The 576,716-nt window shown below is 43.2% G+C and overlaps 5 protein-coding genes and 1 long non-coding RNA gene across 14 annotated transcripts; 4 read left to right on the plus strand and 2 right to left on the minus strand.

Annotated features, from left to right (window-relative positions):
* The first annotated feature begins 25,816 nt into the window (after nt 1-25,816).
* SLC22A18 (solute carrier family 22 member 18) lies at nt 25,817-226,185 on the plus strand. Of its 4 annotated transcripts, none has more exons than XM_033928513.1 (11): nt 25,817-25,835; nt 92,716-92,876; nt 98,854-98,951; nt 101,906-102,051; nt 106,981-107,113; nt 179,883-179,998; nt 181,553-181,663; nt 185,001-185,101; nt 206,974-207,075; nt 217,985-218,105; nt 225,852-226,185. In XM_033928513.1, exons 2-11 carry the CDS (start codon nt 92,748-92,750, stop codon nt 226,037-226,039), a joined length of 1,245 nt encoding a protein of 414 aa, XP_033784404.1. In that variant the 5' UTR covers nt 25,817-25,835; nt 92,716-92,747; the 3' UTR covers nt 226,040-226,185. The 4 variants fall into 4 exon arrangements, with proteins under 4 accessions (XP_033784404.1, XP_033784402.1, XP_033784403.1 ...); XM_033928511.1 differs by lacking the exon at nt 25,817-25,835 and adding an exon at nt 85,731-86,027; XM_033928512.1 differs by lacking the exon at nt 25,817-25,835 and adding an exon at nt 86,654-86,798.
* CDKN1C (cyclin dependent kinase inhibitor 1C) lies at nt 68,725-72,099 on the minus strand. Its single transcript, XM_033928515.1, has 3 exons — nt 71,598-72,099; nt 70,284-70,399; nt 68,725-69,389 (listed from the first exon to the last, which is right to left on the minus strand). The coding sequence occupies exons 1-2, from the start codon at nt 72,001-72,003 to the stop codon at nt 70,287-70,289; spliced, it is 519 nt and encodes a 172-aa protein (XP_033784406.1). The 5' UTR covers nt 72,004-72,099; the 3' UTR covers nt 68,725-69,389; nt 70,284-70,286.
* A 10,278-nt stretch (nt 226,186-236,463) lies between the features above and the next one.
* PHLDA2 (pleckstrin homology like domain family A member 2) lies at nt 236,464-238,613 on the minus strand. Its single transcript, XM_033928488.1, has 2 exons — nt 238,064-238,613; nt 236,464-236,807 (listed from the first exon to the last, which is right to left on the minus strand). The coding sequence occupies exon 1, from the start codon at nt 238,456-238,458 to the stop codon at nt 238,075-238,077; it is 384 nt and encodes a 127-aa protein (XP_033784379.1). The 5' UTR covers nt 238,459-238,613; the 3' UTR covers nt 236,464-236,807; nt 238,064-238,074.
* Nucleotides 238,614-238,799: 186 nt separating this feature from the next.
* Nucleotides 238,800-385,071, plus strand: CARS1 (cysteinyl-tRNA synthetase 1). Of its 4 annotated transcripts, XM_033928481.1 has the most exons (23): nt 268,652-268,794; nt 277,211-277,456; nt 288,702-288,793; nt 292,161-292,249; nt 299,780-299,876; nt 308,723-308,821; nt 310,671-310,820; nt 312,347-312,487; nt 314,199-314,287; nt 315,090-315,211; nt 315,561-315,673; nt 321,523-321,651; nt 326,040-326,169; nt 328,684-328,787; nt 341,659-341,756; nt 342,358-342,547; nt 351,739-351,807; nt 363,018-363,099; nt 366,565-366,645; nt 368,536-368,603; nt 375,492-375,551; nt 377,008-377,091; nt 384,906-385,071. In XM_033928481.1, the coding sequence occupies exons 1-23, from the start codon at nt 268,773-268,775 to the stop codon at nt 385,050-385,052; spliced, it is 2,502 nt and encodes an 833-aa protein (XP_033784372.1). In that variant the 5' UTR covers nt 268,652-268,772; the 3' UTR covers nt 385,053-385,071. The 4 variants fall into 4 exon arrangements, with proteins under 4 accessions (XP_033784375.1, XP_033784374.1, XP_033784372.1 ...); XM_033928484.1 differs by lacking the exons at nt 268,652-268,794; nt 277,211-277,456 and adding an exon at nt 238,800-238,818; XM_033928483.1 differs by lacking the exons at nt 268,652-268,794; nt 277,211-277,456 and adding an exon at nt 244,242-244,381.
* A 5,478-nt stretch (nt 385,072-390,549) lies between these two features.
* On the plus strand, nt 390,550-522,265 carry NAP1L4 (nucleosome assembly protein 1 like 4). Of its 3 annotated transcripts, XM_033928486.1 has the most exons (16): nt 390,551-390,683; nt 397,705-397,731; nt 405,953-406,002; nt 442,179-442,278; nt 458,832-458,973; nt 463,261-463,347; nt 465,436-465,561; nt 469,503-469,574; nt 482,489-482,628; nt 490,092-490,237; nt 491,064-491,086; nt 492,138-492,257; nt 501,662-501,691; nt 501,843-501,899; nt 502,774-502,811; nt 517,860-522,265. In XM_033928486.1, exons 2-15 carry the CDS (start codon nt 397,718-397,720, stop codon nt 502,777-502,779), a joined length of 1,113 nt encoding a protein of 370 aa, XP_033784377.1. In that variant the 5' UTR covers nt 390,551-390,683; nt 397,705-397,717; the 3' UTR covers nt 502,780-502,811; nt 517,860-522,265. The 3 variants fall into 3 exon arrangements, with proteins under 3 accessions (XP_033784376.1, XP_033784377.1, XP_033784378.1); XM_033928485.1 differs by lacking the exon at nt 502,774-502,811 and having other exon boundaries at nt 390,550-390,683; XM_033928487.1 differs by lacking the exons at nt 405,953-406,002; nt 442,179-442,278; nt 502,774-502,811 and having other exon boundaries at nt 390,575-390,683.
* Nucleotides 522,266-530,703: 8,438 nt separating this feature from the next.
* LOC117352218 lies at nt 530,704-536,188 on the plus strand. The gene is made up of 3 exons (XR_004537627.1): nt 530,704-533,922; nt 534,296-534,431; nt 534,635-536,188. It is a non-coding gene; the product is annotated as an uncharacterized LOC117352218 (long non-coding RNA).
* Nucleotides 536,189-576,716: the final 40,528 nt, after the last annotated feature.

The raw sequence follows: 576,716 nt of genomic DNA on the forward strand, positions 1-576,716 counted from the left end.
CTGCCCGTATTGTCATGGCTCTGATTGTCTCTGACATCACTTCCTAGGTGTAGGGCCCAGAAGTGACATCAGAGAGAAGTGAAACCGATGTGGGCAGCAAGTTCATAACGCTGCTCAGCAGGGAAAATTAAAGAGGTACAAGGGAAGGGATGCATGCAAGTGGCGGGGGGGGGGGTTGGAAAGGAGCAGTAGGCTGAGAGAAGGATGGTTGCCAGTGCCCCTACCAAGACTACACCCGGGGCACACCGCCCCCCCCCAACACCTCCCTTACTACATCACTGTACAGACATTTTCCTATTCCTTTGGTTTTACATTGTTGATTTATGCAAAATAGTCTTAAAAATAATAACAGTTTATATACCGCAAGGCCGTAAAGTTCTATGTGGTTTACAATGGTTAAAAGTAGAACAAAATTTAATAAAACTAAAAAGTTAAAACCCAATAACTAAAAACCCTAAAAACATTTGATTATTGCATGATAAAATTTTAATGTGTTAATAAATTATACGAGGATGCACAACATATAATATGCTCGTATAATGAGTCAAAATGTTGTGTGATCATGGCACCGAGGTACCCCTCCCCCTCTTCAAACCCAGCATGCACCTAAAAAGAGGGAGAGAAAGTCTCAGACTAATGTAGCAGTATAGAACCAAAATGTACAAATCAAAACTGCTTTAAATACTTCACTGGCAAAAAAACTCCCTCACAGAACAGCTCAGGTTTAGAAAAGGGCAAAGTCACCCGGAGGCACGTTCAAGGACTTAGCTGACAAAAGACGACTTGAGCTCCAACGCTGTCACATCTTCTCCAATCTGCCCAACAAGTGACCTTGTTTCACCAATGTTTTGGCTCATCAGGGGAACAAACAATGCAGCCTTGAAAAGTGACACCGACGCAGGCAGCAAGTTTGTAATGCTGCTCACGCAGAAAAAATTAAAAAGGTAGGAGGGAAGTGCAGGGGGAGGTGGGAAGGATGGGTGGCTGCAACCTTTACAAAAACCATGCCTGTGCCCCATACCCCTTACTATGCCAGTGATCGTATAACTGGGGGCAACAAGTTAGGTACCCAGATGCAACATGCTAAGCTCTAATTCTATTATCAATCTAATATAATAAAAGCCTAAGTGCGTATGCGCACTCCCACCTGCGTGTTCCATTTTCTGTGCGCTGTAGGACCCCGCAGGTAGGAGTGCGCATGCGCTCTTCTATTCCCTCCCTCCCTAACTGTAACTTTCTGCCATCGTTTGCCACCGTCGTGGCCCCCTCCCCCCCCCGTGCACCCTTTCCCGGTGCACACGAGAATGCAAAGGAAATGGTGAAAGGTGAGGTGGTGAGACTGGGATCAGTGGGAGGCAGGGTCCGGGCATGATAGAGGCGGGGCATGGGTGGGGTCAGAGTCAGGGTCAGGGTATAGGTAGGGCTATACTAGCACCCGTTACTGTAACGAATGTAATGGGCTAAAACACTAGTTCATTTATATTCCCCAAGTATTCTTACTCTGAAGACACAGCAAGTCAGATGATATTAGGGGGTCTGGGGAGGATCCTTGCAAAAGCATATGCGAAACATGTTGGATCCAGCCCTCCCAGGCTGAACCAAATTAATGAATGGAAGAATTATCTAAGATAAGTGATTCATAAAGAAATATATGGTGACATGAAAAGCTTTTTTAAATAATCGTATCAGAACAGATTTATACAGTATATTTTTGCAAAATCTTAAGTAAATATAAATAAATAAAAAGTTTAAAACAAAATACGTAAATCTTGGGCCAGTGACGATCTGACACATAAGGCTTAGCTGCAATGAGCATTTGTTGAGCGGTGGAGTGGTGTTGCTGAGGCCCAGAAGAGAAGATAAAACAATATAGAATGATGGAGGAATTTACCACTAGGGCCATCTGACTTGGATCCTGATATACATCCAGAATTTCTATACCGTTTATAACTAAACGGTTCACAAAGTTACATACATAATTTTTCTTCCATTCCTATCTGTTTTTACCTTAAGACTTTGTTCCCTATCTGTGTCATGTCTTTCTTAACCTGTCTCTTTTTATGCCTTGTTGTTTGATTGGATTTTTAATTATTTCCCATTGTTTTTATATATTATGTAAACTGCTTTGATTTGACTTTTCTGTCAGTAAAGTGCGGTATATCAAATAGAATAACTGTAACTGTGCTGTAAATGTGCCCACATTCAGCACCAAAGTGCATAACTTATAGTATTCTGTAAGTTCCATGTGCAAATGCTGGTTCCACTCAAGCTCCTCCCCTGTGAGTGACCCCTTGCCTTTGCACACTAAGGGGGAAATTTATCAAAGGGCGCTAACTGATTTTACTAAAGCGTGCTAGCCGTTATAGCACGCGCCTATGGACGTGTTAGCATTTAGCGTGCGTTAAAAGGGCTAGGGCCCCTAAATTAGTTAGCTCCCTTTGATGAATTCCCCCCCCCCCCAAGCAAGTTGCACATGCGTAGCTGCTCCAAGCTATAGAATGAAGGGTAAGTTCATAGCCGAAAATGGAATAAGAAATGGATGGTGAATTGCTCTGGACTGTATTTTGCAATTATCACACTGAGGTCCGGTTGCCATATCTCAAAAAAGATAGAGTGGAATTAGAAAAGGTCCAAAGAAAGGCGACCAGAATGATTAAGGGGACAGAACTCATATGAGAAAAGGCTAAAGAGGTTAGGGCACTTTAGCTTGGAAATGAGACGGCTGAGGGGGGATATAATTGAGGTTTACAAAATCCTGAGTGGTGCAGAACGGGTAAAAGTGGACATGCGGACTCATACACCAGCACTTGGATGTCCAAGCGGGCAGTCTCTAAACAGACTTTCCAGATGTCTTTCTGGTCTATTTCTATCCCGTGCATCTAAATCTTAAAGGGTGGGGGTGTTAGAGGCTTAAGACTTGGATGTGACAAAACAGCAAATTTCTGCTACACAGTGGCCACGGACTTGGAGAATGAGATGTACAGCGTCGGCATCTATGAGACAAACTTGGTTTTTCCTATTATATAAAAGTCATCTTGAAGTAGGGACACTGGACCATTTGTTGTTTTATTGTCCCTTGATACTCAAGTTTTGGAAGTAGGTTACTTGATACAACCTTATACACTGTACAGTAAATGTTTTTTCTTTGCATCAAGTGTAAAGGAGGATGCTGGACATACCTCCAGCAGATGACACAGATATGTTGCCTTCTTTTAGTTTTTGCAGCTTTAGTCTAGTACAAAATGCAATCCAGCAGAAATAAAACCTTATCAGAAAGTTAGCTCATAAAATCTAAATAGTTCACCCTATGGGCCATGGTAGCTAATTTTGATTTTGCTCCCCTCTTTTCTTAAAAAGTGCCTTCAGTCTGAAAGAACAGATGGTGTCCCACTCAGCCTTCTGAAGAGATTTGCAGGATGCATTCCTTTACTCTGTCCTGTCAGATAACTGAGTTATACAGCACGCGACCATCTGGTGTATGACACATCTTGTGTCCCCCGAACAATACCCCATCAAACCTCTTCAGGGGAGAGGTTAGTTTCTACGGTAACAGCAGCATGTGCAGCTCTGGGCCTTATTCACACCGAGGCCTCCTGACTTGTCCCCATTCTTCTCCTTCCTATTGTTGTCACTGGAACTTTTTGCTGCTTGGCTACTCAAGGACTGACAATATCCGTGATCATTTTGTCCTCAGACTCAAAGCCTTTGTCTCTAAATTTTGTTTCATTATTTATGTTTTCAATATCCAATGGTTGACTGAAGCATCTGCTGTAGATTGATAAGGCCAGCGCTTTTCAGAAGAAGCCTTTTTTTTTTCACTGCTGCCCAGTGTCGTTCCTTTGAATTATCTAGGTTGTGGTTGGACAGCTCCTTCTGATAGCGGGAGATTTGATGAAATGTGTTTAGTTTTGTCTTATCAGAAACAATGGCATGAAAATCACAAAGGCAAATTGGCCTACCATGTATGCTTTCGCTTCCCAATCGTACGAGTGCAGGCACTGTCAAGAAAGGTACAGATTTCAAAGCAATTTGTATTTTTGGATTCTTTCTCTTTCCCTCTGTTTTTGACAAGTCCCATTTTCAGAACAGGGAGGGTGTTTATACGAGGAATCTTCAAAACGTTTCTGCACTTTCTTTTTTTAAACATTATTAGATATCTCAAAAACAAATTACATCACTTTTCCACATGATCACCCTGTTTCGCGATATATTTTTCCCAGCATTTTACTCATACCACTTCTCCTGCCCCAACTATTTCTCATGAAAATATGAAAACATTATGAAGAACCCTCGTATTTGGGGAGTTTCTTTTTCTTTTGCTTATACACCTTGGGGGGAATTTTTATAAATGATGCCCAAAAGAATAGTATTGTAAAACTTAGGCACTAAGGCCCGAATCTCTACAGGGCGCCGATATCGGCGGCCACCTAAAAAGCGGCTGCTGATCATGTGCCAATCACACAACGGCGTCCTATAGAGAATCGCGCCTCCACGAAAGATAGGCACCGGAAACGTAGGCCAGGATTATCCTATCTTTATCATGAATCGCACCTATGTAGGCACTTTAGTGATTGGCTGGCCCAGAACTTCCTCTCCGACGTCAGAATTGACGTCTGGTGGTGAAGGTTGGTCGGCCCGGCACTTCAGCGTCCTCTTTACGGGGAAGAGAAGCAGGTTGGGCACCCCTGCTCTAGACGAGCTACGAGCCACACTCAAGTGGCTAAAGAGCTGCATGTGGCTCGCAAGCCGCAGTTTGCCAACCACTGCTCTAGGGTATACATATTCGCCCTGAATATGTATACCCTAGAGCAGTGGTCGGCAAACCGCTCTCCAGTCTTCTGGCACAAACCTCCTATAATTTTTGTCACCCTCCTCTAGACCGCTTCAAGTCTTCTTATGTCCTTCACCAGATACAGTCTCCAAAATTGAACACAAAACTCCAAGTGGGGCCTCACCAACAACCTGTACAGGGGCATCAACACCTTCTTTCTTCTCTTTATACAACCCAGCATCCTTCTGGCAGCAGCCACAACCTTGTCGCACTGTCTTTTTTTGCCTTTAGATCTTCCGACACTATCACCCCAAGGTCCCTCTCCTCCTCCGTGCATATCAACCTCTCACCTCCCAGCATATACAGTTCTAATAGGTGCCTAACTTGATAGAACCCTGGCCTAAACAGGGGGGTGCCTAAGGATCAGGCGTGTACCAGTTCCTGTCATTCTTCAGTTAGGCGCCATGTGCCACGTTCCTTGGCACCTATGTGCCATTGTGGCCAAACAGGTTGAAAAGGTGACGGCAAAAGCTATAAGGATGTTAAGGTACATAGGGAGAGGTATGGCCAGTAGGAAAAAGGAAGAATTGATGCCCCAGTGAGAACTTTGGTGAGAGTTCATTTAGAATATTGTGTACAATTGCGGAGGCTACACCTTCAGAAAGATATAAAAAGGATGGAGTAGGTCCAGAGGAAGGCTACTAAAATGGTGCATGATCTTAAAGATCTCAATCTGTATCCTTTGGAGGAAAGGCGGGAGAGGGAAGATATGATAGAGATGTTTAAATACCTACGTGGCATAAATGTGCAAGAGTTGAGTCTAATTCAATTGAAAGGAAGCTCTGGAATGAGAGGGCATAGGATGAAGTTAAGAGGCGATAGGCTCTGGAGTAATCTTAGGAGATACTTTTTTACAGAAAGGGTGGTAGATGCGTGGAACAGAAAGAAAGGGGGGGACAGAGAAAGACAGACATACAGAAAGAAAGGGGGCATGGAGAGAGAAAGAAAGAAGGGGCAGGGTAAAAGAAAGAAAAAATTGGAGGAGAGGAAGCATACAGGAGGCTGAAAGAAGGGAAGAAATATTGGATGCACAGTCAGAAGAATAAAGTGCAACCAGAGACTCATTAAATTATCAGACAACAAAGGTAGGAAAAATGATTTTATTTTCAATTTAGTGATCAAAATATGTCCGTTTTGAGAATTTATTTCTGCTGTCTATATTTTGCACTATGGCCCCCTTTTACTAAACCGTAATAGCAGTTTTTAGCCTATGAGCATTGAGAGCAGCACAGGACATTCAGCGCAGCTCCCTGTGCTAAAAACCGCTATTGTGGTTTAGTAAAAAGGGAAGGGGTATATTTGTCTATTTTTGTATAGTTGTTACTGAGGTGACATTGCATAAAGTCATCTGCCTTGACCTCTTTGAAAACCCGCGGAATATAAATGATAATTAACATTTTCTTTGCATACAGTGTGCTTTGTTTTATTGTTGGTAGATCATTTTGACTTGGCCACGAAGGTAAGGGGGAGGGAGGGGAGCTGCTGAAAGACATCTAGTAATCTTTGCAGGATTATTTTTGTAAAATCATGTTTTGTTATGTGACTGGCATTATTTAGACTTTAATTTCTATGAATGAATAGAATGAAAATGATATAAAATTGCTTGCTTGTTTTTATGTGCATGCGCTCAAGGGAAGTGGAGAGAGAGTGGGGCTGAGGACGCTGAAGGGAAATGAATGCATGAATGGGAGTATGGACATTGGACATGATAAATGTGGACATTGCTCTGTCTGTGATATTATGGAGGTGTGCACATCCTTTGTGAATCCAGCAGATCGTAAAGTGTATTATCTACATCATTTCTCTGATTGTGCCACTAGTGGAGTTATATATATTATCAAGTGCCCGTGTCAGCAATTGTATGTGGGTCAGACTTCAAGGGCTTTGAAAACACGCCTTATTGAACATCGCTCGTGCCTTGCACGAGAAAGGCTTGAGGCTCCCATGGTACAGCACTGTATGGACTGTAAACATGTTTTTGAAGATTTGCGCTGCTGGGTTTTGGAGAGAGTGTCACCGTCTGCACGGGGTGGTGATTTTAAACAAGTTTTATTGAAAAGGGAACAACGCTGGATATTTTCTTTGCAAACTTTTACCCCTATGGGTTTGAATAGTGGGGTGGATTGGAAAGCCTGGTTTTGATAGTCTGCAATGAGAATAATAAGAATTGCAGTAATATGATGTCACCACGTTTTTTGCATGATTTGCATAAAGATGATGTCATCACATTTTGACATGGTGTCACTGGGAGGTGCCTATTTAAGGAGAACGCTGAGGGGCCATTTTTATGACAGGAGTGGAAGCGGGTGTGTGATCGCTGTGGGTATAGCTATCCTTTTTCTGCTTGTTTTCTCAAGTTCTTTGAAAACTTTCTACAATGTGTCTTATGTTTTACAGCAAATCCCTGACGAAGCATTTTGTTGGATATTTTGGAAGAATGTTTTGACTGATAGCTTTTTTCCATAGAGCAGTTTTTCCTGCTTGCTTTACTCCAGGACTACACCTGAATATCGAAGGGCTCAGATAAGTGACTTCTATTTTTGACAATTGTTGTTTGTGGAAAAGTTTTAAAAAATATATAAAACTATTAGAAAATTAGAATAGAGGTTCACTTACTAATTGGGAGTTTTTCTGACCAAGGATGTGTCTGCTAGGATTAAATTCTGTTTAAAACTAGCCTGTCTATATGGGAAGCTTAAAGAGCCCCTATTAGACACTGAGGTCTTTTCTCCCTTTTTGTAAAGAAAGGTGACTTTTCTGTCCTGTATTTTGGAGGGTGCAATTTTTTGTGAATAATTTATAGTTACCCATATCCTTCTATGCCTCTCGTAAGGAGATATAACACTTAGTAACAGTAAGAAGTGATCCCACTGCTATTACAGCACTTCTTTCATGAATGACTTCGTTATTATGTTTAAGGTCCTCAGAGGGCCACCACACACTCAAATAATTTCATAGTGTGGGGCTTTATGCTCCCATTCGTCACTGGACCAGTTGAAATAACTATAATTTTTATTGAAAAAATTTTTTGCAAATACTAAAAGTACTTAGCTTATGGTTTTGACGCTAGCCGGGAGGGTTCAGAAACATCAGCCACCAACATGTTTCGCCCGTATAACTCAAGGGCTTTATCAAGGCTCCCTCTCCCGTTTGTAATCAGTTTACTCCCACCATCGGATTTTCGTATATGACGCGATGGTGGGAGTAAACTGATTACAAACGGGAGAGGGAGCCTTGATAAAGCCCTTGAGTTATACGGGCGAAACATGTTGGTGGCTGATGTTTCTGAACCCTCCCGGCTAGCGTCAAAACCATAAGCTAAGTACTTTTAGTATTTGCAAAAAATTTTTTCAATAAAAATTATAGTTATTTCAACTGGTCCAGTGACGAATGGGAGCATAAAGCCCCACACTATGAAATTATTTGAGTGTGTGGTGGCCCTCTGAGGACCTTAAACATAATAACGAAGTCATTCATGAAAGAAGTGCTGTAATAGCAGTGGGATCACTTCTTACTGTTACTAAGTGTTATATGTATATATTCTTCTTTCAAAAAAGTGGTGATTTGAGTGCCCAGAGTTTCATCTCGTAAGGAGATATGCATCTAGCTTGCTTTTGAAACCTAGGTCAGTCGATTCTGCAATAACCTCCTCTGGGAGAGCATTCCAGGTGTCAACTACTCTTCCTATTCTCTACTCTATCAAAGCACATGCGCCCAGTTCATCACTACCCATGCAGTCACTCACAGTCACCTTCCAACACCCACCCACAGGAACACAGTAAGCGCTGGCAGATAAAGACCTTTTCTCTTTCTCCCCCTTCCCTCCCCCTATGCCCCAAGACACCCTTTTCCCACTGCAGGTCACCTTGAGCCTGTTTAGGTTTGTGCAATGCACAAATATTAAATTAGATCTAGTCTGCCCAACAAGGTAGCCAGAGTCGCACCTGCCACTCTGTGTAGGTTATAATCATTCACAATGGCAAGTCCATGGTTTGCTAATCTAAAGAGCACTAGCCGTAGTTTTTTTTTTTTAAGTGGTTTACATTCAGGTACTCAAGTATTTTTCCCTATCTGTCCTGGTAGGCTCACACTCTTATCTAATGTACCTGGGGCAATGAGGGATTTGAACCCACAACCTCAGGGTGCTGAGGTGGTGGCTCTAACCACTGCTCCACACGGTGCAGCACAATCTGAATGTTATGTCTTGAATTATTCGTTTCTATGTCTATTCTACGTTAATGGAACAGACTGTCTTGCATATCTGCGGCAACTACAGACATACCTTTTCCCCTTGTAACTACTAAATGCTATCCAAGGACTTCACCCCCATCCCATCTATCGTTACCTCTAAACCTGAGCTAGCAGTATTAAATTTGCTTATCTCTAACCTTGAGCCACTAATGTAAAGCTTTCTTGCTGTGAGCTGCATTGATTTCATGTAGAAAGTTGTAGAATACAAAAAGTTGTTGTTGCTTTCCTAAATATATTTTAGAGTTCCTTTCTTTTACATGATTTTAGGTTGCTAACCGCTTTGATCTGCATCGTTGCAGTTAAAGGTGGTATAGGAAGTACTGAAAATAAAACGAAATGCCAACCACATCCAGGCAGTTAAATGTGATGGAGTCTTGGGATAATATATAACTAGGATTACCCAGATTTTTACTGGGCAAAAAGTGGACGCATGGCCCCACCTCATTCTGCCCACAGCCCTGCCTCGTTCTGTTTCCCAACCCGGCCCCACCAAAAAAAAAAACTCACCTCTGTGGGCCACGTCTGGAGGGCATCAGATGTGATGTGGAGTCACACGCATGCATGTGAAGTCACTGTGTTGCATCCGTGCATGTGCCGATGCCCTCCAGACGTGGCTCCGAGCTCAAAGCTTTTCAAAACCCGGACAAAAAGCCATTTTTGATGCCTGGACAGTTCTCTAAAAAGAGGACATGTTATGGGTAAATATAACCAAACTATTGCTAATAGTATTTTACTTCCTAATGAAGATGTCTTCCCCTCTCCAATGAGTTGCACAGCACCCTCACTTATAGCTTACTCATAGCACACACATTTTCTTGCTCTTCCACAGCTTGCAATAATAACCGCACTTGTAGAAATTCCCAACTCACTGAAATCACAATACTCATTCATTCACTGTACATGCAGTCTTGCACGCGCACACTCAACTTCCTCTCACACCACTGTTAAGTAAGCATAAGAGACGTCAAGTGTATACTTGTAGACCCTTTCTTCCCCTACCCGTCACCCTTGCCTCGAGTTTGTAAGCCTTTGTGAGTACAAATCAGATAACAAATTATTACATAAATTTATACATCCACATGCATACAGTATACGATTCACAGACTCAGTCATTCGCGGAGTTTTCTGACTGCCTCTTCCAGGACCCGGAACCCTGCCGTATATCACTGTCACTCAGGCACTTTCCAAAGTCGAACCAGGGCAGACTGGATTCAGCCAGTGCCAGGTGATGCCACAGAGTTTCCGTGAGCTTAACTGCTCTGCCTACTCTCCTCCTCCCACACCAAATCCAGCCCTGGACCCCCACTTTCCTACGGCAGCATGGGAATTTTTACCAGTAGCTGCTCAGTTCCCATCACCACAAAAAAAAAAAAAAAAATCCAACCTTCCCAGCAGCCTTTCTGATGAAGGTAGCAGAACAGGAATTTGTCTTTACCAGTAACTGCTGTGGATTGAGCGGCATAATCAGTTTCTGGGCCCACATCAGCACTAGCAGCACCCACAGCCCTCTCCCTCCTCCGATCCATGCTCCTAAACTGCATGCAATATTCACAGGTGCTCCGGGAACACAACCCCTGCAAACTTCGGGGAGTACTGTATTTCTAAAATAGAAACATAGAAAAAGCGGCAGAAAAGGGCTATAGCCCACCAAGTCTGCCCATTCCAAGTATCCCCCCCCCCTGAATTTACTCCCTTAAAGATCCCATTTGAGTATCCCATTTTTTCTTAAAATCCATTACGCTACTGGCCTTTATCACCTGGGGTGGGAGTCTGTTCCAATGATCCACCACTCTTTCGGTGAAGAAGTACTTCCTGGGATCGCCATGAAACTTCCCTCCCCTGATTTTCAGCGGATGCCCTCTGGTGGTTGAGGGTCCCATGAGCCAGAAGATATCATCTTCTGACTCGATGCGTCCCGTGATGTACTTATACGTTTCAATCATATCTCCCTGCCACCTGTCCCTGTCATTTGTCACCTGCCACCTGTCCCCTCCCTACATACTGGCAAGGGCACATTTAGAAAACACTGGAACTGAGCAGATCCTGACCTTGGCATCTCAATTTCAACACTATCTCTCACTGAGGAGAGCAATAACTTATTACATATATTGATTCTCATTGCAACTAAAATTATTCTCTCCAATTGGAAGAACTTAGCCGCAGCTGATTACGCTGCCTGGTGGAACACGGTCTGTTTGCTGGCCAAGTATGAACGCATTGCGGAAGAGAACATAAGAATCGCCACTGCTGTGTCAGACCAGTGGTCCATCGAGCCCAGTAGTCAATGACCATTTCCCTAACAGACTAGCCTTACCTGCGTACATTTCGGTTTAGCAGGAACTTGTCCAACTTTGTCTTGAAATCCCTGGAGAGTGTTTTCCCCTATAACAGACTCCAGAAGAGCATTCCAGTTTTCCACCACTCTTTGGGTGAAGAACTTCCTTACGTTTGTTCGGAATCTATCCCCTTTTAACTTTAGAGATTGCACTCTCGTTCTCCCTACCTTGGAGAGGGTGAACTAAGTCTACTCTACCTTGGAGAGGGTGAACTAAGTCTACTCTACCTTGGAGAGGGTGAACTAAGTCTATTCCCTTCATTATCTTGAATGTTTCGATCATGTCCCCTCTCAGTCTCCTCTTTTCAAGGGAGAACAGGCCCAGTTTCTCTAATCTCTCACTGTACGGCAACTCCTCCAGCCCCTTAACCAGCTTAGTCGCTCTTCTCTGGACCCTTTTGGGTAGTACTAAACCATTGACTCTTGGCTACGTTCAGTGAGAAAATTTGAAAAACTCTGGGCCCCTCTTTTGGAATGGGTAGCCAGTGGGCTGATGACAGTGGAAGCTTCACCTCATCAGTCTCCAGATTGACTCCTTGGTCTATCCATTTGGGTTGATTGGAAATCATATACAATGTGAGTATCATATTCTTGAACCGCTATAATATACTGGTATTGAGTACTATTCTTTTTATTTTTGACTGACATCCAGATATTGCCATTTATTTTTATTGGTCATATCAGATTATGTTTTTGTCATCTATTTTACTTTCACCACTGTTATTATTTCATTTTATTTATTTTGTCATTGGAGCTATTTTCTGAAAAGTACATTGAGCGTGTGTATTTGATGGACTGCACCATTTGTTTTGTTTTGCATGTGGTTTTGTACAATTTAATAAAACATTTCTGAACTTTAAAAAAAACCCTCTAGGTTCTATATAAAATCCTTTAAATATCTTTTTTTTTTGGGGGGGAAGACGCATGACTTGTTTTAAGGATGTATGCAGTTCACTTATTCTCTGCATTCTGGGAAAAATGAATGGATCAATAATCAAAAGTATTACCTGGACACAGTGGCATAATAAGGGTAAGAGGCTCCAGGGGCGGTGGTGCCCTCCTCTCCGTGCTCCAACTCCTTCTGCGATACCCCTCTCCCCGCTCAACACCTTTCCCCCCCCCCCCTCTAAATCTTCACCAGTGCGAGTGGCTTCTTCAAGATGCTTCTCGCACCAGCGTTGGATTTCCCTCTGATGTCACTTCCTGTCCCCGTGAACCAGAAGTGATTCAGAGGGGAACCAGGCTCACGTGAGCAACAGGTAGGAGAACTTGCTCGTTCTAGCAAAGATCTACAGAGGGATGGCACAAGCGTGATGTGGTAGGGCAGGGTAGAGAGGTGCCAGTGCCCCCACCGGCACAGCACCTGGAGCAGTACACCCTACCCCCACTGCCTGGACAACAGCCCCTGCTCTCAAGACAAGTGCTGCTGACTGGGACATTCAGAAACAGTATCCGAATAGTGCATCTGAAAATCCGTACAGGCTGCCTCTGCATTACGTGGACTGTACCAGGGCAGTCCCATAGCTTCTCTGGATAGTGGTGATATTCAGTCTGCAATCTGATTCACATAGGACAGATATCCAGATGGCAAACTGAATATCACCACTATCCAGAGAAGCTCTGGCACTGTCTACCTTACGATTTGGATTTAGCTCACACATTTTTTTAGTAGATGTTTTCCTGTCCCAGGAGGGCTTATGATTTAAATTTGTACCTAAGGCAATGGGGGGTTAATTGAGGGTCAACAAGCCAGCTGAAGGCTATTCCTTTTTATTGGACTAATTCAATGCATCTGTGACTAGCTGTTGAAGGTTCTCCTTCTTCAAGAAGATAGTCACAGATGAGTTCAGTCTGTTAAGATAAATGCCATTTCTACATAGCCAACCACTATACTTTCCTTGAAAATTAGTTTGAAAATTTTATTTTTTTTACTATCTTTATTCATTTTTAAGCCACTATACATTCACATTACATTATAAAAACACTTAAAATCAATCCAATCCTAATCTATGACAAATAGATATCACCCCCTATACTCATAGTCACAAATTGCACTCAAATTAAAAAAATTTAAAAAATATTTTCCAACCTTCCCTCCCACCCTGGACGTGCATGACCAAAGGGCAAAATCAAAAGCACCTGAGTCGGATGACAGCGGCAACCTCGGGGGACCCTCGATACAGCTCTTGCGAGCAAAACATGTCTGAATATGAAGCTAATTTCAAGCTAAGCACTACGCACTTTATATTTATGCTGGATATTTATTCCATATTTACTAAATAATATTACAAATTATATAAAAACCACTTTAACTATAATATTATGGACGGCCAATGATGAGGCACCACGTAATGCTTCCCGCGGTTGTGAGATAAAACAGCGGAGGAGTGGTGGGGCTGAGGTTCCTTGAGATATAAAATATAATTGATCCATGACCTAATTATTTGGGAAATTGTAAAGATTTTTTAGAGGCATGCGGGTGGGAAGGGAGGGTACGAGTGTGGTACGGAAGGAGTGAGGAGGTCCGCATGGAAGGTGGGGGTGGGTGAAGAGGAGGACACAGGGGACAAACCTGGGAGCACTAGAAAGAACCTGGGAGTACTAGAAAGGCTTCCTTGAGATATAAAATATAATCGATCCATGACCTAATTGTTTGGGAAATTTTAATGAATAGAGGCTGAATAAAGAAAACGTTTAATTCACTGCCAATGTTGACTATGCTACAAGTCTAAAAAATCTTTGCCAGTGCAAGCAGATTCTCCAGTCTACTGCTTGCGCAGGCTTTCCCTCTGACGTCAATTCCTGGCCCTGCAACCCAGCACTTTGTCTGGATTTTGAAAAGCTTTCCAGCTAGCAGCGACATCGGGACGGCATCTGCGCATGCGTGGGTGTAACACGGTGACATCACATGCATGCACGCATTGATGCATTGGGTCACGCCAGCGCATGCGTAAATGCCCTCCCGACAAGCGACCAGGTTGAGGGGCAGGGCTGGGGTGGAACAGAGCACTACTCGGCAGAATGGGGTGGGCCTAGGGGTGGGGCCAAGGGTCCATATTTTCATTCCCGAAAATCTGGTAACCCTACTCCCGCTCAACTTAGAGGGAACAGTGCTTGCTACCAACATCTTCTCTCTTTGAAGGCTTTTAATCTGGTATACCATGGAGCCAGGCAGCAGCGGTGTGTAGAAATAAGCTTCTGCATCTCCTAGACTTTGCTTTTTGGATCAAGCCATCCAAAAAGGGTTCATGCCACTATGTTGTTACTGCTACTGGTAGCTGCTGGTCAGCAGTGGCCACAATTCAGAGCTTCTGTCAGGCTCTCAGCTTGCCAAATTAAGTGTCTCCCAAACTACAGAGCAAGGGAATAGGGAAAGGCATCTCATCTGCATCACAGCCTATCTGAGTGTTCAATGCTCCCTAACCCCAAAAGCACAGTAACACTGTCCTACATTGTGCTTTTAGTGTGGTATTATTTAAGCATATTTGTCTGCACAGAGTACTTGCCGCCCCCACCTCCTTTCTTCTGGCAAAGTACAGTGCAGCCAACACATGTTGAGATGTTTCCTTCCTCCAAAGAAGAGAAACAGATGTGATAACAGGAGAAAGATAAGTCCTGATGTTCCCTTACTAGACATTATTTCAATGTAACTATTATTTCCAGAGCTCTATTCTATGGGGATATGATTAAACATGTATTGTTCCAGCTGAAATGATGTTAAGCTATATTATTATCGGTCATTATAATTGTGGCGTGGTTGCATCGCTCTACACTGCCATGCAGGAGAATTTGGTCCAATTCCTGGTTCAGTTTTTCTGCACTTGATAGTGGTGGTGGAGGCACAGAGGAGAGGGGTAGAGGGAGTCCCAGTGAACATGCAACAGAAACACCTAGTGATCAAATTAAGCAGTGGGTCAAACGTAAGTAAAAGTAAAAGCATATTTTGATACTTATATGATGAAAAACAAATTAAAAATTTACTCAAGTACAGTAAAACCTTGGTTTGCGAGCATAATTTGTTCTGAAAACATGCTTGTAATCCAAAGCACTCGTATATCAAAGCAAATTTCCCCAAAAGAAATAATGGAAACTCAGACGATTCGTTCCACAACCCAAAAACAAAATACTGTACTGTACTCATTTAAAACAGTCACTACACTCCCGCAGTGTCAGAACCATCGGTTCAGTTGGGATGACACGTGGATACTGTAATTTTAACTTGTTTATCAAGTTAAAATTTAATAAAATGTTTTGCTTGCATACCAAGTTACTTGCAATCCAAGGTTTTACTGGAAAAGTAAAAACCTAAGTGCCTAAAATAATACTTTTTTGAATAAAAAGTTCAACCACAATGTCAGTTCATCAGCTTCCCTTTAAAGTGACCCAAATTATCTAACCAGTTCAAAGACAGGCAACTCCACTGTTCTTAAAGGCTATATTCACTGAGCAGCAAAATTTAAGATGAAATGAAAGTTAAATCTCTTAATCTTCCTTGCTTTCATCTTGATTTGACAAGGTTTGCAATAGCAAAATCCTGTTCCCAGTTTTTCTGTTTCATCTGGTTCTACTTTCACTTTTAACTGCAAGTATCAAATGTAACTAGGTAAAAATAGTAAAAATTGGCAAAATTATTACTTTAGTAAAAGTAACAAATGTTATCCTGTACTTCTATACAAGCAAAGGAAAAATTATGTTCTTACCTGTTAATTTTCTTTCCTTTAGATGCAGCAGATGAATCCAGAGACCAATGGGATAGCACACATCTACCAGCAGGCGGAGATAGAGAAACTCATTAACAGGTGGTCTTATTGGCTGGCACTTCTCCTGTGTCTTCAGTATAGCTCCTTGCCCAAGCATCCGTAACCATCAATAGGCATAGCATGTAAAAAAAACTTATTTCCCATAACAAATCTCAAAAGGCAATAATACAGACTACAACCATCAATAACAACAAACTTTGAAAGTTGCAAAAGAAAAAAAACAACAGACAATATCCAGAAAGGATGGGGCTCTGGATTCATCTGCTGCGTCTAAAGGAAAGAAAATTAAGGTAAGAACATAATTTTTCCTTCCTTAGCAACAGCAGTAGATGAATCCAGAGACCAATGGGATGTAGCAAAGCAATCTTCAATCTGGGTGGGAAGCAAACGCCGCCTCTGCAACAACCGAAGCACTAAACGCATCCACCGCATGCCCCCCCCCCCCCCCCACATCCATCCGGTAATACTAAGATAAAGCACTCTCGGAAGACCAAGTAGCCGCGAGACAAAACTCCTCCAAGGAAAAAACTTCTGGACCGAGTCCAAGAAGTAGCCATCGCTCTGGCGGAATGGTCATGAATTTCTTTCGCAAACCACCTCCCTGCCATCAAGCAAGCGTAAATAATGTCCTCCTGGACCCATCGAGCGATGGAGGCTTTGGACGCCGCCATACATTTGAGGTGTCCCTTGAAGAATACAAAGAGGTGATCTAAACAACTAAAAGTCGTTAGAAACCTAGCTCGCGGAGAATGCTACGCACTTTCAAAAAATGCAGTGAAGAAAAGCACATCTCCCCATTTCTCCTCCCAGGAAGAAGGAAGGAAAAGTGAGTGTCATAGAAGAAAGGATGACCCTCCTTAGAAAGAAATTGTGGTACCGTCCAAACTGAAACCCCAGTTTTTATAAATCAGAAATAGGAATCCCTGCCGAACAAGGCCTTCAACTCAGAAAACTGCCGAGCTGAAGCCATGGCCACAAGAAACCACGTGTTCAACGGCACAGCCCTTTAGAGTCTCAAAATATGAAGCCTTTGGTAAACTGCGAAGTACCTTAAGATAGGGGCTTTCTAAGAGGTGTACGAATATACCGTACTCCGTTTAGGAACTGAACTGAGCTGAGAAGTAAGCAAAGAGCAATATACCTAGCCCTTGTAACAAGCTAAGAATGGCACTTGAAGCTGAAGGGAATTGAACGTTAAGCCCTTGGCAATATACTTGTGCCAAAAAAGAACTCTGGAAGGGTGCAAATGTTGAGAACTACCCAAGAAAGGAAAAACCTCCAAAAGGAAGCAGAAGCCACAGGTGAAGACGTCTGTATCGCCTGGATAAGAGAAGAAACAACCTGCTTCGCATAACCCTTACACGTCAGCCATGACTTTTCAAAAGCTAGGTACGAACATCCATGTTGATCGGACCCTAAGTGAGCAAATCTAGAGATACCAGGAAACTCAACAGTCCAGCTGTCGAAAGACTCGTCAGATCTGCATAACAAGGATGGTGCAGGCAATCCAGAGATTCTACCTGCCCTGAAAGCGAGCTTGAGATGGCAAATCCAAGCCATCATCAGCCAGGGAAAAACACTGATAAAAGAGAAACCAAAGGCAAGAAAGAAGCCACGCTGCTACCCCCTCTGACTCCCACTCCCTGTGCCCGCCGAAGAAGCTGGGAAGCTTAGAACAAGGCCATGAGGTCTAGTTCCAGGAGATCTCACTTCCATAAAAAGAGCTGGAACGCCTGAGCCAAAATTCTCAATATCCAGGATGTAGAAGATTTCACTATTACACTTTCTAGAGTGTACACAGTGCTGTACACTGTAACAAACATCTCCCTTCTACTTTCACTTTAACTGCAAGTATCAAATGTAAAAGAAGTAAAAATTTGCAAAATTATTACTTTAGTAAAAGTAACGAATGTTATCCTGTACTTCTATACTTAAAGTACTTAAAGTACAGTAATTACATAGTTACATTTACTTAGGTCCTGTTTAGCTAAGCCACAATAGATTTCTACCATGACCCAGAGCACTAAATGCTCCAAAACTCATAGGACTTCTATGAGTGTCGGAGCATTTAGCGCTTCAGGCCACGGTAGAAACCTCTACCGCATCTTAATAAAAATGGGGGGGGAGGGTTGTTAGTATACAACACTGAAATTAAGGGTACATGATGGCCAAGTTCTAGTGCCCAATTTATGACTGTATCACTACAGTGACTAGAATTGAGTTTGGAGGAGAAATGAATAACTGTTCATAAACGTTGACAGGTCCATGATCCTGGTCTTAATTGCAGATGATCTGGAAGTTCAAAAGAGCAGAAGGAAACCAAATGGAAGAGCATTTTGTGGGTGGGAAGTTGGAGAGAGGTAGCAGGAAGGAGAAGAATTGGGGAGGGACCCTCCTTAATTTCTGCCCTGGGCCCTGCCCTGAGGCTAGGATTGTCAGATGTCTAGAATTTTTTCAGGATTCCAAAAAGCTGTAAATGACCTGTTTCAAAGCCAGAAGGGCGAACAGAATGCTAGGAATGATTAAGAAGGGGATCACGAACAGATCGGAGAAGGTTATCATGCTGCTGTACCGGGCCATGGTACACCCTCACCTGGAATATTGCGTCCAGCACTGGTCGCCGTACATGAAGAAGGACACTGTACTACTCAAGAGTCCAGAGGAGAGCGACTAAAATGGTTAAGGGGCTGGAGGAGTTGCCGTACAGCGAGAGATTAGAGAAACTGGGCCTCTTCTCCCTTGAAAAGAGGAGACTGAGAGGGGACATGATCAAAACATTCAAGATAATGAAGGGAATAGACTTAGTAGATAAAGACAGGTTGTTCACCCTCTCCAAGGTACGGAGAACAAGAGGGCAATCTCTAAAGTTAAAAGGGGATAGATTCCGTACAAACTTAAGCAAGTTCTTCGTCACCCAGAGAGTGGTGGAAAACTGGAATGTTCTTCCGGAGGCTGTTATAGGGGATTCAAGACAAAGTTAGACAAGTTCCTGCTGAACTGGAACGTGCGCAGGTAAGGCTAATTTCAGTTAGGGCACCGGTCTTTGTCCTAAGGGCCGCCGTGTGAGCGGACTGCTGGGCACGATGGACCACTGGTCTGACCCAGAAGCGGCAGTTCTTAGTTCTTATGAGTGTGTGTATACTTTTCAGAGTTTAGCCCACTACTGCTCTCCATGCTCCTCCCCTTCCACTGCAGAGGCTGTGGTAGGCGCTAGGCAATAGAAAGGCTGCTGTAGTCATAGGAAGGAGGGGCTGAGCTACAAGGGCTATGGGGGAAGCAGATGCCTGCACATGGTATTTGGAGAGAATCAGTGGAACTAGTGAGTGGTGTTGGAATAGGGATTGTTGAAAAGGGGGTGGGGGGTAATTTGAAGGGTTAATTGTCAGCTGAGAAAAATAACTGGCAGCTAATGCCATAATTTAAATGATGGTGGGCAGACCTAGTTGGGGGGGTGGCACTGCATGAAGGAGCATACCTCTGCTGTTAAACTTCTCTACCATGCAAAAAAATACAATCATGTTACGCCCCTTCTCCATAAAGCTCATTGGCTGCCCATCACTCACCGTTTTACCTATAAAATATTACTTCTTGCTCATCATCATCAAGGTGGTTTGGAGGTGTCTTAGGGGAGAGGGGAGGGGGGAGTTCATGATCATGTTACACCACTTCTACAAGCAGCACATTGGTTACCAATTACACATAGAATAACTTAAAATTATACTGTTAACCTTTAAAATTCAACAATCTAATGCTCCGATATTTTGGGATCGTCTCTTGATACGGTATTCTCCACTCAGGGCACTTAGATCAACAGAACAACATTCACTGACCATCCCTTATTTAAAAGTAATAGGGACCAAGAGATCTACTATTTTCTCGGTTATAGCACCCCAGCTCTGGAACAATTTACCACTATATTTATGTAATGAATCCGCTTTAGAAAAATTCAAGCATTCTTTAAAAAGTTTCTTGTATAAGGATGCATTTGAAATATAGCTAGTGTAACCTATCAGTCATTGGGAGCTGGTTCTGTTCTGGAGCCCCACCCGTTTCTTGATTGTACATCATGTAACCTTTATGCCAGTGTTATGTTCTCTGCTGGTGCGGCTGCTTGTTTTGTTATGTATTGTTTTTTGTATTATTCCCAGCCGCTTGTACTTATTTGCCTTTGTATTTCCCGGTTGCATTTGTATTTCTTGTATGCCCTTTGTTACTTTGGTTGACCTCAATAAACATGATATAAAAAAAAAAAGAACTACTATTTTTCTTTCCTTCAATGATTATTTCTGCCTTATATCTCTCTTTTCTTTTGTGTTACTCACCATGTGTTTTCCCCTAAATGTTTCTTCTCTTTCTTTAAAGATTGTAGTTCATCCCCCTCACCTTCTGTACCAGTTACTTATTAGTACGTATATATTTTGTATTTAATTATATAAAACTGTTATGTTTTGTCCTCTATTTTTAAAATGTTCCACGCATTGAAGTATTAGACATTGCGTGTACAACAAATCTTAATAAAACTTGAAACTTTTTTATTCATTAGTTTTAATGCTTGTATTAGTTTCCTAGAATTTTATTATTATATTGTATGCTGAGTACCTACTGTGTAAACCGCTATGAACTGCTGGTTGGGCGGTACATAAAAAGAAATTATTATTACTAGTGTTTAAGCCCGTTAGATTAACAGGTGCTAGAATAGATGTGCAGACTTAACAGTTAAAAAATTTACTGACAACTTACCGTGAGAGCTTTAATATCCATTGTACGGTTGATTTCTTGTAAGTTTTTCTATTTTTCTTATTTAGGGAAAGTGCCACACGCACACCGCCACAGGCTCCTTAGTGAGCTGGAGGAAACAGCCACACACAAACAGCTGTGGATGCTAGAGTAGACGTGTAGACTTAGACATTTCTAAATTTATTTCTTTCTTTCTCTCTCCCTGCCCCCTTTCTTTCTGTATGTCTGGCTCCCTGTCTGTCTGTATTTTTTTTCTGTCTGTCTCCTTGGCCGCTGTCTGTCTGTCTTTTTTTGCTGACTGTCTCCTTGGCCGCTGTATGTCTGTGTGTCTTTTTTTTGCTAACTGTCTCCTTGGCCACTGTATGTCTGTGTGTCTTTTTTTGCTGACTGTCTCCTTGGACGCTGTATGTATCGTTTTGTCTGTCTCTTTTTGCTGACTGTCTCCTTGGCCACTGTATGTCTGTCTGTCTTTTTTTTTGCTGACTGTCTCCTTGGCCGCTGTTTGTCTGTCTTTTTTTCTGTGTATCTCCTTGGCTGCTGTCTGTCTGTCTGTATGTATCGTTTTGTCTGTCTTTTTTTGCTGTCTCCTTGGCCACTGTATGTCTGTCTGTCTCTTTTTTTGCTGAGTGTCTCCTTAGCCTTTGTATTTTTTTTTTTTTTTTGCTGTCTCCTTGGCCACTGTCTGTCTGTCTTTCCTTGTCCGCTGTCTGTTTTTTTTTTCCTTTCAATCTCTCTCCTTGGTTCCCTGTCCTTCTGTGAGTGTCTTTCACTGCCACCTTTTCTGTCAGTCTGTCAGTCCCATCTGTTTGGCCCCGTCTGTGTGTGTGGAGATGTCGGTGGCATGTCGGTGGAGGTCCGGGATGTTGGGGGAATATTGGGGATCTTAGGGAGGATGTAAATTATTGTGCCCCTTTTCCCACCTACCTTTTTTTTTTCTAATCAATCAGCAAATGGCACAGAATAACCGCTGCTGGGAGAAGTAACCCGCCACTCATACCGCCGCGCACGCTTTACCAACTTCTCTGCTACAATTTCTCTGCCGGCCACAGAGCTACGGATGCACAGAGCCACCAGGCCAGAAGTGTGCATGCGCGCTAAGGGAATTATTATAGCTTGGAGGGATGGAGCTGCTGAGCTGTAGCTTTTCCTATGATTTTGTTTGTTGTATATTTCCTGTTATGCTTCTGTGATATAAAAAAAGAATTATAAAAATTAAAAAAAATAAAAATATTACTTCTTGCTTTCAAAACAAAAAACAACACTCTTCATCCATATGCATCTTACAGGACTCTCCGACCTAGTAATCAAAACCTGCTCACCATTCCTCCAATAAGAGAACTCTTTTATGACACTAGACGCAAATCCATCTTCTGTCACAGCTCCCACACTGTGGAAAACTCTTTAGATAAATTCAAATACAAACTTAAAACGTTCCCCTTTAAAGACACCTTTACCCTGTAAACACTATTTCCCTTGAAATTCGAATATCCTTTACAGAAATCTTAAGGCAACCAAAACGCTTTTTTTTAGAAACGACCTCCCTAGCCTAATTGTATCTCCCTCTCCCATTTTCCTTTTTTATTTTTATTTTCACCTCGATGTATTTATTAATCTTTTCTTCCCATCCTCTCCTAATGTATCATGTACGTTCATGCGTACATGTTTCCCCCTTTTTTTTTTTTTAGTTTAGATAAGTTTTTATTCTTTTTATTACTTTTACTACATATTATTGTAAACCGTTTAGATACCTATATGATAAACGGTATATCAAAAATAAAGAAACTTGAAGTGACATCAGAAGGGAGCCATGGCTAGCACGAACAGCAGGTGGAAGATGCTGCTGGCACCAGCACATATTTCAAGGGATGAAGGAGGAGGAGGAGGAGAGGCACCGGCACCCCCGAGGGCCCCGACAGCACCCAGGGCGGTCCACTCCCTGCCCTCCCCTTGCTCTAAATACTGTATGTATTAGTATGTTTTAATGATGTGTTTTATTGTAATCCGCTTTGGAAAAAAAAGTATACTCTGGAGGAGAGGAAGGACAGGGGAGATATGATACAGATGTTTAAATACTTGAAAAGGTATTGAAAAACCAATCTACTCCAGAGAAGAGAAAATGGTAAAACTAGCGGGCATAATTTGAGATTGCGGGGAGGAAGACTCAGGAGCAATGTTAGGAAATTCTTCTTCTTTTTCACAGAGAGGGTGGTAGATGCCTGAAATGCCTTCCCGAGAGAAGTGGAGGAGAGGAAAACGGTGATGGAATTCAAAAAGTGTGGGATAAACATAGAGGTTCTCTAATTAGAAAATGAAGAGCTAAGGCCAGTAGTGGACAGACTTGCACAGTCTGTGTCCCATATGTGATGATTTGGTGTAGGACTAGGCTGGAGAGGGCATCGATGGGAACTCCACTAACTTGGAACATGAGAATGTTACTGGCCAGACTTCATGGTAGATATCCTGCAAACAGGATGGTTGGATTGGGTGGAATGAGCTTGGATGGCAACTTCAGCATTGGGAACCTAGAACAATCCCAGGTGGACTTTACAGTCTATGACCCAGAAATATAAAAGAAGAGACACGTTAATTTAATCATGCATTTATAATGGGTAGACTGGATGGACCATTCAGGTCTTTATCTGCCGTCATTTACTATGTTACTATGTTAAGTGGAATAAAAATACAGTAATAAACTAATGGTAGTAAATCACACAAGCAGCTGACATGGGCAACTCCGGTCCTCGAGGGCCAGAATCCAATCAGGTTTTCAGGATTTTCCCAATGAATATGCATTGAAAGCAGTGCATGCAAATATTCCTTGGGGAAATCCTGAAAGCCCGATTGGATTCCAGCCCTCGAGGACCGGAGTTGCCCATGTCTGAGCTAGGCTCTGCACTTTTCCCTGCTACTTCTGGAGAGGTGAAATAATGGTGGGAGAGAGGGGGACTCGGGGGAGGGGGGTGCTCACAAATATATTTGCCTCGGGCCCAATACAGTGTTAATCCAACTCTGGGTAAATAACTTATGTGCACTGGTTACAGAATAATGTTTGGCTCTTAGGTGTTCCCTCTAAGCCAGTGGTCTCAAACTCAAACCCTTTGCAGGGCCACATTTTGGATTTGTAGGTACTTGGAGGACCTCAGAAAAAAATAGTTAATGTCTTCTTAAAGAAATGACAATTTTGCATGAGGTAAAACTCTTTATAGTTTATAAATCTTTCCTTTCGGCTAAGTCTTAATAATAATATTGTAATTTATAGCTAAAGAGATATATGATCAAGAAACTTTTATTTTACTTTTGTGATTATGATAAACATACCGAGGGCCTCAAAATAGTACCTGGCGGGCCGCATGTGGCCCCCGGGCCTCGAGTTTGAGACCACTGCTCTAAGCAGAGCTTGTGGGCAATTGCTGATACATTTTATATGGTCGTTACACGGTCGCTCACAAAAATATTGACCTGACCCGACTTTCTGACAAAATAAAACTATTAAAAAATTCAACTAAGTCAATTATCATATGTGTAATTTTTTTTTGTGCTATATTCAGAAATGCATTGCTAATACTGGGATCAAAACCTGTTGCTCACACACACACACAAAAGGTTTTGCATGCAGCGGCCTACTCCATAGAAGGAGCGTTGTGCGTAACTTCCAATTACTGGCTCTGATAATGCTGGTATTCTGTTATATAGGCATTCTATTGACACCAGGATATAGAACTGCCTTTACAGGCCTCAGATAAGGTACTGGGGAAGTAACCAAGAAACGAGGGCTTCCACCCACTTTGCAGAGTCAACATTCCAGTTGTGATTTTCCAGAATTATTTTCGTAGTATGTCAAAGTAAATCATGACAGAAAATGTGAACACAATGGTTATGAAGCTGAGGAAAAGCTATGCCCAACAGCAGTAATTCCAAAGTGCTGCTACTGTTTACAGCTAAATTAAACACAGATATGAACTTGCTCGGAGGAAGGCTTTGCCGTCGCCAGTTACTGCCTATAGAGTCATATTTTTCCGCTATCAATGTGGGAACAGAATGACTTACAAAACATCTGGAAGGCCCAAAAGACTGTTGTGCTTTTCCATACACAGAGAAAATGTCCCCGATTGACTCATTCATTTGACATGGTCAAGACCAGATTTTAATGCACTGTATGGCCATTAAACAAAGCCCTTGTCAAGCAGAGATGGATCAGTTTGTCACAGATGGAGCTGCTTAAGCAGTTCACAGTATGTCTGTGGTGGTGAGCTGCTTTGTCCTGTCCTGTCCTTTGTATGTGACATGGTGGGCTGATGCTTGCTAAAGATCGGTATCAAACCTAGCATACCCCTGCATGCAGCAAGACTGTAAGATGAGTGAAAGTCTCACTCCCAATATATAAAATATTGGAAAGAATTATACAACAGGACTTGACATCTATTGGGAGATACAATACGTCTTCAAAAGAAGGGACAACACTTCATCAAATTTGGCACGCAGGAAGAAAATCTGAATATCCTGGATGAGTCTGAGATCAGTATTTTTAGAGCCCCAATAGCTTTCCTATGTGCTCCTTGTCAAAAGTCCGCCTCCTCACCCTGGCTTCTTATCAACAAAGAGCAGAAACAGAAAATACTTGCTCACGTCCCTACATCACACACACAACTCCCACATATACTGTTTGCTTGTTAGGTGCCCTCAACCCATGTTTGAGTCCTATCGACTAGATGCCCCCGGTGTTATCTTGTGTGCACGAGGTTCCTCGCGCCTCATTCCCTCTGACATTGCGACGTCAGAGAGCAGGCGGGCTGCACGCAGCTTCCGGCTCAGGTGCACTACGCCCGAGGAGCCACTGCACTCGACTTCCGGTTCACGCGCAGGACGCGGCTTCGTGCACACTGCGGGCTGGGAGGAGGAGGGAGCCGCATAAATCAGCCAGGTAGGAGCCAGCCAAATGATTTTATTTTCAATTAAGTGGTTGAATTGTGTCAATTGTGAGAATTTTCATCGGCTGTCTATATTTTGTACTGTTGAGGAAGAAATGCATTTGTTTCTTTTTCTCTGGGGTTGTACTGCATGCAGAATCTTGAATGTTAGGGTTTCCTTTATAGATATTAGTACTTTTAGGTTTTGGTCCCGTATTTGCATGAGGTTATCTGTGTTCTGGTAGGAATGAATGTTGAGAAGCATACAGTCTGCTTTGTGTAGTTTAATTTTGTGGTTAACCATTATGTGTTGTTAATAAGATTATATTGTGTGCGTATATATGAAAAATGAATGGGAAAAATGGTTACAATTAGTACTATTATGGGGGTGGGGTCTGGAGTGGAGATTGGGCGGGGTCTGGCCCACAACTTAGCCTGTGTTTTGGATTTCGGCCCCTTAATGTGACTGAGTTTGACACCCCTGGACTAGATGAACAACAGTGGCCAACCCAGGTCGCAAGTACCTGGCAAAAACCCAAAGAGCAGCAACATTCCCGAGCTCATATTATGATGTCATAATGCCTCATTCCACCAGTGCCTAAGAGCCAGCCTCATCAGTGATGTCACAATGGCTTGATTGCCCTATACTTGACTCACATAAGAACTGCCATATTGGGAAAGACCAAAGGTCCATCAAGCGCAGTATCCTGTTTCCAACAGTGGCCAACCCAGGTCCCAAGTACCTAGTTAGATCCCAAATAGTAAAACAGATTCTATGCTGCTTTTCCCCAAAATTTCTTGGTTATTACAGCTATAACTTTTGTTTTCATACTCAACAACGATACATTGATAAAAAGACATTTTATGTAAAAAATAAAAATAAAAAACTAGCAGTATTTTATTAAATGCACTTTATTGTAGGTGGCCAAAGTATATGTCTCACATGCTAGGCTTGTATATTTGTAAACTGTTTATTAGACAGTCTCCTTTTACCACTCACTTAACTTTAACTTCCACTTGATTCTATGCTTAACTTTTCTATGCTTAACTTGATTCTATGCTTAACTTTAACTTCCACTTGAAACCCCTTGCTGTTAAGCTGTACCTTATGTAATGGTACATTGTTTCACTTTGAATGTAAAGCTGTAACTGATTTTTGGGGAGAACGGGATATAAAACCAAATATAATATATAAGTCTAAAAAGAAATTGGTTTTGTGCAAGTCCAGCGTCATCCCCATGGTTGATTTCAACGTGTTCAACGTGTATAACTGTAGGCCACCTACCCATACCCCACACACTCACAAATGCAACTCCAGTGACTCCAGTTCTGACCTTGGGGTTGCCTGCGCTGCTGAATCCAGTGACTCCAGCTCCAGTGCTATTTGCATCCATGATTCAGCTCTATTCACTCCATCTCCTGTGACTCTCTTTCTGGCAGCTTTGGCTCTTGTTTTAAATCTTAAAGAATGGTGGGGGTGCAAGAAGACGTCAAATGGGGTGCAGAGATTGGTCTTGAAATCTAAGGCGATTGATTTGGAACTTTCTAGACAAAGTGAAGGCGATGGTATTACAGTCGTGTTCTACTGTTAGTATTTTGTTTACACCTCTGTTATTGGCTCACTGTGACATCTGTCACTAGTTGATATCTGGTTTAGGAAGAGGGTGTGAGGGTTTCATCGATCAGCTAAAGGGATTTAGGAACCAAAAAAAGTTAAGAACCCCTGCTTCAGAGGCTTTGCTCTGAGCCAGTCCAACGATCCCAGAGGGAAAGGAAATGGAATTTGAAATACTGCCCTTCTGTGATTATAAGTAGTTTAGATATTTTTTTATTCATTTATTCAGATTTATGTCCTGTCCTCCTAGAAGAGGTCAGAACTGGTTACAAGTTTACATACATAATAAAGCATAACAGGGGCTGCATAGGAAAGTCGAATAGGGTAGAGCATGACAGTACATTTTTAGGTCATGACCTGATAGGGGAACATGACTTTAGTCAAAAAGAATAGCAATGCTTAACAGAATATGAAGGACAAGACCTCATACAGCATGGGGTATTGATGTCATGAATTTGGTAGTCAAAACAAAAAAAGTGCACAAAATCTCGTATCAATGAACAAACTTAACTTAAAATGAAAAAATGTGCTGTAATGGCCTACCAAATTCATAACTTAAATTAGCCACCATTCTTATCGCATAAAGTTCTTCAGAATGCCACACGATTTTAGCGTATGGTAGCTGTCCTCATAAGAACCTTTGTGTTATGCGTTTTTTCATTCAATATATGATTTTATGGTTTTCTTTATAATGATAGCAAAAGTACCCTGATGAAATAATGAAACGCGTCGGTGGGGATTGAGCCAGACCCAGTCTATTAAGAAAAAGAAAAAGATAAGTAAAAGCTACTTTTGCTATCATTATAATATTAAGCACAAGCACTTTATAACTTATAAAGAAAACTTATAAAGAAAACCATAAAATCATATATTGAATGAAAAAACGCATAACACAAAGGTTCTTATGAGGACAGCTACCATACGCTAAAATCGTGTGGCATTCTGAAGAACTTTATGCGATAAGAATGGTGGCTAATTTAAGTTATGAATTTGGTAGGCCATTACAGCACATTTTTTCATTTTAGTTAGGAGTGAATAGAAGTCCATTCCATGTTTATAATTATGTTTGTACTTTTATGGAAACCACATAGATCATAGGCAGTATATACATTTTTAAATAAATAAATTATAGCGCCTGACAGTACGAAGCAGGTGAGGCAGTATATAAGAGAGCATGGCATTGTATTAGGATGCTTGGCAGTACATGGTATGGAGTACATACAGGAGCCGTGCTCTGGAGCTGCTGGTAACTGTTGTACCTTTGTTGTGCGTACACAACTCAGGCACATTTTTTAAAATGCAGCCCTACTGGCAGGGAGGCCCAAAACCAGGACCCCCCTCTTCCGATCTCCCCGACCACTCCCACCACCCCAAAACAAAATCCTGGTGGTTTAAGTGGGCTGGGGAGGATCGGGTCATTCTCCCCCCCAGTCTGAAATCCTCCACCAATGACAACACCCTCCGTATCTTTTGTCAAAAATCAAGGAGAAGGGATGCCCACTCCCTCCTGTCTTGAAGATCCGCTTCTTCAAAATGGTGGCCCTTTCCCATCCTGATGCATCCTGGGATGTACTGGAAGTGGCCTAAAACCCCTCCCCTGAATCAATCAAAGTCTTAGGCCCCTCCAGTGCCAATGATGCACCGGAAGGGGAAAGGGCCACCATTTTGAAGAAGCCGGCGGGTGCACTGGGAGGGGTCTAAGGCCCAGTTTGGCTCAGGCACCTAAGGCCAGGCACCTTAAGCACCTGAACCAATCAGGACCTTAGACCCCCCCTCCCAGTACATCCCAGGATGCCCCACCTGACCTAGCCCACTAGACTACCAGGAGTTTGTTTTGAAGTGGTGGGAGGGGGGATCAGGTAGAGGAGGGGCCTAGTGTCTGGAGAGGTGTCGGAGAATCCCGGTTTTGGGCTCATACGACTTCTTTATTTTTTTTAATGGGTGCAGCTGTGTGAGCGCCACAGCTGCGCCCATTAAAAAAATTAAAAAGCAGCCTCTGCCTGCCTGCTAGTTGAGCTGATCAAGGAAGGGGAATCCCCTGATCAGCTGAGCCAGCAGGTCTTCCCCCAGCTCAAATGATGGAAGATTCCCCTGCCCCCATCAGCTGTACCATCAGGCAGGGAGAGCAGGGTCTGCTTTTTCAGACGGGTTAGGCAGGAGGAGGAGCAAGCGCCAGGTATTTGTTACCTCAGTTGGGAGCTTTGTGTATCCCCACAGACTATCTGATCCCATTCATAAAAGTCTTGAATAGCTATTTTACATTGAAATCATTTTATTAAAGTATAAAAAGGAATAATATGCAGTACAACTGTCATTTTATAAATCACAAATACAGAAAAAGGATCAACAAAACCCATCTCCCCTCACATTATCCCCTACACTATCAGGAAACCTGAATGCTACATAGAAAATTCATCCTAACAGAATACCTCGGTCACACACAGAACACAAATGCCAAATACATAATAATTGACCAAAAATGCTAAATATAAATTAAACCAAAATCTCAAGAAGCCACATCTTCCATATAGTATAACACCAAAGAAATAAAAAGATTCATTTCCTCCTATACTTTACCCTGGATCCTACCCATGTCTAACACCAGCACCGGCAGGATAAACATTTTAGTTCATATATATTCTAATCACAAAATAGAAAATAAAATTGGCTGGTCATTATTCAAATCATGTTGGTCCCAGGCTCTGGTTTCTGTTTGCCATTTGATGTTTTCTTTCCCTGGGCTCACCATCCATCTCTGTACTCCCCTTCTCTTTCCCTTCCCTCCCCCCGGAGGTCTGGCAACCTTCCCTTTTTTTTTCCATCTCCATCACCACAGTCCAGCATTTCTCTAATGACCATTGTAAAGTATTCACATACATATCCATAGCAGAAAGACAGTAAGATGAGTGAAAGTGCTCACACCCAAAGTTAGGTGTGAGAAGCATGCCAAACTAGTATTCTGTAAGGCACACTCTGTGCAGAGTGCCATTTATAGAATACTATCTTAGTGCAGATTAGAGAATGACACAGTGGCAGTTACCCGTGGGTAGCCGCAGGTAACCCACCAAAATGGTGGTGGGGGGGGGGGAGAAGTGCTCACTGTGGGCACGGGGACAAGGCCATCCACCGCCCCGTGGAGTGGTGAATGGCCTTGTCCCCTCAGTTAAGGGAGGGAAGACGTGCGGTCACCGATCACCTACCTATGGCCAAATCTATCTCCCTCTCTCCCTCCCCCTTACCTTCGAGGCACTTTAGTAAAGAAACTTACTGAAGCCGGCGAAACCTGCCTGTCTGTGTGTGGGCGGAAGCTTCTCCTCTGACGCAACTTCCGGTTGCCCACTCCCTCCTGCCTTGAAGGGCCGCTTCTTCAAAATGGTGGCCCTTTCCCATCCTGGTGCATCCTGGGATGTACTGGAAGCGGTCTAAAGTCCTGACTGGTTCAGATGCCTAAAACCCCTACCCTTCCTGTTGCGTCAGAGGAGAAGCTTCCGCCCAAACACACGTGACTGCAGGCACAGGCAGGCAGTCTCCGCCGGCTTCAGTAAGATTCTTTACTAAAGCATGCGCATATAACACTCTCTCTCTCCTCCCCCGAGGCGGATGTCGGACGTGGCGGTCTGCCCTGCCCAGAGTACCAATATACAATTCTTTGTAGTCCATTGGTCAAGGTCAGGTGTTTAGCTAGTAAGTTTTTATTGCTTTTCTAAAGTTGAGGAATCCTTGAAGGGATCTGATCTGTGGGAGGCAGTCAATTCCAGTGGCTCGGTTTACAATCGAAGGGCAGAGGGCCCGCTTTGGCACATTTGGGGGAAGTTTAGCCATCCCATAGTCCAGTGCTATGTCGTGCAAGGATTTCAACGCTAGCATCTGGCCCTTGCAGACACAACATTTGGCTAAGGGCAGCCAGTGAGCCGACGTTAGAGCCTGGGAGACAGGGTTGAGGGCACGGAGGATTTTTTAGAAGCCTGATTGCCGCGTGTTGAACATGCTGAAGACGTCTTTCCCCTTATCTGTTCAACTGTCCATCCTGTGTTCATATTTGATATGCTAGTGTCATGCCTGTTGCGGGTAGGGCAGGGAAAGAGAGCTTAGCTGCATCTTGATATATGCAAAGAAAGGGCTGCTGTGGCTCACCGGTTTAACTGCTGCCTCAAATCCCGGTGCTGCTCCTTGTGACCCTGAGCAAGTCACTTAATCCTCCAGTGCCCACCGCTTTGAATGTCAACTTTGAAATGCCAAAGTGACAAACAGGTGGTTTGCAAGTCCCCATTCCCTTTCATCAAGTCCAGTTTACAAGTAACTGGCATAAACCCACAGAGTAGCAACATTCCAGAGCTGAGATTGTGATGTCATAAAGCCTCATCAGTGATGTCACAATGGCTTCACTGTCCTATACTTGACTCGCATAAGAAGAGACAGACTGAAGGTGTGGCTCACTGGTTGAGCTACTGCCTCTGCACCCAGAGCTTGCGAGATCAAATCCCGGTGCTGCTCCTTGTGACCCTGAGCAAGTCACTTAATCCTCCAGTGCCCACCGCTTTGAATGTCAACTTTGAAATGCCAAAGTGACAAACAGGTGGTTTGCAAGTCCCCATTCCCTTTCATCAAGTCCAGTTTACAAGTAACTGGCATAAACCCACAGAGTAGCAACATTCCAGAGCTGAGATTGTGATGTCATAAAGCCTCATCAGTGATGTCACAATGGCTTCACTGTCCTATACTTGACTCGCATAAGAAGAGACAGACTGAAGGTGTGGCTCACTGGTTGAGCTACTGCCTCTGCACCCAGAGCTTGCGAGATCAAATCCCGGTGCTGCTCCTTGTGACCCTGGGCAAGTCACTTAATCCTCCAGTGCCCACCGCTTTGAATGTCAGCTTTGAAATATCAAAGCCACAAAAAGGTGGTATACAAGTCCCAGATCCCTTTCCCCTCCCCAAATTCATAATGTAAGCAGCAGGAGGAGATTTCACTGTTATGCAAATTTGCTTTTTTTTTGCTGATGCTACAGCTTTAAAGAACATTGTAAAATAAACAGAAGCAGTTAAGAAAACAAGTCTCCTTATATATTAACTGAAAATTAAAGCTACCAAGAGAAATCCTATGTTCTGTTTAACATACAGCATTTGGTTTCCTAACTGATGAATTGGCTTGCAAGCAGGCACCTCAGAGGCAGAGATTGTTCAACATTTTTTAATGAAACTTCAGGAAATATTTGTTCACGGAAAGGGTGGTGGACGCTTGGAATGCCCTCCTGGTGGAGGTGGTAGGAATAAAAACAGTGATGGAATTCAAAAAGGCACGGGATAAACACAGAGGAGACTTATTTAGCAAAAGGATGGAATCAACGTATGGAGCATTTCTACTGTAAATGACTTTTCATGCTTCAAATAGCAGAGGAGCAACCTATGTTGAATGGCTGAAACAACCCTTACTGGGCAGACCAGATGGGACATGCTGGTCTCTATCTTCCAAAACATTGTACAAGTGGGGATGGAACTGTATGCATCAACCAGGGATAGATTACATGAGTATTTCTTTATTAAAATATAAGAACATAAGAAATGCCTCCGCTGGGTCAGACCGAGGTCCATCGCGCCCAGCAGTCCGCTCACGCGGCGGCCCCAGAGGTCCAGGACCTGTGCAGTAAACCTCTATCTATATCCCTCTATCCCTTTTTCAGCAGGAATTTGTCCAATCCATTCTTAAACCCCAGGCTTTCGGGGCAGGAGCGATCTTCCTATGCTCCTGCCCCGTGTAGATCGCCAATAGGAAATGGCTCTGGGGAGTTCCCGTAGTCTCTACATATATACTTGTTATTACTCTTTTTATTTATTACAGTTTTGGTTCCTTGTTATATTGATACTTTTAAAATTCATCCCTCAGATACTGATTAGAGAATGACACGGGGAAAAAAATCTGTCCCAGTCACCACCCCGTCCCCGGTCCACCATCCTCTGCACCTCCCCGTCACCGTCACCGCCTCGTCACCGTCACTGCCATCCCATTTACTGCCCTGTCACCGTCCCCGCAGCATCCATAAAAGCCTCAAACAGGTATGATTTTATATACTTATCTTTATTAACGTATAAAGGAAACATTCTTTTCAACTTACTTAACTAAACAAAAACAAAACACAACCTGTACTATCCAGGGAGCAGGGAAGGATACAACAATTTCTCCCAGGATCAGAGATCCACCACGCCATGTGTTGAAACTGGAAAGCAGTGTGTGTATCCATTCCCATGGGTTACTGAACACGTGCTGGATTCCTCCAGTCTTGCAGCACATGTTCAGTATTCAGTAACCCATGGGAATGGATACACTAGTAGATTTTTAAAAAAACCACACAAAAAAAAACCCTGCTCCGTGCTGCAAGAGCAGCTCAACCAGTCTCCGACCGGTCACTGGAGCAAAGAATGACACCCTCCCCCCCCCCCCCCCGGGAACCTTGGGCAGGCAAGCAGTAGGAAAGTGTGCACCTTACCTCTTACAACTAGTTGTAGCGCCGAGCCAATGAAGTTTTCAACTCCAAGTCCGCAGTGACTCCAGTCCAGGCAGCGACTCCAGTCCTCTCAGCTCCCCAATCCCAATGGCTACTGCTGCGCCACTACAACCCATTAAATATCATGTGTGGCAGTAGCGATTGGTCCCCTGCTTGAGCAGTAAGAACTGACTAATCAGGAGCCAGTATATTGAAGGGGGCGGAGTCAATGCGGCAACGTGCAAATCGGCGGTGGAGAGTTGGGGGAGATAGACAGCATGGCCGCCGGAAGAATCAGACACGGTGAAGACACGGTAAATCTCGGTCACATAGAGGGGGGTACATTTGCCTGCAGGGACAAATCTTTTCACCGTTCTTGCGGGCGGTGAAAACTTTTGTTCCCATGTCTGCGGTGATTTGGCTATGGAGTCTCCATAGCCCACGGCCAAACCATAGCACGCCATGGCTTCCCGCGGGGATTGCTCACCATGTCCTTCTCTAATACTGATTACACCCCTGAGGCAGGCTCAAATGCCAAAACATGGACTGTGTTGGATCCATGACACACAGTGAATATATGATGGAGACTATTATATTGTAATAAATATTTACTCATTCAATCTACCCCTGGTTGATGTGTACAGTTTCACCCCACCTGTACGATTTTGTATCATCTTCTCATGGGGTTTATTTCCTTGGTCTTCATCTACCTTCATTTACTATGTTACTGTATCTACCTTGTTTCATTCTCCCATCTAGAGCAGGATATTTATGATTGTGGCAATGGATTCTGGGGTCCGGAATATACTTGATCTTCTGTGCAGAAAACATTTTGCTTCTCTTGCTTATGTTCATAACCTTGCAACAGAATACAGGGCATAGTAAAGTGAAGGTGAAAATGAGTCAATACATCCAGCCGGCATAACCTGGAACAGAGAGATTCCCAGAACGATACCTGCTGGAAATGAAATGGTTTGAGAGCACCTGAGGGCTGAGACTGAGGAAGGAAAAGAGGGGAGAGGCTGCTGGAAGATCCCTCATCCTGACTTACACTTCCAAGCTGCCCTAGTGGAAACCTGTAAAGATTAATGTTTAAAGAAAGGGAGGCGGCACTGTGTCAGCCCCAGATCAAAGGCAAATCTGGAAAGGAAAAGGATCTGTGGGAAACTGAAGATAATGTATAGTCTTCAGTCTCCGAGACGTTGATAGGGCATCCCAAGAGTCAGTATGTTTAATTAACCAAAGATAATTAAAAAAAAAAAAAAGAGACCATGCCTCACCAATTTGTTTCATTTTTTTTAAAGTGTGAATAAACATTTGGATAAAGGTGAGGCAGTTGATGTAGTGCAGTGGGACCAGACTATCCCTAATGAATATGCATGAGAGATTTGCATTCCTTTCTCCTCCATTATATGCAAATCTCTCTCATGCATATTCATTAGGGATATCCTGAAAACCCGACTGGCTGGTGGTCTCCTGGGACAGGGTTGGGAACCACTGATGTAGTGTATGTAGCTTTTCAGAAAGCTTTTGACAAAGTCCCTCATGAGAGATTCCTGAGAATTTTTTTTTTTTAAAGTCACGGGAAAGGAGACAATGTTCTATTGTGAATTGGGAACAGCCTAAAAGAAAACAGAGAGTAGGTTTAAATGGCCAGTTCTTTCAATGGAAGAAGGTGAACAGTGGCATGCCCCAGGGCTTTGTACTAGAAATGGTGCTAATTAACATATTTATAAATAATTTGGGGACAAGTGCCCATAGTACTGCCCGATTCGTCTATTTGTTGTCTGGAAAAAAAAAATAAAAATAATCAGACTCACCAATTCAGTGAAAAACATCCTAACTCCCCCATTCCACTACTCCCCCCCCCCCTCCCCGACATACCTCCGGCCTCCAAAAGCAGCGATGGCCGGTCAGCAACAGCCAAATCGAATCGAAAAAAATTTCCCTGAATCAGGCAGTTCTAGTTTACAGTGTTACACATTCAGAAGAATCCAAATCACAGTTCCCTGATGCTGGGTTCCACATTAGGAATCACCTCTGACCGAAAAAGCAAACAGAATGCTAGGAATTATTAGAAAAAGAATAGTAAATAAGTCAAACAACATTGCCACAATAGTATAGCAGATGAAAATCTGCATAGTCCATCCAGTCTGCCCAATAAGATAAACTCATAGCATATGATGTAATATAACGTGTGTGTAATTGATCTTGCCATAGAAATCTGCCCTGCACTGTCCTGGATTTGCCATCTAAGCACCACTAAGTTTTCTTTAGATTCCATTCTTGTTGTTATATAGGATTCCTTTGTGTTAAGAAGCATAAAAACATGATAGCAGATAAAGGCCAAATGGCCCATCCAGTCTGCCCAACCGCAGCATCAGCTATATCCTCCTCTCCCTATTGGCTAACGCTCTTTACACTTGCATTGTGATGTCATAGAGCATTATTGCTATAGACTAAGACTCTTAACACTTGCATTATGAAGCTATAGAAACATGATGGCAGATAAAGGTCAAATGGCCCATCTATTCTGCCCATCCACAGTAACCATTATCTCTTTCTCTCTCCGAGAGATCCCACGTGCCTATCCCCAGGCCCTCTTGAATTTAGACACAGTCTCCGTCTCCACCACCTCTTCCGGGAGACTGTTCCACGCATCTACCACCCTTTCTGTGAAAAAATATTTCCTCGGATTACTCCGGAGCCTATCACCTCAACTCATGCACATTTACACCGTGCAGGTATTTAAAAATCTCTCAAGAATACTAATAATAATATCAAAACATAAATTCAAAAGTTATAAAGAAATGTTATTATCCAAGTGGTTTGGATACCCCCTGAAAAATCATTTAAATTAAGTGGAGAAACAGCCTCAACTTTATGCAGACGGCAACCCAATTAGCTGTTCTAATTCTGTATCATGGGCAAAAAACTCCACAGACTTTCAAAATGTAATGTTTTAAAATAGGAAATCATCCGACCGCTGTGCACAGGGAACAAGGAAAAACAACCAGAGGCACAATCCACTTATCTTCATAGATGTCAGCAATCAGCACATAGTGCTCAATACAGTGTATCGATCTTCATGCTATAGCAAACTAAACGCTGGAATGAAGATAAGGAACTAGCCAACCAGTGGCTGCGTCAGGGAAGCTCCCATTCTCTCCTACTCACAAGGAGCAGTGTTGGATTTGAATCCACACCCCCAGGGTGCTGGGGCCACTGCACCACACAATCCCCTGGCCTGATCCTCTGCTCCGCTGCCTTGGTTTTGTTTTTTCTTCACAGTAAAGCTGGATCTGGAGTTCTTCTCTGGATCCAACTTTGTTAAGAATCAGTCTAGCTGGGATTATTCAGAGGCAGGCCAAGAAAAGATCAGGAGGACACGTCCAGATCCAGCTTTTACTGTATATGAAGAAAAAAAAAAATCCCAACATTTTAAAATAAACAGAAAGTAGAGGAATAAATAAATGGAGGAGGGCAGGGATGAGCAGGGCAAGGGGTGGGGCCACTGACGAATTAATCCTGCCCTGGGTAAAAGCATTTCATGGAGATGCTGCAGCTGTAGGAGTGAACCTGTTGTCTCAAGTGACTGGTTCAGTCCTAGAAGACACTTCTCTCCAGTTCTTCAGGAAGAATCATCCCTGTGGGCATTTGATAAAGTACGAGGGGCCACTGAAAAGTTCCCAGCCCAACCAACAAAGCTGGGGCAGCCTCCATGGATGGCTATATATTTACCCCCTCTTCTATTAAACTGTGCTAGCAGTTTGTAGCGCAGAGGGCCGCGTTGAATGGCCCTCGCTGCTCCTGACGCTCATAGAACATAAGAATCACTGCTGCTGGGTCAGACCAATGGTCCATCGTGCGGCGGCCCTTAGGTCAAAGACAAGGGCTCTAAATGAGTCCAGCCTCATCTGCGTTCATTCCAGTTTACCATGAACTTTGTCTTGAATCCCTGGAGGGTGTTTTCACCTGTAAGAGACTCTGGAAGAGCATTCCAGTTTTCCACCACTCTCTGCGTGAAGAACTTCCTTACATTTGTACAGAATCAACTTTAGAGAGTGCCCTCTCGTTCTCCCTACCTTGGAGAGGGTGAACAACCTGTCTTTATCTACTAAGTCTATTCCCTTCAGTATCTTGAATGTTTCGATCATGTCCCCTCTCAGTCTCCTCTTTTCAAGGGAGAAGAGGCCCAGTTTTTCTAATCTCTCGCTGTACGGCAACTCCTCCAGCCCCTTAACCATTTTAGTCACTCTTCTCTGGACCCTTTTGAGTAGCACCGTGTCCTTCTTCATGTACGGCGACCAGTGCTGGATGCAATACTCCAGGTGAGGGCGCACCTTGGCCCAGTACAGCAGCATGATAACCTTCTCCAATCTGTTTGTGATCCCCTTCTTTATAATTCCTAGCATTTTGTTCATCCTTTTTGCCGCCGTCGCACATTGCGTGGACGGCTTCATCGACTTGTCAATCAGAACTCCCAAGTGTCTTTCCTGTATTCGTGCATGAGACTTTTGTTGCCGACATGCATCACTTTACACTTATCCACGCTGAACCTCATCTGTCATGTCAATGCCCATTCCTCGAGCCTGATTATGTCACGTTGCAGATCTTCGCAATCCCCCTGTGTCTTCACTACTCTGAATAACTTTGTATCATCTGCAAATTTAATTGCCTCACTCGTCGAACCAATGTCCAGATGGTTTATAAAGATGTTGAAGAGCACGGGTCCAAACACTGAGCCCTGCGGCACCCCACTGGTGACGCCCTTCCAGTCCAAGTATTGTCCATTTACTCCCATTCTCTGTTTCCTATGCTCCAGCCAGTTTTTAATCCACGTGAGTATTTCACCCTCGATTCCATGGCTTGCAATTTTCCGAAGTATCTATGAGCGTCGGGAGCTGCGCAGGCCATTCAGAGCGGCTCACTGCGTTAAAAACTGCTAGCGCAATGTAATAGAAGAGGCCCTTAGTCCAGTGATTTTCTGGGGTTTTTTTCATTCTGTCAGAAAAATACAGAACAAAAAAGTGGAAAATTGCTGGACTATATAGCCCTCGAAGGAGACTGGGCTGAGAACTTTCCAGTGGCCCCTCCTTGTGCTCAAACACCTGTTAACATAAATACCCAGTGGCGCTTGGGGGGAGCCCCTCCCCCACCCCCCCTGCTGCATACCTTTTTAACTTCTCCAACATGAGCAGTATGCTCGCCTCAGTGTTGGCACACCCTCTGATGTTACTTCCTAGGTGCGGGTCCCGGAAGTGATATCAGAGAGAGCGCCAATGCCAACGTGAGCAGCAATCTCGTGCCGGAGAAGTATAAAGGTATGAGGAAGGCAATGGCCCACGCACGTGGCAAGGAGAGGAGCGGGAGGTGGGCAGAGGGAAGGGGTGCCACGCCCTTAGGAAGACCACGCCCAAGGTTGGCCACCCCTTCCCCCTTACTACACCACTGTAGTAAGCCTTGAGGAACAGTTGTCAAAAACCGTTTCTTTCTCTTGCAAGATAAGAACGACAGACTAGTATTTGGTAAATACGAAAGAATTGTTCTTTAGGACAGGCCTGCACAACTCCGGTCCTCGAGGGCCGGATCCAGTCGGGTTTTCAGGATTTCCCCAATGAATATGCATTGAAAGCAGTGCATGCAAATAAATCTCATGCAAATTCATTGGGGAAATCCTGAAAACCTGGCCTGGCGAAGGCCGAAGTTGTGCAGGCCTGCTTTATGAGAAGGCCGATATAGCTGTCCTAATGACCAGGTGCTAAACAAGACCTTGAATTTTATTTGCAACAAGTCATGTGTTTTGCAACACATGATAATTTGCCTTGTACAGTATAATAAGGATTCTGCCCCTCTGCCAGGACATTAAACACCCTCCCCCCCTTTATAAAACCATAGCACGGTTTTTTGCACCGGCCGCGGCACTGACAGCTCTGACACTCATGGAAATTCTACAAGCGTCAAAGGTGCTAAAAACCATGCTACAGTTTTGTAAAAAAAGGAGGGGGGCAATTTTGGTAGCTGAGCACCTGATAACCACTACAGTATATGAGCATCTGTCTCTTTTCCTTGTCCTTGAGCTGAATGCAACAGCAAGCATCGAACTGGGAAGGGGTAAAACGCGGACCTGACGGACCTCGCAGCTCTAAACCCGCACGTCCTTAAAAATCCGAGGTCCGTACAACTTGTGTTAGTTTCTGGCTCTGACAGACCTCGGTGACATTTTAGCACAGACGGATCCTAATACTTTTCCCTCCCTAAGCTAAGACGGATCCGTCAGCGCTAAATTGTCATCGAGGTCTGTCAGAGCCAGAAACTAACTACAAGTGGCACGGACCTCAGATTTTTAAGAACGTGTGGGTTTAGATCCGCGAGGCCCGTCAGGCATTTTACCCCTTCCCCATCAAACTCATGCTTCACAGAAAAGTCTGTGCCCCAGTAGTTAAGACTGTGGCGCTCCACTGGATTGTTCTGCAGAGAAATATGGAAAAGACCACTCAACCTTCAACTCCCCTCCCCCCTTCTTAATGGATCCATTTTAGATAATGATGGTCCTATTATTCATGCCCACCAGATTTTAGAGTAGCCATATTCCCTTCTGCCCAGTATCGATGTCATTTAGGCAGCCAAGAAATTATGAAGGTTTCGTTTTGGAATATGAAGATGTATTTTCTGTGCTCAGGCTAATTATGCATTAGAAATAAAGACTGCAGCTGGACCATTTGTGACAAACAGATGTTTCTTCAATCCTGAAAGTTATTTTTAGCAAGGAGGCAAAATCACACTTAAAAGAAAATATATTAAAAAGCAGCAACTACGTATGTGCAAATATATAGACATACAGTGGTGCCTCACACAACGAACTTAATTCGTTCCAGGAGCAAGTTTGTTATGCGAAAAGTTCGTTATGTGAAACACGTTTTCCCATAACAATACATGTAAAAAAAAATAATTCGTTCTGTAGCATAAAATATGCTAAGATGACATAAAAAAAGATAAATTTACCTTGTTAGAGCTGTTAGCATGATATAGAGGGGATATATGTGAAGGGGAGGGGAGACAGGGGTTTTGTTGATCCTTGCTGTGTATTATAATCACCCCCCACATACTCCCCAGTACCTTTTTTAATTCCTCCCATCTTTCCCAGCCAGTGGCGTACAAGCCAGAAGCGCAGAGATCAGGAGCAATTCCTCTGCACGCCTGTGTGGGCCCATGCCGATCTCCGAATGGCTGCAGTTAGTTCTTGTGAGTCCCGCGAGAGCTGACTGCAGCCATTCAGAGATCAGCGCAGGCCCAGGCGGCGGGGGGGAGGTTTAAACATATGCGGTGGCGGCGGGGGGAGGTTTAAACATATGCGGTGGCGGCGGGGGGAGGTTTAAACATATGCGGTGGCGGCGGGGGGAGGTTTAAAATATGTAGCGCCAGTTAAGCGATGCAGCTCGGGCGACTTCGTTGTGTGAAACGAAGTCCGTTGTACGGATCAAGACAAGAAGTTCGTTGTGCGCAGCGTTCGCTGTGCGAGGCGGCCGTTATGCGAGGCACCACTGTATATAATTTCCCAAGCAACTTGAAATAAAATGTTTTCCTAAAAGAAGGACATGCGGCGTCTCCTACTGAAAGTGGCAGTCTTTTACTGAGAATTAAGTCAGACCTCTGGGGTTTTCTTCTCCTTCTGATAAAAGGCTTTGAAACTTTAAATCTTCAAAACTATAGGGGAAAAGAGGCCCCCAGACTAGTGTTTCTTAATCAGCATCTGAAATTGGGAGGGGGGGGAGAGAGAGAGAGGAAAAAAAAGCCCCTTGAAAAGGCCTTGCCACGAGTATGCTGTCACTCAGCCTTCTGCCCGGCTAATCACAAAGAAAGGTTGTGGAGGTGGGGGTCCCCCTGTTACAGAAACCCATGAATATGAATGAAAACCGTAGAAGTGAAAACACCTGGGAGCCAGAACACAGGCTTGGGGCCCAAGACAAGAAAAGGAGAAGAGGGGAGGGGCTGCAGGAAAACCCTTCATCCTGAGCAGCGCTTCCCATCTGCGCTATAGCCCCAGAGAAAAGGAAACCTGTACAGATTAATCTTTAAAGACAGGGAGGAGGCCCAAAGGCGGATCCGAAGAAGGAAACAGCAGTGTATATCTAAAAGAACACAAAGCACACAGTGCATGTACAGTAACTGTTTTGGAAGTAGACATATTTCACTTTCCATTGTCTTAAACATTTTTCTTAGCTTGCATTTGTTGGGGGCAGTCAGGGCCCAAGTGTGTGTGTGTGGGGGGGGGGGGGAGGATATGCAGGACATGGAAAGCTAGAGGATCAGGATTATTTAGGAAAATATGTTACCCTTTTCACAAAACTCGCTCTCATTGTCTGTGCACACTCCAGAGTTCAAGAAAGGGCTGGAAATGGCAGAAGTGTCTGGAAACAGCCGTGACCCAGGGAGTCCAGCTGAAAAAGGATTTCGAAATCTTTTAAACATGTATTTTCTGCTCCAGAAATAATAATAATAAAAAAAGTAGATTGGACAAGGGTGGATACTAATGGTTTTGCTTCTCCTGCTGTCAGAGATGCGATCATGCAGCTTTCACATGAACAATCGACAGAAATAAAGCTTAACCGTACTTTTCAGGCATTTTCAAAAACCCAACGTTGACGTCTATATTGACAATTATTCTGTATCTTTTTTTTTTGTCTTATGTGTTAAAATTATCTTTGCTAGCATCTCAGCAGAATGCATTTTGTACATGGCTTATACTTGGTCATCTAAGCAAAATGTGTCTGAGCTTGCATTTTCTTATGAACGATTCTGTCTTCTCTACATAATGGATTAGAGGCACTGATGACGGCCGCAGCCTATATGGAGAGAATGAAACCGTGAGCTCTCACTTAAATTGTTTTTGCGACTGCGGCTACTTTAATTAAAGTGACTGTGAGTGATTGATGATTTCTATGGACGATCTTGATTGTTTCTCTTTGAATTGATGCAGTAGTAAATTTTCTTTCCCCCTCCTTCTTGGATCAGCCCCCTCCCAGTATCCACCAAATCCCCCCTTGTCCTGCCTACTTTATGAGAGTAAAATACCCTCCTTCCTTACTTTAAGATATTTTCCTCTCTACTTTTTTGGGTCTTTATGGATTTCAGTTGCATCACCTTTAAATGCTGGGATAAATGCTCGAGTGCCTGAGTACATTCATGCAAACCGTTCTGAGCTCCCCCTGGGAGAACGGTATAAAAAAAAGGAATAAATAAATAAATATGAAATCTTATCTTTTTTTTGCAGCCCTCGGGTCTCTCTTTCTCTCTGTATAAATTGGATTGAAGAACAAAGCATAGGCCAAACAGTGTATGAAGCATCCTTAGAAAAGGAGAGAAAGAATATTAAATCGAGGATTATTTTCTTTTCAGCCCTTGTAGTTTAAAAAGAATCTTTTACTATTATTTTTACCATAAGCTTAAGCCTTGGCCTTTTAAGTATCACCCTTCCTCGTTCTCAGTTTAAAACTATCTTTTGGGGGTTTGAAGATACTGTTATGTGCCCAGTTGAGAGAAGAAATCGTCCTTGGACTTCAGAATGTAGCTAAACCCTCCAATCTTGAAACACGAGGAAAATACAGGTAAAAAATTAGCAGGCCTGGGAGAATTTGGGTACTTCCCCCCCCCCCCTGAAAACAAAGAGGAGCAGAAAAGATATCCACAAAATTCAAAACAAAGCAAAAAAGTATACGTGGAAAGAAGATAATCTGGCTTCAGCGAGCTTTGGAAAAAAAAGAAGATAAGAGGTAGTTCAGAGATGCAGTCAAAAATCTAGCAGGATCTATGGTGGGACATATTTCTCTGGAAAGCGAACAGTATTTTGCCAGCCCAGTGTGCCGGTAGTTTTTGTGCGTATTTAAGTTTTGGTTTTCCTAGCAGACAGTTTTGATTAGTGGCTTTTTGTTCAGCTGCTTTTAATGGTGCAGGTTTTGGGGGGTCCCGGGGGGTCGGGGAAGCTTTAATTTGCTGACAAAGGCCCCTTTGCAGGTCAATGCGATGGCACACTCGTCTCTCTCCTTATCCAAAGTCGCTTTTGTTACCCATCGCCTGCTACTCATGCCAGATGGCCACGGAAAATGCTAATTTCTCTCTCTCTCTTTTTTTTTTTTTTGCATTTAATTGTGGTCTTTGCAGATGGAGCCGGGGGGTGTGCGCTTCATTCAAATGCTTTTTAGTTTCTAGGCACGTTTCTAAAGTCCAGTTCAAACCGTGCAGGGATTATTTTGACAGGGAAGTGATCAGATTAAAATCTGCTCCCGGATTTGCCTGAAAGACGCACGTAGACAACCTCGGGACGCCTATTATTTTCAGATACACCCACAAATTATAAATAGAAACATGATGATCAAATGTACTAGGAAGTTTGAAGTAGACTAAACCAATCGTGTGTTTCCGTTTATTGCAGAAGTTCCTTTTATCAAGTTCTACTGAAACATGAGTTTGTTTACTTGGTAGAGATGGGATCAGGCACTTTCACTTATAGAATTTTTTTCTAGCTGTAAACAAATTTACCCCATATACTGTGTGTAGTTTATATATATATATATGTAATAGTATAAACTTTTTGGAGGGTTTGGGGGGACGCCCAAAGATAGATGTGTTTGGAGAAGTTAGAACATAAGAATGGCCATTTTGGGTCAGACCAATATCCTGTTTCCACAGTGGCCAAACACAAGTACCTGAAAGAAACTCAAATAGTAGCAACATTCCAGATACACTTTCTCTGGCATAAAAAGTTCCAAAATGTAACTATTCATTAATACTCCACCCCACCCTTTTTTTTACAAAACCGTAGCATGGTTTTTAGTGCTAGCTGTGGCAGTAACAGTGCATTGGAGCTAATACCCCTGTGGCTAGTTCTAAAAACTGTGCTACGATTTTGTAAAAGGGGGAGTGACCAAGTACCAAAAAAAAATCATCCTGTTTTAAAAGTCTTTATACTTTTTTGAAAGAGTAAAACATTGATTCATTGATTTTGTAGACCTCAATCCTATCTCCCCTCAGCCGTCTCTTTTCCAAGCTGAAGAGCCTTTCCTCGGATTTGAGGAGTTCCATTACCTTATCATTTTGGTTGCTCTTTTTTGATCCTTTTCTAATCCCACTGTATCTTTAAGATACAGTGACCGGAACTGAACGCAACAAGGTGAGCTAGTGCAGTGGAGTGATACAGAGACATTGTATTATTCGTAGTGTTATTTGCCATCCTTTTCCTAATAATGCCTAGCATCCTATTTGCTTTTTCCGCCTCTGCTGCACACTGGGCAGACGATTTCAAAATATTGTCTACAATGACATCTGGATCTTTTTCTTGGGGGCTTACTCCCAAGATGGACTCTTATGAGAGACCCCCTAAAGTCATGGGCTAGAAGGCAAGAAGACAAAGTAGGACAAAATGTTTAATTTTTTTAACGGAGAACAGTAGATAGTGGATCTGTTCTGGGACCAGCGCTTTTAACATATTTATAAATAAAATGGAATTGCGTGAGGTGAACAAAATTGCAAAACACACAAACATTTCTGGAGTTATTAAATCTCAAATACATTTTGAAACATTTCAAAAATGCCTTACAACAGTGGAAAGTGATGTATATAGGGAAAGAATAACCCAAATTATAGCTACACAATGCCAGATTCCTCGTTAGAGTTGCCACCCAGGAAAAAGATCTGGACGTCATCAAGGAAAATGTGCCAAAATCTTCTGCTCAATGGGTGGAAGTAGCTCATAGCAAGAGCATCGGAACAGCGTCAGAGCATTTGGCGCTCCAGGCCATGGTAGAAACCTTTACCGAGGCTTAATAAAGGCGAGGCTTAGTAAAGGGGGAGGGGTGGGGAAGCAAACACAATATTAGGAATTATTAGGAAATGAATAGAAAATAAAACAGACTATATAATGCCTGTATAGATTGTAAGCTCTTTCGAGCAGGGACCGTTTTCTTCTTCTTTCTGACTCTGTACAGCGCTACATGCGTCTGGTAGTGTTATAGAAATAATTAATAGTAGTAGTATTGCTCTAGGATGTAAGCAATGGCCAAACCATAGGCAAAAGAATGCTTTTTTGTTTGGGGGGAGGTTGCAATATCCGCCCCAGACCCCGCCTCCATAATAGTACTAATTGTAATAGCATTTTTTCCATTCATTTTTCATATATACATTAATACATAATGGTTAATCACAAAATTAAACTACACAAAGCACACTGTACGTATGCTTCTCAACATTCATTCCTACCAGAACACAGATAACCCCCATGACAAAGTGTCAAAACTTATCTGTACAACCTGAGTCGTTTAACAATTTTATGTCAAAACACAAGCAAGGCTCTTGTTAATAAATCTGCTCAATCGTGAGGCGTATTGAACATTCAGAAGTGGGTCTCCTGAAGCAGGTTTCGAAACGGGGCCACATCAGGACTCAAGATAAGTAACTTGAGGTTACTCTACTTGTTAATGTATTGCCATACTTTAAGTTTGAGTTAAGCTATAAAATATTAAAAAATTAAACATATAAGGAAAACAAAAAAAAAAGTAACATTGCAACAAGATTCACAATAATGAAAATTTGAAAAGCAGAGATTAATTGACATTCAGTACCAACTATGCAATGACTGGACGGACAAGTTCCACAAGGGGGCAAACACTCCCCATTAGAGCTTCATATTTCTGAGCATATGGAAAACATATCAATTAATGGCTGGTTTTCAGTTTTTTCAAAATAAAAGAGGAGATATGCTGAGAGATTTTCATACATCCATCTTTAGCATTAACTTTCTTCCATTTTTCTGCTTTCTTCTCAAAATCTACTTTTCCATGCCTTCCCTTCCCATCTATCCATGTGTACCATCTCCTCCCTTTTTCTTCTCCCCTACTCCCATCTATCCATAAGAAGCATTTCTTCTTAACTCTTCCCTGCCGCACCCATTGCTGTGCACCATCTCCTCCCTCTGTCTCCCCTTCCCCTCCATCCCTATGCACCATCTCATCCCTCTCCCATGGTCAGACATATCTGTTTTCCCCCCTTCCCCCCTCATATGGTCTGGCATCTCTCTCTCTCCCCTTCCCATTCCAGTAGTCTGACATCTCTCCCACCTTTGAGTCATCTCTCCTCCCTCCCAGTGTAACATTTCTCCCTCCCTCCTCTCTACCACTATCATGTCCAACAATTCTTTTTTCTTCCTTTCCCCATATACATCATCTTTCTTTCCCTCTCATGCCACCCACCTACGTCCAACAATTCTCCATTCCTTTGCCAGATATGGTCTCCAAAATTGAACACAATACTCCCCTTCACTTTTAAGTCTCACAATGACATTCTTGCACTTCTTCTTATCATCGATATATCTAAAAATGTCTTGCCACCCCATTTTACCATGTCAGCTATTTTTTCTTCCATTTGTATCTTTGCTTTCCTGACTAGAATGGATTAATGTAATTCATTTACTAAAATATGTAAACATTGCATGAATATAGAGCTTCATGTTATATAAGTAAAACCTAATTCTTATTTCATGATGAATAACTTTTGGAATATAATGTACCTTAAATAGAAAACTATCTTTAAATAGATTTTCTGCCCCAAGCCAATTTAAATAATAAAAAAGTCACTGAATTTTTATCCACCATGATATAGTTATTAGAGAATGACACGGTGACATAATTCATCACCGTTCCCGGGAAACAATCCTGTGTCATTCTTACGTGTCTATCTCAACCTCAGTCCTTCTACACCAACATTCTTCAATGCAAGGCTTAAGGGTCTGTGGTTGAGCCCATTCATACTCTTGATTCTTCCCTCTCTCTTTGAATAATGACATCGAGATGGTTTCCCACGGTTATCCACGGGGACGGTGATAAATTTTGTCACCGTGTCATTCTCTAATAGTCATCAAAAAGGTAAGTTTTCAACATTTTATTAAAGAAATAGTGAGTCACGCTGACTTAATTCATAAGATGTTATTCCAGATCAAAAGCAAACAGAAATAACAGTTCCTCTAAACCAGTGTGTTCAACCTTGGCACTCATCAGGTCTATGACTATGCATGAGATCTATTTGTAGGTAAATAGATCTTACACATATTTATGAAAGTCATGCAAATAGATCTCATGAAAATCGGACTGGATACTTCTGCTCTAAACTCCTGATGGTCATCAGAGGCCCCTGGTCTTGAGAGATGATAACAGGACAGGAGCTCAGGAAGACCCAGATGCCATCCAGCGGAGGGATACAGCCCCGAAAGCTTCATCACTGGTCCATTGCAAGCTCGAGCATGAATCCCAATTCAGTTTTCAGTTACATCAGCCCTTCGTTTGAGCCCAAATTTTTATCTCGCCCACGCTACATACCACGATCAAAGACTAAGACCAGTTAAATCAGCAAGGAATCCCCATTTCTGCCAAACACAACCACCCCCGCGCCCTCCTCACCTGTTATTCTTGATATATACTGTGTTTTAGGTGGTATAGAGCCTATATTTCTGGTGCCTGTGGCTCAGGGTGACTAAAGTAGGGAAAATCCTGTTATAAATCCTGTGTTTTAGGGTAGCACTGATAGAACCTGCAGTTTTGTTTAAAATACTGTGTTTTAGGTGGTATAGAGCCTATATTTCTGGTGCCTGTGGCTCAGGGTGACTAAAGTAGGGAAAATCCTGTTATAAATCCTGTGTTTTAGGGTAGCACTGATAGAACCTGCATTTTTGTTTAAAATACTGTGTTTTAGGTGGTATAGAGCCTATATTTCTGGTGCCTGTGGCTCAGGGTGATTAAAGTAGGGAAAATCTGTTATAAATCCTGTGTTTTAGGGTAGCACTGATAGAACCTGCAGTTTTGTTTAAAATACTGTGTTTTAGGTGGTATAGAGCCTATATTTCTGGTGCCTGTGGCTCAGGGTGACTAAAGTAGGGAAAATCCTGTTATAAATCCTGTGTTTTAGGGTAGCACTGATAGAACCTGCAGTTTTGTTTAAAATACTGTGTTTTAGGTGGTATAGAGCCTATATTTCTGGTGCCTGTGGCTCAGAGTGACTAAAGTAGGGAAAATCTGTTATAAATCCTGTGTTTTAGGGTAGCACTGATAGAACCTGCATTTTTGTTTAAAATACTGTGTTTTAGGTGGTATAGAGCCTATATTTCTGGTGCCTGTGGCTCAGGGTGACTAAAGTAGGGAAAATCCTGTTATAAATCCTGTGTTTTAGGGTAGCACTGATAGAACCTGCAGTTTTGTTTAAAATACTGTGTTTTAGGTGGTATAGAGCCTATATTTCTGGTGCCTGTGGCTCAGAGTGACTAAAGTAGGGAAAATCTGTTATAAATCCTGTGTTTTAGGGTAGCACTGATAGAACCTGCATTTTTGTTTAAAATACTGTGTTTTAGGTGGTATAGAGCCTATATTTCTGGTGCCTGTGGCTCAGGGTGACTAAAGTAGGGAAAATCCTGTTATAAATCCTGTGTTTTAGGGTAGCACTGATAGAACCTGCATTTTTGTTTAAAATACTGTGTTTTAGGTGGTATAGAGCCTATATTTCTGGTGCCTGTGGCTCAGGGTGACTAAAGTAGGGAAAATCTGTTATAAATCCTGTGTTTTAGGGTAGCACTGATAGAACCTGCAGTTTTGTTTAAAATACTGTGTTTTAGGTGGTATAGAGCCTATATTTCTGGTGCCTGTGGCTCAGGGTGACTAAAGTAGGGAAAATCTGTTATAAATCCTGTGTTTTAGGGTAGCACTGATAGAACCTGCAGTTTTGTTTAAAATACTGTGTTTTAGGTGGTATAGAGCCTATATTTCTGGTGCCTGTGGCTCAGGGTGACTAAAGTAGGGAAAATCCTGTTATAAATCCTGTGTTTTAGGGTAGCACTGATAGAACCTGCAGTTTTGTTTAAAATACTGTGTTTTAGGTGGTATAGAGCCTATATTTCTGGTGCCTGTGGCTCAGGGTGACTAAAGTAGGGAAAATCTGTTATAAATCCTGTGTTTTAGGGTAGCACTGATAGAACCTGCAGTTTTGTTTAAAATACTGTGTTTTAGGTGGTATAGAGCCTATATTTCTGGTGCCTGTGGCTCAGGGTGACTAAAGTAGGGAAAATCCTGTTATAAATCCTGTGTTTTAGGGTAGCACTGATAGAACCTGCAGTTTTGTTTAAAATACTGTGTTTTAGGTGGTATAGAGCCTATATTTCTGATGCCTGTGGCTCAGGGTGACTAAAGTAGGGAAAATCCTGTTATAAATCCTGTGTTTTAGGGTAGCACTGATAGAACCTGCAGTTTTGTTTAAAATACTGTGTTTTAGGTGGTATAGAGCCTATATTTCTGGTGCCTGTGGCTCAGGGTGACTAAAGTAGGGAAAATCTGTTATAAATCCTGTGTTTTAGGGTAGCACTGATAGAACCTGCAGTTTTGTTTAAAATACTGTGTTTTAGGTGGTATAGAGCCTATATTTCTGGTGCCTGTGGCTCAGGGTGACTAAAGTAGGGAAAATCCTGTTATAAATCCTGTGTTTTAGGGTAGCACTGATAGAACCTGCATTTTTGTTTAAAATACTGTGTTTTAGGTGGTATAGAGCCTATATTTCTGGTGCCTGTGGCTCAGGGTGACTAAAGTAGGGAAAATCCTGTTATAAATCCTGTGTTTTAGGGTAGCACTGATAGAACCTGCAGTTTTGTTTAAAATACTGTGTTTTAGGTGGTATAGAGCCTATATTTCTGACTCACTAGTTTTAGCCATTGTGTCTGATTTTACGTGGGGTTTCTGTTCTGTGATAGCTGGAGGGACATGTGGGGGGGTCTAATGAGGGTGCCTATTAAGATGCTATAAGATTAAGAAGGGGATCATGAACAGATCGGAGAAGGTTATCATGCGGCTGTACCGGGCCATGATACGCCCTCACCTGGAATACTGCATCCAGCACTGGTCATCGTACACAAAGAAGGACATGGTACTACTCGAAAGGGTCCACAGAAGAGCGAGAGGGGTCCAGAGAAGAGGGGCTGGAGGAGTTGCCGTACAGTGAGAGATTAGAAAAACTGGGCCTCTTCTCCCTTGAAAAGAGGAGACTGAGTGAGGACATGATCAAAACATTCAAGATAATGAAGGGAATAGACTTAGTAGATAAAGACTGGTTGTTCACACTCTCCAAGGTAGAGAGAACGAGAGGGCACACTCTAAAGTTAAAAGGGGATAGATTCCGTACAAATGTAAGGAAGTTCTTCTTCACCCAGAGAGTGGTAGAGAACTGGAACGCTCTTATAGGGGAAAACACCCTCCAGGGATTCAAGACAGGGTTGGACATGTTCCCGCTGAACCAGAACGAATGCAGGTAGGGCTGGTCTCGGTTAGGGCACTGGTCCTTGACCTGGAGGCCTCTGCGTGAGCGGACTGCGGGGCACAATGGACCACTGGTCTGACCCAGCAGTGGCAAATTCTTATGTTCTTATGTTATTTGAATGTTCTAATGTCTGGCTATTAAGGTGTTTCATTTGTATTGTGCCGACCTTGTGAATATCATATCTATGTTATGTGAATGTGTTTTCTAGGCTGCATTTGTACTCTGCTATCACTTATCCTAGTTTGATATATGATTGTTCTACTGTGTTACTTGATTGTGTGTATTTCTAATACTATATCATGCTACTCCCGTTTCTGGAATTCAATTTGTAATCTCCTCACTGATTGTTTTATGTTTATTTTTATTCATTTGACTAATGGTCTTGTTACTATGTTACCTGCTGTTTGATGCTGTTCACAAAAATGTCAATTTTATGTCGAGTTGCACCTGTTGTGCATCACTTTGGGGGAATCCCTTCATAAAGATGATTAATACATTTCAATAATGGAATGAATGTTGTTATTGTCTTTTGACCTTTATTTCCCACAAGTCAGAGAGCTAAACCAACCTGAAAACAGTCTACACATTGGGCTAGATTCACTAACATCCTTTCTGTGTCCAATCCGTGCCCAATTGCATGCAGACTGACCAGTTCACTAAAGACCTGCATGCAAATGGGGACAATTGTTGGCACGCCTCCCAGCCACTGCATGGATTGCTAAAGGCATCTTCCTTGCCTGTAGATGGTCTGTGCATGCTCTCAGTAGGAAACTTTTTTTTTTTTTTTGCAAGCCTGTGGTTTTAGCCTGCTTTAAGTCTGCGGGGATGGGCAGCAGGAGAGATTCGGGGCTGAGAGCAGGAGATTGTGGCATGCAAGCAGATCGGAGCTGAGAGCAGAGAAGCAGGGCAGAGAGCACGGTGGCAGGCAGGAGAATCTGGAGTTCTCACCAGTCACTAGTTTTTTATCAGCCAGCCAGTCAATAAGTTTAGTGAATTGCTTCTTTCCTGCTTTGCATGCCAATTCCCCTCATTTGCATGCATGGATCAGGATTGGATCAGAGGAGATGTTAGTGAATCGGATTGGAGGGAAATCGGGCCACAAAGGGCTCGCAAACCGATCGGTACACAATCGCTTTGCTTAGTGAATCTAGCCCATTGTCCTTTTGTCTCTCGGTTCCAATGGAATTACACTTAAGTTGTGTTTTTATATCATCAGGGAGTAGAAAAGTCAGCCTACAGTTGATCTCAGCTACAAAACAAGACACTCCACATTGTGCAGGAAGGCAAAAAGGCAAATATTAACAAAAATAAAAATTAGTTGCCCAAAGTGTGACATTATAATTTCTATATGACGTAGTTATCTTATTCTTTGCTTGTGGTTAGGCTACATGGGGCTGTGTAGTATAGAGTTTAGGGACTCTTATCTGTGTTTCATTCAGAACAATGAGTGAATTAGTCCAGTTAGTGTGTTAAACTCACTAAAATATGTAGTAATAATGCTCAACAAAAAAGTTGCAGATGGTTTCTTTCTATGGGATTGCATTGGTCCACGTCCAACTTTGTGTTGGTCTTCTGCTCCTAGAAGATCAAGAGTAAGCTGGAACGATTTGACCGTATTTACGTTAACCACCATACTGGGTTATAGTTGTTTTTGGGTTTGGTCACATTGTTCTTGTTTCTAGTCCACTATTTTCGCAACTTTGCGCGTATCTTCAGTAATGTGGTGTGATGCACATTCATATAATATTTCACCTGCCAGTACATAATATACCCATGGGATTAGGTGTAAATTACTGAATAGCATATTCCATATCATACTCGTTATTTTAAATTAAAAAGTATCGCCTTTAGGTAACAATGTCATACTAAAGCTTTTCTCAAAAAAAAACCAAAAACCATTGTGAAGAGAGTATTTTGTCAAATTAAATTTTATATACAGGCTAAGAAAATACACATTTAACAAAGAAATATCTACAGCTGCTTGAATTTAATTGGGTTAGTATTAAATTAATCAAAATTGTTAGGTCGCTTTCCCTTCCAAATATCCTGTCGGAGTTTTACCCCTTCTCTTCAAGTTGATGGCTAAAGAAACCGAATTGCTGTGGCAAATAACATAGCTTTCGATCTCTTCATAGTTGCCCTTTTATCCTCCGAGCCTGCAAAACGGAATATTTCCAGAACTTCATTAAAGAAATGTCTTTCCTGTACGGTCTATTGGGACATCTGTCTTCTGTATTGAATAAAGTAGCCTGGATTTGAAATGAACTTCATCGGATCGCTTGGAAACTAAAAGCACATATGGCTCATAATTAGCTGGATATCTTTTATAGTTAAATGATTTTTTTTTTTCCACCTCCCATTCGCACCAATAATAGAAGCAAACAAAGTTTCAATTGTTCCCTGTTGCGGGACATTATGTGCCTGAATAAATGGATGTTGGCTGTGTCTACATGGATTTGCCATATGGCTACAAAGACCAGAAGAATGGGGGCTGTGTGCTTTGTGATGGGAATGTGAAGAAGGCAGTGCCAAGAAGGGGTTAAAAAAGGATCAAATGCGAAACCATCTTATAGGTGGGAAAAGAATGAAACGTATTCTTGCAGGGAAATGGACTTTGGATGCCCCTCCAGTGCTTTCTCTCAACGGAGACCTTGCAGGACTTGACAGCAAAGAATTATAACGGCAGATTTCAAACATGGGCTGTGGAAATGGTTTCCCCCATTCTTGTTTGTGCTACAAATGGGGGTTACCTTGCTGTATTTTAAGCAACGTTCACAAAATGGGGAAAAGTGACATACGGATTTGTCACCATTTGTCACGTTGGAATGGTGTCTTGTCACTGGGAAGCCTGAAGTCATTTAGGAATTTGGGCTAAAAATGCAGCTCTTTTTTACTTCTCGTTGATGAAGACTATTTTTACAGGCGTTTTTTCTAAACGTGGAAAAGTAGAGAGTTAATTATGCAAACACAGACCTTTTGAAAACCTGCAGCTCTTCGAATGTCCTAAGCTTTGTCAGAGCCCAGACAATGGAAGTCCCAAAGGCACCTGCTACCATGAAAAAGCAGAAACCCCAGAGGATCCAGCTGCCTCCCTGAATCTATTGTGAGCTTTTAATCAACAAGCCAAGAACAGCCAATTCTTTTACAAGGAAAAGTGATTTGAACCAGTGAACTGATGTAGGCATATGAAATAATCAAGTTCTGATGAAGTGACCTCCCAAAACCCTTAGAAGGACTCTCCTTAGACCAGAAAATGGTGCTTTTCATCATATTGCTCTAACGACTCCAAAGGAAAATCAAAATTTTTTCTGTGCAGGGATTGACGGAAACTTTGTTTTGTCACTGCAGCTGCTATAATCAAAAAGTACTAATACATATTTCATGTTTGAGTTATTTTGGGGTTTGTAGAAGGCATTTTTTGAGTGTGCAACAAATCAGTAGCAGCTGAGACTCTGTACTAGGCTTTTCACAGTTTGGGCTGACAACAGAATTCGTCGAGGCCCAGTTCACCAAAAGATGATGCCATGAACACTCCAAATCCGGTTTAAGGACACTTGGAGAATTTTGAGATCCATTCTTGCTGTCCTGATGCTTATTATGTCTCCAATCCACTGGTATTGCTATAACCCAAATGTAAACTCCATTCAAAGATACTAATCTTTTTTTCTAAGTTCAACATTTTTATTGAAATTAAAGAATACAAAAGCAGAAAGCAAGGTATCTTATATCCATTTTACACAAGCATACAAAACTGTATACAAATGTGATCTACAACAGTCCTATTCCCTAAAACCCTCCCACCCACCCCATGCTCTCACATAGGCATAAGAGGAGAGTGTAGCACAGTGGTTGTGGGTTCAAATCCACCCTGGGCAAGTCACCTGATCTCCCCATTGCCCCAGGTACATTAGACAGGACAGACAGGAAAAAATGCTTGAGTACATGAATACATTCGTGTAAATCGTTCTGAGCTCCCCTGGAAGAATGGTATAGAAAATTGAATGAATGAATGAATGAATGAGAGAATAGCATTCAGTAAATTGAGCAATCAGGCAGTTACATAGTGTTTGATGGGTTCCCAGATTTTACCAAAGCCAGACTTACTTTGAGTTAATATTGTCTTCATATTTATAAATGGTACAAACTGATTGTTACCAAAATTGGAAGTTGAGCATTTAAAAGTTTTTCCAGTGTTGTAAGGCAATAAGAGTAAGTATTGAGATCAGGTCTCTCAAGTACTTCTGTATCAAACCTGTTCAAAATAATGGTGGAATATATCAGGTTTGTTTTTTTAATGCACCCTTCTCTCGGACAGGTTGGAATCGGCCCCTGTGTATCTAGAAATGGGCTTGTTTTTGGAATCTTTACTAGATACATATCTGCAGAGTTCCAATTCCAATAGTGTGGCAAATTGACTCTTTTCTTAAAGGTGCTTATGTTTACCATATCTTTAAAGAATGAAATTGTTTCACTATGGCATATTAAAGCTACTGTTTATGCCACTAGTTTGTAGCAGGTATCTTTGAATGTGGAGCAGGCATTTCCAAATGTTTCCCTTAAACTGGGGGAGGGGGGGGGCGAGGGTGCTTTGTACAAAATGTCCAAACTCATCCTGGTTTTAGGACGAAAGTACATTAAAATGTCTCTGAAGACTGTTTGAACTTCAGGAGAGCAGCAGTCAGATCTACAAAGGATCATCAAAGACTGGCTTTAAAGTGGACTTTTCTGAGAGACTGTGATTAACCAGGGATCAAAGGAAGGCGTGCTCAATGGAGCAGTTGTGACTGAACCAACAGCTCTAAAGGCTAGAATGGACATACACATTCTAGTGTCTGTACTGTATATAATATGCTCCTCTAACACACTAACTGCATGTCATCGACTGGGGGGGGCTCTTGGGATTCTCTTCTTAATTTTTGTATAAACCAGAGGAAATAATTTAGCACTTGGAAAGAGAGGTCGACGGAGCCTCTTGTTAAGAAACCAGCAGCTGTAAAATTACGAGTTTGGCAAATAGAAATGTCTCCCATGGTGCATCATATGAGCTGCTTGTGGCAGTGACTGGCACAGGCTTCTTTCATTACTGCAAAGACTGCTTTCAAAGAGAAAGAACAAAGACCGGCTCATCAGACCGCAGTCAGCTTTGCTTTTTGCATGTTGAATGGATAGTAAAAGTCGAATCGTTCAAATGTAACAAATCACTAGAAGTGCAGCGATATGATTTCTCTGTTTTCCTTATTTTTTGTTATTAATTAAATTGTGCACCAAAAGAAATCAAGGCTTCGTTTCCATGCTGAGTTCTTAAGAGCAACCACAAAAGTAGTCTATAAAAATAAAAGACAAAGGCCTGACCGTTTCTTGAACCATTTGGATCCCAAGTCCTTTGACAAACTGAACAACGGTACCAGGGACACTACAGAAGCAGCATTTATAGCTCTTGGGGAGGGAGAGTGTCTCTCTATGGGCCAAACTAAGGGCCAGATTCACTAACCTTGTGGCCGATCAATCTCCCACCCGATCCGATCCACCTATGCAAATGAGGGGAAATGACTTGCATAAATAGGAAGGCAGCGATTCACTGAGCAGAAGAAACATCGATTGGGGTTGCCGATCCGAAACTAAGCGACTGCTGAGGACCAGTTGCTTTATTGTCCTTGCCGACTCTCCTGCTCTCTGCCTCCAAATTTCTGCAAAAAGCACACACTCACAGAAATATGGAAAAGCATCAATGAACAAATTAATCATAAAGTAACAAATTCAACAAGCTCCTCCCAAGCTACCAGGTGTACATTGCAAGATATTGCCCTTGACCCCGCAACATACAGCAAGAGTCTGAGGGGTGGCATGACCACTTGCCCCTTTAACTGTGTCACCTGAACCCAAGGCATGGCGCCCAGCCGGCCCACTGCTCATCGCCGGAAGAGCCCCAGCACCCAGTAGCTCGGGAGACCTGCCCTCCCGAGCTACCGCCACAAGCCCAAAACACGGGCGGGCGGGTGGGGGAAAAGCCGCCTTGCAGGACCCTGGAAGGAGCCGAGTCCTCCAAGGTTCCGGCTTTATAAACTCGCCCCCACGCCATCTATCACTCTCCTGCACCAATCACCTTGCAGCTTCTTGGTGTGAAGATTCCCCTGTCCTATCCTACCTACTACTCCCCCCAACTTGTCCCAATGGGTGGCACACGGGCCTCCCAGCCCCGTGTTACCCTACGCCAGGGATGTCCAACCTTTTGGCTTCCCTGGGCCGCATTGGCCGAAAAAAATGTTTCTGGGGCCGCACAAATGCGCAAACCTTGCAGCAAGACAGAGGAGGGAGCCGGCAAGATGGTAAACACCCAGGAGCAGCAGAGGAAAACACCGCATCGCCCTCGACCGGGGCCACACAAAATACTTCACAGGGCCGCAGGTTGAACACCCCTGCCCTACGCCCATCAAGACAAGCTCTCGGGCTCTCATGCATATTATTAAAATACAGAAAGCGATGAGCAAAGCTGTTAGAAAAGGCATCAGCACAACAGGTCAACTTTTGCCAATAACTTGATCAGGTGACTTTGTTAGTTCATTACGGGTCTCATTTTTTGCAAACTTAAAAAACATAAAGTTTTCCATAAAGGGCATTATATTTTTGAGTCCATTATATTTATAAATCTGTTATTCATTGAAGCTTGATATTCATACTGCATTGTGATTCCTGCAAATATCTGTTGTAGTAACAAAACCTAACCTCTCCCTTTTATGAAGGTGTGTTAGTGTTTTTTATCGCCGGCTGTGGTGAAAAAAGCTCTGATTAGCATAGAATTAGCATAGCATCAGAACTTTTACCACCGTGGTCAGTGTTAAAAATGCTAAGGCAGGTGAGGTAAGATAAGTAAATTTGTTTTTAATGAGCAGACCATTGCTTCTTAAATAATGATCTGCTTAAGATGGTACTTTTAAAAAATTATAGCAGAGTTATACTATATGGATTTGACACAATGTAAATGGCACAAAATATATCTGTTCTAAACTAGTATTCTGCAGAAAATGAGCGAAGCACGGATCGTGACTAACGCTGAGCAATGGATTTATGCCTATTGAAAGCTGCTGTAAAGCTGGAGTCCAACTTAGGTCTGGAACATTGGGCCTAGTTTCTGGGAACTCCTCCTGATCTGCTCATGCTCCTCCCCTTTTAATTTTCACACCATGAAATTTAGGCACGATAGTTAAAGAATAGTGAGTAGGTCGCTAAGGTCCTTCCAATGTAAGAGTGTGGTAGGTAGAGATGTGGATAAGATATTAGTAAACAAAGCCCTAGCATTTTTAGAAAGATTTTTAATTCCATACACTCCTGTAAGATCTCTTAGATCAGAAGAAAAATCCCTGCTGGTAACTCCCTCACTAAAAATTATTTATTCAAAGAGGGATTCGATCTTTTCTGTTACAGCTCCCCAAATTTGGAACTCTCTTCCTCTCAATATAAGAGAAGAAAAATTACTTACTAATTTCAAAGGCCTACTAAAAAGCTGGCTGTTTAAGGACGCCTTTAACTGACCCTTTTCAGAATCACATTATCTCATTCCCTGGAACTTATCTGGACAAGAAACACTGTTAAGTAGAAATTAAGTGGGTACCTTTCCCCAACCTTTTGTTTCCTTACCCATCCTTTTTATTTATTTTCAAATTGTATTTAATCCATTTTTCCCCTCCTCTTCATCAGTGTTTTTACGTCATAATTGTTTTAATGTCCTGTTTGTTTGAAATTTTTTATTTTTTCTATTTTTAATTTTGTAAATCGCATTGGATTTGGATACTGCGATTATATCAAATATTTTAAATAAACTTGAAACTTATGCATTCTGGAATAATGATAAAGACCATATCTATTCACTGACCAAGTTCTAGCCCACTGTATGTACACTGATAAACTGTAAAAACACATGTAACTTAACTTTTCTTTTACAAAATCATGAAAGTGTTTTTTAGTGCAGGTCAGCGTGCTGAATTCTTTGCGCTGTTCCTGATGCTCATAGAACTCTATGAGCGTTGGGAGGACCCAAGCCTATAAGCCACTCTAACCACTACATTTACGGTGGAACATGTGCCTTCACTCTACTGCCATATAGGTGCCACCTGCACCATCAGGGCTATTGGGGTTGTAGATAAGTGGGTATAGTGGTTTTGGGGGGGCTCACTATAACCTTTAAGGGAATTCTGGTGAGATGTTTATCTGGATACTTTTACTGAAGTTCGCAACAGTGCCCTGTGAGGTGCCCCACTGCTCTGTTACCATGTCTGGGTGGCCAGTTCATTATAAGACTGGCCCCTCCCACTTCCAAATGGTCTTCTTCTGGGCGTTTGGGACTTGGATGAACAATAGCCTGGACATTCAAATAGATGATTTTTTGGGGGAAAAAATATTCTAGACGTATTTTTCAAAAAGGACATTTTCCCACCGCTGACTTTGGCCGACTAACACCCAAATCGGACTTAGATGTATGCTTTGATTATGCCCCTCCATGGATATACACAGTAAACAGTATCAAACCAAAATACATCTAAAAACCCGCCCAAGTTGGCACTTGGGCAACCTAAAGTGCCGATAATTGAAACGGGTTTTTACACATATTCAGAGACTTTTTAGGCCTCTGGATCCTGCTGTGCGCCCAGAGCTCAAAGGGGTGTTTTTAGAGCAGTGGTGGGGGCGGGATGAGAGCTGACCTACACTTAGTCATACTGCAGGGATAATCAAAAGTTTTACCAGGCTGTTCTGACTTAGGTGATCTAAAAACAGGTCTAAGGGCCGGATTTTGTATAGGACACCCGGCCTTAGACGCCGCCTAAGTGGCTTTTGAGATTCTCACACGGGCGTCCTATATAGAATTGCCGAACACTACAATTCTCTAACCGACGTCTGTGTCATAAAGGCTGGTTAGAGAATCGGGCTTCCGCTGAGCTGATCTCCCTGCCGTAATCAGTTTAGGGGTAGTGGCTGCAACAGGGAACCCGGCACCCCCCTTCCGCGAAGACTACTGGCAGGAAGGATGCCCAGTCTCTTCTGCCAGAACCCCAAAGCCACCCCACCCCCACCCCTGAATGTCAACGGCAGGATATCCCCCAGAAAGATCATTGGCAGGAGGGATGCCCAGTCCCTCCTGCTGGATCCCGCACACAAAGATTGTCAGAAGGAGAAATATCTTGGGAGTGGTGGCAGGAGGAATTGGGAACTTCTGCCGTGGACATTTGGGGGTTCCAGCACGAAGAACTGGCCCCTCCCATGTCTAAAAAGTCTCGTTCTGGGCGTTTGTGACTTGAACAAATTTTTGGTTGGGAATGTGGCAGTCTGAGCGATTAAACGCCTGGATATACAATTTTCAAAAAGAAATTCATTTTGAATGTACTTTTCTAGAATAGTCATTTTCCTGCTGCCGACTTATATATCTACTGTATTTGCATGAATGATTGCAGCCAAGGATAGATATTTCGTGAGGCATGCGTATTTTTGGTTTTCAAAACATAAAGAAACATTTCCAATCTATAGTCTTTTTTCTCCTTACGAGAGTGACAGTCTTTCATGTCCCATTTACCAGCACTAGAAACCCAAAAACCTTTCCTACATTAACATCGTAGTAGAAAGATAGAAATAACAGGAGGTCCAGCTTGTCTCCAGCTATCCTGGAGGACTTTGCACACAGCACCTCCAGGGAAAATGCTGCTGTTAGCAAACCATCGTATAGTTGTGCATCATATCAAGTTTATTTAAAATGTGATACAAATTTCTAAGGGGTGTACATATTAAAATAGGGGAAAACAAGAATGTTTAAAATACAAACAAGGACAATATATGAACCTGAGACAAGGGGAGAGGCAGTAGAACTACATTGTTTTATGAAAAGAAAATAATCTATCCAAAGTACCTGGGCAATAGGGAGATTAAGTGATTTGCCAAGGTTCACAAGGAGCAGTGTGGCCTTGAGCCCACAACCTAAGGGTACTGAGGCTGCACCACTCTAGAAATCAAAATGTAGTAGAAGTGAGCTAAGTACAGGACAGTGAAGCCATTGTGACATCACTGATGCGGTCGGCTCTTAGGCATTGGTGGAATGAGGCCTTATGATGTCACAATATCAGCTCTGGTGATCAGAGGCTGAAACATTTTACACTATTTATTGATTCATTCAGTTTTCTATATACTATTCTCCCAGGAGAGCTCAGAACAGGTTTTCTGAATGTATTCTGGTACTCGAGCATTTTTCTCTATCGGTCCTGAGACTGCAGCCACTGGTTGTTTGACGGGTTGAGCTGGGATGGTGCTTTAACCACTGCATCACACTCTCATTTTTCAGTGTCCAGCGTAGCATATAGAAGGCATACTGCACAGTCAAATGTTGTAGTAAGGATAGGAGGCGCTCCTAACCCCTCCTTCCCACCCCACACTTGTGCTCATCCCCCCCCCCATACCTCTAAATCTTCATCAGCACAAGTGGCTTTTCTCCAGCATGCTCCTCGCGCCAGCGTTGGATTTCCCTCTGACATCACTTCCTGGCCCCATGGCCCAGAAGTGATTCAGAAGGGAATCAGGCTGGCATAAGCAACAGGCAGGAGAAGTTACTCATGCTAGTGAAGATTTACAGAGGGGCGGGCCGGAGGGTTGATGTGAGCGTAGTGGGGTATGGTGGGACACAGTGGAGAGGTGCCAGCGTCCCAACTGACACAGCACCCAGGGCGGTCCACCCCCCACACTATGCCACTGCATACAGCATATGGTTAGGCCACACCTCCAGGAGACACAATGATACTTTGGTTTAAAGCAGTGGAAATATTTCCCTCAGTGGGATGCTTGTAATCTCTTTCCTGACAGTTCTTTCATGGACCAGGTGCACTGGGATTTGAGCAAGTGAAAGGAAAGAAAACAGCATGGCTCTGCTCCCATGGTTTTCCATAAGAGGAAAAATGAAGAAATATTCACATTTTCCCACACAGAGGATAATGGGAGTATACAGAAAAAAAAAGAGAGGGAAACCCCAAAATGTAACTCCTGCCTGTGGGTGATGCAGAGATCCTTAAGAAGCTCTGGGGTGACCTCATGCTCATAAGCCTGTGAAAACTGAAAAGTGCACTATGAGTGGAAAAAAAAAGCACTTGCTCATTGGCTGAGTCCGTCCTGCAGCTGAGCACATCAGTAGCTGGTGGAGAGTATTACACAAGCGTAAGCCGATCAATATTCTGGGCAACCTCAAAATGGCATTTGAACTGGCTGGAGGGTGGCATCAGGGCACGGGTGATGTAGGAACTGCAGGAGACGGTTTTAGACATAAGGTGCAATGCATGGAATGAGACGATAGAGAAGAAATGCTGGGTAAGGTGAGGGAAAAAAAGAATACCTACTACAGTGGCCATTGCTAATGTTTAAGCGAGGGCTGTTTTGGGTCCAATAGCGCTTCTCACTATTCATTCTTACTAGAACACCTGGCCTTGGTCACACAAATAGAGGGCCACAAATTAAGTCCTAATTTATACAACTGAGACCCATGATGACAAACTCTGCATGCAGTACACTACCAGAGAAATCGAGAGAAATGCATTTCTTCCTGAACAGTGCAAAATAGACAACAGATGTAAATTCTCAAAACTTGCATATTTCAATCACTGCATTGAAAATGAAAACATTTTTCCTTGCTTTGTTGTCTGGTGATTTTGTCTAATCATCTTTTCCCAGGCTCTGGCTGCACTTCCTTCTGTCTGTGTTTCCAAGACCTTCTTATCCATTTGCTGTTTTTCTCTCCTTCACTTTCTGCCCTACATCCATCTTTGGTATTAACCTTTAACATAGTAACATAGTAGATGACGGCAGATAAAGACCCGAATGGTCCATCCAGTCTGCCCAACCTGATTCAATTTAAATTTTTTTTTTTTTTTTTCTTCTTAGCTATTTCTGGGCGAGAATCCAAAGCTTTACCCGGTACTGTGCTTGGGTTCCAACTGCCGAAATCTCTGCTAAGACTTACTCCAGCCCATCTACACCCTCCCAGCCATTGAAGCCCTCCCCTGCCCATCCTCCTCCAAACGGCCATACACAGACGCAGACTGTACAAGTCTGCCCAGTAACTGGCCTAGTTCAATCTTTAATATTATTTTCTGATTCTAAATCTTCTGTGTTCATCCCACGCTTCTTTGAACTCAGTCACCGTTTTACTCTCCACCACCTCTCTCGGGAGCGCATTCCAGGCATCCACCACCCTCTCCGTAAAGTAGAATTTCCTAACATTGCCCCTGAATCTACCACCCCTCAACCTCAAATTATGTCCTCTGGTTTTACCATTTTCCTTTCTCTGGAAAAGATTTTGTTCTACGTTAATACCCTTTAAGTATTTGAACGTCTGAATCATATCTCCCCTGTCTCTCCTTTCCGCTAGGGTATACATATTCAGGGCTTCCAGTCTCTCCTCATACGTCTTCTGGCGCAAGCCTCCTATCATTTTCGTCGCCCTCCTCTGGACCACCTCAAGTCTTCTTACATCTTTCGCCAGATACGGTCTCCAAAACTGAACACAATACTCCAAGTGGGGCCTCACCAATGACCTGTACAGGGGCATCAACACCTTCTTCCTTCTACTGACTACGCCTCTCTTTATACAGCCCAGAATCCTTCTGGCAGCAGCCACTGCCTTGTCACACTGTTTTTTCGCCTTTAGATCTTCGGACACTATCACCCCAAGGTCCCTCTCCCCGTCCGTGCATATCAGCTTCTCTCCTCCCAGCATATACAGTTCCTTCCTATTATTAATCCCCAAATGCATTACTCTGCATTTCTTTGCATTGAATTTTAGTTGCCAGGCATTAGACCATTCCTCTAACTTTTGCAGATCCTTTTTCATATTTTCCACTCCCTCTTCAGTGTCTACTCTGTTACAAATCTTGGTATCATCTGCAAAAAGGCACACTTTTCCTTCTAACCCTTCAGCAATGTCACTTACATACATATTGAACAGGATTGGCCCCAGCACCGAACCCTAAGGGACTCCACTAGTCACCTTTCCTTCCTTCGAGCGACTTCCATTAACCACCACCCTCTGGCGTCTGTCCGAAAGCCAGTTTCTGACCCAGTTCACCACTTTGGGTCCTAACTTCAGCCCTTCAAGTTTGTTCAACAGCCTCCTATGAGGAACTGTTTCAAAGGGTTTGCTGAAATCCAAGTAAATTACATCTAGCATATGTCCTCGATCCAGCTCTCTGGTCACCCAATCAAAAAATTCAATCAGGTTCGTTTGGCACGATTTACCTTTTGTAAAGCCATGTTGCCTCGGATCCTGTAACTCATTAGATTCAAGGAAATACACTATCCTTTCTTTCAGCAACACTTCCATTATTTTTCCAACAACTGAAGTGAGGCTCACCGGACTGTAGTTCTCTTTTCAGAGCAATCCATATCGCTTCTTCCTCTCCCCAGGTCCCTTGCATTTCGGTCGCTTGGATATTGATCTTTACATAGAGAGCTACTCCTCCACCTTTATGACCATCTCTGTCCTTCCTAAAAAGATTATATCCCGGTATGTTTGCATCCCATCCATGTGATTCACTGAACCATGTCTCTGTGATAGCAACAATATCTAGATCTGCCTCTAATATCAGGGCTTGCAGATCATGAACTTTGTTGCTTAGACTGCGAGCATTTGTGGTCATCGCTTTCCAGCTCTTTTTCAGCGATAATCTCCTTTTTCGTATGGATTTTTGTGTCGTTTCACTTTCCGTTGCAATACTAAGAAATGAGTTGCTGATATTGCTTATGTTGCAGCCTTTACTACTATCACATCTTTTCTTTTGCCGGGGGTGGTCTCTATAATTGTCCTTCGTACATACACCACCCCCACCTTCTAGTTTAAATGCCTAGAAAAATATTGTCTAAATTTCTCTGCAAGGTTTCTTTTTCCTGCTGTAGTAATATGTAGCCCATCAGTGCAATATAGCTTCTTGTCCTTCCATGTATTTCCCCATCCTCCTATGTACCTGAAGCCTTCTTGATGACACCAGGCTCTGAGCCATCTATTAAAGTCCTCTGTGTTTTTCACTCTTTGCTCTCCCTTTCCATATGCAGGCAGTATTTCAGAAAAAGCTAAAGTCTTTACAAAAGGTTTCACATCCTCACCAAGCTCCTGAAAAACTTTCTGTGCTGCAAGTGTGGAGTTGTTGGCCAGGTCATTTGTTCCCAGATGGATAACAACATCAATGTTAAAATCCTTAGTTTCTTCCTTAATTATAGTCAGTATTTGCCTGGAACTCCTGGTAGCTGAGGATCCTGGAAGACATTTCACTATTTTGGTCTCCTCGCCCTGTGTTCCAAGGTTAATGCCTCTGATGATGGAATCCCCCAACAGTAATAGTTTTCTGTTTTTGGCTTTTTTATTTGTGCTTAGGGTGTGCTTGCTCTCTTGAGTATCGCAGTGCACTAGTGGAGCGAAGGAATTCTGTAGAGGTAATATTAGTGAAGGTGGATGTTTCTGTGTTACATGTCGCAGTCTTCCTGAGCCTACTGTGACCCATTTATTCCTGGGCTGTTTTATTCTTTGAGGTAGAGGTGGTAAGTTGGTATGATTTTGTGGAGTGATGGAAGCTGCTTTAATTGTATTCAATTCCTGTTTAAGTTTGCAGAGCTCCTCCTTAATACTGGCAAGTTGAAGACAGATAGGGCAAGCCTTAAACCTCCAAATATTGTGTCTTGGAATTAAAGCACCACAGTGATTGCATAGAATAAACATTCCACTTTCTTCTATTTTTCTGCTTCCTTCTCAATCTGTCTACTTTTCCATGTCTTCTTCTGCTCCTCCCTCTGTCTGCCCTTCCCACAGAGGTCTGATATATTATCTCCCCCCCCTCCCTATTAGGATCTGGCACTTGTTTCCAGTACTGCAATCCTGTACTCTTTGGGCCATGGGCAGCATGAATGAAGTAAAATACACTACCTTCAGCGTCCCTGAAAGCTATACTTTCCTGTCCCCGCAGTAGGAAGCTATAGCAGGCAGAAGGCTTCATTCATACAACCCATGGTCATTGGCTCACAGGCCTTGAAGTGAAGAACACTGAAATTATATATAATGTATGTGTGCATATATACATACTGTATATGTATGTGTGTGTATGTATATATACACACACACAGTCATGTGAAAAAATTAGGACACCCCGTGAAATATTCAGTTCTTTCTTAAGAAATGTTCACATATCAATGTCAAATCTTTTTTTATCTTTGGAAAAGGAAGTGATGTAATTACAGGCAAACAAAAGTTTTGCTTGATTTACTCATGAAACAAGATATCCAAAAAAATGTGTATTCTAACTGAGAAATAAAATTAGGACACCCCCACATAGCCTCCCACTTAAAGTGGCTCAAATCACTCACAGGTGTATCACATCAGGTGTACATGATTAGAACATTGTTACTCAGCATTTTTAAGGTTTGCCCTACTTAAACCTCAGACATTTAGTTTGGTGTGCTCATGACTGCTGCGATTATAATTTACACCATGGTGAGATCAAAAGAGCTGTCTGAGGCCTTCAGAAAGAAGACTGTAGCAGCTTATAAGTCTGGTAAGGGATTTATAGAGATCTCAAAAAGAATTTGACATTAGCCATTCCATGATTCCTGAAATAGTGCACAAGTGGAGGACTTTCTAAACAACTGCCAACATGCCCAGCTCTGGCCAACCAAGCAAGTTGCTAAAAGAAGTCTCCAAAAACCCTAAAATGGAATCTACAGCAGGCTCTTGCTACTGTTGATGTGAAAGTGCATACCTTTACAATCAGAAAGAGACTGCACAAGAAAGAAACATTTGCTCTCTAAGACACATCAAGGCCAGACTGAAGTTTGCCAGAGAGAACTTAGACAAACACCAGGACTTCTGGAATAGTGTTCTATGAACAGATGAGTCTAAAATTGAATGACATGTTTGGTGTACACCAAATATAGCATTCCAGGAAAAGAACCTCATACCAACTGTGAAGCATGGAGGTGAAGTGTCATGGTTTAGGGACGCTTTGATGCAGCTGGACCTGGCCAGTTCACCATCATAGAATCCATCATGAATTCTACTGTGTATCAGGGTGCTTGAGGAACATGCGAGACCATCTGTAAGAAAATTAAAACTGAAGCAGAACTGGACCCTGCAACACAATGACCCAAAACATACCAGTAAATCCACCAAGGACTGGCTAAAAACTAAGAAATGGAGAGTCCTGGAGTGGCCAAGTCAAAGCCCCGATCTTAATACCATTGAGATGCTATGGGGGTGATTACATAGCAAGAAACTCAAAACCCCTCAAACATCTCACAGCTCAAAGAATTCTGCATTGAGGAGTGGGCCGAACTTTCTTCAGACCAATGTCAGAGACTGGTAAATGGCTATAAGAAGCATCTCACTGCAATTATTTCAGCCAAAGACACTAGCTATTAATAGTGTAGGGTGTCTTAATTTATTCCTCAGTTAGAATACACATTTTTGTGGATATCTTTGGTTTCATGAGTAAATCACAGAAAAGTTTTGTTGTTTACCTGCAATTACATCACTTTCTTTTCCAGAGATAAGAACATAAGAAGTTGCCTCCGCTGAGGCAGACCATAGGTCCATCCTGCTCAGCGGTCCGCTCCCGCAGCGGCCCATCAGGCCCATTGCCTGAGCAATGGTCTATACCTATCTGTACCCCCCAATCCCTTTTTCTTCTAGGAATCTATCCAAACCTTCTTTGAATCCATTTAGTGTTTTCTTGTCCACAACAGCCTCTGGAAGCGCGTTCCATGTATCTACCACCCTCTGAGTGAAAAAGTACTTCCTAGCGTTTGTTCTAAACCTGTCCCCTTTCAATTTCCCCCAATGCCCCCTTGTACTTGTGGTGCCCCTTAATTTGAAAAATCTGTCTCTGTCTACTTTTTCTATGCCCTTCAGGATCTTGAAGGTTTCTATCATGTCTCCTCTAAGTCTTCGCTTCTCCAGATAAATTTAAAAAAAAGATATGTGAACATTTCTTAAGAAAGAACTGAATATTTCATGAGGTGTCCTAATTTTTTCACATTTGTATATGCCCTCAAAGGAATTTTATGAGCACTTAGCACTCCGGGCCACAGTAGAAAACTCTACCATGGCTTAGTAAAAGGGGTAGGGAAGGGCGAGAATAATGAATTGTAAGAAATTGGAGATAACTTATTACAATTGGTGACTTTTTCTTAGAACATAGATATATCAGTTTAGACCAAAAGTCCACGGAATCCAGCTTTCTGTCCCAGACTATGGACAAGATAAATGATAAGTAACCAGTATGCTCCCAAAGGAGACCAATTCCTTTATACCCTCATGGCCAATCAGTAGCTTGTATCAAATTTGCCTGGTTTAAAGAGTCTCTTTTCTTCAGATCTTGTTTGCTTACTTCTATGTTTGAAAAGCATAACTGAATGATTTTAGAACATGCTGCAGCAAAAAACAAAACAAAACAACCCAAGAACTCAAAGGGTACAATAGTTTTTTTTATTTCAAAATTGGTGACAGTATTGTAATGGCAGTGGTAACAAAAAAGGCTCAAACCATTGAATCAAAATTTGTTTTCAAGTAAACTAACACAATACTTGTAACTACCCCTTGTGATCAAGAATACTTCCACAAGCTATAAAAATAAAAATGTACAAAATTTGTAAAAACAGAAGCAAAAATATAGTGCCCTTTGGCTTAACCAAAAAAAACCAAAACAAAACACAACAACTATTGGATTTCACCAAAGTTATCAACATTTCTCACATAAATATAAAATATAAGTTAGTATACTCTGAAAAAAATACCCTTTTGTACAAAATTTACACTTTTTGCACAGAGAGCTCAGCAGAGATTAAGCATTTATTTTAATATATAAAAAGAACTTTAAAGCTTTTACACATTTTAACCAGTGTACTCCTAAGGCATATACATTTCTATATGTATAAAATAAAACATTGTACATTGCACATTTGTAAATTAACACTGCTCCATGGCTGTATTCAGAGCCACTGGTTTGCTACATTGATGTAAAGACAGTTCAGGGTTTTTTTTTCCTCGTTGTCGCTTCTCTTGCGTGCAGATGTTGCTGTATTTGGAGAGCACGCCTCTGTGCCTCTGTCAGTCACGTGTTAGTGCAAATCTGCAAATACAAAGACAAAGAATACGGGGGAGTGATTATGCCCCAGGCAGCCAAGAAAGTGAAAGGACGCCTCCACCCCAGAATCTGTCTGGCTGAGACATCACTTGCAGTTTCTCCCACCTCCCATTAAAAACGGCACTAGGCTTCCACGCCCTTCCCCTACACAAAAGCCAGTGCATGAACTTAACCCTTTATTTGCCATTGTTGCTCAGAAGCAATACGTGCTGCTTTGGCTCTTACGGGAGATCTGCATCTCCAAATGCCTGTGACCTGGCACCGTTGCTCTCGTTCAAAATCAAGACACGTAAAGCCGCCATTTCACCATCTGCCAATTAAAGGGTTAAAATGGAAAACTGTGGTTTGTAAGCTTCCCTGAGGCTTTTCGAATTAGGACACATGGTATTAAAAAAAACACAAAAAAAAAACTGTCCACTCATGACAAAACAGTTCAAATTAAATTTTGAGCGCTTGCACACAGCCCTCGCCTAATAGCCCATCCACCCTGCAATCTCAGGAAACAGGGAGTATATGGGGTAAACACGTTGGACGAGGGTTACAGCAGAGATCATTACCCCTCCCCCCCAAGATCTAAGCAACCTCTTCAAAAGATGAACCCCTGTTGGTACTGAATATGAACTGCCACGGTAGATCTTATTTCGGACTGGTCTATGTCCCCCATCTCTGCGCCCACTCTGTTCTTTAGCAATGCGGTGAAACCAAAGCTTCTGAATAGCTTAAGCCAGTACAGGTCTGGTCACTCGTGCGTTCATTAGCAAACCTCATCCCTTTTCATCTGGGGACACCCCACCCCCCACCTTCCAGCTCAGAAAAAAGCGAGCAAGAGATGCAAGCCAGGGGTTTCCTATGCCACACCTCCAATAATACCGCTCTTACCTGTTATCGCAGTCTCTTGCGGGGGGTCCTTTCAGGGGAAATGGGAGACACAGAAGGCAGTCCTGTACCACAAGTCAATTTTGACTCCGTTGTCCTTTTTCGCTTTGCAAATAAATCTAAAAAGCAAAAAAAAAAAAAAAAAGTGAGACAGTAAAGAAAGGGGTCTCAGACTAATTCAAAACTACATCACTCCCTACGGATACATTTTTTTTTTTTTTAAATACATGTTAAACAATGTGCCTTACTTGTCCCTCACCTTTACTATCAATTCTTATTTCCCATGCTCCAGCAAATGACTAGTTTATACTAAAGTTTGTTGGGGGGGGGGGGGGGGTTGCATTGCAGAGTCAGATTAGGTGCAAGACTGCTCATCTGCGACTTCCAATAGTCCCTAGCATAATGCAAACTGCAAAGCACTTTTTTTTTGTATATTCCTTTACAACAGAGAAAAATAAAAAAAAGACTGGGATCCTGCCACTTATCAGCCAATCAGCCCACATCAGCTTATTGTCTGATGACAAGGGCTGCAGAAAGAACGCACCCCTTTCTGGACCTTTAGCTCTGTGCATTTAAAGTGAGAACTAAGCCCATCTGAAGTTGTAGTTTAGACATAGCACCAGAGGTTGGAGAAGGGGGTTTGTTACAAGCCAAGCTCTTGTCTGTCCAGCCAAACTATGGATATAGCATTTCTTCTGCTGCAGGAGGGGAGGGTTTTTTGTTAAGATTAAACATAAGGATTGCCAGACTGAAGGTCCATCAACCCAGGTCCTAAGTAGTAAATCAGATTTTATGCTGCTTATCCTAGGAATAAGCAGCGATTTCCCTTACAGGAAATTAGCCAAACCTTTTTAAACCCTGCTAAGCTAACCGATTAAAAACCGCACAACAAACAAACGTGTCAGCAGAATTAAAAATAAAAATGAGTGGCGGAACAAGAACTTAAATTCCCTTCTGTCCTATTGGTCTTGAAAACAAAAAGAAATAAAGTAGCCGCGGATAACGAAACGTCCAGGTTTAAAAGCCAATCCGATTTCGGAGCCAGCTTTCGTGTCAAGTTTGTTTACGTTGAAACCTGAGCAGCCCGAGCTGAAATGTGCTGTGTAAGCACTTGCATTGTACCGCAGCCAGAAAGAGCCCCTCCCCCCAACAAAGCAAAAGCAGCTCTTCCCCCCCCCCCCCCCTCCTAGGATTTGACGATCAGTTGCAAGCTTTTCCCGCTCCCCCTTTAAGAGCCTTCGTGCAACTTGTTCTGAATTACGATGAATTTCCTTCCATTAAAAAAAGCCAACAATCCGGCTGCCAAGCGCCCATTACCTGTAATCTGGGCCGCCCCTTTGGGAGCCGTTTTGGTTGTAAGTCCTGAGTTGGGCTGATGCCGGCAGTTCTCCTGCCCGCCCTCCTCGCCCGCTCTGTCCCGGTGCCAGGGTTCCCCGGGGCGCAGGGTCTCCCGGTAAAAAGCGGGCACCGCCTCCCCGGGCACCGCCTCCCACTGCAGCCTCCCCCCGGCCAACGGGCTGTCCGTCTCGAAGTCGTAGTCCCAGCGCTCGCGATCCGCCTCGCTCATCTCCCGCAATTTGCTCTTTAACTCCCGCCGGAGCTCTTCGTGGTCCACCCGGCCGAAGAGGTTCTTGCAGACGCCGGGGCGGGGGTGGAGGGGGCCGGTCCTGCGGGCCGGCTGCCGCTCCCAGGCGGCGGCGTCGGGCAGCTGCACGTGAGCCATGGGTGAGTCGCGGGCTCCGGCCGCCTCCCTCCTGCCGTTTAAAGCCCAGCAACGCGCGCGCAGCGAAATCCCGCTGCAGGACCAGCGGCGCGCTCGGAAGCGCCGCATTCATAGTCTTTAGCCCGGGCTGGGGCCCGCCTCCGCCTCGGTGCCATTGGCTCTTCGAACAGCGTGGGACTCGTCCGATTGGCGCCCGCCGCTGTCCGTCCTCCCTGCCCTCCTCGCTGTAACCTGACACCCCGCTCGCCTTTTAACAGCGACAGCGGCGAAAGTGCTAAAGCGAAGAAGCAGAAGCACGCCTCGCTTTGTGAGCGCACACTTTTGGGTGACCCCTTTTGAACCCCGTTTTCTCTCCTTGGCTGGACCCTCAGAAATAGCAAAGAAGAGACAAGTTGGTTGGATCATGTATTTTTGGGATGGACCGGGCGGACCTCGCACGTCCTTAAAAATCTGAGCTCCGTCTCGATGACATTTTAGCGCTGACAACAGCAAGAGCGATATTCGTAAATGACGTACAAGCGGCACGGAGCTCGGATTTTTAAGGACGACCGTCATTTACGAATTTCGTTCTTCGAGTCACAAACCGAACAGATTTCACCTTCTTTAGAAATGCCACAAAGCAGTGGGGGCTGGGCATCACCGAGTCCGGGAAGGAATGATGTCTGATGGTTTTTAGCACGCCCAGTTATTTTGGAAAAAAAGTTGGCATCCTTGCTCTTTGAGCTGCTGCCTGAAGTAACCCTTCTTGGGATATAAATGGAATAAATAAATACATCCATACACACATGCAATATCAAAAGCAGCCACAAGTCAGCCTTTTATTCTAGGACAAACATCCGATGCAAGAATGTTGTTAACCCTCTGAGTTGAATCTGCGGCCTCCTTTAGTCGTGTCATCCTGCTGTGATATGATCACAAGGTATTATGTCTGAAGAAATGTGCATAAAATGCAGTAAAGCCTTTGACCTTCCAAACATTAAAAAGCAGCAGAGAGGTGAAATTGCTAAGACCGATCTACTACTACATCTGAGATACCACATTTTAATGAGCCTCAGTGCATTTCTTATGTTCTTATGTCAGTGCGTGGCAAAAGTAATAATAATAATAATAATTTTATTTCTTATATACCGCTGTACCCTGAGGTTCTAAGCGGTTTACAGTATAAACAGAAGAAATGCAATAAGTAAGATTAATTAAGATGAAGAGAGAGTACTTAGAGTTCCCTGACTGTCCCAAAGGCTCACATTCTTGCTAAAGTACTTGAGAAAAATAAATTAGTTAGGTTATAAACATAGAGTAGAAGAAGGTAGGAAAACAGTTCATAGGAAAATTAATTTTGAATACATTATATATTGTTCAAGGCGGAATACAAATAATAGGAGATTTGGACATTACCAAAAGAATTGCGTAATAAAGATTATCTAGATAAATTACATAACAGTGATTCGTGTACATTACATGGTGTGGTAGAGGATTCAATTATGAAAATTACATATCAGGGAATCAAGTGATAAGAGAATATAGTGGAGAATATCAGTATATACGGTTTACAGATTGGAAGTTACCTAATAATGACATAAGAAGTTTATTGGATAGTGTGGAAAATGTTTATATAGGAATCAGAGTATGTATGATAGGAAAGGTTCTAAGAATTGATTAATGTGTTATTCTATAGAGGGAGAGCTTGTGCATAAAGGGAGGATATTAGTTGGTAATAACATGTTTTCTGAATAGAAATGTTTTGATTTCTTTTCGAAACACTTTGATGTCTGTTGTATTGATCATTAGTTTGGTGATTGTGGGGTCAATTTTTGCTGCCTGTGTCGCTAGAAGGCTGTCGTATAGTTTCTTAAGACGGGTTCCATTATTAGGTGGGAAGGTGAATAGGTTTTGAGTTCTTCTTGATCTGGATGAGTGGTAGTGGTATAGGCGGTTGTTTAGGTAACAGGGGGCAGTTCCATGGGTTATCTTAAACAGCAGACAATAGAACTTGAATTGAGTTCTTGCTTTTATCGGAAGCCAGTGAGAGTGATGTGGTCAAATTTGCTGAGACAGTAGATGAGTCTGATGGCCGTGTTCTGAACTGTCTGTAGTTGTTTTATCATATTGTTAGGACATGTTAGGTAGAGGCTGTTGCAGTAATCCAAGTTACTGAGTGTGAGGGATTGTACAATGATCTTGTAGTGTTCTTTGGTAAAGAAATTTCTTATTTTTCTTAGGTTTCGCATGGTGAAGAATGCCTTCTGTATGACTTTGTGTATCTGTGTCTGCATAGTGCAGCGTCTATCTAATTGTATTCCTAGAATTTTTAGAGTGCTCTGTATGGGATATTTGATTGTATTTACTTCCAGTTCTGTTATAGATTGCTTTTGTTCCTTCTCTAGTAGTAGGAATTTGATTTTCTCTGCATTCAGTTTCAATTTATGGTTCTTCATCCATTTTTCTACAGTATCTAGTGTTGTTATCAGGTGTTCATTGGAGCTGGGGTCTTGTATGTCAAATGGGAGAATGATGGTTATGTCATCTGCGTAACTGAAAGAAGTTATATTTAGGGCGTCTAGGGCAGTGCCTAAGGAAGCTATGAAGAGTATGAATAGTATGGGCGATAGTGGGGATCCTTGTGGTACTCCGCAGGGGTTTGTCCAGGGTTCAGATAAAATATCTTTTGACTTAACTCTATATGATCTTGTTTGAAGGAAGCCTTGGAACCAGTTGTGAACTTTACCAGTTATTCCTATGGCATCTAGTGTCTGAAGAAGTATTAGATGATCTACTAAGTCAAAAGTAGGAGGTGCCCCCCGTGCTCTCCTCTCTGCCCTCCTCTCCACTCTCTCCCACTCCTTCTCTGCCCTCCCTTCCTATCCCTGTACCTCTTTAAATCTTCATCAGCACGAGCAGCTTCTCCAGCCTGCTGCTCACACTGGTATTGGCTGTTCCTGTGACATCACTTCCTGGCCCCATGACCCAGAAGTGAATTCAGAGGGAGCCAGGCCTGCATGAACAGCAGGCTAGAGTAGTTGCTCTCGCTGGCGAAGATTTTAAAGAGGTACAGGGGGTGGGGAAGGGAAGGCGCGAGCGTGGTGGGTGTGGGTGTGTGGGGGGGGGCAGAGGGGTGCCAGTACCCCCACCAAGATGGCGCCCGGGAAGGTCCGCTTTCCCACCCTCCCCTTACTACACCACTGGTTGTAGTAGCACCAAAGAAACGTCTAATTCCTTTTAAGAGAAAGAAAAGGCAAAAGGAAAAGAGAAAACTAATCAGAGAAACAGTTTTAAAGAAAAACACCATTAATTGGTTTCTTTTCTTTTATAAACTGAAGCTATTTTGCACATGCTGATCAAGACTTAGGGCAGGAAAGTAAAAGGGAAAACATTTAGGAAAAGCTTTCTCCTGGATTTTGTGTCAAGTGTGTTTACATTGAAACCTGAGCAGCCCCAGTTGAAATTTGCTGTGTAAGCACTTTCATTGTACCACGGCCAAGTCCCAGCTTTGGTCAAGAAACCCTTCCCCCAGCCCAGCTTGGATTTTATCAGGCTCGTTTTTATTTTCTGGCAAAAATTCAGATGTAAACTAAAATATTTGGTTTGGAGCATGCAGTTATTATACCCGCCTTGCCTCTTAAGAGAACCAGAGTTCCTGAGAATGGGGCTGTGGGTTTTTCTGCACCATTACGATGATAAAGAGGGTTGTTTTTTAAAAGCGCAGTTCCTTTTCATGCTTTCTACCCCTACAGAAGTTGGAATTATAAAAAAGAGATCCAGAATGTCTGACCATCTGGGAGCTAAATAAATCCCCCCCAAATGTAAAACAATAGAACAGTTTGACACAAGAGAAAACAAAACAACCAGTAAAAAGGCATCAATTCAAAATGGACAAAATCGGACCACTTTCTCCCCCCCCCCCCCAAAAAAAAAAAATAAATAAAAATTGCCCAATGCATTTCTATGGGATGAAAACCTGAGGCAGCAGATTTGTGAAACGCTGGACACCGTTGGTGTACCGATCAGCTGAAGATAAGCGGAAACGTTTTCCTTCTATCGTGTTTTTCGCTAGCAAAGCACAGCATAAAGCTTTTACTTTATTGAAGGTTTTTTGCCAATGAGGTGACCGCTCTACCACTTTTTTCCTTCAGGCTTAATCATTTAATAGCTTATGCTGTTCTCATACTTTACCATTGGACATTTCAGCATCAATTGCAATTGAAAGTGTTTACTATTATATTATGGGTTGAATTCCAGCTTCTGTAGCATAGAAATTAGCATACAATTAAACATAGCAGTTAGGGAAAGCCTCCTTTCAAAATGCCTCTCCCAATCTCTCACCCTCACCACAAAAAATAGTTACTTTACAAACTTCCCATCTCTTTAAATTACCTCCCATAACTCCCCTAATCCTCACAACCTGCCCCATCCCCAAGAATTATCTGTCCCAACTGCATCAGCAATCTACAACACCCCAAAATACCTCCTGCAACTTTCTCACCTACAAACTGTCTCATCTCCCCAAAATAGCGAAGCCCAAAACCCTGTAAACTTCTCCTTTAAACTTCACAACTTTCCTGCAGATGGTTCCCACTCCGAGAAACTACCTCACTAATACTGAATCGTTTCACAACCTGCCCCACATACAAGGGCCTCAAAATAGTACCTGGCGGGCCACATATGGCCCCGGGCCGTGAGTTTGAGACCACTGAGCTTAGAGAATCCAGCCCTCAGTTCTCAAAGCTAAGCTCCAGATTCCCTCCAGTGGCAAAGACAGAAAGTGCAGGGCCATGTACAAACAATATTAGGGATCACTCCTGTCCCAATTTCTGTGTTGAAAAGTTTTTAATGATAAGTATCTGTGTCAGGTGTGCATCTGCACAGTTCACTTTTGGCAAAGGGCAAACGCTGACAGTACTCTGTTGCAGATCCTTGGTTTTGTTTCAGCTGGATGATTCTACTTGATTTATTACATCATTGACTGACCCCTGACGCAGGCGAGTACGCTGAAACACGGGCCCGTGTCATGTCCATCAATAAACTAAGGTCGGCCTGCCTGGAACCTGAAGGCCCTTTGCGCTTTTTTGCTTTGCTCAGTGCATGGAATATATCGTCGATGTTTCCTGTTGCAAATGACACCCCGTCCCTACTGTAATGAAATGTTTGCTTACTGGATGAAAGTGCTCAGGTTTTACTCGAGCATTCTCAAGTTGTTGTAGTGGAATATCTGGAGATCAGGTTTAACCATTAGACACATAAATCTGTAGGCAGGGAGGGAATAAAAACAATAAACTGTTCTGCAATACGTCTTCAGTAGACTGACAGTAAGGAGAAAATCTTGGAAATGGACCATAAAAACCAGGCATATATTCGTAGAAAGGAAACATGGATTAAGGTTGTCTTGTTATGGTTGTTAGACAGAACCGTGAGACAAAATGTTCTTTGGTTTCATGAGAAACGCAGTAAAATTACTGTGTCCCTACCGAATAATTAAGAATTAATTTCCACAAGTCAGAAATACCAGACAAATGAAAAGCACTGCAGGAACTGACCAGAGAAAATGACCAACTTAAACAATATTCAAAGAGTTAGGGTGGATTCTTGTCTTCACACCCCGATGCAGCTGGAATTGCCAAACGCTGGCCACCATCAGTGCGACGGAATTCCCTGCAACAGATAAGCACTAAGGGCTAGATTCACAAACCAATCCGGGCAGGTCCGATGAATTCACGAAGCCCCAATATGCAGATGGGGGCAATCGGAGGAATGCCCCCATCTGTCCTATTGAGGACATGTGCGGGGATCATCTGGGTTTTGAAAAGCCTCCTCCAATTGCGTCGGGCAGGGAGGAAGTCCAAGCATGCGTGGATTTCCTCCTTGCCCAACAAGAGCAGGCAGTGGGGGGCGGGGCTAGGACGGGACTGGGGTGGGATTAGAGCGCTACAGGACAGGGATGGGTGGGCCTGGGGGCGGGTCTAGGGAGGGCCCGGATTTTCCAATTGGAAAATCTGGCAACCCTAAGTTGGAAATGATAGATGCTGACAATATTCAGTACTACTGAAGTACGCAAGGTTGCCACTAGAGGTCGCAGCAGCCATTTAGCCACACAAGGGGCAGAAGTAGAAGGGGCTTACTTGTCCTTCATCACCCTGCTGGACCTGTTAGTATCCAACCTGCATCTGATAACACCCACAGTGTTCTAAAGAGAAAGGCAAGAAAACCAAAGCATCAGTCTCAAAGCCGGTACTGATTGGATGCAGACTCTGCTCTTTGATATCTTTTGACCTATTGCATCCACCCAAGTATTGGTAACCCCTGAAGCAAGCAGTTATCTGCTGAAACACGGCCCTGTGTCGATTCTTGTTATTTGTTGGCACTTTGCTAATAAAAGAATCCTGTGCATTTTACCCTCATGTGCAGGAAAGAGGTGCAAGAGGTCCACCCTACTTCTGTGCATGCTTCGGTTCTTTACAGAGGAGTGGCCTCATGGAAAAGCTACTGCCTCAGCAACCTGAGGTTGTGGGTTCTGTCCCATCACTGCTCCTTGTGACCCTGGGCAAGTCATTTACCCCCCTTTTACAAACCAGTAGCGCAGTTCTTAGCGCCAGCCATGGCGGTAAACAGCTCCAACGCTCCAACGTTTTCCTGAAAATAAGAGCTATCCCAAAAATAAGCCCTAGTTAACATTGATCCCCTGAATGTCCCTGAAACTCCCTGACTCCATCCCTGACACTAGTGCTGCCTGATTTCCTGAAAATCTCAGACTCGTCAATTCAGCAACCCCCACCCCCGCTGCTTTAGGAGGCCTCGGAGCGTCAGTCTCACGGTGAGAGGGTCGGTGGGGTTCTGCTACACAGGGGGATGTGAGGAAGGGATAGAAATATGTTGCACAAGGGGATGGGTGAGAGGGGAGGAATGATGCTGTACATGGGGGGTGGGGTGTGGAGGAGAAGAAGGGAGAGATGATGATTGTACATGAAATATCCCCCAAATAAGCCCTAGTGTGTTTTTTGGACACTGTCTTATTTTCGGGGAAACATGGTAGGAATTCTATGAGCGTTGGAGCTGTTACCGCCATGGCTGGCGCTAAAAATCACGCTATGGTTTTGTAAAAGGGGGGAGGGAGGTTAACCCTGCATTGCCTCAGGTACAAAATAAATACCCAAATATATGTAAACTTCTTTGAATGTGTAACCACTAAAAAGGCAGTATATAAGTCCCTTTCCTTTTTTCTCTTTCCTTCGTTTTTTTCATTTTTTGTGTGTGTTATTTAAATACAGACTTCTGCCATATTCTGAAAATGCTATGAAATAAATGTTTTCTGTAAATTCTGGGACAAGGCATATACCCCCCCCCCCTTTTTTTTTTTTAACAAAACTGTAGTGCGGTTTTAGCACCAGCTATGGAGGTAACATGATTAATTTGTTGAGGTACTCAAGTACCAAAGAACATTTTGTCTCTCATTTTAATCACCTTGTATCGCCTGACTCCCTGCCCATTCTGTCTGAGCAGCAAGAAGCTTTGTATATGCTCGGCTCAGTGGCTGATCTGAGCATGTGTGGAAGTACCAGTGTCGGTGCTGCTGGCTTCTGCATTGCTCAGGCAGGATGGGCAGGGAGTTGGGCAGCAGACCTCTTGAGCTGGGCATTCCCATCAGCAAAAGTACAATTGAAATACAGCAGAGGGTGGGGGGAAGAGCTGAGAGGAAATGCACGCCCTAATTGGACTTTAGGCTATGCCCCTGGGGCAAATTTTGGGATGTGCCACCCTCTAGCAATGCCTATACCCCACCTCACCCCTTTCTGGTCATTAAATCTGCCATTAAATACCATATTAGGCCTTTAATCCAGAATTTAGGGTGCATTCCCCATGCCTTCTAACCTCATTTTTCCTTTGTTCTGTGGTTTTTAAGGAGTTCCTTTTCCTTCATTGGATTTGATTATAAACCACTTTGATTGTTTTAAAAGGTGTATATCAAATACCAAATAAATGAAATTAAATAAACTAAACTTTGTTTTTAATGCACCTTAAAACCCACATTAAACATCCTGCATTGAGAAAAGAAGGTACTAAAGCATTCTGACCTCATGGAATCTAAGAGGTTGTTCTATGTAGTCTACTGTGAAGGGTATAGGGTCATATAGGCAGGGACTTTCATAAGAACATAACAATTGCCGCTGCTGGGTCAGACCAGTGGTCCATCGTGCCTAGCAGTCCACTTGCGCGGCGGCGCTATTTGAGTCTAGCCTTACCTGCGTACGTTCTGATTCAGCAGGAACTTGTCTAACTTTGTCTTGAATCCCTGGAGGGTGTTTTCTCCTATAATAGCCTCCGGAAGAGTGTTCCAGTTTTCTACCATTCTATGGGTGAAGAAGAACTTTCTTACATTTGTACGGAATCTATCCCCTTTTAACTTTAGAGATTGCCCTCTCGTTCTCTCTATCTTGGAGAGGGTGAACAACCTGTCCTTATCTACTAAGTCTATTCCTTTCATTATCTTGAATGTTTCGATCATGTCTCCTCTCAGTCTCCTGTGTTTGAGGGAGAAAAGGCCCAGTTTCTCTAATCTCTCACTGTACGGCAACTCCTCCAGCCCCTTAACCATTTTAGTCGCTCTCCTCTGGACCCTTTTGAGTAGTACCGTGTCCTTCTTCATGTATGGTGATCAGTGCTGAACGCAGTATTCCAGGTGAGGGCGTACCATGTCCCGGTACAGCGGCATGATAACCTTCTCCAATCTGTTCGTGATCCCCTTCTTAATCATTCCTAACATTCTGTTTGCCCTTTTCGCCACCGCCATGCATTGTGCGGACAGCTTCATCGACTTGTCAACCAGTACTCCCAAGTCTCTTTCTCAGTCCCAAACGGGCTCCAAATCTAAATTTTGTACCTGGGACAATGGAGGGTTACGTGACTTGCTAAGGGTCACTGAGCAGCTGCAGTCTCTCCTCTGCACTGACCATTAAGTTACTCTTTAAGTCTTTGCTGTGTTTTGCTCTGGCAGCTTCATGGTTTATGGTTTATTAATCTTGTTATACCGCTCGTTCATTTCACTGGTTGAAGCGGTTTACAGAATACAATCACTAATAATCTTAAAACAAATCGAACTATGGATGGCCAATTTCAAATTGAAACTCAATGCAGAAAAAACCAAATTCTTCCTGGCGAGTCCGAACGACAAAATCTAAGATTCATCAATTTCCTTGAATGGTCAAGTCTTTCCTATCACAGATTCCATAAAAATTCTGGGAGTGACACTAGACCGCAGCCTTACCCTCGAAGCACACACCGACCTACTGGTCAGAAAAGGCTTCTCCGCATTATGGAAACTAAGAACCATCAGAAAGTACTTTGATACTTCCTCATTCTGCTTACTGGTGCAATCCTCCATTCTAAGCTTACTCGACTACTGTAACATCATTTACCTGGGGTCTTTCAGAAAAACCATTCAAAGACTCCGAATCATCCAAAATTTGCCAATCCGACTGATCTTTGGGCTAAAAAAAATGGGAACACATAATTCCCTATTACCAAAAACTCCACTGGCTGCCCATGGAAGCAAGAGTGCAGTTCAAGTTTGCCTGTCTCTGTTTCAAATCCATTCTTGGCTTGGCCCCCATATACTTGGTTCCCCATTTTATCTTAGTTTGTTCATCCAGACCCACACGCAGAGTTCATCTGTTTAACCATCCGACACTAAAGGCCTGAACAGGCCAACTAAATGATTGGCTGGGCAATATTATCTTGCGCTCCTCATCCTACCTAAATTTCAGGATATTGTTAAAAACAAACCTGTTTAACCGATTTGTATCCTAAGACCTCTTGTTTCCCAAGATCTCTTATGCCTTTCTCTGTTATCCTGCTTACCTATATAAATTGTATCTATATTCACTGATTGTACCTATTTGCTGATTGTCCAGCCCTTCTTTGTTGTAAACCGCCTCGAACTACTACAGCTTTGGCGGTATATAAGAATAAAATTATTATTATTACTAGTTTTTTAGCCCGTTACATTAATGGGTGCTAGAATAGATGTGTAGACTTAGGCATTTCTTTCTTTCTTTCGGTCTCTCTCCCTGCCCCCTTTCTTTCTTTCGGTCTCTCTCCCTGGCCCCTTTCTTTCTTTCGGTCTCTCTCCCTGCCCCCTTTCTTTCTTTCGGTCTCTCTCCCTGCCTCCTTTCTTTCTTTCTGTCTCTTTCCCTGGCCCCCTGTCTGTCTTTCTTTCTGTCGCTCTCCCTTCACCCTGTCTGTCTTTCTTTAAGAAGTGCTGTGTTGGCGGGAACTTGCTGTTAGGAACAGGATGTCACTCTTACCTCGTGCGCCACACTCATCTGCGTCCTCGCCTTCCTGGCCATTGCTCGAGCAGCCCCTTTGCATGCGCACAACTGCCACGGCATACGTTCCCGCCGTCATAAGAACATAAGAAGTTGCCTCCGCTGAGGCAGACCAAGGTCTATCTTGCCCAGCGGTCCGCTCCTGCGACGGCCCATCAGGCCTAATTGCCTGAACAGTGTCCCTGACTAATTTTGTAATTGCCTCTAATCCTCTCCCTATAACCTACCTCTACTCCTATTTGTACCCCTCTACTCCTATCTGTACCCCGTCACCCCGTCTGTCCTTCGGAACCGCGCTCTGGGGCGGATGCCAGGGGTCGCTGGTGCGGGCGGCGGTTTTGATGTGTTTCCCGCCTGATTTTGGGCGCACCGACAGGGCTGTGGCCAGAGGGGAGGGGGGTCCTGAGCGCGCGCGTCAAAGAATGCCCGTTAAAGCGCGCTTCAGAAGCCAGGCAAGGCCGTTAAGGTCCAACTCCGGTGGGAACTAACAGCCGCACTCGCTTTCTCTGCGCCGTCTTTCCACACCAAAGGCGCTTCCCCCCATCTCCAGGCTTCACAGTCCTCGGCCCAGAAGCGCCAACAATCAAAGAACAGCCTGACTGGGTCAGACCATCCAGCCTAGTAGCCCAATCTAACGGTGGCCAAGCCAGGAAGGGGTAGCCCTTCCTGCCCCATGGGGCCAGCATTTCCTCTCTTTTTTTCCTCACCTCCCCCCCCTCTCAGTTCCAGCATTTCTCCTTCTCTCCCCTCCCTTACCCCCCCCCCCCCCACATTGTCGTTGTTGCTGCTGCTGCAGGAGTTCTCCTCTTTCCTTCTGGAGGTACAATGTTTCTCCCTTCTGTGTCTCTTTGCCTCCTCCCCCCCTCTAAGTCCAGCTTTTTCCCTTCTGCATCATCTTCAAAAAACAAAAAACAAAACTCCATTGTTGGGTATCATTGTAGACAATGCGATGAAACCTTCTGCCCAATGTGTGGCGGTGGTGGCAAAAAAAGCAAACAGGATGCTGGGAATTATTTAAAAAGGGATGGTTAACAAGACTAAGAATGACATTATGCCCTGCCATAATGCTACAGAGGCCAATGGCAGCCTGCTACGTTTGCTCTGCAGGCTGCCGTAATTAACTTTCAACTGTGATCGGTCCAGAGGGAAGAACAGAGGACGCTGATGGGGAAGCGTGTCATCTCAGTGCAGAGCGCCCAGCTAAAAGATGCTAAAGACACTATGTAGCTTGAAACGTATTAGATATGGGAGGGAGAGGTTATATACCCATAACTGATTATTTTCTCTTTCTCTATACTCGACAGGGAGACCCTTGATAAAACACATTCGTGTGAAACATGTCGGGTCTGACTCCCTGGGTGGACACGGAGATGAGTATAAAGTTCACACTATGAGCTTAAAGATGAGTATATAAATAACTCTTAAAGTTCACACTATGAGCTTAAACTGAAGGTTTAAAACACTGATTCTTTATAAACGTATAGTAAAATAAACGAACAGCAAAAAACAAAAATAGCAAGTAAAACTATAGCAAACCAGACAGCCGATGATGAAGCTCCCACATTAAAACTTCCCGCTTTTTTGAATCAAACAACGCGGAGGAGTGGTGGGGCTGAGGCGTCAGGTTTTTAGGAAACTTAACATTCTAACACATCTGGACATATTCTGGCGACAAAGACACTATGTAGAACACTGGCTCAGCGATCTACCAGCTTTGCCTTTGCGATCGACCGGTAGATCGTGATTGACATTTTGGGCACCAACAGTCCATTAAGCCCAGTAGCCTGTTCTCACAGTGGCCAAGCCAGGTCACTAGTACCTGGCCAAAACCCAAGGAGTAGCAATATTCCATGCTACCAATACAGGGCAAGCAGTGGCTTCCCCCAGGTCCTGCCCCTGACCTTAGAGGAGGTGCGGGACCGCAGCAGAGAGAAAGTGCTACAGAGGCTGACGGCAGCCTGCTACGTTTGCTCTGCAGTCTGCCGTAATTAACTTTCAACTGTGATAGGCCCAGAGGGAAGAATGGAGATGAGGACAGTTGCAATCAAGAGGTCTGAGGTCCTGACAGTGTGTGGGGAAGCAGCGGAGGTAAGGCTGTGCCCATTGCGAGGGTCCCGGTGGGATGGGGGTTGCTTTAGAGATGCTGGATTGGGGGGGTAGACAAAAGGACAAAAGGGAGGGGGGAAAGCAGCCTTGAACCAAAAGGGAGGGGGGAAGACAGGGCAGATCCTGGACTACTAGAGGGGTTAGAGAGGGGAAACATCCTGAACCGAGGAAAGAGAGATGACAGACCCTGGGGAGGGGGAAGACAGAGTGAGAGAGACAAAGACCTGAAACAAAGGTGGGAGGACTCAAAATGTTAGCAGAAGAAAGAGAGAGAGAGGGAGAAACCTGAAACAAAGGGGAGGCAGAAAAGAGGGGGGCAGATGTTGGACTATGGAAGGTGCAGACAGAGGGGGAAAGACCTTGAGGAAGAACAGAGAGATGCACAATCATAACAGAGGAGGGAGACATGTTGCCAATAGAGGTGAAGGAGACAGAAAGAAAAGTTGGACTCCTGGATGTCAGAGAGAGATGTTGGTTGGGGAATGGAACAAGGTCTGGAGGACAGAAGAGGTACACACAGTATATATAATAAATAAATATGGGGGGTCTTTTACTAAGGCGTGCTAAATGCTAATGAGTCCATAGAATATAATGGGCGCATTAGCACTTAGCGAGCGCTAAATCGGCTAGCGCACCGTCGTAAAAGAGGGGGTATATGTTTAGTAATTTTATTGTTGGTAGATCATTTTGACTTGGTCATTTTAAAAGTAGCTCGCAAGCCCAAAAAGTGTGGGCATCCCTGCAGTAAGGCTATTCTTATGTTCTTAGGATAAATCTAACCATACAAACAATAACCATCCCCAAAAGCTTTCACTCCTAAATAAAATCATTAAAATACCATTGAGCTTTAAAATTTCACCTGGAACCTGAGACAGGCTGTGATAAATATTGTTGTACCAAATGATGCTTTACAAGAGGGTTGGAGAATGCAGAGGTTGCCTAAGTTATAAAACACCTGAAACGAGACATATGTGCTCTCAAGAGCTTCTGCAGGGAAAATTGCTATGCTGGTTTAATAAGAATGATTTAATCTCTGATCTGAAGAAGAGAATTGAAAACTAATCTAACCATGTAGTTAGTCCAATAAAAAAGGTGTCACTTGGATTCTTTTTGTTTTCTTTTATTTCTACATATTATCTATAAGAATGATCAAATTCCACACAAAAAAAGCACTGTAATTCTGAAGTTTGTGCTGAGTCATCAGATGCACTAATGCTATAAATACAAGCTCTCTCCTGACCAGAGGCCAAAGAATTAGACTCATTTCCAGGCTTTTTCTAGTTCTGCCATTGCTGCCTGCGTCCCATTTTGTCCATGAGTGGGGAGCGCCATCTACTGTTATAAATTGCTCATGAAAAATCAATCCCCTCGGCATAAAATGCGAGGGAGTGCTAAGAAGTCCTTGGCTTTGTAAAGAAAACAAGTTATGGGATTGGAAAAAAAAATTATTCACTCTGCATATTCACCGCTGAACTCCACCACTTATGACTTCATTGCTTTGGTTGTTTTGCAAACCACTCGTGGCATCCTCAGTGCTTGAAAATGTTCTTCCCTTGGAGTGCCTCTTGAGGTTAGGAAAGAGATAGTCCAAAGGGGTCAAATCAGGTGAGTAGGCCAGAGATTTAAGGAGTTGAAAGTATTAGTATGTTCCAGCTTGAGTTGGGGGAAGGGAAAAGCAGAATTAGGGAGAAGCTATGGGAGTTTCAAGTACCTGGCGGTCTGATAGCATTCTCCTCAGCCTGCACATACACACTGTTAAGGAAAACATGGTCTTTCTATGTCAAATTTTTGGTGACACACTGGTTGAGATCCACTGCCTTAGATATCATAAAGCAGTGACCCCCGACTCACAAAGTAGTCATTTCCATCTGGGCCGGATGCACAAAACTCTCTGACCATCTAACAATCGTCACTAAACCAGTTTGACTGGTCAAGCGACGGACCAAATTTGTCAACCCGATGTACATAATGACCCACCGCGTGCTTTTCTGTGCGCTTATTCATTCTCCGATTCTACCATGCAAATGACCTCATTAGTATTTAAATGAAGTCATTAATATTAAAATAAGCTCTCTGATCGATGCGGCATCTAGTGATGGCTGCTAAGGGCTCAAAATTACTGATAAGGAGGTGCATTATGTATTTGGGCCAATCAGGGCCTTAGGCTCCTTCCAGTGCATCCCAGGATGCACCAGGAAGGGGAAGGCCTGCCAGTACAAATCGTAACTTGTAACCTATAACCCATTCTGAGCTCTTTGGGACAATGGGATAGAAAATGAATTTAAAAAATAAATAAATTTTGCACAGTTGGGGCCTTCCGGCAGGAAGGAGTACACATCCCTTCCGCTGGATTGCAATGATAACGATGCCTACAAGGTACGGGATGTGGGGGGGGGGGGTATCCTTGAGCTGGGGGGATCTGATCTGACCCACCCTCCAGCCCATTAGGGCCTTCTTTTGAGCACTTTGGTGGGGTGGTGAGACCTTTGTTTTAGCAGTGTGTGGTGGTAGGAGCTGGATGAACTAAAATGTGTTGAGGCAGGAGGGAGTGGGCATCCCTTTTTCCAAGGATCCTTGTAGGGGGACCACAGTCTTTGGGGGGAGGGTGAGGAATGTGGGGGAGGGTCCAGAGGGGGAGCCAGCACAGGTTGTTGTTTTATTTTTTTAAAGGGGACAGGTATTGTGCGTGTGTAACACGCACATCTGTGCTATTAAAAAGAAAAAAAATCACCGAACAGCTGAGTGGCAGGTGGCTGATTTGAGGCTTCCCCTGCTGCTCAGCTGCTCCAGCTTCATTGGCTCTTCGCATGTGTGAAAGTCACTTTCAAAATGAGCGAGCAATCAGATGGGATTATAGCTGCTCTCCACAATACTTATTTGCAAGGGAAGTTGTTTGAACATCGATCGCTGTTTTGAGATTGACAAAAAAATCGGCCCACAGCCACCTGCACGGTCTTAATGACAGTTTTCAGTGTATCCAGCCCTCAGTCGACTGATTTGTAAGTTCCACAAGATAGGACTGTCTCTTATGCATCTCATGCAGGGTAGTGTTACATTAAAACTTAAGAGTAATAACTTCCTGGAAGGGAGGCTAAAAGCTTAGGGCTTTTTATAAACATAAAATGGAAGGTTATGTCTTCTGAAGCGTTGTAAGGAGGGGGGGGGGGGGGCTGTACACCTCGGGCTCCATGTTGGTGGGGGTGCCGGCACCCCACCTCTTCTCTGCCCATACCTCTTCCCACTCCTTCCTTCTCCATGCACACACCCCGCCTTCTCTTACCCCATACCTCGAGTTGTTCACCTTGCTATCTGACATTTAAAGTTAAACAAAATGGTTCCTCAGGATCTATAGATCGATTACTCATCCCATACATTCCTACTAGGACACTTCGTTCCAATCGACAAAATCTATTAACTATTCCGTCTCCAACACATATAAGGGAAGGGGTAAAACGCGGACCTTGCAGATCTAAAACCACACGTCCTTAAAAATCTGAGGTCCGTGCCACTTATAGCTCTATGCCAATTTAGCTCTGATGGATCCTAACCTATGCTGAGACTAAAAGTGGCACGGACCTTAGATTTTTATGGATGTGCAGTTCAGATTTGTGAGGTCCGCAAGGTCAGATGCACTGCAGACCTTTGCACACATTTTTAACCCCATCTCCAAACCCAGCTGTTTGCCATCCAGTGTCATATCGCGGGGGCTCTCTGAATCAGCGTGGAGGGAGAGATCTGGAGGAAGAGACGATCGGGCTAATTAGCAAAAGCCATAGTGCGCCTCCTCCCTTCTTAGCCATTAGGGAAGGCAGAGCTGGGGGCCTGAGCTGAACGTGCAGGGAAAGCAGTGGAATAAGCTAAAAGGCGGACTTGTCAATGCACGGACCTCAGATTTTTAAGGACGTGCGGTTTTAGATCCGTGAGGTCTGCGTTTTACTGCTGATTCGCTCAGGCACTGACTGGAAAGTAAGGCTTGACAGCTCAGAACCCGCCCCCCACCATGCAAATTAAATTTTTTTTAAAAACCCAAATCGAAGATCAACAGGAGAGATGCCCACTCTCTCCTGCCGCATCGCACAATTATCCGACACTGCTAACTCCCCCCCCCCATGGCAGCAGGAGAGATGCTCACTCCCTTCCACCCCTAAGCAACCCCCTCCCCCACCCTGACACCCCTGTGCCTCTGACAACCCCCTGCTCCCTCCCCCTTACGCTGGCCAGAGGGATGCTTACTTCCTCTGGCTAGCGGATCCACCTCTTCAAAATGGCGAGCCCTCCCCTACCTGGTGCATCCTGGGATGTGCCAAGGAGGGGCCTAAGGCTCTGATTGGCCCAGGTTGTTTAAGGCACCTCCTAAAGATTAGCGCATACTAAATGCTAAGATGCCCATAAGATTTAATGGATACCTTAGCATATAGCACACCTTAATAAAACAACCCCTAAATGCCTTCATTTCAGTCCTGTTTCAAATGTCTCAAAGATGGATAGAATTTAAGCAGTGTTCGAATAGATCAGTCCGAAATATGACCTTGCATGCGGTTCACAGGTGTCTGGAGCTATTTCACATGTGAGGGGGATACACATGCAGTTGTAACAAGTAATTTTCCAGAAGTTTTGTCCTCCTCCAAGTTACAATTCCTTTACAGCTCTCTGACAAGACCCAGTGGAAACTCAGCATCTCAAGTGCAGGAGGACCATAAGGTAGACAAATTATTCTTTTTTTTTTCCAGTGGAGGCTAATAAAGCACAACAATTATGTTGATATGCCAGTGGTTGATTGTTCATAACAGTCAAACTATGCTCCTAGTTACATATCACCTGTGTACACCCTACTGAATGAAAGAGCAGAATAGACATTGTTTTGTTTTAAAATAAAATTGAAATTGCTATTAGCCATACACAGCTCGGCTATGGAATTGTAAAAAAAAAAAAAAAAAGTCACATATGGACATGGTTGGACTCCTGTCAAACCAGCTCAGTCAATATTTTCAAGCCACTGGGAAAGAATTCCCAGTGGTAAATGTTTTGCAAAACCAACAAATAAGGGTCATTGATAGCTTGTTCACCAACCTTTTTTTTTCTATAGCATAGCTTCTCAAGCTTTTGGCTACGCTCCAAGCACAGGGTTTGACCCACAAGCTGAGAGCTGTCCCTTGGGAAAGGAAAGGGCTCTTGGATTAGGTATTGTAAGCATCCTTGAATAAGAAGGTTTTGGGTTTTGTCCTGAATAATGTGAGAAAGGACTCGTGTTTTATATGTAGGGGAAGAGTGTTCCAGAGTAAGGGCACTATGACTGAGAAGATGGACTTTCTGGTGGTATCATAAAAATTTTCTCAGATGGAAGGTCTTCTAGGTTGGGCTGAGAACTTTTCAGCGGCCCCTTGAATTGTGACGTCATAATGCCTCATTCCATCAATGCCTAAGAGCCAACCTCATCGGTGAGGTCACAATGGCTTGGTTTCCCTATGCTAAGTTGTGTCCATTTACGACGTGCATTTGCCACATTGAAACAAAAAGTGTCAAGAAAAGTGTGGAAATAAGCTGTGAGTTTCACGGCTGCACATCATTCTCTTCTTGGTTGGGCTGAGAACTTTTCAGCGGCACCTTATCATCTCTATTTCTGTGCAACTAAGAGGATTAACATGAAACCTGAGTATTTAGGAAGTAGAGAGGTAATCTCACAGTGCTGCATAATTCTACCGGGAAATCAGAGTCTACGGTGGTTTTCGGATGGTATCATCGTTGTGTAAGTATACAGCAAGCGTTGTGTAGGGACAGCAAACCTATCCGTATTAAAAATAAAGCTTCTCACCTGTATTTTGCTCCAGAGAGTAGCTACCGTAATTTTCCTACAGAGCCTACCTGGGCAGTGTCCAGGACTCTGCTCAAACAATGCAGGATGAGAAATGACCTTTTCTTTGCTGCGATTTTGAGACGATGGGGAAAGTTTAACCTTTAATGTTAGTGAGCATATTTTCTGTGAGTACAAACTGATTTCTTACAGTAATGGGATGGTTTCATGTATGCACGGTGCATGAGTACTCACATTGTTTTTATAGGTGTTGGATTCAGATCCTCTGGAGACCTCAGGCACCATCATATTGGAGAGTCTGTGTCTGTCTAGGCCAGACATGGGCATCTCTGGTCCTCGAGGGCCGGAATCCAGTCGGGTTTCAGGATTTCCTCAATGAATATGCATGAGGTCTATTAGCATGCACTGCTTTCAATGTATATTCATTGGGGAAATCCTGAAAACCCGATTGGATTCTGGCCCTCGAGGACCGGAGTTGCCCATGTCTTTTCTAGGCTGAAAACCCTATAGTTCATGCTACAGTACAGCTAAGTGGAGGGTTTTGTTTTGTTTTTTTAAGACCTTTGAAGCTGTAACAGGTCTTTTTTTCTCCACAGCAATGCGTTTTCAGTATTTCCTGGATTAGCTGCTCCTGCAGTGGTTTCCAACCCTGTCCTGGAGGACCATCAGGCCAATCGGGTTTTCAGGCTAGCCCTAATGAATATGCATGAGAGAGATTTGCATATAATGGAAGTGACAGGCATGCAAATTGGCTCCATGCATATTCATTAGGGCTAGCCTGAAAACCCGATTGGCCTGGTGGTCCTCCAGGACAGGGTTGGGAACCACTGGTATAGAGTTCTGGTTTGTTTAGGGCTGGTGGCTTCTCTTTATCAGTGTCCAGCATAATTTTTCTTTACTTTTTGATGGTTTGTATTATGCTGCTCATTTGAATATAGTAGAATTACAGTAATTGAAATCACCCATTATTATACTGTTGCCCAATTCTCCAGCTTTCTTCATCTGTCTGTTCTTTTTGCCCTGGGGGACAGTAGTATAACCCTATCTTTATATTCCTTCCCTTCACACATGGAATTTCTATCCATATGGATTCCACATCTCAAATGTTTATTTGATTTGATTTGATTCAATTCCCTCTTTAACATATAGTGCAACCCCCACCCCTCCAATGTGATCTACTCTATCCTTGCGATATAATTTGTACCCAGGTAATACAGTGTCCCATTGATTGTTCTCCTTCCACCAGGTCTCTGAGATGTCGCATCATTCAGTGCTATATACTCTAACTCTCCTATTTTATTTTTTAGGATTCTAGCATTTGTATACAGACATTGCAAATTGTGTTTTTTCCTTATAACTATAGGCTGCTGAGAAAATGACAGGGATAATTTGAGTCTTTTACTCTGTCTTCCTCTTAAACCCTCCTGACTTTCTTTCACTATTATTGAAACCTCTCTACTGGGACTCCCTAAATATCCTGTTTCAATAGTATCCTTCAAGGATACCTCAATCCTGGGTGACTATCAGCTCACGGTTATTACAGAGGAAAGGGTGTTGAAAAGTTCTCAGTCCAACCAACCAACTTCTTAAATTCTGAGCATTATTTTGCCACTGTAGCTGAAGAGAGTGTTATCTTATTTAGTTAAGTGCCAGTTTGCAGAAATGAAATTCTATGTTTTTGACATTGTTTCAGATCATTGATTGGACCATATCCACCTCATTCTCTTCTTGGTTGGGCTGAGAACTTTTCAGCACCCCCCTCGTAGTGTGAAGAGTTTCAGTCTGTGGTAACTAGAGCTGAGATTGTGATGTCATAATGCCTCATTCCACCAATAAGAGCCAACCTCATCCGTGATGTCACAAGGGCTTGAATGAAAAGTTCTCAGTCCAACCAACCAACTTCCTAAATTCTGAGCATTATTTTGCCACTGTAGCTGAAAAGAGTGTTATCTTATTTTGTTAAGTGCCAATTTGCAGAAATGAAATTCTGTGTTTTTTGACATTGTTTCAGATCATTGATTGAACCATATCCACCTCATTCTTTTCTTGGTTGGGCTGAGAACTTTTCAGTACCTCTTGTAAGTGCCAGCCATCTGCATATTTATTTATTTTAGTATTTATACACCACTTATAACCAAAGTTCTGGACTTGAACCTACAACCTTAGGGTGCAGAGGCTGCAGGTTCAATACTGGCAGTAGTCAAAAAATCACTGGCCACAGCTTGCTAAATATATTAGTAACCCCATTGATTTTAAGTTCAGTGGGAACCTTAATGCCTGACTGTTATTTAAGACTTGTTTTCTATAGGCTTTTATATTTGAGATTCAATAAACAAAATTGAACAGCTAAAAAATAAAAAAATCCTGAACAGGCAACATGACTAAGCAATAACTAGCAGACCATAAAAATGACTTTTGCTCTTTTTCAAGACAAAACGTTCTTGGGAACTAGTTAAAAATTATCTCTCTCACACATTTTAGTGCATCCAGATAACTAAAGAAGGCAAGGCAACATGGATGAACAGATTATAGAAGACAGTACTGATGATTCAAAAAGGACGAGGAGTTTTGTAATCCGTATTACCTACCTGCTCTTAGCTATTGATGTTTCTTGTTTGTTCACGTTGTTTGCAACGTTTCCTGTAAGTATATTCTTTCTGGAGAAAATAAGAATTATTTTTAGTTGCAAACAGAAAGAAAACTGGTCAGATTTTCACTGCCTAGTGTAAACAAAACCCAGCGATCGAGTTTCACTCTGTAAATTCTGTTCCTGCATGTTACAAAAGTGAAATTTCTTGCAGGATGCGAGATAGTAAATCTGAGTTTTTCCAGGCTCGGCTTTCCTGTCCTGGAACGACGAAGGTACTGTGGGGGGCAGCGTTCTCAGTGGGGAAGGAAGAGAGCATCATAAATCGTGGCACAGAGGTGACAGCTGCTGAGTGAAATGAGTGTGCTTGCTTGGATTGCAGAAGGAATTACACTCTGTGGCTCTTGGCCAAGGACCATCAGGAAAATGGCAAAAATGAAAAACTGAAGAGTGAGAAATCACCAAGACTTTATGATACTTCCTCTAGAACAGGGGTGTCAAACTCAAATACACAGTGGGCCGAAATTAAAAACTTGGACAAAGTTGCGGGCCATCCTTGATATTTATTGAAAAAAATGTGTACAACTCCAAAAGGAAACTGTAGACAATGTGTTTAAGAAACAATATATTTTTAAAAAATTGATACGTTTAAAAAACAATGATGCCCATTATTGATGCAAAATAGCTGAGCCAAACTTAAAATGGAAAAACTACAAAGGGATTAAAACCAAAAAGGGACGAAATAAAATGCCATGTGAATTAGCAACATATGTTTGAAAAAGCGTAAAAATATAATCATAATAGAAACCATTATGTGAAGCAGAGGAAACGAATAGGAATTTGGAAAAACACTAGCACCGGAAAAGAATGAGTACCAAAACGCCAAAATTAGAACATGATCATAAGAACATAAGAAGTGCCTCTGCTGGGTCAGACCTGAGGTCCATCATGCCCAGCAGTCTGCTCACGCGGCGGCCCATCAGGTCCAAGACCTGTATAGTAATCCTCTATCTATACCCTTCTATCCCCTTTTCCTTCAGGAAATCATCTAATCCCTTCTTGAACCCCAAAACTGTACTCTGTCCTATCACACCTTCTGGAAGCGCATTCAAGGTGTCCACCACCCTTTGGGTGAAGAAGAACGTCCTAGCATTGGTTCTGAATCTGTCACCTTTTAATTTTTCCAAACGCCCTCTTGTTCTTGTAGTTTTCAAAAGTTTGAAGAATCTGTCCCTCTCCACTTTCTCCATGCCCTTCATAATCATGTCTCCGCTTTTCTAGGGAAAAGAGCCCCAGTTTCTTTAACCTTCAGCATATGTAAGGTTTTCCATACCTTTTATCAATCGTGTCGCTCTTTTCTGAACCCTCTCGCGTATCGCCATATCCTTCTTAAGGTACAGCAACCAATATTGGATGCAGTACTCCAGATGCGGGCGCACCATCGCCCGATACAACGGCAGGATAACTTCTTTTGTTCTGGTTGTAATACCTTCTTAGAGGCCGCTGCGCACTGTGCCGACAGCTTCATTGTCTTGTCCATTTCTTGGGTACTTTCACCCATTACCAGCCCTCCCATCATAACTTCGGGTTTCTGTTTTCTACATGCAAAACTTCATCTACCATCTCGTCGCCCACTCTTTTAGTTTGTTCAGGTCCCTTTGTAAGTCTTCACAGTCCTTTTTTGTCCCAACTCCACTAAATAGTTTGGTGTTGTCTGCGGATTTTATTACTTCGCCCTTCGTCCCTGTTTCAAGATCGTTTATAAATACATTGAACAGCAGCTTACCAAAAAAAGCAATTGCAGAAAAGTTCAGGGCTACTGCGACGCAGTGTGAGACTGTGAAGAGAGCCGGAAAACGCCACGGGAACTTGTAAAAATGGTCAAATGTGATGATTTGCCTAATGGGGATGTGAGCTGATTGGGTCCAAAAACTGTCTACCGGTGGGCCAACTCTAATCGACATTTGGTATTTTCTTGCAGGCCAAATACGTATAATTACACTGCGGGCCAGATTTGGCCCATGAGCCTGAGTTTGACACCCCTGCTCTGAAAGAACTCGAAATATGAAATAACTCACCAGTTACTATGATTTAAAACAGCCATAGGATTGGAGGGTGATCATTATTACTGTACTGTGTTCAGGCTTAATATACCACCTTTTGAGCTAAGCAGATCAAAGTGAGTTACTATAATAAATGAAAGTGAAGGAATGGAACTCCAGCAGTGCAATGGGACAGGAAGACAGCAAATAAGAGAGAGCAGGACCAATTTGAGGCCACCACTGTGCATGAGATCTAAGGAACCGCAAATGCTCGTTTTCAAGGCAACTTTAATAAATGTACTGTAAAATGTATACAACTGAAGAGGGAAGATACAGAAAATAGTGTCTGTTCAAATCCAAATGAGTGTGTGCAGTGGCATACCTAAGGTATGTGACACTCGGGGCTGATCATTTTTTTAACAAACCCTCCCCCCAATGTAAAAAGGGATTGGAGAAGCACCACTGCCTGAGGAAGGGGATTTTGGTCTTCAAATGTTAGTAAAAAATGTTTTAAAATTAGTCCAATATAAAGATGACCTTATTTCCATTTTCTATTTATAAATGTTTATCAATTCAGCTACAATACTACTTTATTCTAAAGCAACAAAAGTTAAAAATCATTTTTCTAACTTTTTTCATCTCTGGTTTCTGCTTTCCTCATCTCTTCACTCTCCATTCCACTCATCCAGGGCCCAGCCTCTTTCTGTCCCTTCCATTTTTCTCTTTCTGTCCCCACTGCCACACCCATGCTCTGGCATCTCTCCCTTCTCCTTTCTTTCCCTCCTTCTCACCCCAACTCACCCCATGGTCTGATATCTGCTTCCCTTCCCTCCCCCCTTGCCCTGAGAACTTTCTCTTCTCTCCTACTTCCATCTCTCCCTCTTCCTCCGTGTTCTGGCATTTCCTTTCCTTCTTTTTCCTCCCTTCCTTCCTTCCTGATGGTCTGGCATCTCAGTCTCCTTCTCTTCCCTCCCTCCCCCAATGCCCTGGCATCTCTCTCCTCTCCTTCCCTTCCATCTCTCCCTCCCCTCCATGCTCTGGCTTCTCCTCTCCTTTCTTTCAGCACTTTCAGTGATTAGTAGTAGTAATCTATCCCTGTAGAAATTTGAAGGTTGACCAGGCTGGGATTTTGGTGCCCTTTATTACCGGTTCCCTGAGCCAGGGCCTCACCTGGTCCCTAGGTTGAGCCGGCCCTGGATAAAAGTTTATAAAATCAGAAGTGGAGTGAAACAGTTGAATAGTGGACAGCTGTTTAATCTTTCAAAGAACACAAAGACAATGAAACCAACAACAAGCAAACTGACAACAAATCATAGACATTTGTTTTTAAACATACTACTACTACTATTAATTATTTCTGCAGCGCTGCACAGAGTCACATAGAAGAAGAAAACAGTCCCTGCTCAAAAGAGCTTACAATCTAAACAGCCAAGACTGACAAACAAGATGTCATGGATACAGTTAAGGGGAACGGTTAATCAGCTGGCTGGGTTGGAGGGCAGAGGAATAGGGTTAAGAGTTGAATAAATTAGCTGTGGAATCTGTTGCCAAATGATGTGGTCAAAATGTCTAACAACGTGGGATTCAAAAGAGGTTTAAAAAAGTTCCTGTAAAAAATGACCATAAAAAATCATTAGCCTTTACTCATCCCTGGAAACGAGCTGTGAGAAATAGATGTACTTTATAGGATCTACCAGTTCCTCAAGAGCCAGACTGGCTGCTGTCAGAATCAGGATACTGGGCTTAATGGATCTTTGTCTTACTTGCAGTGGTATAGTAAGAAGGGGGCGATGGGGGGGTGATGGACCACCCTGGGCGCTGACGCCTCTTCTACACTCTGCCCCCCACGTATCTCTTTAAATGTCCGCCAGCATGAGTAGCATCTTCCACTTGCTGCTCACGCCGGGCTCGGCACCCTTCTGACATCACTTCCTGGTCGCGGGACCAGGACATGACATCAGAAGGGAAATGAAGCTGATGCTGCTCGCACTGGCGAATGTTTCAAGAGGGAAACAGGGGGCAGGGTGGGTGCTCAAGTGGCGTGTGCGAGCAGGGAGTCGCACGGCACAGTGATGCAGGGCACCACTGCCCCCGAGCGCCCACCTCCCTAGCTACCCCATTGCTTATTTGGCATGGTTTTTGCTATGTTCTATCTAGAAATTTGTGTTTTTAGATATACAGTGATGCTGCATTTTAATATTACATTTCTATACATAACGGACATGGTCTTACTTCATTATATATACTCATCAGTTCACTTATTATGACAAGGATAGGTATGCTGTATGAACATTGGATGTGGGTTTAGTTCATTCATGTTGTATGATTTATTACATAATTTTATACAATTCATAATACTTGCAATATTTCTTTGCACAAAAAGGGTCTTTATGGCATATAGATATCATTCTTACTTACTTTTAAGTCCAGTTTTTTTACCCTTTTTTTCACATTTAAACTATTTCAGACATTGTTTTATTGTTTACACCATTTTAGATGTTTTTATTGATTTTTTTAAATATTTATGAGAGTATTAATAATTTTTCTTCATTGTTTTATTATCATACTAGTATTTAAGCCCTAGAGTAGATGTCTGTCTGTCTGGGTTTTTTTTTCTTTGTCTCTCTCTCTCCTTGGATGCTGTCTGTCTGTCATTCTTTCTGTCTGTGTCTCTCCCTGGCCCCCGTCTGTCTGTCTTTCTTTCTGTCTCTGTCTCCCTGGCCCCCTGCCTGCCTGTATTTCTCTGTTGCACCATGCCTGCCTGTCTCTCCGTGGCCCCCTTTCTATGTCCATAGTGTCCCATCCTATGTCCTTAGTGCCCTCAGTGCTTCCTTCCTATGTCCATAGTGCCCCTTCCTATGTCCTTAGTGCCCCCAGTGCCTCCTTCCCATGTCCTTAGTATCCCTTCCTACGCCCTTAGTGCCCCCAGTGCCTCTTTCCCATGTCCTTAGTGCCCCTAGTGCCTCCATCCTGTGTCCATAGTACCCCAGAGCCTCATTGCCGTGTCCTTAGTGCCCCCAGTGCCTCTGTCCTGTGTCCTTAGTGCCCTCAGTGCCTCCTATGTCCTTAGTGCCCTCAGTGCCCCTTCCTATGTCCTTAGTGCCCCCAGTGCCTCCTTCCTATGTCCCCCTCACTGCCTTCCAGAGTTTGTTCCACCCCCAGCCCACCCCGAAGCCAGCCTGCCTGCCTCCCTCCCATCCCCCGTTGAGCAGCATGTTTCCATCTCCCCCCACCACTACTGCCACCGTGCAGCCAACCCCACTGACCCTCCCATCTGACCCTTCCACCGCGAGATGACTTACAAACCTCCCAGCTCCAGCAGCGTCTGCAGCACTCTAAACATGCTGCTTTGCGGCCTTCTACTGCTCTGATTTCCTCTGCCGCATCCCTGATGACATCATCAGAGACGCGGCAGAGGAAATCAGGGCAGTAGAAGGCCACAAAGCAGCGTGTTTAGAGTGCTGCGGATACTGCTGGAGCCGGGAGGTTTGTGGTCATCTCGTGGTGGGAGGGTCGGATGGGAGGGTCAACGGGGGTTCGGGTGCACTGAAGGGGGGGGCGACGACGATGAACTGCCTTACAGTGAGTGAGGGGGGGAGTCGAAGCGCGCATGCGCACTCCTACCTGCCATGGACATATGGATCACGGAACACGCAGATAGGAGTGCGCATGCGCACTTACTGTTTTATTATAGGAGATGTTTATATGTATTTTCTCTCTATGTTTTTTAGATGTATTATTTTTATTTGTATCTGTTCAGACTCCTGAGGCAGGCCCATTTGGGACCGAAACACGATCGTGTCGAGTCATGACATATTAATAAAAGACATTTGAGCACCAGGGTCTTCCTTCGCTGTTTGTTCGTCAATGTATTGATTGCCATTTTCACCCCTCCCTAAAGTATTTTCACCCACACCTATAGTATTGTTTCTTATGGAGTGTATGTAAGGGTTTCCCCCCAAAAACTGTGCTTGCATTTTTCTCTTTCAGTATTTGGTAAGGAAACTGGGCTTGGATACCGTTGGGTTTGGTTACCTGCAGACAATTTTTGGTATTCTTCAGCTTCTGGGAAGTCCCATCTTTGGCAGGTAATTGGTGAAATTATCCATAATATTAAGCAAATTAGCAGCTAAAATCAAAGCCGCCTGGGGAAGAGAGGAGGAATCGGGGCATGAAGATATTGATTTGGATCCTAGATAGGGAGGAACCCCAAGAAGAACCATGAGTTCCCAACTCATACTGGGTTGGGGCTCCCATGGACCTGCATGAGTTGAGCTAGGTAGAGGTAATTCCTGAAATCACTGGATCCAATATTCACAATAGTATTTTGCATCTAATTAATAGCGGTAGTAGTGTATCCAGTGGCGCAGTAAGGTGGAGGTGGGGGGTGGTCTGCCCTGGGAACTGTCTTGTTTTAGATGCCAGCATCCCCCCCTCTCTTCCCACTCCTTCCCCCACCGCGTGTATGCCCCTTCCTGTTCTCCATACCTCTAGTGGTTCAGCGCTGTGAGCAACTTCAACGTGCTCCTCGTGACTGCACGATTCTATAGAATCACGCTGCACACCAGTGCACATCACAACTTTTAAGTGCATTCATTTAGGCCAAGGGAAACCTGCGCCTAATTTGTGCTTGCATCGGGCTATTCTATAACAGGCCATAGAATTTCTAGGAATGCCCATGATCTGGCCATGCTCCACCCCTGACCACGCCCCCTTTTCAGATTCATGCACTAGAACAGGCATGCAGCACGTTATAGAATATGCCTACCAAGTTGCATGCGTTACTTTTAGTTAGTGTCAATTAGCTTCAATTACGAGGTATTAATTCCCAATTATTGGTACCAATTAGGCTTATTAAACAATTAACGATGTGCACGCACAATGTAAAGTGCCATTCAGAGAATTTGAAAGTCAGTGAGCTTATTCTATAAGTACGCTCATGTGTCTAACTGTTCTTTGTAGAATCTTCCACACAGTTATACCAGGTCTGTGTAAATGTTGGCCCCGCCTATGCCTCTCCCCTGTGAATGTCCCCTAACAATTAGGCACTAAGCCATTTTATCACATTATTATAGAATTGAAGATTTTTGCCTCATTGTGCGGTGGCGCAGCGAGGGTGAGGGATGCCGGGCAGGTGGTGCCTCTCCCCTCCCCTCCACCCCTGCCGCTCCTTCCCCACCCTCCTTGCTGTGCATGCATGCCCCTTTCCTTCCTCCGTGCCTCTTTAACTTTCCCAATGTGAGCAGCATATCCAACTTGCTGCCTGCGTTGACGTTGGCTCTCCCTCTGATGTCACTTTCTAGGTGTGGGACCCGGAAGTGATGTCAGAGGGAGAGCCGCGGCTGGCGCGAGCAGCAGGTTGGAGTTTCTGCTTGTACTGACGAAGAGCTAGTGGCACAGTGGGAGTGAAGGTGAGTGTGTGGCGGAAAGCAGAGTGGGGGGGGGGGGCTGTAGAAGAGGACAGGTGCCAGCATTCCCACCAAGATGGCGCCTGGGGCTTTCTGCTCCCCCACTTACTAAGCCACTGTCATTGTGTATTACACATCCAAACTAGCTCCTGACATCTGTGGCGCAGCGGTTAAAGCTACAGCCTTAGCACCCTGGGGTTGTGGGTTCAAACCCATGCTGCTCCTTGTGACCCTGGGCAAGTCACTTAATTTCCCCATTGCCCCAGGTACAGTAGATAGATTGTGAGCCCGCTAGGACAGACAGGGAAACCCTTCTGAGCTTTCCTGGGAGAACGGTATAGAAAGTTGAATAAATAAGTAGTGTGAAAAGTTTCAGCCTCTGATCACCAGAGCTGGTATTGTGACATCATAATGCCTCATTCCACCAATTCCACCAAGAGCCAACCTCATCAGTGATGTCACAATGGCTTCATTGTCCTATACTTGGCTCACTTCTGCTACATTTTGATTTCTAGAGTGGCGCAATGGTTAAAGCTACAGCCTCAGCACCCTGAGGTGGTGGGCTCAAACCCACACTACTCCTTGTGACCCTAGACAAGTCACTTGGGGCCAGATTCGCTAAACGTACCGATTATGTCCTGACCAGTTTGCGATCGTTCTCCGACCCAATTCACTAACCTTGTGCCCGATCAGTCTCCCACCCAATTCGATCCACCCATGAAAAGTAGGAAGCCAAAATCCATAAACAGGAAGCCAAAATGAAGCAAATGCTGAGGACCAGTCACTTACTGTCCTTTCCGACTCTCCTGCTCTCTGCCGCCCTGAAATCCCAGTATCGAGGTTACAAAACAACCATCAAAATAAAAAATAAAACTGTATATTACTCCCTTTTTATATATATTCTTCAAAAAGCGCAGTGTGAGCCGGTGGTTTTAACCCGCAGGTTTAAAGCATGTTCTGTTCCACAATCTGGATGCACAAAAAGTGTGTTCTGGCTTCCGTGTCCCTGCAGTAGATGGCGCACAGCTCTGAAGTGCTGCGGGGTACTTAATAGCTCTGTTTTCTACATTTTAATGTGCTGTGTGCTAATGCCACATAGGTATAATATCAGTGCAAAACCCCTTTTTGCCTATAGCGGCCATTAACAATCAGGTATGTGCTTCAGCCTATGGTAGTGTAGGGCTGGCAAGTAAACTGCAGCCCCCCCCCCCCCCTCTTTATTTTGAGCTCATGTGTGCGAAGAGCAAGTGCTTACACAAATGGCATCTACAACCCATAAGGATAATCTGTGCATGTGTCTCGATCACTCTACAGCAATCCATGGGGTCGCTGTAGAGCGTGCGTCCGATGAGATCATTTGCATGCTGAATCTGTAGTGAATCGGTCACTCGACAGAACTCATCCACGAATCACCCAACGATCCAGATTGGTGGGTTTAGTGAATCTGGGCCTTAATTCCCCCATTGCCCCAGGACAGACAGGGAAAAATGTTTGAGTACCTGAATAAATTCATGTAACCTATTCTAAGCTCCCTTGGGAGAATGGTATAGAAAATGGAATAAATAAATCTGCACTGAATGAGGGGAAGAAGGGAGAGTAAATTGTTTTGAAAGGCTTTTCTTTTTCTAACCCAGGTTTTCTGACCGGTTTGGTGCCCGGGCTGCTTTAACCCTCTCTTTCCTTTCCGGATCTTTGTTCTATCTGCTGCTGTCCATCTCCACCAGTGTCCCGCTTCTTTTCTTGTCCAGGATCCCATCTGTATTCATGCATGGCCTGCCAGGTATGGTAGTGAGCATGGTTATTAATTTATTTCTAGGGACCAGTGGTGTGGTAACGGTTGCGGTCCTCCTAAGGTCTTCCTAAGGGCACAGCAGCACCCCTCCACCTCTCTGCCCCCCCCCCCCCGCTCAACTGCTCGCTCCCCCCCACCCGCTCACTTGCTTGCCTGCCCGATCCCCACCCGTTTGCTCGTTCCCCGCTCCTCTCCTTGCCACGCGCTCCTTGCCTTCCCCGTACCTTTTTGGCGCTCTCTCTGACATCACTTCTGGGACCTATACCTAGGAAGTGACATCAAAGGGAGGGGGGTATGGAGAAAGTGAAGGGGGTGTGTACAGTGTGGAAGAGGTGCCACCACCTCAGGTGCCTCTCACCCTTTCTATGCCATTGCTAGGAATGAAAGGCATTAGATCAGCTCTTCATTTCCTCTCTTTGGTGGACTGGTGTTGCCTAAAAGTTGCATAGTATTATGGCACTTAGACACTTGTTCCAAAATCCATGGGTTGTTTTCACCTGTGACTTTTGCAGCATCTTTCAAAGTGAAGCTATGCCTGTGCTTTCATTTGGAAAATTGCCACAGGAAAAAGTACTCAACACACAAAAGAGTCGCATACTTTATTTGACCAGGTTTGAAAATCCAAAAATATGTACTTTGGCCCTGTTTCTATAGATAGCGTCTAAAACAAGGGTGTCAAAGTTCCTCTTCGAAGGCCACAATCCAGTTGGGTTTTCAGGATTTCCCCCAATGAATATGCATGAGATCTATTAACATACAATGAAAGCAGTCAATGCAAATAGATCTCTTACATATTCATTGGGGAAATCCTGAAAACCCGACTGGATTGCGGCTCTCGAGGAGGGACTTTGACACCCCTGGTCTAAAACATAAACACAGAGGAACACGGCACATAGCGCTTGTCAATCTTAAGTTAAGTGCCGTTTATAGAATCGCCTAATGCGCAATTAGGTGCTGGTAGGTGTCCGAACTTTAGACACACCCTATTTATGCCAGGATCTTCTTGATCTCAATACCAGCGCCTAAGCCCAAATTAGGCGCCTATATGAAAAACATGCCTACGATCCACCTCCTTTCTGGTAGGTGCCTTGGACTAAGCGCCTACCGATCTAGGCACCCACCATCTAATTAATTTAAGCCGATTAAGGTGTGTTAATTGCTTGTTATCAGCACTGACTAAGCTTTTTAAATAATTAAACCCTCCCCCCTTTTACATAACTGTAGCGCATTTTTTAACTCCGGCTGCGATGGTTACAACTCTGATGCTCATAGGAATTCTATGAGCGTTGGAGCTGTTACCGCTGGGGCCGGTGCTAAAAACCACACTACAGTAAGGTAAAAGGTGGGGTAGGGAGGGGGGTAAGTTAGGCGCCTAGATCAGCTAGGAGTGCCAATCTTGGGCCTTTCTTTCAGTCCTTTCCTTAGCTCCACCTAGCAACACCTCTGCTACATGAGAATAAAATAGGCACATAGTCATACCCATATATGGAATGTATTCGTGTGGTTTGTGCAAAGCTATCAGAATAGAACTGTGCAATCAGGTTTGAAATGTGCTCTGTGTTAAATGAATGTAACACTTCAGAATCCAATCCAGTTCAAATGAAGAGAGCCATGATTGTTACCTTGTGATGTCATCAATGATATCCCCTCCTCCCAGTTATGACATGTATTCACTGTTCTGCTTATGTAGCACAAAACAGCAAAATAAAGGGGACACTTTTCTAACAAGACGCCTCCATTTAGGTGTACCAATGCCACCAGGACAATGCCCGCTCTATAATAACAACAGAACAGCCCAGTTCTGATGCAGGATATTACTGTGTTTTCCTGAAAATAAGACAGGTCCATAAAACGCACTAGGTCTTATTTCCGGGTTATGTACATGATCATCTCTCCTGTCCTCTCCTTCACCCCAATTCTTCCTCTTTCCTTTCTCTCCCCTACATGTGCAGCATCTTTCCTCCCTTCCCTCCCTCCTTCTAAACAAGCTGCATCGGCCTTGTCCACCCATGATTTTACTCTGCCACGTTACTGATCCAGTAACGCGGCTGAGTGAATTCTCAAGCGGAAGGCCGAAGCAGCCTGTTTAGAGTGCTGCTGGCCCGACGCTTCTTAGGGAGTTATGTAGGGCTCGTAGTGGGGTTCCGATGGGAGGGAGGGAAGGGTGGAGATTTGGCTACGTGGCGGGTGCAGGGGCTTGGGAGGGAGGGGATGCTCACCCAAGGGGTCATATTTTTGGGGAAATATGGTAGTATAAGTAGAAAGTCTAAATTTAGTCAACAACATTTATGCCAGGACAATGGCATATGTAAATCAGCACACTTAAACGTGCCATGCCATGCACATAACCTGTGGAGAGGCTTTTTTTATATGACGCTCAAATCTGAGTGGACTTTTGCAGAAAACACACAAAAATCCTATAACGAAACAGAAAAACATCTATCTTTATGTTTTGGAAATGGCCATTTCTCAGATATGCTTTGTCCTTAGTGTGTATATCTTTCTGAACCATTTTCGAAAAAACAAACAAACAACACGTCCAAAAGAAAACCACACAAAACAAACCATTGGGCTGTAGGAGGGGCCAACATTTTTAGTAGACCGCCCAAGCAGACATCCTAACAAAGCAGTGGGGCACCCTAGGGGGCACTGCAGTGAATTTCACATAAAAAGGACAAGTACACATCTTATCATAACCCCTTATACTGTATGGTGAGCCCTCCAAAACCTACTGGATCCAACTGTACAACACACCATTATTATTTCACTGTATTGTTCACTATCTCGAGTGGCAAGAAGAAGATATATAAAGCTTTTTAAACAAATTCTGAAAGTTGTGGAATGTTAATATTTGCAATTGCAGAGATATGAATTTTCAGAATGTGCATTGATGTTGTCACCGGCAGCCTCAGGGCAATGGGTCCTAGGGCACTAGTGACAAGAGAAAACTCTTGTGAGTCGCTGCAGGCTGCACAAGGAAAAGAAAAGGCAACTGAAGAAAAACACCACAGCACCATTGCCAGAATGTTCCAAGCACATAAAGTCCGAGCTCCACTAAATAGTTTGGTGTCCGCAAATTTTATTATCTCACACTTCGTCCCTGTTTCTAGATCATTTATAAATATATTAAATAGCAGCGGCCCGAGCACCGAGCCCTGTGGGACACCACTCATGACCCTCCTCCAGTCCGAGTAGTGGCCCTTCACTCCTACCCTCTGTTTCCTACCCGCCAACCAGTTTCTGATCCATCTATATACGTCTCCTTCCACCCCATGGTTCTTCAGTTTCCGAAGTAGGCGTTCATGGGGCTTTTTGGAAATCTAGATATATGATGTCTATGGGGTCTCCTTTGTCCATCCGTTTGTTAATTCCTTCGAAGAAGTGCAATGAGTTCATTAGGCATGATCTCCCCTTGCAGAAACCATGTTGGCTGGTTATCAGAATTTTGTTTCTTTCAAAATGTTCATCGATGTTGTCTTTTATCAGTGCTTCTGCCATTTTTCCCAGCTCCATGGCTAGAAAATCCTAGTGCACTAGATTTGGTTGCTCTGATCCAGCCTCTACCAGCTCCATACATTCTGGCTGCTCACTGCCATCCAGAACTCTCAGCCCTGAGCATTCTTGTCTTCCTTGCTGCTCTTTGTTTTTCCTCTGCCTCTCTAGCTGTTCTGCTCTCTGGAGTCTCTGGGCCTGTAGCCATGCCCCAAACCCTCAGGTGCAAAGATTTTCCTATTAGTTCTAGTTTCAAACTGCACATGACTGCTGGGAACCAACCTAGAGCTATGTGTGTGTTGTGGAACAGGCAAATCTACTTTCCTGCTCCCTCTAGAAGCCACAGAAGAAAACTCAAAATTATCGCACTTTGAAGGAATTAACAAACGGATGGACAAAGGAGACCCCATAAACATCATATATCTAGATTTCCAAAAAGCCTCATGAACGCCTACTCCAGAAACTGAAGAACCATGGAGTGGAAGGAGACGTACATAGATGGATCAGAAACTGGTTGGCGGGTAGGAAACAGAGGGTAGGAGTGAAGGGCCACTACTCGGACTGGAGGAGGGTCACAAGTGGTGTCCCGCAGGGCTCGGTGCTCAGGCCGCTGCTATTTAATATATTTATAAATGATCTAGAAACAGGGATGAAGTGTGAGATAATAAAATTTGCGGACGACACCATTGTATTGGGCGATGGTGCGTCCGCATCTGGAGTACTGCATCCAATATTGGTCGCCGTACCTTAAGAAGGACTGGAGAGGGTTCAGAGGAGAGCGACGCATCTGATAAAGGGGATGGAAAACCTTTCATACGCTGAGAGACTGGAGAAACTGGGTCTCTTTTCCCTGGAGAAGAGGAGACTTAGAGGGGATATGATAGAGACTTACAAGATCATGAAGGGCTTAGAGAGAGTAGAGAGGGACAGATTCTTCACACTTTCAAAAAATAAAAGAACAAGAGGGCATTCAGAAAAGTTGAAATTCAAAACGAATGCTAGGAAGTTCTTCTTTACCCAACGTGTGGTGGACACCTGGAATGCGCTTCCAGAGAGCGTAATAGGGCAGAGTACGGTACTGGGGTTCAAGAAAGGATTGAACAATTTCCTGCTGGAAAAGGGGATAGAGGGTTATAGATAGAGGATTACTGCACAGGTCCTGGACCTGTTGGGCCGCCGCGTGAGCGGACTACTGGGCACGATGGACCTTAGGTCTGACCCAGCAGAGGCATTGCTTATGTTCTTATGTTCTTATCAGTTTAAGGTTTAAAGTGTACTGTTTCTAGTGCATCTGATTTTGATTTATGCACTGCTCTGGGGACAGACCTAGCAGGCATAGGCTGAATACCACAAAGTACATCTGAAGTCCCGATTTCAAAGTAGCTTCTCCAAACACTAAAAGATGTATTTTCTGCTCCTCTGCAGGAGCTCAAATGGTGATAACAGACTTAACAACACCAACAGAACGTGGGGAAGCTTTGGGGAAGCTTGGACTTTGCTTTGGGTTAGGAATGATTGCTGGACCTTTCTTCGGCGGCATCCTTGCCACAAAATTTGGGTGAGTACATTACTGGATTGCTATTTCTCAGTTGTATGCTACATTATACAGTAAGATGATAAAGATTATTATCATTATTATTAGCTTGGACCTGGCAGTTTCCATCTGCTCTGTTTTACTTCCAGCTTAATTAGAACCAGGGCTCGAATCAGGAACATGAAAGTTAATTTGCAACTACTGGGGGGATTTTAATCCTATGTATTCTCTTTCTTCTGTTCCCAACATACCTGATCCAATCCTTGCGTTGACAAACTTGGACCAGGAAGCCATGCATCAGGGCTCCCTCTGAATACTTGCAATCCTGAGCTGAAAGCTCTGTATCTGGTTACCTCATGGGTCTGTGAAAGTGGAAGACATGACTTGGAGGTCAAACTAGGGTCAGTGGGGAAAATTCTATAACCTGGTTTCTTAATTCAAGCGCAGGGAAAACATGAAAAGATGCCTACAAATCATTCAGAATATTGCGAAAAAACTTATCTCAAAAGGGAGGAAATTCGATCATTTAATGCCGTTTCTGATTAATGCTCACTGGCTTCCGATATCTCAGAGTTACCTATACAATATTACTTCTAACTTTCAAAGTACAAGCCACCAACTCCCTAGAATTTATAGATAAGACTTCTAATTCTTCAAGATCCCTCTGATCCAACACTCAACATCTGCTATCGATTCCCTCACTATACCACATCAGCTGTTGAACTATTTTTTCATTAGCTCCTCCCCTGCTTTGGAATTCTAATCTGATCCATTTCTGTGAAGAAATATCACTTGACAGGTTTAAATCAAAATTAAAAACCTTCCAAATTAAGAATGCTTTTCCTTTTTTTCTCTCTTTTCTTCTTCCGAACCTCCTTACAGATGGGACCTTCCCTCATGTATTAACCCTATTTGTTTTTTTATTGTTTGTCTGACTTATTTTATGTCTAATCCCGATTTTAAATTTATGTACTCCGCTTAGAAATTTGATAAGTGGATAAACTTGGAAACTCTAACAGCGTCTCAATGCGTCTAAACCATGTGCTAAGCTGCATTAGTGTATTGAACTTAAGGTACAATTCCTTATGCTAGGTCAATGGGTGGCATAAGTTGGGGTCCCTAAGTATCCCATGCAACACGCTTAACTAATAGTATTCTGTAAGTTGCAATGCACACATCACTTGGTGACACACCCATGGCCTGCCCTTGCTCCACTGCAGAGCATAGCTACCATTGAGTGAACCCAGAAAATGCCCAGGGCTTCCCAATTGTAGGGGCCACCTGCAACTGAACCCTGTTGACTCTCCTCCATTGAGAAAAAAGACCATTTAACCCCACCCTCTGTTTTCTATCTGATAACCAATTCGTAATCCACAATTGAACTTTGCCACCTATCCATGACTCTTTAATTTTCTCAGGAGCCTCTCGTGAAGAACTTTGTCAAAAGTTTTCTGAAAATCTAGATACACTATATCAACCTGTTCACCTTTATCCACATGTTTATACACACCTTCAAAGAAGTCAAGCAAATTGGTGAGGCAAGATCTCCCTCGACTGAACTCACGCTGACTCTCAATAAATCATGTTAATCTATGTGTTCCACAATTTTATTTTTTTATAATTGTTTCCACCATTTTGCCTGGCACTGAAGTCAGGCTTACCAGTCTGTAATTTCCCAGATCTCCCCTGGAACTCTTTTTAAAAATCAGCGTAACATTGGCCACCCTCCAATCTTTAGGTACTACAGACAATTTTAGCGACAGGTTACAGGTCACTAACAACAGGTCAGCAATTTAATATTTGAGTTCTTTAAGTCCCATGGATACTAGGGCTTGATGGACCTTTGGTCTGTCCCAGTATGGCAATTCTTATGTTCTTAGTACCGCTATAGAAATGATAAGTAGTAGAATGTATTTTTAGTTTTATTTACTTTGGTTTTTATTTGGACTGGTTAGTTATGACAACGTATGTTTATGTCACAGCCATTAGAGGGCAGCATTGGGCAAGCAATTCCCCTCTGGAAATGATCTTATTTCCTACAGAATCTGGCATTCCCTGTTCAGTAGTATTTGTCACAGAGTTCTTCCTGTCACTCTTAAAGCACAAAAGAGTGAATTTTCACCCAGCCCATATCTACATGAAGATATACAGATAAGTTATCTGCATGTTCTTGTGGGGACATTCTAAAAGTTGTTTAGAGAATGACACGGGGACAAATTTGTCCCTGTCCCCACGGGATTTGTCTCTGTGAGGTTTGTCCCTGTCCCTGCCCCATCGCTGCAAGCTCTGTCCTCATCTGCGTAAGCCTCAAACCCTTTAAAATCCTAAGTAGCAACATTTTAGAGCTCAGATTGTGATGTCATAATGCCTCATTCCACCAATGCCTAAGCTCTGTCCTCATCTGCACAAGCCTCAAACACTTTAGAATCCTAAGTAGCAACATTCTAGAGCTCAGATTGTGATGTCATAATGCCTCATTCCACTAATGCCTAAGCTCCGTCCTCATCTGCATAAGCCTCAAACCCTTTAAAATCCTAAGTAGCAACATTTTAGAGCTCAGATTGTGATGTCATAATGCCTCATTCCACCAATGCCTAAGCTCTGTCCTCATCTGCACAAGCCTCAAACACTTTAGAATCCTAAGTAGCAACATTCTAGAGCTCAGATTGTGATGTCATAATGCCTCATTCCACTAATGCCTAAGCTCCGTCCTCATCTGCATAAGCCTCAAACCCTTTAAAATCCTAAGTAGCAACATTCTAGAGCTCAGATTGTGATGTCATAATGCCTCATTCCACCAATGCCTAAGCTGCGTCCTCATCTGCACAAGCCTCAAACACTTATGATTTTAAAGAGTTTGAGGCTTGTGCAGATAATGATGTTTATATTTACTCATTTAGATGTTTATCTTTCTTTTTCTTTTCTTTTTTTAAATGTGACTCATATAATTACCTTTCTATCGATGTACACTGCTTAGAAGTCTGATTAGGCAGTATAATAAATTTGAAATAAACTTGATGAGGACAGCACTTGCAAGGATGGGGCAGGAACAGAGACAGAACTCACGGGGATGGAGATAGATCCTGTGGGGAGGGGGGACAAATTTGTCCCCCTGTCATTCTCTAGTTCTGTATATCTCTATCTAAGAGCAGTGATTAAAGCTACAGCTTCGGCACCCTGAGGTTGTGGGTTCGAATCCCGCACTTCTCTTTGTGACTCTGGGCAAGTCACTTAATCCCCAGTGCCCCAGGTACATTAGATAGAGTGGGAGCCCACCGGGACAGTTAGGGAAAAATGCTTGAGTACCTGAATAATTTGTAATCTGCATAGAATTGTAGGATATGTGGAATATAAATTATAACCCCCCCCCCCCCCCCCAACTTTGGGTTATTCATATACAGCAGTGATTCCCAACCCTGCCCTGGAGGAACACCAGGCCAATCGGGTTTTCAGGCTAGCCCTAATGAATATGCATGAGAGAGATTTGCATATGATGGAAGTGATAGGCATGCAAATTTGCTTCATGCATATTCATTAGGGCTAGCCTGAAAACCCAATTGGCCTGGTGTTCCTCCAGGACAGGGTTGGGAACCACTGCTATACAGTACTTGAATTTTACCTGTTTATTTTTATGTGTAGTTTTATCTGTTTGTATGTGTTGGAGGTATACAAAGATCTCTTTGCTCGTCCACTGAAAGATACCTGCATACCTTAGCCATAGGTCTTTATGTGGATACAGGCTTGCTTAATATTCACCCCAAAGTACTTATGAAAAGTCCTTATTTTTTTAAAGAAATTTTGCCCGTCCCACTTTAAAGCCAATTGGGTTCTATTAGTTGACAAAGCAAAGTTGCCAGAGTATGTGGTAAGAGCGGATAGAGTAGCTGGTTTAAGAAAGGTTTGGACAAGTTCCTGGAGGAAAAGTCCATAGTTTGTTATTGACAAAGACAGGGGGGAAGCCACTGCTTGCCCTGGATCGGTAGCATGCAATGTTGCTACTCCTTGGAGTTCCGGAATCTTTTGTTACTCTTTGGGATTCCAGAATCTTGCTATTCTTTAGGATTCTAAATGGAATGTTGCCACCCCTTGAGTTTTGGCCTGGATTGGCCACTGTGAGAACGGGCTATTCTTATGTACTTGTACATAATATATGCCTACATGTTTACAGGGGCAGAGAATAGGTGGAATTTGACATTTATTCCTACTACAACGTTACTTCTGCCTGTGAGCAGAGACTAGAAGGAATGGGAATGCAGTTGACCCTTCCTCCTACCAGGACATACAGATATTCAATTAGACCTGTCTGGGAGCAGATGTAATTGTGTCTGCACAATTTGCATTAGGGCAGGGACAGCCACATGCAGCTCTCCAGGCCCTGACAAGTTTCAAGTTTGTTTGTATTTTGATATACCGCCAGTCTAATTATCGAGGGGCAGCATAAATACAGACTTTGGGCAGAGACTAGGTCCAAGAGGTGGGAAGGAGATACTAGTTACAATAGTTGCCTAATAAAATGAAACCAAAAAAAGGAGGTAGTGATACGATAGGATGGGAGAATGAATTCGAATAGTCAGTGACTGGGGTTCAAGAAGAGTGACAACAGAACGTATCATCTTTAACGCCAAGAAGTTTGATCTTGCGACATTTCCTGTAGTACCGCGAAGGCTTTGCAGTCACAGCGGCCATTTTGGAAGGCAGCCGCGAGGAGGCAGGAGCGAAAGGGCCCCGCTCCTGCCATAAAGACCACCAGGTACCTCGATAGGCCCTGGGTGGGGGATTAAAGGGTCGGAGCCCGGAGAGAGAACCTTGGCTACAGATTGGGGGGAAGGGAGGGATGAAAGGTGCAGAGACCTGTGGGGGGCTGGAAGGGAGAGAAGCTACACCTTGCAGGGTTTGTAAATATCGGGTCACATATTTTTGATCAATTGACGTTATACTGCTCTAGGGTAATGTTTAAAAGGCACAAAAACTCATCTGTTGCCTTTCTAAAATAGGTGGGATATAGGCACCCATGATCTTTTAAAGTTCACCTGAAAGTGAACCCAGAAGCACTTTTTCTTATAGCTAGAAAAGTAATATTATGTAAGAAGATCATTTCCTGGGCATGTTAGCCAGTGCTTTCTCCAGGTCCAGTTGCTACAAGGATCATTCTTAACGTTCTCTGTAATAGAAGGCTTCTTTTGTGATGTCATTTAAGAAGAATGCAAATAGTGTTTTCCACCCCACTGCATTTTTCCCAGGAAACTCAAGTGCTCATTCATTTTCTGAGATTGCTATTCAGATTTCTATGATGTTATGGCTTATGCATTTTTTTGTCTATGAAATAAGAGTGAGAGAGAGGGAGGTAGGACTAACAACATTGAGACAATTTTCATAGAGAGAAAAGAAACAGAAGTTGATTTATTTCTGAAAAGCTCTATTGTGACAAAAATGTAAAAAAGTGAAGAAAGAAATATGTTTTGCTAACATGTTTTAGTTATGCCTGGTCCCTTCCCTCTTACTAACTCCAGTTTCAACTCTTTCTATTTCTCCTTCAATCCCAGATGCTGATCTCTTATTTCTCTAACTAGTCTTATAGCCCGTTAAATTAACGGGTGTTAGAATATATATATATATATAGAATATATATATGTGTGTGTGTATATATATATATATGACAGTACTTGAGGGAGTCCAGAGAAGAGCAACAAAGCTAATAAAGGGTATGGAAAACCTCTCATATACTGACAGGCTGAAAGAGCTGGGGCTGTTCTCCCTGGAGAAGCGGAGACTTAGAGGAGACATGATAGAAACCTTCAAGATCATGAAGGGCATAGAAAACGTAGACAGGGACAGATTTTTCAAATTATGGGGAACCACAAGTACAAGGGGGCACTCGGAGAAGTTGAAAGGGGACAGGTTTAGAACAAACGCTAGGAAGTTCTTTTTCACTCAGAGAGTGGTGGATACATGGAACGCGCTTCCGGAGGCTGTGATAGGCAGGAACACGCTACAGAGCTTCAAAGAAGGTTTGGATAGGTTCCTAGAGGACAAAGGGATTGAGAGTATAGGTAGGTACAGGGATAGGAGTGAAAGGCAAGTTATAGGAATAGCCAGGGACCACTGATCAGGCAATGGGCCTGATGGGCCGCCGCAGGAGCGGACCGCTGGCCGAGATGGACCTCTGGTCTGCCTCAGCGGAGGCAACTTCTTATGTTCTTATGTGTCTGTCTTTATTTCTTTCTCTCTCTCCTTAGCCGCTTTCTGTATTTCTGTCTTTCTTTTTCCTCGGCTGTCCACCACCACCCCTTGCCTGCTCCCCTTATCCAGCAGCAGCCCTTCTCCCTTTGTTTTACCTCCCCCCTGTCCATCAGCACCTCTTTCCTGCTCCCCCTGTCCAGCAGTAGGCCTCCCTTCCTTTTTCTGCCCCCCCCTGTCCATCAGCACCTCTTCCCCTGTCCAGCAGCACCCCTTACCTCCGTTCGCGTCCGCCTTCCACCACAGCCGCCTCAAGTTGTGGCGGCCTGCAGATGCTGACAGCTGCCGTGGCCTGCAGGCGCCGACAGCTGCCACGGCCTGTAGGCACCGACAACTGTCACGCGTGCCTGAAGCCGACAGCTGCCTCGGTAATGTTACCGCCATCCCTGCCACCGCCGCTACATGAGAGGCTCGCGGGACCGAAGGCGGTCAGTGTGTCTGGGGCTCAGGAGGAGGAGTCCTGGTGTCGCGCATGCGCACTCCTGCCGACCACTGACCTACAGATCAGGGATCAGGGAACACGCGGTAAGAGTGCGCATGTGCGCTTAGCATTTTATTATTATAGATATAAATGAATCTAAATTGTGCATCAGTGTGTGTGATAAGGGATATCTATTTTCATGGTTGATTTCAGCAGCTCTAATGCACCAATCCTCTCTGTTCATTTTACTCATGTTTCCAGATCATGAATGCATTTTAATGTCGTCAGGCCCTTTGTATCTTATATTTATTTACAGTAAAATCTTGGATTGTGAGTAACTTGGTGTGCAAGTGTTTTGCAAGATGAGCAAAATGTTTTATTAAATTTTAACTTGATAAATGAGTGAGGTCTTGCAATACGTGCGTCACGTCATAGTGAAAGTCGTCCTACACAATAACTCTCATCCTCTCCCCTCTCTCGACTCCCTCACACCATAAAATTGCCACTGCTGGGTCAGACCCGGGGTCCATCATGCCCAGCAGTCTGCTCACGCGGCGGCCCTCTTGTCAAAGACCAGCGCCCTAACCGAGACCAGCCACGATTCTTTTCAAAAGTAAAGTGCAAGTTAATATATTTTTCCTTTATACAGTACAGTATTTGTATGAAAGTTTTTGGGTTGTTTCCATTATTTCTTATGGGGAAATTCGCTTTGATATACAAGTGTTTTGCATGTTTCCAGAACAAATTATGCTTGCTAACCAAGGTTTTACTGTATTTGTTTTTATATCCCATCCTTCCCATAGAGCTCACAACAAGTTACAATTTTACAGACATAGGGTTACAATATACCGTTACATAAAAGTACTCTTAGAACATTGCATGGCGTTACAGCTTTTCCTGCATGGGTATACGATTTTACAAAGTTACATAAAGATACTGTTTAAGTGATGCACAGAGTACAGATTCTCCTGTATGGGGCTGACTTTACAATCAAGTGGATGAAGTGCAAAGCAAGGGAAGTCTGTATAACAATACATGCTCCGTCGAAGATACTTGAGCCTAGCATATAAATGACATATAATTTGGTTGTCCTGTTCGGTGTATGAGCATCGTTTGTACATGAGTGATCAAACATCTAGTATCAAGTAAGAACATAAGAATAGTCTTACTGGGTCAAGCTCAATAGCCCGTTCTCATGGGTGGCAGGGCAGGATTAATTCTTCAAGGGACCCTAGGCACACAAGTACACTGGGCCCCCTGGCCCTGCCCCATCCCCATTTATTTACCTGTTTTCTTATTTGCTTTTATGCTTTTTATTAAATGATTATATATCCCCTTTTCCTCATTTTCTTCCTTCCATCTACTATCTGCCCCTTCCAGAAACTCTGTCTCCCCTTGCCATCTCTCTTCCTGCCCCCCTCCTCTTGGTCTGGCATCTATCATCTTCCCTCTGTTCCCCTCATGGTCTGGCATCTCTCTCCTTCCATCTTTACTTTCCTCCCCCCTGTGGTTTTTAGCATCTCTTTCTTCTCATTTCCTCCACTCAGATCTGATATCTCTGTCTCCTTCCCCGTTCTTTGGCATCTCTCTCTTCCCTTCCCTTCTCTTGTCTTCCTTCTCTGTTTTCTGCCTCTGTCTAAATACATTTATTTCTTACTGTTCAGTCCTCAGTTTCCCTCTTTTCACTGTGTCTACTCACCCCTCCACTATCTCATTAACTCTGTCTTCTTCCTCCCCATCCAGCATGTGGGAAAACAGCAGCAGTGGTGAGGAGGTGAGGGCCCCTCACTGCTGCTGCTTTCCAATATGTGCCTGATGCTGATGGCACAAGTTCTCCCCATTTCCATCATCTGCCCCTTCTCCCCACTTCAATCATCATAACCAAACCCCCTGCCCCCCTATAGCAAAGAAATATAGCAGGAAAAATCACAACCCACACAGTCATTCAAACTACACCCTTACAGACATCCACACGCACACTCTGGCCAGCATAAATCCCTACAATAGTATGATGTCAGAGTTACCCAATTATCAGGTGCACAGACTATCAAAGTCTGCTTTCCTGGTGACTCTCCACACTCTTCCCCCAGCATACCCTGAAAAACAGCATAACACAAAAAGAGAACTGTCTATATATTTTCAAGGCGAAAGGAGTCCCAAAAATCAAAGTAGTGTGTCCATTCTGATAATGTTCGTCCAGAGTATGTGCAAAGTTCTAATTTAGCATAATACTGTATCTGTTGGAGCCAGCAACCAAACTGAGGGGAGTGAGATGATGTCCAGCTCAGCAGAAAAGTATGTAGCACTCACCTTTCTTTCTGATTTTTTTTTTTTTTTTTCAAACCGTAACAGGCCCCGGCATTGACAGCAAGTAAGAAGATTGGCAACGGGCCTCCCAGCATCAATAACAAATAAGATCGTCAACGCGGTGCTCAGCCCCAAAGCTTCTCTCTGATGCAGCTTCCTGTTTCCGCCCTGGCAGTTTGTGTCAGAGGAGAAGCATTACCGATCTTACATGTTGATGCCAGTGGGCCTGTTGCCGATCTTTTAAGTGCCGTTGATGCTGGGAGGGGAGGGGCCATAGCTGGTCTTAGCTGCCTGGGGGGCCCATAGCCGTATATAAAAAAAAAAAGGTGAGGTGAAGGGAGATGGTAGGACAGCTGCTCTCTGTTTGTCCTCCATCAGAGGGCCCCCCCTGAAATTTCGGGCCCTAGGCACGTGCCTCCTGGGCTATTCATTAATCCGGCCCTGCATGGTTCTTTTCCAGCTGAAGAGCCCTAACCATTTTAGTTTTTCCGCATACGAGAGGCATTTCATCCCCTTTATTATCTTGGTCGCTCTTCTTTGAACCTTTTCTAGTGCCACTTCTTGAGATAAGGAGACCAAAATTGAATGCAATACTCCAGATGAGGTCGTACCATGGAGTGATACAGGGGCATTATAACATTCTTAGTCTTGTTAATCATCCTTTTTTTAATAATTCTTAGCATCCTGTTTGCTTTTTTGGCTGCCATTGCACATTGGGCAGAAGGTTTCATCGTATTGTCTACGATGATACCCAGATACTTCAGTGGCGGTCCATGGAGTATTCCGTAGAAGCAAATGCAGGGGGATGTGGTAGGCGTAGCTTGAGGTTGAGAGGATGGGGTTAGACAAAGATGTAGGTTTTTATGGCTTTCCTGAAGCTTTTAAGTCCCACATGGGATCTGATGTGTGGAGGTAGGTTGTTCCATAGGTTTAACCATTTTAGTTTTTCCGCATACGAGAGGCATTTCATCCCCTTTATTATCTTGGTCGCTCTTCTTTGAACCTTTTCTAGTGCCACTTCTTGAGATAAGGAGACCAAAATTGAATGCAATACTCCAGATGAGGTCGTACCATGGAGTGATACAGGGGCATTATAACATTCTTAGTCTTGTTAATCATCCCTTTTTTTAATAATTCTTAGCATCCTGTTTGCTTTTTTGGCTGCCATTGCACATTGGGCAGAAGGTTTCATCGTATTGTCTACAATGATACCCAGATACTTCAGTGGCGGTCCATGGAGTATTCCGTAGAAGCAAATGCAGGGGGATGTGGTAGGCGTAGCTTGAGGTTGAGAGGATGGGGTTAGACAAAGATGTAGGTTTTTATGGCTTTCCTGAAGCTTTTAAGTCCCACATGGGATCTGATGTGTGGAGGTAGGTTGTTCCATAGGTTTAACCATTTTAGTTTTTCCGCATACGAGAGGCATTTCATCCCCTTTATTATCTTGGTCGCTCTTCTTTGAACCTTTTCTAGTGCCACTTCTTGAGATAAGGAGACCAAAATTGAATGCAATACTCCAGATGAGGTCGTACCATGGAGTGATACAGGGGCATTATAACATTCTTAGTCTTGTTAATCATCCCTTTTTTTAATAATTCTTAGCATCCTGTTTGCTTTTTTGGCTGCCATTGCACATTGGGCAGAAGGTTTCATCGTATTGTCTACGATGATACCCAGATACTTCAGTGGCGGTCCATGGAGTATTCCGTAGAAGCAAATGCAGGGGGATGTGGTAGGCGTAGCTTGAGGTTGAGAGGATGGGGTTAGACAAAGATGTAGGTTTTTATGGCTTTCCTGAAGCTTTTAAGTCCCACATGGGATCTGATGTGTGGAGGTAGGTTGTTCCATAGGTTTAACCATTTTAGTTTTTCCGCATACGAGAGGCATTTCATCCCCTTTATTATCTTGGTCGCTCTTCTTTGAACCTTTTCTAGTGCCACTTCTTGAGATAAGGAGACCAAAATTGAATGCAATACTCCAGATGAGGTCGTACCATGGAGTGATACAGGGGCATTATAACATTCTTAGTCTTGTTAATCATCCCTTTTTTAATAATTCTTAGCATCCTGTTTGCTTTTTTGGCTGCCATTGCACATTGGGCAGAAGGTTTCATCGTATTGTCTACAATGATACCCAGATACTTCAGTGGCGGTCCATGGAGTATTCCGTAGAAGCAAATGCAGGGGGATGTGGTAGGCGTAGCTTGAGGTTGAGAGGATGGGGTTAGACAAAGATGTAGGTTTTTATGGCTTTCCTGAAGCTTTTAAGTCCCACATGGGATCTGATGTGTGGAGGTAGGTTGTTCCATAGGTTTAACCATTTTAGTTTTTCCGCATACGAGAGGCATTTCATCCCCTTTATTATCTTGGTCGCTCTTCTTTGAACCTTTTCTAGTGCCACTTCTTGAGATAAGGAGACCAAAATTGAATGCAATACTCCAGATGAGGTCGTACCATGGAGTGATACAGGGGCATTATAACATTCTTAGTCTTGTTAATCATCCCTTTTTTAATAATTCTTAGCATCCTGTTTGCTTTTTTGGCTGCCATTGCACATTGGGCAGAAGGTTTCATCGTATTGTCTACAATGATACCCAGATACTTCAGTGGCGGTCCATGGAGTATTCCGTAGAAGCAAATGCAGGGGGATGTGGTAGGCGTAGCTTGAGGTTGAGAGGATGGGGTTAGACAAAGATGTAGGTTTTTATGGCTTTCCTGAAGCTTTTAAGTCCCACATGGGATCTGATGTGTGGAGGTAGGTTGTTCCATAGGTTTAACCATTTTAGTTTTTCCGCATACGAGAGGCATTTCATCCCCTTTATTATCTTGGTCGCTCTTCTTTGAACCTTTTCTAGTTCCACTTCTTGAGATAAGGAGACCAAAATTGAATGCAATACTCCAGATGAGGTCGTACCATGGAGTGATACAGGGGCATTATAACATTCTTAGTCTTGTTAATCATCCCTTTTTTAATAATTCTTAGCATCCTGTTTGCTTTTTTGGCTGCCATTGCACATTGGGCAGAAGGTTTCATCGTATTGTCTACAATGATACCCAGATACTTCAGTGGCGGTCCATGGAGTATTCCGTAGAAGCAAATGCAGGGGGATGTGGTAGGCGTAGCTTGAGGTTGAGAGGATGGGGTTAGACAAAGATGTAGGTTTTTATGGCTTTCCTGAAGCTTTTAAGTCCCACATGGGATCTGATGTGTGGAGGTAGGTTGTTCCATAGGTTTAACCATTTTAGTTTTTCCGCATACGAGAGGCATTTCATCCCCTTTATTATCTTGGTCGCTCTTCTTTGAACCTTTTCTAGTGCCACTTCTTGAGATAAGGAGACCAAAATTGAATGCAATACTCCAGATGAGGTCGTACCATGGAGTGATACAGGGGCATTATAACATTCTTAGTCTTGTTAATCATCCCTTTTTTTAATAATTCTTAGCATCCTGTTTGCTTTTTTGGCTGCCATTGCACATTGGGCAGAAGGTTTCATCGTATTGTCTACAATGATACCCAGATACTTCAGTGGCGGTCCATGGAGTATTCCGTAGAAGCAAATGCAGGGGGATGTGGTAGGCGTAGCTTGAGGTTGAGAGGATGGGGTTAGACAAAGATGTAGGTTTTTATGGCTTTCCTGAAGCTTTTAAGTCCCACATGGGATCTGATGTGTGGAGGTAGGTTGTTCCATAGGTTTAACCATTTTAGTTTTTCCGCATACGAGAGGCATTTCATCCCCTTTATTATCTTGGTCGCTCTTCTTTGAACCTTTTCTAGTGCCACTTCTTGAGATAAGGAGACCAAAATTGAATGCAATACTCCAGATGAGGTCGTACCATGGAGTGATACAGGGGCATTATAACATTCTTAGTCTTGTTAATCATCCCTTTTTTTAATAATTCTTAGCATCCTGTTTGCTTTTTTGGCTGCCATTGCACATTGGGCAGAAGGTTTCATCGTATTGTCTACGATGATACCCAGATACTTCAGTGGCGGTCCATGGAGTATTCCGTAGAAGCAAATGCAGGGGGATGTGGTAGGCGTAGCTTGAGGTTGAGAGGATGGGGTTAGACAAAGATGTAGGTTTTTATGGCTTTCCTGAAGCTTTTAAGTCCCACATGGGATCTGATGTGTGGAGGTAGGTTGTTCCATAGGTTTAACCATTTTAGTTTTTCCGCATACGAGAGGCATTTCATCCCCTTTATTATCTTGGTCGCTCTTCTTTGAACCTTTTCTAGTGCCACTTCTTGAGATAAGGAGACCAAAATTGAATGCAATACTCCAGATGAGGTCGTACCATGGAGTGATACAGGGGCATTATAACATTCTTAGTCTTGTTAATCATCCCTTTTTTAATAATTCTTAGCATCCTGTTTGCTTTTTTGGCTGCCATTGCACATTGGGCAGAAGGTTTCATCGTATTGTCTACAATGATACCCAGATACTTCAGTGGCGGTCCATGGAGTATTCCGTAGAAGCAAATGCAGGGGGATGTGGTAGGCGTAGCTTGAGGTTGAGAGGATGGGGTTAGACAAAGATGTAGGTTTTTATGGCTTTCCTGAAGCTTTTAAGTCCCACATGGGATCTGATGTGTGGAGGTAGGTTGTTCCATAGGTTTAACCATTTTAGTTTTTCCGCATACGAGAGGCATTTCATCCCCTTTATTATCTTGGTCGCTCTTCTTTGAACCTTTTCTAGTGCCACTTCTTGAGATAAGGAGACCAAAATTGAATGCAATACTCCAGATGAGGTCGTACCATGGAGTGATACAGGGGCATTATAACATTCTTAGTCTTGTTAATCATCCCTTTTTTTAATAATTCTTAGCATCCTGTTTGCTTTTTTGGCTGCCATTGCACATTGGGCAGAAGGTTTCATCGTATTGTCTACGATGATACCCAGATACTTCAGTGGCGGTCCATGGAGTATTCCGTAGAAGCAAATGCAGGGGGATGTGGTAGGCGTAGCTTGAGGTTGAGAGGATGGGGTTAGACAAAGATGTAGGTTTTTATGGCTTTCCTGAAGCTTTTAAGTCCCACATGGGATCTGATGTGTGGAGGTAGGTTGTTCCATAGGTTTAACCATTTTAGTTTTTCCGCATACGAGAGGCATTTCATCCCCTTTATTATCTTGGTCGCTCTTCTTTGAACCTTTTCTAGTGCCACTTCTTGAGATAAGGAGACCAAAATTGAATGCAATACTCCAGATGAGGTCGTACCATGGAGTGATACAGGGGCATTATAACATTCTTAGTCTTGTTAATCATCCCTTTTTTAATAATTCTTAGCATCCTGTTTGCTTTTTTGGCTGCCATTGCACATTGGGCAGAAGGTTTCATCGTATTGTCTACAATGATACCCAGATACTTCAGTGGCGGTCCATGGAGTATTCCGTAGAAGCAAATGCAGGGGGATGTGGTAGGCGTAGCTTGAGGTTGAGAGGATGGGGTTAGACAAAGATGTAGGTTTTTATGGCTTTCCTGAAGCTTTTAAGTCCCACATGGGATCTGATGTGTGGAGGTAGGTTGTTCCATAGGTTTGGTAGGAAATAGGAGTACCCTACCTCATGCTCTGTGGGACTGCATTAGTTCATTTCTACAGTTCTGTTAATCTTAATATATTTCCAAACTGCTAGAGCAAATGTAGTGTTTTACAATCACAAATATAAAATTATCAAAATCAAAAAAGAACTCAATTTCTTCAATAAGACAAACTCCAAAACACCCCCTCCCCACCCCTACCCAATTAGCTAATTGTTAGGATCACTTGGCAACAATGATCATAACATGATCAAATTTGATTTAATAACTGGAGTGAGTACATACAGGAAATCTTCTACGTTAGCATTTAACTTTTTTAAAAATAGACTGACAGAATGAAGAAAATGGTCAAAAGAAAGCTAAAAGAAGCAGCTGCAAAGGTTAGAAAGTTTACTTCAGACATGGATGTTGTTTGAAAATCTTATCTTGGAAGCCCAGACCAGATATATTCCACATATTAATATAAGTCGAAAGAAAGCCAAACAACAGCCTGCATGGTGAAAAAGTGAGATGAAGGAGCCTATTATAGCTAAAAGAACATCCTTTGGAAAATAGAAAAAGGATCGAAAGGAAGATAATAGGAAAAAGGATAAGGAATAGCAAGTCAGATGCAAAGCACTAATAAAAAAGGCAAAAAGATAATTTGAAAAGAAGCTTGCCTTAGATGCAAAAACATAATAGAAAACATTTTTAGTTGCATTTGAAGCATGAATCCAGTATAAAAACACAAAACAAAACAGGGTCATTAGATGATCCAAGGATAAAAAGGACACCCAGAGAGGACAAGTCATTGCAGAGAGACTGAATGAATTCCTTGCTTTGGTCAAAGAGGAAAATATGGAAGAGATACTCATACTAGAAATGGTATTTAACAGTGATGAATTTGAAGAACTAAAACAAAACTCTGTTTACCTGGAAGGCACAATAGGGCAGTTTGACAAACTAAAGAGTATTAAGGAAGAAATTCATCAAGGTGCAGTAAAGGTTTGCCCCTTTTCGCACCTTGATGCCCCTCACCCCCACCCCCCGGATTCAGCAACCTGTGAGTCACCTCATAAACAGCATTATTTCCGTGGCCCAGAAGCATCGGGACACATAAAGCTCCTGGTCTACAGCACTGGGTTCCCCACCCCCACACACACACACAGACCTAATCCCCCCTGATGTTAGCCCCCCCCTCCCACCCCAGCCCAACCACCCTCATGTTTACCTGACATCATTAGCGATCTGGGGGGCTCCACTGAAGTGGCATATAGACAACTGGGTGGCATATAGGTGCCAATGTTGGTTTTGAAAATAAGTGCAACATATGCACTTATATACTTTCCCATCCTAGGCACCTATTTTTAAATCAACCTTAAATGTGGTATTTCAAATTAATTAAACAAAAACTAAATTAAACAAAGTAACTAGCAAAAAGTAGCTGACTATCTTGTTTGAACTCCTGTGAAATATTGCACAAACTCTCCATTGTTCTCTATGCAAAAACTATATGGGGTGAGATTCTTGTGGGTGATGCATACCCTGCCAAGAAATGTTATTGGAATCTCAATTCAGCCCTTGCACACGAAGGCATGCAAGAATGAGCTCCTTGTTTTTGCAGTTATGCGGGATGATGTAAGCTTTCTTCAGCAGCAGGATGAGACACATCCAAGAGAAAGCAAGGATCATATCGTTCTGATGAACTTACATTGTGCATCAATCAGATAACATGTTGAATTTAAGCAGTCCCTGCCACTCAGCTGATGGGGGAGGGGGGAATTCAACTGCTGCGATCGACTGCTGTGGTCTAGCAGCAAAAACAAGTGGCTGAAATGTAGGCCAGGGTTTTCCGGCTCTGTGATTTGCGGCTGGGTAGCCCACTTCCAGTGTTGGCATTCCGTGGCCTACAGCGGCTACCTAGCTGCGATTCCAGAGGCCATTTCAGCCGCCTTTTATTTAGGCGTTGGTAGGTGCTTCAACCCTGCCGTTTCTGACTGAATTTTACAATTGCTTAGGTATCGGCAGGGCACCTACTGACACGTAAATTCAGGCATCGGTTATAGAATTTTTCCCTAAATGCTCCAACGCTTAGAATTCCTATGAGTATCGGAGAATTGAATGCTTTGGACCACAGTAGAAACCTCTACCGCAGCTTACTAAAAGATGGCCTTTAGGATTGTACTTTTCTTCACAAATTTTGGTTTTCTATATGGCCTACTATTAAAGTTATTTGTGATATATTGGATGCGTTACATATAAATTCCTTTTTTTGAAATCCATCTAAACTTTCTGAAGCCAATTGCTTACTATTGGACACGTCATTAGCTCTTAAAGTGATATTGACTTCTTGGAAGACCTTAAACCAAGTCAGCCATAATACTTGGTGGAATATGGTCTGTACTAGCTACAGATAGGAGACATAGAAACCAAATATGTCTTATAAAGTGTCCTTAATAGAATACTTGAACACTTCTTCCATAGCAAAGCAGCAGATGAATCCAGACTAGTGGGTATAGCTCACATCGACCAGCAGGTGGAGATAGAGAACTGATTAACAGTTGGCCTTAAAGCCTGGTGTTCTTTCTGTTGATTCAGTTTTGCTCTATCTCCCAGCAGGGACTGAGCTAGCCCACTAGCTCTTGGATTCTAGCTGCTATCGGAGATTTTGGTGTTCGATTGGACTGCCTCTGTTGAGACTCAGTCTCTTCAGTAGGACAGGGGTGCCTGGCTGATTGGTGCCGGCTTTAGGAGTTACACCTGGGCCCTCCCAGGTCCCTGCTCCACCCTCCCCTCCGGGTGATTGAGGGGTTGATTGGTCCTGCAGGGGTCGTAGGTCTTCATTCCAGTAAAAAAAAAAAAAAAAAAAAAAACCCAGTCGACTTCCTGTGTAGTGCTGAGCTTTTGCAATCTTTGCATTTTTTGCCTTCAGTACACTTACCAGCCGTGTCCTGGCGTCTAAGATCGTGGGAGCGAAGTGGTGAGTGTTTCCCTGCCTCGTTGCTTGGGTTTCGCGTGCCGGCGTGTAGGAGTGGTTGGGGGGCGGAGTCGGCAGTCGGCGGCGTTCGCCGCGTGTAAAAAAAAAAAAAAAAAAAAAACGCCGTGCTGGAACGCAGGATGTCTAAGGAGGCAGGTCGCCGGTGTTCGCGCTGTGGGGCGCGCAGAACACGGTCAGGCCTGTGCTCGGCCGAGTGTGAGGCTCCACCGGCAGAAGATGCCTTTATGCAGGCTTGCGAGCTTGCTATTGCCCGGGTTGGTGAGGCAAGGGAGATGTCCCCGGAGCACGAGGGTGAGTCGGAGCTGCGGGGCGCTTCCGTGGCAGTGGGGAGTCCAGCGGCGGCGGGGGAGTCGGGAGCACCAGCGGCAGTCGCGGCCCCGCTCCCCGGTGCGGCTCAGGGCGCGTCAGCGGCGCTTCCGTTTGGTTCATTTTCTCCAGAATTTGTTATGCTGCTACACCGGGCATTTTTGTTGCAGGGTGCGCAGCCCGTCCCGCCGGGGCCGGGGGTCGATGTGTCCCTTCCAGTGCCCTCGACGTCGGCGGTGGTGCCTGGTGGGACAGGCAGGCCGGCTGAGGGCACGGTGGGCTCGCCGGGGCGGTCGCTGCTACCAAAGAAGCGCAGGATTGCGACCGCGGAAGCAGAGGAGATTCTGCCTAGATCCCCTTTTTCTCTTCCGGAATCCTTGGAGGAGGGGGAGGTCCTGGACTGGGATACAGGGGATCCCCCGGGTCAAGATGTGGATGACCCGTCCGCTCTACGTTTGTTTCATAGAGAAGAACTTTCTTCCTTGATTTCGAAAGCTTTACAGGGGCTGAATATTTCTCAGGCAGATACTGCGGTATCAGGTAATCCCCTGATGGCCGGTACACGGAGACCCCCCAAGTCTTTTCCGGTGCATGAAGCCATGCATGAGCTGATCTCGGCGCAATGGGATACGCCAGAGGCCAGTTTACGAGTAACAAAAGCCATGCGGCTCTTGTATCCGGTTGACCCGACTGAACTAGATAAGTTTAGATTACCCAGGGTGGATGCTTTGGTGGCAGCCGTAACTAAAAAGACTACCTTACCGGTGGAAGGGGGTGTGACATTGAAGGATGCGCAGGATAGGAAGATTGAATCTTCCTTAAAAATGTCCTTTGAAGTAGCGGCAGTTACCTTGCAGGCCGCAATCTGCAGCTCTTATGCGGCGCGAGCATGTCTGCAGTGGTCGCAGGTCATGTCAGATACGTTAATGGAGTCTGGGGGTTCTGTTCCCTCGGAGCTGGCAGATTTGGAGTCGGGCTTGGCTTATTTAGCCGACTCCTTGTATGATATTATTAGGGCATCTGCTAAGCAGATGTCTCTGTCAGTGGTATCTCGCAGATCCTTATGGCTACGGCATTGGGCGGCCGATGCAGCTTCTAAGCTTCGGCTGGTGAGACTCCCTTTTAAAGGGGGTTTATTGTTTGGAGAAGATTTAAATAAGCTGGTGAAGGATTTTGGGGATACCAAAACTCAACGTTTACCGGAGGATAGGGCTAGGCCCCCGGTGAGGCCCTCATCGTCTAGACCACGCTTCAGGGATGTTCGGAGATCCAGGGCGGGTAAGCCTTTCTTCAGATCAGCATCTGGTGCGTCCTCTGCTTCGAGACCAAGGTTTCGTACGACGAGACCCTCTTCGGGACAGTCAACACGTACCCCAGCCACTCGCACTCCACAATGACGGGGGCTTGGCTCCCTCCGCCTTGCCCTTAGGGGGCCGGCTTTCGGAGTTCCGGGCGGAGTGGGCCACGATCACGTCAGATCAGTGGGTGTTGGACATTATACAAGAAGGGTACAAGTTAGAGTTTGCCTCTCCCGTCGTAGATTCTTTCTTGGTGTCCCCGTGCAATGGGGCGGCCAAGGGAGACGCGGTCAGATTGACTCTTCAGGGGCTGCTCGAGCTAGGGGCAGTGATACCGGTGCCCCCGGAAGAGGTGGGCACCGGTATATATTCCCTTTACTTCATTGTGCCAAAGAAGGGGGGGTCCTTCAGGCCGGTGCTGGATCTCAAAAGAGTCAACAGATTTCTCAGTGTTCGCCATTTCCGGATGGAGACAGTGCGCTCGGTTATTGCGGCTGTGCGACCGGGAGAGTTCCTCACGTCCCTCGACCTCAAGGAGGCATACCTCCACATTCCAATCTGGCCTCCGCATCAGCGGTATCTGCGGTTTGCGATTCTGGGCCAGCATTATCAGTTTCGGGCAATGCCCTTTGGCTTGGCAACGGCACCCCGCACCTTTTCCAAGGTCATGGTGGTGGTAGCCGCCTTCCTCCGCAGGGAAGGGATTCGGGTACACCCTTACCTAGACGACTGGTTAATCCGCGCCTCGTCCAGACAGGAGAGTGCGGCGGTTACTCAGCGAGTGATTTCTCTCCTACAGTCGTTGGGGTGGATTGTCAACTTTCCCAAAAGTTTTCTGTCCCCATCGCAGTCGTTGGTGCATCTGGGGGTGCAGTTCGACACGGCTCTGGGGAAGGTGTTTCTACCCCGAGACCGGGGGGAGAAATTACAGGCTCAAATTCGCCTACTTCTCGGGACGGCCAGACCGCGAGCGTGGGATTATGTACAGGTGCTGGGTTCCATGGTGGCGACTCTGGAGGTGGTCCCCTGGGCGCGGCACCACATGAGGCCCTTGCAACAGTCTCTGCTCTCCCGCTGGTCTCCAGCTTCTCTGAACTACAATGTGCGTCTCCCATGGAGTCGTCGAGCAGCTCACAGCATGCAGTGGTGGCTCCACGAGTTGCATCTGTGGAAGGGCATGCCGTTGGCCACGCCGGACTGGATAGTGGTCACCACGGATGCCAGTTTGCAGGGTTGGGGGGGCCCAATGCCTGCAGGCGTCAGTGCAGGGGAGGTGGTCCGTCCAGGAGGCCCAGTGGCCCATCAATTTGTTGGAGTTAAAGGCGGTCAGGCTGGCGCTGCTAGCTTTTCAGTCACTACTTCAGGACAAGCCGACCAGAGTCTTTTCGGACAGTGTCACGGCGGTCGCCTATGTCAATCGCCAAGGGGGCACCCGGAGTCCGCAGTTAGCAGAAGAGGCAAGAGAGTTGTTTCGTTGGGCGGAGAGGCATGTGCCGCTTCTGTCGGCGGCTTACATTGCAGGTCGCGAAAACGTGCAAGCGGACTTTCTCAGCAGAAATCTTCTGGATCCGGGAGAGTGGGAGTTGTCTCCTCGAGCGTTCAGCCAGCTAGTCCGTCGGTGGGGCTTGCCGGAGATGGATCTCATGGCCTCGTCCCGCAATGCGAAGGTGCCTCGGTTCTTCAGCAGACGCAAGACAGAGGGTTCGGAAGGGGTAGACGCGTTAGCTCTCCCATGGCCTCCGAATTCCCTTCTGTATGTATTCCCGCCGTGGCCCATGATAGGGCGAGTGTTACAACGCATCTCTCGCTTCCGCGGCAGAGTCATCCTGGTGGCTCCGGATTGGCCACGTCGGCCGTGGTACGCAGATCTGATTCAGCTTGCGGTAGGCGAGCGGGTGACGTTCCAGGTAACGCCGGACTTACTGTCTCAGGGGCCCATATGGATAGAAGATCCGGCCCGCTTTGGTCTTACGGCCTGGCTATTGAGCGGTCGAGGCTAAAAAAGAAGGGCTATTCAGAGAGGGTGATCGCCACTCTGCTTAAAGCCAAGAAACTTTCGACGTCAGCCTCCTATGCGAGAGTCTGGAAGATTTTTGAGGCATGGTGCGGTCACCAGGGAGTGGCGCCCTTTAAGGCTTCTCTGCCGGCTATTCTTGCTTTCCTGCAGGAAGGCGTGGAGAAAGGGTTAGCCTACAACTCTTTAAAGGTTCAGGTGGCGGCCATTGCCTGTTACAGGGGCCGGGTGGATCGCTCGGCTCTCGCGTCGCAGCCGGACGTGGTCCGTTTCCTCAAGGGGGTGAACCATATCCGCCCGCCGGTAAAGCGTATTTGTCCAGCGTGGGATCTGAAACTTGTCCTTGGGAAGTTGCAGGGGGCACCTTTTGAGCCCCTATCAGCGGCCACGTTGAAAGATGTCACACTGAAAACAGTTTTTTTGGTGGCAATGGCTTCAGCAAGGCGAGTCTCGGAGTTGCAAGCGCTTTCGTGCAGGGAACCCTTTTTGCGTTTCTCGGAGACTGGGGTGACGGTGCGTACGGTGCCGTCCTTCCTGCCTAAGGTTATTTCGTCCTTTCATGTGAACCAGAGTCTGTTTCTGCCATCCTTCAGGAAGGAGGATTGGGGGAAGCGTTTTTTGTCGGTACGGCTTCTGGATGTCCGCCGTATGCTTCTCCATTATTTGGAGGTGACGAATGCTTTTCGCCGGTCGGACCATCTCTTTGTCGCGTTCGCGGGTAAAAACAAAGGGATGGCGGCATCTAAAGCGTCCATTGCGCGTTGGGTCAAGGAAGCTATTGCTTCGGCTTATGTGTTATCAGGGAAGAAGGTACCGGAGCACCTGCAGGCTCATTCCACTCGGGCTTTAGCTACATCTTGGGCGGAGTCCGGGGGGATGTCATTAGAGGAGATTTGCCGGGCGGCCACTTGGTCGTCAGGGAATACTTTTTCAAAGCATTATCGGTTAGATGTAGCAGCCCGTTCAGAGGCGAGTTTTGGCGCGGCAGTGCTGGCAGAGGCGGCATTGGCGTCCCACCCAGTTTGAGTTTGCTTTGCTACATCCCACTAGTCTGGATTCATCTGCTGCTTTGCTATGGAAGGTAAAATTATGGTCATACCTGTTAATTTTCTTTCCTTTAGAAGCAGCAGATGAATCCAGAGCCCCTCCCCATGGGCACGGACTGTGTGTAGGGAATTTAGGGCGTTAGGTTAGCCGGGGCTATGGTTGGTAAGTGTATGATTTCATGACTGAAAAAAAAAAAAAATAAAATAAAAAACGCAAGATGCGAAAATCGAGAAAATATCAATGGGATTCAAATGAGAAGGGCACGTTTGTTACTGGAATGGAGTTTGTGGCTGCTCATTCTCCTTCGGGATGCTTGGGCAAAGTGCATAACTGAATCAACAGAAAGAACACCAGGCTTTAAGGCCAACTGTTAATCAGTTCTCTATCTCCACCTGCTGGTCGATGTGAGCTATACCCACTAGTCTGGATTCATCTGCTGCTTCTAAAGGAAAGAAAATTAACAGGTATGACCATAATTTTACCTTCTGTACCATCACTTTGTATGATTTCTATATTAATCCTAATAGGGATCCATTACACTGCTAGTTTATTTTAATTTTTGTATGAATAACTCAATTGATATGTTATTAATTATGGCCCCCTTTTATCAAGCCGCGTTATGGTTTTTTATCGCCCGCTGCTGCAGTAAAAGCTCCGACACTCATAGGAATTCTATGAGCGTTGGAGCTTTCGCCGCATTTAATAAATAAATTTAATAAACATACCAAGACTAAAAAACCCCAACAAATTTATTTTCCCTTTCCCTTCAATAATGAATATAACACGATAGCAATATTCAATAAAATTTTAAAGAGAGTTTAATGCTCTCTCATGACTAATATGTACAGTATGTTCCTTTATCTGAACACATAACCAGGAAGTTACGTTAAACCAAAGGATTGAATAGCATTGTAGAGTGGTTAAAACCCTGAAACACATGCCAAGAGAAATATTGGGACTGCCTATCCCAATCTGTATGATCTGGAAAGAGATGCTACAGAAACTTCCTCTGCTAATCTTTAATTATCTAGCAATAAGGATAGCCTTGTTCCTCTTCCCATTTCACACTGTTATGCAATTGATACACTGGAAATGTGCTTCTAGGAATTCAATCCCAAAACTGACTGTGTAGAGTAGACTCTTCTGAGTTATTGTATTACACATCATTTTGGGGGTCCTGCTCAAGTGTTTTTCCCTTTCTGTCTTAGAATCTTTAGAGAATGACAGAATTTGTCCCTGTCCCCATGGATAACCGAAGGAAACCATTCCCATGTCATTCTTTAAGGAAAGAAGGAAGAATCAGAGTATGAATGGGCCCAGCCACTGACCCTCAAGTCTTGCAGGAGGACTGAGGTTGAGATAGACACTAAAGAATAACAGAAGATGGTTTCCCACAGTTATCCGTGGGAATGGGGACAATGACAAGTTCTGCCACCATGTCATTCTCTTCAAAGCAATTTATGTGGCCAGAAATGGTTCCTGGTTAGTTAAATCACTGATATTCAGTGGCACCTAACTGGTTAATGCCACTGAATATCACCATAGACCACTAAACTGAGAGATGGCTATTTTGTGGGCAGAAAGCTAGCCCGGTCCTTGAGTTTGTTAGGCACTTTGATGCAAGATTCTTTCCTGCGGATCCCCTGATGAAGTGGACAGTGAAATGGGTCCCTGTAGAAAAAGGGACCATGGAAAACAAAAGTTAAAAAGTGCCCATCTGTAAATGTATGCCATAATAATTGGGAACATATTTTTCAGGGATTTTTATGCCCTATGATTACATCAACCCTATATAAATGGTACCCTAAAATTGTTAAGGGGTGTCTGAGATCTGTTTCACTGTAGTTAAATGATGAATCTATTTATTTATTTAAAAAATTTATATACCGTTTGAACCTAAACGGTTTACATATTGTTACATACATAATTCAGTAAGACAAATAAAAACAAATAAACATTAGCATATAATCATCAGAAAATCACTTGAAGTGCCCTTCAAAAGAACAGTTGCAAAGATCAGTTCCTAAAAAAATGCATTAACCAACAAATGCGTTTTTAATAGTTTTCTGAAATTACCCTTGTCATAACCCTTGTTTCTACGTGTTGTGATGTCATTGAGCATTTTGAATGCTGCCCTGTCACTGGCTAGTAATCAACACCATATGCAAATTGTATGCATCTTTTTCTTCTATCCACGTTTGCAAGGCACAACCAATCAGAAGGTAGAATTCACCCCAAATTCTGTTTTCCTTGTGTCTTTCAATGGGTTCTCTTTGAATCTGAAACTTAAGTTTGTTCTCTCAAAGTGTGTGCCACAGCACAGTGGTGTACCCCAAAGAGATTCTGGGTGTGCCACATGAGATGCCAGAATTTTATGTTATTTTTAAAAATTCCCTTCATAAGTATACACTAGAACAGTGTTCTTCAACCACTGGTCCATGGACCAGTGCCGGTCCACAGAAATTTCCTGCCAGTCCACAGGGCCAGCACATGCATCACACCCAAAACAATGTTCTTGAACTGCCGGTCCACGGTGTGATCGATGCGGCATTATCTTCGAGCCACCTCCCTCTTCCTAACTGATTCAGTGCACAAAGCCACGGACAGTGGCTCCTATGGGCATCCTGCGTCTAAACTGGAAGCAAGGTGCAATTAGTACTATTATGGGGGCGGGGTCTGGGGTGGAGATTGGGTAGAGATGGGCGGGGTCTGGCACACAACTTAGCCCCGTGTCCCTCAACCGCCGGTCCACGGACCGATGCCGTTCCACAGAATAATTTTATTTCTGCCGGTCCATAGGTGTAAAAAGGTTGAAAAACACTACACTAGAATAGAAGACATGTATGTCGCATACGCCAAGTGTTTGTCAATGTTATGAGCGTCAGTGTGTGTAAGGTTACAACCGCCCAGACAAGCATCATTTTTTAACACGATTGGTCCTTGAAAACTAAAGGCAAATAAGGTTAGTTTCATTTTTTTATGCAGTAGTGGGAAGGGGTAAAATGCGGACCTGACGGACCTCGCGGATCTAAGCCCGTACGTCCTTAAAAATCTGAGGTCCGTGCCACTTGTAGTTAGTTTCTGGCTCTGACAGACCTCAATGACAGTTTAGTGCTGATGGATCCGTCTCAGCATAGGGAGGGAAAAGTATTAGGATCCGTCAGCGCTAAAATGTCACCGAGGTCTGTCGGAGCCAGAGACTAGTGCTGGAGCGGCTCTAAAACAAATCCTTTAAACTGGTTTCCTGCAGCCCCAGTAAATCGGCTCTGACAGACCTCGATGACATTGTAGCGCTGACGGATCCTAATACTTTTCCCTCCCTATGCTGAGACGGATCCGTCAGTGCTAAATTGTCACTGAGGTCTGTCAGAGCCAGAAACTAACTACAAGCGGCATGGACCTCAGATTTTTAAGGACGTGCGGGTTTAGATCCGCGAGGTCCGTGAGGTCCACGTTTTACCCCTTCCCTGCAGTAGTTATCCTAACTTGAGCAACAAAACAATTAAGGCTTTGTTACCGTTTGTATCTACGGTATAGCGGTATATAAGAAATAAATTATTATTATTATTATCTTTGCGAACTTGGATTTTCAGCTGTGACAGAAATTAATTTGAGAAAACGAGAACGACTGCAGATGGTGGATGATGAAATGCATGTTTGCTTGCCACGTTTTGAGTTAATTTTGCACTCAAAAACAAGCACATCCATCGCATTGATTAACGATTCTATTCTATCTACTTTATTTTCACCATTGTTACATAGCTTAAAGAATTTTAAATAAATAAGTCTCAATTTTAATTTTTTGTTGGTTTTGCAATTTTATCATTTCACTTATAATGTGCCGTGAAAAACATTTGCTCCATTTAGTGTGCCGGAGCTTCTGTTTTTGACTACAGAATGAAATCTTTTCAGCCTGGATGCTCTGATAATAGTGTTTTGTCCAGGGGAATTTCCAGCTTTGTGCTTCGGGGCTAAAATATGTAACCTGCTCACAGCACACGCCCAGTGAATAGCGAGTAGCAGACACACACGAGAACTTTGGCATTTCAGTTACCAGTTTCCTCTTTCATGGGTGGAGTCTAAGAATGAATGAAAAGAAAAAAGAGAGACCTTCATTCATAAAAAGAACAACCTATATAATTGATTGTTAACTTAAACATAAAGATAAAAGTAAATTGCAAATTTATCTTTAACAAAGATTTAATCCGCTATATTTCCTTTTTTAAAGACAGAATCATTGCTCAGCATGTCTTTGTCTTTAAAGAGACAGTTTCGAAGAGATTCTCCGTGAGGAAATGGGTCTTTAGTTGCAAAGAAACTGCCTTTTGAAATTGCCCCCCTCTTCCCCGTTGCAAGGAAGAGGAAAAGGAAAGGATGGGGTTGGGGGTAATTCTGGGTTGCCCTAGCAAAGCAAGTGTAGGGAGTTTGATTTTTAACACCCTCTTTAGTGCTTCCTGTGAACTCTGGAGTAGAGAGTTGCACGGGGACAGAAATCCCACCCATCCCCGCCAGGATCCTCTCCGTCCCCACCCGTCCCCATCAGGATTCTCTCCGTCCCCACCCGTCCCCGTCACGATCCTCTCCGTCCCCACCCATCCCCGCAAGGAATTACCTCCATCCCCTCCTGTCCCCATAAAAAACAGCAATTACTTCTGACAGGATCATCAATTCCACAGTTTCTTTTGCTGTTTTCCTTGTGAAATCTCTTTGGTGGAACCCTTTTTTTGTTTTCTGTTCAGATAATTAACTTATAAACCCCCTTTTTTCTAAGACTGACATGTCCATTATATTATATGGATGAACCCTGCTTCCAAAGCCTTCCATCCCCATGGGAGTCCCGTTGGCTAGAGGGGGGTCCCTGTGGGAGTCCCTTGGGTCATAGGGGGATTCCCGTGGGACCCACAGGATTCCCGTGATCCCCGTTCCCGTGCAGACCTCTACTCTGGAGTGTGTAAGCGTGTGCAAACCCTACCAGGCACAGATTTTCTAAGAGCTTGCATGTCTGCTGAAAGAAAATATGTGCCTGCAAACCTCAGAGATGAGATTCTTGGTGGGGGAGGGGGGGCAGATTTTGTCCTCAAAAAAAGAGGACGTATGGCCCTGTTCCCTCCCCCCCCCCAGCCTTCCCCATTCTGCCCTTAGCCCTGCTCTCTTCCGCTCTGCAACCCCGGCCCCACACAAGCCCTGTCTTTTTGGAGCCGCATCTGCACATGCGCGGATGTGCAGGCATGCATGTGACATAGCCCCGAGTTTAATGGTTTTCAAAACCCAGGTAAAGTGCCAGGTTTTGAAAACCCATTCGAACGCCTGGACAGTCCTGTAAAAAGAGGATTTGTCCGAGCCAATCAGGAGGGGTTTCTGGCAGAAAACTATACTATATATAGGCTAATAGACAAAGTTGAGAAGCCAGTTTGATTCCAAACACAGCACATGTTAGAAACTCCATATTTCCCTGTAAGTTTTATAGTAAATAATATGGGCATGGAGAAACAGACTCAGATAAAGCTTTGCTGAATCTGACAAAGGGTTGGGCAAAGGGTTCCCCCTCTTCTTTCTCTTTTTCAGTGTGCTAATCCTGTCAGCCAACTTGTCATGCTTTGTTTGCATTTGCACTACCATTTGACAAATATTTATTTTTACGAGACATTAAGATACAGGAATTATAGCCCACACCTTTCTGCTGCATGTATTTCTCTATCGCATTGTAGCAGTTTACTTTACTGAGTCTTCCAGGATGCTTCTTCATCTGTATAAAAACCATCTTAGTTTCTGAAGGTTGGATGGCTATAGGTCTGTCCGTGCTAGGATGACCAGATTTTTTTTCGTGCGAAAAAGAGGATATATGGCTAGCCCCCACCCCCCACATAAACCGCATCTCTTCTTTCCAAAGTCCGGGCCACATCTCGAGGACCTCTGAGCAAGAACAGAGAGTACAGCCTCAGCACTCTGAGGTTGTGGGTTCAAACCCTATACTACTCCTTGTGAAACTGACCAAGTCATGTAATACTCCACTGCCCCAGCTCAGCAATAAAAGATACGAAGGCAAAAAAAAGAATTGATCTGGGCAGAAGCATAGCCAGTTTTTGATATCAGGGGAGCAGACCTTTTGCAAAATAGGTTTTAAATGTCGGCTGAAGGGGCTGATCCACACAGGTGCTAGGGTGTTCATAATCTGTTTGGGGGAGCAGCCACTCTCTTGCACCCTACTTAGCTACACCTCTTATATGACCAAGGCTTGGTATCCTGCTAGCGTGTAATGTCTGTGTTTATTAGTCTTGATATGTTGCCGTTCTGTGGGTCAATCAAAGTGGCATAGAAATGATAAGTTTAGAAATTAAATACAGGTACTTTTTCTCTGTCCCTAGTGGCCTCATAATCTAAATTTCTGTGCCTGGGGCAACGGAGGGTTTAATGACTTGCCCAAGACCATAAGAAACCACAGTGAGCACTGAACCCAGTTCACCTGATTCTCAGCCCACTATACCAACCTCTGGTCCGCTCTGTAGCTGTCTCATCTGTTCTGCTCACTAGTGTAATAGTTACAGTGTGCTTTTCACGAATAAGGCTGGAAGTTAGTGATAATTGTGCAAGGTCAGTGACGTAGCGAGAGTGAGAGGCGCCCCTCCCCCGCCCTTGGCTCCATCCCTCGCTTTTTCCCTGACCCCCCTACCATGCACATGTGTGCGTCACGACCAACTAATTCAACATGCTCCTCATGACCGCGTCCTCTCCCTCTGACATCATTTCCTATGCATGGCGCCCGGAAGTGACGTCTGCAGGAGCTGACGTGGTCACGAAGAGCACTTTGAAGTTGTTGCTTGTGGTGGTGAACAACTAGAGGTACAGGTGATGGGAAGGGGGGCACGTGTGTGGCGGGGAGCGAAGTGGGAAGAGGCGGGGAATAGAGAGGAGGAAGTGTGCTGCAACTTCGACCACGGAAGTGACATCAGCGGGAGCCGACGCAGTTGCGAGAAGCACGTTGAAGCCTTTACTTGCGGCAATGAACAACTACACATACAGGAGAAGGGAAGGGGTGCGTATGTGGCGGGGGAGGAGTGGGAAGAGGTGTGGGGGCAGAGAGGCGAGGAGGAGGGTGCTGGCGCCCCAAGATGATTTATTTAAAGACGCCTTTGATTTATAATACAACTAAAGGACGCCCTTAAATAATTTTAATGCATAAATTTTTTACGCATAAAATTTTATTCATAAATTTTACCCTACCTTTCGTTCTTCCCTGGTTTTTTGTTTTTTTTCTTCTCCCACATTGTAACTTTACCCTCCTTCCCTATCTTTCATGTGAGTCTTAATTGATTTTGTAATTTGGTTAAAGTTTCTATATTATATTATTATGTACATCGCCTAGAATTTCGAAATAGGCGATCCATCAAATGTGAAATAAAACTTGATGATGGCGCCTGGGGTGAACTGCCCCTCTGCCCCTCCTCTTACTATGCCACTGTGCATAGTGTTTTCCAGTGAGGGATTGCATGTTGGTCTTATTGAGATTTATAATAAGACAAACTCAACAGAAGAGACTATACAGGGGGGGGGGGGCAGAGAGACCATTTTCCAAACGTACCTCTCCTTGATCGCTGGATTTTCTGTACAAGTAAGCAGCGTTAGTAACAATAGTCGGCCATTTTGAGCATACAGCTTTTGGACTTCAACTTCCCTTTATTGGGAGAAGATGAGTTTCATAGCATTGTTTTTCCAGCTTTTTGGCCTGGATGGACTTTGGTCGCTGTGTACCCTTGGGTCGAGAGGCAGAGCCAGCTTAAAATGATGAACAATTATTGATAGTTTGCTTTCTTGAATCTGTCTCAGCCTGTCCGTCGTATTTTGGATGCCTCCAGGAAACCGGCCACCCTCCAATGTTACCATCAGAAGTGGACCCGGTTCTCCTCTTGGTGCCTACTTCATCATCACGATCCCACCTCATTGGCGGTGGAAACTGTACTGGACTATTTGCTTTCTCTCTCCGACGCTGGCCTCAAGTCGACCTCGATCAGAGTCCACCTCAGTGCCATCACTGCGTTTCATGAGCCTATCCTCGGAAAACCTCTTACGGCTCATCCCCTGGTTTCCCGGTTCATGAGAGGCCTCTTCAACGTCAAACCACCTCTGAAGCCTCCTCCAATCGTCTGGGACCTGAATGTGGTTCTATCAGCCCTCATGAAACCTCCGTTTGAGCCTCTTGCCACAACTTCACTCAAATTTCTTACATGGAAGGTGCTTTTCCTCATTGCCATCACCTCTGCCTTAGTGAGCTGCATGCAATGGTTGCCGACCCACCTTTCACTGTTTTTCACCATGACAAGGTGGTTCTGCGTACCCATCCTAAATTCCTTCCCAAGGTGATCTCAGAATTTCACCTCAACCAGTCCATTGTGTTGCCTGTCTTTTTCCCAAAACCCCATTCTCATCCGGGGGAACAGGCGTTGCACACGCTGGACTGTAAGCGTGCCATTGCATACTACCTTGACCGTTCCAGGGCTCACCGCTCGTCCCCTCAGCTCTTTTTGTCCTTCGACCCTAACCGCTTAGGTCGTCCTGTCTCTAAACAGACGCTTTCCAACTGGCTTGCTGCCTGCATTGCATTCTGTTATGCTCGGGCCGGTCTCTCACTGGAAGGTGCTGTCACGGCCCACAGGGTCAGAGCTATGGCTGCTTCTGTGGCTTTCCTCCGTTCCACGCCCATCGAGGAAATCTGCAAGGCTGCCACTTGGTCCTCAGTTCACACGTTCACTACTCACTACTGTCTGGATACCTTCTCCAGACGGGATGGGCACTTCGGCCAATCTGTGTTACACAATTTATTTTCCTAATGGCCAACCATCCCTCCTCCCTGTCTGTTAGCTTGGAGGTCACCCTTACGTTAAGAATATGCTGCCTGCTTGTCCTGGGATAAAGCACAGTTACTTACCGTAACAGGTGTTATCCAGGGACAGCAGGCAGATATTCTTACGTCCCAGTTGGCTTCTTAACTGGCTTATCTTAACTGGGGACCACGCACTCCTCCGTCGGGCGGGAAGGCACTCGCGCATGCGCGGTGCAGCCAACTAGAACTTTCTAGTAAAAAGTGTCCGTACCGGGGCTCCGTCGGTGACGTCACCCATACGATAAGAATATCTGCCTGCTGTCCCTGGATAACACCTGTTACGGTAAGTAACTGTGCTTTACAGCAGCGGTTCGCTGCTAGGTTATATGATTTTATTTTAAATATAGTAATTGAAATGTGTCAGTTTTGAGAATTTATATCTGCTGTGTATATGAAAAATGAATGGAAAAAAATTGCATTACAATTGGTAAAGGGGATGCGATCTAGGGCAGAGCTTGGGTGGGCCTAGGGAGGTCTGTGGTTGGGGTACTCAGTGGATATTTGTTAGACATAGGGGGTACTTAGCTTAAAGTAGTTGAGAAACACTGCTGTAAGCAATCAGCTGGCGCCAGTGCCTCTCCTCTCCGGCCCTCTTCCCTGCTGGCACCCTGCTGGTGTCATAGGGCCCATCTGGACGGCCTCTGCACATGCGCGGATGTCAACGTGATGATGTCAAGCATATGCGTGAAGCAACCTCTTCTGGGTGCTTCAAGCCATGGCCACTACCTTTAGTGTGCCCCGGCTCGAGAAAGTTTTAGAGACACTGCTCTACATCTTGTGATTTTATCCAGGCTCCTTCTAATTTTCTACTTTGTATTTTAGTAACTATAGCTCTTTAAAATACCAAGGGTCCATCCTTGTTCTCTTTCTTCTCACAGTTCTAATTAAAGTGATTTTATCCATTTATTCCAGCTTTCTAATAAGACAACTGTAGATAACTCTTCTTGTAATGGAAACTGTGAAATTTACCTCAGTCCATAATAGTTCTGGCTTTATTCTTCTAGAGAGTAATTTGTCTGTGAAATCCTGGCCTGCATCCTGTTATTAATTTTAGAGTAAGTCTCAACAAAGCATGATGTGACTGCCCAACTATCAGTTCATTACTTCGCTTTCATAATTATTAGATGCTTGATACACCTCTTTTCTGTGGTACAACCAAAGCAGATACTTTCTCTGTCCCTGAAATAATAGCATCTGTTAAGTTGGAATTGTGGAGTCGGAGTTGTTGTGAGAGTTGGTAAAAGAGTACTGATTCCCCTCATAGCTTAAAACCATAATATATGGTAAAACATATAATTTTATTCTTCTATATACATATCTTTATCCTGAATCTATTGTTTACTGGCATTTATTAAATTTTCTTTACTGTTTTCCCAGAGGAACTCAGAATGGTTTACATGAATTTATTCAAGTATGCAAGCATTTTCCCCTATCTGTCCCTGTGGGCTCACAATCTATCTAATATACCTGGAGCAATGGAGTGACTTGCCCAGGGTCACAGGGAGCAGCACGGGTTTGAACCCATAACTTTAGGGTGCTAAGGCAGTAGCTATAACCACTGCATCACACTCTTTCCCTTGAGTTCCAGAACAAAAAATTAAAAACCTAATATGAGTAGGAATGGGATTCGGACAGTAGAAATATAGAGACCAGTGGCGTACCAAGGGGGCGGGGGAGATCCGCCCCGGGTGCAGCTTTAGGGGGAGTGCACAGTCAGCCCGGTCCCTATCGCTCTCCCACCCTCCCAGTGAGAGCAGCAAACCTCCCTCCAGTAGCGTCGGCTGCTTTGCAGCTTTCTCCTCCCTCTGCCGTGTCACTGATGATGTCATCAGTGACGCTTCACCGGCAGGAGAAAGCCGCAAAGCAGCCGACGCTACTAAAAGCAGGTTTGCTGCTCTCACTGGGAGGGTCGGAAAGGTTCACTGGGGGGGGAGAGATAGGAGGGTCAGCGGGGGTTCAGCTTGGAGGGGGAGAAGCGGTCTGCCTCGGTGCTCCATTACCTTCTTCGGGCAGCAGCAGCTTTTACAATTCGCTGCTGTTGCCGGCTTCAGGCCTTCCTCTCTGCCGGGTCCTGCCTAATTCCTGTTTTCATGAAGACAGGACCCGACAGAGAGGAAGGCCTGAAGCAGGCAACAGCAGTGAATTGTGAATGCTGCTGCTGCCCGATGAAGTTCAGGACATCAGGCCTTGGGTGACAGAAGGAGAAAAGGGAACAGAGGGGGAGAGAATTGGGGAGAGTGTGGTTGTACCCAATTAGAGGGAATGAAAGGAGATGCTAGGGCTTGGAGGGAAGAAGAGACGCCACGGCATGGAGGGAAGGAGGAAGGTATGCCAGATCAAGGGAAAAGGAAGGGGGAAAGGAGAGAGATGCCGGGAATCAGGGAAGGGATGATGCCAGACCGTGAGGTGGGAAGGAAAGAAAGAAGAAGAGAGAGATGCCAGAGCATAGGGGAGGGGGTGGTGACAGAGAGAGAAAAACAAAGAGGTGACAGAGTTGAAATCAATCATGTACAAAGGAGAGAAGGGGCACGGGATAGATAGTTTATGGAAGGAGCATAGAAAGAGGGAAGATGCCATATGGAAGAGAGAGAGAGAGAGGGTGCACACTGGATAGAAAGAGCACAGAGGGCAGTGAATGGAAGGGGTGAGATAGAGGGTGAACAGTAGATGGAAGGGGTAGAGAGAGAGAAACAGACACTGAATGGAGTTGTGGGGGAGAGGACAGACAGCTGCTGAATGGAAGTGTGAGGGAAAGGGGAAGCAGATGCTGGAAGGAAGTGGGGAGGAGAAAGAAAAAAAGGGCACATGCAGGATTGAGGGAAGAGGATAGAGTTAGTTACTGGAAGGGGTGAGGGAAAGAGGTGGCAAGCTGGGGGTGAAAGGAGAGATGGAAGGGGGAGGCAAACTGTTTCTGGAAGGGGCATAGAAGGAGAGATGGCAGACAGTGGATGGAAGGAAGAGAGTAAAAAGAAGATGAGGAAAACAGAAACCAGAGAAGACAAAGGTAGAACAAAAATTTTCTATTTATTTATTGCTTTAGGAGACGTGTCACTGTTTCTGTGGTATTGCATTGTATGCAGAGTCCAGCTTCTTGCTGGTTCAATTTAACCTTTGTCTATGTATTTCTATTTTTTCCCCCCTTTTACAAAACTGTGGAGCATTTTTTAGCACCAGCCGTGGTGGTAGCAGCTCTGATGCTCAGAATTCTATGAACATCAGAGCTGTTACCACTGTAGCTAAAATCCACACTACAGTTTTGTAAAAGGGGAGGGGTAAGTTTGTGATGACATTCCATACTAGGCGAAGGTGTTTTCTGTGTTCTTCTGTGTGTTCGAAAGACATGTTTTTTTGTTAGGATTGATTACAGGATTGATCTGTACTAGTCTGGCTTGTTTAGTTTTACAATGGGTGTATTGATGTTGTACTTCTCACTGCATTATGTAAGATGCTTCCTTTGCCTAGGTACTCATGTGTGACGTGTGGCTTGTTACTAAAAATCATGTTTTTCGTACAAATGGGGAGGGGGGTGCCAAAAAATGATGGACCCCGGGTGTCACACAAGCCAGGTACGCCACTGATAGAGACTCTGGTTCTCAGCTCTGGTTACCACAGACTGAAACTCTTCATACTACCAAAGACTGCTGAAAGTTCTCAGCCCAACCAAGACGAGAATGACGTGAATATGGTTCAATCAATGACTTGAAACAGTGCCAAAATATAGAATTTGTTTCTGCAAATTGTATCTTAATGAAATAAGGTAACTTAGCGCTCAGAATTTAGGAAGTTGGTTGGTTGGGCTGAGAACTTTTCAGCACCCCCTCGTATGTAATAACAATGAGCCAAGTATAGGACATCACTGTGACATCACTGATGTGGTTGGCTCTTATTGGTGGAATGAGGCATTATCCAAAATAAAAACTGTGGAGACTGATGTTACTGATGTCGACTTTATTTTTATGAAAGAGTCAATAAAACCATCCACAACTTGAAATAGTGGATGGTTTTATTGACTCTTTTAAACATATAAAATCAACATCGGTCTCCACAGTTTTTGTTTTGGATAATGCCTCATTCCACCAATAAGAGCCAACCTCATCAATGATGTCACAAGGGCCTGGGGATGGGTCTAGGGGTCCAGATTTTCCAGACATGGGGAGGGGATCCTGGAAGGACCAAGATGAATGAAATGAGCCAATTTATATACCATATGGAGCACTGTCATGATGGTTCTTCCAGTAATTGCCCTCCCTCCACCCACTCCACTCTCCCATTTCACCCCTTGTTTTGAAAGAATCTCTTCTCTAGAAGTCAGACATTAACTGTTCCTGATGAAATTAAATTTGATATTCCCGTGGGTGCTGCTAGAAGTCAGTGGATTCCTCCCAGCATTGGAATTTATTTTTTGTTGCTTCCGGTGAGGTCCAAATGATGAATGTACTGTAGACGACCACCAACAATCAGATTTCTGAGTCTGTTGGTGATATGAAATTAGCTAAGCTTCATTCCCTGCTGTTCATAGCCTTTGACCCTAGAAATATGGATAGCACCATCCTCCTGCTGATTGATTTTCAATTACTGTTTCCATTAACGTAAACTAACAAGCATCTTTGATCCTTCCTTTGCAAGGTTTAGTAGAATTTGCATCGTCATTCTCTTCAGTTTTGCCTGGAGCCTAAAAGCTCAACAATAGCTTCCTTCTAAAGATCCTGTGACAGAGAAAGGGAAACTTTGCTGACTCAAAAATTTGGCTCTGTTCAAATGCTGTAAAAAAAGAAAAAAAAGAGAGAGAATATTAACACACTTACCTCACATAGGGCCTCTTTTACAAAGCCGCAGTAGTGAAGCAAGTGTGGAGAATGTGACAGCGTGTTACAAATACGTGATTGCGGACGTCATTTGTTTATATCGCCAAATATCTTCCAGGAAACACAAACTCTATTGTAGCACCTTTACAGAAGCTCATGTATTGTAACACCATTACAAAGCTCATATAAACCACTCTGAATTGACTCCACCAGCCATTGGCCGCAGTATAGAAGCTCTCAATAAACAATCTTTTTTGATATGTTATTGTAGTTTATACATATTTTGGGGTCAATTCAATAAATGGCACCAAAATTTCAGTGCTGGGATGATGTGCTAAGCACAAATTCTAGAACAGCAATTCTGCGCAAAACTGCCATTATAGAATACTAGTGTAAGTCTGTGCCTAACTTTGGTTGCGAGCCCTTATGCCATGTCAAAGGCAGTTAGGCACCTAGGATATGATTCTATAAATGGTGCCTATAGCTTAGGTGCCGAGCAATGGCGCATAGCAGTTGTCAATCATGAGAATCGCGCCTAGTGGTGTCCAAATTGGACTTACCGTATGTACTCGAATATAGGATGAGATTCTTGGGCCAAAAAAATGGGGGTCTCGTCCTATATTTGGGTCAACACCCAAAGACCACCAACCCCCCCTCCCGGACTTGTTGCAGGCCTCAACCGGCATGCAATATGACCTGACAGGCCGGGACAGGAGGGATCCCTCTTGTCTCCCATTCTGGCCAACTATCAATTTTTTTACCACCCCACCCCGTGTGTACCTTTTTTTATGTTTTTAATCTCTGGGGTCTAGTGGTGTATGAAGTACGAGTGATCTTTCCGTGCTCCTGCCCTGTGCTGAGCCTTTCCCTCCTGGCAGGGCATAGCACTTGAATATTAAGCCCCCATCTTAATTTGAGTCAACCATATTTCCTTCTTTTTGGGGTGAAAAATGGGGGTCTCGACTTATCTTCGGATCAACTTATATTCAAATATATACAGTAGGTGCCTGTAGGCATCAAAACCTTAAGCGGTCCATATTTATTCCAGGGTTTTATTGGCCTAAATACTGGCCCTAAGTCCAATTTAAGTGCCTACATGCAAATCGTGCCCAAGATCTGCCTTTCTCTTTCTGACAATATGGAGATTTGCTTCTCTATAGCAGTGGCTTGCTAGACCCAGAAGGTTTTGCTGTATAAAGAGAAAATCTATGAAATGCTAGAGAAGATACAAATTCTAAAGGCTATTTTCATTTTCCATTAGCATTATTTATTTCCCCCAAGCCATCTAGACGGAAATGTTTCATTAAATAAGAAACAGAAGATTCCCTGCTGATTATGGCTCTGGAAAAGGCATGTTTACTTCCCCAAGGAAGTCCTTACTCACTGGATATGATGTCAGGAATATTGCAGCAAGAATTGCCAATTTACTCTTGACGCATGAGCCGTTGCTTGAAGTCTAAACTGTGGTGTCTGCAATTGTCTGCTCATGAGAAACATGTTGAAACCAGAGAAACCTATTTGCTTATGTAATAGTGGTCTGAAAATGCTTCTAGCCCAAATATTTGCTAGGATTGTCACTTCCGACCCTCATATAAATTCTCTTCCCAGTTCCCACAGGAACTAATAAACACTCAGCTTCTATGGAAGGAGAAGGATTAGATTACTTTTGATTGCAAGACGTGACAGGGTCAAGGTGCTCAGAGACCACACAGACTTTCTGCTTATAGCTGTTTCTCATCCTTTAGTTACACAACAATTTAACCACCATTAATTGCTTCATGGGAGGAGTACAAGTAGCTGGGCATAATAAACAAGCCTTTCCCCTGGTGAATTCTGTTCTTACATGTCAGAGAAATGATGCTGAGGTTAATATTAAGCTGCATGGAGATCATATAATTTGAAGATTTCAAATCAGCAATGCTTTCCCTTTAGATAGCACTGCTGGACCTCCACATAAAAGCTGAAATGCCTCTCACTTGGGTGGTCTGCTTGGTTGTCTATTTTTATCCATTTAGCAGCTGAATATCAGTGCTTGGATCAGAGATTCCCAAACTGGGCTTCTTTCGCAAGCTCTTTTCAGAGGTTCTGCAAGTGAGGAAATCGATGGCATACTTCAGCTGCTGACACTGGCACTCCCTCACGTGCTCAGTTCAGCAACATGAACTGAGCATGTATGGGAGTGCTGGTATCGGTGGCTGAAACAAGCTGCCGACGTCCTCGCTGCTCAAGCAGCGTGGACACGAACCTGTTCAGCTAAACTAAAGCAAAAGTAGACCCCCCTCCAAAGCAGCACAAGGTAGTTGGGGCGAGAGGGAAAATGCTGGCTTGAGAATGCAACGAGCGGGGGAGGGGGGAAGAAGAGATGCTGAATTGAAGGTGGGGTGGTGGGAGGGAGGGAAGAGAAAGGGCAAGACATTAGACCCAGGGGTGGAGGGAGAAGAGAAAGACTCAAGATACTGGATTACGGAGGAGGGCAGGAGAAAAAACAGATGGGACTTGGAAAGGTGGCAAGGGGACGAGGACTTGATGGGGAGATTCTTCAATGTATGAAAAAATATTTTAGAGGTTCCGCCATAGTAAAAAGATTGGGAATCACTGACTTAGATGAATGTTAGCTGTCTAAATAACGCTAACTCCCCCCCTTCCCCAGGGCACCTCAGATCCAGTTTTCTTGTAAGAGAGATACTTTTGGTCATATTGGGGGCAATTGTATAAGTGGGAACATCCTTTATGGTGCCCCAATATTGCGCAGTGAAAGTCTAGTCTATAATAGTACAGTAGTACCTCTGGTCACGATCATAATTCATTCCAAAACTTTGGTCACGACCCGATTTGGTCATGAACCTGAACCTAATTTCCCCATTGGATTGTATGTAAATACGATTAGTCCGTTCCAGACCCTAATTATATCATAGAATGCAGTGTAATAGTAAACCAAATGTAAAATCCTTGAATAACACTGAGAAAACCTTGAATAACAGAGAAAACTAACATTGCATGAGTCCGTACTAGACCCCCTAAGAACCATTCACTGTAAACGTTTTTAAAAAATGCATTTTAAGCACAAAAACCCCCCCCAAATGTACCAGAACCCGAAGAGATCATAAGTGGAGATCAAGAAGAAAACCTGTCAAAATTAGAGGTAAGCCATGAGGATGTCCTCAAACAGATTGAAGAGCGACAAATCACCAGGCCCGGACGAAATCCACCCAAGGGTACTAAAGGAACTAAGAAACGAGATAGCGGAAACACTCCGACAAATTTGTAACCTATCCTTGAAAACTGGGGAGATCCTGGAGGACTGGAAAATTGCAAACATCACACCTATCTTCAAAAAGGGATCGAGGGGTGACCCGGGGAACTACAGGCCGGTAAGCTTGACTTCAGTTCCAGGCAAGATGGTAGAAGCACTGATAAAAGACAGCATCTGTGAGCACATAGAAAAAAATGGACAACTGAAAGCGAGCCAGCACGGCTTCTGCAAGGGAAGATCGTGCCAAACAAACTTACTGCACTTCTTTGAAGGGATAAACAGCCAGATGGACAAAGGTGAACCCATAGACATCATCTATCTGGACTTCCAAAAAGCCTTTGACAAGATACCCCTTTAGCGGCTACTTAGGAAGCTGTGGAACCACGGGGTGGAAGGGGACGTATACAGATGGGTTAAACACTGGTTGGCAGGCAGAAAGCAAAGGGTTGGAGTGAAGGGCCACTACTCGGACTGGAGGAGGGTCACGAGCGGTGTTCCGCAGGGGGGCGGTGCTCGGACCGCTGTTGTTCAATGTATTTATAAACGACCTAAAACGGGGATGAAGTGTGAAGTTATAAAATTTGTGGATGACACGAAACTCTGTAGCAGGGTTAGAACCGCGGAAGATTGTGAAGACCTACAAAGGGACCTAAACAAACAGGAAGAGTGGGCAAATAAATGGCAAATGAGCTTCAATATAGAGAAATGCAAGGTCATGCATATAGGGAAAAAGAACCCGATGTTCAACTACAAAATGGGGGGATCAGTGCTAGGGGAAAGTACCCTTGAAAAAGACTTGGGTGTGCTGGTGGACACAACAATGAAATCAACAGCACAATGTGCGGCAGCCTCAAAGAAAGCAAACTGAATGTTGGGTATTATTAAGAAGGGTATTACAACAAGGACGAAGGAAGTCATCCTGCCGCTGTATCGCACGATGCTGCGCCCGCATCTGGAGTACTGTGTCCAATATTGGTCACCATACCTCAAGAAAGACATGGCGATACTTGAGAGGGTCCAAAGAAGAGCGACAAAAATGATAAAAGGTATGGAAAACCTTTCATATGCAGACAGGTTAGAAAGGCTAGGGCTCTGTGTCTGTATATGGCCGTTTGGTGGAGGATGGGCTGGGAAGGGCTTCAATGGCTGGGAGGGTGTAGATGGGCTGGAGTAGGTTTTAACGGAGATTTTGGCAGTTGGAACCCAAGCACAGTACCGGGTAGAGCTTTGGATTCTTGCCCAGAAATAGCTAAGAAGAAAAAAAAAAAAATTAAATTGAATCAGGTTGGGCAGACTGGATGGAACATTCGGGTCTTTATCTGCCGTCATCTACTATGTTACAGTGGGCTCCCTATTTCCACTGCTTCCAAAACAATTCAGAGCTTAAGCAACTGCTGTTCACTATAAGATTTCTCCTGATTAGTTGTTCTAGCTAGGATAGCCAGAAATTTCTTATGAGCTTTTCCTTTAGGCAGATTGCTTCCTGCTCAACCAAAGCAAGCAGCGGGGGCCAGAGCTAGGGCGGGACTGGAGCACAGATGGGCGGGTCTGGGGTGTCTGGATTTTGCAATTGTAAAATCTAGCAACCCTACTCTGGACCAGCTTCCTCTGTTTATATCTTTTTGAAGGTGTGGTCTCTAGAATTGTACACAATATTCTAAATGAGGTCTTCCCAGAATCTGGCCACTTTAAGATGATCACATATGATCACACCCAAGTATGTCGAGCTCCATCTCTGGTAGTATTCAAATCTAGGCTCAAGGCCCACTTCTTTGAAGCTGCTTTCAACTCCAAACTCCAACCCTTCTGCTAGCACCCATCTGTCTTGCGTTCCCTCTATAATTCCCCATCTGATCACTGTGTATAAATTTACCTTTTTGTCCAGTTTGTCTATCATAACTAGATTGTAAATTCAGAGCTGTCATAAGAGCATAAGAATAGCCTTATTGGGTCAGACCAATGGTCCATCTAGCCCAGTATCCCATCTTCATGCCACCGATCCAGGGCAAGCAGTGGTTTCTCCCATGTCTTTCTCAACAGCAGACTTTACCTCCAAGAACTTGTCTAAACTTTGTTTTTAAACGCATTCCAGTGCTTAACTATTCTCTGGTGGTCCCCCAGGACAGATTTGAGAACCACTGTCCATTTGTCATGTTCTAGGGATGATACAAATTCTCGTAAATGTTCTCACCACGAAATGGAATGTCCCTTCAGGATTTTATAGTGTAATATTGGTTCTCCTGCATCTTGATTCTCTCAAATAGCCGATGAGTCACTGTGACAGTTTATGTCAAAGTTATTAATTATAGTTAATTCAAAGAAAGAATGTTGGGAACATCTATTTTAAGAAACTGCTGGGGTTCTGATGTAATATTTTCAAAGAAAATTATTATTATCCTCTGTTCTGTCAGTTTACATTACGCACTACCCATGTTTGGTTTATACATAGCTGACTTCAGTGGTGATTATCTGTTGTATTTAATCCTGATCCACTGGATCATAACTTTGTTTCTAGATTTCAAGGAAACTAATGACAAGATGATGGAAAATAGCTCAAGAAGTTGTTAGTTGGGGAAGAACATCTGGGAGAAAATAGAAAAACTGAAAGGAGATGTAAGAGCAATCCTCATTACACTAAAAACCAGCCAAACCTCAGGGCATAAGATACTTTAAGGAGAAGGGAGAAGGGGCTCCTCAGGGAGATTTAATCCTTCAGTTCCACATCAAGTTGGGGAAAGGATTGGAACCCAGAAGCTGTGTGACTACATCCTGGAAGCCTGTGTGATAGGAGGTGGAACCCAAGTCCTGGGTGCATCCTGCTTAGTGCTGCCCGATATAGGGAAAAAAGTTTCCATTCGATTCAGCCTATTGAATCGATTTTTCGATTCGATTCACTTTTCATGCCCAATTGGGCATTGTTTTTTGTTTGTTTGTTTTTTTTCAAATGTCCTGGCGGGTTTATTTTGTAGCCTTTCCATCCACCCCCACCCCCCTTTTCCCTCTCCAACCCCACGCCAGCGCTGTGGTGTAAACAAAATAAACAAAAAAGACTTTTCCTCTCTCTGTTAGGTCCAAGCTCACACTCGCTGTCTAACACCAGCTCTGGCAGGATCCACATTTCAAATCTGACATATTGTAATCACAAAATGGAAAATAAAATGATTTTTTCTACCTTCCACTGCCATAGCCAACATTTGTTTCTTTCCTGCTGTCTACCACCTATCTTCTCTTTTTCTCTCTCTCCCTGCCTTGTGCCCCTCCATGCTGCATCTCTCTCTTCCTCCCCTCCATTATCATGTGCAACATTTTTTTCTCTCTCCCCATGCACCAGCTGTCCCTGCCCTCCACCCTATGTCCAACATTTCTCCCTCTCTGTTCTCCATGCATGTCTCCCTCCCTTCTACCATATGCAGGATTTCTCACTCTCACCCCTTTCTATCTTATCTCTTCCTTCCTCTCCTCCATCCCAACAATTCTTCCTATCTCCTCTCACCCCCATGTGCAGCATCTTTCCTTCCCTCCCATCCCCCTGAGCAGTAGCTTTCCTCCCTTCCCACCCAATCCCTGTGTAGCAGCTTTCCATCCCTCCCACCTTCCCATCTCCCTGTGCAGTAGTTTTCCATGCAGCAGCATCCCACCGACTCTCCCACAGTGAGACCTGACATAGCTTTGAGGCCTTCTAAAGCAGCATCTATGGCGGCGGTGGATGGTTAGCAGTGCATCGCTCTGAACGTGCTACTCGCGACCTGCCCCACTAGGGCTTCCCTCTGTACATCATTAGTGATGTGGCAGAGGAAAGGCCCCGGAGGGGAAGGCCAAGTTCTGAACAATGCCACTGCTGACCATCCACCACCGCCGCTGCTTTAGGAGGCCTCGGAGGTATGTCGGGTCTCACTAGGGGGTGGGGGGTGTTAGTTGCTGAATCGTTGAGTCCGATTTTCTCAGACAACGAATTGATTTGAATCGATTTGCCGAAGTGAATCGGTGAATCAATTTGAATTGGTGAATCAGGCAGCACTAGTCCAGAGAGGTTAAGTATGGGGAATACATGGTATGGAGTGAGGAAATGAAGTCACACCCCCTTGGTACGCCACGCTAAAGAGTACTTTCTGGTGCTTTCCTGATCTGTCAGAACCCCAGAGCAGTCGGCAACATGCTTCCAGCTGATGATGCTGAGAGGCCCCCCCACCCTTGCATGCTCCGTTTGTACATGAACTGAGAATACATGGGGGTAGTGGGGGCTCTCAGTGTTAGAGGCTGAATGTGTGCTGCTGACTGCTCTAGGGTTAACACAGACTCCAGAGAGGATTGTAGCTGGTGGAACTTGGAGAACCCCTGCTGATGTGTGCTGCCTCTGGTTGGGTGAACTGAAACTGGGGGGGCCCCTGCCCGCCCATGGCTATGCCACTGCTTTGTGTCCTGATACAGCCACCACATTATTGTATTCACAAATAGGAATGGGAAGGATTCAGCTTTTTGACATAAAAGTTCTAGAAATGTCTCATGGGTTAGCATGTTGAGTCACTCCATACCTGCATGCCCACAGACATGCATGTCTCTGATGTGCATACCCAAATGAAATCCTCATTTCCTTTGATTAGGGCAGGGGTGTCCAATGTCGGTCCTCGAGGGCCGCTATCCAGTCGGGTTTTCAGGATTTCCCCAATGAATATGCATGAGATCTATTTGCATGCACTGCTTTCATTGTATGCTAATAGATCTCATACATATTCATTGGGGAAATCCTGAAAACCCGACTGGATTGCGGCCCTCGAGGACCGACATTGGACACCCCTGGATTAGGGGTTTGTGCAGAAGGCTTTTTACTAATACACCTGAAGCTTGATGAATCCTCTTAATCTTGGTTTTCACATTTTTCAGAGCACTCAAGAGAGCAGGTGTGGTTGACACACTCATCTTTGATTGAAATCACCAGGAGAACAGTAAATCTTTGCTAGTTTTCTTGGTCTTGCCCCATCTTGAACAAGGTGTAACATTATCACATCATTCCCTACAGCCTGAGTCTGTAGCCATCCACCCAAAGAGTGGCCAGTGTTTACACACATAAACCAACCTAGGGAAGATTCTAGGAGCAGCTCAACGCTGCTTAGTTGCAAAAATGGAAAGCAAATTATCCACACCTCTGCAATGAGATTAAGACCAATTTTATAAAACCAGACCACTGAGAATACCTGAGACTCCTATGGGAAATAGCATTGGTGTTTTTATAACCTTGCCCTCAAAATGTACTTCAGCTTTTCAAAGATATTGTACAATAAATGATATATTACATTATATTCTATTTATCCCACATCTTTAGTCCACAAATACTCAGTATGGTATGGCCTAAAAACACTCCAATACAATTAATATCATAAAAACAATTTAAAAATGCATAAACATATGTAAATTAAGGTACAGTACATTAACTACGCTATCGAAAGTTATCTTAGCTGGAATGGTATGAGACCAAATGAAGTCGATGTTGCTGTCATTAAGAGAAAGGGAGGGAAGACGATTGCACGGCGCTTTTAAATATGGTGCTCAAAACTGTGTCTGCAAATTTGGGTATGTGCCCAATTTGCGCATGGAATTTAATTGATAATTGAGCCCATTGGTGCCAATAACTGGGTGCCAACAATGAATCATCGATGGTAGTTGGCATCCATTTCCATCTACATGTTATGAGAGGGTGCTGAAAAGTTCTCGGCCCAACCAAGACGAGAATGACATGGATATGGTTCAATCAATGATCTGAAACAATGTCCAAAACATAGAATTTTGTTTCTGCAAATTGGCACTTAACGAAATACGATAACAACACTCTTTTCAACTATAGTGACAAAATAATTCTCAGAATTTAGGAAGTTGGTTGGTTGGTTGGGCTAAGAACTTTTCAGCATCCCCTCGTATGTAATACCAGTAAGCCAAGTATAGGACAATCAAGCCCTTGTGACATCACTGATGAGGTTGGCTCTTATTGGTGGAATGAGGCATTATGACATCACAATCTCAGCTCTAGTTACTAATCTGATCGACAACACACAATTTGAGTAAAGGCTGAAAAGGAGAGGGAGGAGGGTCTTCTAGAATGAGCTAAAGAGGAGAAATAGCAGTACATTACATAGAAGAAATTGAAGTGTCAGTCCATGCAGGCTACGGATTGTCAATGGAGTGTGTTGTCCCAAACATGAGATGGCTGGGTTCGGTTTTGATGGCTATCGGGAGGTAGGTGATAAGTGTGCTGAATATGCATTTGTATTTTATTCTTTTGGGGGATGGAGGTAAGAAGGCGTTTCTTGATATTTCTGGTTGAGACTGAAACTCTTCACACTACCAGGGGGTGCTGAAAAGTTCTCGGCTCAGGTACTTCTGGAACTTAGCAGTATCATTAGTGTCAGCATTGGATAATAGTCACTAGGCTTGATGAGTCTCAGCCGATATTTAGCTCAAGATCTTTAAGTGGATGTTCAATCATTTAATCTCTGTAAATCAGACTAATTTATATGAAATGTTATCTTTGCAATATCTTTTTATGTGTGAATTAATCTGGATAAAATAATAATAATACATTTTAATTTATAACCTGCAATACCTTAATAGTTCAGAGCGGTTTACATCAAGAGAATCTGCCAGACGCAGATGCAATACAAACAGAATTATATTATTCGCATGACTGAAGTTTCTTAAACCAACTTATCATACAGGTGAATATCACTACTACTGTATATACACTTCTCTCTCCGTATTCGTGGGGGATGTGGGCAGAACATAGCTGTGAATACTGAAAAACTACAAATAACTTTTTGCATGTTATTTGCGGTTTTTCAGTAAAATAGACCTATAAAAGATTACATTGCATTAGAGATTTCTATTCCACCATTGCCTTGCGGTTCAAGGCGGATTACAAAAGAATTTCAAAAAATTTTTTACAGGAAGATATCTGGTAATTTCTAGAGGAGATAAACAGTAGATGAGGTTGCTTTGGGGAATCAGGAAGGTATTGGGAAGTGGGAAGGAGCATCTTTATTTCTTTTCTGAATGTTTTATAGTCTGGGGTCATAATTAGCAGATTGGAGATTTGGTTGTCGAGTTTTGCTGCTTGTGTGGCTAGGAGGCCATCAAATAGTTTTTTTCTGTTTGACTTCTTTGATTGGAGAGTGCGTGAATGGAGTGTAGGTTTTCCTATGTCTAGTTGATGTACTTTAGATGAGGCGGTTGTTCAGGTAGGTTGAGCTGTCGCCGTTTATGGTTTTCAATAGTAGACAGTAGAATTTGAATAGTATTCTTGCTGGAAATGGAAGCCAGTGTGAGTCGAGGTAGGCCTCTGTGATGTGGTCGTGTTTCCTCAATGAATAGATAAGTGAATAACCCGACCTGCGATTTGCTCCGTACAATGCCAGGAGCAGCGATTTCCTCCATGAACCACCGGGAGCAATGATTTCCAATGTGAAACGCCGGGTTCAGTGATGAAAATTAGGGGGCGGAGTCAGCAGCTGAAAAATTGCGAATAAGCAAATCCGCAGATACGGAAACCGCGGGTATGGAGGGAGACGTGTAGATAAATGTAGTCATTGCCTCTGAAACATCCCTGGATTCTTCTAGATAGATGTCTATATTTTGGCCATATGTCAACTTAAAACAGTCAAAATTTATCCTAAGTCCTTTGAATATGTATATTCTACTATTTGTATAGTAGAGAACCTAAAAACTTCTGCTTAACGCTGGGCTGGTTTCTGTGAGAACCTTCGTAAGTACCATTTTTAATTCTATTTGGGAGTGGCTCATGAGAGGTTCTGCCCTGTCCTCCTCGAGTCTGCTCTAACTAGTCATACTGGCTGTGCACAGTGCAAGGCTCCCTGGTCCATAACTTTCCCACGGTATAAGCATAAACCAGCCCTAGAGAGTTCTCGACAAGGCCGTGGTAGCTTTACTTGGAATCCTTCTTGTCTAAGCATTCTCATAGACCTTATACAGGGTGTGGTATGCATTCCAAATGGCAAGCCTCCTTTGTCATGCACTATGGTATGACTTCTTGGCTTATAAAATGGAAGGTGGGGCCAAGAGGTGAAGCAGGGCTTTGTATACTGCGTTTGTACAACTACCTGTAATTAATTTCTACTGTATATATATGTCCTCCAGGACAGGGTTGGGAATCACTGCTCTAGGGTATATATAGATATATTTAGAGTCTTACATCTCAAATGTCTTGGAGCAGATGTTGCACCATTTGATAGCTTTTCTCTGAACCATCTTCCTTATATCCTTTTAGAGTTGTGGCCTTCAGAGCTATGAGATTTAAAAAGAAAAAAAAAAAGGTTTTCCTCATGTAAAGTATGTTTACAGGCGGAAAAGGCCTTTTGTAATATAAAAACGGATACATTCCATCCATATAAACCGTGAAACTTGTTGTGGGTTCGGGGCCCGGTTCTGTGGCATGCCTTGTCAGTTTAGAAAATAGGTACAAACTGTATTATTTCCACGTGCTTTTGGCATAAGCAGTGGAGACGTATGAGAGTCTATCTTTTAGTGTTAGGCTGTGGTTTGTTTGTTTTTTTGAAGATGTAAAGATGCTCAGATGTTTTATGTAAAGATTATGTAAAGATGCTCAGATGTTTTATGTTTTTTATGTGTATTGCCATTGCATTTTGCTGTTTGTTATTTGCTGATTGTTTAAGTTTACATTGGTCCCTGCCTAGATTTGTAGATAGGCGGGCTACAAATAATTTTAAATAAAATAAATAAAAAACAGGAAGGGGCTGTTTCAGGAAGCAGCGTCTGCCAAGGCGGGCGCTTACAAAATGAGCACCTGCCGCGTGTCAATGACCAACAGGCGCTGCTTCCAGAATCGCGGCACAATGGGACTCTAGGCGCCGGAGATATAGGCCAGGGTTTCACAGACCTACATTTTCTTTGTGAAGAGTGTGCAGTTGATAAAAAGTGTGTAAGCTTCCCTTTTGAACCGCGCCTACTATTAGGGCCCCTTTTACAAAGCTGCTGTGGTTAGGGTTACCAGATTTCCCATCTGGTAAAAGAGGACGCCCCGTTACACCCCCAGCCCCGCCCCACACAAACCACGTCTCTTTGGGCCAGGGCCAGGGCTGGCGTGCATCTGTGCTGCGCAGGTGCAACACTATCATGCCAACTCCGGCCCCAGCCCCGATCTCACCATACCAAGTGCTGGGTTTTGTAAAGCGGTCTGGATGCTCGGACATATACACACTAGGACATGTCGGGGGAAATCCGGACATCTAGTAACCCTAGCGAGTCCTGGCGCAACAAATGCAATGCAGCCCATAGGGATTAAATGGGCTGTGTCGCATTTGCTGTGTGGAAATTACTACCGCGGATTTGTGAAAGGGGTCCTTAATGAGGAAAATGCCATGTAAAAAAAAAAAAAAGTGTTCCTGTTTGTTTCAGGCTCAGAACGAAATGAAACAGCGTGGCAAAAGTCCTTGACACTTCCCATGTTGTTCCAAATCAACACGCATCCTTACTGCTATTCTAAATTTTGTGGTACATGTATCAGGTACTTTTCTTGCACAGTTTTGAAGCATTACATATTTTTGTCCAAAGATTAATGTTTCTGAAATGTGTGGAAGGGAAAAATTGTGCATGAAAAAATTGTTGAAGAAGTAACAAAGTCAGGTTCTTACCCCTGAGAGTTAAACCTAAGAATTGAACAAAACTCTACATCATTTTGCAAAACTGGTACCGTAAATGTGAGGAGCAAAATCTATGGGGCCATGGGCTTCAGAAATTTTGATTTGCCTTAGTAGCCAACTGGGTCACTCTATCGGCTTTCCTAGGCAGAGCTGAAATTAATGGTGGACTGGGCTGTACAGTAAACCCTTGATTTAACGGACTGCTTGGGTTGGGCAGGGGTGTCTGTTAAACGCGATGGTCCGGAAAATCCAGCGAGGAGTGGGAGGCAGAACAAAAACAGGAGATCCCTCCCTCCGTGAATAACTCCCTCCCGCCTCCAAAAATACTGAGTGGTCAGCTGAAGTCTTCTGATAGCTGGAGCAGCCAATCTATTCCTGGAAGCTGGACTCGCTTCTGGTTGCATGCAAACCAGAGTCCCCTCCTCCTCTGGGGGTGGGGGGTGAGTGGGTATGTGGTTGCAAGCTACAAACAGAAGCTGAAAGAGTCTCTTTATGCCGAGGAGTGTGTGGCGCAGTGGTTGGATCTACAGCCTCAGCACCCTGGGGTTGTGGGTTCAAACCCCGCGCTGCTCCTTGTGACCCTGGGCAAGTCACTTAATCCTCCATAGCCCCAGGTACGTTAGAGAGATTGTGAGCCCACCGGGACAGAGAGGGAAAATCCTTGAGTACCTGATTGTAAAAAAAACAAACGCTTAGATAACCTTGATAGGCGGTATATAAAATCCGAATAAAACTTGAAACTTGAACTTGAGAAAAGCCCTTCTTATCCTCTGGGAGCTGTGGACATCATTGGCGTCGCTGAAGAGTGTGATGCATTGCAAACTGTAGTTGCCGGGACGCGGTCCGTTAAATCTGAAGTCCGGATAAATGAGGTCCGGATAATCGAGGGTTTACTGTATTATATAAGTCATCCCATATAAGGGTACGAGTATAAATCCTGACGTTAATAAATAATGGTGAGGCAATGTTCTCAAAATTTCAAAGCTGCAATCATCTATTTCGGACGTGCAGAGGCAGCTCCCCGTTACCATGGAATCTAAAACCAAACTCAAACAAGACGGTCTTTGTTTCTGTAAATACAGTAATGGGGAAAAAGCAAAAAGCACCATCCAGGGCCTGTCCAAACAGGTAGGCCGACACTAATTAGTGGTTACACTTTCGTCTCATCCAGCTACTCCCTTGTTTCATGAAAATTGTCGGCTACAAAGACCCAGATTCAGGTCTGTAGTCTGTGATTGTTAATGGAGCCAGTGACTCATTTGCTTAAAAATCCGGCAGTGCGGGCTAAGGTAAACATATACTGTACTGAGATTCAAGTCACAGGAAGGAACTGACAATACCCAGATCTGAGAAGCCTTTATTCCATGTTTGCCTAACATTGGGGCATATTTTTACCTTCATCCATAAGAAACAGCCTATCTGGCCCTGATTCAATAAAAGACACCTAAAGTGAGATAGGCATGCCTAACGTGACCATACGTTCCATTTTGAATGGGACCATCCTGTTTTTAGGTAGCCTGTCCCGTTGTCCCTAAGCACAGCTTCGGGATGCCAAAATGTCCCGTTTTCAGGGGCCGCTGAAGAAACAAGTACCATAGAGAATACAGCACTCCCCACCCGGCGGCTGCCTCCTGTTCTGATTTCTTCCGGCAGCAGCAGAGCGGCACAGAAGGCAGGCGTGAGCTTTTCACATGCCTGCCTAGTCTTGCGCCGCTCACTGAATGGCTGCCGTCAGCTCTCGCAAGTTCCATGAGAACTGACGTCAGCCATTCAGTGAGCAGTGCGGGCCAGGCAGGCATGCAAAAAGCTCGCGTCTGCCACGTGTGCCATTCTGCTGCTGCCGGAAGACATCAGGACAGGAGGCAGCTGCCGGGATTAAAAAAGGTACCGGGGGGGGGGAATTTTCCAGGGTTGGGAGGGGGGGTCCTGTCCCATTTTGAGTAAAAAAATAAATGGTCACGTTAGGCATGCCTAACTTAATTTTCTTAATTTGCTTAATCTGTGCTTATAATTACATTACATTACATTAGTGATTTCTATTCCGTTACCAAGAATTACATTAAAGTATGAAGGAATAGCATAAGCGAAGTCAGATATTTACTTAAGAAGTACCAAATGGAATAGCTAATTTAACTATAGGCGTCAGAGATTTATCAAATTTAAATAAACTTGAAATTTAATAAAGCCCTAAGCGCGCATGCGCACTCCCACCTGCGTGCTCCCGTTTTCCGTGAGCTGTAGGGACCTGCAGGTAGGAGTGCGCATGCGCATGGTGGCGTGGAGCTTGTTGGCCACGGCGGCTCTTGCCATCTGAAGGATAAAGCCAAGTAAGTTGCCGTCACCTCCGCCCGGAGAAGACGCAGTCAACCCATCCAGCTGATATCCGCGACAAATCAACTCACGCTGCTGTTCTGAAAGGGCCACCGTTCCCCCTACTTGCTCCCATTGCGATTCAAGTAGCGTCTGCAGCACTCTACACATGCTGCTTCGGGGCCTTCTACTGCCCTGATTTGCTGGGCAGTAGAAGTCCCCAAAGCAGCAGTGTGTAGAGTGCTGCCGATGCTGCTGGAATCGGAAGGTTAGTCGGGACCGCGGGAAGGGAAGGGGGGGCGGTAAGGGACTAAGGGAGCCGGCCAGACTGCGGGAAGGGAAAAGGGGGGGGTAGGGGAAAAACTGCTGCTGCACAGGGAAGTGGTGTGGGGGGAGGGAAATGAGGGGGAGGGAATACTGCTGTGGCTGCTGCACAGGGAAGTGGTGGGAGAGAAATGGTGCTGCATAGGAGGCAGGGAGAGAGACAGATAGGTAGAAAGAAAAGAAGAAAGACACAGGGGCATAGAAAGACAGACAGACAAAGGGGGCCAGGGAGAGAGACAGACAGCGGGAGGGAGAGAGAAACAGAAATAAAGACACACAGACAAATATTCTAGCACCCGTTAAAATACTAGTGTCATAATATTTACTTAAGAAGTTGTTTAGATCTTAGGTGATAGATGTTGGGTAATAAGAATTACCAAAGAGAAGTTGAGATCTTAAGGTGATAAGTGTTGGGTATAATTAGCAGCATTTTAGACTTTGTTGGGTAGTTAGATGCGCATTGGGGTGTATTAAGTGTATTGAGAGGGTTGGAGGGGATTGGGTAGGGGTTGGTCATGCTAGATGGGTTTTATGTATTTTTTGAAGGCTATGTAGTTTTGTAGTCTGTGGTTGATGATAACAGAATGGTGATTTGTCTGTCCAGTTTAGCTGCTTTGGAGGCTATTAGGTTGTCATAAAGTTTTTTTCGTTTGATACTCTTGGATGATGGGCGCGTGAATAGTGAGTGGGTTCTCCTGTGTCTGGTTGAAGAGATTGAGTTAGTCGGTTATTCCAGTAGGTTGGACTTTCTCTGTTAATAGCCTTGAAAATTGAAAGTGCCATTAAAAATGAATTTTATAAAATTTTCAAAATATCCCCCCCCCCCTTTTTACTAAGCTGTAGTAGACGTTTCTACCATGATCCAGAGTGCTAAATACTCCGACACTGCTCCAGTGCTCATAGAATTTCTGTGAGCGTTGGAACATTTACTGCCCTGGGCCATGGTAGAAACCTTTATGGAATCGGAACCTTTCTGCTGTTATGCAGGAGAGCAGCCACAGCCTGGGCCTCTCGGACCCAGCACCATTTGTGCAGCTGGCAGGATCCCAAGCCCCACCAGCTGGAGAAAGTTTGGAGCTACCCACAGTCAGAAAAACGTGGCGATCAGCAGCAACACTTTGAGCCATTGATGCTGGCGCATGAGCATGCCCAGTTCTTGCAGAAACAAGTGAAAATGGCACATAAATATATTGCCAATGCAAAATTGAAAATACTTGCATGCTTGCTAGCCCACCCGAAAAACACATGCAAAATATCCAAATTGCATACGTTGTGGGTCTAAGTCTGCAAATAACAGCTTTGCTAAAAATCGCTATTTACATATTTATTTAAAAATTCCTATCCCACTCTATCTTCAAATCTAGGCAGGTTCTAGTTTCTGCACTAGTAGTTTATGAAATCTGGACTGCTTGGACCTCCGGACATTGTCAGCTGATGGCTCTTTTGGCCCTGGGACCAAAAGATTGAGAGGGAGATTGTATTTCTCTCTCTGGTCATTTCAATGCAAGAAAAAATCCCTCATCAGATGCGATGATGACAGTAGGTGCCTATGCATTTTATTGTTTGTATTTTTACTCTGTTTTGTGGGTGTATTTATTGTTGATCTTGTATGTATTTTTGCATGTTAGTTTGTAACCCGCCCTGGGTAAGGGCAGGATATAAATAAATAAACCAAACCCTCCTCCAGGATGTCCAATTGTGTAAAATCTCACCACACATAGAAGCTGTATCTTGCTAAGGCTATAAAAACACTTGAAGCAATAAAAATGGTTTGGGGTTTGCACCACAAGATGTATGAGGAGAGACTCGATGACCTGAAGAGGAAAGGAGAAACAGGGGTGATATGATACAGACAATCAAATACAGTAAAACCTTGGTTTGCGAGCATAATTCGTTCCAGAAGCATGCTCGTAATCCAAAGCAAATTTCCCCATAGGAAATAATGGAAACTCAGACGATTCGTTCCACAACCCAAAAACTTTAATACTTTAGACAGTCACTACACTCCTGCAGTGTCAGAGAGAGAAGAACCATCGGCTCAGTTGTGATGATGTGACGCATGTATACTCTATGGGGCTCATAATCGAAAGAGAAAAACGTCCAAAAACCGGCCTATGTCGGCACTTGGACGAACATTTCTCAAAAATGTCCAAGTGCCGATAATAAAAACGGATTTTGGATGTATTTCTAAATGACCTAGGCCTTCATAGTGCCGCTGAACAACCACAGTTAAACGGGGCATTTCGGGAGGCATGTCGAGGGCGGAAGTTGGGCGGGATGTGAGCCGGCTTAGACTTAGTCGAAAATTTTACAAGAGTCTAGACGGAACTTGGACGTTGTGACTTAGACTATGTTTTACATGGTCTAAGTCACAAAAACCAACCTAAAGTCACCAGATAAGCACTGAAAACACATAACACAGACCCCCACACACTACCCCAGTGATTACCAACCCCCCCTCCCACCCCTATAAAAACTTTAATCATAACTTAAAAATTCAGCCTCCAGACCATCATCACCTGGCCGCCTGGCATAGGAAAGCCTAGTCGTCTAGCACGGAGGTGGCTTAAGCCATCTTGGGGTTGGGTTAGGGACCCATAGAGAGGAGGACCCATGCCCATAAGCCCCTGTAATCACTGCATTGATACTTAAACATGTGCACTGCCCTATACACTCCCAAAACCCTTTTGCACTGGCATATAAGTGGCTCCTGCAGCCATAAGGGCTATTGGGGTGGTAGGGGATTCTGGAGGTGGTTTGGGGGGCTCATCATGACCTATAAGTGAGCTGTAGGGAGGAGAAGACATGGCACCTTTTTTGTGAAGTTCACAGCAGTGCCTTGTAAGGTACCCCACTATTTAGGGCTTGTTCTAGGCGTTTTGAACTTGGATGGAAATGTGGTATAAAGATAGACGATTTAGTGGCTTGGACGATCAGATCGGCAGGACTTATAATTAGACGATTTTTGAAACAAAAAAAAGTTGGACATGTCTTTCGAAAATGTGTCTTATGCTGTTTCTTTACTTTGAACGACTTGCAAGATGGACTTAGACGTCCCTTTCAATTATGCCCCTCCACGTACTCATATTATAAGACCTCGCTCGTTTAGAACAGTCACTACACTCCTGCAGCGTCAGAGATAGAAGAATCATCGGCTCAGTTGTGATGTGTCTATACTGTATGTACTTGTATTGCAAGACATTGCTTGTATATCAAGTTAAAATTTAATAAAATATTTTGCTTGTCTTGCAAAACACTTGCAAACCAAGTTACTTGCAATCCAAGGTTTTACTGTAGAAACAAACCTTTTTCAGAGGAGGTAGATGGTAGAATTAGAGGACGTGACTTTAAATTGCAATGGGGCCGACACAGGTAAGAGAAGAAAAGAACCTCGAAAAATTTAAACCAAAACTAAAAAGTTTCTTGTATAGAGATGCTTTTAATTAATTAGTCTTTTAAACCGAGTTACTATTCCCAATTGAAGTAGGCAAGTACTGATCTAATATAACATAACCCCTATTGTTTTATCCTTATTTGTTCTCTTTCCTATATCAAATTGTAGTTCTTTCCTGATTTCCCTATATTGTATGTCCCCCTTATTTGAAAATGATTTATTGTCCATCGCTTTGTAATCTTTGAAAAAAGCGATTTTATCAAATACGAAATAAACTTGAAACTTGAAACATCAGGAAGTACTTTTCCATGGAGAGGGTCATAGTTGCCTTGAATGCCATGGGAGGTGGTAGAGATGATAACATTAATGGAATTAAAAATGCATGGGATAAAGATAAAGGAATCCCGTATGGAAGGCAGGGAACCAAACAAGCTTAGCAGTGATTAGATGGCAACACTAGTAATTGAGAAGCAAAACCAGTGCTGGGCAGACTTCTAGGTTCTGTGCCCTGATCATGGCTAGACAGATTTGGATGGGCTGAAGCAAGGCTTCGATGATAACTTCAGTAATTGGAGGCCAATGTCGGGTAGACTTCTACGGTCTGCGCCCTGAAAGTGGCAAGGGCAAATCAAGATCGAATATACATATGTACTATTACCTTATACCCTATGCCAGGGGTGGGGGCAGCAGACTGCCCATGTGCTGTCTTGGTGGGGGCACTGGATCCTCTCCTCCCCCCCTGCTTTTTCACAAGTTTTCCAGTTTATCATTTCTTTGATATACCGGCTATCAAAAAAAGTATCTAGATGGTTTACAATCAATAAAAAGCGGTTCAAACAAAAATATAGTATATGCAATTAAAAATAGAGCAATTAAAAATTTATTTAAAAAAAAAAAAAAAAAAAGGATTACAAGACCAAGAGGGACTAACATGACAAAAAAGAACATCGCCTTGAATTTTGAATTGGCGATCAATCAAAATACCTAATAAACTTGGAAACTTGGAAACTTGGACAAGAGGTAATAAAAAGATACATCGAGATTAAAAAAAAGATAAAATAATGGAAGGGGGAGGGAGGAGACATTTGGGAGGATTTTGCTTTTAGAAAAGTGTTTTGGGGCAATGGGGAGACCAGGTGGCCCACTCAGGGTCAAAGGAGACAACATGGGCTTGAACTTGAACCCACAACTACGGGGTATTGAGGCTGTAGTTATAACCCCTGCACCACACTCTCAGACATTGTATGGTGGAAAATAGCAAGGTGGCCATTGTTTGAGAGAGATGGCAAACATACCCACCTCCTTTACAAAGCCGCACTGGCATTTTTAGCGCCGGCCTCCACGGTAACAACTCAGACGCTCATAGAATTCCTATGAGCATCGTAGCTGTTAACACCATGGATAGTGCTAAAAACACTAGTGTGGCTTTGTAAAGGCGGGGAATAGTTAACAAATTGTGGTAAAACCATAAAATGGCAAAACATGGCGAGTGTAGAATAGCAGAGCATAGCATGGCAGTCATAATATTACAAACATGGCTGACAAAGTGAGACACGACTTGGCAAAAACGGTAAGGCAAATGTGTATAGCCTAGAACAGTATTCGTCAACCACTGGTCCGCAGACCAGTGTTGGTCTGCAGAAATTTCCTCCCGGTCGGTCCTGAGGAGATCAGTGCACAAAACTGTGGGCAGCGGTGGCTCCTACGCATGTCCTGTGCCTGAACTGGCAGCCTTCTCTCTGACATCGCAATGTCAGAGGAAAAGCTTCCTTATGATGCGCGAGGATATGCCGCACGTGGCTTTGTGCACTGATCTCCTGAGGCCCGAGGCATGATCCGGCCGCGGACGGGCAGAGAGGAAGAGGGGAAGTGAGGAAGAGGGAGCCAGTCGCAGGCAGTGAGGAAGAGGGAGCCGGCTGCGGGCAGCATTAAACGGCCAGGAGGGAGCGCTGGTATGTTTCTTGCAGAGGGGGAGGAAGACAAGAGAGACAGCTGGCTTTCTCAAGGCGTTGTTTGTAAACAAGAGAGGGCAGGACACCCAGCCTCACCCAACTGCCATGATGAAGGGATGGCACATGGAGGGAGGGAGACAACAAAGGGAGGGGGAATGATTTTATTTTCAATTTAGTGATTGAATTGTGTCAATTTTGAGAATTTTCATCTGCTGTCTATATTTTGCACTGTTCAGGAAGAAATGTATTTGTTTCTTTTTCTCTGGAGTTATACTGCATGCACAGGCTTGAATCTTAGGGTTTCGTTTGAATATATTTGTAATTTTAGTTTGTGGTCCCGTATTTGCATAGGGGTTATTTATGTTCTGGTAGGAATGAATGTTGAGAAGCATACAGTCTGCTTTGTGTAGTTTAATTTTGTGGTTAACCATTATGTGTTGTTAATAAGATTATATTGTGTGTGTATATATGAAAAATGAATGGAAAAAATAGTGATACAATTAGTACTATTATGGGGGCGGGGTCTAGAGCAGAGATGGGCAGGGTCTGGCCCATGACTTAGCCCAGTGCTCTTCAACCGGTGGTCCGCGGACCGATGCACAGTAACCATTATATAGCAGGACTTCCCAAACCTGTCCTGGACACCCCACAGCTGGTCAGATTTTGAGGATACACTCAAAGAATATGCATAGGATTCATTTTCATGTGTTAAAAGGTAGTACATGCAAAATTTACCTCATGCACATTCATTTGACGATCTTGAAAACCCAACCTATAGAAAAAAAACCTGAACAAAGTTACTACAAATAAATCACTAGCCTGAGTACAAAAAAAAGGTGGGAATAAAATATGGGAATCCTTAGTTCTTCAAAGGAATATTTATTGCAGTACATCGATTGGACCCGACAAGGTCTGTGTTTCGACTCTCACAAGCCTGCCTCAGGGGTCAAAAACTATATATCTACAAAAGACATGCATGTAAACAAACCAACAGTGGTCAATCATATTTTAACACTCCCCTCCTCTATATACTGTAAAAATAGTATTTTTAGAAATAATCCACGAGTCACACAACAAGGAAAAGGCAGAAACTTAAACACTGCAGTGAGCGCTAGAATATCAATACACCTATTGTAAAACTAAACAAGCCAGATTAATCCTGCACAGTCAATGCTAACAGAAAACCATGTCCTTTTCATACACACAGAACACAGATACACCTCACCCAGTATGAAATAAGTAATCAGAAATTAAAAATAGAAATATGCAACACCATACCACAGAAACAGTGACACATGTCCCCTAATATTGAGCAAAATGTAATGCTAGCAGATGTAAATGTGAAAAAAAACTGACAAACAACAATCACCATTTTACAAATTAACATATAGAAATAGCACAAAAATTGGAACATAAGAACATTAGTCCATTTGATTGGACTAATACATTTTTCAATTAGCTTTCAGAGGCCAAAACTTACTTCCTCAGGTCAGTACAATATACTGCTGTTACGGTATTCTGTCCTGACCTGAGAAAGGGGATTTTGGTTAGTAAAAAATGTATAAAAATTAGTTCAATAAAAAAATACCTTATTTCCATGTTCTATTTATAAACGTTTATTAATACAACTATAATACTACTTTATTCTAAAGCAAAAACATAAAAAATCGTTCTACCTTTTGTTGCTTCTGCTTTACCGTAATCATTTTCTCTTCACTTTCTTCTTTCCATCCTACGCCTGTCCTCTCTCTCTCTTCCCAGGAGCATCTTCTCCTTCTACGCACTGTCCGTCTTCTCTTTCTCTGCCTCTTCCATCCACTGTCCACCCTTTCTCTCTCTTCCATCCACTGTCCATCCTCTCTCTTCCATCTGGTGTCCACCCTCTCCTCTTTCGAAATGGTATCTTCCCTTTTCATGCTCCTTCCATAAACTGTCTATCCTATGCCCTTTATACAGAGAGGAAAGCTTGATGCTTCTGCCAGAAGGGGAAGAAGTTCTTGACCATGATGCCAGCCTTCGGAGCACCCCCCTTATAGGCTGCACTCAGCGTGGACTGCCCCCCGCCCCTCCCTAGGCACACCACTGGAAGCCAATCAATTAGCATAAAAATAAATTAGAATAGAATAAAGTGAATTAAAATGATATGAATTAGTATGTAAATAAAAAAACTGAGAGAACAACAAGCAAAACTTAAAATACAATCCAATAAAGCTAAAATATAAACGGTGATGTGCACAATTATAAACAAAATCTTAACCATTAAAACTCCTGTAGTGCAAATTAAAAATATTTGTCTCGTAAAATGTAAATATCAGAATAGAGGAGCCTACTGTAAATAAATCTAATGAACCAAAAAGATTAAAATCTGGCTTGAAAACCCATCAGCGGAGGGGGCACTGGGACCAGGTTCGGAAAGTCCTGATGTAAAGAAAGGTGCCAATTATAGATAAATAACCACCCTCCTTTTACTAAACCGCAATAGCTGTTATTAGTGCAGGGAGCATTCAGCGCGGTTCGGTTAAGGGGGGGGGGTTAGTGGGCAGTTTTAAAAAGTCTGCACTCAGCTTTGTTACTATAACCACATTGTCAAAGGGAAAATTTCTATATGTTAAGCATAGCCCTTGCTGCTCTTAGGAACACCCTCTAATGTCTAAATTTGGCACCTAAGTGCGGGTTTATTCTAACATTCTATAATGGTGTTCTGGATGTCCTTAGATTTATTATTGTTGTGTTATTGGAGTGTTGAGAATGTTTGTTTTAATTATGAATGTATATTTGCAATCCACTTAGAAGGGTTGATAGGAGGACTATAAATGTTTTAAATAAATAAATAACAATAGAAATGGCACACCTTTGGGGTTCCTAAATAGTGGGGAGCGTGTGGTGCAGTGGTTAGAGCTTCAGCTTCAGCACCCTAAGGTTGTGGCCCTGGGCAAGTAACCCAATCTCACTTTGCTCCAGGTACATTAGAGAGAAAAAAATGCTTCAGTATCTGAATAAATTCTCGTAAACTGTTCTGAGCTCCCCTGGGAGAACAGTCTAGAAAATTGAATAAATAGTGTGAAAAGTTTCAGCCTCTGATCACCAGAGCTGATATTGTGACATCATAATGCCTCATTCCACCAACCTCAGCAGTGATGTCACAATGGCTTCCTTCTACTACATTTTGATTTCTAGAGTGGCGCAGTGGTTGAAGCTAGAGCCTCAGCACCCTGAGGTTGTGGGTTCAAACCACACACTGCTCCTTGTAACCCTGGGCAAGTCACTTAATCCACCCATTACCCCACTGGAACTGATAGGGGAAAATACTTGAGTACCTGAATGTAAACCACTTAGGTCAAAAGTACAATATAAATGCTAAAAAAAATAAATAAATATGATTACACATACTTTTACATACCTAATTGGCTATGCAAAAACTACCCACTCTCCCTGATTGTTGAGTTTAAAAACTTAAAACTAAGGCCCATATTCTATAAATGGTGCATTAACTTAGGCACTGATAGGCACCTTCCTAATGCTTAAGTTAAATGCAAAATGCCGTTTAAAAGAACTTTAAAAATGAATATCAGGCTCCTACCAATGCCTAAAAACAGCACTGGAATCAGTTTACAATGCCTAATGCCACTGTACATGTGGAAGTAAGGAAGAAATAGGGAATTACAGGCTGGTAAGTCTGACTTCTGTGGTAAGCAAATTAATGGAAACACTTTTAAAACAGAGAATGGTCAAGTTTCTGGAATCCTGTGGATTACAGGACCGGAGGCAACATGGATTCACTAGAGGTAGGTCTTGTCAGACAAATCTGATCAATTTCTTTGACTGGGTGACCAGAGAATTGGATAGAGGGAGTGCATTAGATGTGGTGTATTTAGATTTTAGCAAAGCCTTTGACAGTGTTCCACACAGATGTCTAATAAATAAACTGAGTGCCCTTGGGATGGGTCCCAAAGTGATGGGCTGGGTCAGGAACTGGTTGAGTGGAGCGCAACAGAGGGTAGTGATCAATGGAGATCAGTCTGAGGAAAGGGATGTTACCAGTGCTGTGCCTCAAGATTCTGTTCTTTTTAACATTTTTATAAACGATATTGTTGAAGAGTTGTCGAGTAAGATTTGCCTCTTTGTGAATGATACCAAAATCTGCAATAGAGTAGACACCCCGGATGGTGTGAATAACATGAAGAAAGACCTGGAGAAGCTTGAAGAATGGTCTGAAATTTGGCAGCTAAAATTTAATGCTAAGAAATGCAAGGTCATGCATTTGGGCTGCAAAAACCCGAGGGAACAGTACAGATTAGGAAGTGAAGAGCTTATGTGCATGACAGATGAGCGGGACTTGGGTGTGATTGTATGAGATGATCTGAAGGTGGCCAAACAAGTTGAAAAGGTGACGGCGAAAGCTAGAAGGATGCTAGGGTGCATAGGGAGAGGTATGGCCAGTAGGAAAAATGAGGTATTGACCTCATTTAGAACATTGTGTACAATTCTGGAGGCTGCACTTTCAAAAAGATATAAAAAGGATGGAGTCAGTCCAGAAGAAGCCTACTAAAAGGATGCATGGTCTTCGTCATAAGGCGTATAGGGACAGACTTAAAGATCTCAATCTGTATACTTTGGAAGAAAGGCGGGAGAGGAGAGATATGATAGAGACATTGAAATACCTACGTAATGTAAATGCGCATGAGTCAAGTCTCTTTAAGTTGAAAGGAAACTCTGCAATGAGAGGGCATAGGATGAAGTTAAGAGGGGATAAGCTCCGGAGTAATCTAAGAAAGGGTGAAAAAAAAAAAAAAAAGAAAGGGTGGTAGATGCGTGGAAGAGTCTCCCAGAAGAGGTGGTAGAAACAGAGACTGTGTCTGAATTCAAAAGGGCCTGGGATAGGCACATGGGATCTCTTAGAGAGAGGAAGAGATAACGGTTACTGCGGATGAGCAGACTAGATGGGCCATTTGGCCTTTATCTGCCATCATGTTTCTATGTTTCTAGGTGCTGTAAAAAGCGCCTCCGTAGGTGCGATTCATGTCAAAGGTAAGCATCGGAAACATAGGCCTTGAAAACCCTGGCCTACCTTTCCTGAAGGCGTGATTCTAAAAACAGTGCCGTCACTTGATTGGTGGCTGCTTTTAAGGACGATGCCGGCAACAACGCCGTTTATAGTACCAGCCCTCAGGCCCACCCAGTTCCACCTATCCCCACCCCGCTATGCCCCAGCTCTGCCCTCAGCTCCTCCCCCTGCCTGTTTGTTGGGCAGGAAGGCATCCGCACATGCGCGAATGCCCTCTCCCAACGCAATTTCTTTTCAAAACCTGGACAAAGTGCCGGATTTTGAAATGCCTGAAAAGGAGGACATGTCCGGGGAAATCTGGACATCTGGTAACCCTTCCAACCCAATATCCTGATTCCAACAGTGATCAGTCCAGTTCACAAGAACCTGGCAGAGTCCTCATAAGGTGCTACCAAAATACAGGCCTCAGAATGACATCATATTAGGGTTACCAGATGTCCGATTTCCCCGGACATGTCCAGAGGTCCAGACGGCTTTTCAAAACCCGGCACTTAGTCCGGGTTTTGAAAAACTGTGTCGGGCAGGGAGGAAGTCCGTGCATCCGCGGCCGTCACGCGAACGTGCATGTGCGCGTGACATCATCACATAGCGTCCATACATGTGTGGACTTCCTCCCTGCCCGACATGAGCAGGCAGCGGGGAGCAGGGCTAGGGCGGGCTTGGGGGTGGGCTTAAGGAGGGGATTGGCGGAACTAGGCAGGCCTGGGGGTGTGGCTAGAGGTCCAGCTTTTCCGAAAGGAAAATCTGGCAGCCCTACATCCTACCCATATGAAAAACTGAATAGAGAAGGTGGGAAATCTTTATTTCTAAACCAATTTGTTAAATACGTATAATCACTCAAACCTGTTGGTTAAAATTAATACTCCATTAATTTGAAAACTATGATAAACTTTAAGAGACTAAAATGAACATGGGAGGTGAGCATATCATAATGTGATAGAAGGTCAGTTCATAGGACCTCTTATGCTTACATATCATTTCAAGTCCACATCCTGTGTCCTTCTCCCCCCTCCCCCTCTACCCTACTTTTTAATCATAAATAATGCCTAAATACTAATTCCTTCCATGGAAAAGCATTATTTAACAGAAAGGCAACACTTATCTCCAAACGGCTATTGCCACAACCAGAGTCAAGGAGCAGATTCATTGCTACCTACCTGTATGGATAAGAAGTGATTTACCTAAGCCTGCCTCAGCCCTTCCCGACCCAGCACACCTAGTTCCATCAGGTTTTCAGGATAACCACAATGAAGGCAACTGAGGCAGTGCATGCAAATCTATCTCGTGGATATTCAGAAAATCTGATGGGAACAGGTATGCCCCACAGATTGGGTTGGAAATGGCTGGTTTTACACACTTTTCTTCCAGGGATTTACTATGTCTTCCAGCAGTGAAACCAAACGTCAAACCAAATGTCTTCTCAAAAGCAGTTGGGAAATGGCCCACCATAAATTATTCATATCTCAGACAATTAAGTCAATGATGAATTTTTTTGTATATAATTTGTATGTAATTCAGTATTTGGGTCTCAGCCAAAACAGGGAGGTATTTGTCCCCACGGTGTTTTTGGGTGGTTCGCTGAAACCAGCAAAAACGGCTAGACTGCTTTTTACGTCATCTTACACTCTGTGCTGTGAATAAATCGTGCTTGAGTCAATTTGTTATACTGTGACCACTTCCCGCACATTCAAATAGGAATATTGTCACAAATCTGTCAGAAAATATACAGAACCAAATTCAGTTTCCACAAGTTTGATAAAACCAGCAGTGAGTTCCAGAGTTTAATTTTATTTATTTATTTAATTTATTTGGATTTCTATCCTATTCTCCCCGAAGCTTAGAATGGGTTACTATTGACATTCACAGTAAAATACAGGACAAAATTTACAGACATTTGTAGAGAGACAGGTGAGAAGAGGGGGAACAAGGGGAGCATGGGAAGGGAGGAGGAGGGTTGAGAGAGTGGGAGATTAAGGAAAGGGAGCAAGGGGGGGCTGTTCAAATGTTTTCTTTGGTTTGATTTAAGTGTACAACTTAGTTACATCATGGTTTGTCCCCCTACTCTTTGTAAAAAAATCCCCAAAAACCCTGTTCCACTCCATATATAGATCTCTCAAATAACTCCCCTAAGCTATCTCTTCTCCAGGCTGAAGAGCCTAAGCTTCCTATCTTATTCTCATAAGAAAGTTATTCCATCCTCTTAATCAATTCCCAAAGCCCTTTAAATCACTGTTGGCTTTGAGATAGTTATCGCAATGGTCTGCGTTATTGGGCTTTGTAAAAGAGGAGGTTTGTTTGCCAGTCTTTTTTTTTTTTAACCTCACCCCCTGTTTTACAAAACCATAGCGTGGTTTTTAGCGCCGTGGCTGGCTAATGTCGCTCAATGGAACAATTCTCTATGCCGTTCATAACATAACATAACATAAAACTCACTTGTATACCGCAAATACCATTAAGCTCTATGCGGTTCACAAAGACTAGTAATACAAATGAATCCGAAGTATTCCCTGAAAAGATACGTTTTTAAGGCATGTCGAAATTGTTGGTATGAAGTTGGGAGTGTGAATATATGAGTTAAATCCCTAATAATTCCTGACATTATCCGCCCCCCCCCCCCCTTCTTTACTAAGCCGTGGTAAAGGTTTCTATTGCGGCCCTGATGCTGCTCCGGCTTAGTAAAAGGAGGGGATTACGGTCTTTTTTTTCCTGGTTACCACTGCACACTAAGCAGAAGATTTCAAGACTGAGAAATTATATTCAGCATCAGATTAGAGCTTTTTTTCTCTCTTATTATGTGAAAACAATGTTGGCAGTCCTGTTTGTTTAGTCTTTTCTGGAATACGGTGTTATTTCCTTATGTTGATTAAACTGGGGACTTCAGTACTGTGTATTTCACTTCTCTTTTTCTCTCTCTCTCTGCCTTTTGTTTGTTCTTGCTAAATATTTTAAAAAAGAAAAGCATACAATGAACGTAAAGAAGACAAATTGTGGATCCCTGTCCCTGCACACTGGACTGTCATGGTATTAGTTGTTAAAATATATTCTTCATCCACAGAAATCCCTCTCAACCAGCAGACAAATGGGGATAAGCATGAATTTGAAATGTGTAGAAGCTGCATGGGAATATTGTGGGCTGAGAGGCCTCATAAAGGTTGACTGAGATGCTGAACAGCTGATAGATTTTTCTTTATACGTCCATTGTGTTATTTGGATCTAATATGTGATTTCTCTTCGCTGATCCATCTCTTCCTGCAATTACAGCCGCAGTGACAACCAGTTATTCAGTCAGTGAAGAGACTGGCAGCGGGAATTGGAATGAATGTTAGTCTGAAGCAGGCTCTGCCCATTTAGCCCAGTGGAAGGGGAACGGTTGCTGCCAGCAGGTTCCAAATGGCAACTTTCTCTCCCTTGCTCTGATGGTCTGATTTTTTCATTGCTTTTTTTTTTTTGAGGGGGGCGGCCAATATAATTGCTACATACATTTTACAAGTAAGCAATTTTCTGTCCACTTTCCCTCCTCTCCCCTCCTTTGATTAAAACCTTTCCTTTTCTGAGGTGTCTCTTTTTTTTCTCTTCATTCCTTACCAAGCTTGTGACGTGTCCTGTGCTCAATACCACGCTCTGTTTGTGACTGAAGCCATTTTGTTTGACTAGTATGAATTGCCTCAAATAGCCAAACACTTATTTGTCTCAAATGGCGTTCAGATCAGAAAAATATTGGAACATTTAACATTCTGATAACTAAAACATCATTGTGTATAAATAAATTCAGCTATCCTATTCAATCTACCATTAAGGTTTTGGGAATAATACTGGGCCAGGACTTGACTATGAAGAACCAGGTGGACTCTTTGATCAGAAAAGGTTTCTTTACTCTTTGGTCGGCCTGTTAGGGCATATTTTGATGTCTCATCATTTAGAGTTTTGGTACAGTCTCTTATACTAAGCCAGCTTGATTACTGCAATATTGCCTATTTTTCCAGAAGAATATGCAACAATTGCAAATAATACAAAATGCGGCGGTCAGGCTGATTTTTAGGTTGAAGAAATATGATCGCGTACTGCATTGGCTGCCAATGGAGGGGCGGGTGAAGTTTAAGTTTGATTGCTTCGGTTTTAATGCTTTGTTTGGTTTATCTCCCAAATATAAAATTGAGCTTTTCTGAATTTTGTTTTCCCGCCTTTTAGAGGATGTCAACTTAAAAAACATCATCAAAATCTTTTTTTCATATCGAGCAGCGTTATGGGGTAAGGATTTAGAACAATTGCTTTTGTTTACTGACACTTATGGGAAATTTAGGAGACATCTAAAAATGCATCTGGTTTTGAAGTATTTAGGCAGCTAATTCGTAAAAATTTTATTATGCACTATTTTGATCATTTTAGTTTTTCTAATTATTGGCTTTTATCTTTTGTAGTTCTATTCAACTTCTTTTTTTGAGGTTTTTTTTTAAAACTACTGTAAACCGCATAGAACTTTACGGCCTTGCGATATATAAATTTATTATTATTATTATTATTATTAACCTCCCCCCCCCGCCCTTTTTCTACTGTGGCCTGGAGCGCTAAATGCTCTGATGCTCATAGAATTCCTAGGAGCTTTGGAGCATTTAGCGCCCTGGGTCATGGTAGAAACCTCTACTGTGGCTTAGTAAAAGGGGGGATTTTTTTTCTAAGCTACACATTTAGGCAAAAGTAAAACAAACAAGTTCAGATCGACGTGCCTAGCCAATCTAGGCACCTAATGTAATTTTTTAATTGGTTCAATCAGTGCAGTTAATTGAACAGTGCCATTAAAAACCAATTTAAGAAAATATAAATTTTGGGATAGGTACCTGACTCGGTAGACTCCATGTAGGCATCGACACTGAGCCTACCCGAAAAGTAGGCACGGTTAGGGGCAGAGTTTGAACGTGGATTATGTTAGGCTAAAATAAAAACCTGGCCTAATATACTGGCACCTAAGTTTTTACAATTCTCTATCAAATTCATACAATTGCTTGCTTTAGATTTGATATGATCTAGGGATAAGAACCGTGATATCGTCTGCATATATCAAAGAAATAAGTTTAGGCTTTTCCATTGTATAGCCTAATGAGTGCAGAAAACCCTTGAGGGACTTTGTAAGGGAGTGGCCATTCTTTTTATATCTTAGAAGACATTTTTACTTTGTAGGCTCGTTTAAAAATGTTCCCTGATATACCAATTTTGTCCAATATTCTTAGCAATAGAACATGATCTACGAAATCATAGGCACTAGATAGGTCAAATTGTAGTATCAAAACTCTATAACCCTTTGAGATATTAGTTCTAACCATGGCTCCTAGAATAGTTTCCGTGCTGTGACTAGGGTTACCAGATGTCTGAATTTCCCCGGACATGTCCTCCGTTTGAGGACATGTCTGGGTGTCTGGACGGCTTTTCAAAACCCGCCACTTTGTCCGGGATTTGAAAAGCTTCCAACAAATTGCCATTGGGCAGGAGAGCATCCGCGCATGCACAGATCCCTTCCTGCCCGATGAGATCAGGCAGCAGGGGGTGGGGCTATGCAGGATTGGGGGTGAGACTGAGGCGTGACGGGGATGGGTGGAACTGGGCAGGCCTGGGGGCGGGTCTAGGGGGGTCTGGATTTTCCGTTTGGAAAATCTGGTAACCATAGCTGTGACCCTTATGGACATCTGATGAGTAGAATGAAGAATGTGTAAAATTTTTCTAAATAGGAATTCAGGCCTTCTAATATCTTAACCAAAAATAGTATTGATGCCACAGGTCTATAATTGGATACCTGGCTGATATAACTGTCCTGATTCCTAACACTTAAATATTGCAATGGGTATTGGACTGGAAAGCATTCAAAAAAATGACTGGAAGTCCTCAGAAAGGCCTCCAAGGAGTCTGGCTTCCTAATGAATGCAGGCTTTATGTAGCTACTGGTTGGAAGTTGAGGGTGAGTCACAGAATAGCAATTCTGCACTTACTAGATGCTCAACTTTGACTTTCTGGAAAGGAACAGAGAAGAAGCCCAGATCATTCAGTCGAGGCAGGCTGCCACCTTTTAACACCGAACAAGGCTCAGCGAACAGCGCTCATTCAGTAGCAGATTTGCACAGGTAGCAGATGAATGGCTCAGAGCACAAAGCTCGGTGAGAACACACATTAACAGTAAAGCTTGGCAAAGCGAATGGAATAAGGCACAAATATACAGAAACAAAACAACTCTATCAAGTGAAGGCTGCAGTTGTTTCCATAAATACTTTCAAGTACAGTTTATACAGTTAAGAAATCGGGATCTTTGGAGGCTGCTTGGTTGGGTAGGACTCAGTTGTTTAATCTCTTATGGGTAATCCTTTAAACTTTTGTGAATCACACTAATCTAATATAAATGAAGCTAAGTACTTCATAAATTTTATTCTAAAATGGAAAAGTACTATTAAACAAATAAATTAATGAAGACCAGTATACAAGTTAAAATAAGACTTACAAAGTATTTAAATATTCAAAACATTGAAAAAGAGAACATATAGGATCAACGATAGCTCACCCTGTGGTTATTAGCTTGAAACATATATCAGGATTATAGCTGTGAGCGCTTGAGTTGAGATCTTTTGTAGTTCTCCATTATATTCATTTGGATATACCAACTTGTGCTTTAGCCAAGAATTTATATTAGATTAGTGTGAATCTCTTATCCTTTAATTGAGGGGAAGGCGAAGAATGATTGAGGTCGAGTAGATCATCCGGGTCTGGTGATGTGAACTGACTGGTGAGGTAGTTGAGTAGTAGACCATTGGACGCCATTGGTGAGCAGTTGACCTACAGAGCTTTGTAGAAGAGACATCTGAATTTAAAAAATACTCGGCTCTCAATTTTCAGCCAATGAAGTTTTTGGTAGAAAGGTGTGATGTGATTGGATTTTTTCAGGTTGAATATGAGCCTCTCTGCAGTGCTTTGGATGATGCGATAATGGTTACTGCGGATGGGCAGACTAGATGGGCCATTTGGCTTTTATCTGCCATCATGTTTCTATGTAAATCACTGTTTGAATGAGCAAAATTCTAAAAGTGCTGATATTTGGAGGGATTACGTTCACATCCATGTATTCCTTGGCATAGCAGGGAATATTTAAACAGCACATAATACAGTAGTAAATAATCAATGCAATAATCAAAGCAAAGTAGTCAGATAGGTTTGCTTTGATTATTTTTGTTTAAAATATTTATATTCCACCAATCATATACACTGGGTTTTACTAAGCAACGTAAGAGCATTTTACCATGAGCAGGCGAGGTAAAATGCTCCGATGCTCATTCAAAGGAATTACAAAGAAAGAAATAAGCTTGTATTTGCCACTATTGAATTGGTTGGGGAGGAAATCGCTGGCAAATTAAGAGGGTGACCTCCCCTTATCCCTCCCTTAGAGCGCTCGCTACCTAAAATGAGCACATTTACCAAGTCTATATGTACCTGGGAGCAGCTAATAAGAGATATGAATCCTATCATTGACCTTGGAGGTCGTAGATTTCTGTTCCCATTGTGAAATGAGAACCACACATGTATTTTATGCCTTACGTTATTTCCACCCAAACACCATCCAAACTGCACCCTCTTACCTTATGCACCAGGAGAGATATGAAGGTGGAGCAACAGGAATGTTTTATAGGATAAAAATATTAGTGTGATTCCCCAGCAAGAGTCTGAGGGCAAAAAAATCAAGAATTTAAGTATATTATACCTTTCCTGCCCCTTCCCCCCTCCAGCTCCATGACATATTGAAAATTATGAAGTTTTATCTGTTAGATATTATCATTGCTGTTCCTTGTGACCTTGGTCAAGTCACTTAACCTTCCATTGCCACTACTGTAGAGACATAAGCTGTATCTAAATAGAAAAACAGAGCTTTGTATATCTCCTCAAAAGCAGCAAATGCACTAAGTTACAAAAAAAAGAGTGCAGTTTTATTTTATTCTGGGACGTACTTTCTAGCTTATTAGATGTAAATAAGCAGGTTTGTTAAATTACTTTATAGCTTTGCCAAATTAGGCTAGCAAGCACGGAAAAAGATGGCTGCTGTTTCCTGACTCAGTAGCTGAGAAAGACGCAGTCTTTCTGAACTTCCACCTACATAAGTTTCACTTAAGAACGAAGGGAAATGATTCAGAATCCCTCCTTTTCCCTGGCATTGATCAGGCCATATGAGAGAAACAGTTTCATCCTTTCACTGCAATATGAGTCACACTGTGAGCGAAACGAAAAGAATTTGACTTTGTATTCAAATGGTTGCATTTCTTTACCAGAACACATTTCCCATCAGTTGGGACTAATCTCATCTTACAGTGATAGAACAGCTGTGCAGTGCCTGTCTTCACTGAACTGAGAGCATGGCGGAAGAGTGGACCAAACCTGTGGAAGGACTGCAAAAAAGAGAGATACAGCCAAGGATTTCAAAGTCCCTCCTTGAGAGCCGCAATCTAGTCGGGTTATCAGGATTTCCCCAATGAATATGCATTGAAAGCACTGCATGCACATAGATCTCATGCATATTCATTGGGGAAATCCTGAAAACACGACTGGATTGCGGCCCTCAAGGAGGGACTTTGAGTCCTCCAACTGCATTGCTGCCAGCAGGGGGAGTGGTGCTAGGGATTGGAATCTTGTAGAGCTTGAAGAACTAAGGCCAGTATTGAGCAGACTTGCACAGTCTGTGTCTGTATATGGCCTTTTGGTTGAGGATGGGCTGGGGATGGTGTAGATGGGCTGAAGTGACCTTTGACGGAGTCTTCAGTAGTTAGAACCTAAGCACAGTACCAGGCAGAACTTTGGATTCTTGCCCAGAAATAGCTAAGAATAAAAAAAATTTAAATTGAATCAGGTTGGGCAGACTGGATGGACCATTCGGGTCTTTATCTGCCATCATCTACTATGTAACCCATTCTGGGCTCTTGGGGAGGACAGGCTATAAAACTAAATAACTAACTAAATTAGATTTACTAAAGGCCAGATTCTTTAAAGGATCGTCCCGTCCTCCTCTCTGCCTCTCCGCTCCTTCCCGAATCCCCCTTCTGCCTGCCTCCATCCTACCCATTCCACTGAGCAGCATGTTTCCATTTAACACCCCCGCCACTACCGCCGCCATGCAGCCGACCCCGATGACCCTCCCACTGCTAGACGGCTGACAACCCTCCTGGCTCCAGCAGCGTCCGAGACACAGTAAACACGCTGCTTCGCGGCCTTCTACTGCTCTAATTTCCTCTGCTGCGTCTCTGATGATGTCATCAGGGATGCGGCAGAGAAAATCAGGCCAGTAGAAGGACGCGAAGCAGCGTGTTTACTGTGTCTCAGATGCTGCTGGAGCTGGGAGGTTTGTGTTCATCTCGTGGTGGGAGGTTCGTCTGGGAGGGTCAACTGGGGTTTCGGGTGTGCCGGGTAGGGTCAGCGCCGGGGGGGAGGGGGAGAGAGTTGCAGCATGCTACCTGCCGGCGGTCCTATGTCCTAGAATAGAACCCTAAGCGTGCATGCGCACACTGCCGACCAGGGAACACGGCGGTAAGAGTGCGCATGCGTGCTTAGCGTTTTATTATAGTAGATGCACACATCACAACTGAGCCGATGGTTCTTCTCTCTCTGACGCTGCAAGAGTGTAGTGATTGTTCTAAATGAGCGAGGTCTTGAAATATAAGTACGTAGAGTATTTTGTATTAAAGGTTTTGGGTTGTGGAACAAATCATCTGAATTTCTATTATTTCCTATGGGGAAATTCGCTTTGATATACAAGTGCTTTGGATTACAAGCATGCTTCTGGAACGAATTATGCTCGCAAACCAAGGTTTTACTGTAATTGCAAATTTTCTAGGTTCAAAGTGAGATCGCTTTTCTTTTTGCCTTTATCGAAAGTTAACTGCTCTGTGTCGTGCTTTGCCAGTCTTTCAGCAACAAATACCACAACACAGCAAGATCTAATTGTAATACATGAATGTGCATTTTTAAAGCACTAAAGTCAATATAGCATCTTCCTTTTGGGTTTTATAGATTCCTCCTGTGCTAAAGGCAGGTACCCTTATAGGGTTCCTGTTCTCAGAGCTGTTTCATTTATTTATTTATTTAAAACATTTCTAATCCGCCTTTATCCAAGGTGGCTCACAGTATCACATACACTCTTCAGGTTTTAAAAATCACATACATCAGAAAAAATCATAAGATTATACCATCTCTAATGAGTCTAATCTAATATATTTGTGTGTCGCTCATACCTGTGTAGGCTCTAGGCCAGACATGGGCAACTCCAGTCCTTGAGGGCCGGAATCCGGTTGGGTTTTCAGGATTTCCCTAATGAAAGCAGTGCATGCAAATAGATCTCATGCATATTCATTGGGGAAATCTTGAAAACCCATGTCTGCTCTAGGTGACTTAGAGAGAGAAAGAAGAGAGCAAGGAGGGTGGAGTCTTGAATGGGGAAGAGGGACAACTCTCAGCCATTGATTTACTACCATTACTTCATAATAAAGCAGCACAGATCTGATAACGTGCAGAAGAACCTGCAGATAACCCAGGGAATCTCAAAGTCCCTCCTTGAGGGCCGCATCCAGTCGGGTTTTCAAGATTTCCCCAATGAATATGGATTGAAAGCAGTGCATGCACATAGATCTCATGCATATTCATTGAGGAAATCCTGAAAACCCGACTGGATTGCAGCCCTCAAGGAGGGACTTTGAGACCCCTGAGATAACCTGTTTTGAATCAGTGATGTACTATAGAACCATAGGGCAAATTGATGACTCATTAAAACTATCTAGCTATATTAATCGTCACACAATATAACTATATAGCTAGATAGTTTTAATGAATCATCAGTTTGCCCTATGGTTCTATAGTGTGTTTGCTTGCATGGTGGGCATGATGCTTTTAGAGACTCTTTCCTGATTTCTAGGTATAGTTTATCGAGAGTGGGTTTGTTACTGTATTTTTGAATCGGTGACGTGCCTTTCTGTGATTCTTTCCTCTCACAGGATATACTCGCCGATGTATGCTGCGTTAATGGGAAATCTCCTTGGCTGTGTGCTCACCAGGGCTTGCATACCCTCACACATTAAGCCAAAGTCAGGAAGCCTCAGCCCTGCAAATGGTGAGTGGCTCCGGCACATTTCTGCCACCATGGGAAGCGTCTTTCATATCTAGAACTGCTGAATTGCTACCACACTGATTGAAAGGATCTTCTGGGAAAACAGGCTAGTTCCCTCAAAAAGCTGTTCAAATAGATAATGGCTGAACAATCCCAGATGGTAGGACAGTGAGTATTAAAATAAGCATGAGGGCTATCAAGCTTTTTAAATCACCATTAAAAAGATTAATACATTCCATTTAGTCTCAATAATAATAATAAAAGAAGCACATACCCAAAGGCAGGTTTTAATTACCTATTCTTCAATAAAACAATTTGGTATTCACATTACTTAGTGTGTCTGGTCTTCTCCTTGTCTGCACAATCAAGGGCATGGATGGATCAGGGGCATACCTATGAGTTGTATATGCTTGTTATACTAAGGGTCACATGCGTACTTGCCAATAGCTAGGCACAAACACTTGTACTAGCCTTAGACATGGCATCAATGGCATAGCGAGAGTAGGAGGCACTTGGGACGCTGGCACCCACCTGAACCTTCCTCTCTGCCCCCCTCCTCCCCCCCCCCCCCCGCTTCTTCAAGTTTATTAAAAGATTTTTAATACCACTTATTCAAGTTTATTTCATGCCACCTGCCCCCACCCCGCTTATTCCACATCCCCCATGCCACACTTGCACCCTCCCTTCCCACCCCTGTACCTCTCTAAATCTTCGCCAGTGCGAGCAGCTTCTCTGGCCTTTCCCTCTGATGTCACTTCCTGACCCTGTGATCCGGAAGTGATTTCAGAGGGAGCCAGGCGAGCGCGAGCAGCAGGCTAGAGTAGTTCCTCGCGCTGGCGAAGATTTTAAATAGGTATGGGAGGCGGGGAAAGGAGGGTGCGAGTGTGGAATTGGGGGGTGGAGAGGTGCCGGAGCCCCCACCAATACGGCGCCCGGAGTGGTCCGCACCTCCTGCCCCCCTGACTATGCTCTTGCACCTAATGTTAGCCATTAAACTACGATTTTACGCTAGTATTCTATAAAGGCAGTTCCATATTGCACTGCCTTTATAGAATTTGTGCTCAATTCATATCATCCCAGTGCTTAAATTTTGGTTCCATTTATACAGTAAAATGTACCCCAATATGTTCTGTTATTTGAATATTTTTTTCTATTGATATCGTCTATTGCCTATTCCAGATTGATCTTGTTGTACTTGATCTTGGTCGAATTTCTTCAAGAAGGCAATAGATCAATCAAATTGTACTCCGCGTGGAAGTGTACGATACAGCGGAATAGAAATATTGAAATAAATAAATAAAGATAATAATCCCATTCCCACGTCACCTGTTCTTCACCCTGGGAATGTGTATGTTCTGTAAGATCAGACGCTGTCTTTCACTGTTCCTGCCCCATAAACATGTTTGCCTCCAAGGCAATTTTATGAGTCCATTAGAGTATGTAAAACTTGAAAAGCCCCTTAAAAAATGACTTGCTAAGTATCACAGGAATGTGCTGACTTTAATCTGTAGTCATGGAATGTAAACAGACTTAAATGAGAACCTTTCCATCCTCCAGGCACATCAAAGTCCAACAGTGTTTTTAACGTCAACGAAATTGTGCGTCTGATGAAGTTCCCAGATGTGAGGCCGATTTTCACAATCAAAGTCATTTCTGTACTTCCTACAGGTACCTCTCTCTTACAGATGATTCAAAACACAGCTATCAGGCTAATATTCAAACTAAAAAAATTTGACTCCATCTCACCTTACTGGCTACCTGTGAAAACTTGTATCACCTTCAAACTATCGTGTATAATGTTCCAAATTCTATATGCAAAACCCACTGAACCACTCATAAACTTAATCATCAATTCCTAGTCAACGCCAGCCAGTAAACTGGAATCGCTTCAACTACTCCTCCCATCTCCCACAGGGGTTAAATACAAATGCACATTTGACTCGCTCTTCACTTACCTTGGCACCAAGACCTGGAACAACCTTCCAACTGACATCAGGATGGAAACATTCTACAACAGATTCTGAAAAAAATTAAAAACTCTCTTACACACTATAGACAACTAACTCGAAATATCTAATGTCACTAAATCCCATACTCAACTCATATGTTATACCAGTGAAGTTATAGAACCTCTACTCTTCCTCTCAATTACTCCATTCATAACTTGGACCTCCTCGAACTGCTATAATGTAGTATATTCATTCTGCAATTCCTTATATTGTTAGTTACCTTGAACCTGTTTAGGCATAGCATGACTCAGAAATACTAGAGTAGATTAGATTAGATTATGTTTCTAGCAGAGTTCAGTGCAGCCACGTCTGACCTAGCCAGCCAAGCTGATATTCATCGGATGGCTGGCTAAGGCCTAGCGGCCAAACTTGGACCTCTTTTTAGGCATGTGTTTCTGGCTGCTAGACTTAGCTGGCTACCCGATGGCCAATCTGGTACTGGCCAATCTGCTGACTGAGATATTCAGTGGGAGATCGCCAGCTATCTTAGGGTTACCAGGTGTCCAGGAAAACCCAGACATGTCCTCTTTTTAGAGGACTGATTGGGCACCTGGAGGGATTTCCAAAACCCAGTAGTTTGTCCAGGTTTTGGAAGGTCCTCTAGTTGTGGCCCCGAGCCCAGGGAAGGAGACACAAGATTTATGTGGGGGCAGGGCTGGGGTGGAATGGGGCAAATGTGGTAACCCTAGGGCCTAGGCTATCTCCCACTGAATATTGGCGCTTAGCAGGCTTAGGGGTATTTAGCTGGCCAGGAGCCATTCATAGCTTGCTAAATACTGGTGAATATCCAATGGTAGATAAATAAAAGGGCACCATAAACTCCTATGTGTTTCTATAATATAGACTAAAATTAGATGCCTTCATGTCCGACTAACCTAGGTATCCTGTCATAAAATTATCCTCACCTTGCATTAATTTATTGGGCTCCAAATGTGCATCCCTGTCTCTCATATATAGCACTGAATACTCACTTTGTACTGACAGTTCTAATAGGGATGTGAGTGAAAGGGCTTCAGTTGGCGCTGCAGGTCTGGTGACTCTATTTCTTTTCTTTAAATTCTGGGAGAAGTACAGCTCTAAGGACATTCATCCCCCTCAAAGACCTGCCAAACTACACTAACTGCAGCTGCGCAGTATTCACTCAGCCCTTCCCCAGATGAAATGCGATTGCCCTCCAGCTGTTTCTAATCAGTTCCCACCTCCAAATGAATGTTTTCATGTTCTCATTAGATACCCTCACACATAAGCTGTGCAGTATTATTTTTCTAAATGATATGTTGATAGTAACCACATATTTACTCCTGTTCACATGGTAAAATGTAGACTGGAGCTATACACAGAGTCACACCTATAATTTCCTCACTCACACACTTATTTGGAAAATAATTTTATGAAATAATTGAAAGTCTGGTGACATATTTCAGAGTACAACCAAGGCTGGTGTTAGACTTGCAGTGGCTCAGGACAAGAACCCTTTTGAAAGCCAGACCTGGAGGTATAAATGAAGCTACTTTCTTCGCAGCTCCATTAACGTGAAATGTAGGTGCCAAGATTCAAATTTTAGATACCATGGCAGGCTGGTGCCTAGTATGTTTTTAGTCCTGGCATGCAGAATTTTCTAAACCTCTGTTCAAGGGAGCCCTCATCAGAATGGTTTTAAATTCTTATAGTAAAAATTATATATCTTAGAAAGAACAGGAGAACTAGTGTCATAGTAAGAGGGGGGTGAATCACCCTACTCCTTCCCCCCCCACGCGTTCCTTTTTAAATATTTGCCGGCTTGAGCATGCTGCTCACGCTGGTGAACATTTCAAGAGGTACGCAGGGGGCTGGGGCACTCAAGTGGCGGGGAAGAGTTGGGGGAGCTCCCAAGCAGTGGGGAAGAGTGTGGGGGCACACTGCACAGCGATGCTGGGCACCAACCTCCCTCGCTAAGCCACTGAGGAGAACCCATACAGAAATGAAGGTTAATGCCAGGCCTACGGAAATCTGGTGAGCAAGCTTTCAGATAGACCAACCATTAGGCAAGACTAGGGTTACCAGACATCCGGGAAAACCTGGAAATGTCCTCTTTTTAGGACTTTCCAAAACCCGGCATTTGTCTGGGTTTTGGAAAGCCCGGATGAATTCTGGCCGCATCTGGAGGGCCTCTGAGCATGTGTGGATGACGTCACACACACCAACGCATGTTCTAGGCCCTCCAGACGTGGCTGGAGCTCGTCCGGAAGAAGAGAAGAGGCTTTGTGAGGGTGGGTCTGGGGCAGAATGGGGTGGGGTCATGTGTCCGGGATTTCCCTGAGAAAAATATGGTAACCCTAGGCAGTCACCTGGGGCAGCGGGCCAGAAGCAGCAAAATCAAAATGTCATCAGCATGTGCTTTAACCTATATTTTTAAATGTCTTTTGTGTGATGGTTATCATTGCTGAGTTTAATTAGCAAAGTCTTAGGGGGGGGGAGCTGCAGACTAGGGCCTGAAAGTTAATTGAGGAGGTGTAAGTTTAAAGGTTCAACTAGGGCAGTGGTCTCAAACTCAAACCCTTTGCAGGGCCACATTTTGGATTTGTAGGGACTTGGAGGGCCTCAGAAAAAATAGTTAATGTCTTATTAAAGAAATGACAATTTTACATGAGATAAAACTCTTTATAGTTTATAAATCTTTTTCCTTTTGGCTAAATCTTAATAATAATAATATTGTCATTTATAGCTAAAGAGAAATATGATCAAGAAACTGTTTTATTTACCTTTTGTGATTATGATAAACATACCAAGGGCCTCAAAATAATACCTGGTGGGCCACAAGTTTGAGACCACTGACCTAGGGCATCCGCTATCCTTGCACCAGTTCTGGTTCTCAAGGAGAGCAAAGTTATAGTCCTATAAGAAAACTGAGCAGGTGTTTGTTTGCGTTGGAGGCATTTCGTATTGTTGGGAGTTGTCCATTGAGGACTGGGGATTAATTGGATCTTCTGTTCATGCATCTCTCTGCCTCTTGCTAGGATTCTTCATGGTTATGTTTCCTGTTATTTCCATCAACTCCTTTGACCAGGGAGCTGCAGAGGCCGGATACGTAATGTCTTATTTTGGTGTCCTGCAAATGGTAAGAAGAGAGAAGAAATGCTGGTAGGTTTGGTCAAATCCAGTGACGTAGTAAGGGGGGGATCGCCCTGGGTGCTGTCTTGGTGGGGGCACTGACACTTCTCTTCCTCTCTGCCCCCTCACCACCTCCTTTGCTAAGCATATGTCTTCACCCCCCCCTACCACCACCACCACCACACTATACATCTAGCTCTTTGCCGGTACAAGCAGCAGCTCCAACCTGCTGCTTGTGCCGGCTGCAGAACTCATCTCTGACGTTACTTGTCTTCCTCTTGTGTCTTGTAGTGTCATAGTTTTAAAATATGTGTGGGATTTTTTTTACCCTGTTTTTATTATTATTTGTAAATCACATTGGAATATGATATTACGATCCAATCAAATTTTTAAATAAACTTGAATCGGAGGAAGAGCCAAGTTGGAGCTGCAGCTCATACTGGGGAAGCTAAACAGGTACGGGGGAAGGGAGGGGACATGTGCAGCGGAGGAATGGGGAAGGAGCGGGGGGTCAAGAAGAGGGCAAGGCGGGTGCCATTGCCACGGGCACCTCCCATTCTTGCTAAGCTAGTGTATGGATCACCAACATAAATATAATACTTAGAGATGGGTGAATGACATCAAATCACATTCATTGAACAATTCCACAAACCTGAAAACAATTAGAAGGTTTGAGCAGATTTAAATTTTGATTTTTTTCAGGTCCTGGTTTACAATATTGTCAAATTTCTTTTGAACGTCCACTGACAATATTCCAATAGATTTTGCTAATAGATCTGAGGGACCCCCCCCCCCCCAAGAAAGCTCATTAAGTTCAAATCATTATTACTACTAATTATCATTTCTATAGCGCTTCTGGATGTACGCAGTGCTGTACATTAAAACATCCAAGAGAGAGTCCCTTCTCAGTAGGGCTTACAGTCTAACCAAATCATGCTGAAATGTGCCTGGTTTGAGTTCTTCACACATCTTTGGTTGTTGATAGAACAAATATAAGTGTTTTATTTGTATTCAATTGCTAGGGTTATCAAACAGATCCATTTCCAGGAAGATATGCCGAGTCAGTCCTTCATTGCATGCTGGGAAACATAGTCCTGATTTGCCTAAGAAAAGTAGTATCTACATCTCTTTGCATGCAAATGGGATACAATCATGATGACTCAGCATATCCGCCTTAACACAGATTGCAATTTGTTCAGAATACAGCTGCTAGGATCATGTTTTAAAAAAATCAAAATTTGATAGTGCCACCCCTGTTTTTGAAGACCTTACGTTGGTTGCCGGTGGAAGCATGTGCGAAATTCAAGATCTTATGTTTTGTTTTAAATCTATTGTACAGTTTGGCCCAAATTCTGTAAATGACGCGCCGCAGTTAGGTGGCAGTAGGTGCCCTATCGCCGCCTAACTCATCAATCTGGGGGCACGTTTTTTTGAAAAATTGAAGGCCCTATTCTAAGGTGCTTGTCTCATTCCTATGAGAGTGCATAGGGATGCCTACAGATGCCTAAGGCCGGTGTGGGTGAAGTTTGCACTGGAAGTGGCCTTAGGCATACGTAGGTGTCCCTATCCGCCTCCGTAAGCGCGAGACCAGCGCCTTGAATAAAGGCCTTTAAAATTCTGGCCTAAATTTAAGGCGCCTGTTTTAAAAAAACCAGCCGCTATTCTATGAATGGCACCTATGAGTCAATGACACACAATCAGCACCAATACAGGTGCTGTTTATAGAATCCAACCTTTTATGTCCACTCTACTTGGAGAGTTTAATTTGATTTACTAAGAAGAGCATTTAATCAAAATAAGTTTGAACTTCTATCAATTGCTAGACCTGTTGGTGAGGCATGAACATAATTAAAGGGCAGGGCCATAGCGAGCTATGCGAGGGCAATGCAGCCACACAGGGTGCAAGGCAGGTGGGGTCTCCAAAACTGTCCTATCCAATGTCTTCTCTGCATGGCTGCAATGCAGTGGATGGGATAAGAGCTCTAGAGGTATGTCGCATGGAGTGTGTTTCTGGCTCAGGACAAGCCTGTTTATAGGGCTTTATTTTTTATTCCAAAAATGTGGGGGGGATAGGCAAAAATATTAGGACGACAAAACCAAAAGGCACACAGGGGAATCAATAAAGCCTAGAAGTTGAAAAATGGAACTAATTTAGCCTTCGCTTCTGCTGTAACCTTAGGCCCGTATGCTCTAAAATCCTGTGAGTAACTGTGGGGACCATTAAATGTCTGATTTGAAAATGGAAATTTATGTTCACACAGTTTTGCACACAAATGACTTTTCGTGGCAGTCTGCCGTGATCCCATCCAATCAATCATTGGAAAAGCAACTGACACATGCGCAGCGCTGGCAGGGGAGGCCCCGAAGTAGCCTCCTACCACTCAGCTCTTTGGGGCAGGCAGACTTTCTGTTTTTGTGCGTGTGTTACCCATTCACAATATCTGTCCCTATTTTTAAAAAAAAGTTGTGCCAGCCCCACCCACCTCCAATGATGGCTCCTGAACCCCCCCCCCCCCACACACACACCGACACACACTCCTCTGGACCCAACACTCCCCCCTCACCCCATAGTTTATTCAAATGACAGCAGGAGGAATGCCCACTCCCTCAGCTAATCAGACCCCCCCCCACACACACACACACAGACACACACTCCTCATGACCCAACACTCCCCCCTCACCCCATAGTTTATTCAAATGACAGCAGGAGGAATGCCCACTCCCTCAGCTAATCAGACCCCCCCACACACACACACACACAGACACACACTCCTCATGACCCAACACTCCCCCCTCACCCCATAGTTTATTCAAATGACAGCAGGAGGAATGCCCACTCCCTCAGCTAATCAGACCCCCCCCCCCACACACACACACACAGACACACTCCTCTGGACCCAACACTCCCCCCTCACCCCATAGTTTATTCAAATGACAGCAGGAGGAATGCCCACTCCCTCAGCTAATCAGACCCCCCCCCCACACACACACACAGACACACACTCCTCGTGACCCAACACTCCCCCCTCACCCCATAGTTTATTCAAATGACAGCAGGAGGAATGCCCACTCCCTCAGCTAATCAGACCCCCCCCACACACACACACAGACACACACTCCTCATGACCCAACACTCCCCCCTCACCCCATAGTTTATTAAAATGACAGCAGGAAGAATGCCCACTCCCTCAGCTAATCAGACCCCCCCCCCACACACACACACAGACACACACTCCTCATGACCCAACACTCCCCCCTCACCCCATAGTTTATTCAAATGACAGCAGGAGGAATGCCCACTCCCTCAGCTAATCAGACCCCCCCCCCCACACACACACACAGACACACACTCCTCATGACCAAACACTCCCCCCTCACCCCATAGTTTATTAAAATGACAGCAGGAAGAATGCCCACTCCCTCAGCTAATCAGACCCCCCCCCACACACACACACACAGACACACACTCCTCATGACCAAACACTCCCCCCTCACCCCATAGTTTATTAAAATGACAGCAGGAAGAATGCCCACTCCCTCAGCTAATCAGACCCCCCCCACACACACACACACAGACACACACTCCTCATGACCCAACACTCCCCCCTCACCCCATAGTTTATTCAAATGACAGCAGGAGGAATGCCCACTCCCTCAGCTAATCAGACCCCCCCCCACACACACACACACAGACACACACTCCTCATGACCAAACACTCCCCCCTCACCCCATAGTTTATTCAAATGACAGCAGGAGGAATGCCCTCTCCCTCAGCTAATCAGACCCCCCCCCACACACACAGACACACACTCCTCATGACCCAACACTCCCCCCTCACCCCATAGTTTATTCAAATGACAGCAGGAGGAATGCCCACTCCCTCAGCTAATCAGACCCCCCCCACACACACACACACACAGACACACACTCCTCATGACCCAACACTCCCCCCTCACCCCATAGTTTATTCAAATGACAGCAGGAGGAATGCCCACTCCCTCAGCTAATCAGACCCCCCCCCACACACACACACACAGACACACACTCCTCATGACCCAACACTCCCCCCTCACCCCATAGTTTATTCAAATGACAGCAGGAGGAATGCCCACTCCCTCCTGCCTCAGCCACCATGAAAATCAGCAGGAGAGATGCCCTCTCCCTCAGCTAATCAGACCCCCCCCACACACACACACACAGACACACACTCCTCATGACCCAACACTCCCCCCTCACCCCATAGTTTATTCAAATGACAGCAGGAGGAATGCCCACTCCCTCAGCTAATCAGACCCCCCCACACACACACACAGACACACACTCCTCATGACCCAACACTCCCCCCTCACCCCATAGTTTATTCAAATGACAGCAGGAGGGATGCCCACTCCCTCCTGCCAGCAGGTCCACCTCTTCAAAATGCTGGACCTTCCTCTTCTATGGGCCTAATGCTTTGATTGGCCTAGGCGTCTAAGGCCTTTCCCTGCTTGTTTTTTTTTTTTATTTCAGGGAATGTCATCAGGAAGGGGGCTGTCATCAGTGGGGGGCAGCATGACTTTTTTTTTTAATGGGTCAGATACTGTGCGTGTGGAAGGGGACGTATACAGATGGATTAAACACTGGTTGGCAGGCAGAAAGCAAAGGGTTGGTGTGGACTGGAGGAGGGTCACAAGTGGTGTCCCGCAGGGGTCGGTGCTCGGACCGCTGCTGTTCAATGTATTTATAAACGATCTAGAAACGTGGACAAAGTGTGAAGTCATAAAATTTGCTGATGACACGAAACTCTGTAGCAGGGTTAGAAGCACGGAAGATTGTGAAGACCTACAAAGGGACCTAAACAAACTGGAAGAGTGGGCAAAAAAATGGCAAATGAGCTTCAATATAGAGAAATGCAAGGTCATGCATATAGGGAAAAAGAACCCGATGTTCAACTACAAAATGGGGGGGATCAGTGCTAGGGGAAAAGACCTGGGTGTGCTGGTGGACACAACAATGAAATCAACAGCACAATGTGCAGTAGCCTCAAAGAAAGCAAACCGAATGTTGGGTATTATTAAGAAGGGTATTACAACAAGGACGAAGGAAGTCATCCTGCCGGTGTATCGCAGCAGTACCTTGAATGTTTTGATCATGTCCCCTCTCAATTTCCTCTGTTCGAGGGAGAAAAGGCCCAGTTTCTCTAATCTTTCACTGTACGGCAACTCCTCCAGCCCCGTAACCATCTTAGTCGCTCTTCTCTGGACCCTTTCGAGTAGTATCATGTCCTTCTTCATTCCTAGCATTCTGTTCGCCCTTTTCGCCACTGCCGCACATTGCGTGAATGGCTTCATCGACTTGTTGATCATAACTCCCAAGTCGCTTTCCTCGGAGGTCTCTCCAAGTACCGCCTCGGACATTCTGATCAAGAAACTGTTTTATTTTACTTTTGTGATTATGATAAACATACCAAGGGCCTCAAAATAGTACCTGGCGGGCTGCGAGTTTGAGACCACTGATCTAAATGGTCCATAATAAAAATTTTTACTAATTAACTGCCTAAATATTTTGTAAACAGATATGTCTTTAAATGTCTCCTACATTCCCCATAAGTGTCAGTAAGCATAAGCAGTTTTAAATCCTTACCCCATAATGCTGCTTGGGTGGATGGTGCAGACGTTATTAATGGAAGAAAAGGACAAGAGGTGCTCTGTTTGCTTTAACGAGACTGTGCACACTACAAACACAAAGGCTCTCAGATAAAAGATCTAGGAGCACAAAGAAGGTATTAGAAACAGCAGTCAAACATCCGGATCCCATCAGGCAAAGAAAAACATCCATAGTGTACCTGAGCACAAAGGAAAGCTGAACAGCAAATAAAGCAGAGCGCAGAGAAATCCAGAGCAATTCATATTTGCAAGAGACAAAGGACGCACGGCATGGGATCCTAAACTCTTTCCCCTTCAGCAGTGGCATACCTAGGGTATGTGACACCCGGGCAGTGGCGTACCTAGCATATGTGATACTCGGGGGCCCATCATTTTTTGACACCCCCCCCCCCATCTGTATGAAAAACAGATTTTTAGTAACAATCCACATGTCACACATGAGTACCTAGGAAAAGGCAGCATCTTACATACTGCAGTGAGCAGTACAACATCAATACACCCATTGTAAAACTAAACAAGCCAGACTAGTACAGATCAATCCTACACCGTCAATCCTAAGAGAAAACCATGTCATTTCGAACACACAGAAACAGAAAACACCTTCACTTAGTATGGAATATGTCATCACAAACTAACCCCTCCCCCTTTTACAAAACTGTAGTGTGGTTTTTAGCCATGGTGTTGCTCAGATGCCAACGCTAAAAAAACGCTCTACAGTTTTGTAAATGGGGAGATAGAATAAAAATAGACAAAGGTTAAACTGAAGCATCAAGGAGCTGGACTCCTCATACAATGCAACACCACAGAAACAGCGATGCATCTCCCCTACAGCAAAAAATAAATAAATAAATATAATTTTTTTTTTTTACCTTGTCTTCTCTGGTTTCTGCTTTCCTCATCTTCTTGTCACTCTCTTCCTTTCATCCACTGTCTACCCTCTCTCTGCCCCTTCTATATGGCATTTTCTCTCCTTCTATTCCCCTTCCAGAAACTTTATGCCTCCCCCATCCATCTCTCCCTTTACCCCCATTGGTCTGGCATCCATCTTCTTCCCTTCCCTCCTCCATTGGTCTGGCATCTCTCTCCTCTCCTTCCCTCTCCCATGGTTTGGCATTTTACTCTCTCCTCTCCCTTCCCCCCACTTCCATCAGCATCTGCCCCCTTTCTCTCCCTTTACCCAATTCCATGCAGTATCCTTCCCCCTTATGTCTCTTTCCCCATTCCCTGCAATTCCATCAGCATCTGCCCCCTTTCTCTCCCTCCACCATGCTTCCATACCACCCTGACCCCCTTTCTCACCCTCCACACCCTTCCTTACCACCCTGACCCCCTTTTTCTCCTTCCACCATCCTGCTATGCTCCTTTCTCTCTCCATCCAAGTCAGCAAGGTCCCGCGATGACTACTTCTGCTGCCTCTGCTCCGGAAGAGGTAAGTGACATCGGAGGGGGGCTGGGCTGGCAGATGCAGGGAGTTGCGACAAGTTCCCACGATGACTGCGGCTGCCGGTTCACACACCCCCTGACGTCACTTACCTCTTCCAGAGCAGAGGCAGCAGAAGTAGTCATCACAGGACCTTCCTGCACTTCAGCGCGGCTGCTGACTCTGCTCTGGAATAAGTATGGTAGCCGCGCTGAGGTGCCGTTTTGAGCAGCATGGGAGGTTCCGGATCCAGCCGGCTGTGCACCCCCTTGAAGCGTGCACCCAGGGCGGACCGCCCCCCTGCTCTCCCACTTGGTACACCATTGCACCCAGGGCCCATCATTTTTTACACACACCCCGGCCCATCATTTTTTTACACGCCCCCAGCTCATCATTTTTTTGGCACACACCCCCACCCTTGGTACGCCACTGCTACGGTTCGAAAAAGTAAAAGTGCACATTCACGCCTATTCTTCTGCACAAAAATTCCATGTGCTAATAAAAAGTGCTGACATCCGTTTTTGTCGAGTATGCACACAAGAGCTGCAAAACGTTTGTGCATGTGCACCAGATACATTCCCACCACATCCACCCACCCCACTTTCAGTTTAATAGCATGATTTAGCTGCACATAAAATTTTGATATGATTGGCTTTGAGCATCAAATTGGTTTCTTTTTTTTTTTTTTTTTGCATTACTGTTGTGTTGTTGATCTATCTGCATGCAACTTTGAGCATTGGCCAAAATGTGAGGCAACAGAAGAAGGATAAGCAGCAAAAAATCTGTTTTACTACTTGGGATCTAGCTAGGTACTTGTGACCTGGGTTGTCCACTGTTGGAAACAGGATACTGCACTTGATGAACCTTTGGTCTTTCCCAGTATGGCAGTTCTTATGTGAGTCAAGTCTAGGGCAATCAAGCCATTGTGACATCACTGATGAGGCTGGCTCTTAGGCATTGGTGGAATGAGGCATTGTGACATCATAATATGAGCTCGGGAATGTTGCTGCTCTTTGGGTTTTTGCCAGGTACTTGGAATTTGGGTTGGCCACTGTTGGAATCAGGATACTGAGCTTGATGGACCTTCGATCTGTCCCAGTATGGCATTTCTTATGTTCTTCTCAGTGGAAGAAGCAAGATTTGAGCCTTGGTTTCCCTTGTTCTTCACTGTTGTTTAAACCACTAGGTTCATCCTGCAGATGGCTTTATTTCTCATTTTCTGACAAGTATATTTACAGATTTTTTTTTCTGCATAAAATAAATAAGGTGGTAACTTGGGCAGGGACAAATGTTAAAGACAAGAATCAATTTGCACAGACATAATGTCAGATGCCAGTAACAAACCAAAGTGACAGCTTTGTGGGGCAGCAGTTTTGGGGACCAGAGCACTGCATCAATATTGCTGTATCACTCTATGGTGCAACCTTTCCTCGAGTATAGCAGAATTAGAAAAGGTTCACAGAACAGCGACCAAGATAATAAAGGGGATGGACCTCCTCTCGTATGAGGAAAGACTAAAGAAGTTGGGGGCTGTTCATCTTGGAAAAGAGACGGCTGAGGGGAGATATGATCGAAGTCTACAAAATCCTGGGTAGCGTAGAACAGGTATGAGTGAATCAATTTTTTCAAAAATTACACTCAATGAAGTTACATGGAAATACTTTTAAAACAAAATAGAAGGAAATATTTTTTTCACTCAATGACTAGTTAAGCTCTGGAACTCATTGCCAGAGGATTTAATAACAACAGTTAGTGTAGCTGGGTTTAAAATGTTTTAGACAAGTTCCTGGAGAAAAAGCCTATAGTCTGCTATAGAGACTGCTTGCCCTGGGATTGCTATTATGGAACTTTGGTACTTGTGATCCAGATTGGCCACTGTGGAAGCAAGATAGTGGACTAGATGTACCATTGGTCTCACCTAGTGTGGCTGTTCTTATGTTATGTTCTTATCAATGACTTTGTGGTCAGACTTGCACGGTCTGTGTCTGTGTATGGCCGTTTGGTGGAGGATGGGCTGGGGAGGGCTTCAATGGCTGGGAGGGTAAAGCTTTGGATTCTCGCCCAGAAATAGCTAAGAAGAAAAAAAAAAAAAAAATTGAATCAGGTTGGGCAGACTGGATGGACCATCCGGGTCTTTATCTGCCGTCATCTACTATGTTACTATGAAATGTTAAAATCAATACAAGTACTATAAGACAATTAAAGTTAAATTATAAGATACTTTGCAACTAACACAGATCTATGTTTCCTATCACTTTATAAACTTTAAAATTCTACTGCTTTAATAATAATAATAATAACTTTATTCTTCTATACCGCCACAATCTTGCGACTTCTAGGCGGTTTACAGTCAAGAGAGCTGGACATTCAGCGAGTTACAATATGCAGATAGTCAGAGGAAATACAGAGTACAGAAACTTTAAGAGAGCGAAAAATAAAATAAACAGTTTGTTAAGAAAATTCCCGAGAGGACCTGTTTGAGAGAGGTTGCGAATTACAAAGAATACAGCAAATGTTACAAAAATGCAGCGAATTACAAAAAATACTGCGAATATTACAATATACAGTTTGTTAAGAATTTTCAGAGGGGACTTTTTAGATGAAAGGTCCAGAAATTACAAAATATAGTTTGATTAGGATTTCAGAGGGGGCATATTGGGAAGATGAGAAAGAAAAAAGAGTTCGGTGCAGCTTCTGTTTAGGTGATAAATCTATCGAATAAGGCAGTTTTTATGAGTTTTCTGAAAGCGTTGTAGGTCAGTCTAGCTTTATTAATGTAGTTGTCTAGCCAATGTTGTTGTTTGTTTGCTTGGTACGCGAAGGTTCTATCCAGAAAGGTTTTGTATTTACAATTGGTAATGCTTGGGTTTGCAAAAAGATAGCAATTTCTGGTTTGTCTTATAGGGTTGTAGAATATGAAGTGAGATTGCAAGTACGTAGGAGTTAGTCCCCAAACTAGTTTGAAACATATGCAGGAGAACTTGAAAATTATTTGTGCCTCGACTGACAGCCAGTGCAGTAGTTTGTAGTAGGGGGTGACATTGTCGCTCTTTTTTAATCCAAATATCAAGCGGACCGCTGTGTTCTGAATAATTCTAAGTTTCCTCACTGTTTTTTTGGGTATACCCATATAGACGATGTTGCAATAGTCCAGAGTAGAAAGCACTAGTGATTGCACTAGTAATCTGAACGATAATGGGTCAAAGTATTTTTTGATGGTCTTTAATTTCCATAATATCAGGAAACATTTTTTTACCACTATGTTTGTGTGTTCAACCATTGTCAGGTGTGTGTCCAATGTGACTCCCAGTATTTTTATTGTATTAGTAATCGGGTAATCGTGGTCTTTTATGTGTAGTGTTGTGTTGGTAATTTTATCCATTGGGCTAGCAAGGAAGATTTTTGTTTTTTCTGTGTTAAGTTTCAGTTTGAAGTTGACTGTCCAATGTTCTATTTTGGTCATAATATGAGAAATGTATTTGGAGGTTTCATTTGTAATGCTGTTCACTGGGATTAAAATGGAAATGTCATCTGCATATATGTAGTAGATCAAGTTTAGTTTTTGCAGTAAGTGCCCTAGGGATGATAAGTAAATGTTGAATAGTGTGGGTGAGAGTGGTGAACCCTGTGGCACTCCCGAGGGGTTTCTCCAGGAGTTTGAATATGTCCCACCGCTAACTCGATATGATCTCTTTGTTAGGAAACCCTGTATCCAGTTCCTTGTTTTTCCCATGATTCCTATTGCATCTAGGCAATGTATCATTATTTCATGGTCAACTAGATCAAAAGCACTATTGAAGTCTAGTGGTAGAATTAGAGCACTTGTTCCTTTGTTGAAAAGGCCGTATAGGTGATTTAGGATCGAAGCTAGGACTGTCTCGGTGCTAAAGCCCTTCCTGAATCCTGATTGGTGTTCGTTTAGTATGCTGAATTTGTCTAGATAGTTTCCTAGTTCCACGTTGACCAATCCTTCAAGAATCTTGGTAAATACGGGGATGCTCGCTATGGGTCTGTAGTTGGTTTTCAAAGCTAGAGAGATTTTTTGATCTTTTGGGATGGGTGTGATTAATATATGTCCCATTTCCTCATGAAATGTTCCTTCCGTGAGAGTGGTTGTTATCCAATTGAATAGGTCCTTCTTGAAATCTGGTGTGGCTGTTTTCAGGGTACGGGAGGGACATACGTCTAGGAGGCAATTTGATTTAGTATATTTATTGAACAGGGTGAGAAATTGGTGCCAATCAGGAGGATCGAAATGGCTCCAGATCATGTCTACTCTGGGCTCTTTTTCAAGGGGTTTGATTTGGAATTTGAAGTTAGGTGTGGGTGAGGGTATGGTCGCTCTTACTTCTAAGATTTTGTTGTTGAAAAAAGTGGCCAGAGTTTCTGCTAAGGGTATACATTCATTTTCCTGTAGTAAGATTTGGGTAGTGTCCGTTAGACTGTTTACCAGCTTGAAAAGTTTTTTGCTCTTTGTTTTGGATGTCCCTATTTCTTGTGCGCAATGTTTTCTTCGTTTTCTCTAATCCGGTTTTTATAGTTTTTCATTTTTTGTTTCCAGTGTACTTTGTCTTCTTCTTTGTTTGTTTTTTGCCAGGTTCTTTCTAGTTTTCTCAGTTCCTGTTTTAGAGTTAGTAATTCAGAGTCGAACCATTTATTTAGTTTCCTTTCTTTCTTTTTATACGTTTGGAATGGTGCTATTTGGTCTAACACTTCTTTGCTAAACTCTGTCCATCTAGTTGGGAAGTCCTGCATTTCCTCAATTTTGGGTTGAAGTTCGTAGTGGGCCCAGAATTCTGTAGGATTTATGGTTCCTCTTCTGGTGATTGTGTTTGGTTTTGGGTTTTTTCTTTTATATTTTTGTTGGGGTGACTTTTTTTCCCAATCTATATCAAAATTACATGTGTAGTGATCTGACCAGATGCATTTTTCCCAGTTCCTTGTGTTATGATGGATCTTTGGGTCAGGGATTTCTTTTTGCGAGAAAGTAACTATGTCTAACTGGTGGCCTTTTTCATGCGTTTTCTCTGGTTTTGGTATTGAGAAACCGAGAGTTTTTAAGAAGGTATTAAGTTCTATCACGTCTGGTTTATCCACTTGTTCAAGGTGAACATTTACGTCTCCCAGGAGTAGGTTGTACATTCCTTTAATGGTGTTAATAGTGAGGTATTCGAAGAACTCTTCTCTAGAGTTAGTCCGCTGGTTTTGGGGGTGGGGCAGAAAACACAGCCCTCGCGCTCGCAGGATCGGGCTCCCTCCCTTCTCTCCTGCCTGCCCGCTGGTCTAGGTGCGGGAAAAACAGGCAGCTCCCCGGCGTTTGTCCTTTGAAGAGGCCCCCGCTGGTTTCGGGGGTGGGGGCGGAAAAAAACGGCTCGGGCTCCCTCCCTTCTCTCCTGCCTGCCCGCTGGTTTAGGTGCGGGAAAACAGGCAATCTCCCCGGTGCTTGTCCTTCAAAGAAGCCCCCGCCGGTTTCGGGGGTGGGGCGGAAAAAACGGCCCATGTGCTCGCAGGCTCGGGCTCCCTCCCTTCTCTCCTGCCTGCCCGCTGGTTTAGGTGCGGGAAAAACAGGCAGCTCCCCGGCGTTTGTCCTCTGAAGAGGCACTGCTGCAGGTCTCCCGTGGTGGCCTCGGCCCCGATCCTGGCTCTCTGTTGCTCCCCTGCCTCGGCTCTATGCTGCGGAGTGCGGCTCTCCACTGCGGCACGTGGGCGATTCTTCCCCACCAGGACACGCGGGCCAGGTGGGCCGAAGGTCAGGTGGATGCCGGGCGGGCCGATGCTAGGCGGGGTTCGACAGTGGTGGTTTCCGTGGTGTCCTGGCCTTGGCTATCCGCCGCCTCACTTCCCCAGCTCCTGGTCGCAGTGTGCGGCCCTCCACCCCAGTGCCCGAAGGCTCTTTGACACCTTCTGATCACCCATCCGTCTCATCCTCTGTTCTCCCTCGCACTCCCCTACCTTTTCTCACTGAGACTGTCATTGGAATGCAGTTTTTGTCTCCACCACCTCTACTGGGAGACCGTTCCACGCATCTATCATCCTTTCTGTAAAAAAGTATTTCCTTAGATTACTCCGGAGCCCATCACCTCTTAACTTCATCCTATACCCTCTCATTCCAGAGCTTCCTTTCAATTGAAAGAGACTCGACTCATGCGCATTTATGCCACATAGGTATTTAAACGTCTCTCTCTATCATATCGCCCCTCTCCCACCTTTCCTCCAAAGTATGCAGATTGAGATCTCTGAGTCTGTCCTTATGTTGGCAGTGCATGCAGATTTGTCTCATGCATATTCATTGGATAACTCAAATTCTTGCCTATTGGATAACTCAAATTCATATTCATTGTGGATATCTTCACCCACTCCTCATCTTTGTTCTGTATCTTCTCTTTTTCCCTCTCCCCATGCCTTTTTCTTAACCTTAATTGCAAACACATGGCCAACTCCTACTCCATCTAATTAAAGAATCCCATTCCCTTTTCCAAAGCTATACAGTATTTTGATGGCCTTCTTCAGACGTGTCTCCACCTTCCCAATGATATTGCCTTCAGCATGATGGCCAGACCTGTCAGTTTCTACCTAGCAATACCCACCTGACAAAGTGTCCTACATTCTTCTAAACATCACTGGACCTGAGCAGTAGCATCCAATTGCTGTTAACCCGAATGGTGGCATTTAGAGCAATGTGAAACCCCTGCACCTTGAAGGGCTCAGGTGTGGCAAAACATTGTTGATCAGGCTGATCAAGGCTTGACAGAGGGCCTAAAACAAGAAGGTTCACTTTTCACCATGGCTTTTCCTCTGAAAGTGATAAAGGACTCCTCTTCCCACAGAAACTACATCATTGGCAGAAGAAGTCTCCACCTCACCCCAGGCAGACAACTTCTCATCTAGTGGAGGTAGATTACCCCATAATATACCAGTTATGTTATAACTTGAAAAGCCTTATTTACCAAAGAGTTTCCTTTGTGTTTGTGTCTATTGGGGGGGAGGGGGGGGCGGCAGCTTAGTGAAGAAATCTTGTAATGGTTAAAAAATAACAACTAAAATATATTGGGGTCAATATTAAAAGCAATTTAATCAGCCAGAAATGATTGACATATGGCGGGCACCTCTTTTTGTAGGCGGTTGCCGATTTAGGCACTGTTTACCGAATCTGGCCCAGATTTTTTTTTTGATGACATAGTGAAGTCCCTCCTAGTCTGTGCAGTTTATTTAATTCATTCTCTGAATGTTTGCTGGCCTCTCTCCCTCTTGGCCAGTTGAAAGTTATCCACTGTTCTGGCTGCAGGTGGAATGCCCTGTTCAGAAGGTGACATTTCTTCACAAGATAAGCCGTGAAGGCATTTTTCCAAAGACTGCATTGTGACTGATTTCCTGCATGTGATATAATGGAAAAGCTCCAGAGACAGTAAACAAAGGTATTGAAGGCAGATTTTTCAGTGATACTGGCTTCCTACTTGCCCTCTGGTTTTCAGAAGTCACCTTGATTATAGAAAGCTAAACAGTACAAGAATTTTTTGAAAACACTGTTTTGCCATTTTTGCCATGGAAATCACAAAGAGTACGTGCAGCTCACTCCTTACAGTAAAATCATGTGTCGTGACTCTCGCTTCCTCTTCTGGACTGACCTCTGTGCTTTTACTTTCAAAATTGCCACAGTCCATGTTTTGTAGATTTAGCATATATAGAGACAGTTAGAAGATTGCCCTGGAAGTATACAGTGCCACCTTTTAGGGAGCGTATTGTAAGACATGACACAGACTTCCAAAGCTCAATCTCCAAGGAATAATGTGGCCTTTGTATTTCCACCCACGTGAATCTCAAAGCATGACCAAGACCCAGCTTTAAAAGCCTCCTTATCTGCAAACCTTGGCACGGGAACACTAAAAAAATATGTGAAAAAATAAAAAATAAAGACCCAGACAAAACGAACTTTGTAAAGACAAACATAAGCAAGGATTGTACTTAAATTTTCAAAAGAATGAGCATGGGAAAGGAAAGATAATAATTTAAAAAAAATTAAAAAAAATCTCATCTCCTTAATCTTTTTTTTTTTTTTATTATTTTCAACTTAAATTTCAAGTATTACACTTGTACAGAAAGCAAGAATAGAATAGATATCAAATACAATAGTAATATAATTCCTAAGTTAACAAATATACTATTTATGCTCAAGTCCACAAATTGAGATCCAAGAATTAAAGAAGCTTGGCGAAATTATATAGAAACAGTAATAATAACAAGAAACTGAGAGCTATAGCATTGAGATGGGGTCACAATATCCAAATTATAGGGCTCAAGGATTGTTAACATTCAGACGAGACATAGCCACGAAGTTGGTCAGTTGTGATGGTTCAAAAAACACATATTTAAAAGTACGGTAATATACAATACACTTACACGGGTGTCTCAAATAAAAAGTTGCCCCCAGAGTTAAAACCCCAGGTTTCAAAAGAAGAAATTCACGGCGGCGCCTTTGCGTCTCCCGTGCCAAATCTGGGAACATTTGTATTTTATATCCAAGAAAGCTTTTTTGTCTATTTTTAAAGTAAAGTTTTAACAACCATGTTTTATCAATTGGCAAAGCTAAAGTAATAATCATAGTGGCTGGTGATGCTAAATCCTTCTCAGATGTTTCTAAAATCTGTGAAATGTTTAAGGGTTCTTGATCTGAAGATTTTACTTTTGGTTGTTGATTTTGTTCTTTATCAGGCAAATAATAAACCCTTGAAAATGGTGGTAATGAATCCTCGGGTATCTCTAAATTCTCCATTAGATATCTCTTAAGCATATCTCTAGGTGTTACTAACTCGAGTCTTGGAAAGTTAATTAACCTTAAATTATTGCTACGTGAGTTGTTCTCAAGCATTTCAATCTTCTTCCTTAGGTTAATATTGTCTTTAACTAAGGTCTCTTGAATTTGTTTCGATGATTCAATTTCTTTCTCTATTTTTTGAATAGATGAGTTAGAAGTTTTTGTTTCTTCTCTTAAGTTCTTCAGTTCCTTATTGTGTTCCTTAATTTTCCCTTCAATTTGTTGAAATGTGGGAGTAATATTTTTAACAAAACTAGCCATTAAGTCCCAAATAGATTCTAAAGTAACTTCTGCAGGTTTAATCAGTACAATTGGAGTTTGTGTAAGTGTAAATTGCTCACCGTCCTGAAGTCCTTCGAGGGGGGGGGGGGTGTCTTCTGTCCTTCCCCCTCATATTGAGATGGTGTTCCCCCAGACATCTCCATGGGGGCCCTGGAAAGGTGGGCCCCAACCTCCGAGCTCTCCAGTGAATCCTTCCTTGCCTCTGGAGAGGAGAAAGCCAGTGAATCCTGGGTTTCCCCGCCCCTGGGAGAGCTGGTCGTCTGGGGCTGCGGGGGCGGTGCCCTAACGTCGGGGCTCAGTGTAGTATCGGGCCCAGGAGCATCCACAACGGGTTCGCCTCCCTGTGTCCTCTGCGGGCCGCCATCCGACGTTGCTGTGACCTCCTGCATGCGCCGCAGGAGTTCGTGTATGTTCCCGAGACCCGGGGCTCCAGGACGCCGCGAGGCAGAAGCAGCACTCCGGCCCCGTCTCTTCGGCATCGCGGTAAGTAAAAACCGCTAGAAAAGTTCCAACGAATGCGATCCTGGGACACGCAGCTCAGCGCGTCCTGCTCTCAGATCGCCATCTTGGATCAGACCTTAGACTTAGTGGGGATGGGCGGACCCGCTTTGCCTAAGGCCTGATTGGTTCAGGCTTCTAGAGCCTGGGCCAATCAGGCCTTAGGCTTCGGCGGGATGGGCCGGGAAGGGGCGGGCCCGCTTCATTTCGACGAGGCGTGCCTGCCGGCTCAAGACGTGCAAGACCCATCTAAGAACAGGTTTGGTGGAGTGGGGGTTAGCGCCGGGGGGGGTGCGTCTTCGGGCAGGAGGGATTGGGCACCCTCCTGCCAGCTATCGATATTGTCGGGGGGGAGGGGGGATCGGTAATGTCGGGGGGGGGGGGGGGGCGGTCGGTAGTGTCGGGGGGGTGCGTCTCCGGGCAGAGGGTTTGGCCACCCTCCTGGTCAGGGGGCCGCGGCCCGCTATACTTATAGCGGCAGAGAGATCCCTTGCCGCGATAAGTGTAGCGGGCTGTTTCTAATCTAACCCGTTTCTCTAACCCGCGTCTGTAACATGGACGCTGGTTACAGAATCGGGGTTTAGTTTAGGGCGATTCTGAATAGGACGCCTCTCCCGGGCGTCCTATTCAGAATCAGGGCCTAGGTGTCTTGCGGGCCTTGCCTTCAATATAGGCGGCCTGCCTGGGGAGCATTTTTTTAAAAAAACGTGCATCCCGATTGGCTGATTAGACAGCTGTAGGACGCCTACAGCTGCCTAAAATCGGGATGCACTTTTAGAGAATCAGGCCCCAAATTCCTAGACGCCTATAGATGCCTTTTATAGAATTGGGCCCTTAAAGCGGATTCGTGCACCGAACTTTAGGTGCCATTTCTGAATGGAAGCCTTTGTGGCTGGTTGTCATCATTATACTATTTTTTTTATTGTTTATGTTTATTAAAATTTGACATCCCGCCAAATCTTACAAGTTCTCAGTGGTTTTACGTAACAAAAAATTCAATAAAAATGAGAGAAAGGAACGCCATCAAAAAAACTAGGACAGTCCTAAAAGAAGATACAATCATAGAAAAAAAAAATAAGAATATGTAAATAAGTATGTCCTGGCATCTAAGCGATGTCTGATAACCTTTCAATTCATGAATGTGGTCAGCCAGAAAGAAGTCTGTTCCAAAAGCTAGCTGAAAAAAAAAATAGGTTTTTAACAACGTTTTGAAGGCCGTAAAATTTGCATCAGAACGAATATTATTTGGAAGTTGGTTCCAGAGACTTGGCACTAAATAAAAGAAAGCCTTGTGGTGCGTAAACTCCCATCTTGTTAGTGAAACTGCTGGCAGGCCCAATCTATTGTCTTGCAATGATCTTAATGTACGTTCTGGAGTATAAGGAATAGTCGGTGAGTTCAAATAACTAGGCTCCATCGTATGAAGTGCTTTATGAGCAAGTAATATTTGTAATTGAATCCTAAGACTAACCAGTAATCTTATGGCTCCAGAAAAAGGAGGACGGATTGGGTCATCCGGGTTTTTCTTCCATTGCTTTCACTAGAAGAAAAACCCAGATGTCATAATCCATCCTTTTTCTGGAGCCATATGGTAACTCTACACATGTCTGCCTGAGGCAGAGAGAAGGCTTATCTGTATCAGAAATCTACCTTCTCTTGGCATTTGTACACAAATATGGGTGGCTGAGTTATTTCAATGACAAACTGTTTCCTTCCTCTTTTGTTTACCACTCACAGAGCAAATTCCTTTACACCTGGGAGTCGCTCTTCAAAGAGGGGGAGATTACAAAGAGCTAAAGTCCAGTTCAGGGCATTCAAAACTGAAAAGCCCAAGACAAAAAAGCTTAATCCAGGCATGGAGAAAGCTAAGCTTTGTTTCTTAATGTTTTGTGACAGTGATCAGTTGCTTAATATATTTATTAACTGCTTTTTTTCATGAAGAAATTCACCCAAAGCAGTTTACAGTACATTGAATAGTAATCAGGAACTCTTAAGTGTTTTCCCTGTCTGTTCTGGCAGGCTCACAATCTGACTGTGGTGCTTGGGACAAAGGAGATTTAAATGACTTGTCCAGAGACACAAGACTGGGTCAAACTCACAACCTCAGGGTGCTGAGTCAGCAGTTCTAACCACTAGGCCACTCCTCCCTTCCTTTGGTGTTTTGGTATTTCAAAATGGGATAATATTTTAACTAGTAGAGTTTTTAGGATACTCCCTAATGAATAAACATAAAATGGATTTGCATTTATTTATTTATTGGGATTTAACTGCCTGTAGGAAGAGATTCGTCCAAGGCAGTGTACCTCTTTTCTATGCAAATCTATTTCATGCATATTCATTATGGATAGGCTGAACATTCAGTGGCTTAGTAAGGGGGGCGAGGGATTGGTCCGCCCTGGGCGCCGACTTGGTGGGGGCACCGGCACGTCTTCCCTGCCCTCCGACACCTCAGACACCAAACGTTCCCCCCAACTTCCGATCTCCCAGACCCCTCCCACAAAATCCTGGTGTAGTGGGCTGGGGAGCATGGATCAGACTCTGCCAGCTCAAGAACCCTCCACCCCCCACCTTTCATCAAAAATCAGGCAAGAAGGATGCCCACTTCCTCCTGCTGTGAAGGGCCAATTCTTCATAATGACAGCCCTTCCCCCTCCCAGTGCATCCTGATGGTCTAGTGGGCTGGGGGGGTTCGGATCAGACCCCACCCAGCTGGAGAACCCTCCTCCCCAACAGATGAGCCAATTAGGATATTAGCCCCCCCCCTCCCAGTGCATGCCGGTGATGCACAGGGAGGAGCCTAAGAACCCAATTGGCTCAGGCTCAGGATGCACCAGGAGGGGGACGGGCCACCATTTTGAAGAGGCGGCCCTTCAAGATAGGAGGGAGTGGACATCTCTCTTTCCTGATTTTCAACAAAAGGTATGGGGGGGGCGTTGTTGTGGATGGAGGGTTCTTGAGTTTGGGGGGTCTGATCTGAACTCCCTCCCCCCAGCCCACTAGACCACCAGGAGGGGAGGGGTGATCGGAAGGCGCTTGGTGTCAGAGGGGATGTCAGGGGGTCCACAACCAATACCCCTCTTTTATCAATTCAGATCTGTAAATCAGCTTTGAAATGTGCTAAATCTTCTTTTACTCTTTATTGTCTCAAAATCAGTCTAATCTTGATTAAAGGAGGAAAAGAGCTGCGAGTGCAAGGCTAAGCAGACACGCTGGAAAGGGTAACCACCTGACTGGCTCAAAAACCTCCTGTCCCAACCTAATGACTGAAGTGTGTAATCACAACAGTCACTTTTTACTCTTTATATTTGCTGTGCGTGTTACATTCAGAAGTTATCTGGGTCGGGACTTTGCCTGGTTCCTTCTTGACGATGAGAGCTAGTTGGCGTTTCGCTATACAGCTGCGTCAGGGCAATGGACTCCTTCATTCGGCAGTACTATTACTCGCTCACAACGGCAAAGTATATATAATAATAATAATAACTTTATTTTTCTATACCGCCATAGGCAGGCGACTTCTAGGCGGTTAACATTGTAAGAAGGCTGGACATTCAGCGAGTAACAAGAGGTCTTAATGCAATACAATAATTCTGCATACAATACAATACAATGAGTCTGAATACAGTACAATACAATATATATATATTGTTGGAAGACTGAATTTGGTATATATTGTTGGGATATCAGGGGGTCCCAGTTTTGGCAGCGGGGGAAGGAGCAGGGGGGAGGGGGGGGGCGCTAATATTCAGCCCTTAACTGAAAAAGTGAAACCAGATAAAGATAGGACTGTGTTTTATGCAGTCCAATTTAAGAACTGGGACTTGTATACCACCTTTTTGTAGTTACATAACCTTACGTACAGGTACTTCAAGCATGTCCTGGTGGGCTCCTAATCTATCTAATGTATCTGGGGCAGAGGAGGATTAAGTGAGATGCCCAAGGTCACAACCTGAAGGTGCTGAGGCTGGAGCTCTAACCAATACACTACACTCTCCTCCCAAGTCATTTATCCGGTTAGGTGCTGAATATTGACACTTATGGCAGAATTTATTAAGGGACGCTAAATGCTAAAGATGCCTATTATATTCTTATAGGCCTCGTAGCGTTTAGCATGTGCTAAGTCCATTAGCACCTCTTGATCAATTCTCCCCTTAGCCGCATAAGAGCCAACTCCATCCCTGGACTAGCCACAACATATCTGGTTTTGACTTAGGCGGTGAAGTAATGCTGAATATCCCAAGGTAGCCACGCACAGGTGATTTAACAGGGCATCATTGGTTACCTCACATTGAATATCAACCCCTTGAATAATCTCATAGTTTCAGAGTATATTGGAGACTGAGACTTTATTGGACCAACTAACAGGCCTTGTACTGAAATGATATTCCGTATGAGTCAAAAAGTTATGGTGTCTGGACCCGCTCCTGTTTTGGCACCCAGACCCACTTCTGTTTTGGTCCCTCCCATGCCCTGCTCCCCCAGACCAGTTCCCTTCTCTTATGCTGATGCTGGCTGTGGCAGCTGGCCTATGAAGCCACATCCTGTTGGGACCAGGCAGCAGTGTCGGAGAAGGGAGGAGAGTGTTCATGCCGTATCCTATACCTTACTAATGGGCCAGTTTAGTTAAGCCAGCCCTGATGACACTGAAGGCTTCATGAGACATCTGATGAAGGGACCCATAAAGCCTCAGATTCTCATCTGAACCTGTAATTTTTATTGTTCAGTTGTACAGCTAAAAACATCCCAGTCTCCAAATGTCCTATCCATAGGATTTTGTATCTTGTTATGGCTCTTCTGGTAAGTGAGTATGGAACTATCTGCTCAACAGAAGGCAGCGGCTGAAAAGACAAAGGATGGCAAATGTAACCTGGCTGAAATTGATATACTGGCTTGCTTTCCACTTTTCTTGCTTTACAAACCTTCACTCAGGTGTGGTCCCATCCTTTTTAGAGTGCTCTGTAAAGTTTACAAGGATCCTGTGTTGATTAAGAACATTGGAAGTGTAAATTATAACATAACATAAGTATTTATTTGTATACCGCACAATGCCTTGCAGTTCTAGGCGGTGCACAGAAAGAATACATCAGATAAAAGATAGATAAAAACATAATAATAAGGCTCAAATATATTCCCTGTCTGTGCCAGACGGGATCACAATCTATGTTATGAACTCATATAATGAACACATGTAAATTAACTCATAAATCCCATGCTTGCTTTCCAGGTTGTCCAGGGTGTACTGGTTGGGTGGTTAACGAGACATTATACGGATGGCACCTTGCTGCTGTGGAGTGTAATGGTGGCCAGTGCTACAGGCATAGCTATGGTAAGAAGAGGTCCTTTGCTTGTAGGGTATGTGAGCTTGCATTGTACAGTAAGTCTTCATTCTGCTTCTTTTTATGCTCTTTGCCAAGGTACCACTTGTAGAGGGCTTGGGATCACCTTCTGTTTTGATATAAGGTGGTTCAGATGGTTCTGGTGTCTCTATTCTGCTCCTTGTTAGGCTCCTTGCCAAGATACCACTTGTATAGGGCTTGAGATCACCTTCTGTGTTGGTATCAGGTGGTTGAGATGGTTCTGGTGTCTGTATTCTGGTGGTGTCTTTTGCGAACCAACGTTCCAAAGTGGTTTGATGATGATGAACTTTATGAACTTTTCTAAAATGTTCAATAATATTATTGAATAAGTTAACACACCTGTTAACAAGAGCTATATCGGGGTACCACTTCTCTACGACTGCCTGTGTTTTTCACCACATGCTGAGCAGATCCTTGATTTCAGCTGTGGGTATGGTACCTGCATCTCCCTCTTCCTCCCCTGAAGAAATTTATTGGGCTATTTCTTTCTGCTGCTGCTGGTTGAGGTGCTGAAGCTCTTCTATTGTCAGCTCTGTCTTGTGATCATCCACTAACTCGTTGACATCCTCTTCGCTGACTTCCAAACCCATGGACTTGCCCAGAGATACGATGTCAGGAACAACAGGTGGTTCTTCAAAGCCTTCAATGTTCCTTTCAGCAACACATTCTGGCCAGAGGTTTTTCCAGGCAGAGACCAATGTTCTCAAAGACACTTCCCTCCATGCTTTCTCAGTGATTCTTAGGCAATGAAGGATATTGTAGTGATCCTTCCAGAACTCTCGCAGAGTCAGTTCCATTTCATTTGTAACATCAAAACATCTCTGGAACATAGCCTTGGTGTACAATTATTTGAAGTTTGAGATCACCTGCTGATCCATTGGCTGTATAAGAGGAGTGGTATTAGGGGGCAAAAATTTGATCTTGATGAAGCTATATTCACCTATCAAATTATCCTGCAGCCCTGGTGGATGTGCAGGAGCATTGTCGAGGGCAAGGAGAGCCTTGATCGGGAGGTTTTTCTCCTGCAGATAAGCCTTTACATGAGGAGCAAACTCCTCATGTATCCACTCAGTGAAGAACTGCCTGGTAACCCATGCTTTCACATTCGATCTCCACATAACATTAAGTTTGCTTTTCATGATGTTATTCTTCATAAAGACCCGTGGGTTTTCTGAATGGTATACAAGGAGAGGTTTGATCTTTTAGTCCCCACTAGCATTACAACACACCAAAAGAGTAAGGCGTTCTTTCATTGGCTTATGGCCGGGTACAGACTTTTCTTCCTTTGAGATGTATGTTCACCTGGGCATCTTTTTCCAAAAGAGGCCAGTTTCGTCACAATTGAACACTTGGTTCGAAACACAGCCCTCACTGATCACAAACTCCTTAAACTCCTTTACAAACTCTTCAGCTGCTTCATGATTAGAACTGCTGCCTCCCCATGCATAACAATGCTATGGATCCCAGCCCTTTTCTTAAAGTTTTCGAACCACCTTCTACTGGCTTTAAACTCCTCCTTTTCCTCAGTAGTATGAGGCAGGCCTTTCACTAAATCTTCATGAAGAACTTTGGCTTTCTCACAAATGATTGTCTCTGAAATCACATCACCAGCAAGCCGTCTTTCATTAATCCAAATAGAGAGCAGTTTTTCCATCTCTTCCATGCTTTTTGATCTCCTAGAGGTCAATGTAGTAACCCCTTTGGCCACATTAGCTGCTTTGATAGCTTCTTTATTTTTCAAAATTGTACACACAGTCGATTTAGGCATCCCAAACATAGCAGCAAGATCAACCACACGTGTACCGCTTTCATGCTTAGCAATAAGCTGTTTCTTAACTTCAATTGTAGCTCTAACAGCTTTCCTCTTGCTTTTATTTTCCGCTGGACACATGGCTAATATAGGTGGCCTGAGGGCTGTGCAGGAACAAGATCGGACCCACGTGGCAGAAACAGCAAGACCAGGTCCCCCTGGCAGAGGCAGCAAAATTGGCTCAGTGGCAGAAACAGCAAGACCAGGTCCCCCTGGCAGAGGCTGCAAGATTGGGTCCTCTTGGCAGAGGCAGCAAGATTGGGTCCCCCTGGCAGAGGCAGCAAGATTGGCTCAGTAGCAGAAACAGCAAGACCAGGTACCCCTGGCAAAGGCAGCAAGATTGGGTCCCCCTGGCTGAGGCTGCAAGATTGGGTCCTCTTGGCAGAAGCAGCAAGATTGGGTCCCCCTGGCAGAGGCAGCAAGATCGGGTCCCCCTGGCTGAGACTGCAAGATCGAATCCCCCGTGGCTGAATTAGCAAGATCGGGCCCACCTGTCTGACACAGCAAGATCGGATTCCCCTGGAAAAAGCAGCAAGATCGGTCCCACGTGGCAGAGGCAGCAAGATCCGAACAAACAGGAACTGCAGCCATTGCTCAGCCCAAAGCTTTCCTCCCAGGCGGAAACAGGAAGCTGTGTTAGAGGGGAAGCTTTGGGCTGAGCAACGCGGGTTCGGATTCCAAAGCAACGTTCGGATTCCGAGACAAAATTTACTACCAAAAAAAGTTCGGATTCCAAAACGTTCGAGTTCTGGGGCGTTCGGATTCTGAGGTATCTAAAAAAAGGAAGTTTTACTAATAGGTTATTTTTAACATGCCAGATGTTGATTAGTGCATTGCAGGGAGGATCCTGGATTCTCTACAAGGAGAACTGTTCCTTCAGTTGGTAATGGAACCCATGAGGGAAGGGGTCATACTGGACTGCTTACAAATGGGGAAAGTGTTTCTGATGTTCTGGGTGATCATCTGGCATCCATGATCACTGCATGGTACAGTTTAATATTGAAACGGGTATAGAGAGTGCTTATTCAAAAGTAAAGGTTCTAGACTTTTAAAAGAACTAACTTTGTTCAGATGGTGGATTAGGTCAAGGAATTGGTATCTGGATGGGAACGTCTGGAAGGAATAGAAATCAGTGGGCAAAACTGAAAGGAGTTATTGTAAAGGCAACAAACCTTTTTGTGAGGCAAATAAGTAAAAGTAAGAGGAAAAGAAGACTGTAGTAGTAGTTGAGAAGTAGTAGTTGAGAAGATAAAGAATAAGAGGTTAGTGTTCAAAAAACTGCAAAAGATTGCAGAAAGAAGACAGGCAAAAATATCTGGAAAAGTTAAGAGAGGCTGGTCAAGTAGTCAGGAAAGCAAAGATAAAACTGGAAGAAAAAATAGAGACAAGATGTTTTTTAGATACATGTACAGTATATCAGTGATAGGAAGAAGTGCAAATGTGGTATTTTGAGACTCAAAAGTGAAGTAATATGTAGAAACTAATAAAGAAAAGGCTGAATTGCTTAACAAATATTTCTGTTCTGTGTTCACAGCTCAAGCGCTGGGAATGGGACCGCAGAAGACAAACGCGAATAGGGATAGAGTGGTAGACCCTGATCAATTTTCAGAGGGTTGTGTTCATGATGAGCTAACTTAAAGATAGACAAAGCGATGGGGCTAGATGGTGAACATCTGAGGGTGCTGAAGGAACTTAGGGAAGTTCTGGTGGCTCCGCTGACTGACCTATTCAATGCTTCTTTAGAATTGGGAGGACTGGAGAAGGGCGGATGTAGTCCCTCTACACAAAAGTGCAAGTTAGGAAGAAGTAGAGAATTACAGGCCAGTAAGTCTGACTTCTGTGGTAAGAAAATTAATGGAAACACTTTTAAAACAGAGAATGGTGAAGTTTCTGGAATCTGGTGGATTACAGGACCAGAGGCAACATGGATTCATTAGAGGTAGGTCTTGTCAGACAAATATGATCAATTTCTTTGACTGGGTGACCAGAGAATTGGATAGAGGGAGTGCATTAGATGTGGTGTATTTAGATTTTAGCAAAGCCTTTGACAGTGTTCCACACAGACGTCTAATAAATAAGCTGAGTGCTCCAAAAGTGACGGGCTGGGTCAAGAATTGGTTGAGTGAAGACAATAGAGGGTAGTTGTTAATGGACATTGCTCTGAGGAAAGGGATGTTACCAATGGTGTGCAAGGTTCTGTTCTTGGGCCTGTCATAAGCGATATTGCTGAAGGGCTGTCAGGTAAGATTCGCCTCTTTGCAGATGATACCAAAATCTGCAATACAGTAGACACCCCAGGCAAAGCTTGAAGAATGGTCTGAAATTTGGCAGCTAAAATTTAATGCTAAGAAATGGAAGGTCATGCATTTGGGCTGCAAAAACCTGAAGAAACGGTTCAGTTTAGGGGGTGAAGAACTTATGTGCATGACAGAAGAATGGGACTTGAGTATGACTGTAAGTGATGAACTTCAGTTGGCCAAACAGGTTAAAAAGGTGACAGTGAAAGGTAGAAGGATGCTAGGGTGCATAGAAAGAAGTTTGGCCAGTAGGAAAAAGGGATTTATTGATGCCCCTGTATAAGACTCTGCTGAGACCTCATTTAGAATATTGTGTACAATTCTGGAGAACGCACCTTCAAAAAAATATAAAAAGGATGGAGTCTGTCCAGAGAAAGGCTACTAAAACATTGCATGGTCTTCGTCATAAGGTATATGGGGATAGACTTAAAGATCTCAATATGTATACTTTAGAGGAAAGGCGGGAGAGGAGAGATATGCTTTTCCAGTCCAAGTATTGTCCATTTACCCCCACCCTCTGCTTCCTATCCGCCAACCAGTTTTTAATCCACATGAGTATTTCACGCTCAATTCTATGGCTCGCAATTTTTCGAAGTATTCGAACGCCTTCTGAAAATCCAGATATACAATGTCAACCGGGCCACCCTTGTCTATCTGCCTGTTTCCTCCCTCAAAGAAGTGCAGCAAGTTCGTCAAGCAAGATCTTCCTTTGCTGAAGCCATGCTGGCTGATCCTCATCAGATTGTGTCCGTCTAGGTCAGGGGAAGGCAATTTCTGTCCTCGAGAGTCACAGGCAGGTCAGGTTTTCAGAATATCCACTATGAATATGTATGAGATGGATTTGCATGCACTGCCTCATCGAGATGCAAATCTATCTCATGCATATTTATTGTGGATATCCTGAAAACCTGACCTGCCTTTGGCTCTCAAGAACCGGATTTGCCTACCCCTGGTCTAGGTGATCAATGAAGCGGTCCTTTATCAGCGCCTCTACCATCTTTCCCAGTCAGACTCACTGGTCTGTAGTTTCCCAGATCTCCCCTCGAACCTTTCATGAAGATCGGTGTAACATTTGCCACTTTCCAGTCTTCCGGAATCCTTCCCGATTTGATCGACAGATTGGCTATTAGTTGAAGCAATTCAGCTATAACCCCTTTAAGTTCCTTGATTACCCTCGGATGGATGCCGTCCGGTCCAGGGGATTTATCATTTTTAAGTCTATCAATCTGCCTGCATACCTCTTTTAGACTGACCGTCAACCCAGTCAGTTTCCTGTCTTCATTTCCTACGTATAGCCTGTCAGTTTCCGGTATGTTGTGTATATCCTCTTCGGATTTAATTTTGTCAGACAGACGAGTTAAGGTTTCCAGAATAGCTGAAGAAATGGGCATCTCAGCAGGTACAGTTTGGAAAATAATTCATGAAATGGGCTTGTCCAAGGTTAGTGCAAGATGGGTTCCAAAAATGCTAACGCTGTGTCAGAAGGCCAAAATGTTCCAGTGCTGTTAGGAGAACTTGGAGATACCCCATTAAGACCTAGTGTATTTTTTTCATCATTTGGTGACTGGAGATGAGATTTGAGTTTATCACAGAGATGCTGAGTCCAAATTGGAGTCAATGCAGTGGATGCACAGGTCATTCCCCACCCTATAAAAGTTCAGAAAAATCTGTAGGCAAAGTCATGGCAACTGTCATCTGGAATGATAAAGGACTTTTGTTCTGGATTTCATGTCACACAAGACAACCATATCCAGGAAGGGTTCGCCAACAGGGAGTCAATCAAGAAGAAAAGATGAGGAAAACTCACAGCAGGCTGCCATCCGAGAGTGTGGGTTTCAGCAACTGAACCATCCACCCTACAGTACTGACCTGGCTCTCTCATATTATTTCCTGTTCTGAGTTTTGAAGAAACCTCTCTGTGGACAGCGGTTTTTAAGTGATGAAGACTTCAAGGAAGGTGTTTCATCCTGGTTTGAAGGTCAAATAGAAGAATTCTTTTCAGGGGTTAAAGTTATTGCAGGAAAAGTGGATGAAGTCTATGGAGCTCTACTGAAAAATAAAACAAAATTTTTTTGAAACCTCTTTTATTTCCTATTGAGGTAGATAAATTATTGAACGCTTCTCATAGCTTTGTATTACCAGAAAAGATAAGCGGAGTGACTTTATTGCTGTGCATATTCTAATGTTAATAGAGCAATGTTGGATTACCCATACCTCTCACCAGCCAGCACAGCATATCAGCTCGGGGTTCTGACTCATGCTGATTTTTTTTTCCCATGGATACAGCATTAGAAAAAGTCTTTTAGAATAAGGTCCTTTATGTTTACTTAGTTAATAATTTAAAAGGAAGTAGATCTAAAAAAGTTCATCGTGGCAATTAAAGTGATGGCTATGCAGGCTGTCTAGGAACTGCTAATGAGGCTGCACCCAAGCTCTCAGTATCGGCCTACAAGAACTCAGAGTCCAAGGGTCAGAGAAGATTTCCTATGGCATTTACTCATAGAGAAATTTCACCTGTGGTGCGCTGAGTTCAAGTTCTCTTTTAATGCTGAGAGAATGTATGCTACAATTGTTTCTCAGAAGAATATTAGCAATGGGAATTTCGCAATTGAAAAGATTTCCATTGATCCTTCTACATTTATCTGGGAATTTAAATTTTGTAATGTGGGAGAATGTGGCACAGTGGTTAAAGCTACAGTCTCAGCACCCTGAGGTTGTGTGTTCAAACCCACCCTGCTCCTTGTGACCCTGGGCAAGTCATTAATCCCCCCATTAATCCAGGTTGATTAGATAGACTGTGAGCCCACTGGGACAGACAGGGAAAAATGGTCAAGTACCTGAATAAATTTATGTAAACTGTTCTGAGATCCCTTGGGAGAACAGGGGGAGGCAATTCCGGTCCTCGAGAGCCGGAGCCAGGTCAGGTTTTCAGGATATCCACAATAAATATGCATGAGACAGATTTGCATCTCAAGGAGGCAGTGCATGCAAATCCATCTCATACAACATATTCATTGTGGATATCCTGAAAACCTGACCTGCCTGTGGCTCTTGAGGACCGGAATTGTCTACCTCTGGTATAGAAAACTAAATAAAAAAATAAAATAAATTAGTGGTGTCTACTACTACTATTTATCACTGAAAGGTGTACGCAGCACTGTACATTTTGACTTTTAATTGCTCAGAAGAGCTTACAATATAACCACCAGTCCAAACAGTGAGGACACAGTAACTTAAAAACAAATAATTCTTTGTTAGACTTTTTTTATTGGCACTGATAAATTAGTTAATAAATTGACAAATATTGTTAAATTATATCCAACAGATACAGAAATACAGAAGTAGCTGGGGAGGCCCAAGAAGGGGCGAATCAAGGGGGGGGAGGCCCAAAATGACATTTACTTCCATGATACCTCTCCCTTCCGTCACATTTAAATTAGATACAAAAATAATGAACAAAAGCTCCAGCATGCGGAGCTAAGCATCCTCTAAATAAAACCCTAAGCGCGCATGCACACTTATGATGCCGTGATCCCTGATGCCGTGATGTGTGCTTCCGTGCCGCACATGCGCACTGCCTGCCTTCTGCCCCAATCTCTGACGCCGGCTAACTTCCTGTGCTGCCACTGCCGGGACGCCTCTTCTCACCCCCAGACCAGCAAATGCAGCAGCCGCGGTTTCATCTTGCAGCCGTGGGGCATTCACTAAGCCGGCCCACTTCGATAATGCGAGGTGGGCCGGCCTAGCAAAAGCCCCGAGGCTGCCCAGGCTAGCAAATGCTGGACAGGGGGAGCAGGGAAAGGAGAAGGGGTACTACTGGACAGGGGGAGCAGGGAAGCGGTGCTGCTGGACAGGGGGGGAGGTAAGAGGATGGGGGAAGGGCTGCTGCTGGACAGGGAGAGCAGTGAATGGGTACTGCTGGACAGGAGGAAGGTAGAAGGCTGTTGCTGGACAGGGGGAGCAGGCAAGGGGGGGGGGGTGGACATCTGAGGAAAGAGAGAGACAGAAAGAAAGAAAGACAGACAGCAGCCAAGGAGAGAGAGAGAAAGACAGACACAAACACACATCTATTCTAGCACCCGTTAATGTAATGGGCTTAAAGATTGGTGATTCTATAATGGGCACCTAATTTTTAGAGAATCGCACTTAGTGCCACACTAGTCTGTGCTGATTTTTTTAGGCGACATGTATAGAATCAGGCCCTGTCTATGCAGATTCAAAGAGTCTCTTATGCTGTTGAACGAGTCTCTTTCTGGATCCTAGTTTCAGCTCCCTCAGTATAGAAAACCATATTTTCTGAGAAATCTCATAATTGAGACACTGGGTTTTTTCCTTTTTAAAAAATTCTTTATTTAATTCTTTGAAAATAATTACAAGTAGTACAACACTTGCATTGGTAAAATGAAAGAAATACAAAACAAATAGGCAAAAATATCTTTAAACAAAATACATTTACATTCTCCTTAGAACTCAATTAGAATCATTAGGGGGAGCAGCCCATATTTGTGACTTTAACTATCTTATAGAAGAAAAAAGTAAACAAATTAGACAGGCATTGACGAGTATAACTCCTTTCTATAAATCTTAAACCCTGGCTAGGCAACTTCATCAAACTCTCCTCATCCAACTTAACTTCAGAAAACTAATAAAAACAAACCTGTTCAACCGATTTGTAACCAAGAACCCTTAAACCCTCTACTGTACCCCTTTTCACATCTTCTTGTTTCCCCACATTGTGTATTTATGTAACCAAAATCCTCACTGTTATTTTTTTCTTCTCGCTGTATCCAAAATCTCCATTGTTATTTCATTCATTCGCTGACTGTCCAGCTCTTCTTGTTGTAAACCGCCTCAAACTACTATGGCTTTGGCGGTATATAAAAAATAAAATTATTATTATTTACTAGCTGATGCCCCGGCGTTGCACGGGTATTTAATTATAGCAATAACACTGTAAAATGATTCAAATAAAGATACTTTATAGTGGTGAATTAAAGTATTTTTTTACAGCTTAATAAAAAGTACAATATTCAAATTATAATGTGAAATATTTGACAAAATGAATACAATACAACTAACACAAAACGTGATTATAAACAACAATTTTAGTTTCACCTCCTGGAGCAAGAACATATAAATTCTTGGGTGAACCCACCCTTGAGCAAGCAACATAGAGTTGTGGGCCGCGAGACCCCCAGAACATATCACCCCAGGTAGTGAGGGATCTGCATACCAAGTTTCGTTCAAATCGACATGAATGGGTGAAATCTGAACAGTTTTGAACTTTGTTCCCTGAATGTGCTGCTCATGCCTATATTAAAACTGGTGTGCATGAACAATTTTGTTTTGCAGCTTGATACCCCCCTTTTATGTACACAATAAATAGATTTGATGTGGGGTGTCAGTTCTGAGACCTTTTTTTACCTAGGCGAATCTTTTCATAAGGATACATTACTAAATCTCAATAAAAAAAATAAATACGCAAAAATAAATAAATGTACGAGATATGAGGTGCAAAATCCAGAAATAATTGAATAACATACCTCCAGGAGGTACTGTAAACTTCCTAAAAGAAGCCTCGTTTGTAAAGTTTCATAACACCTGTATTCATTACCTTTCATTTGCATTATTTATTTATTTGATTCGATTTCTATCCTGTCCTCCCAGGAGCTCAGAACAGGTTACAAGCCAACATTCACAAATGTTACATTGAACAGTACATTTCGAGATACAATACAATATTATACAATACCATATACAATACACAATGTACAATATACAATACAATACTGTCATTCTGTAGATGGAAATGTCAAAACCTGCCTTTCAAAAGAAATCCAGATCACACCCAGTCAGTGGAATATAAGTTTATGGGGTCTAAACTGGAAGATCCACCTCTCTGATATCATAAAACACTACCATTGACTTTGTGGGAATTTAGCAATGAGATGCTGGACTGTATAAAGAGAGGCGTAGCCAGTAGAAGGAAGAAGGTGTTGATGCCCCTGTGCAAGTTGTTGGTGAGGCCCCACTTGGAGTATTGTGTTCAGTTTTGGAGACTGTATCTAGCGAAAGACGTAAGAAGACTTGAAGCGGTCCAGAGGAGGGCGACAAAATGATTGGAGACGTATGAGGAGAGACTGGAAGCCCTGAATATGTATACCCTAGAGGAAAGGAGGGACAGGGGAGATATGATTCAGATGTTCAAATACTTGAAGGGTATTAACATAGAACAAAATCTTTTCCAGAGAAAGGAAAATGGTAAAACCAGAGGACGTAATTTGAGGTTGAGGGATGGTAGATTCAAGAGCAATCTTAGGAAATTCTACTTTATGGAGAGGGTGGTGGATGCCTGGAATGCCCTCCCGAGAGAGGTGGTGGAGAGGAAAACGGTGATGAAGTTCATAGAAGCGTGGGATGAACACAGGGATCTAGAATCAGAAAATAATAGTAAATATTGAAGAACTAAGGCCAGTACTGGGCAGACTTGCACGGTCTGTGTCTGTATATGGCCGTATGGGGGAGGATGGGCTTCAATGGCTGGGAGGGTATAGATGGGCTGGAGTAGGTTTTGACGGTTGGAACCCAAACACAGTACCAGGTAGAGCTTTGGATTCTTGGCCAGAAATAGCTAAGAAAAATTTTTTAAAAAATTTAAATTGAATCAGGTTGGGCAGACTGGATGGACCATTCGGGTCTTTATCTGCTGTCATCTACTATGTTACTATGCTTTTCTCATGGATTGTGTCTAATTTGTTTCTGATTATTCAGGCTCTGATGACCACTGTATTTCATTTCTGCATTATTGCTCTTCCACTTGTATTTGCCCTTGCCACCTTGGGGATCATCACTGACAGCATTCTAACCAAGGCTGTTCCTCCATCTGATACAGGTACGATTGTAGAACAGCTGTTCTTTGTCCAGCATCGTTTTATTCAGATTTATTAACTGCCTTTAGGAAAAGATTACTCAGGTATAGCTTGACAAAGACAAGTTGATCTTGGGAGGCATCAAATTAGACCTTGCTATACCATTGTTATGCGAATTCCACTCATTACCTGTCTGTGCAAGAACTGAATTTAAATTGCTGGGCTTGCATTTGTTGTAAGATTTTATATGGTATATACCTGGATTATTTGGTATCATTGATATCAGCTTGTGTGTTGTTTACAACCATCAAGAAACTGCTGTTGGCATCTCCATCTTATCTACGGTGTCATTTGGTCAGCACTAAAAATTGTATGAAAAAGCTCCCAAACTTTGAAATAGCTTGCCATCTGAGATTTTCATTATAACCCACTTTGAGCCTGATGGTTAAACGGATATAAATGTTATAATCAAAATTAAACTTAAGGTATATTGTGGTATCAGTGTATGAATGGTAAAATGATCAAATGTCAGCATAATACACAATTAGGCCCTCTTTTACTAAGCTGTGGTAGTGGTTTCTACTGTGGCCTGGGGCGCTAAATGCTCTGATGCTCACAGGAATTCTATAAGCATAGGAGCAGCGTCAGAGCATTTAGCGCTCTACCACAATCTATTAAAACAGGGGTGTCGAGGGCCGCAATCCAGTCGGGTTTTCAGGATTCCCCCAATGAATATGCATGAGATTCATTAGCATACAATGAAAGCAGTGCATGTAAATAGATCTCATGTATATTAATTGGGGAAATCCTGAAAACCCGACTGGATTGCGGCCCTCGAGGAGGGACTTTGACACCCCTGTATTAAAAGGTTTAATTAGTGAGGTAAACTTGGACATAGATGAATTAAATCATGGTAATAGCAATAATATAATGCAGTGTCGATAACATACATGTAAGAACAGCTATCTACAACATTCATATAAGAGCAATATGACAGAGCAGTGGTTCCCAAACTCAATAGGCGCCTACCATTTTCAGGTAGGCATCTAGTCCAAAACGCCCATCACAAAATGGGCATGGTTAAGGGCAGATCGTGGGCTTGTAGGCACCTAAATTGAACTTAGGAACCGGTATTTAGGCCTAGCCACAATTCTAAAACGGCGCCTAACTTAAGATTGACATGTACTATGCGCCACGTTCCTCAGTGCATACATTTTAGGCACCTTTTACAGAATCAAGGCCAAAATTCACATTAAGCTAGTATTCTATGATGAGTGCTGTGCACTGAGCACCCTTTATAGAATGCCAGGTTAGCGCAGATCATCCTGGTTCCTAATTTTGGGCATCCTTGGTATGGATAGAATTTTAGCTTCAAAACACAGTTGTATCATTCATTACACATCAGAGTCATGTCCCCTATCAGAAATAAATTAATTATAAAATGCTATCATGATTAATAACTTCTGTGCCAACCATGGCACTAGTCAATGTCTGTAGCAAGTATGCAAAATCCTCCACAGTGAAGCAAATGGAAGAGCCTGACTCCATTTCATGAAACGATAATCCATGTACTATATTTACTTGTTAAAAAAAGGAGAGTTGTTGCCATTTTTGACACATGTGGAGGGGCATTTTCATTAGGATGCCTTAAATCTGAGTTTGGCCATCTTGGGAAAGGCATCCAGAAATCCTGTAGAGAAAAAGGTTCATTTTCAAAACTGCAATTCGTCTGTCTTTTTTGTTTGAAAATGTGTTATTTAGACGTTTGGGCCCTTAGTACATTTATCTTTTTTGGCCATTCTCGAATATAAAGATGTTCACATGAAAAAGGCATAATCTTTCCAATATCCAAGCAGCCAGCATTCTTAGCAAACTGTTCACAGACAGCAGAAGGGCACTCTAAGGATTACTGCAGAGAATGTCATTAAAAGTCCCATGTACAGATGTCACTATAACTTTTATTGTATGGTGAGCCCTCCAAAACTCACCCAAAACTTACTGTACACTCCTGTACACTACAACAATAGCTCTTATGCCTGCAGGTGGCATCTTTATGTGGGTACAGTAGGTTTTGGAGGGCTCACCATACAATATAAACACATTATAGTGACATCTGTACTTGGGACTTTTAATATGACATTCTCTGCAGTAATCCTTAGAGTAACCTTCTGCTCGGCTGTGCCAATATATGAAAGCTATGTGAATCTGTCATACACGCTGGACAGTAGTTTTTTTCACATCTTTGGGTGGTAGGAGGAGGGTCAGTGACCACTGGGGAGTCATATCTTAATCCTTCCAGTGGTCATTTGGTCACTTTGAACACCTTTTTAGCATTTATACACTTTTAAAACAGGTCTAGCTCCAAACGTCTAAAAAAAAGCCCTGGATGTTTTTTTAAGGTTTGATTATCCCTGCTGAGCATCCAAGTCCTAAGCCTGCCCTAAGCCCTCCATAAACTGACTTAGCGCTGCACTTCGATTCAAAAATTAAAAACCTTAGAAACCACTACTCAACAAACGACCCTAATGATCATCAAATAGCTAACACCCAAGGAAATGACATACCAGCAGACATGATCTGGAACTCCTTTCAAGACCTAAAATGGAGTGATTACACCAAACTATACAACAAATACTCTAAAACCTATTGCGTTCTGGACTCATGCCCCCCAGATATTATGAAAGCGGCACCATTACAATTCAAACTATCGCTGCTACAATACCTAGCCCACAACCTAATAAATGGGAAGTTCCTCTCTAATAACGGTCACATAATAATCACCCCAATTCTAAAAAATCACAAAGAACCCTCAGCCCTAATAACCAACTACAGACCGGTAGCATCCATTCCGTTTATTGTAAAAATCATGGAGGGACTAGTACACACCCAACTGATGGACTATCTTAATCAGTTCTCTCTTCTATACGAAACCCAATCCGGTTTCAGACCTTTATTCAGTATGGAGACAGTAATTGCAGCTATTTTAGACAACCTGCGCCTTCTGTTTAGCAGGGGCCTCAATGCATTGGTTATGCAATTTGATATGAGTTCAGCCTTTGACCTGGTAGACCACAGGAAAATGCTACAATGCCTAGACACCATTGGTATCAAAGACGAGGTGCTGAACTGGTTTCATGGCTTTCTTACATCCCGCACCTATCAGGTACGCTTCAATTATGAGCTTTCCGATACCTGGAGCAATCCATCCGGTGTGCCACAAGGGTCACCATTGTCTCCACTGCTATTTAATGTCTACATGCTGAGTTAATTGTAAGCTACTGAGCTTACAATTAACTCAGCTGGGGATAAAACTATTCAGTTATGCAGATGACTTCACGATTATAATCCCATTTGCTGACTCTATCTCGGAGACTTTTCCCAAGACTTCAGAAGTCATAAACATGATGGAGCAATGGATGACAAACTTCAAGCTCAAACTTAATTCAGAAAAAACAAAATTCTTCATTGCTTCACCACATCCGTTTGACACCAAAACACTTCTATGCATCAATGAACTTAATCACCCCATCCAGCCCACCATAAAGATACTAGGCGTAACTGTAGACCAATGCCCAGCCATGAAAGACCAGGTGGACTCCTTAATCAGAAAGGGTTTCTTCACTCTCTGGAAACTCAGATCCATTAAGGCTTATTTCGATACGTCAGCATTCAGAACCCTGGTCCAATCCCTCGTACTAAGTCAACTTGACTACTGTAACATTGCCTTCTTAGCTATTTCCCCAAAAAATATGCGACGTGTACAACTAATGCAAAATGCAGCGGTCAGATTAATCTTCGGACTAAAGAAATTCGATCATGTATCACCCTACTACCGATGGAAGCACGCATAAAGTTTAAATTCGCCTGCTTCTGTTTTAAAGCGCTAAACGGACTTGCCCCTAAATACATAACTGACCTTTTCTCCTTCTCTGCCAACAGACACAAGAGAAGCTCTCATTCCTACTTCGTTCCCCCCCCAGTTAGAGGTTGTAAACTGAAAAAACACCACGAACACCTTCTTTCACATCAAGCAGCATCATGGGGTAAAGACCTAGATCAACTGCTTTCGCCCACTACATATGAGGAATTCAGAAAACGTCTAAAAACTCAACTGTTCCTAAAGTATCTAGACAACTGACCCACTCATCTTCTTTCTCCTCCATAGTGTTTCCTCTATCCTGTTAATCTCTTTCTCCTCAACAAGGCATTTCCGGTCCTATTAACTCTCCTCTTCCCCCCTCTTAAATTCAATCAATTTGTACCTCACTTAATCTATTGTAAATCGCATAAAACTTAACGGTATTGCGGTATATAAACTGTTATTATTATTATAAACACGCCTCCTTTAGACACACTGGAGTCAAAATGACCAGAAATACATCTAGAAAGTCTGTTTTGAGAATGCCCACTTTGATGTTTTGACTAGTAAGATGTCCAAGTGCTGGTTTATGCTGTCTTTTGGACGTCTATCTTTTTTGAAAATGAGCCCCATAATATTCTGACTTCCCCCCCAATAAAAAGCCAAGCCCTGATGCCAACATCCGATTTGATTCAAATTCAAAGAGGCCTCTGTGTTTCTAGCAGCCAGTGATGGAACATTTTAGCTTCCTCCTGTAAGCACGCTCAATCTGTCAAGTATAGCTCTTGCTCCTAGGTTTAAAAATAAGCCATTTTCATTTTCTCTACTTCCAAAGTCTATTTTTACACAAACATTTCTAAAAACAGATTGTGATCTTGAGCCTGAGAAAATGAAGAAGAAGCCAGGTCTGTCTTGGGCTGCACAAATGAGTCAATATATAAATTTTATTTTTGGATGTCTTCTGATGCTGGAAGTTTTTGACAGGACCTGGTTTGGGTAACATTATCCAGAACAATTGTAAAAGATTTTTGTTTTTTTTTCCCACTAACTCAGGGGCCCTTTTATTAAGCTGTGGTAAAATTTGCAGTTACTATGGCTTAACATGGGACTTAAGAACATAAGAATCGCCACTGCTGGGTCAGACCAGTGGTCCATCGTGTCCAGCAGTCCGCTCCCGCGGCGGCCCTTAAGTCAACTAACTCAGTTAAGCCCTAACTGAGTCTATCCTTACCTGCATACATTCTGGTTCAGCAGGAACTTGTCTAACTTTGTCTTGAATCCCTGGAGGGTGTTTTCTCCTATAATAGCCTCCAGAAGAGTGTTCCAGTTTTCTACCACTCTATGGGTGAAGAAGAACTTTCTTACATTTGTACGGAATCTATTCCCTTTAACTTTAGAGATTGCCCTCTCGTTCTCTCTATCTTGGAGAGGGTGAACAACCTGTCCTTATCTACTAAGTCTATTCCTTTCATTATCTTGAATGTTTCAATCATGTCCCCTCTCAATCTCCTGTTTTCAAGGGAGAAGAGGCCCAGTTTCTCTAACCTCTCACTGTACGGAAATTCCTCCATAAGAACATAAGAATTGCCGCTGCTGGGTCAGACAAGTGGTCCATCGTGCCCAGCAGTCCACTTGCGCGGCGGCGCTATTTGAGTCTAGCCTTACCTGCATACATTCTGATTCAGCAGGAACTTGTCTAACTTTGTCTTGAATCCCTGGAGGGTATTTTCCCCTATAACAGCCTCTGGAAGTGCGTTCCAGTTTTCTACTACTGTCTGGCTAAAGAACTTCCTTACGTTCGTACGGTATCTATCCTCTTTCAATTTTAAAGAGTGCCCTCTCATTCTCTCTACCTTGGAGAAGGTGAACAACCTGTCCTTATCTACTAAGTCTATTCCCTTCATTATCTTGAATGTTTCGATCATGTCCCCACTCAGTCTCCTCTTTTCAAGGGAGAAGAGGCTCAGTTTCTCTAATCTCTCACTGTACAGCAACTCCTCCAGCCCCTTAACCATTTTAGTCGCTCTTCTCTGGACCCTTTCGAGTAGTACTGTGTCCTTCTTCATGTACCTGCAAGTTTAATACAGCCCTTAGTGGGGACTCCTATTTAGGTCCTGCATTAATGTTCCGGTTAGCAGACCATACTTGCTGGCATTTAATACAGAAGCACTTATCCCCAGATGCTATATACAACTACAATTGAGCACATAATAATAATAATAATAATTTATTCTTATATACCGCCATACCCAGCGAGTTCTAGGCGGTTTACATTAAATTAGATTAGGATCCGCATACACTTGTAGATTTACAACAAATTTATAGGATTTACAACAACTGTAGCCAAAACTTGGCAGATGAAAAGGGAAATTTACAACAAGTTTAGCCAACTTCGTAGATGAAGAGGGCAGAATTACAACAAATTTATCGGATTTACAACGGATTTTGGTCAGATTTGGTGGATGAGGAGGGAAGTGGGTAGGAGAAGCAGGGGGAGATAGGAGCTATCGTGAAGGAGAAGAGTCGGATAGGGGGCCCTGAGATTATCTGAAGGGTCAGTTAAGGGTCTTGTTTGCTGAAAAGGTAGGTTTTGAGTGATTTTCTGAAGTCGAGGTAGGTGGGGGCCTCGAGTATCATTAGGGCTAGCCATGGGTTCATCTTGGCTGCTTGGAAGGCGAGGGTTTTATCTAGGAATCTTTTGAGTTGACAAAGCTTTGGCGAAGGGAATGCGAACAGCTGAATTCTGTGGGATTTCTTGTTGGTACAGTGAAGATTTAAGTGGGGAGTGATGTATCTTGGCGAAAGACCATTTATCGATTTGTAGCATATGCATGCGAATTTGAAAAGAACTCTGGATTCGAATTGCAGCCAGTGAAGTTGGTTGTAGTATGGGGTGATGTGTTCCCATTTCTTCAGGCCATAGATGAGGCGAATGGCGGTGTTTTGTGCATATTCCAATTAGTGCGCACAACTTAATTAGTTAACAAGCTGGTCAGTGCCAATAATTGCCAAATAAAAAGTAATTATTGGCACTAATTAAAATTTATGCACACAACTTTCTAAGTATATTTTATAAAATGGTGCACATAAATTCTAATGTGTGGATCTCAAAGGAGGCGTGGCCAGGGGAGGGGCATGGCATAGGCATTCCTAAAAGTTAGATGCCTTGCTATAGAATATGCCCTATCCACGCACAATTAGGCGCAGACATTTATGCCAGGTTTTCAGTGGCCGCGCTTAGATGTTAATCCCAAGGACCGGCGCTATATATATATTCTATAAACCGTGCCTAACCCTGGATGCGATTTATAAGATACTGCTAAGTGTTTAATTTTTCAGCACCAATTTTGTAGGAGGCAGTAATTGGTGCTGTGTTAGCTCTACATTAACCAATCAGCAAGCAGTAAGTTCAGCACGCTACCTGGATAGCGCTTATGTGCCCATTCTCTGCTCATCCCTCATTTCCTTGAAGAAAAAAATACCACCTAGGGCTGAAGCAATAACTACATATTAAAGCACATGTTAAGTGCTTAATGCACCTTATTATAAAGGTCCCTAAATAAATATATTTATAGTTGCATAGCTATTTACATACATGCTCGCCTGTGCAATAAGCACTATAGTTCAATTTTTTGGCCCCACATCAAAACCCCAAAGGCTCAAAATATTCCACAAAAATCCAGGTCTTCAACCGTCAACAAACAAGCATAGAATATAATCAGACAAGCTTTTCATCTCTACAGGAAGCTTATTTCAAAGGACAGGAAATGAAATGGCGAACATCATTGCCATCTCCCATTTTGCTTCAAACAAATCCACATGTGTGGGTCTCTGTGATGAGGATGTTCCAACTTATGATTTGGATATAGCCAGTCCTTACAGCAGACTCTCTTTCTGTCCTTATCACCAGGTGCTATGCTGGGAATATGTGCATCTGTTCAACCGTTGATCCGCACGGTGGGACCAACCATCGGAGGCTTTTTGTACCAAAATTATGGACTCTCGGCCTTTGGCTACTTAAATTTTGTGGTCAATCTAGTTTTATTTTGTTATATCTTAAAAAGCAATATCCCTCTTAAAGTCAAGAAAGAAAGATGATGTAGATGGGGAATTTCTACTTTTTGAAGATATGCTTTCATACCTTTGTCTTGAGAATTCATTTAGTTATGGAGTGCAAAGAATAAATAAATTTTTGTTTGAAAACACAAAGGAATGTGCCAGTTGACCTGGGTGTTTTCATAAGAATTTGATTTGTTATTCTCAATTTATTGTTATAGGGTTCTCTGTGTTTGCCCAGCACCAGGCATCATTTGCAGTACAGAAAACAAATACATATCATAAAACTATGAAAAAATGAAACAATGCATTGATGCACTGCAAAAGGCTAATATGACCAAAGAAGGATCATATCTGTGGAAGCTGAACTCAAGGAAAGTAGGAAAATGCCAGGATGTCCATAATAAATGCACATGAAATTGATTTGCATACACTGCCTCCATTATATTCAGATCCATCTTGTGCACATTTGTTGTGGATATCCTGATATACCTGACTGTCAGGGTGTGTCAACGACAGCCATCAGGCGTGCGGTCAGGGCCTTCAGGGTATTCACCCCACACCCTAAAGGCCCTGAGGGTACAGCTCTGAATTTGATTGGTTGAGCAGGCAACAGGCAGATGATGCTCAGCCAATTAAATTCAGACCGGTACTGTCAGGGCCTTCAGAGAATCCCCAGTCCGAAAGCCCTGTGTTTTTTTGGGGTGGTTACTTTTTGTTTGATGCAATTTGACTGGTTGAGCAGGCTGCCTACTTCACAAATCAAGGTGCGAGCAAAAAGTAAACAAAAATATAAATTAAAAAACGCAAGTGTAGAGCTGAGGATTCACTTAATCCGCTGAAAACCCTCACTGCACACCACTGTATCATACCTTCTCCATTCCCCTACTCCTCTGGGTTTCTGTGTCTCAAATCTATGACTCTACAGGGTTTGGAAGTTGTATATTGCAGTTTAAGGATAAAATTCTTCATTTGCTGGTGATTATAACCAGCCTCAGACATAGTTGTGCTTTACAGTCCTAGATATAAGCTGACTTCATACAACAGACCTTCTATTAATCCACTCATCCGTCATTAGTTCAACAGCTTTCCACTTTGAACATAGAATGTGTTTTCTTCTGCTGGAATAAAATAACTGATGAGACTTTCCCTTAAAGAAAATGTTTCTAGAAATACTACTAGGAACTGAACAAGCTGTGACCAGCATTTCAAATAATAGGTCACTCTTCAAACGGATCTGCTGACTGACTAAGGGGGTGGGGAGGTCTGTTTAGCACAATGAAAGTTTTGAGACAAGCGCTAGCAATAAATTTGAGAGACTGAGATCATGTCCAACATGCCCTAACTTACAGGTGAGGTTCATTCTTGTCATGGTATGTACAAAACTTGGAGACATTAACCCATGAGTTACCCATAAAAATCCCTGAAGTAAAAATTACATCCCTCAGATATGGAAGATCAAAGCAACTAAATCTAACTGCTTAGTTTAATGAGTTTAATGCTGATAGATATGGGTCAAGAGGGGAGAATGAACATATCCATTTTCAACCATGCTGGTGAAGGCACTTTATCTTTGAAAATGAACTTTCAGGTCAGAGGTACTGAAAGTGCCCATTGACCTTGCACCTCTGTGGGTTATTCACAATTACCTTTGTCTTCAGAACATACTCCAGCACAGAAGAGCACTGTAACACAAAAAAGGCTAATTTCATCTTTTTTCCATGTATTATGAAGATTTCAAGTTCTAGGCCCTCTTTTACAAAGGTGCACTAAGCGTTTTAGTGTGGATTTAGCGCGCACTGAAAAGCATAGAAGCATAGAATATGACGGCATGAAAGGGCCACGGCCCATCAAGTCTGCCCACTCTAATGACCTTCCCCCCTAAGTTCTTCCTTGAAGTGACCCCACATGCTTATCCCATTTTTTCTTAAAATCTAGCAAGCTGCTGGCCTCAATTACCTGCAGTGGAAGATCAACCACTCTTTCGGTGAAAAAATACTTCCTGGTGTCGCTATGAAATCTCCCACCCCTGACTTTCAATGGGTGCCCTTTTGTTGCCGTAGGTCCTTTAAGGAAAAAAGATATCTTCTTTTACCTCAATCTTAGTAAAAGAGGGGGCAAGTTTCAAGTTTTATTTTAAAATTTGATATACACGCACTGTCCAATATTTCAAAGCGATTACAATTCTAAAATGGGAGGACAATAATGTACATGGACAAATTTCAGACAGACGTACAAAACTGGACTGGTACAGGATGGAAGGTTATAGCACAGAAAGAACATGTAGAGTTAACACAACCAGGAGGGGAAAAGGTAAAAATAGAAATGCATAGAACGGAGGTCAGAGAGTATAATGAAAAATTCAGCAGGAAAATAGAATGTATTTATTTAAAAATTGATATACCGTATATTACCTATACGGTTTACATAATAACAAACATACATAGTTCAATTATTGCAGAACAACATTGCTTTAAATATAGTCGATAAGCATCCTTACTAATTCTAGAAAGTTGCATGCCCATATTTACAATTAGCACACAGTGTATGCACAAATTATAGAATAATGCCAGTTTTTGAATTTTGTTGCAAAATTTAGGCCTCCTTTTACGAAACTGCGATAGCAGTTTCTAGCGCTGGGGAGCCGAAGTGAATGGCCCGCGCTGCTCCCGACGTTCAGCCACTCAGTGTGGCTATCGCAGTTTCGTAAAAGAGGGGGTTAATTTAGGGCCTGTTATACAAAGATGCGTTAGCGGCTGCCGTGTGGCAACAGCCCCGAAGCCCTTTAAATCTCTATGGGCTTCCGGGCCGTTATCGTGCTGCAGCCGCTAGCGCGGCTTTGTAAAACAGGCCCTTAGTAATGAACTGATAATTAGTGTTAACAATATGCCTTAATTAATTATTTTTATTTTATTCATTTATTTAGCCCATCCTCTCAAAGGAGCCCAGAATGGGTCACAAGAGTACATTCACAGTATAAGCAGGACAGACTTTGGTGGGAACCAATTAGCAGTTACACATATAACTGCCCTTAGTAGTATTCTATAAGTTGCATGCTCAAATTCCAAAGTGTGCAACTTCAAGAGGGGTGTGGACCTGGGAGGGGCGTGTCAGGCAGTTACATGCACCGGTTATAGAATACTAGCATTTATGCAACTAAATGCATACAGTCAAATGTGAGCATTTATGCCATTGTGCTAGTGTATGTGCTCACTCCTAAAGTTGTACTTAAGTTAGTATTCTATAATGCCTGCACAACTGCAATTACAGAATTTGCACATAGTGTACATCCTCATGTAGGGTTCCAGACTTCTGGATTTCCCCAGACATGTCCTCCTTTTTGAGGACATGTCTGGGGGTCCTGATGGATTTTCAAAACCCGGCACTTTTTCCAGATTTTGAAAAGCTTCCTGGCAAAATTGCGTTGGGAAAGGGCATGTGCGGATGCAACGCGGTGATGTCACGAGCTTTCGAAGGTAACCCTTCTTCTTCAGATCAGAAATAAGCACATGTTGACACATGTGGAAAACATGAAAGCATTTCAAGGATAGTTTCACAGGAAGAGGGAAGAGTGGGTGGGAGAGACAGAGAGGTGACAAAAGGGAAAGAAAGGCCAAATCTGTCCTGTCTGGTGGGTGTCAAAATATTTCATCACTTTTATTTCAAAGCTCTTGTGTTCTTGGATTGTCTTAAAAGTTCCCTTTTAGTATTCTTACCACAAAATCATTGGCGCAGTGCTGAGGTACTTGTGATCCACTTGAAATTTTACTAAAAGAAGTGGAATATAAGCTTACTGATAGTATTGTATAAAGAATAAATAAACCACATCTCCTGAACATTCATTAAGGTTATCCTGAAAACCTAAATGGTTTGTGGCCCTCCAGGGTTACAGTCTAACACCTCTGGGATAAATCACCAGCCTTTTGAATTGCTCGGAAATAACCTCCTGCTGCTTTCACTTGAAAATCTGCTGAATGAGAGGTGCTCAATTGTTGATGACTTGTTTAGTTGCTTTTTTTAAATACTGTATATGGCAAGGAAGAACAGCCAACTGGAAAGCGTCCAACACTGGAACTGTCTGGTTTCTTAGGTTGCCAGTTTCGAGTATTCAGATTTGAGACAGACATGGGAGAAGCCACTGCTTGCCCTGGAACGATGACATGGAATGCTGCTACTATTTGGGTTTTTGCCAGGTATGTGTGACTTGGATTGGCCTCTGTGAAGACAGGATACTGGGATATTGGTCTGATCCAGTCAAGGCTATTCTTATGTGAGCCAAGCATAGGACAATCAAGCCATTGTGACATCATTGATGAGTTGGCTCTTAAGCATTGGTGGAATGAGGCATTATGACATCACAATCTGAGCTCTGGAATGTTGCTACTATTGGGGTTTTTGCCTGGTACCTGTGACTTGGACTGGCCTCCATGAAGATGGGATACTGGGCTAGATGGACCATTGGTCTGATCCAGTAAGGTTATTCCTATGTTCTTATGAGGATTTGACAAGAATGCTACATAGTGGGACAAGACCTGCATGAAGCATTCTCATAGAAACATGATGGCAGATAAAGACCAAATAGCCCATCTAGTCTGCCCATCTGCAGTAACCATTATCTCTTTCTCTCTCCCATACCTTCTTGAATTCAGACACAGTCTCATGCACTGACACATTTATCAGTAATTTGCCAAACAGGGAAGCCATGAGTGGGTCTTGGCACAGGCCCATCTACTTTGCATGCAGGTCCACCCAACAGCTGCACAGCTGAAGACTCTCGCATCCTCCCCATCAACCATAGAAGACTCCTAGCATCTCTCATAGAAACATAGAAAAAAGCAGCAGAAAAGGGCTATAGCCCACCAAGTCTGCCCATTCCAAGTATCCCCTCCCCTGAATTTACTCCCTTAAAGATCCCACGTGAGTATCCCATTTTCTCTTAAAATCCGTCACGCTGCTGGCCTTTATCACCTGGAGTGGGAGTCTGTTCCAATGATCCACTACTCTTTCGGTGAAGAAGTACTTCCTGGAGTCGCCATGAAACTTCCCTCCCCTGATTTTCAGCGGATGCCCTCTGGTGGTCTTCTGACTCGATGCGTCCCGTGATGTACTTATATGTTTCAATCATATCTCCCCGTTCTCTTCTTTCCTCAAGTGAGTACAGCCGCAATTTTTTAAATCTTTCTTCATACGTGAGATCCTTGAGCCCCAAGACCATCCTGGTGGCCGTTCGCTGAACCGACTCGATCCTCAGCACGTCCTTTCGGTAGTGTGGTCTCCAAAACTGAACACAGTACTCCAAGTGAGGCCCTCTCCTCCCCTCCCCCCAGGCAATCAGAGGTCTTTTAACTTCTCTCCCCAACCCCACTCCTTAGTAACTTTTAAATCATCAGTTCTTTGCAGGCCTTCTCACAGGACCAAGTTCTCACAGTTCTTTGTGGGCCTGTTCACAGGAGCAAGAAGTTGCATCAGACGGAAGGCTTGGGGCCAGCATGGGCAGCAGGTATGAATCATTTCTCACTTCCAGCTAAAAAAACTAAGGACTTACAAGTAGGAGAGTAGTTAAGAGAACCCAATCGCTTGGGGGGAGGGAGAGATGGCAGATGGGGTGGGGTTCTTGTGCTATACCCCAGCCATGCAGGAAGTAAGCTACACAGGCCTCTCAGCCTGCACTGGGTACCAAAACGGGAGTCCCAGCCCATGAAGCCCATCTTTCCTGACTTTTGATATAATGCTTCTTGTTTTCTAAATATAATTTTTGAATCATTTTTCTGCATTGCTGATAATTCTGACTGATGCTTCCTGGCGTCTTTCCTTGCATTTGCTCCTTTTGTTTTTATTTTACAAAAAACACTAGAATGACATCACTAGCTCATCATTAAAAAATGCCACTTTATTTATATTAATATTTATTTCCTTTTCCAGAGTGACATATATCATTACAGAGCATGACAAATGCATCACTCTATTAAAGTTATGCAGCAATACAATTCCATCAATATCAGTCACTTGTGGCACTTTAATGTTTATTTAATTGATGTATTAACACATAATGGAGCTCCATGTTCAAAGGCACAAAAGCAGTAGATTACATGAAGGCGTGTTTTAAAAACTTTCTAAATACCCTTTCTGACTTTTTTGTTTTATAGTGCTTCAGGGTTGTTGTAACCATCTAGTTAAGCCCTACCCCCTTTTTTTTCCTCCACATTATAGCACTAGCGGCTGCCACAAGGCAAAAGCCCCGAAGCCCTTTAAATCTCTAGGGGCTTTGGGGTAGTTACCGCATCGGCAGCTGCCAACACAGCTTTGTAAAAAGGAGGTGTACGTTCTCAGTCTTCCAGGCTTCTCCACTTTCCCCCCAATTTTAAACTTTAATTTTTTTCTACTAATCCTCCAACACACATTACATCTCTTCCCAATTTAAATCTCTAGATTCCACCTCCCTTCTGCCACTTAACTAGCAAAAACTCACTACACACAGGATAAAAGAAATTGAGGGGTCCTTTTACGTGCCTTAGTAAAAAAGGGGGCAAATCTTCTACAATTGTTTAGAAATATGGGGGAGGGGGGAAACTAATGGATTAATTCAAAAGCGGATACTTCACCAGAATTCTACACCTCAGTCAGACTTGTTCAGACTTGTCCAAGAGGCATTTCTTGTTTATGACAATTCAGAACTTGCCTTCTAAGACTACTGTCTGATCATCTTTCTTACTATCCCCCAAGGTAGTAACTGGCAAGATGAAAGGCTCCTTATGTTTTCAATGCTATAGGATAAATTCAATCTAGGTCGGTATTTGTTGTTTGTAATGCAACACTCTTTGGGGAGAAATTATCAAGGTAGGCTGCTATTATGATGGGATATTTCCCTGTTAACCATATGAGGGAGCGCTGCAAAGTTCTCAGCCGAACCAACAAAACTGGGGCAGTCTACAGCGAGGGCTATACACGCAGTCCAGAGACTTTCCACTTTTTTTCATTTTGTGTTTTTCCAATGGAACACAAAATGTGGAAAAATCACTGTAGAGCCCTCGATGGAGACTGCCCCAACTTTATTGGTCAGGCTGAGAACTTTGCAGCGGCCCCTTGTAATAACCAGGCCTCGTTGCATAAAATGGAACCTATGCATGTTTTTGAATTATATAGTTTAAATCACACTGCGCCCTGGTTTTGGTTTATGTACAATCTTTAAACCAAATTCTCATTAACTGCAAAAAAAAAAAAAAAAAAAAGTAGTGTCTATTGACGTACGGAAGGAATGGTTCTAATTAGTGTTGAATGTTTCCTTTATGGAATATTTTTTAAATAGAAAATCTGCTTAGCAAAATAAAAGTCCAGTTGGTTTCTGGCATGGATTAATTTTTCCTGCTTTGGCACTTCTTTACCTTTAATTTCACGTTTTAAAACTTTCTATTACGGTTCGCAACACTGATCTTGGATTTCAACAAACCAGTTGGGTTCTCAGGAGGTCGTCCATGAATATGCAGATGTTCAGCCCGTGCAAAACCATGCATATTCATTTTGAATGCGTTTAAAACCGGAGCAGCTTGTGGCTCTCATGGACTGGAGCAGCCAATTCGCTGAATGATTTTCTGTTTGGAAAAAAAAAAAGGGAGAGGCTTGGAAACTCCCAGCCTGTTTTATCAAAGGTTATTCTTGTAGATGGAGAACGGAAAAGATGATTAGTCAGAGGCAGGGTTTAAGGTAAACACTGACTTATTTGCTTTTAAATCACTCAAGCACTTTAAAGTTCTATTGCCCACTTTTCCCCCTTCTTCCCTGAATCCTTGATTTATGAGCTGATACAATTCTGCCTTCTTGAGCCTGCTAAGCAAGTTTTCATTTGTTCTAATCATAGGTTTACAGTGTTTATCTTCCAGTCTGTGTGGAATTTCTGCCGCATCACTTTTGTTCTTAATGTTTTCTCTCTCTCTTATCATTTTGGACTTCCTGTTGCATGCAGATTGCAGTTTTGGACTTTGCTCACAAGTATGAGCCAACATAACAACAGGATAGATCAAGTTCTTTCCCTATAGGGTGTATTACAAACTGCATCATATACTTGGAAAATTAGATTTGTCTCACGAATGAGCCTGGGGCAAGTTACAGAAAATATTCAACATACCTTATACATATATAATAAAACTGAGAAGCCTGCCAACAATTCCTCCCTTTAGTATAACATTAAATTAAAAGTTAATGAAAAATAACATTTAAAACTTCTGATAAAGCCAAGTCCTCACAAAAAAATTATGTAACAGAATAAGGCTTGGGTTTGCTTATCCCCAAGAGAGATGGCTTTTCCATCATATTTAGCATAGAACTTGATATCAAGTCTAACATATAGCAGAACTGATTCAAAGGTCAACAATGAGCAGCTGAGAGGTGAACAAAACATTCCATATTATATAGAGTTCTTAATTTGCTGTGTAGATTTCTATATACAAAAAAAAAAAAAGAAGTCTACAATTACTTGGCAACTTTAAAAAGCATGGTTATATAGCTCCTTGACCAGTATTGTGTTCTGCAGTTGCATCTGGATGGGTGGGGTATAAGTGTCCTTCTCTTGCTCACATTATGTATCATAACAGTTTAAAACTATTGAAGTATGGGGATCTAGCTAGGTACTTGGGACCTAGGATGGCCACTGGGATGGCTTAATAGACCTTTGGTCTATCCCAGTATGGCAATTTATATGTTCTTATGATAACCAAGCATAGGGAAATCAAGACATTGTGACATCACTGATGAGTTTGGCTCTTAGGCACTGGTGGAATGAGGCATTATGACATCACAATATGAGCTCTGGAATAATATAACATAGTAAATGGCGGCGGATAAAGACCCGAATGATCCATCCAGTCTGCCCAACCTAATTCAATTTAAATTTTTTCTTCTTAAGCTATTTCTGGGCAAGAATCCGAAGCTTTACCCAGTAATGTGCTTGGGTTCCAACTGCCAAAATCTCCACTAAAACCTACTCCAGAACGTTGCTGCTCTTTGGTTTCTGTCAGGTACTTGGGACCTGGGTTGGCCACTGTTAGAAACAGGATACTGGGCTTGATGGACCTTCAAACTGTCCCAGTACGGAAAAATTCTTATGTTCTATTCTTTTGTGCTTTCACAAGATAAATGGTCCATTAAAAGGAGAATTAGTATCTCTTTCAGGAATGGACTACCTTAATCAAACTTTCCTGCCCTTTATCACGTCCCACACTCCTTCAACAAACCTGCACTGTTCCTTCCTTCCTTCATGACTTAAGTTTAGAAAAAAATACTTACCAATCTACAGACAAAAACTCTAGACCAGTTGTGATCCATGGAGGAACTGAAATAGGCATGTTATCTAACCCCATACTCAGTGATGCAATTTTGGCACAAGATTGTTATACACATGAGAGCATGGACAACACAAATTGAAATGCAATGTGAAAAATTACATCAGACTATGGCTTATGCCAGCATTCTTCCTACTTAAGACTCCAGGAACTAATGCCATGCCCTGTATAATTATGTGCTAAACACTCAGAGCTTCACTGTGTACGGTACCCCACCCCAAAGTCATTTTTAGGACCCTTGCCTCCCAGAATCATGATCACCCCAAACACAACCGCTCCCCAAATAATCTGGGTAAATGGAGTATTTGAAAACTGTTCTTCCTCCCTGCTGTTTTGAGTTTGTGGTTTTCAGGACCTGCTTTGCAACCCTTTGGCACCTCCAGAAACTACTTGCCAAGGTGACTACCTAGTCTTGTCTAATGGTTGAGCTAGCCCTGGCTGCACTTAACCTAAAATGTTAGCTACGTACATTGGAAAGACTGAACATGAGATAGTCAACCATATTTTCATTCTGCAAAATGATTTCTCTAATGCTATACACAAGAAAATATACCCTTACTACCAAATCTATTTTGTTCCTACTTCTTCCACCTTCAGGCTCTCATCATGAAACAGTAAGAGGGTTCTGTTTTCCAGTTTTATCAGTGCTGTGCCCATAACTCAGAAAGGTTATGTAAGAGATAAAGGGTTTAGAAAGAGTTTTCTAGAAGCTCCCCTGAGAAGTTGGGGGGCAGGGACCTGATCAGATTCTGAAGTGTATTACAGTAGTTGCCTGTTTTGAATGTCACATTAATGGATCTGCAGTAGATTTATTCAAGTTTAAACCATCACAAAAAGCAGTTGCTATAAAACCGGATAAGCTTTGTGCAGATTTTGTACATCCACTTATTTCACAGCCAAACATCCCACAAAGGCAGCATCTCACAATTAAACATCTTGCCAATTTAAGGCTTTGATAATATTGATCTAAAATGGGCCTATTCATCCATCCTTTTGGAGAAATATTGTCCCAGAGAAAACTATTGCTGTAATGAAATAAAGGTGGGAAATTCCCCAAGCTAGTGAAACAGTCTCAGCTCCAAACCTTGCTGAAAACTTAAGAGTGCTTCCAGTAAACACACGAACACTTCATGGAGTTCTAGCAAATGCTTTTCAGTTCACATTTATTTAAAACTTGACATTTAGACTTAAAATATTAAGACAGAACTTGAAGATATTCAAATAAATACAAATATAGACATATTCATATAGATATCAAAATAATTTAAGTGTTTTTCCACAGCTCCTATATAAATAGCAAATAAAAAGTTGCTTTGTGAAGCTGTGCCAGATCACGTCCATTGCAGCTTTCCTACAAGTCCTGGAAGGAGCCTTTGCTTTGGGTTCCAGACTGCCCAAACCCTCCTCCGCTTGCTTCTTTCCTTCACTTGGTCCATAACACGGGTCCCCATAGCTGGATTATCACCAGTGGAAAACTGAGAAAGCAAAAACAAGTGTGAGTACATGCACCATAATCATACCAACTCCTTCCCAAGAACACATTTTTCAAAAATCCTTTAGCATTTGCATAAGAACATAAGTATCGCCATACGGGGACAGACCGAAGGTCCTTCAAGCCCAATAGCCTGTTTCCAACAGTACCTGGCAAGATCCCAAAGAGCAGATTTTATGCTGCTTATCCTAGAAATAAGCAGCAGATTTTCTCAAGTCATGTCTTATGAGCTTTACTTTTAGGAATTTACCCAAACCTTTCTTAAACCCTGCTAAGCTAACTGCTTTCACCACATTCTCTGGCAACAAATTCCAGAATTTAATTACACCTTGAGTGAAAAAATATTTTCTCTGGTTTATTTTAAATCTACTATTTAATAGTTTCATTGAATGCCCCCTAGTTCTAGTATTTTTGAAATGAACAGAAAGAATGGGAGGACAGAAGCTATTTGTTCAGAACAATAAGGAGCTGTACTGTTAAGTTGTCTTTTGGGGAAAACCCAGATTTCTTTACCAGTTCATGTAGAATGCATCCTTTAAGAACAGACCTATATTGAGTCTTTTCATTTCTAAAAGAATCTGTTTCCTATGCTGGCTTTACTCCTGATGCCAGAGCAAAACCTGAAGAAACAGGATTTTACTTAAGACTGCCTCTCTCTTTTTACAGTCCAAACAAATTTGCAGTTGAACTCTAAATCGTGTATTCCTACTTAAGTCTTGCATTTGTATTCATTTAAAATGGGCCAGAAAAGTGCTCACGATAAATATATAGAATGGATACTTCTAGTGGGTCGCATTTAAGCCAGCTCTGTGGGTGCCAAGCACTCCCTCCCAATATTAAGCAGAGATTTGTCCCGATAATATGTTGGCTCCGTTTTAACAATTCTTTATTCCTCTGGAATACTAGTACTGGGCCGATTATACAAGCTTTCAGCCTGGGCCTTCACCCCAGGGGCGTTTGGGGGGTACCTAACCCTACATCCGGAGGGTTAATTGGCATCTTCAGATGTACTATTAAAAGCCCTTTTCTCTGCATCCCCCCACTAAAATCCTTATTAGGAGAAAGCATCAGGACAAGGTCACAAGGCAATCGGAAGAGAGAACCCCCAAAAGAGGAGCCAGGGCTGGTCCCATAGGGGCTGCTTTGTGAGAGCCAAGCCACGTGCCCCAGCGGACCACGTGCTTTCTTTCTTTCCCAGGCCATCTCCCGGTGCACCTAGAAGAGCAGAAGGAGGGTCACCTTGCAGACGCTCAGGGGCAGCGCTGGCTCTCGGGCCCCCCCTGGCGGGACCTGACGCGCTGGACGGCCTTCTTGTTCTGGAAGTCGATGAGGGCCATGGTGATGGCGGCGTTCCAGCAGCTCTCGTCCGGGCACCGAAAGTCCATCTCCTTGTCTTCCGTGGTGACGATGGTGAAGTAGACGTACTTGCCGGTGCGCTCCACGCAGTCCAGCTTCTTGATGCTCTGCAGCTTCAGCTCCTTGGCCTTGGAGCGCTTCTGGCCGTCGGCGAACATGCTCAGGCAGTCGGGGGTCAGCACGCACAGCTTCTTCTTCCAGAACTGCAGCAGGTTGTCGCTGCGCTTCTCCAGCTCCCCTTCCATGATCACCCGGGCGTCGGCTGCCGGCGTCCTCATGGTCCCCGCCGGGCTCCTGCGGGCGCTGCTGCGAGGGCGATCGGCGGGCGGGAGGCGCTGGGGCAGGCTGGAGCTGCGGCGGCGGGCCGGGTGGGCAGCCAGCGGGGCGGCGGGGCGGGCCGGGTGGGCAGACGGAGAAGCGCGATGAATGAGCGGCGGCCGGCGCAGACCGGGCGATTTAAAGCATGTGCCGCGGTGGGCGGGGCTCAGGAAGGCGGTGCCCCGGCCGCCCCCGCTGAGTCAGAGGCCGCGGGCACTTCCGCCTTCCAGGGCGCTTGACGAGGCTGCAGTGTCCGAAGGGAGCGGACACCCAGGGGCAGCAGTGGGATCGCTCCGCTAAACTTCTCCCGCGGGCCAGCCGTGAGCTACTGATTACTCATTGAAACTTTCATGTGCTCTTGTCATTCTCTCTTTCATTTCAATTGGGATCCTACAAGTGTTACAAAATTTGAAATCTGCTTCACCTTTTGGTGGAACTCAGTTGGTCTATATAAGAAATAGGAACAACTTGCCATGGAAAAACTTTACCCTCTTTCATTTAATTCAAAGAATCGCATGTGGCTGCCCATAAACTAAACTGAAACTTAGGCCAGTTTTAGCAGGCACTAGACACTAATACCAGCATTGAGCTGGCGTTAGTTCTTGGCGCGTAGTACGGGGTTAGTACGCATGGCAATGCAGCACGCGCTAATAACGCTAGCGCACCTTAATAAAAGGACCCCATATTGTTCTCAACCATTTTATTATTTTAATACTATTGGTAGTTTTTACGAGGGGTCACTGAAACGTTCTCAGCCCAACCAAGAAGAGAATGATGTGGAGCCATGAAGCCTACGAGTTATTCCTCACTTTTATTTCTTTATTTAGATTTATAGTGGTACCTCGGTTTACGAGTGCACCAGTTTGCAAGTGTTTTGCAAGACGAGCAAAACAATCGCAAATTTGGTGCCTCGTAAACCGAGCTTGCCTCGCTGTACGAGCGCCTCCCCCCCCTCTGCGATCTGGCATCCCCCCCACTCGTGTTGCCCCCCTCCACCGCGATCCTACTTCCTCCCCCCCCCCCCCCGAGCAGTCAATTACACCCTTTACCCGACTTGGCACCAGTGCCGGTGCCCGAAGATCACCCCTCTTCTGGCGCGGCCTGGGCTGGGCGGTGCATCGGAGATCCTCCTCCTTCTGGTCTGGGCTGGCTTTGAGCATTTGCGCATGCTCAAAGCCTTCTGGTCTCACTCTCAAACTCGGAGAGAGTGAGACCAGAAGGCTTTGAGCATGCGCAAATGCTCAAAGCCAGTCCAGCCCAGCCCAGACCAGAAGAAGGAAGATCTCTGACACACCGCCCAGCCGCGCCAGAAGAGGGAGGATCTTCCGGCACCGGCACTGGTGCCAAGTCGGGTAAAGGGTGTCATTGACTACTCGGGAGGGGGGAAAGTAGGATCGCGGTGGAGAGGGGGCAACGTGAGCGGGGAGGGGGATGCTGGTTCGCAGGGGGGGGGAAGCTGGATCGCGGGGATGGGGTTTGGAACAGTGTCGGATTCCTCAAGGGGGGGGGGGAATGGAGCAGCGCCGGTAGCCTCGTGGGGGGGGGAGGAGGTGGAACCAATCAAAGCAGTTTCCCTTACTTCCTATGGGGAAACTTGCTTTGATATACGAGCAATTTAGTTTACGAGCATGCTTCTGTATATCCCGTCCTCCCCAAAGAGCTCAGAACAGGTTACAGTTTACATTCACAGTGTTACAATATATGGTTTACATACAGTGTGTTGCACTATATCTTCATATAGGGTTATTCCATGTCAAGTGATCAAGGGCTCCCTGCATGACCATCACGGATTTTGATAAAACTTTATGCACAAAGTCCCACATGTATCAAACGAACTTAAAGTCTGGGATGCTGTTGGCCTCGATCACCTGCACTGGAAGCTTGTTCCAATGATCAATCACTCTTTCCGTGAAGAAGTACTTCCTGGCGCCTCCATGAAATTTCCCTCCCCTGAGTTTGAGCGGATGCCCTCTTAACACTTACAAAGATATTTATCACTACAAACTGGAAATGAAAGTAAATTATTATTAGCATAAACAGCCCCTGTTTCTGCCTCTATCTTCTGAAGGCTCATAGACGAAACCGCGCGAGACAATCACGCGGAGGATGTCAGCGTGCTGGATTTCAACACTATTTTAAAGCACTGTGTGTGTGGAACCCTGCCACTTTAGTTAGAAATGTTGGCACTCCCGTTAGGGGTGGGTGGGGGAAACCCCCCATTACAGAAGAAACAGCCTTTTCCCCTGATTTTTAGTGAAAAATTACTGTTTGCTCTGTAATGGAGGGGTCCCCCCACCCCCAATGGGAGCGGCAACATTTCTAAGTAAAGAGGGAGGTTCCCTCCCTCATCCCCCTCAGAGCACTTTAAAATAGGGTTGAAATCCAGCACGCCGATGTCCTGCGCATGATTGTCTGGGCGGGGTTTGTATGTGCGCAATTGTCTCATGCGCTTTTAATTGGAAGCCTCTCTGATGTCATGTCAGAGAGATGGCTTCTGACGCAGGCATGGATCGTGAGAGGAGCCGCCGTGGCAGCTTTAAACTCAAAAATAACTTTGGCAAGGGTAAGGGAGACGGCCAGAAATGCTGCTGCTCAGGGAAGTGGGGTGGGGGGAGGGAAATGCTGCTGCTGCACAGGGAAATGGAGGGGGAGGGAATGCTGCTCCTGCAGCACAGGGAAGTGGGATGGGGGAGGGAAATGCTGCTGCTGCTGCACAGGAAAGTGTGGGGGGGATAAATGCTGCTGCACAGGGAAGTGGGGTGGGGGAAGGAAATGCTGCTGCTGCTGCACAGGGAAATGGAGAGGCGGGAATGCTGCTGCACAGGGAAGTGGGGGGAATGCTGCTGCTGCACAGGGAAGGGTGGGAGGGAAATGCTGCTGCTGCACAGGGAAATGGAAGGGGAGGGAATGCTGCTGCTGCACAGGGAAGTGGGGTATGGGGAGGGAATGCTGCTGCTGCTGCACAGGGTATGGAACCGGGGCTTCCATTCTGAGGTCTACCTAATTTTCAAGATGATACCTGTCTGGCGCCGCCGCGGGAATAGCCATTCTGAGCAATGAGCTCAGCACATAGACGCTCAGTGTGCCTACGTGCTGAGCTCACTGCATTGCTGCTGATTGGTTGGGCGGTGGCACGTGCAAGGCTAGAGCAGGAAGTCAGCCTGTATGAAGTCCACCCTCCCCACCAATGCATTTACATAGCATCCACCCTCAACTCAGCTGTGGCCAATTGGAAACAAAGACACGTGACAGGGATCCACCTCCCCTACCTCAGCCTCCTCCCCTTTTGGAGGAAGGCTGAGAAAGTTGAATCGGGGCTCTCCAGTGCGCAGGGAGTGTGTGAGGTTGGCCGGGAGAGGAAGTTCTGTTATTCTTAGAATGCCTTCATTTTCAGCATTTACAGATCTCCCTTTCGTGCAATCGGGTATCGAGTTAACCTGCGAGGCTGGTGCAGTCAGATTGCAGAGATCTTTATTCGCCTTGATTATGTGTATAATTGGTGGTGGCAAATACTATGTCTGACACACGTCGAGCTTCTTGCATTTCTCAAAGTTATCCTTTGTGCAGTTGTGCAAACAAAACTATGTCTTCACGGTGTAGAAATTATTTCAGAGGGCTAAGGCAGGGGGAAGAGGAGAACTGGATGGAAGAAGGGTCGATGGACAGCTGAGAATGGCATGCATGGTGATGGTGTAAAGGGAGACAGACTGCAGGAAAGGAATTCCCTCTCGTTTAACTTTTTTTTTTTTTTAATGACAGCAAAGAGCTATAGCGAAGAAAAGCTGGCCAGAAGCACTGCATACTAATGGAAAGAGATGAATGAATGATGGAGTGGAGGGAGTGATGATATGATAGACAGATTCAGGCTTCTTAGTCAACTTCTTTAAGAGCTTAAACAATATGGCCAAATTGTGTCAGACAGGTTAAAGAGTAGCCTAATAGTGCAGAGGCCTGAGATCCAAGGGAACTAGGTTTGATTCCCACTCTGGGAAAGTCACTTAACTCTCCACTGTCCCAAATACAAATAAGTAATAATAATAACAATAACAACTTTATTTTTGTATACCGCCATACCCAGGGAGTTCTAGGTGGTTCACATCAATTAAACAGATTTACAAGAATTACAATGAATCAGATTTACAAGCAATGAAGTCGTTGAGGTAAGCATGAAGGGGTTGTACAAGTCATTGGAGTTAGCAGGTTGGGAGAGAACAATAAGAAGGAGTAAAGGGAGAGTTCAGATCGTTGGTGGGAGGGGTGAGAGAAGTGGAAGAAGGGGGGATTAGGGATTCTGTCCGTGGAATAAATGAGTTTTGAGTAGTTTTCTGAAATCGAGGTAGGTGGGGGCCTCGAGCATAATTTGGGCTAGCCATGGGTTCTGTTTGGCTGCCTGGAAGGCGAAGGTTTTGTCTAAGAACCTTTTGAGGTGACATAGTTTTGGGGAGGGGAAGCACTAAGGGGACAGGTAACTTTTATGGGGGATGGCGGGAATTCCTCATGGGGATGGGCGGGGATAAAGGGGATGGGTGGGGACGGAGGAGATTCTGACGGGGACGGGTGGGGGCAGGTGGGATTTTTGTCCCCGCGCAACTCTTTAATTCAAACCAAAACTATTCCTTAGCTCAACAGTTGATCCTACGGCTGTTGAGCTAAGGAATAGTTTTGAATTGAATGCCCCATTTGATGCTGTCGTTGTAAATGTTTTGAAGATTACTGAGGTTGATGACAACGGAGCCTTTGCCATTTCAAGCTCCTGAAGACGCCTATCTGGCGAAACACAGAACTGTGTCGAGCGTTGATAACTGCCACATTTGTGTGCTGATAATTTCCATATTTGGATGGAAAAGCAATAAGGATCATCTGATATTTGAACAACAATTGATTTCAAGATAAGGACAGATGTTGTTCGTTTTATACCCCGCTTGAACGGGTGATGCACATGAACTTTTTGCACTGATATAGCTATTGTGGAGGGTTTCTGTAATTTGTATTGTATGAATGAGTTGTTAGGTTATGTGTTTATTTACTGAGCATGGTTATATTTATGCGACTGATATATATTATTATGAATAGTATAATATAATAAAAGATATGTAACTGAATGGACTAGATAGTTCCTTAGTTTGATGGTATGCATATTCATTAGGGATATCTTGAAAACCTGACTGGCTGGGTGTGCCCCAAAGGTTAGTTAGAGAAGCCCCCGAGTCTATCCTCTTTCACCTTCATCCTATGCCCCCTTGATCCAGAAAGAAGCCCACTTTCTATGAACAGGGAGCAGAAATATTTGTTACCCTCATCACTTTCTACATACAATATTCCTCTCCCTTGAATCTGACACATATCTTCAAAGGTCTTTTTCTCCAATTTCTTTACACTGGCTATTTTTTTCTTCCGTTTGTATCTTTGCTTTCCTGATTGCCAGATTTCCTTAACTTTTCTGGGAAATATAGTAGAGTGCAAACCAACCAAGCCCACAATCTGGCAGGATTAACAAAGTTGTGCTTCTGAAAAAGTCACAAACATATTGTTACCATGCATTGGCGTCGGAACGGGATGGGGTAGAGGGGGGGCACAGGGGCCGGGGCCTCCCCCCCACATTCGCATTGGCTCTGTAGGCGCTTGCGCACTCCCCTCTCCGCGTGGCAAGGTGGTAGGTTCCTGCCGGGACAGACTCGGCAGAGGAGCCCCGCCCCCGCCTTGTCGTCGATGATTTTGTCGCGGGACCTTGCGCTCTGGCCCACGCTGCGTGGCGTCCGCGCCTCGATTTCGTTCGCGCAGGAGCTGCCGATTTGTAAGCGCAGTGACGCGGAACCCGAGGCGGATGATGCGCAGTTCCCTGGAGCAAGTGTTGTGTGTGCTGAGCAGCATCAAGAATAACAGGTGAGGAGGGCGCGGGGGTGGTTGTGTTTGGGAGAAATGGGGATTCCTTGCTGATTTAACTGGTCTTAGTCTTTGATCGTGGTATGTAGCGTGGGCGAGATAAAAATTTGGGCTCAAACGAAGGGCTGATGTAACTGAAAACTGAATTGGGATTCATGCTCGAGCTTGCAATGGACCAGTGATGAAGCTTTCGGGGCTGTATCCCTCCGCTGGATGGAATCTGGGTCTTCCTGAGCTCCTGTCCTGTTATCATCTCTCAAGACCAGGGGCCTCTGATGACCATCAGGAGTTTAGAGCAGAAGTATCCAGTCCGATTTTCATGAGATCTATTTGCATGACTTTCATAAATATGTGTAAGATCTATTTACCTACAAATAGATCTCATGCATAGTCATAGATATCCTGAAAACCTGACCTGATGAATGCCAAGGTTGAACACACTGGTTTAGAGGAACTGTTATTTCTGTTTGCTTTTGATCTGGAATAACATCTTATGAATTAAGGCAGCGTGACTCACTATTTCTTTAATAAAATGTTGAAAACTTACCTTTTTGATGAGTATAACTATTAGAGAATGACACGGTGACAAAATTCATCACCGTCCCCGTGGATAACCGTGGGAAACCATCTCGATGTCATTATTCAAGGAGAGAGGGAAGAATCAAGAGTATGAATGGGCTCAACCACAGACCCTTAAGCCTTGCATTGAAGAATGTTGGTGTAGAACAGTGGTCTCAAACTCAAACCCTTTGGAGGGCCACAATTTGGATTTGTAGGTACTTGGAGGGCCTCAGAAAAAATAGTTAATGTCTTATTAAAGAAATGACAATTTTGCATGAAGTAAAACTCTTTATAGTTTATAAATCTTTCCTTTTGGCTAAGCCTTAATAATAATATTGTAATTTATAGCTAAAGAGACATATGATCAAGAAACTGTTTTATTTTACTTTTATGATTATGATAAACATACCGAGGGCCTCAAAATAGTACTGGCGGGCCGCATGTGGCCCCCGGGGCGCGAGTTTGAGACCACTGGTGTAGAAGGACTGAGGTTGAGATAGACATGTAAGAATGACACAGGATTGTTTCCCGGGAACGGTGATGAATTATGTCACCATGTCATTCTCTAATAACTATATATAGGATTACTTACTGATGCTGGTGAAGGGTTGAGTGACTAGGCAAAAAGGTAGGTTTTTACAGCTTTTCTAAAGTTAAGAAGTCCTTCAAGGGCTCTGATATCAGGAGGTAGTCTGTTCCAGAGGTTTGATAAGAAATGGGAATAGGATCATTTCCAAGTTGTCAGGAATTGGAGAGGGTGTCCTGATGGTGCATGTAAGCGTGTTTCATCTTGGGAGCGTAGCGTTCTCTTTGGGATGTAGAGAGGAAGTTTTTTCTGAGAAGTATTTGGGTGGCCTTTGAACGTTTCTTGACACTTTTCGTTTCAATGATATGAAATAACTTGTAAGTTTCATGGCTCCACATCATTCTCTTCTTGGTTGGTTGTGATGTCATAATGCCTCATTCCACCAATGCCTAAGAGCCAACCTCATCGGTGATGTCACAATGGCTTGGTTTCCCTATACTTGTGCCCATCTGCTAGAAGCATTTGCTCATTGAAACGAAAAGTGTCAAGAAAAGTGTGGAATAACTTGTAAGTCTCATGGCTGGGCTGAGAACTCTTCAGCGGCCCCTCGTATTGATTTTGATGTTATTATTGCATTTCTTGCAATATTTTTGTAACATGTACACCACTCAGATTCCCTTTTGAGATATGTTTATAAAAGTCAAATTTAATTAGGGTGTTGGGGGAGAGACATGGTGTGCACCTGCTGAACCCTTAGCATAGCAATTCCAAGTGATGAAGTTAGCCATGTAACCTTGGTGGATTTAAGTTCCGGACATGTCCGCTGCTACAAACCATCATATAATATGTGTTTGAGTACAGCAAGATCATTTTCCACTGAAGCAGCCATAAGTTAAGGCAAAATAAGGTTCCTTGTCAGGAGATTTTGGATGCCAGTGAGAAAGAGTTTGAAAGAAGTGAAGAGTTTCTGGCAGTCTGCTTGTGCACATGGGTGGCTGTCTGGTTTTGCATAGAAAAATAATGGAATAAAACCCCAGACAGACCTGTCGGTAACACAGTTACCACCTGTCAGCTTTTCAGGATCGGCTTTTCAATCCAATTCTAGCATGGCATGGCTGGTTATAGTATTAATGCCCTCATTTGCATGCCAAAATCGGAGAATGAGTGATCATATGGAAAACCACACAGCGAGCCGATGTGTGCATCAGGTCAGCAAATACGATCGGTCGCTAAACCAGTCAAACCAATTTAACGACAATCGTTAGACGATCGGAGATTTTAGTGCATCTAGTCCCCACTCTCTTCCCCTGACACACCCCCTGTAAAAAAAACCCCATTTTTTGAAAAGAATTCATGCACAGTTCGCATACACAACTGGTACAATACTACTAAGCACTTTAACATCTTTTGCTGTTCCCTTGCTAATCGCAAGTTAGGGCTTAACACCCTTTAGTAAAAGGGCTCCTAAGTTATGCTTGAAACATGCTGATGCTGCTCTGCCCATGTCATATAGGGAGGCTAGGCTCGCAGATTCTTCACTCATGCATGCCCTTGCATCTCACTGCAAAAACAAAGCTGAATAATATTGCTAGAGAGTACCGTAACTAGAGAGCTCTTCCTATTCAGACATTTTAAAGCTTACATTCAGAACTCAATATTAAAATAAAACATCTACTACCTCCCTAGGTGTATCTTCTTGCTCGCAAATGTATCTTACAATCTTTAGCTGAACCTCCATTCTTTTGGGGATGGAGATCTTTGGTACATAATTTGGCCTTGTGGGAGGCCCGGGAGGCGGTGGGCACCCTTAAAGACGTAGTCTTTTTTTAATTTTTTTTTATTGCTTGTTTGGGGTGCTTAGTTGGCTTCCTTTTCCCCTCTAGGTCGTAGCCTCCTTTTGAATAATCTCTCTTAGGGAGTCTGCTGGGCACTGAGCTCTTGCTCGGGATCACATACTGCAATCTCTCTTCCTTTATATAACTTTTCTTGTTGAGAAAAGCCTATTGAGGTAGCCCAGGAGCTACAAGAGTAAGGCCTCTGGAGCATTTGAGACCTTTTGGTCGCCTTCTCTACTGTTCTCTTAAGGGGGGGGGGCCTAGTTTTTGGTTGGTTGGGACAGGTTTGGGTGGGGTGCATATTACAAGTATTTGAAAAGTTGTGAACTGTTGGCTGTTGTTTGTTATGGACTGTGTTGGCTGCATCTTTTGCCTTCCTTTACAATAAAAACAGATTTGAACATAAAATAAAGCATCTACTTGTATACAGTTACAGTAATGGTGCAACAGAATCAGAGCAAGCACATTTCATTTCTACAATCTCATTTCCAAACATTCACAAGCATCTATGTCTCAGCAGCTCCAAATGCTAATTAATGTGTTTTATTCTAAAAATATCACAGCTCTAAGTGAATAAGGTGATCCTGAAAGGTGTCTTTTCCAGTTACATATCTGGCTGTTGACTATCAACCAGTCTTGCTTAATCTCAATGTGAGGAAATGGCATGCATGGTTGGGATGTGACTCACGTCTTACTCTTAAAAGACTCTTTCATTCTCCTTTGAATAAGAACTGATCCTGACATTTCAAAGACTTTCCTGTGGATAATTTTTCTTTTTTTATAATATTACTGTGGGATCTAATGTCTGAGTCCTGCTCACATCAATGAGATTGAAAAGAATGTTCCACTCCACCACTGATTCCTGAAAATTCCCTCTGGAAAGGGTCTTCTAAAAAATAAAACATAGGTGCTATCTGTTTATTGGACTAACTCAAAGCATTTTATAATGAGCTTTCAAAGGTAACCCTTTTTCTTCAGATCAGAAAAAAGCAAATGTAGACAAATACTGTATAAGGAAAATTTGAAAGCATTTTAGAGATAGGAAGAGGGAGGGGTGTGTGGGTGGGCAGGAGACAGAAAGGTGGCAGAGCAGTTTTAAATGTCTTTTTAATGAGAAAGACCAGATTTGTTGCAGAGAATGGCCTCCCAGAAAAAGAGGTGGCGACCTCAAGAAAGCACGAGACCAACATAAAAGATCTCTTGGTGTGATTGAGGAGATTGGACAGCCAGATGGTGTTTGCCTGCCATTGTTTTCTCTTTCTGGTACACAGTTTAGTTTAAACAACTCAAATTCAAATTTCCTTTACCAAAAATACTATATCAGACTGGAACACTTTCCTTTCAAGATTTAACGTCTCATGCCAGCTTTAGGGGTTGCAGCATGCTTAATACCTGGAGAAGGTATCATATATTCTGGGGTAATACTGCTTCTGTATGAGCTCCTGGTGATATCTCATTCAAAGGATTGTATACAGTTCTGGAGACCTCACTTTCAAACAGCTATATAAATGAGCTTGAGTTGATCCAGAGGGCAACTACTGAAATGGTTCTGCCCGATTCAGGGAAAACATTTTTTGATTAGTTTCAATTTGGCCTATTGAATTGATTATTCAATTTGATTCGATTCCCTGTGTCCTGCCCATTTTTTTTTTTAAACGGCCTGGCAGATTTATTTCTGTAGCCTCTTCACCCACCACACTCCCCCTTTGCCCTCTCCAACCACATGCCAGTTCTGTGGTGTAAACAAAAAAAAAAAGACGTTTCCTCTCTCTGTTAAATCCTAGCTCATGCTCGCTGTCTAACACCAGCTCTGGCATATTGTAATCACAAAACAGAAAATAAAATTAATTTTCTATCTTTTGTTCTCTGGTCATCTTTTTATTCAAATCATGTTGCTCCCAGGCTCTGGTTTCTGTTTGTCTTCTTTTAAGTCACTCACCCAGGGTCTCCTGCCCATTTGACGTTTTCTTTTTTCTCCTTGCTGATGGTGATGCTGATGGTGATCCATCTTCCATCTCTGTACCTTCCCTTCCACTGCCATATCCAACATTTCTGTTTCTTTCCCACTGTCTACCATCTCTCTCTCCCTGCCTTGTGCCTTGGGTCAAATATCTCTATTCTCCATGCACCATCTCTCCCTACCCTCCTCTCTTTATCCAACATTTCTCTCTCTCTTCTCCATGCATGTCTTTCTCCCCTCCACCATATGCAAGATATTTCCCTCTCACCTCTTTCTACCTCTTTATTGCATCTCTCCTTTCATCTCCTCCATCCCATGTCTAAGAATTTTTCCTCTCTCCTCTCTTCTCCCAGGTGCAACAGGTTTCCATCCCTCCTATGTCCCTGTATAGTAGCTTTCCATCCCTCCATCCCATCCCCCTGAGTAGCACTTGCCAATTGACAATCCCCCTACCATGAGATCTCAACTTTCAGGTTTTCCAAAGCAGCAGTAGAGGTGAACAGGCTGTTTCCTCTGCTGCGTTACCAGTAATGTCATCAGTGACATGGCAAAGCCCCGGCAGGGCAAGCCAGGAGTAGCTTGTTCAGAATGCTACCTCTGCCAGCTAGGCACTGGCGTTGCTGTTGCCACTTTAGGAGGCCCAGAAATATTGTCAGGACTCACTGAATTGGTGAGTGATTTTTCCAGCAAACAAATCGATTCGAATCAATTCACCAAAGTGAATCGGTGAATCGGGCAGCACTGATCTAGAGGCAGAGTTTAAAACATATACTGGGGTTGTCCAAACCTGTTCTTGGGACCTCACAGCCAGCTGGGATTTTAGGATATCTATAGCGAATATACTGTATATAACCCTTTGGTGGACTCTAGGCAAACACATTGAGCTCTTCATCATAAGGACAGTTTTATACCACAACAAATATGTGAACATCATTATTTAATGGGCTCAGATCCCAGCAAGTGCTTCCTCTCCACCCACAACCACTTCATGCATCCCCCCATTCCCTGCACCCAGGTTGGATCGCCTTCACCATCCTGCCATGGCATGCTAGATTGCGGGAGCTCTTAGTCCTTCCTAAATAGGAGGCAGTAATGAGTGGTGTAGTAAGGGAGGGGGGGTTCGCCCTGGGCAATGTCTTGGTGAGGGCACAGGTACCTGTTCTCCTCTCCATCCCCCCCACTCCTTCCTCCGCACCCCCCTCCCCCCCACTACTGCATATGTACACTGCTTCCCTTCCCCGTACCTCTATAATGTTCCTGGCACGAGCAGTAATCCCCAACCTGCTGTCGTGTCAGCATCGGCTCTTCCTCTGATGCCACTTCCTGGACCTGCACCTAGGAAGTGACATCAGAGGAAGAGCCGACGCTGGCCCGACAGCAAGCTGGGGGTTGCTGCTCGCGCCAGGAACGTTGCAGAGGGACGGGGAAGGGAAGCAGCAAGCACGTGGCAGGAGGGGACAGGGAAGGATTGTGTGGAGGTGCGGGGCGGAGAAGAGGGTGGGGGAGGGGAGCCACAGCCCCGGACACCTCTTGTCCTCGCTATGCCACTGGCAGTAAGTGCTCCCACGTTAATTATTTTCAGTGGTCGTGCACTAATAACATTAGTTCACAATCTACAAATAAAAAAAAAAATGAAAAAGCCCTATTTTACTGCCTTGGTAAAAAAAAAAAAGCTTAGTGTGCAGGAAACACTAAGCCCAGACTTTGGCATGGCTTAGTAAAAGGGCCCCCACTTTAGGCATGCAAGAACTTATAATGCATGTTCATTTGTAGGTAAATATATGTGTAAGTTAGGGTTACCAGATGTCCAGTGTGGGGGTGGAACAGGGCGGGACTAAGTGCCTCTTTTTTTAAAGAGGAAATCTGGTAACCCTATTAAAATTGTTCATATGCATTGCAAATATGTAGGTGCTCATTCACATATTCATTTCCCTTAACAAAAACACTTTACATAACCAATTTACCTGCATTTTTAAACTACATTTGATCCATAAAACTAAACTAAACCTTAAGTTTATATACCACATCTTCTCCATAATTATAGAACTCGGCACGGTTTACAAGAGCTTAATGTAAGGAAGGAACAGCATAATGGGGTTGGAGGTTGAGTATAGGGGGAGGAGAGCATTTCATTTTTGTGAAAAGCTAGTTTTCAGACGCTTTCAGAATAGTTGGAAGGAGTCCAGATTCTGTAGTGGGGTGGTAAGGTTATTCCAAAGCTCGGTGATTCTGAAGAGAGATTTCCCTAATTTTTCCGCATAGAGGATGCCTTTTAGCGAGGGGAAGGATAGTTTAAATTTTTGGGTGAATCTGGTGGAATCAGGACTCAAAGAATTCCAAGATAGTGGAATTAGGGGAGGGAGGATGCCGTGTAGGATCTTAAAAGCTAGGCAGGCACATTTAAAGTGGAAATTACTGGAAGCCAGTGAAGTTGTCCAAACTGACTGGTTAGTAGCTCAGTGTCAGCGCTGTGTACTGCTCTCCGCAGAACCCGACTTTCACTGTTCAAGGCAGCTGAGGATGCTCTGGGGGTGGGAAGAGTTCCAGACTTTGCTCAGTGGTGACGCTAGCTACCTAGAACTGGTTTGTACTTCTACTGGGTTCTGGCTCTGGAGGGAATGGTGGTCTGTAGACCCTGGCTAAGGGAGCATTACTGGACAACAAGAAGTCATAGAGGAAGTTTTCTGAGCGTGAAAAAAAGCTCATGGCTTTTTTGCCCAAAACATGTTAATTCTGACTCGGCTGGAATCTCAGTTTGATTCAAGAGAAAAAGGCTGGGCCTTAATGCATTTAAACAAAAATAATAAAATAAAGTAGCACATTTTTCCAGTAACAATTCCAGCCAGTGGAGTAGCGAGGGTGAGTGGTGCCTGGGGCAGTGGTATCCCCCCCCCACTGCCCACATGCCCCCTTCCCTCATGAATTTGCTGTCCTCATCGTGTCAGCTGTCCCTCTGACATCACTTCCTAGGCGCAGGACCAGGAAGTGACATCAGAGAGAGGTGACACCGACACCGGCAGCAAGTTCGTAATGCTGCTCACGCAGGGAAAATTAAAGAGGTACGATAAAAGGGAAGGGGGCGCGCGATGGGGTGGGGGGCAGAAAGGAGCAGGGGAGTGGAGAGGAGGATGGGTGCCGGTGCCCCTACTAAGACCACACCCTCCTTACAACACCACTGATTCTAGCTGCCTGGTAACTGAGATCAGAGCAGAAAACCAGACTTCTTTAATAGGAAGTACTAGCAAAAATGTGATACTGCCAAGTTACCCAGCTCTAGGAGGGAGATTTTTGACCCTATCCTGGGTTATTGACAGTTCTATCCTGATGCATTATGGGACTTACAGCAGTAGGGGACTACATTTACCACACTGCTTTGACAGATAAGCTCAAAACTAGGACTGGCCAAAAAGCCTCTCTCCTGGAGCCTTCACAACTCTGAAAATGTAAATAATTCAGTTGGCAGTTAAATAAAATTCCTAACAAGTTCCATATCCTGTTCTGGTTGAAGTCTGTTCCTGAAGTGTTCAAAGCCTGCCTCCATGTCATCATGACATATTGGCCCAGTCTTTGTTATATAACTAATATAATCTGCTGAAAACTAAGGAGAAGACTGAGCAGGAATATAAAATAGGAGAGTAGGACATGTTGCACAAACGTAGGAGTTGAACTGGGAATTGACTCTAAAAATATAAACTGGGACTTGACTAAAAATATCTGATCTGAATTCACTTAGTTAACTCTGTACATTATTTCAGTTCTTCAGTGTAAGATCTGGGGCCAGTGGCAGCCCCTGGAAATCGAGGCTACCAACTGGATCCAGATTTACAGGGCAGGGTTGATCCAGGCTTGGGTTTATCCCAGTGCATGCTGGGATTTGTAGTCTTGCTGCTTTCCTTCAGCTCATCTGGATACAAAGTGTCTCCCAGCTTAAATTCTAATGAAGACTGCTGCTATATTTGATAATTATGGAAGTTTACAACAGCACAAACCATCTTGGGGGAAGCAAACTGCTACTACTATTTATCACATATATAGCGCTGAAAGGTGTATGCAGTGCTATATATTTTTACATTTAATAGACGGTCCCTGATTGGAAGAGCTTACAATCTAACTTGGATAGACAGACAGACATGAAATATAGGGTTGGAGATGCAAACAGCGCTAATGTTAGAAAATACCATAGGCCAGAGACAGGCAACCTCAGTCCTCAAGTGCCACAGTAGTATAACCAGAGGTGGCCCTGGGTAGGCACAGGCCCATCCAGCAGCAGTGCACTTGTGATGTGGCTGATAGGAATCCACAAACTCCTATGCACCTTTTAAACACTTCAGTTCTTCACTGGCATTGTATGAAAATCCCTCTCGTTCTCGTGGATATCCTGAAAACCTGACCTACCTATAGCACTCGAGGACCGGAATTGCCTATCCCTGCCCTAGGCCATTGATCTTCACTCCCAGCCTTCAAAGATCAGCAGATGGGGGTTTTCAGGATATTCCTAATGAATATGCATGAGAGAGATTTGCGTGTATACTACAATAACGCTATTGTATACAAATCTCTAGGGTTACCAGGGTCCAGATGTACCCGGACATATTATCATTTGAGAGGACTATCCAGATGTTCGCATGGATTTAGGAAAACCCGGCACTTTGTCCAGGTTTTGGACGGTTCTGGCTCTGCCAGAGCTCAGGGTTATGATGTCACATCTGCACATGCTTGGAAGCCTTTCAGACATGGAGATGAAGTTGTGTGGGGGCAGGGTGGGGCAGAAAGGGGTGTGGCTAGGGTGGAATGAGACAGTGCCACATGTCCTCTTTTAGGTGACCTGTCAAATGCGTGCAGGACAAATGTGCACCAACAATTGTGCCCCGACATTTGTGCGCATGACAAATGCGTGCACGGAATGGGAGGTCTGCCCCGACAGGATACTATTTTGTCTTTTTGAGGGTTACAAAGTAACCCTCATTTTTGAGGGGGGTGGGGGGACCTCCCCCACTACGTTTAAAATATTCACTTCCTATCTAGTGTTAGGGTTACAGCATGATTATGGGAACCCCGGGCCTGAGGAGTCTCAGCATATCAGGGCCTTCCAGATTTTCTTCACGGGCCGCAATTGTCCTGCACACTTGTCCATGAGCGCAATTGTCGGGGCACACATGTCGGAGCGGAATTGTCTTGTGCGGATTTGTCAGTGTACTCCTCTTTTATCCCATAGAAATATGGTAACCCTACAAATCTCTCTCGTGCATATTCAAGTAAGGATATCCTGAACACCTGACCTGTTGGCAGTCCTTGAGGCCTGGGAGAGAAGACCAGATTAACCATTCACATCCTGGGGTTTTTTTTTTGCCTGTTTAGATTGTAAGCTCTTTGGAGCATGGACTGTCTTCTTCATGACTCTGTACAGTGCTATGTACATCTGGTAGTGCTATAGAAATAATTAATAGTAGTAGTAGTAGTAGTAAGACCAAAATTTTAGGGCATCCTTGCCCTACAGAAACCTAATTTGACTAAAAAATGTATTGTCCACAATCTTGGTCATAATAGAATAAAACAGTTCTACATAGGCCACTAGTTTGCATAACAGTTTGCAGTTTCCAGTAAAGTAGGATGCTTCTGACAAATGTGACTCATGACTTATGAAAAATTCTTCCCTCAAATCTCTTGCTTCAGGCAAAAGGAAATGTGGCAGTGAGAAAGGAAGCAGGTTCTGGCAGGCGTCCCCTTTGCTGGAGAGAATTAGCGGATAGAAAGTTGGGCCTGCCCCAAAACTGACACAGACACTTTCTCTATGGCATTCTGACACAAACACCAGATTTTGGAGCTGCACACACATCCACACACCGCTGCAAGGAGGCAGATTCTGTGAAGCTGGGACAGTTTGCCGCATTAGGTGTGAGCACTTTCGAATTTACAATAATAATTCTTTGTTAAGAGAGTAACATTGCTTAGAACATAGAGCTTTGAGCTTGGTTGCATTCACCTCCCTATTCCATATAAAGCTTTCGGAAAATCCCTTAACCTCCCTGCCTCCCTGGTGTCCTAAGCTCGCCCTCCCCCAGATTCTATATATGGCAACTAAAGTTGCACACGCAACCTTATCTTTTAACAAGGCAATCGATAATTGGCCACTAACAAGCAATTGTCAGCATTAATTGGTGCTAATTAGAATTTACATGCGCAATTATATAAAGTGGTGTGCGTCAATTCTACTGCACAGATCTGAAAAGGGGATATGGATGGATCATGGGCATTCTTAAAATTGCTCACGCCTGATCTGCACAGAATTTTGGCACAGCATTTGCACCAGGATTTAGTCGGTGTAAATGGTCTATAAACCGAACTACGCATATTTTTTTCTACGCCAGTTTTTTCCAGCTCCATTATATAAAATTTAACCCTATATGGGAAAATGCCTTTAATACATCTCACCCTTAGTTTATCAAGCCTGCGAAGTAGGATTATTATAAACGATGAATATTTCATTCATGAAATAATATAACAAATGTAATATTATTTTAATCACACAAATCTAGAAGAAAAAATGTTTGCACTGAAACTTTTTCAACACATGGTTTAGAAGGTAAACATTCTATGACAAAGTGTACAGTCATAGTTCCAAAGGAAAGCAGGACACATTTGATCCGGATATGGGCAACTCTTTCTCACAAATGTCTTGTGAATTGTGTCATATTGAGGGCTGGGATGCTTTCATTTGGTTTAGACTGACTTCATCGAGAGTCACTTTTGCTCTCTTATTTCAGTTATCGTACAGAGGCCCTGCTCTCGCCTACTTAGTAAATATTGCAAAAAGTGGCTCCAAATGAAACTCAAGGCCACACTGCCCTGTGCACCAAGTGATGAAATCATCTCCTGGCACTCAAAGATTTACCATTTGTGCCGCCCTCTAAGCTAAGGGTGAGAATGCAGGAAATGTCATAAAAGGTGATGGTTTTATAGCTACGAATGATGGTAGAGGGTACCAGAGGTAATATTTAAGCTGAAATTTCCGTGCTACATTTACCAATGTAAAGCAGATTATAAAAGAAGCTAAATTAATTGAAGAAAATTACCAGTGCTACAGAATCAGTGAAAAACCTACCTTCCAGTGCCTCGGGTATGAACTTAGACTGGGCACCGGAAATATTCATTGCCAGTGCCCACAGGGCAAGTAGAACCACATAACGTATTTCCCCATGTATAGGCCGCAGGAAATGCCGATGTACGTTTTAAACCTGTTAGATAGGCCGCCCCATTAGATAAGCCGCGGCATTACTGTGCCGGTAGTAGCTGAACTTTTTTGAAATCATCCCCCCCATACCTTTTTTAATCCCCCTTTAAATACCTCCCTTACTGGACGGCTGCCCGCTGCCTCCTCCAATCTCACTGTGCAGGGTAGGAGCGATGTTTTCAATCTCAAGCCTGGTCCCGCGCTGCTTCCTGAATGACTCCCATCGCGTGAACTGACGGTGGCCTATATATGGGGAAATACAGTAAATATAGCACTGGCTTTGCCCAGTTAGCTATGTAGGTACGGCATTGACTATTAGTGTTTCTGCATAACAGAATTGTCATACTGGAACAGACTGAAGGTTCTAAGTACCTGGCAGAAACCCAAAGAGCAGCAACATTCCAGAGCTGAGATTGTGATGTCATAATGCCTCATTCCACCAGTGCCTAAGAGCCAAACTCATCAGTGATGTCACAATGGTTTGATTATCCTATACTTGGCTTACAAAGGAACATAAGAATTGCCCTACTGGGACAGACCAAATGTCCAATATCCTGTTTTCAGCAGTGGCCAACCCAGATCCCAAGTAATAAAACAGATTTTATACTGCTTATCCTAGGAATAAGCAGTGGTTTCCCAAAGCCATCTCAATAATGGCCTATAAACTCCTCTTCTGAGTATTGCCACTGGCCTGCATATTCAGTGTTGTGCTCGGATTAGACCCAGCATTGAATACTGATGTTCGTCAATCTTTGTCGTTTTTTTTTAAGTGATTTTTGTAAACTAAATGTATGTCTGTCTATTAATTGATTATTAGAAACTAAATGTATTACCACACTCTGATGGTTTTTAATTGTACATCGCTTAGGTACTGTGATAAGCGATTCATCAAATAAAGGTAAACTTGAAACTTGACATAAAGGTAACTTGATGTCTAATTTAACCAGTAGCAGTCAGCATATAAAAATAGGCTATACAGTTCGTTCGTTTGTATTCATTTTTGCAAAAATTTGGAATAATCTTCCATTCTTCACATCAAAGTCGTCATAAATCTTTAAAAACGATACTGTTCCAGAAATCATTAATAGATTATCCCTATCTACATTGGAAAATCATAAATAATGACGCTCTCCACTCTATATTCTTTCATTGTAATGATCTATTTCTATGTGATTAATTAATTCTTGTAATTAATTCAGCTTTCCCCTTTTTCTCAGTTTAAAGCCATCTCTATTTCTTTCTTGATGTTGTTTGCCAGCAGTCTTGTTCCCGCCGTGCTCAGGTGTAGTCTGTCCCTCCTGTAGAGCTTGTTCTTCCTGTATTATTCAACTTCATTATTTGACCTGCAGTGCTTAGATAGTTTTAGTTTTATTTTCTGACTCCCGGTAACTGTGATGGTACTCCCATTGGGCAAAATTCAATATGCACCTTTTCAAAGTTAAAGTTTTTAAAGTCTCACTAATGTTTGGCTCACAGCTTATAAGGCCTTTAGCGTTATTATATCGGCACATATTGTGGTTAACTTTTTCAAATTCTGTTCACCACCAAAGGGAATTTTTAATCTTGTATTTTAAGTTCTTGTCACAGTGACAGTCTCATGAATGGAGCTTTTTGTATACTTTTCTCATTTGCGTTTCAATTCAATTCACCTCCAAGCTTTTTACTCTCACGTCTTCTTCTTTTTAAGCTCTTGTCGCAGCTCCATGCATGAAGGTCTTTCATATGCTATTAAATCATTTTTATGTCCATATTCATTATTATTTTTTGTTTCATTATATTTAATAATTTTAACTTCCCATATATTTTTAGCTTTTAGTTATTAATCCACGTGATTTCTTATCAGGACCTTTGAGGTTTGTACATTTTTGTTTATGATTACATCCTATACCTTTTTTTCACCGATTTTTGATTCTCACTATAGAGTTTTCCATTTTTGACATCTCTGGCACTTTAGTTGGTCCAGTATTTTTCTACATTCACATGTCACATAGCACTCGTTAATATTAATATTTCTACACATTGCGTGTCATAACTATACCTTCTTGCACCAGTCACCTTACATACTAAGTATATCCACTTGTAATACAGGAATGAGCTCATTACACATCATAGGATTACATTCATTAAATTGTCAATGAAAACCTGAACCTAAGTTGTGCATGGATCAGGCGTACCTAAATTTTAGGAATGTCCACTATCCCCCATGCTCCTCCCCTTGCCACACCCCCTTTTGAGATTTGTACACAAGAAGTGATACATACCACTTTATAGACAGCGCTTAGAAAGTTGTACACGTGGAGCGGCTAATCAAAACAAACATCTAAGTCCATTTTGAGCCTTAGAGCGCTAGTCACGTCAAAAGTCCAAAGTTCATTCTCAAAAAATTTGTCCAAAATTTTTATTTTTCGAAAATCATGTACTTCTACGTCCAGCCGCTTGATTGTCCAGACTGCCAGTACGTCTATCTTTATACTACATTCTCATCCAAAAAATCATCCAAGTCCCAAATGCCTAGAACCAGACCTTTTGGACATGGGAGGGGCCAGCAATGTAATGACTGGCAAACCCAGATATGGCATCAGAGTCGTGAGGCACCTTACAGGGCACTGCTGTGAACTTCACAAAAAGGGTTCCACATAAACATTTCACCACAACTCCTTTGTAAGTCATGGTGAGCCCCCCAAAACCTACTATACCCATCTGTCTACAACCCAAATAGCCCTTATGGCAGTACAGTAGGTTTTGGGGGGTTTGGAGGTGCTAACATTTCCACCATTGATGTGGTTAGAATGGCTTATGGGCCTGGGTACTCCTGTTTATGGTTCACTAGCCCATCCCCCAGACTACTTAAGCCATCTCTCTGCAGCTCTACTAGGCTTTGCTATGCCAGGTGCTGATGCTCTGGAGGCAGATATGTACGTTTTTATTCTGATTTTTTTATGGCGGTGAGGGGGAGGGGGGTCAGGGATCACTGGGGGAATATGTGGGGGTTTGTACTTTGTGACTATAGTGGTTATCTGGTCACTTTGGATACCTTCTGGGCACTTAGACCTGGTTTTAGGTTGCTTAATTCACAACGTCAAACTTTTGATTATCCCTGCAGTACAACTAAGTCTAGGTCAGCCCATATCCCGCCCTAACCATGCCTTCAAAAATGCCCCTTTCAGCTCTGGGCATACAGCGGGATTCAGAGGCCTAAAATATCTCTGGATGAGTCTAAAAACCCGTTTCCATTATCTGCACTTGGACGACCTGTCTTTTAGGTCATCCAGGTGTCAATTTGGGCAGCTTTTCAGATGTATTTCTGTTTCGATTGAGCCCCATAACTTCAAATTAGTGGTAATTAGCATCAGTTACTAGCTAATTGCCAATAATCAGCACTTATTGGCTTGTTAAATAATTAAGTTGTGCATGCAAATTGGCTAAATGTACTGATTTGCACACACAATTCAAGGCACTACAGACAGAATTTGGAGGTCAGTTTACAAAACTGGGGCATATGTCAGTCACACACTCAGTGTCGTAAGGGTGAGCGTCCTGGTGGCGCCCTCTCCCCTTTCCTTTCCCGTACCTTTTTAACTTCTCTGGCGAGAGCAGCATGGCCACTTCAATATTGGCTCACCCTTTGACGTCACTTCCTAGGTGCGGGTCCCAGAAGTGATATCAGAGAGAGCACCAGGGAAGTACGGGGGAAAGCAAGGGATGCAGCGCCCTTAGGAAGATCGCGCCCCCACCTTACTACGCCACTGTACACATGCAGCTGCTAATCACTACTAATTACTTCCAATTAGTGTTTGATAAGGCCAATAATTGATACTTATCTCCAATGTAGTGCCAATTTAGCGCCAGTTCACTAATTATCTTACGAGTATGCATAACTGACCCTATTCTATAACTTAGTATGCATTTGCACATCCAACTTTAGAATTGGAGAAAGGGGGTTAGATTTCATGAGGGGACAATACAAGCAAGAGGGAGATGGTACTACACAAGTGATGTTTTTCCAATGTGTATCCCATTTTTTTGTCCATGTGGAGTGTTTTTTTTCCAGTGTTTATCGATTAAAACCTAAAATCAGAAGATCAAATAATAGCCTGAGGATCTGCACCTTGAATATCCTGTTGATTTAGAAAATACAGTGATTACAGCTGTGCTTGAGCAGCAACTGCAAACAACCTAGGGAATAATTGACAAAGGTCACGAGGTATGTTGCAAGAGCACGAAAAAGATTGCTTAATGGCTGATTTAACAGATGTAAGTGTTAATGGCCTGCTTGCTTTTCATTCCAGAATATCTTATAGAATCTTTTATCATTACCAATTCCAAACATTCTGGGAGATCTCACGCTTTATTCTCTTTTCCCTCTGCTAAGGGGTTGTAAATTTTAAAAAAATTTCAAGAGCGTCTGTTGTCTTTTCAAGCGGATTTACGGGCTAAGGATCTGAATTACTTATTTACATCCTCTAAATTCTTACCAACAGTTTCAACGTGCTTTAAAAACGCATCTCTTTTTATTGAATCTTTTGAAAATTAGATATCTTCTTGACATATTAATCTGTATTCTCTTATCTTTTGTGAACCGCATAGAACTTAGCGGTATTTGTGGTATGGAAGTAAGTTTTATGTTATGTTAATGAGGGGGCACAACTCTCAGACAGAGTTATCCCTATGGGAGTGTGTGGCACAGTGGTTAGATCTACAGCCTTAGCATCCTGAGGTGGTGGGTTCAAATCCCTCGCTGCTACTTGTGACCCAGGGTAAGTCACTTAATCCTCTCATTGCCCCAAATACACTAAATAGAGTTTGAGCCCACTGGGAGAGATAGGGAAATATGATAAAGTACCTGAATGTAAACCACGTAGGATATAAGTGATATATAAACTTAAAAAAATACTTGCTATTTGGATTTTGTTCAACCCTTTTTCAGTAGTTGCTCAAGTTGAGTTACATCTCTGTTGGAGTGTTGAAGAATTTTTTGGATATCTGAAGTTTGGAGACTGAATTCAGCTTAAAGAATGGCGACTAGTGAATGACATAAGTGATAATGTATTTTGATTAAATGATTCATTTTCATCCCTGGTGTGTTATGTCTGTCTTATAACTCCCCTTTTCGTTTTTTTTAAATCTAATTATACAATGCTTTTAATTTCATGTTTATTTTAAGTTATATATTATGAACCTTATTGTAAACTGTTTAGCCAATCTTATATAAACGGTATATCAAAAACCGATAAACCTTTTGAGTATGGTCTGTTTCTGTGCCTGGAAGCTGCAGTTTGTGGTAAGTGGAATATTTTTCTGACTGATGATGGGGTTCAATTCCTGCCTTTGAATGGTTGAATAGCAGGAGAGGGCCTATATGTCTGAGGTCTTTTTTTTTCTACTTACCGTATATACTCAAATATAAACTTGGATTTTTGGGCTTGCGAAGGAGAGAAGGGGGCTGGGTGCACAGCCTGACAGAGAAGGGAGGGAAGGGTGCAGTGCATGGCAAGAAATGGTGGGAAGAGGGCTGGGTGTAGAGCCTGACAGGGGAGGGCACTTGAATATTAAGCTGCCCAACTTATATTCGAGTCAATCATTTTTCTTCCTTTTGGGAGGGGGGGATGGGAGTCTCGACTTACATTCAGATCGACTTATATTCGAGTATATACAGTATTATGAGTTCAGCGTTTCCAGTCTCAGAAAGACCATTTTTTCTCAAGTTTTTGTGACAGTGGTTTTTGTGATTATTGGGACTTATAATTTAATGTTTCTTTCTTCAAAACAGTAAATCTTCAAAAAAAGTAGCCCATCATGGTCATTTCAACAACAGAGCCTCTATGCAGGAAAAGCATGTTAATGCACATATTGTATCTAATTTATAAAGGCACCAAATCTAAAAAATCGAACAGTAAATGATGCTCAAAAATCAGTACTCAATGCACATCTACAATGGGCCCTCAAAGACAAAACTGGAACAGCCTCAGCCTATCCCTGAGCAGCTAGCGCCTAATGCTATAAGAGGTAGGGTTATTAGATGTCCAGGAAAACCCAGACATGTCCTCTTTTTAGAGGACTGTCCAGGACAAGCTCCAGCCACATCTGAAGGGCCTCGGACATGCTCCAGGCCCTCCAGACGTGGCTGGAGCTAGATGGGAAGAAGAGAGGAGGCTTTCAAGTTTATTATAAGTTTTGTAAGTTTCAAGTTTATTATAAATTTGATTAATCGCTTATTCAAAATGCTAAGCGATGTACAAAACAATAAAATTACAAATTTCTGGGGGAAACAAAACAAACGAATAGAACTAACCTGACAAAACATATTAAACAAAAGGAAAAGTGGGGAAAGAAATACAAGTTGTTGATAGTAAATAAGACAAGCAAGGGGAAAAAAACAATAGGAGGGATGAGGAAATAAGTTGGGAAATAGGATTCAATTGAGGCTCCTAATCAAGCTTTCTAGCTGTCAAATGCATCTTTAAAAAGAAAGTATTTTAACTTACTCTTGAATCTGTCTAGATTGTGTTCTTCCCTTAAATAAATAGGGAGGGAATTCCATATTTGGGGGGCCTGTGACAGAAAAGATGAATTGCCGCCGTGTGTTAATATTTTTGAGAGAGGGAACAATTAATAGATGTTGGCCGTTTGACCTAAGTAATCTTGTTGGAGTGTGAGGAATCAATAATCTATGAATGAAGGCGGGAGGAGTGGCTCCTATCTGTTTCTTTAAAGGAATATAGTATACCCGATTAACTGGAGGAATTAAATCAGATGAATATTTCAAAACTTCAATGAGGTATTTTCTTAGCATTTCTATAGGAGGCTCTCCAGTGGCTTGAGGAAAATTGAGAATCCGCACATTTAATCTTCTATTGTAATTTTCCAGTTGTTCTATTTTCCTATTCAAATTTAGTTTATCTTTAACCAAATCTGAAGACAGGTTCTGTAAATCAGAAACTTGAGATTTAACCTGAGAAATTTCCTTATTAAATTGCTCTGTAGTACCTTGCAGTTTTTTCCCCCAAGGCATTAACTGTACTCACAAGCACTGCAGTTTCTCTTGAAGAGTCGGATACTGTAGTATTGATCTTCATGAGAGCCTCCCAAATGCTCTCCAATAACACCGCAGCAGATTTTCTTTCTTGAGGAGCTATCTCTATGATTTCTCCTCCCTCCAACAGTTTTCACGTGGCTACAACCCCTGCTGCCGGGGTCTCCCTCAAGAAAGTCACGTCAGGAGACACACTTGGCTCAGCCGCGGTGAACGCCGGGGGTGGTGGTGGCTCAGACATCAGGGGGGAGAGAGAAACCTCCCAGTCCAAAGCCCCAGCCTCTCTTCCAGCCGGGGAACCGCTAGATTCTCCTCCAATGGTCAAGGGATGAACTCAAACATGGAGCGTTGTAAGGGAGTAGAAGTTCGTGCTGCATGGGGCTCCCTTTCGCTTTGAATGTGGCATATTCACCAGAATGAGGAAACGCTAGAGAACAGGAAAAATTGCTCCTGCTTAGATTGACCTCAGAGATGCCGGAGGTAAGCTGCCGCCATCTTGGAACTCTCCTCCACTGTGTCCTTCTTCATGTACAGCGAGCAGTGCTGTACGCAGTACTCCAGGTGAGGGTGCACCATGGCCCGGTACAGCGGCATGATAACCTTCTCCGATCTGTGATCCCCTTCTTTATCATTCCTAGCATTCTGTTCACCCTTTTCGTCGCCGCCACACATTGCACAGACGGCTTCATCGACTTGTCGATCAGAACTCCCAAGTCCTTTCCTGGGAGGTCTCTCCAAGTACTGCCCCGGGCATCTTGTATTTGTGCATGAGATTTTTGTTACTGACATGCATCACTTTACACTTGTCCACCTTGAATCTCATCTGTCATGTCACGTTGTAGATCTTCGCAATTGCTTGTCGTACCTATGTCCAGATCGTTTATGAAGATATTGAAGAGTTTCAAGTTTATTATGTTTAATATACCGACCATCAACATGTACCTGGCTGGTTTACAATGCTAAAAAAAAGATAAAAAGCACGGGTCCAAGCACCAAGCCCTGCAACACCCCGCTGGTGACGCTCTTCCAGTCTTGCCTGGACTGGGTCTTGAGCATCTGCGCATGCTCAAGGCCTTCTGACTCTTGTTCTCTCTGAGAATCATTCTCGGAGAGAACGAGAGCCAGAAGGCCTTGAGCATGCGCAGATGCTCAAGGTCCAGTCCAGGAAGAGGCAGGATCTTCGGGCACCAGCACCGGCTGTGAGTTGGTGCTGCGTGCCGGAGCCAGATTGGGGGTAAGCCTTCAGTTTGGGCAGGCAGCAGGGCCGCCATCAGAAATTTCTGGGCCCCTTACTGAGCAATCCTATTGGGCCCCCCACGCACCCCTTCCCCCCCCCAACCCCCCTTCTTCCATGGGCCGAATACACACATACTTTTCTCTGTCGCCGCACTCTTTGACCAAAAGATTTGTAAGCCTGCAACCACGTCAAGGTAGACTCTTTCAGCAGGGCCCTAACCTAACCTAAACTAATCTATACCTATCTATTCTAAACTAACATATGTCTAATACTGAACTAATAACAAACTAACAAACATCTGCATAATAAATAACTAATAAATAATAGTGCTAGTAGCTATAATTCACTTTTGAATGTAAAATCTCAGTTAAGGATTTCTTTTGACCTTTGTAGGCCAGAAGTAGATCACAATTGCACAATATTTTTTGTAACAAGTATTAAATGTGTTTTTATAAATACTGTAAGCTTAATAAATATATCAGAAAAAACTGCACATCTGAGTGCATATCTGAACATACACATCTGTATGATCCCATCCTCCTCTGCTTGCCTATAGCTGCATCATGCATGTTAAAAATTTACGATATGTTGATATGTGCACCTTCCTTCCTTTCCATCCATCCTCCTCAGCCTGTCCTTACACATCCACAGCTGCATGTTAATGATGATGTATATGTTATGATGATAAATAAGTGCATATGAGCACATCATTAACATGCAGCTATGGATGAATATAAAAAAGAAACAATATTCTGTACAATTGTCAATTTATAAATCAGCGTCTTCTCCCCATTCTCTCTTCTCCATTTCCCTTCAGCGTCCTCAGCCCACTCTCTCTCCACTTTCCTTCAGCACACGCACATAAAAACAAGCAAGTAATTTATATCATTTTCATTCTATTCATTCATAGAAATTAAAGTCTAAATAATGCCAGTCACATAACAAAACATGATTAAATTCCCTGCACAGTCAAGCCTTTAAAGATTACTAGATGTCTTTCAGCAGTTCCCCTCCCTCCCTCCCCCTTATCTTTGTGGCCAAGTCAAAATGATCTACCAACAATAAAATTTTAAAAACACAAAGCACGCTGTACGCAGAGAAAATGTTAATTATCATTTATATTCCGCGGGTTTTCAAAGAGGTCAAGGCAGATGACTTTATGCAATGTCACCTCAGTAACAACTATACAAAAATAGACAAATATTCCCCCTCCCTTTTTACTAAAACGCGATAGCGGTTTTTAGCGCAGGGAGCTGCGTTGAATGCCCCACGCTGCTCTCAACGCTCATAGGCTCCCTGCGCTAAAAAACGCTATTGCGGTTTAGTAAAAGGGGGCCATAGTGCAAAATATAGACAGCATATATAAATTCTCAAAGTAGACACATTTTGATCACTAAATTGAAAATAAAACCATTTTTCCTACCTTTGGTAATTTCATCAGTTTCTGGTTGCACTTTATTCTTCTGATTGTGCATCCAATATTTCTTCCCTTCTTTCAGCCTCCTGTATGCTTCCTCTCTTCCAGACCTCATTCCCTCCCCAAACTTTTTCTTTGTTTCACCCTGCCCCTTCTTTCTTTTTCTCTCTCTCCATACCCCCTTTCTTTCTGTATGTCTGTTTTTCTCTCTCTCACCCTGCCTCCTTCTTTCTCTCTCCACACCCTCTTTCGTTCTGTATGTCTGTCTTTCTCTCTCTCTCTTTCCGTGCCCCATTTTTCTTTATTTCACCCTGCCACCTTTCTTTCTTTCTGGCTTCCTGTCCCCCCTTTCTTTCTTTCTCCCTGCCCTCCCCTATGCCACCACCATTGGGAAAATGCTGCCACCGCCACTGGGGAATAGGCTGCCACTGCCGCCATCGGGAACAGGCCAGTGCCGAGTTCGCCCTGCTTCTCTTCCCCATGGGGCCGACCAACTCTCGACACCCGACGTCAATTCTAACATCGGAGAGGACGTTCTAGGCCAGCCAGGCAGCGATTGGCTGGCCCAGAACGTCCTCTCCGACGTCAGAATTGACGCGAGTGGCGAGAGTTGGCCGGCCCCACAGGGAGAACTTGGCGCCGGCCTGTTCCCGATGGCGGCGGTGGCACTCAAGTGACTAAAGAGCCGCAGTTTGCCGGCCTAGGGAGAACACTGAAGGGTGGCCAGCTGTGCACCCCCTTGGAACGTAAACCCGGGGCGGGGCGGACCGCCCCCCCCACCCTGGTATGCCACTTTCTGTACCTCACTCCCTCCCTATGACCAAAAATTCTCCTTTCTTCTATTCCCCGTGTACACAACCATCTCTTTCCCTCCCTTCCTCTCTCCCAAGTCCATGCCTTCTGTGTCCAAAAACTCATGCCCTCCCCCACCTCAGTATCTCTTTCCCTCCCTTCCTCTCTCCCAAGTCCATGCCTTCTGTGTCCAAAAACCCATTCCCTCCCCCACCTCAGCATCTCTTTCCCTCCCTTTCTCTCTCCCAAGTCCATGCCTTCTGTGTCCAAAAACCCATTCTCTCCCCCACCTCAGCATCTCTTTCCCTCCCTTCCTCTCTCTCAAATTCATGCCTTGTGTCCAAAACGCACTCCCTCCCCCTTTTGTGTTCCGCGTTTGCCTCCCAGCCCATCTTTGCAACTTTCTCAGCAAAACGAAGCTCAAGCCGCGAGGCTTGTCTTCTGTTTCCTGCCCGGAGCTGACAGGGGGCCCGGGCTCCCCCAGGGTCCTAGGCCACAGTCTAGGGGGAGGGGCGGTCTGCCCCACGTGGACAGGAGAGAGCTGGACGGGGGACCCCGCGGAGTTCAACACATCTCGAGCCGCGAGGCTCGTCTTCTGTTCCTGCCTGCCCTGCCGCGCACAAATAGCCGACCGGAAGTATTCTCCGACGTCAGCGCTGACATCGGGGAACACTTGCGATCGGCTATATGTGAGCGGCAGGGCAGGCAGGAACAGAAGACGAGCCTCGCGGCTCGAGATGTATTGAACTCCGCGGGTCCCCCGTCTAGCTCTCCCCTGTCCACGTGGGGCGGACCGCCCCTCCCCCTAGACTGTGGCCTAGGACCCTGGGGGAGCCCGGGCCCCCTGTCAGCTCCGGGCCCCTGAATGCAGGACTGGTGGTACTGCCCTGATGGCGGCCCTGGCGGGCAGAGAATGCTGGTTTAAGCAGGGGGGGAGTGTTCATAAGGGTGGGGGGGGCGATGAGGGTTTGTGGGGGGGCTGTGTTTGTATAGCTAAGTAAGTTTATAATTTTGTATTTCTTTGATCATCTATGTATATTTGATGTATTGAAATGATAAACAATCAAATTAAAAAAGGAAAGATTTATAAACTATAAGGAGCTTTGCCTCATGCCAATTTCGCAAAGCCTAAAAACTTTGTTGTTCACACAATATCTTAATGGTTTACCTACTGGAGTGACAAATTTTCCACATTCTCTTTCTCAGGTTCGTATTCTGGTCTTAATTATTTGTGAACCGAGTGGCGCTCTATTAGGAGATGACCCGGTATATAAACCGAAGAAATATCTTTTCTGAGGCCCTCCAAGTACCTACAAATCCAAAATGTGGCCCTGCAAAGGGGTTTGAGTTGGAGACCACTGATATAAGGTCTTTCAATTATGATTTACTTAAGGTGCATATTAATACAGACGATATCCAGCCGATTTTTTTTAAGGGAATTTAGTAACAAAAGATAAAACTACAAACCTAGTCATATAATAGTGTAAAACCAGGGCCGGATTCAATTGTGTATTTGATCTCACTCTTCCGTAATTAAACTAGGCTAATTACTTCCATCTTATGCAGCGAGCGCGCCAGGAAATAGAGTCAGTACCCTGGAGAGCGCATGCTCCAAGCTGCGAGCAACTCCTCTAGCCCAGCATTGTGCGCGAGGATAATAAACAAAACGACGTTCGGCGCGTCGCCGAAGTGCTACGTTCTGGTTGCCTGGTTACGAGCCGTACCGGAAATTTCGTTGGAAGGCGTTTCCGGACACGTTGTGTTGATTGGTTGCATCAAAAGCCGAGTCTTGCGGAGGAATGGCAGCTGCTGGGGAGCAGGGTTAGTACTGCTGGGATACGGGTTCTTTTTGGGGTGATTGCGTGAATAAGGGAGTACGTAGAGTTGACTTTGCAGTCATGGAAAGGTTGCATCTTTCTAAGCAGATGTTTAACTTGTCTAGTTTCGTTTACTTTTCTTTTCCACTCCAACTTAATCGAACAATGTATGGCGGGAACTAAACGATCTAAGGCAGGGGTGTCAAAGTCCCTCCTTGAGGGCCGTAATCCAGTCGGGTTTTCAGGATTTCCCCAATGAATATGCATTGAAAGCAGTGCATGCACATAGATCTCATGCATATTCATTGGGGAAATCCTGAAAACCCGACTGGATTCCGGCCCTCGAGGACCGACTTTGACACCTGTGATCTAAGGGAACATGGGGAGAGCTGCGGGCATCTTTAATTGTGAAGTACTTAACATTTAGAGCATAGTTGGGAAGACTAGATGGGCCTTAAGTCCTTCTGTGCTACCCAGTTTTATGTTTCCTTGTAATTTGTACAGATTCTTAATTTAGGAGCAGTAGTTTCAATCCGTAGCTACCAATTTATCAGGATGATTAAAGATGATACACTCAATGCAACTTACTTCTTCCTTGAAGGTGAAGTTTAAACACCCAGGCCTAGAGTCTTAAAAAAAAAAAAGCACTAGAAAATGACGGGCTGCTATCACAGCTATTTTGGTAGCAAATTTAAAAAAGCGAGTCATTCTACAAAAAATGTAAATGAGGTTGGCAGAGAGTTGCAAAGACTTGCTAAATTTGCAAATGCCTATCGCTGGTGATTAGCGTTGGGCACATGCATAGAAACCCCCCCCCCCCCCCCCTGAAAACACAACAGTGGAACAGATACCCCTCATCACTGTACCTTTAATTAGATGGCTGACCGGAGGGATGCCTACCTCTTCCAAAATGGGCCTGCACCGGGAGAGGGGCCTGGGGCTCTGATTGGTTTAAGTAGTTTAAGGCCCCTCCCATTGGGGGTGTCTGGGCCCAGTAGAGCCCCAGGCTCCTCCCCGGTGCATCCCAGGATGCACTGGGAAGGGGAATGCCCATTTTGAAAGAGGCGGGCCAGCTGGCCAGAAGGAGTAGATATCCCTCTGGTCAGCCATCTAATTAAAGGTATGGGGAGAGGGGTTGGAGGCAAGTGGGGGTGTTGTGATGCAACAGAAGAGAATGGGCATCTCTCCCGCTGCAGGGGGCAGTTCGCTTGGCAGCGGGAGAGAGAGATGGCATCTCTCCCGCTCTTGGGTTGGGGGAGGGGTCACAAACGGCTTTTCTAGCAGTCTCCAACACTCCCATGCCAGGGTTTAAAACAGTGCTGTCACTGTACTGGCACCCCTTGACCAGTCGCTGATTTTTGTCGCCAAAAGCCAAGGCCGCTGTTAGAAAATGGCTCGGCAATTTTTAAGAATCCACTGGAGTGCTAATCAGAAGCCACACTAAATTAATTTTTTCCTTCTGTCTATTCCTCGTGTAATATGTTGTATCTTCACCATTTGCTTTCTGTAATTTGCTGATTGTCCAGCCCTTTTCGATGTGAACCGCCTAGAAGTCATCTGACTATGGCGGTATAGAAGAATAAAGATATTATTATTATTTTAATGTTGAGAAGCCCATTTGCATGGCAGTGTCAGAGACTGCTATAAACCTCTCTAAAAACAGAGATAAGCCATTTTGATAATCCGCTGCTAAAATGTGTGCAGATTAAACCATTGAAAAACGGATTAGTGGTGGATCCAAGATGGCTGCTGCTTGCTGACTGTTGAGAGGACACTTTAGTTTGTCTCTCTTACCTTCTGTGATGCCGAAGAGAAGAGGCAGAAGCATTGGTGGAGCCTCCCGATGCTCAGAAGCCCCATTGCCTGCTGTAGATGACATCTTTAGGTGTCTCTTGAGTGAGCAGGTATCGTCGGGGATTCGCCCGCAGGGAACGCCGACAAGAGAGTGGTGCTGCGGCTAACACCCATGGGCTCGATGTTACACTGAGCCCCGACGTAAGGATGCTGCCCCTTCAGCCGCCGACGCTGGGAACAAGCTCTCTGCGAGTGGAGAGCACACCAGAGGAGGGCATGTTCTCTCGAGAGGCCAGTGTGTCGGAGGGCTTGTTATCTGAAACAATTAAGAGTGATTTATTCCTCCTGAAAGAACCAACGATGGGGACAACTTCAGCTAAAGGGGACCAAAACTTCAGAGCGGTAAACCAGCCTATTGAACAATCCTTAAAGGCACAAATAAATTTTGTTCCTCCTACTAAACCCTCTGAAGTCACTTTAGACTCTCTTTGGGACTTAGTGTCCAATTTGGGGAATTCCCTTAATCCTTAAATAAAATATTTGGATAAAGAAATAAAAATCCAGAAAGAAGAAATTAAGATCTTAAAGCAAGACATTGTATCATTGAAATCAGATATTCAGGAAGAAAATAAGGACTTAAAAAAAATTAAGAATAATGAAGATTTACTTGTTAAAGATAACTTAATTTTGAGGAAAAAATTGGAAGCTCTAGAAAACAATACTCAGGCTAATAATTTACATTTAATTAACTTTCCAAAAATTTTATCAATCTCTCCATGAGATATGATAAAGCGCTACTTCCTGGAAATCCTTAAAATACCTGAGAGCTCTTTACCACCTATTACAAGGTTATATTATTAACCTATAAAAAAATCAGGATTTTCAAAGAAAGAAGATGTTGGAAAACCACAAGAAGAACCCTTAGATGTTTCAACTTTATTGGAACAATCAGGTAGAGAATTGGCTATTTCAGCAACTGAAGCTGATAGAACATTGTCTCAATTCCCCAACATACAATGGTCTGAATTCAATAAACTCTACAAAAAGTGCAGCCTGTGACCTTAACCACTGCCCATCATATCTCCTTACAACCTCCAGCACAAAATTCCGTACTCTACTTCTGCGATGGATACAAACCATGCTCACTGACGGCCTTTTCCCAACTGACCTCAGTGAAATCATCATCACCCCAATCCAAAAAGATCCAAAAGGACCAACAGACCAACCATCCAACTACAGACCCATTGCCGCAATACCTCTATATGTCAAACTGACAGAAGGACTAGTAGCCAAACACCTCACCAACTATCTAGATGACCATAATATACTTCACTTCACGCAATCTGGCTTCAGATCCAACTTCAGCACAGAGACATTACTAGGTTCCATCATTGACACAGCCAGACAACACCTCAGCACAGGAAAAAAAATGCTTCTCGTACAACTAGACCTTACCGCAGCATTTGACCTGGTAGACCATAACATCCTATTGCAAATCTTGGATGCAGTAGGCATCTCAGATAAAGTATACTCTTGGTTTGAAGGCTTCCTAAAATCCAGAACATATAGAGTAAAATCAGATAAAGAAAAATCTGAACCTTGGTCCAGCCCTTGCGGCATACCACAAGGATCCCCACTATCCCCTACTCTCTTCAACATATACACTGCATCTCTCGGAACATACCTAGATAATCTAGGCATCACCACCTAAAGTTATGCAGATGACATTACCATTCTCATACCTTTTGATCAACCAAAGACTGCCATGACAAACATACTACACTGAACACTAGAAACAGTAGCAACCTGGATGAAAGATCACAAACTGAAACTCAACACAGACAAAACTAAATTCATCCTCCTCGAAAATGACAAAGTCCCAACCATAAAACTACTAGGAATGACTATAGACCGATGCTGGGCAGGAAGGCACTTGCGCAGTGCGGTGGACTCGAAACTTCTAGTTTCTTCAAGCAAGTCTGCTTGCGAGCTTCCGCATCCGGGCTCTGCTGATGATGTCGCCCATATGTGAGAATAGCTGCCTGCTGTCCTTAAAATATGTGTTTGTAGAACCAGCTCATTTGACTGCTTTCCTCTCTTTGAAACGTCTTGAATGTGAAGAACCAGTTGCATCCATGTAATAATTAGCTCTCTTCCAGCAGCAGATTAAGGGATTTCTTTGTAAAGATTTATTTTAATTTAATCACTCTTATTGTTAATCTTGGATCCTGAATTGAGGACTAGTGTGTGATTAAGTAAAGATATTTCTTATTTTGTTATACTTTGATTTATTTTCAGAATTGAAAGTAAATTTAAATATTATGTTTGCTTGATCACACTTTCTGTACAAGATAATATGCTTGATAATAATGTGAAAATCTTATAAAGAAAAAAAAGAAAAACGGTTTAGTGATAGCATTAAAGTAAGTTTTGAGAATCTGGGCCCTAGTGCTTCCACAGAACTGGCATCAGACCTTGTTACAGACTACTTGCACATTGTTTGTACAATATCGATACATAGAATTTGTATGCACTTAAAATCAATGACATTTATGCAGTCAGGGCAAGCGTTGTAATATGTATTTATTGTGAGTAAAATTATGTAAATGTGACTGCTAGTATCCTGGAAATGCTGTGGGCGACACTGACTGCTCTGTGAACCAAAGAAACAAAGTATAATTAGCATTCTTGTAATTTATTATAATTCAGTGTAGGAAATCAGGAAAAATAATATTTCTTAATTTCTTCTTACCTAGAGAGATTCTCCATCCTCTATCCCTACCAATATGGCTTCAGACCCAGCTTCAACACCGAATCTCTCCTAGTTTCCTTAATTTCTAAGGTGCAACAACTACATTCTCGTAACAAATTCGATCTCTCTGCAGCTTTCGATGTTCTCCACCATGACATACTACTTTATCAACTTTCTGAGATAGGAATTGAATCCACCGTCCTAAAGTGGTTCTCAAACTTCCTACGCTCTCGCTCCTACACTGTCAACACAAATGGCACCATGTCCGTTCCTTGGATACCATCTTGCGGTGTCCCTCAGGGATCACCCCTATCCCCTATTCTCTTTAACATCTATGTGTCCTCCCTGAAACTCCTCCAATTATCCCTCCTTGAAACAATCTACACATATGCTGATGACATCCTTGTCCTCCTTGAGACAGACCAGAACCTCACCAACCTCCACGAGAACATTACAGCTTGCATAATGAGACTCCATTCCTGGTCCTTGGTACAGATGAAATTGAATGAATCAAAAACAAAATTACTCTGGCTCGGCCCAAAATTAGAACACCTTCCCACCCTCTTCGTACTACCCTCAGGCGCTGCACTGCAGCTTGAGTTCTCAAGCAAAGTCCTTGGCATCATTATCGATTCTTCTCTCTCCCTCAGTGATCACCTCAACTCCTTGGCTAAATCATGCTTTTTCAGCCTCCACATGCTGAGGAAAGTAAGATCCTATTTTTGCCAACAACATTTTGCCGTCCTTGTCCAATCCATCATCCTCTCCAAATTAGACTACTGCAATGCCATCTACTTAAGCCTATCAAAAAAAAGTCTTCAAAGACTCCAGCTAATCCAGAATACTGCAGCCAAGTTGATCTTTGCAAAACGCAAGTCTGACCATGTCTCCCCACTCCTAGCCAAACTTCACTGGCTCCCAGTGATTTCCAGAATCCATTTCAAATGCTCCTGCCTGGCTTTTAAGATCATTCATGGCATCCTTCCTCCCTTAATCCCACTATCTTATAACTCCTCGAGTCCTGAATCTACCAGACCCACCCAAAGGTATAAATTATCTTTCCCTTCTGGGTTATTCCATGTCAAGTGATCAAGGGCTCCCCTCATGACCATCACGGATTTTGATAAAGTTTTAGTTTCGCCTGTGGAATATTCGTGGAAATATAGCCATTTGTTTGACCCCATACTGCAATGACATACAGTACGACAGTGACATTCTGACAACTTTGAGACACAATATCTTACGAGCTATGTTTCCAAAAAAACTGAAACTTAGCTACCCTGCACAACTTTTGGAGCTCTATTCAGTGCTACCAATAATAATTTTTGTCGAGCACTGAGTGAATGGCTGAATTACAGTAAACTTGGCCGAAAAAATTAGTGCTCCAAAAAAAGTCAAAGTTTGACATTATTTAGCTCCCACAATAATTGAGTAATAAATGCGAAATTTGGCGCATAATGTCTCAGTACAACGTTGTTTTCAAAAGTACAATTTCAACCTCCAAGCTCTTTCCATTAGTTTACAAATTAAGTGTAAAGTTGCTAATTTGTGTAAAAAGGCCAAAAATAGGGTATTTTCAGCCTGCTTTTACAGAAAAATACCTTTCAGAAACTCTTTCAAATCAGTCTCATTAGAAAGAGCATATTTCAAACCCCCTAGAAAAGTGGGCTTCATTTTCAACGCAGGTTAACAATGGCTGAAAAAGGGGGACAAAGTTGGGAGACGTTGCCACGGCAACAACCTCTATTTCAACATAGTTCTGTCATTTTTAAAGTTACAGTTTTGTATTGACGTAGTATTACTACTACTCTATTGCGTTGGTCCATGGTGACATTGTCACTACCAGTTCAAGAGTTTGAACTGGCAACCCCATCGCCATAGGGGTCACGCCCGATAGCCGTGCAATACCACATTGTTATGTATAAATTTATCCACATAAATAGAGAGTGTTTCAAGCAGGGAACAACTTTGCTAGCTGCATTGATGGGAATTCAGTGGCATGATCAGCTGAGCAGACAATGAGGAGGCCGATGTGATTTGAAACTTTAGCTCTAAGTGTGTTCAGATAAGTTTCTGCCGTTGGACAAATGAATCATCTGCTTCTTTTACTGTAGATAAATCAACTATGAGAACTTTTTTTGTGTCATAAACATTGATAGTTATTGATATACTACTGGCTCCCCAGGACTATGTGACACAATGTACTAATGAATTGAGAGATTTATATAGAATAGTTAATAACTATTTTGATGAGACCTTATGTACAGTTTTTGGAGAAAGCACAGAACTGAAAGACACAGAAATAGGAGAAAATATAGAATTAAAAGAAATATGTATGTATGTATGTACGTATCCTCTACAATAAAACCCTTCCCACACATGTGCAGTAGAAAATCCGTGAGATCTGCCTCCGTGCAGAATTTGATTTCTGGTGCGAGGGGCAGCTTGTGGCGCATGGGGCGGATTCAGCGGTGGTGGCGGTTTGACTCCTGCGCTGCTGCTGCCGGGACGCCTCTTCTCACCCCCGGACCAGCAAATGCAGCAGCCACGGGGCATTTGCTAGGCCGGCCCTCTTCAAAGAGGCTAGATAATGCTGGATAGGGGGATCAGGGAAAGGAGAAGGCCTACCGCTGGACAGGGGGATCAGGTAAGAGGTGTTGCTGGACAGGGGGGGAAGGTAAAAGGAAGGGAGAAGGCCTACTGCTGGACAGGGGGAGCAGGGAAGAGGTGCTGCTGAACAGGAGGGAGATAAAATAAAGGGAGAAGGGCTGCTGCTGGACAGGGGGGGAGGTAAAAGAAAGGGAGAAGGCCTATTGCTGGACATGGGAAGCAGAGAAGAGGTGCTGTTGGACAGGGGGGAGGTAAAAGGAAGGGAGAAGGCCTACTGCTGGACAGGGGTAGCAGGGAAGAGGTGCTGCTGGACAGGGGGGGAGGTAAAAGGAAGGGAGAAGGCCTACTGCTGGACAGGGGGAGCAGGAAAGAGGTGCTGCTGGACAGGGGGGAGGTAAAACGAATGGAGAAGGGCTGCTGCTGGACGGGGAGCAGGCAAGGGGTTGTGGTGGACAGCCGAGGAAAGAGAGAGAAAGAAAGATAGACAGACAACGGCCAAGGAGAGAGAAAGAAAGACAGACACACACACACATCTATTCTAGCACCCATTAATGTAACGGGCTTAAAGACTAGTATGTATATATATACCAACTCCAGAGCCCTGTTTAAAACCAGACTTTTGAGTAAAGGAGTATTGAAACAAAGTATAAATATTAGCTCAAAATAGCAAGTGTGTGATGTGCCCAACAATGTGATGGATCAAGGTTCAGATTATGGGACATGTTCCTGGTTTAGCTAAAAATGCTGAGGCGGTAACATTCAGTCCTAGGTATTATTCAAGGGCAATACCTACTGGTTAGATTTAGGTACCATATTGGGTTCCAGGGACAATTGTTTGTGGCCCCTGCCTCAAGGGTATTGCTGTACTGAGTGGGTGGAGTTGGGGGAGGATATAAAAGTAGGATCAAAATCCCTGAATAGTTGTAATTGAAAGCCTGTGTGCTAGCTGTTTCTCATTGAGGCCAGTTCCATTTGAGCTGGAGATTCAAAGGAACAGGAAGACAACTAGTTAGCAAAAATACAAGTAGACTAACTTTCAGTACTAGTATTAATGTGCTGTTTTAATTAAAATGTAGTAACTTTTTTTTTTGAGAGGGGAAGGTGGTGAGAATTCCCTAGTTTCCATTTGCTGCCCAACCTGCATCTTATTCACTTTCATGTAATTGGTCACCTTTGGTTGTTAGAAGATGTGGTGGTAGGTTTTTGTTATTTTTTTTTTGTACTGTTGACTGAATATGCTGTTTCTTCTTTTATTTGTTTGCAGCTTTCAACTGCAGTTTTTTAGTGAGCTTTAGTGACGAGGTGGCCAGGGTGAAAATCTTGGACGAGTACCTCAGCACTCGTAGCTATATCCAGGGGTTCACGTTTTCTCAGTCCGATGTGGAAGTACTCAGACAGTTTTCGGGGCCACCTCCTGACCAGTACTTCCATGTGGTTCGGTGGTACAGGCACATAGAAGCAGTTTATGATGACAGCAATGGGAAAAGTGACACTAATAAATTCCCGACAAGTGAGTAATGACTTTTAAGTGGGTGAACATGCTATCTGAGTTGTAGTTGTTACTAATCTACAAGGTGAGAGCTTGTCTGCTTGTCATAGCACACACAGTGATGTAGTAAGGGAGGGGTGTGTGTGTGGGCGCGTAACCACTCCTCCTCTCATTGCCACGCGCTTCTTCTCTTCTTTACTTCCCTGGCATGAGGTTGCTGCCCATGTCTGCTCTCTCTGATGTAACTTCCGAGACACACGCCTAGGAAGTGATGTCAAAGGGCGATCCGACACCGTTGGAGAAGTTATAAAGGTACAGGGAAAGGGGAGGTGGGGGAGGGGGGTGCCACTCACCCTTACTATGCCACTGATTATTAACCCCCTCCTTTACAAAGCCATGCTAGTGTTTTTAGTGCCAGCTGCGGTAGTGACGGCTCAGATGCTCATAGGAATTCTATAAGTGTTGGTGCTGTTACTGCAATGACTGACACTAAAAATGCTAATGTAGCTTTGTAAAGGAGGGGGTAAATGTGATGGTATTTGAAACTGTTTCTCCCAGTGCATTGTAATTGCAAAATTTTCCACCCTACTAAATTCTTCAAGATATATAATACTATGGAGTAGGTGCTTATTTAATTTTTTTTTTTTTTTTTTAAGTCTCAAGAACTTGTGCTTTGAGGAAGTTGCTGTAAAACAACTTATCTAGTTTGCAGCTAAAGTTTGTCATAGAAATCCAACAAATTAGAAATCCCAGAATTTTCCACTTTTGCAACTGCTTCTGGTTAGCTGACATCTTTTGCTTATTAAAGAGTGAGGAGTAGGAGGAGGATTAAAAATGTAGTAGTTTCTTTTCCTTTTGTCTTGCTTAGTTCCTACATTTTGCGTTCTTTTTCAAAGGCCTGATAGTTGTAACAGCAGATGTATACCGCATGTATTGCTTGTGATCAATTGCACCAATACTTAAGCCCCAAAGTCCAGCTGGAAACAAATAGAAGTTCATTGATGCGTTTGGCACTCTTTAAAACCCTGCCCAGAGACCACTTGGTAGCTCCATGCATATTTCTTTAGAGCGGGAGTGTCATATAAGAACATAAGAATTGCCTCTGCCGGGTCAAACCAGGGGTCCATCGTGCCCGGCAGTCCGCTCCCGCAGCGGCCCCCCAGGTCCATGACCTATAAGTGTTCCCTACCTAACCTAAAACGTCCATACCCTGTTCGCTTAATGTACTGTAAGGTAAACCTCTATCTGTACCCTGTTATCCCCTTCGCTTCCAGGAAGTCATCCAGTCCCTTTTTGAACCCCAGAATTGTACTCTGTCTTATCACCTCTCCGGGAAGCGCGTTCCAGATGTCTACCACCCGTTGAGTGAAGAAGAACTTCCTTGCATTCGTTATGAATCTGTCTCCTCTCAGTTTTTCTGAATGACCTCTTGTTTTTGTTGTCCCTTCTAGTCTAAAGAATCTGTCCCGCTCCACCTTCTCTATGCCTTTCATGATTTTATAAGTCTCTATCATGTCCCCTCTGTCTCCGTTTTTCCAGGGTAAAGAGCCCCAGCTTGTCCAACCGTTCAGCATATGAAAGGTTCTCCATGCCCTTTATCATCCTCGTTGCTCTCCTCTGGACCCTCTCGAGTATTGCCATATCCTTCTTGAGATATGGCGACCAGTATTGGACGCAGTATTCCAGATGTGGGCGCACCATTGCTCGATACAGTGGCAGGATAACTTCCTTCGTTCTGTTAGTGATACCTTTTTTGATAATGCCCAACAACAACCAAATACAGAGAGAGACTGAGAGCTGTTGACGATTCCAGCCAGAATATCAGCTTTGTGTTCAGCCAAACAGGCCCAGGTTTCGCAATGAATAAAGTATTTTATAATTTTTCACTATTCTGTTTACTTAATATTTCATAATAAAGTAATTATAAAATACTTTCTTTGTGTTTATTTGATTCCTATTCAAGAGAATTATTTTATATATAGTCAATATAGGCACAGAGTTAAATTTTTTAACATTTTCTAATGGTGGTGTGCCTCGTGATTTTTTTCATGAAACAAGTGTGCCTTTGCCCAAAAAAGGTTGAAAAACACTGTCTTAGTGTATAAAAGGAGAACGTACAAATCAGAATTGAGACTCCAGGTTGGGATGTTTATAATTATAGTAATTCTTTCAAGGTTCAATTTATTTGATATGCTGCATATTGTAGTTTAAACTCTTAGTAGCTTTGGAAAAGGATCTGGCGATGCAAAAGCATTTCTAAAATAAATGCAAGAATGAATGTGTATATTTCAGATGTGTGGAGACAGCACCCATTTTGCAACTGTCAACGTTTGTGATGTCAACGTACACATCTTAAGGATGGGCAGGCACTTAAACATGTATACTTGTGTAACTCTAATACTTAGGCTTGTGTGTTTGCCATTTAGAAACCTACAAGTCTGTTTTCACAGTTTAGTTGTGGAACTGCAATTGTTTGACAATATTGATTGGGAGAGGGGAAGGAGGACACTGGAGAATTGAGAAAGCAATCTCACCTAATCCCTCCTAAAGAGCACTGCCTGGAATGAACACCTTTATAAAACCTAGATGTTCCTGAGAGCCTTAATATTGGTCTTGGGGTTGGGGAGTCCTAGACATTAATTTCATAGTAACATAGTAACATAGTAGATGATGGCAGATAAAGACCCAAATGGTCCATCCAGTCTGCCCAACCTGATTCAATTTAAATTTTTTTTTTTTTCTTCTTAGCTATTTCTGGGCGAGAATCCAAAGCTTTACCCGGTACTGTGCTTGGGTTCCAACTGCCGAAATCTCTGTTAAGACTTACTCCAGCCCATCTACATCCTCCCAGCCATTGAAGCCCTCCCCTGCCCATCATCCTCCAAACGGCCATACACAGACACAGACCGTACAAGTCTGCCCATCTGAAATTGTAAATGCATGTTTATTTTTGGCCTCTCCCTAGTCCCGCATGGAACATGTCCAGCCCTCGCCACCATGCTTGATAGACATCTTTTGAAATCATGTGTACAAATCTCAGCTTTCTAAAATACATTTTTCCACTTAAGGTCATGTATTTGCCAATATTTGTATGTGTAAATTTGCAAATAAAGGTGAACATCTTTAGGAGGTTACCACTTGCATAGCGGTTTCTTGGGTGGGATGGGGATGGCGGTTGGCCAGGTTCTCATTTTCTAACATAAATCTGGCTGAATTGGCTGGTGTGTGGCTATCTAACAGAAATTCAGCTTCTTACCCTCCATTTGTATTTTCCTTGTATGTATTCTTTACTATACTTATTGTAGTTCTCCCTTCTTCCCTTATGGATTGGTACGTCAGGTCCGTTTGTGTTGGTTGTAGTTAATAATTAAGACCCTGTTTTTAATTGTAAATCGCTTTGAATTAATGATATTGCGATACATCAAAATTTTAATAAAACTTGAAACTTGAAACATGCACATAGATCTCATGCATATTCATTGGGAAAATCCTGAAAACCCGAATGGATTGCGGCCCTCAAGGAGGGACTTTGAGATCCCTGGTTTAAGTGAAATTATGGTTTATTAATCTTGTTATACCATCTAGATCAGGGGTGCCCAAAAGGTCGATCGTGATGGCAACGCATGTCGATTGCATTGCCTTCGCATTCTACTTGCATCCCAAAAACCAGATGGACCCGAAACATCCTGGCGGTCCTTGCGCGCCCGGCAGCTCTACTCACTACCTGCATGGAACGGCGCCAGTCACTCAGTCAGCCTCCTTCCCCCCCCTACCTCTCAGGGATTCCCAGGCCAGCCCTGGAACTTTCTCCTCTGCCACGGGCCGCCCCACCAGAAGAAGGAAGTTGCGTCAAGTGGGGGAGGGACTGAGGAGCAGGAAGCGGCAGAGAGCGTGAGCACCCTCGGAGACGGCGGTGTGGAGGGTAAAAGCGGGAGGAAGGAAGGATTCGGGGGGGGGGGAGAGAACTGATCGAACGCCTCTTTGCTTCATTGATGTCTCTGGGGGAGACCGTCCTTGGAAATACATGCAGGAAACTCCCATTCTGTGCAGCAGCTTGTGAAAGGTAGTGTTTGTGGCTCCTAGGGGAAGGAGGGGAGATGGTGGTTTGGAGGCCTGTGCCCTGATGGTGGCGGCAGTGGCTTGGGAGCAGGCAGGGAGACAGAAAGAAGGGGGAGCAGGGAGACAGAAAGAAAGGGGGAAAGGAGAGAGAAAGACAGACAGAAAGAAAGAGGGGCAAGGAGATAAAGAAAGAAAGGGGAGGGGGGCAGGGAGAGTGGAAGAAAATGTTGGTGGAGGGAATGAGGTCTGGAAGCATAAAGCAGGCTGAAAGAAGGGAAGAAATATTGGATGCACAGTCAGAAGAATAAAGTGCAACCAGAGACTCATGAAATCACCAGACAACAAAGGTAGGAAAAATGATTTTATTTTCAATTTAGTGATCAAAATGTGTCCATTTTGAGAGTTTATATCTGCTGTCTATATTTTGTACTATGGCCCCCTTTTACTAAACCGCAATAGCGTTTTTTAGCAAGGGGAGCCTATGAGCGTTGAGAGCAGCGTGGTGCATTCAGCGCAGCTCCCTACGCTAAAAACCGCTATCGCAGTTTAGTAAAAAGGGATGGGGTATATTTATCTATTTTTGTATAACTGTTACTGAGGTGACATTGCATAAAGTCATCTGCCTTGACTTTTTTGAAAAAACCTCAGAATATAAATGATAATTAATATTTTCTCTGCGTACATTGTGCTTTGTGTTTTTTTTTAATTTTATTGTTGGTAGATCATTTTGACTTGGTCATTTTAAAAGTAGCTCGCAAGCCCAAAAAGTCTGGGCACCCCTGATCTAGATACTTGGGATAGACGCTATATATCAAGAAACTATTAAACTTGGAAACTTAGATTGTTGATTTGCAGGCTACAAGGAAGTCCTGTGGGCTTTTAAATAGCTCTAACACAGATGGTTTCCCGATGCAGTCAGTATAGGGATACATATGGCTCCAGAAAAAGGAGGATGGATTGAAACAACCGGGTTTTACTTCCATTGCTTTTAATGTAAGTAAAGCCCAGATGTCTCAATATGTCCTTTTTCTGGAGCAATAAGGTAACCCTAAGTCAGTAGACTGTTTAACAACTTATTGACTTTTAGAAAACAAGCTCTTATTAATGTTAATCTATATCAAGATTATTATTTATTTGATATACCACCTATTATTACGTCTAGGCGGTTTACATTAAGTTTAAATACTTATATGATAAAACGGGATTAAAAGAAGATATCATTACTGGAATATACAGACAAAAATGAAACAATGGTAGGGGGAAAAGTAAGTATTCAAACATAAAAATAAAAATGTACAAATATATTTTATTGAAAATTGCTAAGGTTTTATTACAATTTTAGTGGCTTATTGTATTGTATGACTTTATAGTTACCATAGCATATTTTACTTTGCTTTGGGTATAGAAAGTGATGTATAAATGGCATAAATATATAAATAAGAATAGTGTGACAAATGCATAGAATATCTTTCCAGCAGTGGAAACAGATATGGTTGCAGAATTTGAGATGATGGGATGGGCACATTAGATCTTTAATTGGGAAACGTGTGAAGGGAAATGTCGACCATTTGGGGTTTGTGGGGCACCGGACCATAAGACACACCCACTTGTAGAGGAGGAAAACCCAAGAAAAAAAAAATTCCCATTGCCCTGCCCTGTATCCCTTCTGGTGGTCTAGTGGTAGGCCGGGACAGGGTCTTATAGAGCAAAAATTCTGTAAGCAGCGTAGGCACGCACCCCCCATAGGCAGCACAGGCACCCCTCCCCTGTAGGCAGCACAGGCACTCCCCCATAGGCAGCAGAGGCACAACCACACCCACTATAGGCAGCAGCAGCACCTCCCCTCCCCCTACCCCTGGTACCTTTTTTTAAAGTCCCCTTTTTGTGAGAACTGACTGCAGCCAATCGGGAAGCAGAGCCGGACTAGGCAGGAATGCGAACAGCACGCGCCTGCCTTCTGCGCTGTTCTGCCCGAACAAGAAGAAGAGCTGTCCGATGAGGGAGACAGGCAGGAGTGCGGAAAGGGGACTTTAAAAAAAAAAAAAGGGGGGGGGGAGTATTTGCTCCATAAGACACACCCTTATTTCCACTCCCTTTTTGGGAGTGGAAAAAGTGTGTCTTATGGAGTGAAAAATACGGTAAATGGGTGGACTACATGGGTCTTAATTATTATCTGTTATCAGATTCTCTGTTTTTGGTGATCAAACTTAGCCTTGTGGTGTTAAATCAGGAATGAGCAAACTACAGTAGGTGGATCTTGCTGTTTTTATTTACCATCATATTCTGTGTTTATTTACAATCATATTCTGCCCATGGCTGGGCAGAAACCTGAGAGTGGTCATAGAACCTGCATGTAGGTTGTACCTCTGCCACTGGGAAGTGTTTTGGCCCCCTGGGAACCCAGGACATTGTGGTGGTTGCCTTGTTCATTCTCCATAGATTTGTATAGGGTGTAGAGGTTCTGAACAGTTGGGTAGTCATCCTCAATCTGCGTGTTTTTGCAGAAGACATCAGTCATTTTCTTTGGCTCCTTTTCCTTCCTCAGTGGGCTGTGCTGTAATCCCTCAGATTTCCCCTTCTGTAAGCCTGTTCAGAAGGCATCTGATCTGCTCTGACTTTTTGTTTTGTTTTTCAGGTTTTGTTCCCAAATTTTGAGACTTTAATGCTGCATATGTTTCCCAGTTGTGCAAGGGGATGCAGACTCTCGGCGGAAAAGTCTGTAACTAGCAGACTTTTCTGTTCTCAGGGTACCTGCCTAGCCAGCCTGCTCTAATGGTTAAGAACACTCGGGGACATAAATTGAGGTTGAGTAATGGTAGACTTAGGAGTAATGTTAGGAAATTCTTTTTCACAGAGAGGGTGGTGGATACCTGGAATGCCCTCATGAGGGAGGTAGTGGAGGTGACAAAATTCAAAAAAGTGTAGGATGAACACAGAGGATCTCTAACTAGAATATGAGTGGGCAAACTTTCACGGTCTGAATTCCCCAAAGGAGATGGTTTGGGTAGGCTGGCATGAGCTTCAACGACAGCTCTAGTAGTTAGAACATAAGGACAGTGCCGAGTAGACTTCTAAGGGTTGTGGTCTAGAAGAAACAAAGAAAAAAAGACAATTTAATCATGAAATTGTAATGCATGTAATTGTAGGGCAGACTGGATGGACCATTCAGGTCTTTATCTGCTGTCATTTACTATGTATCTGGACAATTGGCTGAGGGGAGATTGCAGTAGATTGGGTTGTGCAGATGCTGCAACACTTAGGCTAGTTAATCAATTTCCAGAAAAGCCACTTAGAGCCAACGCAATCTGTGGAGACCTGGGAGTCCAATTCAACACATCCTAAGTTCTTGCCTAAGGTGGTTTCGAATTTCCACCTCAACCAGTCCATTGTTCTTCCGGTGTTTTTTCCGAAGCCCCACTCACATCCTGGTGAGGTGACGCTTCCTACACTTGACTTTAAACGGGCGTTGGCCTTTTACCTGTGAAGCACTGAGTCTCATTGGACTGCACCTCAACTTTTCATCTCTTTTGATCCTAATCGGTTGGGCTGTCCTGTTTCCAAGCGCACCTTATCCAACTGGTTGGCTTCTTGTATTTCCTTTTGCTACACTCAGGCTGGTCTCTCGCTGCAAGGTCGGGTCACGGGACATAGAGTACGAGCAATGGCGGCGTCTGTTGCTTTCCTCAGGTCCACGCCGATTGAGGAGATCTGCAAGGCTGCCACTCAGTCTTCGGTTCATACCTTCACCTCTCACTACTGTCTGGACGCCTTTTCCAGGCGCGACGGCCAGTTTGGCCAGTCGGTTTTGCGTAATCTGTTTTCATAAATTGCCAACTTTCCTTCCGTCCCTTTTTGGTTAGCTTGGAGGTCATCCACATGTAGAGAATATGCTGCCTGTTTGTCCTGGGATAAAGCACAGTTACTTACCGTAATATTCTCGCAACCCTCCCACCTCCCCGAGGTTGGCTTCTTTGCTAGCTATCTGAACTGAAGACCACAAGGAGGGGATGCGCCCTCTAGTGGAGCAGGAAGGCACACGCAAGCGTGGGCAGCACTAGCAAACTTTGAGATCTTCAATCAAGTTTGCTTGAAAAGCTGTCCTTGATGGGGCTCCGTGGATGACATCACCCACATGTAGAGAATATCTGCCTGCTGTCCCTGGATAACACCTGTTACGGTAAGTAACTGTGCTTTACGGCATGGCTGTTGAGCTTGCAACTAAAGAATAGAGACTACTGCAACTCTCCTCAGGTCTAAGAAACTGGCAACAGTAACTGCCTATGCAAAGGCTTGGAAAATGTTTCAGTCATGGTGCAGTAGTAGAAATGTGGAGCCTTTTCTAAGTGCCAGCTGCTATTATCCTAGTATTTCTCCAGGGTGTTCTGGAGAAGGACCTAGCTGTTGGGTAACTTAAGATACTGATAGTGAATCTCTTGTGCTTTCTAGAGCAAGTTGATAAGTTCCTTCTAGCTGCTTACACGGATGTTTCAAGATTTTTGAAGGGAACGCTGGAAAGAAAGATTAGGTTCTTACTATGATTAATTTTCTTTCCTTTAGATGGGTGTAGAGGTCCTCAAGCCTGCATGTCTGTTGGTTTGTTTACCTGCTTGAAGTGTCAAGAAGAGTAATATAATAGAGTTGACTGTCTGCCTTGGTCAGGTATAGTTTAACAGATGTTTTCATTTTCCTATCGAGCAGGGTCGCAGAGCGAGGAGGCTTCATCAGTTCAGAAGCCTAACAAGTATGGGTAACAAATCCTTAACTGTTGGTGCAGGTTGCACTTAGGTAGGTGGCTTGTTTGGTCCATTTTGTTTTAAGTTTGAATGTTTTTAAATTCATATGGTTTATGTATGTTATTTACAAAGAAGAACAGAATAATGGTGGTGGTTTGGTGAGTTTCCCCATACCCCCCTCCTTTATGTGCATTTTGTTATCTAGTGCTATTTGATTTGCTTTGGTATAAACTGAGGGATTACAGCACAGTCTACTGAGAAAGGAGGAGGAGCTGAAGAAAATGATTGCCTTCCCCAAAAACATGTGTTTTGAGGCGACTACCCAGCTGCTCAGGACAACTACACCTGTCTATAGGAAAGAAGATGGATGTTTTTTTCAAAACCATTCATTTTGCACATAGTTCTGTCATAAAAGAGTTAAGAACATAAGCAATGCCTCTGCTGGGTCAGACCTGAGGTCCATCGTGGCCAGCAGTCTGCTCATGCGGTGGCCCAATAGATCCAGGACCTGTGCAGTAATCCTCTATCTATACCCCTGTACTCCTTTTCCAGCAGGAAATTGGCCATTCCTTTCTTGAACACCAATACCGTACTCTGCCCTATTGGACGCAGTACTCCAGATGCGGACGCACCATCGCCCGATACAATGACAGGATAACTTCTTTTGTTCTGGTTGTAATACCCTTCTTGATTATGCCTAGCATTCTGTTTGCCTTCTTAGCGGCCGCTGCGCACTGTGCCATCGGCTTCATTGTCATGTCCACCATTACCCCCAAGTCCCTTTCTTGGGTACTCTCATTTAATAACATCCCTCCCATCGTATAGTTGTACCTCGGGTTTTTGTTTCCCACATGTAATACTTTACATTTCTCAACGTTGAACTTCATCTGCCATCTTGTCACCCATTCCCCTAGTTTGTTCAAGTCCCTTTGCAATTCTTTGCAGTCCTCTTTAGTCCGAGCTCCACTAAATAGTTTGGTGTCGTCCGCAAATTTTATTATTTCGCACTTCGTCCCTGTTTCTAGATCATTTATGAATATATTAAATAGCAGCGGCCCAAGCACCGAGCCCTGCAGGACCCCCACTCGTGACCCTCCTCCACTCCGAGTAGTGGCCCTTCACTCCTACCTTCTGTTTCCTATCCGCCAACCAGTTTCTGATCCATCTATGTACGTCTCCTTCCACCCCATGGTTCTTCAGTTTCCAGAGTAGGCGTTCATGGGGCACCTTGTCAAAGGCTTTTTGGAAATCTAGATATATGATGTCTATGGGATCTCCTTTGTCCATCCGTTTGTTAATTCCTTCGAAGAAGTGCAATAAGTTCGTTAGGCACGATCTCCCCTTGCAGAAACCATGTTGGCTGGTTATCAGAAGTTCGTTTCTTTCAAAATGTTCATCGATGTTTTTTTTTTTTATCGGTGCTTCCGCCATTTTCCCCGGAACTGAGGTCAGACTCACCGGTCTGTAGTTTCCTGGGTCACCTCTTGATCCCTTTTTAAAGATGGGCATAACGTTGGCTATCTTCCAGTCCTCTGGGATCATGCCTGTTTTCAAGGATAGATTGCAAATTTGCTACAGTAGTTCCGCTATCTCCTCTTTTAATTCCTTAAGAACCCTTGGATGGATTCCGTCTGGACCCGAGGATTTGTCAGTTTTTAGTTTTTCTATCTGCCTGCGTACATCTTGAAGGCTCACTTCCATGTTTGTTAATTTTTCTGCTTGATTTCCATTGAAGAATTGTTCAGGTTCCGGTATGTTGGATGTGTCTTCGTTTGTGAATACAGACGAAAAGAACATGTTAAGACTTTCTGCAACTTCTTTCTCCTCCTTCAACACTCCCTTCCTGTCTCCGTCGTCCAGCGGTCCCACTTCCTCCCTAGCCGGTTACTTCCCTTTAACATATCTAAAATACGGTTTGAAATTTCGTGCTTCCCTGGCTAGCCTCTCTTCATAGTCTCATTTGGCTTTTCGAACCACTAGGTGACATTCTTTTTGACACTTCCTGTGCTCTTTCCAGTTCCCCTCAGTTTTGTCCTTTTTCCATTTCCTGAATGAATTTTTCTTATTGCCTATCGCTTCCTTCACTATTTTAGTTATCCACGCCGGTTCTTTTGTTCGACTCTTTTTGCACCCCTTTCTGAATCTGGGGATATATAGATTTTGCGCCTTGCTCACCGTGTTCTTGAGAAAAGACCAGCCATGTTCTACCGTTTGCCATTTTTTGGAAGTGTTCCTAAGTTTCTTCCTTACCATTTCCCTCATTGCTTCGTAGTTTCCTTTCCTGAAGTTGAAAGTTGTCGCTATGGTTCTCTTTCCTTTTGGTATTCCTACCTCAACCTTGAACTTGATCATGTTATGATCGCTTTTTCCCAATAGTCCCACTACCTCTACTTCCTTTGCAGGTCCCCTTAACCCATTTAGGATTATCGATTATGAAAGCATGAACTGAACCTTTTTTGCTTGCATTTTCTTAGGTAAAGGCAGACGAGTGCAGCCACAGTGGTCTCCACCTGAAGCAAAGGAACCACCTAAACTCCGTCTGTACAACAGTCTCACTCGCAATAAGGTAAGCAAACTGCACTTTACAGAGGATACTGTTACGTGTTGTACGTAGGCATTCCTGGAGTTGAGTTGTTTATGCATATTTTATCAAAGTCTCACATATATATGCACATAATTATATTAGGAGTGCATTTTAATGTGTTTTTTACATGATCAATGTGTTTAAATTTTTTACGCACATTAATAACTTTAAAGCATTAATGACGTTAAAACCTCGCTCATGACTTGCCCCTCCCCCTCCCCATCGCAGGTCCAGCATCTGTCCGTTCCCTTTCCTGTCCTCAATCCTTGCCACGATGCTTTAAACATTACCTTGCCAGCAATGATTCCTATAGGCCTGTGGTGGTGACTTCCCTCTGCCACCTGCTAATTCAACTTCCTGTCTACTCAGTACTTGTTTTGGAGGTAGCTCCAGGTCTGATCCCACTGGTCAGCACCACTGCCCTGCTGGCTGCCCCCATGGCCCGCTGCTGGAACTCTAGCCTGCCCCAGTACTTCTCACCTACCAATCGCTTTTGCAGTAGCACCAGGAGAAACCTGACAGGGGCTATGAGGGTGCTGACATTTGAGGCTTGGCCGAGCAGGGGAAGCGCAGTCATAACTTGCCTCTGTTCTGGAAGAAGATGTGCGTACCGACCCTGACAGACTGAGCATGTTCGCTGACAGAAGCGCTCCAAGTGCTAAGGACTCAAGTTCCAGAGCATTAAGTATGTGTACTTCCAGAGCATCAAGTATGTGTACTTCACTATCATCACCACAGACAACAAGGAGATTGATTCAGTGCTCTCAGCTAGGTAATGTTTAAAGCGCCATGGTGGGGGTTAAGGGAGCACACAGATGCTGGATCTGTGGTGGTACGTGGAGGGGGGGGAAAGAGAGGTGCTGATGTGTGGGGGTAGGGAGGAGGTTGGAGAGAAGTGAGGGCTGGCCCTGAGAGGGATAGCTGGAGGTTGAAGGGAGATAAGTGCTGTAGAGGAGGGGGCTGGAGGGAAAGGAGAGAGGTGCCATATTTTCTTTTAAAATATTACATATTAATTGCAACTAAAATTTATAATCTTCCTGCAGTCCTAATTTATATTTAAGGTATACCTTTGTGTGTGAAAATTTGTTCATGATTAGGGTATAGTTCTGAAAATCTAATTTATAAAGAAACGTAGGCACTTGTTTGGGTGATTCACTTAAGGGGTAATTTCATAACAATGTGCCTTTTTGTAAATTGAGGACATGTGCTAAGCCTCATTGTTGGCTTAGATTGGATTACCTGGAACTACGATGCTATGAGAGCAATGGTGAGAAAGAAACTCAGAAACAGCTCAAGACAAACGAAGACCTTAGAGAAAGCCTGGTCCCTATTCAGGGACACGGTGCAAGAAGCAGAAAATCTGTACATCCCCAGGTTTAGGAAAGGGTGCAATAAAAAATCTCCGTGCAAATCATTTGCATAAAAACTTGTTGGATTATCAATCGCTGTTCCAAAATTGGCCAACAGCGACTCGCGCAGTCTTAGCAACTGTGTTTAGTACATCTGGCCCTCAGTCTCTCAGAAGCCAAGTCAGAAATATATTTTATTTCAAGCAGTAATTTTATGATTCTACATTTGCCAAATCCAGCAATAAATCAACCTCTTGGGTCAGGCAATCCATATGAACGTGCATGCAAATTTAAACATGATTCTGGTTTTAATAAGTAGCCAATTTAATTTTTGATAGTTACTCAGTTGCATGGTCATATTTTTTTAAAAGAACAAATCAAACAAATTGCCGTGTTCTGTGCAGTTTGTAACCATTTAAATAAATATTATGGACAACCCAAGTAAATGAGATTACAATAATCAAGAGTTTCCTTAGCAACAGCAGCAGATGAATCAAGAGACCAATGGGATAACACACATTTACCAGCAGATGGAGATAGAGAAATTGATTAACAGGTGGTCCTATTGGCTGGTACACCTCCTGCATCTTCAGTATGCTCTATCTCCCAGCAGGTGATGGTCACTATTCAACTAGCTCCTGTATTCTGGCTGTTAGTGCTGCCCGATTCAGGAAAAAAAATTTCGATTTGATTCGATTCAGCCTACTGAATTGGTTTTTCGATTCGATTTTCCTGCCCAATTGGGTGTTTTTTCAAACATCCTGGTTTATAGCCTCTTCACCCCTTTTATAGCCTCTTCACCCCCTTTGCCTTCTCCTAACCACACTGTCGCTATGGTGTAAACAAAATAAACAAACAAAAAAGACTTTTCCTCTCTCTTAAATCCTAGCTCACATTTGCGGTCTAACACCAGCTCTGGCAGGATACACATTTCAAATCTGACAAATTGTAATCATAAAAGGGAAAATAAAATTAGTTTTTCTACCTTTTGTTGTCTGGTAATTCAAATCTTGTTGGTCCCAGGCTCTGGTTGTCTTCTGATAACTTGCTTGCCAGGGTCTCCTTCTTTCTCAGTTCTAACCATCCATCTGCCATCTATGTCCTCCCCTTCCGTTTCCCTTCCCTCCCCCAGAGGTCTGGCATCTTTCTTTTTTTTTGTCTCCATCCAACCTTTCTTAACTAATTTTCAAGTTTATTAAATTTTGATTTTACGCAATATCAAATATTTCAATGCGTATTACATAATTGTAATGTACAATAGAAACCAGGGATGACAACCCTATTCAGACGTCTAGAGACAATTCCCCTTAGAAAGAAAGAATACGCAGACAGTGTCCTAAAGGGATTGCCTATAATTTATTAGTACATCCATCTTTTATATCTTTCAGTGGTAACCAACACAGAAAAAAGGGGTTGGACAAGAAAGACAGGGGGGGACGGACGGTTGAACAGGATATGTGCTTCTTTGTCTGAATCTAAAGGTGTTAAAGCTTCCTTTATCTATCTCAACCGGTACATGGTAGTGGGGGGTTGAGCCTTCATTGTCTCAGACAGCTAACTTCGTTAACATGATTAAATGACCTCTTCCCAAACATCAAGTTTTTGATTACCTCCAGCATAGACAGAGACAGAAAACTTATCCTTTCAAATGTGTCCTTTCATTAGTCTCGCACTGAGCCGCAACTGCATGAGTAACCTTGAACATGTCACAACGTGCACACGCTTGTTTCAACACACTTGCTACTTTCTTTCATACTTAAGTAGGTAAATTATTGAACGCTTCTCGTATGTGTAATCCTCCTGTTTTTAAGCTGATTTTCTTTAAAGGTTTCTTACACAGGTATCTTTTCTCTTAATATCACTGATTGCACTTACACATGAAACAAATTAATTGATTTGTATTATTGATTACTTTCATTGTTGTCTACAGATTGATACTTTGTGCTGGGTGTTTTATATTATAATTTCCTTCAACTCTTGTCTCTACTTTTGCAATGCAGGAAATATTTGTGCCCCAGAATGGAAGGAAAGTCTTGTGGTATTGCTGTGGACCAACGGTGTATGATGCTTCTCATATGGGTCATGCTAGGTAAATTATATTACAATATATCCTTGAAGAGAACACCATTTAAATAGGCAGTATTAGTCTGGCAAAGAGAACACTTTCTATTCCTTTATTTTGTTTGTATGCAAATGATTGGGGGACCTTAAAGACATTATTTAAGGCAGGGCTGCCCAAGTCCAGTCCTCGAGATCTACTGGCAGGCCAGGTTTTCAGGATATCCACAATGAATATTGAGGTCGGCCAGCTGTCTAGGCCTACCCCGAGATAGAGACCTCACACTCTATATACTGGTATCAATCAATAAGTATATTTATTAACAAATCAGTAACAGCTTACAAGAATAAATCATTCAGCATATAGAGTAACAGAATGTGATCTTCAGGCCTGAGGATCCTCTGATGTCTGTTCTACCTACTTCCTCTTACATTTCTTGGTGGCCAGCACCATGTTGGTCTAAATCACATGATAAATCTTTATTGGTTATTTCTTACACGTCATTACATTTGTTAATTCATTAATTGGTTCATAATATGTGTCATACCATATGCATGTCCTGTTTACCAGAAAACCTATCCTTTTCCTGCATATGTCCTTTTTATCCTACCACATCAGCAATTCCAAGCCCTGCCTTTATCACAAGATACTCTTGCTAAATAATTTTCTTTAGAATTCCATTCTTGACCAGGATGTGGTCATCCTTTCATAATATCCTGGCAGGTGTGAGGCCCTATTGCCATGCAACTGAGTTAAGTCTTGCTTGCTTGTTTGTTCCTTCTCATAAGTTTCGCTTAGCCCCGCAGTTAGCTAAGTAGGGTATTCCCCAATCAGTATATGCCAGCTGGCAAATGTAGTAAGAAATGTCTTTTAAATTGTTAATATACTGATTTATTAGTGCAGGAGGGAGAAAAAGGGGATTTTCCTTCTTTGAGGTCCGGTTTCTTCACCTTTAGAGTATCCAAAGGACTTAATGTGCTTCACCTGTATCATACAAGGACTTTTATAAGTGTATTTTCCTTTATGCCAGAGTTTTCCATGATTTTCTCCTTCCTCTCAATATGCATGAGAGAAATATGCATACCAAGAAGGCAGTGCAGGCAAATCTCTCTCATGCATATTCATTGTGGATATCCTGAAAACCTGGCCTGCCAGTAAATCTCGAGGACCAGACTTAGGCAGCCCTGATTTAAGGAGTAGAAAAATAGTTTCCATTTGCATCTTCATCTCTTTTTTTTGTGAGCTTTAAAAAGCTACATTACATCTTTTTTATATTTGCTTTCACAAGCTCTCTAAATAAATATATGTAGCTACATAATGAAACGGCCATTTACGTACTGGTAATTTAAGTACAATGTTATGCTGCTGTGTATGAATTCTCTTCACAATGCTCTTGTGCTTAGCTATGACTGCAATAATATTCTTGTTTGTATAATCGCTCCTGTCTTCTTTAACATTCAATACCTACATGGCGTAAATGTGCATGAGTCGAGTCTCTTTCTTTTGAAAGGAAGCTCTGTAATGAGAGGGCATAGGATGAAGTTAAGAGGTAATAGGCTCCGGAGTAACCTGAGGAAATACTTTTTTATAGAAAGGGTGATAGATGCATGGAACAGTCTCCCTGTAGAGGTGGTGGAGACAGAGACATTGTCTGATGTCAAGAAAGCCTGGGATAGGCATATGGGATCTCTTAGGGCAGGGGTCAGGAACCTATGGCTTGCGAGCCAGATGTAGCTCTTTTGATGCTGCATCTGGCTCGTTGCTAACGTGACACTCTGACTTCCGGGGGCGGAGCCAAGGAGAGCGGCCGCGCACACTATGAGCTCCTCTGCTGCAACAGAGAAAAATCTTCTCCAAGACATGCACTGCAGCAGAGGACACCCGAGCAGACCTACCCAGACCATTGGGGACATTCTGCCGATCACCCGGAAGCAGGAGCCGCCGACACAGAGCCGGATCGGATCTGAGCCAGGACGGGGACAGCAGCGGCCATCTTCCAATGCTCTGCACAATGTGGCACCTCCCCCAGCTGCAGATTCTAGCCTGGACCGCAGCAAGCTATACCAGTGAAGGGGACAAGTTGTGAGTGTTCCTACTTCATTTGTTATTGCTCCAGAACCCCCCCTAATCTCCCCAGTATCCCTCTGTGACTTTATCCCAGGTCAAGCAGGCAGCATATTCTCAACATGTGGGTGATGTTACGGACGGAGCTCCCTAACGGACGTTTTCGCAAGCAGACTTGCTTGAAGACCTTCAAGCTTGCAATTGGCCCACGCATGCGCACGTGCCCCTCCCGCCCGACCTAGGGCATGCGTCTCCTCAGCGTGGCCTCAGTTCTATGTTTTCCGTGGAGCCAGAAGCACTGCTCCCTTGCTTCGCGCAATCTCGTTGTCCCTCTTGCACCGTGGCTTATTTGGTTACTTTCAGTTAAGTCGCTGTGCCCGCGTCTTTATTTTTCTTTTTTTCCATTCATATATTTTTGACCGGGTTCACCGGTCTTGTTCTGGCCGCTTGACCCCAATCGCCCTAAAACCAAAAATAAAAGCCCCTTTTCTACTCACCATGTTAGCGGTTGATGTATCCGGGGTCCGGTGTAACATCCATAAAAACCAGAACGCTTGCTGGTCTTGTCACAGCTTATTTGTATACACTTACAACCCTCTATAGAAGTTATCCATTCACAAAGGCTTTATTGTATGTCTAAGGCCTCTGCTAGAGCTTGCTTGTCTTGGTTAATCATTTTAAATATCAAAATGACCCCTACGTGTCTAGAGCATAGTTCCTTATAACCTGTCACACCTTCTATTGTTTTAGTTTGGGCTGATAATTCACGTGGCTAGCCATTCCTAAAACACACCACACATTTTGTAATTAAAAAAAAAAAAATCTTTATTTTACAACAATAAAATGTTTAAACTTTTATACAAACAAACATGCTGTTACACACTGTATTTCCCACAATCCCAAGAATAAAAAAACATGTTTTAAAAAGCATTTATTTTGAAGAATGATTTAAAATCGGTGTCACGGATTAAATCATTTACAATCTCTACATATTCACCATCTCTCATGAAATTGACCAATCTATTGAGCAGTCGTGGCCCGTTTATAGAGGTCTTAATATCTCTGATTAAATCAATGATTATATTAATGCTTTCATTACAAAGCATCAGTATTTTCATTTTATAGCCTACAAAAGTGACTACATTTACCACACGTTCTAGGCACAGCATGTCACAAGTTTTCCTGAGTTTCTCTCGTATTTCCTTTTGTTCCCATATCAAGCAATCGTGGTGTTTTTGCCCCCCAGCATGTATTAAGCAGGCTTCACAATCTTCATCCTTCACACCTTGCAGACATTTATTTAGAATGCAGTATATAGCTACCTTTATAACTGATTTAAGTTCTGTTGGTGTTTTGGAAAGGCCTTTGCCGGTCCACAGACCATAATCACAAGAATCTTCAGGTTTACGTTCATTCACCGCTGGTTTGGGCCACAGGGCTCAGTCTTGGGCCCAATCCTATTCAACATCTTTATAAGGGACTTGGCAGAAGGGCTTCGAGGTAAAATAACATTATTCGCCGATGACGCCAAACTAAGTAATGTAGTGTGCAAATGCACAACGGACGAAGATTCAATGCCCGACAACATGATGCACGACCTACTCCTACTGGAGCGATGGTCTAGGACATGGCAACTCAACTTCAATGCCAAAAAATGCAAAGTTATGCACCTGGGCAGCCAAAATCCATGCAAGTTTTATATCCTTAATGGCGAGATCCTAGCAAAAACAGTAGCAGAACGAGACTTGGGGGTAATCGTCAGTGAGGACATGAAGTCTGCCAATCAAGTGGAGCAGGCTTCGTCCAAGGCAAGACAAATCATGGGCTGCATACGAAGGGGTTTCGTCAGTCGTAAGGCGGAAGTCATTATGCCATTGTATAGATCCATGGTGAGGCCCCACCTGGAATACTGTGTGCAATTCTGGAGGCCGCATTATCGCAAGGATGTGCTGAGACTGGAGTCGGTGCAGAGAATGGCCACCCGGATGGTCTCGGGACTCAAGGATCTTCCATACGAAGAACGGCTTGACAAATTACTGCTATACTTGCTCGAGGAGCGCAGAGAGAGGGGAGACATGATCGAGACGTTCAAGTATCTTACGGGCCGCATCGAGGCGGAGGAAGATATCTTCTTTTTCAAGGGTCCCACGACAACAAGAGGGCATCAGTGGAAAATCAGGGGCGGGAAACTACGAGGTGACACCAGGAAATTCTTTTTCACTGAAAGAGTGGTTGATCGCTGGAATAGTCTTCCACTACAGGTGATTGAGGCCAGCAGCGTGCCTGATTTTAAGACCAAATGGGATCGGCACATGGGATCTATTCACAGGGCAAAAGTAGGGGAGGGACATTAGGGTGGGCAGACTAGATGGGCCGTGGCCCTTATCTGCCGCCTATTTCTATGTTTCTATGTTTTCTTTGAAGTGAGCAGAAAAAACACAAACAGGTTTCTGTGATCGTGAAGATCCGCCACTTCCCTACAAAAAAAACAACATACAGAAATAAATTTTCCTTTTTAAAACACACGAACACATTCAGCTTCATAAACCCTTCAATGACCCCTGGTAATAAAAAGTGTGTGTGTGTCTCTCTCTCTTACCGTGGAAGATCCTGGCTTTTCCAACATGTCTGTTGCTTTGGCGTCAGCGGCGGCTTCATAAAATTCAATATCTGAAGTATTATCCTCTGGTAGTTCATAGCCTACATCTTCATTTTCTGTGTCCAAATCATATAGCTTTTGAGCATTTGGAAACTGTTGTATTTCAGAATCGTGCGTATGGCAGCGTGTCAATGTGTTGAGAGGAAGAGGTGATCTGCGAAAATCTGCTGAGCAATCTCCGGGCCCATTTCCACCCCCCAGTTAGTCTACTCCACTCAACTGGTTCGCACACTGAGTGGGTCTTTGGGTGTTGTTCCTGGGTAGTTGTTTTGGGATCTCTTCCAGTGGTTTGTCAGTATCTCCTTCTGGTCCAAGGAAGGAAACTTTGTTAACCTTAGCACTGACCTACAGAATATGTTTGTAACAGCGCTGCTTGTGTGGCATTAGTCTATGTAGTGATCGAAAGAAAAAACCAGACCTTTGCACATTTTTGTACTATATGGTGGGTATATGAGGAGATTCACATTTCCTGCACAGCTAAGTCCTTGTGAAGTTACCTTGTGCTGTATTTGACATCTAGCAAAGTCTCTGTTTGGAAGAAAAGATCTCAGCTTAAAAATGAAGTGGCCAGAAGTTATGGTAAAAGCAGATAGCGTAGCTGGTTTTAAGAAAGGTTTGGACAAATTCCTAGAAGAAAAGTCCATAGTCTGTTGTTAAGACATGGAGGAAGTGTCTGCTTGTCCTGGATCGGTAGCATGGAATGTTGCTACTCTTTGGGTTTTGACCAGGTACTAGTGATCTGGATTGGCTTTCATGAGAATGGGTTACTGGGCATGATGGACCATTAGTCTGACCCGGTTAGGCTATTTTTATGTTATGTTCTCATCTGTAGGGGCCTTTGTTTTCACTTCTTATTTTAATGTATTTTTTTTTTCTGAGAACTTATCAGTGTTTTTTATAATGGGAACAAAAATGGAAGAGAATTAATGTGTGTGGAATGGGGGGTAACTAATTTCTTCAGCTAAATAATTCAATCCACCTCAACTAGACATAGGAGAACTCACGCACCATTCACACACCCTCCAACCAAAAACGTCAAAAGAAAAAAACAGTTCGACAACCTCCTAGCCATTCGAGCTGCAACACTCGACCCCCAACTCTACAACCTATTGACCTCGACAACAAACTACAAAACCTTCAAAAAAGAAATAAAAACCTTTCTATTCAAAAAACACATAAAACCGAACTAACACAATCAGAACTGTCCCAAGCATCACCTGCAACTACTCCATATGTACTTCTGATGTCATGACAATTCAGACAAAATTTATGTTATGTTTGGATTAATGGTTACATATATGAGGTTCAATAAAATAAAATTTTCACTGCCTGTTTCTATTATGACCATTTATTCAGTTTCATGGTTATTACAAAAAATATTTTTTTACATGGGGGGGTGTCAAAAAATTATGGGCCCCGGGTGCCACATACCCTAGGTACGCCACTGGTCTGATATTCCTTTTGTTTTCCCTTTCAAGGGAGAGGGAGGGGGACAGCAACCATTGGGGGGTCATGCCTTAATCCTTCCATCAGAGCACCTTTTTGTACCCTGGACATGATTTGAATCAGGTCTAAATAAAAACACCCTTCTTTTTAGACTTGGGTTTTTCTTCCTCTTTGATTATTGTTTATGGATGTCCTAATTTTGGGCCCTCCCCAATCCTGCTCACAACACACCTCCTTGATTATGCTTGGAAAGTGAGCCCTATTATTTGCCTCTTAACTTGCAATAATGTAATGCACATAAGGTTACTGTGGGAAACATAATACAGTGGAACCTTGGTTTACGAGCATAGTTTGTTCCAGAAGCATGCTCGTAAACCAAATTGCTCATATATCAAAGCGAGTTTCCCCATAGGAAGTAAGGGAAACTCGCTTGATACATACCACCTCCTCCTTCCCCCCCAAGGCTACCGGCGCTGCTCAATTACCCCCCCCGCTCAATTACCCCCCCCCCCGAAATCTCAGAGAGAACAAGAGTCAGAAGGCCTTGAGCATGCGCAGATGCTCAAAGCCAGCCTAGACAAGAGGCTGGATCTTTCCTTAACTCGCACCGGCAAGCAGCAGATGGGGTAAGGAGCTTGTTTGGGAGGGTGGGCGGGTGGATGCCGCTTCCAGCACAAGGGTTCTTGGGGGGGGGCGGTTCTTGGGGGGGGCGTTCACGGGAGGGGGGTGCAATGCCGGTTAGAACGGGGGGAGGTGCTCGTTTATCAGGACATGCTCATTTTGCGAGTTAAGGTTTGTGGAAGTGTTTTGCTAGTCTTGCAAAACACTCGTAAACCACTTTACTCTGTAATAAGATGCAAATACATGCAGAACACCTCATTATTATGTAAATTGAATAACTCAGTGTGTGGTGACCATGAGCTGCACTATTCCAGGAAAACTAATACCATCACAGTTTGCGTTTTTTTACTGCCCAATGAGTATCGGGCCACTAACCCACAGCTCAATGCTTCCAGGTAGCATCTTAAAGGGGCCAAAGTAGAAACTTGCTTCCTCCTCTTACTGTGGATCATTACCTTCGCATATCCCCTAGCATCTCCTCCCCCCTTCCATGGTAGTCTAAGTTGTTCCAGGTTAAAAAGTCCTTGGATGGCAGTTTGACTCTTAGTTGTAGTACTAGAAGACTACCATTAGGGGTCACCAGTGCCATTTTTATCCTTTTTCCAGTAGGGGTAGGAGCAAGTGGGGATTGCTCTTACTCCCAGAGAGCCCCTTAACTACCAGGAATGGCAGGAGGTAGGCTGAGGGGGAGGTGTTCTTCAGGGGGGATACATTTTGGGGATGACAAATTCCTAAAGATGAAACATCTCTGTGGTTTTATTTACTTTTAGGTCATACATCTCCTTTGATATTCTGAGAAGAGTGCTAATGGACTATTTCAAGTATGATGTCTTCTACTGTATGAATATTACAGATATAGATGACAAAGTAAGGACTTTTTAAAATGACTGCATGCAAACAATTATAGTGTGAATTGAAGATCTACAACAGTGTCTTACAAACTTTGTGAAGCCACAGCACATCTGAGATTATAAACCATTTATATTCCATTTTAAACCATATTGGACAGTGGATGATGAATTTTAAATTAAAACTTAATTCCGATAAAACTAAGATTTTTCTGGCAAGTCCCAATGACAAAATTAAGGAAGCATCGATATACTTGAATAGTCAAGATTTCTCTATAGTCGATGCAATAAAAATTTTGGGTGTGACGTTGGACATCTTACTTTAGAAGAACATACTGATCAATTAGTTAAAAAATGTTTTTTAGTTTTATGGAAACTTCGAACCATAAAAAATATTTTGATGCATTTTCATTCCATTTGTTGGTTCAGTCTTCCATACTAAGTATGTTGGACTATTGTAATATTATTTATTCCTCAGCAACAGCAGCAGATGAATCCAGAGACAAGTGGGATAGCACACATCTACCAGCAGGCGGAGATCGAGAACTGATTAACAGGTGGTTCTATTGGATGTCACTCTCCCTGTGTCTTCAGTATTCTCTATCTCCAAGCAGGTGGTGGTCGCTTTTCCACTAGATCCTGGATTCTGGCTGGCATATTTTTATTCTTAGAAACATAGAACATGACGGCAGAAAAGGTCCATGGCCCATCCAGTCTGCCCACACTAATGGCCCACCCCCTAACTACCTCCATGAAGAGATCCCACATGCCAATCCCATCTTTTCTTAAAATCTGGCACGTTGCTGGCCTCAATTACCTGTTGTGGAAGATTATTCCAGCGATCAACCACCCTTTCGGGGAAGAAATATTTTCTGGTGTCACCATGAAATTTCCCACCCCTGATTTTCACCGGATGCCCTCTTGTTGCCGTGGGTCCTTTAAGGAAAAAGAAATCCTCTTCCACTCGATACAGCCTGTGACATATTTGAACGTCTCGATCATGTCTCTCCTCTCTCTGCGTTCCTCGAGTGAGTACAGCTACAACTTACCCAGTCGTTCCTCATACGGGAGATCCTTGAGTCCTGAGACCATCCTGGTGGCCATTCGCTGAACCGACTCAACTCTCCGCACATCTTTTTGATAATGCGGCCTCCAGAATTGTACACAGTATTATGACCTCGGGCTTACGGCTGACGAAACTTCTACGGATACAGCCCATGATTTGTCTAGCCTTGGATGAAGCTTTCTCCATTTGATTGGCAGTCTTTATGTCTTCGCTAATGATCACCCCAAAGTCACGTTTTGCTACAGTCCTTGCTAGAATCTCACCATTTAGGGTGTAAGTCATGCATGGATTTTTGCCGCCAAGGTGCATGACCTTGCATTTTTTGGCATTGAAACTTAGTTGCCAAGTCTTTGACCAATGCTCCAGCAGGAGTAGGTCCTGCGTCATACTGTCGGGCATTGAGCTTTTGTCGGGCACTGTGCTTTCATCTGTTGTGTGGTTGCCTACTATGTTGCATAGTTTGGCGTCATCGGCGAATAATGTAATTTTACCTCGAAGCCCCTCAGCCAAGTCTCTTACGAAGATGTTAAATAGGATCGGGCCCTGCAGCACTCCACTGATCACCTCCATCGTATCGGAGGGTACCGTTTACCACTACCCTCTGAAGTCTACCTCTAAGCCAGTCCCTAACCCATGCGGTTAATGTTTCACCCAGTCCCAGCGAACCCATCTTGCTCAATAACCTGCGGTGTGGGACGCTATCAAATGCTTTGCTGAAGTCCAAATACACGACGTCCAGGGACTCCCCTATATCCAGCTTTCTTGTTACCCAGTCAAAGAAGCTGATCAGATTTGATTGGCAGGACCTTCCCTTCATAAAACCATGTTGATGGGGATCTCGTAGATTCTCCTCGTTCAGGATCGTATCCAGTTGGCGTTTGATTAGTGTTTTCATAAGTTTACTCACTATCGATGTGAGACTCACTGGTCTATAATTCTCAGCCTCCGTCCTGCATCCCTTTTTGTGGAGTGGAATGATGTTAGCCATTTTCCAATCCAACGGGACTCTTCCTGTACTTAGGGAAAGATTGAAGAGCGCAGATAATGGTTCTGCCAGGACGTCACTCAACTCCCTGAGCACCCTGGAGTGTAGTTTGTCCGTCCCATAGCTTTGTTCACCTTGAGTCTTGATAGCTCTTCGTAAACACTGCTGGGCGTAAACTCGAAATTTCGAAATGGGTCTTTCGAGTTTTCCCTCGTTGGCAGCTGAGGGCTGGATCCCGGCGCCCCGCAAGTGAAGACCGAGCAGAAGTATTCATTTAAAAGTTTGGCTTTGTTGGAGTCCGATTCTACATAGTTCCTGTCGAGTTTCCTAAGACGTACTATCCCATCTGTGTTTCTTTTTCTGTCATTAATATACTGGAAGAAGGATTTATCACCCTTCTTGATATTCTTCGCAAGGTTCTCCTCCATTCGGAGTTTAGCCTCCCTGACTACTGTTTTGACCGCTTTTGACTTGGCTAGATAGTCTTCCTTGGATTCTCGCTTCCCTGATTGTTTGTAGAGGATGAACGCTCTTTTCTTCTTTTTTATGAGGTCTTCTGTTGAGATTATTCTCGTCAGGTTTAGGGGTGTTTGGCTGAGCGGTGCCAACTTTGGGAAGTACACCTGGGCCCCCCCAGGTCCCTACTCCACCCTCCTCCTTTGGGATTGAGGTTATTCCTGGTTCTTTATTTTTCTTCTTTCCCTTACAAAAAAAAAAACCCCCTTTAAAACCAGTGTGCTGCAGCTGGATGGCTTTTCTGGCTGCAACTACCAGCCTTAAAAAAGGTGAACTCGGGTAAGAAAAGGTTTTATTTTCTAGCTCTCATTCTGCTTGCTGGTTTGGTTGCTGCAGTGTCTAAGAAAAGGGTTTTGTTGGCTGCTGGTTTTGATTTGCTCTGCAGTTCATTTTTATTGTAATGGCGGCAGAGGCAGCTAAATGGTGTTCCCGCTGTGGAAAGCGGTGAACACCATTGGGCCTCTGTTCGGCGGGGTGCGCAGACGCAGTGGGTGAGGAACTGCAGATCGTGCCTGAGAAATTGCTTGTTTCCCGCGCAGTTGAAGGTCGGCCGACTTCTCCTGCACTCGCGGCTGCTTCCGTTCCGCTTCAGTGCACATCGGCAGCTGGGCAGGCAGTCGGCGGTTTTTCTTCTTCTGTTGCCGTTGCAGGCTGGGTTTCTGGGCAGGGACAGATTCTTTTGACGCAGGCTCCTGCAACTTCGGTGGGTTTTTCCCCGGAGTTTGTTATGTTAATGCATAAAGCTTTTTGATGCAAAGCTTTCAGTCTGCGCAGCAACGGGCTGGTGATGTGGATCAGTTACCCGTTCTACATGCCAGTGGACCTCCTCAGGAGTTTCAGGCGGCAAAACGGCGCAGGATAGCGCCTCTGGACGGAGGGGACCCTCTGTCTGACTCCGCCTTATCTCTTGCTCTTCCAGATTCTCTGGAGAAAGGTGAGGTGGCGGATTTGGAATTTGAGGATGCGCTGGCTAGGGAAGTCTATGATCCTACAGCGCTCCGTCTTTTTCATAAGGAGGAATTACCATCTTTTATTTCCAAAGCGCTACAGGGCCTTAATATCTCTCAACCTGATCCACACGCGCTAGGGTCGGCTAATCCTCTTATGGCGGGCACGAGGACAGCTAAAACGTTTCTGGTTCATGAGGTGATGCAAGAACTTATTTTGGCTCAATGGACCACGCCTGAGGCTGGTCTCCGAGTCGCTAAGGCTATGCGTCATTTGTATCCGGTTTCACATGACGAGCTGGATAAATTTAAGACCCCCCATGGTGGACGCTTTGGTGGCTGCGGTTACCAAGAAGTCTACCTTGCCGGTTGAGGGAGGTATAATGCTCAAAGACATTCAGGATAGGAAGATTGAGTCTTCACTTAAGCTGTCTTTTGAAGTAACGGCGGTTACCCTACAAGCAGCGGTGTGCAGTTCGTATGCGGCGCGGGCTTGTTTGCAACGGGCTCAACTTATGGCAGATCAGATGATGGAGACGGGGGTTTCAGTTGCACCTGACTTCCCTGATTTGGAGACGGGTTTAGCTTATTTGGCAGATGCCCTCTATGATATTATTCGCGCTTTGGCGAAACAAATGTCTCTTTCTGTTGTTTCTCGCAGATCATTGTGGCTCCGGCACTGGGCGGCTGATGCGGCTTCCAAGCTTAGACTGGTGAGGCTTCCTTTCAAGGGTCGTTTGTTATTTGGAGACCATTTAGAAAAATTGGTTAAAGATTTTGGTGATACCAAAACGCAGAGGTTGCCGAAGGATAGACCTAAAGCCCCTTTGAAAGCTCTGTCTGCCAGATTTTGCTTCAGGGTTGTTAAGAGATATCGGCCTGGAAAGCCATCTTTTCCGCCTTCTTACGGCTCTTCCTATAATTCTAGGCCTAGGTTTTCACAAAAGAATTCCTTTCGTCCTACAAAACCCCAACCTGCTCAACCAGCCCGGTCTCACATAATTCACAATGGCGGGATGTTGGCTTCCTCCGTCGTGTCCATAAGGGGGTCGGCTGTCTTCCTTTCTGGCGGAGTGGGCCAAGATAACGTCTGATCAGTGGGTATTGGACATAATTCGAGAAGGTTACAAATTAGAATGTTCCTCTCCCATTGCAGATTCTTTCTTGGTCTCCCCTTGTACACGGGCGGCCAAACGAGAATCGGTACTGGTCATCCTTCAAGTTCTTTTGGAGATTGGGGCCGTGATTCCGGTTCCTCCGGAGGAAAGGGGACAGGGCAGATATTCCATTTACTTCATAGTGCCCAAAAAAGGGGGTTTGATCAGACCAGTCTTGGATCTGAAGAAGGTCAATCGCTTTCTATGGGCCAGGCATTTCTTAGTGAGGTCGGTCGTTGCGGCTGTTCAGCCGGGGGAATTCCTTACGGTGCTCGACCTCAAGGAAGCTTATTTGCACATTCCGATCTGGCTGCCGCATCAGAAGTATCTTCGCTTTGCAATTCTTGGCCAGCACTATCAGTTTTGAGCCTTGCCGTTCAGCCTCGCCACGGCTCCACGTACGTTCTCAAAGGTCATGGTAGGGAAAGGGATTCGGGTACATCCTTACTTGGACGATTGGTTGATCCGGGCGTCTTCCAGGCAAGAGAGTTTGACGGTGACCTAAAGGGTGATATCTCTTCTTCAATCTTTGGGGTGGATCATCAGTTTTCCAAAGAGCTCTCTCACCCCTTCCCAGTCGTTGGAGCATCTGGGCGTGCAGTTCGACACGAGTCTGGGGAAGGTGTTTCTACCCAAGGACCGGGGAGCCAAGTTGAAATCTCAAATTCGCCTGCTTCTCCAATTGTGCAGACCGAGGGTTTGGGATTATGTGCAAGTACTGGGCTCAATGGTGGCGGCTCTGGAAGTGGTGCCCTGGGCTCACTTCCACAAGAGACCGTGGCAGAAGTCGCTTCTATCTCAGTGGTCCCCCGTGTCTCGGGACTACAATCGGCATCTTCAGTGGGTGCCTCATGCGGCACTCAGCATGCACTGGTGGCTCAGCGAGATCAATCTGTTCAAAGGAATGCCTCTTGCGACATCGGACTGGATCATCGTTACAACAGATGCCAGTCTGCTAAGTTGGGGAACTTGTCTCTGGATTCATCTGCTGCGTCTAGAGGAAAGAAAATTAACAGGTAAGAACATAATTTTTCCTTTGGAAACTTGCAAGAAAACCCTTTAGACTTCGAGTTGTTCAAAACTCAGCAGTTCGATTTGAAAAAATGGAAACATTAGTCCTTATTTTAAAAAATTGCATTGGTTGCCAATTGAGGCAAGAGTTTTATTTAAATTTATTTGTATCTGTTTTAAATCATTATTTGGTATGGCACCTGCCTACCTGGTTTTGCATTTTTCTTTGGACTGTTCTAACATATCCACACGTCTAATTCATCTGTTCACTTTTCCAACAGTAAAAGCTTGTAGGTATAAAAGATTTTTTGATAGATGCCTTGCTTTTCAAGCTTGTTATAACTTCAGCAGGGACAAAATTGCTGTGAGTCAGAAAAAGCACTGAACTATAAAAGGAGACAGACTGACTCAGTAATCTACACAACCTGAGAGGAGGGCTCACTGTACAAAAACTTAGCTCAGAGAAATAAAACTCTGAAGAGGGAGAGGTAACCCCCTCTTGGGAAAAGAGTTTATCTTCCAATCATTGCTTAATCAATGTTAAAAGCGAGACCAACTCAGAGGTGTAAAAATGTTTCAACTAAATTTATATCACTTAATTGCTTAATTGAAAATACTGTATGCATATAGGTCAAAAAGAAATTTTCTTGCATTCAGGTTGCCACTGATACTTTTAACTTAGCTTGACTTGGTTTAGAAAGCAAAAGCTCATCAGGGTCCAGACGCGGCCCCGTTTCGGTGTCTGCTTCAGGAGACCCCGCCAGAAAAGAGACTTAATTCTGAAGTAAGGTAACAACTATAGCACTGCTCAAAAGTAATCTGTAATGCAAAAAAATAAATATATGTCAAAAAAGCTATAGATATGGGCTAAGGACTTCACAAGACCACATACCCAAGCTGAATAAAAATACTTTACAACTACCATAACAGAAAGGAGCACAACAGTGTACATACCGTGCAAAAAGTGAAAAAGAATTCCATGCAACAAAGAACGCCGGCACCCGCTCCGATATTTAAACCAGAGGGGGGAAGGCAACCGGACGTAATATGACATCATGAAAAACGGATGACATCATGAAAAACTCTGACATGAGCAAAAAACTCTGACGTAAGCAAAACTTCAAAAATATGCTGAGCAAGCCAACGGGACTAGAGGAAAGCAACCCATTCAATCTCGTTGTTGAGGCCGTTTGGGTGGAGAGTGTTCAAGTTAAAAATCCACTTCTGCTCTCTCCTCCACAGCATCCGCGCTGTATCGCCACCCCTATTATTACAGTACCGATCCAGTACTGTAAACCTCAGATCTAACAAGGCATGTTTCTTGCTGTGCCAATGGTGTACCAGGGGGGCTTCATGCACAACAGTGCATATGCGGCTCATGTGTTCACTGATACGGAGCTTCAAAGAACGGGTCGTACTTCCCCCATATTACAGCTGGCAAGGACAAGATATGGCATAAACTACATGGTGGGAGTCGCAGTTAGTCTCATGCTGGGTGTACTTGAGTCGTGAAGGTAATGACATTTGATGAGTAGTAACACTAAGTTGGCACACTTTACAATGTCCACATGGGGAGTGCTGACCCCTCACACGGTTAGGAACCCCTGGTCTCAAAAACTGAGAATGTGTAAGTTGTTGTCTGAGGTTAGGAGATTTGAAAAAGGCAAATCTGGGAGCTTCATGAAAAGCATCATGGTACTGCATGATAGACCAATGTTTTTTAATTATTTTCTTAATTTGAAAAGCATGGAAGGAATAGGGTAACACACGAACTGGCTTCTGATACATGATGCGCTTGTAATAGCAGAGAGCGATTGGCATATAAGCCACGTTTATAAGCTTTCTTGAGCACTGTAGGGGGATAACCCTTCACTAAAAATCTTTGTGTAACTTCATCCGCTCTGTAGACATATTCTTCCACCGTGGAACAAAGTCTTCTAAGACGCAAAAATTGTCCAGTGGGTATATTGTTCCTCAGGTGTTTAGGGTGGAAGCTATCATACTGTAACAGATTGTTTGAAAAAAACGCCCGATTGGGTAGGAAAAGTGAATCGAATCAAAAAATCAATAGGACAAATTGAATCAAAAATTTTTTTTCCCTGAATCAGGCAATTTTAGCCTGTACTCATGGTAGAGAATATAGGTGAATTGTATAGGCTAATTGATAATGCAACACTTTTTATTTCTGTCTTTCTCTGAGTCAGAGTTTTAGCCAGCATTACTTTGCAATTCTGTTTTTTAAATATGTTATCCCTTGCATTCACTGTACAGTATTTTGCCAAGTAATATTTTGTTATTTCAGAATGACTCATTTGATGCAAAAAGCTAGGGGAACTGGTTCACTTGGCTGAGTAATCGGACTTGACATAGTTCCGATCATAATAGATGTTGCATATTTTATCTTCCTCATTCCATTTTTGTTTTAGTACATGAGAATACATGTTGATACTTTCATGGAAGGTGTTTCATGTTATGTAATGTTAAAGAGATTTATTGATTGTGCTGTGTTATTGCGCTATACTAGAAAGAATGGTTCTGATTTTCAAAACTATGTCACCGGACAGGAAAGGCTCTTGCCCAGTTATATCATGAAGGCAGTACTTAACCAAATAGTGCCGCTGAATATTGCTACTGACTGCTATCCATTTAGTACTAGGGAGATTTGGGGATGAATCCGGAAATTATTCAGTAATAGTGCTTGGATAGCTAACTGGATGTGTTGGACTACATATATCCCCTCTTTTACAAAGCTGCACTAGTGTTTTTAGTGCCAGCCGCCGGGGTAACAGCTCCGACTCTCATATAATTCCTATGAGCGTCCGAGCTGTTACTGCCATGGCCGGCGGTAAAAACATTAGCCTGGCTTTGTAAAGGAAGGGGCTAATGAGTACCTGGATAACTTCTGGGCCACTGATTATATGGATATTGAGTGCTGGTACCTAGATGGTTGTCGGTACTGAATATCCGGACCTAATTCTACTGATAATGGTCAGTGCTGTCAAAAATAGTGACTGCTGCAAGCTGAATATCAGAAGGGAGTGCTTTTACATCTGTGATGTGTAAAAATGCTGTTTATTTGCATTTTCCAGTACTGCCTATGAATATTTTTTTTGTTTGAAAGATGACGATTTTATATGAAAAATAGAGAAGCCTTTAAAGAGATTGCTTTTCATGTCCTTTTAGATCATTAAGAGGGCAAGGCAAAATTATCTTTATGAACAGTATAAGGCAAAGAAGTTGGATGATGATCAGGTACTGGAGGATGTCCTGAATGCTTTAAAGGTGAGCTGTATACCAAGCAGTTGTTTTATTTTTATTAACTATGCAGGACACTTTCTCTGGATTAGTTGAAAGTCTAATTACTAATGGTGTTTGTGCATTTTCAAGTATAAGAATCAGGTGAATATTACTTTTTAAAAGTAATCATTAGCAGATTACTTTCTGAAAGCAATATCCAGCAATATTAGGCCCATATTCTATAAATGACGCACTACTGACACCTAAGTTAAGAGCAAAATGCCATTTAAAAGACCTTTTTTAAAAGAATTTTCAAGGTGCCGGAATCACGCCTACAGAGGTGGATTTATAACACCTAATGCGACTGTAGGCGCCAGGAGTGGCATTAGGCACCATAAAGCGTCTCCATAGGCACGATTCATGTCAAAGATAAGCACTGTAAATGTAGACCTTGAAAACTCTGGCCTACATTTCCCAAAGGCGCAATTCTCTAAATAATAATAATAATAATAATTGTATTCTTATAGACCGCCAAAGCCATAGTAGTTCGATGTCACGTGATTGACACATGTTCGGCAGCCGCCAACGATGGTGCTGTTTCTGAATTCTGTAAAGTAAGGAGGCTGTGGTGACTGCATTTGCTACTTCTATGGCACAAAGCAGATTCCAGAAAGAATAGAAGGAAAGTGCCAACAGAACAAAAGAAAAAGTGTCCTATATCAACCACAGACTCCTAGAAATATTGTTAGCAATTAGGCTACATGAAGATGAATAAAGATCACATTAACATTGGCCTGTTAATACATTTAACTTCAGACCCCGTGATCCCCTTCTTAATCATTCCAAGCATTCTGTTCGCCCTTTTCGCCGCCACTGTGTATTGCGCGGCCGGCTTCATCGTCTTGTCGACCAGTACTCCCAAGTCTCTTTCCTGGGGGGTCTCTCCGAGTACTGCACCAGACATCCTGAATTCGTGTACAAGATTTTTGTTACCAACATGCATCACCTTACACTTATCCACGTTAAACTTATTTTGCCATGTCGCGGCCCATTTCTCGAGCGTGTTTATGTCCTATTGCAGGTCTTCACAGTCCTCCTGCATCTTCACTGGTCTGAATAACTTCGTATCATCTGCAAATTTAATCACCTCGCTCGTCGTTCGAATTTCCAGGTCGTTTATAAATATGTTGAAGAGCACAGGCCCAAGCACCGAACCCTGCGGCACTCCACTAGTGATGCTTTTCCAGTCCGAGGATGTGCCAGAAAGAATTGGCATGTGTGTATTTTATAAAATGCATGCTGCTGAGATATTGGCCCAGTATTGGCCTCTATAGGTAACCTTGTTTAAATTAATTTCTTAACAAATTAAGGAGGGAAATTAATAACGTGGGTTACCGTTAAGACAGGTTATTTTACCACAAGTTGTGCTATTTTTAACTTAGGTTCTCATTGCATACAATAGGACCTTATGGTAGAATAATCCATCTTAATAGTACTTAATAACTTCCTCCCTAAATCTCAATTGTAATGATATTTTGAAAAATAAGAAGATGGATTAGATCAGGGGTGTCTTTAAAAGCTCTCCTTTACTTCATTTCCAATTTTTATAGGTTAATCTATAGAAACTGATTGTATGATAAACCTCAGTCAGCAATAGAAGTGTTACCCTAAATAGGAAAAGCAAGTGCTACATCTGTCTGCATATTTTAACCCAATATGATTTTTTAAAAATGTAATTACCTGTATTTATTTATTACCGTTTATAACCTGAAAAACAGGTCATACCATTCAAAGCAGCAGACATGACATACATAAATGAACAACTAAAAAAAAATCCCCAATTTTGTTAAACAAAGTGAAGTTGTAACCTTATTTATTTGGTATATTTGTGTAGCCTTTTTCTGCTAAACTAAATGAGACGCCTGACCTGGATAAAAAGCAGATGCTGGAAAGAATTCAGAATGGAGTAAGAGTTGCACTTGAACCATTAGAAAAGGCAATGCAGCAAAAGGTCCTTCCAGAGGATGTCAACAAATATACACAGGTGAACGTTGCCACTTTTCTGAAGATATTTTTTTTGTGCTTCGAACAAATAAAATGACAGCAGTATATTTTGTTCTAATCATTTCCAAGCTTGCTATGAATTCCAGGCTGTTCTATATATCTTATACACGATGACTCTCTCTTTTCTATATATAAAAAAAGGTGTGGGATATCTATACAAATGGGGAGTGTGTGGTGCAGTGGTCATCCCAGGACAAGCAGGCAGTTATTCTCACATATGGGTGACATCATCCACGGAGCCCCGATGCGGACAGCTTCGCAAGCATACTTGCTTGTAGAAAACTTTAGAACTTTCGAGTCAGCCGCACTGCGCATACGCGAGTGCCTTCCCGCCCAGCACAGGGCGAGTCTCCTCAGTTCTCAGTTTTCTGCGGAGCCGAGAAGTCTGTACTTTGACACTCTGCGTTGAACTTCGTTCGCTTCGTGCCTTCGTGTGTTCTTTTTAGTCGCAAATCGCTGTGTTACTTTCTTTATTTTCCTTTAAAAAAATACCCAAAAAACAAAGAAGATGACTTATTTTAATTTTTCTTCAGTGACTGACTGGCGGGCCAGGGCGCGCAGCCAAAGCCTACAGGCTTCGACTTCACAGCGGCTATCTTCCCTCCTAGGTCCCGGCCAGGCACGGGCTTCCAGAAATGTAGCCACTGCCAGCGTCCGATTTCTCTCATGGACCCACTCCGCTGGTGCCTCAAGTGCCTTGGGCCTGCCCGTCATCCGAAGTCGTGCGAGCGCTGTGCTACTCTTCAACCTCAAGCCCTTCAACATCATTGAGTTTTAGTGGAAACATTCTTCAGCATGAACTCCTCGGTGACCTACGAATACTCCGGGTAGTACAGCCCACATAAATAAATAAATAAACAAATAAATGCTCCCACCATCCCATTTTGGTTAGCTTGGAGGTCACCCGTATGCGAGAATAGACTGCTTGCTTGTCCTGGGATAAAACACAGTTACTTATGAAACAGATGTTATCCAGGGACAGCAGGCAACTATTCTCACAACCCACCCACCTCCCCTGGTTGGCTTCTCTGCTAGCTATCTGAACTGAGGAGACTTGCCCTGCGCTTGGTGGGAAGGCACTCGCACATGCGCGGTGCAGCTGACTCGAAACTTCTAAAGTTTTCTACAAGCAAGTATGCTTGCGAGGCTGTCCGTGTCGGGGCTCCGTGGATGACGTCACCCATATATGAGAATAGCTGCCTGCTGTTCCTGGATAAAACCTGTTATGGTAAGTAACTGTGCTTTAAAGCTGCAGCCTCGGCACCCTGCAGTTGGGCTCTTTGTGACCCTGAGCAAGTCACTTGGTCCCCCATTGCCCCAGGTATATTAGATAGATTGTGAGCCCACCAGAACAGCCAAGGAAAAATACTTGAGTACCTGAATAAATTAATGTAAATTTTCTGAGCTCCTTGAGGAGAACAGTACAGAAAATTGAATGAATGACTAAATAAATAAATAAAATTCCCATTCTGTAACAAAAGTCATTCAGATATTTATGTTTTATAGGTGCTTTTGGAAGAAGCTAAGGATTTACTGTCTGATTGGCTGGACACCAAATTTGGCAGTCTGGTGACTGACAATTCTATTTTCTCCCAACTTCCTAAGTACTGGGAGGGTGATTATCACAGGGACATGGCTGCACTAAATGTAAGTATCCATCCAGTATATCGTTCTACTAGAAAAAAAAAACAGATGTTTAGTTTATTTAAAATTTGGTATGCTGCTGATTTTTGTCAGGTTACACTAAAATGATTTACAAAGTAACCCAAGTTTCCAAGTTTTTTTCAATCTTGATATCCCGCCTATCGTAAAATGTCTAAGCGGCTTACAGTTTAAAAAAGAAGAAGAAAAGGTAGTGTTAAGATGATACATGAAAGTGAGGGAAAAGGGGGAAAGAACAACAGTAGCAAATAGAAAAGGGGGAAAGGGAAAATGCACAAGTAATATGGATTAAAAAAAAATCACCTCAAACAAGGGACACTGACTTCCAGTGTGTTTGAAGCATGCATGTCTTCAAATATGAGAACCAATTTATTAGTGCTTACACTTCTGAGGACTACAGTAACTTCATTAGATTGAATAAGGTGCCACTGGCCTCTGGTTGCTATTGCAAACTTACCCAGCTACCCTGGTGGAAGTTCAGAGGTGAGCACAGCGTGCTGTGGATTCTAGAGTGCCCTTCTGCTTGAATGAATCGGCTGCAGTGGAGAACAGAACAACAAGCACCACATAGTCCAGCCATTTAAAAAAATCAAAAAATGGGGGGTAACGTGGTAGGTTAATAAGGGGGTCCTTTTTACTAAGCTGTTGTAGTAGATGACCTTAGTGTGCCATTATGTGGATCTTCCTGTGTACTAACGTCATTTTTACCACAACTGTAATAAAAACTAGAGAATGGCACGGTGACAAAATTCATCACCGTTCCCGTCCCCGCGGATAACCGCGGGAAATAATCCCATGTCATTTTCTAGTGTCTATTTCAACCTCAGTCCTTCTACACCAGCATTCTTCAAAGCAAAGCTTGCGGGTCAGTGATTGTGCCCAATTATATGATTCTTCCCTCTCTCCTTAAAGAATGAGTTGAAGATGGTTTCCCGCGGTTATCCGCGGGGACAGGAACAGTGATGAATTTTGTCACCGTATCATTCTCTAACAACCCAATTAATGATTACCGTTATATACTCAAATTTAAACTGAGATTTTGGGGCCCAAAAAATGGGGATCTCGGTTTATATTCAGGTCAGCGCTGATCTGCCCCCCCCCCCCTCCTGAACCTGTTGTAGGCTTCTGCCAGGCCTGCCGTGAGACCTGGTGGTCCAGCGCTGGCCGGGATAGGAGGGATCCCTCCCACCTGCTGTCCCAGCTGATTCTAAGAATTTTTATCTCTCTCCCGTGTGTACCTTTAGTATCGCTGGTGGTCCAGCGGTGAACTGCAGCAGGAGCAACCTTCCTTCGCTCCTGCCTGTGCAGAGCCACTAGCTGATTGGTTGCTGCAAGTTCTCTCATATGTAAGGACTACATATCCTGGTTTTCCTCAAGGAAAGCAAAGTTACTTATCTGTAAGAGATCTCCTGAGGTAGTTGAATTAGTCCTCACAAAATTCATCTGCTTCTCCAGTATACAGTAGCTATGTATAGAACTGAGGCAGTGATGCCAGTGCAGGAAGATCTGCATACATGTTCATTGTGCTAGAAAGCTCCACCAACTTGGAGAGCTTTGTTTGCAGTTTTTCCATCCTGGTCTCCTTCAGGTGACCTCAACCATACATGCTAATATCCTTTTGTCCTTAGAGAAAACTTACTACATGTTTTCCCTAATTAGATTCATGCCACTACCCTTGCTTTGGTGTTATCTGCAGGTGTTACCTCCTGATGTCCTAACTCGGGTCAGTGAATATGTGCCAGAAATTGTGGAATTTGTTCACAAAATTGTAGAAAATGGCTATGGGTAAGAAGATGGCTGAATTCAATTATTTTTATTTGTTAAGCTTTATTAGAGTGCATAATTTATATGACTGCAAATACCCAGATAGTAGAAGATAAAACATCTCTGTTTTACAGTTGTTCTTGTTCAAGAGATAACATCTCTGCCTCTTGACTGCTTTATTTGTGACCTCATTATTTGATGAAATTCAATGACAGCACTATTAATATTCTAGAATAGATGCTCACAGGCATATAAAGCCTACAGTACAGGGCTATAGAGTTGGTACACTAAACCTTCGACTCCAACTAATTTTTTTTTTTTTTTTCTATTGTCCGACTGCTATTGATATTAGGCTTTATTTTGTTCTGGATTTAAAGTAATATGTAACACTTACTGGTACTTTAGATCCAGGACAAAAATTATATATTATAATGTACTTTTTTATTTTGAAGCTGAAGCTGTAGTTGGTACATTTTGTATCAACTCCGCCTCCACAGCCTTTTTATAATATATAGTATATATTACTAGACCATAATGATATCTAAGTTACACTAAGGTTTTGTATCCTAAGAAATTGGTGCTTATGTAGCTTTTGTGAGAATGTGCTGTTAGTGCATTACTTGATCTATTCTAAAATAGCAATGTTTTGTTTTCACAGTGCTTTCTAGTACTTATTCTCTTCAAGGCAGTTTCTTTTTCTGTTTATTTTTTTAAAATAATTGAAAAATAATGTTTCGTATCCTTGCTTCTTACCTAGATAATGATGAATACTTTCCCTGGTGTGAGATTGCTTCTCCAAAATAAATATTCTTTACCATTTTAGGTATGTGTCTCATGGCTCTGTCTATTTTGACACGGTGAAGTTTGGTGGTAGTGAGAAACATTTCTATGCTAAACTGGTACCTGAAGCAGTTGGAGATCAGAAGGCTCTGCAGGAGGGAGAAGGTAAGGGAATGTGTTAATCTGAGATAGAAACATAACATGAAGGGAAAGGACAAGCAGTATGTGCTCAGGGTTACAAGACAATGTAAGACATTTCTTTTCTGTTGTCAGCAAATATTATCTCCTTCAAGTGTCTGATTCCATTAGTGAAATGGTATCGCAGATTGTGTTGCAATTTTGCTCTGGAAAAGCATACGGATTTCCTATTTGAAATGTAACTGAAAATCTTGCTATCTAGCCAGCATGCTGTCTCTCTGCTTTACTCTGCTGGCTATTTGGAAAAGAAGCTGATCATGTGGGCTCTGAATTTGTTTAGTCATTGATCAAAATGTCTAATTTTCAATTTTTCTAGGTGACTTGAGCATCTCGGCTGATCGCTTAAGTGAGAAATGTTCTCCAAATGATTTTGCTTTGTGGAAGGCTTCAAAACCTGGAGAGCCATCATGGGATTCTCCCTGGGGAAAGGTATAAGGGTGATTAAACTTTTAGAGCACTGATCAATGATAATGTTTGGAAGGTAAAGCTGTTGGGCCTTGCTTCCTTTATTTATGATGGTCCATGTCACTTTATTTTGAAAGGATTGGTGCATTTGTGTTCCAACTTACATTTGATGTATAGAGGTATGTAGTAAACTTTCAAAGCATACATTTCAGGCTCTATGTATTTAGAGGAGTTTTGCTGTCAACATAGATATATTACTCATTTTCAGAATGGGGGTCTTTAATGGCAAATTGTCTAGAACAAAAAACTCAAATACTCTTGAGCTTGATTTATTAGCAGTACATAATCCAGTATGAATTTATCAGTCTCGGAACCCTCAATGAATTCTATAACCCTTTAAAATTTATTGAAAATAGGAGAACATCAAGTGACAGAAACTCAAACCTACAATCTACACTCTACACTCCATTACCACAGCATGGGGAAGAAGACCAACACACACTAAGACTAAACCACACCGGCACACCAAATCACTTATATATCCAAACACAAACCACAGCTATCACACAGAGATATCCACACTCAAATGCGCCTACTTAAATATCAGAGCGCTAGGTCCAAAATCAGAGCTTATAAAAACCTGGATAACACAAGAAAATCTGGACTGTCTTTTCCTCACAGAAACCTGGCTAACCTCCAACTCAGACCCCAGAATAACTGAAGTCTGCCCACAAGGATACACAATTACAGTGGTCTGCAGAGAAAAAAAAGAGGCGGAGGCCTAGCAATCTTAATCAAACAAGATCTAACCCTTAATATAATTGAGAAAACATCTAACCCGTACATGGAACTTTTAGCTTGCCAACTCTCAAGCACCACACTAAAAGACACACTAAACTGCATGCTCTGCTACATAGCGCCGGGAAACTGGTCTTTAGCAAGAACTGAAGTGGAAGACTTCATATACCAAAACTCACTAATAGCAACCTACAACCTACTCCTAGGAGACCTAAATCTACACCTAGATGATCAATCATCCAAATAAGTAGACAACTTTCTCTCATTTCTCAAAGCCTTATCCTTCCAAATGCTAAATCCACAAACAACTCATGAAAAAGGCCACCAACTTGATATTGCAGCCTTCATGACCCACCAACCATCCTTAACAGAAATTCATACATCTAACGGAACATGGTCCAGATCCATCTGGTCAGACCACTACACCTACACTTTCAACATCAACTGGATCAAAAACAACAAAAAAAACTATAATAAAACTCAATAAAGTAACATACACCTCAGGCAAACATATCGAACCCTCCATATTCTGGTCTAAAATAGATGAAACTATTCTAGAAAACAACCCCGAGGACTTCATCTTACATTGGGAAAGACTATACTCCAACACCCTTGCCCACTGCAAACCAAATCCAGACCCAGCAGGAGATCAGATAAATGGTTCGACTCCGAACTGCTACAACTCAAAAGACAATGTAGGCGACTAGAGAGAAAATGGAGAAAATTGAACTCAGATCATACAAAATCCGCCTGGAAAAAAATCAACAAACAATACAATCACAATTAAAGGACAAGAGAAAAGCACACTACACCAACCTAATAGGCACTGAAACCCAAGACACCAAAAAACTATTCCAAATTCTAAAAACCCTAACCAACACCAAACCCTACCTGACCACTAACAATACTACCTCCCCCTCAGCCACTCTATTAGCAGAACACTTCCAAAATAAAATTACCAATGCAAGAGCTACCCTCAATGACACCTCTACCCATCCTAACGAATTCACAATTCTCTCCATAGATAGAGATTCTATTGCAGCAGATAGAATATGGTCTCAATTCCCCAACATACAATGGCCCGAATTAAACAAATACTACAAAAAATACAGCCATGCATCCTGTGACCTCAACAACTGTCCACCATATCTCCTAAAAACATCCAGCACAAAATTCCGCGCTCTTCTTCTAAATTGGATACAAATCTCGCTAATAAACGGCCACTACCCTACCAACCTCAGCAAAATCATCATCATCCCGATCCTCAAAGACCCCAAAGGACCGATAGACCAAACAGCCAACTACAGACTCATTGCCTCTATTCCACTCTACGTCAAAATAATAGAAGGACTAGTTGCCAAATTCCTCTCCAATTACCTAGAAAACCATAACATACTCCATCCCACACAATCCGGCTTCAGAAACAACTTCAGCATGGAAACACGACTAGGATCTCTCTTGGACACAGCCAGACAACATCTCAGCACAGGAAAAAAAAATGATGCTCATATAACTAGACCTTACCGCCGCATTCGACTTGGTGGACCATAACATTCTACTACAAATCCTGGATACAATAGGTATCACAGATAAAGTATACACATAGTTTGAAGGATTCCTTAAATCAAGAACCTATAGAGTAAAATTAGACAAACAAAAATCTGAACCTTGGTCAAACCCCTGCGGAGTTCCCCAAGGATCCCCTCTATCCCCGACTCTCTTCAATCTCTATACAGCCTCCCTCAGCTCTCACCTGGACAAACAAGGTATAACCTCCTACAGCTATGCCGATGACATTAAGAACATAAGAAGTTGCCTCCGCTGAGGCAGACCAGAGGTCCATCTTGCCCAGCGGTCCGCTCCCGCGGCGGCCCATCAGGCCTAATTGCCTGAACAGTGTCCCTGACTAATTTTGTAACTGCCTCTAATCCTCAAATCTTATCCCTATAACCTACCTCTACTCCTATCTGTACCCCTCAATCCCTTTGTCTTCCAGGTACCTATCCAAACCTTCTTTGAAGCCCTGTAGCGTGCTCCTGCTTATTACATCCTTCGATCAACCTGAACTCTCCATGACAAACACAATATACCAAACACTAGGGAGGTCATGTTTGACAAATTTACTTCAATTCTTTGAGAAGGTGAACAAGCAAATAGATAGTGGAGATCCAGTGGACATAATTTACTTGGACTTCCAAAAAGCGTTTGACAAGGTTCCACACGCAAGGCTTATGAGTAAACTACTAAGTCATGGAATAGGAGGAGAAGTGCACGGATGGATCGGAAATTGGCTAGAGAACAGAACGTAGAGGGTAACCATAAATGGGAAATTCTCAGACTGGGAAAAGGTGACAAGCGGTGTGCCCCAGGGCTCGGTTCTTGGGCCCATCTTGTTCAATATTTTTATAAATGACCTGGAAGAGGAAACATCATGCAATATAATCAAGTTTGCAGATGATACAAAACTATGTTGGGCGGTAGGCTCTCGAAGGGACTGTGAGGATCTTCAGAAGGATCTAAACCAGCTGGAAACGTGGGCAATAAAGTGGCAGATGAATTTTAACATAGACAAATGCAAGGTGATGCATCTGGGAAAGAAAAACAAAGAACATGAATACAAGATGTCGGGGATGACATTAGCCAAATGCGAACAAGAAAGGGATTTGAGGGTGCTGATAGACAGAACCCTAAAGCCATCGGCTCAATGTGCGGTGGTGGCGAAAAAAGCAAATAGGATGTTAGGCATGATTAAGAAGGGGATCACGAGTAGGTCGGAAGATGTTATAATGCCACTTTACAGAACAATGGTCAGACCACACTTAGAATACTGCGTCCAACACTGGTCTCCATACCTTAAGAAGGATAAAATTCTGTTGGAGAGGGTGCAGAGGCAAGCCACGAAACTAGTCAAAGGCATGGAGAATTTAAGCTACAAGGAATGCCTCGGAAAACTGGGACTGTTCACCCTCGAAAAGAGAAGACTGCGTGGGGATCTGATAGAGACTTTTAAAATATTAAAAGGATTTGACCAAATTGACCAGGAAGCAGCATTACTGACATTTTCAGATGTGACACGGACTGAGTGGCAGCAGGTTTAGGACAAATGTCAGGAAGTTCTGTTTCACACAACGAGTGGTGGGCGCTTGGAATGCTCTCCCGGAGGAGGTGGTGGCAGAGACTACTGTTCTGGGTTTCAAACGCAAGTTGGATGCACACCTTCTTGCAAATCATATTGAGGGATACGGGAAATCCGGGTCTCCAACAAGCACCTAAATGGGCCTCCGCGTGTGCGGATCGCCGGACTAGATGGACCTTGGTCTGATCCGGTAAAGGCGTTTCTTATGTTCACTAAAATCAATAGCAACCTGGATGAAAGATCACAAACTGAAATTGAACCCAGATAAAACAAAATTCATCCTCCTAGAAAACAACAAAATACCAACCATAACCAACATTGAAATCAACGCAATCAACTACCCCATACAAACCACCCTAAAACTGCTAGGAATAACTATCGACAGATGCTGCACCATGCAACCACAAATCAATAAAACAATACAAAAGTCTTTCTTAGTCATGAGAAACTTAAGACAAGTTCGGAAATTCTTCGAGAAAACTCAATTCCAGCTCATAGTTCAGTCCTTAATACTAGGCCTACTTGACTACTGTAATATCCTCTACCTCCCATGCCTTACAACCATAACAAAACAACTACAAACTATCCAAAACACAGCACTAAGACTCATCTACTCATTAAAGAAACATGATCACATTACAGAAGCATATCTCCATTCGCACTGGCTTCCGATCCCAGCAAGAATACAATTTAAATTCTACTGCCTACTATTTAAGACTTTATACGGAGACAGTCCAAACTACCTGAATAACCGCCTCATCCACAACACCGCAACCAGACATAGGAAAACTCACACCCCATTCTCATACCCCCAATTAAGGAGGCCATATGGAAAAAACTATATGATGGCCTCCTGGCCACTCAAGCAGCCAAACTAGACAACCAAATGGCCAATCTACTGACGGCATCCCTCGACTACAAGACTTTTAGAAAAGAAATAAAGACTATACTCTTCAAGAAAACTCTGAAAAAAGAAATAATACCGCAAGTCTCAAACTCCACCTCTCACTAAAGCCAACTACCCCAAACAAATAATCTTACCCATTTCTTACTCTTTTTGAAAATGACCAATTTTTTTTTTTTGTAAGTTCTTGTTGTAATACATCTTGGATAATTCTTTTGTAATCCGCCTTGAACTGCAAGGTAATGGCGGAATAGAAATCCCTAATGTAATGTAATATTATAGTAAAAGAACAGTGTCTTTCAACAGGCCAACCAGAATGGTGGTGCAAAAGCCATCCCCAGAGCAAATCTTATTGCCCATGTTGCAAAGCCATTGCTTTTCCCCAGGAGTAAGCAGCAGGAAATGGATTTTCTCTTTGAAATCTGCTGGGTACTGATTTATTTATTTTTTATTTATTTATTCAATTTTCTATACCGTTCTCCCAGGGGAGCTCAGAACGGTTTACATGCATTTATTCAGGTACTCAAGCAGTTTTCCCTCTCTGTCCCGGCGGGCAGCAAATCTATCTAAAGTACCTGGGTCAATGGGGGGATTAAGTGACTTGCCCAGGGTCACAAGGAGTAGCGTGGGTTTGAACCCACAACCACAGGGTGCTGAGGCTGGAGCTTTAACCACTGCGCCACACTCTCCCCTTGTGACCTGGATTTGACATTCTAGGACTTGCACGGTCTGTGTCTGTATATGGCCGTTTGGTGGAGAATGGGCTGGGGAGGGCTTCAGTGGCTGGGAGGGTGTAGATGGGCTGGAGTAGGATTTAACGGAGATTTTGGCAGTTGGAACCCAAGCACAGTACCGGGTAGAGCTTTGGATTCTTGCCCAGAAATAGCTAAGAAGAAAAAATTTAAATTGAATCAGGTTGGGCAGATTGGATGGACCATTCGGATCTTTATCTGCTGTCATCTACTATGTTATATGTTACTATGTATCTGAACCAGTATGGCACATCTTATAGTCTTATTACTTCTGCTTAAACAGGGTCGACCAGGTTGGCATATTGAATGTTCTGCAATGGCAGGATCTATTCTGGGAGAGTCCATGGATATACATGGCGGAGGGTTTGATCTCAGGTTCCCTCATCATGACAATGAGCTGGCGCAATCTGAGGTACATTTCATGATGACTGATTTTCTTTGAGAGCTCTTCATTTGTGATTGATTGATTGGTTAGCTAAATGACATTAAGAAGTGCATTGTAAGAAGTGGTTTCATGGGCATCATAACACATACAGAACCTGCTGTTTAAGTATGGCTAAATCTTTATATATTTTCTATAAAGGAATATTCTTACAGTAGAACATCAACAAATTTGTCTTCACAATTCTGACTCAACAGACAATTTTGCCTAGCAAAAAGAAAGTTTATGGTTTTGTGATATAAAATTCAGTGTATTTTAGGCTTATGATATTTCAGAATTGCAGCCATGACAGAATTACTAGTTCTTCCCCCCCTCTTTTTACAAAACCACAATAGCGTTTTTTAGCGCAGGCTGGCGCGTTGAATGCTCTATGATGCTCCCGACGCTCATAGGAGCTTTGAGTGTCAGGAGTAGCGCAGAGCATTCGGTGCGCTGGCGTGCGCTAAAAAACGCTATCATGTACTAAGCAGCCAGTATGGATGTTAGTCTGTGGTAGCCATTAGCTTGGATCTGTGCAAATGGCTACAGTATGTTTAAAACTAGCGAACATGGTAAAAATTCTGCTCTAGTTGCATAATATGGATGGAGGCAAGATCTGGGTGAATCATGAGCAGAGAAGAGATGTGGCTGGCACTGAATCTAGTATGCAGGACACTACTCACACTGTAGCTTTCAGAACTGCCAATAGCACAGGTATCTTTAATGCCACTTTGAAGTAGCATTAAGTGCAGCTGCAGTACTGGGAGGTAGGAAACATGAGGCTATAAATAATAAATTGTTGTCTACAGAATCCTTATCTCCCAGTCCAAACTAAACCTCCCCCTTCATATTCAAGCAATCCTTTGTAGCCTGTTGTACAAGGCAGGCGTGGGACTCCTGTGCTCCTTGCCTTGTGCAAGTCCAGGTTCATTATGGCAGCTCTGACACCTAGTGGTAGTCTTCCAGTACTGCTGCTAGAAGTCAATCTGCCAAATAAGGGTGAATCATCTTCTTTAGAGGGAAGGGAGTGAGGATCAGATCAGGGGCCTGGAGATTTTTTTTTGTGTGTGTGTGTGTGTGTGTGTGTGTGTGTGTGTGTGTAGAATTGGATTGGTGGTTGGAGGGCTTGGTAATATGATCTGCTATAGAGAGTCAGCAGGGAGATTAGGGCTGGGTGAATGAGTGTGTGGCTCAGTGGTTGGATCTACAGCCTCAGCACCCTGGGGTTGTGGGTTCAAACCCTGCGCTGCTCCTTGTGACCCTGGGCAAGTCACTTAATCTTCCATAGCCCCAGGTACGTTAGAGAGATTGTGAGCCCACCGGGACAGAGAGGGAAAATGCTTGAGTACCTGATTGTAAAAACGGCTTAGATAACCTTGATAGGCGGTATATAAAATCCTAATAAACTTGAAACTTGAATCTGTCTTTTGCTGTTTTACCTTAGCTGACCAGTTGCTGAATATTGACTTGGCTGGCTAAGTTTTCAACAGCAAACTTTGACTTGGATATTCAATGTCGGTGGCCGGATACAGCCCTAACATTGAATATCTGAAATCATCGCGGACTGCAGGAGAAGACAGCTATATCTCCTGCGGTCTGGATATTGGAGGGGGGGGGAGGAATTTATATTTTTTACCTCTTAATCCAGCACTGGGGCCTGCATTACATGTTTCAAGTTTAAGTTTTGATATACAGCTCATTATAAATCTGAGCGATTTACAATAAAAATGGGGAGAAGAAAAATTTGCATTAGTAGGAGGGTCTACACATAATAGTAATAAACATAAGATACATTAGGTTAAAAAAGTAAAGGGGCAGGGGATAGGAAAGAAAGTAAGGAAAAGTTACAAGAGGGAAGAGGGTGAGGGAATTTTATAAAGATATCCTAATCAGGTTGAAATTAAATATTTATTTTTGTTATGCTTCAATATATCATATACAAATATGTTGTACCCGATTATAATGTTGTGTATATTCTTTCAAAACGAGCCTCAGCCCCACCACTCCGCCGCATATATTTATTTCACATCGCGGGAAGCATGTTGTGGTGCTTCATCATTGGCTACAAGTTTATGAAAAGTATTTTTTTAGTTTTTTAATTTAAATTATTCATAATTTTGTGAAAAATCTTAGAGAATAAATGCCAAATGGACTTCCCATTCTTAAGTCTCTTATAAAAGTAAGTAATACTTAGCTTCAGCCAAAAACCCAGGGAGTCAGACCCGACATGTTTCACACATTGGTGTTTTCTCAAGGGTCTCCCTGAAAAATAAACCAGAAGAGCTGTTATAATACGTTTACAACCCGCCCTACCTGGATCTATTCTAAAATTATTCTCCAACTATTACGTTTTTTAGTGCTTACCAGGGGTGCCGCTGTCATCCGACTCCTATCGTTTATGGAAAAAAGATGGCGGCGGCGTCCTTTAACCCCGGTTTAAATACTGATTTCTAATGAGCAAGACTCCGCCCCCCACAGATGATTGGAGCTGGCCCGAGTTACAGTGATCCCCACTCAATCTCACTGTTGAGCCCGCGCGGTTCAACAGTATCAAGATTAAAAATCAATCTTTGCTCATTTTCATTCAATTTGACAGAGTCTCCCTCTCCAGCCCGCCCTACTATTTTCTTAATAACCCGCCACCTAAAGTCATTGACAGTGTGTTTAAACTTAATCCAATGTTCAACTAGCGGAGCATGCATAACTTCATTGAGAACACGCGATTTGTGTTCTGTCAATCTTGTTTTTATCTTTCTACTAGTGCGCCCTACGTAAACGCCCTACAAATCCCTTGAGGTTTTTCCTCGTATAGCGTATACAAGAGGCATCACGCTAGGACAACGCTGTAATTTTCAAAAATTCAGGGTTGACCCTGAGGTAAGGGTGGTGGGTACCCACGGGATATGCGGACGTTGTCAATGGTGCCCCTTAGCCATTCAGGGGGACTCTTGGGAGGTTCCGGGAAGATCCATTATTTTAAAAGCTGAACACATTACAGATTGTAATTCCCAAGGGGTCATTTACTCTATTGTATGTCCTTGCGACCTCGTTTACGTAGGGCGCACTAGTAGAAAGATAAAAACAAGATTGACAGAACACAAATCGCGTGTTCTCAATGAAGTTATGCATGCTCCGCTAGTTGAACATTGGATTAAGTTTAAACACACTGTCAATGACTTTAGGTGGCGGGTTATTAAGAAAATAGTAGGGCGGGCTGGAGAGGGAGACTCTGTCAAATTGAATGAAAATGAGCAAAGATTGATTTTTAATCTTGATACTGTTGAACCGCGCGGGCTCAACAGTGAGATTGAGTGGGGATCACTGTAACTCGGGCCAGCTCCAATCATCTGTGGGGGGCGGAGTCTTGCTCATTAGAAATCAGTATTTAAACCGGGGTTAAAGGACGCCGCCGCCATCTTTTTTCCATAAACGATAGGAGTCGGATGACAGCGGCACCCCTGGTAAGCACTAAAAAACGTAATAGTTGGAGAATAATTTTAGAATAGATCCAGGTAGGGCGGGTTGTAAACGTATTATAACAGCTCTTCTGGTTTATTTTTCAGGGAGACCCTTGAGAAAACACCAATGTGTGAAACATGTCGGGTCTGACTCCCTGGGTTTTTGGCTGAAGCTAAGTATTACTTACTTTTATAAGAGACTTAAGAATGGGAAGTCCATTTGGCATTTATTCTCTAAGATTTTTCACAAAATTATGAATAATTTAAATTAAAAAACTAAAAAAATACTTTTCATAAACTTGTAGCCAATGATGAAGCACCACAACATGCTTCCCGCGATGTGAAATAAATATATGCGGCGGAGTGGTGGGGCTGAGGCTCGTTTTGAAAGAATATACACAACATTATAATTGGGTACAACATATTTGTATAGTTTATAACATAGTACCTGATATACATTTTGTCTGTAAGTCTGCCATATACTTTTTGCTCAATATATCATATAGGCATCATTGAATATTAGCAGGTAGTGTGGGTGCACTGCACTAATTGCCAACGCATGTTGATGAGGACCCTCATGATACGTGTTTGGTCTATGTAGCAAGTGAAGGGTAGATGCTAGCCACACATCCTATATTTACTGTATAGGCTTTGCAGTTACCTTACTTTTGTACACATGTTCTAGTGTGTTGTTGTTTTTTTTATAACCAGAAAGCCATTTCACTTTCATTCCTTCATAACTAGATTCTACCAAAGGATAGCTGACTGTTGCACCTAGCTCCTGAATGTAAACCAAAATAGGGCTTCCCTACGATCACACACCATCTTTCATTTTCTTTATCATGCAGTTTCTTGAATGTATTTCATGTTATTTACAGTTGAATATTTGTGTTCCTTTGCTTTCTTGTGTTTTTGCTATAGGCATATTTTGAAAATGATCACTGGGTTCGATATTTTCTACATACTGGTCACTTGACAATAGCAGGCTGTAAAATGTCCAAGTCTTTGAAAAACTTCATCACCATCAAAGATGCCTTGAAAAACCATACAGGTAAAATCAAGAGTTTGTGGAGAACTAGCAGAGGTAACATGGTTATTGTCATGTAAATGTACAATTTTTCTCTTTGTAGCCCTTTATTTGACATTGTTACTCAGAAGCAACATGTATCTTCTATGGCTCTTATGGGAGATCTGCATCTCCAAATGCCTGTTACTTGGCACTGTTGCTCTCATTCAACATCAAGATACATAAAGCAGCCGTTTCATCATCTGCCAATTTAAAGGGTTAAAGAAGTTAAGACAGTTTTTCAAACCACTCGTTGCTGGATCTTTGGGTAGCATAATAAATGACATCAGATAAAAGGTCGGTGTGGTCAATCCAATCTACCCAACAGTTTCACACTCATCTAGTAATCCATTTTACTTCCTAAGTTCCTCTAAAAGTAAAAATGAATAATTTACTAGATGAGTCCGAGACTGTTGAGCAAACTGGATGGTACTCTTCACCAGCAATTTTGCACCAGTTTCAAAAAGGAAGTACCGTATATACTTGAATATAAACTGGGATTTGGAGGCCAAAAATTCGGGTCAGTGACCCTCCCAGAATTTTTTAAGGCCGTCGCAAGATTCTGCCCCCTTCCTCCTCCCTGCCCTATTTGCATACCTCTGCTGATCCCTGGTGGAGGTGCAGCGGGTCATCTGCCGATCTCTGGTGGAGGTGCAGCGGGCAGGAGCAAGCTTTCTGAACTCCTGCCCTGCTGCTAACTGGCTGCACGGATCCACTTTGTTCATCTCAGCGGCACAAGCAGCAGCACAATTTGGCGCTGCTTCCCAGCGCTGAGGGGCTTCTTTACTGGCTCCCGCAAATTCTCGCAGAGCCTAACAGGGGAGGGAAGGAAGGAAGGGTGCTGAGTGCAGAGCTTGGCAGGGAGAGTGCTGGGTGCAGTGCCTGATAGGGGAAGGATGGAGGGAAGGTACTAGGTGCAGAGCCTGACAGTGGAGGGAAGGAAGGAAGGGTTGCTAGACAGGAGATACATATTGAGATTTTTTTGTACTAAAGTGCACAGCATTGTCCTTCCACCCAAGAGCCAGCATTAAATGAGCTGCAGTTTTTGAGTTTATTGGTGGAGAAAGATTTATGAAAAAGTGATCCATTCAGGCTTTAATAGTGAGGGGACTTCTGTGGCATCCCTTGGAGTCTGAGAAGTAGGTAGCATATGGTGAGGTGATCGTGAACCTGTTATAATGCCCTTATATCGCTGTATGGTACAGCAGCAACTTGAATACTGTGTGCATTTCTGGTTGCTGTATCTCAAAAAAGATATATCGGAATTAGAAAAGGTACTCGAGAGAGTTCAGAGGAGAGCGTCTGATAAAAGGGATGGAAAACCTTTCATACGCTGAGAGATTGGAGAAACTGGGTCTCTTTTCCCTGGAGAAGAGGAGACTTAGAGGGGATATGATAAAGACTTACAAGATCATGAAGGGCATAGAGAGAGTAGAGAGGGACAGATTCTTCAAACTTTCAAAAAATAAAAGAACAAGAGGGCATTCGGAAAAGTTGAAAGGGGACAGTTTCAAAACTGCTAGGAAGTTCTTCTTTACCCAACGTGTGGTGGACACCTGGAATGCGCTTCCAGAGGATGTAATAGGGCAGTGTACGATACTGGGGTTTAAGAAAGGATTGGACAATTTCCTGTTGGAAAAAGGGATAGAGGGGTATAGATAGAAGATTACTGCACAGGTCCTGGACCTGTTGGGCCACCGTGTGAGCGGACTGTTGGGCACGATGGACCTCAGGTCTGACCCAGCGGAGGCATTGCTTATGTTCTTATGTTGCTTATGTACAGAGAAGGGCGAAAAAAATGATAAAAGGTTTGAATCGCCTTCCCTATGAGGAAAAGCTAAAGCAGCCAAGGTTCTTCTGCTTGGAGAAGAGACGGCTCAGGGGTGATATGATAGAGGTCTATAAAATACTGAGTGGAATGAAAAGGGTAAATGTGAAACACTTATTCACTTTTTCTAAAAATACTAGGACTAGAGGGCATACGATGAAACTACTAAGTAGTAGATTTAAAACAAACTGGAGAAAATATTTCTTCACTCAATGTGTAATTAACTCTGGAATTCATTGCCAGAGAATGTGGTGAAATCAGTAGCTTGGATAATTTCCTAAAAGAGAAGATGGCTTGAGAAAATCCACTGCTTATTCCTAGGATAAGTAGCATAAAATCTGCTTTATTACTTGGTCTCTAGCTAGTTGGCCACAGTTGAAAACAGGATACTGGGCTTGATGGACTTCAGTCTGTCCCAGTAGGGCAATTCTTAGGTTCTTAACCTGTTTTCACCTTTTGGCTATATTTTTTGGTTAGTAAATGAGATTATGTGAATTTGAAAAACGGAATAATATGCTGAGAGATGAGCATGCGCTTCCTCCATTGTAAGCAAATTGATCTCATGAATTGGGTTAAGAAGTACAAAATGCATAATTTTAATACTTTGTGCTAATTTCTGTCCTCCCAAAATCAATACAATTACAATATAACCCTTTTGTTTGATTTACCAGCAAGGCAGCTGCGACTTGCGTTCCTCATGCATTCTTGGAAGGATACATTGGATTATTCGAACAATACAATGGAATCGGCTATTCAGTATGAGAAATTTATGAATGTAAGGACATTTTCACCGACTCGTATTGACTCGACTCTTAGGCTATCCTGTGTATGTATGCTGTAGAATATTGCTGGAGGCCCAATGGGAAGATGCAGGCTGCTCCACTGGAATCACTGAAATCATAGTTTATAGAGTGCTAGCACTTACCTGCATGTTATGTGCATAAGAGCTAGGCAATATTCTATAAAGTACTCTTCCAGGTGTAAGTAAGGCAGTAGGAATGTGCTGCTAGAAGGGGACATTTTTAAAGTACACATGAGAATTACAGTCATATGGGTATGCTGGCCACATGGAACTCTTAAGCATATTATCCTAGGGATGCCCAATATGCTTCTAGAGCCTGGACCAATCAGGCCTTAGGCTTTGCGGGATGGGCCGGGAAGGGGCGGGCCCGCCTCATTTCAACGAGGCGGGCCTGCTGGCTGGACGGGCAAGACCCATCCGGGCAACAATTAAAGGTTAGTTTGGTGGGGGGAGGTTTGGGGGCTGTTAGTGCGGGAGGGGATGCGGAGGGGGGGTGTCTTCCGGCAGGAGGGGTTGGGCACCCTCCTGCCAGTGATTGGTAGTGTCGGGGGGGGGGCATCTTCCGGCAGGAGGATTTGGGCACCCTCCTGCCGGCAATCGGACAGGAGGCCACTATACTTATCGCGGCAGGGAGATCCCTTGCGCGATAAGTGTAGCAGCCGCGTCTACTCTAACCCGATTCTGTAACCGGCGTCTGTAACATGGACGCCAGTTACAGAATCGGGGGTTTAGTGTAGGCCCGATTCTGTATAGGACGCCTCTCCTGGGCTGTCCTATACAGAATCCGGGCTACAATGTCTATGTTTCAGTACCTGTTCTTGCAGATCTGTTTTTTCCCAGATCTGGTCTGACACCAGGACAAGTTAATAAATACACCTGGTTTGGGGAAACGCTTTTGGTGTCTCCAGGACCATGCTGGTACATGTTTCCTTCGTAGTCGTCTCTTCAAGGGGCCAGGTGACTTTCTGGTCACGTCTAAGTAGCAGTCTTCATCTTCATCTCCATCTTCTTCTCAATGGAAATTTGCGTTTATATTTTTTCCTGTTTTTCTCATTCAGAGTCTTCTTTTTCAGTTCTTCATGCTAAGAGCCTTGGCTCTCTGAGTTTTCTTCATATTGTAGGTTTTCTACACTTAATGTTTTCACCCTGCTTTCAGACTCTTTTCTTCTGAGAGAGTCTAGTTGGGATCTTATGCAGTCCTTCCTTGTTTCGTCTGCTGATTTTCCTCGAAGGGTTCTCTTCGCTTGGTGGAGTTAGGGATTTTTATACCTTCTTTCTCTTGCTTTTTAAGTACACCGGAGGACTACGTTTTTCTGGGTTTCAGATCTTTTTTTTTTCTAGTCGAGAAGTTCTTCAGGACTAATTTTTCCTTTTTCAGACTTCATGGCTCTGCTTCCTGGTTTTCAAGGCAGCCACCACATACTCCGATTCATACGGCTTCCAGTCTATACTTTTCAGTTCAACTCAGCCGTTGTCCTTACAAGTATAGGTGTTTTTTCTTTCAATCTGGCATTTGTTCCCAACTATTCCGAAAACAACTGAAAACCTGGCTTTTCTCTAACATATAACATCTCTTCTCCTGTTTACATCCCCTCTTTTATATGCTTTTGTAAATCCTTCTCCTCTCTCTTCCTATATTTTTAAGCTTTGTAAATCGTGTCGAGCTCCACTTCCGTGGAGATGATGCGGTATATAAACTTAAGGCTTAGTTTAGTTTAGTTTAGATTGTGCTGGCTGCATCTATTCAATTACAGGGCCTTCAGGTTTTTTCCTTTTTCTAAACATCTGGTTTTTCCCCGGATGTTTTTTCTTGGGAAATGGTTCAAGCACCATCTCAAACTATCTAATTTTCTTTAGGTTTTGAGTTTACATACCCTGAATTCATGTCTGTGTTTCATTGGAGTGCTCCTTGACACCACTCTTCTGAGAGCGTTTCTTCTTTAAGATTACTTTCAATCTCTCATCCGTCTGTGTCTGCAGTAGTTTCCTTTTTCAATCCTTTTCTGCCAGACACAGGATGGTTCTTCTGAGCAACAGGACTTCTCCTGTTTCTGTTATGCCACGGGTCGGACTACATTTTTGTACCCCTCAGTTGGCTTTTGTTTTCCAGTGGTAACAGGTGAGGGCTGGTCTCTCATAGCATGTATATCTTTGATCTGCAGTTGCTTCAATTATCCCAGGACAAGCAGGCAGGTATTCTCACTAATGGGTGACGTGATCCAATGGAGCCCCGATGCGGACGCTTCTTTGAAGAAAAACTCAAAGTTTCGAGTCGCCCGCACCGCACATGCTTGAGTGCCTTCCCGCCCAGACCAGGGCTTGAGAGAGTCCAAAGGAGAGCAACGAAACTGGTAAAAGGGCTGGAACACTGCCCATACGCCGAGAGGTTGGATAGGCTGGGGCTCTTCTCTCTGGAAAAAAGGAGGCTCAGGGGAGATATGATAGAGACCTTCAAGATCATGAGGGGCATAGAGAGGGTGGATAGGGACAGATTCTTCAGACTGAGGGGGACAACAGGTATGAGGGGGCATTCGGAGAAACTGAAGGGAGATAGGTTCAAGACAAATGCAAGGAAGTTTTTCTTCACCCAAAGGGTCGTGGACACTTGGAATGCGCTACCGGAGGAAGTGATCAGGCAGAGTACGGTACAGGGATTCAAACAGGGATTGGACGGATTCCTGAGGGATAAAGGGATCGTGGGATACTGAGAGAGGTGCTGGGATGTAACACAAGTATAGAAAGCTAACCAGGTAATAAGTATAGAAAGCCAACCAGGTCGTGCATGTGCAAGACCGGAGGGTTAGGACTTTGATGGGAAGATAGGACTTTAATGAGAAACCAAGGTGGCAAGGGGACCCTTCTGGTGATTCAGACAGGTCGTGACCTGTTTGGGCCGCCACAGGAGCGGACTGCTGGGCAGGATGGACCTATGGTCTGACCCGGCGGAGGCACTGCTTATGTTCTTAAAAATAGAATATAAACTTTTTCCTCATACCAAAAACTTAAGCACACCCTTAAACCCTCATTCCTAACCCCTCCCCATATCCCCTCCTTTATTACCATCCCTCCCCTCCCCAAAATAAATGCAAACTTCGAAACGCCCATAGTGGCCAAGCAAAAGAAAAACTCCCCTCATTTTCGTAATATTTATTGTCCCCCATATCATTCATTTTTTTTTTCCAATCCAAAATCAAACCCATTCTGTATATTAATTATATTCAACTTCTATCTTATTGAAACCAAGACATTTTTAGTCTTTAAATGCTTTCGTTCTATAATATTAGTGTACCTTACCATAAAATAAAAATATTGGTATTTACTTCTTCTCTAAGTTTCTTTAAAACTTAAAAATTCTTAAACCACATAAGAAATACTTCAATTTAATCATATATGTTAATCTCATATAAGTATCTAATTGTATTCTATTATATGCCTTATGCATTATATAATATTTCTCTGTTTACTCCATGTATCTCTGAACATTCTCTAGTACATCCTAAAAGAATATATTAAACCTTTCAATTTCATTTAATATATATCACAAAATCTTAATTCCTTTTCTAGGCATTCACACCATTCACATTATCCACTCACACTTAATATTACATTCTTTATTAATTCATATCCCATATGTAATAACTTAATAATTAAATTTTCATTTTATAATGTTAATATGTCATCTAAACTCCCTTATATATTAAAATCTTCATATGTTAAATACTGAGAGAGTAAATCCTATTTTATAATCTCTATATTGCCCATAAAATCCCTGTATCCTATATAATCAATATCTACTTTTGTATCCAAAAACTCCATTAGTATATGGCTTTTAATACCCTATTACATCTTATTGTCCCGCCAAAAATAATCTGTCCAATTTTCTTCCAAAAGCCGTCTTCCATGTTAATCCTCTTCTTTTCTTCTAACTTCTGTTTTTCATTGTTGATTTCATTTAAACATATGACAACTTTCAAAGAGCAGGTCATATCGTACAGACTCACACTCTTTCTGAATTTCAGTTTGCCATATTCATCAAACCTACTCAACAACATTTAGAGTCTTCCCTCCCCCCCCCCATTTCCTTTCTTCATTAAGAGCTGTATATATGTTTGTGCTCTTTGCTTAAAAGCGTCCTGGGGTTACATTCTAACTTACTTTACTATGGTAACATATGTTGTTGTGCAGAGTTACGAAACCGCACTGATTTCAGTCTGAACTGTACAGTGTGCAATTCTACAGTTTTATTTATGGCATCAATGAAAGGCAAGTTCTATAACACCAGCTGTATTCCTTTTGTTTAAGAGGGACCTTGGGGTGATAGTGTCCGAAGATCTAAAGGCGAAAAAACAGTGTGACAAGGCAGTGGCTGCTGCCAGAAGGATTCTGGGCTGTATAAAGAGAGGCGTAGTCAGTAGAAGGAAGAAGGTGTTGATGCCCCTGTACAGGTCATTGGTGAGGCCCCACTTGGAGTATTGTGTTCAGTTTTGGAGACCGTATCTGGCGAAAGACGTAAGAAGACTTGAGGCGGTCCAGAGGAGGGCGACGAAAATGATAGGAGGCTTGCGCCAGAAGACGTATGAGGAGAGACTGGAAGCCCTGAATATGTATACCCTAGAGGAAAGGAGAGACAGGGGAGATATGATTCAGACGTTCAAATACTTAAAGGGTATTAACGTAGAACAAAATCTTTTCCAGAGAAAGGAAAATGGTAAAACCAGAGGACATAATTTGAGGTTGAGGGGTGGTAGATTCAGGGGCAATGTTAGGAAATTCTACTTTATGGAGAGGGTAGTGGATGCCTGGAATGCGCTCCCGAGAGAGGTGGTGGAGAGTAAAACTGTGACTGAGTTCAAAGAAGCGTGGGATGAACACAGAAGATTTAGAATCAGAAAATAATATTAAATATTGAACTAGGCCAGTTACTGGGCAGACTTGTACGGTCTGTGTCTGTGTATGGCCGTTTGGAGGAGGGTGGGCAGGGGAGGGCTTCAATGGCTGGGAGGGTGTAGATGGGCTGGAGTAAGTCTTAACAGAGATTTCGGCAGTTGGAACCCAAGCTCAGTACCGGGTAAAGCTTTGGATTCTCGCCCAGAAATAGCTAAGAAAAAAAAAAAACAAAAGAAAAAAAAAAATCATTGGCCTGGGTCCTTTTTGTGCAGTTAGCCTTTTTGTTGTGATCCTATGAGCACGTTCCACTTCTAACTGAAATTTGCTTTTTAAAGGTAGAATCTTCATTAAAAACCTAGTCATGAATGTAACTGAATCATTTTTTTCTACCCCTTCAGGTAGACCAAGAACCCTTAAATTGCATCTCCTTTCGCGGTTCGACAAATCTTCCAAATCTCTCTTTAATATTTCAGTTTCTTTCTGAGCCTTTTTAAACTGCCCTAATTCCAATTCAGTTATTTCCACCTTTTTCTCCAGAGTATTCATTTTTAAATCTACAATATTCATTCTGCTTTTTAACCCTGCTATCTCATCTTTAACTTCTTTTATATATCTTGAGTTCTCTAACACAATTTCTTGTACCTTTTGAATTTCCCGCAAAAGATCTCTATTATCAACCTCCTCCACAGGCAAAGGAACTGATTGAGGGAAAGTCACTTCCAGTTGTGACCTTTTACCTCCGCTTGATCCGTTTGCCATCGCACTTTAAGTTCCTTTACCCGACCCCGATGCCATTTTAACAATCTTAATGCTTCCTTTTTTTAAATTCTCTTTATTATTTTCCACTTAAAAGTTAAGTAAACTGCCTGCTTTCACAGAGCCGATCTCCTACACAGCCATCTCTCAGCACGTCGAAGCCACACCCCCCGGCCAAACAGTATTGAAAAATTTATTATCCTAAGTTGCCAACTCTCTCACCATCCCATTGTGGTTAGCTTGGAGGTCACCCATTAGTGAGAATACCTGCCTGCTTGTCCTGGGATAAAGCAATGTTACTTACCATAACAGTTGTTATCCAGGGACAGCAGGCAGCTATTCTCACGTCCCACCCACCTCCCCGGGGTTGGCTTCTCTGCTAGCTATCTGAACTGAGGAGACGCGCCCTGTGCAGGGCGGGAAGGCACTCGCGCATGTGCGGTGCGGGCAACTCGAAACTTCGAGTTTCTTCAAGCAAGACTGCATGTGAGGCGTCCGTATCGGGGCTCCGTTGGATCACGTCACCCATTAGTGAGAATAGCTGCCTGCTGTCCCTGGATAACAACTGTTATGGTAAGGAACATTGCTTTTAGGTGCTGGAGAATTTCCCAAATATTCTCCAGAGTTATCACTGGCGGTTTTTTAGGTGGGAGCAAACTCCAACTCCCAGCTCTGCCTGCTCTCCCATGTTCCTCGCTGCAAGTGCCCCTCGAAACGGGGTTTCCTTCAAGTGAGAATTCTCATGAGACTTCCCCAACACTGCTGTGTTGAGAGCAGGGCAAGGTGGAGTGATGACTCCCGGAGGTGAAAGAGATGTTTCAAAGTCTAGCTCCTCGGCATCTTCTCCAGCCGGGAAGGCAGCAGACACACCTCCGGACCCTTCCTGAGACCTCGAAGTTATGGCGAACTCCAGGATAGAACGCTGGGCAGGGGAAGACGTTCTAACCATCGAGGGCATGGAATGAATGCTTCCTTTTCATTTTGTGTGCGGCATATCGATCAGGTAGGAATTAGTTTGCAAGACTCTGCCTCGCCTGATCGAAGACGCCGTCACTTGTCCACCGCCATCTTAGATCCACCCTGTTCTCTGGCTTTTGGCCTCCCTGGGGGCTTTTTTTTAATATGGATAAATAGCTGTTTACTTATGAAAAAAAGCTTTGTACAATTACGTTCATAGGGGTAATTTTATAACAGGGAGTCTATAAAAAATGTTAAACTGTGTTCATTTTATGCCTCTTTTTTTATAACCTCTCATATAGTCATCAGTATGTACATTTTATATTATTGTTTAAAACATTCAAGTACGCGCGTAAAGAAAATTATGGAACCCTCATTTCAGAGACTGTGAAACTGATTTACATGTTTCACAAACAGCGTTCTGTAAATAAGATGCTACTAAGAGAGGAAGATATCAGCGTGGTCTAACTGTTAAGATGTGGTGTTTTTTGTTTTACGTGATGAGTGTTTATTTTATTTGAAAAACTTTTTTTAAGTTTTTACCAAAAAACACTAAATTGACAAAAAACAATGTATCTATAAAAGAGTAACCACAATGTTTTTAGTGCCATCCAAACAGGCTCTGCTTTCTGTACTCTTATAACCTCAAATGCTACCCATTATACCAAGCATTATAACCAAAATTCCCCTCTTCCCCCCCCCTCCCCCCCCGAGCTCATGGAGTATTATCAGGGTCAGAAAACCAGAATCAGAGTCTAGGGAATTCTTATACTTACATTACCCCATTCCCAGGAAGATTGTATTTAAGAAAATATTGTTGGCAACATTTTCTTATCCGATTGCAAATAGATGGAATAATCCGCTCAGAACATTACATTTTCAAAATTTCTAGATATGTTTAGGGGGTATGTAAATATTAAATAATACTATTTTGCTTATAATAGCTAATTCTGTAACTTTTTGGGAATGCCCAGTCTCTTAGTCTGTGTGAAGTAGAGAATGACAGGGTGGCTGTTACCTGTGGCTAGCCGCGGGTAGCCATGGGTAACCTGCTGAAACAGGGAGAGAAAAATTAGTGGTCGCTGCGGGGATGGGAACAAGGCCATTCACCGCCTCGTAGAGCAATGAATGGTCTTGTCTCCGCAGTGAAGCCAGCACGGATCGTGCAGTCCAGCATCCCCACCCGATCGCCGCATCCTACGTCCTGCCATCTCCTTCCCTCCACCTCACCTTAGGTACCTGCCAAGTCCGACTTTAATTCTTCTCCCAGCCGCACGCTTTCAATAAGCTGCGCGTGCACTTGAATTGTTGAATCTCCTCATCTGACGCAACTGGAAACAGGAAATTGGGTCAGAGGAGAAAATTCAACAGCTCAAGCAGCCATGCGCGTGGCTTATCAAAAGCGTGCGGCTGAGAGAAGAATTAAAGTCGGACTCGGCAGGCACCTAAGGTGAGGTGGAGGGAGGGAGATGGCAGGACGTAGCGATTGGGGGCTTCTGGACCGCGCATGTTCCCTCACACTAGGAAAGAGGGAGTGGACAGTAGTTGTGGGGACTGGGCAGGGACAGTGGTCGTGGTGACGGGGCAGTGACAGGGATGGTGGTCGCGGTGACGGGGACAAATTTTTTCCCCGTGTCATTCTCTAGTGTAAAGTATTCAACACTTGGCTATGAGCCATGGGGGGATAGCAACCTGTATGTAAGGAGACCATAATTAAAATGTTTTTGCCTCTTTGAAGAATATCTAACTCTGTAGGATTTCCACATCTTTGAAAAATGCAGCTTATTTGTTCAGTACCAAAATATTGATGGGGAAGAATGTAACCAATGATTTTGTATACATTTCTCCCCCCCCCCCCAACAACTTCTCATTTTGACCCCTAAGCTCCTGAGGAAGCAGGTTTATTAAAAATAATCATTTCCAGAGAGAAAATCAAAGGATATCCTAAAACTATTTGTAAATAATTAATTACTTACTGCCACCCAAAAGGACATTATTTTGTGACACAGCCAAATGCTATGGCTAAAGGAATTATCCATTTTAAACATAAAGGAGTAATTGCACAACACCAGAATTTACAGTCTATGGCCCAGAAATATCAAAGAGGAGACAAGTTAATTTAATCATGTATTTTTTTAATGGATATAACTTATGGGCAGATTGGATAGACCATTCAGGTATCTGCCGTCATTTACTATGAAAGGTATACACAAGATTTAGTGTGAAAATGACATTCTTGTAGCTTTGTGCCATGCACTAACCCAGGTATAGCATTAATCACATCCTGAAATGTAGTAAGATTTGATCATCTAAGAACATAAAAATAACCTCACTGGGTCAGACCAATGGTCCATCTAGCCAATATCCCTTCATCGCAGTGGGCAATCCAGGTCACAACAGTACCTGGCAAAACCCCAAATATTAGCAACATTTCATGCTACCAATCCAGGTCAAGCAATGGCTTCCCTCATGTCTGTCTCAATAGCAGACTTTGGACTTTTCCTCCAGGAACTTATCCAAACCTTTTTTTAAACTCATTTACATTAACTGTGTGGATAACGAATGCAGTGAAAAAGGCGATAAATGACAAGAAGGCATCATTCTAAAAATGGAAAAAGGACAAATCAGAAGACAACCGAAAGGAGCACAAAAAACATCAAAAGGAGTGTCACCGAGTGGTTAGGAAAGCAAAAAGGAAATATGAAGAGAGACTGGCGGGGGAAGCAACAAACTTCAAATCATTCTTCAGGTACGTCAAGGGGAAGCAACCGGCAAGGGAGGAAGTGGGACCCTTGGATGATGGAGACAGAAAAGGAGTGGGAAAAGGGGAAAAGGAGATAGCTGACAGGTTAAACAAATTCTTCACTTCAGTTTTCACGAGGGAGGACACAACTAACATTCCGGAACCCGAGGAGATCGCAAAAGGAGACCAGGATGATAATCTGGTCCAACTAGAGGTGAGCAAGGTGGATGTCCTCAGGCAGATAGACAGGCTAAAGAGCGACAAATCGCCAGGTCCGGACGGCATTCACCCAAGGGTGCTCAAGGAACTAAGGAACGAAATAGCTGAGCCACTTCGACAAATATGCAACCTATCTTTAAAAACCGGAGAAATACCGGAAGACTGGAAAATAGCAAATGTCACGCCCATCTTCAAGAAAGGCTCAAGGGGAGACCCAGGAAACTACAGGCCGGTGAGCTTGACCTCGGTCCCGGGCAAGATGTTGGAAACGCTGATTAAAGACAGCATCTGGGAACACATCGAAAACACTGAGCTGCTAAAGCCGAGCCAGCATGGCTTCTGCAAGGGCAGGTCATGCCTCACAAACTTATTATACTTCTTTGAGGGGGTAAACAGCCAGGTGGATAAAGGGGAATCTGTAGACATCATTTACCTTGACTTCCAAAAAGCCTTTGACAAGGTACCACACGAAAGACTGCTGAGGAAGCTATGGAACCACGGGGTGCAAGGGGAGGTACACCGATGGATGAAAAACTGGCTGGCAGACAGGAAACAGAGGGTTGGAATAAAGGGCCATTACTCAGACTGGCAATGGGTCACGAGCGGAGTTCCGCAGGGGTCGGTGCTGGGACCGCTCCTATTCAATGTATTTATTAACGACCTGGAGGCAGGTACAAAATGTGAGGTTATTAAATTTGCGGATGACACTAAATTATACAGCAGGGTTGAAAACATGGAGGACTGCAAAGATCTCCAAAAAGATCTGACAGCGCTGGAAGAGTGGGCAAAAAAAGTGGCAAATGAGCTTCAACATAGGGAAATGTAAGGTCATGCACATAGGGAAAAAGAACCTGATGTACACTTACACAATGGGGGGATCACCGCTAGGGGTGAGTGACATTGAAAGAGACCTGGGAGTGATGGTAGACACATCATTGAAGGCATCGGCGCAGTGCGCCGCGGCCTCAAGGAAGGCAAACAAAATGTTGGGCATCATTAAGAAGGGTATCACGACCAGGACGAAGGAAGTCATCCTGCCACTATATCGTGCAATGGTGCGCCCGCACCTGGAGTACTGTGTCCAGTACTGGTCGCCGCACCTCAAGAAGGACATGGCGGTACTTGAGAGAGTCCAGAGAAGAGCAACTAAGCTAATAAAGGGTATGGAGGACCTCTCATATACTGACAGACTGAAAAAGCTGGGGCTTTTCTCCCTGGAAAAGCGGAGACTTAGAGGAGACATGATAGAAACCTTCAAGATCATGAAGGGCATAGAAAGAGTAGATAGGGACAGATTTTTCAAATTATGGGGAACCACAAGTACAAGGGGGCACTCAGAGAAATTGAAAGGGGGAAGGTTTAGAACAAATGCCAGGAAGTTCTTTTTCACCCAGAGGGTGGTGGACACATGGAACGCACTACCGGAGGATGTGATAAGCAGGAGCCCGCTACAGGGCTTCAAAGAAGGTTTAGATAGGTACCTGGAAGACCAAGAGATTGAGGGGTATAGATAGGAGTAGAGGTAGGTTATAGGGATAGGATTAGAGACAGTACAGAATTAGTCAGGGACACTGTTCAGGCAACTAGGCCTGATGGGCCGCCGCGGGAGCGGACCGCTGAGCAAGATGGACCTCTGGTCTGACTCGGCGGAGGCAACCTCTTATGTTCTTAACTGCTCTTACCATATCCTCTGGCAAGGCGTTCCAGAGCTTACCTATTCTTTGAGTGAAAAAGCATTTCCTCCTATTGGTTTTAAAAGTATCTCGCTGTAACTTCGAGTGTCCCCCTAGTCTGGAATTTTTGATGGAGTAAAAAATTGTTCCACTTGTACCCGTTCCACTCAGGGTTTTGTAGACTTCAATTATATCTCCCCTCAGCCATCTCTTTTCCAAGCTGGAGAGAGCCCTAACCTCTTTAGTCTTTCCTCATGAAAGGAGTTCCATCCCCTTTATCATCTTGGTCACTTTTCTTTGAACCTTTTCTAGTTCCACTCTATCTTTTTTGAGATTTTTGTTCCAAGCCTCCAATATAAAGTGATAATCCCAAGCCAGCTAACATTTATCCAGCTCTTTATAGAACCATGAAATTAAAGTCTGTTCTATAGGATCTCCCTCAAAGAATGCACTAAGTTGCCATCCAAAAACTTAAGATGGACTGTGGGGAGACAAGGATGTCAGATAATGCGACAGCTGAACTTTGTTGCATCTCCTGAAAAATAAGAAGAGTCCCATCTTCTTGCGACAAATGCAAGAACACCATATTCTCCACCAGAAGCAAGAAAACACTATTGACGAGTGTTTAAAAAGATATTAAATAATGTTTGTGTACATAATATATGTAATGTGGTGTGGGTAGATCCTTGGTTGTTAGTTCACCTCTCTTTGGATATTAGGTGCTTTTTATAAATTAGGCTCCTAAAGCTACCAATCTCCAGTAGTATCTCTGAGACATAAGAACATAAGTCGTGGTCCATCATGCCCAGCAGTCCGCTCACGTGGCGGCCCATTAGGTCCAGGACCTGTATACTAGCCCTCTATCTATACCCTTCTATCCCTTTTTCCTTCAGAAAATTGTCCAATCCCTTCTTGAACTCCAGTACCGTACCCTGTCCTATCACTCCCTCTGGAAGCGCGTTCCAGGTGTCCACCACATGTTGGGTGAAGAACTTCCTAGTATTGGTTCTGAATCTGTCTCCTTTTAATTTTTCGGAATGCCCTCTCATTCTTGTAGTTGTCGAAAGTTTGAAGAATCTGTCCCTCTCCACTTTCTCTATGCCCTTCGTGATCTTATAAGACAGATGCAAATATGTAAATATCCTGTGTAGATACATCACAACTCTGCCTCTGATCTTCCTTTAGTACCTACCATTCAGGGTTATAAGGTGCAGAGAAAGAAAGCACCTACTTCTGTATCTATATGTATATCCCCATACAATTTTATAAGGGCTATCTAATGCATGTAAGACGTGTTATAAAATTAATTCCATACTGTGCAGCCCATTTTTAGTTAGAGGTGTGTCTTTTTTATAATTCTTTGCCACAAAGGCTGTTCAGAGCAATAATTGTGATTTGTGAGGTTAATGAAAGGCCAATTTGCTGTAATAGATGCCTGGTTATTAGTTAGCTTCAAAGATATCCACATGTTTTAGTTAAAAGTACGTGTATAAATATTATCATTTATTAAGTTATAATTTCCTGAAATGAAATATGGACATAATTAACTTTCGTTGCAAGGTGTGTGAATAGCTAAGACCTCATACTGCATATGTCACGTTTTCTGTAGGAGTTCTTTTTAAATGTGAAAGATCTGCTTAGAGCACCTGCTGATATCGCTGGCCAGTATGAGAAATGGGAAGAGCAAGAGACAGAGCTGAATAAATGGTGAATACAATAAATTCTATTATAATGAGTGTTGCTAGGGTCCAGGTTTCTATATACGAGAGATCTTCAAAACGTTTCTGCACTTTTTATTTTTTTAAACATTATTAAATATCTCAAAAACAAATTACATCACTTTTCCATATAATCACCCTGTTTTGCTTGACTAGTCACATGACATTCTATGACACTTTCTCTTACCACTTCTCCTGCCCCAGGAAATATGAACATGTGCAGAAACGGTTTTGGAAGAACCCTCATATATTGCAGATGCACAGCTGGAAATTAATGTTAAGTGAATGTTCTCAATTAGAGGAGAAATCAATCGATCTCAAGAGTTTTGCCAAAAGCATAACATAAATACTTCTCTATTTGCATAAAGGTAATTTTGCAGTTTTGTTTTGGAGAAAAATAGCATTCCATCTTTCCAGCTCTGGAGCAGATTTCAGTTTACAGAGGGATCTTTGCAGGCCATGATACATTTTTATGGATTAGAATAAAAATGATCTAATCATGATGTATGTTTTCAAGGGAAATTGGAAAGTAAGTCAAGTTGGGCTGTTTTTAGATTTGTTGATGTAAAATGTAATTTATTTTTGAGCAGTTTTTGTGAGAAAAAGTCTGCTGTTCATGAAGCACTGTGTGATAACGTCGATACCCGCACCGTTATGGAAGAAATGCGCTCCCTTGTTAGTCACAGCAACTGCTATATCGCTGCTAAGAAAACATCCAGGCAAATGCCTGACAGAATGCTGCTGAAAAGTATCGCTGCCTATCTCACCCAGATGCTGAAAGTAAGTGACAAGGAACTGTATGTGCACAATATGTCCATTGCATCCCAGTCATATATCATATGAAAACAGAGGTCTTTTAGGATTGTCTAGTAACGGCAACATAATAAATGATGGTAGAAAAAGACCATCTCGTCTGAACATTTACTTATTCATTCAGTTTTCTACACAATTCTCCCCAGGGGAGCTCAGAATGGTTTACATGAATTTATTCAGCTACACAAGCATTTTTTCCCGACTGGCCGGTAGGCTCACAATCTGTCTAATGTATCTGGGGCAAGGGGGGGGATTAGATGACTTGCCCAGTGTCACAGGGATCAACATGAGTTTGAACCCACAACCTCAGGGTGCTGAGGCTCTAGCTTTAACCACTGTGCCATACTCTTCCCCAACATTAAGGTGGTTTAGAGTTGCAGTAGAAGTTCTGTGTGTGCTGCTCCCCCTTATGTTTTGTTTGGAATGTGTGCCGGCTGAGATTCCAGGTATGCCGTGAGATGCTGGGGAAGAGGAGAGGCGCCAGATGTCTGCCTGCAGGACGTGCCTCTTGCGGTGAGAGGCACATTCTGTAGGCATGCGTGTGACATCATCATGACGTCCACACACGGCAGATGTCCTTGAGCTGCAGCCACCACGTTTAGTGTACTGTGGCTTTTTAAAGTTATTGAGACGCTGCATTAAGGGGACATAGTTATCAACATGGGCTACCATTAAGATGTTTTGTCTTACTGTGTTTTTGTTCATCAGAAATTATTTGAAAACCCAAGGCAATAACAGCAATAACAATCTGAACATAGGCAATAACAGCAATAACAATCTGAACATAGGCTTCAGATAACAGCAGTAAAAAGCAATACACAATATGCTATTTACAATGTCAATACAATCAATAAACATCTTAATAGACAATATAGGGTGTAAATATAGTGTAACAGGAGTTAGAAAATAAGGAAACTAACTTGAAGGTGCACATGAAGTCATAAAGGTTCATGAAAATGATCTCGGCTAAAGTAGGAATAGATAAGCAAGTCCTGCTACAGTATGTGCAACAGGTTGTAGTCCTTTTGGGACCGATTCTAAAAACGTTGACCAAAGTTAGGTGGCGGTAGGTGCCTTACCGCCGCCTAACTTAATTGGTTTAATCAGTGCTCTGATTATGTCAATTAAAAATTAAAACTCCATAATTAAAAAAAAACGGAGGAGCTTATCAAGTTTCAAATTTATTAAAATTTGATATGCCACTTATAAAACTATCTAAGTGATGTGTACATAAGTATAACATTAAAATATAGACGGGACAAACATACATAAAAGGGGAGGGGAGTAGGATAGAGAAATACAATATTTAAAATGAAAGAGACAATAGAAGGCGGCACAAATAGGAGGAGATTAAAATCTTGTCTGATGGCTAAGTTAATTAGTAATCAAAAACGTCCTTAAACAGGAACGTTTTTAAACTTCATTTAAATTTTGTGATGGTGCTAGAGAATGACACGGTGGGGGGAAAAAGTGCTCACTGTGGGCACGGGAACAAGGCCATCTACCGCCCCGTGGAGCGGTGAATGACCTTGTCCCGGGGGCTTGGCTTGGAGCGCGCAAAATGGTCGCATAACCGCGGAGCTCCCTGAACCCAGACAACTAACTGATAGGAAAAGTTGTTTTGAATCGCGCACCCGCGTTACAAATCAATAAAATCAGCTTCGGAAATGGCAACAACAAGGCAGGGGAAGTCGGAGAAGCCGTGCACTTCCGGTGTTTCGGCGAAAAGATCGAAAGTTACTCCGGTGTCGCCCTCGAGTGTGCCGATCCCGCTGGAAACTGAGGAATACTCAGACAAAGCAGACATTATGGCAGAGCTGTTTAAAATTAAATTAATGCTGTCTGACAACGCTGGAAAGATTTCGGAGGTCAAAGAGGAAGTGCTAAGTCTGAAGCAGGAGATTCAGACTGAAAGGCAGAGGATGTCTGCAATTGAAGAGAGAGTCGAACTGCTGGAAGCTGTTACACAAAACTGTGAAAGTGAAAGACAGACTGTAGAAAGCTTGAAAAATCAGCTGATAGATTTGGAAAACCGGGGAAAAAGGAAGAACATAAGAGTGCTTGGTCTGGCTGAATATCTTGAAGGGGGAGACACTATACAGTTTTTAGAGAACTTGTTACCTAAACTGTTACAGTTAAACTCCAAGTGGCCGTTGGAAATAGAACGGGCACATAGAGAATGGCCCCAGACCCTTGATTTTTAAAGTTTTAAGATACCAGCAGGCTTTAGAAATCTTAAAAGTAGCAAAAGCGAATAAAAATTTAAATTATAAAGGGTCTAAATTGTTGTTGGTCCCAGACTTTGCAAAACACACTGCAAACATCAGAAAGCAGTTCCTTATGCTGAGGCAGCAGTTGAAAGAGAAAGGTTACATGTACGGCTTGTACTATCCATCTTCCATGAGAGCGTCTACTGGAAATAAGTCCTGGTATTTTCAAGACCCTGCAAAACTTAAAGAGTTTCTATCACAAGAGGAACCGATGTCTACATGAAGGAAAATTGATTAAAGAACATGGAGAAGACTCATTTTGAAGAGAAGAGGAAAAAAAAAAAGGGAAGAAAGAAGAAAAAAAAAAAAAGTGGTTTGATATTGGACCAAGTTATTTTTACTGCATTTTACTACATTTGAAAATCTTTTGACTAAGTTTTTAATATTTTGAATGTACTGATACATTCTTAATAAGAAATTAATTTATTTATGGGAGTTATTATAAATATAATATATATATTTGCCCAACTACTAAGTACTAACTATTATGAATAATAATATTTGATTAATATAAGGAAATAAATATAGGATACTGAATATTTCAAAAAGGGATTATTAATAAAACAGGAAATAATTTTAGAATTTTATTAATAAATATGAAATATATAATTTATTCAAATATTTATTTATATTGAATATATTATGTATGATTTTTACATGAGAATGTTTAAAATAAAGTGGTTAAATGCTGGTATTAATAATATATTAACTGTATGAATGAATATATTTAAATTAATAATGAATATTTAATATACATGGAATTATAGTTAAATTTGAAAATGTTAACATAATATTAAGATGGGACATATATTACTTTCGAGAGAGGATATGTTTATAATTTTTATGAATTAATTAAATATGAATCTTAATATAATTATTTATTTCACCTAGATACTAATTGATATGAAATACAAAAATTATTAAATAAAGGGTTAAGTCTGGGAATTGGGATTTTTAAAGAAGAGATAATTAATAAGGAGGTAAAGAATTTTAAAATACTAATTATTTATGTGAATAATTTATATGAATGAAAATTTATATGAATAAATTATTTATATGAATAATTTATATGAATATTTATATTGAATTCATTATAGATAATTTTATGTAATTTGCTGAAATGAAATATCAATATTAATGTCACTAATTATTAATTGAATGATTGAATAGATATAGATATAAATAATTAAATAATTACATATGTGGGGGAAAAGAATAGCTGAATTTTTTGAGATATGTTAATTCAATATGGAGGGATATTAGTTGCCTGGGGGAGGGGGTTTAGGGTCTGCTATACCAATGTGTGTTCCAGGTCAGACAATGATTATGGGGGGGAGGGGAGGGAGAATAGAGGGAGGGAGGAGGGTTCAGAGGAATACTATATTTATGAGGAATGAAAATAGGAAAAATGTAAAATTTGAATTCTTTCTTTATAATTTTATTTTCAGGGGGTGAAAGGGATGGGGGGATTGGATGAAGGAAATATATTTAATTAATGTGCTGAGGTCTGGTCATCTTTATTATTATAGAAGTATTTGCCAAAATTTAATTATAAAATAGATGGGTATAAAAATTTATTCTATTAATGTCAATGGTTTAAATCATCCTATTAAGAGAAAGAAAGTACTAACGTTCCTTAAAAAGCAAAATGCGGACATATATTTTATTCAAGAGATACACCTTTCAGAGATTGAATCTAAGAAGTTATCTGGGGGTTGGATTTCTAAATGTTTCTTTGCACCTGCAGTGGGGAAAAAAGCTGGGGTTGCTGTCCTGATAAATAGGAAGTGCAATGCTGATTTCAAATTAATAAACTATGATCCTTTAGGAAGATGGGTGCATATCAAAATGGTTCTGGGAAATACAACCCTGGATTTATTCAATTTATATGCTCCTAATTCGAATCAAATGGAGTTTTCAAACAAGTTCAACAATTACTGTTACCACTGGCTGCTTCTAATTTAGTCGTAGCAGAGGATTTCAATGCTGTAATGGATCCGATTTTGGATAAGAAACCAAGTAGAATTATGAAATCGTTAGGTTTAAGTAATTTGGTTCAATCTTGTAATTTAGTTGATATATGGCGTATTCTTCATTTTAATGATCAGGAATTCTCTTTTTGTTCTCAGGTCCACAAATCTTTCTCACGAATTGATTATATATTCGTGTCTAATAATATAGCGCAGCGAGTGATGAATGCAGTTATTGATCCCATTGTAATTTCAGACCATGCTGGTGTGTGGATTGACTTTCAGAATAATGATATAGTACATTTCAATCCAATTTGGAAATTTGATAATGCTTTACTTGCGGATTTGAACTTTCTGGAAGATTTTAAATTAAAGATGAATGAATTTTTTCAAATTAATAATTCGGACAATATTAATGCTGAGATTTTGTGGGACGCATTTAAAGCAACAATAAGAGGGAATATTATTTCATATTCAGCATTTATCAAAAAACAACTTAAAAAACAATATGATGATTTGGAAAAACAAATTAAAGTATTAGAAAATAAATTAATTAAGAATTGGGAACATAATAGATATTTTCTATAAGCAAGTTCAGTACTATGGTAATTCAAACAAAGCTGGAAGATTATTAGCTAATTTTCTTAAAGCAAAAAAAAGGAAATCTAAGATTATTGCAATTAAAGATACACAAGGCAATACACACACTAACACCAAAGATATTTTAATACAATTTCTTGATTTTTATAAAGATTTATATTCTTCTGAATCTTATGAAAATAAAGAACAAGAGGGATTCAATTTTTTAAACTCATTTATTGGACCAAATGTTCCGGATCATATAAAACGAAGTTTAGAAGATCCTATATCTTTAAAAGAAATAGAATCAGCATTGAAGTCTCTTAGAGTTGGATCCGCTCCGGGTGGTGATGACTATACTGTTGAATTCTATAAAACATTTCAAACTATTATCTTACCATACTTATTAAATTTGTATCAGTACCAAATAAATAATGGGACTATATCAGGTACTATGGCTGATTCGGTAATTATTGTCTTACCAAAACCAAACAGGGATCCTACCTTGGTTTCAAACTACAGGCCTATATCTTTATTAAATGTAGATGGTAAGTTGATTGCTAAAGTTTTAGCAATAAGATTGGCAAAAGCTCTTCCTTTTATTATTGATGTACACCAAACAGGATTTATTGCTAAAAGACACTCATCAAACAATACTAGATTAGCATGCCACTCTTTAAATTTAGTGAAAAATATGAATGATCCAGCTTTTATGCTATCTTTAGATGCAGAAAAAGCATTTGGTAGAGTGGAATGGAGTTATATGTATCAAGCTCTGGAATGGTTTGGAATAGGCCCCGGTTTTATTAAAATGATTCAGACTTTGTATAGCTCTCCTGGTGCAAGATTATATATTAATAACAATTTATCAGATAGATTTAACTTGCGTAGGGGAGTTAGACAAGGATGCCCTTTGTCCCCCTTACTTTTTGATATTGTTTTAGAACCCTTATTAATTGCAATTAATCAAACTAAGGAGATAAAGGGAATCCCATTTTCTTACTGGGAATTTAAACTTTCTGCATATGCAGATGATATATTATTATATTTAAGAGAACAGGGGAAGACTGTTCCAAGTTTACTTAATCTTCTAGAGAAATTTGGGAAATTTTCTGGATATAAAATTAATTGGAGTAAATCGGAAATTCTTCCAATTAATGTTCACTGTACCAAAGGATTATTTGATTCATATTCATTTATTTGGAAAGAAGATGGGTTAAAATATTTAGGAATTATTATAAAAAATACAATTGAAGATACAGTCAAAGAAAATGAAAAACTTTTATTAAAAAAAATAACAGAAATGTGTGAGCAATGGAATCCTTTACATCTTTCTTGGTGGGGAAGAGTTCAAACAATTAAAATGATGATATTGCCTGTGGTTTGTTATCAAATGAGTATGATACCAATATTTTTTCAGGGGTCATTCTATAAAAAGTTAAACAATATTCTTACAAAATTTGTTTGGTTTGGGAAAAGACCCAGAATTGCTTTAGTATCTTTACAAAGACCAATTATGGAGGGAGGGGTAAATTTTCCAAATTTTTATAGGTACCATCAAGCCTATATTCTAAGACAGGGTATGTATTGGATTCTTCCAGATCTCATGGAGAATGTACCAGATTGGCTATATCTAGAATGGCGGCTCCTGTTCCCATTACATTTAGAAGAACATTGAATGATGTTATTTCAGAAGGATCAATGCTTAGTTTTTCACAATTGCAACATAAATTTGGATTAAATAAAACACAATATTTTAAATGGATGCAATTGAAGCAAGCTATTCAGGCAGGGTTCCCTGAATGGAAAGATCTTAATACTCAATATAGTCTGCAGGTTCTATGTTTCCAGCCGGATTTTTTGGGTCACCAAGCCGCAAAATGGTATAAATTGTTAAATGGATTTTTAAATAAAAAAAAGAAAACTGGACTTAGGGATATTTGGAGTATTGAGATTGGTCAGACAATTTCTGAGTCTCAATGGCCACGATTTTGGTCCTGGAGATTAAGATCTACAAAGTCAGCATCTATGAGTCAAACTTGGATGTTTTTGCTACATAGAGCTTTATGGACCCCTACGCGCTTACAAAAGATAGATAGTACTAGATCTAATAGATGCTGGCATTGCAGAGTAGAAGTTGGGACATTAGACCACTTAATTTTTTTTGTCCCTGTGTAAATGCATTTTGGAAACTAATTTGGCCCCAAATTAATGAATTACTAGAAAATCATGTAGGACTCTCATATGATACTATACTATTTGGTACAGCAATGAGAACTCAGAGTCCGATTTCAGCAAACAATAACAAACTATTATTAATATTGACAGGGGTCGCCATGCAACAAATAACTCAAAATTGGAAGGATTATACCAAATTAAACTATACATTTTGGTGGAATTCAGTCTGTCATATATACAAAATGGAAAAAATAATAGCATTACAACAGGGAAATATTCATAATTTTAAGAAAATTTGGGAACCATTGACTCGTTATTCCAATGATCAGATTTCATAGCACATTAGTAATAGTTATATTAGAATGGGGAGGGGAATGTATATTATATGGAATTAAGAAATGGAAAAAAGGGGAGGGTTATATTTTATGTGATAAGATGAATCATTTGTAATTATAATTTTTCATGTATTAATTGAAGATTTATGTACAATTCAAATATTGTAAGAATGAAAAATTTATAAATAAAATTTTTTTTTAAAAAAAGAATGACCTTGTCCCCGTAGTTAAGGGAAAGAAGGCGCGCGGTCACCTCCCTCCCTATCTACGACCAAATCTATCTCCCTCTCTCCTTCCCCCTTACCTTCATGGTGCTTTCGTAAAAAACTTACTGAAGCTGGCGAAGCCTGCCTGCCTGCAGTCACATGTGTGTGGGAGGAAGCTTCTCCTCTGATGCAACTTCGGTTGCGTCAGAGGAGAAGCTTCCGCCAACACATACACGACTGCAGGCAGGCAGGCTTCGCCGGCTTCAGTAAGTTTTTAACAAAAGTGCCGTGAAGGTAAGGGGGAGGGAGATAGATTTGACCAGACGGAGGGAGGGAGGGGGCCACTCGCGATTGGTGACCACGTACCTTCCCTCCCTTAAGTTTCAATTATTTACTAATGCTCCGCAAAGGTGTGGGGGAGGAAGATTTTTGGGCTGCTGAAGGGCGGTGAGGTGGCGAGAGGGAAGGGTGGATGCTGCGGAGACGGGGCGGTGAAGGGGATGGTGGTCCAGTGATGGGGACAGATTTTTTCCCCGTGTCATTCTCTAGTTGGTGCCTTATCCCACTTACGAAGGTACCTTATGACACCTAATACCACCGTAGGCATGATTAACACTAGAAGTGGTGTTAGACATCATAAGGTGGCTCTGAGGCATGATTCTTGCAAAGGGTAGGTGCCAGAAATGTAGGTTTTTAAAACCCTGGCTCACATTTCTGGCGCCTACCTTTTATGTAGCTGTGATTCTACAAACGGTACCATTGCGTGATTGACATATGATTGGCAGCTGTTGATACCGGCACCTTTTGTAGAATCCAGGCCTTTGTGTGTCTGACTAGCAAATTAGTTGCTTCTTCCAGTAAAGGCTTCAGAGAAGAGCCAAGCTTTCATTTACCTCTTTAAATAGAAGTAGTCTTGTGTTAAGCAAAGTCTTTTTAAGGCGTGCATTCTAAGATGTGGGAGCTTCTCGTGGCAATAACCCTAGTTATTAGTAACTGGGTCTCATTGCATAAAATGGGATCTGTGGTAAAGTATCCTGTCTTAATGGTAACCCACATTGATAACTAGGCTGTTTTGCAATAATTTGAATCCATAAATCAGTACTTACCAAACTGTTTTGACCTTGGACCCCATTTCCCAATCAAAATCAGTCTTGTGACCCCAGCCTTACCTTTTTCATCCATGTATGCCATGCTGTGATATTTCTGCTGTAACCCTGCTGCTCAGTGGGCCCATGAAGGCTGAAATATGGCACCGTGTTGACCTATGTGGGCTGATAATTTTTTTTCTTGCTGATTTGGTCTCAACCCTAAAGGCCCCTTTTACAAAGCTATAGTAGCAAGAACTGTCATGGCAAATGCGACGCAGCCCATAGGAATTGAATGGACTGTGTTGTATTTGCTGTACAGGAAATTTGTGTATTTGCTGTATGGATTTGCAAAAGGAATATAGATGAGGATTTTACAACCCCATTTTGGGAACTGCTGCCATAAGAGCCACATGAAATCATGTATTATGAGAAGAGGGGCTGGGAAAATGAAGCAAAGATACTTGTCTTTGTGTAGTCAGGATTTTATGATATCTTATCTAAAAACATAAAGATGAAAATTTTTCTTTCCTAGATTTTTGGCGCCACAGAGAGTACAGAGGCAATTGGTTTTCCTGTAGGAGAAGGTGTTCCAACCATAGATGTAAGTTAAGAGTGATATTAGCTCATCCATATGTCCATACATACCTTATAAAAGGTATTTGCACCCTCCACATGCTGTGCAAGATTTGAAAAGTATTCATGTTTAGCCTTAATGACCCAACTTGCAGTTCATATTAGAATTTACTTTTTAAAAATTATTTATTTTTATACTTTTAAATCACAAATACCATTAACATATAATAAAATGCCATTTGATACCTGTAACCTATATTATCCCAGGACAAGCAGGCAGCATATTCTTAACGCATGGGTGACGTCACCGACAGAGCCCCGGTACGGACCTTTTTAACTAGAAAGTTCTAGTTGGCCGCACCGCGCATGCGCAAGTGCCTTCCCGCCCGACGGAGGAGAGCGTGGTCCCCAGTTTCTTCGTTTCCGCGGAGCGAAGAAGACGCATGTGTTTTCAACGGCCGTTGAAAAACTAATTTTTGCCTTCCCGCTCGCGTATTTTTTCTCTTTTTTCCTTTTTTTCTGATCAGATTCCCTTCTTTTTTGTTTAAAAAAAAAAAACCTCGTCGAGTTTTCTTTATTTTTTCAGGCCGGCCCTGGCGGGGCCTGTTGCCACCATACAGGCCTCCGGATTCAATTTTGCGGAGGCCGTGTTTCTCTTCATGCCCCCTCAACCGGATTTTAAGAAGTGCCAGCGGTGTGCACGCCCTATCTCCCTCACCGACCCACACAATTGGTGCCTCCAGTGCTTGGGTCCAGAGCATCGGGCTGACACCTGCACCCGCTGTGCTACGCTTAAAAAGCGTACTTTGAAAAATCGGCAGATCCAGCAAAATATTTTGTTTGGTACCGGATCTGCCATGGAACCGGCTGCGACGTCGACGGCACCACAAAAGTCGGCACCGACGACATCGACACCACCGGACCCTTCCTCGGGGTCGTTGGGCCCAGGTAAGCCGGCTAAGAAGCCTCCCACTTCCCTTGAGCGCCCTCCTGCCACGGTTGCGACACCAGCCCTCCCGGCACCGCCCCGCAAACGCTCCGCTCCGATCTCGGTGAGTGCCTCATCATCGGCCTCCTCATCGCCGGAGCGTAGAGCGGCACCTATGGTACCGAAGAAGAAAAAAGCGGTACCGGTGCCTCCCCTGGACGACCGCATCGCGGCCATAATCCAAACACAGTTACAGGAGCAGCTGCAACAACAGCTCCAACAACTCTTGCCGGCATTGCTGGCACCGCACCTTCCGGTACAGGACCGGTACAGGACTGGTCCGAGCCTCGCACTGTCCCATCGGTGTCGACCCCCTCGGTACCGATTAATACCTCCATGCCGGTGCTCTTGGCCGAAACACCTACAGTGCATACCCGTGCTGCTGCCGACCCTGTCCGGTCCCAGGAACGACATCGGTCTTCCTCACCCGGTACCGCCTCGGTGCGCTCAGGCAAATCTCTTTCAAAGACCCGCCATGCCGAGCCCTCCACACCGATGTCCAAACGTACGCACCCCGACGTTAGGGACCCAGATTTGTGGGAAGACTCCCCTCACGGTACCGAGGAGGACGCTTCATCAACCGATGAAGAACCCTCCATGACCGACACCGTCTCCAAACCAGAGCAATCCTCTTTCTCCAAATTCCTTAGGGAGATGTCAGCAGCTCTTTCCATTCCCTTGGAGTCAGACTCTAAAATGTCTCAGGCTTTCCTCGATGCCCTAGACTTTGAGCAACCTCCCAAAGAATTTCTGAAGTTGCCCGTCCACGACATCTTACGGGAAACTTTCTATAAAAACTGGGAAGCTCCCCTCACGGTTCCTGGAGCCCCTCGTAAGTTAGACAGCTTGTACCGGGTTATTCCAATCCCAGGTTTTGACAAGTCTCAATTGCCCCACGAGTCCCTCCTGGTGGAATCCACTTTGAAAAAATCTCAGGGTTCCAGTGTTTATGCCTCCACCCCTCCTGGCAGAGAGGGTAAAACCATGGATAAATTTGGTAAGCGCCTTTTCCAAAATGCCATGTTAGCCAATAGAGCCAACAACTACACCTTCCACTTCTCCTTCTACATGAAGCATCTGGTGCAACAGCTCTCCTCCTTACAGAAATATTTTCCTGAACGAAAGGTCCCGCTTTTCCAACAGCATATTTCCAGCCTCCTCCAACTCAGGAAATTCATGGTTCGCTCCATCTACGACTCATTTGAGCTGACCTCTCACGCTTCGGTGGCTATGCGCCATTTGGCATGGCTGAGAGTCTCTGACCTAGACATTAACCACCAGGACCGCCTGGCAAACGCACCTTGTCTGGGTGATGAACTCTTCGGAGAGTCCCTGGACTCCACAACCCAAAAACTCTCCGCACATGAGACCAGGTGGGACACTCTGATCAAACCTAAAAAGAAGATTCCACCTGCTCGCACCTACAGGCAACAGTCTTCCTACCAGCGCAGGTTCTCGTCCAGACCTCTCAACCCGCCTCAACAGCAGCCGCGCCGACCTCGGCAACAACATCAAACTCAGGCTCGCTCTCAATCTCACCAACCTGCCAAGCCTCTGCCTCCGTCAAAACCATCTCAGCCCTTTTGACTCTTTTCTCCAGGGCATAGCCAGTCTCCCAACCTCATTGCCTCTTCCTCAGCCGATCGGAGGTCGCCTCCAACTTTTCCTAAGCCGTTGGAAGGTCATCACATCAGACCAATGGGTCCTCAACATCATTCGTCACGGCTACTCTCTCAACTTCCAGACTCTTCCACCAGACAATCCTCCCGTAGAGTCTGCTTCTCACTCCTCCCAAACCCCCCTCCTCCTAAGGGAGGTTCAATCCCTCCTTCTTCTCAATGCCATCGAAGAGGTACCTCCGGACCAAAGGGGTCAGGGATTCTACTCCCGCTACTTCCTGGTTCCCAAGAAGACAGGAGACCTCCGTCCCATCCTCGATCTCAGGGACCTCAACAAGTGTTTGGTCAAAGAGAAGTTCAGAATGCTCTCCCTGGCCACGCTTTACCCTCTTCTCTCTCAACACGACTGGCTATGTTCCCTGGACCTCAAAGAGGCCTACACTCACATCCCCATCACTCTGAATTCACGGCGCTACCTCCGCTTTCAGGTTCAGCACCGCCACTATCAGTACAAGGTACTACCCTTTGGCCTCGCATCATCGCCCAGGGTGTTCATCAAGTGCCTTATTGTGGTGGCGGCCTTCCTCAGGTCTCACAACCTCCAGGTGTTCCCCTACTTGGACGATTGGCTGGTGAAAGCACCTACGTCTCCGCTTGTACTACAAGCCACTCATCACACCATCTCGTTCCTCCATCTCTTGGGTTTCGAGATCAACTACCCCAAGTCGCATCTGCTTCCCACTCAACGACTTCAGTTCATCGGAGCAGTTCTCGACACCACTCTGATGAGGGCGTTTCTCCCCTCCAACCGTCACCGGACCCTGCTCCACCTCTGTCGTCAGGTGCTCCTTCATCAAACCATCCCAGTTCGACAGATGATGGTCCTCTTGGGCCACATGGCCTCGACGGTCCATGTACTTCCTCTGGCTCGACTCCACCTCAGGACACCTCAGTGGACTCTAGCCAACCAATGGTCACAGACCACGGATCCTCTTTCTCATCCCATCTCTGTGACATCGTCTCTTCAGCAATCTCTTCAATGGTGGTTGAACTCCTCCAATCTTTCCAGGGGTCTACTCTTCCATCTACCCCCTCACTCCATGATCATAACCATGGATGCCTCCCCCTATGCGTGGGGAGCTCACCTGGGAGATCTACGCACCCAGGGACTCTGGACCCCTCAGGAGCGTCAACATCACATCAATTTCCTGGAACTCAGAGCCATGTTCTATGCTCTCAAGGCCTTCCAGCACCTTCTCTACCCTCAGGTTCTTCTCCTGTGCACAGACAATCAAGTCGCCATGTACTACATAAACAAGCAAGGCGGCACCGGATCTCCCCTCCTCTGTCAGGAGGCCATCCGAATATGGACCTGGGCCACGGCTCACAGTCTCTTCCTCAAGGCTGTATATATCCAGGGCGGACAGAACTCCCTGGCCAACAATCTCAGCCGCATCCTTCAACCTCAAGAGTGGACTCTGGACCCTCCAACACTCCACTCCATCTTTGCTTGCTGGGGCAATCCGCAGGTGGACCTCTTTGCAGCTCCTCACCACCATCAGCTGCCCCAGTTCTGTTCCAGACTCTTCTCTCCTCATCGTCTGACCCCAGACGCATTCCTGCTCGACTGGACGGATCGGTTCCTCTATGCCTTTCCTCCTCTACCTCTGATGTTGCGGACGTTATCCAAACTCTGCAGGGACAGGGCCACCATGATTCTCATCGCTCCTCGGTGGCCTCGCCAACACTGGTTCTCCCTCCTGCTTCAGCTCAGCTCCAGGGAGCCCATTCCTCTTCCTGTGTTTCCTACTCTACTTACGCAGCAGCATCAGTCTCTACTACATCCCAATCTGTCTTCGCTCCACCTGACAGCTTGGTTTCTTTCGGGCTAACCTTTCCAGAGAATCTGTCTCAGCCCGTCCGTCGCATTTTGGATGCCTCTAGGAAACCGGCCACCCTTCAATGTTACCATCAGAAGTGGACCAGGTTCTCCTCTTGGTGTCTACTGCATCATCACGATCCCACCTCTTTGGCGGTGGAAACTGTACTGGACTATTTGCTTTCCCTGTCCGACGCTGGCCTCAAGTCTACCTCTATCAGAGACCACCTTAGTGCCATCACTGCATTTCATGAGCCTATCCTCGGAAAACCTCTCAATGCTCATCCACTGGTTTCCCGGTTCATGAGAGGCCTCTTCAATGTCAAACCACCTCTGAAGCCTCTTCCTGTCGTCTGGGACCTAAATGTGGTTTTATCTGCCCTTAAGAAACCTCCTTTTGAGCCTCTTGCCACAACTTCGCTCAAACTTCTAACATGGAAGGTGCTTTTCCTCATTGCCATCACCTCTGCCAGGAGGGTTAGTGAGATGCATGCACTGGTCGCCGATCCACCGTTCACTGTTTTTCACCATGACAAGGTGGTTCTGCGTACCCATCCTAAATTCCTTCCCAAGGTGGTCTCGGCTTTTCACCTCAACCAGTCCATTGTGTTGCCTGCCTTTCCCTAAACCCCATTCTCATCCTGGGGAACAGGCGTTGCACACGCTGGATTGTAAGCGTGCCCTTGCATACTACCTTGACCGTACCAGGGCTCACCGCTCGTCCCCTCAGCTCTTTCTGACCTTCGATCTTAACCGTCTAGGTCGTCCTGTCTCTAAACGGACACTTTCCAACTGGCTTGCCGCCTGTATTACGTTCTGTTATGCTCGGGCCGGTCTCTCACTGGAAGGTGCTGTCACGGCCCACAGGGTCAGAGCTATGGCTGCTTCTGTGGCTTTCCTCCGTTCCACGCCCATCGAGGAAATCTGCAAGGCTGCCACTTGGTCCTCAGTTCACACGTTCACTACTCACTACTGTCTGGATGCCTTCTCCAGACGGGATGGACACTTCGGCCAATCTGTGTTACAAAATTTATTTTCCTAATGGCCAACCATCCCTCCTCCCTCTCTGTTAGCTTGGAGGTCACCCATACGTTAAGAATATGCTGCCTGCTTGTCCTGGGATAAAGCACAGTTACTTACCGTAACAGGTGTTATTCAGGGACAGCAGGCAGATATTCTTACGACCCACCCTCCTCCCCGGGTTGGCTTCTTAGCTGGCTTATCTTAACTGGGGACCACGCACTCCTCCATCGGGCGGGAAGGCACTCGCGCATGCGCGGTGCGGCCAACTAGAACTTTCTAGTGAAAAATGTCCGTACCGGGGCTCCGTCGGTGACGTCACCCATACGTTAAGAATATCTGCCTGCTGTCCCTGGATAACACCTGTTACGGTAAGTAACTGTGCTTTCCAGAGTAACATATGTCTCCTATCTATGAAACAGCGGAAGCTCCTCTGTTTAAAACTAACTAAATGAAACAAATGTTTATATCAACATCACTTTTACAGCATTAGCTGTACAATAGGTGGGACACACATAAGAACATAAGAATTGCCGCTGCTGGGTCAGACCAGTGATTCATCGTGCCCAGTAGTCTGCTCACGTGGCGGCCCTCTGGTCAAGGACCAGCACCCTAACTGAGACTAGCCCTACTTGCATACATTCCGGTTCAGCAAGAACTTGTCTAACTTTGCCTTGAATCCCTGAAGGATGTGTTCCCCTATGACAGACTCCAGAAGAGCGTTCCAGTTTTCTACCACACTCTGGGTGAAAAAGAACTTCCTTATGTTCATACGGAATCTATCCCCTTTCAATTTTAGAGAGTGTCCTCTTGTTCTCCCTATCTTGGAGAGGGTGAACATTACATTACATTACATTAGGGACTTCTATTCCGCCTCTACTTTGCAGTTCAAGGCGGATTACAAAAGAGCTAACTGGACATTTCCAGTGAAGTTACAACAGTTTTGGGGTTTTTGTTTTTTTTTGGGGGGGGGGGGTTGGTTACAAGGGAGGAGAGGTAGCTGAACAACCTGTCCTTATCTACTAAGTCTATTCCATTCAGTACCTTGAATGTTTCAATCATGTAACTTCTCAGTATCCTCTTTTCGAGGGAAAAGAGGCCCAGTTTCTCTAATCTTTCGCTGTATGGCAACTCCTCCAGCCCCTTAACCATCTTAGTCGCTCTTCTCTGGACCCTTTCGAGTAGTACCGTGTCCTTCTTCATGTATGGCGACCAGTGCTGGATGCAGTACTCCAGGTGAGGGCACACCATGGCCCGGTACAGCGGCATGATAACCTTCTCTGATCTGTTCGTGATCCCCTTCTTTATCATTCCTAGCATTCTGTTCGCCCTTTTCACCGCAGCTGCACATTGCGTGGACGGCTTCATCGACTTGTCGATCAGAACTCCCAAGTCTCTTTCCTGGGAGGTCTCTCCAAGTACCGCCCCAGACATCCTGTATTCGTGCATGAGATTTTTGTTACCGACATGCATCACTACACTTATCCACGTTGAACCTCATCTGCCATTTTGATACCCATTCCTCTAGCCTGATTATGTCACGTTGCAGATCTTCGCAATTCCCCTGTGTCTTCACTACTCTGAATAACTTCGTATTGTGCGCAAATGTAATCACACTAGATAATGACTTTATTTTATTTTTTACACAAAATTTACTCCCAAGAGAAATTAAATATGACTTTATTTTAAAAGTAATTAAATAAACACACTCTTCTACTCACATAAAGCAAGCATCAAATATGATTAAATATCAATAAATTTGTGCATCATTTAAAAAATTGGATCTTCAGCATTGAATTTGGCTTCATGATGCTTTAAACAATAAATAAGCAGGAGGAAAAAGCCTCCAATCCCCCACCTATATTCAATGAAACACTAGTTATAGGTTATATCGGGGTACAGGAACCTCATCGGCAAAAAAACCCTCCTCACTTACAAGCTATTAATAATAATAATTTTATTTCTTATATACCGCTATACCATAAGTTCGAAGCAGTTTACAGCAAGATTCATGCAATGAGAGTATGCGATGATTACAACAGAAACAAAAGTTTACAACAAGATACATAAGTTCAAAGCGATATAAAACAAGATACATTAGTTGAGGGCGGTTTGCAAGAAGATACATGCAATGCGAGTGCGAGATGTTTGCAGCAGGCAACAAATGATAACCACAGGGTACAGAAGTACAGAGCGGTTTACAACATGAAACTTGAGTTAGGGGCAAATTACAAGAAGAAGCATGCCATGAGAAAGAGAGGTTTATAACAATATACATGCAATGTGGGGGAGAAGGGGGGGTAATGGGAAGAGAAAGTACTTACAGGGAAACCGAATTGTCAGAGCAAGGGAACTCAGATAATGTTAAAGAGATGGGTCTTCAGAGATTTTCTGAAGTCAGCGTATGACGCGGCCTCGAGAATGGATTTTACGAGCCATGTGTTCAGTTTGGCTGCCTGGAACGATAGCATTCTGTCAAGGAACCTCTTGTATTGACATGATTTTAGAGATGGGTAATTAAAGAGATTTATTCTACAAAAGTTCTTATTAGCGTAGTTGAGGAAGAATTGGGAGGCGAGGTAAGTTGGGAGCATCCCAAAGACCTCTTTGTAGCTGATGCAGGCAAGTTTGAAGAGTATTCTGGATTCCACTGGCAACCAGTGGAGTATTTGGAAGTATGGGGTGATGTGTTCCCCATTTTTTTAATCCAATTAAGTCTTGTGCAATACAAACAAGTTCCAATACATTACATTAGTGACTTTTATTCCATCATTACTTGCGGTTCAAGGCGGATTGCATAAGAGGTTATCTGGACATTTCCAGAAGAGTTAGAATTGAACGGGTTAAGAGCATCTTGTGGTGTTAGTTTGTTTTGATGGAACAATATGAAAAGATCTTCATGAAGAAACAGCACTTAACTTAGTATGTGAGATCAATGACATTTGTACAGGGCTAGTGATTTAAAATGTTACTGAAGGGAAAGCTGTAGCCTAGCTGCGTACTCTTCCCAGATTTCTCTGTAACATAGTAACATAGTAGATGACGGCAGATAAAGACCCGAATGGTCCATCCAGTCTGCCCAACCTGATTCAATTTAAATTTTTTAATTTTTTCTTCTTAGCTATTTCTGGGCAAGAATCCAAAGCTTTACCCTGTACTGTGCTTGGGTTCCAACTGCCGAAATCTCTCTTAAGACTTACTCCAGCCCATCTACACCCTCCTAGCCATTGAAGCCCTCCCCAGCCCATCCTCCACCAAACGGCCATATATATAGTCTGCCCAGTACTGGCCTTAGTTCAATATTTAATATTATTTTTTGATTCTAAATCCTCTGTGTTCATCCCATGCTTCTTTGAACTCAGTCACAGTTTTACTCTCCACCACCTCTCTCGGGAGCACATTCCAGGCATCCACTACCCTCTCCATAAAGTAGAATTTCCTAACATTGCCCCTGAATCTACCACCCCTCAACCTCAAATTATGTCCTCTGGTTTTACCATTTTCCTTTCTCTGGAAAAGAGTTTGTTCTACGTTAATACCCTTCAAGTATTTGAACGTCTGAATCATATCTCCCCTGTCTCTCCTTTCCTCTAGGGTATACATATTCAGGGTTTTCAGTCTCTCCTCATACGTCTTCTGGCGCAAGCCTCCTATCATTTCGTCGCCCTCCTCTGGACCGCCTCAAGTCTTCTTACGTCCTTCGCCAGATACGGTCTCCAAAACTGAACACAATACTCTCAAGTGGGGCCTTACCAATAACCTGTACAGGGGCATCAACACCTTCTTCCTTCTACTGACTACGCCTCTCTTTATACAGCCCAGCATCCTTCTGGCAGCAGCCACTGCCTTGTCACACTGTTTCTTCGCCTTTAGATCTTCGGACACTATAACCCCAAGGTCCCTCTCCCCGTCCATGCATATCAGCTTCTCTCCTCCCAGCATATACGGTTCCTTCCTATTATTAATCCCCAAATGCATTACTCTGCATTTCTTTGCATTGAATTTTAGTTGCCAGGCATTAGACCATTCCTCTAACTTTTGCAGATCCTTTTTCATATTTTCCACTCCCTCTTCAGTGTCTACTCTGTTACAAATCTTGGTATCATCTGCAAAAAGGCACACTTTTCCTTCTAACCCTTCAGCAATGTCACTCACAAACATATTGAACAGGATTGGCCCCAGCACCGATCCCTGAGGGACTCCACTTCTCACCTTTCCTTTCCTTCCTTCGAGCGACTTCCATTAACCACCACCCTCTGGCGTCTGTCCGACAGCCAGTTTCTGACCCAGTTCACCACTTTGGGTCCCAACTGTAAATGTTTTGGTTATACCTGTTGTAAGCCTAGGTGTAGGTCGGCCCACCTCCCGCCCACTGCCCGCCCTTTCCCTTCCTCTAAACACACCTCTTTTCTCTCTGTGCGTCTAGAGGCAGGGGAAAGGCTTAAGCTGTTTTTAGATACATCTAAAAACCAGCTTTGGTTATGGATACTTGGACGATCAGGCTTTTTGATCGTCCAAGTAGCCATTTAGGACACTTTATAGACGTGTTTTTTTTTTATTATGAACCCCTTAGTGATTTTGCAAATTAGTATTTCTAGGTTTTCTGAAGTTTTGAAATCTGTCTTGATGTAATCAAAGGGTTCTTTTAGTATGATTGCTAGACCACCTCCTTTTTTCCAGCTTCTTGATAGTGAGAGTATTTTGTATCCCTGTGGTAGGATTTCTTTCATGATAATGTCTGCATCAGAGACCATCCATGTTTCTGTCAGAAACAGGAAATCCGGCTTTGTTTGCAATATCCAGTCATTTATTACGTGTGTTTTGTTTCTCACGGAGCGGGTATTAAGATAGTATCCCTTAATGTTTTCATAACTGGTTGGGGTTGGAGTTTCAGAATATGTTAGCTTTTTTAGATTTCTGTTATTGGTCTTGTTCCTGTATGGTTTGTAGGGTTTACGGGTGGTGTTTATCGTTGGGATTTGATGTGGGCCTTGTTCTGGGTAGTTTTTTTGGAGTTGGTGGGAGTTTGTTGATTTGGTTAGTTTGGTTGGTCTGTGCCAAGAGGGATAGGTGTGAATAGGATGAGGGGATTTGTCTTCATTTCCACAGCATCTAGAGCAGTGGTCTCAAACTTAAACCCTCTGCAGGGCCACATTTTGGATTTGTAGGTACTTGGAGGGCCTCTGAAAAAAATAGTTAATGTCTTATTAAAGAAATGACAATTTTGCATAAATTCTTTATAATTTATAAACCTTTCCTTTAGGCTAAGTCTTAATAATAATATTGTAATTTATAGCTAAAGAGAAACTGTTTTATTTTACTTTTTGTGATTATGATAAACATACCGAGGGCCTCAAAATAGTACCTGGCGGGCCACATGTTTCAGACCACTGATCTAGAGTATATTAGGTACAGTATCCTTAGTAGTAGTTGATGTTTGTTAAAAATTGCCATGTTGTGTGAGGTGTAGTGAGATGTAAGTCGTATCAGGTAGAGATGGGCAGTATCAGTAATTGTGTGAGTGGTAGTTGTTGGTTTAGACATCTCCATTCTCCCTGAGCATCCCATTACCGTCATGCCTCTTCTTCATTTCTTTGTTTTCTTCTGCTCCTGTGTATAACTTTGAACATCAAACTAATGTTATTTAATACAGAGTCTAATACACATGCATATTAACATAGCCTAGCTCTATAACTTTATTATCATATAATCATAAATACTTTATTCAACAGTTGGAGTCCACAGTAATGCCCTACCTCCAGGTTTTGTCTGAGTTCAGGGAAGGCATCCGACAGATTGCTAGAGAAAAGAAGGGTGAGAACTGATTTTTTTTTTTTTTTAGAATATATGAAATATCATTGCCTAGCAATGAATGGCTTTTTATATGGAATGTTTAGTTTTTGGTTTTTTGTTTTGTTTTGTTTTGGGGGGGGGGGTCTATCCGATTCCTATAGTTCCGGGATACAGAGGGAGGATTCTAAGGCTGTGATTGGCTCATACACCTAAGACCCCCCCCTCTTTGAAATGGCCTTAGACGTCTGAGCCAATCAGGGCCTTCGGCCCCTTCCCGAATATCACATGATGCATCGAGGAGGGGAAGGCCCACCATTTTGGATCTGTGGGCCTCAGAGCTGGACGGTCTGAGCCTCCCTCCTGCTCTCTTCAGACAAAGGTACTGGGGGGGGGGGGTAGGGGAGCATCTGGTGAGTGGGTATCCCTCCTGCCTTTAAAAAAAACTTTTTTCAACTCTTCGTATTTTTTCGACCGGGCTACTGGTTTTTGTCAGGCCGCCTTGCCTCACGGGGCCGCGGCTTTACTTTTTCTATGTCCCGGCCTCTGACCGGGTTTAAGAACTGCACTAAGTGCACCCAGGTGATCTCCATCACCGACCCCCATCGTTGGTGTGTGGAGTGCCTTGGGGCTGATCACCGCGCCGAGTCTTGCCCACATTGTGTTACTCTCCAGCCGCGGGCTCTTTGTCGGCGAGTAGCCCAAAATCCTTCAGCTTTTTGGCCCCATGGAGACAGCGGGGACAGCCTTGGCCTCGTCAGTTGGGGCCTCAGCTTCAAAGGCCTCATCCTCGGTAAAGTCGCTCTCGACCTCGGCTCCTCCTGCCACCCCGGCCTCGGATAAGTTTCCTCTTCCTTCCACAAGTGTGCCGGCAAAGAAGCCTCCCTCGGAGTCTCATGCGAGTGCCGCTTCTTCGGCCTCTTCGAGACATCATCCTAAGCGTACCTCCTCACGTAGGGAATACTCTTCCTCGAGGACACCCCCGAAGGAGCACACTGCTGCACCTCAACCCCAGCATTCGCTGGTCTCGGTGCCTATGTTCAAGGACATGCTTAAGGCTATCCTTACTTCGCAGATTTCCTCGGTTCTGGGTCAGTTGACCCCAGCCCCAGTCTGACCAGCCTGGGCCTCCCTACGAGGTTTCTCGGGGCCTGTCTCACAAGTCTCACCACGTGCCCTCGAGTGATTCCTCTTCTCCTGATTCGAGGCACGCGACTCTCCGGATGTGCCGGGCGGGACCCTGGATTATGGCTTCCTCTTCCTCACAGCTTGTTCCTTCGAAGCGGCTGAGGTCTTCCCCGCCTCGTAGAGGCCGGTCCCTTGCCTCACGGGGCTTCCTCATCCGCCCCGTGAGGTAAGGGATTTGAGAATGCGCAGCTTTCCCATCAGTCCCTGGTAGTGGAATCTTCGTTAAAGAAGTCTAATCCCTCCAAGGCCTATGCTACTGGTCATTTTAAAAGTAGCTCGCGAGTCAAAAAAGTGTGGGCACCCCTGGTCTAGAATGTCTCACCTATCTACTGGAAAAGAGCTTACCAGGGTAAGTACATAATCTCTTTTTATTGCAGATATCAGGTAAACAACAAAATAGACCAAAAGTACAATAACTGCCCCAGTCTTTCAATATGTTGTAAGAAACTAGCATCCACAAGGATAATGACATTTATAGTTTCTCCTTACCCTCCCCCCTCCTCTCAGAATCACCAGATCAACATAGAGATACCTTCCTAGTTAATTAATAAATATTAATGAGGTGCAAGGTATAGTCTCGAGTGGTCCATATAATCTATAAACAACATAACAGGCATTATCCTAACAGGGTGCCCAAAAGATCAATCGCAAAGGCAATGTGAGTTGATTGCGACTCGCGTTGCCTTTGTATTCTCCCTGTTCTCTGATGTCACAACAGGCCAGCAGTGACTTCAGAAGTGCCGGGCAAGCCAGCTTCCCCCCCCCTCCCCTGACGCCAATTCTGACATTGGACAGGAAGTTCCGGGCCAGCCAATCACTCCTCTCCAATGTCAAAATTGATGTCGGGGGGGAGGCTGCTGGCCTTTTGCAGCATCGGGAAACAGGGAGAACTCGGCCACAGCGATGATTTGGGGGCCTGTTCCCAGATGTCTTCAGTGGCTTGGGGGTCTGTTTCCAGACAACAGCCCCGTTGGTGGCTTGGGGAGAAAGAAAGGGGAAACAGAAAGACAGGGAGGCAGAATAGGGAGACAGGGAGGCAGAATAGGGAGACAGACAGGGAGACAGAATGAAAGGGAGGTAGGGAGACAGAAAGAATGAAATGGGTGCATGGAGACAGAAAGAAAGAAAGGGGGAAGGGAGACAGAAAAAGAAAGAAAGGGGCAGGGAGACAGAAAGAAAGAAAAGGGAGGGGGCAGGAAGAGAGGAAGGAAAAGGGGGGGGAATGGAGTGTGTAGGGTGGCAGGGGGCAGGAACGGAGAGAGGAAGAAAAAGTTGGACTCATGGAAGGACAGAGATGTTGGTTGGGGAATGGAATGAGATCTGGAAGAGACGAAGCATGCAGGAGGCAGAAAGGAGGGAAGAAATATTGCATGCACAGTCAGAAGAAGAAAGTGCAACCAGAGACTCATGAAATCACCAAACAACAAAGGTAGGAAAAATGATTTTATTTTAAATTTAGTGATCAAAATGTGTCCATTTTGATAATTTATATCTACTATCTATATTTTGCACTATGGCCCCCTTTTACTAAACCGCATTAGTGGATTTTAGCGCAGGGAGCCTATGAACGTTGAGAGCGCAGCTCCCTGCACTAAAAACTGCTATCGCGGTTTAGTAAAATTTAAGGGGTATATTTGTCTATTTTTGTATAGTTGTTACTGAGGTGACATTGCATATTTTAAAGTCATCTTCCTTGACCTCTTTGAAACCCCCCCCCCCCCCCGAATACAAATGATAATTAATATTTTCTCTGCGTACAGTGTGCTTTGTGTTTTTTAAAATTTTATTGTTGGTAGATCATTTTGACTTGGTCATTTTAAAAGTAGCTTTCAAGCCAAAAAAGTGTGGCACCCTTGCTTGTACATTATGTAATATGCACTAGTTTAAATGTACAATATAGAAAATGTGCTGGAATGGAGAACTGCAGTGAAAAGAGGGTTTCCAATCTCAAAGAACAACTGCTTAAGGGACCCATAATACCAACAGAAACATATTACAACAAAACCACTTCTATCTTAATGTATGTGTACATTCATAACACATTAGTAAATGAGGGCCTTAGGCTCTGAGCCCTCTGGAACAGGAAACTACCTACTGGACTTATTAAATATAACTAGCCTTTGAACTAGGCTTGGTAAGGGTGAGTAATTGAATCTGACATGCAAATCCAGTAAATATGGTTGCTATTTAATTTCAAGATGAAGATCAAACAAATCTCTGTCAGGTCAATGTAATACACTGTCATGTTCTCTCATTGCTTAGAATGCCAAGAGATGACCTTTTTCCTGTTATATGTTGCAGTGAATGAAGTTTTACAGTTGAGTGATGCCCTTCGAGATGATATCCTCCCTGAGCTTGGAGTTCGATTAGAAGATCATGATGGTATTGGGTGATCTGTGCTTTAACTTAGTTTCAGCCTTTGTGAGACTTTTAAAAAGTTCTAAAGTAGTATAAAATAAGATGTTCAGAGCTGAACAGCTTCTTTTTCTTAAGAGACACCACCTAGATTGTAGATGGTGCAGTATACAAATATTTTAATTAATAAAGGAATAAATATTGTCCTTTTGGGGGGGGATTATGTCAGGAATACTTTCTCTCTCCATGGTCATGCGTTGATCCTCTGCAAACCTTACCTTTGTACTCATCCTGAAGACAGACCTGAATTGAGTTTCAGAGCAACTGACACGCTTCCTATTAATTTAAAGGCTGACCTCTGACCCACACTGGGGCTGCTTCCAAGGCAGGGTTAGCAAAGGATTAGAAAGCATGCCCCTGAAGAAAAACCAACCATCCAGTCTGCCTAGCAGCAATTTTGTCCACTTGGATAGATATGCATCCAAATTCCCATATGGACTTAACACTAGAGAATGACACGGGGAAAAAATCTGTCCCCGTCACCGCCCCGTCCCCGGCCCACCATCCTCTGCATCGCCCCGTCACCGCTGTTCCCTTCACCACCCCGTCACCGCCACTGCCATCCCATTCACCGCCCCGTCATCGTCCCCGCAGCATCCATATAAGCCTTAGTACTGTAATATTTAGCTTATTCCTTTCTTATAAATCAAAGTTCCTGCTGCTGAACTAGAGAAAGAGATGTTCAGCTGGCAGGGCTTTGTTTATACATTTTTATCAACACAACTAATATACTACTTTATCCTAAAGCAAAAAATAAATAAATAAATAGAATTTTTTTTTCTACCTTTGTTGTCTGGTTTCTGCTTTCCACATCTTCTCATTCAATTCCTTCCATCCACTGTGTGTCTTCTCTCTGCGTGTTCCATTTGCTGTTACTGTGCCTCTCCCTTCACCCTCCCCCAATTGGTCTAGCACCCATCTTCTTCCCTCCGCTCCCCCATAGTCTGGCATCTGTCTTCTTCCCTTCCAGCATCTTCTCCCCACTCTGTCTTCCACATTTCCCTTCAGGGTCTGTTCCTCTCTACCCTCTTTCAATGTCTGTTCTATTCCTTTCCACCACCACCTTTCCCTCCCTCCTTTATCATCTGTTCCTTTCTACCAAGTTTCAAGTTTATTATATTGTTTGATTAAACACGGCTTTTTGAACGCGTGCCACTCAGGAAAATGGAAGCCGGCAAACTCAGAATTTAAGGTGAGGGAGGGAGCTGGCTAAACGCTATGGGCGGGCAGTGGCTGCGGGGACCGCGCAATCTTTAATGCCTCACTGCGGAGACAAGACCATTCACCGCTCCACGGGTGGTGAATGGCCTTGTCCCCGTCCCTGCAGCGACTGTTATTTTTCATTCCCCGTTCCGGCGGGTTACCCGTGGCTAAACGCGGCTAGCCGCGGGTAACCGTCACCGTATCATTCTCTACTTAACACTCAGATAAGATCCCTTCCCCCATATCTTGTTACTCAGCCTGTACCAATACTATTCCCTTTTAGGACTGGAAAATGCCACTCCTTGCAGGAGATCCACTGGCTTTGGGGTTGCAACTATAAAACTAGTATGCAATGCATATTTTAAGATTCCTATTACTGAAAATAAATTGTTATGATCTTAATTGGTCTTCCCTGAAGAGGTGAGAAACCCTTTCGCACCCCTTTGCAGATAAAACCAGTCTTGGGTCTGTAAGTAAAAGCTGGGATGGTTAATACAGGGATTTTGTGGGGGTCTAAAAATATTCCATAGCTATAGGCTGAAATGGTGTTCTAGTATCTTCATTTCAACAAATTGTGATGTTTCTGAAAGACTGTGATTTGGCTAGTATATAGATCTTCAGACAAGCCTACAGGAATGATTTTTTTTCTTTCAGGTCTTCCTACAGTGGTGAAATTAGTGGACAGAGAGACATTACTAAAAGAGAGAGAAGAAAAAAAAAAGGTAATAAAACTTTTCTTTGCATTACATATAGTTTAAATGTTAGATGCAAATCCCACTGCTGCAGGGACACTGCTTTAAGAACAACTTAATGGAGGCATTGAGTCTTGCTGTGCAGCAGGGGGAGTGACTGCTCATGCCATGGTCTAGTGTTTAATCCCTATTAGGCAAACATTTTTCCTTCTATGCAGCTGTTGAAATGTACTTAAATTTATTTTCCTCTTATTACTGTTTCTTGCCTACAAGTATGGTTTTATAGCACAAAAGGGTGTTGAGATCAAGAAGTGTGGAGGCGTATTCTTTATAATCTAGGATCTGGGGAGCTTTTCTTGCTGCTGCTGGTTCTAAGCACTAATTTTACAACAAGGAGGACTGTTCAGGAGGGCATGAAAAATACTAAAACTCAGATCTGAGCACCCACTTAATGATCTAGGTCATCTCTCAGTCCTTATAAGCAGAATAAACTGCAGCCTGCATCTTTCTCCAGCTGATAGTTCATCATGGAATCCTTCAATATGTTTGTAATGACCTGGGAGAAAAAGAGGAGAGCACAGAGGTGGTTTCATTATGAATCTGCATTCTGAAGAGTGTTTGTGATTATATCATATTTCTTTTTAACCATGTGCAGTAATTAAGTTTCCTAATCACTTGACTTTTTTTCTCAGATATCTGCTGCAGTGATTCATAATTTTCTCAGTGAAGGTTTTCTAGACAGCTCAAAAAACAACCACATTGATCACTGTCCCTGAAAAAGCATTCTTATAGAAATTATAGGGAGATTATTTTTGTGCCCTGTGTAGTAGTCAACTGCTGGAGTTCACAGAAAGAATACCTGACTCTTTTGCTACCTTTACCACACATGTGAATGGAAAGTTAAACCAAAATTGAGTTCTCGGTTGTGTCGCTCTGAGTTTCAGCAACAAAATTGTCTCCTTTTTAAGTTGTTATTGATAATATCAGGAAAAGTCCAAATCTTACAATAAAAAAATAAAACATCTCTTTTGCTCAAAAATAGCTTCAAGACCCAGTCTCTATCAGGATCCAAAACAAGAGACCACAATTAATGCTACAAAACTCTGATTCTCTTCTCCTGTCTTATCCAAAGCTTCTATAGAACTCTGGCACTTAGGGACTCTGCCTGTCACCTCCTCCCTTCTCATACACATATACAAAGTGGGTGCACAGATGCATGTGTGGATCTATCTGTCTATTACAGGACTGCCCAAGTCCAGTCCTCGATCTACTGGCAGGCTAGGTTTTCAGGATATCCACAATGAACATGCATGAGAGAGATTTGCATACTAAGAAGGCAGTGCAGGCAAATCTCTCTCATGCATATTCATTGTGGATATCCTGAAAACCTGGCCTGCCAGTAGATCTCAAGGACCGGACTTGGGCAGCCCTGGTCTATTACAATGCACGAGCATACATACATATATCTGTATCTATATGTATAAGTGCATGTATCTATATACATGTCTAGATGCGCCTATGGTTAGAGAACAGAGCAAGGGTAAGATTGTCATTCATGAATGCACTCTATAAAATATGCACCCTTTCCAATCCCTTTACTCACTGCTAATGTCCCTCATTCCCTCCCATCAGCATCATAGCAACCCATATCCCATCCCTCCCAGATTACCAATGCTTTACATCACATGTACAAAGTGTGGCATTCAGGCCTTAGGCAGTAGAGAAGGATGGGCCCGAGACAGTTTAATACTGGCATCCTCCTTTGAACCCCTAGGTGGCCATTGACAAGGAGGATTCCAACAGTGAGAGATATGCTGCCTCTGTTGTATCCCTGCAGCTTCAGCCTGTCTCTTGCTGTGAGTCTATAGCAAGGGGTCAGTTTCTTCAGCCATTGCATCGCATTGCAGTAGACCTGGGGCACAGCCCTGGTAAGGAAGGATGGGGAAAATTTCTGGCTAGTTTTAAATAGAGATAAAGTTACATGTATGTAACTAAGTGTAGGAGCCATGATTACTTGCTATTAGGCATTTAAAGGCTTGTACAAGGGTAGAGTTTGCAAGTATAGAGTAAAAAATACTAATCTCTGTGGGTATTTGAAAAGTCCAAGTGTAGACATTTACATCGGTGATACATCTATGCATGGGTCTGGGTGGGCATAAGCCTACCAAGTTTGGTGGCCAGTAAAGCCCCCAAAACACTTCATTGGTAGCCAACTCGCACTTCCCCTCTCCACCTTTGAACAGTCACCAATGGACGCAGCGTTTCACATTTACTGCCTGTGCTGGCTTCGCAAGCAGCAAAAATGTCTAATTAGGTCTATACCTGCCCTCTTAAATTTATTTATTTTTGCCTGTCTTCCCAAAGGAGCTCAGAATGGGTTATAGATCAGGTACTCAAGTATTTTCCCTATCTGTCCTAGCAGGCTCACAGTCTATCTAATGTACTTGAGGCAGTGGAGGATTAAGTGACTTGCCCAGGGTCACAAGGAGCAGTGCAGGGTTTGAACCCTCAACCTCAGAATGTTGAGGCTGTAGCTCGAACCACTATGCCACATGTGGCTCTTATCCTGTTTTTGTTAAATATATTTTATTGAGCATAACAATCAGAATCAAAACAGAAAGCAACAAGATAGCTCAAATTTATATACTGAAACCATCAAACCCACCCCCCCTCTCACTGATGCCAAACAAAGTAAAGTAAATAAAAGGACCCTAGCAATTCAGAATGCGGCTACGAGCCACCGGAAATAATGTAGACCAAAAAGGCTCCCAAATTCGTTGAAAGGCTCGTCCAGGCAAGGAAGAAATGTCTTGAACACCTCTCCGTTCCCTAGAAAGCAACGTAATCATATGACTACGCCAAAGGGAATAGTCAGGAGCCTCCGCCTCCATCCACTTAAATTTGCCCTCATCATGCCAGCTTCTAGCTCTACACACAGTAAGAGTTAAGAAATATGGAGGATACTCCTGATTCAGGAAAAGAGGTGCATGTTTAATTTAGTCATTCAATGCATGCATTTCAGTTCAATTCAAATAAGAGATCCAATCTTATACAACTCTCATTTTAATAAAGATTACAATTCATGTGAAAGCAAAGTTTTCAATTTCATGTGAAAACAAATTGGAATTGAGATTTCCAGATCAGAATCTATAATAATAAAATGTTAGTTGCGCATGCGCACTCTAAAGTCGTGTTCCCTGATCCGTCGCGGACATGAGAGTGCGCATGCGCGCTTATCACGCATCGGGCTTACCACCGCTGCAGCCAGCTGAGGTCTATGATGCAGCTCAGCCTCTTCAGACACCGCCGCTCCTCCTCTTCGGGCAGCAGGCTCCTCTCACGCGCCCAGCGCCGCCGCTCGGAGGCCGCCGGGACAGAGCTGCAGCGCCGAAAAAGGAACAGAGGCCTAATGTTGGACAGGGGGAGAAGGAAAGAGGTGCTGCGGTAAAACAAAGGGAGAAGGGCTGCTGCTGCATAAGGAGAGCAGTGAAGTGGTAGTGGTGGACACAGGAGAGGTAAAAGGAAGGGAGAATGGACAGGGAGAGCAGGCAAGGGGTGGTGATGGGCAGCCAAGGAAAAAGAAAGACAGAAAGAAAGAAAGCGGCTAAGGAGAGAGAGAGAAAGAAAGAAATAAAGACAGACACACACACACATATATTCTAGCACCCGTTAATGTAACGGGCTATAAGACTAGTGTATTATATTCCAGTATGCCCACAAAGAGCCTTTTCTAAAATGCGCGCAGGCATGCATGTGTAAGTGGTGGGAGCAGTCATTTTACAACTGTTGGGCATATATATTTGATGTTTTAGATGGTAAGTGTCAAGCTGCTTATTACATTACATTGGTGATTTCTATTCCGCCATTACCTTACGGTTCAAGGCGGATTACATAAGAATTGTTATGAAATTAGGTAATACATAATGGGTAATTTGAACATTTTAGATTTGATAAGGAGTAGATAGTATAGTAGGTGAGGCTTGGGATCTGGTCATGTTAAAAAGGTTTTATGTATTTTTTGAAGAGTAGGGTTTTTGTTTCTTTTTTGAAGGTTTTGTAGTTTGTGGTCGAAGACAGCAGATTGAGTTGTCTGTCTAGTTTTGCTGCTCTGGTGGCCATTAGGTTGTCATATAGTTTTCTTTGTTTGACATTTTTGGTTGGCGGGTGTGTGAATAGTGATTGGGTTTTCCTGTGTCTGGTTGAGGTGGATTGAGTTAGTCGGTTGTTCCAGTATGTTGGGCTGTCTCCGTTCATAGCTTTAAATAGTAGGCAGTAGAATTTGAAGTATACTCTTGCTTGTATTGGGAGCCAGTGTGAGTCGTGGTATGCCTCTGTGATGTGGTCGTATTTTTTCAGCGAATAGATGAGTCTTAGGGCTGTATTTTGTATTGTTCGTAGTTGTTTTATCATGGTCGCTGGGCAGAGGAGGTATAGTATGTTGCAGTAGTCTATTAGTCCAAGGATTAGAGATTGTACCAAAAGTTGGAATTTTTTCCTGTCAAAGAATTTTCGAATTTGTCTTAGGTTTCTCATGGTTGCGAATGATATTTTTATTATTTTGTTGATTTGTGGTTGCATGCTACAGCCTCTGTCAATCAGTACTCCAAGAAGTTTCAGCGTGGGTTGAATGGGGTATGAGGTCAAATTTATTACTAGGTTTGTTAAAGTTGGGGTTTTGCTGTTTTCTAGGAGGATGAAGTTTGTTTTATCGGAGTTTCACATATTAGCAATTTAAGAAAGTAAATTACAGCTTTCTAAAAATCATATTTTCTGCATGTATCTGATATATACATGTGTATAATTCCGATGTTTATATAATAATCAACATAATTTTTTATCTATATTAAAGAATATGAGATTATGCAGTTTTCTTTATAGTTGATATTGGATATTAAAGACTCAATAACAAGTGCAGGAGGGAAGAAGAATAAAAAAAATTTGATATGTAACTCGCTTCCATGGTGGCCAATCCAGGTCCCTAGTACCTGGCCAAAACCCAAGGAGTAGCAACATTCCATGCTATCGATCTAGGGCAAGCAGTGGCTTCCCTCATGACAAAACTATGGACTTTTCCTCCAGAAAATTATCTAAACCTTTCTTAAAACTAGCTATGCTATTCATTCTTACAACCTCTGGCAATGCATTCCAGAGCTGAACTATTCTTTGAGTGAAAAAATATTTCCTCCTATTGATTTTTGTGTAATCTGTTTAAAAAATATATAAAAATGCATATAGGGAAAAAGAACCCGTTGTTCAGCTACAAATTAGGGGGGGTATTGTTGGGAGACAGCAGACTCGAGAGAGACTTGGGTGTGCTGGTGGATGCATCACTGAAGCCATCTGCACAGTGCGCAGCAGCCTCGAAAAAAGCCAACAGGATGCTGGGCATCATAAAGAAGGGCATAGCAACCAGAACACGGGAAGTCATCATGCCTTTGTATCGAGCGATGGTACGTCCACATCTGGAGTACTGCGTTCAGTATTGGTCGCCGCACCTCAAGAAGGACATGGTGGTACTTGAGAGAGTCCAAAGGAGAGCAACGAAATTGGTAAGAGGGCTGGAACACTGCTCATACGCCGAGAGGCTGGATAGGCTGGGGCTCTTCTCTCTGGAGAAAAGGAGGCTCAGGGGAGATATGATAGAGACTTTCAAGATCATGAGGGGCATAGAGAAGGTGGATAGGGACAGATTCTTTAGACTGAAGGGGACAGCAAATACGAGGGGACATTCTGAGAAACTGAAGGGAGATAGGTTCAAGACAAATGCAAGGAAGTTTTTCTTCACCCAAAGGGTCGTGGACACTTGGAATGCGCTACCGGAGGAAGTGATCAGGCAGAATACGGTACAAGGATTCAAACAGGGATTGGATGGATTCCTGAGGGATAAAGGGATCGTGGGATACTGAGGGAGGAGCTGGGAGGTAACACAAGTATAGGAAGTAAATCAGGTAATGTGTATAAACTAACCTGGTCGTGCATGTGCAAGACCGGAGGGCTAGGACTTCGATAGGAAGGCAGGACTTAAATGGGAAACCAAGGTGGCAAGGGAGCCCCTTCTGATGATTCAGACAGGTCTTGACCTGTTTTGGGCCGCCGCGGGAGCGGACTGCTGGGCGGGATGGGCCTGTGGTCTGACCCGGCGGAGGCACTGCTTATGTTCTTATGTTCTTATTTAAACCTACCTGGACTGGGCTGGACTTGTGGGTCAGGGGCAGGCCTAACATGTGAGGCAGGCAGCTGATTCCTCCCGCCAGTGGCCATGGCATTTGTCCATGCTGGAGGGGGGAGTCGGGAGTCAGTGGCGCAAACTTATTGACATCAACCCTTCCTTCGGTCCCAGTCCCACTAAACTGGCTGGCAATAATGAAGACAGAAGCCGCTGGGCTTTCCCTTTTGCTTACATCGCTATAGACTCTGCCGGTCTCAATCACACCTTCCTCTGAAGTTACTTCCTGTTTTTTGTACTTTCAGCTTTTTTGGACTCGAAACTGAAAAATTAGTGATTACTTATGGCATCCCTGACAAACGATACTCACATACCCAGATTCCTAAGCTCGTTTTATATTCGAGTCAACCTTTTTTCAGGAAAAAAAGATTACCTCAGTTTATATTTGGTTCGGTTTATATTTGAGTATATACACAGATCTTTTTATTATGTTTAGTGGCTTAAGAGACAGCTGATGATGGGAGGGTGAGCAGTCTTTATAGATTGGCTCACCATGACAACACAAATTTCTAACCTCAGTTTATATTCGTGTCGACCTTCACCCCCTTTATTTTTTTTTTTGGGGGGGGAAGGATACCTCTGATTAGATTTGGATCAATTTATATTTGAGTATATGTGGTAAACCACTCTAATGTTGTTCATGTAGGATTTTAATGTGTTTCATAAATTATTGCTATATATTTTTGTACCAGGCAGAAGAAGAGAAAAAGAAGAAGAAAGAGGAAGCTGCTAGGAAGAAACAAGAACAGGAAGTAAATATATATTATTTTTATTTATTACATTTATAACACACCTATTAAATAAGTGGAGGACAATGCAGCACAATTTAATAAAAAATACATAGAGTCAAATAAAAAAAGAACAAGATAACATAATAGTTTATATACTAAGTATAAGCCTGAATAAACAGGTGCAGTTTTCTTAAATTCTGATATGGGTCAGTTTATTTCCTCTTGCTTCTGATGCCTCTTGATTGAATAATATTTGGACAGGAATAAAATTCTGTGAAATAATAAGTTACATAACCTAACTTTTCCAGGTATGCTCTACTATGTGTGCTATTCTGTGATAGGTCCTATTTTAGTGTTGATCAAGGTGCAATATCCTTTTCTACAAAGTTCTATGATAACATGACAACATTGGTGAGAAGGATGACAGCATGGAAGGCACCACACAACATATGTCTGCAGAGATTTTATTTTTAAAATACACCAGAAATTGAAAGTTTACTGTAACTTTGACTTCAAAAAGCTATTTAGCTTAAAACAGGCCATATTTGTCTTAGAGTGGCAGCAGCTTTCTACTTGGTATTCTCCATTCTTTGATTCCTTTATTCTTCTTGAACTGAAATCCAGTTAGTGGGAACTGGTGCTGTCAAGGAAATTGTGTTTAGTGTCTGTTGAAAATAGAGCACTGGTTTGGAAAGAAAAAGGAAAGGGAACTCCATAGAAATAGCAGGAAATCACCCTAAGCTTGTATGTCTCCTTCCGTTGGAGGATCTTGATGCTAACAGCTGTGGCAAACATAAAGAAAATGATTATGAAAGCATTCCTAGTTAGATAGCACAGGCTTCCTTCTCATTGGCAACTGTGTTCTGAGTGCGCAATCCTGCAAGGGCCACAAACCAGCCAGGACATCCCTAATGAATATGTATGAGAGAGATTTGCATGTATCCTACATCAAAAACATTTGTATACTATTAGTGTGGTGTACATATGTACAAATCTATCTCATTACTGTTGTTAGAAAACAGGTTTGTGGTTCCTTTCTGAACTGTGTTTAACATAAATATTTCATAATAACATAAAGGTAAATTGTACAGCAAATCAAAAACTCAAATTGGCTACAGATAAATTTAAATATAATTTTAGGTGTAAATGTCAACAAAATTTCTTATAACATAAGAACTGCCATCTCCGGATCAGACCTTAGGTCCATCAAGTCCGGCGATCCGCACACGCAGAGGCCCAGCAGGTGTACCCTGGCGTAACCTTAATCACTCGTATCCCTCTATGCGCCTTGCAAGGAGATGTGCATCTAGCTTGCCTTTAAATCCTAGAACGGTGGATTCCGCAATAACCTCCTCTGGGAGAGCATTCCAGGTGTCCACCACTCGCTGTATGAAAAACAATGTAGTGTGGTTCAGTTCAGAGGCAAAGAAGCATTCTATTAGTGAGTTCTCTAACCATTTACTTTTGTAATTCACAGGTAGCAAAATTGGCCAAGATGAAGATTCCTCCAAATGAAATGTTTAAACCAGAAACTGACAAATATTCTAACTTTGATGAAAACGTAAGATCTATTTTTATTTCAAACTGCACCCAGTAATTGGAATTGTTATAATGTCATATTGTTTGTTCACCCCCACCCCCCCCCCTCTGACCAGAATATTCCTCAGAGTATAAATATTTTAAAAATTCTCAGAATTTTTTTTATTTTACCTAGCTGTCACCTTCAACTACTTGGGGCTTGTATTTTAGTCAGAATCTGTCCTGGGACTTCTGATGGTTTTTAGGTTGGCTTGTTCCACCACTACAAGCTAAATAGCAGATCACAACCTGATGCATAGTGTCCAGCTAAAGTTCAGAAATGGGAGGGCTTTCTAAAAGTGTGCTTGGAAAGCCTGCAAAGATTAAAGATAGATTGTAAGGAGAAATTAGGTCTTACCTGATAATTTTCTTTCCATTAGCGTTTCACACTATTCCAGAACTTGTGGGATAGTTATGCTCATCAACCAGCAGGTAGAAATAGAAAACACTGAGCTGAGTCCCACTATATCCATCTATCCATTTGGCTCCACTCCTTAGTATTTTCATAACCAAGCAGCCTTCATATTAGGAGAGGAAGAAAGAAATGTTTGTTTCAACACAGGATTCATGGGAAGTCTCCTAGTGTCCATTGGCGGATGAGGTAGCTCCATTTCGGCCAAATATTCAGGAGTATACTTAGATTCAGACTGAAGATCAATCTGAAGAGCCTTACTCATATCAAAGATGAATCTTGAAAAAGATGTTGATTTTGAAGTGGAAGACTCTTCAGGAGGCTAAGTGGAGCGAGACCTAGACGCCGCTGAGTAAGATGGAGAAGCCTCTCTGGAGTATTGAGAAGGCATGTCTGTATCCAATGTAAGAGTGACAGAAGAAACTCCGCTGTGTGATATAGGCATAGTCAGACAGTGCTTACGTTTCAGAAGCCTCGATGGAAAAGTCCCAGGAATATGAAGAATTGAGATAGGTGAAGGAGGATCCCTCGGAGATGGTCTTGATAGAGGAGTCTGGGCCCTGGATGTGCCTCGAGGTGGAGAAGTACGAGGCGTTGAAGGCTTCGGGGTTTGAGACCTATGCCTGGGCTTGGAAGGGGTCTCGATGGGCCTCAATGATCGAGATATAGGAGACTCTGTACTCTTCCGAGGAGACTCTGTAGTCTTCTTTGAAGCAAGGTGCCTCGAGGACGAGGAGTGCTTCGAACAGGATGAGTAGCTAGAGACTCGGACCTGGAAGGACGAGGCGAGGAGTCACTGGAGGACAAACCAACAAGGTTTGTCTCGAGATGCCTCGATAGAATGCTCAGGCTGGCTCACAGTAAGCAGCGATGAGGCAGGAGCAAGCTGGGCCAAGACTGAGGTAATCTGTGTGGTCAATATGACTTTCAGCATGTCCTCGAAGACAGGTACCAAGACCAATGGATCTGGTCTAGTAGGAGCAGCAATGCGCTCCATTGAGGGCGACCTCGAAGATGAGTATTCCCTATGTTTGGAGGCACGCTTGGAAGGAGGTTTCATAGAGGCTGGCATGACTGCACTCATTGCCTGGATTGCCTGAGACTCAGCTGGAGGCTTCTTAGGTAGCGTACCTGTGGAAGGAAGAGGAGACTAGCCTGAGGATGGAACCTTAAGAGGCACAGCAGACAAGGCCTTCGAGGTCGAGGGCGACTTGCTCAAGGTCGAGATCTTGGAAGACAAGGCCGCCACTGGAGTCGAGGCTAAGGTCGAGGTCTTCTCCGCAGACTGTTCCATAGGGCCAAAATCTCAAGAATTTTGGCACGACGTCTGCGAAGGGCTCTTTTCTGAAGGGTAGCATAGCGTGGGCAGGACTCGGGACAATGTTCGGGTCCTAAGCACTTTATGCACCAATGGTGGGGGTCGGTCAGGGAAATAGCCTGGCCACTGTGGCGCAGTGGTTAAAGCTACAGCCTCAGCACCCTGAGGTTGTGGGTTCAAAACCACGCTGCTCCTTGTGACACTGGGCAAGTCACTTAATCCCCCCACTGCCCCAGGTTCATTAGATAGATTGTGAGCCCACCGGGACAGACAGGGAAAAATGCTTGAGTACCTGAATAAATGCATGTAAACCGTTCTGAGCTCCCCTGGTAGAACGGTATAGAAAACTAAATAAATAAAACCGGTAAGAGGCTGGGACATAGAAGAAAAGTACAGCCGCAGCCGAATGAGGGCCGGCAGCAGGGCCTAAGCCCAAGTCCTGCCGAATGAAGACCGATGGAGAAAAAATAGATAATTTTTTTTTATTTTAAAGGCATGCCGCACAGCGACTTGTAAAATAAAAGAAAAAAGAAAAGATGCAGTGCGAGAAGGCAACTTGAAAACAGCAGAGCTGAGAAACAGGGCTTCTTGGCTCCGCAAAAAACTAAGAACTGAGGTACCTCGGAGGAGACACGTGACCTGGTTCGGCGGGAAGGCACTCGTGAACTTTTTGAAGTTCTACAAGCAAGTCTGCTTGCGAGGCTGTCTTGCTACGGGGCTCCGTGAATGACGTCACATGTTGAGAATATGCTGCCCGCTTGTCCTGGGATAAACACTGCTTTGAGAGTGAGATCCTCAAGGTAGCCCACTTATGTGGCTTGAAAGGCACTTTCTGCAGTGCGCTCAGAACCAGATTGAGATCCCATTCTGGACAAGAGGCCCGAAAGAGGGCTGAAGTTGACCCACCCCTCTGAGAAAACACACCACATCCGGGTGCGATGCTATGGAGTAATTCTAGAACCCAACGTGATGCCTGTCTGAACTTCAGGATGTAAGCAATTGAGGCTGCTGAGGTCAGAACTGCCCATTCTCCACACCACCCTTCAAACTTGCGCCAGATCTGGGCCTAAGCTTTGGAAATCGATGACTTCTGTGTCTGAAGCAAGATAGTAATCAATGAATCCGAGTACCCTTTCTGGTGCAGTCTCGCCCGCTCACTGGCCAAGCCATTAGAACAAAGGGGGAGGGATCCTCTATAAACACTGGCCTTGAGTCAGCAGCAGCTTGAGAGGCTCCCTGTCCACTAGACTTACCAGATCCGCATACCATGGTCTCTACAACTAATCTGGGGCAATTAGAATCGCTCTGCTCCAGTGCCCCCACACTCTCTTCAACAAAAAGCTGGCCATTGGCTAAGGTGGAAATACGTAACGAAGACCTGAACATGGCCATTCCTATAGAAGCCCAAAGATCCCAGCTTCCTGCATCGACTGAAGAATCGCTCCCCTTTTGCATTCCCCCTGGTGGCTATCAGGTCCATCTCCAGCCAACCTCAAGCTTGAACAATGTGATGAAATGCCTCCAGAATTAACTCCCACTCTCCCAGATTCAGTAAGTGCCTGCTGAAAAAGTCGGCCTCCACGTTCAGCACTCCTGCTATATGCGCCGCCGATCAGCAAAAGAGATTTCTTCTATGCCCAATCCATCAGCAAGCTTGTCTCTGCCACCAGCTGCGCGTGCCTCTTTGCTTTGCAGTGTCCTTTGACACTGCTACTATTGCATTGCCTGAGAACACTTGTTACAGAAGCCTTCCCAAGCCAGGGAACAAAGGAGACTAGCGGCCTTCAAACAGCCTGAAGCTCCAGACAATGAATTGGCCAGCCAGCCTTCTCTGCCCACCAAGTGCCCTGCACCAAGTGTTCTCTATAATGAGCTCCCCATCCAGAGAGACTGTCATCTGTTGTCATCACCTCCCACTGAGTGATGGGAAATGGCATGCATTTGTCCAGGTGATACACGCATCATAATTTTAGAAAACCAGCGACCACTGACTTAACAGTGCACGCTGCTGTCATGGAGTCCAAGACCTGCACATAGTCCCGGTGGACTGTCGGCATAATTCTCTCATCTGCTGCACCAGCTTCAGATATCTGCATTCTGTGACGAAGAGCCTCTCTGCGTTCATGTTGAAAAGTACTCCCAGATACTGCAGCCTCTAAGATGGGACCAAACTGCACTTGTCGGTATAGATCATCCAACCTAAAGACCTCAGCAAGTACACCACTTTGTTCATCACTATGACCCCCATCCTGATAGGAGGAAGCCCGAATCAGCCAATTGTCCAGGAATGGATGAACCCGGAACCCCTGACAATGAAGACATGCCACCATCACCTGTAGTCAACCCAAATGGCATGGACCTGAACTGGAAGCGCTGACCCAGCACTGCAGACCTCAGAAACTGCTGATTAGGCTCCCAAATGAGAATATGCAGATACGCCTCCTTGAGGTAAGAAACGCTCTCCTGATCGAAGCATCTCCATGCGAAAGTGGCAGATGCAGAGACACTGATTTAGGCGTTTGAGGTCTAAGACCGGCCTGAAACAAGGATTTAGGCCTTAACCTATAAATACAAACTGTGAGCTGTGTCAAGGATTTTGTAAGTAAACAGGATTTCAAAGTATTCTACAACCACAGCAGTTGGAAAGAATATATGCAGTCAAACTGACTTGCAAAAAAAAAAAAAAAAAAATCAGCAGCAAGAAAGGAATATTTATTTTAAAACTAATATTACACTAAGCACATATTCTATAAAGAGCCACTTCAAATCATTTTCTTGAAGCTGTACAGAGACCAACATGTGCAATTCTTCATCTCCCATAAACTTTGAAGAGTGTGTGTGGAACAGAGGGGGGACATAGCAGTTTACATTAAAGTACACTGTTCTCTATCAGACAAAATCATGAAAAAGAGATGGCATGTTCAATTAGGATGCATTCTTTGGAATGGGTTTTTCCAGTACTTCTCAGTATGTCAACAGGGTCTGCATTAAAATATATGGACAAGCCCAATGAGCCTGCCTGATGTACACTGTTAAAACTCTTTCTGTCTCTGCAATGTGTGAATGAGGAATATGGAGTGCCTGTGGAGCATTTCAACAAATACGCATCGTTCCTGTTTGTATTTAATTAAGTCTTTTTAATGCTGACAGAACAAGAAGTAGATGAAAGCAAACATTCTGTTTATTAGTACTTCCGGGTATGTCCTGTCCAAATAAGGTAGAAACAACTCCTCACTATGCATGTTAAGCCATGTTGCTTGTAGAGCCCAGAAATGAAAGTGCTCTGTGTTTATATAACATCAGGCTGAGGACAGCACATCGTACATCAATTTTCATGTCTTCTCATTGGTAAGTTCTTATTACCGAGCATATGCTGAAAACCTAAAACCTCACTCAAAACAAACCAGTAAGGAGCTAGATGATAGTAATCTCTTATAATTCACTAAGTCCCTATTATCAAAAACTGGAAGCACGAGTTCTGTTCAAATTTTTCTGTGTTTGTTACAAATCAATATTTGGTCTGGCCCCCAAGTACCTGGTTTCCCAATTTACCGTATTTTCACCCATATACCGCGCACCCGTGTAAAACGCGCACACGGGTATAGCGCGCAGGGAACAGAAATTTATGTAAAAAATTTTTACTATAGCGCGCACACGTGTATACCGCGCATGCCGCCCCGACTCTCCTCTCGCCGCCCCGACTCACCGTTCGCCGCCCCGACTCTCCTCTCACCGCCCCGACTCTCCTTTCGCCCATCCCAACTCTCCTTTCCAAAGGACCGCTCGCCCACGGGGCACCCCCACCCGAAGGACCGCTCGCACCCCCACAGCCTCCCCCCCTCCCCCTCCCGCATGGAGAAGCTGCCTACCGTTGTTTCCGGATGCCAGTGAGCCCAGCTGCTTCCTCTGCCGGCGTCCCGCCCCTTCTCTGAGCCCTGCGCTACGCTGCTTCCTCTGCCGGCGGTCCCGCCCTTTCTCTGATGTCAGAGATGCAGCAGAGGAAATTAGGGCAGTAGAAGGACGCGAAGCAGCATGTTTACTGTGCCTCGGATGCTGCTGGAGCCGGGAGGTTTGTCGGCCATCTAGAAGTGGGAGGGTCGGCTGGGAGGGTCAACGGGGGTTTCCGGTGTGCCGGGTAGGGTCGGTGCTGGGGCGCGGGTTAAATGGCAACATGCTGCTCAGAGGGATGGGAGGCAGGCAGGCAGGCATCGGGGGGGTGGGACAAAGTCTGGAAGATAGTGATGGGGACATAGGAAGGAGGCACGGGGCACTAAGCAGGACAGAGGCTCTGGGGGCACTAAGGACACGGGAAGAAAGCACTGGGGGCACTAAGGATGTAGGAAGGGGTACTAAGGACATGGGAAGGAGACACTGGGGGCACTAGCAGGACAGAGGCACTGGGGGCACTAAGGACATGGGAAGAAGGCACTGGGGGCCCTAAGGACACAGTACGGAGGCACTGGGGGCCCTAAGGACACAGTACGGAGGCACTGGGGCACTAAGGACATGGGAAGGAGGCACTGGGGCACTAAGGACATGGGAAGGAAGTACTGGGGGCACTATGGACACAGGAAGGAGGCACTGGGGCACCAAGGACATAGGAAGAAGGCACTGAGGGCACTAAGGACATAGGGAGAGAGACAAAGAAAAAAAAAAACCCCAAAACCAGACAGACATCTACTCTAGCACCCATCAATGTAACAGGCTTAAACAGTAGTCCGACAATAAAGGCCTGCCACTACAAAAGATTCCTAGACAGAACGCTCGTCTTCCAGGCAGGCAAATGGAATGATTGGCTGGGTAAAATTATCATGCATTTCTCAACCTACCTCAATTTTAGAAAATCTGTTAAAACGAATCTGTTTAATCAAATTGTAACCTAATAATTTCCTTTCTGTAAGCTTGTATGCGATGACTTTGTATTGTGACCACTTCGCTGTTTGTCCAGCTCCTTTCGTTGTAAACTGCCTTGAATCATCATGGCTTATATTTGATAACAATATAGTGTAAACTCTTCGCTGATTGTCCAGCACATCTTGTTGTAAACCACCTCAAACTTTCATGGCTTTGGTAGTATATAAGAATAGAATTATCATTATTATTATTATTATTATTAACAGAGGAAGTGTGACCCTACATTAGAATCTCGATCCAAAACTTCTAATCAATGGCAATTGGGTTGCATCATCCTTCTTCACCACTTGGGGCATGATCAAGTGACTCAAAGTAGCAGCTGACACAGCATACTTCACCTGCTGCCCAGCCAGCAGGAGAAATTTGGGAAGAAAGATGTTTTGATAGAACAGTAAACCGGATGTGTGGGCTTGGACACTTACAATATGGACAGAAAAGGAACTGGGGATGGATTAAAGAAAAGGTGGTGAGAGGACATAAGAGGGGATATTTAGGAAAACAGTTGGTTTCTTGGTATCTCTGGTTTCTTGGTTTCTGCCCATCCCTCTTCTCTTTTCCTACAAGATTTCAGAAGCATCACTTTCTTCCCCCTCTGCATCGCCTAATCTCCAGAACTTCCCTTCTCTTCCTTAATCTTCCCTCTTCCTCCCTTTTTTATCTTTGTACCTTCTCATCTCCTTCACCCTTATCATTTTTCTCTGCCACTGCCTCTTCTATATCTCTGAGATCTTTTCTTCCTCATCACCACATATGTCTTTAAAATTCCCTACCATAAAACAAAATTTAATTAGACATAAAGCAGGTTTGGAAAATGACTTATTTTTATTATGCAAAAATTAGAATTAGGTTACATATTAAATGTAAAATTAATGCAAATATGTCATATTAATTGCTATAGAATATGCTACCTCTTGCTAAATACTCCTGAGTTGGGATCTGTGCTCTTAGGCAGAGAACAAGCAGTACATGTTTAGATAGGGTATGATGAGAGGGGTAAAAAGTTACAAGCAAGCATTAGTTGATCATTTTAGCCAATGCGTATAGCTGCAGAGGACTTGCTGAGTATGTTGAGAGACAAAGAAGGCCAGAATGAGAAAAAAAAAAACCCCAAAGACCACCATAAAGGACTGTATTTGTTGTTATTGTTTTTTAGGGATTTCCTACGCATGACATAGAAGGAAAAGAAATCAGCAAAGGGCAAATGAAGAAACTTAAGAAACTTTATGAAGCTCAGGAGAAAGTATATAAAGAATATCTACAGATGGTTCAAAATGGAAGTGCAAACGGAAAACAAACCTAGAATATTACTGAAAAAGCGAAGGATGGATGCATTTATATAGTTGTACAGTAATGAATGGACATACTTGTATCATATTTACAGTTTTTATCAGCATGGTATGACGCATAGATTGGCAGCAATAAAATTATGTAGAAAATTAGAAGTTGGGGGTATTTCATTCTGCAATTTTGTTTTTATTGGAGACCAAATCAAGCTGGTGTTTGAGAGGACTGATACCCATTTATTTGAGTCCAAAAATAAGATGCTGAACTGGAATGCTGACCCCCCCCCCCCACACACACACACACACTGACCTTCTAGCTTCTGTTATGGAATACATAATCCTGTACATTAATGATGATGAAAAGATTTACTACTAAATCATATTTGTGGTATTGTATTTGACATATCACTGGTAACAGGCATTGTAATTTACCAGACTGGGTATTAAGGAATGTGATAGCTAAGGTGAATTTTTTGTTTTTCGTGACTAAAATGCCCCTTTTGCAACTAACGTTCTTGCATGCAGAATGTTTATAAAATAATTTCTTTGTGGGGACTTTGAAACTGTAAGTTCCTATCCTTCTGCAAGACCAGTCCAGACTGCTACCCTACCAGTAGATGAAGCAGAGAACATGTATTTTCCAGTGTCATCATCACAAATATAAGAAGTGGCACAACTCTTAAACTTGCTGGTATTCTCTGTCTCTAGCGTTGGTACAGCAGGATTGCTTTTTTTTCCCTTGGCCTGACTTCCTGAGGTGCAGATTGCAGTCTGTGGCTCTGAGGTTGAATTCCAGTGCACTAGTCCTAGCTCTTTGCCCTACCTAAGCCAGTGGGACAACCCCTTATGCAAAGCTGTGACTTGTGTGTCTCAGCTGTGATGACTTGTATCCTGAGTGGATAGTGGTGTTCCTTTGGGATCTTTTCCAGGTAAAGGTTCTATTGAATCCTTCTACTTTCTGTTATTACAAGCCTCAGATAGCCCTGCCAAAAAGTTAACCCCCACTACAGTTTTAGCTAACACCATGCTAAGTGAATACTTGGGGAAAGTGATATACAAGGGGGGGCAGAGCCCCCCCTTGAAACCCCCCCCCCCCCGAGTCATTATTCAAATCATGTGAATAATTTCCTCAAAGGGCTTCAATAGTTTAATAATTTATAAGGTGGCTTAAGTTTTCGCCCATGCACTTTTTGCATTAGTGGCGGGGCTTATCTGGAAAAGACCCCAAGCCTCTGCCTGAATAGAACTTTTTTATTTTTTAATAAAAAGCTACACATGTAAAAAGACTAAAGAGAAAATCTGGAGCAGGATCCTCTACTCTTTAGCAAAGGAATTTCCTTGAACCTTTGCTAGGGAGTGTGAAGAGAATCCTCATAGCAACTGGATTTGGGAGGGATGGGGCAATACACTACATATCAGATTGTGACAACAAGTGTAGAGCCATGTTCTTAGCTGCATAGACATGATGAATGTAGAATCTGGAAGCCAGGCAGGCATCTTTGTCCATGGGGAGAAGTTGGAGTCAGTTCTTGCGTTGTCTGTATTTTCTGTTGATTGTGCAATAGTGAGAACAGTGCCTATTTTGAGCTCTGGCCCCATGTTTCCCACCCAGAATAAGATTGTTAATAAATCCAAATAAATAATTATCACAGGAAAAGCAGGCAGCATATTCTCACACATGGGTGACGTCACTGACGGAGCCTCGGTACGGAGCACTTTAAGTCTTTAGAAAGTTCGCGATAGCCCGCACTGCTCATGCAAGAGTGCCTTCCTGTCCGACGTAGGCGCGTGGTCCCTTAGTTTCCGCAGAGCTAAGAAGTCACATTTAACTGTCGTTTAATTTTTTTTTCTCTTTCGCTGCCTTCCCGCTCGCGCGGATTTTTGACTTTTTTTAGTCGGTCTTTCTTTTATTTTACTTTTCTGTAAAAAAAAGAACTAAAAAAAATTATTTTTTCTCCATTTGCGGCTCTCGGGCCAGTGGGGCCTATTGATCTGCCTCAATCATTGTGTTCAATTTAACAGAGGCGGTCTTCCCGTTCATGTCCCACCCAGTGATGAGTTTTAAGAAGTGCGGTCGCTGTGCTCAGGCTATCTCTGTCACTGACCCCCACCGCTGGTGTCTCCAGTATTTGGGGTCCGAGCACCGTCCCGAGACTTGCACGCGCTGCTCTTCATTACAGAAGAGGACTTTGAAGAATCGTCTTCTACAGCAGAAACAACTTTTCAGTGCCGCCATGGAAGGTGAGCCCTGTTTATCAGCAGCACCGACAAATTGGGTTGGCTCTAGTTGATTCTTTTTGAAGTTGATTAGCCAGTCCAGATCCTGTAGGAGGGCCACAGCTTGTTGCACTGCCTACTTGTCCTCTGACCTTGATGGAGCTCTGATCAGCCAATTGTCCCCATCCTGCAGAGCACCAGCTGTGGCCACCATCATTACCTTGGTGAAGGTGCATGTGGCCATTACCAACCCAAATAGTAGAGCCTCAAACTGGAAATGCCTGAAGGACATGGAATCTCAAATATTTCCTGTGATTTTGAAAAATGAGAATATGAAGATGTGCCTTTGTCAGATCTAGGCTAAGAATTCCCCTGGAGCCAGTGCTGCTATGACTAACTGAACAGTTTCATATGGAAGCGTGGTATTCTCAGCACCCCATTTATAAATTTTAGGTCCAAGATCAGTCTCTACTTTTCTATACTTTTCTTGGGCACTATGGAGTATCTGCTAGAGCCTGATTTCTTCTTTAGGAACTGGTTCTATGGCTTGAATGTCTAATAGGCTTTGCACTATCACTCAGACCTTGACCTCTTTTTCCAGCTGTCTGGGTGGAGAGTTGAACACATATGAAGGAGAGTGATAGAACTTGATCTACTAATCTTCTTGAATAAGATTTAGGACCCAGTGGTCTGAGGAAACTTGTTCCCACTCCCTCCAGAATGCCGACAGCCTCCTGCCAATGTGTGGGGGTGTAGCTGCTGAGCTAGTATTATGGTGACTTCTTTGAGGTTATGCTGATGTAAGACCCCAAGGGTTGCTAGTATCTGGAGTTGCCAAATCTCTGGATCCATAAGATCTGGGTGGAGGTACTTATGTAGTACTTAAAAATGACTGTGACCCCCCCCCCCCTCCTGATTTTCACTCTACAAATTAATGGGCTGTTCTCACTGCTCTGTCCTGGTGCCATCCTGTGTCCTCTTTGCTTCAGTCTGACTGAGTGGAGAAGACTTTCTGCCTCAACTCCTTGTTGGAATCAGTCCAGAACTGGAAATCTTTGGATAGGCTGCCAATCAGACAGACACCAACTGAGAGCTCCATTCCCACAGAGCCTTGCAGCATGACGGGGGGAGATTAAAACACAGCTGAAACCCAATGCCCCATAGCCTGTGCTAAAGCCTCTTAAATAAATTAGAAGGTGAGCTAGTTCCCTGAAATCCAATGGGATTCATACAGGAGCCCCATAGCCTGTGCTCAAGCCTCTAATAAATCAGAAGGTGAGCTGGCTTCCAGGGAATGGACCCCAAGCCTCAATGAAGCCCAAAGCAGGCTCATCAGGTACACTTTGGGGGTTGCACTGAGCTGCAGCCTGCCCTTGTAGAGTCTGTATCCTTCCCAAGCAGAGTAGCCCCAAATATGAGGTCCTCTTGGCACTGAAGCCTCATGAAATGGAGGAAAATACCAAAAAATAATTAAAACAAAAACCCCCCCAAACATCAGATCAGAACACACATTCTCAGTTCGCATACAAAAAGAAAACTGAAGCGGTTACTATACTCAACTGGTGAAGGAAGAGGAGCTGAAAGATGTGATTGACATTATTCTACAACAGTTTGTGAGCATGGATTGATCACCTAACATACAGACTCCTGTGTTTTTTTGGGTTGTGTGGTTGTTGTTTTTTTTTACACCATGGGACACACTTGATCTTTGGAAATAAAACTTGTCCCCTACCCAAATACTAGTTAGCGATGCTAAACAATGGTATTTAAAACGCTCCCATATTTTGAAAAGCATTGGAACATTTTCTTCCACCTTTAGCTCTTGAACACCATAAGGTCAAGAAAATACTTTAGTCAGCTAACAGTAGTAAACAGACTCTCCCAGGCAAATAAATTATACAATACCTTCTTTTTTCACTTGTAGGTCATCTTAAAACAAAAACAGTGGGGATGATGTTCAGCCTTCAGCACTCGGAGCTTTTTTTAAGCCCCTGACAGCTGTGTGCAGAAATAATCCCAGATATTCAGGGCTGGTCCATATTTGGGCACCAGCATTGAATATCCAGGGTCAGGCGACGACCCAGAAGTTATATGAATAGTGGCCACTGTTTAGCACAGGCACTCACATACCTAAGCAGGTAAAGATAGGATTGTCTTTTGTGCAGTCCTATTTGCCCACTTGGCTATGCATACACCAGCTCACTGCACACATAACTGCTGGCTTGGCTCCAGCTGCCAGAGTTGAGGAAAATGTTCAGCACTACCTGGTTAAGTGCTGCTAAATATTGACAGCTGACCCTCTCACCATAGTTTAAACAGACAGGAGCCGAGCCAACACACCTTTATGTCTGGAGGAAGGAATGATGCCTATTTGTTCCTGCCTCTGATGCTGCCATCTTGTTAATGGCAACGCCTAATCTCATGTAGGTATGTTGCAGTGGTGTACCAAATGAGGGGCGGTCCGCCCTACTCTGAAAGAACCTGCCGCTGCTGCTGTCCTGAACCAGCAGCAGTGGCAGTAAACTTTAAATTCAGTCACTGTGGGACTTTCCTGCTCCTCCCGGCAGCTGCCTGTCCACCCCCTTCGACGTCACTTCCTTATTCTTGAGCTGAGTTGGCAGGTGCAGGAAGGACCCATGATGACTGAAAGCCGCTGCTTCTGGGGTGCACACCGGATCTGGAACCTCCTGCCCTCTGCCTAATGTTTTTCATATAGATGAGGGGGGTGTCAGAAAATGATGGGCCCTGGGTGTCACATATGCTAAGTATATAACTGGTATGTTGAAAAACATGTACTGCTAGAGGTCACCTGCCAACTAAGGAGAGTACAGTATTTCCTTTTTTATCTTAATAAAGCTTAACCCCCCTCCCTAACCCCAGATCCTACTTTTCCCTCTCTTGGAAACCTTCTCTGATCTAACATTGTAACCCTTCTTGCATAACTCTTTTTGTAATCCGCTTTGAACCGAAAGGTAATGGCGGAATAGAAATCTGTAATGTAATGTAATCTGGCCCTATAGCTGTACATTCTGACTCCACTGGGATTGGCTCATGTAGTGACAGGAAAGCCAAAAGAAAAAGGCTTCTGGCCAATGTTACCACTGCAATGTATAGAAATGTTTTTATCTGCACAATTTTTAACACCACCATTATTTACAAGCTATTAGTTTACATCATCACTTAAAAACTATTTTCACTTTTACATTGAGGACTTTGCTGCCCAAAGTGACCTTTCACTCCTACCGGACCGACCCCGTAGCGCCTCTTCTCCAGCATCCAATCGCTTCGCCTCGGCCGCGTCCCGCCCCCTTCTGATGTCACTTCCTGTTTCCGGCAGGGCAATTGCGGCCGAGGGAAAGACGTTGCGTCGGAGGTGGCGGGACGCAGGAGAAGGGAAGAACTAGGGGCTCCCCGAAAGATAAAGTTTGAAGGTAGGGGGGAGGTTTCCGAAGGGTGAAACGGTGGAGGGGGGCACGAGAGAGGGGAAAGAAGGGGGGTTTCTGTGAAGAGCTCCTGACTCCTGTCAACCTGCAGCTTTGACTTGTACTTTATGGGTCGGGAAGAAAATGAATCTGTTGAACAAAACTAGGTTTCTTGTCTTCTTTCTTTCTTTCTTTCTTTCTTCAGCGTCTGCCGCCAGCTCTGGGATTGAGGGAACCAAGTAGCTGCTTTCTTAAAGGAACTCGCCTTATTTCGCTCAGTCCTTATTGTCCTCTATTGTAGATGCTTAGAAATAAATACATCTAATAAAAAAAAAGTATACTTTTAAGCTCATATAGATAAGACTCACTGAGCGTGGCTATGAATATGTCCCTTATGTAAATAGCTCCTAAAGTCGTGGAGGCACCCCAGTCAGTCAGTTAGCTTTTCAAGATATCCATAATGAACATTCATGAGAGATTTACATGCAAATATTTTTGTGAATATTCTGAGAACTTGACTGACTGAAGTGCCTCCACGACTAAGCTTTATTTTTCTCTGGATGAGTTGAAACTTATTAGAGTGTTGTATCCTATTAGGAGAGTTAGCTACTGGGTGTTCTCTTGCTAGTTCATCTGCCATGCTGTTAAGTTTGTGAAGAAGTTGGGTAGCATACCGTATTTTTCGCTCCATAAGATGCACCCACCTCTAGAGGAGGAAAAACCAAGAAAAAATAATTCTGAACCAAATCATGTGCTCTGTACCTCCTCTGGTGGTCTTGTGGTAGACAGGGTACAGGGCACATCTAGTGGTGGGCAAGTCTAATGGTAGGCAGCCCCAGGCCAGCCAGCCAGCCCCAAACCATCCAACCAGCCAGCCCCAGGCAAGCCCCCTGTACCTTTTAAAATTTTTCCATTAGCTCCAGCTGGCTTCGCTCCCTTCCTGCCTGCCGCGGCAGTCTTCGCTCTTCCGGGCTCCTCATTTCCCGGCCAGCGGTGAAACAGATCAGGAGCAAGCTTTATACTCTCCTGCTCAGCCCTTGTGAAAATTTACAGCAGCCATTCGGAAACTGCGCGGGGCCGTGCAGGAGAGCGTAAAGCTTGCTCCTATCGGCTGCACTGCTGATTCATTTCACTGCTGGGGAAATGAGGAGCTGGCTGGATACTGGACCACCAGGTAAAACAGGAGCAACGGCGACGGCAGGCGGGCGGACTGGGGTGGTTAAAAAGGAGGTGCAGCTGCAGGTGGGTTTTACAATGGTACGGGGGGAGGGTAACAAAATTTGTACCTTCGCTTCATAAGACGCACTGAAATTTCCACCCACTTTTGGGTGGAAAAAAAAGTGTGTCTTATGGAGCAAAAAATACAGTAATTAGCCTGCTCAGTGAGCAGGTTAAATGTTGAAACTTTAAAGACATCTTTTTGGTTATTTCTTCTCAACTGGCTGCTAATTAAGGTCAGTTGCCACAAGAATGGGTATTTCATTAATGCTTCAGAAATATAAGCCTTAAATTTTGCCTGGGGGGGGGGCGAGTATGTTATTATATTTAATAATTCTTAAATACATTTATTTTTTTTTTAAAGTCTTTATTCATTTTTAAAACTTTCAACAAGTGTAACATAAGATACAATCATTTTATACTTTAACATCACTTAAAATACCATCAATGTTTAACTCGCATCAAATATCCCCCCCCCCTTTATATCCAAAAATTGTACTTAAGCATAATAAATCATAAAATATTCCCTCCCCACCCTGTATAAACAAAGTGAGAAAATAATATTCATTCTATACAATATTTTGTTAATGGCTCACAAACATCCCTAAATTTCTTAAAATGCCCCTGCTGTATGGCTATTACCCGTTCCATTTTAAAGATTTGGCATAACGAATTCCACTGAAAATTATAATTCAGCCGATCCCAATTTTTCATAATTTACTGTATGGCAACCCCTGTCATGATGAGCAAAAGTTTATTATTATTGGAAGAGATTTGACTCTTGGCTCTCATGGAAGTACCAAATAACAGTGTCATATGATAATACATTTCATTTTTGTGAAGTACTTGGGAGTTACTATGTGCATCCATGTATGGAACAGGGACTCAAAGAGTTAGACATGGAAGCATTCCTGCCAAATCAGTGGAAGGAGAAAGTTCACAATTCATGTGTTAACAAAATAATGCAACAGAACAAGATTTGTGGGCCCAAGCAGAAGGCTGTGACAGGCTGTCGCTGAAGAAACCAGGATTGCTGCTTAGCGTAGTATATTGAACAAACATGATAAGATCATTCAAATAAAAATTGTAGCATAAAGTTTAGGACTTTTGGGAACATGTTGGGATTTTATGGCTGTACTGGGAGCCACTATTTTATATTGTATAAAAGTTATATACTCTTGGGTCTGTGTTGTAATCTAAGATTAGCACTTATTTAGGTTGATTCAGTATAGCTTTTGTAAAATGGCTATCAAGCTTGCCACTACAGACTGCGCTGTGTACCCTATATGATGCAGTTAAGCAGAGGTAATCATGAAAGGCAACCACCAGGGGTTTCTTTGCTATCCATGATTTTAATACAGTATGTTCTTGAGCAGATGAGTTTAGCAAATAGAGCTTTCTTTAATGAGTTTAATGAGTTGGCTAACCCAGAATGCTGAAAAATATTGGGAAGACCCAAAAACAAGGCAACAAACAGTTTTAAGGGTTCTAAGGGTGAAAACTGCCTATGAAAACACCTGAACTAAACAATAATAACAACAAAATAACCAATAATAATAAATATTAGTGAAGAGGGCAACCTCATGTGGAGGGTCAGCGAAGGGAGAACTTCTCCAGCGCTTCACACTAGAAAGCAAAGGCAACAAAGCCCCTGCCTGCACACCATCATCGGTTGCCTCACATGTGCATAAATCAAAATCAGTGTTAAACCACAGTGAAAACCTAATAATACACAGGTGTAAATAAATAGCAGAAATCATTCTGAGAACCCCCCAGCCAATTCCTGGTGTGCAGGCAGGGGCTTTGTTGCCTTTGCTTTCTAGTGTGAAGCGCTGGAGAAGTTCTCCCTTCGCTGACCCTCCACACTGAGGTTGCCCACTTCACTAATATTTATTATTATTGGTTATTTTGTTGTTATTTTTTAGCTCAGGTGTTTTTATAGGCAGTTTTCACCCTTAGAACCCTTAAGACTGTTTGTTGCCTTGTTTTTGGGTCTTTTGAAGTATCTGTGGCAGCGTTTTTTTGGAGTCAAGCAATTAAAAATATTGGGAGGCAGGAGCTTTACCGTCAAGCAGCACCCCTATATGTGTTCTTCAGGATGAAAGAAACTGGGCCAAACTGCCCCTCCCCCCACCCAAATTCTTTGTTTTATGTTTTGTATACTTTCACAACTCTTGGAGTGAGAAAAATTGCTGCCTATAAACTAATTTATGCGTGTTAAATAGCATGAATGAGTGGACAGCCTGATACAAATTACCACTTAGTCCTTAAACAAATGATTAGACCATTAACTAACGGAAGGACTTCTGGGTTTGTTAAACTTTTATTTTTGACATCTTGATATGGTTTAATGAAAAAGATAAATATACATAGTACTCACATTGAGAAAATGTAATGATAAAGCCATGAATTTGATGATCCTCTTAGCTGAGGATTTTAGTGGGGATACAATTATTTTAAAATCATTTTTTTATGTTTCAGTATTTTTAAAATGTACTGTATTTACATGAATATAAACCAAGATTTTTGGGCCAAAAATGTGGTTCAAAATAGGGATCTTGGTTTATATTCGGGCCAGCGCCCATCCGCCCCCCTTCCAGACTTGTAAGCCTCCGCTGGGCTGCTATAATCTGCACCCTATCCCCCCTCCCTGTCCTGTCCGTTGACAGGTTTGTTAGTGGCCCCCACAATGTATGGTTGGTGGGGTCACTTGAGAGGCGCCCTTACAAACGCCCGGTCCCAGGTTCAGTTCCCTCACTGAAGATTCACCAGGAAGTAGAATCAAAGAGGCACAGCCAGAGGTGATTGCATAAAGAATATAGAAATAGTCTTAGAGAAAAGCAATATTCTGAAGCATTACAATGATTAAGCATTACCATTAAGCAGAGAGCAAAGCAGTTTCCCTGCCTTACAGAGTCCAGAAGGAAGTGTGAAGCTTCAGGGAAAGGCAGAGAGAGAGAAAAGGGGGATGGGGTGATGCTTCATGTTCCATAGATCAGTGTTTTTCAATCTTTTTTGGGCAAAGGCACACTTGTTTCATGAAAAAAATCACGAGGCACACCACCATTAGAAAATGTTAAAAAATTTAACTCTGTGCCTATATTGACTATATATAAAGTAATTCACTTGAGTGCCACCGCCACCATCGGGAACAGGCCGGCGCCAAGTTCTCCCTGCTTCTCTTCCCCGCGGGGCCGACCAACTCTCGCCACCCGTCGTCAATTCTAACGTCGGAGAGGACGTTCTAGGCCAGCCAGGCAGCGATTGGCTGGCCCAGAACGTCCTCTCCGACGTCAGAATTGACGCGAGTGGCTAGAGTTGGCCGGCCCCACAGGGAAAAGCAGGGAGAACTTGGCGCCGGCCTGTTCCCGATGGCGGCGGTGGCACTCAAGTGGCTAAAGAGCCGCAGTTTGCCGGCCTAGGGACAACACTGGAGGGTGGCCAGCTGTGCACCCCCTTGGGACGTAAACCCGGGGTGGGGCAGACCGCCCCCCCCCCACCCTGGTATGCCACTATCTGTACCTCACTCCCTCCCTATGACCAAAAATTCTCCTTTCTTCTATTCCCCGTGTACACAACCATCTCTTTCCCTCCCTTCCTCTCTCCAAAGTCCATGCCTTCTGTGTTCAAACACTCATTCCCTCCCCCACCTCAGCATCTCTTTCCCTCCCTTCCTCTCTCCCAAGTCCATTTCTTCTGTGTCCAAAAACACATTCCCTCCCCCACCTCAGCATCTCTTTCCCTCCCTTCCTCTCTCCCAAGTCCATGCCTTCTGTGTCCAAAAACCCATTCCCTCCCCCACCTCAGCATCTCTTTCCCTCCCTTCCTCTCTCTCAAGTTCATGCCTTGTGTCCAAAACGCACTCCCTCCCCCCTTTTGTGTTCCGTGTTTGCCTCCCAGCCCATCTTTGCAACTTTCTCAGCAAAACGAAGCTCAAGCCGCGAGGCTTGTCTTCTGCTTCCTGCCTGCCCTGCCGCGCACAAATAGCCGAACGGAAGTATTCTCCGACGTCAGCGCTGACGTCGGAGGGCAGGCTTTGCTTAAGCCCTCCCTCCGACGTCAGCGCTGACATCGGGGAACGCTTGCGATCGGCTATATGTTAGTTGCAGGGCAGGCAGGAACAGAAGACGAGCCTCGCGGCTCGAGATGTATTGAACTCCGCGGGTCCCCCGTCCAGCTCTCTCCTGTCCACGTGGGGCGGACCGCCCCTCTCCCTAGACTGTGGCCTAGGACCCTGGGGGAGCCCGGGCCCCCTGTCAGCTCCGGGCCCCTGAATGCAGGACTGGTGGTACTGCCCTGATGGCGGCCCTGACCGTACGGCACACCAGGCAACATCTCGCGGCACACTAGTGTGCCGCGGAACAGCGGTTGAAAAACACTGCCATAGATAAAGAGAAAGAAGACAGAGAAAGAGAGAGCTCAAGAGATAGAAGAGAGGACCAGAGTGCCAAGAGATAGATAGATTGATAGCCTGGAGGATTTTATAGCTTGGAATCTTATTCTGAATATAGAAATTATTGTATGTCCCAGTATCTTTCTGTTTAGAATTTGTAAACTGTTTGAAACAATGGTTAATTTAATTGATAAAGGAGGGTGTGATACTTGCAGGCATGGAGATGGGATTAGTCTCTGGCTTCTTTGTCCCATTCAAGCAGCCTATCTTCTTGATCTGTGCACCTGGACCCATTGTCCTAAGCACCCTCTTAATCAGACATTAACATCTTTTAGCTAGTCATGATTCAATCAGGGCTACTTAAAACAGTTTCCCTGCCCTCAGGGTCTATCTGCATTCACATGCCAGAATCAGATTGATATAATTTCCCATAGGCCTTCGCTGACATAAGTAATGCCAACTAAAAATGCTGAATGGTAGCAATAGCTATGCTGACATCCGTTGTACCTCCTTTCTGCCAATATCCTGCATGCCGCTGCGCCTTCCGTATGACCCGCGTACCTGGAATCCCTGGTGGTCCAGAGGTATAGCGGGCAAGAGTGACCTTTCCACGCTCCTGTCCCGCTGCTGAGAGTTCTGATGGTTCAGCTGTACCGAGCAGAAGCACACTTTGGGCACTGCTACTTGGCGCTGAGCAGCTTCCTGAATAGCTGCCACAAATTCTCGCCACAGCCATTCAGGAAGTCACTCAGCACTGAGCAGCAGCGCCAAAAGTGCGCTCCTGCTCAATACAGTTGAACCGCCAGAACTTGTGGTAGCGACAGCTTCAGCAGCGGGACAGGAGCGTGGAAAGCTCACTCCTGCCCGCTACATCTATGGACCACCAAGGATTCCAGGTACGCGGGTCATACGGAAGGCGCAGCGGCATGCAGGATATTGGCAGAGAGGAGGTACAATGGACAGGGGAGGGGGGGACAGGGTGCAGAGCCTGGGAGAGAGGAACGGACAGGGTGGAGAGCCTGGCAGAGCCTGACAGGGGAGGGAGGGGACACTGGGTGCCGATCCTGGCAGGGGAGGGCACTTGAATATTAAGCCCCCCATCTTAAATTTGAGTCAACCATTTTTCCTCCTTTTGGGGGGAAAATGGGGGATCTCAACTTATATTCGAGTATATTTGGTATTTTTGCTGCAATTCTGAACGCACAGCTAAGATCTGCATCACCTCATCTATACTACTGCAACCTGCTTCTCACTTGTCTTTCACTAAACCAAATTACAGAGGGAATGTAAGATACTGGTGCTTAGCAAGTGGGTTGGAGTTTGAAATTGAAAACTGATTAGGTTGTGTTAATTTCCATGAAGCTTTAATGTATTGTGTATTCAGTGAAAGGACTGACCTCATTTTATTTTTATTTTTAGGTGGATTCCAAGGATGGCAGCAAACAAGTACGTCAAATATGCATGTGCAGATATAGCATAGTTGTTTGTTGGTTTCAAGTGTTAAAAAGACAAATGAATCCCATACCATGAGGAATCATCAAGTTAAAGAGTTTTTAATTAGAGAATGAAATAAAATTGGACAGTAATATTTATGAATTAAAATAATTAAATAAATTAGTATAATTAATATAGAATAAGAAATTAATTACATTTGATAGAGAGGTTGGGCTCAAGCCGGTGATGTTATCAAGAGTAAGAGATAAGAAATTTTCTTTCTCTTAAGAAACCCCAGAATGGGAAGATTTACTCCATAATCTGAGGCTTGTCCTGTATGTTAAATTTAAAAATTAAAAAGTATGTTATACAGTTTATTTTGACTTTTTAATGGTTCTTAATTAATATATTTAATCAATAGATAACCATTCAATTTGTAGTTTCTTGTGCATGGTGTTCTCCACATCCCATGCTGTTTCTTTGTTTTCTACCCTGGCCTCCAAATGTTTCATATAGCATATACCATGACAGTAATGCACCTCAGTCCTAAACCAGAGTTATGTGGAGTATGTTAGTTGCTGATTTATTGATGATGCTTACCTTAGCACTTGCATTCTGCCAAAGAAAACTTCCTTCTGGAGTGACCTCTTTCTTCTAGTTTTTGGCAGACACTCTTGTCATACCCTTTAATGTAAACCTAACATAAAAGTTTAGCTCATCAATGCAATAAACAACTAGAAACATAGAAACATGATGGCAGATAAAGACCAAATGGCCCATCCAGTCTGCCCATCTGCAGCATCCACTATCTCCCTAACAGATCCCCCGTGCCTGTCCCATTCTTTCTTGAAGTTTGACACAGTCTTTGTCTCCACCTCCTCTACCGGGAGACTATTTCACGCATCTACCACCCTTTCTATTTAAAAAAAAAAAAGTATTTCCTGTTGCCTATTAACATCATCCTATGCCCTCTCATTCTAGAGCTTCCTTTCAAATGAAAGAGACTCATTTCATATGCATTTATGCCACAAAGGTGTTTAAATGTCTATTCCTTCAAGGTATACATATTCAGATCTTTGTCTGTCCCCACATACCTTATGATGAAGACCACCAACCATTTTAGTAGCCTTCCTCTGGACCGACTCCATCCTGTTGTATCTTTTTGAAGGTACGGTATTCTAAATGAAGTCTCTCCAGAGCCTTATACCTCCTTTTTTGTACAGGCCATTCCTCTCCCTACGACCCATAGCGTCCTTCTAGCTTTCACCATTACCTTTTCAACATTTGTTGTCAACTTAAGATCATCATGTACTAGCGAACCCAAGACCTGCTTCTCTTTTATGCACAAAAGTTCTTCACCCCCCCACTAAACTATACCGTTCCCTCAAATTTTTACAGCCCAAATGCAAGACCTTGTATTTCTTAGCATTAAATCTTAAGCTGATAAATTTCAGACCTTCCTTAGCAACAGCAGCAGATGAATCCAGAGTCTAGTGGGGATACCTCACATCTATTAGCAGGTGGAGATAGAGAACTGAATTGCAGGTGCTTCTCTTGGATAGAACCACTTCTTGCCATTTAGTATGCTCTATCTCCAGCAGGAGGATGGATGCCAGTCTTTGGGCTCCTGGCTTTACTGACTGAAAATAGGTCAAATTCACTAAAAAAGTGAATTTCACTACTGTTGCTACGGCTTCAGTTAGTGCAGGGGTGTGCGGCCAGCTTTGGGGGTTACCCCTGTGCCCCCCAGGTCCCTACCCCACCCTCCTTCTGGTGTTTGAGGGTCCTATGGTCTCTGTAATTTTTTTATTCTTTCCTAGTTGGTTAAAAAAAAGAGAGACCATTTAAAAGGAGTAGTGTTTTGCAATATCTTTCACACTGCAATTATTGTCCCTGGAAATTGTGAGTATATATTCTTTTTATATTGTGTGCAGGTGTTCGGTATGTGGGTTCTGTGAGTACGGTGTGTGTTTATCGTGTGCGTTTTTTACTTACACGGCTTATGGCCACAGAGGGTGTTAAGTGGTGTTTGCCCTATAGAAAGCGGCATTCACCATTTGGTCTCTTCTTGGACGACGCCCTCGTGTAATCCAATATGGCGGCAGGGGCAGTGTGGTTTCCCGCACACCTGAGATGGTTTCGATTGTTCCAACTTCGGCGGGCCTCGTGGCTTTGGGTTCGTCAGATCATGGACAGGAGTTAAGAGCAGATACGGATGCTAACGGATCCGGCGCTTCTACACTCTGGTTCTCCGGCAATGCTGTTTTCCCCAGAGTTTGTGTTATTGATGCATCAGATTTTTCTTATGTGCAGATCCACTGCGGTTCCGCACCAGCTATCAGGGACAGCTGTGGTCAGGGCTCAGAGTGCTCAAAGATGCAGGATGGAAACTGCAGCGGCGGTAGACCCTGCTGTGAGCCCTGATAGGTATTCTCCTCTCACAAGCTCCGTGGTGGATGGGGATTTGCAGGATCTGCATGATTTGGACATAGGGGAGTCTGGCCCTTTGTCTTTTCCATAGAGAGGAGCTGTCCGCGTTTATTCCTAAGGCACTCCAAGGGCTACAGATTTCTCAGGATGTGCCACAGTCGTCTGCGCTGTCTTACCCTCCAAGTCCTTTCTGGTTCATGAAGCCATGAAGGAGCTCTTTGAGGCTCGGTGGACTTTTCCATAGGCGAGATTGCGAGTGGCTTAGGCAATGCGCCAGTTGTACCCACTGGGGCTGGATGAGATTATGATAATAATAATAATAACTTTTTATCCCAGGACAAGCAGGCAGCATATTCTTAACGTATGGGTGACGTCACCGACGGAGCCCCGGTACGGACTTTTTAACTAGAAAGTTCTAGTCGGCCGCACCGCACATGCGCGAGTGCCTTCCCGCCCGACGGAGGAGTGCGTGGTCCCCAGTTTCTTCGTTTCCGCGGAGCGAAGAAGACGCATGTGTTTTCAACGGCCGTTGAAAAACTATTTTCTGCCTTCCCGCTCGCGTATTTTTTCTTGTTCTTTGATTTTTTTCCTTTCGGATTCCTTTGCTTTTATTTCTAAAAAAAAAAAAAAACTCGTCCCTCCCCTATCAGTGTGCATCCAATCCACTGTCGACACTTTTTTGGTGCCTCTTTCAATGGATCAAATATCATAGCCTCACTGTCGCGTGTTCACATTTATTCTGCGTACGAGTTTATCTCATCAGTGCAGAGACCTTTTTGGTAAGTCCATTTTACTCTCCCTTTTTTACTTTCCTGAGTGCTATGGTTTATTCTTTGGTTTTAATAGAAGCTCATTTGAACAATAATTTAGATCTTTCCCAAGTTTCATTTTTCATCTACCTGGTCGGCTTGTCTTTGAGCTACTATCGGCTTATGTTTTCAAGATACACTCTGTATTATCAGCTGTTCATTTCCCATACGTTTACTTTTGCCCTGTTTAGGTCTATATAGTCTAGGCATACTCTTTGTAACCAGCCATCATTTTAAGTATGTATATACCCTATTTTAGGGGGGGGGGGCTAAGTTCTTTTAGCATCTTATTTCATTAATTCTGAGTTCGGTGTTACAATATGTTGTTCTTGGTTTTTAGTTTACACATTATTTATTCTTTTCTATGACATGTTCGCATCACAATTTTACTCAAAGGTATAAATAGGTATCCATATTTCCATTCATGTTTCATCACGGTGCTCTGGTTTTGGCTCCAGTATTTGTCACTTCCATCCACCAGGTCTGGCTATTCGTTACCGCCTCATATTTTAAAGACTCACTCGTTATAATTAGCGATGATCCACACGTCTCTTCATAATGGACATGTCTGATTTTAGCATTTGGATCTTAGTACTATGGGTTTGGTCTTTTCTGGTTTCCTTTCTATAGTCTGCTTTTCGTCTGGAGTCTTATGAGTTTAGAATTACATTTTATGACATATTTTTGTGGTTATAATTGTATGACATGTCTAAATCGGTCAAGTTATCCATTCTTTTTATTATTTTTTGTCCCCTCATACAGTGGCAGACCGCCCCGGGTGCCAGCCCTCGGGGAGTACACAGCCAGCTAGATCCAGAAACTTCCAAACTGCTCTAAATGGCACCTGCACCTTCCGCGGCTGCCATACTTATTCCAAAGCAGAGTCGGCAGCCGCACTGAAGTGCAGGAAGGTCCCGTGATAACTACATTTGCCGTCTCTGCCTCTGGAAGACGTAAGTGACGTCGGAAGGGGTGGACTGGCATCTGCAGTCATTGCGGAACCTTGCCGCAACTCCCTGCGTCTGCCGGCCCACCTCCTCCAACGTTGCTTACATCTTCCAGAGGCAGAGGCAACAGAAGCAGTCATCATGGGACCTTGCTGGTTTGGAGGGAGAGAGGAGCATAGAAGGGTGTTGGAGGGAGAAAAAGGGGGTCAGGGTGATATGGAAGGGTGGTGGAGGGAAAGAAAGGGGGCAGATGCTGATGGAATTGGTGTGCAGGGAAAGGAGAGAGAGACATAAGGGGGAAGGATACTGGATGGAATTGGGTTGGAGGGAAAGAAAGGGGGCAGATGCTGATGGAAGTGGGGGGAAGGGGGAGGAGATAGTGAAATACCAGACCATGGGGGTGTGGGAGAGGGAAGGGAAAAAGAGGAGAGAGATGCCAGACCATTGGAGGAGGGAAGGGAAGAAGATGGATGCCAGAATAATAGGGGTGAAGGGAGAGATGGAAGGGGAATACAAGGAGAGAAGATGCCATATAGAAGGGGCAGAGAGAGGGTAGACAGTGGATGAAAGGAAGAGAATGACAAGACTATGAGGAAAGCAGAAACCAGAGAAGACAATGTAGAAAAAAAAATTGCTGTTTCTGTGGTGTTGCATTGTATGCAGAGTCCAGCTTCTTGGTGGTTCAATTTAACCTTTGTCTACGTTTTCCTATTTTATCCCCCCTTTTACAAAACTGTAGAGGGTTTTTTTTAGCACCGGCCATGGTGGTAATTGCTCAGAATTCTATGAGAGTCTGAGCTGTTACCACCATGGCTAAAAACCACATTACAATTTTGTAAAAGGGAGAGGGGTTAGTTTGTGATTACATATTCCATACTAGGCGAAGGTGTTTTCTGTGTTCTGTGTGTTAGAAAGACATGGTTTTCAGTTAGGATTGACTGTGTAGGATTGATCTGTACTAGTCTGGCTTGTTTAGTTTTTCAATGGGTGTATTGATGTACTGCTCACTGCAGTATGTAAGATGCTGCCTTTTCCTAGGTACACTCTTGTGTGATGTGTGGATTGTTACTAAAAATCATGTTTTTCATACAAATGAGGGGTGTCAAAAAACGATGGGCCTCGGGTGTCGCATATGCTAGGTACGCCACTGCCTTCATAGTTTATATCTAATCCACAAGCCTGCTTTTAGGACCTACAGGGTATGTATCCCTCTGATTCATGACAATTTCACGTCTCATGTTATCTTATCCATTCTTTTTATTATACAACTGCCCAGATAAGGAGCATTCTTTGACGTGATTGGACCTTGAAAACTAACGGCAACAGTGTTATTCCTAGAAATTTTTTTCAGCCATGAAAAACATTTGCTGCATTTAGTGTGCCACAAAATACATTTGCTCCGTTTAGTGTGCTGGAGTTAAAAAAAGTTTGAGAGACGCTGCTCTATACCATTTGAAAGAGGGCAAATATCTAATTATTCACTTCTAGAATTAGATACTTCTTAAATTTAATTAAAAAATTATCGTTTTCTAGGGGAGTGGCTTTCGGATCGCCAGGATTTTACTCCAAAAGTTTATGAGAAAGAACTTTTTGCACCTTGGCATATTCTATCTTTGGTGCATACGCCCCGTTCTGCCTTGCCAGTGGCTCTTCGGGGGAGTTTGTTGTTGCATTCACTACGTGTGGTTTGGTCTTATGTGTTGGACTCCTGGAATGGTACTCCCTCAATTACTAGATACTTACCTATTCCGGGGAATCTGCATTTCAGCCCCGGCATGGAGACTGCTAGTTTTCGTAAGTTGGCATCCCGGGGATTCACGTTGCTTACCCATGTTCTCCAGGCGGATGGTTCTTTAATGTCCTGGGATGCTCTGGTCCGGTCGGGTGTTTTTTCTGTGGGTGACTTTCTTGCGTATCGGCAGCTTCATCATTATGTTCGATCACTCCCCCGAACCGCTCTGGCTTTTCCTATTGAGGACAGATTTGCGGCGCTGCTGGATCCCTACTTGGAAGATGGGTTCACAGTTTCTGGTCTTTATAAGGACTTCCATCGTTTATTGGGTCCGGCTGACCGCGCTGTTCTGCACGCCCGTTGGTGCCAGGATCTGGGGATAGCACGGGAAGCTTTAGATCTCCCTTCCTTGATTGCAAGAATCCCGGGAGTCTCCGTTAATGCAGATCTACGGGAGTGTCAGTTTAGGGTTCTTCATCGGGGCTATTTTACGAAAAGTCAGTTATATTATTCGGGTTACGCGGACTCTCCTTTATGCCCTAAGTGTCTACAACAACCCCATTCGTTTATCCATGCCTTTTGGTCTTGTGTGAAAATCAAACGTTTTTGGCGGCAGGTTGTAACTTATGTGGAAAGCGTCCTAGGCCATGCTTTACCTTTCTCTGCCGCTGGTCTCTTGCTAGATAAGTATGAGGCCTTCCGCTTGTCTGCTTCGGGTCAGCGGCAGTTTATGAGACGGGTGGGGGTAGTAGGGAAGAAGGTTATACTATCAGTTTGGATTGGGGACTCTTCTCCATCCTTTTGGGACTGGAGGAATCGTTTGCATGCTCTGCTGCTGCTGGAGTGTAAAGATGCGTCTTACAGCTTACGACGGAAGCGACTCTTTCTTCGGATCTGGGATTCTTACCTTTTTTCATTATCACCACGGGCTAGAAGTGACATTCTAAATTCCTTGTGACTTTTTCTGAGACCTGGGCTTGATTTCCATCTTTGAGGGGCGCCAGGTATACTTTTCTTTCTCTTTCTTTCCTCTTTTTCTTCTCTTTTTCTTCTCTCTTTCAGTGTTGGGGCTACTTCTTGTATTGGGCAGTGGGCTATCTGAGTCCAAGCCTACTGCATTATATTTTTTTCCGCTTCAGACTCAGGGGTTTGGGGAGGGGGGGTGGGGTGGGTGGGATTGTTGGATCTACTATTTTGTTTATGCTGTTTCTTCTGTTCTTGTGGTTCTGACATATTAGTCTGTTATGTGTTATTTGATAATAAAAATTGATTCAACATAATAAAAAAATTATGGAGCAAGTGTCAAACCTTAAGAAAGGCAGTCATATTGAGCATTGGAAAATAACTAATAATAATTAACTAATACAAATAGTATTTAGGGCTCCTTTTACTAAGCTATGATAGCGGTTTTACCACACGCTTAGCTCGCGCAGAATTACCGCATGTGCTAGATGCTAATGCCAGCTTTGAGCTGGTGTTAGTTCTAGCCGTGTAGCGCGGCAATTCTGCACACGCTAAAAAGCTATTGCAGCTTAGTAAAAGGAACCCTTAATTTTCCCCACCACCAAATTTCCCCGTCCCGCCCCACCCGGCTACTTTTTCATGCCACCCAGCTGGAAAATATTTCTGGGGAGAACACTGCTATCTAACAAGGTCCAGGATGGAAAAGACCATTGCTATTGTATAGGGATCAAAGCGTATCATTAAGAGCTCCAGGACTATTAGTACAGGTTACACTCAGGTAGGTGGCTTATTTGTTCCATAGTTAAATAGTTAATGATTATTTTGTGTTAAATGTTTTGATATGAGCACAAAAGACTTGTTTCTCAGGGACTGTGCCTGTACCCCTCCCCATTATATTTCTACTCTACGGCTGACCATCTGCTTTGATATAAATTGAGGACTTGCAAGACAGCCCAGAGTAAAGGGAGGCAAAGTGGAAAAATGTAAATGAGGCTCTCTCCACAGGATCTCACAACCAGGGATTGACCACTCAGGTGTTCAAGAATGATGTGTCTATTTACTAGAAATAAGATTATCGAAGAAAGTACCTAATTTTCCCATGTGGTACATTAAATTCTGGTACTGGTGCTCATGTGTAACCAAGAAGTAATCATGAGTACTGTAGGAATGAATCTAGAACATTTTACTACTATTGTGGGACCAGAATATGTTACTATAAGAACCTTGTCAGATAAGAGATCCAGACTGAATTATAGTATCCATGTGCTATCCTGCCATCAGGGCATTATTTGCACCAATATGTATTTTTCTTATACAACAACATTTTTCCAATTTTTTTTTTCTTTTTGTAGTAAAGCAGAAAATACTGCTTCAAATTTACTAGAAAGAGGTGAAAAAACAGGTAAGAGCCAGTTTATTTGTTCTCACTAGAATTAAATTCAGTGTTTTGGGTTTGGTTTTTTTTGGTAGACCTGCTACTGTGCTTGTGAAATTCAGTAATTTGTATTAGATTTTTTTTACCATGAGCTGTAAAGCTTATTTATTTTTGGATAGGGTAGTAAAGCTAATTTATTTTTGGATAGGGTAGTTTTACAATTGGTTTTGAATTAGGTGATATATCCAGAATAAGTTTACAGGATCCCCTTTTTCTTGAGAAGATTTGTACATAATTTCTGCCTCTGTTCTTAGAATTTTGAGTTCTAAGTTCATGCTTTTTAATTCATTTTATCTTTCTAAAACTCCCTAGAGAATGAATTTTAGAAACAAGCAACAATAACATGTTTTGGCAACAAGCATAAGTATCTGTCTTCATGGTCTTGGAGTTGCATCACATGTTGGGAATGCATTGGAATTGAGTGTATCTCGATGACCTTTGAAGTTGAGCATTGATAGAGGCAGGATTGATTATCATCTGATTCCCATCCAAAGAAGAGGAAGGATTCATCCTAATGTTCAGTGCCGAAGGAGCATGATGTCAGTTGCCCAGTGAAGGCTGGGTCACTTCAACATCGTCCCTCATTGAGACACGGCACCAAGAGCATGGAGGCACCAATGTCACTGGTATCCTCTAAGCACCCTCAACAGGAATACTGTTATTCTTCATGACGTTGGAAAGAGTACAGTAGCCTCCATGGACCTGAGAAACTGGTTCCATTACACCCCAAGTAACTCATAAGTCCAGTCCTACTCTGATACATGCTCCTTTGTCAATAACAGCCTATGAGTAGCAGCTCATACAGAAATTTGAGGCGAGAATGGGGCACTTTGCTTAATGTGATGCTGTGGCTTCAACATCATCTGTGTTGAGAGCAGGAGTAGTCCAGCCAGTCCTCAAGACCTATTCACTCCGTGCAGAAGACACTTGGACACTGAGGCCTTGAAGGGAACATAGAGTTGATTGTTTATGGTTTAAATTTATTTGATATACTGCCCTTCCTTAAGCAATTGCAGAGCAGTTAACAAAGTAGTAATAAAACAGATTAAAAACATGCTGGTTTTGATTTCCAGTGCATCATGGAAGGGAAGCTTCCCCCAAACTTTAGAAATCCTCGATGTCTCACTGCTCTTGTCTAAAGCTGGAATCAGTAGTGCAAGACAGTCAGAGACTCAGACATCTATCTGTACAAACCTGACTGACTGCTCCTGGGATTCTGAGGAAGAACCAGAAGCCTTCTCAGAGGAGGGGGTCCCCAAGCCTGACTTCTTATCCCACTCCACCGCCCTGGAGGCTGTCAACTTCACCTGAAGAGTGTTCATTACTTTTTGAGAGATGACTCAGGACATCTCATTTAAGTTAGAGAGAGAAGGAGCCCAGGGCACAAGCATTTGATATCCTTCAATTCTTTAACTAATCCAAGGATGCTTTGATAGTTCCTGTTCATAGAATCCTAAATCAAGATGTGATGAGAATGTGGAATACCATTTTTCTTTCTCTCTTCTCCCCTCTCCCGTTTATTAATAAGAAAGTCGACTCTGCATACAGAGTCCAAAGTGGTCATATCAGTTCTCAAAGGAGCCAAGAGCTCCAAGATTTGTTCCTTGGTTCCTCCTGTGAGAGAATCCTAGGACACTGGAGTCTTTTGGGGGGGGAAAAGTTTTTAGAAGGCTATTTGCACGTCCCAATAGCATCTTACTAGTTCATTATGGGCATGCACTTGTGGAACGTAATGCATGGTATAGCAAAGTTTGCTGATCTTCCTAAGAAGTCTGAAGAACTTTGTAAGCTAGTAGCCAAAGGGAGAGCTGTGATGTTTTTGCTATATCAGTGAGAGCTGCTGCCTTGAATATTAGTACCTGCAGATTCACCTGGCTGAGATCCTCGGATTTAAGATTTTATGTGCAAGGCAACCTTGATGTGCCATGCCATGGAGAGAATGTCTCTAGAGTGATGATAAAGGATATTGCTTGCTATGCTCATTAAGCAAGTATAGTGACACCCTTTGATCCCTCTCCAGGTCCATTTCTAACCTGGCCGCCCCTTCTTGGAGATTTCAGTAATGTAATGTAGTGTACAGCACTGCACTGCATGTGTCTGGCAGCGTGATAGAAATGATAGTGGTAGTAGGGCATCGGAGTACCTATTCTCAAAGGGTGAAGGCATCTTCCACCCACCTGCTTCTCTCAATCTAGAAAGGGATTTTGCTCTTGCATCAGACAGCCAAGGGCCCAGAAACCCAGGCTGCTTTGCAGCTAAAATAGAAGAACTAGCTAAAAGTCCCAGTATCCATTCAGATGGCCCCTTGTAATCTCAGCCCAGTGGATTCTCAAAATAGTCTGGATCCATTACTGTCTGCAGTTATTGAACACTGCTTCAAATTGTCCCTGAAGAGCATCAAGGTTAAGCTCTCAGCATTAGGAAATACAAAGAAGCACACTTTCCTTTTGCAGGCTGATTGAGCCCAATTCGCTAGGGGAAAGAAGGCAGAGTTCAAGCATTTCCTTAGTACAAAATAGGATGCCATCTTATTCTAGACCTAAGGGCCCCAAGCAAACATCCAACCAAGCAAAAGTTCAGGATAGTTTCCCTAGGCTCCCTTTTTTCTCCTTGACTGTGTTCTCTGGATTTAAAGAATTTGATTACCCACATGCAAATATATTCGGGCAACAGGAAGGTATATATGATTTGTCATAGGGGAACACCAGTATTCAATAGCCTTTTGACAACTTCTCTTGTGTTTACTAAATGCCTAGTAGTTGTGGCAGCATATCTATGTAAACTGGGAGTGCATGTGTTTCCTATTTGGTTGAATAGCTAGTCACTCACATCTTGGGAAGTAGTAGAAAGAGCAGTGCAGACTAGATGGGCCATTTGGCCAATCACGTTTCTATCATTGAGGTCAGTGTCTCTCAAACTGTTTGCCACAGCACAGTGGTGAGCCCTGAAGAGATTCTGGGTGTGCCACAAGAGATTTCAGAATTTTACTTTTATTTTTAAAAATTATTACATTACATTACTTTACATTACAGATTTCTATTCCGCCATTACCTTTCGGTTCAAAGCAGATTACAAAAAGAGTTATGGAAGAAGGGTTACAAAAAGAGTTATGGAAGAAGGGTTAGATCAGAGAAGGTTTCCTAGAGAGGGAAAAGTAGGATCTGGGGTTAGGGAGGGGATGGTAAGAGGGGGGTTAAGCTTATCTCTCAAAGTATAAACTAGAATAGATGTCATGTAAGTCATGTACGCAAGAGTCTGTCAATGTTATGAGCATCTGTGTGCATAAGGATACAACCGCCCAGACAAGTATCATTCTTTGACATAATTGGTCCTTGAAAACTAACAGCAAGTAATTTTAGTTTTAGTTTTTATGAAGTAATTATCCTAACTTGAGCAACAAAGCAATCAGGCTTTGTTACCATTTATATCTTCTTATCTTTGCAAACTTGGATTTTCAGCTCTAACAAATTAAATTGAAGGAAAAAAAAAAGAGAATGACTGCAGATGGTGAATGATGAATGCATTTTGCTTGTTGACTATCGAGTTGTGTTTTTGAGTTAATTTGCACACAAAAACAAGCACATCCATTGCATTGATTAGCAATTTTATGCTATCTACTTTAGTTTCACCATTGTTACCCATACATAGCTTAAAGAACTTTAAATAAATAACTCTCAATTTTAATTTTTTGTTGGTTTTGCAATTTTATAATGTCAATTATAATGTGCTACAAAAAATATTTGCTCCGTTTAGGGTGCCAGAGCTAAAAAAGTTTGAGACACACTGATTTAGGTATTGGAGATTCTTGGGTTCATCATAAACTATCCCAAGTCACATTTAAGCCCAGCACAGCAACTGGAGTTCATAGGAGCCTTGCTAGACATGACTTGGCAACTGCTTTTCTCTCCCAAATGAGAATTCGCAACTTGATTTCCATTGTAGAAGAAATTCAGGATCTTCAGCTGTATATTGGTTAAAATTTTTGATCACATGATTAATTGCATAAAGAAACCCCTTACATTTCATTTTGTACAGTGCACTATATAGATGTAAATTCTCAAATCTGAAATGTTTAATTACTAAATTAAAAATAACATCATTTGTCTTTGTCATCGAAAACTGGACAAACTGCTATTTTTTAAAATCTGTCCGGTCACCCAGATAGTCCTCCAAAAAGAGGACCTGTCTGGGTTTTCCCAGATGTCTGGTAACCTTAAATCAAATTAACAACCTCAGGGTGCTGAGGTATCTGCTGTAACCACTAGGCCACTCCTCCAGGAAGCTGTACATTGGGCACACTTGAAATTTTCAACATAAAAATGATCTTAAACCTAAGGCAGAGTCAACCCTTCAGTGGCTACAGCAGGAAAAAGTAAAGGTTTTGTAGTGACCATCACAGTCTCTTGACCTATCAAGCCACTTTGGGGAAAATCAAAACAATACAGTTCATGCTAGACAACCAAAGAATTTACAAAATTTAGAGGCGTTTTTTTACCACATGAGAAAATAAAGGGCCTCAATCACAACTATCAAAAAAGACTGCAAAGGGAGCAATACACAGTATTAAGAACTAAGGTATGCAGACTTTTTTTGAACAGGACCATTGTATTATTTACTTTGTTGCTATGGTTTGTTTAATGATTGTGCTTAGGGGGAGGGTTCTTAGAGTGGGCAGACTTTGCCATTTAGACCCTGAATTTCACAAATTTCCATATTTTTCTGATCTCCAGTAGGAGGCGCTCTATCTGTACAACTGATTCTGGCCCCTGTATCAATTAAAGTTAATTTATCCTGACCCTCTATAGTAGTATTAACATTGGGGCGGCCGCAAGTGTCCAAAATCAAAGATGCCACATACCTCAAGCTGAATTCTGAGTCTGACTTCTTTCCCTCATCCTGATCTCCAAAAGTGAGTCCACAGGTAAGTGAAAGGAGTCTGGCTGGGCTGTGAAGGCCTGAGTCACCTTGGCATTCGGACACAGAGAGTCAGGACATCCCTATGGACTAGCACTGTTGTTCCTAGCTGTCAAATCACTTTTTACCCTGTCCCTGTGACGATCCTGTTGCCATTTCATTTTCTCTTTTTCTAATGCTTCTGTCTGTGCTCTGAGCTCATGGAAAGGAATGTAAGTGGAGGAATTTCTGTAACTACCTCTGACATGCCCTTTATTTCCTGTGTATGGTGTTTTATCCCAGGACAAGCAGGCAGGTATTCTCACTAGTGGGTGATGTCATCCGACAGAGCCCCGATACGGACATCTTGCAAGCATGTCTTGCTTGAAGAAACTCAGAAGTTTCGAGATGCCCGCACCGCGCATGCGCCAGTGCCTTCCCGCCCGATGTACCGGGCGTGTCTCCTCAGTTCTTGTCTTTCCGCGGAGCTGAGAAGTTTCTCTTCATTCTGCGCTGACTGAATTTCAGTAAATTTGCCTTCTTTCTACCGCGTTTTTTGTTTATTTGATTTATTTCAATTTTACTTTCTATTTTCTAAAAAAAAAAAAAAAAAAGTTAAAATTATTTCTTCCGGCGGTTCGGCTGGGCCGGCCTCGTGGCTTAGGCCTAGCGCCTTCAACCTTGCGGCGCAGATTTTCCGGCCTATGTCCCGGCCAATCACCGGTTTTAAAAAGTGCAGCAAGTGCCAGCGTGCGATTTCGTTGACGGACCCGCATCGACGCTGTCTTCAGTGTCTTGGTCCAGAACACGTTCCGAAATCGTGCCGGCCTTGTTCCACGCTCACTGCGCGCTCGTTCAAACAGCGCTGCTTGCTTTGGGAGTCGATGTTTAAGATGGAGTCTGCCAAAGAGCCGTCTGCTTCAACTTCTGCTGATGTTTCGCCGCTCCGTTCGAAACCTGCATCGACCACTCCTGCATCTGGCATTGTGAAGCCAGCATCGTTCACTCCGACTTCTGCCTCAAGTTAGACATCGGTGCCTGTCCCCGTCTCCTCGGCTCAGGTACCGCCTTCCACTGTCCCTCCGGTGGTCATCAAAGTGCCTAAAGCTAGCAAGCAGAAGCACTTGGCCACAAAGGAGCGCGAAGACCGTGCTGGAGGACCCCCTTTCGGTGCGGATCCCTCCATATCGGCTTCGCTGCGATCCCTGCTGGAAGCTCAATTTGTCGAGCTTATGCAGTCTATGGGACCCCGGCTTATCGCCTCCATCCAGGGTGACCTCCCGGTCCCGGTCCCGGGGGGCGGACCGCCCCCTCCCCCTCCTCCTCGTCGTTCGATCTCTCTGCTCGACGAGGAGGATCGGCGGAGGGCGGCGGAAGCCTCAAGTCTCAAGGCATTTAGTGATATGCCACCTTTGGAGCCCATCACGCTTCCTCGACAGCGGAGTACTGTGTCAGCCCCTGATAGTCGGAGTCCTGGGCATACTGCATCACAGGAAGAGTTCTTCCGCACTCCATACCAGACCTGGGTGGCACTGCGTGAGTCCGCATCCTTACCACCGCTGCGATCCACTGCATCTAGTCCCATCCATTCCTTGGAAGCTTCGGGGGATCGTGCGATGCATAGAAGATCTCGTTCCCCATCCCGTCACCGGGAGGGGCATCAATCTCGACACTCTTCTCGACACTCCTCACGTCATTCGGAGGTGTCCCCGCAAAAGAAGATACAGCGTATGGGATACTCCTCGTCGGATTTATCCCCGCCTGAGAGACCGGAGTATGAGGAACCATCTACCTCCTATTCTCCTTGCCGCTCCCAGCTCTCTCTGGACCCGGAGGCTTCCACTTCTTCTAGTCCGTCTCGCCGGCCGGCGCTGGCGGACCAACTGTCCTTTTCCTCCTTCCTCCGGCAGATGGCGGATGACTTGGATGTGACTTTGGACACTGGTTCTCGATATTCTAAGGAGTATCTGGACACCATGCATTTGCCTCACCCTCCGGTGGAGACGCTCCGGCTTCCTCTGCATAAACTGCTTGATCAGACTTTCATGCGTTGTTTTGAGACACCGTATTCTATCCCTGCAGTTCCCAGTAAGTTGGATGCTCGATACCGCATCGTCCACCACAAAGGATTTGAGGGGGCACAGCTGTCTCATCAGTCCCTTCTGGTCGAGTCCTCCCTCAAACGATCTCATCCCTCCCAGGTTTACGCCTCAGTACCACCGGGCCGTGAAGGGAGGACGATGGACAAGTTTGGTAGACGTATCTACCAGAACTCGATGATGGCGACTCGAGTGCTCAATTACAATTTCTTCTTCTCTTCATATTTGGACTTCTTCTTGCCGGTGCTCCGCAAGTTCATCCCTTTTATCGATGCTCAGGCTCGATTCGAGTTTGAAGAGGTGGTGGCGACCCTTTCCCAGTTACGCCTGCAGCTGATGCAATCCTCCTACGATGCCTTCGAGCTCTCGGCACGTGCTGCGGCCTGTTCGGTCGCCATGCGTCGCCTGGCATGGCTTCGTACGATTGATATGGATCCGAACCTCCAAGACAGACTTGCAAATGTGCCTTGTGCGGGAGCGGATTTGTTCGATGAGTCTATCGAGACTGTTACTAAGAAGCTTTCGGATCATGAGAAGTCCTTCCAATCTATTCTACGGCCTAAGCCCAAGCCTCAACAGTCTCGTCCCTCTAGGCCGCCTCTGATTTACCAGCGGCGTTATCAACCGAGGCAGACTCCTCCTGCGAGGCAACCTGCGAAGAGGCAGCCTCCCCAGAAACCTCAGCAGAAGCCTCAGATGCCGGCTGCACCCAAGGCTACTCAGCCTTTTTGACTCTCTTCCAGGGAGCATAACCGACCTCGTTCTGTCTCCCCCCGTTTTTCCCATTGGGGGTCATCTCCATCATTTTTGTCATCGATGGGAGACAATCACCACGGACCTTTGGGTCCTTACCATCGTAAGAGAAGGATACTCTCTTCATTTCCAACAGGTCCCCCCGGACCACCCGCCAAGAGAGTATCCTTCAAACTTGACGCAGACCGCTCTTCTCCTCCAGGAGGCTCAGGCTCTGCTTCGGCTTCGGGCCGTCGAGCCGGTTCCATTAGATCAGCAAAACCGGAGGTTTTACTCCCGGTACTTCCTGGTCCCGAAGAAGACGGGCGATCTGCGTCCCATTTTGGACCTTCGCGTCCTCAACAAGTTTTTAGTCAAGGAGCGGTTCCGTATGCTGACCCTTGCTTCTCTCTATCCCCTCCTCGAGCAGAACGATTGGTTATGCTCTCTGGACCTCAAAGAGGCCTACACTCACATCCCTATTCATCCGGCCTCCCGCAAGTTCCTCAGATTTCGGGTGGGACATCTACATCTGCAGTATCGAGTGCTTCCATTCGGCCTCTCCTCGTCTCCCAGAGTCTTCACGAAGTGTCTGGTGGTGGTGGCCGCTGCACTCCGGAACATGGGTCTTCAGATGTTTCCATACCTCGACGACTGGCTCATCAAGGCACCGTCGGCTCCAGGGGTCATTTCGGCGACCTTGACTACAATTTGTTTCCTGCAGAGCTTGGGCTTCGAGATCAACTTTCCCAAGTCACATCTTCAGCCCACCCAGTCTCTCCCCTTTATCGGGGCGGTCCTGGATACCATTCAACTTCGAGCATTCCTTCCTCCTCCACGCATGGATGCTCTCCTCCTACTCTGCCAGTCGGTGTCTTCTCGCCAATCCATCTCAGCGAGACACATGATGGTCCTCTTGGGCAACATGGCGTCTACAGTTCATGTGACGCCTTTTGCCAGACTACATCTCAGAATTCCTCAATGGACCCTGGCTTCTCAGTGGACTCAGGTATCCGACCCGTTGTCCCGTCACATTGCAGTCACTCCTGCTCTACGGCAGTCTCTTCTCTGGTGGATGACCTCTTCGAATCTATCCAGAGGTTTGCTGTTTCACTCTCCTCCCCACCAGAAAGTTCTCACGACCGATTCTTCGAACTATGCATGGGGGGCTCATCTGGATGGTCTTCGCACTCAGGGGTTCTGGACCAGTGCGGAACGACTCCATCAAATCAATCTTCTGGAGCTCAGAGCCATCTTCAATGCTCTCCAAGCTTTTCAACATCTGCTTCACGACATGGTGGTCCTTATTCGCACAGACAATCAGGTCGCCATGTATTATGTCAACAAACAAGGGGGCACGGGCTCGGCCCCTCTTTGTCAGGAAGCTCTTCGGGTCTGGGATTGGGCTGTTCGCCACAACGCCTTCCTCAAAGCTGTCTACATTCAGGGGAAAGACAACGTCTTGGCAGACAAATTGAGTCGTCTTCTCCAGCCTCACGAATGGACGCTCCACTCCGACCCCCTTCATCAGATCTTTGCTCAGTGGGGAACGCCTCAGATAGACCTCTTTGCAGCCCCCCACAACTTCAAACTGCCTCAGTTTTGCTCCAGGATCTACACTCCTCATCGCCTCGAGGCAGACGCCTTTCTACTGGATTGGGGGAATCGCTTTCTATATGCGTTTCCTCCATTTCCTCTCATTCAAAAGACTCTGGTCAAGTTGAGATCGGATCATGCCACCATGATTCTGATTGCTCCTCGGTGGCCCAGACAACCTTGGTACTCCCTTCTACTTCAACTCAGCAGCAGGGAGCCAGTTCTTCTTCCAATGTTTCCGTCACTACTTACTCAACATCAAGGTTCTCTTCTTCATCCCAACCTGCAGTCCCTCCACCTGACAGCTTGGTTCCTTTCAACATAACTCCTCACCAGTTTTCTCAAGCAGTGAGGGAGGTCTTGGAGGCTTCCAGGAAGCCTGCTACTCGACAATGCTATTCCCAAAAATGGACTAGATTCTCTTCCTGGTGTATTTCCAATTCCACGGAACCTCAGTGAGCTTCCCTATCTTCTGTATTGGACTATCTTCTACACCTGTCTCAGTCTGGTCTCAAGTCTACCTCTATACGGGTCCACCTGAATGCTATTGCGGCTTTCCATCAGCCTCTACAGGGGAAACCTTTGTCTGCTCATCCTGTGGTTTCCAAATTTATGAAAGGACTTTTTCATGTCAACCCTCCTATCAAACCTCCTCCTGTGGTTTGGGATCTCAATGTTGTCCTATCTCATCTTATGAAGCCTCCGTTTGAACCTCTCAACAAGGCTCCACTTAAGTATCTCACCTGGAAGGTGGTTTTTCTGGTGGCCCTCACGTCAGCCCGCCGGGTCAGTGAGCTTCAGGCCCTAGTGGCGGATCCACCGTTCACTGTATTCCATCATGACAAGGTGGTTCTTCGTACTCATCCAAAATTCTTACCTAAAGTGGTCTCTGAATTTCACATCAACCAATCCATCGTGCTTCCAGTGTTCTTTCCAAAGCCTCATTCTCACCCTGGGGAACCTGCTTTACACACTCTGGACTGTAAACGTGCTTTAGCTTTCTACTTGGATCGCACAAAGCCACACAGAACTGCTCCTCAACTTTTCGTCTCCTTTGATCCAAACAAGTTGGGATGACCTGTATCGAAGCGCACCATCTCCAACTGGATGGCGGCTTGTATCTCTTCCTGCTATGCCCAGGCTGGATTATCCCTTCCCTGTAAGGTCACAGCCCATAAGGTCAGAGCAATGGCAGCCTCTGTAGCCTTCCTCAGATCGACACCGATTGAGGAGATTTGTAAGGCTGCCACTTGGTCCTCGGTTCATACATTCACCTCTCATTATTGTCTGGATACTTTCTCCAGACGGGATGGACAGTTTGGCCAAACAGTGTTACAAAATTTGTTCTCTTAAATGCCAACTCTCCCACCATCCCATTGGGGTTAGCTTGGAGGTCACCCACTAGTGAGAATACCTGCCTGCTTGTCCTGGGATAAAGCAATGTTACTTACCGTAACAGTTGTTATCCAGGGACAGCAGGCAGCTATTCTCACGTCCCACCCACCTCCCCTGGGTTGGCTTCTCTGCTAGCTACCTGAACTGAGGAGACACGCCAGGACCATCGGGCGGGAAGGCACTGGTGCATGTGCGGTGCGGGCATCTCGAAACTTCTGAGTTTCTTCAAGCAAAATATGCTTGTGAGACGTCCGTATCAGGGCTCTGTCGGATGACATCACCCACTAGTGAGAATAGCTGCCTGCTGTCCCTGGATAACAACTGTTACGGTAAGTAACATTGCTTAATTGTTTGCCCATAAAAGAGAACCTTTTTCTTAGCAAAATAAGCCTTTGAAATCTATTTACTTATTTAAAACATTTCTTCACCGTGTAAAGCATAAGCGGCTTACAGCATAAACATACACAGTCATGTACACACACAGAATCAATAAAACACTTTTTTACCCAATCCTCCCAACTCTTCTAACTGTTGCTAAAACTTGCACATAGCTAATAAAACTTAGATAAAGCAGATTATTAAAATCTAAAACTTCGCTACCTAGTAAAAAGTTTTCACATACAAATATGTTTATTTGCTTCCTAAAGGACCTCTTAGTATAGCCTCAAATATCCCGATAAAGCATTCCATTTCAGAAGACCAGCCACAGAAATGGCTGTTTGAATCTTTTTGTAGTGAGTTTCACCTAGCACCTCTATTGATAACCTCATGACAGACTCTGACCTTAACATTCGAGAAGGTATGTATTGTTTCAATGCTTGTGTTTCAGTATCATGGTGTTATCCCAAAGATTGCTTGATGAACAATCATCAAAATTTTATAATCAGTTCTACATTGGATTTGCAGCCAATGGAGAACATAAGAAGTTGCCTCCACTTGGTCAGACCAGAGGTCCATCCTGCCCAGCGGTCTGCTCCCGCGGCGGCCCATCAGGTCCGCGACCTGTGAAGTGGTTACTGACCACTTCTATAACCTACCTCAAGTTCTATCTGTACCCCTCTATCCCCTTATCCTCCAGGAACCTATCCAAACCTTCCTTGAACCCCTGTACAGAGTTCTGGCTTATCACCTCCTCCGGAAGCTTGTTCCATGTGTCCACCACCCTCTGGGTAAAAAAGAACTTCCTAGCATTTGTTCTAAACCTGTCCCCTTTCAATTTCTCCGAGTGACCCCTAGTGCTTGTGGTTTCCCACAGTTTGAAGAATCTGTTCTTATTCACTTTCTCTATGCCCTTTTAGGATTTTGAAGGTTTCTATCATGTCCCCTCTAAGTCTCCTCTTCTCCAGAGAGAACAGCCTCAGCGTTTTTAACCTGTCAGCGTATGAGAAATTTTCCATACCTTTTATCAGTTTAGTCGCCCTCCTCTGCACTCCCTCGAGTACCGCCATATCCTTTTTGAGGTACGGCGACCAGTATTGAACACAGTACTCCAGGTGCGGGCGCACCATTGCGCGATACAGCGGCATGATGACTTCCTTCGTCCTGGTTGTGATACCCTTTTTGATGATGCCCAGCATTCTGTTTGCTTTCTTTGAGGCTGTCGCACACTGCGCCGATGGTTTCAGTGATGTGTCAACCATCACCCCCAGATCCCTTTCAAGGTTACTCACCCCTAGCCGTGTTCCCCCCATTTTGTAGCTGAACATCGGGTTCTTTTTCCCTACATGCATGACTTTGCATTTCTCTACGTTAAAACTCATTTGCCACTTATTTGCCCAGTCTACCAGTCTCGTTAGGTCCCTTTGCAGGTTTTCACAGTCTTCCGTGTTCCTAACCCTGCTGCAGAGTTTGGTGTCATCACCAAATTTGATAACCTTTTCAATAATGGCATTATATGCTCATTCCATGTTACCCTCTTAATCATTCTTACCGCTGCATTTTACACAACCTGGAGTGCTTTCATTATTTATTTTTTTTTTTGGAATGCCTATCAGTAAGGAATTACAAAAATCTTTTGTTCTTCTAGCTGAAAAGACCACTAGTAATGTAGCCCTCTTAGAAATAGGTTCTTGCGACTATTCAAGAAATCTGGAAATATCTTGAAGGTTCCAGATAGCTTAGATATCACATGCTTCATCTTCCTGATTCGATACACTAAAGGAATTAGGCAACTACAGTAGTACAAGTTAGTAACAACCACAGAATCATCTGTTATCTGCAAAATATTATTTAAATATATTTTGAATATCTAATGGAGCAAGAAAATGAGTATGAGAGAAACTTAGCAATTTTCCTCATACTCATTTTCCAGAGCTTCAACCTGAAGGTGTGGAACCAAGCTATCTTTCACCCCAGCAGCTGAAGCTGCTTGGCAAGATGCAACTTTTTCTGCCTTATACAAACGTTTCCAAAATGTCAGCTTAGCCCACTTTCTTCTGCAGCTTTGTTAAAGAACTCCTTTAAGAATTATGCTACTACTATGTACTAATAATTTCTATAGCGCTACTAGACACATGCAGCACTGTAGATCAGAACACAGAAGAGACAGTCCCTGCTCAAAAGAATTTACAATCTAGTCAAGACAAACTGGATAAGATACATTGTGCTTAGGTGAGGGAATAATAGACAGATATTGGTGTTTAGAAGGTAGTGCTGCCCAATTCACGATTTGAATCGATTCACCGATTCATTTCGGGTGAATCGGTTCGAATCGATTCAAAAATAAAAAAAATCAGCCTCCCGATTCGGTGACTGACCGCCCCCCTTTCCCCCTAAAGCAGGATCGGCAGCGCTGCCTCTTGCACTCTAGCACTAGCGATCTTATCCAGGCTGCTGAAATTAGGTAAATTGAGGCCAGGGGGAACACGCAGGCCTTCCGGGGGGGGGGGGTGTACAGGCCTTCCAGGGGAACACGCAGGCCTTCCGGGGGGGATGCAGTCCTTCATGGGGGGGGGGTTGTACAGGCCTGTGGTGAGGTGAGTGAGGTGTAGGCCTTCGGGGGGGACAGACCTTCAGGGGGGGACAAACGTTCAAGGGAATGGGCCCTAATGTAGAAGTACATAAAGGGAGGGAAGGAAGGGGGTTCAAAGAGACGTGCATATGCTGGACTTTGGGGGGAAGAAATAATAGGTCTAAAAATAGAGGAGAGGGAGAGAGATGATGGGCAATGGGATTTAGGGAGGGAAGGAACAGAAAGGGAGAGAAGTTGGACACAAGGGATGGTGTGGAGGGGGGATAGAGATACTGGATAAAAGGTAGTTGAGAAAAGAAAGGGAGAGATGGTGGACCCTGGGGTGGTGGGGAAGGAGGGAGAGATGCTGGATGAAAGGGTAGTTGAGAAAAGGTGGATCTGTGGATGGAGATGAAAAAAAGGAAAGATGCCAGACCTCCGGGAGAGGGAAGGGAAACGGAAGGGGAGGACAGAGATGGCAGATGGATGGTTAGCACGGAGAAAGAAGAAAGGAGGAGACCCTGACAAGCAAGTTATCAGAAGACAACCAGAGCCTGGTACCAACAAGATTTGAATAATGACCAGACAACAAAAGGTAAAAAAAAATCATTTTATTTTCTGTTTTGTGATTACAATATGTATCCTGTCAGAGCTGGTGTTAGACCGCAAATGTAAAAGGATTTAACAAAGAGAGGAAAATAATTTTTTCTTTGTTTATACCACAGCGCCAGTGTGGTTAGGAGAAGGCAAAGGCGGTGAAGAGACTATAAAAGGGTGAAGAAGTTATAAAATAAACCCACCAGGATGTTTTTAAAAAACACCCAATTGGGCAGGAAAATCAAATTGAATTGAAAAATCGATTCAATAGGCTGAATCAAATCGAAATTTTTTTTCCTGAATCGGGCAGCACTATTAGAAGGTGAATTGGAGTTTGCAATTGAAGCATCTTCAAAGAAGTGGGCTTTGGGTCTTGATTAGAATGCTGCCAGAGACGGCTCATTGGTAGGCCTCTCTTGAAAATTTACTAGAGCTGAATGCATAAATTTTACTCCAAATTTCACTAAACGTAAATTTAGGAGCATAAGACGTGCATGGTAACAGGTAGGTTTAGATTGGAGAAAAGTTAGGAGCTTGCCACTGATTTTCAGCACTAGGTTCATAAATCTAGGCAAAAGAATGACAGGCCTAAATTTATGAGCATAACTTTTAAGTTCCTAAATTAAGATGGATTTTTGGCTGAAAATGTATGTTCCTAAGTTTGGGTGAAAATAGGGTATTCATTTTGACACTCAAATTTTAGGAGCTAGGCATTTTATGCATATTGACCCCTATAATTATTAGGAGAAAGGGAATTCCACAGTCAATAATGGGAAGGTGTAAGATATAATATGATATAAATAGAATTAAATAAAATCCAATTACCAACCAAAACTGTTATATTGTTTACTCTTTCATGACAAACACCTTACCTAAGGAGACATTAGTTATTTAAATGAGAAGCAACAAGAGCAGCAGAGATTATGCCTTTTACAAAGCTAAGAAACGTTTTGAAGGTACAAGCTAAAAGAAGGGAACTGTATGTGTCTTCACATTTTACATGTGATCATTCTGGCAGCCTTTTCAGGTGACTTAGGACAGTGGCACACTCTGATCACTAGTGCTCATACCTCCACATAAGGTTTCCCTTCCCCTTCTTCCTGTACCCCATCCTGCTGTCCTTCTAGATTAGAGAGCTGCACGGGGACGATGGGAATCCTGTGGGTTCCCCCTGTGGATCCTGTGGGGACACTCCCTAGGGTCTCCGGGATCCCGTGGGGATGCCTCCTAAGGTCGCGGGGATCCTGCGGGGTTCGATTCAACTCGAGCCGCGAGGCTCGTCTACTTTTTCTTACCTGCCCTGCCACAGCACACATAGGCGATCAGAAGTTTTCCCTGATGTCATTGCTGACGTCGGAGGGAGGGCTTAAGCAAAGCCGTCCCTCCGACATCAGCGCTGACATCGGGAAAGACTTCTGGTCGGCTATGTGTGCTGTGGAAGGTCAGGCAGGAAATAGAAGATGAGCATCGTGGCTCGAGCTCCATTTGGCTGAGAAAGTTGCTAAGGTAATTTGCTTGCAGATGAGGGCTGGGAGACAAACGCGGAACACAAAAGGGGGAGGGAGTGCGTTTTTGGATACAAGGCATGAACTTGGGAAAGAGGAAGGGAGAGAAAGAGATGCTGAGGTGGGGGAGGGAATGTGTTTTTGGACACAGAAGGCATGGACTTGGAACAGAGGAAGGGAGGGAAAGAGATGCTGAGTTGGGGGAGGAAATGCGTTTTTGGATACAAGGCATGAACTTGGGAAAGAGGAAGGGAGGGAAAGAGATGCTGAGTTGGGGGAGGAAATGCGTTTTTGGACACAAGGCATGAACTTGGGAGAGAGGAAGGGAGGGAAAGAGATGCTGAGGTGGGGGAGGGAATGCGTTTTTGGACACAGAAGGCATGAACTTGGGAGAGAGGAAGGGAGGGAAAGAGATGGTTGTGTACACGGGGAATGGAAGAAAGGAGAATTTTTGGTCATAGGGAGGGTGTGAGGTTCAGATGAGAGGGAGAAATATTGTGGTGGAAAGGAAACAGTGGGACAGATTGAAATGGATGCAAGAGGGAGGAATGTTGGACATAGTGGTGAAGGGAATAGAGGGAGAGATGTGGCATGGTGCTGGAGAGGGGTGATAGAAGGAGAAATGTTGGGCATGGGACTGGTGGGCAGGGGTGAAAGATGAGAAAGGGATAAATACTGGACCATGGTAAGAGGAACCAATGGACAGCAACAGAAGAATTTACAGAAGATGGGAAAGCGGAAAAATGAAACTGGGACCAACTTATATGGAAAAATAAGTCTCCAGACAACAAAGGAAATTATTGACTAAAATATGTTAGCTTTGGTAAATGTATATAGCAGATGTCTTTGTATTGTGTTCAAAAGAAAAGGAAATGCATTTCTGGTTTTTTTTCTACAGTGTTGAAGTACTTGCTTACCCTTGATGTGACTGGTGGGGATCCCCAAGCACCGCCAGCAGAGGACCTCCTCTAGAGAAGGCCAGAACTCCCCTCCACCAAGCACAGCAGTCGCTGGCAGCATCCATGAGCCACTGAGGTGCCAGCATCTGTGACTCAGGGACGCTACTGCTGCCTGCCAAGCTTGGCAAAAGGGACCCCCAGCCAACTACAAAGGAAGTCCTCAGCTGACAGCTTGGGGGTTCTCATCAGCTGAGTATTTATATTTTATATTTACCTTAGAGGCTCTGGTAGAAACCCGTTTACAAAGTATGTATTCTTCCCAATTAATATTTCCAAATTAATAAAGTGTGTTTGCTTATTTGTAAATGGGTCTCTACCAGAGCCTTTAATTCAGTAGCATAATTAAATGAAATAACTATTTCTAAAGTTTATAAGGACAGGTGAGGATGGAGGGATTCCTCGCGGTGACCGGTGGGAACGGAGGGATTCCTCACGGGGATGGGTGGGATTTTGGCGGGGATGGGTGGGATATCTGTCCCCGCGCAACTCTCTATTCTAGATATCACTCAACCCCTTTTCCCTGCGAACTTTAGTGTTCATTGATCTTGCATGAATGATTTCTTTCCTATCCAAATATGGTAGTTCTTTTCCTTTTCTGTTTATTGTTAAAATATAAACCACTTTGACCTGCAAGGTAAGATAAAGCAGTATAACAAGTCTAAATAAACCATAACTTCAATAAGCGTTTAAGGAGAGTAGCTGAATTAAAAAAAAAAAAAAAAAAAAATTCTGTAAAATGTTTTGACTCTACCAATTAATTATAAATAGCTGTAACAATGCTGATCTGTTTTAGAAACTGAACTGTAATAAATGATTTATGATTTACCTTTGTATGTTCAAAATACTAAGGGGAAGAAATTATCAACACAGGCTACTGTTAAGATGGGTTATTTTAGCACAAGGTTCCATTTTATGCAATGAGATCCTGTGCTAAATTAGCACGACTTGTAGTAAAATAACGTCTTAGTGGTAGCTCACATAGTGGGAGAAATCGTCAAAATATTTGCTTCTTTTGGGTTGACATGCCAGGAGGAATTAATTTTTTATTTATTAACCTTTTTTCTTTAATTTGAATCAGCTCACTGCATCTTTTACTAGATCCATTGCTAAGATATCTGGTGGCAAAATTAGTTTAATTTCCTTGCTGACTTTATGGAGGCCATAATCTTCATTTTCTTTACATTTGGTGGAATTGTTACACGAAAGGAAGTGATGCATCTCATTGACTTTCACATATCAGCAAATCAGTTGATACCCAGCAGAGTTTTCTGATCAAAGAAACTGGGTCTATAATATTTAACCCCCCCCCCCCCTTTTGAAAACCGTGGAAGCAGTTTTTAGCACAGGCCGACACACTGAATGCTCCGTGCTACTTCCGACGCTCATAGGCACTCTGAATTTTGTAAGAAAAGTGTGTGTGTGTGGGAGGGGTAGGGTAATGTTAACATTTTGCTGCTGTTGGAAAATTCAAAATTCAAGGCTGAAATAAGAATGTTATAGGAAGGAGATGTTTAGCTAACTCTCCAAAACTGTATTTCCAGTTCAGTAGGTGAGACATTCTAGAAAGGTGGGTTATTTCCCCTATAGCTGCATGCTGCTGCAGAAGGAATCCACTCCAGATTTTTCACTCTGCCTCTGCTGTACTTCACTGAGTTCTCTAGCTCCACCTACAGTTCTTTCCTTCTGCACACATGCCTGCAGGAGTATTTGTTCTTCTCTCCCCATTTTATTGTTTTTAATTCAATGTAATTTTGTCCCTTTTTCGGGTAATTTGGTGCTTGGAGCAATTTTGAAGCCCTGCCTGCTTGAGAATTCACAGACTTAGGGCTGTAGCTGACAGACCGATCCCACTGGATACCTTTTAGCTAGCCTGATGTGGTCTCACCTACTGTTAAGCAGGGGTCGAGCACAGGCTGATGGGTGCCCTTAGGAGGCTCAGTGGTGTCTCGCAGGATGTCGGCTGTATGTTCGTGCCTCCACCAGTCCCAGTGCGCATTTGTTGGGCCGCAGGGGTGGAGATATGGTCAGGCAGCCTGAAGATCAGATTTGCAGAGGCGGAGGCATTGAATTTCTCATCCAGCTACTGTGAGAGGAATCGGGGGAGGTGGGTTTTTGAATGTTTCCTGATGTTACCCTGTGTTCCCTCTCCTGAAAAATCCTAAAATCACTGTTTTTAGAGTTTGGGAAGTGTGAAAAATATTGAAATTTGGACACTAATTTTTTATGGTGGCCATCTTAGATTTTCAGCAAAAATTTTTTTCTTAATCTCCCTGCTTCTTCAAAACTACTAATTTCACTTTGAAACTTGCTGGGATGGCATCCTTGGGCTCTCCTCATGTGGAGTCTTGCCAGGATTGCACAAATTTAGCATTTTTGGAGTGTTTTTAAGCTGAGGAAGAGGGGGCATCCAGCTTAGCCTCTCCCCTGCTGAAGCACATAAGCATTGCCTCTGCCGAGTCAGACCATAGGTCCATCATGCCCAGCAGTCCGCTCCCGCGGCGGCCCCCAGGTCAATGACCTGTAGTGATCTATTACTCAAGAGCATTTTGTCTTGTATAGTAACCCTCTAATTGTACCCCTGGATTCCCTTAGCCTTTAGGAACTCGTCCAATCCCTTTTTGAAACCCAAAACTGTACTCTGCTCAACTACCCCCTCTGGAAGCACATTCCAGGTGTCCACCACCCTCTGGGTGAAGAAGAACTTCCTAGCATTTGTTCTGAACTATCTCCCTTCAATTTTTTTGAGTGTCCTCTAGTTTTTGTTGCCCCCGCCAGTCTGAAGAATCTGTCTCTCTCTACCTTCACTATACCCTTCATGATCTTGTAAGTTTCTATCATATCCCCTCTAAGTCTCCGCTTTTCCAGGGAAAAGAGCCCCAACTTCTCCAGCCTCTCAGCATACGAGAGGTTTTCCATGCCTTTTATCATTTTTGTTGCTCTTCTCTGGACCCTCTCGAGTATCGCCATATCTTTCTTTAGGTACGGCGACCAGTACTGGACGCAGTACTCCAGATGCAGTCGCACCATTGCCCTGTACAGCGGGAGGATAACTTCCTTGGTTCTGGTAGTGATACCTTTTTTGATAATGCCCAACATTCTGTTCGCCTTTTTTGAGGCCGCTGCGCATTGTGCTGCCGGTTTCATTGTTTTATCCACCAAAACCCCCAAGTCCTTTTCTAGGTTGCCTTTTCCCAATGACATCCCCCCCATCGTGTAGTTGTACATCAGGTTCCCTTTCCCTATGTGCATAACTTTACATTTCTCCACATTAAAACTCATCTGCCATTTATCTGCCCACTCACTCAGTTTGTCCAGGTCCCTTTGGAGTTTTTTACATTCCTCTACAGATCTAACCTTACCGGAGAGTTTTGTGTCATCCGCAAATTTTATAACTTCACACTTTGTCCCTGTTTCCAAGTCATTAATAAATATATTGAATAGCAGCGGTCCCAGCACTGACCCTTGTGGGACACCACTTGTGACCCCTTTCCAGTCAGAATAGTGTCCCTTTACTCCTACCCTCTGTTTCCTGTTTGCCAGCCAGTTTTTGATCCATCTGTGTATGTCCCCTTCCACCCCATGGTTCCACAGTTTCCTTAGAAGGCGCTCATGAGGTACCTTGTCGAAGGCTTTCTGGAAGTCTAGGTATACTATATCTATGGGGTCACCTTTGTCCAAATGTCCGCTTATCCCCTCGAAGAAGTGCAGTAGGTTTGTTTGGCAAGATCTTCCAGTACAGAAACCATGCTGGCTTGTTCTCATCATCTTATTTTTTTCTATGTGCTCACTGATACTGTTCTTGATCAATGATTCAGCCATCTTCCCCGGAACTAAGGTCAAGCTGACCGGTCTATAATTCCCCGGGTCGCCTCTGGATCCCTTCTTGAAGATAGGTGTAACATTTGCTATCCTCCAGTCTTCCGGTATTACCCCTGTTTTCAGGGATAGGTTACAAATCTGCTGCAGTAACTTCGCTATTTCGTTTCTAAGTTCTCTTAGTATTATTGGGTAAATTCCGTCCGGGCCCGGCGATTTCTCAGTTTTTAGCCTATCTATCTGTTTGAGTACGTCTTCGAGGCTTACCTCCATGCACGATAATTTTTCCTCTTGGTCCCCCTTGAAGAATTTTTCCGGTTCCGGAACATTGGATGTGTCCTCTTTTGTGAAGACCGACGAGAAGAACGTGTTTAATCTGTCCGCCACTTCCTTTTCCTCCTTTACCACTCCTTTCCTATCCCCCTCATCCAGGGGTCCCACCTCCTCCCTCGCCAGCTGTTTCCCTTTCACATATCGAAAGAAAGGTTTAAAGCAGGTGGCCAAATACTCAGCTGGCCTGCTGGGGCAGCCTTTGTTGCTTTCGGGGCTCGGCATAGCTGGTACTTCTGTTTGCCAGGCTGCATTCCCTACGCAGCCTCAGAACTGCAAATTTAAGTCACCTTAGGTCTAAGCCCCAGGAGCCGGATACTTTTTCTGACTTTATTAAACTTTTGTGGTCTGAATCTCAGAACCAGTGTTCTCACCCTGTGCAGTCCCAATCCGCCTCTGTGCTATCTCTCAGTGGCATTGCTACTTTGGACACATCTTCAACTCAGCATGCTGCTGCTCTTGCGCTGCCTGACCCTGATCAGGGGGATCCTGATGTGGATGACTTGCATGTTGACCCATTATTTGCAGATATAGCATTTCCCGGGGCGGGAGATCAGGGACCGAGTTCTGGATCTGTGTTTCCATCTGGGGTTTTGGAGCCTAGGGATGTTTCCATGGTCCTGCATTTATTTAAGTCTGTGGCTTTGCCGGACATTATTTCTGAATCTTTGCAAGAGTTTACTTTGGTTACTCAGCCGGCTCCGTCCACTTCTTCCTCCTGGCTTTGTGGTGCGTGCTTGTAGTTTTCTACCTCTCCCTGGCACCCTGACATGAGTATTTTGGTCTCGGAGCAGTTTTACTCTCTGGAGGGTGCTTTGAAAATTGCTACAGCTCTGTCATGCCTGTATCCCATGGCACAGGAGGTTCAGCAGCTTTGGGTCAGTCCAGGGTCGATTTTTTTTGTGGCACAGGTGACTAAATGCACCTCTCTTCCCAGTGAGGGTAGTGTAGTGTTAAAGGATATGCAGAACCACCGTGTGAATGTGGTCCTTAGGAAATTCTTTGACACAGCTGCTTTAGGCATTAAAGCTCCATCAATGACGTCTTTTGTTGCACTTGCCCGTCTCCTTACTGTTCCCCCTCTACTTCTTTTGGCTGGGACAGATTATATGGCTGATGCATTGTATGACCTTATGTGAGTTTTGGCAAAGGTGTCAGCATACTCCATCTCTGCTTGCAGCATGCTTTGGATCAGACGGTGGACTGGTGATTCCACTTCCATGGCTACTTTGGCTAGATTGTCTTTTCAGGGGCAGTTAATTGTTTGGCAAAGGTCTGATCAACTTTATGTATTCTGTGATGATCCGTTACCCTAAGACTGTGCTTGATAGTAGACCCAGACCCTCCAGGGATTCTGGTTGTTCTAATATTCGTGACTCACTACGATCTCGACCGTATGTAAGTGCCATGTTGCAGAGATTTTCACAAGGCTCCTGACGATGGTGTACAGGCTACAGGTGTTCACAGCCTTCAACCTCCCGTTCTGCATCCTCTGCCAAAAAAGCACAATGACGCCTGATCGAGGATTGCCCCTCTTTGGATTGGGGGCCAGCTCTCAGCATTTCTTCCCACCTGGATGTGCATTACGTCCGATCAGAGGATCTTGGACATTTTTTGGTTGGGCTACAAGCTGGAATTTGCCCGGCCTCTGAAAGATTGGTTCATGGACTGTCTTACAGGTAGCCCAGACAAAGCACTCAAGGTTCAATTCTATTGATATTCAAGCTATAGAGCCAGTGCTGCCTGAACTCAGGATAGGGGAGATACTCTACTGCAAAGGCAATGCCAGTAGATCGCTGAGCCAGTTTTCTCCCTAGTGTCTTTTAGCATCTTTTAGCCGGGCACTCTGCCCAGCTAATTTAGGTGAGCGCCCAGCTGTCTTACTCAGATGACATGCTTCCCCCTCAGCGTCCTCCGTTCTTCACACTGGACCTATCACAGATGAAAGTTAATTACGGCAGCCTGCAGAGCAAACGTAGCAGGCTGCTGTTGGTCTCCGTAGCACGTTCCCTCTGCCGCAGTTCCAACCCTGACATTACAGGAAGTGCGGGACCGCGGCAGAGAGAACATGCTACAGAAGCCGACGGCAGCCTGCTACGTTTGCTCTGCAGGCTGCCGTAATTAACTTTCAGCTGTGGTAGTTAGGCCCAGAGGGAAGAATGGAGACGAGGACAATTTGAAGATAAATTGAGAGAGTAAGTCTGTACCCTCATCTATCCTCTTGTTGAAACATAGCATTTAAGGAAGTACTCCTCCCAGTAAGGCCCCCAGAGTGCCTTACCAGCTGCCTGTAGCATCCGTTTGCTGAGCACTTTAAAATGTATTCATTTTAAGTTTGCTACTGTTTTGTCTAGTTTCAGGGACATAAAGGGGAATTAGCTGAAGTTGTAATCAAGAGGTAAGGCTGTGCCCATAGCGAGGGCCCCAGTGGGATGGGGGTTGCCTTAGAGATGCTGGATTGGGGGGGGGAGCCAAAAGGACCTTAAGGAGGGGAGGGGAAAAGCAGCTTTGAACCAAAAGCCATGAACCAAAAGGGAGGGGGAAGACAGATCCTGGACTAGTAGAGTGGTTAGAGAGGGGAAACACCCCGAACTGAGGAAAGAGAGGTTCCAGGCCCTGGGGAGGGGGAAGACAGAGTGAGAGAGACAAAGACCTTGATCAAAGGTGGGAGGACTCAAAATGTTAGCAGAAGGAAGATAGAGAGAAGGAGAAACCTGAAACAAAGGGGAGGCAGAAGAGAGGGGGGCAGATGTTGGGATATGGAAGGTGCAGACTTTGGGATCATCTCAGGCCTTCATGTAAACTGTGCCAAATCAGAACTGCTACCTTTGGCTTCTGCGAAGCATGAGCCTTGGCATGACGATCTTCCTATTCCCCCTGTCCGGAAACCTGTGCGCTATTTGGGGGGTTTACCTGAGTGTCCAACCTTCCCTCATGTATCGCTACAATGTTCTTAATCATTTGGAGAACATCCGAGCCCTTTGTGCAAAATGGAAAGACTTACCACTCTCCCTTTGGGGTCGGGTGGCTCTGTTTAAGATGGAATTGCTGCCTAAACTCTTGTATCCCTTACAGACTATTTGTGGATTACTGTTAAGGATGAAAGAGCTTTTAATTCTATCTTGCTCTCCTTTATATGGCGTCACAGAGCGGCCCGCATCAGTCGTCAAACTCTGACTCTGGAAGTCCAGTTTGGAGGCTTGAATCTCCCAGACATTCGCCTTTATAATGTGGCTTCTCTGATGCGTTTTATACATGAGGGCATTACTGGTGACAACAAATTTTCTCCAGCGGGGTGGATGTCCGCATGGTGTGCTCCCCATGCCTTTCTTTCCTTGTTGCATGTGCCGATGCGGATTGTTCTGGGGGCTGAGCCAAAGTTTCAATTTCTGCGTCCTTTGCGGCTGGCGTGAAGATGGTGGCGGCGCAGACAGCAACGCTCCCCTGAGGCCTCTCCTTTCCTTCCATTGATAGGGAACGCCAAATTTTTGCCAGGGATGGGGACCACAGGATTTCAAGTGTGGTAGTCTCGGGGCTGTGTCAGCTTACGGCATCTCTCAGAGGGGGATTTGGAATCCTTCCCCACCTTTGCCCACTTACAGGCTCGGTGGGAACTTCCGGCCACTCAGTTTTGGGCCTACTTACAAGTCAGACATTATTATTCCTCTTTGGTGCGCCTTTGGGGGCGGAAGTGGACTCTGGGAGGCCTGGATGCTCACTTGCTCTTGGTACCTCCACAGATGAATAGGTTGGCCACCTGGTATAGAGTTATGAAGCTTGCTCCTGCAGCTCCATACTGTGTGATGGACTTATGGTCTAAGGACTTGGCAGCTGCCTATGATCAAGCTTCTTTTTTGGAGCTTTTTGCTAACATTTCTCTTTTCGTGGGGTCTACGGATCTCAGAGAAACACAATTTAAAATCTTATACCGGGCTTATATCTCCAGAGAAAGGGATACTGCTATGGGTCTTTGGGAGGATGCCACTTGTTCCCATTGTCAGAAAGCTGTGGGCACCCTGGTCCATATGTTCTTGGAATGCACTCATGTGGCCGTTTGGCTGCGGGTTCTCCCATTTTTGGATGAATTGGTTGAGCAACGAGTGCCCCGGGATTATGGCCTGCTGCTCTTGGGGGATCAGAGGATGCTCTTGCAGCAGGGCTTTTCCTTCCCGTACAGGAAGTTCATCTACATGCCACTTTTGCTGACGAAGAAACTCTTGTTACAGCATTGGGTGAGTCAGACGCCAGCCTCCTTTATGCAGTGGATCAAGCGGATGAGGGAGCTTGCTTCCTTTGAGATGCGTACTCATCATTCTCTATTGATAAACGCCTTTATGCTTCCCTATGGAGGGCATTTTCTATTGCTACTGAGGGGGCTTAGTCTGTTACTTCGCCCCGAGTTTGATTGATGATCTCTAGACGACTTACCCCAGTCTCTGCGCTCTTTTGGTCCATTGTATGGCTGCTGTGTGTGTGGCAGGTGCGCCTGGGGGGTTTGATTGGAGAATGGCTGGTGAGATTGGTATGGGATGGTGTCTTCTTGAATTGTATGTGTTGGTAGAATGATTGATGTGTCTGGGACGTAGAGTCCATTTATCTTCAAATGTTAAGCAGCCTTGCTTTGTTTCCCGAGGAGGTTTCCTCATTGAATTGGGTTCGTTCTTATGCGGGGGAGGACGACTTCAGGTCTATATCAGCTTGGATATTGCTTGTTTGTTTGTACTTTTCCTGCACCATTTCTTCTTTGTTGGGGTTTCTGTATTGGGCCCTTTTATGGTCATGCGCTACCGGTGTCCTCCTAGGAATGTTTATTTTGCTGTTCTTTGTTCACTCATACTGTAATACTGTTATGTTGTGACTTATGATTCTTTGTTATGGTGTTGGCTGCTTTTCCGAGAAAAAAAAAAAAAGGAAGGTGCAGACAGAGGAGGAGAGACCTTGAGGAAGAACAGAGAGATGCATGATCATAACAGAGGAGAGAGAGAGAGGGACACATGTTGCCAATACAGATGGAGGAGAGAGGAAGAAAAGTTGGACTCCCGGAGGGACAGAGAGAGATGTTGGTTAGGGAATGGAACAAGGTCTGGAGGACATATATATAATAAATAAATATGGGGGGTCTTTTACTAAGGCGCGCTAGCCGATTTAGCTCGTGCTAAATGCTAATGCATCCAAAGAATATAATAGGCGCATTAGCACTTAGTAACATAGTAGATAACGGCAGATAAAGACCCGAATGGTCCATCCAGTCTGCCCAACCTGATTCAATTTAAATTTTTTTTTTTTTTTTCTTCTTAGCTATTTCTGGGCAAGAATCCAAAGCTTTACCCGGTACTATGCTTGGGTTCCAACTGCCGAAATCTCTGTTAAGACTTACTCCAGCCCATCTACACCCTCCCCAGCCATTGAAGCCCTCCCCTGCCCATCCTCCACCAAACGGCCATACACAGACACAGACCGTGCAAGTCTGCCCAGTAATTGGCCTTAGTTCAATATTTAATATTATTTTCTGATTCTAAATCTTCTGTGTTCATCCCACGCTTCTTTGAACCCAGTCACAGTTTTACTCTCCACCACCTCTCTCGGGAGCGCATTCCAGGCATCCACCACCCTCTCCGTAAAGTAGAATTTCCTAACATTGCCCCTGAATCTACCACCCTTCAACCTCAAATTATGTCCTCTGGTTTTACCATTTTCCTTTCTCAGGAAAAGATTTTGTTCTACGTTAATACCCTTTAAGTATTTGAACGTCTGAATCATATCTCCCCTGTCTCTCCTTTCCGCTAGGGTATACATATTCAGGGCTTCCAGTCTCTCCTCATACGTCTTCTGGCGCAAGCCTCCTATCATTTTCGTCGCCCTCCTTTGGACCGCCTCAAGTCTTCTTACGTCTTTCGCCAGATACGGTCTCCAAAACTGAACACAATACTCCAAGTGGGGCCTCACCAATGACCTGTACAGGGGCATCAACACCTTCTTCCTTCTACTGACTACGCCTCTCTTTATACAGCCCAGAATCCTTCTGGCAGCAGCCACTGCCTTGTCACACTGTTTTTTCGCCTTTAGATCTTCGGACACTATCACCCCAAGGTCCCTCTCCCCGTCCGTGCATATAATAATTTTTTTATTCTTGTATACCGCCATACCCAAAAAGTTCTAGGCGGTTCACATTCATTAATTACAGTCCGTGGTGATACACGGATTTACAATATATTGACAAAATTACAAATTTACACAAATTACAAAATATTGACAAAATTACAAATTTACAGAGTTGTAACGAAGTTACAGAACTGTCAAAACTACAAAATTACAGAATTGTAACAAAAAATTACAAGCGATGAAGAGGGGGGGGCGAGAGGAAAAAACTATAACTGAGATTTAGCAGGGGTAGTGGTAAGACAGAAGGAAGGGTTGGTACGCGCTAGCGAGTGTGAGATCAAGTGTGGAGGGGGGGAGAGTGGGAAGGGGGAGAAGCCGGTGGCAAATGGGATTGAGATCCCTGTTCACGGAAGAGGTGCGTTTTGAGGAGTTTTCTAAAACTAAGGTAAGAGGGGGCCTCGAGTATTATTTGGGCAAGCCAAGGGTTCAGCTTAGCCGCCTGGTAAGCAAAGGTTTTGTTGAGAAATCTATTGAAGTGGCATAATTTTATGGGTGGGAAGGCGAACAGCTGGGTTCTACGTGATTTCTTGTTGGTGAGATTCAGCGTGAAATGGTGATTGAGGTAACTCGGTAATAAGCCAAAAACTGTTTTGTAGCAGAAGCAGGCGAATTTGAATATGACTCTGGATTCGAAAGGGAGCCAGTGCAGTTGGTGGTAGAAAGGCGTGATGTGGTCCCATTTGTTCAGGCCGAATATGAGGCGGACGGCAGTGTTCTGGATCAATTTTAGTCTCCTCATGGTTTTCTTTGTGGAGCACAAGTAAATGACATTGCAATAGTCTAGTACACTGAGCACGGAGGATTGTACCAATAAGCGGAAAGAGGAGTCTTCAAAGTATTTTTTTATGGTGCGCAGTTTCCAGAGCACTGAGAAGCATTTCTTGACAGTGAGATCGGTGTGATTTTCTAGCGATAGATGTTTGTCTAGAGTGACTCCCAGTATTTTTATTGTTTGTTCGAGGGGGAAGACCAGACCTTTCACCTGGATTGTGGAGTCTTTGATTTTGTCATTGGGGGAGGCTAGGAAGAATATCAGCTTCTCTCCTCCCAGCATATACGGTTCCTTCCTATTATTAATCTCCAAATGCATTACTCTGCATTTCTTTGCATTGAATTTTAGTTGCCAGGCATTAGACCATTCCTCTAACTTTTGCAGATCCTTTTTCATATTCTCCACTCCCTCTTCGGTGTCTACTCTGTTACAAATCTTGGTATCATCTGCAAAAAGGCACACTTTTCCTTCTAACCCTTCAGCAATGTCACTTACATACATATTGAACAGGATTGGCCCCAGCACCGAACCCTGAGGGACTCCACTAGTCACCTTTCCTTCCTTCGAGCGACTTCCATTAACCACCACCCTCTGGCATCTGTCCGACAGCCAGTTTCTGACCCAGTTCACCACTTTGGGTCCTAACTTCAGCCCTTCAAGTTTGTTCAACAGCCTCCTATGTGGAACTGTATCAAAGGCTTTGCTGAAATCCAAGTAAATTACATCTAGCATATGTCCTCGATCCAGCTCTCTGGTTACCCAATCAAAAAATTCAATCAGGTTCGTTTGGCACGATTTACCTTTTGTAAAGCCATGTTGCCTCGGATCCTGTAACCCATTAGATTCAAGGAAATACACTATCCTTTCTTTCAGCAACACTTCCATTATTTTTCCAACAACTGAAGTGAGGCTCACCGGCCTGTAGTTTCCTGCTTCATCCCTGTGACCACTTTTATGAATAGGGACCACATCCGCTCTCCTCCAATCCCCAGGAATCACTCCCGTCTCCAGAGATTTGTTGAACAAGTCTTTAATAGGACTCGCCAGAACCTCTCTGAGCTCCCTTAGTATCCTGGGATGGATCCCGTCTGGTCCCATCGCTTTGTCCACCTTCAGTTTTTCAAGTTGCTCATAAACACCCTCCTCCGTGAACGGCGCAGAATCTACTCCATTTTCTCGTGTAACTTTGCCAGACAATCTCGGTCCTTCTCCAGGATTTTCTTCTGTGAACACAGAACAGAAGTATTTGTTTAGCACATTTGCTTTCTCCTCATCACTCTCCACATATTTGTTCCCAGCATCTTTTAGCCTAGCAATTCCATTTTTTATCTTCCTCCTTTCACTAATATATCTGAAAAAATTTTTATCTCCCTGTTTTACATTTTTAGCCATTTGTTCTTCCGCCTGTGCCTTCGCCAAATGTATCTCTCTCTTGGCTTCTTTCAGTTTCACCCTGTAGTCCTTTCTGCTCTCCTCTTCTTGGGTTTTTTTATATTTCATGAACGCCAACTCTTTCGCCTTTATTTTCTCAGCCACTAGGTTGGAGAACCATATCGGCTTCCTTTTTCTCTTGTTTTTATTGATTTTCTTCACATAAAGGTCCGTAGCCATTTTTATCGCTCCTTTCAGCTTAGACCACTGTCTTTCCACTTCTCTTATGTCCTCCCATCCTAACAGCTCTTTCTTCAGGTACTTTCCCATTGCATTAAAGTCCGTACGTTTGAAATCTAGGACTTTAAGTATCGTGCGGCCGCTCTCCACTTTAGCCGTTATATCAAACCAAACCGTTTGATGATCGCTACTACCCAGGTGAGCACCCACTCGAACATTAGAGATACTCTCTCCATTTGTGAGGACCAGATCCAATATCGCTTTTTCCCTTGTGGGTTCCGTCACCATTTGTCTGAGCAGAGCCTCTTGAAAGGCATCCACAATCTCCCTACTTCTTTCCGATTCCGCAGACGGAACATTCCAGTCCGCATCCGGCAGGTTGAAATCTCCCAACAGCAGAACCTCCTCTTTCCTTCCAAACTTTTGGATATCCACAATCAGATCCTTATCAATTTGCTGCGATTGAGTCGGAGGTCTGTAGACTACACCCACGTAGATAGAAGTTCCATCTTCTCTTTTCAGAGCAATCCATATCGCTTCTTCCTCTCCCCAGGTCCCTTGCATTTCGGTCGCTTGGATATTGATCTTTACATAGAGAGCTACTCCTCCACCTTTATGACCATCTCTGTCCTTCCTAAAAAGATTATATCCCGGTATGTTTGCATCCCATCCATGTGATTCACTGAACCATGTCTCTGTGATAGCAACAATATCTAGATCTGCCTCTAATATCAGGGCTTGCAGATCATGAACTTTGTTGCTTAGACTGCGAGCATTTGTGGTCATCGCTTTCCAGCTATTTTTCAGCGATAATCTCCTTTTTTGTATGGATTTTTGTGTCGTTTCACTTTCCGTTGCAATACTAAGAAATGAGTTGCTGATATTGCTTATGTTGCAGCCTTTACTACTATCACATCTTTTCTTTTGCCGGGGGTGGTCTCTATAATTGTCCTTCGTACATACACCACCCCCACCTTCTAGTTTAAATGCCTAGAAAAATATTGTCTAAATTTCTCTGCAAGGTTTCTTTTTCCTTAGTAAAAGAGGGGGTATATATTTAGAGTTTTTATTGTTGGTAGATCATTTTGACTTGGTCATTTTAAAAGTAGCTCGCAAGCCCAAAAAGTGTGGGCACCCCTGCTCTATAAGCTTTATCATGCCAAAGAAAGGCTCTGAAAATTGGAGGCCTATTCTGGATCTTCAGCACGTGAATGCGGCTCTCCAAGGTTCCCCGCTTTTGCAAAGAAATCGTGCGTTTGGTCATTGCAGCAGTGGTCACAGGAGAATTTCTTGCCTGTCTGGATCTCATAGAGGCGTACTTGCACATTCCCATTTTTCTGGCCCACCACAAATTTTTGCGGTTTCGTGTTCTGGAACAGCATTACCAATTCTTGGCTCTGCCGCCTTTGACCCTGGTAGTGGTAGCTTACCTGCGAAAGATGGGTCTCCAGGTTCACCCTTGGATGACTGGCTGATCAGAGCTCCCTCGTTGGCCGAGGAATAGAACCCGGCAGAGTAGGTGCTGGAGGGCCTGGGTTGAATTGTCAACTTCAGGAAGAGCCCACTCAGTCACTTGAATATCTGGCAGTTCTCTTCGACATGGCTGTGGGCTGCATCTATCTACCAGAAGCCTGCAGGCAGAAATTATGTCCAGGATTTCTTGAGAGCACACATGCGTCCACTTCAGCATGCTTTGCTCTCTCACTGGGCTCTGCACAGGGATGCCTTGCAGGCCTGTCTACCTTGACGCTGGGAGCCTGAGCAAGCATGGACTGATGGCTTCTCCTGCAAGTGCTCTGCGGGGGCATACCGCTACTCATTGCCTCCTGGATTGTGATGATGTTGGATGCCAGCTTTTGGGGCTGGGAAGCCCATTGCAATCGTTCTCCTGTTCAGGGGCTTTGGATGTCCTCTCAGTGAAAATGATCAAATCACCTGCTTGGAGCTCTGATGCCATTGTGGAAGACTCTGGTGGTTCAGCGGTTAGGGGCTTCTCCAGCAATATGACGGCAGTAGCCTAAGTCAATTGTCAGGGAGGGACCAAGAGCACTCCTCGGGCTCAGGAAGCCTGCCTTCTTTTTCTTTAGGTGGAAGTCACCTCCTAGCGCTGACAGCAGCACATGACCTAGAGGATGGAACATCCAGTGAGATCATCAAGTTTGCAGATGACATAAAGCTATGCCAGGCAATCAAATCGCAGGACAGTGAGGAACTCCAGAGCGACTTGAGTCGATTGGAGAAATGGACAGATAAATGGCAGATGAAGTTTAATGTGGAAAAATGCAAAGTGATGCACTTAGGCAGAAAGAACAAGGAACGCAAGTATAGTATGTCAGGTGCAACTCTGGGAAAAACCGAATAAGAAAAGGACCTGGCTGTACTAATTGATAGGACCCTGAAACCGTCGGTGCAATGCGCGGCAGCAGTGAAGAACGCAAATAGAATGCTAGGCATGATAAAGAAGGGAATCACGAATAGATTGGAGAAAGTAATAATGCCGCTTTATAGAGCGATGGTCAGACCACACTTGGAATACTGCGTCCAACATTGGTCTCCATACCTAAAGAAGGATATCAAACTGCTGGAGAGGGTGCAAAGACGAGCAACGAAGCTAATAAAAGGTATGGAGAACTTGGAATACTAGGAACGACTTTTTTTTTTTTTATTTATAAGATTTTACATTATTATCAAGCATAACTTGTACAGAAAGTATAATCAAGAAAATATAACATTTAGGTTAACTTCCAATCTTAATAATGGATCAAAGTATAAAGGAAAAAAGAAAACATTTCTTATCTTAATCACACACTAGTCCTCAATTTTTGGATCCAAGGTTAACGAAAAGAGTAATTAAATTGAAGAATAATTTTACAAAGAAAATTACTGAATCTGTGCTGATGCAGAGCAAATTATCACTTAGGTACAGTTGGTATTCCACACTCAAGACATTTCAGAGAAAGAAAAGCAATCAAATGAGCTGGTTCTACAAAAACATATTTAAAAGAACGATATCTGATGACACATTTACATGGATATCTAAGAAAGAAAAAAGCTCCAATCTGGGTCACACCTGGCTTCAACATTAGGAATTCCCTTCTTCTCTTCTGAGTCTCCCTAGAGACATCAGAAAATATTTGAATATGGAGACCCAGGAAGTCCTTAGACCTATTTTTAAAGAAAAGTTTAAGTATCCAGTCCTTATCTGGAGCCAAAGCTACAGTCAGTAAGAGAGTGGCTGGGATAGCCAATTCTCTATCTGATTGTTCCAATAAAGTGGAAACGTCCAAGGGTGCTTCCTGCGATGTTCCTTCATCTTCTTTCTTTTGAGGATCCCAATTTTTTGTAGGCAAATAATATACTCTTGTAAGAGGTGGTAAAGAATCCTCAGGTATTGTTAATATCTCCAGAAAGTAGCGCTTTATCATTTCTCGTGGAGAAATTGATGACATTTTTGGAAAGTTAATTAAACGCAAATTATTAGCCCGAGTCTTATTTTCAAGATCTTTCAATTTTATTTTCATAATTAAATTATCTTTAACAAGTAGATCTTGATTATTTTTAATTGTTTTAAATTCCTTGTTTTCTTCTTGTATTTCGGACTTCAACAATACCATATCTTGCTTTAATAAATTGATTTCTCCTTTCTGGTTTTTTACCTCTTGATCCAAATGTTTTATTTGCGGATTAAGGGAATTCCCTAGTTTAGATACTAAGTCCCATAGAGAATCTAAAGTGACTTCAGAGGGCTTATCAGGAGGAATAAAGGTAACTTGTGTCTTTAAATATTGTTCATTGGAGTGCTTTACCTCTCTGGGGTCCTGAGTTTCTTCAGCCAACGTTGTCCCAGTCGCTGGTTCCTTCCAGAGGAGAAAATCACTCTGGGTTGTTCCCTGTAGCGAGCCCTCCAACAAACTGGCCTCTCGGGGGGAGAACACTTCCTCTTCGGGTGTGCTCTCTCCTCGTGGTGAGCTGGCTCCCAGTGCTTGTGTCTGAAGCGGAGGCGTCCTTACGTCGGGACTCAGTGTGATGTCGAGCCCTTGAGGAGACCCCACGGCACTACTCTCTGCCGGGACACTCACAGGGCGATTCCCCGACGTTTCCTGCTCGCTCAGAAGTAGCCGAAAAATGTCGTTGACCATAGGCCAACGGGGCTACCGAACGTCGGGAGGCTCCACCGACACTTTTGCCCCTTCTTTTCGGCATTTTGGCCGCCAAATCTTAAGGTAAATTGATTATCAACGGCATCCTCACAGCAGTCAGATATCAGTAGCAGCCATCTTGGATCCTCCATCAGTGCGCATGTTCTAACACTGGTGTCCGGAACGACTTAAGAGACTGGGATTGTTCTCCCTTGAGAAAAGGAGACTGCGAAGGGATATGATCGAGACTTTCAAAATACTGAAAGGAATCGAAAAAATAGAGCAGGAAAAAAAATTAATTACAATGTCCAATGTGACACGGACAAGAGGATATGGACTGAAGCTAAGGGGGGACAAGTTCAGGACAAATATCAGGAAGTTCTGCTTAACGCAACGAGTGGTGGACACCTGGAATGCTCTCCCAGAAGAGGTAATTGCGGAATCCACCGTTCTAGGATTTAAGAGTAAGCTAGATGTACATCTCCTTATGAGTGGCATAAAGTGATACGGGTAAGGGTAAACTAGATGCACTTCTCTTTACGAGAAGCTTAGAGCGATATGGGGACTAAAACTATGCCAGGGTACACCTGGTGGGGCCTCCATGTGTGCGGATCGCCGAACTTGATGGACCTAGGGTCTGATCCGGAGATGGCAATTCTTATGTTCTTATGAGTAGGCAATGTTCAAGCAGACTTCTTCTGCTTTGACTTCATGGCCATTGCAAGAAACAAGAAAGCAGATTGCTTCTTCAGTCAAGGATCCGAGTCTGGAAGCGAAGGTCGCAATGCTCTGGGGTAACCATGGCTTCAAAAGATTCTTCTGTTTGACTTTCCTCCTTGACCGATGTTTGGCTGGATCATTCAATGGATCATGGCACATCCAAGCTGCATCATTCTGGTGGTTCCGGCTTGGCCTTGCAGACCATGGTATGGAGATCTGTCTTGCAGAGAACCATTCCTCTGTATTTCGGAGGCTGGGAATTCCCTTCACACGGTTCTTTCCTTCCTGCCAAATGTGGTTTTGGCTTTACATGTTAATCAGGAAGTGTGTTTGCCTGTCTTTCAGCCTATTGGTTTCAGGACACATGATCAAATGCTGAAAAAACTGGATGTTCACAGAGTTCTTCTGCATTATCTAGAGCAGTGTTTTTCAACCTTTTTACACCTATGGACTGGCAGAAATAAAAAATGATTCTGTGGACCGGCGGTTGAAGAACACTGGGCTAAGTCATGGGCCAGACCCTGCCCATCTCTACCCAATGTCCACCCCAGACCTTGCCCCCATAATAGTACTAATTGCACCTTGCACGTCCCGTGCCTCATCTGTAAACCTTCCCTCTGACGTTGCAACGTCAGAGAGAAGGCTTCCGGTTCAGCCGCAGGATGCCTGTAGGAGCCACTGCCCGTTGCTTTGTGCACCGAATCAGTTAGGAATAGGGAGCTGAAGAACACTGTTTTGGGCCTGATGCATGTGCTGGCCCTGTGGACCGGCAGGAAATTTCTTTGGACCGGCACTGGTCCATGGACCGGTGGTTGAAGAACACTGATCTAGAGATCACTAGCGAGTTTTGTTTCTCTACCATTTCTTTGTTCTGAATCAGTTAGTTGGGGTGCTTCTGCTTCAAAGGCCATGATTTCCAGATGGATCTGTAGAGCCATTTCATCAGCCTACATTCTTTCTGGGAAACAGTCTACTGTTTCATTCAAGGCACATTCTTCCATGAGTGTGGCTTCTTTGTAGGCTGCAGCTTGAGTTCCCTTGAGATTTTCAGAGCAGCAATGTGGTCTTTTCTTCACACATTTACCAAGTTTTACAGTCGCCAACAAACCCTAGCTATTTGGGGGACTTCTTTTGTATGTCCCATCTGTCTAGAATGTCTCACCTATTGCACTGGAAGAAGAGATTATGTACTTTCCTGTGGTAAGCTCTTTTCCAGTAGATGGGTGAGACATTCTAGACCCCTGCCCAGTCCTCACTGCGCCTGTCTACTATTTTACTGTGTTTATGTTTCTCCAAGCTGATTCTTGGATGCCCTTCAGCTCTTGGGGACTAGGAAGAATTTGTATATATGTTTCAGCTTTATATGGGAGCTGTTTCTGAGCTCATTGGAAGCCGATATTGGCGGTTAGCATTTCTGTTGAGTTAATTCTTGAGCAGAACAGTTGGTTTAAGTCTGTTGCTACAGGTGCCTCTATTTCACGTGTATTGAGTGGCTAACTATAGGTGGAGCTAGAGAACCCAGTGAAGTGAAAAATCCAGAGTGGATTCCTTCTGCAGCAGCGCACAACTATAGGGAAATAACCCATCTGTTTAGAACAGGGATCTCAAAGTCCCTCCCTGAGGGCCACAATCCAGTCAGGTTTTCAGGATTTCCCCAATGAATATGCATTGAAAGCAGTGCATGCACATAGATCTCATGCATATTCATTGAAGAATTCCTGAAAACCTGACTGGATTGCGGCCCTCAAGTAGGGACTGTGAGACCCCTGGTCTAGAATGTCTCATGTATGTACTGGAAAAGAGCTTACCATGGTAAGTACATAATCTCTTTATTTTTAAACAAATATTGTGATTTTTATATTAATAGAAAAACTGGCAGATCAGGTCATGCAAAATCCACAGGTCCTAGCAGCCCTTCAGGAACGGCTTGAAAATGTCTCACGCACTCCTTCAAGTTACATAGAAACGTAAGTACCAACACACAGATAACAGCTGTCCACACTCTTGAAGCAAGGACAACAGATCAGGAATCAAATGTTCTGGTATTTTTTGTTCTAAAATAAGTAATAGTTCAAGTTATTGGACATAAAACAGAGGGTAGGGTTAAATGACCATTTTTCTCAATGGAGGAGGGTAAATAGTGGAGTGCCACAGGGATCTGTACTAGAACCGATGCTGTTTAACACATTTATAAATGATCTGGAAATTGGAATTACAAGTGATGTTTAAATTTGCTGATGACACTAAACTGTTTAAAGTTGTTGAAATGCATGCAGACTGAAAAATTACAGGCAGACCTTAGGAACTTGGAAGACTGGGCGTCCAAATGGCAGATTAAATTTAATGTAGACAAATGCAAAATGATGCACATTAGGAATAATAGCTCAAATCATAGTTACAAATTACTACGGGTCCATCTTGGGGGTCAGTGTCCAAGAAAATGATCCGAGTATCATTGTAAATGCTAAAACCTTCCGCCCAATGTGCAAGCAGCAGCCAAAAAAGCAAACAAGATGCTAAGAATTATTAAAAAAGAGAGAGTAAATAAGACTAAAAATGTTATAATGCCTCTGTATTTCTCCATGGTATGACTTCACCTTGAGTACTGCATTCAATTTTGGTCGCTGTATCTCAAAAAAGACATAGTGGAATTAGAAAAGGTTCAAAGAACCTCGTATGAGGAAAGACTAAAGAGGTTAGGGCTCTTCAGCTTGGAAAAGACAGCTGAAGGGGTATATAATTGAAGTCTACAAAATCCTCAGTGGTGTAGAACGAGTACAAGTGAATCGATGTTTTACTCTGTCAAAAATTAAAAAGACTAGTAGGCACTCAAAGTTACAGGGAAATACTTTTAAAACCAATAGGAAGAAATATTTTTTCAATCAGAATAGTTAAACTCTGTAACGTATTGCCAGAATATGTGGTAACAGTGGTTAACATAACTGTTAAAAAAAAAAAAAAAGTTTGGATAAGTTCCTTGAGGAAAAGTCCATAGTCTGCTAATGAGACAGACATGGGGAAGCCACTGCTTACCCTGGGATAGGTAGTATGGAATGTTGCTGCTTTTTGAATTTTTTCTAGGTACTTGTGACCTGGAGAAACAGGATACTGGGCTAGATGGACCATTGATCTGACCCAGTATGGCTATTCTTATGTATGGTTTTGGTTTTTTTTTTTTTTTGCAATTGTTTATGACAAAAAAAAACAGCACAGCAAAACATCAGGAAAATACAAAACCAGTACCGTCAGACAATCTGCAAAACATCAAGACCCCTGATGTCATCCCCACCCCACCCCCCCCACCCTTCCCCCCAGTAACAGCATTTAGCACTCTGCACCCCCCTTGAACCATAGAACACCACTATTGGCATCGTAGCCCCCCAAGGAGAGGAAAGAGAAGAAAGAACAATTAAAAAAAAGAAAAAGGAGCACCAGACCCGAATAAGGCTATTCCCCAAAGTCCCAATCCATTCCATATACAGTACTTCAATTTACAACAGAACTCCCCACATCCAATCCCTCCACTGTCAGGTATCTCCCCCAAATATCGTAATATTGCTGCCATTTTCTAGTCAGCAGGGCCGAGAGCCGGTATCTCTCACATACCCACCCCAATTTCTCTCGCACTTGAGTCAAAGTAAGGTGTAGCGGTAGTGTGCCATTGGCGAGCCACAGTCAACTTAGCCGCTATGAAAGCTAACCGTACCAGTCTATCCTGGGTATCATCTGCCCCTCCCGGGGGGAAACTCCAATAAGGCCACCTCCACCCTTTCTGTGAGGGACACTTGAAGGAGAGCCCCCACATACTGAAACACCTGTCTCCAGAAGTCTTGAATGGAAGGGCAGCTTCACCACATGTGAAAAAAGGTTCCCTGCTGTCCACATCCCCTCCAGCATAAGTCCGTGCCCTTAGCAGACATCTTGATCAGGATAACCGGGGTTATGTACCATTGAACCAGCATTTTAAGCGCATTCTCCACCAACAGAGGAGCCACTGCTAAATGATGTATCCTAAATGAGATATTTTCCCACAGAGCTGCCTCAAACACCTGCCCCAAGTCCTCTTCCCAAGCCCCTAAGTAGGAAGGCTTCCGGGCCCTGTCCTGATGCACCCATTTATACAGCAGTGAAATGCAACCTCTGCGCACTGGGGACCCCAACAGCTGCTCAAAGTCAGAACAGCTATAAGCCGCAGCATCAGCCCTTTTAGCCATCTGCAAATAACTTTTCACTTGGAGATATGGGAAAAGATCCTTAGAATCTAACTGATAAAGTGTTTGAAGCTCAGGAAAAGCACGGATGGACTCCCCCTCAAGAAATTGGCCAAAGTACTGCAACCCTTTCCGTGCCCACCGCACAAAGATCACCCCCATCTCTACCCGGCACTAAATCAGAGGCATAGCACAATGGTAGATGGTGCACCCCCTTACTTTTACCCAATAATTTGCTAGTCTCTCCCTTCCAGGCCCACAGGACCATTTAGTGAACGGATTAGAAATGGCCCCCAACTCCTGCGCCCCCAAGTCCTCCCACATAAGCGTTCCAAGGGTCCGAGCCCCCTACGAGCTACCCAACACTCCCTGTTCAACCTGCACCCATAACTTCAAAGAAGGCGCATGCCACTCTACTCCCGCTCTGAGCTGAGCCGCACGGTAGTAATGCTCCAGATGGGGGATTCCTAGACCCCCTTCCGCCTTGAACTTAAACATGGCCCAGTGAGTCACCCGGGGGACGTCTGCCTCCCCACACAAACCGTAAGAGGCTACGCTGCCAGTGGAGAAAATATTTTCGAGGGATTTCTATAGGCAAAACTTGAAAAAATATAAAAACTTAGGTAATATCAACATCCGAGTTACCTCCATGTGCCCCAGCCAAGACACATATAATGTGTCCCACCGATCCATATCCCTAGCCAGGGATGCCACCAGGGGGATATAATTAAGCTGAAATAAGGATGTCCAATCCACCCCCAACTGGATACCCAAGTATCGGATAGGGTCCCTAACCCACCTAAAGGGCACCACCCGTTTAATACCTGGTATATCCGATTCCGGGACCGATATATTAAGTATCTCCGTTTTAGTCATATTGTCCTTAAAGCCCGATAGAGCCCCATAGTAATAATAATAATAATAATTTTATTTCTTATATACCGCTGTACCGTGAAGTTCTAAGCGGTTTACAGTTGAAACAGAAGAATTGCAATAAGTAAGATTAATTAAGATGAAGAGAGAGTACTTAGAGTTCCCTGACTGTCCCAAAGGCTCACATTCTTGCTAAAGTACTTGAGAAAAATAAATTAGTTAGGTTATAAACATAGAGTAGAAGAAGGTAGGAAAACAGTTCATAGGAAAATTAATTTTGAATACATTATATATTGTTCAAGGCGGAATACAAATTATAGGAGATTTGGACATTACCAAAAGAATTGCGTAATAAAGGTTATCTAGATAAATTACATAACAGTGATTCGTGTACATTACATGGTGTGGTAGAGGATTCAATTATGAAAATTACATATCAGGGAATCAAGTGATAAGAGAATATAGTGGAGAATATCAGTATATACGGTTTACAGATTGGAAGTTACCTAATAATGACATAAGAAGTTTATTGGATAGTGTGGAAAATGTTTATATAGGAATCAGAGTATGTATGATAGGAAAGGTTCTAAGAATTGATTAATGTGTTATTCTATAGAGGGAGAGCTTGTGCATAAAGGGAGGATATTAGTTGGTAATGACGTGTTTTCTGAATAGAAATGTTTTGATTTCTTTTCGAAATACTTTGATGTCTGTTGTATTGATTATTAGTTTGGTGATTGTGGGGTCAATTTTTGCTGCCTGTGTCGCTAGAAGGCTGTCGTATAGTTTCTTAAGACGGGTTCCATTATTAGGTGGGAAGGTGAATAGGTTTTGAGTTCTTCTTGATCTGGATGAGAGGTAGCGGTTTAGGCGGTTGTTTAGGTAACAGGGGGCAGTTCCATGGGTTATCTTAAACAGCAGACAATAGAACTTGAATTGAGTTCTTGCTTTTATCGGAAGCCAGTGAGAGTCTATATAGGCGGGAGTGATGTGGTCAAATTTGCTGAGACAGTAGATGAGTCTGATGGCAGTGTTCTGAACTGTCTGTAGTTGTTTTATCATATTGTTAGGACATGTTAGGTAGAGGCTGTTGCAGTAATCCAAGTTACTGAGTGTGAGGGATTGTACAATGATCTTGTAGTGTTCTTTGGTAAAGAAATTTCTTATTTTTCTTAGGTTTCGCATGGTGAAGAATGCCTTCTGTATGACTTTGTGTATCTGTGTCTGCATAGTGCAGCGTCTATCTAATTGTATTCCTAGAATTTTTAGAGTGCTCTGTATGGGATATTTGATTGTATTTACTTCCAGTTCTGTTAAAGATTGCTTTTGTTCCTTCTCTAGTAGTAGGAATTTGGTTTTCTCTGCATTCAGTTTCAGTTTATGGTTCTTCATCCATTTTTCTACAGTTTCCAGTGTTGTTATCAGGCGTTCATTGGAGCTGGGGTCTTGTATGTCAAATGGGAGAATGATGGTTATGTCATCTGCGTAACTGAAAGAAGTTATATTTAGGGCGTCTAGGGCAGTGCCTAAGGAAGCTATGAAAAGGTTGAATAGTATGGGCGATAGTGGGGATCCTTGTGGTACTCCGCAGGGGTTTGTCCAGGGGTCAGATAAAATATCTTTTGACTTAACTCTATATGATATTGTTCTTGGTACTAATATGTGTTTAAATAAGTTAGGGCAAGCTATCTATCAGCAAGTTGTCTATCAACCATTAAGTATGATTCTATAGTTAAATAAAACAAAGTAAACCTACTATTAAGTAAAAAACTAGCAGTTAGATATGAGATTTGATCTTTGTGCTAGTATGTGTTTAAACAGGTTAAGGGCAAGAAGTCTATCAGTATGTTGATTATCATAGTCCGTCATAAGGTCCTGAAGGGATCTAAGGGATTCCGCAGAACCCTCCACAATTGCCAATATATCGTCAGAAAATAAAGACAATTTATGCTCACCCCCCTGAACCTGTACGCCCCTCACCCAAGTGGTCTGTCGGATCTTTTGCGGCAGAGGCTCGATCACCAAGGCAAAAAGCAAGGGCGATAATGGGCAACCTTTTCTCGTTCCCCGCCGTAGTTCAAAAGGGGAAGAATAGACTCCATTAATTTTCACACACACCAGGGGTCCGTTATACAAAGATAGAATCCAAGACACATATCGGGCCTCCAGGCCTACATGTCGGAGAACTGCCTCCATGAATCACCAATCCACACAGTCAAAAGCCTTTTCGGCATCCACCGCCACTGCTACCCAGGGGTCTCCACTACGTCGGGCCTGCCAGATCAAGTTCAAAACTTTACGAATCCCATCCGCTGCCTGCCGTCCCCCTATGAATCCCACCTGATCTGGATGGATAAGTGTCGGCATATGAAGGGACAAACGATCAGCCAACACTCGGGCCAGAATTTTGGTATCAGTACCCAACAGCGAGATAGGCTTGTAGCTCCCACATTGAGTGGCATCCTTCCCTGGCTTTGGTAAAATCGTGATCCCCGCCAACTGCATAAAGAAGGGCAACTGAGCTCCATCTCTCATATCATTGTATAAATGCACCAACAATGGGGCCACCAAGGTAGACATCTTCTTATAAAACAACCCCGTGAACCCATCTAGTCCCGGAGATTTCCCCGGTTTCAGCTGTCTAATCACATTATGTACCTCCTCCAAAGTAATATCTTTATCCAGCCCCTGTGCCTCAGAGTCCATAAGGGATGCCAAGCCCAAGTCCCTAAGATAATTTCCGATCTCTTCCTCCGTCCCCTGACTCTGTGGCGTATAAAGCTGAGGATAGAATTCGCAGAATCACGCGTGGATAGCCCCCTCAGCTGTCAATGTCTGGCCTGAGCCATCCTTAATAACCATAATATTAGATTGCGTCTGCTGCATGCGCAGACAATGGGCCAGCAATTTCCCCGCTCTGTTACCAGATTCAAAGGACCGTAGACGAAGACGCTCAAGATTGAATTGGATCTCCTCATCTTCCAACTTCATCTTCCAACTTCCCCAATTCCGCCCTAACTTTCTGGAGCCGAAGCCCCAGGGGAGCTCCCCCCTGACCCCGCTTATGTTGATCTACTAGTTGATGTAAAGTCTCTCTTAGACACCGTTCCTTCTGTACTTTAAGTCTTTTCTTATGAGCGGCCATAGATATAAGTTCCCCCCGCAGTACGGCCTTCAGACTTTCCCATATTGTTATCGGAGAGCAGGTATTAACATTATTATGCTCCAAAAAATCCAAAGTAACCTGCTCCACCTTCCGGACCAGGTACGGATCCTTCAATAAACTATCATTCAATCTCCAGTATTGATCTCCTACTCGCGATGCCCCCCATCTCACATCCATCCAAATGGTAGCATGATCCGACTACCCAATGTCCCCAATGTAGGACCTCATTATCTATCCCCCCCACCCCTTGTCCAAGTACAACATATCTATTCTGGTATAAACCTCATGAACAGGGGAGTAGTACGAATAATCTTTATCCAGGCAATGCTGAGATCTCCATCCATCTACAATATTGAGGACTTCAAGAGAGTGCTTAAGGCATTTCCTATCCGACTTAAGCCGGTCCCCCCCAAACCCCGTAGAGTCCCATCTGGGATCTATAACTAGATTAAAGTCCCCACCCACAAGCACCGAACCTTTTTTGGCTTGCAGTACCCTGGCCAATACCTCATCGAAAAAGGAACCCTGTTTAGAATTCGGGGTTCGTCCTCCCTCCAACACTTCAGAAAATATCTGAAAACTTGGCTTTTCTCCAAAATGTAACTCCCTCCCTCTCCATTATTCTAAGTCCCCCTTTTCCTTTCTGTTTACCAATTCTCTTCCTCCTTCCATTGTAGTTCCCTTATTGTTTTATTCTGTAAACCGTGTCGAGCTCCACTCCTGTGGAGATGACGCGGTATATAAACTTAAGGTTTAGTTTAGTTTAGGGGCATACAGATTCACCAAAGTAACTACTTCCCCATTTATCTGGCCCAACCAAATAACCCATCGCCCCCCCTCATCCCTCCATTCCTGTTCGGGCACTATTTTAAGATGTTTAGCAAACAAAATACCCACCCCTGCCTTCTTACGCTCTTTCCTATTGGAGGCCCAGACCCTCCCCAGATATTCTCTATATTGTACCAACTTTTCCCCTGATCGCACAAAATGAGTTTCCTGAACAAAGCGGATATCAATGCGCAGCCTCTTCAACTCCTTTAACAATAGCTGGCGTTTACGGGGCATATTGAGGCCCTTAACGTTAAAACTGCCCATCCTCAAAGAATCAGGTCCCATAACCCAGGACTCCTACCCCACACCATTCACCCCACTTCCCCCTTCCCCCACTCCAGGCCCAAATGCCCATGCTGTCACCTCCCCACCCCCCTCCAACCCCACCATCCCCACCCCCCTCCCATCCCTTCCCACAGCCACCTGCTCCTCAGCCCTCCCATGACTCCGGATGACCCCACCCCCATCTCATGAATCCCTCATCCGTTCCCCCTCCCTTCCCCATCCCCCATCAAGCGTCAATCCCCATTCACTCTCCCCTAGGCACCCCCATGCATTACATTACATTACATTAGTGATTTCTATTCCGCCTGTGCCTTGCGGTTCTAAGCGGATTACATAGTAACATAGTAGATGACGGCAGATAAAAACCCGAATGGTCCATCCAGTCTGCCCAACCTGATTCAATTTAAATTTTTTATTATTATTATTTTTTTATTTTTTCTTCTTAGCTATTTCTGGGCAAGAATCCAAAGCTTTACCCGGTACTGTGCTTGGGTTCCAACTGCCGAAATCTCTGTTAAGACTTACTCCAGCCCATCTACACCCTCCCTGCCATTGAAGCCCTCCCCTGCCCATCCTCCTCCAAACGGCCATACACAGACACAGACCATGCAGGTCTGCCCAGTAACTGGCCTAGTTCAATATTTAATATTATTTTCTGATTCTAAATCTTCTGTGTTCATCCCACGCTTCTTTGAACTCAGTCACAGTTTTACTCTCCACCACCTCTCTCGGGAGCGCATTCCAGGCATCCACTACCCTCTCTGAAAAGTAGAATTTCCTAACATTGCCCCTGAATCTACCACCCCTCAACCTCAAATTATGTCCTCTGGTTTTACCATTTTCCTTTCTCTGGAAAAGATTTTGTTCTACGTTAATACCCTTCAAGTATTTGAACGTCTGAATCATATCTCCCCTGTCTCTCCTTTCCTCTAGGGTATACATATTCAGGGCTTCCAGTCTCTCCTCATACGTCTTCTGGCGCAAGCCTCCTATCATTTTTATCACCCTCCTCTGGACCGCCTCAAGTCTTCTTACGTCTTTCGCCAGATAAGGTCTCCAAAACTGAACACAATACTCCAAGTGGGGCCTCACCAATGACCTGTACAGGGGCATCAACACCTTCTTCCTTCTACTGACTACGCCTCTCTTTATACAGCCCAGCATCCTTCTGGCAGCAGCCACTGCCTTGTCACACTGTTTTTTTGCCTTTAGATCTTCGGACACTATAACCCCAAGGTCCCTCTCCACGTCCGTGCATATCAGCTTCTCTCCTCCCAGCATATACAGTTCCTTCCTATTATTAATCCCCAAATGCATTACTCTGCATTTCTTTGCATTGAATTTTAGTTGCCAGGCATTAGACCATTCCTCTAACTTTTGCAGATCCTTTTTCATATTTTCCACTCCCTCTTCAGTGTCTACTCTGTTACAAATCTTGGTATCATCTGCAAAAAGGCACACTTTTCCTTCTAACCCTTCAGCAATGTCACTCACAAACATATTGAACAGGATTGGCCCCAGCACCGAACCCTGAGGGACTCCACTAGTCACCTTTCCTTTCTTCGAGCGACTTCCATTAACCACCACCCTCTGGCGTCTGTCCGACAGCCAGTTTCTGACCCAGTTCACCACTTTGGGTCCTAACTTCAGCCCTTCAAGTTTGTTCAACAGCCTCCTATGAGGAACTGTATCAAAGGCTTTGCTGAAATCCAAGTAAATTACATCTAGCATATGTCCTCGATCCAGCTCTCTGGTCACCCAATCAAAAAATTCAATCAGGTTCGTTTGGCATGATTTACCTTTTGTAAAACCATGTTGCCTCGGATCCTGTAACCCATTAGATTCAAGGAAGTACACTATCCTTTCTTTCAGCAACACTTCCATTATTTTTCCAACAACTGAAGTGAGGCTCACCGGCCTGTAGTTTCCTGCTTCATCCCTGTGACCACTTTTATGAATAGGGACCACATCCGCTCTCCTCCAATCCCCAGGAATCACTCCCGTCTCCACAGATTTGTTGAACAAGTCTTTAATAGGACTCGCCAGAACCTCTCTGAGCTCCCTTAGTATCCTGGGATGGATCCCGTCTGGTCCTTTTGCTTTGTCCACCTTCAGTTTTTCAAGTTGCTCATAAACACCCTCCTCCGTGAACGGCGCAGAATCTACTCCATTTTCTCGTGTAACTTTGCCAGACAATCTCGGTCCTTCTCCAGGATTTTCTTCTGTGAACACAGAACAGAAGTATTTGTTTAGCACATTTGCTTTCTCCTCATCACTCTCCACATATTTGTTCCCAGCATCTTTTAGCCTAGCAATTCCATTTTTTATCTTCCTCCTTTCACTAATATATCTGAAAAAATTTTTATCTCCCTTTTTTACATTTTTAGCCATTTGTTCTTCCGCCTGTGCCTTCGCCAAATGTATCTCTCTCTTGACTTCTTTCAGTTTTACCCTGTAGTCCTTTCTGCTCTCCTCTTCTTGTGTTTTTTTATATTTCATGAACGCCAACTCTTTCGCCTTTATTTTCTCAGCCACTAGGTTAGAGAACCATATCGGCTTCCTTTTTCTCTTGTTTTTATTGATTTTCTTCACATAAAGGTCACATTTTTATCGCTCCTTTCAGCTTAGACCACTGTCTTTCCACTTCTCTTATGTCCTCCCATACTAACAGCTCTTTCTTCAGGTACTTTCCCATTGCATTAAAGTCCGTTCGTTTGAAATCTAGGACTTTAAATATCGTGCGGCCGCTCTCCACTTTAGCCGTTATAGCAAACCAAACCATTTGATGATCGCTACTTCCCAGGTGAGCTCCCACTCGAACATTAGAGATACTCTCTCCATTTGTGAGGACCAGATCCAATATCGCTTTTTCCCTTGTGGGTTCCGTCACCATTTGTGTGAGCAGAGCCTCTTGAAAGGCATCCACAATCTCCCTACTTCTTTCCGATTCTGCAGACGGAACATTCCAGTCCGCATCCGGCAGGTTGAAATCTCCCAACAGCAGAACCTCCTCTTTCCTTCCAAACTTTTGGATATCCACAATCAGATCCTTATCAATTTGCTGCGATTGAGTCGGAGGTCTGTAGACTACACCCACGTAGATAGAAGTTCCATCTTCTCTTTTCAGAGCAATCCATATCGCTTCTTCCTCTCCCCAGGTCCCTTGCATTTCGGTTGCTTGGATATTAATCTTTACATAGAGAGCTACTTCTCCACCTTTATGACCATCTCTGTCCTTCCTAAAAAGATTATATCCCGGTATGTTTGCATCCCATCCATGTGATTCACTGAACCATATCTCTGTGATAGCAACAATATCTAGATCTGCCTCTAACATCAGGGCTTGCAGATCATGAACTTTGTTGCTTAGACTGCGAGCATTTGTGGTCATCGCTTTCCAGCTATTTTTCAGCAATAATCTCCTTTTTCGTATGGATTTTTGTGTCGTTTCACTTTCCGTTGCAATACTAAGAAATGAGTTGCTGATATTGCTTATGTTGCAGCCTTTACTACTATCACATCTTTTCTTTTTCCGGGGGTGGTCTCTATAATTGTCCTTCGTACATACACCACCCCCACCTTCTAGTTTAAATGCCTAGAAAAATATTGTCTAAATTTCTCTGCAAGGTTTCTTTTTCCTGCTGTAGTAATATGTAGCCCATCAGTGCAATATAGCTTCTTGTCCTTCCATGTATTTCCCCATCCTCCTATGTACCTGAAGCCTTCTTGATGACACCAGGCTCTGAGCCATCTATTAAAGTTCTCTGTGTTTTTCACTCTTTGCTCTTCTCCCTTTCCATATGCAGGCAGTATTTCAGAAAAAGCTAAAGTCTTTACAAAAGGTTTCATGCCCTCACCAAGCTCCCGAAAAGCTTTCTGTGCTGCAAGTGTGGAGTTGTTGGCCAGGTCATTTGTTCCCAGATGGATAACAACATCAGTGTTAAAATCCTTAGTTTCTTCCTTAATTATAGTCAGTATTTGCCTGGAACTCCTGGTAGCTGAGGATCCTGGAAGACATTTCACTATTTTGGTCTCCTCGCCCTGTGTTCCAAGGTTAATGCCTCTGATGATGGAATCCCCCAACAGTAATAGTTTTCTGTTTTTGGCTTTTTTATTTGTATTTAGGGTGCGCTTGTTCTCTTGAGTTACCTTCATTGGTTCCAGTCCCACCTCCCTTCTGTTTTCTTGAGTATCGCAGTGCACTAGTGGAGCGAAGGAATTCTGTAGAGGTAATATTAGTGAAGGTGGATGTTTCTGTGTTACATGTCGCAGTCTTCCTGAGCCTACTGTGACCCATTTATTCCTGGGCTGTTTTATTCTTTGAGGTAGAGGTGGTAAGTTGGTATGATTTTGTGGAGTGATGGAAGCTGCTTTAATTGTATTCAATTCCTGTTTAAGTTTGCAGAGCTCCTCCTTAATACTGGCAAGTTGAAGACAGATGGGGCAAGCCTTAAGCCTCCAAATAGTATGTCTTGGAATTAAAGCACCACAGTGATTGCATAGAATAAAGGTCATCTTGATTGGTTGTGAAGTCCTGATTATATGGGCAGACTTGATGGGCTACAGCCCTTTTCTGCCGTCATATTCTATGTTTTATATATGAATAGTGGTCCCTGGGGTTGGTGGGACTATAAGTCTTACCCTTATTCCTATGAAGGGAAAGGGAAAGAGGAAATAAGATTTAACAGAGGAAAGAGAAGGGTTTATTTTTTTGTGGGTTTTTTTGTTTTAGTAAGAAACAGGGATGAGAAAAGAAATTAAGCAGATATAATGCTGGAAACCAGTGAAAAGAGCAGAATATGAAATGCAGAGCAACTTATCTTATTGAATGAAGTTCCAGGGCAGCCTTGTTCACAGCAATGTCCCAAAGATTACAAATTAGAAGATATCTGGACATTTCCGAGAGAATTACATAACAAAGATTCAAGTATGTTACAGGATACAGTAGAGAATAACAATACATTCGGTTCTAAGCGGATTACAAATTAGAATTTATCTGGACATTTCCGAGAGAATTACATAACAAAGATTCAAGTAATTACAGAATACAGTGGAGAATAACAATACATTCGGGTAACAGAAGATAATTACATAACATTGAAGGAAGAAGTGTACTGGATACAGATGGTGGTTGCTTATTTAGGTATCTGAATATATATTGGGGGTATGGTTTGAGGAGTTGACTAATGTATTCACGAGGGAGTATGCATGTGTGACTAGGGTGGAGGTTAGAATGTAGGGAAGTGTTTTTTGAATAGAAATGTTTTGATTTCTTTTTGAAACACTTTAATTTCTGTTGTTTTGATCATCAGTTTGGTGATGGTAGGGTCAATTTTCGCTGCCTGTGTCGCTAGAAGGTTGTCGTATAGTTTCTTACGTCGGGTACCATTGTGAGGGGGGAAGGTGAATAGGTTTTGAGTTCTCCTTGTTCTGGGTGAGAGGTAACGGTATAAGCAGTTGTTTAGGTAACTGGGGGCTATACCATGGGTTACTTTAAATAGTAGACAGTAGAATTTGAATTGAGTTCTTGCTTTTATCGGTAGCCAGTGAGAGTCTACATAGGCAGTGGTAATGTGGTCAAATTTGCTAAGCGAGTAGATGAGTCTGAGGGCTGTGTTCTGAACGGTCTGTAGTTGTTTTATCATGTTGTTTGGGCATGGTAGGTATAGGCTGTTGCAGTAGTCTAAGATACTAAGTATAAGGGATTGGACAATGATCCTGTAATGATCTTTGTTAAAGAATTTTCTTATTTTTCTTAGGTTTCGCATGGTGAAGAATCCTTTTTGTATGATTTTGTGGATTTGTGTCTGCATTGTGCAGCATCTGTCTAATTGTATTCCCAGAATTTTGAGGGTGCTCTGTATTGGATACTTGATTGCATTTACTTCCAGTTCTGTTAAGGATGGTTTTATTTCCTTCTCTAGTAGTAGGAATTTGGTTTTATCCGAGTTCAGTTTCAGCTTATGGTTCATCATCCATTTTTCTACTGTTTCTAGTATTGTTTTCAGGCGTCCATTGGAGATGGGGTCTTGGATGTCGAAGGGGAGGAGGATGGTTATGTCGTCCGCGTAGCTGAATGATGTTATATTTAGAGCATCTAGGGTTGTGCCTAGGGAAGCTATGAAGAGGTTGAATAGTTTGGGCGATAGTGGTGATCCTTGTGGCACTCCACAGGGGTTTGACCATGAGTCGGATATAAGATCTTTTGACTTAACTCTATATGCTCTTGTTTTAAGGAAACCTTGGAACCAGTTGTGAACTCTACCTGATATTCCTATGGCATCTAGTATCTAGAGTAGTATGGAATGGTCTACTAAGTTGAATGCTGCTGAAAGATCGAGTTGGATGATTAGTAACTTGTTTCCTTTGCTGAGGTGCTGTCGGGCTATATCTAGTAAAGATAACAGTAGTGTTTCTGTGCTGTGATTAGCTCTGAATCCAGATTGAGTTGGATGCAGAATGTGGTGTCTTCTAGGTAATTGGATAGATATTGTGCTACTAGACCTTCTATGAGTTTGACGTATAGGGGGATAGAAGCGATTGGTCTATAATTTGTTGGGTTGTCTATTGGGCCTTTGAGGTCTTTCAGTATGGGAGTGATTATAATTTCGCCAAGTTCCGGAGGGAATTGACCTTCCCTGAGGGTGGTTTGCAACCATAGCGTGAGACTAGCTTTGAATTTAGTGGACGCTGTAGCTAGTAGGTAAGGAGGACAGTTGTTCAAATCACATGAAGATTTGCTGTATTTTTTGTACGGCCGGTCTAGGTCTGACTATTGTGTCGTTGGGAAGTTGATCCAGATCCTATCTGCTGAGGTGGCTTCATCTATTGTGGGTTTTATTAGTATCTCTTCTATGTTGTTTCGAGAGTTGTTGAATGTGGATCTGATTGTGATGATTTTATTTTTGAAGTGGTCCACTAGTTGAGAAGCTGTTGGAGTCTGGTTTCCTTGGGTGGCGAGGAGGGGTTTGGTATCAGTGAGATTTCTTACGAGGGTGAAAAGTTTTTTAGTGTCCGGTTTTTCGGTGCCAATGAGTTTGGAGTAGTGGTCAACCCTATGCACACACCCCTATGAACAGAATTCCCTCACATCCAACCCCACACACACTTCACAAGCACAACATACTAATCAAGGCATGTAAAGTCCCGAACTGTTCAAGATCAGCCAATCAGGATCTGCCTTCGCGCACTCGCCAGCTCATCAAGAAGGTGGTCCAGCTCTGCCGCTTCCAGAAGGCTCCTCCACATCTCGACCACTGAACGTGGCCCCACTCTCTCTCTCAAGCGAAATTTCTCCGACTGCTGTGCCCCGTGCCAGCCCGGAGTCATGACCTCTCCAGTAAGGATCCCCTCCTTCCACAGCAATTTCCCTGCCTCCGCTACAGTGGTCACTTTCTTATGGGCTCCATTGATGGTAAGAAGGAGCCCAAAGGGAAACAGCCAGTGGTATCTAAGGTTTTTCTGCTTCAGGACCATCACTATCGGGCGAAACTCTCGTCTGCGTTGCAAGGTAATGGCAGAAAGGTCCTGAAACCTTATATGATTTCCACTCAAACGTGCCCAGATCCCTGACCTTGCGCACCATCCCCTCCATGTCAGCATAATTGTGAAGACATGCAATAATGTCCCTGGGATAATCATCTCGCTTGGGCCTCAGAGTGCGATGAGCTCGGTCCACTTTCAAGACCACAAGGGGCTTGCCACCTTCTTCAGCCGCAGAGAAGAGAGCTTGATAGATCTCCTGCACCACCTTCACCGCATCTGTATAATTTGCTGATTCAGGAACACCTCGGATGCGGACATTATTCCGGTGGGACCGGTTTTCCTGGTCCTCCACCTGGTTGTAACAGTCCTGCCAATCCTTTTGGTCGCCTCAAACGCCCCACTCAGATCTTGTACCACCTCCTCCTGCTCCCCCATTCTCCGTTCTGTCTCCTTCACTCTCCCCATGAGGTCTGCTATCTCTCTCTTGATCTCCTTCACTGCGTCTCTAATTTTCCCTTTTACTCCAGCAACCTCCTGCTTAATGTCACAGACCCATTGCTGAAGGTCTGCCTTGGTCACTGCCGCTGAGGAGAGGTCCATGCGCCGCAATCTCGGAGAAGTCCCTCTCTCCGACTCTTCATCGGACCCGCTCTCCCCAGACTCACGCTGGGACGTGCTCGAGGCTCCGCGCGACTGGCATAGGCCGCTTTTCTCCAGCGCCTTCTCATGCGGTCTCCCCTCCTCTCCTTTCTTTTTGGACGGCATAGCGGTGAATCACACTGCTTCGCACACTTTGTCAATCGTGCGCCCAACTTGCCGCCACTGTGTGCACGCTCCGAACCAGGGGAACTTGCTCGCTGGGATCAGAGCTCCAGCTCTAACCCGACATTCACGACGATAACGTCACCGGAAGTCTCTATTCTTATGTATGTTTAGTGTTTTTGTCTTATACAGTAAATGTGCTGATAGCCAAGAACTATATTTCTGAACATATAGGTTGATAAAAATGCTCGTGAATGGGAAATGAATATAAAAAGTTGGTGAATTCTGTTTCCTACATTCTTGCATTACAGTTAGACCTTAATGATGACCATATATGTCAAGATGTTCTAATAAACTCATTTGACCTCATTTGACGTGCTTCCAGCAACAGACTTCAGTTCTGCATCTTTGATCAGTTTGTGTTCTCTTTGGTGACAGTAGAGACACTAAATTGCAAAATATCTTTTTACTTTTATAGTATTGTGAAAAAGTGTTTACCCTTTTTTATTTTCCCTATGGGTTTCACTGAATGGTTTCTGATATTTAAACAAAATGTAATATTGGACAAGGGTAGGGTTACCATATGGCTTTAGAAAAAGGAGGATGGATTGAGACATCTGGGTTTTGCTTTCAATGGAAGTAAAACCCAGATGTCTCAATCTGTCATGCCATATAGTAACCCTAGACAAGGGGAACCTTAGTAAACACACAAAATATATTTTTTTAATTATTATGTTTATTTAAGGAGCAAAGTTATCCATCCAACACCCATATTATTCATTGTGTTCATTAGAAAATCATTGACTTTCAACAAACGTTAAATCAATTTCTTGGTTAATGTGATCTGTTTTCATTTATGGTAGATAAAGGATTGCATATCTTTGTCTTCTGTCTCAATACTTTCTAGTTTACCAAAAGCCGTAAAGAGAAGAATTAATGCCTTGAAACAGCTTCAAGTGAAATGTGCCCACATAGAAGCCAAATTTTATGAAGAAGTTCATGATTTGGAGAGAAAATATGCAGCACTCTATCAGCCCTTCTTTGAAAAGGTTAGAAATCCTTTTCATAAAAGCTCTTGCTTTGGGAAAATAACATTTGAAACTATTCATTTCTAGAACGTCCACTCAGAAAAAGTTGTTCTCTTCAAATACAGTGTCTCTGTTTCCTGTTTTTACTTTGCTTTTTATTCACCTACTTCTTACTCCACACTTCAGCTTTTCTTATCTCCAGTTTTGCAATCCCAATATCATATTCCTGAGCATACTAAAATGATTAGGCAACAGAAAATCTTAGTATGCTATCAAGCAACCTGACCACAAAATGTGAATTCAAAATGAGCAGTAACTGGAAAGTACAAAGAAATTGGGACACCCTTATATCCTTGTGAAGGAGATTGGGTTAGCCTCTTTCAACTCAATAGTGATATTTTATTAATTATCAATAAGATTACCTTTATTTAAAATTCTCTAAAAAAGGGATATTGCTACTACTCTTGTGTCTCCAACTTGTCCTACCACTGTTGGGTATGGTTACAGTAGATTCAGTAGTGATACATAAGAACTGAAAGGCATTTTTAAGTTCTACAATGTATTTTAGCAGCAGAAAACAAATTTTTGGAGTACTAGAGATTATTTGCACACAGTGCTGATACATTTACTGTATGCACTTGAATATAAACTGATCCGAATATAAACCGAGGTGACCTTTCCCCCTCAAAAAAAGAAGGAAAAAAGATTGATTCAAATATAAACCAAGATTAGAAATTTGGGTACAGAAAATATTGAGAAGGTAGGACCAACATTCTATTAGTCTCAGAAAAACCTTGCCCCTTTCTCTTTTTTTTTTCCTGACATTTTGCAAGCCATGAAATTAATTCCCCCACAGATGACTTACAACGTTGCCCTGATTTTATGGGACTAAAGTAAGTAGGAGGATGTCTTAAAAAAAAAAAAAAAGGGAAGTATTTGGACTGCCACATCATAGCTTCAACAGCACTGCAGACAAAGGTTCCTCTGGGGACTCAGTTAAGCAACTTCTTACCTAAGATCAAAGACAGACAGAGAGAGGAGCATTCAAAAGGAGGAAATCTCTCCAACTTACCTGAAAGAGCCTTCTACTCTTATTCCAATATCACTCAGATGTAATAGCACAACTAAATTAAAGGCCATGGAGAGATCCAATGCAGTGACATTGAGAGTGAGAGGTGGCACCCCTCCCCCGCACACATCCCTTCCCCATACCTTTTTAACTTGGACGCAAGCAGCCACCAACTTACTGTCTGCGTCAGTTTCAGCGCTCTCTGACGTCACTTCCCAGGTGCGAGTCCCGAAAGTGACGATGGAGATCGCCGAAGCTGACACAGGCAGTAAGTTGGTGGCTGCTCGTGCCCAAGTTTAAAAAGATACAAGGGAAGGGGTTTACGTGGGGCAGGGGAAGGGGCGCAGAGAGGAGGAGGGGTGCCGGCTTCCTGAGGAAGATAGTGCCTGGAGCAGACTGTCTCCCCCCTTCTCTTACTACGCCACTGGTCCAGTGAATGTTAAGTGCTGCTTTACCCTGGGCAATGTATCCCTGTATTTCATTCAGATTGCTTAAAAGTTAGTTTTGGTGCTAATTTTGCCCTTGAATCCTGGTTGGCAGGGATGTTGTATTGTTGGATGTTTATTTGGCCATTTATAGATTAGATATTGATCTATAGTTTATAGGAGGAGTCTAAATTCCCTTTTTTTCAATGTAGGTCTAACTAATGCATGTTTCCAAATTGAAGGCAACTCCCCAATTTGATAATGCACAGTGGAATGCTCAAATGTAAAGGATAAAAATGTTTCCTTTATATTTAGACTTAGTATATAGCAAAAACTATGTGTCGCCTCTCTAGCACTGTATTGGCAGCTTACTGGTTTGTTCTCAAGAAAGTTGATGTCATGACACTGAATAAGAATGTGACCGCCGATGGTGGATGCTACTCTGTGCGGGGCTTTGAGCATCTGAGCATGCTCAAGGCTTGCCAGCTTCTGCCTTCTCCAAGATTCTCGGAGAGGGCAGGAGCTGGCAGGCCTTGAGCATGAGCAGACGCTCAGGGCCCCTCCACACTTAATCAGCACCCACTGTCAGCGGTCACAGCCTTATTCGGTGTCACAGCAGCAGCTTTCTTGGAGCACAAGCTGCCAGCTGGTAGGGGGGACATGTATGCAGGATAGCAGACTCTAGGGGTTGAGTGCAGGAGGAAGAGAACAGCCACACTGGTGTTCAGGTGGTGGCTCAAATATAAACCGAGGTTCTAATTTTTGGGTCATTATTTGGCCTAAAATTCTCAGTTTATAATCGAGCATAGTATGATATTTCTAACTTACTAGCAAAGAAACCTGTAAAGCATAAAGCATGCCATCTTTCCCTTAAGACTTTTATTTTAAAATATTTATCATTTACTTTGCCAAAATTCAAGACAGATAACGCAAAACATACACATTCTAGTCACAAATTCACAATACAACATTAGTTTAAGCTAGCCTGTCACTAATCAGCCAACAACCCTTATGTACTCGGCTCCATCAGATACGACATATTGTATTTCCATTATCAGATATTTGTAGAGAAAGGCGTACTGAATCCTCCAGAGACTAACAGAAAGGAGATTATCGAAGGTGAAACCTAATCTTCCATTCAGACCCTTATTAAGACTTAGTAGATAAAGACAGGTTGTTCACCCTCTCCAAGGTAGGGAGAATGAGAGGGCACTCTCTAAAGTTAAAAGGGGATCGATTCCGTACAAACGTAAGGAAGTTCTTCTTCACCCGGAGTGGTGGAAAACTGGAACGCTCTTCTGGAGGCTGTTATAGGGGAAAACACCCTCTAGGGATTTAAGACAAAGTTGGACAGGTTCTTGTTGAACCGGAATGTAAACAGGTAGGGCTGGTCTCAGAGCACCTGGGGGCCACCGCGGGAGCGGACTGCTGGGCACAATGGACCACTGGTCTGACCCAGCAGCGGCAAATTCTTATGTACTTATATGGACACCTCCTTATATAACACCTGATGGATTAGTGATCAGATTCTAAACTTAATACACCAAATCACTGGAAACAAATGTAAAGTGGCTAAACATGGTATAATGTTATTACTACTTGACCAATAGGAGTTATTGAGAGGGTCTAAACAGTCGCTCTTTTTTTTTCCCCCCCTCTCTAAACTAGATTACTATGAAAAAGCTCCCCTTCATAGCTTTTGGGCCACCTGAAAATATATTCTTGTTGGCAGAATGAACACAGATCTCTTGAGCAGAGCACTTTGCTAGGCCTGCCCAGTGGCTAGTATTATGCAGAAGACTTAGGTTTAGTTAACGGGCTTAGTATTTTATTCTGTAGGCCAGCTAGAGTGTTGCTGCTATGGAAGCAGCATTCATAGCCCTTATTGGGAGCAAGTCCTAGCTATTGGTGAATATCGATATCTACTGACTAGAAATAGAGTGCATGTGCTCCAAGTTCCAGAGTCACAGTTGTTGCTCCCAGCCAAGGATCATTACTGCAGTTGGTGAGTTAAGATAAGTACTGTAATGATTTAGTTCAGGGTTGTCCAACCTTTTGGATTCCCTGGGCCGCATTGGCTGAAAAATATGTTTCTGGGGCTGCACAAACGCTGCAGCAAGACAGAGGAAGGAGTCGGCAAGACGGTAAACACCCAGGGGCAGCAGAGGAAAACACTGCATCGCCCTCGACTGGGGCCGCACAAATTACTTCACGGGGCCGCATGCAGCCCTCGGGCTGCAGGTTGGACACCCCTGATTTGGTTATGCTGCCATTGACTAATAGAGACTGGTTCCAGTTGAGGTGAAAGCACAAAGGACCAGGAGGAAATGACTGGGTTAAATTAAACAAATAAAAAACACAACCAAAATGGATTTTATGTACAGTGTTTTTCTTGGCATTCTTTTCTAATTTTTTAAAAGATAGTGAAAGAGAAACTAAGGAGGCAATTTTATTATTCTTGTGCCTCAACAAATAAACCTTGCACAGAGTTCTGAACTGGGTAGTAGTTTAAGCCCATCAGCTTTAATTTATTTTTATTTTCAATACTTTGCAAAGGTTGGCATTTATGGTACTGTATATACTCAAATATAAACCGATTCAAATATAAAGTGAGGTAACCTTTTTTTTCTTTTAAAAAGAGGGAACAAAGGTTAACTCAAATATAAACCAAGGTTTTATATTCAGGTGCCCTGGCAGGTTCTGTACCCAGTCACCTTTCTCCCTCCCTGACCTGCCGGCAACCATTTTAGACTGTGTATTGAGATATATCATCAACCTACGCAAGTACAATTATAATTTTTTATTTTAATACAGAGACAAAGTATTGTCGGTGGTGAAGTAGAACCTACAGATGCAGAATGTGAGTGGCACAGTGAGACGGAGGAAGAAGAAAAGTTAGCTGTAAGTCAAACAAATAGGCTGTGCCCACTGTTTATTCCCAAGTCCTTTTCACAGCAGCTTATAAATTGGATTGGAACTGTATTACACTAATTTTTTTAAATACTGTTTGGTTTTTTTTAGGATTCTCACTAGACCAGTCCAGAACTTGTGGTTTGCATCTGTTGACTAGAGGATGGAGACAAAGAAATAAAATAGTTCTGTGTGATTTACCCCTTAAGGGCACTGAGCAGCCTTAGCTACTTGGTATTTCTCTGTCTCCGGCAGAGGGTGATGTGCAGGCCATGCAGTTTCTGGGCTAGTTACTGAAGCTGCTCCTATCCCAGTTGGAGAACCAGGTGTCAGTTGAGCAGAGGGATATCTTAATTTGTTTTAAGCTCTATTTCAGAAGGAAAAAGGCATATAGACCAAACATTTGATGTATTTAATGTATAGGTATTTTAGAGACCCAGGTCCTATAGAGTTAAGGCACCAAATAAGTGGGATCAAAACCTTGGGATTACCTATGAATCTTCTGAATTTGTGGACAATGGAAACTGTATTGGCCAAGATAATAATGTCATCTAATGTTCAAAAGAATGTTAAGAGAATATGCTGATGGTACTTCTGATTCCAGATCATCTTAATCATTGGTACTATCCCAAGACAAGCAGGCAGCATATTCTCTACATGTGGATGACTTCATCCACGGAGCCCCGTCGCGGACAGCTTTTTAAGCAAACTTGATTGAAGATCTCAAAGTTTGCTAGTGCTGTACCATGCATGCGTGTGCCTTCCCGCTCCACTAGAGGGCGCGTCCCCTCCTCGTGGTCTTCAGTTCTTAGTTTTCCGCGGAGTCAGAAAGCCCTGTCTCTCTTCTCTGTGTTTTTTCTACGTGCCTTTCTTGCACTGCGGCTTCTTATTTTTACTCGGTTCGGGAGTCGCTGTGCTCTTTTTTTTGATGTTTTTATTAGTTTTCGAGTTTCGGCGAATCGGGGGCTCCCGGTTTGCCTTGGCCGCCTGGCCTCGCATGGCCGTAGCTTTCTTTTTTTACTTATGTCCCGGCCCTTGACCGGGTTTAAAAAATGCACTCAGTGCGGTCGGGTGATTTCAACACTGACCTGCACCGCTGGTGTGTCTTGGAGTCGACCATTCTACGGGCTCTTGCCCTCGTTGAGCTACCTTCCAACCTTGGGCTCTCAGGAGGCGTCGAGCGCGGATTGCGGAGCTCTTCGCTATGGAGCCTGATCTACCTGCGGGCCCCGTCTCGGCCTCGGTCTCGACCTCGGCCTCGGCCTCAAAGACCTCGGTTCCGGGAAAATCTCCCTCGACCTCGAAGGCCTCAATGGCCCCGGCCTCGAAATCCTCCACCGCAGGTAAGTCTCCTTTTCCATCTTCAGGTTCAGTTCAGCTATCTAAGAAGCCCTCCTCGAAGTCTCTGGCCGTCCAGGCGGTGACTGCCTTGACGAAACCACCTGCTAAGGCCTCCAAGTATGCCTCCATCATAAGGGAATACTCTTCCTCGCGCGCACTGCCGCACCTGTAGGGCCAAATATGTTCTTGGTGCCGATGTTCGAGGATATGCTTAAGGCTATCATCTCCTCGCAGCTTTCCTCTGCTTTGGCTCGGCTTGCCCCGTCCTCGGCCTCGCTCGCAACAGACCAGCCTGAGCATCGCCTTGAGGGTTCTCGGGGCAAGGGGCGTCGGTCTCAGCGTCTGACTCCTCCCCGCTTCCTTCGCGGAGGGGTTTCCCCGCTGCTTGGCCTCGTTCGAGATACCAGTCTAGGTGTCTTTCTCCCTCATCCCGGAGACTCGCTAAGAAGCCCAGGGATTCCTCCCCGAGGCATATAGTTCCACAAGTCAACTGGTACATTGCATCACACCCCTTGTATTGAATTAGAAACAAATCACTGGCAAGGTGTGGAAAGCTGTAGAAGTTTGAGCAAATAATTTAAAAACTAATGTACGTGCAACTGTACAATTAAAACATCTTAAATATAATAAAATGTTGGTAAGTGCCATATGATTAGAAAGAAGGAATTCAAGATGCAGCAATTCATCAAATGTTAAAAAACATGCTCTCTTCTAATGATTTGTATGTTTGTTTTGTAGGAAGATATGAAAAAGAAAGCTGTATTAGCAGAAAAAGAACCTGCAAATGAGGGACATTACAAGGGAGTTCCGGACTTTTGGTTTACGATCTTTAGAAATGTTGATATGTTAAGTGAATTAGTTCAGGTAACTACTTTTCCTCATCTTTTGTTTGTTTGTTTTTTAAGTTTCTTGGCAGCAATAAACAGTATATGTTTAGGTTTGCATAGAACTGTGTAAGGTAAAAGTTTTTTTTCCTGTTTCCATTCTATTTAATTTTACAACAAATGTTTACATGTTAAAATAACATTGAAAATGAAGTGCATTGTTAGTGTGCATACAGTACAATGTAAAGCTATCTTCAGTACAAGAAATAGCTCAGACCTGTGTACAGTATGACTGCCATCTTCTTCTGTACACAGAGAAAATTAGAATGATAGGCCAAATACATTTTCCATATACAGTATACTTGAATATAAACCGATCCAAATATAAACTGAGGTAACCCTTCCCCCCCTCCCCAGAAAGGGGGTGGGGGTGGAGAAAAATTGACTTGAATATAAACTGAGGTTAGAAACTTGGGTTATCACTGTAAAAAGATAAAATTAATTAAATGTTTAATTTATTAATTTCTTTAATTCAATTCATATCCTAAAAACTATTAAAATTTATTTAATCTACATTTAAAATCTACAATGACATGTTCGTAGGGGTAGCCCTGGACCCTGGCGGAAATTTAAGAGTATCTGGACCCCTGTTTTGGAGTGTCTGTCCCATAGAGCTAGAAGTTCTCTTCTGAACTTTTGATACTGGAGTGCTGGGGTGGAGGGTTTGGGATGGGTGGGTCTTTTGGGCGGGGGTGGTTTGGGTCTGTTAGGTTTCTGTGAAGGACAAACACGGAGGTCTTGTGTTGTCTGCTATTGCTTTTTGTTCTGTTCGGTGTTTGAGTTTGTACTATGAAAATTTTTCAATAAAAATGGAATATATTAAAAAAAAAATCTACAATGACAAGTAATACAAAGTGCAGAGTGCTACTAATGACAAAATCATAGGCTGGGAAAAGCTACAGGTACTATCTAAAGCTTTTAAATAGAGTCCATCAATCAATCTTCAAGGCTCTAAATGATAAGTACTGAAGCCATTCAGACCCAATAAAGCTCACTTAACTTGATGATGAGTCAATTAAAGTCCCAATATCTCCTTGAGTTGTATTCCGTAGACTTGACCAAGCTAGTTGTTCCTTATATTCATAATCCAATAAGAAATGCTTAATCAGTTCTGAGGTTCTCTCTTCCTAATCATACGCTGACAGGTTGAAAATGCTGGGGCTGTTCTCCCTGGAAAAGCAGAGACTTAGAGGAGACATAATAGAAACCTTCAAAATCCTGAAGGGCATAGAGAAGGTAGACAGGGACAGATTCTTCAGACTGTGGGGAACCACAAGTACAAGGGGGCACTCGGACAAATTGAAAGCAGACAGGTTTAGAACAAACGCTAGGAAGTTCTTTTTTACCCAGAGGGTGGTGGACACATGGAATGCGCTTCCAGAGGTTGTGATAGGCCAGAGCACGCTACAGGGGTTCAAGGAAGGTTTAGATAGGTTCCTAAAGGATAAGGGGATTGAGGGGTACAGATAGAAGTGGTAGGTTATAGGAATAGTCAGGGACCACTTCACAGGTCATAGGCCTGATGGGCCACCGCGGGAGCAGACCGCTGGGCGCGATGGACCTCTGGTCGGACCCAGTGGAGGCAACTTCTTATGTTCTTAATCCTTAAAGTTTTCCAGTTTTAATTACTTATATTGTTCAATCAGAGTAAGCTGAGTTTCAGTTGAGTCCATCATCAGGGAGGTTGATACAAGTACTAAGATAATAATAAGAGTTTTCTAAATACTAAATATTTCAACTGGTACATTTACTATAGTCAAATACATTCCAATAACCATTAATCCTCAGTTCCTAGTTATGAATTTTATGTTTTGGTATTCTTGGTATAGCATTTTAATGAATTGAATATCAGTAATTGAATATATTTACCCTACTTTGTATAGTTATCACTGTAAAAGCCAGTCTACAACGACTAGACATTTTTGCCATAAGTTTTAATACTTTATTTAACGTTACTGTTTCTCATTTTAACCTCTTGCTTCCTTTCCATAAACCTTAAAAATAGAAAAAAGTTTTTATATGTAATAAAAAAGTGGGCAATGAAGTCGCTGGCCGCTGGATAATGAGGAAGTACAAATTTTTGCAGTTAGCACCGGAGTTCTAACAATATATGAGACTTCATTGTCCATTTTTTTGAAAGGGTTCAGCAGTGGCTTTTCGGTTCCCTGACGCAATATCGAAATGTGCACGTCGGAACCAGCGATTCTCTAAAGCTAAGTTTTATTCTTTTTAGAGTTTCATACCCAAAATGATAAAGCTGTAACTTGTTTGGTTTTGCGTAATCAACTAGAGAGATATATACCATTCTTCTGACACTTTATTGAACTATGCAGTGATTGGATAGTGTGGCGGTTTTATAGCCTTCATGTCTCTGAGCACAGTTCCTAAAAACAGTAAAGAAGAACATTTTTAGATTTTTTTCTGATTAATACATATGGAGTGACTTTTTGTTTGTTTATTACTGTGTAGGCAGCAGTGGTAACGTGGGCACATGCACAAAAATGTTTTCCTAGACTATCAATATCCCTTCTTCCTGCTAAAGAATATTTTGTATTAAAGTTTAACTGCTGAAGATCATATCCTAAACTTTTGAATAGCTATAGGGTTCAACTTTCAAAGCACATCAAGCAATATTGTAGTGAAGCATGGGTTATATTCTGAAAAGGAAAAACTTATCAAATCCTCTGTGGAAGTTATGATTTGTGTTGCTGGTTAACTCCAATAGCAAGCTATGCCGAGGCTTAATTTGAGCATATGCAAGTTTTAATAGTATGTGTTGAGAATAACAGTTCAGATTATTCAAATCCTCCTTCTTTAAATTAATCCTTTAACTTGCTAAAGAAAATTTGTAGCAATGGGCTTGTTTCACCCATGCCCGAGAGCCTCTTCAGTGCTACCACCTCCTCACCCAATGAGCCGGAGTGGGGCCTTGGCGCATCTGCGCATGCTTAAGGCCTCTGCTGGCTCTTTTCTTTTCCAAGATTCTTGGAGAGGATGGGGGGAGCACTGAAGTGGCCGTCGAGCAGGGGTGAAAACAAGTGCAGGTTAGTGGGTAGGGAGGTGGTTGGCCTGAAGTGCCGGTCGTGAACAGAAGTACTGGTTTGGGGGGGGGGAAATAGATGTAATCTTCGGAGGGAGGGACAGAGGGAAGAAACAAGAAAGATCAAGGCTTGAAAATAAACAGAAACCTCCATTTTTGGACCATTTGTTTTGGCTAGAAATCTCGATTTATATTCGAGTATATACGGTAAATCCTAATTTTAAAAACACAAATCTATATTATAGTATACTGAATTGGTCTGCCTAAGGACCCCCTAAATCAGGGGTGTCCAATGTCGGTCCTCGAGGGCCGCAGTCCAGACGGATTTTCAGGATTTTCCCAATGAATATACATGAGGTCTATTTGCATGCACTGCTTTCATTGTATGCTAATAGATCTCATGCATATTCATTGAGGAAATCCTGAAAACCCGACTGGATTGCGGCCCTCGAGGACCGACATTGGACACCCCTGCCCTAAATATAATGTATAAAACCTTAATATAAGGGCTGCTCCATTTTCTCTAATTCTTAGGAGTTTTAGTTGCACTCTAGTTCATCAAGTTCCCTTGAGTCTCAACTCTTGGTTTTCTGAATTTTTCCATTGCAGAATAAAAGATCAGTTTCATATTTTTAAAATCCTCTTTCTTGGTTTATTTTCTTTTTCAGTAACATTTTGCTATTGATTTAACATCAGATTTGTATTGCCAGGTCACCATAACATCCTGTCATGCACTTCTGTTTTAGTTCTGAAAGTCTGTAGCTCAAGACTCAAGTCTTAATTCCAAATTAGAATTTTTTTTCAAGATGTGCCTGTAGTGGTACTTTTGTTCAATTCATATTTAGTGTATATAATAAACCAAATGTTATCTTCTTCACTAGGAATATGATGAACCAATTTTGAAGCATCTGCAAGATATCAGAGTAAAATTTTCTGACCCAGGGCAGCCTATGGTGAGTATTTTGTATTGGTTTCATATTTAAATGGTGGCAGTGTTGAATTGCAGAGTAAAGGAACTAAATGTTTGTTTATTGACAGTTTCTATTCCGCCACTAATGACTGGGGAGTCAATTCAGAGCGGTTTACTTGGGCTTCTGTAAAGATGTTACCATACAGAGTTACAAAGAGCTTCTGTGAGGTGTTACAATACATGGGCTCTATACTGAAATACATGGAGCTCTGTGATGGTGTTACCATACAGAGTTATTAATTTTGGCATGATTATGCTATAATCATCCTACTTATGTTACTGCCACATTGATCATCCTATTTATATGCACATGTTTATAGCAAATCAATCATCCTATTTATATACACATATAAACTAAGTTTAGTATTGCAGCTAAATACACTATTATATACCTCCTAGGGAGGTTGGCCATTTCAACTAGCTATAATGTATTTACACGCATCCCTGAAAGTTCTAGTTTCCTCTCTCTGTCAACTTCATAATTTCAGTTGAAGTAGTTTGAGAAAAGGATAGTCTTTAATCCCTTTCTTGAATTTTCTGGTGTCCTTTTCTAGCTTTAATTCCTTTGGAAGAACATTCCAACACGTTGGGGTCCTTGTGCTTTTGTATTTGATGTCTTTGAAGGAGGGGATTTGTAGTAAGGACTCTTGGCTGAAATGCAGAGCGTGTAGGAGTTTATGGTTTTATAGTCTGGCTGCTAGGTTTTGCGGTTCTGAGAGGTGAACAGTTTTGTACATCAGCAATAAGATTTTGAATCTCACTCTAGTAGTGGTGTGGCACTTGTCCGTCTCGATTTACCTAGCAAAAACCTCGCTGTGGCATTTCTACTGTTTAGATTTGTCTGGTCATGTATTTTGGTAAACCCAGCAGGATTGCATTGCAGTAATCAAAGATTGTGAGTACCAGGAATATGACTACGTTAGACATTGTTTGGTGGGAGAGGTAGGGTTTCAGTCCTCTAACCCAGTACAGTTTGCCATAAGCATTTTTTACTATGCACTGGATCTGTGTTGTCATGTCTAGGCTCGGGTCCAGTCATAAACCTAGGTTTCTCACCCCATTCTTGGATGGTTCTGTGGTATTTAGTATTTGGAAGCTGGGGGTGTTTCCTCCCCATTTGCTTATGAGAAGTAGTTCTGCCTTTTCTTTGTTGGCTACTAGACCGTTTGCTAGAAACCATCCAAAGATTTTCTCTAGGCTTATCTTGATCATGTGTTTAGTTATCGCATCCTGTCTCCTCAGCGATATGATCAGTTGGACGTTGTCTGCATAAATGTAGCATTCCCACCCCAGTTTTCTGATTAATTTTCCTAGCTGTTAGAGGAAGATGCTGAACAGCATGGGCAACATGACAAATCCTTGTGGTACCTCTATGGCAGTTTCTTTCCAGTTGCTAGTATCCCCTTTCCATTCCACTCTTGTTAGTCTTTTTGATAGAAATATTCTATCCATGCCATAGATTTCTCTGCAATGTAATTTTAACAGTGTATGTTGGACTAGGTCGAAAGCTGCTGAGAGGTCTAGGAACCACAGTTTGCTTGGTGTTTAAGGACGGAGTCCTGCACCGCTACTAGCACTGTCACCGTGCTCAGGTGTTTTCGGAATTCTGATTAGGCTTGGTCCAGTTTGGATGAGTTTTCCAGGAAATCTGATATTTGTTGGCATGCTAGTTTGTCTATCAGTTTAGATATCCACAGCTGGTTGGCTACCAGTCTCTAGTTGGAGAGGTTTTCTAGGTCTTTTTCTTTATTTTTCGGTATGGGCTTAATGACGGAAAGTTTCCATTTAAGTGGAACTTGTCCACACTGTAATGAGTCATTGATGAGGCCTTCGAGCTCTCTCATCGGCTGAATTGGGGAGGTGTCAACATAAGAACATAAGCCGTGCCTCTGTTGGGTCAGACCTGAGGTCCATCATGCCCTGCAGTCCGCTCACGCGGCGGCCCATCAGGTCCAGGACCTGTATACTAGCCCTCTATCTATACCCTTCTATCCCCTTTTCCTTCAGAAAATTGTCCAATCTCTTCTTGAACTCCAATACCATACCCTGTCCTATCACTCCCTCTGGAAGTGCGTTGGGTGAAGAAGAACTTCCTAGCATTGGTTCTGAATCTGTCTCCTTTTAATTTTTCGGAATGCCCTCTCGTTCTTGTAGTTGTCAGAAGTTTGAAGAATCTGTCCCTCTCCACTTTCTCTATGCCCTTCATGATCTTATAAGTCTCTATCATATCCCCTCTAAGTCTCCGCTTCTCCAGCGAAAAAAGCCCCAGTCTCTCTAATCTTTCAGCGTATGAAAGATTTTCCATACCTTTTATCAAACGCGTCGCTCTCTTCTGAACCCTCTCGAGTATCGCCATATCCTTCTTTAGGTACGGCGACCAATATTGGATGCAGTACTCAAGATGCAGGCGCACCATCACCCGATACAACGGCAGGATAACTTCTTTCGTTCTGCTTGTAATACCCTTCTTGATTATTCCTAGCATTCTATTTGCTTTCTTAGCAGCCGCTGCGCATTGTGCCGATGGCTTCATTGTCATGTCCACTATTACCCCCAAGTCCCTTTCTTGGGAACTCTCACTCAATAACAACTCTCCCTCAATAACAGTACCTCGGGTTTCTGTTTCCTAAGTGTAAGACTTTTCATTTCTCTACATTGAACTTCATCTGCCATCTCGTCGCCCACTCCACTAGTTTGTTTAGGTCCCTTTTTAAATCTTTGCAGTCCTCTTTAGTCCTAGCCCCTTTGAATAGCTTGGTGTCATCTGTGAATTTTATTACTTCGCTCTTCGTCCCCATTTCTAGATCATTTATAAATACATTGAATAGCAGTGGTCCAAGCACCGACCCCTGCGGAACACCACTCGTGACCTTCCTCCAGTCCGAGTAGTGGCCCTTCACTCCTACCCTCTGTTTTCTGCCCGCAAACCAATTCCAGATCCATCTGTGTACGTCTCCTTCCACCCCATGGTTCTTTAGTTTCTGAAGTAGGCGTTCATGGGGTACCTTGTCAAAGGCTTTTTGGAAGTCTAAGTATACAATGTCTATGGGGTCCCCTTTGTCCATCCGTTTGTTAATTCCTTTGAAGAAGTGCAATAAGTCCGTCAGGCACGATCTTCCCTTGCAGAAGCCATGTTGGCTTGTTTTCATAAGTTTATGCCTCTCTAGATGCTCCTCGATGCTATCTTTTATCAGCGCTTCCGCCATTTTCCCCGGAACTGAGGTCAGACTGAGGTCTGTAGTTCCCCGGGTCACCTCTCAATCCCTTTTTAAAGATAGGCGTAACATTGGCTATCTTCCGGGATCACGCCTGTTTTCAGGGATAGATTACAAACCTGTTGTAGTAGTTCCACTATTTCCTCCTTTAGTTCTTTCAATACTCTAGGTTGGATTCCGTCCGGGCCCGGCAATTTGTCAGATTTTAATTTTTCTATCTGCCTGTATACATCCTCAAGGCTTACTTCCATGGATGTTAATTTCTCTGCTTGGTCTCCTTTGAAGATTTGTTCAGGTTCTGGTATGTTGGATGTGTCTTCTTTTGTAAATACTGACGAAAAGAACATGTTTAGTCTTTCCGCCACTTCTTTCTCCTCCTTCACCACTCCCTTCCTATCTCCATCATCCAGCAGTCCCACCTCCTCCCTAGCCGGCTGCTTCCCTTTAACATATCTGAAGAACGGTTTGAAATTTCGTGCTTCCCTGGCTAGCCTCTTTTCATATTCTCTTTTTGCTTTTCTAACCACGAGGTGACATTCTTTTTGATACTCCTTGTGTTCATTCCAGTTCTCCTCGGTTTTGCCCTTTTTCCATTTCTTGAAAGAATTCTTCTTATCCCCTATCGCTTTCTTCACTTTTTTAGTTATCCACGCAGGGTCTTTTGTTTGGCTCGTTTTGCACCCTTTTCTGAATCTGGGGATATAGCAATTTTGTGCCTCGCTTACTGTGTCCTTGAATAAAGACCAGGCTTGCTCTACAGTCTGCCATTTCTTTGTGGTGTCCCTGAGTTTCTTCCTTACCATTACCCTCATTGCTTCATAGTTTCCTTTCTTGAAGTTAAAAGTTGTCGCTGTGGTTCTCTTTCCCTTTGGTATTCCTACTTCAACTTTGAACTTGATCATGTTATGATCGCTGTTTCCCAACGGTCCCACTACTTCCATGTCCTTTGCAGTTCCTCTTAGCCCATTAAGGATTAGATCCAGAGTGGCATTTCCTCTCGTCGGTTCTCTGACAGCTGATCCATGAAGCAGTCCTGTATAGCTTCCAGAAATCCGGTCTCCCTAGCGCATTTTGAGTTTCCAAGACTTCAGTCTATTCCGGGATAGTTGAAGTCTCCATAATGATCGTGTTACCGTTTTTGCATTTCTGTTTCATCTCAGCTTCCATTTCTTCATCGGTAGTTTCGTTTTGCCCAGGTGGACGATAGTACAGGCCCATCTTTATCTCGAGCCCTTTCCTTCCCGGTATTTTAACCCATAGCTTTGTCCACTCTGGTCGAGTGTATGCTTTCTTTTATGTATAGAGCTTTCCTCCTCCTTTCTGCTCTGACCTATCCTCGCAATAGAGTTTGTACCCCGGCAGTGCTATGTCCCATTTGTTTTCTTCATTCCACCATGTTTCGGAGACCCCAATGATGTCTAGGTTCTCAGTTTTGACCATGACTTCTAGTTCCCTCATTTTGTTCCTTAGGCTCCTTGCATTAGTATATAGGCAATTTAAGTCCTGGTAATTTTTTGTCTTTGTTTCCTTTACCTGTGCTTCGATCTTTATTTTCTTCTCCTGTGCTACAATCTTCTTATCCTCCTCCTCTGGTTCAATCTGCTCCTATGTTTTGCACGTTGTTTCTTCCCAGAATTTTTCCTTCGTAGTATCTTCACAGGATACCTTTTCCTGAATCGTTGACACTTGGTCGACTGTCGGCTTTCCCCTTCTTCTTAGTTGTTTGCCAGAAATCTAGTTCCCGCCGCGCTCAGGTGTAGTCCATCTCTCCTGAAGAATTTGCTCTTGCCCCAAAACGTTGTCCATTTCCTCACAAAGTGGAACCCCTCTTCTTCACACCATCTCCTCATCCATGCATTTATTGATTGTAGTTCTGTCTGCCTCTTCACATTTGCCCTCGGTACTGAAAACGCTCTCCTTTGAGTCCTCATTTTCAACTTCCTTCCCAGAATCTTGAACTGTTCTATCAGTGCACTTCTGCTATAGTCCCTCCTGCTGACATCATTTGTTCCAATGTGGATCATTACTGCAGTCTCTTCCGTCTCTGCTCCTTCTATAATCTTTCCAATTTTGTCCACGATGTCCTTTGTTCTCGCTCCTGGGAGGCAGGTCACCAGTCGATCCTCTCTCCCACCTGCTCTGTGACTGTCCACTTGCCTGAGGATTGAGTCTCCCACTAGGATTGCGGACTTCCCCTTCTTCAGGTTTCGCTCCGGTCGCAGGTGTATGTCCTCGGTGTGCTTAGCTGCTTCTTTTTCTGTGCATCGACTAGACCATTTCTCCCCTTCCTGTGGGATTCCTCTGTAGGTATCTTCCTTGGAGTTGTCTTCCACTTGTTCTCCCTTCCATGTTGGCGTGTCTTCATCTTTCCTCTGATGTTCGTGTTCTTCCACCCTCCTCCTGTAGGCCTCCTCAATGAATTCCTCGAGTTCTCTGACTTCTTCCTCAGTGTGTCTCCCTCTCGTGAAGTCCTCCGCTGTCCTGAGTGGGTCTTCTGTGATGTAGAGTCCTTCCAGTTCATGAATCCAGTCCTTCAGTTGCCTGACTTCCCTCTTCAAGCTTTTCAGCTCCTGACACCAACCGCATACATATGACTGCCTCCCTGAGGGGAGGTAGTCATTCATATGACAGTCTGTGCAGAACACTGGAAAGCTCATCTTCAGGATTCCCTCTGCTTTCATTGCTGTCTGCCTTTCTGGAGTACTCTCTTTTCTTTTACTGTTCCTTTTTGCTTGTGTGTGTGTGTGTTCTCTTCTGTGCCTGCTGCTTGCTACTTCCTTATTTCTTGTTATATGTTTTTCCCTGTATCCACTCCTAATGTGCCGCGTTTGTCTAGTGTCGACTAGTGTTGTGGTATCCTGTGTTGGTTGGTGTTCCTAAACTTAGGATAGCAGTTTGAGTGTGTCCTGCTGTTGTTACGTATATATGTGCACTTGTTTGGTTATTTGTTGGCTTCCTTACCTTGATCGCCCCTCCTTGGTGTCCTTGGGTGTGGTGACTCTGCCCTTCTTGAGGCCCTTCGCAAAGGCGCTCTCGCTAAGGTGAGCACCTTTGCCACACGCCGAATGGCTGCACGCCGTTGGCTCCTCCTTTTAAGGGGGAGCTCGGATGATGACTCCTCTGATGCGGTGGGGGTGGGTGGAACTTGCTCTTGCCGCTGCCCCCTGGATCGCTCTCTGCTTCTTCTCTCTGCCTGTCTCTCTCTGCTCCTTTCTCCCTACTGCTGGCTCTCTTTCTCTCTCTCTATCTGCTCCCTGCTGTTTCTCTCTTGTGCTGGCTCCTGCTGTCAAGGGATGGTAGGTCCAGTTTCACTCTTCTTAGTAGTTTCTTCACTTGGAATTCCATGACAGGCTCGAACTCTTCCATTTTGTCTCCAGTTTCTCCTTTGTGTTTGTCTATAGATATGTCGTCATTTAGTCCATTGTCTTCCTGTAGTTTTCTCAGTGAAGAAATTGTTGAATTCTTTACTAGTTAGGGAGCATTTGGTGGTGGTCTCTTTCAGTTTTTTACCTAACAATCCGTATACTGCCTGATATAAGGTTTTTGTTGAGTTTCCGACTTTGATGATCTTTTTTGAGAGAGATTCTTTCTTTTCTTAATATAGGTTCTGTTGATTTTGCGCCAGGCTTTTCTAGTCTCCTCATCTTTGTCCGATTTCCTCCATTTTCTTTTGAGTTTTCTTTTCTCTCTCTTAATTTTCATGATTTTGTCTGAGGGGATGAATCCATCTTTTCTTTTGTTGGATTTGCATAATTTTAATGGTGCTATTTCAAGACTGCAATCCAGTTCTTTGTCCCATTCTGTGAGCTCTGTGCTATTGGTTTTGATTTCTTTGAGGTGTGTCTCCAGTCTGGTTTTGAATTTGGTACTATCTATGAAGCTTCTTCCCATTTTTGGTTTTGTTTCAGAGGCTTCTGATTGATTTTTACTTTTTGGTTGTTATGTGCTGAAGCATACTAAATAGTGGTCAGTGCATAGCAATTTCACTGTGCAGTCACCTATATCCTCCTCTTTGCCAAACAGTACATCTAAGGCAGGGGTGTCCAATGTCGGTCCTCGAGGGCCGCAATCCAGTCGGGTTTTCAGGATTTCCCCAATGAATATGCATGAGATCTATGTGCATGCACTGCTTTCAATGCATATTCATTGGGGAAATCCTGAAATTTCCAATATTTACATAAAATACCTTTTCACCATTTCTCTAGGAGAAGTTGACAAGATCTTTGGAAAATTTATAAATCTCAAATTGTTAGCTCGGCCATTATTCTCGTGAGCTTCCAACTTCCTCCTTAGTATTATATTGTCTTTAACCAGCAAATCTTGATTTTGTTTTAAAGATATTAACTCCTTACTTGTATTTTGTGTCTCTCTTTTTAATTGAGATATATCCTGTTTTAACACTTTTATTTCTTCTTTTTGTTCTTTTAATTCCTTGTCCAAACTTTTTATTTGAGGATTTAAAGAATTCCCCAAATTCACTACCAAGTCCCATAATGCTTCCAGTGTAACTTTAGGGGGTTTTGTAGGAGAAAAAAGTTGTAATGATGTAGTATCTAACTGTTCTGAAGTTAGCTTTACCTCAGTGAAGTCTTGTATTGCCCCAACCTCTGTTGTCCCAGTCGCAGGTCCTAGCAGAGAGAGCATGTCACTCTGCGATGTTCTGTTCAGCGAGCCCTCCATGCTAGCCTCTGGAAACAGAGAAGCTACCTCCTCGGGTGCATTCTGGTCCCGTGGAGAGCTGGCTGCTTGCGGCGTCGGTTGAAGGGGTGGCGTCCTGACGTCGGGGCTAAGGGTGACATCGAGCCCAGGGGATCTCTCCGGCGGTGTCCCTAGCGAGCTGGCACCCGACTCTTCCTGCTCCCGCTGTAGGCGTCGGAGAAAATCATCTATGGTAACCGCTGGGGTTAAGGGTCGCCGGGAGGCTCCTCCGACGTTCCTACCCCGTCTTTTCGGCATAATTACAGGTAAACTTTTGCTCAGTGTGCAGAGGTGGCTAATAAAGCAGATAGGAATTATTAGGAAAGGAATGGGAAAAACTCCCCAAGAATTTTATAATGCCCTTTTGTATTGCTTGATGGTGTGACCATACCTTGAATAAAGTGTGCAGTTCTGGTAACCACATCTCATAAAAAGATACAGCAAAATTAGGAAAGGTACAGAGAAAGGAAATGAAAATAATAAAGGTGATGGAACAACTTCCCTTTGAAAAAAGGGTAAAGCGTCTAGAGCTCTTCAGCTTGAGACAACTGAGGGAGATATGATTCAAGGTCTATAAAATACTGGGTGGAGTTGGAACAAGTAGACATATGGTCTTTATCTGCCTTCATTTTTTATCTAGTCTACCTAACCATTCTCTTTACTATTCTCTGCTCTCCCTTTAGAGATCCAACATATTTGTCCCAAGCTTTCTTGAATTCAGATATACTTTTCATTCTGCCACCTCCACCGGGAGGCCGTTCTAAGCATTCACTACCCTTTCCGTGAATCTAATAATAATAATAACAGTTTATATACCACAGGACTGTGAAGTTCTATGCGGTTTACAATGATTAAAAATGCTACAAAATGAGTAGAACTGGCAAGTTAAAACTAGTGAATAGCAGCTCTAGAGATCAGTTATTATGGGAAAGATTGTACAAATCAACTGCCTAAGTACTTCCCTTTTAACATTCATTCTATGCCCCCTCTTTCCAGAGTTTAATTTCAGTTGAAAGAGACTTGCCTCATGCATGAATCCATGTTTACTCTTTCCAAAAATACTAGGATTGGGGAGCAGACAATGAAGCTACTAAGTAGTACATTTAAAACAAAATGGAGAAAATATTTCTTCACACAACATGTAATTAAACTGTGGAATTCATTGCCAGAGAATGTTTTAACAGCAGTTAGCTTTTCAGGGTTTAGAAAAGCTTTGGATAATTCCATAAATCATTATTAAGATGGTCTTGGTAAAATCCACTGCTTATTGCTAGGATATACAACATTAAATCTGTTTTACTCTATTGGCATCTTGCCTGGTACTTATGACCTGAATTGGCCACTGTTGGAAACAAGATACTGGGCTTGATGGACCTTCGGTCTGTCCCACTAAAGCAACGCTCATGTTCTTACAAGTGCACCAGTCAGTGCAAACCATGTGATGCCACGCTAATTTAGTGCATATTAGAAAAACTTAGTAAGTAGGTATCTAAATGTTAATATGAGATCGATGTATTCATTAATGGTTGGCAACTTATTCACTATTATGGTCACTACCCTATTAAAATATGTAGTAAAAAAATATGAGTTTATCAGGAAACACTGCACAACAAAGTTTTTGCTTCCTGAACACTGCTGGGTGTTTCTTATAGAATTTTGGGTGCTGATCATGAATATTACATCAAAAATTACCCATCACGTACCATTTCAGAGAAATCTTCAATTTTGTCGTGATTTTTTCTTATATTTGGATGCAAACAATTTTTTCTCCCATAAGTGTCTTATCAACAACGGTTTGTGCCGCCTGGGTATGTCCATGCATAAAATCTAGCCAGGTTGGAAGCTGTTTTATGGAAGATGACATCCTGGGCATGTCTGGGCAGGTCTGAACGAGCTTGCGCTGTCTCACCATGCTATAATGGTGGCTTCCATACACCGATCCTGCTCATTTGGTTAATATAGATAGTCCGTGTGTGTATATAGTATCAGTATAGTAAAGTATAGTAGTATAGTAGCTGTAGCAATATAACAGTAAGTAAGCTTGATGCTATAGACGTTTTGGTGTCGGGCAATATGTCTCGTCGGTGTCGTAACAGCCGCGACACATTCTGCTATATCTGTGGGGAATATACACTTACGCCTCAGAGACGTTCGATGACTGCCCTTGTAAAGAAAGCCTATCATCTGTATTTTGGCTGCAAAATAGGTGATCAAGACAAGCAATGGGCGCCTCACATTTGCTGTGCGACATGTGCTGTTAGTCTGAGAGCCTGGCTCAGAGGTACTCGAAAGACGATGCCATTTGCTGTTCCGATGATATGGCGAGAACAGAAAGACCATGTGACGGACTGTTATTTCTGTTTGACTAATGTGTCTGGTTTCTCTGCCAAAAACAAGAAGTCAATTGAATATCCTAATCTGCCTTCAGCAATGAGACCCATGCCACATGATGACAGTCTTCCAGTTCCGAAACCACCAGAGGATTGGACCTTAGACGAACCAGATGAAGAAACTGCAGTGCAGGGTTCTAACAGTGACATTGACCCGGATTTTGAACCATCCTCATCAGGCGATCCACATCTGATAACACAGTCCGAATTGAACGATTTGGTCAGAGATTTGGGTCTGTCAAAAGCAAAAGCTGAGCTGCTAGGTTCGAGACTGCAGGAATGGTGTTTGCTATCACCAGGTACGAAAATTTCTGTGTTTCGAGACCGGCATCATGATATAACCAAATTTTTTGCACAAGTCGACAGTCTCTGTTTCTGTTGTGACATTGAAGGATTGTTCTCGGTCTTTGGTTGTGATCACAACCCGGAAGAGTGGCGTCTTTTCATTGATTCGTCAATGTTAAGCCTGAAAGCTGTTCTGTTGCACAATGGCAACGTTTATCCTTCAGTACCTGTTGGCTATGCAGCACATATGAAAGAAACATATGAGAATATGGAAATGTTACTAAAGTATGTCCAGTATACCAGGTATAACTGGAATATCTGTGGAGACCTCAAAGTCGTTGCTCTGTTACTAGGACTGCAGCTTGGCTATACAAAGTACTGCTGTTTCATCTGCGAATGGGACAGCCGAGACAGAGAGTCGCACTATTCTAGAAAGAACTGGCCACTCCGTAAAAAGTTAGTTCCAGGACAGAAAAATGTAGCACATGAATCGCTTGTTGACCCGACAAAGATATTTTTGCCTCCTCTTCACATTAAACTGGGACTCATGAAGAATTTTGTGAAAGCAATGAACAAGGAAGGGGAAGGTTTTCGTTATTTAAGACAGATGTTCCCAAGAATAACTGATGCCAAGATCAAAGAGGGTATTTTTGTTGGCCCCCAGATCAGACATGTTATGAGTGACAAGCGATTTGAAGATCTGTTAGTTGGGCCGGAAAAAATTGGCTGGAAAGCCTTGAAAGACGTTGTTGACAATTTTCTGGGCAATTACAGAGCCCCAAACTACATTCAGCTGGTAGACAAACTTCTCAAAGCATACAAGAGAATGAAGTGCAATATGTCACTCAAGATTCATTTCCTCCATTCACACTTGGACTTCTTCCCCGCAAATCTCGGTGCTGTGAGTGACGAGCACGGTGAAAGGTTTCATCAAGACATAGCTACGATGGAGAAACGATACCAGGGCAATTGGAATCCGTCAATGCTTGCCGACTATTGTTGGATGCTACAACGTGATGCACCAGACACTGAATATAAAAGAAACTCGGGAGCAAAACACTTTTAATTCTGTTTCATTTAGTCGCTTGTGCGAAACGTAAACTTGACTATATATTTTATTGTCAGTAAACATAAAAATGTCTATTTCTCATAGTTCTTACGTGATGCAGTAAAACCAAAACCATATTTGAGCATACCAAGTTGGTACCTGTCATAATCACCAAAAACTTTTCAGGAATCAAGACTTAACCAAAAAATTGTTGTGCAGTGAAATTAAGCACACTATCATTTTAAATTATAACTGTTTTCTTCCAAAAACACTGGCTTTGGCTTTCTTTTACATTAAGGGTTAAAATCTAAGCGGTTTATAATGAATATAAATTGAGGAGGAGAAATCAATACATAAAACAAACTTCGTAACAATTAAAGAATAAAAACCCCCAATAAGGTTAGATTATAGTAAAATTTGTATAGGGAAATCAGGGAAAGGGGGAAAAACCACATTTATCCCCCCCAAAAAAGGAAATTTAAAATATTTTAAAAAACGATGAGTAAAATGCTTGAGAAAAGTAGAATGTCTTCAATTGAGCTTTAAATGTGATTAACGATTTTTCTTCACAAAGATAAATGGGAAGAAAGTTCCAAAGAGTGGGTGCCATAACTAAAAATGAGGAGTTTCTATGTACATCAAGAAATAACTGCCTAAAAGAGGGAACACTCAATAGGTGTTGATTTGATGAATGAAGGGATCTCTGTGCAGTATAATGAGCCAAAAAACTGTGCAAAAAAGAAGGAAGTCCAGAGGACATAACTAAAAAAGAGATATGTATTTATATGGAATTTGATAAACAATAGGAAGAATGTGTTCTGCTTTAAGAAGTAGTCACATGGTCAAATTTTGAACATCCATATAATAATCTAACTGCAGTGTTTGTACTAACTGTAAACAATGTAATTGATAATTTGGAAGACCAATCAGAACTGAATTGCAGTAGTCAAGTTTAGCTAAAACTAGAGAATAAAATCAATATATGAAGAGAACTTTATTGAAGAAAAAAATGAATTTGTCATAAAGTAAAAAATGATGAAGAAACAACTTTAGAAATATGGGTATGAAAAGGTAAAGTATTATCTAGTATTACTCCCAGAATTTTAGTAGTTATAAATGAAAACGAAACACCATTCATGCTGAAATTTGGAGGATTAGGATGATGAATACTATACGATTGCTGTTTTGCACTTTATTTTGTTTGGCATTCAGTTAATAACTTAATTTAATGTCAGAACATATTTGTGTTTTGTTTCTTCAGTCATTCACATTAGAGTTCCACTTTGAACCTAATGACTACTTCACTAACTCAGTCCTAACAAAAACCTACAAAATGAAGTCAGAACCAGACCCATCAGATCCCTTTTCTTTTGAAGGCCCTGAAATAGTTGACTGTGAAGGGTGAGTAAATTTTAAAATCTTTCTGAATTATCAGGATTCATAACTCTGAAATGTTATGACTGGGTTTTTTTTTTTAATACAAATTTATTTTGCATAAGGTGATGTTTTCTATTTTACTATAAAACTGGGGTGTCAAGGAGAAAGTTGTCAGGAGACATAGATTATATCTGTTTGAAAACTATACTTCCTCGTTGTCCACTTGACCAATCCAGATGAATGGGTTATTCAGCTCTACCAGAGAACAAACACTTGTGAGTCCTGCCTTATATAGGGCACAGTGCAGCCAATAGCTTTTCTAGTGCATTGTGTCTAGTAGTCCTGAATACTAGAGTTAGGCATCTGAACCCACAAGTTGCTTGCAGAATGTTACTACTACTACTACTACTATTTATCACTTATATAGCCCTGAAAGGCATACACAGCGCTGTACATTTTGATATTTAATAGATGTCCCTGCTCGGAAAAGCTTACAATCTAACTTGGACAGAAATGATATATAGGGTTGGGGATGGGTGAGGTGAGATAAGTTAGAGGTCAAAGAGGTGGGCTTTTAACTGGGCCATGAACACTGCCAGAGACGGAGCCCACCGTAGGGATTCGGGCTGCTTGTTCCAAGCATATGGCGCAGCAAGATAGAAGGGACAGAATCTGAAGTTGGCAGAGGAAGAGAAGGGCACAGATAGGAGGGACTTACCAGCTTAGCAGAGCTCATGGGGGGGGGGAACATAGGGGAAGATAAGTGAAGAGAGATAGTGAGGGGCAGCTGAGCGAGTGCATTTGAAGATCAGTAAGAGGAGTTTTAATTGTATTCAGAAAAAGAGGGGAAGCCAATGAAGTTACTGTAAGAGAGGGGTAACATGAGTATAGCGGCTCTCATGGAATATGAGTCGTGCAGCCGAATTCTGGCCAGATTGGAGGGGAGCGAGAGGGCTAAGCGGAAGGCCTGATAGTAGCGAGTTGCAGTGTGAGGTAATGAGTGTGCTGAGAGAGAAAGGGTTGGATTTTGGTAATATTATAGAGGAAGAAGCGGCAGGTTTTAGCAATATGCTATATCTGGGCGGTGAAGGAGAGAGAGGCGTCAAAGATGACCCTGAGATTACGAGCAGGCAAAACAGGAAGGATGAGAGTGTTGTCCACAGAGAATGAGGGAGCAGCTTTGTTTTAGCCATATTCAGTTTTAGATGGCAGTGAGACATCTAGGCAGCAATGTCTGATAGGCAGGCTGAGACTCTGGTCTGGGTTTCAGTAGGGATATTTGGCACAGAGAGGTAGATCTGAGAGTCGTCAGCATAGTGGTGATACTGGAAACCGTGGGAGGAGATCAGTACTCCCAAGTGAGCAAGTGTGAATCAAGGAAACTCTTATATCTTGGCATCCCAAGTCCTCTAAATTTTCTTCACACTTCTACCTCTAACCCTCTGTTGTAGTTCCTTCCTATTTCTCCTACTGTAAACCGCGTCGAGCTCTACGAACGTGGAGATGATGCGGTATACAAACCTAAGGATTAGAGTAGATTAGATTAGAAAAGGAATGATCTCAGGACAGAGGCTTGAGGTACTCCAATCAATTGTGGGAAGGATGTGAAGGAGGAACCACTGTTGCATACATTGAAGGTGCAATGGGAAAGATAGAAAGAAAACCAGGAGAAGGCAGAACCTTGTAATCCCAATGAAGACACATATCAAGGAGTAGGTGGTGATCAACAATATCAAAGGCGGCATATGAGACGGACGAGGATAGAGTAATAATAATAATAATAATAACAGCTTATATACCGCAATACCGTGAAGTTCTATGCGGTTTACAAAAGATTAAGCAAAGGTACAAATTGACTGACTTCAAGAGGGGAAGAAGAAAGAGAAGTAATTAGACAGGAAATTCATTGTTGAGGATAAAAGTGATCAAAAGGACAGTAGGTCACTATTGAGAGGAAAGAGTTAAGTGGATCAGTTGTCAAGATGTTTTAGGAACAGGTGTGTTTTTAGATGTTTCCTAAATTCCTCATAAGTAGAGGGCGAAAGTAATTGTTCTAGGTCTTTACCCCATGATGCTGCTTGGTGTGAGAGAAGGAATTCATGGTGTTTTTTCAGTTTGCAACCTCTCACTGGGGGGGAAATGAAGTTGGAATGTGAACTTCTCTTGTGTCTGTTGGTTGAGAAGGAGAAAAGGTCAGTAATGTATTTGGGGGCAAGTCCGTGTAATGCTTTAAAGCAGAAACAGGCAAATTTGAACTTTACGCATGCCTTCATCGGCAGCCAATATAGCTGCCGATAGTAGGGTGTCACGTGGTCAAATTTTTTTAGTCCAAAGATTAGTCTGACTGCCGCATTCTGCAACAATTGTAGGCGTCGCATATTTTTTTGGGAAATTGCCAAATAGACGATGTTACAGTAGTCAAGCAGGCTTAGTACGAGGGATTGGAGTAGGATTCTAAAAACCGATGTAACAAAATAAGCTTTAATAATAATAACAGCTTATATACCGCAATACTGTGAAGTTCTATGCGGTTTACAAAAGATTAAGCAAAGGTACAAATTGACTGACTTCAAGAGGGGAAGAAGAAAGAGAAGTAATTAGACAGGAAATTCATTGTTGAGGAGAAAAGTGATCAAAAGGACAGTAGGTCGCTATTGAGAGGAAAGAGATAAGTGGATCAGTTGTCAAGATGTTTTAGGAACAGGTGTGTTTTTAGACGTTTCCTAAATTGCTCATAAGTAGAGGGCGAAAGTAATTGTTCTAGGTCTTTACCCCATGATGCTGCTTGGTGTGAGAGAAGGAATTCATGGTGTTTTTTCAGTTTGCAACCTCTCACTGGGGGGGAAATGAAGTTGGAATGTGAACTTCTCTTGTGTCTGTTGGTTGAGAAGGAGAAAAGGTCAGTAATGTATTTGGGGGCAAGTCCGTGTAATGCTTTAAAGCAGAAACAGGCAAATTTGAACTTTACGCGTGCCTTCATCGGCAGCCAATGTAGCTGCCGGTAGTAGGGTGTCACGTGGTCAAATTTTTTTAATCCAAAGATTAGTCTGACTGCCGCATTCTGCAACAGTTGTAGGCGTCGCATATTTTTTTGGGAAATTGCCAAATAGGCGATGTTACAGTAGTCAAGCAGGCTTAGTACGAGGGATTGGACTAGGATTCTAAAAACCGATGTAACAAAATAAGCTTTAAGGGATCTGAGTTTCCAGAGAGTGAAGAATCCCTTTCTGATTAAGGAATCTACTTGGTCTTTCATGGTTAGGCATTGATCCAAAGTTACACCTAGTATCTTTATGGAGGGCTGGATAGGGTAACTAAGGTTATTGATACAGAGGGGTGATTTAATGTCAAGTGGATGTGGTGAAGCAATGAAAAAAGTCGTTTTATCTGAATTAAGTTTGAGCCTAAAGTTTGTCATCCATTGTTCCATCATGTTTATAGCTTCTGAAGCTTTGGGAATAGTTTCAGAGACAGAATTGGTGAATGGGATGATAATCGTAAAATCATCTGCATAACTAAATAGTTTTATCCCCAGCTGGGTTAGCTTTGGATCTGGCAAAGAACAGGTCATTGAAAACTTTAGTAAGGGCAGTTTCCATGGAATATAGTGGGCAAAACCCTGACTGAAGTAGATCCAGAATAGCCTGGGAGGAGAGGAAGTCCAGCCAATGGCAGTGACTTGGATAAGAAGGGGAGTTAGGAGATGGAGCAATAATTGGAGGGACACATGGGGTCCAATGAGGGTTTTTTGAGGAGGTGTGTGATAATGGCAAGTTTAAAGACATCAGGGACAGTTGCAGTGGAGAGTGATAGGTTGAGGATGTGACAGATAGGAGGGATGACAGAGGGCGAGATAGTACCGAGTAGGTGAGTGGGAATCGGATCAGAGGAGCAGGTATTGGGTTTGGAGGATGAGAGAAGATGTGCGATTTCCTCTTCAGTGATCTCAGAGAAAGAGGAGACAGTGGCAGGTGTTGAGGGGGGGGTCTGTTTGAGAGCTCATGATGAATCTTCTGAATCTTATTGTAGAAGAACTCTGCCATAGTCTGGGGAGAAATTGAAGGGGGGGAATACGCAGTGAGGGTGCTCTGAATAGGGAGTTTAGTGTGATAAAGATGGCGAGGGTTTGAGCTAAGAGAAGTGGTTAAGATGGTATAGTATTCTTGTTTGGCCAGCGAGAGGACAGACTGGAATGATGTCAGCATGAATTTGAAGTGTATAAAGTTGGTGTGCATACAGGATTTAAGCCAGAGATGTTCAACGGAATAAGCACATGCTGTCAATCATCTTTGAACAGCACCTCTTTCCCAGGAACCTGCTCCTGCCCCCCTGCTCAAAAGTGTTTCTGCTCTACTCTTTGGTTTTATTATTTTTGGGTATTTGAATTGGAAGCTCAGTGCCCAGAGGTTCACACTTTTATAGAGACCACTGCCTGAGAGCAGACGCAGACTTGCACTGCAGAAATCTGCTGCTAGCAGGATCAGCCCTCTGGGACACCTGTTTTTGTATTTTCTAGTGCAGTGTGTCTAGTGGTCCTGAACACTAGGGTCTTGTAACTGAACTAGCAAGTTGATTGCAGAAAACTTATCAGTTATGTTTTCCAACTCCACCTTCTTCCCTGGGAGCTGCTCCTGCCCTCTCAGTTTGTTTTCTTCATGCAAGTTCCTCAGAAGTGTTTTTGATCTGTTCTGTGGTTTTATTATTTTTGTTCAGTGTTCTTTGGAGGCTCAATGCCCAGAGGTTCCAACTTGGTGGGACTTCTGTCTGGGAGAAGAGACAGACTCGCATGGCGGAAGCCTGCTGCTAGCAGGATCAGCTCCTCAGGAACACCCAGCTAGCTAGCCTGCTGGTATTTTTTATAGCTCAGGGGCTGTCCCATGCATAGCTGTTCGCATCCCTGATTCAGTCAGGAGCTTGAGCGCAGGCTGCTTGGGCTCTTTCCTGGCTTAGCAGGGATTAACAGTATGCCGGCTGCATGGTCCTTTCCCCTTTCTTATTTTTAAAATATTATTTTGGGGTTGGAGGTAGTTATTATTTAGCTGCACATCTCCATTTAGCCCTTCCTTTTTCCTGATGTCCTTAGTATAATGGGCTCATGTTTATCTACAAATATACAGACCTATTAGTACAAAATTTTCTGACAAATGTGCAATAAGGTGTCTCTTTTGAGCAATGTACTGTTCATTCATTCATTCGATTTTCTATACCATTCTCCCAGAATGGTTTACATGAATTTATTCAGGTACTCAAGCATTTTTCCCTGTCTGTCCCGGCAGACTTACAATCTATCTAATATACCTGGGTCAACGGGGGGATTAAGTATCTTGTGTTATAGTAGCACTAAGAGAGAACTCTGTACTGCTGTATAAAGGTGTGATTTAGCAGATGGGTAGCAAAAGGAAGTCCTAGTGGGGAAAAACAGGATGACCAGACTGGAGCTACTTATATTTTGAAACTTTAAATTGTGGCACCTGGACATTTGTAGTAATGAGGGCAGACTAATGTCTAGTTCAGAAATAAAGATTAATATATGAAGAATTCCAAGAGTGAATTTATTTTCTTATGTATGTACTGTATGTATTGAAGTTTAACTGCCTGTATCAAGAAATGTATTAAAGGGACAGTAGAGCAAACTAACTAAAGGCATCCTATAGGATATACTGTAGAAGCTGTGCAAAGACTACATATGTAATGTAATGTAATGTAATTTATTTCTTATATACCGCTACATCCGTTAAGTTCTAAGCGGTTTACAGAAAATATACATTGAAATTATAAGTAAGAAAGGTACTTAGAAATTCCCTTACTGTCCCGAAGGCTCACAATCTAACTAAAGTACCTAGAGAGTAATAAAGAAGTGAGAAGTAGAGATAGAGGTAAAATAAGAAAATAAACATTCTAACAAGATTGTATTAAACTTAGTACTTTGGAAGGTAGAGGAGAGAAAGGAATAGATGCAGAAGGAGGAATCGTTGTACAAAAGGATTCTGGAGAAATTTAAATGATAGAAATAGAACAAAACAAAAACAATGAATAAGATTAAGAATAATTCATAAACTGGAAAAAAAGAAAAATAAAACAATGTCTACAATCCACGGTTTCGGCTTCGGTGATGAAGTGGAGCAAGTCAGTTCTGGAGGAATGATGATGATCCCAGAGAAAAGACCTCTCCAGGGAAGAGGCCTGGCTGATAGTCCCAGGATGCCCACATCTCCTCCTCTGCGATGTTCTCCCTCATGCAATCCTCCCTATGACATACTGCCCGCGCTCCTGCCGCCACCCTGAACGGTTGCTCCAAGGAGACTGCCCTAGATGAGGCCTGTGGTGACTGTCAGAGTTCCTCTTCTGCTGAAAAGTTACTTGGCGCCGATCTTGGTGCGTGCTGGCGCTGCAGGAGCTGGGGCTGACAGGGAACCCTCCGCTATGCTGTTGCTGCGTTCCCCATAGCGACACCGGCAGGAAAGTTTAGAGAGCTTTGGAGATGCTGGGATTTCGGGGCAGAAGCCCTCAGACTCCGGGCCGGACAATCGCCAAACAGGCCTCTGCCACCGGAGCCGGGTGCGCAGGAGACAAGCGGAGGCGGCGAAGAGGACCGCAACGACCAAGGGCGCCGGAGCTGGGCACGATCTATCTAGCACATCCAGATATCTAGCACATCCAGTGCGGCGTCTGTACTGCTCTCGCCTCAGGAGCCTGGCTCGATCGCTGCCTCCGGCCATCCGCCTGAAACCTGCCACCTCCCTTTCCACTCCCAAACAGGGGCAAACTGCAACACGCAGCCGTCGGCGCTCAGGAGCAAAGTATTCAGACCAGGTCCTCCACAACCCAATCAGAACAAGGTCCCAGTCCGGTCTCTCCCAGTCGCCACCTAAAGGTCCATCAAACCATAAGTGCAGGGCCCCTCAACTGCCGGGCTGGACCAACGGTCAAATCACAAAAACAGTAAGTAAATTGAAAAATAAATATATAACAATAGAAAAGAAACTCAGAAAAAGAAACTATGATCAAAGACAAAAGCAAAAATTAGAAATCAACAATAAAAATTATAAAAGACAAAAGAAAAGAAAAAAATAAAAAGTAGTTGGAAGGAGACGGAACAGTAGATGACTTAACTGTCCGCCATCTTGCTTTGACATTTTACATGTTCCCCTCTCCCAGTTTCCTTACATGTTTGTCAGTGTGTTTGCTTGCAAACTTCATTCATAGTGATGATGTTTAGCCATGTCTATGTTATATGTAATAATCGTAGGGAAACAACATTTTATGTATGTGATATGGAAACCGCATAGTTGTATGCGGTATATAAATTTTTAAATAAATAAATAAATAGTATTTATATACCATTTATAGCCTAAGTGGTTTACATTCAGGTACTCAATCATATTTCCCTATTTGTCCTGGTAGGCTCACACTCTACCTAATGTACCTGGGACTTGCCCAGGGTCACAAGGAGCAGTGTGATTTTATTTTAATGTATTTTTTTATAGGTGTACTATTGAATGGAAGAAAGGCAAAAATGTTACAGTTAAAATAATCAAGAAGAAACAGAAGCATAAGGGTCGGGGTACTGTTCGAACAATTACTAAACAAGTACCTAGTGACTCATTTTTTAATTTCTTCAGTCCCATTAAAGGTAAGAGAATTTTTATAGCACCCTACCTTCAGCCGTTGTTGCTTTTCTGCCTGAAGAAAATACTAACAGTTGGCAGTGTGCATGTTTGACTGTAACATGCACCAAGGAATTGGTGTTAAGAAATTGAAATAAATATGCTGCTGCAACTTCTTGTCAGCAATGCACAAAGGCAGGCCTCACGGTCCCTGGGGATAAATTTAGCTTGATGCCCTTTACATGATATTCGCTGGTGAAGTTAGCAATCAAGTATATCTGCTGGCGAAGTCGATTTTTCATTGGGGAAACATGCTGGGGCTGCCTTGAAGCAAATTACAGAATTGGCTGGTTGCTTATTGTTGTTTTAATAAGGAAAACTTGGGTATGTTGCTGAACTCTTTGTTTACATTTAGATGCTACTTTGATGCAGTTTGGAACCAGCATTAAACTTTTCTAGTCTTCCTGTGTTGGAAAGCATTGTGTGTTCATTGGTATTTGAAGACTGTGTATCTTCTCTAGAGCTCTAGATTAATTTTCATATTCAAACAGTTAACCACTCCCTCCTGTTTCTGTGCCATTTTATGACTAGTCCTGGGTGATGTCTAGACCAGTGCCCTTGAGAGATAAAAGAGAGGTGCTGCCCTCTGATGAAGTAGCCACACAGGATCTGCTGCTTTGGAACAACATTGCTGATTTTGTAATAACAGCAGCGCAACTTCCTGTATTAAGATTGTTACAAGTGACAACTTAATTCTTTAGCAAATGGAAATTTGTATTTGTAGTTTGACATTGGAACCTGCTATTAATTGCATTCTTAACCTTTTTTTCATTTGTTGGTTTTTGTTTATAGTATCTGGAGCTGGAGAGACATTGGTATGTGGATAACAATTCAATGCTTCTTGATCATCCGTTTGCTCTTAGTGCATGTGTTGGGGTACTGTCCACAAAGCTCTTCCTAGAAGCTTATACACCAGGACCATTTCACCTAGCTGTATAAAAGCGATAACAATTGGACTCTCTAATTTTCTTTCTAAAATTTTGCGTTTTGATCAGTACTCTAAATTAGCCCAATTTATCATAACATTCTGAGAGGGAAGACAAAGGAGTGTTCTGTTTAGCTCATGCCTCTTTGAATTCCAGCTTAATGTAAGTTGCTTTTAGGCACAGGAGGTATTTTCCTGTCCCCAGAAGGTTTTGTCTAAACAATATTCAGTGTTATTTAACCGGCCAGGAACAACGTTTGGCTAGGTAACCATTAACATTTAGCAGGATATAGCTGACTATCTCCGCTGAATATTAGTGATTAGCAGCTTAAACTTGACTGGCTATATCACGCGATAACTGCCAATTTTAAGCGCTGACCAGCCAAGTTTAGCGGCAAAATTGGGCCATGTATAAAGTAGGTGTATCTTTGGTCATTGTAACTTAGCCAGCCAGTGCTTAAAATTAACTTAGCCACCTAACTTTAAGCCAGCCAAAGATAAACCGGATATTCAGTGCTTTTCACCAGAAAAAGCCCAGCATTGAATATCAGCAATCGGCGCCAACCATTGCAGTTAGCCAGCTTCCCTCCTCTGGTTTCAATATTTGCCACAAGGTATTTTCTTGTCATCGGAGGGTTTTTTCTAAGAGAACGATATGTACTTTGTAGCAAATAGCTTTAAAAACTTGTTTTGATTTTGGCCTTTTAGTATAGAAACATAATTCTTGTCCATAAACTTGTAGTTCATGCAGTGGACTTTGGGGTGTGACTAAGTTAAAATTCAAATGCATATACCAACAACTAAGGGGTTTTGGCAGTTACCCTTAGGTTATGGCACAATAAATGAAGCGAGCTGCTGGCTTGTTTTATTCGTGTGCATCAGCTTACTTGGTCTATGTAAACCCTCTTCCACTCTCTCCACAATTTCTCACTGTTGTTCAGGATGAAGATTCCGAATTCACTTTAGCAACAGACTTTGAGATTGGCCACTTTTTCCGTGAGAGGATAGTTCCGCGTGCCGTGTTGTATTTCACTGGTGAAGCCATAGAGGATGAAGACAATGTATGTATATGCATTTATTTTGTGGTTTTGGTTTGCAATTTTCTGTATATATATATTTTTTTTTGTTAAGGGCTTTTGATTCTAGTTTTGTTTTTCTTTATAAACATCAAGCAAATTTTCAGGGTTCTAGGTGGGATCATCAGAGAATTATGCATTTTATCTTTAAAACTTTAAAGGATAACGTAACAATGATTCTGATAACTTGGAATGACTTTACAGCACTCTACAGTTTCTGAAGCTCTGGGATTTATTGCCAGATGATGTGGTAAAAGCAGTTAGTGTAGTTGGGGTTAATATGCAACTGGCAGTGGCCAGAGTATTTTTTTTTTTTTTTTTTAAATGCTGACCGCTATCAGCTAAATAAGACCCAGATATTCAATGCTGGGACCTATCTGTGGGTACCAGTATTCTACAGTTGGGCTCAAAAATTTACATACCTCTGGCAGAATTCCCCTACCAGCTAAGCACCACTATCTGTCTTGTCTTATTCCATCTAGATTGCCCCATCTGAGCACTGTGTATTGATGCACCTTCTTATTCAGTTTATCTGTCTTGACTAGATTTTAAGCTGCGTATGTCTAGTAGCACTATAGAAATGATTATTAGTAGTAGTAGTAATAGAATTTGTAAGATACAGTGGAACCTTGGTTTACGAGCATAATTCGTTCCAGAAGTATACTCGTAAACCAAATTGCTCGTATATCAAAGCGAGTTTCCCCATAGGAAGTAAGGGAAACTCGCTTGATACGGTCCACCTCCTCCTCCCCTCCCCCCGAGGCTACCGGCGCTGCTCCATTCCCCCCCCCCTTGAGGCCACCGGCGCTGCTCCATTCCCTCCCCCCCTTTGCGGCCACCGGCGCTGCTCCATACCCCCCCTCCCGCGATCCGGCATCTCTCCTGTGAACCGGCATCCTCCCCCAACGCTCACATCGCCCCCCCCTCCCCCGTGATCCTACATCCACCCCGAGCACCAAAATAATATCCCTTACCCTGATTTAGCACCAGCAGCAACGCACAGGACATGCCGGAGAGCGAGTCCAGAAGGCCTTGAGCATGTGCAAATGCTCAAGGCCCAGTCCAGCTCAGCACAGGCAAGAGGGAGGATCTCTGACGCACCGCCCAGCCAAGAGGGGAGGATCTTTGGGCACCGGCATGTCCTGTGCGTTGGTACTGGTGCCGGTGCCAAATCGGGGTAAGGGATGTTATTTCAGTGCTCGGGGGGGGATGCTGGATTGTGGGGGGTGGCGCTCGTAAATCGAGTCAAACTCAGTTGCCGAGGCACCGATTTTGCGAATGTTTTGTTCATCTTGCAAAACACTCAAACCGGTGCATTCGTAAATCGAGGTTTGACAGTATGTACCATTTGTGGAAAATGAATGATTCTGCAAAAAAACATTCTTTATTAAGAACATAAGAATTACCATTGCTGGGTCAGACCAGTGGTCCATCGTTCCCAGCAGTCTGCTCCCACGGTGGCCCCTAGGTCAAAGACCAGACCTATCTGAGACTTGCTCGGGCCAAGTCGGGGAGGCAGCAGCTCAAGCAGGCACCAGCAGGAGAGGGAGAGGAGAAGCGCTGGTAAGAGCGTGGTCGCTAGGGAAAGAGCAGGCGAAGGCAGGCAGAGCGGGGTAGCGGCGAGAGGAGGCTCTGCCCACCCCCAGCGAGTCAGAAGCTCCACCCACCCCCCAGCGAGTCAGAGCGCCCGGACTCCCCCTTAAAAGGAGGAGAACCGCGGCGCAAGGGAACTTGCTCGGGCCGAGTCGGGGAGGCAGCAGCTCAAGCAGGCACCAGCAGGAGAGGAAGAGGAGAAGCGCTGGTAAGAGCCTGGTTGCGAGGGAAAGAGCAGGCGAAGGCAGGCAGAGCAGGGTAGCGGCGAGAGGAGGCTCCGCCCACCCCCCAGCGAGTCAGAAGCTCCACCCACCCCCCAGTGAGTCAGAGCGCCCGGACTCCCCCTTAAAAGGAGGGGAGCCAACGGCGCGCAGCTGTGCGGCGAAGGCGAGCGGCAAAGGCGCTCGCCTTAGCGAGGGCGCCTTTGTGAAGGAGCCAGGGAGCTAAGCTGCCCACAGAGGGTTCCAAATCGCAATACATCAGTCAGTTACCTAGACAAGCTTCAGGGAGCACCACACTCCCCAGACAAACACTCAACCGCACGCACAGTAGCACCAGCAAAATCACAACTCTCAGGGGACAACAAACAGTAAGCAAAACCACAGACAACCAATAGAAACAGTCTTTCTCAAACACATCTAAAACTTTCCATCTATCTTTAATCCTAACAGGCAGACCTTTCTTTCTAACTCGCTAACAAGCAGGCAATCCTCTCTAACTACATATCTCTAATTATACATCCTCTCTAATTACATAGCAGGCAGACCTTCCCAGACACCCCAATCCCTCAAACTCTCAAACCAACAAACTAGCAAGCAGACTTCTCTTTCAAACTCTCAGGCAGACTATTTTTTTCCTTTCTTTCAAGCTCTTAAACTTTTCTCTCAAATTCACAAATTACTTAACAGACAGGCTTTCTCAACTGACTAACAGGCAGGCATACCTAAATAACAATTTGAAATGGCAGGGAGAACAAGAAGCACTAGGACTGCAATCAAGACCAGCATTCCAGTCACCGGAGGGATCCAGGGGATGGCTATGGCCTATGTACAGACGGAGGATGACCCTGGACGATGGACAGAGGCGTGTGTGCAGACCGAGGCCATCCCCCCCCAGCAATACACCTCTGTCTCTACACAGACAGAGGAGATGGGACAGCTGGAAGGAGACATATTACAGGAACTGTTGAGCCTAAGGGAGGAGGTGAGGCGATTGAGGAGCATCAGAGAGGATGAGGCCTTCATCGACGGCGTAGTCCAGGAGCTGTCCCAAATCTCCGAGCAGGCACTGGACAAATCCATCCTCGTGACACCCAAACCCTCAGCCTTGAGACCAACGACTGGGGTACAGGAAATGGCTGGGGACTCCTGGCAGCTGGTAACCTCCTCCACAGGCAAGCACAGGAGACCCCCCCCCCCTTTCTCAGTTTCTTCTTCATCTTCTTCCTTTTCTCTCAAACAGGGCAGTTTTACATCGACCCCACAAATCGCCCTGAGAAACAGATTCCAGATCTTACAGAAAGGGATTGCAGTTGAGGAACAGGAAGACGTCCAACACATGACCCCAGTCCCAGGGACGACTGAACAGCTCCCCTCAAAAAAACGCAGGGTGGTGGTCATTGGGGATTCCATGTTAAGGGGCACCGAGGGACCAATTTGCAGACCGGATATACAATCAAGGGAGGTTTGCTGTCTGCCTGGGGCCAGAATCCGAGATGTCACCACCTGTCTAGATAGACTTCTCAAACCACAGGACCACTGCCAGGAACACCCCGGAGACCATACCCAAAGACTTTGGAGCCCTGGGTGAGAAGCTGAGGCAGTTGGGAGCGCAGGTGGTCTTCTCATCAATCCTCCCGGTAAGAGGTAAGGGTAGAGCCCGGGAGGAGCGTATCCAGAGGACTAACGAGTGGCTACATGGATGGTGCAGGGAGATGAACTTTGGATTTCTGGACCATGGAGAGGCACTGCAGGGACTTCAGGGACCAGACGGACTCCACCTGACCAGAAGAGGTAAGAACATCTTCGGACGTCGACTAGCCCGCCTACTTCGAAGGGCTTTAAACTAGGTAAGTTGGGGGAGGGTATCCATTCATTCTCTGGAGCAGTAAGTAACTATCCTGAGGAGGTGAGTCGCCACTCTGAGTCTGAGGTAAGTGCACACACTGTGAACAATACATCAGGGGTCACACTAACTCAGGCGGAAAACTCTGTACAGGGACTTAGCAAACATAAGGTATGGAGAGCTATGTACATCAATGCACACAGTTTGGGCAATAAAATTCTAGATTTAGAGACGGAAATAATGAATGCTGACCTAGACGTAGTGGCGATATCCGAAACTTGGTTCACGGACTCACACGGGTGGGATATGGTTATACCGGGTTACAACTTACTCCGTCGAGACAGGGAGGGCAAGTTAGGAGGAGGGGTAGCTCTATACACTAGAGAAGACATCAAAACTACCATAATCACAGATGTCAAGTATACCGGGGAATCCCTCTGGGTGAACCTGGCTAGAGGAAATGAAAAATGCCTGTATCTTGGTGTGATTTACAAACCTCCAAGACAACAGGTAGACAAGGATATGGAATTAATCGAAGACATTGAAAACATCACCTTGCGTGGGGACACAGTACTGTTAGGGGATTTTAATATGCCCGATACAGATTGGAATGCACTTACCGCACAAACTAGCAGCAGCAGAAGGTTGTTAACCTCCATAAAGGGTGCACAGCTCAAACAATTGATATTGGAGCCCACTAGGGACCAGGCGTTACTAGACCTGGTACTCACCAACGGAGACAGCGTATCGGAAGTTTTGGTAGGTGATACGCTGGCCTCCAGCGACCATAACATGGTTTGGTTCAACCTTCGGAAGGGTTTCTCCAGATCGACCACAACAACAAAGGTCCTAAATTTTCGTGGCACTGACTTCAAACGCATGGGAGACTTCGTCCATCGGGCATTGCAAGACCATGCCGAAACCAATAATGTAGAGGCTATGTGGGCAAACCTGAAATCTACCCTACATGAAGCAATAAATCGCTATATAAAAACAACAAGCAAACGACGGAGGAATAACAGACCCCAGTGGTTCACTACAGAAATCTCGGACCTCGTTAAGAAAAAGAAAAAAACATTTGTTTCCTACAAACATTCAGGAAGAGGAGCAGTAAAAGAAGACTATCTGGCCAAGTCCAAAGCTGTCAAAACGGCAGTCAGAGAGGCCAAGCTTCGGATAGAAGAGAATCTAGCAAAGGACATTAAGAAAAGGGATAAATCCTTCTTCAGGTACATCAGTGATAGGAAAAGAAACACAAATGGGATAGTACGCCTTAGGAAAGCAGACGGGACTTATGCAGAATCAGATTCCGATAAAGCCGAACTACTAAACGAATACTTCTGCTCAGTCTTTACTTGCGAGGCACCAGGGTCCGGTCCACAGTTGCAAGCAAGGCATAGCTCAGATGACCCGTTCTGGAATTTCGAGTTTACACCCAGCAGTGTCTACTGCGAACTATCAAGACTCAAAGTGAACAAAGCCATGGGACCGGACAATCTACACCCCAGGGTGCTTAGAGAGCTGTGTGATGTCCTGGCAGAGCCATTGTCTGTGCTCTTCAATCTTTCCTTGAAGGCGGGAAAAGTCCCCTTGGACTGGAAAACAGCCAATGTAATCCCACTCCACAAAAAGGGCTGCAGGACAGAGGCTGAGAATTACAGACCGGTGAGTCTCACATCCAAAGTGAGTAAACTCATGGAAACACTAATTAAGCATAAATTAGATGCAATCCTAGACGAGAAGAATCTACGGGATCCCCGCCAACATGGATTTACCAAAGGCAGGTCCTGCCAATCCAATCTAATTAGTTTCTTTGACTGGATAACAAGGAAACTGGATGTGGGTGAGTCCCTAGACGTCGTTTACTTGGACTTTAGTAAAGCTTTTGATAGCGTTCCGCACCGCAGACTATTGAACAAGATGAAATCAATGGGACTGGGAGAGACGTTAACTACATGGGTCGGTGATTGGCTAAACAGTAGACTTCAGAGAGTGGTGGTAAATGGTGCCCCTTCAAAAACGTCGGAGGTGATCAGTGGAGTGCCTCAGGGCTCGGTCTTTGGCCCGATCCTCTTCAACATATTTGTGGGAGATCTGACTCAGGGGCTTCAGGGTAAAATCACATTATTCGCCGATGACGCCAAACTATGCAACATAGTAAGTGAGAACACTTTACCAGACAGTATGACGCAGGACCTACTTCTATTGGAACATTGGTCCTCGACTTGGCAGCTAAACTTCAATGCTAGAAAATGTAAGGTCATGCACCTCGGCAGCAGGAATCCATGCAAAACTTACACACTAAATGGTGAAACCTTAGTTAGGACCAAGGCGGAATGTGATTTGGGGGTGATCATTAGCGAAGACATGAAGACTGCCAATCAAGTGGAGAAGGCTTCATCAAAGGCAAGACAAATGATGGGTTGCATCCGAAGAAGTTTTATCAGTTGCTATGTCTCTGTATAGATATTCCTGCTTGAGCTAATTGGATTCCTATAGTACTGTTTACAATGTGTGTATTTAACCTCTGACTTGGAAATGCAGTGTGTACTTACCTCGGACTCAGAAATGGATTGGCAACTTACGTCGCCAGGTTGGTTACTTGCGCCAGTACGTGAGTGGGTACCTTCCACCAACTTACCTAGTTTAAAGCCCTACGAAGTAGGCAGGCTAGTTGGTGTCCAAAGACGTTCTTTCCCCTTCTGGTCAGGTGGAGTCCATCTGGTCCCTGTAGTCCTTGCAGCGCCTCTCCATGGTTCAGGAATCCGAAGTTCATCTCCCTGCACCTTCCGTGCAGCCAGTCGTTGCAAAGAAGCAACTTCTATTGAAATACAGACCTCTCTGAAACAAAGTGGTATGGCTGTTTCAGCATGCACAATAAGGAGATAATTGAACAAAAATGGCCTGCATGGTAAAGTTGCCACAAAAAAAGACTTTACTGCACCAATGCTACAAAACAGCCAGCTTGCAATATGCCGAACATGACCTAGAGAAGCCTCAAACCCAAAATTGGACTTTATAGTCACAAGCACAAATGCTATGTTTGGAGAGGAGTCAACAAGGCCTATGAAGTGAAGCATGAAGATGGATTTCTGCTGTTTTGGGGGGGGTGAACTACAGCGGCACAGAGAATTTAGTCAAAATTGATGACAAAATGAAAGCAGCATCTTATCAGAAAATATTGGAGGAGAATTTGAATTCTTCAGCCAGGAAGCTGCATGTGGGGTGAACTTGGACAATGATCCAAAACATAAAGCCACGTTGACCTTTCAGTGGCTGCAATAGGAAAAAGTAAAGGTTCTGGAGTGACCTTTAAATATCATCGAGCCACTTTGGGGAGAATTCATACTACACAAACCAAGAATTTACAAGATTTGGAGGGTTTTTGTGAAGTACCACATGAGAAAATAAAGGGCTTCATTTACAACTATCAGAAAAGATTGCAAGCAGTAATTGATGCAAAGGGGGCAATACACAGTGGTATGCAGACTTTTTTTTTTTTTTTTAACAGAACCATTATATTATTTTCTATGGTTTGTTTAATGATTGTTCTATTCTGTGAGGCATAATGGTTTAATTTGAAACACATTTAAAATAAAAGAAATATATTTTGTCTGATAAACACTCATATTTCCTACAAATTCTAGCAGGATATGTATTTGTATGAGCACAATTGTATATCTGGTGCCCAGATGCTGACCAGGTATGGTTGATATTCAGTTCTGTACCCACATAGTTGACCAGGGGTTGGAGGTGGGGAGACTGAGTAAGGAGTACAGTGTGGCAAGGATTGTAGCCAAGGAGTCCGGCAGATGTAGTAGTTTTGTTTGGCAAGTGAGTGAGCGGATTGCTTTCTTGGAGGCATGTATTGATTGCTTCAGGGCTTAGTCTCTGTATGGGTGGGCTGTGAATGAAATGGAGTTAAGTTTTAAGTTTTATTAGGAGTTTATATACTGCCTATCAAAGTTATCTAAGTGGTTTTACAGTCAGGTACTCAAGCATTTTCCCTATCTGTCCCGGTGGGCTCACAATCTATCTAACGTACCTGGGGCTATGGAGGATTATTCATTTATTTTTTTATTTATTGTATCTTTAATGCATCATTTTTGTAAACCGCTTAGAAACCTCACGGTTATTAGCAGTATATAAGAATTAAATAAAATTAAGTGACTTGCCCAGGGTCACAAGGAGAAGCACGGGGGTTGAACCCACAACCCCAGGGTGCTGAGGCTGTAGCTTCAACCACTGTGCCACTCATATGCTATGTAATGTTTACAATGTGTGTTTTACTTTTTTACCAAGGCTAATAAAAATTTAATGTGGAAGAAATATGAATACGACTATATGGTGAAAACGTTTTTCAGTTTTTCAGCAGACTTTCATTAAACTTCTTACTCTAAGAAATGTAATACTAAATTGTGTGTTTAAAAAATCCCTCGAGGTTTCTGACCTACTAATAGCCCTCGTCCCCCACTTTTCCATGCTGCCAAGTACCAACAGAAAATATAATGTAGCATCTGTGTGCTGCAAAATCAAAATACAGTGATACCTTGGAATCCGAACTTAATCCGTTCCAGAACCCCATTCAAGTTCCAAGACAATTTTTCCCATTGAAAATAATAGAAATTGGATTAATCCGTTTCTTGGTTCCACAAACCCAGATTTTGAAATTCACTTTCAGTTCTTTCAATCAGTGCCCCCTGCAGCAGATTCCCCACTTGGGCTATCAAAAGCTTTGCATATCATGCCCAAAGCTCAATGCCACTTTCCCTCAGTTCCGTAGGAAACCCCAAACATGTTAAAAATTCATCTGAGCAAGGACGATGAGATGTGCAAAGTGAGCTGGGCTCCTTTCATGCCAAACGAGCGCAGAATAGTCACAGAAGCCGCCCCCAGAGGACCGACGAGTGCACTCAAACGGTGGCGAAGCACCGAGCGAACCAGAAACCAGGTCTCCTCAATCCGGTTCTGCTTTTAACTCCTCTGGCAGCCAAGCTGGTGCCGCTCTGCCACCTGGGACAGGGTGGGGGAGTCACGGCAGCAGCCCATTGCAACCCGGTGCGCCCCGTCCCTCTCATGCAGAGGGGAAGAAAGAGCGGCAGCAGCTCATTCTCCGCTCCTCCAACTCTCCAAAGAAAGAAAAAATAAAAGAAACCGCTTCCCAAAATGGTTATGAAAACCCGACAGAGTTCTTTGGTCACAACTGGCAACATCGCATGAGACAAGGGAGAGCAGGGCACATGCGTGTGCAGCTGCCACAGCCAGTAGCGACTCCTCGCACACTCTTCCAGTACACACCGAGGCATGCATGCGCCCGACCAGAGAAAAGAGGGTAGAAGGGAAGGCGAGAGAAGGCTGGCAAAGACCAGGCCATCCTATTTGCACCCAAGTTGAGGGAGATCCTGGCCTCGGCGAGGTATGGGGTGTCACTTTTCGATCGGCCGGCGGTCTGTCTCCTTCTCTGAAGATGTCGCCATTAATGGGTAAGCACATGTTAAGGATCGGAAAGGATTTGCAGAGGGGAGCCAGGAAGCTACGTTCGGAGTCCAAAGCAGCGTTCAGATTCCGAGCCAAAATTTACTACAAAAAAAGTTCGGATTCCAAAATGTTTGAGTTCTGGGGCGTTTGGATTTCAAAGTACCACTGTAAATAGATTGTATCTACATGAACAGATGATGTATATAAACTTAACAAGAGTACAGTTCTTAAATTGTATGTTTCTTATTTTACAGTTTGAAGAAGGAGAGGAAGGGGAGGAAGAGGTAAGAGGCTGTTGAGTGTTAATTTCTGTTCTTGAAACCTGTTTTGAATTTTCTGCTCCAATTTTTCAGTAGAAAGAATTTTATCCCCACCTAATAATGGATGACTGGATTTCAACTTGCTATCATACTTCTTTTGCTTTACTGGTCATAGGAAATGGAAGGTGATGAAGATGGGGAGGATGAAGAAGATGCTGAGAGAGATCTCAAGGTTAGTTTTGTTTAGGATCACACAAATAAGTGCATTAAAAGTTTATGTTGTGGAACGCCATTGTTGCTATTTTAGGATTTCTCATTCCGTACCGATCACCCCACTAACCATTACTACTGAGAATAGATTTAGCCTTCATTCATATTTGAGAGAATCCAGACTTCCTGAGCTAGAGTGGCACTGACAGACATCATCTGAAAAAAATGGGTAAATGAATCCAAGAGCAAAGCATGTTTGGCAATTTTTAGATCTATTAATTAGAAAAAGCTGAGCAGAGCTTGTGTATTGAAGGTAGTACTCTTAATTGCCAGTGAGATGAAACAGTACATCCAGAAGACACATCTTAAACAAAATGAATTAAATTGGGGTGGTGCGTTTCTCAGGTTTCAATGTGTCTCACTGTTGAGTCAGCTGAGAGTATTCTCTCGACTGGACAGGAATTTAAACCTGAGCAGATTGGGAGCTAGCTTGCTTGTCTGAAAGCGTATGATTTGTGCGGTAGCAGCAGAGCTGTAATTCTTGTTGTTGAAAATGGGGGTATATTAATATTTCTAACAACTCTGTTGACTGTGGCACAACATAGTTATAGCAACCCAGCTCACAGTCTGCTTTCTAGAACATATCATTGAAATAAGTATGATCATCTGCACTCGTCTGATGAAATAAATTATTGCCCATATGGGGTATTTATTGCAAAGAGTAGAATATAATTGGTTCACAAAGACAAGTGGAAGTACTGTTCACCTTGGTCTTAAATACTACAGAACAGTGAATCATACCTTGACTTGAAACATGGTTGCCTTCCACCTGGAAGATTTTGTACATTTCATTATCCTTCATACTGATCATTTCTTTCAAATTTTTTCCCATTTAGGTGTAATTTATGTCTGTTTATCATTCATACATTTCTAGGTAAGGTGGAATTCCATTCATAACTAAATTAAGAGCTCCCAGTTTTGTTTTCCTTGCAGTGTAGTTATATTTATTTTAATGTACTCTTCCAGAATGTGTGCAGTACCAAAAATGATTTTTTAGGGTGCGAGAAGTTAGTGCCACCGTGTATTGGTAGCTTCTGTAGTAAATCTACAGTATATTCAGCTAAATGTCTCTTCTTTCCGCCTCCCCGCATTGGACACACATGACAATGGGCACACAAAAGGGATGAATTATGGTATCACAAGTTTTGAACTTGTGAACACTATAGTTCAGCTTCAGCCCTGGCTGCTCTCTTGTTTGCACATCTTTCATAAGCATTCATAATTCAGTCTTCTTTAGAAAAGCTCTCTGAAATGGAGAGTATATCTCACATTTAAATTACCTTGTATTTTGATCAAAAATGTCAGTGTGTTCAGACTAATAATTCTCAAGGAGATGATAGCTGAATTAGAAAAGGTATAGAGAAGGATGGCCAAAATGATGGGCACATAACAATTCATTTATTAGGAATGAATAAAGAGGTTAGGGCTCTTTCAGCTTAAAGAACAGATGGCTGTTATGAGATATGATGAATGGAGTGGGTACGGGTAAGGTCTAGAGAGCATGCAATGAAGTTTCTAAATAGTACATTTAGAACAAATTGAAGAAAATATATATTCACTCAATGTGTGATTAATCTCTGGAATTTGTTGCCAGAGAATGTGGTAAAATCCATTAGCATAGCAGAGTTTAAAAAAGATTTGGACAAGTTCCTGGAAGAGGTAAGATCCACTGTTTATTCCTGCATAAGCAGCATGGAATCTGTGTACTTTTTTGAGATCTTGCCTAGATTGTGATTTGGATTGTCCTGCCTGGATTATGATCTAAATCAGTGTTAGTCAACATTTTGACACCTATGGACCGGCAGAAATAAAATAATTATTTTGTAGACCGGCATCAGTCCGCGGACTGGCAGTTGAAGAACACTGGGCTTAGTTGCGGGCCAGACCCCGCCTATCTCCACTCAATCTCCGCCCCAGACCCCCCCATAATAGTACTAATTGTAACACCATTTTTTCCATTCATTTTTCATATATACACACACACAATAATATAATATTAACAGCACAATGGTAACCACAAAATTAAACTACATAAAGCACACTGTATACTTCTCAATATTCATTCCTACCAGAACATAGATAACCCCTATACAAATACGGGACAAAAAACTAAAAGTACTAATATAGACAAACAAACCCTAAGGTGCAAGACTACATGCAGTACAACCCCAGAGGAAAAGAAACAAATGCATTTCTTCCTGAACAGACAGCAGATGTAAATCAATCACTAAATTAAAAAATAAAATTATTCCCCCTACCGTTATTGTCTTCCTCCATGCTATGCCTTGCTTTCTGGCCTGCCCCCCCAGTGTTGTCTTTGGGCCGGTTTCCTCTTCCTCAGTGCTGCAGTGCACAAAGCCATGGGCAACGGCTCCTCGCGCGTCCCACGCCTCATCTGGAAGCAGTCCATCTGATGTTGCTACGTCAGAGATAAGGCTTCTAGTTCAGGCGTAGGGCGCGCAGAGGTGCCTCTGCCCATGGCTTTGTGCACTGCAGCACTGAGGAAGAGGAAACCGGCCCAAAGACAACACCACATAGATCGCACCGTGAACCGGCAACTGAAGAGCACTGTCTGGGGCCCGATGCACGGGCCAGCCCTGTGGACCGGCAGGAAATTTCTGCAGAGTGGCACCGGTCCATGGACCGGTGGTTGAAGAACACTGATCTAAATTGAAAACTGTTGCAAGTAGGATTCTGGGCTTGATGGAACTTTGTTTTGTCCCAGTATAGCAATAATTACAGTGGTACCTCGGTATACGAGTGCACCGGTTTGCGAGTGTTTCGAGCAAAACATTCGCAAAATCGGCGCCTCGGAAACCGAGCTTGCCTCGATTTGCGAGCAGCGCCCCCCCCACTATCCGGCACACCCTCCCCCCCCCCGGCGATCTGGCATCCCCCCATTTGTGTCGCACCCCCCCCTCACCATGGTCTGAAATCCCCCAGCACCCACCCGAACACGCTGCTTACCCCCATCTGACCACCGGCACCAACGCACAGGACATGCCGGTGCCCGAAGATCTGTGTCCTCTTCTTTGCTGGGCCTTGAGCATCTGCGCATGCTCAAGGCCTTCGAGTTCACGCTCTTTACGAGATTCTCGGTCTCCGCCATTCCCATCACCGCCATTCCCTTCACCGCCCCGTCACCACCATCCCCTTCACCGCCCCGTCACCGTCCCCGCAGCATCCATATAAGCCTTAGTACTGCAATATTTAGCTTATTCCTTCCTTATAAATCAAAGTTCTGGCTGCTGAACTAGAGAAAGAGATGTTCAGCTGGCAGGGCTTTGTTTATAAATTTTTATCAACACAACTGATATACTATTTTATCCTAAAGCAAAAAAAAAAAAATAAATAAATAAATAGAATTTTTTTTTTCTACCTTTGTTGTCTGGTTTCTGCTTTCCTCATCTTCTCATTCAATTCCTTCCATCCCCCCCCCCATTGGTCTTAGCACCCATCTTCTTCCCTCCGCTCCCCCATAGTCTGGCATCTGTCTTCCAGCGTCTTCTCCCCACTCTGTCTTCCACATTTCCCTTCAGGGTCTGTTCCTCTCTACCCTCCTTCAATGTCTGTTCTATTCCTTTCCACCACCACCCTTCCCTCCCTCCTTTACCATCTGTTCCTTTCTACCCCCCTTCAGCTCCTCTTGCACGACCTGCCTATCTACCTACCTCCCTCCCTCTTACTTTCGTGGCATGTTACAATGTAATTTGTGCAAGCCGCTGAAGCCTGTGAGCTTCTGTGTTCCTATTTTCCCCATTTCTAATATCTCCCCTATGTATCTGGCATTGCCCCCCCCCTCCCGTGTCCATATACCATCCCCAAGGCATGTCCCCTTTATGTCTCTGTCCCTATGCCCCATGCACATAATTTCCCCTCTTTCTGTTAGCTTCCTGTGTCCAGATTTCCCCTATCTTCCTCTTCCACACCTCTTCTCTTCAACCCCATCTAGCTTCTTTCCCCCCCCCCTGCTTCCAGCATCTGGCTCACCTGCCTGTCCTCCCCTTTCTTTCCTGCTATGGGTTTCTTTCTCTCCCTCTTCATCCCCTTGGCCCAGAATCTCTTTCCCTTTCACTCCCTCCTTCTTAGTGTGAGCCGGGAACATGCGCAATTGTGCGGTCCAGCAGCCCCCTCCCGCCCGATTGCAGCATTCCGTCAGTTCTCTCCTCCACCTTATATGCACCTTTCTTATATGCTGGCTTTCTTTTTCGTCCAGCCGCTCAGTTGTTCAATCTTCTGCTCTGACGCAACTGGAAACAGGAAGTTGCAGCAGAGGAGAAGATTGAACAACTTAGCAGCCGCTCGTGCGCGGCTTTTTGAAAGCGTGCGGCTGGGTGAAAAAGAAAGACGGCAAACTCTTTATATAAGGTGAGGTGGAGGGAGGGAGCTGGCTGAATGCTGCAATCGGACGGGTGGGGGCTGCTGGACCGCACAATCCTTGATTGCCTCACTGCGGAGACAAGACCATTCACCGCCCCACGGGGCGGTGAATGGCCTTGTTCCCGTCCCCGCAGCGACTACTATTTTTTCTTTTCCCATTTCGGCGGGTTACCCGCGGCTACTCGCAGCTAGCCGCGGGTAACAACCACCATGTCATTCTCTATTGTGTATCTTGAATTAAAGGAGAACGCAAAGTAGGAGTAGTTTGAAGGGATAGTTGTGACGAGGTAATTGGGAGTAGGAAGGTAATGCAAAGGATACTTGAGAAGGGAATAGAGTATGGGGTCAAGACTGTTTGAAAGGAACAGTTCCCTAACTGCTGCGTTTCATTGTATCTAAGTTTTTGTGCTGGGAGCTTATTTCTCTGAAACCCTTGTCCAATCTGATCTACTTTTCAAGCTTAGCATGTCTTTACCCCATTCCAAATTTGATCTTGGTCATTACATTTTTGGTGAATTATTTTGCCCCAAGACCAATGCTCCCTCTAAGTAGTAGCCAGGTATCTGCAAAAAAATTTTTTTTTTCATTTGAGCGATAAGTCCTAAAAACAAATACTAGCAATGCATTTCTGTATATAGCACAAAAAACATCACATATATGGTAATTGATTTGGACCTCTTCTATCAAACTGCGCTAGCAGTTTGTAGTGCGGTGAGCCACGCTGAATGGCCCACACTGCTCCTGACGTTCAAAGAATTTGATAGAAGATGCACTTAGTCTCGTAGTTTAATTTTGTTTGAAAGTTGGGTTGGGTCAGTATTTTGTGAGCGACCATTTAAAATGTATGAATGATTGCTCGCATGCTCCACTTAGAGGAAACACAGCCCTATGACTGACAGACAGCGTCCAAGGAGAGAGAGACAAAGAAAAAAAAACCAGACAGACAGACATCTACTCTAGCACCCATTAATGTAACGGGCTTAAACACTAGTATAGTATAATATGCAAACCACTTAGTACCCACAGAAAGTTGGTAGATCAGATCCATTAATTACCCTTACCTTATAGACATTTTCAGCCACGTTTGTATCATTTTTGCAACTTCCATTGAATTGGAAAGAAGCTATGATGAGAAGAAAGATGATAAAGCTATTAAAATGAATTTTATAAAAACATAATGACTTTAATGAAATTTCAATAAAAAATATACCCAAAATAAACATTGATATAAGGAGCATACAAAAAATAAATGTTTTCACATCAGTGGTATACCCCCTCTCTTCTCCCCTAAAAAAGGTACATGACCATTTTACAGTATAATGTAAGCAAGAGTACTCATAACCGTAAAACCTGAACTGGAAGAAAACACACGGGTTCATTTCCTGATTCAGATCATTAGGTTTCACTAAATTCACCTGAAAAATCAATGTTCTGTTCTTTTTTTAATAACATTGTATCAGTATCCCCTTCTTGCCAGGAAAGGGATGCCGTATACAGCACTCACATTTCATTTCTTCAAACTTATAATTCTTAATCTTACAATGCATAAGAACATAAGCAGTGCCTCTGCTGGGTCAGACCTGAGGTCCATCGTGCCCAGCAGTCCGCTCACGTGGCGGCCCAACAGGTATAGGACCTGTGCAGTAAACCTCTATACCCTTTTTCCAGCAGGAAATTGTCCAATCCTTTCTTGAATCCCAGTACTGTACTCTGCCCTATTACGCCCTCTGGAAGCGCATTCCAGGTATCCACCACGCATTGGGTAAAGAAGAACTTCCTAACATTTGTTTTGAATCTGTCCCCTTTCAACTTTTCCGAATGCCCTCTTGTTCTTTTATTATTTGAAAGTTTGAAGAATCTGTCCCTCTCTACTCTCTCTATGCCCTTCATGATCTTGTAAGTCTCTATCATATCCCCTCTAAGTCTCCTCTTCTCAAGGGAAAAGAGTCCCAGTTTTTCCAATCTCTCAGCTTATGAAAGGTTTTCCAAACCTTTTATCAGACGTGTTGCTCTCCTCTGAACTCTCTCGAGTATCGCCATTTCCTTCTTAGTACTCCAGATGCGGACGCACCATCGCCCGATACAACGGCAGGATAACTTCTTTCGTTCTGGTTGTAATACCCTTCTTGATTATGCCTAGCATTCTATTTGCCTTCTTAGCAGCCACTGCGCACTGTGCCGCTGGCTTCATTGTCATGTCCACCATTACCCCCAAGTCCCTTTCTTGGGTACTCTCATTCAATAACAGTTGTACCTGTTTCTGTTTCCCACATGTAATACTTTACATTTCTCAACGTTGAACTTCATTTGCCATCTCGTCGCCTATTCCCCTAGTTTGTTCAAGCCCCTTTGCAATTCTTCGCAGTCTTCTTTAGTTCGAGCTCCACTAAATAGTTTGGTGTCGTCTGCAAATTTTATTATCTCACACTTCGTCCCTGCTTCTAGATCATTTATGAATATATTAAATAGCAGCGGCCCGAGCACCGAGCCCTGCGGGACCCCACGCGTGACCTTCCTCCAGTCCGAGTAGTGGCCCTTCACTCCTACCCTCTGTTTCCTATCCGCCAACCAATTTCTGATCCATCTATGTACGTCTCCTTCCACCCCATGGCTCTTCAGTTTCTGTAGTAGGCGCTCATGGGGCACCTTGTCAAAGGCTTTTTGGAAATCTAGATATATGATGTCTATGGGGTCTCCTTTGTCCATCCGTTTGTTAATTCCTTCGAAGAAGTGCAATAAGTTCGTTAGGCACGGTCTCCCCTTGCAGAAACCATGTTGGCTGGTTATCAGAAGTTCGTTTCTTTCAAAATGTTCATTGATGTTTTCTTTTATCAGTGCTTCCGCCATTTTCCCGGGAACCGAGGTCAGACTCACCGGTCTGTAGTTTCCCGGGTCACCTTTTGATCCCTTTTTAAAGATGGGCGTAACGTTGGTTATCTTCCAGTCCTCCGGGATCATGCCTGTTTTCAGGGATAGATTGCAAATTTGCTGCAGTAGTTCCGCTATCTCCTCCTTTAATTCCTTCAGAACCCTTGGGTGGACTCCATCCGGACCCGGGGATTTGTCAGTTTTAAGTTTTTCTATCTGCCTTGATTTCCATTGAAGAATTGCTCAGATTGTTGGATGTGTCTTCGTTTGTAAATACAGACGAAAAGAACACGTTAAGTCTCTCTGCCATTTCTTTCTCCTCCTTCACTACTCCCTTCCAGTCTCCCTAGCCGGTTGCTTCCCTTTAACATATCTAAAGAACGGTTTGAAATTTCGTGCTTCCCTGGCTAGCCTCTCTTCATACTCTCTTTTGGCTTTTCGAACCACTCGGTGACATTCTTTTTGATTCTTCCTGTGCTCTTTCCAGTTCCCTCAGTTTTATCCTTTTTCCATTTCCTGAATGAATTTTTCTTATTGCCTATCGCTTCCTTCACTATTTTAGTTATCCACGCCGGGTCTTTTGTTCGACCTTTTTTTGCACCCCTTTCTGAATCTGGGGATAAACAGATTTTGCGCTTCGCTCATCGTGTTTTTGAGAAAAGACCAGACTTGTTCTACCATTTGCCATTTTTTGGAAGTGTTGCTAAGTTTCTTCCTTACCATTTCCCTCATTGCTTCGTAGTTTCCTTTCCTGAAGTTGAAAGTTGTCGCTATGGTTCTCTTTCCTTTCGGTATTCCTACCTCAACCTTGAACTTGATCATGTTATGATCGCTGTTTCCCAACGGTCCCACTACCTCTACTTCCTTCGCAGATCCCCTTAACCCATTTAGGATTAAATCCAGAGTGGCATTTCCTCTTGTCAGTTCTCTAACAAGCTGCTCCATGAAACAATCTTGTATAGTCTCCAGGAATTCTGTCTCCCTAGTGCATTTTGAGCTTCCAAGACTCCAGTCTATCCCGGGGTAGTTGAAGTCTCCCATAATAACCGTGTTACCGCTTTTGCATTCTCCCTTTATCTCGGCTTCCATTTATTCATCGATATCTCCGGTTTGCCCAGGTGGACGATAGTATAGGCCCATCTTTATTTCAGTCCCTTTCCTTCCCGGTATTTTAACCCATAGCGATTCCAGCTTGTTGGTCATCTCTGCTGTGTCCATTTTTGTTGATTGTATGTTTTCTTTTATGTATAGGGCTATTCCACCTCCTTTCTATCCTGACCTGTCCTGGCGATAGAGTTTTGTACCCCGACAGTGCTGTATCCCATTTGTTTTCCTCATTCCACCATGTTTCAGAGATTCCTATGATGTCTATGTCTTCTGCATTGGCCATGGCTTCTAGTTCCCCCATTTTGTTTCTTAGGCTCCTTGCATTAGTATATATGCAATTTAGATCCTGGTATTTTGTTGTCTTCATGTCCATTCCCTGTGGACCCGAAGGGTCATTAGTTTCTTCTCTTTTGGGTTGGTCGATTCCTGCAATTTGTCCCTTGCTTCTTCCCAGCCTTTTTTCCCCTTAGTATCTTCACGGGATACCTTCTTCCAAATCGTTGACGCTTGGTCGACTGTTGGCTTTCCCCTTCTTCTTAGTTTAAAGCCTGTTCTATTCCTCTCTTGACGTTGTTTGCTAGAAGTATAGTTCCCGCCACGCTCTGGTGCAGTCCGACTCTCCTGCCCCAGAACGTTGTCCAATTCCTCACGAAGTGGAATCCTTCTTCCTCATCCATGCGTTTATTGATTATAGCACATCTGCCCTCGGTACCGGTAGGATCTCTGAGAACGCTATCTTCTGGGTCCTCATCTTCAGCTTCCTTCCCAGAATCTTGAACTGTTCTATCAGCGTGCTTCTTCTGTAGTCTCTCCTGCTGACATCATTCATCCCGATGTGGATCATTGCTGCAGTCTATTCCTCTATTCCGTCTCCTCTCCGTCTAGGATCTTTCCAATTTTGTCCACGATGTCCTCGGTTCTCGCTCCTGGGAGGCAGGTCACCAGCCAATCCTCTCTCCCTCCTGATATGTGGCTGTCCACATGCCTCAGGATCAAGTCTCCCACTAGGATCGCTGACTGTCCCTTCTTCAATTTTCGCTTCGGTCTCAGGTCAATGTCCTCGGTGTGCTTCGCACTTTCTTCTTCTGGGCATCGACTAACCAATTTCTCCCCCTCGTGCGGTATTCCTCTGTGGGTGTCTTCTTTGAGGTCATCTGCTTCTTGTTCTCCCTTCCATGTTGGTGTTGGTGTAACTTCTTCTTTCATCTGTTCATTCTCTGCCACCCTCCTGTATGCTTCCTCAATGAATTTCTCGAGTTCCCTGACTTCCTTGTCAGTGTGTCTCTCACTCATGAAGTCTTCAGCTGTCTTGATTGGGTCCTCTGTGGTGTAAAGTCCTTCTAGCTCCTGTATCTTGTCCTCTAATCGCTTGACTTCCTTCTTCAAGCTTTTCAGCTCCTGACATCGAGCGCATACATATGACTGTCTCCCCGAGGGGAGGTAGTCATACATAAGACAGTCCGTGCAGAACACTGGAAAGCTCCTCTTCTGGTTTCCCTCCGTTTCCATTGGTGTCCTCTCTCTCTCTCTACCTGCTGCTGGTGTCCTCTCTCTCTCTGCCTGCTGCTGGTGCCCTTCTCTCTCTCTGCCTGCTGCTGGTGTTTTCTCTGTCTCTCTCTCTCTGCCTGCTGCTGGTGTCCTCTCTCTCTGCCTGCTGCTGGTGTCCTCTCTGTTTCTCTCTCTCTCTCTCTGCTGGTTTCCTCTCTCTCTCTCTCTCTCTGCCTGCTGCTGGTGTCCTCTGTCTCTCTCTCTCTGCTGGTGTCCTCTCTGTCTCTCTCCGCTGGTGTCCTCTGTCTCTCTCTCTTTGCTGGTGTCCTCTCTGTCTCTCTCTTTCTCTGCCTGCTTGCTGCCTCCTTGGCCCTTCTTGAGGCCCTTCGCAAAGGCGCTCTCGCTAAGGCGAGCGCCTTTGCCGCTCGCCGAATGGCTGCGCGCCATTGGCTCAACTCCTTTTATGGAGGAGTCCGGTCGATCTTTGCTGACGTGGCGGGGGTGGGCGGAGCTACTCGCGCCGCTGCCCCGATAGTACTTTTGCCTGCTCCTGCTCTCCTTGGCTCTCCCCTGCCTCTCCTTTGCTCTCTCTTGCCTCTCCTTTGCTCTCTCTTGCTTCTCCTTCGCTTCCCCTTGCTTCTCCTTCTCTCACACGCTGTTAGCCATTGGCTCAACTCCTTTTATGGAGGAGCCCGGTCGATCTTTGCTGATGCAGTGGGGGTGGGCGGAGCTACTCTCACCGCTGCCCCGGTAGTACTTTCGCCTGCTCCTGCTCTCCTTGGCTCTCCCCTGCCTCTCCTTTGCTCTCTCTTGCTTCTCCTTCGCTCACCCTTGCTTCTCCTTCTCTCACAATGCTGAACCAGTGATACCTAGAAAGCCTTCTTTGATAGTGTATGTTCTGTGAGTCTGTTACATGGCATACTCTTATTTTTTTCACTGTATATTACTGTAAATGGCATGTACATAGGATAGCATACGATATGTTTGCATTTAAAACCACCTATCAGTCCAGGTTATGCAGAAACATCAATCTGTTGATCACAAAAATAACATTTTCTACATCTCAAGTGACCCATGATGGAAGAAGGCGTTTGTTCCCCAGGGAGGGCTGATAAGACCAGTTTCTTTTCAAATTTTGTCTTCTGGTATATGACAGTGTTTCCTCAGGATTATCTAAATATTTGCCTTATACAAAACTCTAATTGTACACATTGCCTTGGATTCATTAGTTATCTTACTTTAATATTACCTCCCTTATTGAGTCTGTAACCCTCTTTCAGTACAAGCACTGAGATAACCTTGAATTTGTTTCTCATATTCATAGCCTGTCTTTCATGTTCTCCTTTGACGAGACACAATCCTCTAAATCAGTCAATTTATGAAACTACCTTTTAAGATTCTTAACATGTAGGTTTATGAAAAATTGTGCTCTCGGAACATCTTTTTCTCCTTAATGAATATCCAAAAATGAAATTTGTCACTGCCACTCACCTGAAACTTACTTACCAAGGCAATCATTTAAAAAAAACCTCAAATGTTGGCTATTTTGAAGAATATTGTTTGTGTATCTTTTCTACATGACTATTTCACACCAAAGGATGTTGTGTTAAAAACAAAAAACTTTTCCAAAATCACATGGCTAAATGGGGAGGGGGCATAATGGTCTCCATCGCTGTCGCTTTTATTTAATGATAGATAACCTTGAAATAAGCTTTTGTATGGGCTGTCCTGGCCAACTCAAAAAGTCCATAAAGCGCTCAAATGATCTTTTAATTTGCTTATAGCTAATTATAGCCTCTTACTGCAATATAAACATATAGTCAAATCAATTTATTTAAAATCCTAATGATACAGGATGAATATCATATAAAGAGGCATAGTGACAACAAAGGATCTCAGAAAAGCATTGGTAAATTTAGGAAAGGGCACTAACACTGGACCTTAGTAGATACAAGAGGTTGACCTGTTGGTGCCCCAAGATATTTATGAATTTAGGTAGAATATAAATTTTTATTTTGGGGGGGGGGGGGCAGCGAGGCATATGATATTGAATCCCCAAAAATGCACTCTCCTTAATAGTAAGAAAACCAGTCTGCTCTCTTTATCTGGCTCAGTCCCTTTAGAGCAGCAGTCTCAAACTCGCGGCCTGGGGGCCACTTGCGGCCCGCCAGGTACTATTTTGAGGCCCTCGATATGTTTATCATAATCACAAAAGTAAAACAAAACAGCTTCTTGATCATATGTCTCTTTAGCTATAAATTACAATATTATTATCAAGACTTAGCCAAAAGGAAAGATTTATAAACTATAGAGTTTTACCTCATGCAAAATTCTTGAATAAGACATTAACTATTTTTTTCTGAGGCCCTCCAAGTACCTACAAATCCAAAATGTGGCCCTGCAAAGGGTTTGAGTTTGAGACCACTGCTTTAGAGCAATGTCTCGCAAACTTTCCGCAAGAGGCACGTTCTGTAGCAGTCAGCTGGCGTGGATGACTCTCATCCTCGCCAGTATGTCGCGATTGACTGGCTGCACATGCCTGGCCCGTCTCTGTTGCTGCTAATAGCTAAAGAGACTCAGCGGCGGCTGCTTCAGGGGGGCAGGCAGGGAGAGATCTCAGGCGGTGGCCAGCCCGCATACCCACAATAGGCAGCCTGCGTATCCCCCTGAGGTATATGTACCGCAGGTTGAGAAACACTGAGATAGATACCACAATTTTGTTTTTTGGGGGTGTCTTGAGTTCTGGTTTTCCTCCTTTATTTTAGGACAAATTGCATGGAGCACTTTGCTTTGGGCAAAGCTATGGCTTTGAGATTGTTAATGCCAGTGCTGAAAGTGATGCAGCTGATACTCTAAACAGCAACTTCAGAGGATGCATTGACACTGAGGCCTTGAAGGGCATCTGGTTTGGAGCAAACTGCACCAGTGTCAATCCTTAAGACCATTGGAAGAAGAATCTTTCCAGACACAGGTCTGACAAGAGGTCAATTGATCAAGGCAGGCAGAAACTTGGACATCTTCTACAGAGCACTTCTATGAATCAGAATCTAAGAGCGCACTGGTCTTTCATCAAATCCACCATGCAAGAGATGTAAATCTTCCATTGAGGAGCTCTCTCTTGATTTTGTCAGGGAGACAGAGGACGAATTCAGGGCAGGAACATTTGGACATCCTCCAGTTTGATAACACCCTCCCCCAAAGGAATTGTTACAGTGTTCACTGTAAATTCGCTCAAAAGCCTTATTTTCATCATTGGCCGTAACAAAGACTGCACCCCCCACCCCCATGGCCACACTAGAAGATCTAATACCTTTCTTAAACACTTAATATTCCACAAATCTAAGATTTTAACTTCTCAGAATATCCGAATGTGACAGGATCCACAGGAGACTTCATGGCCACAATCAGAGTGATTAAACAGCACACTCACAATCCACCCTCTCCCTGGTTCACCAGTCAGCTAAGAGCCAAAAAAAAGAGCTGAGAAGAGACAAAAGTACAAAACACCCTGTTGCTAAGACTAAGTAGAAAGAACTACATGAACAATACAAGCAGGCCATCCTTGAAGCGAAACAGATACGCAGTCAGGAGCCGCTGAACAGATCAGATCAAGAAACCTATTTACGCTGACAGATTTTTCACCTCATCCCAAAGAAACGATCAACTCCTAAACACCAACTTGGACAGTGAGACACTCTCTGTCCAAGTTTCACCGAAAGTTACATCGGAAGGAGGGGCACAGGGTGGAGACAAGGACTGAGCTTGCGGGGATAAGAACATAAGAACTGCCATCTCCGGATCAGACCTTCGGTCCATCAAGTCCGGCGATCCGCACACAGGTGTACACCTGGCGTAATTTATAGTCCACCATATCTTTATATGCCTCTCTTAAGGAGATATGCATCTAGTTTGCTCTTGAAGCCTAGGACGGTCGATTCCGCAATAATCTCCTCTGGGAGGGCATTCCAGGTGTCAACCACTCTCTGAGTGAAGCAGAACTTCCTGACATTAGTCCTGAACCTGTCCCCCCTTAGCTTCATTACATGTCCTCTAGTCCGTGTCAAATTGGACAATGTAAATAATCTTCTCTGCTCTATTTTGTCGATTCCTTTCAGTATTTTGAAGGGATGGGACGGGGACCGAACTCGCGGTGTGGGAACAGGGATCAAACTCGCGGAGACAAAGACACATTTTTTCCCCGTGTCATTCTGTATTCTTTAACCCAAACCAGCTTTGATACCATCTCCCACGAAGAACTCAGCAGAATTGCAGCCCTCAAACTCCATCTTGGACCATTCAAAAGCTCCTTTATCAATTCTATCCTGCCACTCATCAACACCTTGCTACAAACAGGATAATCAAGGCTGATCCTAAAAAACAAGCATCCCTCAACCCAAACACACCAACCAACTTCAGGCCTGTCTCCAATCTGCCCTACTTATCTAAGATACTGGAAAAGGTAGCTTACTTGACATCATAGATGACTTCTGGATAAGGGAAATTACATCCTACTTGTCTTGCTTGACCTGAGTGCAGCTTGTGATACCATCGATCACGCTATCCTCCTCACAGAAATCAGTATCAATGATAACAGCACTACACTGGTTTCAATCCTTTCTGAGTCATAGATCCCAAAGAGTACTACTCGGTACTAATCTATCCAAACTGAAACAAATCAAATATGGACCCCAAGGGGTCCTATTATCCCCCTCTTCTTTTCAAACTTTACATCAAACCAGTACTTGGCATAGCTCAAAAATACCAAATCAAAATCCACTCCTTCACTGATGACATTCAACTATACCTACCACTAGGAGCAAATCGTGACACTCAGACCACAACCATGCACAACTGTTTATCCAAAATTAAACATGGGATGACCTCGAACAAGCTTCAACTGAACGCCTCCAAGACTGAACTACTATGGCTTAGGAAAGAAAAATGCTCCTACACCCATCCTTCCCTAACCTGGGAATCAACTACCTTGATGCTAAAAGATGAAGTACGGAGCCTAGGAATTACTCTTGGCTCAAACCTATCACTATCCAAACACATGTAACAAGTAGTCTCTTCATCCTTCTACTACTTCTGCCAGCTCCAAAAGATAAGAAACTACTTCATGGAACAAGACTTCACCCAACTATTCTATGCCGTTGTCCTTACACACATGGATTACTACAATGCTTTATTCAACGGTCTTACAGCAAAAAAATACCAAACAACTATAGTGAGTTCAAAATGCAACAATAAGACTACTGAAAAACCTACAAGCCCATGACCCAGTCTATCCAGCACTGACATAACCCAATGCTCCATTTTCAAAGGCCTAGTGTTGGCATATAAATCCCTCTACAACATGACACCCAAATCCTTCTCAGACAAACTTCTTTACTACACCCCAAAGAGTACGCTTCTCTCCCAAGATGAAATATGCCCACATACACGATCAGGACACTCCCTCCAACTCCAGGCTGCCTGGAAATGATCCTATTCCCATTTCTTACCAAACCTCTAGAACAATCTACCTCCTCATATTAGAGCCTTTTGAAGGACTTCTTAACTTTAGAAAAGCTGTAAAAACCTACTTTTTTGCCTAGTCACTCCCTCAACCCTTCACCAGCATCATTAAGCAGTCCTATATAAAGATGTAGTGCAACACATTGTTTGTAAACCCTATATTATAACACTGTGAATGTAAACTGTAACCCGTTCTGAGCTCTTTGGGGAGTGTTTGCTAGGGAAGCATCAGAACTTGTCAGTCCATCTCAAAGTATTATTAGTAGCCTTAATAAGCCAGATGGGCAGATATCTAAAATACATGCTAGATTTCTTCATTTTAATGAAGACACAAAACCACTATAAACCACTTTAATACCACAAATAGATTTCATGTGCAACTACCCAAAGTATAAAAAATATCAAATGGGCAGACTGCATGGACCATTTCAGTAGTTGTCTGTTTAATATTCTGTTTGTGTAGTTGATAGAGATTGAAAACATAGAATGATTGTAAATTGTGGGATAAGTGTGTTTGCAGTTTGTAACAGTTTACTATTGTAATTTATTTTTCTCCTTTTAGCCGAAAGATTCTGGCCAGCCTGCTGAGTGCAAACAGCAGTAATGAGATGCCACTTCTCAGTGATTCTTTGAAACTTTTAATAAACGTTTGGATAGCTGGCCTGAAGTTCAGGATACGCCATCTCTACAGCACAGTCTTATTAACAAGACTTAACATTAAGTTTGTTTTAAAGTGCATGATTTTCATTTTTTTTTGGCTTAACTTGTACAGTGGTAACTTTATTGCATTTGGGAAATACGAGGTTTGAATAAAGCACACTCTACAGCCTTTGGTACATGGTAGCTGAGGATTGACTGGATTTTCTCAGCATACTCGCTGTTTATGAAAGTTTGCTTTCATTCTGTTTACAAATAGGTAACCAAATCTGTATACTGGAAAAAGTAACACTGTCTAATTTGCTTCTGTACCAAATAGTGTACCTTGCACTAAGTGTACACATTCACTTTTTTTGTGTGCGAGTGTGTGTTTCTTTCTTACAGGTCAAATGATGTGCATAATGTGAAATTCAACTCACTTTTAACAAAAGCAACTTTTAGTTTTTGCTTTGATTCAGTAATACATTTCTTATGGATTCTGAGGCAGCATTAAATATACTCCTTATTTAATGCATTATCACAGTTGAACACATTTGTGTGTTTGATTTTCTCCCTCGCTGAAAAGGGCATATTATGCAGCTTTCTATTTCTGTATCAATATTTCTAACTATACAGAATTCAGAAAGGAGTCTGTCCTAAGGGATTTTAAATATTTTTGTTGTTCTTTTGTTTTATTGAGAAGGCTGGTTACTAATGAGAATTTGGCATCTCATCCTTCCAGGATCAGTTAACTGGCTGGTGCTCCAGTTTGAAGAGGAATCTGGAGTACATAGGTCAGACTTTTAACCCTGGCCTATGTTGCTGCCAAAGAACCAGAATTTTTAGCAATGTATATTTATTATTTGTGTTTAAATATGGGGAAAATTTTAGATTTTTTTTTTTAGATGAGAAGTCACCATTTGTTTCCTTTTTTCATCTTCTTATTTATTAAAGAATATAACAATATATTTAAACAATAACATATAACCAAAACAACTTTGATCCATTTGTTCAGACATCCAAATTCCCCTCCCCCCAACCACTCAGTGAACTCCATACTGGTTACATTCTTGACAGGTACATCATAATCAGTGTACAACAGCCTCCCTATATTGCTACTGAAAGATTAATTACCCCTCGTCATCTCCTTCTACCTCTTGTAGGGTTCTCAGATTTTGAGAAAGGCAGGTAATGTACCCATCCACATAGCAATCTTTTTAGTCTTCAAATAAATATAACCCGCTTTAGCATACATCACAGCGATAAGAAGTACCTCCTTTTGCTTCCAAGACTGCTGCTAAAGGTTGCAAGCCTGGGTAGCTCTTGGCAGGCTGCATCTTTCAGGAGCAAGGGGCCTGTAATCACCACATCCCCAAATTCCATATTTGGACACTGCCACCAAATATGTTGAAAAACACCCTGGTTTCCAGATGTTCTCCAGAATAAGTAATTTCCCTTTGCATGCATGTGTTGAACTGAGGTATAGAACCATTTATAAAGTATTTGGTAGTTTTATTTTCTACATTGGGTTAACTTTTCCCATTCTTGTCGTGTGGTGGATTTCTAAATCTCACTCTCAACTCTCCACAAATTTTATAGGTGGTAAACCCTGATTGAGTATGGCAAGTTCTATCTTCATTATCCCCCCTCACCCCTGACTTCCCCCTTAAAGCCTTCTCTAGTAGTGCTTCTTCCAGTTTTAATTCTGAAAGAGCTTTATTCTGTAAGAGGTCTCTAATTTGCATGTTTGGTTCTTTACCATCATCTTCCATCTGCTCTTCAAAGAATACTATTTTTCCCTCATCTACCAGTTGCTTCAGCAAACAAAGACCATTACTGGTCATTGTTTGAAAGTAGCTTCTAGCTGTTCTGCTGGGAAACCCTGAGTGCTATTGAAAAGGAGTCAGAAGAAAGTAATGTCTCAGGGAAGAAAAGGCTAGGCACATATGTGTTAGATTTATGGATAAGCTGTAAATTCTGTAGAGGAAGTTCAGGGCCACAGCCCATAGGGGTATTTTTCCCACCAGATATTGTTCCATCGCAATCCAACTCTTTGAAGTCTCAGAACACCAAACTGCCAAAATCTTAAGTTGTGCAAACATATGGTAGAATTGGAAGTTCTAGACTGCTGTACCTCTTGGATGGCACTGTAGGAGGCTTCTTTTCCATACATAAGCAAATATTTTGTGGTTTAGTTTGCAAAATAAAAATGGGGGGAAGGGGGAAAAGCAGTCCAAAAAAAGTTAGTTTTGCCCAAATGAATCATTTTAACTGCATGAACCCTCACTATCCAAGTTGTATTCAAGCCCATTGATCCAACTCCAACTATAATGTTCTCACCAGTGTGTGTGTATATTGGGGGGGGGGGTGTAATTAGCCCTCATATAACTGTCCCAGTGAGGTTAATATTCAATAGCAAATACCGAATGTATTTCTGGGCCCATATAAATGGGTAAGAGTGCTCCAAGCTCTCTACCTCTGTAGTAGTCAAATTGATTTTCAGAATAAGTTACCACATTTTTTTATGTTCAAATCTTTTTTATTATTATTATGAAACAGATACAACAAATTTTAATACTGGAAACTTAGGTCAGTGAATACTTGAAATTGTGTATTTGATTAAATAAACAAGAAGGCAAGGGAGGATGTTTGAAATTGCTATTCAAAGTAGATACCTCTCAATTGAAGCAGTGTACAGAAAAGGATACTTTTTAGTTGAGAAAAGATATTTATTTATTTATTCAATTTTCTATACCATTCAATTTTCTATACCATTCTCAAGCATTTTTCCCTTCCTGTCCCGGTGGGCTTACAATCCTATCTAATGTACCTGGGGCAATGGGGGGATTAAGTGGATTTTGTCCAGGGTCACAAGGAGCAATGTGGGTTTGAACTAACAACCTCAGGATGCTGAGGTTATAGTTTTAACCACTGCACCACTCTCAGGAAGTTGTCCTGCTTTACTTATATATTCAGCAATTGCCATGGATCTCTATGGCATTGGGAGCATAAATCCTACCTGAAGCTGAAGGCGGCTTTGGGAAGCCCCCCTCCCCTGAGCACTAACTTATCAAACCCCAGCTGCGTATGTATTTTGTATAGAGATGACTGGGGCTTCTGTACTTTGAAGACCATTGCATCCTGGCCTTGAGTAGAAAGTTCTGTTTGAAACTAACTGGGGGAATATTTGAATATGCTCAAAAAATGTTTTTAGGGAATATTTTAAAACACTCATTTAAAGGAAAGGGAACTTATTGATTAGATGCTAACGGAACTCTTAGTCTAGTTTTTAAAGTAATTTTTTTGTTCATACTCCCATCTAGTCATTTTCAAAGACCTAGCAAATTTGTTGCATCACATGTGTCGGTGAATTTCCTACATTGTTGCTTCTGCCTATCAGGGAAGGATTTTTAAGCTCTGAGCTGCTTGTCAACTTGCAGTTCCATTGCGGGGTGCTATCCTGTAGCTAGTTTTCCTATTTTAATCAGTGTATTTTAAATGGGGAAACGACAGTTAAACGATAAAACTGAATAAAACAATGTATTGCAATAAGAGTACTTCCACATTTCTCAGAAACACTGTACCACAAAAAGTATTCATTTGTTCAGTCATATCTATAGAAGTAATCTATAGTAATCTATAGAAGCAATAATTTATTTCAGGGTGTCCAGGGTGATTATATATGGACTACTTCCAGATCTGAAAACAGTAGGCTGGTTCACATGTGGCATCTGTATGATCACTAGGCACCCTATTTGACCCTAACTTGATTCATGATATAGAAGACTCAGTTAAGGACATATCTTGAATTAGTCACTCAGTAAAATAATAATTTGCCATTTCATAATACTGTGTTGGTTACAATGACAGTTTTAAAAAGAGAGAGATCCATGTGAGGAGAGACCTGGAAATCACCACCTCCAAGTCCTGTTTCATTTTAGCCTCCTTTGCCTCTTTTTTTTTTTTAACATTAGGATTGACAGTTGCACCATCCATAGTACAGCAAATATTTATCAATGATTGTGAAGAAGTGCCTGTGCTTGCTGATAATAGAGCAGGAATACTAGTGATCTGCTGAAATAACAACCAAGTTTTATGACTTATTTTCCACTCAAAATGAATTTGATGCTCTTTTGTTAAATTACTGTTCTCTTATTTTCTTAGTGTCCGGTGCAAGTTTATATGCATCAGCAAAATAGTAGCGTCACTGTGACCAGGCATGTAGAGTGCGCTCCATCCTTATCTCAAAATTAATATTTGTAACTTAATCTGGTGTTTTCACTTTGTACAAAAGTAGCTAAAATATTCTATTAAAGTTGTGAAACAAATATACACCTCTGTATTGTTTTCATAAAATAGGTTTTATTTGAAAAGTATATATTTGATGCAAAATAAACAGATTGTCACATTTACCAGAAGGTACCCTAAATATGAGGTTAAAAGCCACATAATGTTTTAAGGACATCTTCAGGTATAGTCATATTGCCAAGTGGCATTACAAATCTGAATTACCCAAACCATACTCTTCTTTGTTGAAAGCAATGTAGGATGTGCCCCTAAGCAAAGAGAATTTAAAACATAACAGACCCATTCTAGTGAAATAGGCACATTTTTCTTGAACCTCTGGGTTGTATAGCTCTAATAGTGAGATCTAGTGTAGAGCCTCATTTATATTTTTCTGCTCCACCTCCCCTTACTTTGGGCTATGCTATATCTCCTCAGTTTTCTTCTCTACTTCTGAGATGGTAGGAGACTGCTCTGCTTGTGTTTATTTTCTTATTTTACACTGTTTTTTTATCCAGTCGAGAGGCTTTTTAGTGTTAGCAGAGGACCCCCAGTTCTGCAGGGGCATCTCTGGCTGCGAGAAGACACAGACTGTCAGGGTAGAGGTCTGTAGCTAGCAGGCAGCCTGCTTTGCAGGGCACCTGTCTGCACTAGAGGTCTGCACGGGAACGGGGATCGCAGGAATCCCGCGGGGACCCCCCTCTCATAGAAACATAGAAATAGACGGCAGATAAGGGCCCACGGCCCATCTAGTCTGCCCACCTTAATGTCCCTCCCCTACCTTTGCCCTGTGAATAGATCCCATGTGCCGATCCCATTTGGCCTTAAAATCAGGCACGCTGCTGGCCTCAATCACCTGTAGTGGAAGACTATTCCAGCGATCAACCACTCTTTCAGTGAAAAAGAATTTCCTGGTGTCACCTCGTAGTTTCCCGCCCCTGATTTTCAACGGATGCCCTCTTGTTGTCGTGGGACCCTTGAAAAAGAAGATATCTTCCTCCGCCTCGATGCAGCCCGTAAGATACTTGAACGTCTTGATCATGTCCCACGGGAATGGAAGGCTTTGGAAGCAGGGTTCGGCCATATAATATAATGCCTTAGTAAAAGAGGTTAATTACCTGAACAGAAAACAAAAAAAGGATTCCACCAAAAAGATTCCACAAGGAAAACAGCAGCGCAAACACAAAAGAAACTGTGAAATTGATGATCCTGTCAGAAGTAATTGCTGCTTTTTATGGGGACGGGCAGGGATGGAGGTAATTCCTTGTGGGTGGGGACAGAGAGGATCCTAGTGGGGACGGCGAGGATCCGAGTGGGGACGGCGAGGATCCGGGCGGGGATGGATGGGATTTCTGTCCCCGCGCAACTCTCTAGTCTGCACCAACAGTTTGGAAGCTCAGGGACTGTTCCGTTGGAAGCAAGTCTTGATCCAGGTTTTGTCCACAAAGAGTTTGAGCGCATGCTGAGTGGTCCCGTGGTGGTTTTAATACTTGGGTCAGGTGCTAACTCTGTTTTTCTCCCTCTTTGAAGTTTCAGTCCTACATGTGACCTGAAGAGCAGTCAGAAGAAACAAGCTTCCAGGCTTTTCTGAGGCAAAAGTTCTCATTTTATTAGCTGCAGTCTCAGCTCAGACAATTCTCAACACCAGAAGGGGAGGGTTTCCAAAAGTCATTTTTGAAGGCTCCCGGGGGAGAAAGTCCCTACCTCCATTTTACTATCCCTGGATTTGATTTTTTTTTTTTTTTTTAATTTGGCTCCTGGTCAGGGCTTTGCTCCAGAATTTGAGAGTATGATGTATGAGGCATATTTAAACTACAGAGGTCAGTCTGATTCCTTGAGGGTCACTGCAGTGGTGGCGCCAGGGTCTGTTCCTTCTAAGAGCAGTTTCCCCACAGCAATGTCATGTCCAAGACACAGGGATTCACTCAGAGGAGGACTGGGATGAGGGAGACTCAGAAGCAATGCCTTTACTTTCCTAATCTGGGTCCTCAGTAGTAGGAGATGCAGCATCTCATCTGGGTGGGTTTAGCCACAACACGGTGGCAGCCCTTGATCTTGGAGAGGAACAAACAGTGCACAGGTTGTTAAGTCCTCAGCACTGCTGGAAATTATTACAGAATCTCTCCAGGAATTGAATCTGGAGCAGTGCTTGCTCATGATCACAGAAGTACAGACCACATGCTTTCCCTTACAGCCAAACATGAAGATGCTGACTGAAAATTGGGAGATCCCTGGGTGTCACTAAAGCTGCCAAAGTTGGATTAACTGGTGATGCAAGTTACAAAATGCACCTCCCTTCCCAGTGAAGGGGGCATAGTGCTAAAAGATGCACAGGCCACAAGCGAGACTTTGTCATTAAAAGACAGTTTGAGGCCACAGTGTTGGGAGTGAAGGTGGCAGTAGCGACATTAGGTTATGTTGGGCTCCGGAAGAAACAGAATTTTTTTAGTGGAGGCTATACTCCTCATACCTGCTCTACTTGGCAGCAGAAGTTCCACTTGCACCTCTTGGTTATTTGAGGATTTGGGTAAAAAAAAGTGACATGAGTAGTGAAGGATTTGAATTTAAACTTGCAAATAAGTCAGCTAATAAGTTGAATCAATTCTGGTGAGAGAAATTGTTAAAACACACTGAATTTTTGTATCTTATATTGAGCTATTCACAAGTTTTAAAAAAAAGGTTTATGCTGCTCTAGCATCTTGATTTGTACTGCTCAGAAAGAGAGGCCTTTGGCTGGATGTTGTTATATTAGTTCAGAGCCCAGGACTGAATATTTATCTTATTTTGTACAAGTTACTTAGCAACATATTAGAAACTTTAGACACCATTCAGAGGGAGGCAAAATTTTATTTGGTTAATTATCATAGTTAGTACACCTTTGCCAGAAAAGAATTCCTGTGCCGGATCCTCATGATATGCAGTGCTGAAGATCTACAGTTCCAGATGCTTCAATAGTTCCAGTTTTCATGATGTTCCAGCTCCACCGCAAGAAAACCTGAAGCACTCAGGGAGAGATTTCTTATATTTTATTTATTTAGTGCACACATACATTTTTTTCTCTCTAGCATTTTTAAAGACTTTAGAGACATTTGAAGAAGTTGGTTTTCTTGAATTTTAAGCTCATTCTAAAAAAGAAAAGTTAAGTTAAATATACACAAGGTTTATAGGTGGAGACTTGATAAGAAAGCACAAATAAGTTAGCGTACCACTGAAGCAAGGAAAGGTATAGCAAGTTATTTAAAGAAAAGAACAGAAAAATATCAGCTAATTCACTTGTTGATAAAAGATGAAAATTATACAGAACACAAATGCTGTTAAGCAGTTTGGGGCAATTTCTATAAACAGTGAGACAGAAATTATTTTCTCAGTATAGAAAGCACATAAAAGCTGAGGAGTTTTGTAAGCATATTACAATATTTGTCTATGTATTTCTTTTTATAAAATATGTAAGCATAATGTGAGAACTTTTGTTGTAATTTTGTATGAGAAAAACCAGCTTTTGGCTTCTGTAATAATTATCGTGTCCTCTCTACAACGCGGCCATCTTCCTAAAAACTGATTCTGAGCACATTTTAGTTTTAAAACTAAAAATCTCTTCTGATCTGGAGAATATCCAAAGTTTCAGGCCGATCAGAAGAGATTTTAGTTTTAAAACTAAAATGTGCTCAGAACCGGTTTTTAGGTAGTTCAATCTTGTTGTTTAGAGCAATAACACAGTGGATGAGTTTCAGGCAGATCAGAAGCGATTTTAGTTTTAAAACTAAAATATGCTCAGAATCAGTAATTCAGTCTTGTTTTCCAGAGCAATAAATAAAGTCTGGATAAATTTCAGGCCTATCAGAAGAGATTTTAGTTTTAAAGCTAAAATGTGCTCAGAATCAGTTTTTAGGTAATTCAGTCTTGTTTTCGGCTTTTGTTAGGAAACAGATTAAAATGCAGTATATAGAATTAGAAAAAGAAATTAAAGTACTAGAAACTAAATGGGAGCTCTGTTTAAAGCAACTAAATTGTTGAGCATTTAAATTAGCTTCAAAAATGATAAGAAGAGATTTGTTTTCCAAACAGACAATGTATTATGGAAATTCTAATAAGGCGAGAAAATTATTGGCAAATTACTTTAAAGCAAAAAAAAAAAAAAAGAACTAACATTAATGGGATAAATGGTAATATAACTTTAAAACAATGGTAATAATATAATGGTAATAAAATAATGTATAATAATAAATATATGTATAATAAATAAATAATGTATAATATATGTATAATAATAATGTGTAATAAATATGTATAATAATAAATATATGTATAATAATAAATAAAATAATGGTAATGTTTAATAATATAGTGGTAATAAAATAATGTATAATAATAAATATATGTATAATAAATAAATAATGTATAATAATATGTATAATATATGTATAATAATAATGTGTAATAAATATGTATAATAATAAATATATGTATAATAATAAATAAAATAATGGTAATGTTTAATAATATAATGGTAATAAAATAATGTATAATAATAAATATATGTATAATAAATAAATAATGTATAATAATATGTATAATATATGTATAATAATAATGTGTAATAAATATGTATAATAATAAATATATGTATAATAATAAATAAAATAATGGTAATGTTTAATAATATAGTGGTAATAAAATAATGTATAATAATATAATGGTAATAAAATAATGGTAATGTATAATGGAAATTCTAATAAGGCAAATTACTTTAAAGCAAAAAAAAAAAAAAAAAAAGAACTAACATTAATGGGATAAAAGATGGTATTATAACTTTAAAACAATCTAACGATCTAATTTTAAAACAATTTCTAAATACCAATGCCTACAATACCTATGATACAAAGGGAATAGAATTTTGATTGATACTTGGAAGACTTTGAGATATGTTACTAAATTATCACCTATTCCAATTATTAAATCATTAAATCAATCCATTTGGCTAAACTCCAAGATTAAAATAGGCGGTCATAAAATTCTCTGGAAACAATGGATCATTGCAGGAATAAGAACTTTAAATGATGTTATTTCATATGGTAAGCTGCTTAGTTTTTCACAGCTGCAACATAAATATGGTTTTACTAAGTCACAAAGTTTTAAATGGTTGCAGCTGAAGCAGGCTATTCAGGAGGGGTTCCCTGAATGGAAAGATCTTGATACTCAATATAGTTTGGAAATCCTGTGTTTCCAGGCGGATTTCTTGGGTCACCAAGCCGCTAAGTGGTATAAATTGATATATGGTTTTACAAATAAAAAACAAAAAATGGGTCTAATAGACATTCGGAGCATTGAGATTAAGCATCAAATTTCTGCTTCTCAATGGCCACGAATTTGGTCTTGGAGAATTAGATGTACAGTGTCAGCATCTATGAGACAGACTTGGTTCTTTTTGTTGCATAGAGCTCTTTTGACCCCAGTACGTTTACAAAACTTTGATAGCTCTAGATCTAATAAATGTTGGCACTGTAATCTAGAAGAAGGGACTTTGGATCATCTAATTTTTTATTGTCCTTGTATTAACGCCTTCTGGAAGTCAATTTGGTCTCAAATTAATTATTTTCTAGAAAATCCAGTTGCTATGTCATATGATACAATTTTGTTTGGAACAATGATGAGAGCAAAGAGTCAAATTTCAGCAAATAATAATAAATTACTAATGATTATGACAGGAGTTGCCATTCAGAATATAACTAGAAATTGGAAAGATTATACAAGACTTAACTATACTTTTTGGTGGAATTCTATATGTTATATTTATAAAATGGAACAAATTCTTGCTATGCAAAAAGGAAATTATAACAAGTTTAAAAAAATTTGGGGGCCATTGATTGAATATTCGAATGATTAGACACTTTTTTTTATAGAAGAATAATTATATGATATGGGATTGGGAGGGTATAATGTGTGAGATTCAAATAAAATGTTGATATGTGTGGAAGGGGAGGGGGGATAATATAAGATTTAATATTATATGAAGTATACAAGTGAATTGTATGAATATTGAATGATTATTGTATACTTGTTATGAGATATGAAAATGAATAAAGAATTGGAAAAAAAAAAAAAACAATTTCTAAAATTTTATAAGGACCTGTATTCTGAGCCTGCATGAGTTTCAGGCAGTTAATAAGAGATTTTACTTTTAAAAACTAAAATGTGCTCAGAATCGGTTTTTTTGGTAATTCAGTCTTGTTTTCCAGAGCAATATTCGGCTTTTGTTAGGAAACAGATTAAAATGCAGAATTAGAAAAAGAAATTAAAGTACTAGAAATTAAATTAGTAAGTAAATGGGAGCATTTACAAGCTCTGTTGAAATCAAAAGGTAAATATAATGAATTAGCTTCAAATATGATAAGAAGAGATTTGTTTTCCAAACAGACAATGTATAATGGAAATTCTAATACGGCAAATTACAGCAAAAAAAAAAACAAAAAACTAACATTAATGGGATAAAAGATGGTATTATAACTTTAAAACAATCTAACGATCTAATTTTAAAACAATTTCTAAAATCTTATAAGGACCTGTATTCCGAGCCTTATTAGGAGAGGCAAAAAGATGGTAAAAATATTTTGGATTTAATTAATGGACCTGATCCTTTAAAACGGAGTATAGATGAACCTATATCACTAAAAGAATTAGAAACAGCATTGGATTCGTTCCAGGTGGTGATGGTTATACAGTAGAATTTTATAAAACATTTCAAAAGTACTAGAAATTAAATTGATTCTTCTCTCTTTTGATTCATTGAGTAACAGGATTTTCACCCAACCTGGATTAAAGATCCCTACAATCAACTCAGTTCCTCCCAAAATCCCTCTTCCCAGCTCAGTGGAGCGGAACCTGTAAGGTTTCTAGAACACCATTCATTCATTCTGTTTCAGTAGGGCTATCATTTGAGCTTATATACACATCTTTTCTCTTTTGATTCATTGACTGACAGGGTTGTCATCCAAACGGCTTTACACATCCGTGCGATCAACTCACTTCCTGCCAAAATCCCTCTTCCAAGCTCAGTGGAGCAGAACCTTTAAAGGTTTCTAGAACCACATTCATTCAATCTGTTTCAGTAGGGCTTTCATTTGAGCTTATATACACATCTTTTCTCTTTTGATTCATTGACTGATGTGGTTTTCACCCAACCCGGTTTAAAGATCCCTGCAATCAACTCACTTCTGCCAAAATCTCTCTTCCCAGCTTAGTGGAGCGGTACCTGTAAAGGTTTCTAGAACACCATTCATTCATTCTGTTTCAGTAGGGCTATCATTTGATCTAATGTACACATCTTATCTCTTTTGATTCATTGTCAGACAGGGGTTTCACCCAATCGGCTTTACACATCCCTGCCATCAACTCACTTCCTGCCAAAATCCCTCCTCCCAGCTCAGTGTAGCGGTACCTTTAAAGGTTTATATAGCCCCATGCATCTCTTCTTTTTAATTAGGGCTTTCGACTACTCTAAATACATATCTTCTCTCTTTTGATACATTAACTTACAGGATTTTCACCCGACCTAGCTTAAAGATCCCTGCAATCAACTCAGTTCCTGCCAATATCTCTCTTCCCAACTCAGTGGAGTGAAACCTTTAAAGGTTTCTAGAACCCCATTCATTCATTCTGTTTCACTAGGGCTATCATTTGATCTAATATACACTTCTCTCTTTTGATTCATTGACTGACAGTGTTTTCACCGAATTCAGCTTTATACCTCCGGGCGATCAACTCACTCCCTGCTAAAATCCCTCCTCACAGCTCACTGGTACCTTTAAAGTTTTCTATAGCCCCATTCATCCATTCTGTTTCAGTAGGGCTTTCAATTCATCTAATATACACATCTTGACTCTTTTGATTCATTAATGACAGTGAGAGCCAGGGGCACGCATGCGCAGTCGTGTTTCCGCGACGGATCAGGGAACATGACTTTTGAGTGCGCATGTGCGGCCTAGCATTTTATTATATTAGATATTAGGGAATAGTTTGAACATTTCCTGGTTTGTTGATGGGTAGATGGTATTGCAGGTTTGTTGATGGGTAGATGGCATTGCAGGGGGGAGTTCGGGACTTGTTTGATTGAGTTATATTGGTTTTATGTATTTTTTGAAGAGTAGGGTTTTTGTTTCGTTTTTGAAGGTTTTGTAGTCTGTGGTCAAAGTCAGCAGATTGGTGAGTTGTCGGTCTAGTTTCGCTGCTCTGGTGGCCAGTAGGTTGTTATACATTTTTTTTCATTTGACAGTTTTGGTTGGTGGGTGTGTGAATATTGTATGGGTTCTCCTGTGTCTGGTTGAGGTGGAATGAGTTAGTCTATTGTTCCAGTAGGTAGGGCTGTCTCCGTTTATAGCTTTGAATAGTAAGCAGTGGAATTTGAAATGCACTCTGGCTTGTATTGGAAGCCAGTGTGAGTCATGGTACGCCTCTGTGATGTGGTCGTATTTATTTAGTGAGTAGATAAGTCTTAGGGCTGTGTTTTGTATTGTTTGAAGTTGTTTTATCGCGGTTGTTGGGCAGGTGAGATATAGTATGTTGCAGTAGTCAATTAGGCCAAGGATCAGTGATTGAACCACTAGTTGGAATTGTTTTCTGTCGAAGAATTTTCGTACTTGTCTTAGGTTTCTCATAGTTGCGAATGATGTTTTTATTATTTTGTTGATTTGTGGTTGCATGGTACAGCCCCTGTCTATCATCACTCTGAGGAGTTTTAGCATGGGTTGGATGGAGTATGAGATTGTGTTTATCACTAGGTTGGTCAAGGTTGGTGCTCTGCTGTTTTCTAGGATGAAATTTGTTTTGTCAGGGTTAAGTTTTAGTTTGTGTGCTTTCATCCATGTTGCTACTGTTTCAAGTATTCCTTTTATTGTTCCTAACATGGAGGGTTCATGTTGATTGAAGGGGAGGAATATGGTGATGTCATCAGCATAGCTGTAGGAGGTAATTCCTATTTTGTCTAGTGTGACAGGGATCCGGCTAGGCCTAATAAAGCCAAGGGAAAAGCTCCTGTAAGTATCACTAAAGTTCCAGTGACTAAGTTGAAGAAACATCCTGGGTATAGTGGAAATCCTGTGCACAATGTCAAGAGTGAGCCTGCCCCTTTAAAAGTTCACAGAGCTCAGGCAGGAACTAGAAGGACAGGGCTCTTTAAGAGTTTAGCTGACTCTGCTGTTAGGGGGTGTGGTTGCTGGCCTAGTCTCCCTTTTTCTGAGCTTCCCTTGTCAGAAGGAGAGGAGAAGCAGCTGGGACTGGAAGCTGAGGAAAAGCTGAGAAGGAAGTCAGCTAGAGCAGTTAATTTATGGCCAGCACAGGAAGGTTCTCACCTGGAGTGGGAAATGGAAAACCCTGAAGTACAGTCTGAGGTTTGTGATATAGACTGGCTGGAGAACAATGTTATGTCTCATGGGGAAGAGCACCCCATGGAATGGGTGTAGGTTTGGAAAGCCTGAATTTTCTTTTCCTTTGTGAAGGGTTTTTTCATTTTTGGAGTTTTGTGTTTTGAAAGTATTTTTATACACTGTTTTGAACCTGTGCTGGGAGCTACAGAATTTACCTTGAGCTTAGATGATTGGAAAGAGTGGCAACACCTGTAGGAGAACCGGCCTCTCTGCTCCTACTAAGGGGAATTACTGTTCAAGGTTACCACAAACAGCTTTAGTGCCAATACTGTTAAAAGCCTTATATCCTAAACCATCACCAGAGGCATGAACTGTTCTGGCTTACCTTGAAGGTGGCATATAGGATGAACTGTATTTTGTGTTATTATTGTTTTGAACTTATCTCTGAAAGCACAGCCGGTGCTGGGATTAGAACTGGCGTGTATGAGGAAAGAAGCAGCAGAGAAAACTAGAACGTTTAGTTTTTGTATTGATGCCAAATTTTGACCTTTTTGTTTGGAACTTTCATTGATGTTCAATAAAAGTGTAACATTTGGACAAACCAGGCCATTTTGGTGTGCAATTTATGGGAGACACCAGGCAAGCTGTGTTCCACCACCCTTATGCTCGCGCCAAGACTAGGATTCTGCGGAGCTACTAGGCCTCGCCAGGATCCCGGTCCCACACTAGGTATGAGTTTAGGGAGGCAATGTATATGTTGAAGAGTGTGGGAGATAGGGATGATCCTTGGGGACCATGGTTCTGATTTTTCTTTGTTTGTTTTGACTCTATAAGTTCTGGTTTGTAAGAATCCTTTGAACCATGTTAGTACCTTTACAGTAATTCCTATTGAGTCTAGAATTTGTAAAAGGATGTAAAAGGTCTACTAGATCGAAGGCTGCAGCGAGATCTAGTTGTATGATCAGCATTTTTTTGCCTGTGCTGAGGTATTGTTTCACGATATCCATGAGTCTTCCTAGTAGGGTCTCCGTGCTATAGTTGGTTCTGAAGCCAGACTGTGTGGGGTGGAGTAGATTGTGGTTTTCTAGGTAGTCATTTAGGGCTTTAGCTACGAGGCCTTTCATCAGCTTAATGTAAAGTGGGATTGAGGCAATGGGTCTGTAGTTGGAAGGTTGGTCCATAGCTCCTTTGGGGTCTTTTAGGATCGGAGTAATGATCATTTCGCTGAGGTCTTGTGGGAATTGTCCATCTATGAGTTGAATTTGCATCCATTGTAGGAGTAGGGTGCGGAATAGTGTACTGGAGGTTTTCAATAGGTATGGTGGGCAGTGATTAAGGTCACAGGCAGTATTTGTTATTGGTTAGATATGGTGTGGTGTCTGTGAGTTCTTTTAGTAATTGGAATAGCTTTTTTGTGTCTTGGGAACCTTCTCCTATTTGCTTTGTGTAGTATGTTTTTCTTTCAGCTTGTGTTTGTATTTTTGGTGTAGTATTCTCCATGCTTTTTTCGTGGCATCTTGGCTACTTTTTCTCCATTTTCTTTCTAGTTGTCTGCATTGCCTTTTCAGTTGTTAGTGTTCTGTCTTTCTCGCTGTAATATTTTCTCTCTCTCAGCGTTAGTGTACTGTCTCTCTTAGTGTTCAAGTGTTCTCTTTCCCACACACCCCTAACAAATTATCCATCCCTCCTCCACACCCCCACCCTCTACTACTCTCTTTTCCCCCGTTTTCCAACCTCCACCTTCTTACAACCTCCACACTCCCACTCCCACCACCCTCATAAAATAAAAAAATTTAAAAAATACCTTCACCTCCACTCCCCTATAACCCCCTCCACCCCCATAAAAACAAAAAAAATATAAAAATACACCTTCACGTTCACTATCCTATAACCTCCACACTCCCACCCCCTCCACCCCATAAAAACAAAAAAATACCAAAAAAACACCTTCACTTCCACTCTCCTATTACCTCCACACTCCCACCCCCTACACCGTAAAATATACCAATAAAACACATATCCACACGAGACACAGTACAGCAACATACACTACGCTACACTGTTGAGATATCCGGTGGTGTGCCACTTCTGGAAAGAGTCTCCGCTGTCCTCCGGTGAGTCTCCCTCTTGCCTGAAATGTCTCTGCCTCTCGCTCCGGCCTACCCTTTTGCTAGACTGACTACTTAACCTGTCTGTCCTCTTCTCTCTGCAGGCTCCCTTTTGAAGCTGCTTGGACACCGCTCGATCACGACTAAACTACACCGGTTGACCACCACTAACTACACTACAGGTCACTGCACCTCCTGTTGGTGGTCCCATTCTGGAAAGAGTGTCTGCTGTCTTCCAGTAAGTCTCCCTCTTGCCTGAAATGTCTCTGCCTCTCCCTCCAGCCTACCCTTTTGCTAGACTGACTACTTAACCTGTCTGTCCTCTTTTCTCTGTTGGCTCCCTTTCGAAGCTGCTTGGACAACGCTTATCTCTGCAGGCTCACTTTCGAAGCTACTTAGACACCGCTCGACCACGATTAGTAACTACACCGCTCGACCACCACTAACTACACTGCAGGTCACTGCACCTCTTTTTGGTGGCCCCATTCTGGAAAGAGTCTTTGCTGTCCTCCAGTGAGTCTCCCTCTTGCTTGAAATGTCTCTGCTTCTCCCTCTGGCCTACCCTTTTGCTAGACTGACTACTTAACCTGTCCGTCCTCTTCTCTCTGCAGGCTCTCTTTTGAAGCTGCTTGGACACCGCTCGACCACGACTAATAACTACACCGCTCGACCACCACTAACTACACTGCAGGTCACTGTACCTCCTGTTGATGGCCCCATTCTGGAAAGAGTCTTCGCTGTCCTCCGGTGAGTCTTCCTCTTGCCTGAGATGTCTCTGCCTCTCCCTCCGGCCTACCCTTTTGCTAGACTGACTACTTAACCTGTCTGTCCTGTTCTCTCTGCAGGCTCCCTTTCGAAGCTGCTTGGACACCGCTTCTCTCTGCCCTGCCCTCCGGCCTACCCTTTTGCTAGATTGACTACTTAACCTGTCTGTTCTCTTCTCTCTGCAGGCTTCCTTTCAAACCTGCTTGGACACCGCTCGATCACGACTAACTACATTGCAGGTCACAGCACTCCTGTTGGTGGCCCCATTCTGGAAAGAGTCTTTGCCTTCTGTTACCTGTAAAGTGTTTGAACCATAAAATATTTATTCACAGTTTATATTGCTTTTTACGTAGACATTACATGTAATTGAGTTTAAACATGGCATGTTATAATTAAAATCACTGCTGTTCTGTGACTCATACCATCTAGTTACACTAAAATGTGCTTTCAGATTCGGACATATTTTAAAGAGTAGTCGTGTGCAACTTCTGTTAGCCAGGTTGTTTTCTAGGTGTTGAATGTTCATGTATTCTTCTGTGTTGGGGGGGGGGGGGGGTTTGTTTCTTTTCTGATATGCTATCCCCCCTCAAAGCATCCTGTTCAGGAAGAGACCTATTTCAGCCACCGCCTGAACTGTTCCTCCACCCATTTTGTCAACAGCTGTTGATACAATGAGGGTGTTGTAGCTGACAAGGATGGTGTCATGCACGTTGCCCAACTTTAGAATTCTGATTTTGGATCAATAAACAGGCAGACTGACGATCTAATACCAATACTGTCAGTCTGTGCTCGCAGAGAAGTGCTGCGGCTAGCGGATCTCTTCTCTCTCAACGAGAGAATTCTGTTTCTCCGAAAGGGAAGACTTAGGGATATTTGAGACAATGAACTGGGCCTGGAGTAAACAGTTCAACGAACGTGCATTGACCCCACGTTCTGTAAGTAACTTGTTCGTTATACGCTACCATCTTATTCTTACGCCCCCTCCGCCTAAACATCACAGGTTCCTTCAAGGGCACTCTTCCCACCACAGGCTCGATACTGCAGTGATTAGAGGGACAGAATGACTCAAGTGGTAACAGTGACAGATCTGCAAGATAATTCTCTATTATTTGGTCCACTTTTTGTGACTTAGCAACCCTGAATGTCCCTCCGCCCATTTAGGACACAGAGGTTGACATTCATGGGGTGGTGGAAATGATGAGGATGGGGTCTGGCACGCTATTCCAAATTGCTGAGCGTGGGAGAGCATCAGTAAACAGGATGACTGACGATCTCATCCAGATTGTGTCAGAGGGTACTCGGACCCTGAGAATGATGACAAGCAAACTGGATCGGATTGCCAGCAAACTGGATGCACTGTTTGTAGTAGGAGGGGGGCATGGTTAATTGCCACTAATGTATTCATAAATTATGTTTCTGGATGTTTCATAAATTATGATTCTGGATGTTCAGATGAAAGCTCAGAAGAAGGTGGCCGAGGAGGCGGAGGCAGGTTCAGCGGCTGCTGCTGCTCATGCCCCACGCCGACCCTTTTTCATGCCGCGTAGGCGCACCCTTCCAACCTCCCCCCCAGGCCCTCAGGTCAAAATTTGGCCACATAAACTTGTGCAACAAGGCATCTGCGCGTGCTTAAAATAAATATGCAAGGTAAAGGATTTACATAAGAACATAAGCAGTGCCTCCGCCGGGTCAGACCACAGGTCCATCCTGCCCAGCAGTCCGCTCCCGCGGCGGCCCAAAACAGGTCAAGACCTGTCTGAATCATCAGAAGGGGCTCCCTTGCCACCTTGGTTTCCCATTTAAGTCCTGCCTTCCTATCGAAGTCCTAGCCCTCCGGTCTTGCACATGCACGACCAGGTTAGTTTATACTCATTACCTGATTTACTTCCTATACTTGTGTTACATCCCAGCTCCTCCCTCAGTATCCCACGATCCCTTTATCCCTCAGGAATCCATCCAATCCCTGTTTGAATCCTTGTACCGTATTCTGCCTGATCACTTCCTCCGGTAGCGCATTCCAAGTGTCCACGACCCTTTGGGTGAAAAAAAACTTCCTTGCATTTGTTTTGAACCTGTCTCCCTTCAGTTTCTCAGAATGCCCCCTCGTATTTGCTGTCCCCTTCAGTCTGAAGAATCTGTCCCTATCCACCTTCTCTATGCCCCTCATGATCTTGAAGGTCTCTATCATATCTCCCCTGAGCCTCCTTTTCTCCAGAGAGAAGAGCCCCAGCCTATCCAGCCTCTCGGCGTATGAGCAGTGTTCCAGCCCTCTTACCAATTTCGTTGCTCTCCTTTGGGCTCTCTCAAGTACCGCCATGTCCTTCTTGAGGTGCGGCGACCAATACTGAACGCAGTATTCCAGATGTGGACGCACCATCGCTCGATACAATGGCATGATGACTTCCTGTGTTCTGGTTGCTATGCCCTTCTTTATGATGCCCAGCATCCTGTTGGCTTTTTTCGAGGCTGCTGCGCACTGTGCAGATGGCGCAGGACCTGTTTCTTCTTCACCCATGCTGGGGTGAGATGCGTGCAACGCCATTTGTATAACTCCCCAGGTTGTTTTAACATATTTGAAGTGCGGCTAGCCGGAGCACTTCTCCCTCTGTGAAGTTTGGCTTGCATCCCCTCAGTTGGTCAGACATCTTGCAGGGTGCGGTCGTGTCGCACAAGCGGAACTTAAATCCCCTGCAGATCGTGAAGGGCGGGCGAGTGACGTTTCCATAGTATATGTATAAGAGGAAAGAACCAGGTATATTAGGCTAAGCCACTAACACCACCATTAAGCAACATGCAGGGGATAGTGTGGTGTTGTAGTCATAGCAACAGTCTCAGCATCCTGAGCTTAAGGGTTCAAATGTCATGCTGCTTCTCGTTACCCCTGTTTCCTCAAAGAACCCTCCTTCCACCTCCAATTTCCCAGATTTCTCAATTCATTATTTACATTAAGCTAAATGTGTTTGCACTAGAAGATGGTGATTGCCATGTCACTCAAGTTTATGTGGTGAAATTTATATCTGGTCTTGCTAGACTTCATTTAAGGATTACCTTTCTAATTATGGCAAAGTGCTCCTGCTAGTGGAGCTTTTGTCAAGAGGTACTGCAGAGTCTCCACCCATGCTCCTTCCACTAAGGCACAGTTACTGCCACACCTATACCCATCTTGTTACAAAAATGTAATGTCTCCCCAAAGGATAACAGTGCCGAAACGACCAATACACTTGTGAAGTGTTTGGCTTGACTGTATAATGTGTTTGTATAAACATGATGCTTGTAATACAGATACAGTGCAATGGCTGTTATTTAATACTTATGTGTTGTCACTTTCTGTCCAAGTCTGTATAATACCAGCCCTTATCACAACCTTAATAAAAAATTATATGAACAAACATGTTTTATAGCAAGCATTTTTCTATACAACTATGTAGGTATTTTGAACAAATGTTTGATAACATCGTTAGACCCGCCACACATTAGCACTTGAAAACATCATCTACGAAGCAGAAACAGAACTTTGATAAATTTTCTATTTATTTATTGCTTTAGGAGACATGTGTCACTGTTTCTGTGGTGCATTGTATGCAGAGTCCAGCTTGTTACTGGTTCAATTTAACCTTTGTCTATGTATTTCTATTTTATTCCCTCCTTTTACAAAACTGTGGAGCGTTTTTTAGCGCCAGCCGTGGTGGTAGCAGCTCTGATGCTCAGAATTCTATGAGCGTCAGAGCTGATACCACCATGGCTAAAACCCACACTACAGTTTTGTAAAAGGGGGAGGGGTAAGTTTGTGATGACATTCCATACTAGGCGAAGGTGTTTTCTGTGTTCTGTGTGTTCGAAAGACATGGTTTTCTGTTAGGATTGACGGTGTAGGATTGATCTGTACTAATCTGGCTTGTTTAGTTTTACAATGGGTGTATTGCTGTTGTACTTCTCACTGCAGTATGTAAGATGCTGCCTTTTCCTAGGTACTCATGTGTGACGTGTAACTTGTTACTAAAAATCATGTTTTTCATACAGATGTGGGGGGTGCCAAAAAATGATGGGCCCCGGGTGTCACACATGCCAGGTACGCCACTGCCGTTGAGGACTCCCTCTGCATCCATATCTCCTGCATTAGAAAGTAACTAATGTAAACATTTCAGACTCGGAAACGAATAAGATAGATTTCGAGAATTTACTGAATCCAGCCCAAAATCCCTTCTCCCAGCTCAGTGGAGTGGTACCTTTAAAGATTCATTGACTGATAGGACATTCACCCAACCGGGATTTACACATCCCTGCGATCAACTCACTTCCTGCTAAAATCCCTCCTCCCAGCTCAGCACCTTTAAAGGTTTCAATAGCCCAATTCATCCATTCTTTTTCAGTAGGGCTCTCAATCCATCTATGTACACATCTTGTCTTTTGTTGGTAATATATTCTGTGCCTCATTGCATTATAATTCACTCTCTATCATGTAATAGTGTTCCTGTACTATTCAAATATTACTTGGAATTTTGGCTATTTCTCTTAATGCTTTATTATTTAATGAATATGAAACTCTCTCTTCTTTCCTCACCTGCCCTGATTCCACAGATTCATTGACTGACAGGATTTTCACCCATCCTTGCGATCAACTCACCCCCCTGCCAAAATCTCTCTTCCCAGCTCAGTGGGACGGAACCTTTAAAGGTTTCTAGAACACCATTATAAGAACATAAGAACATAAGAAGTTGCCTCCACCGGGATCAGACCAGAGGTCCATCGCACCCAGTGGTCCGCACCCGCGGCGGCCCATCAGGTCCATGACCTGTCAAGTGTTCCCTGCCCTAAAAAAACCTATCCTTACTTCTATCTGTATCCCTCAATCCCCTTTTCCTTCAAGAATTTATCCAAACCTTCTTTGAATCCCTGTAGTGTCTTCTGCCCCACCACTACCTCCGGGAGTGCGTTCCATGTGTCCACCACTCTCTGGGTGAAGAAGAACTTCCTGGCATTGGTTCTAAACCTATCCCCTTTCAGTTTCTCCGAGTGCCCCCTTGTACTTGTTGTTCCCCACAGTCTGAAGAATCTGTCCCTGTCTACCTTATCTATGCCTTTCAGGATCTTGAAAGTTTGTATCATGTCTCCTCTAAGTCTCCTCTTTTCCAGGGAGAACAGCCCCAGCTGTTCTAGCCTGTCGGCATATGAAAGGTTTTCCATACCTCTTACCATTTTCGTCGCTCTTCTCTGGACCCCCTCAAGCAATGCTATGTCCTTCTTGAGGTACGGCGACCAATACTGGACACAGTACTCCAAATGCGGGCGCACCATTGCACGGTACAGTGGCATGATGACTTCCTTTGTCCTGGTCGTGATACCCTTCTTGATGATACCCAGCATTCTGTTTGCTTTCTTTGAGGCTGTCGCGCATTGTGCTGATGCTTTCATTGTTGTATCCACCAGCACACCCAGGTCTCTTTAAAGGGTACTTACATCTAGCAATGTTCCCCTCATTGTATAGCTGAACATCGGGTTCTTTTTCCCAACATGCATGACCTTGCATTTCTCTATATTAAAACGCATCTGCCACTTTTTGGCCCACTCTTCCAGCTTCGTTAGGTCCCTTTGCAGGTTTTCACAGTCTTCCGTGGTTCTAACCCTGCTGCAGAGTTTGGTGTCATCTGCAAATTTGATAACCTCACATTTCGTCCCTGTCTCCAGATCGTCTATAAATATATTGAACAGGAGCGGTCCCAACACCGACCCCTGCGGAACTCCGCTCGTGACCCGTTGCCAGTCTGAGTATTGGCCCTTCACTCCAACCCTCTGTTTTCTGCCCGCCAACCAGTGTTTAATCCATCGGTATACATCCCCCTCCACTCCGTGGTTCCAAAGCTTCCTAAGCAGCCGTTCGTGGGGTACCTTGTCGAAAGCTTTTTGGAAGTCGAGGTAAATTATGTCTATGGGTTCCCCTTTGTCTATCTGGCTGTTTATTCCCTCAAAGAAATGTAGTAAGTTTGTGAGGCAAGACCTTCCCTTGCAGAAGCCATGTTGGCTCTCCCTCAGCTGCCCATTTTTTTCCATGTGCTCGCAGATGTTGTCCTTAATAAGTGCTTCCATCATCTTACCCGGAACCGAAGTCAAGCTCACCGGCCTGTAGTTTCCCGGGTGTCCTCTTGATCCTTTCTTAAAGATAGGCGTGACATTTGCTATTTTCCAGTCCTCCGGGATCTCCCCAGTTTTCAATGATAGATTACATATTTGCTGGAGTGTTTCCGCTATTTCCTTTCTCAGTTCATTCATTCTGTTTCAGTAGGGCTTTCAGTTCATCTATATACACATCTTCTCTCTTTTGATTCATTGACTGACAGGGTTTTCACCCAACCCAGCTTAAAGATCCTTGCGATCAACTCACCCCCAGCCAAAATCCCTCTTACCAGCTCAGTGGAGCAGTACCTTTAAAGGTTTCTATAGCCCCATTCATCCATTCTGTTTCAGTGGGACTATCATTTGATCTAATATACACATCTTCTCTCTTTTGATTCATTGACTGACAGGGTTTTCACCCAACCCAGCTTAAAGATCCTTGCGATCAACTCACCCCCAGCCAAAATCCCTCTTACCAGCTCAGTGGAGCAGTACCTTTAAAGGTTTCTATAGCCCCATTCATCCATTCTGTTTCAGTAGGGCTTTCAGTTCATCTATATACACATCTTGTCTCTTTTTTGGTAATATACTCTGTGCCTCAATGAATTGTAATTCTCTCGCTTTCATGTAAAAGTGTTTTTGTACTTTTCAAATAGTATTTGGAATTTTGACTATTTCATAATGCTGTATTTTTTTTTCTGTTCAATTCACTCCCTGCTAAAATCTCTCTTCTCAGCTCAGTGGAGCGGTACCTTTAAGGATTCATTGACTGACAGGACATTCACCCAACCTGTTTTAAACATCCCTGCATTGATCTCAACTTCCTGCCAATATCCCTCCTCCTAGCTCAGTGGAGCAGTACCTTTAAAGTTTTCTATAGCCCCATTCATTCATTCTGTTTCAGTAGGGCTATCATTTGATCTAATGTACACATCTTATCTCTTTTGATTCATTGTCAGATAGGGGTTTCACCCAATCGGCTTTACACATCCCTGCCATCAACTCACTTCCTGCCAAAATCCCTCCTCCCAGCTCAGTGGAGCGGTACAATTAAAGGTTTATATACTCCCATTCATCCATTCTGTTTCTGTAGCACTTTCAATTTATCTATATACACATCTTGTCTCTTTTTTGGTAATATATTCTGTGCTTCATTGAATTGTAATTCTCTCTCTTTCATGTAAAAGTGTTTTGTACTTTTCAAATAGTATTTGGAATTTAGACTATTTCTCATAATGCTGTATTTTTAAAGGTCTCTCTCTCATCTTTCCTCACCAGCACTGTCTCCACTGATTCGTTGACTGGCGGGATTTTCACTCATCCGGGCTTTACAGATCACTTCAATCAACTCACTTCCCGCCAAAATACCTACTCCCAGCTCAGCGAAGCGGTACCTTTTAAAGGTTTAAAAAGCCCCATTCATTCATTCTGTTTCAGTAGGGCTATCATTTGATCTAATATACACTTTATCTTTCTTTTGATTTATTGACTGACAGGGTTTTCACCCAAACGGCTTTACACATCCCTGCGATCAACTAACTTCCTGCCAAAATCCCTCCTCCCACGTCAGTGGAGCGGAACCTTTAAACGTTTTTATAGCCCCATTCATATCTTCTTTTTAACTAGGGCTTTCGACTACTCTACATACATATCTTCTCTCTTTTGATTCATTGACTTACAGGATTTTCACCCAACCTCGCTTAAAGATCCCTGCAATCAACCCAGTTCCTGCCAATATCTCTCTTCCCAACTCAGTGGAGTGAAACCTTTAAAGGTTTCTAGAACCCCATTCATTCATTCTGTTTCATTAGGGCTATCATTTGATCTTATATATACATCTTCTCTCTTTTGATTCATTGATTGACAGTATTTTCACCTAACCCGGCTCTATACCTCCAGGTGATCAACTCACTCCCTGCCAAAATCCCTCCTCCCAGCTCAGTGGAGAGGTACCTTTAAAGGTTTAAAGAGCCCCATTCATTCATTCTGTTTCAGTAGGGCTATAATTTGATCTAATATATACATCTTCTCTCTTTTGATTCATTGACTGACAGGATTTTCACCTAACCTGGCTTAAACATCTCTGCGATCAACTCACTCCCTGCTAAAATCTCTCTTCTCAGCTCAGTTGAGCGGTACCTTTAAGGATTCATTGACTGACAAGACATTCACCCACCCTGTTTTAAACATCCCTGCATTGACCTCAACATCCTGCAAATATCCCTCTTCCCAGCTCAGTGGAGCGGAACTTTAAAGGTTTCTAGAACCCCATTCATTCATTCTGTGTCAGTAGGGCTATCATTTGTTCTAATATACACTTCTTCTCTCTTTTGATTCATTGACTGACAGGGTTGTCACCCAAACGGCTTTACACATCCCTGTGATCAACTAACTTCCTGCCAAAATCCCTCCTCCGTCAGTGGAGCGGAACCTTTAAACGTTTTTATAGCCCCATTCATATCTTCTTTTTAATTAGGGCTTTCAACTACTCTACATACATATCTTCTCTCTTTTGATTCATTGACTGACAGGATTTTCACCTAACCTGGCTTAAACATCCCTGCGATCAACTAACTCCCTGCTAAAATCTCTGTTCTCAGCTCAGTGGGACGGTACCTTTAAAGGTTTATATAGCCCCATTCATCCATTCTGTTTCAGTAGGGCTATCATTTGATCTAATATACATTTCTCTCTTTTGATTCATTGACTGACAGTGTTTTCACCGAACTCGGCTTTATACCTCCCGGCGATCAACTCAATCCCTGCCAAAATCCCTCCTCCCAGCTCAATGGAGAGGAACCTTTAAAGGTTTATATAGCCCCATGCATCTCTTCTTTTTAATTAGGGCTTTCAACTACTTTACATACATATCTTCTCTCTTTTGATTCATTGATTAACAGGATTTTCACCCAACCCGGCTTAAAGATCCCTGTAATCAACTCATTTCCTGCCAAAATCCCTCTTTCCAGCTGAGTGGAGCAGAACCTTTAAAGGTTTCTAGAACCCCATTCATTCAATCTGTTTCAGTAGGGCTTTTATTTGATCTAATATACAAATCTTCTCTCTTTTGATTCATTGACTGTTGTGGTTTTCACCCAATCTGGTAAACATCTCTGCGATCAATTCACTCCTTGCTAAAATCTCTCTTCTCAGCTCAGTGGAGCGGTACCTTTAAGGATTCATTGACTGACAGGACATTCACCCAACATGTTTTAAACATCCCTGCATTGACCTCAACTTCCTGCCAATATCCCTCCTCCTAGCTCAGTGGAGCAGTACCTTTAAAGTTTCCTATAGCCCCATTCATCCATTCTGTTTCAGTAGGGCTTTCAATTTATCTAATATATACATCTTCTCTCTTTTGATTCATTGACTGACAGGATTTTCACCTAATCTGGCTTAAACATCTCTGCGATCAACTCACTCCCTGCTAAAATCTCTCTTCTCAGCTCAGTTGAGCGGTACCTTTAAGGATTCATTGACTGACAAGACATTCACCCACCCTGTTTTAAACATCCCTGCATTGACCTCAACTTCCTGCCAATATCCCTCCTCCTAGCTCAGTGGAGCAGTACCTTTAAAGTTTCCTATAGCCCCATTCATCCATTCTGTTTCAGTAGAGCTTTCCATTCATCTAATATACACATTTTGACTCTTTTGATTCATTAAATGACAGGATTTTCACCCAAAGACACTTAAATATCCCTGCAATCAACTCACTTCCTGCCAATATCCCTGAACCCAGCTTAGTGGAGTAGTACCTTGGAGTTCTAGAAACCCTTAATTCATTCATTCTGTTTCAGCAGGTTCATCAATTGATCTAATATACACTTCTTCCCTCATTTGATTCATTGAGTGACAGGATTTTCACCCAACCCGAATTAAAGATCCCTACAATCAACTCACTTCCTGCCAAAATCCCTCTTCCCAGCTCAGTGGAGTGGAACTTTAAAGGTTTCTAGAACCCCATTCATTCAATCTGTTTCAGTAGGGCTTTCATTTGAGCTAATATACACATCTTCTCTCTTTTGATTCATTGACTGATGTGGTTTTCACCCAACCAGGTTTAAAGATCCCTGCAATCAACTCACTTCTGCCAAAATCTCTCTTCCCAGCTTAGTGGAGCGGTACATGTACAGGTTTCTAGAACACCATTCATTCATTCTGTTTCAGTAGGGCTATCATTTGATCTAATGTACACATCTTGTCTCTTTTGATTCATTGACTGACAGGATTTTCACCCAACCCCACTTAAACATCCCAGCAATCAAATCACTTCCTGCCAAAATCTCTCCTCCCAGCTCAGTGGAGCGGTACCCTTAAAGGTTTATATACTCCCATTCATCCATTCTGTTTCTGTAGCGCTTTCAATTCATCTATATACACATCTTGTCTCTTTTTTGGTAATATATTCTGTGCTTCATTGAATTGTAATTCTCTCTCTTTCATGTAAAAGTGTTTTGTACTTTTCAAATAGTATTTGGAATTTTGACTATTTCTCATAATGCTGTATTTTTAAAGGTCTCTCTCTCATCTTTCCTCAACAGCCCTGTCTCCACTGATTCGTTGACTGGCGGGATTTTCACTCATCCGGGCTTTACAGATCACTGCAATCAACTCACTTCCTGCCAAAATCCCTACTCCCAGCTCAGCGAAGAGGTTCCTTTTAAAGGTTTAAAAAGCCCCATTCATTCATTCTGTTTCAGTAGGGCTATCATTTGATCTAATATACACTTTATCTCTCTTTTGATTTATTGACTGACAGGGTTTTCACCCAAACGGCTTTATACATCCCTGCGATCAACTAACTTCCTGCCAAAATCCCTCCTCCCACGTCAGTGGAGTGGTATCTTTAAAGGTTTTTATAACCCCATTTATCTCTTCTTTTTAATAAGGTTCTTCGACTACTCTACATACATATCTTCTCTCTTTTGATTCATTGACTTACAGGATTTTCACCCAACCTGGCTTAAAGATCCCTGCAATCAACCCAGTTCCTTCCAATATCTCTCTTCCCAACTCAGTGGAGTGAAACCTTTAAAGATTTCTAGAACCCCATTCATTCATTCTGTTTCATGAGGGCTATCATTTGATCTAATATATACATCTTCTCTCTTTTGATTCATTGACTGACAGTATTTTCAGCTAACCCGGCTTAAACATCTGTGCGATCAACTCACTCTCTGCAAAAATCCCTCTTCCCAGCTCAGTGGAGAGGTACCTTTAAAGGTTTAAAGAGCCCCATTCATCCATTCTGTTTCAGTAGGACTATCATTTGATCTAATATACACTTCTCTCTTTTGATTCATTGACTGACAGGGTTTTCACCCAACTCGGCTTTATACCTACCGGCGATCAACTCACTCCCTGCCAAAATCCCTCCTCCCGGCTCACTGAAGAGGAACCTTTAAAGGTTTATATAGCCCCATTCATCTCTTCTTTTTAATTAGGGCTTTCAACTACTCTACATACATATCTTCTCTCTTTTGATTCATTGACTAACAGGATTTTCACCCAACCCGGCTTTAAGATCCCTGCAATCAACTCACTTCTTGCCAATATTTCTCTTCCCAACTCAATGGGGCGGTACCTTTAAAGGTTTATATAGCTCCATTCATCCATTCTGTTTCAGTAGGGTTATCATTTGATCAAATATACACATCTTGTCTCTTTTGATTCATTGACTGACAGGATTTTCACCCAACCCGGCTTAAACATACCTGCGATCAACTCACTCCCTGCTAAAATATTTGTTCTCAGCTCAGTGGGGCGGTACCCTTAAAGGTTTATATAGCCCCATTCATCCACTCTGTTTCAGTAGGGCTATCATTTGATCTAATATACACATCTCTCTTTTGATTCATTGACTGACAGGATTTTCACCCAACCCGGCTTAAAGATCCCTGCAATCAACTCACTTCCTGCCAATATCTCTCTTCCCAACTCAGTGGAGTGAAACCTTTAAAGGTTTCTAGAACACCATTCATTCATTCTGTTTCACTAGTGCTATCATTTAATCTAATATATACAACTTCTCTCTTTTGATTCATTGACTGACAGGATTTTCACCTAACTCGGCTTAAACATCTCTGCGATCAACTCACTCCCTGCCAAAATTCCTCTTCCCAGCTCAGTAGAGCGGTACCTTTAAAGGTTTAAAGAGCCCCATTCATTCATTTTGTTTAAGTAGGGCTATCATTTGATCTAATATACACTTCTTCTCTCTCTTGATTCATTGACTGACAGGGTTTTCATTCAAACCGGCTTAAACATCCCGGCGATCAATCTCTGTTCTCAGATAAGTGGGGCGGTACCTTTAAAGGTTTATATAGCCCCATTTATCCATTCTATTTCAGTAGGGCTATCATTTGAACTCATATACACATCTTGTCTCTTTTGATTCATTGACTGACAGGATTTTCACACAACCCGGCTTAAACATCCCTGCAATCAATCTCTGTTCTTAGCTCAGTGGGGCGGTACCTTTAAAGGTTTATATAGCCCCATTCATCCATTCTGTTTCAGTAGGGCTATCATTTGATCTAATATACACTTCTTCTCTCTCTTGATTCATTGACTGACAGGGTTTTCATTCAAACCGGCTTAAACATCCCGGCGATCAATCTCTGTTCTCAACTCATGGGGCGGTACCTTTAAAGGTTTATATAGCCCCATTCATCCATTCTGTTTCACTAGGGCTATCATTTGATCTAATATACACATCTCTCTTTTGATTCATTGACTGACAGGGTTTTCACCCAACTCGGCTTTATACCTATCGGCGATCAACTCACTCCCTGCCAAAATCCCTCCTCTCAGCTCACTGAAGAGGAACTTTTAGAGATTTATATAGCCCCATTTATCTCTTCTTTTTAATTAGGGCTTTCAACTACTCTACATACATATCTTCTCTCTTATGATTCATTGACTAACAGGATTTTCATCTAACCTGGCTTTAAGATCCCTGCAATCAACTCACTTCCTGCCAATATCTCTCTTCCCAACTCAGTGGGGCGGTACCTTTAAAGGTTTATATAGCCCCATTCATCCATTCTGTTTCAGTAGGGCTATCATTTGATCAAATATACACATCTTGTCTCTTTTGATTCATTGACTGACAGGATTTTCACCCAACCCGGTTTAAACATCCCTGCAATCAATCTCTGTTCTTAGCTCAGTGGGGCGGTACCTTTAAAGGTTTATATAGCCCCATTCATCCATTCTGTTTCAGTAGGGCTATCATTTGATCTAATATACACTTCTCTCTTTTGATTCATTGACTGACAGGGTTTTCATCCAACCCGGCTTAAACATCCCAGCAATCAATCTCTGTTCTTAGCTTAGTGGGGCGGAACCTTTAAAGGTTTATATAGCCCCATTCATCCATTCTGTTTCAGTAGGGCTATCATTTGATCTAATATACACTTCTCTCTTTTGATTCATTGAATGACAGGGTTTTCACACAACTCGGCTTTATACCTACCGGCGATCAACTCACTCCCTGCCAAAATCCCTCCTCCCGGCTCACTGAAGAGGAACCTTTAAAGGTTTATATAGCTCCATTCATCTCTTCTTTTTAATTAGGGCTTTCAACTACTCTACATACATACCTTCTCTCTTTTGATTCATTGACTAACAGGATTTTCACCCAACCCGGCTTTAAAATCCCTGCAATCGACTCACTTCCTGCCAATATCTCTCTTCCCAACTCAGTGGGGCGGTACCTTTAAAGGTTTATACAGCTCCATTCATCCATTCTGTTTCAGTAGGGCTATCATTTGATCAAATATTCACATCTGGTCTCTTTTGATTCATTGACTGACAGGATTTTCACCCAAACGGCTTTACACATCCCTGCGATCAACTAACTTCCAGCCCAAATCCCTCCTCCCACGTCAGTGGAGCGGTAACTTTAAATAGTTTATATAGCCCCATTCATCTCTTCTTTTTAACTAGGGCTTTCAAATACTCTACATACATATCTTCTCTCTTTTGATTCATTGACTTACAGGATTTTCACCCAACCCGGCTTAAAGATCCCTGCAATCTACTCAGTTCCTGCCATTATCTCTCTTCCCAACTCAGTGGAGTGAAACCATTAAAGGTTTCTAGAACCCCATTCATTCATTCTGTTTCACTAGTGCTATCATTTGATCTAATATATACATCTTCTCTCTTTTGATTCATTGACTGACAGGATTTTCACCTAACTCGGCTTAAACATCTCTGCGATCAACTCACTCCCTGCCAAAATGCCTCTTCCCAGCTCAGTAGAGCGGTACCTTTAAAGGTTTAAAGAGCCCTATTCATTCATTCTGTTTCATTAGGGCTATCATTTGATCTAATATACACTTATTCTCTCTCTTGATTCATTGACTGACAGGGTTCTCATCCAACCCGGCTTAAACACCCCTGCGATCAATCTCTGTTCTCAGCTCAGTGGGGCGGTACCCTTAAAGGTTTATATAGCCCCATTCATCCACTCTGTTTCAGTAGGGCTATCATTTGATCTAATATACACTTCTCTCTTTTGATTCATTGACTGACAGGGTTTTCACCCAACTCGGCTTTATACCTACCGGCGATCAACTCACTCCCTGCCAAAATCCCTCCTCCCGGCTCACTGAAGAGGAACCTTTAAAGGTTTATATAGCCCCATTCATCTCTTCTTTTTAATTAGGGCTTTCAACTACTCTACATACATATCTTCTCTCTTTTGATTCATTGACTAACAGGATTTTCACCCAACCCGGCTTTAAGATCCCTGCAATCAACTCACTTCCTGCCAATATCTCTCTTCCCAACTCAGTGGAGTGAAACCTTTAAAGGTTTCTAGAACATCATTCATTCATTCTGTTTCACTAGTGCTATCATTTAATCTAATATATACAACTTCTCTCTTTTGATTCATTGACTGACAGGATTTTCACCTAACTCGGCTTAAACATCTCTGCGATCAACTCACTCCCTGCCAAAATTCCTCTTCCCAGCTCAGTAGAGCGGTACCTTTAAAGGATTAAAGAGCCCCATTCATTCATTTTGTTTAAGTAGGGCTATCATTTGATCTAATATACACTTCTTCTCTCTCTTGATTCATTGACTGACAGGGTTTTCATCCAAACCGGCTTAAACATCCCGGCGATCAATCTCTGTTCTCAGCTCAGTGGGGCGGTACCTTTAAAGGTTTATATAGCCCCATTCATCCATTCTGTTTCAGTAGGGCTATCATTTGAACTCATATACACATCTTGTCTCTTTTGATTCATTGACTGACAGGATTTTCACACAACCCGGCTTAAACATCCCTGTGATCAACTCACTCCCGGCTAAAATCTCTGTTCTCAACTCAGTGGGGCGGTACCTTTAAAGGTTTATATAGCCCCATTCATCCATTCAGTTTCAGTAGTGCTATCATTTGATCTAATATACACATCTTGTCTCTTTTGATTCATTGACTGACAGGATTTTCACACAACCCGGCTTAAACATCCCTGTGATCAAGTCACTCCCTGCTAAAATCTCTCTTCTCAGTTCAGTGGAGCGGTACCTTTAAGGATTCATTTACTGACAGGACATTCACCCAACCTGTTTTAAACATCCCTGCATTGATCTCAACTTCCTGCCAAAATCCCTGAGCCCATCTTAGTGGAGCAGTTCCTTGGAGTTCTAGAAACCTTTAATTCATTCATTCTGTTTCAGCAGGTTCATCAATTGATCTAATATACACTTCTTCTCTCTTTTGATTCATTGAGTGACAGGATTTTCACCCAACCAGGATTAAAGATCCCTACAATCAACTCACTTCCTGCCAAAATCCCTCCTCCCAGCTCAGTGGGGCGGTACCTTTAAAGGTTTATATAGCCCCATTCATCTCTTCTTTTTAATTAGGGCTTTCAACTACTCTACATACATATCTTCTCTCTTTTGATTCATTGACTAACAGGATTTTCACCCAACCCTGCTTAAACATCCCTGCGATCAACTCACTCCCTGCTAAATCACTGTTCTCAGCTCAGTGGGGCGGTACCTTTAAAGGTTTATATAGCCCCATTCATCCATTCTGTTTCAGTAGGACTATCATTTGATCTAATATACACTTCTCTCTTTTGATTCATTGACTGACAGGGTTTTCATCCAACCCGGCTTAAACATCCCTGCGATCAATCTTTGTTCTCAGTTCAGTGGGGCAGTACCTTTAAAGGTTTATATAACCCCATTCATGCATTCTTTTTCAGTAGGGCTACCATTTGATCTAATATACACTTCTCTCTTTTTATTCATTGACTGACAGGGTTTTCACCGAACTCGGCTTTATACCTCCCGGCGATCAACTCACTCCCTGCCAAAATCCCTCCTCCCAGCTCACTGGAGAGGAACCTTTAAAGGTTTATATAGCCCCATGCATCTCTTCTTTTTAATTAGGGCTTTCAACTACTTTACATACATATCTTCTCTCTTTTGATTCATTGACTAACAGGATTTTCACCCAACCCGGCTTAAAGATCCCTGTAATCAACTCACTTCCTGCTAATATCTCTCTTCCCAACTCAGTGGAGTGAAACCTTTAAAGGTTTCTAGAACCCCATTCATTCATTCTGTTTCACTAGGGCTATCATTTGATCTAATATATACATCTTCTCTCTTTTGATTCATTGACTGACAGGATTTTCACCTAATCTGGCTTAAACATCTCTGCGATCAACTCACTCCCTGCTAAAATCTCTCTTCTCAGCTCAGTTGAGCGGTACCTTTAAGGATTCATTGACTGACAAGACATTCACCCACCCTGTTTTAAACATCCCTGCATTGACCTCAACTTCCTGCCAATATCCCTCCTCCTAGCTCAGTGGAGCAGTACCTTTAAAGTTTCCTATAGCCCCATTCATCCATTCTGTTTCAGTAGGGCTATCATTTGATCAAATATTCACATCTGGTCTCTTTTGATTCATTGACTGACAGGATTTTCACCCAAACGGCTTTACACATCCCTGCGATCAACTAATTTCCTGCCCAAATCCCTCCTCCCACGTCAGTGGAGCGGTAACTTTAAAGGTTTATATAGCCCCATTCATCTCTTCTTTTTAACTAGGGCTTTCAAATACTCTACATACATATCTTCTCTCTTTTGATTCATTGATTGACAGGATTTTCACCTAACTCGGCTTAAACATCTCTGCGATCAACTCACTCCCTGCCAAAATTCCTCTTCCCAGCTCAGTAGAGCGGTACCTTTAAAGGATTAAAGAGCCCCATTCATTCATTTTGTTTAAGTAGGGCTATCATTTGATCTAATATACACTTCTTCTCTCTCTTGATTCATTGACTGACAGGGTTTTCATCCAAACCGGCTTAAACATCCCGGCGATCAATTTCTGTTCTCAGCTCAGTGGGGCGGTACCTTTAAAGGTTTATATAGCCCCATTCATCCATTCTATTTCAGTAGGGCTATCATTTGAACTCATATACACATCTTGTCTCTTTTGATTCATTGACTGACAGGATTTTCACACAACCCGGCTTAAACATCCCTGCGATCAACTAACTTCCTGCCCAAATCCCTCCTCCCACGTCAGTGGAGCGGTAACTTTAAAGGTTTATATAGCCCCATTCATCTCTTCTTTTTAACTAGGGCTTTCAACTACTCTACATACATATCTTCTCTCTTTTGATTCATTGACTGACAAGATTTTCACCTAACTCGGCTTAAACATCTCTGCGATCAACTCACTCCCTGCCAAAATTCCTCTTCCCAGCTCAGTAGAGCGGTACCTTTAAATGTTTAAAGAGCCCCATTCATTCATTCTGTTTCAGTAGGGCTATCATTTGATCTAATATACACTTATTCTCTCTCTTGATTCATTGACTGACAGGGTTTTCATCCAACCCGGCTTAAACACCCCTGCGATCAATCTCTGTTCTCAGCTCAGTGGGGCGGTACCTTTAAAGGTTTATATAGCCCCATTCATCCAGACTTGCCATAAGAACAGCAGTGGTGTTCAACTTTGGGATGTTAACTACTTGTTGGTCTACCTTGGTGTACACTGCCTTGGTGTACACCGCTTTGGGGGGGGGGGGGGGGGGGTTGATCCATCCATTCTATTTCACTAGGGCTATCATTTGATCTAATATACACTTTTTTTTATTGAACGTAGTTCTAAAGTCCGCTCCAGAAACACAGCTAGAGAGAAAAACTCCTTCCAATAGGGAGAAAAGATCTCTGGCTTAAAAACCGTGCTCAAATCAATGCTTGAAATTTAAAGGTTTAAAGGTTCCTGTTTTGCTTAGGTCATGCAGATACTTGTTCAGGAATGTTAGAAGAGGAAAAAGCATGCAGAGCACAGCTCATGTGATTGTTTGCATGTTCAAGTTTGTTTGCATACATGCTCACTTGTTTCTGTGCTTACACTGCTTGTGTGTCTTTGTTGGCTTTTTGTGTGGCTAGTTGCTAGAAAAAATCATGACATGATGGGGTGTTTAAATCGGGGAGGAGTCCACATCTTGACGCAGTCAGACGTTGAACCTGAACACAAGTGTTGTTACTCTGGGTACCCTGCTGCTATTGCTGAAAGGGAAGAGATTAAATGGTTGTAATACAGTATAATCAAGCAGATGGAAGAGTACGGATTAAAAACCATCCACCTAAAGTCAATGATTATTGTCCAGTCTTATAAATATAAATGCTATGGCAATGTGTACACAAAATTAATTAAAAACACAGGAACTGTGAGCCGGCAATAAAGATACGTTCCATCTAAGTTTCAAAAGCCTTACTGGAAACATTGCACAATTAAGGCAGTTGTAACCTGAAAAAAAGGATCCTCTCCGGCACGAGGATCTCATAGATTACGCACTTCAAGTAAAACTTAGAATGCACAAAAGATGAAGGTTCTGTTGAATTCGGGGATGATTCAACATCAAATCAAGGGTCCACACTGTCCCACACTGAACCACTAAACAAGGCTCGTTACTCTTGGAACACTGCTGATAGTGCTGAAGAGAACAGAAAAAAAAAAACCAGAAAAATGTGTGAGGGAGGCTTAAAAACAACAAAGAAATGAATGTAGGCCATAGACCGCTACATACCTTGATGGCCAGCTTCTCTGGGCCCAGTTGTGTGAGCATATGTTGGCAGGGGTATGGCCTAGATGAAGGTAAAATATAAAAAAAAATTATTTCCCAAAATCCCCAGTCTTAAAACTTTAACAATGCACCAAAGGATCGTAGCCCAGTCTCAAGGATCTCTTGGCATGTGCAAACACATAAAAACAACAGGTGCACAAGATATGAATTTCGGGAAAATTGTTTGGGTAGTCCACACAAAACAACAGTGGTATCCTTATTAGCAGTGTCCCACGCTGAAACTCATTAGAATGGGTGCAACTCTGTGTCCTCACTATAGATTGCTGAGAGCGCTGAAGGCAAGAGGAAAAAAAAGGGGATAAGGATTGCAAAAACCTATATATAAATGAAAGAAAGGGAAGCATATGAGCGCCACATACCTCGATACACAGCATCTGCGAGGCCATTAGGTGGCCTAGTTGGTTGCACAGGCGTAGACGTTGTGGGTCCTAGTTTATACAATAGACCACAATGACTTAGTGACAGACAATGGGTGGCACCTTCAATACATAAGATAGGACAAAAGAAACCCATTAAACTTAAAAAACTTACCCGCGTATGATGGAGATGACCATCCATGAAACGTGTGTGCTGCCCGCCAAGAAGCACTGGTATCTTGGTATCTTCAAAGGAGAAATCACAATTAGGAATGGGGTACACATAAGCTGGAAGAGGGTAGGGGTTTGAAGATCTTGCACACGGAGGTTACTTACTGCGTTTGATGGGGCTAGAAGATACCGGATAGAGGGGGACACAAGTGTAGCTATGGGTGGTTCCGCAGCTGGGGCCAAACTATATACATTGTTTGAACCTGTGGAGAAAAAGCGGTGTCCAGATTATTATCTCGCACCCCAGAAATGGTAGAAATAACAATGGTTAAGGATTGTAGGGGTTTGAACATCTTGCACATGGCAGTTACTTGCCATGTACGATAGGGCTTGAACATGAGATGTGCTATTGTGGTGGACGCATGAGGAGCCATAGGATTCGAACTTGTGAATATAAATCAGTGGATATATTTGTATGTTTCAGACATTGAAAAGAGAAATTACAATGTGGAATGGTGTACACATATTCTGAAGGGGGGGGGTAGAGGCGTGCTTAACATCAAACAGGGAGGATACGCACAATGTATGATAGGGCTTGAAGATACTTTTGGTGCCATTTTGGGTGAAGCATGGGGAGCCATAGGGTGTTCCGCTGGTGGAGCCACAGTATACACATGATGGTTTGAACCTGTGGAGATCAAGCATTGCACATATTGTTATCGTAGTCTGGTCCATTGACCTAAATAGTAAAAATCTAAACAAGTATACAAATTGAATAACGTACTTAATGAAGCTTGTGGAGTACAAGTGGGGGTCACAGTGCGGGACAGCATTAAGTTATGCAAAGCCTCACTGTGTCTAACGACCTCCTTCATCATCCCCTGGTTATGCCTCTGTTGCTCCACAATCATATTTATCGGCGCAAGATTCTGCCTCTGGAGATCCATTACAATTTGATGGAGATCCTGGTTCTGCCTATGGAGATCAAGCATTGCATTAGTGTGAATCTGCATCACTGTGGTAAGGCTAGCAATATTCTGAGACATTGCTTGTGCACCCTCACCAATCAATCAAATCGGGAAAGATTCTGGAAGACTGGAAGCTGGCAAATGTTACACCGATCTTCAAGAAAGGTTCGAGGGGAGATCCAGGAAACTACAGACCGGTGAATCTGACCTGATGGTAGAGGCGCTAATAAAGGACCACATCATTGATCACCTTGATAGACATGGGCTGACGAGGACCAGTCAGCACGGTTTTAGCAAAGGCAGATCGTGTTTGACGAACTTGCTGCACTTCTTTCAGGGAGTAAAGGGCGACAAGTAGATAGACAAGTAGATAGACAAGGGCAACGCGATCGACATTGTATATCTGGATTTTCAGAAGGCGTTTGACAAGGTTCCGCATGAACAACTACTTCGGAAAATTGCAAGCCATGGAATGGAGGGTGAAATACTCACGTGGATTAAAAACTGGCTGGATCATAGGAAACAGAGTGGGGGATAAATGGACAATACTTACACTGGAAGAGTGTCACCAGTGGGGTACCGCAGGGCTCGGTGCTTGGACTCATGCTCTTCAACATCTTTATAAATGATCCAGACATTGGTAAGACGAGTGAGGTGATTAAATTTGCAGATGATACAAAGTTATTCACAGTAGTGAAGACACAGGGGGATTATGAAGATCCGCAACGTGACGTAATCATGCTCGAGGAATGGGCATCAACATGGCAGATGAGGTTCAACGTGGATAAGTGTAAAGTGATGCATGTAACAAAAATCTCATGCACGAATACAGGATGTCCGGGGCAGTAGTTGGAGAGACCTCCCAGGTAAGAGACTTGGGAGTTATGAGTGGCCAGTCAATGAAGCCGTCCACACAATACGGCGGCGGCAAAAAGGGCGAACAGAATGCTAGGAATGATAAAGAAGGGGATCACGAACAGATCGGAGAAGGTTATCATGCCGCTGTACCGGGCCATGGTGTGCCCACACCTGGAGTATTGCGTCCAGCACTGGTCGCCGTACATGAAGAAGGACATGGTACTACTCAAAAGGGTCCAGAAAAGAACAACTAAGATGGTTAAGCGGCAGGAGGATTTGCCATACAGCGAAAGATTAAAGAAACTGGGCCTCTTCTCCCTCGAGCAGAGGAGATTGAGAGGGACATAAATGAAACATTCAAGGTACTGAAGGGAATAGACTTAGTAGATAAGGACAGGTTGTTCACTCTCTCCAAGGTAGGGAGAATGAGAGGGCACTCTCTAAAATTGAAAAGGGATAGATTCCGTACGAATGTAAGGAAGTTCTTCTTCACTCAGAGAGTGTTAGAAAACTGGAATGCTCTTCCAGAGGCTATTATAGAGGAAAACACCCTCCAAGGATTCAAGACAAAGTTAGACAAGTTCCTGCTGAACCAGAACGTACGCAGGTAGGGCTAGTCTCAGTTGGGGCATTGGTCTTTGACCAAGGACCGCCGCGTGAGCGGACTGCTGGGCACGATGGACCACTGGTCTGACCCAACAGCGGCAATTCTTATGTGCATCCCGAGCTTGCCTGTCCCAACGGGCCCTCACACACCCTTTCCCTAGGACCTCCCTCGCCCTCAAGGGGACACTCGGCAGGGCAAATTGAGGAGACAAAGGGCATGATTGCTGTGTGAACACTGTCTGGTCCACTGTCTCATCTTCAACATCTTGCAAGGTGGGCTGAATTTGATTGGTCAATTGAGAACGTTCTAAAAGGGAAAAAAAAAGGTTAAAAACAAACAAAGAAATATTCACCCAATACTCACACCTTGCAGGGCTCGGTGCTTGGACCTGTGCTCTTCAACATCTTTATAAACAATCTGGACACTGTTATGATGAGTGAGGTGATTAAATTTGCGGACGATACGAAGTTATTCAGAGTAATGAAGACACAGGGGGATTGTGAAGATCTGCAACGTGACATAATCAAGCTTGAGAAATGGGCATCGACATGGCAAATGAGGTTCAACATGGATAAATGTAAAGTGATACATGTCGGGAACAAAAATTTCATGCATGAATACAGGATGTCCAGGGCGATACTTGGAGAGACCTCCCAGGAAAGAGACTTGGGAGTTCTGATCTACAAGTCAACGAAGCCGTCTGCAGAATGCACGGGGGCAGCAAAAAGGGCGAACAGAATGCTAGGAATAATTAAGAAGGGGATCACAAACAGATCGGAGAGGGTTATTATGCCACTGTAGCGGGCCATGGTGCGCCCTCACCTGGAATACTGTGTCCAGCACTGATCGCTGTACATGAAGAAGGACACGGTACTACTCGAAAGGGTCCAGAGAAGAGCGACTAAAATGGTTAAGAAGCTGGAGGAGTTGCCGTACAGTGAGAGATTGGAGAAACTGGACTTCTTCTCCCTTGAAAAGAGGAGACTGAGGCGGGACTTGATCGAAACGTTCAAAATACCAAAGGGAATAGACTTAGTAGAGAAAGACAGACTGTTCACCCTCTCCAAGGTAGGGAGGACGATAGGGCACTCTCTAAAGTTGAAAGGGGATAGATTCCGTACAAACATAAAAAAATTCTTCTTCACCCAGAGAGTGGTGGAAAGCTGGAATGCTCTTCCAGAGTCTGTTATAGGGGAAAACACCCTCTAGGGTTTCAGGACAAAGTTGGACAAGTTCCTGCTAAACTGGAACGTACACAGGTGAGGCTGGACTCATTTAGAGCACTGGTCTTTGACCTGAGGGCCGCCGCGTGAGCAGATTGCTGGGCAGGATGGACCACTGGTTTGACCAGGCAGCGGCATTTCTTATGTTATGTTCTTGCAAATGGCAGGCAAACTACTCACCCTCGTCTGCATAAAGGTCCGGGGAAAACCAAGATGCTCGTCCCCCGACCTGTCCCAGTAAAGCCAAAAGCGACGTCCCCTCCTTTGTATGCTCTGAAGGAAGAAACAAAGCAGATATTTTACATAATAGACATAAATATGCACCGTACAAGAATACTTCACAACCTCCTGAAATCACAACTCACCTAGAAAAGGACTTGGGGGTTTTGGTGGATAAAACAATGAAACCGGCGGTACAATACGCAGCGGCCTCAAAAAAGGCGAACAGAATGTTGGGCATTATCATGATCGTGATTGCCAGAAATAGGGTTTTCTGGTGTGTGCTTGCAGTGGTTTGAGAGATTCTTAAGAAAAAGACGATATAAAGTGTTGAAGGAGGGATCTTGTTCTGACACTGGATACTTACTCCATCTGACATATAAGTTTCAAGTTTATTCATGTATTTGATTGAATGCTTTTCCTAAGATACTAAGCGTTGTACAATAATAATTAAAAACTTTTACAAACATACAAAAAATCAGACCATTTTTACGTACTTAGTTATTAAAACCACAAGGGTACAATAGGAAGGGGGGGAGAACTACAATATTTATTGAGAAAAGGTACATAAAAAGGGAAGTGCATTAGGGTAGGGAGAAGTTAACAGCTTTGCTGGACTTAATCAAATGATTAATTAAAGGCATCTTTAAAAAGAAAACTTTTTTAATTACTTTTAAACTTCTGTATATTTTATTAGGATCTTATATGAGTACATTGACTATGATTTCACTGAATTCAGATGAATGGATTTTTTTTTCTAAGCTATGATATACTGTATATTTCTACTAATTCCTATCAATTCAGATACGGACTTGTTTATTCCTAGATTGTTGGAGGCTGTTGAACAGGTCAGATAATGGTCTTTGACATATTGGCTTAAACATAATATATAAAAGACTTTTATGGTTCAGTTTACAAAAAAAACTTATTCCAGCTTCTATTCACATATAACACCACTATGCATCAATGAACTTAGTCAACCTATTCAGTCCACCATGAAGATACTGAGTGTAACCATGAAAGACCAGGTGGATTCCTTAATCAGAAAGGGTTTTTTCACTCTCTGGAAACTTAGATCCATTAAATCATATTTTGATATGTCAGCATTCAGAACCCTGGTTCAATCCCTCGTACTAAGTCAACTTGACTACTGTAACATCGCCTATTTAGCAATTTCCCAAAAGAATATGCGACGTTTACAATTAATGCAAAATGCAGCGGTCAGACTAATCTACGGGCTACAGAAATTTGATCACGTGACACCATAATACCGATAGTTGCATCGGCTACCGATGGAAGCACGCGTGAAGTTTAAGTTTGCCTGCCTCTGCTTTTAAAGTACTATACGGACTAGCCCCTAAATACATAACTGACCTTTTCTCCTTCTCAGTCAACAGACACAAGAGAAGCTCACATTCAAACTTCGTTTCCCCCCCAGTTAAAGGTTGTAAACTGAAAAAAACACCATGAACACCTTCTCTCACATCAAGCAGCATTATTGGGTAAAGATCTATAACAATTGCTTTTGCCCACTACTTATGAGGAATTCAGGAAGCATCTAAAAACATACCTGTTCCTAAAGTATCTAGACAACTGGCCCGTACATCTCTTTCTCCTCAATAATGGTTTTCTTGACCTATTAATCACTTTCTTCCACCACTCTTAAGTTTAATCAATTTGTACCTTTGTTTAATCTTTTGTAAACCGCATAGAACTTCACGGTACTGCAGTATATAAACTGTTATTATTATTATTATATAGCACAGTTACTTACCGTAACAGGTGTTATCCAGGGACAGCAGGCAGCTTTGCTCACATATGGGTGACGTCACCGACGGAGCCCGGATGCGGAAGCTCACAAGCAGACTTGTTTGTAGAAACTAGAAGTTTCGAGTCAGCCGTACCACGCATGCGCGAATGCCTTCCCGTCCAGCACAGGGCACGTCTCCTCAGTTCAGATACCTAGCAGAGAAGCCAACTAGGGGAGTTGGGTGGGTTGTGAGAATAGCTGCCTGCTGTCCCTGGATAACACCTTACCTTACAGTACCTTTAAAGGTTTACATAGGCCCATTCATCTATTCTGTTTCAGTAGGACTCTCAATTCATCTATATATACATCTTGTCTCTTTTTTGGTAATATACTCTCTGCCTCATTGAATTGTAATTCTCTCTCTTTCATTTAAAAGTGTTTTTGTACTTTTCAAATAGTATTTGGAATTTTGACTGTTACTCATAATGCTGTACTTTTAAAGGCCTCTCTCTTCTTTCCTCACCAGCCCTGTCTCCACAGATTCATTGACTGACAGGGTTTTCACCCAACCCGGCTTCACACATCCCTACGATCAACTCACTCCCTACCAAAATCCCTGAGCCCAGCTAGTGGAGCGGAACATTTAAAGGTTTCTAGAACCCCATTCATTCATTCTGTTTCAGTAGGGCTATCATTTGATCTAATATGCACATCTTCTCTCTTTTGATTCATTCACTGTAAGGGTTTTCACCCAACTTGGCTTTACACATCCTAGAGAGCAACTCACTCCCTGCCAAAATCGCTCCCAGCACAGTTGAGTGCTACCTTTAAAGGTTTATATAGCCCCATTTATACATTCTGTTTCAGTAGGGTTTTCAATTCATCTAATATACACATCTTGTCTCTTTTGATTCATTGACTGACAGGATTTTCACCGAACCCGGCTTAAACATCCCTGCAATGAACTCACTCCCGGCCAAAATCCCTGAGCCCAGCTTAGTGGAGTGCTACCTTTAAAGATTTCTAGAACCCAATTCATTTATTCTATTTCAGTAGGAATATCAATTGATCTAATATACACATCGTCTCTCTTTTGACTGACAGGATTTTCACCCAATCCGGCTTTAAAGTTTAAACTTCCCAGAGATCAACTCACTTCCTTCCAAAATCATTCTTCCCAGCTTAGTGGTGCGGTACCTTTAATGGTTTCTAGAACCCCATTCATTCATTCTGTTTCAGTAGGTATATCATTTGATCTAATGTACACATCTTGTCTCTTTTGATTCATTGACTGACAGAATTTTCACCCAACCAGGCTTTAGACATCCCTACGATCAACTCACTATCTGCTAAAATCCCTGAGCCCAGCTTAGTGGAGCAGTACATTTAAAGGTTTCCAGAATCCCATTCATTTCTTCTGTTTCAGTAGGGCTATCAATTGATCTAATATACACATCTTCTCTGTTTTGATTCATTGCCTGCCATGGTTTCCACCCAACCCAACTTTACACATCCAAGCGATCAACTTACTCCATGCCAAAATCCCTCCTCCCAGCTCACTGGAGTGGAACCTTAAAATGTTTATATTATCCCATTCATATCTTCTTTTTCACTAGGGATTTCAATTGATCTACACACACATCTTGTCTCTTTTGATTCATTGACTGACAGGATTTTCACCGAACCCGGCTTAAAGATCCCTGCAATCAACTCACTTCCTGCCATAATCTCTCTTCCCAGCTTAGTGGAGCGGTACCTGTAAAAGTTTCTAGAACCCCATTCATTTATTCTGTTTCACTAGGGCTATCAATTGATCTAATGTACACATCTTCTCTCTTTTGATTCATTGACTGACAGGGTTTTCACCCAACCTGGGCTTACACCTCCCTGCGATGAACTCACTCCCTACCAAAATCCCTTCTCCCAGCTCACTGGAGCGGTACCTTTAAAGGTTTATATAGCCCCATTAATACATTCTGTTTCAGAATGGTTTTCAATTGATCTAATGTACATATCTTATCTCTTTTGATTCATTGACTGACAGGATTTTCACCGAACCCGGCTTTAGACATCCCTACGATCAACTCACTACCTGCTAAAATCCCTGAGCCCAGCTTAGTGGAGAGGTAAATTTAAAGGTTTCTAGAATCCCATTCATTTCTTCTGTTTCAGTAGGGCTATCAATTGATCTAATATACACATCTTCTCTGTTTCGATCAATTGACTGCCATGGTTTTCACCCAACCCGACTTTACACATCCAAGCGATCAACTTACTCCATGCCAAAATCCCTCCTCCCAGCTCACTGGAGTGGAACCTTAAAAGGTTTATATTATCCCATTCATATCTTCTTTTTCACTAGGGATTTCAATTGATCTACACACACATCTTGTCTCTTTTGATTCATTGACTGACAGGATTTTCACCGAACCCGGCTTAAAGATCCCTGCAATCAACTCACTTCCTTCCAAAATCATTCTTCCCAGCTTAGTGGTGCGGTACCTTTAATGGTTTCTAGAACCCCATTCATTCATTCTGTTTCAGTAGGTATATCATTTGATCTAATGTACACATCTTGTCTCTTTTGATTCATTGACTGACAGAATTTTCACCCAACCAGGCTTTAGACATCCCTACGATCAACTCACTATCTGCTAAAATCCCTGAGCCCAGCTTAGTGGAGCGGTACATTTAAAGGTTTCTAGAATCCCATTCATTTCTTCTGTTTCAGTAGGGCTATCATTTGATCTAATATACACTTCTCTCTTTTGATTCATTGACTGACAGGGTTTTCATCCAACCCGGCTTAAACATCCCTGCGATCAATCTCTGTTCTCAGCTCAGTGGGGAGGTACCTTTAAAGGTTTATATAGCCCCATTCATCCATTCTGTTTCACTAGGGCTATCATTTGATCTAATATACACTTCTCTCTTTTGATTCATTGACTGACAGGGTTTTCATCCAACCCGGCTTAAACATCCCTGCAATCAATCTCTGTTCTTAGCTCAGTGGGGCGGTACCCTTAAAGGTTTATATAGCCCCATTCATCCATTCTGTTTCAGTAGGGTTATCATTTGATCTAATATACACTTCTCTCTTTTGATTCATTGACTGACAGGGTTTTCACCCAACTCGGCTTTATACCTACCGGCGATCAACTCACTCCCTGCCAAAATCCCTCCTCCCGGCTCACTGAAGAGGAACCTTTAAAGGTTTATATAGCCCCATTCATCTCTTCTTTTTAATTAGGGCTTTCAACTACTCTACATACATATCTTCTCTCTTTTGATTCATTGACTAACAGGATTTTCACCAACCCGGCTTTAAGATCCCTGCAATCAACTCACTTCTTGCCAATATTTCTCTTCCCAACTCAATGGGGCGGTACCTTTAAAGGTTTATATAGCTCCATTCATCCATTCTGTTTCAGTAGGGCTATCATTTGATCAAATATACACATCTTGTCTCTTTTGATTCATTGACTGACAGGATTTTCACCCAACCCCACTTAAACATCCCAGCAATCAAATCACTTCCTGCCAAAATCTCTCCTCCCAGCTCAGTGGAGCGGTACCTTTAAAGGTTTATATACTCCCATTCATCCATTCTGTTTCTGTAGCGCTTTCAATTCATCTATATACACATCTTGTCTCTTTTTTGGTAATATATTCTGTGCTTCATTGAATTGTAATTCTCTCTCTTTCATGTAAAAGTGTTTTGTACTTTTCAAATAGTATTTGGAATTTAGACTATTTCTCATAATGCTGTATTTTTAAAGGTCTCTCTCTCATCTTTCCTCAACAGCCCTGTCTCCACTGATTCGTTGACTGGCGGGATTTTCACTCATCCGGGCTTTACAGATCACTGCAATCAACTCACTTCCTGCCAAAATCCCTACTCCCAGCTCAGCGAAGAGGTTCCTTTTAAAGGTTTAAAAAGCCCCATTCATTCATTCTGTTTCAGTAGGGCTATCATTTGATCTAATATACACTTTATCTCTCTTTTGATTTATTGACTGACAGGGTTTTCACCCAAACGGCTTTATACATCCCTGCGATCAACTAACTTCTTGCCAAAATCCCTCCTCCCACGTCAGGGGAGCGGTATCTTTAAAGGTTTTTATAACTCCATTCATCTCTTCTTTTTAATAAGGGCTTTCGACTACTCTACATACATATCTTCTCTCTTTTGATTCATTGACTTACAGGATTTTCACCCAACCTGGCTTAAAGATCCCTGCAATCAACCCAGTTCCTGCCAATATCTCTCTTCCCAACTCAGTGGAGTGAAACCTTTAAAGATTTCTAGAACTCCATTCATTCATTCTGTTTCATGAGGGCTATCATTTGATCTAATATATACATCTTCTCTCTTTTGATTCATTGACTGACAGTATTTTCAGCTAACCCGGCTTAAACATCTGTGCGATCAACTCACTCTCTGCAAAAATCCCTCTTCCCAGCTCAGTGGAGAGGTACCTTTAAAGGTTTAAAGAGCCCCATTCATCCATTCTGTTTCAGTAGGACTATTATTTGATCTAATATACACTTCTCTCTTTTGATTCATTGACTGACAGGGTTTTCATCCAACCCGGCTTAAACATCCCTGCGATCAATCTTTGTTCTCAGCTCAGTGGGGCAGTACCTTTAAAGGTTTATATAACCCCATTCATGCATTCTTTTTCAGTAGGGCTACCATTTGATCTAATATACACTTCTCTCTTTTGATTCATTGACTGACAGGGTTTTCACCCAACTCGGCTCTATACCTCCCGGCGATCAACTCACTCCCTGCCAAAATCCCTCCTCCCAGCTCACTGGAGAGGAACCTTTAAAGGTTTATATAGCCCCATTCATCTCTTCTTTTTAATTAGGGCTTTCAACTACTCTACATACATATCTTCTCTCTTTTGATTCATTGACTAACAGGATTTTCACCCAACCCGGCTTAAACATCCCTGCGATCAACTCACTCCCTGCTAAATCACTGTTCTCAGCTCAGTGGGGCAGTACCTTTAAAGGTTTATATAGCCCCATTCATCCATTCTGTTTCAGTAGGGCTATCATTTGATCTAATATATACATCTTCTCTCTTTTGATTCATTGACTGACAGTATTTTCAGCTAACCCGGCTTAAACATCTGTGCGATCAACTCACTCTCTGCAAAAATCCCTCTTCCCAGCTCAGTGGAGAGGTACCTTTAAAGGTTTAAAGAGCCCCAATCATCCATTCTGTTTCAGTAGGACTATCATTTGATCTAATATACACTTCTCTCTTTTGATTCATTGACTGACAGGGTTTTCACCCAACTCGGCTCTATACCTCCCGGCGATCAACTCACTCCCTGCCAAAATCCCTCCTCCCAGCTCACTGGAGAGGAACCTTTAAAGGTTTATATAGCCCCATTCATCTCTTCTTTTTAATTAGGGCTTTCAACTACTCTACATACATATCTTCTCTCTTTTGATTCATTGACTAACAGGATTTTCACCCAACCCTGCTTAAACATCCCTGCGATCAACTCACTCCTTGCTAAATCACTGTTCTCAGCTCAGTGGGGCGGTACCTTTAAAGGTTTATATAGCCCCATTCATCCATTCTGTTTCAGTAGGGCTATCATTTGATCTAATATACACTTCTCTCTTTTGATTCATTGACTGACAGGGTTTTCATCCAACCCGGCTTAAACATCCCAGCAATCAATCTCTGTTCTTAGCTTAGTGGGGCGGAACCTTTAAAGGTTTATATAGCCCCATTCATCCATTCTGTTTCAGTAGGGCTATCATTTGATCTAATATACACTTCTCTCTTTTGATTCATTGAATGACAGGGTTTTCACACAACTCGGCTTTATACCTACCGGCGATCAACTCACTCCCTGCCAAAATCCCTCCTCCCGGCTCACTGAAGAGGAACCTTTAAAGGTTTATATAGCCCCATTCATCTCTTCTTTTTAATTAGGGCTTTCAACTACTCTACATACATACCTTCTCTCTTTTGATTCATTAACTAACAGGATTTTCACCCAACCCGGCTTTAAAATCCCTGCAATCGACTCACTTCCTGCCAATATCTCTCTTCCCAACTCAGTGGGGCGGTACCTTTAAAGGTTTATATACTCCCATTCATCCATTCTGTTTCAGTAGGGCTATCATTTGATCAAATATTCACATCTGGTCTCTTTTGATTCATTGACTGACAGGATTTTCACCCAACCCGGCTTTAAAATCCCAGCAATCAAATCACTTCCTGCCAAAATCTCTCCTCCCAGCTCAGTGGAGCGGTACCTTTAAAGGTTTATATACTCCCATTCATCCATTCTGTTTCTGTAGCGCTTTCAATTCATCTATATACACATCTTGTCTCTTTTTTGGTAATATATTCTGTGCTTCATTGAATTGTAATTCTCTCTCTTTCATGTAAAAGTGTTTTGTACTTTTCAAATAGTATTTGGAATTTAGACTATTTCTCATAATGCTGTATTTTTAAAGGTCTCTCTCTCATATTTCCTCAACAGCCCTGTCTCCACTGATTCGTTGACTGGCGGGATTTTCACTCATCCGGCCTTTACAGATCACTGCAATCAATTCACTTCCTGCCAAAATCCCTACTCCCAGCTCAGCGAAGAGGTTCCTTTTAAAGGTTTAAAAAGCCCCATTCATTCATTCTGTTTCAGTAGGGCTATCATTTGATCTAATATACACTTTATCTCTCTTTTGATTTATTGACTGACAGGGTTTTCACCCAAACGGCTTTATACATCCCTGCGATCAACTAACTTCCTGCCAAAATCCCTCCTCCCACGTCAGTGGAGCGGTATCTTTAAAGGTTTTTATAACTCCATTCATCTCTTCTTTTTAATAAGGGCTTTCGACTACTCTACATACATATCTTCTCTCTTTTGATTCATTGACTTACAGGATTTTCACCCAACCTGGCTTAAAGATCCCTGCAATCAACCCAGTTCCTGCCAATATCTCTCTTCCCAACTCAGTGGAGTGAAACCTTTAAAGATTTCTAGAACCCCATTCATTCATTCTGTTTCATGAGGGCTATCATTTGATCTAATATATACATCTTCTCTCTTTTGATTCATTGACTGACAGTATTTTCAGCTAACCCGGCTCTATACCTACCGGCGATCAACTCACTCCCTGCCAAAATCCCTCCTCCCAGCTCACTGGAGAGGAACCTTTAAAGGTTTATATAGCCCCATTCATCTCTTCTTTTTAATTAGGGCTTTCAACTACTCTACATACATATCTTCTCTCTCTTGATTCATTGACTGACAGGGTTCTCATCCAACCCGGCTTAAACACCCCTGCGATCAATCTCTGTTCTCAGCTCAGTGGGGCGGTACCTTTAAAGGTTTATATAGCCCCATTCATCCATTCTGTTTCACTAGGGCTATCATTTGATCTAATATACACTTCTCTCTTTTGATTCATTGACTGACAGGGTTTTCATCCAACCCGGCTTAAACATCCCTGCAATCAATCTCTGTTCTTAGCTCAGTGGGGCGGTACCCTTAAAGGTTTATATAGCCCCATTCATCCACTCTGTTTCAGTAGGGCTATCATTTGATCTAATATACACTTCTCTCTTTTGATTCATTGACTGACAGGGTTTTCATCCAACCCGGCTTAAACATCCCTGCAATCAATCTCTGTTCTTAGCTTACTGGGGGGGAACCTTTAAAGGTTTATATAGCCCCATTCATCCATTCTGTTTCAGTAGGGCTATCATTTGATCTAATATACACTTCTCTCTTTTGATTCATTGACTGACAGGGTTTTCACCCAACTCGGCTTTATACCTACCGGCGATCAACTCACTCCCTGCCAAAATCCCTCCTCCCGGCTCACTGAAGAGGAACCTTTAAAGGTTTATATAGCCCCATTCATCTCTTCTTTTTAATTAGGGCTTTCAACTACTCTACATACATATCTTCTCTCTTTTGATTCATTGACTAACAGGATTTTCACCCAACCCGGCTTTAAGATCCCTGCAATCAACTCACTTCTTGCCAATATTTCTCTTCCCAACTCAATGGGGCGGTACCTTTAAAGGTTTATATAGCTCCATTCATCCATTCTGTTTCAGTAGGGTTATCATTTGATCAAATATACACATCTTGTCTCTTTTGATTCATTGACTGACAGGATTTTCACCCAACCCGGCTTAAACATACCTGCGATCAACTCACTCCCTGCTAAAATATTTGTTCTCAGCTCAGTGGGGCGGTACCCTTAAAGGTTTATATAGCCCCATTCATCCACTCTGTTTCAGTAGGGCTATCATTTGATCTAATATACACATCTCTCTTTTGATTCATTGACTGACAGGATTTTCACCCAACCCGGCTTAAAGATCCCTGCAATCAACTCACTTCCTGCCAATATCTCTCTTCCCAACTCAGTGGAGTGAAACCTTTAAAGGTTTCTAGAACACCATTCATTCATTCTGTTTCACTAGTGCTATCATTTAATCTAATATATACAACTTCTCTCTTTTGATTCATTGACTGACAGGATTTTCACCTAACTCGGCTTAAACATCTCTGCGATCAACTCACTCCCTGCCAAAATTCCTCTTCCCAGCTCAGTAGAGCGGTACCTTTAAAGGTTTAAAGAGCCCCATTCATTCATTTTGTTTAAGTAGGGCTATCATTTGATCTAATATACACTTCTTCTCTCTCTTGATTCATTGACTGACAGGGTTTTCATTCAAACCGGCTTAAACATCCCGGCGATCAATCTCTGTTCTCAGATCAGTGGGGCGGTACCTTTAAAGGTTTATATAGCCCCATTTATCCATTCTATTTCAGTAGGGCTATCATTTGAACTCATATACACATCTTGTCTCTTTTGATTCATTGACTGACAGGATTTTCACACAACCCGGCTTAAACATCCCTGTGATCAACTCACTCCCGTCTAAAATCTCTGTTCTCAACTCATGGGGCGGTACCTTTAAAGGTTTATATAGCCCCATTCATCCATTCTGTTTCACTAGGGCTATCATTTGATCTAATATACACATCTCTCTTTTGATTCATTGACTGACAGGGTTTTCACCCAACTCGGCTTTATACCTATCGGCGATCAACTCACTCCCTGCCAAAATCCCTCCTCTCAGCTCACTGAAGAGGAACTTTTAGAGATTTATATAGCCCCATTTATCTCTTCTTTTTAATTAGGGCTTTCAACTACTCTACATACATATCTTCTCTCTTATGATTCATTGACTAACAGGATTTTCATCTAACCTGGCTTTAAGATCCCTGCAATCAACTCACTTCCTGCCAATATCTCTCTTCCCAACTCAGTGGGGCGGTACCTTTAAAGGTTTATATAGCCCCATTCATCCATTCTGTTTCAGTTGGGCTATCATTTGATCAAATATACACATCTTGTCTCTTTTGATTCATTGACTGACAGGATTTTCACCCAACCCGGCTTAAACATCCCTGCAATCAATCTCTGTTCTTAGCTCAGTGGGGCGGTACCTTTAAAGGTTTATATAGCCCCATTCATCCATTCTGTTTCAGTAGGGCTATCATTTGATCTAATATACACTTCTCTCTTTTGATTCATTGACTGACAGGGTTTTCATCCAACCCGGCTTAAACATCCCTGCAATCAATCTCTGTTCTTAGCTCAGTGGGCCGGTACCCTTAAAGGTTTATATAGCCCCATTCATCCACTCTGTTTCAGTAGGGCTATCATTTGATCTAATATACACTTCTCTCTTTTGATTCATTGACTGACAGGGTTTTCACCCAACTCGGCTTTATACCTACCGGCGATCAACTCACTCCCAGCCAAAATCCCTCCTCCCGGCTCACTGAAGAGGAACCTTTAAAGGTTTATATAGCCCCATTCATCTCTTATTTTTAATTAGAGCTTTCAACTACTCTACATACATATCTTCTCTCTTTTGATTCATTGACTAACAGGATTTTCACCAACCCGGCTTTAAGATCCCTGCAATCAACTCACTTCTTGCCAATATTTCTCTTCCCAACTCAATGGGGCGGTACCTTTAAAGGTTTATATAGCTCCATTCATCCATTCTGTTTCAGTAGGGCTATCATTTGATCAAATATACACATCTTGTCTCTTTTGATTCATTGACTGACAGGATTTTCACCCAACCCCACTTAAACATCCCAGCAATCAAATCACTTCCTGCCAAAATCTCTCCTCCCAGCTCAGTGGAGTGGTACCTTTAAAGGTTTATATACTCCCATTCATCCATTCTGTTTCTGTAGCGCTTTCAATTCATCTATATACACATCTTGTCTCTTTTTTGGTAATATATTCTGTGCTTCATTGAATTGTAATTCTCTCTCTTTCATGTAAAAGTGTTTTGTACTTTTCAAATAGTATTTGGAATTTAGACTATTTCTCATAATGCTGTATTTTTAAAGGTCTCTCTCTCATCTTTCCTCAACAGCCCTGTCTCCACTGATTCGTTGACTGGCGGGATTTTCACTCATCCGGGCTTTACAGATCACTGCAATCAACTCACTTCCTGCCAAAATCCCTACTCCCAGCTCAGCGAAGAGGTTCCTTTTAAAGGTTTAAAAAGCCCATTCATTCATTCTGTTTCAGTAGGACTATCATTTGATCTAATATACACTTCTCTCTTTTGATTCATTGACTGACAGGGTTTTCACCCAAACGGCTTTATACATCCCTGCGAACAACTAACTTCCTGCCAAAATCCCTCCTCCCACGTCAGTGGAGCGGTATCTTTAAAGGTTTTTATAACTCCATTCATCTCTTCTTTTTAATAAGGGCTTTCGACTACTCTACATACATATCTTCTCTCTTTTGATTCATTGACTTACAGGATTTTCACCCAACCTGGCTTAAAGATCCCTGCAATCAACCCAGTTCCTGCCAATATCTCTCTTCCCAACTCAGTGGAGTGAAACCTTTAAAGATTTCTAGAACTCCATTCATTCATTCTGTTTCATGAGGGCTATCATTTGATCTAATATATACATCTTCTCTCTTTTGATTCATTGACTGACAGTATTTTCAGCTAACCCGGCTCTATACCTCCCGGCGATCAACTCACTCCCTGCCAAAATCCCTCCTCCCAGCTCACTGGAGAGGAACCTTTAAAGGTTTATATAGCCCCATTCATCTCTTCTTTTTAATTAGGGCTTTCAACTACTCTACATACATATCTTCTCTCTTTTGATTCATTGACTAACAGGATTTTCACCCAACCCGGCTTAAACATCCCTGCGATCAACTCACTCCCTGCTAAATCACTGTTCTCAGCTCAGTGGGGCGGTACCTTTAAAGGTTTATATAGCCCCATTCATCCATTCTGTTTCAGTAGGGCTATCATTTGATCTAATATACACTTCTCTCTTTTGATTCATTGACTGACAGGGTTTTCATCCAACCCGGCTTAAACATCCCAGCAATCAATCTCTGTTCTTAGCTTAGTGGGGCGGAACCTTTAAAGGTTTATATAGCCCCATTCATCCATTCTGTTTCAGTAGGGCTATCATTTGATCTAATATACACTTCTCTCTTTTGATTCATTGAATAACAGGGTTTTCACACAACTCGGCTTTATACCTACCGGCGATCAACTCACTCCCTGCCAAAATCCCTCCTCCCGGCTCACTGAAGAGGAACCTTTAATGGTTTATATAGCCCCATTCATCTCTTCTTTTTAATTAGGGCTTTCAACTACTCTACATACATATCTTCTCTCTTTTGATTCATTGACTAACAGGATTTTCACCCAACCCGGCTTTAAAATCCCTGCAATCAACTCACTTCCTGCCAATATCTCTCTTCCCAACTCAGTGGGGCGGTACCTTTAAAGGTTTATACAGCTCCATTCATCCATTCTGTTTCAGTATGCTATCATTTGATCAAATATTCACATCTGGTCTCTTTTGATTCATTGACTGACAGGATTTTCACCCAAACGGCTTTACACATCCCTGCGATCAACTAACTTCCTGCCCAAATCCCTCCTCCCACGTCAGTGGAGCGGTAACTTTAAAGGTTTATATAGCCCCATTCATCTCTTCTTTTTAACTAGGGCTTTCAAATACTCTACATACATATCTTCTCTCTTTTGATTCATTGACTTACAGGATTTTCACCCAACCCGGCTTAAAGATCCCTGCAATCTACTCAGTTCCTGCCAATATCTCTCTTCCCAACTCAGTGGAGTGAAACCATTAAAGGTTTCTAGAACCCCATTCATTCATTCTGTTTCACTAGTGCTATCATTTGATCTAATATATACATCTTCTCTCTTTTGATTCATTGACTGACAGGATTTTCACCTAACTCGGCTTAAACATCTCTGCGATCAACTCACTCCCTGCCAAAATGCCTCTTCCCAGCTCAGTAGAGCGGTACCTTTAAAGGTTTAAAGAGCCCCATTCATTTATTCTGTTTCAGTAGGGCTATCATTTGATCTAATATACACTTATTCTCTCTCTTGATTCATTGACTGACAGGGTTCTCATCCAACCCGGCTTAAACACCCCTGCGATCAATCTCTGTTCTCAGCTCAGTGGGGCGGTACCTTTAAAGGTTTATATAGCCCCATTCATCCATTCTGTTTCACTAGGGCTATCATTTGATCTAATATACACTTCTCTCTTTTGATTCATTGACTGACAGGGTTTTCATCCAACCCGGCTTAAACATCCCTGCAATCAATCTCTGTTCTTAGCTCAGTGGGGCGGTACCCTTAAAGGTTTATATAGCCCCATTCATCCACTCTGTTTCAGTAGGGTTATCATTTGATCTAATATACACTTCTGTCTTTTGATTCATTGACTGACAGGGTTTTCACCCAACTCGGCTTTATACCTACCGGCGATCAACTCACTCCCTGCCAAAATCCCTCCTCCCGGCTCACTGAAGAGGAACCTTTAAAGGTTTATATAGCCCCATTCATCTCTTCTTTTTAATTAGGGCTTTCAACTACTCTACATACATATCTTCTCTCTTTTGATTCATTGACTAACAGGATTTTCACCCAACCCGGCTTTAAGATCCCTGCAATCAACTCACTTCTTGCCAATATTTCTCTTCCCAACTCAATGGGGCGGTACCTTTAAAGGTTTATATAGCTCCATTCATCCATTCTGTTTCAGTAGGGTTATCATTTGATCAAATATACACATCTTGTCTCTTTTGATTCATTGACTGACAGGATTTTCACCCAACCTGGCTTAAACATACCTGCGATCAACTCACTCCCTGCTAAAATATTTGTTCTCAGCTCAGTGGGGCGGTACCCTTAAAGGTTTATATAGCCCCATTCATCCACTCTGTTTCAGTAGGGCTATCATTTGATCTAATATACACATCTCTCTTTTGATTCATTGACTGACAGGATTTTCACCCAACCCGGCTTAAAGATCCCTGCAAACAACTCACTTCCTGCCAATATCTCTCTTCCCAACTCAGTGGAGTGAAACCTTTAAAGGTTTCTAGAACACCATTCATTCATTCTGTTTCACTAGTGCTATCATTTAATCTAATATATACATCTTCTCTCTTTTGATTCATTGACTGACAGGATTTTCACCTAACTCGGCTTAAACATCTCTGCGATCAACTCACTCCCTGCCAAAATTCCTCTTCCCAGCTCAGTAGAGCGGTACCTTTAAAGGTTTAAAGAGCCCCATTCATTCATTTTGTTTAAGTAGGGCTATCATTTGATCTAATATACACTTCTTCTCTCTCTTGATTCATTGACTGACAGGGTTTTCATCCAAACCGGCTTAAACACCCCTGCGATCAATCTCTGTTCTCAGCTCAGTGGGGCGGTACCTTTAAAGGTTTATATAGCCCCATTCATCCATTCTGTTTCACTAGGGCTATCATTTGAACTCATATACACATCTTGTCTCTTTTGATTCATTGACTGACAGGATTTTCACACAACCCGGCTTAAACATCCCTGTGATCAACTCACTCCCGGCTAAAATCTCTGTTCTCAACTCAGTGGGGCGGTACCTTTAAAGGTTTATATAGCCCCATTCATCCATTCAGTTTCAGTAGTGCTATCATTTGATCTAATATACACATCTTGTCTCTTTTGATTCATTAACTGACAGGATTTTCACACAACCCGGCTTAAACATCCCTGCGATCAAGTCACTCCCTGCTAAAATCTCTCTTCTCAGTTCAGTGGAGCGGTACCTTTAAGGATTCATTGACTGACAGGACATTCACCCAACCTGTTTTAAACATCCCTGCATTGATCTCAACTTCCTGCCAAAATCCCTGAGCCCATCTTAGTGGAGCAGTTCCTTGGAGTTCTAGAAACATTTAATTCATTCATTCTGTTTCAGCAGGTTCATCAATTGATCTAATATACACTTCTTCTCTCTTTTGATTCATTGAGTGACAGGATTTTCACCCAACCAGGATTAAAGATCCCTACAATCAACTCACTTCCTGCCAAAATCCCTCCTCCCAGCTCAGTGGGGCGGTACCTTTAAAGGTTTATATAGCCCCATTCATCCATTCTGTTTCAGTAGGGCTATCATTTGATCTAATATACACTTCTCTCTTTTGATTCATTGACTGACAGGATTTTCACCCAACTCGGCTTTATACCTACCGGCGATTAACTCACTCCCTGCCACAATCCCTCCTCCCAGCTCACTGAGGAAGAACCTTTAAAGGTTTATATAGCCCCATTCATCTCTTCTTTTTAATTAGGGCTTTCAACTACTCTACATACATATCCTCTCTCTTTTGATTCATTGACTAACAGCATTTTCACCCAACCCGGCTTTAAGATCCCTGCAATCAACTCACTTCCTGCCAATATCTCTCTTCCCAACTCAGTGGAGTGAAACCTTTAAAGGTTTCTAGAACCCCATTCATTCATTCATTCTGTTTCACTCGTGCTATCATTTGATCTAATATATACATCTTCTCTCTTTTGATTCATTGACTGACATGATTTTCACCTAACTCGGCTTAAACATCCCTGTGATTCCTGGGGATTGGAGGAGAGCGGATGTGGTCCCTATTCATAAAAGTGGTCACAGGGATGAAGCAGGAAACTACAGGCCGGTGAGCCTCACTTCAGTTGTTGGAAAAATAATGGAAGTGTTGCTGAAAGAAAGGATAGTGTATTTCCTTGAATCTAATGGGTTACAGGATCCGAGGCAACATGGCTTTACAAAAGGTAAATCGTGCCAAATGAACCTGATTGAATTTTTTGATTGGGTGACCAGAGAGCTGGATCGAGGACATATGCTAGATGTAATTTATTTGGATTTCAGCAAAGCCTTTGATACAGTTCCTCATAGGAGGCTGTTGAACAAACTTGAAGGGCTGAAGTTAGGACCCAAAGTGGTGAACTGGGTCAGAAACTGGCTGTCGGACAGACGCCAGAGGGTGGTGGTTAATGGAAGTCGCTCGAAGGAAGGAAAGGTGACTAGTGGAGTCCCTCAGGGTTCGGTGCTGGGGCCAATCCTGTTCAATATGTATGTAAGTGACATTGCTGAAGGGTTAGTAGGAAAAGTGTGCCTTTTTGCAGATGATACCAAGATTTGTAACAGAGTAGACACCGAAGAGGGAGTGGAAAATATGAAAAAGGATCTGCAAAAGTTAGAGGAATGGTCTAATGCCTGGCAACTAAAATTCAATGCAAAGAAATGCAGAGTAATGCATTTGGGGATTAATAATAGGAAGGAACCGTATATGCTGGGAGGAGAGAAGCTGATATGCACGGACGGGGAGAGGGACCTTGGGGTGATAGTGTCCGAAGATCTAAAGGCGAAAAAACAGTGTGACAAGGCAGTGGCTGCTGCCAGAAGGATTCTGGGCTGTATAAAGAGAGGCGTAGTCAGTAGAAGAAATAAGGTGTTGATGCCCCTGTACAGGTCATTGGTGAGGCCCCACTTGGAGTATTGTGTTCAGTTTTGGAGACCGTATCTGGCGAAAGACGTAAGAAGACTTGAGGCGGTCCAGAGGAGGGCGACGAAAATGATAGGAGGCTTGCACCAGAAGACATATGAGGAGAGACTGGAAGCCCTGAATATGTATACCCTAGAGGAAAGGAGAGACAGGGGAGATATGATTCAGACGTTCAAATACTTAAAGGGTATTAACGTAGAACAAAATCTTTTCCAGATAAAAGAAAATGGTAAAACCAGAGGACATAATTTGAGGTTGAGGGGTGGTAGATTCAGGGGCAATGTTAGGAAATTCTACTTTACGGAGAGGGTGGTGGATGCCTGGAATGCGCTCCCGAGAGAGGTGGTGGAGAGTAAAACTGTGACTGAGTTCAAAGAAGCGTGGGATGAACACAGAAGATTTAGAATCAGAAAATAATATTAAAGATTGAACTAGGCCAGTTACTGGGCAGACTTGTACGGTCTGTGTCTGTGTATGGCCGTTTGGAGGAGGATGGGCAGGGGAGGGCTTCAATGGCTGGGAGGGTGTAGATGGGCTGGAGTAAGTCTTAACAGAGATTTCGGCAGTTGGAACCCAAGCACAGTACAGGGTAAAGCTTTGGATTCTCGCCCAGAAATAGCTAAGAAGAAAAAAAAAAAAAAAAAAAAATTTAAATTGAATCAGGTTGGGCAGACTGGATGGACCATTCGGGTCTTTATCTGCCGTCATCTACTATGTTACTATGTTACTATGTAACTTACTACCGGCTAAAATCTCTGTTCTCACCTCAGTGGGGCGGTACCTTTAAAGGTTTATATAGCCCCATTCATCCATTCAGTTTCAGTAGGGCTATCATTTGATCTAATATACACATTTTGTCTCTTTTGAGTCATTGACTGACAGGACATTCACCCAACCTGTTTTAAATATCCCTGGATTGACCTCA

This window comes from Geotrypetes seraphini, chromosome 19, assembly GCF_902459505.1.
Source record: "Geotrypetes seraphini chromosome 19, aGeoSer1.1, whole genome shotgun sequence".
In the NCBI taxonomy this organism is placed as follows: Eukaryota; Metazoa; Chordata; class Amphibia; order Gymnophiona; family Dermophiidae; genus Geotrypetes; species Geotrypetes seraphini.

Coding starts and splice junctions, on each gene's coding strand:
- CDKN1C (XM_033928515.1), bottom strand. CDS start 72,003: ATGGCTCACGTGCAGCTGCCCGACGCCGCCGCCTGGGAGCGGCAGCCG. Junction 70,400..71,597: donor AGGGGCGGCCCAGATTACAG/GTAATGGGCGCT, acceptor TTTGCTTTTTAG/ATTTATTTGCAAAGCGAAAA.
- PHLDA2 (XM_033928488.1), bottom strand. CDS start 238,458: ATGAGGACGCCGGCAGCCGACGCCCGGGTGATCATGGAAGGGGAGCTG.
- SLC22A18 (XM_033928513.1), top strand. CDS start 92,748: ATGGATGAACAGATTATAGAAGACAGTACTGATGATTCAAAAAGGACG. Junction 181,664..185,000: donor CATTTCTGTACTTCCTACAG/GTACCTCTCTCT, acceptor GCCTCTTGCTAG/GATTCTTCATGGTTATGTTT. Junction 207,076..217,984: donor GTGCTACAGGCATAGCTATG/GTAAGAAGAGGT, acceptor CTGATTATTCAG/GCTCTGATGACCACTGTATT.
- NAP1L4 (XM_033928485.1), top strand. Junction 406,003..442,178: donor AGAAAGAGGTGAAAAAACAG/GTAAGAGCCAGT, acceptor TTATATTAATAG/AAAAACTGGCAGATCAGGTC. Junction 442,279..458,831: donor CCTTCAAGTTACATAGAAAC/GTAAGTACCAAC, acceptor AATACTTTCTAG/TTTACCAAAAGCCGTAAAGA.
- CARS1 (XM_033928481.1), top strand. CDS start 268,773: ATGGCAGCTGCTGGGGAGCAGG. Junction 308,822..310,670: donor ATGTCCTGAATGCTTTAAAG/GTGAGCTGTATA, acceptor ATATTTGTGTAG/CCTTTTTCTGCTAAACTAAA. Junction 342,548..351,738: donor ATCTCACCCAGATGCTGAAA/GTAAGTGACAAG, acceptor TTTCTTTCCTAG/ATTTTTGGCGCCACAGAGAG.